General features: G+C 45.9%; 1 protein-coding gene across 5 annotated transcripts; it reads right to left on the reverse strand.

The window, feature by feature from the left end:
- Positions 1-49,664: 49,664 nt before the first annotated feature.
- On the reverse strand, positions 49,665-412,428 carry XIAP (X-linked inhibitor of apoptosis). Of its 5 annotated transcripts, XM_069211900.1 has the most exons (9): positions 412,148-412,402; positions 401,291-401,398; positions 318,253-318,354; positions 297,414-298,303; positions 211,011-211,110; positions 117,638-117,719; positions 112,326-112,362; positions 94,640-94,831; positions 49,665-59,689 (listed from the first exon to the last, which is right to left on the reverse strand). In XM_069211900.1, exons 2-9 carry the CDS (start codon positions 401,314-401,316, stop codon positions 59,490-59,492), a joined length of 1,629 nt encoding a protein of 542 aa, XP_069068001.1. In that variant the 5' UTR covers positions 401,317-401,398; positions 412,148-412,402; the 3' UTR covers positions 49,665-59,489. The 5 variants fall into 5 exon arrangements, with proteins under 5 accessions (XP_069068001.1, XP_069068009.1, XP_069068017.1 ...); XM_069211908.1 differs by lacking the exon at positions 318,253-318,354; XM_069211916.1 differs by lacking the exons at positions 318,253-318,354; positions 401,291-401,398 and having other exon boundaries at positions 412,148-412,428.
- Between the last annotated feature and the right edge of the window lie 164,288 nt (positions 412,429-576,716).

The raw sequence follows: 576,716 nt of genomic DNA on the forward strand, positions 1-576,716 counted from the left end.
GGGCATTCAATCTAAACTGGATAAAGCATTATCAGACATTAGGGGCCAGCAGCAGACCAGGCAAGACTATATAGCAGCCCAGTGACATTCATATAAGGAGTTCTTACACTTCACCCCTCCTTCTTTCCCCACCTCAGATAATAGTGATAATATACAAACGGGCTTTGGGGGGGTCAGTGAGTCACAGTATCAGGACAAGTCAAGCAGGTCACTCCTGTCTGCTAGTTGTTTGTAGCCCAGTTAGTTCATGTTGTTGAGACATGCTTCATCACAGTCCGCGTCGACCTCCAATGTGTTATCAGATTTCAGCGGGATAGTCTAGGCAAATTTGGTGTCTTTTTTGGGATCCGTGAATATGAGGGTTTTGCCTGCATGAGTGACGCACGCTTTGCCGGGTGTAGCAGTGAGTAATTGGCATCCGTGCGTTGAAGAGTTTTTTTTTTGGCGGGAGAAATTCTCTGCGCTCCATTTGCACAACACAGTGAAATCCGGGAATCTTGAGATTGTAGGGCCCTCTTTTCTCTTGCAAGGTGCAAGGCTGTGTCACAATCTTGGTAATTAAAGACTCGAGCAATGATGGAGTGAGGTAGGGCCTCAGGGGGTGGCCTGGGGCCAAGAGACCTGTGGACCCCCTTCACCGAAAAAAAGGAGGAAAAGATTGCACCAACCAGTGCTCGCAACATGTTCTCTATAAAGTCCTCCATCCTGCTCATCGCCGTTGATTCCGGTACACCCACAATGTGCAAATTTTTCTGGCGGGAGCGTGCTTCCAGGTATTCATTCTTATTCTCTATTGCTTCTAGGATCTTCTCTATGTGCAAAAGCTTTTCCCTGTCACCGGAGTGGGCATCCTCCGCATTGGATGTTCGGTCAACCTTTTGTTCTAGCCGATCAAAGCGGTCAGCAAGAAGGTCTATTTTGTCACCAATTATTGTCAGAATCTACTTTAAGGCTAAAAACTGGAGATGAATATCGGAGGGCGTAGGTGCATTGGGAGGGGGTGTCTCTTACGCCTTTCATTATCGAAGGAGAGTTTGGTTTGCCTTGCCTCACTCTTCCCCATCTTTGTAGCCTAAGTGCGCGCTGTCTCATGGAGCTAGTTTGACTTTAGCTATTCCACTCCTGATACAGACGGAGCAGGTCTCCAAGAGTCTAGTGTAGGTGTCTCATGTGCCTCCTCCTTCTACCAAACCTGAATTCAACCCCCTCTCCCTGGTAAGTCCACCGAGCATCTCGTATCCCCACAAGCCCGCAACTCCCTGTACAATCACAAGGGGCACGAGCAGACTATGGGGGGTCTCTGATGATGATCTCTCAGTGAGGTCAGAGAAGGTCAAGTGACAGCAGCAAAGTGTTGTCTGTGTGAGGTTAAGCATACCGTGTGAGGGCCTCTGTTGTTTCAGGCTACCCAAGCACCGTCCAGGCCCTGCCACTCCCCAGCCATCAGGGGGGCAAGGGCAGGCCTCACCGCACCCTCAGTACCCAGGCAAGATGGTCTACTATGCAGTAGATTAGTATGTTATACGTGAGGGGGGCTTCTCATGTCAGACACTGGCCAGCTATGATAAGATACTCCTCACCAGTAGTTATTCCCAACATGGATCCCAGGAGCTATCCAGTTTAGTCTAATCCAGTGATGCAAGGAGACAGGAGCCCTTCAAATATAAGTAAGGGACAGTGTCCGGCTATTTTAGTTCATTCCTGCTCAATCATGCAGCACTAACACCCTCGAAGGCGTATGGTGCTGCAAGACAGCCAGCCCGATTCAGACACTGCGCCTGCCAAAGCGTGTCAAGACCTTCACATCTCCACACGCGGCTGTATTCATGTCCAATATCCAGGGTGCATTGGTCTGCCCCATCAGGCACCCCCCTGGGGTAGTTGCGTGCCTTCTGTTTCCGAGGCAGGCGTCAACACCAATGGCGGGGGGCCGTACCTCTGTCTCTGAGGGGAGCGTCAACACCAATTGCGGGGAGGGAGGGAGGTCCCGGCACACAGCCCGAGCAGGCCCTGTTAAGGTGATGTAAGGTTAGGTTACATAGGAATAATAATGTGATAGAACTTTCATGCTAAAGGATTCAGGGTGGAATTTAGAACGTGAGAGGGTGGCGATTGGAAATTCATTACTGAAGGGATTCGGACGAGGGAGTACTGTCTTGGAAGAAAATAAAGACATCTTTGTATTTTACCATTTACAAGTGGATCCTATTTTCATCACCGAACCCGCACCTCCTTCATTCGACAATAGCTCACACCCAGCTTTGCTACCCTCACCAGTTCCATGCGCACTGTGGCATCGCACATCAACAGCTTGGTTACTGTCACCAATTACACGTGTGCAGAATGATACGGGCGCTAAGCATGAATCGCCTGACTTACCCGTTTATCTGGTAAATTCGGACCTTGTAGGGCTAAAATTATCCAGAAGTGGATGTTCAATCTGACTTCTTCCGGTTTTGTGTTCATTCCACATTGTGGTTGAAAGTGAAGAGAGACTAAACTGGAAAGAGGAGTTGGAGCAGAAATAAGGGTGGCGACTATTCAAGCTTGTACTACAGTGATTTGCACACTTGTACAGTAATTGCAGATCAACGTCTATAGTTTGGTGTCTATAATTTTGATAGCATTTGTGCATACATTTTATTGCTTCACATTTTGTTATTTCAAGTAGTTTCAATAAGTATGCAGTTTGAACCTCCCACTAAGTTCTTACAAAATAAGGGTGACCCACCTATTGGGGTAGGTGGAAAGAGGAATTCCTAACTTACATGAAGGCTATTGATGATGATGATGATGTGTCACAAGAGAGGAAGAAAATCATTTTATTGCATTGTCTAGGCTCAGAAGGACAAATGATTTTCAGAACTGCACTGCAAATCGTTATTCAATGGCAACAAGAAGGAGAAATGGACGTTTTTAAAGAGGCATTGTTAAAGATGGAAAATAGATGTAAACCTACAGCAAACATAGACTTAAGTAGGTTCAAATTTTACACAAGAGCACAACAGTCGGGGAGACATTTGATGAATTTCTCACAGCATTAAGAGGATTACCTATGCATTGCAACTTTGGAATGATGACAGATAAAATGATTTGGGATCAAATTATAGTACATGTTAAAAGCAAAAGGATTCAAGAGTAACTGTGGGTGTTGGGTGACCCAAAATTACAAGAAGTCATTAGAGCAATCAGAAAAATTGACAAAATATGCACAAGAATCGGACAAACTTAGAGCAGGGGAATCAGAAATTGTAGGTGCTGTAAGGAACAGTAGTTCTAGTAGTAAGTCTGATGCCAAGAACAAAACATTCAGTAGACAATGGGATAGACATGATAAAACTGAACTATTATCATGCTATTGTTGTGGTGGTACGAATCGTATTGCAACTTCAACTTTGTGCCCTGCTTTTGGGAAGGAATGCAAGAAATGTGGCAGGATTGGCCATTTTGCTAGGTTGTGTAAAGGTTTAAGGAGAGGTAATAGTAGCTCTAAAGGGAAAGTTGCGTGTATGAGCAATGGCAGAAAAGATGGATCTTGGCATGAGCGTGATTCGAGAGAGGAAGATGAGAAGGGCATGGTCTTGTCACTAAAAACAGTAAGTGGGGTACAGATGATTGTACAGTTATGAGTCAACCCAAGTGTAAAGTACTAGTAATGGGGATAGAGTTGGAGTTTATGGATTAGGGTCACCTTGGAAGATTATTACACAAGATTATTTTGCTTAAGAGTCAGGTGGTGTTTGGAAGATGACTGATTTAAAGGCATCAGACATTGTGGCTGAAAGCTTTGATGGAACTGCAATCAATGTTGTAGGGTATGTGGAGACTGAGATACTTTTTAAAGGTATGTCTGCCAATATAAAGTTGTATGTTGCAATAAAGGGTGTCAATGATCTGGGATGGAGAGACCAAGGTAAATTGGGGATTATATTGAACCTTAGGAGTTGTGAACCTGTTCTGGTGATAGAAGGCTGTGAGGAAAGGGATTGGATCATATCAACGTTTCCTGATGCTTTCACTAATAAGTTAGGAAAACTGGAGGGGCACAGTCACAAGATTAAGTTTAATAGTAATGCCAAACCAGCAGTGCAGAAATTCAAGAATGTACCAATTAGCGTCAGAGAAGAATTGAAACACATTTTACTGGACATGATTAATGAAGATTTTCATAGAGGAGTTGAGTCATCTGAGTGGGTATCTCCGATAGTTTTGGCACAAAAGGCTGATATATCTTTGAGGTTATGTGTGGACCTAAGGGTGGTGAATGCAAATATCATTGTGAATTGTCATCCTTTACCCAACATAAATGAGGTAGTTAGCATGTGTGAAGGTACTAAGATTTTTTTCCACGCTAGATTTGAGATCAGCATACCACCAAATTGAGTTAACAGAAGACTCTAGACATTGTACAGCATTTATTACACCGCCGGGGTTGTTCCAATTTAAAAGAATGCCCTTTGGTCTAGCCTCTGCGGCATCAGTGTTTCAGAGGGCAATGGTTCAATTATTTAAGGACATGGACAAATATGTAAAAAAAATCCAAGATGATGTGTTAACATTTTTTAAAAATGAACAAGAGCACAGGGGACACATTAAAAATGTGTGTAAAGTGTTCAAAAGAAGTGGTCTGACCTTAAAAAGTCTGTGGAGTATTTGGGACATACTGTTTTAGGAGTAATTCCAAAACGGTCTTTGGTTGAAGCAATTATTAAAGCTCCTCCTCCTGACAATAGGGAAAAATGCTTATCATTCACTGGTCTATGTGAATATTATAGCAAATTTATTGCAAATTTTGCGACTAAAATTGAACCACTGAGAGAGCTTATCAGGAAAGGAGTTGAGTACATATGGACAGAAAAACAGAGATGCACTTTTGAGATGATTAAGAGATAAATTGTTGAGGCTCTTACCCTTAAGCCCTTTTGTGTGGGAGCACAATGCATAGTGACAGTTGATGTTAGCATGTATGGTATAGGGGCAGTGTTGTTTCAGCAGTGTGGTAAAGAGACATGGAATGTTACTTTTGCTTCACGTACATTAACGGATGCTGAAAGGAAGTATGCTGTTATAGAAAAAGAACTATTAGCCTATATGAGCTGTTGAGCATTTCTGGAATTACACTTGTGGGTCAAATTTCATTCTTCAGACTGATCATAAGCCATTAATAGGGATCCTTTCTCCTGGTGGGGAGTGGAATGCTACTGATTGTATTGCCAGACTGGTATCAAGAATGCAGGAATATTGCTTTCTGGTTGAGTATGTTTCTGGAAAAAGTAATGCTGTGGCAGATTGCTTGTCGCGTCTTCCACAAGTGGGAGCAGAAAAGGTGGATGTAGGGGTTAATGATTTGGGGGCTGATGTTGTGTCTGTTGTGTCAGAGTATATGACTAGTGAATTCAAAGGTATAGAAGAGGTGGAATGGATGAAGTGTGATAAAGAAGATTTGATCCGCAAGAGGTGAGAAAATATATAAGGAGTGGTTGGCCTGATAAAAAAAGGATTTCAGCAGAAATAGCATCATTTCACAAAGTGAAGGATGAGTTGGAGGTTGAGAATGAGCTGGTGTTTAAAGAAGGAAAGTGTATTCCACTGAGAGGAATTCAGGAGACTATCTTGAAACTGGGACATGAAGATCATCCTGGTATGTCTTCCATGAAAAGATTAATACGTACCTGTTTCTGGTGGCCAGGGCTGGATAAGATGGCAGACAGAGTAGTGAGGGAATGTGGTGTGTTGTCAATGCAGATAAAATGATGAAGACTGTGCAAGCTCCTCTTAGGCCTGTACCTTGGCCGAAATTAGGGATTGATATTTCAGGCCCTTATTATTCACTGCCTGCTGAAGCTCGATATGCTCTGGTTTTGATAGATTACCATTCTAAATGGCCTGAGGTGAAGTTAGTTTTACAAGCTACTTCTGGTACTATCATTGAGTTCCTCAAGGAAGTATTTGCCAGAGAAGGGTATCCGGAGGTATTGGAGGTATTGATATCTGACAAAGGTGTCCAATTGATGGCTAAGGATATGCAGTTTTTTCTAAGATATGGTAATATTAAACACATCACTACTCCACTATATGAACCACAAGGTAATGGACAAGTTGAGAGATTCAACTGCATGCTCAAAGAAAGTAGTGTGTGGGCACATGGTTTTGGAGGTCAGTGGAAGGAGAAACTGAGAGAGAAATTATGGAGTTACTGCATCACTCCCCAGAGCACCATGGGAGTTAGTCCTTTCAAGTTGTTGAAGGGAAGACATCCGGTGTCCAAACTGTGCCCGTGGTGGCTTAAGAAGAAACAAGGGAGAGATTGGGAGAGAATGTGTATTGAGGATGTTAAGGAAAATGTAAGGAGAAAACAAGAGTTTTCTCCTTCCATTTTTGTGAGCAAAGGTTCATCCAAGTTTGGTAAAGCCATGAAAGTAATCAAAGTATATAATAACAAGAGTGTAGTAACACAATATGGAAAAGTGTGGAATGTGAGGAGATTGGCAAGGTGCAAAGCTGGGTGTGAGCTATTGTCGAATGAAGGAGGTGCGGGTTCAGTGCTGAAAATGCGATCAGGATGGAATATAAATCAAAATAAGACTAGATTAGAGAACAACTTTTTGTGCGAGGATGAAATTACAAGTACACTGAGTAGTGATGGTGACATAGTTATAGAGAATGATTCCACAGCATCACAGGCAAGGACTAGTGCACGCACAAGATGGTTACCAGCCAAACTGAATGACTTTGTAAGATAAAGTTTCAGTTTAATTATTCCAAGAGGCATTGTAAATAGTTTAAAGTTTAAATTGTTTTGTTTTAATTTTGTTTAAAGAAGGGAAATATGTTAAGGTGATGTAAGGTTAGGTTATGTTGGAATATTAATGTGATAGAACTTTCATGCTGAAGGATTCGGGGTGGAATGTAGAACGTGAGAGGGTGGTGGTTGGAAATTCATTACTGAAGGGACTCGGATGAGGGAGTACTGTCTCTGAAGAAAATAAAGACATCTTTGTATTTTACCATTTACTAGTGGATCATAGCTTTATTACACTCAGCCTGAGACCTCGCCCGGTGGAGGGGCCGCCACATCCTAGTCCAGGCCACACCACACGGCCAGCAACATATCAGCGCTATTCCAGCAGCCCTGCAAGGCAAGCTGATTTCCCTGTAGCCTGCAGTCTGCTCATAGTCACAGATCCCAAAGAGTTGGATGGCTCCTAAATTCAAGGATAAACCACAGATTTTGCCTCCGGCCAGCAGAACCTCAGCAAAGTGCAGCCATCTTGCTGATGGGCTCTCTGGCACTCCCAAAGCACTTAAAGTTTGTCGGAGTTATCTCTTGAAGTGCACAGATCATTCCATTTTCTCTTCTATAAAAGCTCTGCACAATCTGAGTCTCACTGTTGTTGGCAGGTGATCATGATACTTGCAGTTCTTCATGAGCAGTCACCTTCGGGCATACAGAGCTATAGTTATAAAACAAATCATTCTTTGCATCATTGTGAGATCTGTTTGGCCCATCCAGACAAAAACAGGGCTATGTCTTTGTGCATGTGTACTTGTCATATGTCCCATGTGTGAACAGGCTTGATGCAGTAGGGATATTGCTGCAGTTGCAGGTTCTTGGATAGCAGGTAATTTTGTTCTGCTGTACAGCTTGGCTGTGTCAACTTTACCATAGATTACTACCCACTTCTCTGCCATAACCAAATCCTCACTGACAGGCGAAGTGGGAGACTATATGAGTGGTACACAATGAGGTAAAAAGGAGAGGAAGCCAATTACAGTGTCGGGGATAATGGTTGAGGTGAAAAAGTAAAAATGACACAAATTCTGGTCATGAGAAAAATAACATAAATCACGAGGATAGCAAAATATGCAACGTTAATAAGCTGCTAATAAACCAATAAACGGAATGTAATGAAAAGAGTAAAAAAATAACAAAGGGGGGAAAATGTTAGTTACAGTGTTTGTGCACCAGAACCAGTGCATTGGGCTTTATATACAAAGATTGATACCTTAGATAATACCTGGACTAGAACTCACCCACCTGTTCCAGTGTTTATTTTCTGTTGGGAGTTACTCAGAACTACCAATTTTTACAGGTGCAAATAGCTCAAACTGGGCAAATCTTTACATGCAGAAAGTTTGTGCGATTGAACGTTGATCACTGATTTGACAACAAACAGAACTGAGAGCCATTTTGTCTTTCGGAGTCCAAAACTGGACTACAGTAATGAGAGAGCGGGAGGATATGCTACCCTGCTGGCCATCATGGTAAGTTGCATGCTGTGCATGTAAGCCTGTTCCCATTGACACACGCACTCCCGAACACAGCTGCTTCGGAGGAGGTAGCCTAGGGTGACCACTTGGCAAGAAGGCAAATTCTGGACAGTGACAGTAAAAATTCAGGACAAAGGGTCACAATTCAGAACAAAAATTCAGGACAGAAGGACAGTTTTACGGACACATATGAGCAGGTCACACAATTATAAATAGACAGCTGGCAAAAGTACAAGCTAAAACAGGTTTATGTTCTTTAGTTTGTATTACACATTGGAGTATTGAGCGAACATTCACACAGAGTGGGACTCATTGACAGATATACACTCCGAGCGGAATCTGATGGCTCACATAAGGGGCAGTTTTCTCAATTCTACCCCGTACCATGAATGATAGTGTCAGAAGCAGCACTGTGTTGCTGAATGTAGACTTAGAGGTCACAGGCAGTAGCACTAATAGAAGTGTAGACCTGAGAGAGAAATGATGGTGAGAAAGGAGAAGAGTGGTATACATACAGAGAGTCAAAGAGAAGTTTGGAACAATGAGAGTGAACAGTGAGAAAAGAGGGAAGCAAGTGAGGATCTGCCAGCAGATAGAGAAAAAGAACAGATGGAGAGAAGAGAAATGAGGATCACAGAAGATGGGGCAGAGAAGCAAGCAAAAATAGATACAGAAAGATTCTGATGGCAACAGAGAGAAGGTTGAAAAGAGAAAAAATAAAGGGGTGCATAAAAGGCGAGGTAGAGGGAACACAGAGAAAGCATGTGAGGGAGGGAGAGGCAGTGCCTAATGGCAAGGTAGGAGAAAGGAGGGAACAGATAGGGGAAAGGGAAATGAGAGAGGGAGGGGTTGAATAGGGAGTGAACAGAGAGATGATGCAGGGGTTCACTTTGGAATTTGCATGTCCGAGCTTTCCATCTGAGTACCAATGCACCATATCTTTAAAAATCTGGTGCTGTTCAGCTCTTTCCCTTTCGCAACACAATACAGCTACTTCACTTACTGCAGTGTGTTGCGTGAAATGTTAGTAAATATGCCCCTCAATGATTTAGCACAGGTGTCCAGAAATCAGCTTTGTCTTGGACTTTGTGCAGTGCACTGCTGCCTTTTGGCTAGGGTTGCGCTACTGAAGTAACATATACAGATAGAACATCTATGCTTGTTAAGAAAAGCCTATTTTTCAAAGAATGGTAGAGAAAGCCATACAATGTTCCACTACAGTGCAGTACTAGAAGATTTTGGGATTAGTGCACACTGGTAATGTATTTCAAGTGATTCTAATTGTACTCTTCCTTCTCCATTAACTGGAAAAGGTGAAATAAAAACTTTACAGAAACAGGGGTTACAATAAAATTAAGGGCCATATTTATACTTTTTGACGCACAACTGCGCCAACGCAGTTGTGCGTCAAAAATTTTAACGCCGGCTAACGCCATTCCAAAGCGCCATGCGGGCGCCTTATTTATGGAATGACGTTAGCTGGCGGAGCTGACTGGTGTGCGTAAAAAAAAATGACCCACACCAGGCAGCGCCGGCGTAGGGGAAAATGGAGCTTGGGCGTCAAAAAATGGGGCAAGTCGGACTGAGGCAAAAAATCTGCCTCAACCCGATTTGTGCCATTTTTTTTTTACTCCCACCCTCCATTGACATGACTCCTGTCTTAGCAAAGACAGGAGTCATGCCCCCTTGCCCAATGGCCATGCCCAGGGGACTTATGTCCCCTGGGCATGGCCATTGGGCATAGTGGCATGTAGGGGGGCACAAATCAGGCCCCCCTATGCCACAAAAAAATATATATATATATACTTACCTGAACTTACCTTAAGTTCCCTGGGATGGGTCCCTCCATCCTTGGGGGTCCTCCTGGGGTGGGCAAGGGTGGCAGGGGGTGTCCCTGGGGGCATGGTAGGGCACCTCTGGGCTCCTTCCGAGCCCACATGTCCCTTAATGTCTGCCCTGACCAGGTGTTAAAAAATGACGCAAAAGCAGCTGGACGTCATTTTTTTTTACCCGCCCCACTCCCGTGCGTCATTTTTGCACGGGAGTTTAAATAAGGCGCACATGCCTTGAGTCATTTTTTAGATGGGAACGCCTACCTTGCATATCATCAACGCAAGGTAGGTGTCCACGCTAAAAAATGACGCAAACTCCAAGATCTTTGGCGCTAGACGGGTCTAATGCCAAAGTATAAATATGGAGTTAGCTTTGCATCGGATTTGCGTAAAAAAAACGACGCAATTCCGGCGCAAACAGAGTATAAATATGCCCCTAAATCCCTCTGTTCAAAGGATATGCCTTCCTAATATTTAGTCCCACAATCAGCTCTTGAAGTGCTTTTGCCTCACGGCCTGGCACAACTTTACAGGCTGCAGGAATGATGCCTATGCCTAGAGGTGGGCAAGCAAACACCTAGCTTGGCTTTTAGAGCTCGTGCAAAGCTGAGTTCTGGAAATGTTTGCTACGTAAACCATACAACAAACAGCACACAAAACGTGCTAGTGTCTCGTCATAATTCAAAAGTGTATTTATTCAACATGTCGAAGCTGTCACATTATAACACTGCGCTGAGAAACATGGACTTAGAACCACTTGTGACCCCACTCTGGTGACAGTGCCAATAGTGAACTAGGAGAAAAGACAGTTGTCATGTAAACACTGTATGTGCCCCGGATTGTTATGGAAAGCAATATTATAGTCAGTGCCACTGGCATTGTGATTGTGCGCTTGCTGCATTTTTCGCATAGTTATGGATTTCTCAAATTTTTCACATAATCTATCATCTGCTCAGTGGTGGCCTGTAACTTAAGCAGGGAGAGAGGTGCGGGGGCACACACATAAACACACACTCCCATTCATACATGTGCAGATACACACCCATTCACAACACACACAAATACACATACATACTGCACGTACCAAACATCAAAAAAACAAAACTTATCTTCAGTGCATCTCTCTGGGAGGGAAGTCTTGGAGGTTCCAGGAGGGATGGGGCTGCTACGTTCTCTAATTGTCTGATCTAGGGTAAGCCAAGGAGAGGAGGCAGCAGTCCCTCATTCATCACAGAGTGATATTAGGTCAGTGAGACTGCTGACCCACCCTACTCTGTGATAAGGTGTCTCTGATTGACACTCAAACCTGGGGGGCACTTTAGGACTTAAAATTGAAGAGCCCAGGTTCGAGACAATCAGTGACACTCCCCTTCGTCATGAGGGGGAGGGTCTCAAGGCATTTTTGCCAGACGTAGGAGAGCACACCCACGGGGCTGTGAAATCCCTAACCTGGCAAAGTTTAACTCAGGCAGCCAGGAGTTAGGGCATGTCTAGATCCAGGCTACCTGACCTGGACAAGAAGAGTGTCTGTCAGGCTGACCTTTGTTCAGCCTGACAGACACTCTCTTTGTCATGAAAAAGGTAGGGGCGTGGCTCCTCAGCCCATACGAATGGGGCCGCTGCAGCATAATCTGTAGATTTTAACAAAAAATGTGGTTTCTAGTTCAAATGATTCAAAAATTACTAAAAACTCATGACACCTGTTGCCACACAGTGGAATGCCTTTTGCAAAGGTTGACTGGTGACCATTCTGTTGCTTACTGCTGTATTTGGGTGCTAAAGTGGTACAAATGAGGTGTAACCTATGCCCAGAGAATGCTAGCAAGTGTAAAAATCGCAAAATAATGAAGTAATACTGTCATAAAATATGCCATATTATGGCACGTAATTTCTTGCTGCATGATTTAGTCAATGCTGCCACAAAATGTGGCCCTTCCCTGCTGCATAACACCAGTGGCCCTGTTTATAGTCCATTAAACCAAACGCTATAGGTTTTTGTACAGCCGGTATTCCGAAGTCACTTATTTGAATGTGAAGAAAAAGGAGGTTTGGTAAAATAAAATACTTGTCTAAGATCACAGAATTTAGTTAAGGGAACACTGTGATTAATCAAGGTTTTGTAGTTCCAGTTTGTGCAAATTAGCCAATAAATAAGCATCCATTTGTCTCTCCTTTTTATCTCAGATGTTAATGCTTTGTTTTTACCTCTTTGTGCAAGAAATTATAGGAAAGCTTGGCTCGTTACGGGCTTGAGGCCCCAATGGGACCTCTAGCTAAGCTAGAGCCAGGCTTTTGGCACGAAGCTGGCTTGAACTATCATTGGATCGCCCACCACTAGCACACTCTTGACAGGGCCAGCTTAAATGCTGATGGCTGCCGGCATGAAAATCTTTGTTCATGCCCCTCACTCCCCCAACCACCTGGCCCCAAAGGACCAACTTCTCCATGGATTCCCTTAACACCACCCTCCAATGGTGTCCCTCATCTCTACATAGACACTCTTGTGTGCGCACTACTCATCCCAAGTATGTAGGGTGGGGTGTTGAAGTGTGTTACATTGCACACATTTTATATGGAGATAATGGCTCATATGAGTGTGTAAGTCAATGTATAGGGAATGTTACTAAAGACATTGAGGGCTGCAAGGTGTAGGACTCACATGTCATCCACACTGGTAGGCATTATGCTTTAAGGGTGCCTGGTCTGGAGAAATACAAACTCAGGATTTAAAACATAACATAGTGGCTGGGGATGTTTTTACTAATACGTATTTACTATTATCCTAAGGAACCCTATTTACCAACTTAAGAATAATGAAAGATTGGGAAAAATAACTGCAAGTTACAAAAGGAACTATGCGACAACAGCAGTAACCCACTGAGCTATCTAGACATGTACCTCTCAAGTGCACCCTCCCCACCCCCCCAGTGTGGTGGCTCAAGCTCCTAGACAAAAACAGAATGCCATGCCCTAGGCCGGGGCAAGAGGAGGTCCATCACATGCTGAGAGTGGCTCATTATCATTCTGTATGTGAAAAACAGCCAGCAGACAAAATGACAATGGCATGTTCATCATCAGTGGGTCGGGAGAGGCTTCTCTTGTACTGGAAGGAGTCATGCAAACTGGCCCCAACAGGGAGTGCTGGAAAACTTGGAGGTTTCTATAGGAGAGCTGTACAGCTCACTGCAATCCTCAGAATTACAGACAAAAGGAGTCCCTAAATAGGGCTCATCACTGACAAATGAGGTCAGGCCCAAATAACCAACAGTCTGTGAAATGTACAGATGGGAGGTCACACTGGTGTAGCCTGCTGAAGAACTTGGATTAACTGTTGGAGTGTTTATTTGTATTATCACACAGAGTTTGATGATCCATCCTATAAGCCATAAATAATAACAGGAGTGCAATTTAATAGTTCACCTAGATGCATTGGCAGCACAACAGCAGCTAAACACTTTTTTGCATAACTGATTCGTGAAGGAAGGGCTCAGAATATAGGTAGGGCACTGAAATCTAAATCTGTCCCTGAGATAAATAGGACCGAAGCTGTGGCTCTGACAAAGAGATTTGAATACTATGGACTTCTTGAAAGGAAACCAGTGCAAGTCTTTCAGCTTAGAGGTGACAGAGGAAGTAGGCAGGAGACTGAGTAGCAGCCAGATTACTGCATTTTGTGTAAAGTAGTGTCTGTTTCAAATATATAGGGAATAGCCGTAGTCAAGCCTAGAGTTAATTAAGGCTTTATAGACTGTATTTCAGGCTGATTCACATAGATGGGGAGTTCATTTATTTTGCATACTCAGGAGGGAGAAACAAATGGCATCGACTTGGTTGCTCTGCTTAGAGAACAATACATTTTAGACTACTGCAAAACCAAGGTTCTTAACTAAATGTAATAGGTGCAGGAGTAGGGCCAACTTATGTTAGCCACCATAAGGGTGACTAAAGCACTGATGGGGTGCCACAGAGGAGGACTTCAATGTTGCTGTTGTTTGATTTGAGGGAGCAATCCTTTATCCGAGTAGCTACAGCTATCATGCAAGAATTACATTTTTTGAGGGGTGGTCAAAGGCTTGCCCCAGATGGAGATGATGTGAAGGTCATAAAAGTAGTACATAAAGTCAAACCTGAAGATCTAATTAAGGAAGCAAGGGGAGCTTTGTAGTATTTAAACAAAGTGGGCCGCCACTGGCAATTACTCAGAACAGCATCCCAGCCCAATGTTATTTTGCACAGTGCGCTACCTCAGTTTAGACCCAGCCACAAAGCGAAAGGGTAGCAGAAAGAAAACTTGAGTTCTGGAAGACAAAAACTAATCACTTTAGTCACCCATGTTTAGCCCAAGTGCCAATTAAAACTTGGTGCTGTCCTATATTTTTATCCCTCTTGCAAGAAAGCACTGCAACTTTTCACAGTGCTTCAATATGTGCAAAATAGTAAATCTGTGCCACATTCATCTTGGATTTAGCATTCTGTGTTCCCCTGACAATGTGGCACTGAACCTGCAATTCAGGATGTCTTTCGATAGATCTGTTCCAATATTGATTTATGGAAATCCAGTACTACATGTTTTTCTCAATCTGTGTACAGTATTCAGCACTGAGGAACATTCAATTTACCTCCATTGATTATTTATGTATTTAAGTGAAAGATCTGAAGCGTGCTACTGTCACCTAAGGTTACCTCGGAGTGATGCAGCTCTTATCCTGAAGACTCTGCATTGAGTATGGTGTTAGACTCTGACTGGAGAGGCGTATCCTTGTTCGATGGCCTTTACTTATGACCTCCACACCCCCGTGTGAAGTTCAGTAGAAAGCAAGTTTGAAGATCCCAGAGTTGTAATTGTTTACTAAAGTGCAGGTAGTTCAGTGACCAGTGCCCAAAGACTGCCCTGATATGGTTTACGTTTGTTTTTAAGATAAAGAACCACAACTGTTACACTACAAAAGACTCCACATATAACCACTTGAATTTACAGATCTCCTTACCTTTTTGGTATATTTCGTCTTCCTCTTTACACTTTTTTTAAACACAATGTCAAGCAGCGACTATTGACTTGCTTTACCTGCTGTATTAGACAGTTCCTTGGATAGGTTAACTCAAGTGGCCCAAATCTCCCAAAATATTTTCCATCTCTCATTCAGCAAAGAATCTTCCATCTCCGATTCTTGACTCATTTGTTAACTGAAGACTTTACTGTATAAAGGCTTTAGGGCTCGGATGCTCCAATGAACTCTGGGTAACTCAGATGCTGGTATTGGACTTATCTCTGGTCTGCATAAGTATAGCCACCCTCCCAAAGCTCAAAGAAATTGTAATTGACTGCATTTGCCTGCCCTGTTAAAAATAAATGTCTCTGCATGTTCCATAAATGTCTATATGATGATGCACCAACATATTAAAAAACAATCAGTTGAGGCCTTTATAGCAGAAAATGCATTCATAAATTAGCATCTGTTTTCAAAATACCACTTGTTTCTTGATTTATTTCATATTTCTGTGGTCGTGTATGCTGTAAGCTGCGTTCAAGGTCATCATCAGGACAGAAATAACGAGATAAAGGAAGGATCCAGATCAAAACTGTACCATATATGCTAGTGGAACCTTACATAGGCTATTTGAACAGTGAAAGGATTTATGGGATAACTTTATAATCAATCTCAGTATACTTAGGTCATGCAGGGACGAAACCTTACTGTACCACAAATAATAAAGGTATATATATCATTCCCTCAGTGCAAACTGAAAGCGGCAGAGGAGCGAAGGATTCAGAAGTCACTGAAGGATTCATAATCACAGCTAAGAACCTTAGATATTGCCTCAGAAAACATCATCTGAAAAATCAAGTGAAAAAACCTAAGTGACAAAAAACTTTAAGTGTCTATCAATATGCGCAGAAATGTGGAGATATCACTTCGTATGGGCTGGCGAAAAACATCTGTTGTAGGATATCACTGTGTAAAGAAAAAGTGTGTAATCGGCCTGATTTCAATGACCTTGGTCACCTGACATTGTTTATACACACTAACATTCATTTGTATCTCATCTTTTCACCGTGTGAACAATGAGGGCACTGTGCGCTCTATTTCCACTGTGGAGTGACCCGTTTTCATGTTTGTTAAATATTTCAGCATGTAGGTGTTCTTGAGTTTTTAAGAGTCACATTATTATTGTTTGTTCTAAGTAAACGTTTTGCTCATAATGAATGACTTTTACAGATGAGACCGTACAGTACGGTTGTAGGTCACACAAGCGTAAAGAGAATATTTTCTGTCGTAAATATTAAGCTCTAAATAGCGTTCGCATAAATATTGGCTTGTTGTTATGTGTATTTGTATAGCGCACGACTCATCCCGGAGAGTATCCGGATGCTGAAGCAGCTGCTGTGTGAGTCGAGCCAGAACCGGGAACAGGTGAAGAGACAGATCTTCAGCTTCTTGAGGAATTAGCGAGATATTTTGTAGACATGGTCCTTAGGTCAGACGAATTTATGACAACTGTGTTTTATTCCAACAGCCCTGCGTGTATGCCTTAGCAACAGCATGGCCTCACAAAAGAGAGTGAGTGAGTTAGTTATGAGGTCCCTGTGAGAAATGGCAAGCATGGCGGGGAGGAGAAGATGTTACGGGTGCGGGTGTTGAAGGAATAAGGAGCAGCCATTGAGGGATGTGGGCCCAGTGACTGATTACTGTGGCGGGTCCTGATGAAAAGGTTGACCTCGAAGGAAATGCAATACCATAAGCGTCAGCATACGTAATTGGTGATTCCGAATTTATTGTAAGGGGTTTATCTTTTGAGAGAAGAAGGGGCTGCCACAGTAAAATGTAGGGACTTGAAAGAAAACCAAGAGTCGAGACAAGTTAACAGTTAACTTGCTCACGAATTGCAGGAGCAGCAAATACAGACACATGAATGGGCGTAGTTCGTAGGGCTACTGCAATGGAGTAGGGACCACATACTGAGGTGGTGCAGAGGGCCTTGTCAAGTGTTCACAGGTGTGTCGTGATTGAGGGACCTGGTGACACTAAAAGGCTCTTTCAGGTGAAGTGAGGATCAGCAAGACCACCTAAAAGCAATGACACCTACCCCGCAGCTTAGTAGAATAAGACAAGACAGGAAATGCAGTACATCTCACGTGTAATAGGACACCAACAGAGTGTGACAGAGACATAGGAACACATGAGCTATAGACAGGGAGGCAAGATCACACAAAAACTCAGAGACAGACAAGAAGGCATAATAAAGTGACAACACGAAAGCAGATAAGTGACTCATCACTTTAATGAAGCATTACTACTTGTAAACAGAAATATAAAAATAAATTCTCCACTTGGGAAATATACCTAATCCTGCTTCTCTACCTAGGGACAAATAGCAAAGTTCCAAAGTTATTTGCCCTGTCTGGACAGAGCTCTGAATAGAAAAAAATTGGAGACTCATAGCTCTATCATGAGAAGAGAAAATTCATGTTTACAATGATGCTGGCAAATTACCAGTTCTCATTTTTTAGGTTGAGCATAGCTTTTCTGACGTGTTGGTCTGTTTCTGGGCTTTTAACCACGCCCACCGCATGGCCATCACTATTACTGGTTTGGCTTACCTTTAAAAAATCCTTTGTTTTCGTTGGTAAATGTTTTACATTTATCCCTCCTTGGGGCGGTGTTGTTACTGCCTTAGCCATCGACCCTGTTACATATGGCTAACTGTACGTTTGACAATACGTTTGACTGCGAGCGAACTTCTTTTCCCTTTTGTGTGTCTCCTTCACGCTCATGGCATTGCGTTTTGAATTGTCTCGCTTATGTGAAACTGTTTTACTTTTCATTTTCAATTTATGTGGCAAGAAAAGTCCAGTTAGGAGTTTACAACGTTAATAGCTCTAACTCGAGCAAATGTGAAACCCATTGAATTGCAAGTACTTGTTTTCCTTTGTGCTGCTGATTTATTTTTCATTTCAATTTATGTTCATTATTGGTTTATATAAAACTATAAAAAATACATTTACATACCTCCTTGAACATTGTCACTATTCTAGACTCCAAATACAATTTACAATTAAATTACATCACCAAAGCTTCAACAAAATTAAGATGAAACACTATGCACATTCAGGGGCGAAACACAGACCCTGCAGCCAATGAGTCACAGAGGGCCCCCTACTCTCCATGGGCACCAACTTCTGGAACAGGGGCACTGTGAGATATGGGAGACTCAGGGACCCCAAAATCACATTTTGCAGGGGGGGAGTTATCATTTTGTGTTACATAGCAGTGTGCATTAGTATGAAAAGTAGGATAAAAACCGTTAATCTTTAAGTATGTTAACTTATGGCAATTGATTTAATATCTATTTTACACAGACTGGGCATACACCTTGAATAAGGCCATCAGTAACTTACTTCCCGCAGCCAGGAGAACAGATTAGGCCACACTTCTTAGGTCTTACACAAAATCAATATAAATTACAGAGTTCATTGGTGCTTCCAGAGGGTAGGAGTGGCTGCCAGTTACTCCATTACGAGGATATTTCCACAATAAGTAATCCCTAGTCCCTGGAGCTTCTTCAATCATCCAACGGCAAGAATTGTCAGTCTTCGAAGAATCTTTAAATTGTCCTATTACTCCTCCATTCTAACCAACACGTGTTTCATCATTGCTGACTTCATCTGGGCTAGAAAACTGCATGATGTACAATTAGATTACAGTTCTTGGCCTACTAACTACTTCATCCCACACATCCAAAACCAGAGACAGGAACACAATATACATAATTAGGATTTTAACGCAGAAGACCTTAAACAAAATAATACCTAGAGTTCAGAGACAAATAGCCAAGGTCCAATTCTCTCTTCCTCAAAATGCCCACAATAATATGTTAAACAGTGGGTAATCACTAGGGGGGATGGACCAGTTAACCCCAACTCAGAGAAGAAGTTCCAAAAAGGGCAAAAACCCACTATGAGAAGTTCAGAGATATTTATTGTGTTCAAATAATAAAATGTCAGATCCACGTTTTTAAGTTAAGTTCATTTATTGGTCCCATCCAACTGGCGTTCAACTGTCACCATGAGAATGCATGCGTACAGTGGCACAAATTTAGCTCCCATTGCTGTAACTTGTAATTGAAGAAAATATTGTCCTTTAAAGAGAAATAAAAAAAGTCTACCCAAGTTTGCGTGGAGAGTTTGGTGCTGTACCTGAACCTTTGACGGTATTTCTCAGGAGTTAGGCCAAACTTGGCAAGTAATGCGGCTTTCATGGGTGCATATACATTTTGAACCTTTGGATCCAGTGTAAGAAGTGGGTCCCTTCCCACTGCTGGTACATTACACCACAAGGCCGCCCCCCGCCTCCCCCCCATTGCTCTTCAGGGACCCCATGAGCCCTTAGTGCAATTTAATAAGCAGCCATCCACTTGTCAATGTCATCTCCTACCACATAACTGGGCACAACACTTTAGGGTATACAAACCTTTCTTTCCCCAGCAGGTCCTGCATGTATGCTGCCACCATCACTGCTGGACTCAGACTGTCTTGCCTTAATATCCAGCTTGTTTGGCTGCTCTTTCAGCTCTCCTCTCCTCTCCTCTGCCGCTCTTTGAGCTTTCCTTTCCTCTGCCTACAGGTTTAGCTTTGCCAGTTGTAACTAAAATTCTCTCTCCTCCCTCCGTTGCTCTGCGGTCAGGCCATGGCTAGAGACACTGATCCTTGGTTTGGCAGGGGGCACAATCACAGTGGTAACCTACTCCACTGCTGGCAACATATCCTCTGAGGGGCCATCTTCTGGACCCTTCATCAGAATGGGCTTCTGCCCAGGCCCTCAACGCCTTTTGAAATTCCTCCTTTCTGGAGGCACCCTGCGTAGGTACTCCCATATCCTTGCAGAACCCCTTCAGCTGTTTAACAGTATGTCTCCAGCATGGCTAGGTCAAAATCTTCAGCTCCTGCTTGAGACCCAGCCAGAGACATGCTGAATGAGGATTTTAGTTAAGACTATCAGGCAGAAAACGAAATCGCAGATAAAAAGATTTAAAAAAAAATCAAGTTGACCTTCAACTGTGGATAGGTAGTGAACACTTAGCTACTGTATGTCATTGCACAATTAGAAGCCCTATCCTCACCGCTGATCACCAATGTTAGAAATGGGGTCTTTGGTTGGCAGTCAGGTTACCCCCTGTCCAAGCAAGGACCCTCACTCTAGTCAGGGTAAGTCACACACAATCCAAATTATCCTGTGCCCACCGCTCTGGTAGCTTGGCACTGAGCAGTCAGGCTTAGCTTAGAAGGCAATGTGTAAAGTATTTGTGCAATAAATCATACAATAACACCACAAAAATACACCACACAGTGTTTAGAAAAATATATAATATTTATCTGGTAAGAGGCAGGTCAAAACGATTAAGATGCAACAAGTATATTTTGAAATATCACTGTAAAAATTATATAAAGTGTCTTTAGTCTCTTAAAAGCAACAAATGTCTCTTGCAAACATAAAGTACCTGGTTTACGGTCAAAATCTCTGCAAGGAACCGCAGAGGAGGAGATGCGTGTAAAACATGTAGGTGTGCGTCGATTTCTCAGGCCGCACATGATGATGCGTCATTTATTGTTCACGCAGAGAAGGCTTTGCATCAATTTCCGCCTCTCGTTCTCGGATCCTCTTTGGGTTTCGGGGTTTTCGGACGCCCTGGGGATGATGTGTTGAAATCCGGCACTGGCAGGACAAAGTCACAGGGGCTTCATCGATCCGGTGGACGTTGCGTGGAAATTTCACCGCACGGCAGGTGCTGCAACAATCTCGCTCAGGAAGTCGGGCCGCGTCGTTCCAGCTCGGTTTTACATCGATCCATTGGGCCACACGTCAAATTTCTAGTCGCTACACTGGTGCTACTTCGATCTTCTCCTTGCGAAGTCAGGCTGTGTCGTTCCGTTTCGGCATGCAGTGATTTTCTCACCACGATGCAGGCTGTGCATCGATTTTCGCCACAAAGGGAGTTCTTCTTGCAGGAATGAAGTCTTTTTGGTCCTGAGACTTCAGGGAACAGGAGGCAAGCTCTATCCAAGCCGTTGGAGAGCACTTCTCAGCACAGCTAGAGAGCAGCAAGGCAACAGCAAGGCCGGAGTCCTTCTCAGAAATCAGTCAGATGAGTCCTTTGGGCAGCCGGGCAGTTCTTCTTGGCAGATTGCAGATTGCAGGTTCTGGTTCATGTTCTCTTTTCCAGGAAGTGCCTGAGCTGGTGGGGCAGAGGCCCTGTTTAAATACCCAAATGGGCCTTTGAAGTGGGGGAGACTTCAAAGAGTGGCTTAGAAGTGCACAAGGTCCCCTTTCAGTTCTATTCTGTCTGCCAGGGTCCCAGTAGGGGGTGTGGCAGTCCTTCGTGTGAGGGCAGGCTACTGTCCTTTGACGTGTAAGTATCAGGCCCTCCACCCTCCCAGGCCAGGAAGACCTATTCAATATGCAGATATATGCAAGTGAGGCTGAGCATCCTGTGTTTGACGTTTGTCTGAGTGAATGCACAAGGGGGCTGTCAACTGAACCTAGCCAGACATGGACTGTAAGGCACAGAAGGATTTAAGTGCAGAGAAATGCCCACTTTCTAAAAGTGGCATTTCTAAAATAGTAATATTAAATCCAACCTCACCAATAAGCAGGATTTTGTATTACCATTCTGGCCATACTAAATATGACCTTCCTACTCCTCTTAGATCAGCAGCTACCACTCAAACAGAATGTGAGGGCAGCCCTAATGTTAGCCTATGAAAGGAGCAGGCCTCACAGCAGTGCAAAACGAATTGTAGGAGTTATACATTAACAGGACAAGTAGACTACACAGGTACATGTCCTTCCTTTTGTCTACACACCACCCTGCCCTAGGTGTTACCTAGGGCCTACCTTAGGGGTGACTTATATGTAGAAAAAGGGGAGTTTTAGGCTTAGCAAGTACTTTTAAACGCTACGTCGAATTGGCAGTGAAACTGCACACACAGGCCTTGCAATGGCAGGCGTGAGACATGGGACTACGTAAGTGGGTGGCACAATCAGTGCTGCAGGCCCACTATTAGCATTTAATCTACAGGCCCTGGGCACATATAGTGCATTTTATTAGGGACTTACAATTAGATTTAATACTCCGACTGGGTATGATCCAATGGCATCATGTTTAAAAGGAGAGAGCATATGCACTTTAGCACTGGTTAGCAGTGGTAAAGTGTGCAGAGTCCTAAAACCAGCAAAAAACAGTGTCCAAAAAGTGGAGGGAGGCAGGCAATAAGTTAGGGGTGACCACCCTAAGCATGTTAGGTCTAACAGGTGGGATGATAAGTGTGTTTTTGATAAAAAACTGAATAAAAATATATTTAAAAAAAATAAAAAAGGATGACATTGCTTTATTATGGAAATGTCCTGAGCCACCGAGGATGAATCAATAGCGTGTTTTTATGGATTGGTGCGCCAGACAGGGGAAATAGATTTATAAGGCTCTTGGGTGCTCTAAGAAATTCTCTAAATTTTGGGGTAAATGGTGGGAATATTTGGGTTTAACTGTTCAACTGGATGACACATCGATCATGGCTGACTGAAATATGGAAGTTGAGGGGGCAGAGGTAGTGTATTTGAGACGGAACTTGTGAGTAGCATTAAGACTGATGTTCCTGTGTCTTTCTGCTGCATACTGCAATGCCTTCTTTGTATCTTTTCATGATAAACCCCATAAAATCTGTTTATCAGAAAAAAAAGATGGATGGTATGCTTGAATTAATCTCAGGCACTGGTAATGAATCAGGCCGCATCCTACTCCATCGTTATTTTTCACAGAATGCCACCTCAGTTTGGACCCAGCCATATGCAAATCAGTTGTGATCCTGCTCCAACGGGAACAGTCCAGCCATAACTGCCAGGTCCGGTCCTCCCTGAACTGGAACACAGGCATTCCATGCTAAAACTGTGCTAGGTGGCTCTTTAGTGAGATACTTCCAGGGCACTGGTGAGCTACCAGTGGCTTCTAAACTACCTGCTGGAGACCTTTACTTTAGATCGTGATGTGAACAATATATTCTTTTTGAGAGTCTTACTGTGAACTTTAGGGCACACAAGTCATCACTGAACCATGGAGCATTATTGTTGCACTTAACAATGTGGCAAAGAAGGCTGGCTATGCTGAACAAACACTTCCTGTATGCAGTTTTACTGGAAAGAGGGCACTGAAAATTTGGCAGATTAGAGAAGTGAATAAACTGCTTGATGAGGTCCATTCAAGGTATCATTCTCAACTGCAAACGATGTTGGATATATATATATCAATATTTGAACCTGTGAATACTAAGGCATACCCTTTAAAGAGTTCCCCCGCATTGCACAATACTCTCTCCTTCTTGAAGCTGAAATTCGACCTGTGATCGCTGAGCTCATTAAATAGGGAATTCTTGTGCCTACTATTAGTTGCTGTGGCAATCATGTTTGCTATAAAATAGTGGGCAAGACCAATGTGTACCAATATGTGCAAGATGTACATAGTTCAATAATGTGGTTATTCCCAGACCTCCTCACTCGCAGTCATAACCCACCACCATATTTTTCTGTATGGTAGCTACAACCCAGTTGTTTCAATAAATGTGCTAGAGACCTTATCAGGGTTTTAGTTTCCCCATTTTTTTCCTAAGCTTTGACTAAAGATTTGGACACCTTGGTCTTCCCTGAAAGTTCCAGCTTAGTGCAGTACATTATTGATTTGTTGACTGTATGTGTTACTATGAAGCAGTGCCAAGTAGATTCCCTATATATATATATTTTTTTAAACAGAATTGGCCAACAAAGTACCCATAGTTTCTAATGAGAAATGTTGTCGCTCTTGGTTGTGATACCCACATCACAATATTTCTGCTTGTGAGCATCATCTGATCGGACAGGAACTATCCTTATGTTAAACTGCCTGGCGACCATCTCTCTGCTGTGCACATTTGTGGCAATAGTGGGATACTGTTGTTAATGAATGAGCAGCTTCAGAGCAATGGTGCGTTTATTGCAAACATTTATAAAGAAACCTCAGAGCCCTTCCATTTGTCAGAGGAAGCACAGTGCCTTTTGCAGATAATGCAGGCACTGGCTACTATGGCTGCATTGTGGCTAACAGGCTACAGTAAACCATGTACGTCACGTTGCCATGAAAGAAGCAGGTAAGCTCTTGGGATACTGGTGAACAATCATTGTGATCAGAAACAAACAGATGCATATTTTTCCTACATTCTTGTCCTCGTAGTGGCAGGGCTTCTGCAAATGTTTCTGTTTTGTTTTAGCACCTTGTGAAAGTCTCTGACAACATTGTGTTGGAATCAACTAACTGGTGCTGCTTTACTCCTTACAACCAAAACCCAACATTTGTCTACTGGTAGGTTATCCCAGTACAATATTTTCTTGTTGTCTGTTGATATACTCAATATATTTTCAATTTTAGATATCCCCTTTTGAATAATACATGTTCGTTTTTTTAGGTATAAAAGTTTTAAATGCAAAGCCAAAAACACATGCAGCTAGATTTAGTAAGGGCAGCGCATGAAGGGATACCTTCTGCCTGTGCTAGCATCAACGCTACTATATCAACTCTCCAGCAACATTACTGGTGGCCAAACTTATCAAGGCTTAGAAACAATATGTACAGGAATATAACATTTCTCAACAAATAAAGCATTCACTATTGTAAGACCAGCGCCTACTCTCCTTACCATCTCCAACAAACCATTCAAAGTAATTTTCCACAATCATTTTGGTACTTACCGGGTGCTAATCAATATAAATATAAATTGGTTGAGGTCGACTTCTGCTCTAGAGTACTTTGAGTTTGGCCTCAAAGGACTGCCACTGCTCAAGCCATCTTAAAAGACTTGCAGTACCTAGTAGCAATGGGAGCACTTCAGACCTTTCATTCATATAATGGTGTTGCATTCACCACTAAGATCCTTATGCATGCTATGTCTGCTCTGAGATTACAACTGCTATACTTGCACTCCATTCCACCGTGAGCCAGTGGTATGCTTAACCAAGCCTTGACCGGTAGGGTACTGGATACCAATGTATGTACCGGATATTGATTTCCCTGGAAAGGTGGCAAATTATGATTCAAATTGCCTGACCCTCTTTCATGGTTGACTCTATTGCAAATTGTTCCAGAAATTAGAACTAAATAGTCCAACATGGTGAACTCTGACTCTCCTACAGACAAAGAGAAAGTTATTAAAGAGGGAGAGTTAGTTCAGAAAAAGATCCCTCGCAAGCATGTCTTTTGACCATCATACAGACCACCCGTTTCAGTTCTTGGTGCATAAGGCACTGAGAAAGTGATCTTGCTGCCATTTCGTGGTGCATAGAATAATGGGAACTGTTCATTGTTCACAACAAAAAGCACTATGTGGCGGATTCTGTTCAGCAGACCTCCATCTACACCAATGCATGCCCTCCCTACTCTAGAGGAACCAACCCAAAAAATCTTTAATTCCATTTCAGGGATTGAGGAGAGTGCTGTGTCTTCAGCTTTACATCAAGTGCACACTACATCAAATGATGAATCAAATGGTGCAATAAGTTGGCAGCTTCAGCAAGAGGGCCTGATGCGGCGGTAAAAACAAAAGCAACCTCTGCAACTATTATTTATTATGAACTACTAAAGAACCCACATCAATGGAAATTATACACTGCAAGAAATTGTACTATACAAAAATGGCTCTGACCCAGGATTTGGGTGACAGAACCCACATCAATGGAAATGATACTGCTGCAAGAAAGCTTACTATAAAAAAAATGGCTCTGACTCAGGTTTTGAAGCAAGACAAGTAATCATTTCTCTTGTTAACAGCATTACAATGGCTCCCTGCTGGTTCCATGACAGACACCTTTTCCCACCATTGTCATAACTGGATAGCTACTGGAGTTCTGTATCAAGAGAAGTTCTTCTTGGCAATGGCTGTAGAGTACTGTTGGTACATAGGAACTGCTGTCTAGCTCCAGACACAAACCCAGACTCCAGAATTAAACTGAATGTCTAGAATTCCTCTTGAAAACAATATCAGTACTAAGAGAAAAACTGGAGAGCAGAAAAACCTTCCAACTGCCCAGGCCAAGGAGCAGAGCGAAGAGCTGGAAAACTAAGGAAAATACACTACAGAAGACAGGAAGTTCACTAATTCAGTCAACTGCATTACAGCAACGAGTTACTCAAGATATGGTAGTTCTTGACAGATGTATGACTTCCATCAGAGGAAAGTGAAACCATCGACTGGAAAGTGCAAAACTGCTAACGGACGCTACTCAGCTCCAAGAGTTGGTAGACTGCAGCCCAATACCTAATATTCAATAGACAGTCATCTGCCACCATGCCAAACAATCATGTTTCGCCGTAGCAGAGCAAAAGTGGCGCATCTGCCATGCTCTAAATAAGGCCCATAGTTATGCCTTCTTTCTTGACTAGCAAGGAGGTACATTACATCATTGATACTACTGATGAGGTTGATAGCAAGAGCGGATCTTTGCACCAGGTGTAGGGTCTTCTTGGTGCGTGCAAACTCTCACTGAAAACAAAGCAGGAGAATGCCCCCACAATTCCCCACTCTGGCTCAATTGAGCCAAGACACACAAAGGCCAGCGTAGGCACGGTAGCATCCCAGAATTAGGGTAAGCCATTGTTCGGGCAGGAGTCCACGGAGGAGAGACACCTTTGAGGCCAAGTCCAGCTTTAGTGAATCAGGTAAGAGGAAACGCTTACATTCTGCCACCTCTTAGGAGATCCTGGTTTATGGGGGAATTTTTAAAACGAAATTTGTAATCAAAAAGAGAGCACAAACCTGTTCTACTGACTCCTAAGAGCAGTCACAAGAATTATACCCCTTCCAATCAATAAGATATTTAAGTTTCCCTTTGATATGCCAGGAGCCACAATCTCCTGAACCTTATACTGTATTCAGGTTGTCCAATGACACAAATGGAAGCTGTTTTCTTTTTTCTCTGAGAACCTTTATAACAAAGATAAGGTTTTGAAAGGAAGACCCAACCCTCCATAAGGAAAGCTTCAGTTGTACGACAGGACTAATGATCATGAAAATTTTGAAAGGACCAAAAAACCTAGGCAAGAGTTTAGGGCTACTGATTCAGTGAGGAATTGTGGAGTACCTACAAACCCTGTCCCCTGCTTTGTAAGAAGGATCTGGTCACCTATGTTGATTGCCCTGTAGTCGTTCTTTTAGTTTTGAGGTCTGCAGACTGAATTGGCTTTTCTCTGGACTTTAACAGTTGAAATGAACTTGAACCACAGGTACCAAGTCATCAGTTTCCAAGGAATCTGGAAAGGTTCGCGAATGGAACCCAGTTAGGTCAAAAACTAGGAAGAAACAAGTGGAAATATGAATAAAGTTATTGTAGGCACACTCTCCTGAAAGTAGAGGAGTTTTCCATTTGTGAGACACAACAGAAATGTAGCATTTTCTGAACTCTTCAAGAGTTCGATTTAACTTCAGTTTGCCCATTCCACTGAGGGTGAAATTCAGAAGTTACAGTTCACTGAATACCATGATTATGGCATTGAGATTTTGAAACTTTTGAGACGTGTTGAGGCCCTCTGTTTGAGATAATTTTGAAATGTAACCAATTGAGTCTGAATATATCAGAGAACATCAGCCATTCCTGATGCAGTTGGCAATCTGGGAAGGACTGAAAAGTGAGGCATTTTTGTTAATAAATAACTTCTGTCACTATAGTAGTGCAATTTTTAGATGGAAGTAAATCCATTATAAATTTAGTAAATGCTACTCAAGGTTTGGAGGTAAATTCAAGTGTCAACAATAATTCCACTTTCTTTGGTGCCACTTCGGTCTGACTACTATTCTGCATTGCTGCATGCCACAAGGGCCAGGGGTACATGTAGACCTTCAGTGCCGGAATGCTGCTTTGACTGTCTTGCTTGTTATTAACTGGTTTATGTACCTTTGGGATAATGCACACTTGGGTTATGCTGAATGTACTCAAGGCTGCGTCCCTGGCTATCTCTTACTGCAGATAATGTGTATTGATTGCAAATACCAAAACTTTGAATAAAAAGATTTAAAAAAATAAAATAAAAAATAATTCCACTTTCCTTTGTTTCAGATTTATTTTGAGCACAGACCACACAAGATTTGACAAATTTTGTAACATGACGGTAAAGAGATCGCCAGCAGAATTTCCTTTTGGTCAAATCTTCAGTGACGCTTCTCCGTCTGATTCCTAGAGATCAATAAGTCATGGCTTTGAACGAAAATAAGGCCACTTATATTTTTTAGCTGAAATCAAGAAAAAAAATTCCAGGTGGAGGAGATTCACTCTCTTGTGTCCCGGGGAATGGATTCTAGAAAAGTAGAAGTTATTGAGGAAAACAACAGTGTTGATACCGTTTGTACTTGATACCATCTGGATAAGAAATCTACGATAACATTACTTGATCAAGGGGATGTATGTGAGTAAAAAAACTAATTGTTAAAAAAAAAAAATCTCCAGCAGGCTAGTATACTATTTTGCCATTTCGCCTATTCGAGAACTTTAAGATTTATGTGATCATCACGAACCATTACTCGAAATTGGGCCCCAAGTAAAAAAAACAAAAAAAAGTCGCCCCTCAATAAAAATCTCATTTTAGAGCAATACATTCCTTTGCCAGAATGGAATACCTTCTTACAGCTAGAGAGAATTTGTGTGACAAAAATGTGATTGAAATGCTCTTCACCACCTGTACCAACTTGAATCAGCACAGCTCACAAAGCTAAGTCAGAAGCATTGGTCTCAAGGATGAATGGCTTAGAGGCATCGGTTTGTTGCAGAATACGGTCTCAAAGTCTTCCTGTCAGCCTTTCAAAGGATACTGTGGAATTGTGATTTTAGGTCTGTGATCTGAGAAACTTCTTTGGAGGCATTCTTAATAAATTTCCCATAATAATTTGCCAGACCTTAAAAGCTTAGCGTTCACTTAACTTTAGAAGGAATAGGCCAATAAAAAATGGCTTGAACCTTGTTCATGGCTATTCCTTCGGAGAAAAGAACGTAGCCTAACTACACAACTGAATCCTTCCCAAACAGAAACTAGTGGATGGTGTGCTATACCTTTAGAAACAGCAAGGAACTATGCACAGGCTTGAAGGGCATATACACAAGAAATGTCAAATCCAACTTAAGGTCCTACTGTGGTATCAAGTGGATTACATGGAAATGAGTGGTTTAATGAACACATCACAACTAAAACAACAATGGCTGGTTGGGCAAATGCAGAAGTGTCTCACAAATAACATTTTACAGTGCCCACTGCAAGGCCTTGCTGTGCTTTAGAAAGTCTCATCAGAACATCGGCCTGCATAGATTGTAAGGGTCCATGTTTTGTACACCAAACGGCACAAGCAATATCTCCCCACACCCAGCATAGATTGATATGTTTTTGCAACTTTCTAAGCAAATACGTCCACATTTTGAAAGCCTAAACTCTGACAAAGTACAAATTGAGGCAATTTACCAATCTGAGACAGGTAATCAGGCAGACTGAAAACTGCAAACCTCCTTTGCTTTACTTGAGCATGGTGCACATGGTGTTATTTGTTGTATTAGTGCATTCTGAAACGTTTCACTATACATTAATACCTACAAGAAATCCACACTATACTTTTCAAATGCTCTATTAAAAATGAATATCCTAACAGTGCTGATTATATAATAGATGTAACTTTACAAACAAACAAAACAGTGCCAATGAAAGAGATTAGTACACAATATAACGAAGAAGAACTGTAACACTGTTGAAAGTATTCAATGAATGCAAGCATTAAATGAAGAAACAAGTCTTCAGTAACCAACCCCTCCTTTCTAGCCCCTTGTCAAACTTTCTTCGCACCAAAGTGCACATCTAAGTTTCTAAGGTGGCCTTTTGTGAGCTTACGTTATCTGAAAAACATAACTGTGGCCGGTCAAGTGCTGTTTTGAGACGCTCGCTTTCTGTATTAGTTAGGCATTCCCAAACTGATTACTGCATGGCTCTGAGAAGCCGACGGGCCTCTGCAAAGATGTTTGAAGCACAGCTTGCACAAAGCACTCAGGAAAAGCAAAAATGCCTTTCATCCTAATCTTTTCAGACATAAATACACTTTTCTGATTATTGTGAAACAACTAGACCCTATGATGAATGATATAAAGTGCAAAAATCCTCATATTCTGTTACATATTCACTAGATTCTATTACACATTATAAATCACTTTAATAAATATGATTTGACACACTATCAATCTAAAAAAGCAAAACTTTACATGTTGTACATATTCACTTAATGATTACTAAAAATCTGTTTATAAATGAAAAAGGTGCACTCAAAAACATGAACATATAAAAGTCACTGGGGCACATTATAAAAAAGCAAAGCACGATAGAGCAACAATTCTGATTAACATAGGTCTACATGCATAGATATACACATTGATGAACCAAACTCAACTATGTGGCACTATATAAAAAATTTAAAAAAATAAACCAAAGGGGTTTAAAATCTGGCTTAAGACTGCAATACAAACAGCAAACTTTGTTATTTCATTGAGTTCCTTTCAATCTGAAAGGAATGAAAAATGTCATAACTGCAGCACTGAAGAGAGAACCCAGAGGTGGAGACGACATTGCTCATGAGTCAGGTTGGAAATGTTGGAACAAACTGCAGTAATACTGGCACTCGCAAATTAGATAGTATGATGGTGCCAGCAAGCAACTGATGATTAAAGCCACATAAATCGAAGTTGAATGCGGCGTCAAATGCGGAGTCGAAGGTGCAGCTGCCGCAGTTGGATCACTTTGCGAAGTGATACTGAATGCATCTGAAAATGGTGAGATTAGCAGTCCCACACAAGTCCACACGTGTCAGCACAAGTGACGATTCAAAGAATGCAGCTTGAATGATGGGCAATTGCAGAACACTGCAAACACGCTTGATGCTCTCTGACCGGTCAAATTAGTTCCGAGAAATAAACAGGTTGGTGTTCCAACAGAATATTCAATATAATAGCCAAAAAAGAGTTGACATATTGAAACACAGGTCTCATACATGAAGTTGGTGAAAACAGTCCAGTCTGCACTCAGAAATAAAAAGCACACCTTAATATAAAAATAATGGCCCCATCAACCAGATTAAAAACAAAAAGAAATTCAAAGAGGTAGAAATAGTCCCAATGAACAATTTACGTACCTATGGTAATGCATTTTCTGGTAGAGAAAATATCTAGCCCCAGATTCCTTACGTTTGAAGTTCCTAGGCATCAGACTGGATCTGGAAGATGTTTCATGAGCAGTACTCCTGCGTGCTGGTCGGGTGGAGTCGGTCGGTTCATCGCCAGAAGTGACGTCTGCGTCACCTATTTAGGCACCACCTCGGCACGCTGATGTCTGTTACTTTTCCCGACTTTCCGTGCCAGGAGCTCTAATCCATGAAGTGCACAGACACTGGTGTGTTCAAACTAGGACCTGAAAGGGGCCATCCAAAACCCTAGAAATCTATCCGCAGAGCGGGGAGGATGGGTGGGTCAGTAACGAATCTGCGGTTAGATATTGTATCTACCAGATAATGGGTTACCAAAGGTACGTAACTTGTTCATCTGATAGACTTCTAGCTGCAGATTCCTTACCTTTGAATAGATATCCAAGCAATACCATACCTGGAAATTTAAACTAGGAGGTCCTGCAGGACCGAACAGGCAAAATGTCCATCCATGCAGACCCGACTGTCCAGGTAGTAGTGTTTGGTAAACGTGTGCAGTGAAGCCCACGTTGCTGCTTGGCAGATATCCAGGACTGTGGCTCCACATGCTAACGCAGTGACCGCATCTTTGGCTCTGGTGGAATGAGCCCGCAAGCACTCAGGGGATTGCTTCTTTGCAAATGCATAGTAAATTTTGATGCACTGAACACCCCATCAAGAGATGGTCTGTTTCTGCACTGCCTGACCTTTCTTTGTCCCAACAAACCCCACGAAGAGTTGGTCACCCACCCAGAATGCATGTGCGGTTAAGGTAGAATGACAACACTTTTTGGGTCTGAACGGTGGAGTCGCTCCTCTTCTTTAGAGGGCTGTGAAGGAGCATAGATAGTGGGCAAGGTGACAGATTGGCCCACACTTTTGGTAGGAAAGAGGCCCTAGTGCGAAGCATCAGTTGCCTAGAAAGATGGATAAGGATGGGGGGTTGGATTATAAAGCCTGCAGCTCACTCACCCTCCAGGCAGATGTGATAGGCACAAGAAAAGCTGTTTTTATGGTGTGCAGCCTGTGGGGACAGTTGTGAAGAGGCTAGAAAGGAGGACATATTAATAATGTGAGGACCAGATTAAAGTCTCACTGAGGCATAGTAATAGAAGGGGGAACATATGTGCAAGACCCTTTAGAAATCTATTTAAAATAAGAAATTTAAATAGAGAGGGTTGGTCAGGCAGCCGCAAGAAGGCAGACAGAGCAGTAAGGTAACCCTTTAGAGTGCCCAAAGCAGAGCCCTGCTGGGCAAGAGAAAATATAAAAAGAAGAAAGTCGAAAAGGGAAGCAGAAAAAGGGTCAATTTACTAACATTGCAGACTGCAGGAAGAAGGTTGTAAGCTGTCAACTGTCCTCTCCACATAAGAAGGAGGAGAGTTGACAAGTTCGGGTGGAGCACCCTCCTTTGCTGCTACAACAGAATATCCTCCTGAAGGGGCAGCCTGATTGGATGATCGACACATGTTCAGAAGCTCAGAATACCAGACTCTCTGTGCCCAGTCCGGATCCACAAGGATGCCTGGTTGTTCCTGATCTTCTTGAGAACTCTGGGCAGGAGTGGTATAGGCCGAAGGGTGTACAGCAAACCTGAGTTACACTTGAGAGAAAAAGCATCTCCAAGGGACAGCCCCTTTGGAAACTCCAGTGCACAGAACTGCTGACATAGCATGTTATCGCCGGAGGCAAACTGACCTAACCAAGGCTCTCCTGACTGCTGAAGGAGGCTTTGCACCACCTCTGGATGGAGATGCCATCTGTGATCTCTTAGGCATCGACAGCAGAGTTTGTCTGCTCTGCAGTCCAGTGAACCTGTGAGATGTTAAACCACCAGTGATATGCCTTGCTGTTCCAGCCATGTCCAGAGATGCCGAGCATCTTGACAAAGGGTCCACAATTCTACCCACCTTGCTTGTTGCAGCAACACATGGCAGCAGTGTTGTCCGTCAACACCTGCATTAGCCTTCCCTTAATGGAGGGCAGAAAGGATTTAAATGCAAGCTGGATCACATGGAGCTCCAGAATGTTTATGTGGAGACCAGATTCCACAAGAGAGCGGAGTCCTCTAATCTCCACCTTCCTCAGGTGGCTGTCCCATCGCAGGAGTGAGGCATCTGTATCTAATGTGAGATCTGGTTGCGGAAGCGAGAGGGGTCTGCTTCTGATCCAATTGTGGTTCGTTAGCCACAACTGCAGGTCTTTTGCAGTTCCCTCATCGATCTGGACCATGTTAGAGAGAGATTCCCCTGATGCTGCGCCAACTGGAATTTCAGGTCCCACTGCATAGCCTACATATGCCATCTGGCATGTGTCACCAGTGAAGTGCAGGTGTCCATGAGGCCCAGCAGCCTCATAGTCAGTCTCACTGCAATCCAGGATAGAAGCTGAAACATCGGTATCATAATCTGAATACCCTGGACTTGCTGCTCGGGAGAATAAGCCAGAAACTGCACTATGTCCAGAACATCTCTGATGAAAGAGAGCATCTAAGAGGGAGTCAGGTGTGACTTCAGCAAGTTTATAGCGAACCACAGTGAATGCAGGATGTTCACTGTAGTCTGGAGGAGGGAGACGTCAGCCAGGGGCGAGCCCGCCTTCAACAGCCAGTCGTTTAGACAGGGGAAGACTGGCACCCCTGATGTCCACAGATGAGCTGGCAACCACTGCCATTATCTTGGTGAACACCTGAGGGGAGCTGGTAAGGCCAAAGGGGAGCACAGTGAACTGAAAATGCTCTTGTTCTACCGTAAACCTTAGGTGGCGCCAATGGTCAGGGCAGGCAGGACTAGGGATCTGAAAATAGATATCTTGCATGTCCAACACTACCATTCAGTCACCTGGGTACAAGGCAGTCAGATCCTGACCCAAAGTGTGCATCTTGAATTTCGCCTTTTTAAGGAAGAGATTGAGGATGCTTAGATCTGGGATAAGACAAAGACCCTTGCTCTTTTAGGGATATCTGACAGTAGCAGGAGTAGCAACCACTGCCTACTTCTGACATAGGAACCCTCTCTATGTTTCTCTTAACCAAGAGAGCTGTGGCTTCCTCGTGGAGTTGTGAGATGGAGGCATGGGGAAGGAGCAAAAATATCTCCTCCAAATGATCTGTAGATCCCACCTGTCCAATGTTATGGACTGCCAGTGGTGGAGATCATGGCAGATTCTTCACCCCACTTGGGTCCATGATGTAGTAGGGCAAGATTAGGAGGGTTTGGAGGCTGCAGCTGCCGGGGTGGTGGTGATGGTTGGAACAGACCACTGGCCACTTGACCCATAGGGTCAGTAGAAACTGCACCTTTGCACATGCGGAGTCTGGGAAGTCTGCGTGGGAGGGTGGCTGGGAAAGGTTTGGTGCAGTTGAATGCCCTTTCCATAGCCATGAAAGGGGCAAAAGGCAGACAAGGGCATGGGGCAGCTGAGAGGGGCAAGGACTTGGCCATAGCCCGCAAGTCCCTAAAGCACTCCAGCGCAGAGACAGCCTTGTCATCAAAGGGCATGTCCAATAGGGAAACTTGGACATCCCCTTTTTCAGCCAGGTGTTTTTGTCTAAGTGCCACTGTCATAGAAACCCCTCTGCCCAGTGCCTCAGTTGTGTCAAAAACACATCTAATTGTGAACTTTGCTGCATCTCTCCCATCCTTGACTGCTTGGGAGAACGGCCAGGGCCTCCTTCAGGACCTGTGGTAGCACTTGCGTAACCGTGTCCCACAATATGTGGGAATAGAGTACCAATAAGCATGCAGTGTTCACTGACTGCAATGCATGGCTGGTGGAAAAACAGATTTTCTTGCCAAAGGTTTTCAGCCTCTTGGATTCCCGATCTGAGGGAGTGTCAGGAAATGTGCCATGGGAGGTAGAAGTTTGGACCACCAAGCTCTCCGGGGTAGGGTGTTGGGTGAGGAAGTTTGGACCCCAAGTGCAGGCTATGGCAGAGGGCAATTATCCTGTTCACAGGAGCCCCTGTGCTGGGTTTGCACAGGTAACCAAAAAGACATCAGTGAGGGCTTCATTAAAGGGGAGCAGGCGGTTGGAGGAAGAAGCTCCCAGTTGCTGCACCTCTGTCATGATGTAGTAAAGGAAATGTCTCTGGGTCCCTCCCACATTTGAGGTTTTATATAGGAAATGTTCTCGTAGAAAAGTATGAAAATTGTAGATTATTGTTGTGTGAGCAAAGAAATACATTTACAAGAAATCAGAATATAGAATTTAAAATCTTCATACAGCCCTTCCACCTCATCAATAACCCACAATATGAATATGGATTGAAATAATCTCACCCAGAGGTGTCAAAGCAAACTAGTTACATAAACAATTGTGAAAATTGTGAATGAATGCAATACTGCATACAAGCAGATAATCCTTAATGTATTGGTGAACCCATGTCAAAGAGTCTTTTTCAAGAAAAGTGTGATTCAGAAATAAACAAAGGTGACTTGCTACTACGTGCAGCATAAATAAACTATGAAAGTGATATCCATTTTGGACAAGATGGCACTGAGACCCAATTAGCATAAGCCAAGTGAACACAGTTTAACAAGTCATAGCAAAATCAGTTCAAAGGTTATCAGTGTACATATATGACTATGACCACAGATTACTTGCTCAGCACTCAAATAATAATACACATTCTTGATTAACACATGCAGTTTCCCTCACATTCTTTCATTCAACACTTTCCTGCTGTTCTTCACACCAGTAAGAGGTGTCAGGATTATAGTGTATGCCTTCTATCCCAAGAACCTGCACAGGTGATCTGTAAGATAGTGTAAAGACTTGCTTGTCAGGGTTGTGTTCCTGAACTACCTCTACCATTTTAGGTAGCAAATCAGCAGTTTTATCTCCAGTGGCAGATTGTGGGTGTTTTAACAGAGAGTGTTACAAAGTTGTTGCTCCAAGGTAAGTTTATTTGAATTAAGCAGGGGGATACAAGTAACAGCCTTCCCACACCAGCTTCTCTTCCAACTGTCCCTCTCCAGTCATCCACATTCTATTCCCTGACATTTTGTTGAGTCTCGTGCTCGCTCATATGTCAACAAGCATGTGACTCAATAGAACATAGGCTGAAGGCCTACAACCCAACACATCTTCCCCCTTAACATGACAATGAACACAATGTAGGATCATAAAGAATCAACAATGACAGAATAATAAAAGACATTAAAAACAACATAAGAAAATTCATATGAGTGGGAAAATTCATTTTGAAAAAGAAACATTGAATTGAAACTCCAATGCCACACTAAGAAACAAGTTAAGTAAAAAACTCATAATCTCGATATTTGTTAGGCAACTTCTTATCACTTGAAGATGCTCTTGGTTTTAGACCTTCCATCTTGTCTTCCACAATCTCGACGTTGCTAGTACTTAAATGTTTTTGTATTCTTAAGTTCCACCTCATGAGCTATTGACAACTTTTCCTTATTCCACCCATTTCCATCACTCGATCTAACTGCATTGTTGCAAACTTTCTCAACTACCTTGGGTGCAGAAAATCTTGACTCTCCTTTCTGAATGATACGTGCACTCTTAACCTTTACACAATCTACCACCTTCACACAAATTGTCTTTCTCGGTTCCTCTATACTTATTCTAAGCTTGCTCTCTCCTTTCATTTATCCTTTTAATCATGCATCCATCAATGGCAAACTCACCCATCCACTGTCTTGTTAATTTGGTTGCTGGAACCCTACCTCTCAATAATACAAATGGAGACACCCCGGTATCTGCGTTGAGAGTAGTACGCACAGCCCATAACAATTTATTTAGTTCTACTTTGCAATATAAAAAACTGGCCTTAGCTAATTTCACATTCTCTTTAATGACTCCATTGAATCGTTCCACAAGACCATTGCTTCTGGGATGATACAACAACGTTTTGACAAGCCTAATGCCCATGCGTACCAGAAAACTAGCAAATTGAGTTGAAGTAAACTGACAGCCATTATCCGTCAAAATTTCATCAGGGATTCCTTCCCCATCAAAAACTGATTCTAGGAATTTGAGATTTTTTTTTTTATTTGGCACCTTTATGAATTTGAGGTCTGGCCAACGGCTGTAAAAATCAATTAATACCACACCATATTCGACCACACCACTGGAGAGCACTATAGGACCAATAATATCCATAGCAATTTTGCTCCACGGTTTGTTAGGCACTCTTACTACCTCAACAGGAATAGGTAACGTGACTTGAGACTTATCACTTACTGCACACATTAAACAATCTCTCACAACGTGTACTACACTTTTATCTACCCCTGCCCACCAAAAATTCTCACTGATTCTCCTCTTCATAGCCCGCATTTCTATATGTCCTTCATGGGACAGGGATAGTACCTTGCTCCACATGCTCTCCGGGACAACTAGAACATCAGACCGCATTAAAATTTGTTGACAACTGATAACTCACCAAAAACTTGTTTGTAAGCCTCGCTTACTTTTCCATTGGGTTTCCACTCAGACCACCCTTGAAGAATACCTTGTTTAACTTCACTTATCTGTTCATTATTGTCACACGCTTCCCTCCACTCACCTTCAGTCACAGCACCTTCCAGGTGGCAATCTCTGGTGCACACCAATTCATCAACCTCTTCGATCCCTTCTTCATCCTCCTTATTTATGCACACACTAGGAAGAGGAGAAAGACAATCTGCAAGTAAATTCCTAGCTCCAGGCACATTTTCAATGTGATAATCAATTGTTTGTAATCTGTACTGCCATTTTGCTATTGTGGGAGTACCATGTTGTGCACCTCTAATAGAGAACAACTGCACAAGAGATTTATGATCCACCCTGACCGTAAAATGCACGCCCCACAAATAAGCTTTGAAGTGCATAATCCCCCACCAGCACGCAAGGGCTTCTCTTTCCATGGTTGAATAAGTAGATTCAGCACTTCTCAAACTTCACGACGCAAAAGCAATCAGCTCATCCTTACCAAGTTTACGTTGCAACAAAACAGCACCGAACCCTTTCTGGCTGGCCTCAGTCATGATCACTATTTCATCCCTTGAAGCGCAGAAGAGTTGCCCTGACGTCTGCAGAGTAACCCAGTCCAGTAGGTTTCCACAGCAGCAAACGTGCTGCTCCAACGTGCGCGCGCTGCTGCTCTGACACGTGCACACAGATCTCGCACCCCCTTGCTTTCAGGACTCCCGGACTTCGAGTCCACACCCCCGAACTAAAGTGCCTCTGGTCGCTGACACCACCGACACAGACCAATGGCGTGTGGACACCAAGTAGACGTTCTTCACACGGCAGGCTCCGAAAGGAAGAAACACACCTTCAGCCGAGGGCGCTTCACCCTGAAAAGTAAAGGCTGTCCAAACCTCTGAAAGCTGCATGCATGGATGGAAGGATCGTCCTGACGCTCGTCGCCAATACAAAGTCATAGTTCCAAGGTAAGTTTATTTGAATTGAGCAGGACGATACAAGTAACAGCCTTCCCATACCAGCTTCTCTTCCAACTGTCCCTCCCCAGTCATCCACATTCTATTCCCCGACATTCCTTTGAGTCTTGTGCTCGCTCATATGTCAACAAGCACAAGACTTAATAGCACTTAGGCCGAAGGCCTAAGACTCAACAAGTGTCTCTTTAAATTCTTGGGGCTGCCCCAAATCTGCCAACTCTAGGAGGGTAGAAATCATACTAGACACTAAGGATTTTGCACTTGGGAAAAAAATAAACGGATGCAGGTACTCCACTTAGGCACGGACCACACCCCAAAAGGGACAAACCAGTCTTTCTTCCCCCTCTCCTGAGGGGCAGACGGTGGGGGGAGGGCAGAAAACCCACTGTATGACAGGAATAAACATGTATATATTTTTGATTTAAAATGGGGTAGGTCCGGCCCATCCTAACATCAGGCCTCTAGACTCACCCCTAAAGCCTTTCTGCTACAGCAAGCAAGGAGACATTTGATTCTTTTGGGTGTTGTGCCTGTCACTTTGGGAAATCTAACAGACATTTCTGAAAACTAACTAGACACCTGGGGGGAGTCTACGGTGGTGTGTTTTGAGTGGATCTCACAACATTTTCTTACGCACAACGCTTGCAAACTTCAAACTTTACCTAAAATCACAGGTTTTCCTTGCATTTCTGTGACTTAATGTAGGAAAGTCCTCCTTTTTGCTCTGGTCACACCCAAACTTTTTGGACAGGTACTGGTGGTTACTGACTATTGACAGTGCCCTGGGTACTGATTACAAGTCCAAGGGCCAGTGCTCTGTGTAAAGTGGATATGCAAATTAGGCTAATTATAATTGGCAAACTTAACCAACCTATAAGTCCCTTGTATATGGTAGGTCATGGAAGTTTAGGGACCCCAGCATAGGTAGTGCCCCCATAGGTGCACTGCTGAGGTGCCCAGTGTCATTTTAAAGGCAGGCCTGCCTTTCTGGCTGCTTGTAAATTAAAGTTAAATGCAAATTCGACTTTGGAATTAAAAGTAGTTCCAAAGTCTTAAACTACCTTATTTTTACATATACGTCTCCCCTAAGGTGTGCCTTACGTGCCCCTAGGGCTGGGTGCCATTTAACTATAAGCAGGGACCTTATAAAAATAGTTTTATAAGCCCTGGTGAGGTAAAACAGCCAAATTTGTTTTTCCCCTCATTGTAGTGAATGGCCTCCATAGGCTAGAACGGGGAGACTTTATTTTAATTAAAAAAATCCCCTTAAGTAACAGATACCACAAGTTCGGTATCAAACTGTTATAATAAATCCCACAACTTCCCACAAGCCTTGGTGGCGCTCCCTAAAGTAAAAAGAATAACTTGGGGAGGCAGATCCCTGAAGTATCAGGGTGCAAGACTTTGGAACTCTCTGCCGCTGAATATTCGTCTGATGAGCCAAGAGACAGAATTTCAGAAAGCCATCAAATCAAGGCTATTTTAATTTTAAGGTAGCATTCTTTTTTGAGGTCTCACTTTCCCTCCAGCTTGGTTAATATTTAATCTGATAGCACTATGAAGCCTCCGAGTAGATAGGCGCTATATAAAACATAGTAACATAACATAACATAACATAACACAACTTCCAGTTGTTAGATTTAATATAACTTGTTCAGGTAAAGAGTTTTAAACTTTACCTGAAAAGTTGCCAACTTCAGCCCTGCAGTGTTTATACTGCTTTGCTCTGATTGGCAAGCCTCTGGCAGCCTGGCCAGGCTGCCTTGATGAGGTGTGAAGTGGCCTGGCTCAACACAAAGATGTGCCTGGGTGAGGAGATCTCCCCTCAGCAGATGGGGAAGGGAGGAGTGCTGCCAAACTGGTCTTCAAAGGCAGGGAAGGACATTTGGAGGAACCCAGCGACACCCTCACATCCTGCAAACCCAGACAATTAGGTGCCCCCTTGAATAGATTAGGAGAGGGGTGTGCTTAGGATTTTTAGCCACACCAGTTGGTGGGCTCAGCCAGATGTAACCTCCAAAAATCACTTTCAGCCATGATGAATGTTTGAGGAATGTTGCTCCCTGGGATTGATTTTTGCCACACTTCCCAGGAAGTGGTCATCATAGGGGGAAGGACCCTGCCCCTGATTGGAGAACCAGGACCCCCCTGTTTTTCATCCAGGAGCAAGGCTAAAACTGGCAGACCTACACCCACACCTCGGATCCCTATCAGATTCCAATAAGGAAGAACTACAGAAGAAGGACTGCCCTGCTGGACCCCTGGCCTGCACCTGGACACTGGAGGACTGCACCAGCTGCACCCTTGGGCTTCAACATAAGAAGGACTTTGCCTGGCTTCAACTGGTTCAAGGAGGGACTCCCTGTATGCTACAGGTGAAAACTTGCTAACCAGAGTCCCCTGCACCAACTCCTGAAGAAACCAACCAGCTGACCACTGTCCAGTGTCCAAAAAGGAGTTTGCACCAGGTGCATTCTGGGAGTTGTAGTCTGCACCCCCCAAGGAGCAACTCAGAGCTTCTGGAACCTTGTGGTGAACTGTGGACCTCAAAAGGACCTTAAAAGAACATCTGGAAGAAGATCCAGAAGTTTGGCGAACTTTTGGAAAAAAGCTCCATAGAGGGATCGACCCGCTGCGGCAACTCTAGCTGGCTTGCCTCAACCGCGACCTGGCCTGACTTGCAGGTTCGTCCCAGTGAAGAAAATCTCTAAAAAAGTGACTAAGTCCGAATGTAGGAAGTTGACCGGGACCTCCCAGGCTGTGTATCCGAACAGGGCTCCAAAGACATTGTATCAAGATTCAGGTTTGCCCCGGTTGAAGGATTTTCACCTCGAAAAAACGACTAAGTCCAAAGGTAAAAATCTCCACCGAGGGCTCCCGCGACGCCTATCCGAGGAAGAGTTCAGGAGGTCGAATTGGACTGTCAGGTTCGTCCCGCTGAAGAAAATCTCCAGAAAAACGACTAAGCCCTAAGATAAACTTTTGACTGAGGCCGCCTGCGGGCTGTAGCGGAGCGGGGCTACATCGTGGTCGGCCTTAAATTTTGACTTTGCCCCGGTCGAGGTGCGACCAGATTGGCGCTTTTTGTTTCTATGCGCTAGAAAGCAAGAATTCTTGAAAAATCTCTGGTTCCCCTTATCCTATTTTATTTGTTTAGGTGTCATTTTAAAGCTAAAAATATTTCCTATTTTTATAAATTGATTTTGGATTTTCAAAACGGTTTCCTGTGTTTTATTTAATTACTGTTTTGTGATATTTGAATGCTTTACGGTTTGTCTCCTAAGTTAAGCCTTGTTGCTCGTTGCCAAACTACCAAGGGTTGAGCTAGGTTTAATTTACTGAGACCTAACTGGACCTAAGTAGAGGTTAGTGGCCTATTGCTAAGTGAAGGTACTTACCTGCCCTTACCAATAACACATTTTCCAACACTTAAACTTCCGGAATCCGCAGGGACCCAGAACATTCCTACCACCCAGCTTCCCTCCTCCCCGATTGTCCCAGTAAAAATGCTACCGTACTTGTGTAGCTGAGCCAGGTGCCCAAAACAAGAATGGATCAAACAAGGGTCAATGGTAGTCCTTGCAGATACTGGAAATTTGTGTGTCAGAACTATAAAGAAAATGTGTGTTTTTAGGCAATGTTTGAGGTTTGCAGAGCATTGTGGGTAAGAACACCTTGTGGGATCCATGCAAGGAACACCACCTTGGAATTCCTGGGTGTCTAGTTTTCAAAAATGTCTGTGGTTGGTAGGTTTCAGCGCGTGGCGGCCGAGTACAGACCTGAATACAGCAGCTATCTCGATCTCTTCATGTATCGTTTTTGGGAATTCTGTGACCCAGTCTCTTGGCCCACCCACACAAGTGGGGTATTGTTATTATCAGGAGATATGTTGGCTCTCCAGGTGGTACGAGATTTGTGGATCTCCACAGGGTACACAACTTTCCAGCACAGATGTGAGTAAAAGGCATGTTTTTAGACAAAGTTTGAGGTTTGCATGGGCTTCTAGGTAAGAAAACCTGGTGAGAACCAGACAAGTCACCATGCCATGGATTCCTCAGGGTGTCTAATAGTCACAAATGTGCACTTTTGCTAAGTTTCCCAATGTGCCGCCGAGCTAGGGCCCAAAATCCACAACTATGCACTTTGCATAGACAAGGGTTCATTTTCAATGGAAAAATGTGTTGTGTCCATGTTGCATTTTGGGTCCTTTCTGTTGCAGACACTAGGTCTAATCACACAAGTGAGGTACAATTTTCATAGGGACATTTGGAGGTATGCTTGTTGATAGGAAATTTGTGGCTTCCCACAGATTACAGATGTTTTCCCTCACGGAAATGTAACAAAAATGTGTGTTCTTTGTCAAAGAGGAGGTTTGCAAGGGCTTCTAGGTTGGAAAAACTGGTGAGAGCCACGCAAATAATCCCATCCTAGATTCCCCATAGTGTCTAATTTAAAAAATGTGCAGGTGTACTAGGTTTCCCTATTGCTGGCTGAGCTATGACCCAAAATCCACAGCTACCCACATTGCACAAAAAAGGGATCAGTTTTAAATGGAATTGTGTCTGTTGCAATAAGGGTCCCTTTCTGTCGTGCGCACTAGGCCTACCCACACAAGTGAGGTACCACTTTTTACTGAGAGCCTGCAAACAGAAGAGTCTAGCAGACGTAATGGTGTACTGCTTTTGTAAACTGGCCACGGTGGCAAGAAGTTAAAGATGCAAATGTCACAACTGGCTGTTACTTTTCCTACTCATTTTCAATATTTTATTTCAACAGGAAATGTATTTAGGAAAACCTTGAGGGATCTGCAAAAATGAAACCTTGAGCAATTCAGAATTTTGTCTACTTTCAGAAATGTATAGCTTACTGGGATCATCCAGGGGTTTCAGATTGGTTTTCCCCACAAGCCGGAAACAGGTTGAAAATACAAAATTTGAAAAAACAAGCTACCTCTTAGAAAAATGCCAATATTGTGGTGCTAAAAATGTTTTCCCATACAGATCATCATGTTCCTAAAACCTGGGAATATAGTAACTTTAGCACAGGAAGCATTTTGTTGATGCAATTTTTAGCTGAAAAAAAAAAAAACAAAAAAAACTTTTGCAGAGCACTTCCCCTATTTCTCCCCCCAAAAGTCAACATTTTGCTAAATTGTTGCTATTTTCTCTGCACCCTCTAGGGAAATCCACAAGCCCTGGGTACCTTTATGACAGCCTACGTATGAAGTACCCCAAACAGCCAAAAAAGGGCTCAGCACTGGAAGAAAAAGTCTCAGCAGTTAAGGGGTTAATACTAAATCCAACAAGGGTTTATAAGTGAAAAATGTGCACTCAAATACGTAAAATACAAAGGGGTTCCATGCAGATAGAGCAAAGAACATGTCACAACAGATTTCGTAGAAGGGGGTCTGGCAGCAAGAATGAACTCACCACTTTGGTTAGCAACTCAAATGTAGTCAATTGGTGCTGTTCAACCCCCACACAGTTAGGTTTAAGCTGAGGAGGGTCAGATGGAGGACTCTCTTCTGTTGCTGAGACAAGATGTCCACTATTTGTGGTGGTTTGATCTGAGAACTGATGCTCACATTTAGAAGTTCCAAATACCACACCCTGTTGGCCCACTTTGGGTCAATTAGGATGGACTGATCGTTCTTGATCTTCTACAGAACTCTGGGCAGGGGAAGTAGTGTCAGGAAGGCTTAGGTGCATTTCCTAACTAGTGCACTTGTGGAATCTTCAACATACATAAACTTTGACATTGCATATTCTTAGCAGTGGCAAATAGGTCTAGCCAAATCTCTCCCCACTGGTGTAAGCCACCCCATGCCCTGCAGGCTAGACACCAAAATAACATCTGCTCTAGCCATCCTCTCTGGCATTAAGAGATCCTGCCATGTGGCTGACTACTAAAAAGATATTCTACAGCCCCAGCCACCTCCAGAGACTTAAAGCCTCTTTGGCACAGGGCCCAGGGCCCCATTCTACTGCTTGTTACAGTACCACAAGGCAGTTGTGTTGTCCATGAGAACCTGCACCAGCTTCCCCTTGATAGATGGCAGGAAAGACATCAATCAATCAAGGAATTTGTTAAGCGCACTACTCACCCGTGAGGGTCTCAAGGTGCTGAAGGAGGAGGGGGTTTGGGGGGGGCGGGGGATTCTACTAGTTGAACCACCAAGTCTTGAGAAGTCTCCTGAAGGTAAGGAGGTTCTTGGTCTGACCAAGGTGAGTGGGAAGAGTGTTCCACGTCTTGGCAGCGAGGTGCGAGAATGATCTGCTGCCGGTTGTAGTTCTGCAGATGCGTGGGAAGGTTGTGAGGGTGAGGTCGGTGGAGCAGAGCTGTCGGGTTGGGGTGTTGAAGGACAGCCGTCTGTTGAGGTATTCTGGTCTGGTGTTGTGCAGTGCTTTGTGAGCATGGGAGAGGAGTTTGAAAGTGATTCTCTTGTTGACGGGGAGCCAGTGCAGGTCTCTCAGGTGGCCTGTGATGTGGCAGTGGCGGGGGATGTCCAGGATGAGGCGTGCAGAGGCGTTCTGGATGCATTGCAGCCTTTTCTGGAGTTTGGCAGTGGTTCCTGCGTAGAGGGCATTACCGTAGTTCAGTTTGCTGCTTAGGAGGGCTTGGGTGACTGTTCTTCTGGTTTCTGTGGGGATCCATTTGTAGATCTTTCGGAGCATGCGTGTTGAAGTAGGAGGATGAGATGGCGTTGACTTGCTGGCCACCAGGAGTCATCCCATGCGGAGGGGGTGGAGCTGAAGATGAGGACCTCAGTCTTGTCGGAATTGAGTTTAAGGCAGCTGTTCTTCATCCGTTCGGCGATGGCCTTCATTTCTTCGTGGACGTCGGTCTTGGCGGAATCCTCGGTGAGGGAGAGGATCAGCTGGGTGTCATCAGCATATGAGATGATGTTGAGGTTGTGAGATCGGGCGATGTTGGCGAGCGGAGCCATATAGATGTTGAAGAGGGTTGGGCTGAGGGACGAACCCTGGGGTACGTCGCAGATGATTGCAGAGTGGAATGTACTTTCTGAGTTCTGCCGGTGAGAAAGGAGTTGATCCAGTCCAGGGCTCTGTCACGGATACCTGCATTGTTGCGGCGTGTGCGTAGGGTGTGGTGGCAGACGGTGTTGAACGCGACTGAGAGGTCCAGGAGGATGAGGGCTGCGGTTTTGCCATTGTCCGGTATGCTTCTGATGTAGTCAGTGGCGGCGATGAGGGTAGTTTAGGTGCTGTGGTTGCTGCGGAATCTGGATTGGGAAGGGTCCAGAGTGCTGTTCTCCTCGAGGAAGCGGGTCAGTTGTCTGTTGACCGCCTTCGCGATGACTTTTGCCGGTAAGGGAAGCAGGGAGATAGGCCGGAAGTTCTTGAGGTCCTTTGGTTCTGAGCTCTCCGGGAAGGTGGCGGACTCGAAGGAGCTGTTGATGATCTTCCGGAGTTGAGGTGCGATGATGGAGCTTGCTTTGTTGAGGATGTGGTGAGGAGCAGGGGTCAGATGGTGAGCCAGAGTGGATGTGTTCATGATTTTGATGGTGTTGTTGTCGTTGATAGGGGTCCAGGAGAGCAGGAGGCTGGTCGGTGGTGAGTCTGTGGTGTTGGTGGTTGCCCGGGGGGGCGGGTCTGAATGCTGAAGCTGCTGTGGATGTCTGTGATCTTGCGGTGGAAGTAAGAGGCTGGGGTTGGAGAGTTCCTTCATGATGTTGAAGAACTCCTTGTGGCTGTGTGCGTTGTTGCTGATGCGTTCCATTGCCTGAAGTGGAGGGCAGCTGTGTCAGTGTCTGTGGTGTTGATGGGTGGGTTCCGGGAGAGTGTAGTGATTAGTTGGTCTTCGGTGACCTTGTTCCATCTGCAGTGTGGAATCTGTTGCACACCGCAACAGTGATGGAAGCCCAAGCATCAAACTGCCTGTTCATGACTGACTAACACTCCCTTGTCTCGTCGGCCGAAGGATGAGGTGAAATCAAAGTCTCTGACATTTTTTTCTTTTTATGGCAGGACTTACCAGGGTGGCACGATGACTTGGAGTGTGATGAGGAGCTCTGATTCCGTGACCACTCCTGGGAACTTCCTCTTGACCGGGACCTCAAACTTCTTGGTGCCTCACGCCGAGCCGCAGGAGATCACACCCTGAATGCCATCGGGTTCATGGGTTCATGGACTGGCAGTCCGAACTCGACTTGGGGGTCATGGTCGCGCTTGAAAAAAACAAAGGTATACAAGGTGCAGGTCCATCACCAACATCGGTCTATGGCATCGGTCTATGGCAGGCGCTGCAGGGCTTCAAACCGGCCTTCTCTGATGACAACTCTGCCACACAAGGAGGAAAACCTAAAAAAACAGGACTTGACATAACGGAAAGAATAAAAAAAAAAAAAAAAGAATCAGTCGAAATTTTACTGACGGGGTAGTTCTTCTCTGGATCAGCTCTGGCTGGCGCAGAAAAAAAAGAATTGACGTCAGAATGCCTAAGTGGCACCTATATAGGTGCCACAGATGTCACTTCCAGCACAAATGCTGCCGCTAATGCATGTGAAACCGAAATACGCCACCTAACAGTGTGCAGGAGTATTGCTCACAAAAACGCCAGGATCCAGTCTGACGCCTGGGGAAATTCTAAGGCAAGGAAGCTGCGGCTAGAAGTCTCTATCAGATATCTTCTCACTTCAGCCTCAGCACAGGTTAAAGCTTGTCATTTACAGTGGGACATCATTCTTTAGCACGCTGTCTTGCAATAATTTTAAAACAGTCATAAGACTGATAATGCTAGAAGCGCATCTCCTGATCTGCGTCGGAAGGCACAAAAAGAAAGGTAGCAATATCAGCAGGCAGGGGTGGTGCTCATGCACCTCTGCACCATCATTTCCGGGGGCAGTGCCGATCTAGTGCGAAATCACATGACTCCTACTGGCAAGCCAGAAGCTCTGCTAAATAATTCTCTGGTTGCAGTCTGGCATTGCAAACTCCTCTCCAATCACTTAAGAAACCTCCACTGGCTTCCTATCGAGAAAAGGATTCACTTCAAACTCCTCCTACACGCATTCAAGGCCCTTCACGACCTACGACCCCGCCTACCTCAACCACTGCATCACCTTCTACTCCCCCACCAGGCCTCTCCGCTCCGCTCAACAAGCACTAGCCACAGCATATGGAAGACCTCGGCTGGTGGAAGATCCTTTGCCTTCCTCGAGGCAAAGACCTGGAACACCCATACCCTTGTACATTAGGCAGTCACCATCACTGCATCAGTTCAGGAAGGACCTTAAAACCTCGCTCTTCAACTGAAGATCAGAGGACAAACCCCCTCAGCACCATTAGACCCTTACGGATGAGTAGCTGAGCTTTATAAACATGATTTGATTTGGCACCTGGAAGATATTCAAACGGCGAGGAATCTGTGGTTGTAAGTATCAACCAGAAATCAAAATTCTAAAATTAGAGTGTGAAAGTGGTAGAAAAATATTTGAACGTTCTATGTTATTAACATGTATTTCAATGGTGAAAGTGTTTTTTGATACATGTAGTGGATGAGCAACTTTTAAGAACTACTTTTTTGCTGTTTGAGAGCAAACTGGTGTGAACCAGTTTGCTTGGTAGACTCCACAATATAAAGCCATCCCAAATATGGTGTCAATAACTAGCCTCCTGTAGAACAATGAAGCAACCACTCTGAGCAATAAGGATGAAGAGATGACAACAGAGACCACTTAGCAAGAACACATAACTTTGGAGGGGACAGGAAAGGATGACAACACACAGGACTTCCTATGACATGTAGATCCCAGATGGGGAAACCATCCCAGAGCCAATCCTGTCTGTAAACCCAGCAAGGGGGAAAACCAGGAGATGTGAGGTTACTTTATTTCACTAGGGGTGTGTCTTAAAGGAAAGGCATGCTCTGAATGAGGAGTGTGCAATGGTTTGCAGTGTTTTGAAATGAAGTGCCACAAGACGAAGGGGGTTTTCCAGGGAAAAGTTGTGAAGATTGGTTATAGGGGATTCTCCAATCACTGTCTAGGGCATACAGCAAGAATGGCACCTCACCACCACCACCTTAGAACATTTCTGGACATGGGTTAAAAACTCAATAAAAATAGGACCCTAACTGAATTGTTCCAGCAACACTGCAGGATTCCTGATGGCACTATAAAGGTCAAGTAGTTTGCCTCCTATTGCTTCTACAAGGACTGAAAAGGTTGAGGGGCTAAGCCGAGACTGGACACTGTGACAAACCTAGCTCAAAAGAGCATTAGTGACTAGAAACTTGCCTGCCCTGATGACGTAGGGTCTGTAGCAGAGACCAGGAGTTAACTGTGTCTGTATCCTTAAATTTTGGGGAGTTTTTGATGCCACACCTTTAGAGAACCAAGAGAATGTGCTGATGGTAATCCAGAAGTGTGCATCCTTGACTTGCAAGACTTCGAGGTTGATTTTTCTTGTAACTATTTGCCACAGCTTCATCTGTATGTACCTCATGGTGAAGGTATACAGCTTTGTGGAGCCCTTTGAGTAAAGTATTCAGTCTTACCCTGCTGGAGGGCTTTAGCAGGTTACTTCAGTGGCAAAGCAACCTTGTTGCTTACGATATCCTTTGTCCATCTTGGAGCTTCTGGTACCAAATCTGAAGGCTTCAGTGGGAGATACACACAGAACCTCATATGGATCACATTTCAGACCTTGCTGTCAAATCAAATTCATATTACAGCTGAAGTTGTGCTCTCAAAGCTCTTTACAGAAAAGTAAGAATTTCTACTTTATTTTGTGTGGCAGGTTATATTAACACATCAGTTACATATCTGCTCTTGATTTACTAATATATTTGTTCACGTTTACAAGCATTTAACATTACCTGATTATTAGAAGACCAAAAAAATACAGGACAAACAAATTTTCAGTACATAAAATATATTTATTTAATAGGTTGCACACACACACATATATATAACAAGACTATTCCTGCCCCAATTGTTTACATTCTATCCATACAATAGCAGCTTACAATTAAAAATCTGTATAATGGTTTGGTCTATAAACCAGTCATCCCTCATACAGAAGGATACCTCATAGCTGCAGCACTAACCATTTGAGTGTGTCTGGTTCTTAAGAATATTACATCTACTTAAAATCTAAAAACTCCCACCCACTTCTCTGGGTTGTGATCCAAACGAAAAACTACATGGCCAACTTTATAATTTCTAGTTGGCATACTACATGACCTTCAGAAAGTTGACTGAACAAATCACAGAAAAAAATCCTCAGTAATGCACTACAATTTTTTTTTAAAGTATGGGACCACATCAAAGGCAGCCTCCTCAATAATGCAATCAATGTACTTTAACAGCACACATAAGTACTTGAACGCCTTGAAAAATAAGTCAAGAAATGCACTCAATTACGATTAGAAGGTGGGTTGCTGGAGCTTGGCGCCATGATGGAGTGAGCATCTCTGCTTGGTTCCTCTAGTGCAGTATCACTAAACATCCTGATGCCAAAGGACTAAGGCGAGCACGCAGCTCCATTTTGCTTCTGCAGAGCTGCCACACTATAAAGACTGCAGGGAGTGATGGAGCCAGGGGCTTTGAGGATGCCAAGATTGCAGCCTTGAGTACTGAAAGGTAGAAATCCGGAACAACAAGAAGGAGGAAGGTCCGTGGTCAGCAGACACCTGTACCTTGCCCCCCCACCCCATCCAGTGACAGTCCATGGGCAGCAAAGGAGGTAACTACCCCCATACGAGGTGGAGTATTGGCCCGATTTCTGTGGAGCTAGTACAGTCCCAAAGAACTGAAGGCAGGTGTGCAAGCTGCCCTGCCCGACAGATGGGGCCTAGACTCTTCAACTTTGTCGATTTGACCCTGTGGGATTTCACCCAAATGGAACCTTGTCGGACTGGCAGCTTCATTCGAGGGGGGCCTCATCGTGTGAGAAGTCACTATTAGCTGCTGTTCAGCTTTACAAAGTTTAAGCTGGGATTGACCTGACTATGTGACCAAGGAACTAGGCCTGATTGTGGATCCTACCCACGGTGGAAGTGGGAAACTGGTGTGACTGCCTGCTGCGAGAAGAGTGATCAATGCCTGAACATTGCTTAGACAGAGGTCAAAGTGGACACAGCCGGGCCAGTCTCTCAAACGCAGCATATGGCCTTGTGAGCCAAACTAGCATAAACTATCTGGCTAAGACCGTAGCCTGATCAAGTGGCAACAGAGCGGAGGCGTGGAACTGCACCAGAGTCTGCTATCCAGACAAGAGACTGATATCCGTGATCTCACCCCGGTACCCCCCTCCTGCAGTCAGATTGTACTGTGGGTCACTTATTGTAGGGGCAGTGACAGATTGGGTGCTGCACACACAGTTTAAGGGCTCAACTGGGGAGTGGTGGGGGTAGGGGGGTTGGTGGGTACAGGAGACTGATGTTCTGTTGAAGGGCAATACTGCAACAATGATGAGCCACTGGTGGCTGCCTTGTACTAGTAGTCGGATCAGAGACCACAAATAGTGCTGCTCTTAAATACACCATGGGTAGAACACACAGGCAAAATGAAGTGGCGGCTGAAGCTTCTGGAGACAAGGGGCAGGATAATTTACACCTGGGTAAGTACTGAATGGAGGACTCCCAGGTGTCCATGGACAAGTTGGATGCCATTCTGGCAGCGACTGGCTCCATCAGGGATGCCCTGGAAAGTAAAATAACACACTAGTGAATTACGTCAACTTACTTCTAAATGATCACAGAAATATGGTAGATTGTGTGCAGAAGGTGGGGACAGATATTTATGACACTGCTCCAGAGACTGCTCCTCTCAAGAAAAAGATGGCACAAATGTCTGCAATAACTACTGTATTGCAGAGTTAAGAGGAAGATTAAGAAGGGTGGGCCTGATTAAATAATATCCATATGGACTTTCAGAGTAGACTGAGGGAGACTCCATAATCTCCTTTCTGGAGGACTGGCTACAAGAGATGGGTGCATCTGAGGGTCTGTCCAAGTTCTATGCGCTGGAGAGACAGCAGATAAGGCCCTAAACAGCCATGTAAGCCTAGCGCTATACCATGACTGAAAGTGCTGAGACTACTTCATTTTTGTGACTGAGACTACATATAGCACCTGGCTTGCTCGGCTGGTCCTTACCATATAAGATAAGACAATGCAATGGTGTCCATATAACCGGATTTCACTACACTAGTGCAAAAGCAGCACGCATTGTTTCTGGCAGTTAAATGATGCCTTCATGACCTGCTGTTTCCATCTTGGCTAGGGATTCAAGTGAAAGGGAGGGTGCGCTTTTTCTTTTTTTTTTACTGATCCATTGCTGAACAAGCACGATGCACACAGTTACCTGAGAAGAACTTGAACAGTCACAAGATATAGAAGAGATGTTGAAACAGGCATGGCAGAGACCTGCACCCTACAAGGCAATAGGCCGCTGCAGAAGGAGAACAGGCAGTTGCAGCTACACTTGGAAGCACTAAGAAAAACTTAGTGGACATTGTCAAATTAGTACTCTGGCTTCATTGGGGATAGTGCAACTGAATCCAACACTAGCAAGATCATGCATCAGATCACTCCCCAGAAAGCAGATATTATTATTATATAAATAAGGGTTCTGGCCCACTTATAGCCAGAGGGCTGCACCTTTTTGTTATATCCTCTGCCAGCAAGTTTTGGTTGGACTGTGGGGTGGCTACTGTTGGCTTGCTGTAGCATAGCTCTCCTCCTAGCACTGTGTATTAGCGCCATTCTTTGTTATTCACTGGGTGCACTGTACATGACAACAGGGGGAAAAGTTGGAGACGTTTGCAGTTGTTGAAGTAGTTATATGTGCATACAGAGTTAACCATTGGCTGGCCTGAAGTAGAGGAGCAATGCTGGGTGGTGAAGGGGAGGCGGGTGTGTGGAGTGACGGGAGCTCTCCTACAGAGACTATTCCATCAGATGGCTACACACACACACACACACACACACACACACACACACACACACACACACTGCATGAGTGGCATTAGGATACTGACTTGGAACATGCATGCCTCAATTCTACCTCAAAACAATATAATATGCAGTCATATATTAAAAGACTTAAGGGTCCAGATCACGTTTCTCCAGGAGATGCATTTTACTAAGAAGGAGGGGCTACAGCTGCACAGAAGATTTAGGGGCCAGATGTACTACACACCCTAATTGGCCTATGTTAGAGGTGTGCTGATCTGGTTAAGACCGGGGGTACCTTTTCAGTCTCTGAATGTGGTGGTTGAGCCAGAGGCCCACCATGGGATGGTGGATGGTAGACTGGAGGGTAAAGATGTAGCGGTGATAAACATATACAAACTAAATGTGGATAAACTCACCTTTTTAGAGGACCTTTCCCGGATAACAAATTCAATGCTACATTACTCACAAATAATTTGGGTGAGAGGGTATTTTAACTGTATAGTAGACAACAATCTTGAAGATTCGCACTCCTGCCCTCAAATTCAAGCATACTTTTTTGCTCCAAGGTATTTAATAATTAGACGTTTCACTGGGAACTGGTGGACAGGTGGCGAACACATAACCCAAGGCCAGGAAGTACAAATAATATACTAGCTTATATGACCTCCCTGTTTGTTTAGATAAATCCCTGTGCAATCCTCAACTACATACCAAGGTCAAACACATCAGATATTTGACTAAGACAATCTCAGATTACAACTCCTTGCTTTTAACTCTGTACTGAGAAATCTCCTGGATGGCTGTATCGACTTGGAAATCCAATACATTTCTAGCAGATGATGCACCCTTTAAGACCACACTTGGGGAGATGATCACAATTATTTTATTGAAAATGTTGAGACTTCTTTGGTGTTACCCAATCGGGAGGCTTTTAAAACAGTGGTGAGAGTGCACTGCATAGCCAACAAGAGGGTGGCACAGCATCAAATCCTTGCTGATATCTAGAAACAAGAACAATATTTAACAACCGTTGAGAAACAAATTGTAGGGGGAGAAAGCAGTGGTGATCGCCTCGCCTCCGAGAAGTTAAAGAGGACTTGATGGTTCTAGTGAAGATGTAGAGGGATATATAGAGCCATCTCTCACAGTCATATGAGGAGAGTGACAAGGCTGGGTGCCTTCTTGCATCGCTGGTGAATCAGGACAAGAGAAGCACTCCAATATTTAACCTGAGTCCAGTTGTCTACACAGAGGCAGAGATAAATGAGGGGTTGAAAATGTATTATGAAAGGCGGTATGCAGTCAGGTAAACTGGGACTAAACAGGCATTGTGGTATTAGGTACTGGCTGCTGGGCAGCTAAGGCTTACACAAGCAGAATCACTTTTTTGGGAGTAGATATTGAGATTTAGGGAGAAAGGGTGGCAGTGAAAGAAATGGCGTGAGGGACGTTCTTTGGAACAAATGGCCTGCATGCGAATTTTATGACTTACATCGATTCACACACTTCCAAGCATACAGAGGAATATAATTAACTAGGTCATTTGGATGTCTTCCAACCTCCATGTCCGAGGTATTTATAGTCTCCCTCCTAAAAAAGACAAAGATAAAATGCAAGTTACCTCTTACAGGCCATATGAAATGTTGATTATAAGATACCAAGCAAAAGCATGCCTAACAGACTCCTTCTGACAGGGAGCTTGCTTGTCCACACAGACCAATGAGGGTTTATTCCCAAGTGCAGCACCTCAATCAATAATAAGTGACTGGTCCAGGTACTAGATGACCCACTGAAAGAACATCTCACGGAGCTGGTGCTGTCAAATGATACAGAAAATGCATCTGACTCTGCAGTGGGAATTCTTGTATGTCACAATGCTTTGCATGAGTTTGGGACAAGGCTTCCTGACCTGGGCCGAGTTACTATACACAAACCAGACATCAAAGGTTAGGATGGGTAGTATTCTCTGAGCTGTGTTCTACTGCTAATTGCACAAGGCAGGGATGCCCCCTCGCCTCTGTATTTCTTCCAATAGTGTTGGAGCTGACACCTAGCCATGGGCATGCCTACCAGGGCACTGTGGTTAATAATTGCACACTCTACATAGACAATATGCTGTTACATTTCAGCGGCAACAAGACTGATGTTAAAGGAGCTAGTGAGGATCTCAGTCATTTTTACATCTTACCTGGATTAAAAGTCAACTCAGAGAAGTCATGTGGATTCTAAATGGGGGCAACATCCGCCAATTATAGACCTAGTGTACTGGATAGCTCTATTAAATGGGAACCTTTCACGCCAAAATATCTGGGGCTAAGAGATAAGTGTGATGAAGATCTAGAAAGATTGGAGCACTGTCTTAGCCCACTCCCCCAAAGTTTCCAGAACTGCTAGGTTTAAGCACATTCATTATTACGACCTCCAAAGGGGCTATATCACACCTGGGGACAATTAACTGTAGTTTTCATGGACCACACATCAGCTGCCAGGAAGAATGTGCTGATTTTTGTTTCCACACGGCATGGTGCTGCTCAGAACTACGTCACTATGGGAATATGATCCTCCTGCATAATTCCTAACACCACATTAGTGTGCCAGTTGGGGCACTTTCCACACACACTAGAGCAAATGTAAGGATTAGTAGATTTGTTGATCTGGCAAGACGTAGATCTCCATGAGCTGGAAAATGTTATTGTCCTCATATGTGGAAATGGAGTACAGAGCTGCAAAAATGGACTAAATATGAAGGTAGTGCATTTAAAAAGGAGGAAAGACTGGGGTTGCGCAAGCGCAGAATAGCAAAGGAATGGGATGACATAACTGAGGTCTGTCCTAAGTTAAACAGTACTGGACAACTACTGGATAACACCAGAAGAGTATGACTGAACGAGCTGTTGGTTGAGTGCAGGATTTTCAGATGGAAACCAAGGAAGGTGGGGGAGACGCCACCTCTCTCTGATGAGCGGTGGCCCAAGGTATGCAGGGGCTGGGTGAACATCAGCATGTCCCCCAACCACACTGCCATAGGAAAATTATCGGAATAAGAGCCCCTTTCAATTTTGTGAGAATATATAATAAGCAGTAAATCATTTAGTCTGCACATCTTGTGGTGCAGTTTGCACCTGCTCAATTTTGATTCACTTGGGTAACATTTTAGGACAATTAAGGGGTCACAAATCTGACAAGTCTGGCTTAGAAAATTAAAATGTATCATGTCAACGAGGAACCTGAAGGTATTCTGGTCTACATCAGTAAGAGCCTTATCAATTCCACATATCGATTCTGCAGTAGAAACCTCGAGCAGGCTTGGAAAAAACTGCTTTTTATGTGGGTGAAATTGCCAGAACAGGTCTTAGCCAGTAACTGATGAGACCTATGTTACACACGGGAGCAACTGCACTGAAAATGGGACAAAAATAAGTAGGCCCATTTATACGTGTGCAGTATGTGCAGTTTCTACCTTTTCAAACCAAAGAGCCATGTGGAATGCTAGGAAGGCAGTCAAGTGTACCTTCTGGGTCTGCCTAGTCGGATGCTATCGTTGTAGTCTTCCACAATCTCCCTTTAGGGTCGCAAAAGAAAAGAACAGAGCTTGGATCACTCCTATTGAACACGACAGCCATTTAACAATACAGTTAACCACAATAAAACTAAATTCGTATGTGTAAAATATACCATCAGAATTAACACAAAGCCTCGTTTTTCTAGGCAAATCTTTTTCAACCTCAATGAATAGCACAAACATCGTAGGTGTTAACTCTGTTCCCAAAACTGACTTAGCACGTTTTCTGCTTGTTATGTTTTTACTAACTGTTGTAAAGTATTCATGCCGCTAAAGTTGCAAAACTGAATGGACTCTAGCAAATGGTTACTCTAAGAACGAGACACACTCTCTTCGTTAACGACTGCAACAGGTAGATTTGGCATATTTGACAACATTTTGCTTAATTATTTACCCGACAAACCAAGGTTAGCACACTGATTTAGTGCAACAGCGTTAAAGGAACATTACCCAATATACAATAAGCATTTGTTACAAAGCCCTTCATTTTATGTGATAAATCCTCTACAGCAAAAATTACATTCACGTAGTCGTGTCCAACAATTGTGGTACTTTCACTGCATTTAACAATTCGTTTTAGAGAGTCAGTGTCTGGACATCTGTGAACTGCTGTCAACCTGGGGACTACAAATTATTGCAGCACTTAGGTTATAAAAATAGATTGCAACACATGTTTTTTTGTTTTTGCTCTATGCTAATAGCTTTCCCCATCAAATACCATAATTATATGAGAGGTGAGTATATTGCAATCATAGCAAAGTTATTAAAACAATTAGCCTCTTCGATCACGAACACATTATGTCCTATTAAACTTTTAATAGCTGTCAAATCCTTTAAATACAAATACTCAGATGGAGAACAGATAAAGAGTATCATTTTTTTCTCTCCAGTCAACTACATTTCAGAATGCAGTTTTAACCTCAGTGCCTAGCTCAATTTGTAGAAAAGCAAGGTAATAAAACCAACATTCTGGACTAAGGTTAAGAAGTGTAATTCTTTCTGGTGGAAGAAAAACCCTGATAAATGCAATGCTGGAAAGCTAGTCACCTGTGAGTGCATGACAGTTTCTTTTTGGCAAAGGAAAGTATTATTTTATTTAAGAAAAGCAAGACATATTCTAATAACCATAAAACTTATAAATATTTGTGTTGCAAGGTTTTAAGCTCCCATAAATGACGCTCAAATTAAATAAAATGAAATGCCATAATCAATTTTGTACTGTGAGGTTTTAGGACTACACAGACTACGCACAACTCAAAAGTCATATTATAATGATTTTAAATATTGATCAAACATTTATAAATCATTGTTATGTCCAGGCATTTCTCATAAAACACAAATAAACTAACCCATTTTTACCACCTTTATTAATTCGCACAGGACCATGCACATATGTGCACTCACACAGAAACGAAGCACTCCCATATGTGAGCACGCACAAACACACACGTAGCATATCAGAAAATTCACCAATGGATTAATACTTTAAATATGACACTTGCAGTACTAATTTCTTCTAAAACTTTTACAATATATTTTGATATCGCATTAACTGTCACATATAAATATTTATGATACATTTAGTACAGATTCTTTCTATTAGGACCATGCAATGGTAATTATGTGAGTGTGCCCTGCAAGCATCAATTAAAACTGCAAAATCTGCACCTGAAAGGCAGATTTCAAAACCTTGAGACATGGCCTCTCCAATACTTAACCCTTATGACTTATTTTTTTAAATATATGCGCCTCTTGACTGCTAAATGCAGTGTCTATTTTACTTTTTGCAGTTGCTTTAACGCCTCTAATGTATAGAGTAGAGCATGATCTCTACGGTACTAAATTCTCACAACCAATACAATATATTTTGATAAATAAATACATAATCTTTGATGATGATTTGATATTTTCTTTAAGGAAATCACCAGATAAACTTACACAAGCAGACATTTCTCAGTTTAACCACTGAAGAGACAGCTGAGCTACCAAAGTTATCTCTGAAATGCCTAAACTTTAAAGTGCCTACAGTATTTTAAACGAACAGATTGTAGCATACAGAAAAACATAACCAAACAAACAGAATTATAACACCTAAAGAGTTGAATACAAATTCTCATAGGTACACGAACAGTCTCCGGAAAAGAAGCACTGTTATTTATCTATGAAACTTGCTAAGCATAACTGTAATTTCTCCTCTGATTTAAATCGTTCTTGTGGTGGTCAAAGTGAAACATTCATGCACTGACAACAGGAAGTGCAGCTACATATATATTAATATTTGCAACTGAAAATAGTTTTTATCTGTATTTACACTGTAAAAATAGAAGTTATGTGGTGAAGTGCACTTTGTTAGGAGGTAATCACTAAAAGAAAAAAGAGCGAGCACATTTTAGATGAACTAGCTGGTTTACCAGACAACCAATGATTCAATGGTTAGAGCAGGACTTGCAAATTACTTGAAAAGGACTGATAGCGCTAGGGTTCAATTTTTTATCCGACAAACACAGATAATGGAATCGGTATCAAACACACTGATGAGTACATCTAACAAACTTCTTCAGGTGCAAGATTTAACAAAGCTGCACCGCGTAATGGAATTACGTGTTATATAACATTTTGAGTATCTTTATTGTTATATTATTTTACAAGACTACGGTGTGAATTACTTATTTTCAAAAACAAGCACATATCATAATTGGCCTCAATGACAGTCTACATTTGGGGGCACACACACCAACACAAACTCTCTCTCTGAAATCAAAAATAGTTTACAGCAGACGCCCACCTTTGTTTTTATGCTGCTGTGCTTCCAATCGAAATTTCACAGCACTTATGTTACATACTCCTGCATTCGAACAATGATATTTCATTGTAGTTTTATAAAAACCTAATGGAAATATTTGATTTTGCCAAGAGGTGAGCAAAAGCAAAAAAAATGCAAAGTCCTACCAGATTATTTTTTTTGTCAAAGGACTCTTTAAAGGAACAATGGACTAGGTTATTTATTTAGTTCGTGCCACTTTTATGAGACATAAAACATAACAAGATGGTAAGTTTGTTCATCCACATGCAAGTTTAAGTGTTTTATGATTTTTGATATATAACTAAGGAAAAAAAGTTAGTATTTAAAATGTCTAATGATCAGCAAAAATGAAGATTGAAAAGGATTGCCAATTTGTCAGTTTCTGCCAATGCGATACACAGATTTACTACAAAGATTACGACATGAAAATCTTCTGTCTCCTTTGAATGATGGTACAACATATGGGGCATTTACTTATTGCTTCTGCGCACACATTGCAGGTCACAAGATGACCACATGGAATAAAAACTACGGAGATACTTCTGTCCATGCAGACTTTGCAAATCTTCTCCTCCTGTAATCGTCTTAGGGTTTCTTCAATATCTTTCCCTTTTCCTGTCAAAATAAATAGAGAAAACATCAGCTTGACCTAAAACGTTGGATTAAAGCGATAATTCTCCCTAACTGGTTAAGTTTCAAATTCAAACAATCGTTCTAGACAGAATCAAGGCACATAAATCCTTGGGCACCTGTTCTACATTTCAAATCCTCTAAACTTGCAAAAACGGATTATACAAGTATGTTTAGTTAAGGTTTATTGTAATTAAAGTGACTTCAAACTGAGTTAGTGCTGACTTCGCATTTTACTAATTAGGCAGTGCAACAGAATGTTTTAGAAAGGATAACTGGATGTTGAGCACACGAAGCATGGATAGAAGTGTCGAACTAACTTGGAAAATTCTCTGTTGCATTAGTTTTAAAATTTTACTATACAACATCCTCTACTACCACATCATGATGTGGCAAACAATTTTGACATGAGGAAATATGCGCAAAATTATAATTACCTACCACAATTTGCCTGCTGCATGGCGTCAGTCACCAAGACATCACAGTGACTCTCCATGAAAAAAATACATTCATCTGGTATCAGTAATGGTCAGCACCGCAAAATAAAGAAGCTCTAACTCTGCTGCTGGGATCATCAAAGTGCCCTGTTCATATTAGATTCCTGCTCTTATATGGACATAACAAATTGACCGAGATATGAAAAAATCAGATGTGCCCCGCCTCTTGCTTATGACATTCACAATTAAAATAAATGAAGCACTGGCAACTGGTCTTACCTTTTGGCTTTGCCATTACAGGCTCATTCGCTGTGCTGATGGCATTGAGCATCGGCAAAAAGCAACCCCATCCTAAAAAAACTAAAACAACAACAAAACCATGTATTGCCCATGCTGATGAGCATGAGCTACTTACAAAAAACCCACAATGATGAATAGGTGTGATTGTGTCATCAGGTATTCACACCAATAAGTGATGCTATTACAATTTCTGCATGATGATGCATGCACACATCATGAAGCATTAGTTATTTATTTCATTTTTTTTTTTTTTTTTTACTTACCATTCCAAGATGGTGAAAATCAATCTTGGAGTGGTAAATTTAAAAGATGTATGCAAAAGTGTATTAAAAAGGAAGGAATGGTCAAGTAGCAAACTGCAGCTGATGGGCACGCCAAAACTATTTTAACCCTTGGGTCCCAAGGACGTCTCCAGGCCATCCTGGCTCCCAACCCAACTCCTCGCCCATGACTCCATTCGGGGTAGCAGCGGAAGTGCTTCAGACTCCCAAAGGCAGAATGGCAATTATTAACGCTTTTGGGTGGGTGGTAACACTTGAGTCACCTGGGAATAAGGTGGTGGTGGATCTCCTTCCCGGTTAAGGTTTGCTTCCATCTGGTGGTGTCTTTTTTGCCTTTGTCACGCCTCCTTTTGGGGTAATATAAGTGCCTTTTGAAATTTTATGATTTTTACTTGTGTACAAAATTTCTTTTTCTTTCTTTTTCTTTTTTTTTTTTTTTTTTAAATGGTAGAGCCAATCCTTTCCTTTGCCATTGTTGTGAATCCTGTTCGGGGGAGCAGCTTTGGCATATCTGTAATTCTGGAGTTGTGGCTGGTAAGCAACTCATTTTGCAAACATTCATCTAATGTGTATCCCTGGCCTGTTTGTATAATTTTTTGTGACTGCTGTACTAACTAATGTTTGCACCTTTAGTTTTTTGTGTGACTGTCTTTCAAAGTCACGTATTGATTTCTGCACGTTCTATAATGCCTTGTGATATGTGTAAATGTTTTTTTTTTTCTTTCCAGTGGGACTTCTTTGGTGCTTGCTATGTCTGTGCAGAGTAGGTGCAGTTGTGCCTCAGTCTTGCCGTCTCTGGCAAGTGAGTGGTATCGTTTTTCAGTGGTATTGTTTTTGAGTATATATATCTCTCTGTGAGCTTTGTACTGGTTGACGTTTCCTTCACGATTACTATATGCCAGTAGTTTTACTTTTTCTTTGATAAAGCTACAGTGTGTTTATTATTTTACACAGTCTTGGTTATTGTTGACTTATTTGTTGTGGTATGTCTATTACTAAGGGTTATGGCTAGCCACAGAATTACAGTGCAGTAGATTGTTGGTTTGCTTTTCAAATCTTCCTCTGACCACGGTTCTGAGAGCGACTCTGTATCTGAGGCGGAGGACGAAGTCCAAAATTCTGGCAGTGAATTATTTATCTGAGAGGAATCATCCGATGATGAAGCCACTATCATCGAGAAGGAAATGCCTCTTTTAGAAGAGGACACTGATATGCCAATAGTGCAGCAAGAGGAATCTGGATTGCACCTGGAGCTGAAAGGCTTCCCTTTGGAAGTGCTGATCTCTGGGTTGCCCCAAACATGGTGCAGTCTGTGTTGCCTGCCTTTAGTAGTGTTACAGGGTGTGGAGTTAATACTGAAAATGTTTTGCCTATAAATATCTTTCAGTTGTTTATGGACAATGTATTTTTGGATGAGACTGTAGAGGGACAACAGCACCAGATGTAAGTCCCTCTCTAGAGCTAGCCAGTGGACTCCTACAAATCTGGATGGGTTGAATAAGTTCTTGGGTTTAACTTTTTTGATCAGATTGGTAAGGAAGCCATAGCTGTCTTCATATTGGTTTCCTAATCACTTGATAGCAACAGCTAAATTTCCTACAACCATTAGTCGTGGTCAGTTTTTGCTTCAGATATGGATGCTGCATTTTGTTTATAATACTTCAGCATTGTTGCAAGATCACTCTGATTGTGACCCTCTCTTCAAGATTCGACCTGTCCTTAATCATTTTGTAGATCTTTTTCAGAGATCTATGTTCCAAGGAAAGAAATAGCTATGGATGAGTCTTTTGTTCAGTTCAAGGGCCGTCTGGTTTTCAGGCACAACATCCCTAGCAACAGGGCAACATCCCTAGCAAAGAGAATTAAGATGTATATGCTGTCAGAGCAGGATTGGATAGGTCTGTAATTTCAGGGTGCACACTGGTAGGGATTGTTCTATTGACAAACCCCTAGCCCCACCTACCTCCAAACCCCTCCAGCCCCCCAGTTGTCTGTCCACTTTAGGAGTCAGTGAAGAAAATGTATGGGAACTTCATAGAGGACTTTTTTAACAAAGGTCACTATTTATATGTAGATAACTTCTACACTGGTGTGCAATTGTTCAAAGTGGACACTGCTGCATGTTACACAATCCGCCCTAACCATAATGGTTATTCTAAAGAGCTTTTATGTAAAAATTTCAGAGGAAACAGTACAGTGCGTTGCATACTGATGAACTTCTATCAGTGACATTTTCAGACAGGAGAGATGTCCACATGCTGACAACCATTCCCGATGAAAGTACTTCACCTGTGACTGGGGTAAGACTGCTGATGTGCGCAAATCTGTGTGCATTTTAGACTACAATAGGCACATGGGTGGTTTAGCTACAGTAGATTAAAGGTTGGTGCCTTAAAGTGTTGTTCATAAGTCATACATTTGTTATAAGAAGTTGGCTGTTCATTTGTTCCATTTGGTAACCTTCAATGCTTTTGTTGTATTCAAGGATTGTTCTCCAGATTCAAAGTTGACTTTTGTTCAGTTTCAGCAGTATGTAACAGGCGCCCTTGTTGTAGATGAGCAGGCAAGTGTTCCTAGAGTTGATGTGGTGGAGGATGTGGCTAGATTAAAGTATCGCCACTTTCCGGATTACATTTCTCTCACACACACAAAAAAAAAAAAAAAAAAACTTTTCATATAAAAGATGTAGAGTCTGTGTCCGAGAAGGAGGCAAGTGAAAGGAGAGTTATATGTACTTCCCAAATGTCTTTCTAGTCCTGTGCTATGCATGTTTTAAATCGTACCACACACAACTCAAGTATTGGGAACAATCGCGACAGTAAAAGTGAACTGACTGGTCTGTATCAGTTTAGATTTTTTGTTCAGTTTTACAGTTGGCAGTTTGATTAGTTAGAGCTGTTGTGTTTGTAGTCATAGTTAGTTTTTCAACCTCCTTCAAAATGGTTTGTATTTTCTTGTTTGTAAAAAAAAAAAAAAAAAAAGATGCTGATGTGTGTAGACTGGCAGCATGTGAGTATGCATTTGGCTGGCAGTGGGTGTGTAGTGACTTGCTGTTGGTCAGTACACACATACTGGCAGTCAAATGCCAGTCCACACACTCCATCAGCTGCCAGGTGGTGTGATTGCTGTGTCAGTCCTGTGGGCGTATGAAAGTGATGGGCCCTTGAATGGCGGTGTTTGCTGATGAGTGTTATGATGTGCGCGGCCTGCGGCTGGCGGTGTGAATGGTTTTGTATGCGTCATACATGAAAGGTGTGTGAATAACCTGTAAAGAGGTTGGTGCCTTGGTGTGGCGTTACCGTAAACATTAACATAGTATCTAATGGGGATTAATCACAAAATATTTTTATCACTGTGAAACATTTTTTTTCCTACTAGGACATCAATTTAATTTGTATCAAACAATGTTTTCACTTTATTCTGGTGTAGTGTTCCTCACTTCACATTATTGAGTACCTGGAGCACTTGCTAAAAGAAAAAGATAAATGACAAAATCACCACTAAATCCCAACACCAATTCACAACTTAAACAAAAACTGTTTTGTCTTCTTACTATGCTAAAAAAAAACTGTGGTTGCACTAATCATTTTGTTTACAATCTACAGCGGAGGTTGTCCTTAAATGAAATCACAGTGGTTAATCCTGCCATGAACACACTTTATACATCCATTTAATTATTTCATTAATGTTTTTGGTTGACTCCTCCAAAGATGTTGTCTATCAATGTGTTTCAGGCCCATTTTATTTATAGGCTTATTCAGGACTTAAGATCCAAGTACCTTTTAATCAAATAATTCATACCTATGTCTCTGCCTTTGCACAGACGTCATGTACATGTCAAACCATTGCTAAAAACCAAAAGAATGACCACCACATGCCATTTGCATGAAAGAAATATAGGAGTGAAGTTAGTAACATCCATGCCCACCAAAGTGTGCATGCTATCACTACTCGAGTGTCACCACGTGTGGTGAGCTCTTAACCTATGTTGTGTCACCTTGAGTTTTTGGCCCACTGTACCTTTAAATAGTAAACATAACTAGTGAACAACCTCAAGCTGGGTGTCACTGGTGGCACTGCTGTGAGGAGTGGATTTATTTGGGCACAGCCTATATGCTTGACGAACAAGTTACTTGACATGATTGGGTGGTGAGGGGCAGCTGCGAGACCCAAGGACCAGGCTGTAGCCCAGGACTTGTTAAAGCGCTTGAGTACAGAGTCTGCTTTGTCTCAGAAGAGACGGGTGCCTTTGAAGGGCATATCCATAAGTGTGGCTTGGACATCCCCCGAAAAAGTCAAATGTCCTCAACCAAGAGTGGCGCCCCAAGGCCACCATCAATGCAACCGACCTACCTAGTGAGTCAGTCGTATCTATTCCCACACTGAAACGTGAACATCGCTGCATCTCTCCCGTCAGCAATAGCTTGAGAGAATGGCCCAGGCCTCATTCCGACCTATGGCAGCACCTGTGCAACTGTGTCCCATAAAGTATGGGTGTAATGGCCCAAAAGGCATGCAGTGTTCACGGACCGCAATGCCAGACTGGATGGAAAAAAAAAAATCTTTCTTCCCAAGCTGATTCAGTCTTTTGAATTTTCCTATTCAGGTGTGTGGAAGGGAATGTGCCAGGGCAAAAGGGGTTCTGAAGATGAAGACCCAGTCTGAAGCACCTCAGTCAGGAGGTTAGTCCTGACGGCCATCGAAGGCAGCTCGAGACCCAGGACCTCGACCACTCACCTCAACATCACTGAATAAGAAGCTCCCTCCTCCGTAGCCAAGGTAGAGGGAGAAAGCATGCCAGCGTCAGGAGAAGTGTCCAGACAACTGGCTTCACCCAGGTCCTGAGCCCAGTCCATGGGGTCATCAAGCTGGTATTCCAGCGGCCCCTCCATAAGGGTCAGGATCCGACCTAGGGAGCAAGGTCCCCGTTGAAGTCGGAACTGGAATCCAGCAACGCTGGTCCGGCTATGTGTTGGAGTCAGGAATAAGTATGGGATCGACGCTGACCATGAGCCCAGGCGGCGTCGGGAGCGTCAACGCTTGAACCGTCATTGGGGAAGGTCATGGTGGCAAGAACGATGCCGGTTCGGATCCAGAAACGGATCTCTGTGTGCCCTCCAGAGCAGAGGCTGAAGCCGTTGGTGCAGAATCCAAGGGGGCCCCTGCCAACCAGACGGGACCTGAGGTCACTCTGGTAGGGTCGGACTGGCCAAAGATGAGGCGCATGGCCTCGTAAAATTCATGAAATTGGGCAAGGGTGGCTCCCACAAACTCAAGGAGCCATGGAGCTGACCCAGAAGTAGGTTCTGAGGACAGAGGCCTAGAACAACACTCTTATTCCTGTGCTGCGACATCCGACCGACAGGGTGTAGTCGAAAAACACTTGCTCTTTTTTTACTTCTTTTTGTGCTTATCAAAACGTCTTGAGGACTTAGAGTGGGATGACGAAGAGTGTGGGCTCTGCAAGCAGTCTCAGGAACTTCCTCTTGACCGAAAGTGACGTAGAGCTGATCGCCGGGCTGCAAACTGCTTTAGGGAATGCTGCCTCAAAGCCTTCAGTGCGGACCCGTCACGGAAATCATCCTGTGACAGGAGTCGCAAGGTTTGAATCTGGTCTTCCGTGATGACATCTTGACGCACCAGAATGTCGAAAAGTCCTGTCAAAAAGTGACTGAGGGGTAGCTCTTTCCTCAGATCCACACGTAGGTTGACACAGAAAGAAAAGAACTGATGGCAGCACCCCGGGGGGCGCCTATATTGGACCCTCAATGTCTTGTCTGGCAACCACAATGCTGACGACTGACACCTCCTACATGCACGCAGGGGTACTGCTTGACAAAAATCTCCGGATCCAGACAAGGAATTCTAAGGTATGGAATCCGCAACTAGAAGTCTCTATCAGATGTGCCTTTGCAGCTCACAAACGGAGTCATTGGTTCAGCATTCTTAACTTTAAATTATTAACATCGAATTTGATTTTCTTGAATCCTGCAATAAAATTTAACATTTTAACTTTTCACTCACCCTTGTGCCAAATCTCATCAGTGTATGTGTGTGTGTGTGTGTACTTGAGGAGAAGATGGTTGTGCATTCATATTTTTATTTTCTGTTGTTCTCTTCAAAGGTATACATTGTCTCTAGGAAAAATCTACCAACTCTAGATATTTTCGTAAACTAGACACCCAGGGGGACTCCAGTGGGGCTCACTTGGGTCCCTCAAAGTACTTGAATCTACTGGGAGCCTCAAACTTCCTGCCACCCAGAGTTCACACATATCTGTTGATGAAAATGGTACCTCATCTATGTGGTTGGTCTGATGCGAGGACCCTTTTAGTACCCGGGTTGGACACCCCTTGTTTAGCTTAGTTTTTCTTTTTCACACTTGATACATGTTTTTATTCATGTTCGCAGGACTGCTTTTTAGCAATGGCTTTTACACAATTTATCATTTGCTTATCTAGGAAAGACAAGGCACATGCTTCTCATTTAATCAACCTTTGCACTACATATAAATCAGCATCCTCTATCCAAATCTGTTAAATACGGTACACAATATGCTAATGTAGTGAATTTTATCTTGTTTTAATGGGAAATAGGAGTTAGCTTAGCCTTCTGGCTTGTGGACATGTGCCCCAGTCACCTAGTGACTTTTCCTACTTAGCTTGCTCTGTTTTAGCGCAATTATTTAATTATATGTTTCCAGGATGGTTGCATTGTTTCTAGTTAGGCCAATGTTTTAGTTTCACATTATCAGTGCCACCAAAGGCGTCACTATCAAGCGACAAATATAAACAAACTGTAGGTATTCACATTAGGTACTTTCCCTCTTCACGCCTTCGAGGGAATTGTTTACATAAATTGTCGTCCCAATCATGTCTTGTTATCTATTGTTTGGGAGTCAGGGGTCCGAGAAGATCTGTATAAATGCACCTCACTTAGACAGTCAGAGGGATTCTGACCAGATGCCATCGATGCTACACGTTGCCTTTACGCTGACCCAATCTTTGCGTCCCTACAGAGTCTAAGCTAGAGACCTAATTCCAAGGTAACAAGGGTTGGGTGGCTTTTCTCATGGACATGGCTTTGGCAGATTAGGTTTAACACACCTAGCTCTCTTTAGGTTAGAGATTAGGTTCGTCATGCTAGGGTACTAGGACATTTTTCACACTTCATGTCATTTTATATCATTGCAGGATGGTGGGTGTCTTTGTAATAATGGCTCTTGTGTTCTGCATTATCCTTATCATTGCAGCCCATGATGCAGTAGATTGCAGTTTTGTTAAATAAAACCTATTGAAAACTTTACTGCATCTCCTTCATTGCCTGTGTTTGATTGAGACGTTGTTTATCTGAGAAAGGGGTAATATCCGTTTAACCACGGCACTCCCTGAGATGTCGCACTCTTGAGTCCATGTGTAAAGGCTGCCACAAATCACCTTTTACTGTTTGGGTTTTTGGTGAGGTGCTGCTTGTGAGCCGGGAGGGTTGGGACGACAGTTGTGACTTGTTGTAGGACTGGCATAGTCGCCTACAAACATAAGTACTGTCATCCTTAAACCAGCAGTCTTGCCTAGAGCAGGAGTCAAACTACAACACTAACTTGTGTTGCCAGTCTAGGGGGCAGCTTTTATCTCCAAAACACAGCATTACTTCAGGACTGTTTTCCCAATGTGGCAGGGTTATTATATAAACTACACACTGCCTCAAGGTGGATAGAGGTAATTCCGGTCATGACCATCCTGGGACGCATACTGCACAACAAGTAGTTGTGCTGGTGCTGTACTACCCAGCTTCCTGAGAGGATTGCCATCTACACGACAGGTTGATTCCTGAAATTCCATCCAGTTACATGGCTGGGGCCAATCCCTTAGAGTGCGCTAGGCAGAGCGTTACAACCACTATGCTTTCAGTTGTAGACATAGGGTTTGGTAGGAATCTTTAGAATCTCTAGACCATCTAGAACCACATATGCTATGGTGGTATTATTCATTTTCTTTACCCTGATTGTAATATGGTTACCTTGCTTTGTTTTTTTTATCTGCCTAAGTATCACAGCACATGCTTTTTATACCAGATTGTGAATATTTCAATAAACATAAATACAAACTTTTCTTGCATCTTGTGTGTCGACTTAGCATGCGTGGGTAACTAAGCGAAAGGGGTATGATTTGTTTCCGCTAATTCCCTAGGGAGTTGGAACATCATGTTCAGGTTGTCATTCACCCGTTACCCTGGTACATTGGGAGGTGCGGGTGAGGCACTGTGAGCTACCAGCAGTTAGGCCGACAGCTATTAATGGTGTGGGCTGCACTCAATCTCCCACACTTGGCACTTGGCAGTGCTGCAGTCCTAAACACACAGTCCTATGACCAAAGTAGGAACCGCATAACAGGTCTAGTGCCGCAAAAGGGTGGGGCCCCAGATGCACTGTGGCAACATCAATGAAAGTGGTAGCTGCAAGTTTTGGGCATGGGTTCACAACCACACAGAAAAATCTACCAAACCCAGGCATTTCTGAAAACTAGATACCCAGGAGAGTAGTCTGGTGTGCATCTCGTAAATCCCACAAAGTTTTGAGTATACTGGGCATTGTGACTAAGAAAATTTGACTAAAATCACACATTTTATTTGCATTTCTGTGGCATATTCTTCTAATCAGAAGGAATCCACAAAATTGTTACCACCCAGCGTTTCCCCAATAACAATGCTGTGCCACATGTGTGGCTGGGCTTAGTGCTCGCGGCTGGAACAGATCAAACTAAGGTCAATGGAAGTCCTCGCAAAGGGCCGCTCGTTGACTTTCGTTTGATCTATTCCTTTTGCAGCCACTAGCTCTAACACCACAAGTGAGGAATTATTTTTACTGGCAGACTTGGGGGAATGGTAGGTTTTAGGTAATTGATTGCTCCTTGTAGCTTCCAGAACTTCCCATCACAGAAATGTGAGAAAAATGTGTTTTTGTATTCAAAGTTTGAGGTTTGGCAGGGCTTCTGGGTAAGAAAACGTGGTGAGAGACAAGCAAGTCAACCCACCCTGGATTCCCCCGGCTGTCTAGTTTTAAAAAATGTGCAGGTTTGCTAGGTTTTCCTAGGTACTGGCTGAGCTAGGGCCCCTAATCCACAGTTAGGCACACTGCAAAAAATGGGTCCATTTTCAGTGGAAAAATTAGATGTGTCCATGTTGCATTTGGGACCCTTTCTTATTGTGGGCTCTAGGCCTAACTACACAAGTGTGGTGCCATTTGTATCGGGAGACTTACAGGAACACAGAACAGTAGAACAAGTGTTAATACCATTATTAACAAGTGTACTTCTCTGCATTGGTGCCATCCAAATGTAAGCCAGTGTGTAAGAAAGAAGATGTTTCGAGAAACACCCTCTAAGTCAAAAGCTGAAATGGGTATTCACAAACCCAAACATGTGCAAATAACGACTGCTTCTAAACAGCATATCTTTTGCCCATTTCAAAAATACATAGTTTTCATTGATACCTACTTTTCACTCTCTATATTTTACTACATGAATTGCTCTATACCTGGTACACAATGAAAAACCATTGCAACGTGCAGCTCAGTTATTGGCTCTGGGTACCTCAAGATATTGGAAAACCCACAAATCCTATATATCCCCGCAACCAAAAGGGTCTAGCAGATGTAATGGTATATTGCTTTTATAAATTGGCCACTGTGCTGAGATGTAACACTTGAAATCGTTGTCAGAAATGGGTGTTTTTTTCCTACTCATTTTCAATATTATTTTTACTTCAACATTTAGTTTCTTTGTGAAAACTTTGAAGGAACGACACAAATAACCCCTTGCTGAATTCCGAATTTTTTCTAGTTTTCACACCCATTTCTACCACAAACTGGAAGGAGGCAGAAAGCACAAAAAATAGGAAAATGGGCTATCTCCCAGTAAATTGCCAAAACTATGGTAAAGAAAATCTGGTTTTCTATATTTGTTTTTCTATATTAGGTGTGCTTTTTCCTGAACGCTTGAACAATAGTGATTTTAGTACCGCAAACCTTTTGTTGATGTCATTTACAAAACACTTTCTTCTGCAGTAAATTTTCCCATATCCCCTAAAAAAAACAAATTTTGCTATATTTTGGCTAATTTCTCGGTCCCCTCCAGGGGAATCTACAAATCCTGGGTATTTTCAGAATCCCCAATATGTTAGGGGGAAACAAAAGGGACCAAATTTGGCATTGCTAGCCTATGTGGAAAAAAGTTATGGAGGCCTAAGCACAAACTATCCCAAAAAGGCTTAGCACTGGGGGTGGGGGACAATGGGGGCTAGCAGCGAAAGGGTTTAAAAATAAATTAATAAAACTAAACGTCGCTGTGGGGGGTCAATGTCGCTGAACAGTGTGAGCAGTCCGCGGAAGTGAGGGATGGGAGTAGGGAATGCAGAGGAAGGGGGGGTTTAAAAAAAATTAAAAACAGAAAGAAGTCAGATTGGGCTTGGCAGAGGAAAAGATATATATGTATATGGCAGGACGGGTGTTAAAAGAAAAAAAAGTTGTTCCACTAATGCAAGGAGTGGAAGGACATATATATATATAGCCTAAACAGGGAGCTAGCTGCTGGAGATATCGCTTTTTCTTATATGTGCGTAAGAAAGGTGAGGTGTCAGGTGATGATCACAGTGCCCTGCTCCTACCTGTCCCCTCTGTATAGGTGAGTGGAAATTGAAATTTTGTTGATAAAGGTTAAAACTCAAGCCTACGTTTTTCAACTTCACCTGCTGGCTAAATTGTTTGTTGAAAACATTTGTTAAGTTTTTCCATCCTCTTATTTCCTCCTAACATTTCATCAATCTTGTTTTAATGCACCAGCTGATGGTTAACAAATCCTGACTTTGGCAAAGGCCAACTTCACACACATCTGCTTCTATGTATCTGCATGCTTTTGCTACACAGACAACAACTGTCTGCTATGCTTTGGGCCGAAAATGGACAGCGATACGTTGCTGTCGGCAACAGTACAATTATATACTACTCTTTTTTAAAGGAAACTGAGCAGAATGCTCCCATTCTCTGCTGCTCTCCCATAATAAAAATGATCTTATCCATAATTGCTGCTACACTCCTACAACCCCACAATCCACAGAGCTTCCCTCTATATACCAGCTAGGGGAAAGTAACAGGAGACCCAGTTATTCTGAAATTGTTATTACTCCATTGATTTGTCGTATTCAAAATAATACTTGAGCAACATTTTATTTTAGCTTTTTTAAGCATACTTCAGAGTCATGATATAAATAACAAACCTAAGCTACTAAAACTCAAAGTAGGTAAATGCAGTGCAAGAAGCACAAATGACATCCTCATATATTCTTGGTCATAAAGAAACCAAAACTAACGAGAACACAAAACTGTGCTAAAGTAGAAATAAAACGTCCATAACTACGTAATCGCTTTGTTTTTTTTTTTCCCTCTTCAATTATACTCAGACCATAGTTTTGTAAAGACAATATATAACTACATACCTAAGTGGAGTTAAGTTTCTTGAGACCTTGCATGACCCCACCCATCCCCGATCTCAAATCCAAGAATTCCTGGTCTGCTACAGAGTCAGAGAAAAACTTGGGAACCACAGGACAGCATTCAAACTCGGCAACAAAATGCCCTTCCAAACTGCTTGCAGGTCACCTCTTTTCACCGAAGGTGGCATGGTCCTCTTCAGAGGGGACCTGGTCTGCCAGTTCGGACTGGACTCTTCCTGTTGGACCAGGGCCAAGAGTGATATGCATATGATTAATGTCTGAGGTGCCATGAAGCAAGAATGAAGGAATGGGTTGCAGCCAATAAATTACCAGTGGTTGTGATCGATTCAAGCAATTCAACCATCCTTTATTTCACTGTCCTTAGTGTGGCATCTTAAGTGTGACAGGTACGCCCAGACATCAGTCTGTACTCATCCTGCTTTGCAATTTAAAACTGTATTCTACTGGCGAGGCCCAAATAGGCTGAAATCAGAATAGGGATGCTTGACTTTGCAATATGATGGGGCCTTGCCCAGCAGTTTGAGATAGACTGATCCTACTGGAAGAGGAGCAAGACTGACTCAGACAGAACCACATGGCTGGTTTCTGTCTCATGTGGAATAGCGGGCAAATAGATGATGGACTGGCATGTGGTTCCAATTACCAGTGGCCGAGATCAATTCATGCAATCCCCTCATCATCACTTTGCTGCCTTCAGGAGAGTGGATTAAGGCAGGAAAATATAAATACTTCCTTCATTCAAATCCAAGCCCCTCTTTATTGCCTCCAACCTAGTCACCATGTAGCCCAGACAATGCCACGACACCTAGTGAGGGTGAGAGATTTGCTTTCTTTTTAAGGAAAACCAACTGCACTTCTACGAGTGTGAGTTTGCACCTCAAGAAGATGAATTAGGTAATACTGAACGTCACGTTTTAGGCTTTCACTTTTGAAATTAGGGCTCGACTTTTGGGAGATGTACAAAGTTCCGGTTGCTCCTTCTCCCAAGGTTAGTGTACACCATCTACCATTCCATGGAGTTGCTCAACACTGCAAACAATTTGTCCACCTCTGGAACTCAGCTTTTATTACCTATGCATTGTCAACAGTGGGGGTTCTCACAGTTCTAATGTCTGGGACTTTCACAGCATCCTCCAACTTCTCAACCTTAAAATTACTTTTCAAGATCAAGAGAAAAGCAGCTAACTGCAACTATGGCCCCCTTCCTCAAGTCCTTGTATCAACCTTTCCTCAGGTATTACCAACTGATTCAGGATCCTCAAATCCTACTTTGTTTTTACAATGCATCCTAACATTATTCCCCAACACCCATTCTATGTCTATTCAATATGTTGTGACATTCTTTGGACCTTCTTCAGGAGTCCCACCTTTAACTATATGGCCTGGGTCACTCTGAGCTCTGTGGTCATGTACATCCTTTTTAAAGTGGTAATCTAGTGGGGTGGGGGGAACTGCGACTTGCCCTTAGATGCACCTATTACGTTTATTCATTAATTTGTCATTTAATATGCGCAAAAGGTGCGGGCTCATACAGGAGGAACATCAGTCCTAGGTTGTGATCTTTTCTATTCACTGATTTCAATTGCGTCAAAATAGGTCTGTCCTTATTCTGCATGAAACTGGATTGCCAGAATACTGCAAACTTGTCTCACACACAATCACCCCCATTGTCCCTTTGGTGCTACAACATCATACTGTTTTCAAGGTAACCTTCCCAGTCCTCGTTAAACCAAAAGATAATCACTCTACCCTCCCATATACAGGAAAAAGCATCTTACTCAGTGGCACTGGAGTTCCAAAGTTATCATGCATCAGTCTTGAAACTTTGTTGCCAAGTAAAGAAGGGGGTTGGTCATCTGTGCCAAAATATGCGTCTGTGGAAGGGCCTTGATCCACCAGATCCACTTAATCGAAATCCCGCCACCTCAGGTATTTAAATGAGGTCTTGAGGTAAGGCACATGCTCGGCCACCAGAGGCTCAGCATGGTCATAATGAGGGAATGCTTATAAGAAACTATCTCCGAGCTCAGCTAGCCTTGACTGATATTTAACCTTTACAAATTCCCTCCATTCCATCTGTGCATTTGAGATTGCAGTAGGATCAATTTCCTTGCTAACAGGATCCATACTAATAGAACCCCTGTTTAGAGCAGAGAGCGTACTCCTCTCAGCCCTACATGTTACCAAGTAACCCTTACTATTGTTTCAATTCCACTAGCCATCCTGGACTGCCTCAGTATCTGCCCAATTTCACCCCAGTAGGTGCAGATTACATGACATTTCCAAACGATGTGGATGAAGGTGCCCTTACTGTCTTGAAAACATTTACAAGTAGTTTGCTGAGCTCTGCCCATATTCCATATCCTTTTGGGTGTGCAGTAAAATGGAAGAATCTAATTTGGATCAGACGAGGAGATAAGGCTATTGTGCAGGTGGCCATCTTGGCCTCCAACCACCCTACATAATCCTGGGTCCAATATCAGATTCCCAGTGAGACCAAAGTTGCCAAACAGGGTCCTACTTCCAGGATAATCTTCGCCTCCAGGGGATTACATTCCTCAGAAACATGTCAGATCCACTAGTATGGCAACAGGGCGTTTACAGATATCTCAAAAACGTTCAACTATATGGTTGTAAAAGGACTTCATATGGTCTCTGTCCCATTTATCTGCAAGTTTGAGATCCCACGCTATGAAACATGCAACTGGAGCTGTTGGAGATTTGCAGAGCTGAAAAGAACCACCAAGGTCCTGGGGACTCGACCCTTAGAGGGGAGTGCGGGCTGACCCTGAGAAAACAGGAGAGCCAGTAGAACAGTTTTAGCCGCCATGAGCAACCCACTGGCAGCAGGCACCGTAAGTCACAGTGAGGCCCAGACAGCATTCATGAAGAGGGGTCTTGTGTTGCTGGAGCAGCAGAAAGTTGACTGTCCTTGCACAGGTACAGTGCTGGGGGCCGGGGCTATATGGAGCCTGAAGATCCCTTGTAGCACAAATCAACAAGCCCTGGTTGCTGCAATCGTCACAGTGCACAGGGATTCTGTCTTGGAGTAAGAGGCAAGGATTCACGGTCTCCCAAGATGGATAGAAGGCAGAGAGGACTTAGAGCACCCCTCAGAACCACCATCTGTGTTGGAGAATCTTTGCAGGTCCAGAGGACAGTGGATCTCAGCAGCCGGACATTGGTGCCTTAAGTCCCTGAAGATGCAAGGGAGCGAGTCCTTCACTCTAAGGGAGATTCCTTCTTGCTTCTTTCGTTCAGCTGAAGTCTTGTCGAACACTGAGGATGCACAGCTGTGGAAATGTTAGTGACAGGAGCCGCGGAAACAATGTTGCAAGGAGAGGTTGTCTCAGTGTTGAAGTCTTTTTCGGTTCCTGTGAAGTCCAGCAGCGGCTACGGTGGCCAGATGGAGAAGGTCATTTCAGAGGAGTCCTAGTGGAGTCTTGGACGCCAAATCTTGGGGCCCACCTGTAATGGAGTCCCTAAATAGCCCAAAAAGGGGCATGGTCACTTTGCAAGGTGACCACCTATCAGAGAGGGTCACTGACGTCATCTGCCTAACCCGACCAGTCAGATGCTCCCAGGGGCCTCTGCCCATTTTGGTTTCAAGATGGCAGAATCAAGTGGCAACCTGGAGGAGCTCTGGGCACACCCCTGGAGTGGTGATGGACAGGGGAGTGTAGTTTTGCGCCAGAGCAGAGACCGAGGGTCACTGAACTGGTGCAAACGGGATTGTGCAAGGACGGCACCAAATGAGCCTTTCAAAGCAAGCCTTGTAACACCTATCTCCAAAGAAGAGGAGGTTGCACCCCTCTCCCACAAGAAATCCTTTGTTCTGCCTTCCCCTGCTTGAGCTGGTCAAGCAGCAGGAGGGCGGAATCCTGTCTGAGGGACTGCAGCAGTGTGGGCTTCTCCAGACCCTGGAAGTCTGGTAGGAGCAATACTGGAGCATCCTGTAAGGAGCCACCAAAGTGCATGGAATCATGCCACCAATACTGGCATCAGTATTGGGGTATGATTCTAACATGTTTGATACCAAACATGCCCATGTCCGGAGTTACCATTATATACCTGGACCACAGGGAGTGACCTACGGCCAGTACATGCCTAAAATGGCTTCCCCGCACTTACGAAGTCCAGGAAATTGGGACCGGAGTTCGTAAGGGCGCCTCTGCTCTTGCAGGGGCGCCCAAAAACACACAGGGACATGCACCCTGCCCTTAGAGCCGGAAGGGCCTACCATAGGGGTGACTTACAGTGACCTGGTGTAGTGACCAGCAGTGACAGGTCCACAAAAGCAAACAAACACAAATTAAACCCAGATGTGTGACTGAGCATGAATGTTTCATTTCTGCATTCCGTCCATCATCTGCTGTTTTTGCATTTGTCACCCTAAGTGGGAAGCGTATGCCAGACGCTGGGTTCCATGCTTGCTATGCTTCAAGATTCAAGCTAGCCTGGCTGATGAGGGGTGATACCCTGAAACTGGTCCCAAGATGATTGTTTCTTGTCCAGGGAGGCCCTGGCATGGCAGTTTGGGCTTGACTATTCCTGTGGGGAGGAGGGTCAAAACTGATTTGCATATGGCTGGGTCCAAACTGGAATGGCATGGCAAGCAAAACAACTGCTGAGTAAACTCACATCTGTGACTAGGGGTGAATGTTTGATTTGTTGCGCATTCTGTCCATCATCTGTTGTTTTTGCATTTGTTGCCATAAGTGGGAAGGGTATGCCCAGGTCTGCGTCCTGTGCTTGGTATGCCACCAGATTGAAGCTAGCCTGGCTGATGAGGGGTGATACCCCGAAACCGGTCCCAGGATGCTTGTTTCTGGTCCAGGGAGGACCTGGCCCGTCAGTTCAGGATGGACTGTTCCCATGGGGAAAAGGGTCAAGACTGATTTACATATGGCTGGCTCCAAACTGGAATTACATGGCAAGCAAAAATAATGATGGATAAAGCGCAGACCTGTGACTGGGGATGAATGTTTGATTTGTTCCGCTTTTCCTTCATCATCTGTTTTTGCATTTGTAGCCCTAAGTGGGAAGGGTATGCCCAGACATGGGTCTCGTGCTTTCTATGCCACCAGATTCAAGCTCGCTTGACTGATGAGGGGTGATACCCCAAAACCAGTCCCATGATGCTTGTTTCTGGTCCAGGGGGGACCTGGCCTGGCAGTTCGGACTGGACTTTTCCCATGGGCAACAGGGTCAAGACTGATTTGAATATGGCTGGGTCCAAACTGGAATAGCATGGCAAGGAAAAAAATTGATGGATTAAACCCAGATCTGTGACTGGGGATGAATGTTTAATTTGTTCTGCATTCCGTCCATCATCTGTGGTTTTTGCAGCAGTGAAAGGGTGCATGAACCTCTTCACGCAGCCTGCAAATGGCAGGCCTACAGACACAGTTTTCATGAGCTCCCATGGGCATCATAATGCATGCTGCAGCCCATGGGGGACCCCTGGTGTACCAATGCCCTGGGTACCCAAGTACCATATACTAGGGATTTATAGGGGTACACCAGTATGCCAATTGTGGGGTGTAAAGGGCACCAAGGTAACCAAATTTAGAGGAGAAAGCACAATCACTGGGGTCCTGGTTAGCAGGGTCCCAGTGAAAACTCTAAACACATTGACAACAGTCAAAAAGTGGGCCAACTATGCCAAAAAGAGGGATTTTCCTACAGCTTCCATTTGACATTTTAACTCCTTGAAAGCCTCAAAACACCTGCTTTTCTTGGTCACTTCCTTCTTATAAAGCCTGAGTAACAGTGCATAGCCACACAATTTCTTTAAGAGATTTCCATTTACCATGTTAGTTCTTACCCCCTTCCCCCTCCCCCAACATGCTGTTAGAACACTAATGTTTCCCATACTAAGTGAAACAAACTGGATAATTATTTGAGATCAAAATTTGAGGGGGGAGGAGGAGGATGAGGTGTTGGTCATTTATTGTTTGGCTTGTGGTCCAGTGGATCCTCTCTCCTTCATTCCCTGGTGAATGATTGCCCATTCAAGCAGGAGATCCCTACCTGTCTGACTGTGTCAAATGTGTCACTGCTGTTATAGTGGCAGTGCATGCAGATCTCATCCTTTTGGACCTGTCAGACACTTTTGCTACTCAGTCTCAAACTGACCAATTCAGTAGGCTTTTTGAGTTAGGATAAGTAATAATAACAATCCTTGCCAGAGTGAACCTTTAAAGTTAACCTGAGCTCAACTCCGGGTAGCTATGACACTGAGCAGACAGGTTTAACTTAGAGGTAATGTGTAAAGTATTTATGTAGTATTAAAATAATAATAAAGTCAAATTGCAAAACAAAAACAATCCCAAAACAAAATCCCAGACTAGTCCGCGCTGCAGCGTTGGATGACTTTAAGCTTCATCATCATCACCTTAGGGCTATCTAAATGAAGTGAATTGTCATAATCCAGGCGTGATAGTATTAACTCCTGGATCGCAATTCTTCTGGTATCAAACAGGAGCCATTTCAAGGTTTTTCTGAACGTTCTCAATAGACCAAAGCAGGTACCAGCAATTTTGTTTGCCTGAGAGGCCATATAAAGTTAATTATCTAGGGTAAAGCCCAAACTCTTTACCTCTATTTTAGATGTTGGATGATCCTCTAGCACAGTAGACCAGCTGATTTATTGCCAGAGAGATGGGTTATGATCTACCACCATCACCTCCGTTTTCTCTACGTTTACTTTTAGGCAACTGCCCACCATCCATTTAGATACCTGCTCAAGACAGCTACTGAGTTTTATTGAAGTGGCCATAGTATCATGGGACAGCATGACTATCAGCTGTGTATCAACACCATTGCAAACCCAAAGGCACCAATCATGTCTGATAACGGGCAGACATAGATATTGAAGAGTTGGAGGCACAATGATGAGCCATTTGGAACTCCACATTTCATCTGTGGAATAGAGGAGTAACATGATCCCCCCTGACTTAGAAACCTCTCTCACTCAGGGAGAAGGCAAGCCATCTTAGTACATTTCCACTGATCCCTATTGTCAAAAGTGGCACTCGAGTCATGGAGTAGGAGTGCTGCAGATCCACCCTGATCGTGGACCAATTTGAGGTCTTCTGTCCCCCTTAAGAGCGCAGTTTATGTACTGTGGTCCGCCCTGAAGCCTTGCCGGGTCGGGTGGAGGATGTTGTTAGATTCTAGAAAAGCTGATATCTTCCTGTAAATAATCGTCTCCAGGATCTTGCTCGGCCCTGGGGGTAGGGATATAGGCTTGTGTTTAAGTAGGGGGTGAATTATTGCATGCTTCTATTGAGATGATACCTGCCCAGCTTTCAGTGATAGATTGTAACGATATGTCAGTGCAGACAGCATTCCATCAGCAACCTTCAGTAAGATGTCTGTGGGGGCTGGATCCAAAAGTAAGCCTGATGTAATTGATCTCACCGCACATGCTACCTTATCTTTGTTTAATTGTGGGAAACCTGAGAGTCTGACTTCCTGAGTTTTGATGCCACGCTCCCCTTCCAGATTGTCCTCCAAACCGGACGCCAGAGAATCTTAAATGCTGCTTACTTTCCCAAGGAAGTGAGGCGTCTATAGCGCACAGCACTTTCCCAAGGGTGGCAGACCTACCTCGGCGGGGTTTACGATCAGAAAAGATTTTACAATATTGTAGATCAGCTGATCCTACCAGCAAAGTTATTTATCTGAGTGCTCCGAATGGTATGTTGATATTTTTTTAACTGAGACTTTATAAATGTGTTTCTCTGCCATATTATAGTTACTTCTCCACTTCCTTTCCTTGACCGTATACTCTTTTTTTAGTTGTTTCAGTTCCTGAGAGAACCAGTTCACCTTGTACGCTGGTCTAGATTTTTTTTTACAGGTTTTTAAAGGGGCAACATTATCTAGTGCCTTATTGACCCAATTCTTTAACTCAATATAGGACAGCGGAACACAATTTGGCTCTGTTAACCTAGATAGATAAGGAGCTGAGTTGTGTAAGGCCTGGTCCCACCTAGCTACATTTAATTTGGACCACTGACACGATTTATATGTGACACTAACTTTAGGTGTTGCTTCTAAGAGCACTAGAATGGAGAATGGAATCAGATAATGGTCCATCCAATGCGGCGGTCCGAATGCCACATTATGACCACAGCGGTCGTGCTGCAGTTTGACCGCACAACCACCGGGATTAGTTGGCCCGGTGGTCGTGGCGGTCCTAATCCACCAGGGCAGCACTGCTGGGAATTACGATTTTGTTCTCCGCCAGTGATTTCATGGAGGTAACACCATCACGAAAAGGTAGGTGGAGAACGAGTGCAGGGGGCCCCCCCTGGCCAACACCGTCACAATGTTCACTGTCTGCTTTGCAGGTGGGAACAGGCCTCTGCTTTGCAGACAGTGAACAGTGTGAGGGTGCTGTTGCACCCTGCATCCTGCAGCATTGCCACCGGCTCGATTACGAGCCGGATACAATGCTGTTTCCCACTTGGCTGGCAGGTGGAAACTTCGGGTTTCCACCGCCGACCAAGCTGAAAACTCCTAATGACGAGTGTAGGAAAGTACCATCTTGCCTGGCATGTTACCCCCTTTTTCACTGTATATATGTTGTTTTAGTGGTATGTGTCACTGGGACCCTGCTAGTCAGGGCCCCAGTGCTCATAAGTATGCCTGAATGTGTTACCTGTGTTATGACTAACTGTCTCACTGAGGCTCTGCTAATCAGAACCTCAGTGGTTATGCTCTCTCATTTCTTTCACATTGTCACTAACAGGCTAGTGACCAATTTTACCGATTTATATTGGCTTACTGGAACACCCTTATAATTCCCTAGTATATGTACTGAGGTACCCAGGGTATTGGGGTTCCAGGAGATCCCTATGGGCTGCAGCATTTCTTTTGCCACCCATAGGGAGCTCTGACAATTCTTACACAGGCCTGCCACTGCAGCCTGAGTGAAATAACGTCCACGTTATTTCACAGCCATTTTACACTGCACTTAAGTAACTTATAAGTCACCTATATGTCTAACCTTTACTTGGTAAAGGTTGGGTGCTAAGTTACTTAGTGTGAGGGTACCCTGGCACTAGCCAAGGTGCCCCCACATTGTTCAGGGCCAATTCCCTGGACTTTGTGAGTGCGGGGACACCATTACACGCGTGCACTACATATAGGTCACTACCTATATGTAGCTTCACAATGGTAACTCCGAATATGGCCATGTAATATGTCTATGATCATGGAATTGCCCCCTCTATGCCATCCTGGCATAGTTGGCACAATCCCATGATCCCAGTGGTCTGTAGCACAGACCCTGGTACTGCCAAACTGCCTTTCCCGGGGTTTCACTGCAGCTGCAGCTGCTGCTGCTGCCAACCCCTCAGACAGGCATCTGCCCTCCTGGGGTCCAGCCAGGCCTGGCCCAGGATGGCAGAACAAAGGACTTCCTCGGAGAGAGGGTGTTACACCCTCTCCCTTTGGAAAAAGGTGTGAAGGCAGGGGAGGAGTAGCCTCCCCCCAGCCTCTGGAAATGCTTTCATGGGCACATTTGGTGCCCATTTCTGCATAAGCCAGTCTACACCGGTTCAGGGACCCCTCAGCCCTGCTCTGGCGTGAAACTGGACAAAGGAAAGGGGAGTGACCACTCCCCTGACCTGTACCTCCCCTGGGAGGTGCCCAGAGCTCCTCCAGTGTGCTCCAGACCTCTGCCATCTTAGAAACAGAGGTGCTGCTGGCACACTGGACTGCTCTGAGTGGCCAGTGCCATCAGGTGACGTCAGAGACTCCTCCTGATAGGCTCCTTCAGGTGTTGCTAGCCTATCCTCTCTCCTAGGTAGCCAAACCCTCTTTTCTGGCTATTTAGGGTCTCTGTCTCTTGGGATTCCTTAGATAACGAATGCAAGAGCTCATCCGAGTTCCTCTGCATCTCTCTCTTCACCTTCTGCCAAGGAATCGACTGCTGACCGCGCTGGAAGCCTGCAAAACTGCAACATAGTAGCAAAGACGACTACTGCAACTCTGTAACGCTGATCCTGCCGCCTTCTCGACTGTTTTCCTGGTGGTGCATGCTGTGGGGGTAGTCTGCCTCCTCTCTGCACTAGAAGCTCCGAAGAAATCTCCCATGGGTCGACGGAATCGTCCCCCTGCAACCGCAGGCACCAAAGAACTGCATCACCGGTACCTTGGGTCTTCTCTCAGCACGACGAGTGAGGTCCCTTGAATCCAGCACTTCGGGTGAGCACTGTTTCACGCATCCTCGTAGTGCCACGTAGTGCCTGTTTCTGGCACTTCTCCGGGTGCTGCCTGCTGCTGAGAGGGCTCCTTGTCTTGCTCGACGCCCCCTCTGTCCCCTGACGCAATTTGCGACATCCTGGTCCCTCCTGGGCCACAGCAGCATCCAAAAACCCTTACCGCACGATTTGCATCTATCAAGGCTTGTTGGCGGTCTTTCGGCGGGAAAACACTTCTGCACGACTCTACACGGCGTGAGGGATCCGTCCTCCAAAGGGGAAGTCTCTAGCCCTTGTCGTTCTTGCAGAAACCTACGCTTCTACTATCCAGTAGCAGCTCCTTTGCACCCACAGCTGGCATTTCCTGGGCATCTGCCCATCTCCGACTTGCTTGTGACTTTTGGACTTGGTCCCCTTGTTCCACAGGTACCCTCGACTGGAAATCCATCGTTGTTGCATTGTTGGTTTGTGTCTTTCCTGCAGAATTCCCCTATCACGACTTCTATGTCCTTTGGGGAACTTTAGTGCACTTTGCACTCACTTTTCAGGGTCTTGGGGTGGGCTATTTTTCTAACCCTTACTATTTTCTAATAGTCCCAGCGACCCTCTACAAGGTTACATAGGTTTGGGGTCCATTCGTGGTTCGCATTCCACTTTTGGAGTATATGGTTTGTGTTGCCCCTATCCCTATGTGTTCCCATTGCATCCTATTGTAACTATACATTGTTTGCACTGTTTTCTAATACTATTACTGCATATTTTGGTATTGTGTACATATATCTTGTGTATATTTGCTATCCTCATACTGAGGGTACTCACTCAGATACTTTTGGCATATTGTCATAAAAATAAAGTACCTTTATTTTTAGTATATCTGTGTATTGTGTTTTCTTATGATATTGTGCATATGACACTAGTGGTACTGTAGGAGCTTCACTCGTCTCCTAGTTCAGCCTAAGATGCTCTGCTAAGCTACCATTATCTATCAGCCTATGCTGCTAGACACCCTATACACTAATAAGGGATAACTGGGCCTGGTGCAAGGTGCAAGTACCCCTAGGTACTCACTACAAGCCAGTCCAGCCTCCTACATTGGTTGTGCAGCGGTGGGATAAGTGCTTTGAGACTACTTACCACTCTTGTCATTGTACTTTTCATAAGAGAAAAATATGCAAAACAAGTTCAGCGTATGTACACATAACCAAAAAGTTTTGCATTTCCTCTTTCCACTCTCTTCTAAAGTGCTGAAAAGTACTTCTAAACTTTCTAAAAAGTTCTTAAAAAGTTTAAAAAGTTTTTTTTCTGTCTTTTTAAAAGCTCTAAAAACTTTCTCACTTTTTCTGTCACTTAAACTCTTTCTAAAATGTCTGGCACAGGCCAAAATGTTGATCTGTCCAAACTTGCATATGACCACCTTAGCTGGAAAGGAGCAAGGAGTCTCTGTATAGAAAGAGGTTTGAATGTAGGGAAGAATCCTTCCTTGGAATTATTGCTTAACATGCTTAGAGAACAAGATAAGGCCACAAGGGCCCCATCTGTTGAAAAAGTAGCTAATGATTCCCAATCTGATCCAGGGACTCCCCTAGAAAAAGATTCAGGAAAGAAACTTCCTAGCCTGCCCATTACTAGACAGTCTAACATAGTTGGTACTGATGTTGAGTCACAGCATACAGATAGTGTTGTCTCACATCATAGCAAGAGCATTCATTCTCACCACAGTAGAACTGATGTTTCTGTTAACCAAGCTGTTAGGGTGCCTTCTGTAAGGGACAGGTCTCCTTCTGTCCATTCTCACCATACTTCTGTTTCAAGACATGTCCCTCCCACCCACCCTGATGACAGATTGTTAGAAAGGGAGCTCAATAGATTGAGAGTGGAACAAACCAGACTGAAGCTCAAGAAGCAACAGCTGGATTTGGATAGACAGTCCTTAGAAGTAGAGAAGGAGAGACAGAAACTGGGTTTAGAAACCCATGGTGGCAGCAGCAGTATTCCCAATAGTCATCCTGCAAAAGAGCATGATTCTAGGAATCTGCACAAGATAGTTCCCCCTTATAAGGAGGGGGATGACATTAACAAGTGGTTTGCTGCACTTGAGAGGGCCTGTGTTGTACAGGATGTCCCTCAAAGGCAGTGGGCTGCTATCCTATGGCTATCATTTAGTGGAAAGGGTAGGGATAGGCTCCTTACTGTGAAAGAAAGTGATGCCAATAATTTTACAGTTCTTAAGAATGCACTCCTGGATGGTTATGGCTTAACCACTGAACAATACAGGATAAAGTTCAGAGAGACCAAAAAGGAGTCTTCACAAGACTGGGTTGATTTCATTGACCATTCAGTGAAGGCCTTGGAGGGGTGGTTACATGGCAGTAAAGTTACTGATTATGACAGCCTGTATAACTTAATCCTCAGAGAGCATATTCCTAATAATTGTGACACTGATTTGTTGCACCAGTACTTGGTGGACTCTGATCTGACCTCTCCCCAAGAATTGGGAAAGAAGGCAGACAAATGGGTCAGAACAAGGGTGAACAGAAAAGTTCCTACAGGGGGTGACAAAGATGGCAACAAGAAGAAGGATGGTAAGTCTTCTGACAAGGGTGGGGACAAATCTAAAAATGAGTCTTCATCAGACCCACAAAAACACTCTGGTGGGGGTGGTGGGCCCAAATCCTCTTCTAATCAAAACAAAGAAAAGAAACCATGGTGCTATTTATGTAAAATAAAAGGCCATTGGACAACAGATCCCAGTTGTCCAAAGAAAAGCACCAAGCCTCCTACCACTACAACCCCTACTGCTACACCTAGTGTCCCTACTAATAGCAGTGGTGGTGGGAGCAAACCTACTAATAGCCAATCCAAGGGAGTAGCTGGGCTCACTTTTGGTAACTTAGTTGGGGTTGGTCTGATTAGGGAGACCACAGAGGCTGTGTTAGTCTCTGAGGGGGCTATTGATTTAGCCACCTTTTTTGCTTGTCCCCTTAACATGGATAAGTACAAGCAACTACCCCTGATAAATGGTGTTGAGGTTCAGGCCTACAGGGACACTGGAGCCAGTGTGACTATGGTCATAGAGAAACTGGTCCACCCTGAACAACACCTACTTGGTCACCAGTACCAAGTAACCGATGCTCACAACAACACACTTAGCCACCCCATGGCTGTTGTAAATCTCAACTGGGGGGGGGGGTTACTGGTCCAAAGAAAGTTGTGGTAGCTTCAGATTTACCTGTAGACTGTCTATTAAGGAATGATTTGGAGACATCAGCTTGGTCAGATGTGGAGTTGGAGGCCCATGCAGCAATGCTGGGCATCCCAGGGCATATTTTTGCTTTAACAAGGGCTCCGGCCAAAAAGCAAAAAGGACAGGGTGACTTGGATCCTGGAACAATGGACCAAGTGCTCCCTAAAGCTAGGGCTAGTAGAAGTAAAGCACTTCCTACTATCCCTCCCTCTACAGTGGATTCTACTTCTGAGGAAGAAGAATTTCCACCCTGTGCAGAACCTACACCAGAGGAGCTTGAAGCAGACACTGCTGAGCTTTTGGGTGAAGGGGGGCCTGCCAGGGAGGAGCTGAGTGTGGCACAGCATACCCGTCCCACACTAGAGGGTCTAAGACAGCAAGCTGTCAAACAGGCTAATGGGGATGTCAGTGACTCTCACAGAGTTTACTGGGAGGACAACCTTTTGTACACTGGATCCTAAACCTGGAACTGCCAGGAGGTTAGTGATTCCTCAGGAGTACAGAAAGTTCCTCCTAACTCTAGCCCACGACATTCCCCTAGCTGGGCGTCTAGGACAAATGAAAACTTGGGACAGACTTGTTCCCTTGTTTCATTGGCCTAGAATGTCTGAGGACACAAAAGAATTTTGTAAGTCCTGTGAAACCTGTCAAGCCAGTGGCAAGACAGGTGGCACCCCAAAGGCACCCCTTATTCCACTGCCTGTGGTTGGGGTTCCCTTTGAAAGGGTAGGGGTTGACATAGTTGGCCCCCTTGACCCTCCTACTGCTTCAGGCAATAGGTTTACCTTGGTGGTAGTGGACCATGCCACAAGATATCCTGAAGCAATTCCTTTAAGGACCACTACAGCTCCTGCAGTGGCAAAGGCCCTCCTGGGAATATTTTCCAGGGTGGGCTTCCCAAAGGAAGTAGTATCAGACAGGGGAAGCAATTTCATGTCTGCTTACTTAAAGGCCATGTGGAAGGAGTGTGGTGTGACTTACAAGTTCACTACACCCTATCATCCACAAACAAATGGACTGGTGGAGAGATTTAACAAAACTCTCAAAGGCATGATTATGGGACTCCCTGAAAAACTCCGCAGGAGATGGGATATCCTTTTACCATGCCTCCTTTTTGCCTACAGGGAGGTACCCCAGAAAGGAGTGGGCTTCAGCCCCTTTGAACTCCTCTTTGGACACCCTGTTAAGGGTCCACTAACACTTGTCAAGGAAAGTTGGGAACAACCTTTAAAAGCTCCAAAACAAGATATTGTGGATTATGTACTTGGCCTCAGATCAAGGATGGCTGAGTATATGAATAAGGCCAGTAAAAACCTTCAGGCCAGCCAAGAGCTCCAGAAGCAATGGCATGATCAGAAGGCTGTTTTGGTTCAGTACCAACCAGGGCAGAAAGTGTGGGTCTTGGAGCCTGTGGCCCCAAGAGCACTCCAAGATAAATGGAGTGGACCCCACATAATTGTTGAAAAGAAGGGTGAAGTCACCTACTTAGTTGACTTAGGCACTGCCAGGAGTCCCCTTTGGGTGCTCCATGTCAATCGCCTGAAACCCTACTATGACAGGGCTGATCTCACCCTGCTCATGGCAACTGATGAGGGACAGGAAGAAGACAGTGATCCTCTACCTGATCTCTTCTCTTCCACAGAACAAGATGCTCTAGTGGAAGGTGTAGTTTTGGCTGATTGTCTTACTGCTGAGCAGAAAGACCATTGCATAAATCTCCTGGGTCAGTTTTCTGAACTCTTCTCTACTGTGCCAGGTACCACTTCTTGGTGTGAGCACACTATAGATACTGGAGACAGCTTGCCTGTCAAAAGTAAGATCTATAGGCAGCCTGACCATGTCAGGGACTGCATAAAGCAAGAGGTGCAGAAAATGTTAGAACTGGGAGTGGTTGAGCACTCAAAGTCCATGGGCCTCTCCTGTGGTACTTGTACCAAAACCTCATTCCAAGGATGGAAAGAAGGAAATGCGGTTTTGTGTAGATTATAGAGGTCTCAACCAGGTAACCAAAACTGATGCTCACCCTATACCCAGGGCAGATGAGCTCATAGATACACTGGCATCTGCCAAGTATCTAAGCACTTTTGATTTGACTGCAGGGTATTGGCAGATCAAATTATCAGAAGATGCTAAACCTAAAACTGCATTTTCCACCATTGGAGGCCATTACCAATTCACAGTAATGCCTTTTGGATTGAAAAATGCACCTGACACTTTTCAGAGGTTGGTGAACACAGTCCTGCAAGGGCTGGAAGATTTTAGTGCAGCATATTTGGACGATATAGCTGTCTTTAGCTCCAGTTGGGATGATCACCTGGTCCACCTATGGAAAGTTTTAGAGGCCCTGCAAAAGGCAGGCCTCACTATCAAGGCTTCAAAGTGCCAGATAGGGCAGGGGAAGGTGGTTTATCTGGGACACCTTGTTGGTGGGGAACAGATTGCACCACTTCAGGGGAAAATCCAAACCATTATAGATTGGGTTCCCCCTACTACTCAGACTCAGGTGACAGCCTTCCTAGGCATCACTGGGTATTACAGGAGGTTCATTAAGAACTATGGCTCCATTGCAGCCCCTTTTAATGACCTCACATCCAAAAAAGATGCCTAAAAAAGGTATTGTGGACAGCTAGCTGTCAGAAAGCTTTTGAGGAGCTGAAGCAGGCCATGTGCTCTGCACCTGTCCTGAAAATCCCTTGTTACTCTAAAAAATTCTATCTCCAAACTGATGCATCTGAATTAGGAGTAGGGGCAGTCCTATCACAACTTAATTCTGAGGGCCAGGATCAACCTGTTGCTTGTATTAGTAGGAGGTTGACCCCTAGAGAAAAGCGTTGGTCTGCCATTGAGAGGGAGGCCTTTGCTGTGGTCTGGGCACTGAAGAAGTTGAGGCCATACCTGTTTGGCACTCACTTCATTGTTCAGACAGACCACAAACCTCTACTTTGGCTAAAACAAATGAAAGGTGAAAATCCTAAATTGTTGAGGTGGTCCATATCCCTACAGGGAATGGACTATACAGTGGAACATAGACCTGGGAGTAGCCACTCCAATGCAGATGAACTCTCCAGATATTTCCACTTAGACAATGAAGACTCATCAGGTCATGGCTAGTCTTAGTGTCCTTCGGGGGGGGGGGGGGGGGGGGTTGTGAAGGAAAGTACCATCTTGCCTGGCATGTTACCCCCATTTTTCACTGTATATTGTTGTTTTAGTTGTATGTGTCACTGGGACCCTGCTAGTCAGGGCCCCAGTGCTCATAAGTGTACCTGAATGTGTTACCTGTGTTATGACTAACTGTCTCAGAGGCTCTGCTAATCAGAACCTCAGTGGTTATGCTCTCTCATTTCTTTGAAATTGTCACTAACAGGCTAGTGACCAATTTTACCGATTTACATTGGCTTACTGGAACACCCTTGTAATTCCCTAGTATATGGTACTGAGGTACCCAGGGTATTGGGTTCCAGGAGATCCCTATGGGCTGCATCATTTCTTTTGCCACCCATAGGGAGCACTGACAATTCTTACACAGGCCTGCCACTGCAGCCTGAGTGAAATAACGTCCACGTTATTTCACAGCCATTTTACACTGCACTTAAGTAACTTATAAGTCACCTATATGTCTAACCTTTACTTGGTAAAGGTTGGGTGCTAAGTTACTTAGTGTGAGGGTACCCTGGCACTAGCCAAGGTGCCCCCACATTGTTCAGGGCCAATTCCTCGGACTTTGTGAGTGCGGGGACACCATTACACGCGTGCACTACATATAGGTCACTACCTATGTGTAGCTTCACAATGGTAACTCTCAATATGGCCATGTAATATGTCTATGATCATGGAATTGCCCCCTCTATGCCATCCTGGCATAGTTGGCACAATCCCATGATCCCAGTGGTCTGTAGCACAGACCCTGGTACTGCCAAACTGCCTTTCCCGGGGTTTCACTGCAGCCGCTGCTGCTGCCAACCCCTCAGACAGGCATCTGCCCTCCTGGGGTCCAGCCAGGCCTGGCCCAGGATGGCAGAACAAAGGACTTCCTCTGAGAGAGGGTGTTACACCCTCTCCCTTTGGAAAATGGTGTGAAGGCAGGGGAGGAGTAGCCTCCCCCAGCCTCTGGAAATGCTTTCATGGGCACATTTGGTGCCCATTTCTGCATAAGCCAGTCTACACCGGTTCAGGGACCCCTTAGCCCTGCTCTGGCGCACAACTGGACAAAGGAACGGGGAGTGACCACTCCCCTGACCTGTTCCTCCCCTGGGAGGTGCCCAGAGCTCCTCCAGTGTGCTCCAGACCTCTGCCATATTGGAAACAGAGGTGCTGCTGGCACACTGGACTGCTCTGAGTGGCCAGTGCCATCAGGTGACGTCAGAGACTCCTCCTGATAGGCTCCTTCAGGTGTTGCTAGCCTATCCTCTCTCCTAGGTAGCCAAACCCTCTTTTCTGGCTATTTAGGGTCTCTGTCTCTTGGGATTCCTTAGATAACGAATGCAAGAGCTCATCCGAGTTCCTCTGCATCTCTCTCTTCACCTTCTGCCAAGGAATCGACTGCTGACCGCGCTGGAAGCCTTCAAAACTGCAACATAGTAGCAAAGACGACTACTGCAACTCTGTAACGCTGATCCTGCCGCCTTCTCGACTGTTTTCCTGGTGGTGCATGCTGTGGGGGTAGTCTGCCTCCTCTCTGCACTAGAAGCTCCGAAGAAATCTCCTGTGGGTCGACGGAATCGTCCCCCTGCAACCGCAGGCACCAAAGAACTGCATCACCGGTACCTTGGGTCTCCTCTCAGCACGACGAGCGAGGTCCCTTGAATCCAGCAACTCTGTCCAAGTGACTCCCACAGTCCAGTGACTCTTCAGTCCAAGTTTGGTGGAGGTAAGTCCTTGCCTCCCCACGCCAGACTGCATTGCTGGTAACCGCGACTTTTGCAGCTACTCCGGCCTCCATGCACTTCCGGCGGAAATCCTTTGTGCACAGTCCAGCCTGGGTCCACGGCACTCTAACCTGCATTGCACGACCTCCTAAGTTGTTCTCCGGCGACGTGGGACTCCTTTGTGCGACTTCGGGTGAGCACCGTTTCACGCATCCTCGTAGTGCCTGTTTCTGGCACTTCTCCGGGTGCTGCCTGCTGCTGAGAGGGCTCCTTGTCTTGCTCGACGCCCCCTCTGTCCCCTGACGCAATTTGCGACATCCTGGTCCCTCCTGGGCCACAGCAGCATCCAAAAACCCTTACCACACGATTTGCAGCTAGCAAGGCTTGTTGGCGGTCTTTCGGCGGGAAAACACTTCTGCACGACTCTCCACGGCGTGAGGGATCCGTCCTCCAAAGGGGAAGTCTCTAGCCCTTGTCGTTCTTGCAGAAACCTACGCTTCTACTATCCAGTAGCAGCTCCTTTGCACCCACAGCTGGCATTTCCTGGGCATCTGCCCATCTCCGACTTGCTTGTGACTTTTGGACTTGGTCCCCTTGTTCCACAGGTACCCTCGACTGGAAATCCATTGTTGTTGCATTGTTGGTTTATGTCTTTCCTGCAGAATTCCCCTATCACGACTTCTATGTCCTTTGGGGAACTTTAGTGCACTTTGCACTCACTTTTCAGGGTCTTGGGGTGGGCTATTTTTCTAACCCTTACTATTTTCTAATAGTCCCAGCGACCCTCTACAAGGTCACATAGGTTTGGGGTCCATTCGTGGTTCGCATTCCACTTTTGGAGTATATGGTTTGTGTTGCCCCTATCCCTATGTGTTCCCATTGCATCCTATTGTAACTATACATTGTTTGCACTGTTTTCTAATACTATTACTGCATATTTTGGTATTGTGTACATATATCTTGTGTATATTTGCTATCCTCATACTGAGGGTACTCACTGAGATACTTTTGGCATATTGTCATAAAAATAAAGTACCTTTATTTTTAGTATATCTGTGTATTGTGTTTTCTTATGATATTGTGCATATGACACTAAGTGGTACTGTAGGAGCTTCACTCGTCTCCTAGTTCAGCCTAAGCTGCTCTGCTAAGCTACCATTATCTATCAGCCTATGCTGCTAGACACCCTATACACTAATAAGGGATAACTGGGCCTGGTGCAAGGTGCAAGTACCCCTAGGTACTCACTACAAGCCAGTCCAGCCTCCTACAATGAGTTTGCCTTAAGCGCACCCACTGTGAGTCCGCACACTGGCATCCATTAAATAATGGAGGATGGTGGACTACACTGCTAACCATGGTTGTAGCAATGGAGGAAAGATTTTGCCCACCGAACATGGCCATGAGTCCCACCATCAACATTTCCAATACTCCCCCTGAATACAGTACAAGAACCAAGCAAATCCCACAGTAATCTAAATTATCTATTTTAAATGTTTTCCCCCGCTGTGCTGTATCTAATTTCCAGCTAAGCTCCGAAGTAGGCTAAAATGCTTATACTATGTAATTTCCCCCACAATGCCACAACCAATAACTAAAGTGCAATGCTCTTCCTAGTTAATATAAATCTTTCAGTAGAGAATATAAAAACAAGTTTAGTAAAACCGCAATAAAAATTTGAATTAAATCTGGGGAAAAGTGTGAGTTACGGTTATCTATAGCCTGAACAGGAGGTCAGCTTTATGACCACTGGATTCCACATCTTCTGTCCTGGGACTAAGAGGGAGCAGGCCAAGTTCTTTGGGGCTCCTCTCAGGGCACAGACAGCAGGTCCAATCCTCTTCTGTTCGTCCTCAGGACTAGTAATGTTCTTAAGTGGGTGCCTGGAGATGCCACATTTCCGTCTGGCATGAGCTAGTGAGTAGGAATGACTCCTGTGCATGCCCAAACCAATGAGGGTAAATGTTCCCAGGGCCAGCCCTTCCAATGTTGGGACATTTTGTTTTTCCAAGATGGCAAAAGTCTTCAGCAACAAACCTGAGCTCCGGGGGCTGGGGTTATGGGTGGGACGTTACTATGGTAATCCTGGAGTATTCCCACACCTAACACTTAAATCCAATTTGAAGCAGCCACTGCACCCACAACAGGCCCAGAGATAGACATTTGGTGGAACAAAAGCAGGGTTCTTGAGCAGCCAGACACTGCATACACAAGAATTGTCTTGGCATCCTGTTCTCTCCCTTTCAACTGTGACATGTGGCTCAGCCGAACTGGTAAGCAGGATTTCACAATGTGCTGTCAAAAGGAGGCCCACAGCCCCACGATGCATATGGTGCCAAATTAGGAGGAGTCATCTCTTAAATCTATACTTTGTTTTTCTACCTATGGCAGCTAGGCCTGTCACAGTAAAAAATAGCTTTTGGGTGTTAGTCACTGTAAGTGCATGTTAACTTTACATTTCTACACATCCTACTTTTAAGCACCATGCACCCAGCCTTGTAGGCTACAAGACCTTCATAGAGGCGACTTGTTAATATTTAAAAAAATGTTTTTTTAACTGACATAAGGGTTTGACAAGCCAAATTATAATTTTTACATTGCTACAGCCAGACCCGACAGTAGGCCTGAAACCATTTTTGAACTGCCACAATAGTGGATGGCACAATAGGTGCTGCAATTCATTAGTGGCATTTAACTTCCAGGCCCTGGGTACACCTTGGACCATAAACTAGGCATTTTTAGAAAGGTTAAATATAACAGTTGGACCATGTTTAAAGGGGAGGCACTTTATCATTGATTAGCAGGGATAAAGTGCACACAGTTTCAAAGCCAGGAAAAATATAGGGTTCAGAGAAAATTTACAAAATCTGGGGTGCCCAAAGAGAAAAGGCAGATTTCAAACACAAAGTCTCTTCACCTTTTTTTGATTCTGACTCAAATGAGTCTTCTTCAATGCACCCGGTGAATGAAAGTATTTATCAGATTCTACTGCACATGTAAACTGTTCCAATTACACAGGTAAATAGGCCCTGTGATGTCAATGAAGGGATTTCACCAGACTCATAGCCAATCAACTGCTAAGTCCTTCTCTCGAATGCTTAATGCAAATTTCGTGGGAGTGAGATGCTGAAGGTCTTGATAGTACTGAGAACACTGATCAGATGCATATCCCATCTTGTGCACCAAGGAGATCTATTGGCCAGAGTTATCTTTAAAAGAACGCTCTGAGCGCGCTCTGAGACTGGAATAAATTAAAAAAGCCAAACCCAGGCTTATTTAACAAATGTCAGGTTACCTATTCGGGTATTATGGGATTGCAGGCTATTCAATTCTCTCTCCGCTCCCTGCTCAAAAATGTCTCAGGGTAACCCATCTGCAGATGTGAGTGATAATATAAGCGAAGGTCCACAAGGCTGCATGCATACAGGAGGATGCAGCATTTTATTAATGTTATGATTAGCCAATAATTTGGCATTCTTAGAAATGGAGAGGTAAAGCCATAATTTGAACTTCTCCCAGAGCAAGTCTACCATTGTAGTTTTTCTTGAGTAATCCTTCCCCACTTCCGTCAACAGTTTCTATATATAAAAAGGGCATGCATTACAGTTTATCCAAACTGGGCGTAGCCAATAAAGCAGCCAGCAATCAAGTTAGAGTTGTATGCAAATTGTTTGGTATTGTGAACATAAATGGGACTTGTTTTCCCTTCAACTCTTGTGCACTTGAGTCCAGCTACAACTGAAATATTACACAAAAGATTTAGTTGCAAAAATGAAAACAATTCACTCAATGCCCTAGGTTTTTCAACATACCAGTCAGTAGTACCTCTATGGGTCGTGGTCTAATGACCGTGTCAAAACATTATTGTACCTGGGTAGCAAGACAACAGATCACATGAATTACACTTGTTAAACTAAATAAACATTTTGCTTGTCAGTTACTAATTACATGTCCTTATTGGTCACCACATCTGAGCTAATACCAACATAGTTCTTCCACGTGGCATTACAGAAAAACATTTTATTTAACTGAGAAGAAACAATATTTTTTGTAACAGAGGTGTGACTTTTACCCACTCACCTTTTTTTGGTGGGTTCTCACTAGGTTGGTCTTGCGCATTTTCACTTATTAAATCTGCAACTAGAAGCTCAGCAGATTTGTAGTTTTCACCTGTTGTCTTAATCTTCTTTTCCATTAACATTGTTATGTTGCTCAGGCTGAAACCCATTTGCAAAGCATCTCGCACCATAGGGCTTTGAGTAATGGCGTCAGCTAAAAAAAAAAAAAAAAAACGTGAAGACGTCAAGCTTTCAGTTTTATCATATACATCTTATAACAGTAATTGTCAACACATGTTTGAATGATTCATGTTGAAGAATAATGTGGAAAAAGAAGGTTAAAAATAACATGAAATCCAAGAAAGTCGCAATGGGTTAGTAATACAGAATCAAGTTCGTGTTCGAATCTATTATCAAAGATTATAAGAAAATACTCAAACACAAGGGAAGGAAATAAGTAGCTGTACGTATATATTGCTATCTATCATACCCGTCACAGCCTAAAACTAAATCAAAACAATACAACGAATATCGTTCACAAAAGGTAGCTAAAGATGTACTCAATCTCATGACGTATTTAACTTATTAACAAAGCTTACAGAAATTATGCAAAAACAAAGATCAGAGGGAGAAAGAAAAAGTGAAGAAAAAGAAGCAGTGAAACTATGTAAACAAGAAGGTAAAAGAAGGTCATACATCACAAACAAGTTACACAACAAGAATAGGAGACGTATTATAGCCTTAGAACCCGACGTAGCAAGCTCTACTGGCTATTAAAGGCCCGCTCCCCGCGTTAAATGCCCGAGCCGAAGGTGAGGGCATTTAACAAGGGAGAGGGACTTTAATAGCCAGTAGAGCCCGCTAAGGCGGGTTCTAAGGCTATTAGAACATTCTGCCACTCAGGGCAGAATGTTCTATTAAAAAAGAAAAAAAAATTCACGGAGCCAGAGGGGATTAAAATCTGTGAGGCTGTTGCTGTGAACAAAGCGAACATTGGAATGTTGGCGCTGCGGGCTTTTACCGGCCAGTAAAAGCCTTCAGCTCTCCATTGTTTTCAATGGAGCCCCAAGCATTCCAATGTTCTAATAAAGATTATAATGTTATTACGTATGGCTTTTATAGAAAGCATCTCTTGGGGTTCTGTGACAGCATAGACAACGCGAGCTTTGCTCTTGCTGTCTATCTGATGTCACTCAGAACCTCTTGGTGAAAAACATCCCTGTAATTCACTCATTTACCTATAATTCTATATAGTAAACATCATCCCATAGTTTCCATACATCACAGTGCTGGCTGCGGTTTGCACAATTTTCGACCATCGGCCCGCTTATGAGAAACTGTTTTACTTTTCATTATTAGTTTATGTGGCAAGTCTGGTTAGGAGTTTACAGCGGTAATAGCTCTAACGTGAGCAACCGCGAGACCCGTTGCACTGAAATGCTTGTTTCATTTTTGTCATTTGGAGCAGTTCGTGCTTAAGCCTTCTCGGTCGCCCTCCCCCACCCCCAAACAAAAGCTATCCAGACCACATATGCACCCTATCCCACCTCATATTTTCCTAAAGGTACACAGGGTTTGTGGACTTCCCTTGAGGAAACAGAGAAAAGATCAAAAGTGTAATAATATTGTATTCATTTCTTTAATTTTTGGTGAAATGGGAATTGCATCCAGAAACATTTTGCTGCCCTCTTCCCAGCGTTAAGGAACTACGTAGAGTTGAAAAAAATATTTTTACCACAATTGTTGTCATTTTTTTTAAGTGGAGATTAGTATTTCCCATTATTATGGGCGAGCGCAAAGGGCTCCGTTCCATTCTGTAATCTCTCTTTGGACTTCGAACCACACCCATGTCACTTCAGTCCCTTTCATTGGTTTGTGGGCTTGCCTTTTAAAATCCGCTTGCTTTCATTTGTGAAAGGCATGCATACGTGATGCCTTTTTCGATGTTTAGCCCACCTACACAGCACCAGTAAACTACTAAAAACATACGAGGCTCATTGTTTTCAGCATTTCAGGTTTGTACCTACTCCCCGCTTGTGAAGGAAAAGAGGTGTGAAACCCATTGATGAACTTAGAAATGTATACATTTAAATAAATAAATAAATACATCATTCTGAATTCAGAAATGGGTCATTTGAGTAGATCACTTTGCCCCGATGGCAGATAATAGAGATGAAATACTGTTACGTTTGACACACTTCCAGTTGTAAGGATAGTGTTTGTTGGTAGTCTCGAAGCACACAATATCCAGAGCCATCAACAAAGCTCCAGCTTCTAATGATTTTTAATTGTGTTCTGACCGTGCACCAAGTAATACAATAGAATTCAATGAATGAAAAATGCATAAAGGAAAGCTATACAATTTGTATATGTAGATATGAATCGGAGTTTAGGAACACTGGTTATTTATAGTACACTATAGTACAGACATTGCCCATAATATCAGGTGACTTAGAGGGTATGGTGTAAAATGTGTTCTATCTTGGACACCAACGTACACACAGAAGCCAAAAACGGTGAGAAATGCAATAGATGAAACATATATTCCACTATTCCATGCTGCCACACTTCTCCTGCTTAAAATGGTACCCCACTTAAGTGGGTGGACGTATCACCTACAACACACCCCAAAATGCAAAAGTGAAGACACTAAGACTTTTCAATATAATTTTAATCTTCCTGGGTGTGTGAGTGGCTGGAGCATTTAGAACAAGTGTCAGATGGCACCCAGGGAAACACACAAATCCCTGTACAGGCTGGTGTGACATACATGTATAACTCTAGTTTTGTTAACTCAGAATGCTCCGCAAACATCAAACTTCGACCAAAATCACAGTTGTTTCTCAGATTGCAGAGAGGTAAAGTCCCGAATCTACGGGGAGAGAAAAGTCCTAACATCCATAGTTGGCACAGTTCTCTCAAAAAAAAAAAAAAAAAATCAACAAGAACTGGTCAAACTTACACCATGTGAAGTAAATGAAGTACCAATGTGGCATTTGCTTGATGACAGTTTTATGCCTGTTCCTATGATGTATATTAGGCCTGCCTACACAAGGGGGATACTGTTTTTATCTGGAGACGTGGGAATTCAGGGTGGTAAGGTAATGGCTAAAAAAAAATGAGATTTCTGTCACCTTAATATGGTAGAAATTGTCTCTTTTGACCCAAACGTTGATGTCTACATGACATTTTCTTTAAGAAACCATCCTGAAACTCGTGCAAGCCACATCACCCCCGACTCCTAGTTTTCAAACATTTGGTAAGGTTCCCTGGGTGCTGTCTGAGTAAAAAAGTGACAAACGGAACGAGGTTCAGGGGTTGTATGCCCCAGGGATTGGTGTGCAAAAGAGAATTGGTATGGGACGTTGGCCCTCCTTGGCACTGGGGGTCCAGCTCCGGGCACCATATGGTCTTCACGCCTCCGAACAGGGGCAGATCTGGGGGGAGGAGAGGGTGGGTTTGCCCATCCCTGATGGCTCAAATTTCAAAACTAAGCCCAAAGGTTTTCAAAGCTCCTTGCACCTACCATGGGGATGCTTGGACTATTATAGCTCTGTACCCCATTGGGGGCAGAAAGACTGTTTCGGCTCCATGGACTGCGGCCCAAACCAGTAATGATCAGCCCTCGTCCCATTCCTTAAAAAACACAAATCCTGGGACTGACTTACACATTCTAAAACTACCTCTTTGACCCGTGGCGCAGTGCACACCTAATTAGTAAAAAAGAAAATCTGACAGTGACTAGTGAAAGACAAAGTGGCAAACTGACACAACCAAAGACCGACTCTCTTGATGACGAAGATAGGGGAGGAGTGGAATGCTTGTACAATCTATATGTTGCACACAGTTAGTGTGCCCGCTGACTTTTTTGCCCCTCCCCCCCCCATGCAAATGAAGGCACATACCCTTGTGGTTATCTTCCCACCACAAGATGTGCGCCGGCATGATCCATATGTTGTGGAAGAAGTCACACTATCATCTATGGTCTTATAAAACCCAAATAGCCCAAGGGCACAAGGCGCAGGAACAAATGATCATTGCACTCATGTTACACTTTCTGTAAAACAGACTATAAGTGTACATTTTCATTCCTTGGGGAGGACAGATTGGGGATAAATCTCCCCATCTGCCACTTGGGGGACAGAAAAGGCTGCTGGAGCTTTAGAGTTCTTCATTATGTGGGTTAGAAAACACAATGTGACTGGGTTCTGAGATAATCTTTTTGATCCCAAAGTAAGGACAGACTCATTTTCTTTCACTTACTAAGCATGCTAGGACTGTTTCTGGTCAGTTATACCACTTCATTAACTTGACCACTATCTTGAGCTCAGTTATCATGATCTCGCTTGCAAGACCCGGCTGTGTTTAATATAGGGCTTGGAGCCCGCCTGTCGCTCACCATTTGTTGGTTGGTGTGGCACTCTTCTTTACAACCTCATAATTTGTCAGGACACACATGGCATCACTTCCGTTTCTCTGTGTGGAGCAGGGAACAAGCACTAATTGGTGCAACTTAATTAGTGCCCATCCGCTGCCCTTGAAGTGATCGAGGTACTAAGTGTTGTTATTACATTTGAGTGCCCCGAAAACAGAAGGCTTGTGACTAGCAAAAACATGCCTAGCAGGAACAAAATTGCAAAGTTTTAATTTGTAAAGCTAACTTATCTTTTCTCAGTTTCTGCTCATGTTTACTTTTGCTCATGGGCACTGTTGTCGAAAGATGACAATAAACTTGTTTGAAATATGCGTGACCTACTGCATTGCAATTGATTGTTTCACTCCTGCAATCCGATAAAAAGTTTATTGTTTACCCAGCGGTTTTTGGTGCAATCAATCTCAAAGTACATAGTTCCATTTGGATCCAGAAGGTGGAGCCTCTACTCTTAAGAAAGACAAGGTAGAGTGAAAAACATCAACAAAATGGTGTACTGGCCGATGTAAGAAGGGGTTACCACCTTCTAAAGGAAGGCTGCACAAGCCCAAGCAACCAGTTTGTCCAAGTAGAATCTGGTGTATGGAGGATTACCTATAAGAGCTTGAAGCTCTCTGACCCTCCTGGCCAATGTAATGGGCACTAAGAAGAAAGTCTTAAGAGTCAGAAGTCTTAGTAGACAGGTTTGAATGGGGAGCCCAGGAGAAACATTAGGGCCAAATTAAGGTCCCATTGGGGCATGATGAAAGGGGTAAGAGGGAACAAGTGTTGCAAACCTTTAAGAAAAGGTGTCACACCGGTGATTTAACCAGTAAGGGCTGATAAGGCAACTGCAAGAAAGCAAGTCTGGCTGAAAGATAACCTTTAACAGTGCCCAAGGACTTGCAGGGCAAATGACAGCACAAACAGTAACACCTCTAATAAGGGGTCAGAAAGTGGATCAATATGGCTGGAGGAGCACCAACCCAAATATTTTGTCCCAGCAGCAGCCCTACGCAGTTTTTGTTCAGGACCGTCTGGCCACCAATATCACGTCACAGATCTCAGGAAAAAGATCAAGGGTTTCAACTGTAGCTGCTTAATCTTTATGCATAAAGATGCGTGTGCACAGATTCAGGACCCTACCCTGCTGTTGTGACAGGGGATACTTCCAAAGGGGCAGCTTGATCAGAGGATAGATGCTAAGGAATTTGGGATACCAAACTCTCCTTGCCTAACCCACAGCAACTAAGGTGACCACGTCAGTTCTGATATTTTTGAAAACGTGGGCCAGGAGCAGTGTTGGTGGAAAGACGTACATAATTCCCCAATTCCAATTTAACCGGGACACACCTTGAAGCGAGAGCCACCTTTGAAATTTGAGCACAGAGAAGTGCTGACATTATGCATTCTCTGTGGTAGCGAAAAGATCAAGCCAAGGTTCTCCCCATTCTCAGAAGACCATGCTCCACCTCTGGAAATAGATGCCATTCATTATTGGAAGGCATTGATGGGTGAGCTTGTCTGGCTGACCAGGAAGATGTCCTGCCGCAAGAGAGAAGTTCAGAGGGCCTCCTCTGACATGATCCAAGACCCCACTACACCCTGTTTGTTGCAATGCACATGGCGGTGGGGTTGTATGAACACCTGAACCAATCTTCCTTTTCTGGATGGGAGGAAGGCTTTCAAAGTTAAACGAATCAGCCTCAGATCTAGGAGGTTGATGTGGTGCTGGGATTCCACCTGAGACCAGAGTCCTCTGATCTCCACCTCTCCCAGATGGCTGCCCCAATCCAGAAGTGATGCATCAGCACCACTGTCAGTTCTGGGTGGGGTGGGGAAGGGAGAGGGGTCTGCCACTGATCCAATGATGGCTTGTCAACCACCACTGCATATACTTAGCAGTCTCCTTAGAAATCTGGATCAGGTTAGAGAGATTCTCCAGTTGCTCAGCCTACTGGAACTTTAGGTCCCATTGCAGAGCCGGGGATGTAGGAAGCCAGCAGACCCAGTGCTCAGAATCAGTCCCACTGAAATCTAGGACAGAGGTTGAACCATCATAGCGCAAATGTCCTGGATTCTCTGATTTGGAGAGATGGTGCGGAACTGCACCATGCCAAGAATAACTTTGATGAAAGGGAAAATCAGAGAAGGAGTGAAATGTTGTTTCAGCATGCTGATAGTGAACCTCAGCGGGTGCAGGAGGTCTGCCGTAGTCTGGAGGTGGGAGATAAATGGTTTGGGAAAACCCATCTTCAGCTGCCAGTCGTCATGGTAGGGTAAGACTGGGACTCCAAACCTCCAAAGTTTGGCTGCAACTACTGGCATCACTTTCATAAACACCTGGGGCTGGAGAGGGGGATGGCTGGAGGTCGGGGGGGGAGGGGGGGAAGAGACTGTTAAGGCTGAAAGTGAGCACAGCGAACCAAAATTCTTGTGCTCTACTCTGAACCACAGGCATTGCTGTGAGATTGCAGGACAGGGACATGACCATAAGCGTCCTGCAAGTCCAACAGTACCATCCAGTCTCCAAGGTCAGAGTAAGCAGAAGCTGAGCCGAGGTGAGCCTCTTGAATTTCTTTTTTTTTTTTTTTCAGAAAGGTACCAGAACAGCTGAATAACCAAATCATGTCCTATTTCTGGTGTGGCTCTCTATTGATAGCTCCTGTGGCCAACAGGGATTTCACTTCCTGATGGATAAAGTAGAGATGGTTCTCCACCAGCCACTCTAGGGATGCTTGCATGGGTGGAGGGATTTCCACGAATGAAAAGGCATACCCCTCAGTATAATTTGGAGTACTCTCTTGTCAGACGTGATTTTGTTCCATTGGGGTAGGTGAAGTCTGATCTTGCTGCCAACAAGATGGTCGTGCTGAGTGGTAGGCTTATTAAAGTGGCTTGGAGGATGCAGCAGCAAGAAGGGCAAGGGAATGGATAGTGTGCTGGATCTGGACTTGAGTCCTTTGTGGGATCTGCAACCCCAGCCACGAAAAGGCTGGGAAGCTTACTGGACTTGGGGGTAAGGCTTGTACTGAAGACACCCATAGCAGCCTCAGCCATGACCATGGAAGGGACAAAAGGATTGTAACTGTGATCGGGAAGCCAGAGAGAGGTTCAGGGACCTGGAGATGTCCAGCTTCCATAAAAACACTCGAGCACCTACTCAGCTCTGTCCGTAAATAGGCAGGAGTCATTGAAAGGCATGTCAATGAATAATGATTAGACATCCCCTGAAAACCCACAACCAGGTGTGGCAGCTAAGAGCAACCGTAGAGGCCATGACCTTGCATGGCAAACTTAGCTGTGTCCTGACTGTCAGCCAATAACTGTCTCAGGATCTCTTCAGGGAGCAGAGACGACATCTGTACAACCGAGTTCCATAGAGCATGGCAATATTAGGCCAGGAGATACACAGATTACACCGACTGCAAGGCCAAACTGGTTGAAGAGAAAACTATCTTCCCAAAAGTATCCAGCCTCTTCGATTCCCTATCTGGTGGGGGTTGAAGGAAATGCTCTTGGGCTGACCTTAGCTGTTGAGGCCTTCGCTTATGCTCTCAGGGGAGGAACGCTGGAAGAGGAAGGCTGGGTCCCATTGGGCGGGACTAATGAGATGAGTGCTCATGAAGTGCATAGGAGTCCCTGTGCAAGATTTAGACCAGATCCCCAAAAGAAGGCTGTGAGGGCCTCATTGAAGGGGAGCAATGGCTCAAATGCCAGTGTCTACTGGCAACACAGTTCCTCATACTTGCTTTCTTACTGGTTGGGGTCCTCCTCCAATAGCCCTTAGCCTTCTTCTACCCCTCCCACACACTTCAGTTACGAAGGGTCTGTCCAAGGGTGGAAAGTCCAGGTGACGGAGTGGCACTGTCTCAGAGTCGGAAATTAGAATAGGCTTATCGTCCAACGGCACCAGTGATGTCGAGGATTGCATCAGGAGGACTGAGGCTAGGGTGGGTGGAGGCACCCATGTCGGCAACAGAGCGGAGCCAGACAGCCCAGGTGGCACTGGGAGCAAACCCGCCAGCGTTAACCCAGAAGGGGCACCTCTCCGTTCAGTGGGCCCCAAAAGCATGCCAGAGGGAGTTGGTGGCCCAAAGATGGCATGCATGACATTGACGTAGTCTTTCAGCTGTGCATGGGTTTCCTCTGGTTCTGGGGAAAGAGAAGTGCAGAGTGGAGCCAGCTGTGGCTCCACAGGTGGAGTGCAGGAGCGGGGCAGGACTGGCTCTGTTTGGCCAGAGATAGGGAAAAGCGTGAAGCATTCTTCTGCAGTGTTGTCAGATTGCCTTAGGGTGACTTGCACTTGGAGTTGTGGCCTGACCCCAAGCACCAGGGACAGAGCAAGTGGGGATCACATGCAAACATTTGTCTGTGACATTCCCCACAAGTTTTGTTTAATAACATCTTTTTATTATAAGAAACACTATAATAAAACAATGACTGTGATTAGTATGTTACACCTTCATGACATTGCCAGATATTTGTTCTATTTCCAACTCCATCTCCACAACGCAACCTACCTCCCAATACCCAACTTACAGGGTCAAAAGCTAGTTTCAGTCCATGGGCGTCTCCTGCGTGACCCAGTCCCCACAAGGTTTTAAACCTGTATGTTTAAGGGAACATATCCCTAGCGCATTGGGAGCAATTGCTCAAAAAGGGTGAAAAAAGTGGTCTAAAAGTAACGAGGTAGCGCTCCAGATCCACTCTGTTGGCGCTGAAAGAAAGAAATTCATGTCGGTGCTCCAGGGTGGCACCTATATAGGCATTGTGCATGTCACTGTTGATGTGGACACTGCCTATGAGGAGCTCATTGACGTCACTTACTATTAAAGTTATTGAGGCCATTGATAGGGGCTTGTAGGTAAAGAAGGCTTGCACTTCTTCAACCCTCAGCTTTTATGTCAAAAGTATGGCAGGTGAAGAGCAGATTGCGGACATTAGCACAACACTGTTGTCCCTTGTTGAGAACTATACAATGAGTGACATTCTTAATTACACTGGAAAAGTAATCCTCAATGTCTTGGCTAACAATGAATAAGTTCATGACAAGAGCTTCTTGTGTGTCAGTGTAAAAAGTTGGTCAATGACTAGTCTTATTGACAGGCTTGCCATTGATAAAAATATTTCTGACTAGCCCATTATCAGTGAGTAAGAGGACCTTATTGCAGAAGTTGTCAGTGAGCAAGTTATTAAGGTCTTCGTCGACAAAGGCAAAAACTGCAGTTGTTCTTGCTCTGTAAATGAAACTCATGTTTCTCCAAAATGAACAAGGCACTTACCTTCTTTAATGCTTTATCTGGTAGAGACTTTATCTAGCCGCAGGTTCCTTACTAGATCAGGAAATTTTTGAGCAGCCCCCTTTTGTGCAGGTAGGTGGCGTCACTCAGGTCTGCATGGCCATCTGTGCCAAAAGAGACATGCGTTGTGCCTATACAGGCACCACTCCAGAGCGCTGACCTCAGTTTATGACTATTTGGCCGTGCTATACGCAGCACAGAGCCATACTGAAGTGGAATGGCCAGCGTGCCAAAATGAGGTCCTGATGTGAAGTGTACAGTTTGCAGAAAGGGAAGGACGGGGCGGTTGGTAAGGAATCTGTGGCTAGATGGAGTCTTTATAGATAAAGTATTACTGAAGGTAGGCACCTTGTACATATGAAGGACTTCTACCTGAAGATTCCTTACATTAGAATAGATACCAAAGCAATATTTCCCCAGGAAGGAAGATCTGCAAATCTGTTAGACGAAAAAAGTACTGGAGGAACGAACAGGGGAAATACCTATCCCGTCTGACCTGAATGTTCAGGGAGAAATGCTTGGCAAATGTGTGCAGCAATGCCCATGTAGCTGCCTAACTGATGCACAGGACTCCGAATCCTTGAGCTAGAGCAGTAATCGCTGCTTCAAATCTGGTGGAATTAATTTTCAAACTTTCAGGGGGTTGTTTCTTGGCCATTGCATACAAGATTTTTATACAGAGGATAATCCACCTGGAGATGGTCCTTTTGTGGAAAGTCTTTCCTTTTTTTGCACAATTCAATAAAGAGTTTATCATCCATCAGGAAGTCTTTGGTACAATAGATGTGGAACGGCAATGCTCTTCTTCCTTGTAAAAATTGGGATGAGGGGTGGGGGAGAAAGTAGGCAGTGTAATATTTTGTCCAAAATGAAAATCTATGACATGGATCCAGGCCGTGGGAGTCTTTTTTCCTCCTTGGTAGAAGGAGGGTGGGGGACAAAGTAGGCAGTGTAATATTCTGTCCGACATGAAAAGGTGTGACCACCTTAGGTAAGAAGGAGGCATTGGTCATAAGGGCCAGCCTATTCAAGAAAAAAGCGGTGTACTGAGTTTAACAGAAAGTGCCAGCAATTTGCTAACCCTCCTGGCAGATGCTATAGCCACAAGGGTGAAGGTTTTGATGGTAAGCAGTCTCAGAGGAAGCTGGGCATGGGCTCAAATGAACACATTAAGAAAATGAGAACTAAATTAAGATCCTATTGAAGCATAATGAAATGTGAGTTTTGAACAGGGAGTGTTGATCCAACAACAGCAAGAAAGCAGAGATGGCAGAAAGATACCCTTTAACTGTGCCCACATCAAGGCTTTACAGAGCAAGGGATAGGGCAAACAAAAGGATTTCAGAGAAGAGTGCGGACAGAGAATCAACAGATTTGGCAGCACACCAAGCCACAAATCTGTCCCATTGGCAGGAGTGTATCGTTTTCGAGGAGAGACGCCGAGGTGCGAAAGCTACATCACACATATTTCAGGGAGATGGGCGGTATGGGAAGGATGGGGCGGCTGGAAGATCAAATACTCTCCACTGTCGCTGCTCAATCTCCATGCATTTAAATGGAGCGTGTGCTGGTTCGAGCACAGGATCCTGTCCTGTTGCTGCAACAGGAGATCCTCTCGAATGGGCAGCCTTACTGGGGGGACAGATGCCCAGGGGTTCAGGATACCCGACTCTGTCCAATCCAGAGCCATCAAGATGACTTGGGCTCGGTTGCACCTGATTTTCTTGAGATTCCTGGACACGAGTGTTATCAGCGGAAAGGCGTACAGGAGTCCTAAGCGCCACTTGAGATCAAGAAGAAATGGGTCTCCGAGTGAGAGCCCCCTTGGAATCGCCAGCACGCAGAAGTGCTAACATTACATGTTCGAAGCAAAATATCAAGGCTTATTGTGCCACTGGGGTCATGCTAGCTTGGCTGATGAGGGGTGATGCGACAAAACCAGTCCCAGGATCTTTGTTTCTGGTCCAGAGAGGACCTGGCCTGGCATTTCCAGCTGGACTGTTCCTCTGGGTAGCAGGGTCAAGACTGATTTGCACATGGCTGGGTCCATACTGGGGTGGCATGGTGGGCAAAACAACTATGGACTGGGATGCGGCCCGAGCGATTGCAATTGGTTGAGAGTAATTCAAGTGTTCCATCCATCACCTTGTTGTGTTGGCATCTAATCTTACCATTAGCAGTCATGCCCCCACAGCTTGCTCTTTTGGAGTTACTTTTAAAAAAATGTTAATTGCTACACTCCATAAGAGTGCACGCGTTTACAAGATGTCTTCCCATAATTCAGCCCAATTTTGTTGTTAGCCCCTCCGGTCATGTTGAGTGCCCTTTCCCACGCTGTTATATGCTTGCTGCGTGTCTGCCCTGCGTGCCACTTAGCCTCCTTCCCAATCTCCCCTCGGGCCGCACACAGCCCTCTTGCCCAGCCACCTCACGCAGCGCACCTCCCATTCTCCCTCCACCGCCTCTTCGTGATAGTTTCCAACAATCCTGGAACTTGGTTATTCAACCAGCAACTTCGTTTTCTCAATCCCCTTGACAGTAACCTTCATTCCCACAATGCTCCAGCGATATCAGCTCATTACATGGACCTCCAATTATTGCACTAACAGGGGCACTTTTACATTTTCTTCAAATTTGAGGAAGAAAGCTTTCACTAAAGGAAAAGGACTAGTTGTGTGAAGTAACAGCATTAAGGACAAAGGTTTCAGAATCATATAACAAGAGAAGAAAACTATGCGCTCATGGTTTATCAGGTTGGGTCAATACTTACGGGTCCTTCACAAGGACTTCAATTTCTTATAGTAATTGTTGTCTGGAATGTATCATTAAGGACTAACATCTGAGGCTAACTGTGAAATATTCATGCATGGCTGTCTTATGTAATTGTGTTTTTTATTGCAGAATACTTCTGCCAATTTAGGGAGTGTGACTTGCCACTACAACTTGAGGGATCCAGATGAGAACGATTAACATAGTGTGACAGAAAGCCAAGCTCATGTAACAGGCTGCCCATGCAAAGATGGAGTCTGATTACCTTACAGATACACAAGATTTGTCCCAAGCCGTTTCGGAGGATACCCCGTCCGCAGTTGACATGGTCCAAGCCCTTGCCAGTGTTCAAGTAGAAATTTAAAACTTACAACAGGAGAATCAGGTCCTGAAGTTGGAACTCCAAAGACATAAGCCTAGGACAAGCTACTGGCCTGGGAATCCGGGATCAGTATCTTAAACAGTAACTACCTTTCTGCAACCCACCAGGTTCATGAATACCTTTCCCATACATACATGAGGTCCTGCAGTGGGAGCTTCAGAGAACATCAACACCCTAGTGAGTGTAACTCCCACTTCTGTAGCTCTAGCTCTTCCCGAACATTTTTCTGGGGACAGTTCAAAGTTTGAAATCTTTCTGAATCAATGTCAACTGCAATTTATTTGTACACCTGCTACATGATGAAACCTCCAAAGTGGCACAAATGATCTTGTATTTAGGGGGGGAAACACAGTAAATTGGTCTATACCCAGAGTTGAAAATGATAATCCACTGCTATACAATCTTGATGCATTCAAGATGCAATGCACACGCTATTTGCAAAGCATACTTTTATGTAGGCATGCGACTATGGGCTGTTAAATCTTAAACAGGGAAATAAAGACCTATTGTTCTATTTAACTTATTTTAACCTAGTAATACTGGGAACAAACTGGCCAGAAGAAAAAACAACTTTCTTGTTCTACCGGGGACTGAAGGATGACTTAAAAAATGTTCTTGCACAGGTAATCTAATTCCCTGAGGACACTGTAGAATTAATTGACCTAGTGGCCAAGTTGGACCATAGACTTGGGGACCGTGGGGAAGGGGGGGGTCAATCCCAGTTCGATTTGAAAGTAAAGATAGTCCAGGGGGATAAAAAAGAATCAGCCATCTCTGCCCTAGGTTTTTCTTTCAGTCTGACTCCAGGTGCAACCCAGTTCCTTGCAGTCAGCCTCGAGGCCTCAACACTCGGTGTTTCTTGGCCTTCCTCTTTTCCTTTACACCTGAGGGTTCCAGGTAAGGGCTTGCCTGGTGGTGTTTGATGCATGCTTGCAGAGGGTCTGACCTATCCACCTCCAGTGTCTTTTCATGATTTCTTCATGACCAGGGATTTGGTCTGCTAACGTAGATCATTGCTACTAATGTTGTTTGGCCAGCGGATTTGGAGGATTTTCCTCATCCAGGTGTTAAAAAGGTCTGGACTTTGTTGGTGATGGCCACTGTTGTCCTGTAAGTTTCTGCTCCACACAGAAGGACCAATTTTACATTGGTACTAAAAAGCCTGATCTTGGTTTGCAGCGTTCGGTCCTTAGAGCTCAAGATCTTCTTTAGTTGAATGAAGGTAGCCCTTGCTTTGCCGATCTTTGCCTTGACGTCAGCATCTGTGCAGCCCTGCTTATCTATGACTCCACCCACGTGGGTAAAGGCCTCAATCTCCATTGTATCGCCTGCAAGAGTAAGTGCAGTTGTGTTGGCCATATTAGTCTTCAGGATCTTGGTTTTTTCCCTGTGGATGTTGAGGTCAAGTTGTGCTGATGTGGCTGCCACTTTGTCTGTCTTCTCTTGCATCTGCAGATGGGTATGGGAGAGTAAGTCCAAGTCCAGGTCCAGGTCGTCAAGCTGTGTCCAAGGTGTCCACTGGATCCCATTTCTTTTCCTTGTTGTGCATGCCTTCATGATCCATTCTATGGCCAGCAGAGAGAGAAAAGGAGAGAGCAAACATCCTTGAAGGACTCAGGTCTCACTTCGAAGGTTTCCGTGTGTGGCCCTACAGTAACTATCTGGCAGGTCATTCCCACGTAAGAGTTCTTGATGATTGTTACGATTTTATCTGGCACACCCTAGTGGTGGAGTTTCCAAAGGGGCGCTCTGTCCACGCTGCCTTCTCATAGTCGATGAAGTTGACAGACTTAACATCAACTGCTTAATGATGATGCACAGTGTTGCAATCCGGTCTGTGCAGGGTCTATATTTGCGGAGGCCAATTTTCTGGTCTCATAACTAAGCGACTTGTTGCTTCATTCTGTTCAGGATGACTCTGGTGAACACTTGGCCTGGGGTTTATAGAAGAGTTATCTATCTGTAGTTTATCCAGTTACTCAGGCCATCATTCTTGGGTAACTTGATTAAATAGCCCTCCTTCCAGTCTCTTAACATCTTTCCTTTTCCCAATCCTTCCAAACATGGGGTAGATCATGTCTACTGATGTTTTAATGTCTGCCTTCAGTGCCTCTGCAGCAATGTTCTCAAGTCCTGCTGCCTTCTCATTTATGACATGTTTGACGGCTTGCCGTATTTCTTCCTTGGTTGGTCTGCTACAGTCGATTGGCAAGTTCTTGCCAATTGGGTGCATATCTGGTGGAGAGACTGCAGCACAGACTGGTTCAGAAGTTCTTCAAAGTGCTCCACCCATCTTTTGTTTGCTGGCCTTCGTTACCCAAAAGGAGAACAAAAGGAGAAAATTAAACCTTGTCATCCCATCAATCCAAGGTGATTGCCAGTAACTCCTTCCAGAAGCTGAAAACTAAAAAGCTATGAGAGGAACAAGATCCACTCTTTGGGTGCCTAAGGAGAGGTGATCTCACAATAGCTTGCTTGTACTTCTATGCATTTTACCATCGTAGTCACACTAATTATCTCTACTCAACTGCAACAAGCACTCACAATAATGTTAATTTCTTTGGATTCCAGTGCAACCGGAATTTTTTTTATTGACATAGCCAAATTCCCATGGTTTGCAACTATCACCCCAAGCAAGTAAGGGCAGCGAATGGTTCAGAATTATCTTCCAAATTCATCACTTTTCAAACCAAACCCATCCAATTGTTTTGTAACAACTGTAATTCAGAGATTATCAGATCTGATCTGATTGGTAAGGAAAAGACAAATGCCAGGATGGCAGAGTGATGACTTAGCTCTACTGACAACAGCATCATGCAACAACACTCACAGGATTCAACACAAATGTCAGACTTGAGTGATTAGGCAGTCTCCAAGAAAAATCCCAGGAATTAACATTACTTTTATTAGGTTAGATTATGTCCATTGAGGTGTGGTTTGTGACTGTATGCCAGCTTGTAAATAATACTGGATAGCCTTGTCATACTGCTGATGAACAGGGGCAGCTGATAGCTGTCCTATTCAATTCCAACCAGCTTATGTGTTGGATGAGTACTGGACAGCTAGAGGATTACAACTGATTGCTCAGTGAGGGCCTTTCCAACCTGCATGTGGGAGAAAAAAAATCACTAGTAGGAAATAAGAAAAATGCTGCAGGGGTCTGCCCTCCCTGCTGATTAAAATAATCATATTTTGTATATTTATTTCTCCCATACTGCCTGTATGTGCTGTCAAATGTGATGTGCCTTGTCCTGAGCATTACATTTACTCGATTAGATTAATTGCTGTATATGTTAGGTGAGGTCTGGTGAAAGAAGTAAAAAAAAGTTGGACATTTTGAAGCTACCATGGGTGGAGGGAGGACTAGGATTGCCAGACCTATTCCTGTAACATATGCAGCCATCCACTTACATCATACAGTGAATTGGTTGGATGAGGATCCCAATTGTGATAAATCTTTTCCAGCAAGCACACACAACCCACACACCTTTCTGGAACTATTTATAATAGGGAAGGGAGATCCTAATAACTTCCTGTATCTCATTCCCTTAATTGCGGAGGTGTCGCAAAGAGTGGTTTGTAAAATATTTCGCAAGGTCCCTTTTGCAGAGGATATGCTCCCAGTGTGGGAAATAGTGGATGAGCAACACAAAGCTCACTTGGAGAAATTATAAAGTGGAGAAAGAATTGATTATCTACTGTGAAACGCTAGCAAAGGTTATGGACCCACCCAATGGGAGACCACTATGAGCGTGAGCTAAAGTGCCACTGATAGTATGTGAGGATAGAGCTGTAGATCAAACAAGGGGGACTAAGGAGAGGGGGGTTCAGTCTGTGTAACGAGAACTGCATGCTGTAGTATGTTTATGCAAGTTTATTGTACTGGATTGGCCAAAGTTCTTGGCTGCTCATGTGCCTTTGAAGGCGATTGTTTATGCAATTTTACTGTACTGTATGTGTCATGGTTTTTGGCTGCTCATGTTCCCTTGAAGGTGATCAAATGAACATGAAAATTTAATAAAAGCAATTTTAAAAATGGTGCCACCGGTGACTGAACAAACACAAGATGGAAGTATCCTTATAAAGCAAATACAGACTAGGGAGCCTGAAACATTTTATTTAAAAAAGCCTGGTTATAAATTGCAACTTCAAGTGATGTGTGTGTGTGTGTGTGTGTGTGTGTGTGTGTATGTGTGTGTGTGTGTGTGTGTGTGTGTGTATATACGTACTCCATATAGGGTTTTTAAAGTTTTTCTTTTTTGATTCAATTTATCATACATTACTTCTATCAGTGTAATTTTTGTTTTCATGGTGGTGATCTGTGTATACTTCTGGTGGAACCAGTTGGAGCCCACATCTAATGTTCAATATATTATCATGTTTCGTAGATGTTGTCATAAAATAATTAGCTCAAGTGGGAAAATCATAAAAGGTCTAACATGATATAGGGTCTTTAGCTGGTTCCTCCAAAAATATACATAAAGTGAAATCCTGAAAAGCCTTCACATCAAAAGAAATGTCATCCAGAAATTTTATAAACAGTACATTCCCTCAGATAAGAAACACTTAATTATATCTCATACAACGTACCTTCTTATATCTGTAGCTCAAACATATTGTTTACAAGTCAATCAATTAATGTATACACACTTCAAATGGCGAAAAGATACTTAACAGACTACAAGCTGGAAAATTAAGAATGACAGCGTAATGCCTGTCAGATGAGATAAAGTGCACACTTCACACTTTCATACTGAATAAGGAGTATGGAGCCTTCTTGCTAAAAGAAATGGGACAGCAGCCAACAATAATCAAATTTGTGAACAAAGTATTTCAACAGTACCTTTTTTTAAAGATGACTCCTCTTCAACTGGCTCCATCTAAAAGAAAAAGGCAAACCAGTATCAGATATGTGCATTTTGAAGCTTTTGCCATACGTTTCCAAAGATCTGAATGGGCATGTTCCATTGTACAACCTCGGTGGGGAGTGCACTCAGAAAAATATGTGCAAATATATATTTATTCGCAAAAAAAAAGTTTAAAATAGAGCTATAAGCGAGGAAGGTAGTAAGATATTAACTTGCATTCAAAGAATCTTAGAAATTCAATGAAAAATCACTACTGTTTAAAAAACACAAAATTATGGAAATTCGCCAGTTATACTTAACTAGCATAAGTAGAACCTGCAACAGCATATATTTCAGCTGTCATTGCTGATGTAATATATGAGGTCATAAGCAATGCATCACAGCTAAGCAAGTTATACTTATGTCAGTTGTATATAACAGGTGAATTTTCCTGGCTAAGTCTCGGCTAGACATTCTTTGAGACATGTTGTATATACTTTGTGGGCTCACAACCCATCCATTGCTTTTAATGCGTTTCTTCGAGTCATTTAAAAAGCCTTGCTTCCAAGTGGTTAATCTTTCCGATTTGTCTCTCCTTTTTCGTGGGTTGCTCCCTCCCACGAAGCAGCATCCCATTAATTGTAGCCTTACACTTGCCCCATTTTAGCAACTGCTTGAGGAACTTCTTTTTTCTTTGTCTTAAAGAACTTTACTTGAGTGCTCTGTGTTCTCGCTCCTTTGAGGTTTTCTGTAAACAAGGATGTAATTCTTGTTCTTATCTCATTGCATTTGCTGTTCATGCAAAGACAGATCAAATATCAGATGCTGTATATCCCCAAGGGTGCCTGTTCTTTCTCTGACTCCAAAGTGAGAGAACCCTTCTCCCTAATACCCTCAATCATCGCTTCTTGCCCCCTCCTTGCTTTTTATTTATAGACTAGCTTTAACTAGGCAGCAACAATAATCCTCACAGGAAACTGACCCTCCCTCCGCTTTCTCCTCTGACTGCTAAAAACAAGATGGAGAAGAGACTGAGCCTCTGAAGCTCTGTAATAACCTCATCTTCCCACTCCAGCCTGGTAATTGCGGAGAGTGATTCTCCAAGTAAAGCTTATTGTCAATTGCGGCCCTTAGTGGCGCTATCAGCTCGGGGAAGCCCCTTGCTTTTTCTTGCAAGGGCTTCTGAAATTTTCTCCAAATTCAGCGGTTTTCTTTAAGAGGTCTTACTGTAAAACTAAGCTAAACCAAGGTCACTAAAAGTTAAGAACAACAGAAACTCAACTGTACATCCCCTCCCTTTTAACCCTGTCCCCGCCACAGCAGTGTGTCTTTGTGTTTTTATTCAGAGCACAGACACAAAACCGCAAAGTGAGGATCAAAGGTTGAGAGAATGAAATGACTAGCATTCAAGGGGAAGGTGGAAGCGATAAAGCTGCACCAGTGAAGCTTTTCTGGCCTGCATGGAAATAACAGAAGGAAAAGTTGATCCCAACTCCCCTCTTCGGCGCTTCTCAGTTTTGGTGTGTGTGGTGGGGGCACTGTTCATATTTTCAGCAGTTTTTGTGGTATGGTGCACGTGATGTGGAGTGGAGAAGTGAGTGTCTTACAGCCAAGTTGTCATTTGAAGGCTTAACTCAAGTTGCTGCGTGTGGGGCACTCTCTGGCAGTTTGGATCAAGATATGCTTTGCTATCTTCCCCACACGGCCCTCATGTCCGCATACGATGGTGCCACAAGAAAAAATGCGGGTGAAGGCAGCCTGGAATGTCAAAGAAAACAGCACTAGGAGGTGCAAGTGTTGTGGTGAAGTTTAGTTTTGTGTACAGGTAATGACTTGCACTTATTTTGCCTTCATTTTGTTCTTGTTGCTTTACGGTAGAATAAACAGCAGCTTTACTTTCACTTTACTTACTGCAATGTCAATATTTTGAGAAATGTTTTTCTCAAAAACATTTTGAAATAAGTTTGCATAAAACGTATTTCACAGTATGACAGCAATGGATGCCCAAAGACAGCACAGCTAATAAAACTCACAATCTAGGCGGTAAGGTGGGAGATGAGGTAATCAAAGCTTTGAGGGGCCATTGTGAGTGAGGGTCATTAACAGTGAGTTATGATGGGTGAGCACAAGTGGTTCCACCTCACACCTCAGCTCTCTATGCTTGCCTCCTGTCTGATGGTTTTACAGCACTTATCGAGGCCTATGAAAGAGGGACTTGTGGGGCTAAAAAGGTGTGGTGAGGGCAGAGTTCTAAATTTCTGGCAGACACATTCCTTTGTTCCACAGTGGAGATTTCTCCTCAGGGTGGTAGTTCAACCCAGTTGTGCTGGAATGTGTGCATCATGAGGCACCGTCCCCTTAACTACAGCAGACTCCGGATGGACTCGCCGCCACTCATGCCTGATACTTTAGGGGTCGATGCACAGTGCCACCTACATCCAGTGATAGCTGTAAACTAAATCAGGAGCGTTCTTTCTCTATTTTTTTTTTTTAATATTCATTACGTATTGGGCACCGCATGTCACTCCAGAGTTCCAAGGCATGAACACGAAAGGGAGATGCACCCAGAAATACCAGTCTCACGCCATATCAAGATAGCATGCATTCACAAGTATTTACCATACTCGTTTTTGTCATTGGCTTGGTTGAACGAAGTGTGTGGTTTGTTCCTTGTTCAAACAGGAGAATGTACTCAGTTCATTTTTTGGCATATTTACACCTCTGAACTAGTATTGTTTTGTTAGTATTGACAATAAAGCCTGTATGGTGACCTTAGGACTTTCTTGATGCTAGGTAACAAGTCCAGGTTGTGGGAGGCATGCTAGCGAGTAGTTACAGACCGAGACAGACGCACAGGCGCGTGTACACACACACACGCAAGGGATGCCCAGAAACAGTGGGAGCAGGCGAGACCCGGAAACAGTGGGATTTGCACTTCTGTCAACTTTCAGAAGGTAAGATCCGGAGAAACATTTTGTCATGCTAATCTTAACACATACAGGGCTGCAGGCAGTACTCAAATGATTTCAGAGCGATTCTTAAAAAGGTTAAAATACTTAGGGAAACTCGAATCATCCCCCCCCCCACCCCACCACACTCTTGAAGCAGCGCAACTGAAATTACTTTATCTCCCGAGGGAGCCCCCATTTGCTGTTGGTTGCCAATCCATTTCACGCCAATCGCTGCTTGCCCCGCTGAACTCTGTTGCACAGATTCTCTCCTCCACAGACTCAGTTCTTCATGTTTTTATGTGCAGTGTTATGTAGCGCCAATACCAATCAAAGGTACTGGAGTGCTTTACATAAGCACCAGTTACTTTTTCTGCAGATTTATATAGCGCCAGCACCAACCGAAGGTATTGGAGCGCTTTACATTAGCATCAGTTACTTTTCTGGTGTAGTTTTATATAGCAACACCACCACCGAAAGGTATCAGAGCGCTTTACATTAGAACCAGTTCCTTTACACAAGGATACATTCATTTTTGTAGGCACAGCAAGATTAAGTGATTTGCCCAAAATCAAGGATCCAAAGCGCCAGCTACCTGAATTGTCAAAGCAAGTAGGTCCAAAAGATGCAATTCTATTGCCTTAGACAATGCTTGTTTTTACATGTTAGTGCATTTTCTGTTAATTCCAAAGATTTTTGTACGCAAGCTAAACATTCTAACTTTCTCACTTTAACCTTTGTTCTTTTTAGTGAATTTATATGTATGTTTGCAAATATCTCATGCTCTCTGCTGTTAATATGACAGCGAAGAGTAGGCAAAGTGATGGTTACACACCATTAGGTCTGCCCTCATAGCAGACAGGATATGTTGACAGCACCAGACTCCTAACTGCATTCAGTTGCCTCTATTATCTCTGTAGAAACCGCATAGAGGTCTACTATCTCCCATTCCACAGTTTCCTTTGAGATTACGGAGACGAAGTTGGTGGCAGATTAGTAACAATCTTAACAGTTTCAGCATCTCATTTTTCATTACACGGATATCAGAGCACTGAATAACTAGTTTCAAACCCTGTACCCTTTGCAACGATCCTGAAACAAGCAAGAATCGCCTATGCAGATGACACTAAACTCTTCATTAAAATTTTGTCATTTGAAGACATTCAGCACCCTAAAAACACTCTCTCCATGGTATAGTCCTGGCTGCCCAACAACCACTTAAAGCTTACCACGAACAAAACTGAACTCCTCCTCATCCAGCCAAACGGAAGGTCCTATCCTGTCCATAATTGGCTTGACAACCTGACTGTTTTAAACTGTAAACTATCTATCTTGAACTCTGTTATATCACTAGGGATTACACTTAACAAAAACCTAAGCATAAAAGACCATATCAACGGCTTATACGTGCTGAAACACATGGGAAAAATCATTCAAACCCTTCAACCCTTATAAGACCTAATGACTGTAGTGCAATCCCTAGTCCTCTCCAAGCTGGACCATGGTAATGCAATGATCACTGGTACCCTAAAAAGCCACCATCTTCCGACGAAATCCACACTCAACACAGAACTCCTCTCCAGGGAGGGCCGCTATAACCACATTACTCCCACGCTTAAGAAACTCAACTGCCTACCAATCGAAGCAAGAAGTAGAATCAAAACGGCCGGCATAACCCACAAAGCTCTCTACAGTAGAAAACCTACCTACCTCGTAAACAAGCTAACAAAAGCTGACCAACAGTGGCCTTTGTGAAGCTCAAGCCTTTCACTCCCGATTCTGCCCAAATGTAAGAAAAAAATCTCTCACTTGTGGGAATACGCCTAGAATTTGGAATGCTCTTCCTCAAGATCTATGTAACAACCAATCATTCCTACACTTCCGAAAAAAACCTTAAATAGCTTATTCTCAACAAATATCCTAACTCTTCCTCCTAAAACAATCAACTGCCCTTGATACACTTCACCCTTCCATCATCTTAGAGCTGGAACTTTACTACCTCTGGAAGTAACTGCACATCTATTTATCCTACCACTCAAATAATACCAGTTCTACCACGGAACTTTATCATCCTTCCACAACACGATCCATTGTATATTACCTTGTATGCCTAATATTTTACTCCTCAGACGTATCCCTTGTAAATGTTACTGTGCCAGCTCTGTACAAGAGCTATGATACCCTTGAGTTTGAGCTGTAAAAAACTCGAAAAATAAAAATAAAATAAAACTGTATGATAAGAGTCATATGAGCACCATACAACTGATTAATAGAAGTGGGACCCAGTGTTATACGAATATGCATAAGTGAACTATTAATGGGGTCAAAAAATAAATATGTTTTAAGCACTAAAAACATACCACGATATCGCCTTGGGATCCACTGCATAACTGAACACTGTTCACATAGTGCTGGCCCTTCTGCTCTACAAGGTACTTGCATCTGCGTTGACAAAATTAACAGGAGTGTAAATAAACAATGCTAAAAAGATTTTAAAAACCAACACATTTTAAAACCAACACATTTTAAAACAAGTAGATTAGGCAGAAAATTCAATTCATGTTTATGTAATTTAATCTGCAAGTTAAGTGCAGGTGACGTGAAAGTAATAAGAATTACTTAACAAACTTCACTCCCATAATTTTCCACCTTCCAAAAAGCTTACTACTTAACAGTAGAACGAACGTTACTGATGGCCTACTTTAAAGTAAAATTGAAGCTGTGAAAATATTATCGATTGTTGGTGCTTTTGGTGAACACTGGGTCCCACTTCCCAGTATCCACTATCATCTTTGAATTCAGACTGACTGGAGTTAAAAAAATATATATATTGCTGTGGACGATACCTACAGTTTGTGGCCTGCTTCTACTGCTGTTTCTTCACTATTAAAATACGGACTGAGAGCAGTGAAGGAAAGCAAGTGTCTGTTTAGTGGGGGGTGCGATGCAATCAGACTAGTAGGAGTGTATTTCAGGAACATGGGGAGAAAGGCTGATATTCTGCTACCTATTTGTTTTAATCATGGGTATATGTGGGTAAAGCACCAGTCATATCAAAATAGTTTTTGAGATCCTGTTTGTTGTGTTACAGAGGCAGTAAACATGGATGGAAAGAAAGGGGTAGCTTAACTGTAAAATTAGTTTTCAGCTTAGGAGGACTGATCTACTTTTACATTCTAATCTTTATTGTGACATCTTGTGGCTGGGTTGAGAAAACTATGTTGAAAAATAAAAAGTCTTACACTGTGCATTACTAATAATGGCATTTATAAAACACCCACAAAGACACAACATCTTTGGTATAATTAAAACCGATCTCGTCCACAGTGGCCTTAAACAAGGCTGTGTAGCCATTCACGTACTTCTACAAACTCCAGGTGAATTTAGCAATGTTCTCTTCATTATTCTTTAAAATTTTTGAACTTTCTATATCTCCTTTTTTACTGTTCTACATTGTTGATTATTCATCTTCGGAATCATTCTAGGGTGATCTTACTTCTAACTTTATGTTCAGTACAATAACGCACCTTTAAGGTAAGCCTTTACAAAATTGTAAGTAGCTGATTTCATCTGTCTTATTACACCTCTTTTACTATCCTTACAGTGCAGAGGATATGAACGTTTCACCCTCCCATTAAGGAGAAGAAATCCCACGGGTGCTCGCACAAAAGGGATTTCATTTTTATGGTCTAAGCTAAGGGGTAGAGCATCCCCAGCAGCCCGAGTCCTTTTTTACCCTGAATGGCGATCGGACCGCATGGTGCTGATGTATTCTTTCTGTTTTTTTCTACATTTGTAGAACCATTGCATTTCATCTATTCATCTAAGTGCACATTTTTAAACTGTAAACCGATATTGCTTTTAGTATTGTTGGCTGGTAATATACAGTTTAATGTTTATATCAGTATGACTCAGCAATTTACTATATATATTTATGTATATTTAAAAAAGTCAATAATATTTCATAGAAGCAGAAGCAGATGAAGGTGAAGGTTGACTGTTTTTCAAAACATTCAATAAAAAACAATACGATGTTAGTTATTTCAGTAGCACTAAACAAAAGGGCCGTTCTTTTCTAAACAATCTGAAAAGAGTAGTTAAACTAAATACAAACAAGTGTTAGGGAGAGTGGAATATTCACTCTTCCAGGATGCTGAGAACTGAGAATTTGGGCTCACACATACATGGGCTCTAAAAATCTTTTCAAAGACCTCAAAAGCAGGAACCTCGGGGCTGCCAGACAGGCTTGATTGGTTTGCTGGGACACGGACTTTCTTCATGTGGAACAACATCTCTGTTGCTACATCGAGTACCTAAAAAAAGCTGATTAAAGCTCCTTTTGCTGCTAAAATAGCTTAGAGACAAGAAAGAGGGGCTGGAAAACAAAGGCACTGAAAATCTAAAATATCTTTATAATGTTGCAATTCTTTTGAATATTCTGTTTGTCAGCTAATTTCTTACCACTATGCAGCTTTTTTATAGTTACTATACACAGATTATGCACTAGAACAGAAATCTGATTTTAATAAAGTCATAAAAAACAAGTTACTTACCTTCAGTGATGCTACTTCTGGTAGAGGCTCGACCTACCTGGAGATTACTCACCACCATCAGAATAATTTCTAGGTGTTCGACTGGATCCAGAAATATTTTACATAGTACCCCTGCAAGCCAGAAGGTTGCGCCCCACGGCTCCGTATGAACCAGTTACTTACATTCGGTAACGCTTTTTCTGGTGGATACCGTAGCTACCTGTGGATTCCTCACCTTATGAATTCTCCCGATGCTCCAGCCTTCGACTGAACTTTTCTTCTTAGCCCCCCACGTCGACGTCAAACCTTTCAGGAATCTAATAACTATAGGGGACTTAAATAAGGAAGGCTGACCAGGAAGGCAAAGAAAGGCCGACAGTGCTGACAAATAATCCTTCACAGTTCCAACTGCACAACCCTTCTGCCCAAAGGAATGGGCAAAAAGCAAAACATCAGACAAATGGGCCTTTAAGGGATCAATTGGTCTCTCTCCACACCAAGCAACACACTTTGCCCATCTGTTAGCATAGACAGTCTTGGTGGAGTGTCGCCTGGCCAATAAGATAACATCCACCACTTCTGGAGGGAGAGAAAAGAAACTCCGATTGCCCAGTTCAATCTCCAGGCATGTAGGTGCAGGCTCTGGAGGTGGGGGTGTAGAACCTACCCCTGCACCTGCAAGAGGAGGTCTGCCCTGTGAGGGAGACGGAGCGGAGGGCACAGTGAGAGTTGGAGAAGGTCTGTGTACCTCAGCCTTCTTGGCCAATCCGGGGCTATTAAAATGACTTGAGCCCAATCTTGGCGAATCTTCCTCAGAACCCGAGGAATCAAGGGTTTGGGGGTGGGAACACTTAAAGCAACTGGTCGCACCAAGACATCTGAAATGCGTCCCCCAACTCGCCCTGCACCGGATACTGGAGGCTGCAAAACAACAACCAGTGTGTGTCGTCCTGAGTTGCAAACAGGTCTATCTGTGGATATCCCCACATTCGAAAGATGTGAAGAACCAGGTCTCAATGGGAATGCCACTTGTGATCAGCCGAGAAATGCCGACAGACTGTCCGCACGTAGGTTGAGAACTCCAGCCAGATGGTTTGCTACTATGCAAATCCGATCGTCCTGTGCCCAGGACCAAAGATGCAGAGCCTCTCTGCAGAGAAGGTACGACCCTACACCTCCCTACTTGTTGACGTACCACATCGCAGTAGTGTTGTCCATCAAGACTTGAACTGACTGACTGCGAAGGGATGGGAGGAAGGCCTTGAGAGCCAGACGTATTGCCCGTAATTATAACAGATTGATGAGAAACATCTGTTCCGCTGGACACCAATAGCCTTTGATTTCCAGGTCACCCAGATGAGCTCCTGGAGTGGAAGCATCTGTTATGACCGAGGCCACCGGATGTGGTAGGCAAAACAGCCTTCCTTGGGAAAGGTTGCCGTCCACAGCCCACCATCGTAGATCCGCTGCAGTGTCTCTGGAGATAGTTATCGACTCCTTGAGATCTCCTTTGTGTTGAAACCACTGCTTGCGGAGGCACCACTGTCGAGCCCTCATGTGCCAACGTGCATGAGTGAACAACAGAACGTAAGAAGCGAACAGACCGAGCAGACGTAGGACCGGAACAGCTGCTCCCTTTGGAAACATTGGAATCAACGCCTGAATGTCCTGAATCCTCTGAGGTGGAAGGTAGGCCCGATTCAGTGTTGTGTCTAGTACTGCCCCTGTGAACAGGAGGCGCTGACAGGGCTCCAGGTGAGACTTGGGCACGTCTACCATAAAGCTCAGGTTGAACAACAACTGAGTTGTCATTTGCAAGTGATGCAGCACAAGCTCTGGGGACCCGGCTTTGATCAGCCAATCGTCAAGGTAAAGGAATACAGATCTTCCCTTCCTTCTGAGATCCGCTGCAACCACTGCTATCACCTTCGTGATGACTCAAAGTGCAGAAGTAAGACCAAAAGGAAGGGCCGCAAACTGGTAGTGTTGCAACCCTACCACAAACCGGATATACTTCCTGTGCGACTTCAGAATGGGGATATGAAAATAAGCATACTGCAAGTCGACAGACACCCTCAAGTCTTCCTTGTTCAACGCCAGAAGCACCTGTGCTAGGGTCAGCATTTTTAATTTCTCCTGTTTGAGGAACAAATTCAAAATCCTCAGGTTCAGGATAAGCCTCAATCGACCATCCTTCTAGGGAATCAGGAAATACCTAGAATAGCATCCCTGACCCTTTACCTGCTCTGGAACCAAGTCCACTGCACTCTTTAACAAAAGAACTTGCACCTCCTGCTGACGCAACAGGAGATGATCTTCCGTACAAAACGAATGACGAGGAGGGATGGGAGGGGGAAGCTCTCGAAAAAGAAGGGCATAACCTTTCCCCACAATATTCAGCACCCAGGAGTCCAATGTGATTAGCTCCCACTCGAGGAGAAAATGAAATAGCCTTCCCCCTATGGGAGAAGTATGATGTAAGATGGAGAGAAAACTAGGTTCCCCCAGAGGAAGAAGATGAGACGGGAGGCTGCTGAGTGGCTCCCCGCATTCTAACCCTCCCCCGCCCTCTATAAGACCTATAGAGAGGGTTAGCAGGCTGCTGCATGCTGGACTGTGGCCTCCCACGAAAAGAGGACCCACGGCCAAAACCCCTGAACCTCTGAAAAGATCTAAAGGATGTGGACGCTGAAGCCTGGAGTCCCAAGGACTTTGCACTAGCCCTGCTGTCTTTAAAATGCTCCAAAGCTGAGTCGGCCTTGAACCTAAACAACTTCTCGCCATCAAAGGGAAGGTCCAACAAAGTTATCTGAACATCCATAGAAAAGCCAGAAGACCTAAACCACGCAGGCCTCCTGGTCGCCACTCTAGTGCCCATTGCCCTGGCAACTGAATCTGCTATATCCAAACCAGACCGAATAACCTGCTTTGCCGCAGCTTGAGTTTCCAACAGGAGTTCATCAAACTGCCCCTGCACATCCTTAGGCAAGCTTGGCACAACAGCTCTTGCCGTGTCCATCAGGGCATAAATATACCTCCCCAGCACAAAGGTAGCAGACAGACTTCAAGACCATACTGCATGAGGAGAAAACCTTCTTTGCTGTTTGCTCCATTCGCTTAGACTCTCTATCTGATGGAGTAGCTGGGAACAAACCAGGTGCAGACCGGGAAGAACAAGAGGCTTGCACTTCCAAGCTCTCAGGTGTTGGATGCTGAGACACAAACTGTGGGTCCCCTGGAGCAACTCTGTACCTCATAGCCACAGTCCTGGAAACCGCCGGAGGCGTGACAGGCTTCCTCCAAACATCTAGAATGTGCTCAGTAGTGGCATCATTAAAAGGTAGTAGGGGCTCAGAAGACGTAGAGGAAGGATACAACACCTCAGTCAGAATGTTCGCCTTCACCTCCCATGCTGGTTAAGGAAGGTCCAAAAACTCAGTAGCCTCTCTTATCACGCTGTGGTAAGATGCTGCCTCCTCTGTGAGCTCTCCAGGGGATGAAAGATCCCACTCAGGGGATATATCTAGGCCACTTGCAGAGTCCAGGCCCTGATATTCACCCATATGCTCAGGAATCTTCCCTTCCTCCAACAGCTGTTACCGACACTCCTGCTCCTCCAAGAGCCTCAAGGCCCTCCTTGATCTCAGTCTGGCCTCCAAACACGGCGTCAACAGACACTCCAACATGCAGAACTACTGACACTGCGTGTTCACAGAGGTGGCAAACACATCCAGACAACTTTTTCCCAGTTTGCGAAAAAGACCCTGCTCCACTCCCAGGTGTTACTGCCACTCGTGTTCCAGTAGACGTCAATGGCTGCTCTGGCATTCAAAAATCCTGTTAGGTGGTTCACCACCAGGAACATTCCTTGATGGTCCAAGCAATTCCAGAGGGGCAGAGCCTATTGGCACATAGTCTGACTCCACACGCCCTTTTTGATGCTATACCACATGGCGGTGATGTTGTCACTAAGTATCTTTATCAGTCTCCCCTTGACAGATGTAAGGAAAGCTTTCAACACCAAGCGGAGTGCCCACAGCTCTTCACCTCTTCCAGGTGACTGCCCTAACCCACAAGTAAAGCACTGGTCACCACTGTCACCTCTGGAGAAATGTCAGAAGGTACTGCCTCTCAATTTAGACACAAGAAGAGCTTTTTTTCTGGCTCTTACCGGAGCACTGTGTTTTAGTGTGGCGGGAAAACCAGCAGCCATCTCGGAAGTGCCATTGGGTAACCATTTTGAGCGCTCCAGTTGTTTTTAGACCCTCTTCGTAGAAGCTCAGCCCTATTTAAAGGATGGACAAAACATGGATGCATGCCACTGACACGCCAATGGCAAGGCAATCTGCCCCGAAAGGGCACAAGGGTCAGGAGCCCTGGACAATCTTTTTCAGATAGGATCACTTATTCTGGTGAACAACTGCAGTCTTTTTGCTAGCCAGCCGGACCAAACTGTAAAACTAGTCCAACCCCCATTACTATTACTCTAACTTGGGGACTCTAACTTGGGGTTACAGCCATTTTAGCTATCATACCATAGAGGCAGGAAAGAATGGTGCCTTCCTCTGTGTGGGTTGTCAGCTGAGGAGGAAACAATCTACTTATTGTTTTCTTAGTTTTAACTGCCACAGTTTAGCTTAACATCACTTACAGATGTTTGATCTGTTACAAGACCATAGGCTGTATGCGGTTTTCCTCATGGAAACTTTGCTCCATGAGTATTCTACACCAGATGCTAAACTAGCACTTCCGTCAAGATACTATAATCTAGACAAGACAATTGGGAAAATGGGTAGAAGGCTAGCCAGCGACTAAGTCAGGCTTGCTAGCCATTGCCTTAAAGTCAGGCTTTTCCTGCCAGATTGTCAATTTGGCTATCACTGACTACAAATGTGTTTTCTTTTTGTTAGGCAAAAATGTACCTTTTCTCATTCCTATCGGTTTGGCTGGTAGCTGGAGTTCAAGGCTGGCTGAGGCACTATCTCGCTAAATTCTTAAATGTGCTAACTTCACAGTTTTAAGAGACTTTAACATTCCTTTTATCATAAATTGCAACACTGCTACTTCCATTATCGGAGAGTTCAGAGCTTAGGGCATTCAAATACGTATCAATGAACCCACCCATCCCTTTGACTGGCTGATTGATATCTTTCCATTGCTCACTTTTAGGGAGCAACTTTTTTTGGGGGGTTAAGCACTGCATGAGATTATGTTCATTTTCCAGATCTCGCTATTGTGTGCTATAAGAAGCTGGCTATGTATATAGTATATCAAAATGAGATGTAGTGTGCACAGAGTTTGGAGGTTCCCTAGAGGCTTAACTGAGGTTAAAGTAAATAATACAAATGCTTTCTTTTGTGGTAGTGTGGTCGAGCATTGAGGCTTATCAGAGGGTAGTGCAAAGCATTTGTTGTACACACACATGCAATAAATGAAGCACACACTCAATGACTAACTACAGGTCAATTGTTTTTATATAGCAAAAATATGTTTTGTTACTTTATTTCTAGAATCACAAGATCCAGTTTGCAGGTAAGTACATTTGTAAATAAGTATCAGACATATGTATCAACATCATGTTGTTTCAATTTGGCAAATTAAACGTTTTTGGAGAAAATAGCAAATATCTGTTTTAAAAGTTGGCAGATATTGCAATTTTCAAAGACAGTTCTGGAGGAAGAAAAGTTAGTACAGTTTTTGAGGTAAGTATCATACTTAAGGGGGGCATGGTTACCAGCACAAAATGGCGAACGATTGATGCAGGAGCTCTGGGCCCGGACCTCTAAATAATTTTAAAATCTGGAAGAATCTCCTACATACTGTCTCCATAGTCACTCTCACAGTGACTAGAGACTAAGCAGCATTGGAGGGCACAAAGAGCTGTCCAGCCCGTAATGAGAGTGCCTTGCGCTCAACCATAAAGAGCGTGCCAGGGCGGGATGTCTGCCGGGCTGGTAATGGCCAGCATCTGCAACACCTGTGCTGATGTTAACTGATGGCTGCCGGAGCTGCGGTGTGAGAACCGGAGGACACAGGAATCGGGGCGCTCGCAAGTGTGCAAGGCATGGAGATGTGATGCCACCCCTTGAACTTTAATAGGCATATCTCACATAGGCGTCCATTACAACTCAGATCCAAGGCTTGGGCCGTGTAGAGAACGATGGAGAAGGAAGGAGACGCTTGGGCCATATCGCAGAAGTTGCTGTGTACCTGCTAAAGGACCGGTCAGGCACTTACTGGATTGCTTGGACTGAGTCGATTTGACAGAGACCGGGTGTGGTGATGCTCTAGAACAGTAATCGATGACACCATGCTGTGCTGCACCCGGCCGCACAGATAGCTGCAGCCCCCTCTGGAAGCCTGTTGAATCCTGGCCCAGACAAACACAAGAGCGGAGTGTCTTAAGAATGTAAGCCCTGAGGGCCCTGTGTGCGCACACAGCCTTGTGACCGCAGACAATATCACACATCCAAAGTGCCCAGAGAGTTAACTTGTATGCCCATGGCAACTGCTTGAACGCCTGTTAGACGTGTTGCCTCACCTTACTGTCTCTTCACTCGGCCCACTCGCTTAGCTAGACATAAGGCTGTGACTGAGATTACTTTTAAGTCTGGGCAGCCATGCTTGACCTTCGAGCCCGCTTACAAGCATCAGGACCTTGCCCCTGCCTATAGAGCTTTGAGTCCCATTACACTCGCCAACACAGTTGCCATACCACAGGGACGGCGCCACTTCCCAGTAATCCCGACACTGAACTGACACAATGGGACGCATAAAAACAAAGACGCCAGGCTGAGATAAAATGGCTCACCCTCACACTCCTCCCTCAGACTGTTCCTCCACGTTGATAACCACAGATATGATACCACCCACGGACCAGACATTCTCTGAGGATAAACTGGATCACATACTGCGAGAGATTTGTGAATCTGGAGCCGCAGTGGAACTACAGCTTGGCATCCTTACTACAGATATAGGCATCTTCAAAGACGACCACCATAAGTTAACAGAGTCCAAACAACTGAAAGGGCACTAACACAATAACCCTAACGCAAGGCCTAGCAGAACAAACTGCAATAGTATCAGGATTGCGATGCCAAGTGGAGCAGCAACTGGAGCGTGCTGAGGCTGCAGAAGGAAGGGCTTGTTGTAATAATATCCGCATTACTGGCATGTTGGAAGGCACGGAGGATACCAATCCAACACAGTTTATAGAGGACTGGCTACGCACTGTGTTGTCACCAACTGGATTTTTTGCTCTTTTTACTACGGAAAGGGCACACCGGGTACCCACAAGGAAACCTATTCCAGAAGCACCACCGAGACCCATTATGGCAAGAATCGTAAACTACAGAGACAGTGATCAACTACTCCGGGCTGCTAGAGGGTCGGCCGGTCTCACCCACACCCTGATCTTCCCTGCAAAACGTAAAATAAGCCACGAGCAACGCTTCCATTTGTTTTAAACTCCGGAGCCTGCACATGACTGAATAGACCACACAATACCAGAGCTGCAGGGTTCGAGAATTGGTCGGACACCTCCAGCGACAGCCCGCCAACGCCCCAGCCGCCGTCGTCACAAGGGAGCTACAAAGTGTTAGGTTGGATTTACGCCATCCCTACGACAGGCCAAGGCAAGTCCGATAGAAGCCCTGCTTTCGGCGGTGGCCTTATGATCCACGCCACTCTGCCCTAGCACTAGGACATCTGGTGGCAGTACTTTGGACTAAGATACAGATACAGATGGTAGTGTGGCACTTTTTCCATCTATGATGCCACAAACAGCCAATGACTTGTAAGACTTTACAAATGTGTGATTGCCTGTTGTAATCCCTATGTCATTACAAGGCAATAGTTAGTCACAAGTAAAATACTGGTACTGTTGTGCATGCCCTGCCGATAATCCCCTAAAGAAATGTCCCTTAAAAAGAAATCCTCAAATAGTTGATACTACTGCAATTTTGCCTTACACTGTTAAACACGTATAAGACTATACAGTGAAATGTTCATTTACAGAAGTTATGTTTTTCCAAGGGTGAATTAGCAATTGCCCAGGCCCGAACGACTGTTTAGCCACAGATAAAACGCCCTACGTAATGATGATTATGGGAAACACCCCCCAAAGCAAATGCATATGTTTTGTCTTGCATATTATATTATGTTTGCTTTAATACTTCGGTCAAACGGCCGTTGCTCGCTGGATTGTGTATTAGGGAAGTTAGTTAAAGTTAAAGTTACAGCCTCACAAACAAACTATTGCTGATGGGGAATGCGGGTATGGATTAGAGATGGAAAATACTTATTATTCCCTTTACAGTAATGGCTACAGTTGCTCATGCTGATAACATACTCACCTGGAACGTTAAGGGGATGGGTTCATTACATAAGCGTCACTGAATATCAGCTCAACTACATAGGAGGAAAATAAATGTTGCTTACCTTCAGGAAATGAACCTCACATTATTAGAAGCACAAAAACTACGTAACAAATGGAGAGGCCAGTTGTTCCATACTTCCTATTCCGCTTATACTAGAGGAACGGCAATCTGGATGAGAGCTGGTGTCCCCTACCTACACAAAGAATCCAAAATTGATACACAGGGAAGATATGTCCTCTTGCAAGGCAGATGTCTAGGGCCTTCACGTATTGGGCGCATCTCCCTTGGGTGCTGGGTGGTGACTGCAAAGCAGTAACGGATACATCTCTGGACCGTTCCCACCCTCCATTGCCAAGCGTGATCCTGACCCAACAGGCGAAGGCCCTAAGGCAGTGGGTGCTTGAAACTTGTTGACATATGGCATGGCCGAAATGTGGGAATGAGAGAATACTCATTCTACTCTTACCCGCATGCGTTGCACTTCCGTCCTGAAATATTTCTTTGCACCTCTACCCTCCAATCCCAGATATCCCATGCCACATATTTGGCAAGATATTGTTCGACCATAACCCACTGGAAATTACGCTGACATGGAGTCGAGTGCCGGCTCCGATCCCCACATGGAGACTACAGCCAATGCTACTTGAGGAGACAGTGTTCCGAGATACATTATCAACTGCCATTACAACATACTTCACAGATAATGCTGGCACTGCCTCTTCTACATTGATTGAATGGAAGGCCTTCAAGGTGGTAATACGCGGGATATTTATAAAAACACTAATGGGAATCAGGGAGAGGTCCTACGCTACCTCTCACACATAGAGAATAGCTTAGGCCCCCTAGAGCGTGATGCCTTATTTCACACAGAAGAAGCTTCTCAACTACAGGAAGCAAGTATAACATACGTCGACTTGCTAGAATGTCTAAGAGTAAATGACTACTATATCTTAATAAGATTCATACGGAAGCGGACATGTAATCTCGTGGCCCACCTCATTAGACCAATACTGTCGCCTACCCCGATTCTTCACACAAGTACACCAACCATTGGCCAGGTACATACCCAGTAAGAAATCAACCAAGATTTCAAGGCACATTATGCAAAAATATACACAGCGCCTCCTAGGAACAATCCCACGGTGATAATGTCATCACTAGCTCAATTAACACCCCCAACGTAACACCCCCCCGAATGTGCAGTCCTTGAAGCACCCATAGTTGCGAACGAGATACGCAACACCATCACAGACTTATTGTGCAATAAAACACCTGGTACTGATGGACTGCTGACAGAATTTTACTCCATTTACTCCGTGATCCCGATTCAACACCTTGTTAAATAGTACAGTGCTTCACTGGAAAAAGCTCCCACAATCGACCCGTGAAGCGTTAGAGACATCACGGGACCCTGAGGAGTTGTCTTCCTATAGGCCTCGCGCTCTCTTTTGAATACCGAATATAAAATCCTTAGCAAGGTGCTAGCAGGCCGACTACTTCCACTGATTCCTCGATTATTACATGTTGACCAGTGCGGCTTTGTACCCCAATGCACCTCCATAAAAATACATAGATTGTTTCATGTTATGGACGCCACTCACAACCTTATCCCATACGCTGGCTGCCTCTCCCTAGATATTACACAAGCTTTTGATTCTCTTAGCTGGGATTTCATGTTAGCAGCCCTGTCGGCCTACGACATACTTCCTATATGCGCCCAATGGGTACAACTATTTTACTCGAACCCTACAGCACGGGTCAAAACTGGAACTTATATCTCAGCCACATACCGGATATTATGTGGCACCCGACAGGGGTGCCCTCTGTACCCCTTATTGTTCATCATAGCAGTGGAACCGTCTGCCCAATATTTTCACCAACGTGCTGCTGAGTGGGGAATCCATGAGGATAGAGCGCTCCACGCGATATCCCTTTATGCAGATGACATGATCCTCTATTTTTAAAGATCTGCAATGTCCCCTTGTGGAAGCAGCGCAGCTTATGTCTCAGTTCAGCGACCTGTCAGGTTTACGGATAAACGCTAATAAGTCCTATGCCTTTTCCTTCAGTGGCCTCCCTGATGCCCTGCAGGTCACATTTGGACCATTAAAGATCCAACTGGCTGCACAATCATTTAGATATATAGGGGTGCAAGTGTATCGAGATCCGGTGGATCTTCTGGATGGCAACCGAGGCCGTCTGGCATTGTCCAAAATTGTTCTCTTTCCCCGGTTATTACATTATTTTGTAAATGTACCAATCTTGATACCATCACGCATGTTACATCACTCAACACTCTGCTAATTGACCTGCTATGGGGCACAGGTTGCGGCAGAATTAGCTTAACTAAATTACAACTGACATCTGATAAGGGCGGTATGTGTGCTCCAGATCTGAAATCCTACTGCATAGCTGGTCAATTACAATGGCTGGCATATTGGTTAGCAGGCCATCATTTAGAAGAGATTGGATATACCTCTCAAATGCTCCAAAATGGCAGACTGCATAAATGTACTGTGCCCAAGATCCCAATACACCTCCGGGTGGTCCGCTGTTGTTAAAAATAGCCCTCTCATATTGGAAGCTCACAATGAAATACAAATACTCACCTGCCCCATACGGTCCAAACATATCGCTGTGTGATCTCCCTGTCTCGCTAGGAATTCTCACAACTAAGATGCTTTGTTCTAAGAATCAAGAGATAGATCTGACCGTGGGCTCTCTATTCACAGACGGAGTACTAATGCCCCACCTAGAGTTTACACAGACACATGGTCTACCAAACACAATGTTTTTAACACATGCTAGTATAATTGGCTATGTACACCACTACTGAGCGAGTGACGGAAACGCGCCTATAACGCATGAACTACTGCAGGCGCTACACACCATGGGACATGGAAGACACCTGATGAAACAGTTATATAAAGGACTTGGAGCACGTTTGGGAATCCCCCTAGACTCCCTCAAGCAAAGAAGGGAGATTGACATTAATAGCACACTAACAGAGGGAGAATGTTCCTTCCTCTTACAATACCTGAAGTGAATCTCCCCAAACACACTTTTTAAATTCATTCAATTTTCAATATTCCAGAGCGTACCTTACGCCGCATAGACTGAATTTAATCTTACCATCGACCTCAGTGTCCTGCCAATGGTGTCATGTACAGAGCGCTGACTTAGTTCACATGTTGTGATCATGCCCTCTCCTAGCGACAAACTGGGCTGAGGTGGGATCAACATTATCACGACTGACAGGGAGGAATCACTGGTGCACATTAGAACAGTGCAGACTGGGCTTGTAACCCTGGCTCAAAGTAGCTAAACTTTCCTCCCGCTTCGCGGACATGTCATCAATACTGGCCAAACGTTTATTAAAATGCCACTGGAAATCCTCGTCTCCCCTAAAATACATCAGTGGAAAGAAAAGGTGTGAAAATGGGGATTAGCGGAGAGCACTGCAATCTGCCGTGAAGAATACAAGGGATACCATAAACGATCAATCGCTCTATACTGGCACACTATCGTAGAAAAACTTAATGTACAAGTTACTTACCTTCGGTAATGAAATATCTGGTAGAGACATATTCTAGTTGCAGATTCCTTACCTTAGAATTTCCCACAGGCGTCAGACTGGATCCGGAGCTTTTTCTTCAAGCAATACACTTGCGTGTCAGTAGGTGGCATCGGTTGACTCCGCGGGGGTCGTTGGCATCGTAGTCGCCATGATGACGTCGGGAGTGGTATATAGACGCCGTCTTCGTGCATTGACAGCAGTTTCTTTCAACGACTTTCCACGCCAAAGCGCAGAGCCGCTAAGAACACTGAGATTGGTGCGCCAGAGCTACGGACCTGAAAGGGGAATCCCTGTCCCTAGAAATCAGTTCGCAAGCGGGGAGGATGGGTGGGCGGGAAGGAATCTGCACATAGAATATGTCTCTACCAGATACTTTGTTACCGAAGGTAAGTAACTTGTACATCTGATAGAGACTTCTAGTTGCAGGTTCCTTACCTTAGAATAGATACCCAAGCAATGCCATCCTCGGAGGTGGGCTACGAACCCAGATCATACTTGGAAGTTCTGCAGGAGCGAATTACCAAAGTAGCCATCCCGACGGACCTGACTGCTCAGGCAGTAGTGTTTAGAAAACGTGTGCAGGAACGCCCACATAGCTGCCTGGCAGATATCCAGGACAGGAACTCAGCGTGCTAACGCAGTGGAAGCAGCAGTTGCTCTGGTGGAATGAGCATGCAAGCCCTCAGGGGGATGCTTCTTGGGCAAAGCCTAGCACATTTTGATGCAAAGAAGCACCCATCGAGAGATGGTACGCTTTTGCACCGTCTTCCCTTTTTTCGCACCCACACCCCTGACGAAGAGTTGATCGTCCACCTGAAAAATCTTTGGTATGATTAAGATAGAACGCCACCGCACTTTTTGGGTTCTCTACTCCTCATGAGAAGGATGTGGGGGTGAGTAGAAAGTAGTCAGGGTGACAGACTGGCCGTCATGAAAAGGCGTACCCACCTTTGAAATGAAGGAAACCTTAGTGCGCAACACCACTTTATCAGGGTGAACAGACAAGTATGGAGGTTTAGACGAAGGGCTTGAAGCTCACTCACCCTGATGGCAACAAGAAAGACAGTTTTGAAGGTGAGGAGCCGTAAGGGACAATTGTGCATCGGCTCAAAGGGAGTACACATTAAGTAAGTAAGGACAAAATTGAGGTCCCACTGAGGCATGATAATTGGAGTGGGAGGAAAGAAATGGGTGAGGCTTTTTAGGAATCGACTCACAATAGGAGATTAAAAAAGTGAGGGCTGATCAGGTACCCTAAGGAAGGCCGAAATGGCAGATAAATACCCTTTAAGGGTGCCCAAAGCAGAGCCCTGCTGGGCCAAAGAAAGAATGACCAGAAGAACCTCTGATAGAGGGGCTGAAAGGGGATCAACAGATATGTTGGTGCACCATGCCACCAATTTTATTCCAACAACAAGCGTATACAGTTTTGGTGGAGGGAGGCCTGGATGCCAAGATATCATTGCAGACTTGGGACGAAAGATCAAAATTCGTCAACTGGCGCCGCTAAATCTCCACGCATGAAGGCAGAGGTTGGACAGGTTTGGGGGAAAGACCGTTCCTTGTTGCTGCGACAGAAGATCCGCCCGAAGAGGCAGTCTGAGTGGAGGCTCGATGGATATGCTCAATAGGTCTGGATACCAGACTCTCCATGCACAGTCCGGAGCCACCAAGAAGACTTGGGCCCAGTGGTTCCTGATCTTCTTGAGATCTCTTGGCAGAAGTGGTGTAGACAGAAATGTGTAAAGGAGGCCGGAGTCCCACTCAAGACGAAAAGCTTCTCCGAGCGAGTGCCATCTTGGAAATTCCAACGAGCAAAACGGCTGACATTGCGCGTTCTCTGTGGGGGCGAACAGATCCAACCAAGGATCTCCCAGGAAAGAGACCTTGCGCCACCTCCGGATGGAGACGGCATTCATGATCGGCTGTGCATCGACGGCTGAGTTTGTCCGCTCTGGCATTGAGAGAAGCCGCCAGATGTTGAACCACCAGGGTAATGCCCGGATGTTCCAGCCATGTCCAGAGGCGTAGTGCCTCCTGACAAAGGGTCCAGGACCCCACTCCCACCCGTTTGTTGAAGTACCACATGGCAGTAGTATTGTCTGTGCTACTTTCCCTTTGAGTTAGGGAACAAATGGTTTCAACACAAGCCTGATCACCCGGAGCTCCAGAAGACTGATATGGAGCCCAGACTCAGCCGGATACCAGAGGCCTCTGATCTAGGCCTCTGATCTTCGCCTCTCCCATTTGGCCGTCCCAACTGAGAAGTGACGCATCTGTCACTATAGATAAATCTGGTTGGGGAAGGGAGGGGGATCTGCTGTGGACCCAATGCTGATTCGAAAGCCACCACTTTAGGGCTTTCGCAGTCCCCTCTGAGATCTGGACCATGTCTGAGAGATTCCCCTGATGCTGCACACACTGGAACTTCCGGTCCCACTGCAGAGCGCACATATGCAATCTGGCATGTGTTACTAGTGTAGTGTGGTCAGTTTTACGTATTCTTTGCGCATTATCTTCAGGCTTTAGGCCTTTGTGCACTTTGCCCTGAATATATTTTTATTCATTTGCTGACAGCTTAGAGCCTCTGTGCACTTTGCTCTACATGCTTTTTATTAGGCTTCGTACTGTTATTTTTCAAATAGCCAGTTCTACGGTGTTGTTTTTTTATTCATATCACACTGTTTTGCCTACTTCAGCACTGGAGTTCTCCATAACATATTTTACTCTGTGCTTCAGTCAAGGATACAGTCTGGTACATTGCCGATAGACGTGGTAGGAGTTTAGACTTGGCATTCCTGCGTAGGGACATTTTGTGATCACGATGACATGTTAGTTATAAAATCACTTCCTTGTCCCAATACACGCAAGAGGGAGATTCTGACCAGGGAACCACAACTAGACGCTGACTGCCTCGTTGCAGATGCTGAACCAAGATCACAGGTCTTTGCTCAGGTATGAGGGCTGATGTCTCCACAGTGATTCTGACAGGCAGGCTAGAAGCTTAACATGCTGTGCTCTAAATAGAACAAGCAGAGGGAGAGTAGAAACTGTTAGACAATATGATAGCTTTGTTCTTATGTTTTACTCTCCTGGTGACTATTTCAATCCTACTGTGTTGTATTGTTCTGGTTATTGCGGCTCACGCCTTAATATCTAAAATAGTCGTTTTATTAAAACATTATATAAAACTTATACTGTCTTTGTCATTTGTATATGAGATCATATTGGAAATAAGAGAGTTGGTTTGGATCTGAGTGACCAGGACTTCCCTGAGAAGTTCCAAAGATGTCATGCGCTCGGCTGCCAAATCATTTCTTCCTCGTGGGAGAAATGAGGCACTGCTAGTTAGCCGGAGCAAAAAACGGATTTAGGGTGACAGAGTTCTTTGCACGTGGGTCAGACTCAGTCCCCCACACCGTTATCGATCCTGCTGCCTAGAAATCCAGTAGTCTCATTTAGGATAATGAGAGCCCACGCGACATGGCGCCGCCAACGTTTGGTCTGGCTCTAATGTTTAGGTCCGACTGACTCTCTTGGTCTCATATATATTTTGACTCCTCGGTTCCGTATGGGGAGACGTCCGTGGGGCTGAGGGTTTCCGCCGCCACGGGATAGGTGCATCCTATTGCTTAGTGGTTGGTTGTTCAAGCTTGAACTTTAAAAGGAAAACCCAGATATTGGTGTGCCTTCTCTGACCTAGAGCTATTTTTTACAAATGGCGAATCCTAATGTAGTGAATATAGCAATCAATATGCGTCAACCGCTCACAGGACATCTGTTGGCACATGGACTGACGGTCCAGGGGGGTCCAGTCACTTTTGTGGTGGACGCCCATGCAGCCTATAGAACTGAACTTTTTTATTCTTCGGTCGGATTTCCAGCAGTGGATGGGGGTACAAATACTTTTCACGAATACACTGTTGCGAATGTCCCTGGGCAATACAGGGCTTACGCTTACTTAGAGATACCTCTATCTTATCAAGAACACCATAATTGGCTTGATGGCGCCCTCCCACACACAGTAGCACAAGTTAGGTTAGGTCCGCTGAGTAATGATGGTCTTACCTGGCCTTTATTGGCTACATATACACCTCATCCTGCGGTTGCTCAATTGGCAGTGGTTGAAGTTCGTCGTTTATATACAGACTTAACGGCTACATATAGACGATTAGTTTAGTTTGTCATGCAGACACTAAATAAGAATGCAGCGCGTGCTGCTCCGGCGCACCCACAGGCAGTGGTTCCGGGTATTAATCCGGCCACTGTACACTCAGTTATGGGTAAAGTACCGGCTAAACGAGAGGAGACTCAATTTTGGCTGGCGCAAAAAATTAATACGCAGGAAGCAGTATTTCCCCGGTGGACCTTTGTAATACCTGGGGCATGGTGTTTGCCGCGCTCTACACTACGGCACACGGTACACCGACATTAGCTAATTTACCGGACGTGCTTAAACAAATTCAAGATGAATATTGGTGCTGCCCCTGCCTTAGATTTGGGCATGCAGTTGCTGGGCAATTTTGCCACAGTTTCTTCTATTATTTTGAGTAATCGCAAAGGAGAGGCAGTAGCACTAGCAGTGCGAATGCGTCTTCGGGATGTTCCGCTGCTTAATCAGGAGCGGGAACTTCCGAGAATAATAGTGGAAACATATTCTAGTATTGGTCGAGATAGCCTAGGGGCTAGACCACAAAAACCCAAATTACAGGGTAAAAATAATAAATATTACGCAAAACAGCAACAACCTCAGGGTTCGAAAAAGCGCTGGGAAAAGAAACAGCAAACACCTAAAAAAGATGGTGGGCAGTCTCTGCAACCAGAGACCCCAAAGAATAAGTATAATCTCAGGAATAGGGATACTTTGAAGACGCCTGATAGAGATCAATATACTGATACACGCCAATCTCGCTCCTTTCAGGACTCCTCGGAAAAGAGAAGTGAGAGAGGTGGGCGGTCAGAGCGGAGGACGGAGTACGTGAAACCGAGACAGGATTCACAACGCTCGGCGGAGGTTTCTATTAAACAAGAAGAGAAACCGCTGCAACAAAAACAGCAATTTAAAAAGAAGAAAGTGGCAGCAGTCTCAGTTAGACATGCCGCTCAAGAAGAGAGTTCTCTTGACGAACAAGACATGGGCGTTAGCATTGTTAGACAGCGCAGCAGAGGTCACAATAGTTCGCCGGAGTCTTCTAGAGCATCTGGAGGTGAAAGCAACTGATGACTTCATACAAGTCGAAACGGCGGATATGCGAGTCTCTGATCCTGATAGAGTATATCAAGTGACTCTGCAATTGGAAGGGGACATTGACCGTATTGTACACGCCATTTTTTGGGACCATGTGGTAAAATCATATGATGTTCTGCTGGCCGAACAAGATTGGCCACCTGACTTTGTTCGCGACTGTCCGGTTGGGGAGGAGGTTATTACACCTTCCTTCTCACCACTTGTTCCGAGAGAACTAGCGGAGTCCTATAGTAAATCATGGGCTCTGGCACAGGCTCCCGCCCTGTATAGAAATAACGTGGGGTGGGATAGACAATCACCTTATCATGTAATTCCGATAAAGGGCGAACCTCAGCCACAACCGCAGTATCCTATCAAGTTTGAGGCAAGGGCATCGGTTAGGAAAATTCTTACACAATTGGAGTACCAGGGTGTAATTGAGCCCTGTGTCTCGCCGATGAATAATCCCTTATTTCCGGTTGCTAAACCGGACCATTCATATAGGATAGTGGTGGATTACAGACATTTGAATAGTCATACACGCACATATGCAATACAGAATTCACATAACGCAGCGCTTATGAATAATATTGTGCGTAAAAAATACAAAACAACGTTAGATATCTCGAATGGATTTTTCTGCCAGAATATAGCGCCCGAAAGTCGGGACTATACCAGTTTCAGTGCGTTTGGCTCTCAGATTTTTTTTTGTCATTTGCCTCAGGGGTATAAGAATAGCCGAGGACTGTTTTAGGCTCGTGTAACTGAAATGCTGCACGAGTTCGACCCTGAAGCGTTATCATATGTTGATGACATATATCTGACAGACGATGAGATTCTGCAACATCTAAGGCGTGTATCGCGCATTGTTTTGGGGTTTGCTGATATTGGCTATAAGTTTAATTTTAAGAAATCAAAGATTGCCTTCCTCAGCGTCATTTTCCTGGGATATGAGTTGTCGAGTGAGGGCAAGAGCTTAGCGCCACATTTTTTGGAGAAATGTGCTTTATTGCAGCCTCCTAATACGGTTCAGGAGCTCCAGTCATTGTTGGGGTTTCTGAATTTTGGCAGAACTTACATTCCTGATTATGTGACGCATATAAAACCCTTATACGAGTTGATTCGCCCGAATTATTCGAGTAGATTTTGGACGATTGAACATACACACATACTACGAGAGTTACAAACTGATCTCTTAGCAGTTAAACACTTACACACACGGGACAATAAGACACATTTAGTCATCAGGGTGATACCTGGGGCTGTTGGGGTTACGTATGTCGCCTTTAATGAGGGGGAGACAGTCCCGATTGCATACAAGTCTCACTTGTATTCTGCTGCAGAACAACGATTTGCACAGACTGAGAAAATTCTCACTGCAGTACAGATGGCTGTTATTAAAGAAAGACCGCTTGCCCAGGGCCAACGCATCATTGTCGTTTCCCCGATTCCGGCCTTAGAGGCAGTGACGAAAGCAGGTGTTCCTAATTCAAAAGCTTTACACCCGCGATGGATACAATGGGCTACGTCTTTGACAGCCACTGATGTAGATTACATATTTGACCCTAAACTGCAGACTCAAGAATTTCTTCAATATGAGATGGAGTACCCTGTTCCTGCTGGTACGTTGCCTATTGACCAATATCAGGTGGTCATGTATACCGATGGCTCTGCGCAACCAGCGGTTGGGACTAAACAACAGTATTCTGCTGCATGTGCGGTGGTGAGCGGCACTATGGAGGGGGAAGTGTTCTGCCCCCGACATACTTATACTAAAACCTTGGGAGATTGCACGGCACAGCTGGCTGAGCTCAAAGCTCTATTGTTAGCGTTGGAGCACGCGGATCCGGCGATTTTGACCTTGCTGGTCTGTGACTCCTACTACTGTGTACAGTCTTTCAATGAATATCTACACTACTGGAAGATGAATGGGTTCAGAGATTCTAAAGGCAACACCATTAAACAAAGTGTTGTGGGGTAAGGTTGCGGATCTAAAGGAAACGCTTCCTAACGTCCATGTTGTGCATACACTTGGACACCAGCGCGTTGGAATACACGTTGCTGGGAATACTTTGGCTGATGAAGCCGCGAAATCGGCAGTGGCTGTCGCCACTGTGGCCGCAGTGACTCGTTCGAGTTCCAAACCAGACACAGAAATTTCGGCTGCCATAAAGGCTACGGCTGATGGCACGCCCTTTCCTAAAGGATTTCCTTCTAAATATAGTTACTGCTTGAATAGTGCGCTGAATGCTACTGTTACAATTCCAGGCATTGGTGTACGTGAACTACCCAATAAAATTGAGAGACCTCGATTAATTTCTGCAGCACATGAGGGGGTGGCTTCGGCACATGCTGGTGTGGCTGCCACGATTTCACTTTTACAGGCTCATTACTGGTGGCCTGGTCTCTATAAAGAGACAAAGCAATAAGTCCTTTGTTGTGACGTTTGTCAACAAATTAAAGCGTCGTCGGCTAGACGCCCGTAGCAGACACCCCTTCTGATTTCAAATAAACCATTACAGTGTGTGTACTTGGATCATTGTGGTCCGCTGACACCAGATAGTGCATACAAATATATATTGGTTGCTGTAGATTCGTGCTCCAAATTTGTGTGGGTATGGCCACAACGCTCGGCTGACGCTCGAACTGTTATTAAAGATTTGCGCATCTTTGTCGATACATTTGCAGTTGCGGCTTTTCATTCGGACCAGGGCCCTGCTTTTGCCTCTAAGGCATTCAGGGACACCATGGCTTCGTTGGGGGTCCAACTCCAATTCTCGTCTCCATTTCATCCCGAGGGAAATTCTGTTGTGGAGCGTTTAAATCGTGATTTAAAGCAATCCTTAACGGCCAGGGTTATAGGTACGGGTCGTGGTTGGCTAGCCCACCTGTATGGAGTACAGACAGCACTTAATAACTTGCCTAGAAGGTCACTGGGGGGTCGTACTTCATATGAGTGCCTGTTCGGAACACAAATGTATGTTCCTGATCTAGATGGTCCTGGTGTGGAGGCGGCAGATACGCCCTTTGACATAAATGATCGTGTCACTGTTTTGCAGGATTTACAACAATTCCGTGAAGATAACTCTTCTGCCAGTGCTGCCTCCTCCTCAGGAATTAAGGATGAGCCAGTAACGCCTACTGGTTGGATACCCAGGATTGGGGATCTAGTGCGTGAAAAGGTCGCAGTTAAAAAAGAATTTGGTCCTTCTTATCGAGCACCTGTCCCTGTGTTGGGGGGTAAGCGGCACGAGAACTGATTTTACCGCCGCTGAGGGGGGCCAAAGGAAATCGTTTTGTTTCCATTGATAATGTCAAGTTACAACATGTGGCCGATTCTGCACAGCAGACCAAGAGGGACACCCAGTAGTTCCGGAATCCCTCTCACTACTGGGGAAGAAGTCCCGCTGCAGGTGATTTTCACCGACACTATTTCCTCTCCGAGCTTGGGGAGGGTGGATGATGATCTTGCGATTGTTCCACCGACGACGATTAATATGGAATCTTTTGATCAAATTGCTGTACGTTCTGCTGATGTTTCTGAACATGTGGTTTATAGCGTGCCAAGGCGAGAGCCTCCATCTGCTTCTTTGTTCACAGTTGCACCTTTTGCTAGAACTGCCTCTGGCTGCTTCAACGACGCCAATAATGATGTGTCCGGCTCCTCGTCCTCGATGTCTTCTGTCCACGGTCCACGACGGATGCTGGGTTGGCTTAAACGCACATATTTTATTTTTCCTTGGAACTATTTGTGGCTGTTTTTGGCCGTGATGACTCTTTTGTTATGGTTGGGATTTGTGGTTACTTTTTTTCTGATAATACATGGTCATTTTCTTCCTGATCGATCTGACATTGAGCACGTGGAGACTGTGTTAAAACCGCATTTTTCGTCTCACATGGTTCGAAGAGACTTGTCCACAGTCAACATTTCTGCAATACCAATTCCGGATGGGATTGTGTGGGATAAAGTAATGTTTGATATATATGGTCCCACTGAATTGATTCAAATACCGTATGTCCTCAAGTTATCAATGAATGATATTGTTATACCTGGCATTGTTTCTGATGATTGGGATGTGAAGACAGTAGATTCTATGCTAACAGATTTGCAATATTATACTGTCTATGACGATGAAGATGCTTACCAATTTAGAGATAATCATGGTGACATGTTTTGCTACAACTATTATGGACACCACTTTATTCATAAAGCTAGTAGCCCTAAGTCCATATTTAATTATGTGCAATGGGAACATTGCTCGACTCCTCCACAAGGGAGTTCCAAAACGTATTATGATAAATTTGCATATTTTTCTGGGCATGATCAACGAAATGCTAAGTCTTACTATTTTAAAATTATACCGTATTCTAATAAGCAAATGTTATTGACCGATACTAAATTACTGTATTCAAATTTGTATCTAAACTTTCGGTCGAGGGGTATGAATACTGGTTTAAGACTGTTGACTTGAAAAGTGTTTGGGGTACGAAAAATTGGCAGATGCAAGGTAGGGACACGTTATTTAGAGCATGTATTATCCCTGTGCAGATGATTTTCCTCAATGACACAGTACAACAGACTAGCTGTTTGGGCTTGGCGACAATTAGGGAGTTGAATTTGCCTAGTATACCTGTCCCTTCCAAATTAAAAAACTAGCAGCACTATGTGAATGCTACTTCTAGTGAATTTACACATTGGGTCCAGAATGGTACGCTTAACACTTCATCGTTACATCCAGGCGGGTGGTTATTATGGGCTATAGACACTAATAAGTGTCATCAACGTTTTGTCACCTCTTCAGGGGGGTTCAGGACTAGTAGGGCAGACCCTCGTTACATTTCACCAGAACATGCGGATATTATAACTACATACAGCGTGGGGAAGCTTTGTCAGCAATGGTTGAAGTCATCCACGCTGGATGCAGTTAAGTCACATCTCACGTTACTGTCTAATGATACTGATTTACAAGATTTTTTGTCAGGTCCCAAAGTACCACGGAAGAAAAGGTTCTTATACGAAGTTTATAATGAGATTTGGAAGCTTTCACAACAAGAGGCTGAAGCCCGGTTGAGGCAGATTGATCAGGAAAACCTGATGCAGACTTTGTCTGTTGTTGATAATGGCATGCATACCCTTTCTGACCGTGTTTACACGATTGACACCATTGTTTCCTCTGCCATTGACATTATTAAATCGGACATGTCTTCTTTATATCATGGGCAGAGTCAGACGCAGTCCATCATGCAGCTGGGTTGGACTCTTCAGACCTTGAAGGCGGGTCGCGTTCCATGGCAGCACGTTCGTGCCAGAGAGATCTTTATCTCCTTTAATTTGACTCGTCAGCAACAACTGATGGCTAAAAAGGAAGCGACATATGTTATGTTGAATATTGAGAAATTGGAGAAACTGCCTTTCACGGTGGCTGAGATTCCGTCAGCTGAGTGGTTGATTCATGGGGTTATTAATTTGCCTATCTCCACTCTGCAATTTACTTCTTGTTTGAAGCACGTTCCAGTGGATAGATATGAGCTATTGGGAGACAGTTACATACACGAGGTGTGGGAGCTTGCCTTTCAATACAGATGTGTTAATGGTTTGAGGGAGGTTTTTCTTAGCGGCAGCGAATGCGAAGCTTCTGTCAGCCATTCAATGGTTTGTAAACAGCTGTCCTTGCACGGGGCGTGTAACGCTTCGATTGCTAACTTAGCTTGTTATCTAAAAGGGAGTTCCAGTCCCGGTTATTAAAAACACTTTCCAGGTGCTTTCTAACGGCAGTTACATTGTTCTTAACAGCGAACGCTGCTGTGGCAAGCGTGCCGGAATAGTTTACGTTGTCGTTGTCAACAAGGCCGTTGCTGCGGGAATGTGTTGTTTCCCCCCACTCAAATTAGGGAGGTAGCGGACATCTGGCCTCATATTGCTACTTCCAAGGTTGATTTCGACAAGTTGAGTCGGCTAAAAGCTTTATTGTTTCAAAAGCATGTGGCCCTTACATCTGCTAGCGAGACCTACGCACTTCAGGTGGCAAGGTCATCGGCGGAGATAGAGTCCCTTTTGAATACTAACTTTCCAAGTCACTTCAGTGAACTTGTGGGACGTATATTTAATGCATCCAGCACTGCTGGTATTGCACATTTTTTCAAAGCCGTTGGTGTTGGTTTTGTTCACACCTTCTCTTCCATATTCGGTTTGATACCTTCGGCTATACATTCTATTTTCGGAAGCATTTTTGGGGGTTTCCCGATTACTTTGGCTTTGTTGGCTAGAGTACTGGTGTTGTTGCTATTTTTTCGCAATGGCTGTCCCGTCACGACGAGATCCTGTATTGCTGCTCCCGTCAGCGCAGCTGTGTCGTGAACGCATGATGCAGCATTTTGGAGCAACACTCCTGGGACATTTGGAGTGTGACTGGTCTCTGTCATTCAGACCGGTTTTGGATTGTGTGCAACCCGTGTTTCGATGCCTTTGGTGCTCGTTTGAACATGCACTGGCTCTCTCTCTCTCACTGCAGCGCCCTCCAATGGTCGATACTGATCTGTTGATGTTCCCGATTAGGGCTCATTCTCAGACTTGTGCGCTACGGATGCGCTTGCTTTGTGAGGCGGTTTATGAGATTCCCTTCCTGGAGGAAGATGGTATTGTCTCTTTCATAGGCCCTGCACGGGGTGCCGCCCTGATTGGTTTTGGGGCTTTGGACCACACCTGCTCCATGGTACTTTGTGGCGTGGATCTTCCGATATTGACATTTCTCGAAGTGGAGGAACTCCTGCGTTCTGTTGCTTCTGTCTGACGATTGGATTTTTTTCTCTCCTACGAAATTGACACAATATTGAATTTGGCTTTATGGTCACATGTTTCCTAAATTTATGACTTTGTTGTCTTCTCACCTTGTCGAAATATATGATTTTATATATTGTTTATATTTGGGGCATCCTTTTATATTATTGGAACCACTTGCTACCAACAAGGGGAGGGTGTAGTGTGGTCAGTTTTACGTATTCTTTGCGCATTAGCTTCAGGCTTTAGGCCTTTGTGCACTTTGCCCTGAATATATTTTATTCATTTGCTGACAGCTTAGAGCCTCTGTGCACTTTGCTCTACATGCTTTTTATTAGGCTTCGTACTGTTATTTTTCAAATAGCCAGTTCTACAGTGTTTTTTTATTCATATCACACTGTTTTGCCTACTTCAGCACTGGAGTTCTCCATAACATATTTTACTCTGTGCTTCAGTCAAGGATACAGTCTGGTACATTGCTGATAGACGTGGTAGGAGTTTAGACTTGGCATTCCTGCGTAGGGACATTTTGTGATCACAATGACATGTTAGTTATAAAATCACTTCCTTGTCCCAATACACGCAAGAGGGAGATTCCGACCAGGGAACCACAACTAGATGCTGACTGCCTCGTTGCAGATGCTGAACCAAGATCACAGGTCTTTGCTCAGGTATGAGGGCTGATGTCTCCACAGTGATTCTGACAGGCAAGCTAGAAGCTTAACATGCTGTGCTCTAAATAGAACAAGCAGAGGGAGAGTAGAAACTGTTAGACAATATGATAGCTTTGTTCTTATGTTTTACTCTCCTGGTGACTATTTCAATCCTACTGTGTTGTATTGTTCTGGTTATTGCGGCTCACGCCTTAATATCTAAAATACAGTCGTTTTATTAAAACATTATATAAAACTTATACTGTCTTTGTCATTTGTATATGAGATCATATTGGAAATAAGAGAGTTGGTTTGGATCTGAGTGACCACGACTTCCCTGAGAAGTTCCAAAGATGTCATGCGCTCGGCTGCAAAATCATTTCTTCCTCGTGGGAGAAATGAGGCACTGCTAGGTAGCCGGAGCAAAAACCGGATTTAGGGTGACAGAGTTCTTTGCACGTGGGTCAGACTCAGTCCCCCACACCGTTATCGATCCTGCTGCCTAGAAATCCAGTAGTCTCATTTAGGATAATGAGAGCCCATGCGACACTAGCTGGATGCAGGAGGCCATGAGGCCCAGCAGCCTCAGAGTCAGTCCCACTGAAACCCAAGGCAGAGGCCGAAAGATCGGAATCAAGACATTCAGGCTATGGAGTCCCTTTCGGGAGGATAATCCCGAAACTGCACTGTGTCCAGAACAGCTCTGATGATGGGGAGCGTCTGAGAGGGAGTCAGGTGTGACTTTGGCACGTTTGTAGTGAACCCCAGCGTGTGCAAGAGGTTCGCCGTAGTCTGAAGGTGGGAGACAACTTTCTGGGGCGAGTCCGCCTTCAACAGCCAGTCGTCGAGGTAGGGGAAGACTGAAAGCCCTAGCCTGTGCCGATGAGCTGCAACCACTGCCATCACTTTCGTGAACACTCGAGGGGCGCTGGTAAGGCCGAAGGGGAGCACGGTAAACTGAAAGTGCTTGTGTCCTACTACAAATCTTAGGTAATGTCTGTGGGCAGGCAAGATGGGGATGTGGAAATAAGCGTCCTGCAAGTCCAATGCTACCATCCAGTCTCCTGGGTCCAAGACAGACAGAACCTTAGCCAGGATAAGCATTTTGAATTTCTTCTTCTAGAGGAAGTAGTTCAGGTCACGAAGATCTAGGATAGGACGTAAGTCCTTATCCTTTTTCAGCACCAGAAAGTAGCAGGAATTACCACCACAACGTACTCCCGACGTTATCACAGTGACTACGACGCAAACGATGCCCGCGGAGTCGGCCGACACCACCTACTGACACGCAAGGGTATTGCTCGGAGAAAAATCCACTCTGACGCCTGGGGGAAATTCTAAGGTAAGGAATCTGCAACTAAAAGTCTCTATCAGATACACAGGACAGTGAAGATGATAGTGCACACTAGGACAGCACGAGGTTTGCCCTTTGACATTGAATCAAGACAAATACCCCACCATGGAGCCTGCAATGTTCCACCTTCTGGGTGAGTGAGAGATGTTGGTGCTGGGGCCCTGGGTAGCACTTTGACTACTTAGTGATTAGTAAATTATACACAAACAAATTGTTTAACATACCATCCTGGCTCCTTATAATTACTATATTCCTTACACTATAGAAGCACATATAAATATCTCTCTGGGAGTTAGGATGTCCACAGGCTGGGTTCAAGTTAACTCCAAACACCCACCACCAGCAACACAGGGTCAGCCGGGAGCAGAGGTCAAAGATGATGCAGGATTTAAAATGGAGTCCTATGGAGACTGGGGGAACTTGGAATCAGGCCTGCTTGGGGTTTAGGTGAGTACCAGGGAAAGGGGGGCCACAGGTCAGCACCAAACACACACCCTCAGTGGCACAGGGGCGGCCACCCGGGTGCAAACATAGCGTCAGGCTCCCAATGGTTTCCAATATGGAGATCCCGGGTGTCACAAAGACGCTGCAGGCTAGGTCCAGGGGGCAGTTCCGTAAAACCATAGGCTGGAGAAGGAGGAGGGCTGCCTGCTGGACGTCGCTGGACCGGTGGTCGGATTCCCCAAGGCAAGGGGGCTGCGGGTGCAGGGGTACCCTTTGGGCATCTGGAATCTTCTTTTGGTTCTCTTGCTGTCAGAGGAGTCCTCCGGATTTAGGCTGCAGGTGCCGTCGTGTTGGACAGGAGGGATCAACCCAGGGTGGACACCAGGTCAAGATCGCCTAGGGACCAGCTCTAGTCGGTTGGGCTACCTGGACACAGGCCGTGGGCATTCGGTGCAGAGTGGGCAGGACTCACGGATTCGGGGTGGTTCTGGAGTCTTTTGGTGGAGTTTCTTTCTGTCCACAGGGGATCTTGGCCCTCTGGGGTGCAAGCAGTCCTCTTGAGGCCTTTAGGAGGTCGCTGGTCCTGCAAGATGTGCATTTTTGTAGCAGGGTTTCAGAAGATGGAGACAGACCAGGGGGTCAGCTTAGCAGTACTTCTTTCTTGTCGTCTTCTTGAAGTCGCCAGGAATCTGACAAGCTAGGTTCAGGTGAGCCCTTACGTACTGGATTTAGGGGCATTACAGGGCTCAGAGGGCAGTAGCCAATGGCTACTGTCCCTGAGGGTGACTATACCCTTCCGTTGTCCACTCCCTTTGAGGCGGGAAACACAGACCTAACCCTACTGGTCCTTGTCCTCTAAACCAAGATGGAGGATTTTGTAAGGAGAGGGTCACTTCTCCTTGTTTTACCTAAGTTTCCTACTGGACTTGCCACCAAAAGTGGTGCTTTGCTCGTGGCGCGGCATCTCCACTAGCTAGAGTGCCCTGAGGCACTGTAGAAAGAGGCCTGAGCCTTTGAGGCTCGTTGCCAGGAGTTACAGTCCCTGCAAGAGGGGGGAGGTGTGAAGCACCTCCACCCAGTGCAGGCTTTGTTTCCGGCCACAGGGAGCACAAAGGCTCTTACCCCACAGGGTCAGAAACTTGTCTGAAAGTGGTAAGCTGGCACAAACTGGTCAGTCCTGCACTAGCAGTTTGGCTAGCATACATGGGGCATCTCTAAGATGCCCTCCGGGTGCATTTTTCAATAAATCAAATACTGGCATCAGTGTGGGTTTATTGTGCTGAGGAGTTTGATACCAAACTTCCTAGACTTCAGAGAAACCATTATGGAGCTACGGAGTTCATAATAAACTCCCAGCCAATATACTCAGTATGGCTACACTGCACTTACAATGTCTAAGAATAGACTTATAATCTGTAGGGGCATATTGCTAATGCAACCATGCCCTCACCTGTGGTATAGGGCACCCTGCCTTAGGGCTGTAAGGCCTGTTAGAGGGGTGACTTACCTATGCCACAGTCATTGGTTTGTGGGCATGCCACCCTGAGAGGGGTGCTGTGTCAACTTTGTCTTTTCCTCCCCCGCCAGCACACACAAGCTGCAATGGCATTGTGAATGTGCTTGGTGAGGGATCCCCCAGGGTGACATAATACATGCTGCAGCCCTTGGGGACCTTCCCTGGAAACAGGGAAGTTGGTAACATAGGTACCATTTACACAGACCCTAACTGTGTGCCTGGGTGTGCCAATTGTGGAAGCAATGGTACATTTTTAGGGAAAGAACACTGACATTGGGGTTGGTTAGAAGAGCCCCAGCACACGCACAGTGAGGTCAGCATCAATATCGGACGAAAATAAAAAAGGGGGGGGGGGTTAACCATACCAGAAAGGACACTTTCCCACATGTGCCTCTCCCCAGCTAAATACCTGCCCCTCTATTGCTCACTCATGTGCATGCTACTCTCATGTACTTTATCCCACGATGTGTTTTGCTCTCTCCCTCATGTGATGCTTTCCCCACCTATGCCCCCTGTTGGTAATCCTATCCTGCCCACTCCCAACTGCTTCCTCCAAATCCACTGCTCATTGTTCCCCCCCACCCTTTTCTCTTTACTTGCTCCCTTCCTCTCACTCCTTTTTGTTTCCCCCCAATCCTCGTTGCTTAAGTTCTTGCTGGTTCTCACATCCACTTCTCTGGTATGACAAACTTTTATTAAGTTATTTATTTTATTATTGTATTTTATAGGGCCAGCACAGCCATGTGCTGCTGTGCTGAAAATAGGAAAGCTGTTTTGTACTAGCAATTTTTCATTTCCCAATATGGCGTCCTCCATCTTGGAACAGTAAATAAAATGTAAAAAAAAAAAAAAAAAGGATGGCACAGTCTTGCTCGCGCATGGTGATGAATGCACGTGCATATGTCATTATTTGTCAGACCAGGATATTTAAGTGAGAGCAGAATGCAACCACTTTCTGCCCATGCTTTTATTTAACTAATTCAACCGTTTGTGGTAATATCTGGGAATAGGTTAGAAAGAGCACTGTTGAGAGTAGGTACTGATGATGAACAGTTGTTGACACCTGTTATTATTAAATTCTTCATATATTAGCAGCTTACAGTGAATGCAAGAATTGTCAAGAGCTTCCCCCACCATTAAGATGAAGCCGTGCCCTTCGTCAAGACAGATTCATTCTTCTCTGGGAAGTTTGTTACTTTGTCTCAATTCCCTGACAAAATTATTGGATTCAGTACAGATGGCTGAATGGCCACCTTCAAAAACAATTGTTAGTTCACCATACATGCAACTAGTAAAAACAGTTTCAAATGATCATTAATTTGAACATTTTCCAACAAGTTATGTCCTTACACACAAATACCAGTTTGTCAATAGAAGTCTTTCTCAGACTTCCGTTTTTTCGAAACTCAATATCATGGCTCCAAGGTATTACTCCTCTGAGGTGGAGATTCCAATGTGAAACTTTCTCTGTTGCTTTTGGTGCTACAAAGCTACAACTAGTCCAACTAAGGGGGTCATTCTGACCCTGGCGGTCGGTGATAAAGCGGCGGCCAACCCGCAAACAGGCTGGCGGTCAAAAAAATGCAATTCTGACCCTGGCGGGAACCGCCAACACAGCCTGCCGCATTAACACTCCGACCGCCACGGCGGAACAAACAAACAGCGCAGCGGTCACCGCCAACAGCCAGGCGGCAGACAATGTACCGCCCACCCTATCACGACCCACCAATCCGCCACCTTTTCCGGGGCGGGAGCCCCGCCGATAAAAACAAGGCGGAAACAGACATTTCCAATGGAAAACGCTCACCTCGAGACACTCCACGCGGAATCCGGACAGCATGGAACCCGAATTGAACATCATACCTGCTCTCGTCTACCTGCTCATCTACCACGAGTACGAACTCCGGCGCAGACGTCAACGGTGAGTACTGCACCTACGACACACGGGAGGGGGGAGGAAGAAAGGTTACGGGCATACACATATGCGACCCCCCCACCCTCCCAATATGTACACACCAATGCAGAGCAGGAAGTCACAGTGACACCACACAAAGACCCTTTAAAAATACAATGACACAACCAAATTTGGAATAAATTTTCATGTACAAAAAAAGCACCTGGAAATAATTGAGCAACCGTGAAAAATATTTACAAAAACCAAAAAGATATACACATCAGTGTATCACTGAAGTAACAAGTCCTGCACATCCTACGAATCTAACATGTCCGTGGGCCAAGGTTCTGCGAAACAAGGGCAAAGCCCACACACGAGACCTGAGTCCTTTGGAGAGAACACTGCAGGGGCATCCGATGTCAAAACTACAGGCACCTCAGGGGGAAGGGATGGGGGGGCCACCACAGCCACATGAGTCCACGACGCCAGATGCACGAGGAGCCACCATGCCCACTGTACCATCCTGGGGAGTGCAAAGCCACAGTCTCTCAAGTCTCTACAGTGGGTGGATTGCCCACTGTGCCATCCTGGGGAGTGCAAAGCCACAGTCTCTCAAGTCTCTGCAGTGGGTGGGTTGCCCACTGGACCATCCTGGGGAGTGCAAAGCCACAGTCTCTCAAGTCTCTGCAGTGGGTGGGTTGACCACTGGACCATCCTGGGGAGTGCAAAGCCACAGTCTCTCAATGTCTCTACAGTGGGTGGGTTGCCCACTGGACCATCCTGGGGAGTGCAAAGCCACAGTCTCTCAAGTCTCTGCAGTGGGTGGGTTGCCCACTGGACCATCCTGGGGAGTGCAAAGCCACAGTCTCTCAATGTCTCTACAGTGGGTGGATTGCCCACTGGACCATCCTGGGGAGTGCAAAGCCACAGTCTCTCAGGTGGATTACAGAGTCCACTGGTCAAGGAGGAGGCATGGTGGGCACAGTGAACCATAAACAGTGCCTGAGACGGCGGGACCCAGCGCAGCGGTGCATGACATGGCGATGTCCAGCGGAGCGGTGCTTGAGAGGAAGGGCCCAGCGGAGCGGTGCTTGAGAGGAAGGGCCCAGCGGAGCGGTGCTTGAAAGGAAGGGCCCAGCGGAGCGGTGCTTGACAGGAAGGGCCCAGCGGAGCGGTGCTTGACAGGAAGGGCCCAGCGGAGCGGTGCTTGAGACGGCGGGCCCTGTTCAGCGGTACCTGTCTGCACGGCGGGGCCCTGTTCAGCGCTACCTGTCTTCACGGCGGGGCCCTGTTCAGCGCTACCTGTCTTCACGGCGGGGCCCTGTTCAGCGGTACCTGTCTTCACGGCGGGACCCTGTTCAGCGGTACCTGTCTTCACGGCGGGACCCTGTTCAGCGGTACCTGTCTTCACGGCGGGACCCTGTTCAGCGGTACCTGTCTTCACGGCGGGACCCTGTTCAGCGGTACCTGTCTTCACGGCGGGGCCCTGTTCAGCGGTACCTGTCTTCACGGCGGGGCCCTGTTCAGCGGTACCTGTCTTCACGGCGGGGCCCTGTTCAGCGGTACATGTCTTCACGGCGGGGCCCTGTTCAGCGGTACCTGTCTTCACGGCGGGGCCCTGTTCAGCGGTACCTGTCTTCACGGCGGGGCCCTGTTCAGCGGTGCTCCTCTGCACGGCGGGGCCCTGTTCAGCGGTGCTCCTCTGCACGGCGGGGCCCTGCTCAGCGGTGCTCCTCTGCACGGCGGGGCCCTGTTCAGCGGTACCTGTCTTCACGGCGGGGCCCTGTTCAGCGGTACCTGTCTTCACGGCGGGGCCCTGTTCAGCGGTACCTGTCTTCACGGCGGGGCCCTGTTCAGCGGTACCTGTCTTCACGGCGGGGCCCTGTTCAGCGGTACCTGTCTTCACGGCGGGGCCCTGTTCAGCGGTACCTGTCTTCACGGCGGGGCCCTGTTCAGCGGTACCTGTCTTCACGGCGGGGCCCTGTTCAGCGGTACCTGTCTTCACGGCGGGGCCCTGTTCAGCGGTACCGGTCTTCACGGCGGGGCCCTGTTCAGCGGTACCCGTCTTCACGGCGGGGCCCTGTTCAGCGGTACCGGTCTTCACGGCGGGGCCCTGTTCAGCGGTACCCGTCTTCACGGCGGGGCCCTGTTCAGCGGTACCCGTCTTCACGGCGGGGCCCTGTTCAGCGGTACCCGTCTTCACGGCGGGGCCCTGTTCAGCGGTACCCGTCTTCACGGCGGGGCCCTGTTCAGCGGTACCCGTCTTCACGGCGGGGCCCTGTTCAGCGGTACCTGTCTTCACGGCTGGGCCCTGTTCAGCGGTACCCGTCTTCACGGCGGGGCCCTGTTCAGCGGTGCTCTTGCAGTATGTCAAGGGAGTCATACCTGGCCTGGACACCCTGCTCACTCGCCCTCCGACCGTGCAGTGTCAGGCCCCTTCGGGGAGTGAGTCCTGGGCCCTTTGGTGTCGTCCCTTGCAGCCGGGATGGGGCTTGTGGGGCCCTCCTGCTCCGCGCTCCTGGTGGTTGTCCTCTCCGCCCTGCTGTCCTTCCGCTCCTTAGATGGGGCTCTCGGGCCCTTGCCTCCCCTGGCTGCTGTGGCCGGTGAAGTGGCCGGAGTCACCTCCTTGGGGGCAGCCGTCTCTGTCCGCTCACGGCGGCCCTTCAATTTCCGGGTCCTCTTGCCTGGGGGGGGGGCTGGCTGTCCCCTTGCTGCTCACCGAAGTGTTACTGCCGCCAAAGGGTGGACTCCACATGCCATGCACCACTTGCACTGTAGAAGTTGGGCTGGTGGTGGCTGAGGTGCCCTTGGGACTTTTCCCAGTTGGAGGGGGTGGGTCGGGGGAGGGAAAGAGGTCAAAACTGGAGAGGTAATTTTTCTTGGGACCAAGGTAAGGGGTAGGAGTAGTGGTGAGAGAAGTGGAGGAAGAGGATGTGGTTGTATGAGAGCCAGGTGTGCTGTCCTTGGGTGCAGGTGACTGGGACGTAGGCAGTGGTGAGGTGGTTGGCTGTTGTTTGGGTGTCTGCCTGCGTTTATGTGTCTTGGAAGAGGGGGTGACAGACACAGTGGGAGAGGACACAGGGGACGTGTAAATGCCAGTGGGGGTGGTGACTGCAGGTGTGCGGACTGTAGTGGAGGGTTTGCTGGTGGTGGAAGAACTGGCTGATGTTGGGGTGCATGCAGGTGTGAGTGTAGACGTCACAGGGAGGGAGGAGGGAGACGAGGAGGACGGGGACACAGAGGTGGTAGTGACTGTTGATATGTCTGCATCTGTGTGTTGCTTGGGTGAATGCTTGTGTTTTCTGTGGTGCTTATGTTTGGATGAGCTGGCCTTGGGTGTTGAGGTGTGTGCAGGCTGGTCTGATGGTGTGGATGGGATAGGTTGAGGTACAGGAGACAGAGAAAGGGTGGAGGCAGATAGAAGAGGGAGACTGGAGACAGGGACAATGGCTGCCGTCAGTGCTGAGGCCAGAGCAGTGAACGCTCGTTGATGGGCAGCCTGACCGGAATGAATGCCCTCCAGGTAGGCATTGCTCCGATGCACCTCCCTTTCCACCCCCTGGATGGCATTCAGAAGGGTAGTCTGCCCAACAATGACCGTCCTCACCAGGTCAATGAGCTCCGCACTGAGGGCAGCAGGGGTAACAGAGGCAGGGGCTGAGGTGCCTGGGGCGAAGGAGACGCGCGCCTTCCTGGCCGAGCGGCCGCTGGGAGGGCGGTGCTGGTGCGCTGGGTGGCGGCTGTACCTGTTGTTGCGGGGGGCACAGATGGTGCCGCCACCGCTAGGGAGCTCCCAAACGAGGACGTGTCCGTGTCGCTGGTGTCTCCACCGGCCCCCGTTGTGGTGCTCCCCTCGCCCTCCGGATCACTGGTGCCCTCGGTGTCTGTGTCAGTGCCCACCGGGGCCTGGTGACCTGCAGCTCCCTCCTGCTCCGACGCCAAATCTCCTCCGCCGGATGATGCTAAAACACAAGAAGACAAAGATTTAGGGTGGGGGGAGAAATGAAACAAAGTTGAGTGCATGCCTTAGCAATACCCTTTGCGGAGAGGACAGACACAGGTGCCTCGTGCACTAAGTCGCGAACTTGGGGTACACTACTCAGTACTTCTGACTAGGCAAACAGGTCTAGGGACAACACACGCGCACATGTGTGATGCTGGAGCATGGGTAGCTGCACTTGGCACCCTACAGAGGTGGGGGGCGGGGGCACAGGGCCATGCCTAAGGGAGCGGACTACACTACAGAGAGCGCCCTGGCCTAATGTCACCCACAGCCCTCCTCCCCCACCCAGACGCCTCCAATGCGCATACAGCTAGGAGAATGTGCGGATACTCACCCCCTTGTGTCTGCTGGACATCAGGGGGGTCATGGTGCGACTGGCACCCCTCCTAGGTCGGGAGGCCATCCCCAGCAGTGTTTCTGCGGCTTCCTCGTTCCGCGGCGGATGTCCTCCCACCTCTTGCGGCAGTGGGTGCCCCGTCTGTTGTAGACCCCCAAGTTCCGGACTTCCTTGGCGATGGCACGCCAAATATCGATTTTCTGGTGGGCGCTCACCTGTTTGACATGTACAGGGTGGGAAAGAGAAACCGTCACATATCTGCATGTTTGGAGTACATGCCCCCCCCCTCCCCAACCTTGTCATGGTTCCCATTCTCTCCTCTGTCGTGCGTTGCACTCCTCATTCCCTCCACACCCCACCAACTTACATCCCACCCCCTCCACACAGGCATAACCCATTCAATGTGCACTAAGTGTACTCACCTGTTGGTCTGGAGGACCGTAGAGTAGCGCATACTGGGGGAGGACCCCGTCCACGAGCTTTTCCAACTCTTCTGAACTGAAGGCGGGGGCCCTTTCACCAGTAGCAGCAGCCATTGTCACTTCCAGACCGAGTTCACAGCAGCACTTGCAGTATAGGTCCTCTCCTGTGGATGATCAGGTCTCGAATGATTGAGCAGATAGAAAATGGCGGTCTCGCCCGCGGCGGTGCGTCCCGCGGCGGTGCGTCCCGCGGCGGTGCGTCCCGCGACCGCCGGCGCACATCGTCATTGGCTCCTGAAACCCATAGGCTTCAATGTTAACCAATGCGTCTTCGCACAGCGGTCTTCGACCGCCTACCGCCACGGTGTGCCCCGCCAGCGCAGTGACCTCACATCCCATTGTCCCACTTCACAGGTCAGGCATCGGCCATTTCAAGGGCCCACATGGCTTAATTTCTAATGCGTCACACAGGCCTAGGCCTTGCAATGGCACACATACAAACATATCAAACCATACATTTACCTGTACTGTGCAAGCTGTGTTGTACGTACCTGTGAGTGGATTGACTCTGTACTCCATATTCTCCTTCCTAGGCACCGTCCGCTGGGACTAGCGATGAGAAGGAGGAATCCTCGCGTGTACCGGCCGCTGGTGGACCTGTCCACAATGGAAGAACGCAACATAATACTACGATACCGACTTGACCGAGCCTCCATCCATGAACTGTGTGCCCAGCTGGAGCCAGCCCTGATGTCCCCCATCCGCCAACCCACAGGAATTCCCCCTCTAGTGCAGGTTCTGTCTGTCCTCCATTTCTTTGCAACTGGCTCATTCCAGACAACAGTGGCCATGTCATCTGGGATGTCTCAGCCTATGTTTTCCAAGATCTTATCCAGAGTGTTGTCTGCCCTGATGAAACTCATGCGGAGCTACATCATTTTCCCAGAGGAGGGTGATTTGCCTACAGTGAAAGCTGATTTCTATGCCCTTGGACACATCCCCAACATCATTGGTGCAATTGATGGGACCCATGTTGCTTTAGTCCCCCCAAATGACGATGAACAGGTGTACAGGAACAGGAAGAATTACCATTCAATGAATATCCAGGTGGTCTGTTTGGCTGACCAGTACATCTCCCATGTAAATGCCAAGTTCCCAGGGTCAGTGCATGACGCGTATGTTATGCGAAATAGCAGCATTCCCTATGTGATGGAACAGCTACAGAGACAGCGTTTAGGTGCCTGCATATGACAGGTGGATCCCTAATGTACTCACCAAAGAAGGTGTGCCATATCATCGTGGCGTGCTGTATGCTCCACAACCTGGCTTTGCGACGCCAGGTGCCTTTCCTGCAGGAGGATGGTCCAGATGGTGGTGTTGTAGAAGCCGTGGAGCCTGTGGAGAGTGAAGAGGAGGAAGACTCTGAGGACGACACAGACAATAGGGACAGAGTGATACAACAGTATTTCCAGTAACACACAGGTAAGAATCACCCACGCCATTTCACAATTGCTTATAGCCTCCTGCATCTGTACTTTCTGTAGTTCCCCACAGATGTTTTTCATTAATTTTTGCCTTTCCCTTCCCTTCTCAGTGAGGTCTGACTCAGTACCTGACTTCTGCTTGGTTCGCCCATGAAATACAGCGTATTGACATTGGTATGTTGTCATGACTAATTGACAGAACAGAAATTGAACAGTAATATGTAATACATTTGTTAATAATACAGCATGACTCAAAACAGATTTGTGTGCAAAATGTGATTTATTTACAGTGCTAGATATCGGTACATGTGATTCTAAGGGTGATGGGTGGGGATGGAGGAATATCCATGGCAGAGTCCAGTTCTCAGTCTCACAGGTGCATTGTCCTTTTGCCTGTGGAAGGATGGAGCATAGGCAGTTCATGGTTGGACAGGGTGGCAATGTGGGACAGTGGGAAGACTTGAGGGGGTATGTCCTGCTGGCGGGGGTCTTGACATCCTACTCTGTCTTTTTTTTGGATCTCAGGCTCCTCTTACGGGGTGGTTGTTCTTCAGCAGGAGGTGGGGTTCTGGGGGGCTGTCGAGGTGTTGGGACCTCCTGTCCACTAGCGCCGGCGGAGGTGGTAGGCTGTTCCTGGTCCGGGCTAGTGACAGGGGCCCTGTGTGGTGCACCATGGTCCCGCAACGCGTCCTCTATCCTGTGGAGGGCCAGGACGATGGTCCCCATTGCGGTCCCGATGATTCTCAGCTCCTCCCTGAACCCCATGTAGCGTTCCTCCTGCTGTGCCTGGAGCACAGTGAACCTGGCCAGTACCGTCGCCATCGTTTCTTGGGAGTGGTGGTATGCCCCCATGAGGGTGGTGAGGGCCTCTTGGAGAGTGGGTTCCCTGGGCCTCTCCTCCCCCCCCTGTCGCACAGCAGCCCTCCGAGCTGCCCGGTTTCCCCCGGCCTCTGTCCCCTGGACGGTGTGCCCGCTACCACTGCCCCCAGGTCCCTGTTGTTGTTGGGGTGTTGGGTTAGCCTGGGTGCCCTGTAGTGGCAGACACACCGCTGATTGAGCTGTCCTAGAGACAGAGGCATGGGCCCGCTGGGTGGGAGCTGTGCTGGTGTTGGCAGAGGGGGTCGGGTCTGGTGTGGCCTGTGGCTGCCTGAGGGGAACCGACTGCCCAGAGGTCCCCGATGGTCCGGGCTGGTCATCAGGTTCACTGTCGACAGAGCTGCTATCCTCAGTGTGGGCCTGTTCCGGTGGTGGGATGGACACTTCTGGACCCTCCTGGCTGGTGTGTTGTCGTTCGGGTCCTGCATGGGGTAAGAGAGTTTGGTTATTGTTTCTGTGTGTGCAATAGCGTGCGTGTTATGGGTGCCCTTGTCCCCCAGTGCAGGCATTCCCTTGAGGGAGGTGTTGTGAGGGTAGTTAGTGAGGGGGGGGGGGTTAGTGCAGTGGTCATGCTTAGGTGATGGGTGCCCATGATTTGTGTTGGCATGCAGGAGTTGGTGTTGGGATGGGATGGGTGGGTTGTGCTGGTGAGACATTGTCAGGGAGGATGTGTGCTGGGGGTTTGGGGGTGAGGGTGGGGGCGTGGGTTGGCATGCTGGTGGGGTGGGGGGGATATAGTAGTTGAGATTGGACTTACCAGAGTCCATTCCTCCGGCTACTCCTGCGAGGCCCTGAGGATGCAGGATGTTCAAGACCTCTTGCTCCCACGATGTGAATTCGGGAGGGGTGGGTGGGGGTCCGCCGCCAGTCTTCTGGACCGCGATGTTGTGCCTGGAGACCATCGATCGGACCTTCCCCCGTAGGTCGTTCCATCGTTTGCGGATGTCCTCCCTATTCCTGGGATGCTGTCCCACCGCGTTGACCCTGTCCACGATCCGCTGCCATAGCTCCGCCTTCCTAGCTATACTGGTGTGCTGCACCTGCGAGCCAAAGAGCTGGGGTTCCACTCTTAGGATTTCCTCCACCATGACCCGGAGTTCTTGGTCCGAAAAGCGTGGGTGCCTTTGGGGTGCCATGGGGTGGTGTGGGTGAGGTGTGGGGTGGTGTATGTGATGATAAGTATGTTGGTGAGTGGTGCTTTGTGCTACTATGTGGTGTGTGTGATGGTGTAGTGTGCCTCAGTGTGTCTTGCTATGGATTGTCTGCTGTGTCTCTCTCTCCTTCTCTCAGTAATTATGGTCGCAGGGGTTTGTGGGTGATGTGGGTGTGTGTTTTATAGTTGGTTGATTGTGTGGGAGTGGTGTGTGTATGTGTATCAGGTATGTGTATTTCAAATTGTCCAATGTGGCTGTGTTTTGGTGCTGTGTGTGTATTCTGACCGCGGCCGTGTGTAGCGCCAATGGAATACCGCGTTTGAATGACCGCCGTGTGGATTCGTGGGTCGTAATGGCATGGGCGTATTTCTGTTGGCGTGACGGTGGAGGTTTGGTCATCTCCAGTTTCTCGCTGCCCGCTGATGTGGCGGGCTGCAGTGGAGGACGGATTTTTGGAGGTTTGGCCGTTGTGGGTCAGAATGACCGTGGCGGTTAACCGCGGCCGTGGCGGTGTTATGGCGGTCTTCTGACCGGCGGTAAGGGCCTTTTACCGCCGAGGTCAGAATGACCCCCTAAGTCATTAAACCCCATTCCACCTACTAAAGCATGCTAAATTAAAATAAGAAATTTCACTGCGAGCATAAACCTTATCAAGATTATGTTCCCTTTGTGTCACCTGATCCTACAATATCAAATCGAATAAAGAACAGTTGTTTAAAAAAAATCTGTTATAACAAGATCAACACTGCAAGTTGGATGAAGATTTATTGCAGGAAAACCAACCCAAGATAGGATCCGTGCTCCGTCATCATACAACTGTTGTACAATCCTCAACCGCCTTTCTCTCAGAACCTTAGCGTTTCCAAGCTCCAGAAGTAGGTCCTGGAACACAGGGAACGACAAGGTTCCAGGTATGACTAAACTAAGCACTAAGCATTACAACACATCCCCCTCCCTTTACATTGATGTCCCAAAACCCAAACATAACAAAAACAAACAAAGAAATAAAAGAGATGGAAAAAATACAGTGTTAAAATAAACCAACAATTAACAACAAGTTAAGAAACATAGGGGGTTATTACAACTTTGGAGGAGGTGTTAATCCGTCCCAAAAGTGACGGTAAAGTGACGGATATACCACCAGCCGTATTACGAGTCCATTATATCCTATGGAACTCGTAATACGGCTGGTGGTATATCCGTCACTTTACCGTCACATTTGGGACGGATTAACACCTCCTCCAAAGTTGTAATAACCCCCATAGTCTTTCATCCAGATTGGTTTAGAACGTAGTCTGGACGGAACATCAGTAGACTCCATGGAGATTTTTGTAGAGAGATTTCTTCTCCGATCATTCAAAGTGGAAGAGGTCTCAACACCAGTAGAGGAGTTCTCCACACCAGTCCATTTCGCTATTCTGGATATGCCCCACGCATCCCCATTGTCCAGGATCACAACATTTTTCTTTACTTCCCTGATGAGGAAAGGGCCCTTGAAGGATGATTTACCCTTGGTTCTAAAACTCGGATGCTTCACCAAGACTAGGTCACCAACCCTCCACCTCACCTTGCCAACACAATGCTTGGCATCAAAACGCAACTTGGAATTGCGTTGGTACTTATCTCGAAGACTAGGTGCCCTATCAAACCTATCTGGGTCCAAATCGACCTGATGTAGAGTGTTGCTGAACCATGCCGGGAATAACTTAGTACGACCCAACCTTCCTCTCATGTACTCAAAAGGGGCTATATTGGTGATGCTATTCGGAGTGTTGCGATGTGCCCACCACAGATCTCTTAGAAGGATGGCTAAAGGAGTCCTTGTCTCAATAGCTTCCTGCACACAAGCCTTCACCATACTATTCATACGCTCAGCTAAACCATTAGCTTGTGGCAGGTACAAGGCCGTTCTCAAGTGTACAATAGCAAGGGAGTCTAGAAATTTTTTCATATCTTGTGAAATCAACTGCACCCCATTGTCCGTGACTAAATGACTTGGTATTCCCTCTTTAGAAAATTCTTCTTCCAAAAATTCAATGACAGTACGGGTATCAACTGAGTTCACACATTTAGTCACTACCCATTTGGATGCATAATCCACCATGAGCATGACATATCGTTCATTCGGTGGTAACAGATGGAAGGGTCCCATGAAATCAAGACCTAGTTTCACCCAGGGTTTATCCGGGATCTCAACGGGAGAGAGAGGCGCTTTCACCACCACTTTGCTCTTGTCATTATGTGCACAACTCAAACAATCTTTCACAACAGCTTCAGCATCACTATCCAACCCTGGCCACCAATAGATGGCTCCAAGTCTGGATTTGGTTAAACTCCTGCCCAGATGCCCCTCGTGAGCCAGATTCAAAACTTTACCTCTCAGTCCCATGGGAGAAATGGATTTGCTTCCCCTAAACAACTCACTCCCATTTAAGGAAAGTTCATTTCTCACATTCCAATAGCCTTTTAAAGAGGCAGGTATATCACTAAACTCTGGCCAACCCTTAATAATAAATTCACTAAGCTTATGTCTGTCCGAGTCCTTCTCTGCAGCTAACTTCCACTCCTCTTCGTTGATGGCTGTTTCCCTTACCCAACCAATCATAACATCATCTGCTTCATAACCTCTGTCAACCGAAGAACGGGACAAAAAATCTGCCACAATATTCTTCGGTCCCGGCACATACTCTGCAATAAAATTGTATTCTAACAATCCTTCTGTCCACCTCTGTATTCGCGGGGTCAATTCTTCATTTTTCTTAGGAGAAAAGATTTGGACGAGGGGTCTGTGATCCGTCCTCACCACAAAAGGTAGGCCCCACAAATAAAACATGAAGTGTTTAACCACCCACATACAGGCAAGGGACTCTCTTTCTATAACCGAATAGTTTTGTTCAGCCTCCTTGAGAGAACGTGAAGCGAAAGCTATTACCATCTCTTCCTGACCAACTCTCTGCACCAGAACGGCACCAAGACCCTTGATGCTAGCATCAGTGTACAAAAACGTTTTCGAACACACATCGAAATGTCCTAAAGTGGGCATCACTCTAATACAGTTCTTGACGAAAGAGAAAGCAGACATACATTCTTCCCCCCCAGACAAACTCACACCCCTTCTTTAACAGGGCTCTAAAGGGTTGTGTCGCGCTAGAGAAATTGGGAATACATTTAGAATAATACTCCGCCAACCCCAGGAATGACCTCACACCATCCTTGTCTCTAGGTTCAGGTGCCTGAATTATAGCATCCACTAGTTCCAACTAGGGTCTGATCCTTTCACCGGAAATGGTGTGACCCAGGTATGACACAGAAGTGACCTTGAACTTGCATTTTTCCTTCTTAACAGTAAAACCAGCCTCTGCTAACTTACTCAAAACTACCCTTAATACCTTGTCATGATCAGCTATCGTTTTACCATGAACTAAGATGTCATCCTGGAAACACAACGTGCCTGCGACTTCTCCCAAGATTTTTTTCATGATATGTTGGAAACACGCAGCCGCCGAGGCTAGGCCAAATGGCATCCTCAAGAATTGGTAAGCCCCCAAAGGTGTAACGAAGGAGGTGAGATGCCTGGACTCGGGGTGCAAAACAATCTGATGATAAGCCGAGGAAAGATCCAATACACTAAAAACTCTAGACCCACCTAAATTTGTCAATTCCTCCGTAATGTTGGGTAGGGGTTGGCGATCTATCCAAATGTACTTGTTAAGATCCCTGAGGTCCACACACATCCAGATGCGTTTCCCATTATCTTTGGGTGCCAAAACAACAGGGGCTAACCATTCTGAAGACTCTATCTCTTCAATAACTCCAGCTTTAAGTAACTTATTAAGTTCTGCTCTGAGAGGTTCTAGCATTAACTTAGGTACTCTTCTAACTTTATGTACAATTGGCACCGCATTTTTTTGGGGGATAATCTTGTGTTCAAAATTTGTCAGGCAACCTAAGCTATCACTGAACACACTCGGAAACTCTTTACAAATCTGTAATGGATCATCTTCAATGTTTACCACCATGACTTGATTGTCTGCATTGGGATCTAACTTAATACCCATGTCACGCTGGTGTCGCCATCCTAACAAGTTATTACCGCGTTTAGCTACATAAACTTTTCCTATGGTCACTCTGTCTTGGAACTGTATTTTCATGACTCTATATCCTATTATCTCTATTCTGGTTCCCCCATAGCTGACCGGGTTGATGTCAGGTTCAATGAGAGAGTCCAGAGACTCCCCGAAAATGGCTTTCCAGTTGTTAACACCAACCATAGTGTAGGGAGAACCTGAGTCTGCTAAAACCATAACTGTTTAATAGTGCATTCAGGCATGATCACGGGTCCCTCATCTATTGTACCCGTAACATGCCCAACATGGTCAATCTCTTGACGGACACATAATACCATCTTATTGATATTATCGGTGACGCAATCAACGTTGCTCTTATCGTTGTTGCAAACTCTAGTGTAATGGCCCTTCCTCCCACACTTCCTGCATAAGGAGTTACATGCAAAACAATTGGCACTGTTAGCGGCATGACCTGGGTTGCCACAACGGGAACAACGCAACCCTTTAATGTCTCTTTTTTTTTCTTAAATGGATGCTTGTGTTTTAAAGTCATTGACAATCCTAGAGACTTCTTCTGGAACCTTTGGTAATTGCACAGTAGCCATATTGTCCCCTTCAGTATGATTCATTTCTTTGATCCAGTTGCTAGTACTCTCCATACCTTCAACAATAGCAATGGCTTCTCTTAAGTCAGGGTTCTTCGTCAAATGTTTTTCCTGAACCTTTTTACTATTGGTACAGCGCACAATTTGGTCACGAATAAGAGAGTCCGTGATTTCGCCAAAATCACAGGTGCGAGCCAAAGTGCGTAAAGCAGCTACGAAATTCCCTACGCTCTCAGTGATACCTTGGGATCTGGTGAAAAATGTATGTCTCTCTAACACCACATTAAGTTTGGATTCAAAATGTGCTGCAAGGATTGCCACCGACATCTCATAAACATCTCTAGGTTCACCATCCGTACCACCAATAGGCAAAGGTTCCAAACTGTCATATATATTTCTGCCTTCGATTCCCAAGTTATGTAGAAGAACTGCTTGTTTCCTGGCTGGGGAAAATTTTTCTCCACCAATAGCTATTAAATATGAATCAAAAAGGTTTTTCCACCTTTTCCATGGGAGAATGGGGTCACCTTTGTCAGATAAGAAAGGAGGCGGTTGTGAAATAGTAGGTGTAGCCATTGAAGCACATAGGAAAATTAAGTAAAAATCGTCACAAAATAAAATAAAGGAACAAGAAAATGTGAGTTCTTTTCCCTTCTTTTCTTTTTTCCTTTCGTTGAAAACGTGGAAACGTGGAAACCAATGAATAGAGGTAATGAAAAACTATACTTGGACGTTTAGTACACGTCTTCTCATAAACCGCAGTTCAAATTTTAGAAATTAGCGGTCTAAATCCTGAACCGCTTGCACAAAAGGCACTCCAAGGCACACGTCACGTGACGTTAAGATTGCCAAGTTCTGCAAGAACAAGCGCATAGGAAGGGCGCGAGGATGTATGAAGTAGCGGTCTAGATCCTGAACCGCTCTCTCAAAGGCATGCGTGACGTCAGGATCGTCGCGTTCCGCAAGTGAACAAGCGCGCATGGAGGCACGAGGGTGTGCAAGAAGGATTGCGTGCTCTGACAGGAGGCAACGGCACGAGCTTGCTTCGTTAGAAGGAAGTCCCCACAGGTAAGAAAAAAAAAAAAATACAACTAAAGTCTCAGTTGTGGCACAGTACCTCTCGTACTCCTCCAGCAATCCTCAGATTGTAGGCTCCTAAGCCTCAAACACCATAAGCGGCAGCGCGGATCAAAAATCATCGAGATGGCAAGTAAGTCCGTGGGTTCAGGGTTGGTAAATCGTCGCCAGTGTTATAACAAGATCAACACTGCAAGTTGGATGAAGATTTATTGCAGGAAAACCAACCCAAGATAGGATCTGTGCTCCGTCATCATACAACTGCTGTACAATTCTCAACCGCCTTTCTCTCAGAACCTTAGCGTTTCCAAGCTCCAGAAGTAGGTCCTGGAACAAAGGGAACGGCAAGGTTCCAGGTATGACTAAACTAAGCACTAAGCATTAAGCATTACAACAAAATCCTTTTCTTTTAAGTTTCTCCTCATGCAACCAGTCATTTATTAGCTTTTTCCAACCAAATTCAACTTAGGTTTTAGTCTTTGAATTACCAATTCAACAGAGGACAAGTCACACCTCCTTTGAGTCTCTGCATATCAGTCCTTTCCAGAGTCCTTAGAACTGATGCTTCATCCATGTCAAAACTCTGCTCGATCCTTCCTCTGGACAAGTTGCTCAATAGCTTGCAAGTCTTACTGGCTGAGGCCTCCATTATGCTTGGACACCAACAAAGATGGCAACATGACACAAGTGCACAGTCACAGGGAACAATATATGAATCAGGTGACAAAATGGGAAAAATACACTGCCCTATAACTACAGAACAGGTCTCTAGCATAATACCAACCATTCATGACTCAGAAGAGGTTGGGGAGGCATACTCATGGATGCAACAAACATAACGAGAACCTTTGGCACATTCTATAAAAAGCTATAAGCAACAAGTTCTATTCCAGAACTGGAATGACCAAACTTGCAAATCACTGATCTACCCATCTCATGTTTATCGGCTGTAGACAGATCAACTTCAGATCTGCCCATTAATTTAGAAGAAATCTCTGAAGCTGTCAGGGAATTGAATTAGGAGGAAGATACCAAGACCAAATATTTTCACAGTGGAGTTTTTAAAATGCATTGCATTCAGTCCTTCCCTGTTTACTCCTACTGTTTAATGAGGTAATTCACAAGGGACAACTGCTGAGGGATCTATGTTAGGCTACCATGGAGGTAATCTCAAAACTAGGGAAATCTCTACGCACCTCGTATCATTCTATTTCTTTACTTAATATAAAAGGCAATATATCGGAGAAGATCCTTGCCACCAGGTTAATAAGTGTAATCCATGCTCTAAAACACAAGTACCAAAATGGATTTATACCTCTCCTTGGCACCCGGCTCTGTATCATAGCATTGCACTTGGCCAAAGATGGAAGCCGAGCGATGGAATTTCAAAAATGCCTTTGACTCCATCCATTGGACGTTCCTTTCCCAGGTGCAGGAAAAATGAATTTTAGTCCCCCAATTATAGCGTGCGTCTAGGCTCTTTACTCAAACCCATGAGTTCCAGTGAGGGCCAATGGAGCACTATCTGCCCCCTTCCCAATAGAAGGGCACTACACATCACTGCTATTTACCCTGGCCATTGAGCCATTAGTGGATCAGAAAAGTGTGCACCTACGCAGCTCTGACTGAAGTGCAACCAAAGACTTTAGGGATTGGCTTTATGGTTCCCTCACAACCAATTTACCAGACTCATACATCATGTTACAAACTAAATGGCAGGCAGACATCAGGGCATTAGACAAGGACAGAGGGAGGCAAGGATGGGCCCCACAAATGATAGTCATACGGGCTCAAACTAGCCTAATCCTATTCAATTATTTACGCAGCACTTACTAGACACCGAAGAGACTTTAGGCAGTGCCTAGCCCAAACTGCACCCGCTGCATGAACACAATAGGTACATTCAGGCCTCAAAAAACCATTAAAATGTTACTAGACCTGCAGGTCAGGTAACTTTAATAATCTACTTGACCTAACTGTAATATACTTGACCCGTAAACGGGTCTCATATTGTGTAATCCTATGCAAATAGTTTACATAATCGCCTTTTTCTTCATTCTCACATTTGATTGCACCTTCAAATATGTGAGCTAAGCTTTTATGCAGTACGAAAAATCCTCTTTTGTTTGATCAAGTAAACTAAAGTTTGCTGCATATATCACAAGAATCTATCCTACATACAGGGGACACATGGCCCATTACTTACTTTTAGTTTACTAACAGCATTGCCATCAGGGCAAGAGTGTTTCTCTGTTTATGTTTAAACACTCACTTTGAATAAATATATTAATAAACCATGATGTAGTACCATATTGTCATCTATACACAGTAAATTTCCAAGAAATATCTAAAAACCTTTCCACTAACTTTCAGCATTACTTCTAAAACTATAAAGTGTATTAACAATCCGTGAGTCAGAAACCCTATCCTTTGCACATCAACACAAAGTTTTCTGGTTTGTTTTTACCCTATTAAAATCTTTTTTTTCATCACATAGAAATACAAAAAATGGCCTTTCAAAACTACTGAAATATATTTTGAAATGTTTGTACAGTTGACTTATTCATTGACATTTTGTGTGTTAGGAAAAACCTGACATCCTATATCCTTCTATTTTACACTCTAAACAGTAGGTCACACAGTTCACCTTACAAGATCCTGGAACTCTACATTCAGAAGGAAAATTAATTGTAAGACAAACTGACTTTTGACCTCTGTCTGTGAACACAGAGCAAATGTGACATAAGAACAAGATTTAAAGGCATCTTTTATTGCCCCTCCACTTTCTGACTGAACAGAACACCTGTTCTTGGTCAACTCGCCATAGCGAGTGGTGGAGTATATTTTACGAGCGCTGACACTGTTCCACACGACCTGATAATGTTCAGAATGTCAGGTCCTAAGTGGAGCACGCGCAGGCAGGAGCACTGGGAAGACCCATCATACTTAACCTCCAAGATGGCTCTTCTGGGATTGCTTGAGTAATGTGGAAGACCCAGGGGCCATCATCTAATGCTTAGAATGAGATATGCACCACACACAGATGGAGTGAAGAAACAGCCCCCTCTTTCCACAAATGGAGAAATGCTGTGGAGAATTGCCCTATCATAGAGCGAGAGGTCCACAAGGCTAGATATTGTCCTAAGAAACCCGCAAGGATATGGCTAGCATGGGAGGACAATACACAAACATTGAATATATAGGCCCAGTTTCTTATTCATAGTTCATCAATCAAAAAAAAGCCTACTCTCAACCCAGTCTACCACCTTGAAGCATTACATGTGCTGGGAATGATTAACATATTAGACTACATAGAGGCTGTGATACCTCACATAGACAAAGGTTTCACATGGGCTTGAAAATGCTTACATATTTATTATTTAATGTATATTCCATTCCCATAAGAACTGTAAAAATGACCATCCTGCCAAAAAGTCTGCTTCTGTTCCAGACCCTTAAATACTACCTTGCAGCACAGCTTCGTTATATAGCTGAATGAATTAGAGTGGAAAAAGAGAAGCATTGTTGTTTCACTGATCGAGTAACAGGTGGCACTCACGTTTAGAAGGAATCTTAGCTACTTAAGCACCACTGCTCAGGGGGCCTATACTACTTACCAGTAATGAAAGCCACACTTATTGTCTGGAATCGGTTACACTATGCTACGACCTGGCTAAGACATGGGAGGGCTATGACTTGTGGAGAGAACAGGGATTTGACCACATAGGTCACCCATTTAATACTAGATGTATCACATTTTTAGATCAAATCAAGAAGGAGTTCTACATGTTTGAATGCTTACTTTCAGGTAAGACACAGAGTATTACAAGAATCAGTAAGATTCCAGGCCTCCCAAATTTGAAAAAAACGCTGTCGACTATGGAAGATAACTGCTCTCTGAGATACATCAAATGCTCCTATAAGCACGAGAAGCTGATAAGTTTTGTAGCACAGATACCCTGATTCCAACTGTTTGGAGTCCAGGACTCCCCAATAACCAATCATATCCTCTTGGCTCCACAAAAGGGAACCAAATGCTTTGGCTCTCTGTGTACTGAAACAAGTCATTGTAGCACATTAGAGACAGTTTCTAAAGAACAAGTTACTTACCTTTTGTAATGTTTTATCTGGTAGAGACATATTCTAGTTGCAGATTCCTTACTTTTTAAATTTCCCACAGGCATCAGCTTGATTCAGAGAATTTTCTGAGTAGCACCCCTGCGTGACGTTATGTGGTGTTTGTCAGCTCTGTGTCCGTGCCAGATATGACATTGCAGGTCCTATACAGGCACCACACAAGCACGCTGTCAGTTTCTTTTCACAACTTTCCACTCCACAAACGCAGAGTCATGTAGAACACTGACTATTGGTGCATCAAAACCAAGGTCCTGAAAGGGGAGTCCCTGTCCCTAGAAATCAGTTTGCAGAGCAGGGAGCATCGGTGCATAGGTAAGGAATCTGCAACTACTGCAACTAGAATATGTCTCTACCAGATATGGCGTTACCGAAGGTAAGTAACTTGTTCATCGTCCTTAGAGGGTGGGTGTGTGTAAAAAGTAAGCAAGGTAATGGATTGGACTAGTGAAGCACCACTTTGGCAGGATAGATGGAAATGTAGGACGGCTTAGATGACAATGCTGCAGCTCACTCACCCTGCAGGCAGATGTATTGGCCACAAGGAAGGCTGTTTTCAAAGTGAGAAGCCTGAGAGAACAATTGCAGAGAGGCTCAAAAGGAGTGCATATCAGGAATGTCAGAACCAAATTCAAAACCGATTTTGGGCATAATGAATGGGGATAAGTAAGGCCTTCAAAAAAACTATTTACAATAGGGAATTTAAACAAAGAAGGTCGATCAGGCGACCTCTAAAAAAGCAGACATTGCAGAAAAATAACCTTTGAAAGTGTCCATAGCAAAGCCTTACGAGGCCTGAGAAAGTATAAACAACAGAACCTCAGAGACCGGGGCAGAAAGGGGGTCAACCAACATGTCTATGCAGTATGCCACATATTTCTTCCAACAACGGGCATGTACCGCTGTGGTGGAGGGAGGCCTAGCTGCCAATATAATGTTACAGAAGGTCAAAAGCTGTCAATTGCTGCCGCTCAATCTCCACACAAGAAGGAGGACAGTGGACAGGTTTGGAGCAGAACCCTCTCCTGCTACTGCGACAGAAGATCCCCCCAAAGGGGCAGTCTGATCAGAGGATCGATGGGCATGCTCAACAGCTCAGGATACCAGATTCTCCGTGCCTAGTAGGAAACACAAGGATTACTTGGACCCAATCCTCCTTGATCTTCTTGAGAACTTTGGGCAGAAGTGCTAAGGGTGGAAAGTGTTCAGGAGGCTTAAGTTTGACTCCAGACTAAAAGCGTCTCCTAGTGATCCCAGTCTTGGAAACACCAACATGAAAAACTGCTGACACTGCACATTCTCAGCAGAGGTAAATAGATCTAACCAAGGCTCTCCGCACTGCTGAAAGAGACCTTGCACCACCTCTGGGTGGAGATGCCATTTGTGATCCTGTAGACATTTTCGGCTGCGTTTGTCTGATCTGGCATTCAGAGAGCCTGCCAGATGTTAAACCACCAGGGGTATGCCCTGCTGTTCCAGCCACGTCCAGAGGTGCAGAACCTCTTGACATCAAGCACGACCCCACTCCACCCTGCTTCTTTCAGTACCTCATGACGGTGGTATTGTCCACCTGCACAACCTTCCCCTTGAGAGAGGGAAGAAATGCCTTCAATGCTAACCGGACTGCATGGAGCTCCAACAGGTTGATGTGGAGTCTGGATTTTGCCAAAGACCAGATGCCTCCCTTTGATCGCTACCTCTCCCAGATGGCCGGCCCATCCAAGGAGTGACACATCTGTCACTACTGGCAGATATGGTTGGGGAAGGGAGAGGGATCTGCCTCTGACACGATTGCGATTTGTTCACCATTACTGCAGATCTTGCCCAGTTCCATATGAGATCTGGACTTTGTCAGAGTGATTTCTCTGATGCTGTGCCCACTGGAACTTCAGGTCCAATTGCAGAGCCCGCATATGCGATCTGGCATGTGTCACTAGCAGGATGCAGGAGGACATGAGGATCAGCAGCCTCAGAGTCATCCTCACTGAAATCCAGGATAGAGGCTGAAACATCAGTATCATAGTCTGAACATCCTGGACTCGCCGCTCGGGTGGATAAGTTCGAAACTGCACTGTGTCCAGAACAGTGCCGATGAAAGGGAGCGTCTGAGAGGGAAACAGGTGTGACTGTGGTATGTTTATAGTGAAACTCAGTGAAACTCAGCGAATGCAGGAGGTTCGCTGTAGTCTGGAAGTGGGAGACAACAGCCTGTTGTCAAGCTAGGGGAAGACTGAAACCCCTGATTTGTGCAGATGAGCTGCGACCACCGCCATCACCTTGGTGAACACCCGAGAAGTGCTGGTAATGCCAAAGGGAAGCACTGTGAAATGAAAGTGCTCATAGAGTACAGTGAACCACAAGTAACGTATGTGAGCAGGCAGGACAGGAATATGAAAATAAGCGTCTTGTAAGTCCAGCGCTACCATCCAGTCCCCTAGGTCCAGACAGGTAAAACCTGAGCCACAGTGAGCATTTTAAACAACTTCTATTTGAGGAAGAGATTGAGAGAACAAAGGTCTAGGATAGCGGGAATAGCAACTACAACATACTTATGGCACAAGGACCATCTTTATGGCTCCCTTGGCCAAGAGAGCCGTAACTTTCTTACAGAGAAGTGCCAGGTGATCCTCAGTCATCCGATCATAGGATGGTGGCATGGATGGAGGGGTAGTCTCAAAGGGGAGGTGTAGGAGGCTGGCCTGGTTTGTAGTGAGTACCACACACTGCACCAGGTCCAGGTATCCCTTATTAGTGTAGAAGAGGTGTCTAGCAGCTTTGGCTGATAGACAAGGGTAGCTTAGCAGAGCAGCTTAGGCTGAACTAGGAGGCATGCAAAGCTCCCACTATACCACTAGTGTCATATGCACAATATCATAAGAAAACACAATTCACAGATATACTAAAAATAAAGGTACTTTATTTTTATGACAATATGCCAAAAGTATCTCAGTGAGTACCCTCAGTATGAGGATAGCAAATATACACAAGTTATATGTACACAATACCAAAATTATGCAGTAATAGCAATAGAAAGCAATGCAAGCAATGTACAGTCACAATAGATTGCAATGAGAGCACATAGGTATAGGGGCAACACAAACCATATACTCCAGAAGTGGAATGTGAACCACGAATGGACCCCAAACCTATGTGAGCTTGTAGAGGGTCGCTGGGACTATAAGAAAAACAGTGAGGGTTAGAAAAATAGCCCACCCGAAGACCCTGAAAAGTGGGTGCAAAGTGCACCTAAGTTCCCCAGAGAGCACAGAAGTCGTGATAGGGGAATTCTGCAAGGAAGACCAACACCAGCAATGCAACAACGATGGATTTCCGGACGAGAGTACCTGTGGAACAAGCAGAACAAGTCCAAGAGTCACACTCAAGTCGTGAGAGGGCAGATGCCCAAGAAATGCCAGCTGAGGGTGCAAAGAAGCTGCCACCGGATGGTAGAAGCTGTGGATTCTGCAAGAACGAAGAGGACTAGGAACTTCCCCTTTGGAGGATGGATGTCCCACGTCGTGAAGAAGCTTGCAGAGGTGTTTCTGTGCAGAAAGACTACAAACAAGCCTTGCTAGCTGCAAGGGTCGCGGATAGGGTTTTTGGATGCTGCTGTGGCCCAGGAGGGACCAGGATGTCTACAATTGCGTGAGGAGACAGAGGGGGCGCCCAGCAAGACAACGAGCCCACTCAGAAGCAAGCAGCACCCGCAGAAGTGCCGGAACAGGCACTATGAAGAAGAGTGAACAGGGGCTCACCCGAAGTCACAAAAGAAGGTCCCACGACGCCGGAGGACAACTCAGGAGGTCGTGCACTGCAGGTTAGAGTGTCGGGGACCCAGGCTTGGCTGTGCACTAAGGAAATCCTGGAAGAGTGCACAGGAGCCAGAGCAGCTGCAAATCATGTGGTACCCAGCAATGCAGTCTAGCGTGGGGAGGAAAGGACTTACCTCCACCAAACTTGGACTGAAGAGTCACTGGACTGTGGGAGTCACTTGGACAGAGTTGCCGAGTTCCAGGGACCACGCTCGTCGTGTTGAGAGGGGACCCAGAGGACCGGTGATACAGTCTTTTGGTGCCTGCGGTTGCAGGGGGAAGATTCCGTCGACCCACGGGAGATTTCTTCGGAGCTTCTAGTGCAGAGAGGAGGCAGACTACCCCCACAGCATGCACGACCAGGAAAGCAGTCGAGAAGGCCGCAGGATCAGCGATACAAGGTTGCAGTAGTCGTCTTTGCTACTTTGTTGCGGTTTTGCAGGCGTCCAGAGCAGTCAGCGGTCGATTCCTTGGCAGAAGGTGAAGAGAGCGATGCAGAGGAACTCTGATGAGCTCTTGCATTCGTTATCTAAAGAATTCCCCAAAGCAGAGACCCTAAATAGCCAGAAAAGGAGGTTTGGCTACTTAGGAAGGAGGATAGGCTAGCAACACAGGTAAGAGCCTATCAGAAGGAGTCTCTGACGTCACCTGCTGGCACTGGCCACTCAGAGCAGTCCAGTGTGCCAGCAGCTCCTCTGTTTCCAAGATGGCAGAGGTCTGGAGCACACTGGAGGAGCTCTGGGCACCTCCCAGGGGAGGTGCAGGTCAGGGAAGTGGTTACTCCCCTTTCCTTTGTCCAGTTTCGCGCCAGAGCAGGGCTGGGGGATCCCTGAACCGGTGTAGACTGGCTTATGCAGAGATGGGCACCATCTGTGCCCATCAAAGCATTTCCAGAGGCTGGGGGGAGGCTACTCCTCCCCAGCCCTGACACCTTTTTCCAAAGGGAGAGGGTGTAACACCCTCTCTCTGAGGAAGTCCTTTGTTCTGCCTTCCTGGGCCAAGCCTGGCTGGACCCCAGGAGGGCAGAAACCTGTCTGAGGGGTTGGCAGCAGCAGCAGCTGCAGTGAAACCCCTGAAAAGGCAGTTTGGCAGTACCTGGGTTTGTGCTAGAGACTCGGGGGATCATGAAATTGTCTCCCCAATGCCAGAATGGCATTGGAGTGACAATTCCATGATCTTAGACATGTTACATGGCCATGTTCGGAGTTACCATTGTGACGCTATACATATGTAGTGACATATGTATAGTGCACGCGTGTAATGTTTTCCCCGCACTCACAAAGTCCGGGGAATTTGCCCTGAACAATGTGGGGGCACCTTGGCTAGTGCCAGGGTGCCCACACACTAAGTAACTTAGCACCCAACCTTTACCAGGTAAAGGTTAGACATATAGGTGACTTATAAGTTACTTAAGTGCAGTGGTAAATGGCTGTGAAATAACGTGGACGTTATTTCACTCGGGCTGCAGTGGCAGGCCTGTGTAAGAATTGTCAGAGCTCCCTGTGGGTGGCAAAAGAAATGCTGCAGCCCATAGGGATCTCCTGGAACCCCAATACCCTGGGTACCTCAGTACCAGATACTAGGGAATTATAAGGGTGTTCCAGTATGCCAATGTAAATTGGTGAAATTGGTCACTAGCCTGTTAGTGACAATTTGGAAAGAAATGAGAGAGCATAACCACTGAGGTTCTGGTTAGCAGAGCCTCAGTGAGACAGTTAGTCATCACACAGGTAATACATACAGGGCACACTTATGAGCACTGGGACCCTGGCTGGCAGGGTCCCAGTGACACATACAACTAAAACAACATATATACAGTGAAATATGGGGGTAACATGCCAGGCAAGATGGTACTTTCCTACAGGAGGGAGCAGCCCCTTCAAACTATTTGCGGAACCCACCTGTCTGGCCTCTGACTGGCCAGTGAGAGGGGGGGGGAGGGCTGACTAGAAAGGCTTAGAGGCCAGTGCATTGGGGGGTGTGGAGGAGTTGGCACTGGTGGACTGGTCAGACCGATGGCTCCCTGATCCACAAGGTCTGTGGATGCCACGCCCTTGGCCACGCAGAGTCTGCCTCGTCTCCAAAGAGATAGGTGCCATCAAAGGACATGTCCATCAAGGTGGCCTGGACATCCCACAAAAAGCCAGATGCCCTCAACCAGGTATGGTGCCTCAAGAACAGTGTTGTTGAAAATGCTCTGCCCAACAAGTTGGTCGTGTCCAGTCCACACGGATACTGAACTTTGCTGCATCTCTCCCATCACAGCACAGTCCTCTGGGACCTGCGGCAGCACTTGCACAATGGTATCCCACAGCGTGTGGGAATAACAGGCCCAAAAGGCATGCGGTGTTCACTGACTGCAACGCTAGGCTTAAGAAAGAAAAAAAATATTCTTCCAAAGTACATCCAACCTTTTGGATTCCCTATCTGGGGGTGAGGAAGCGAACACGCCTTGCGAAGTGGAGGCATGGATGACCAAGCTCTCGGGGTGGGGTGTTTTGTCAGGAAGCTTGGGTCCCCCTGAGAGGGGCAATGGCATCAGGCAACTGTCCTGTTCACAGGAGCAAGTGGGCTGGGTTTGGACCAGGTACCCAGTAGGACTTCCATAAGGGCTTAATTAAAGGGGAGCATGGGATCAGAGGAGGCAACCCCAGGCTGAAGCACCTCTACCAGGAAGTTACTCTTGACTGCCATGGAAGGCAACTCAAGGTCCAAGGCTTCAGCTGCTCTCCTCACCAGTATCTGGAGAAGTATCAAGTCTGCTGGCCTCACCCAAGTCTGTACGCCAGTCCATAGGGTCTTGAAGCTGGTATTCTAAAGGGTCCAGCGACCCCTCCCATTCCTCATCATAACCTAACCCATGAGAAAGGTACTCAGGATCTGACTATCAGAGCCTGCATCACATAACGGCCATCCGGCTTCGTGTCAGCAAATAGAATGGGGATGGCGCTGCTCATGGGCGCGGGTGGTGCTAGGAGCGTTGGCATCAGGTCTGGCATTGGGGAAGGCCAGGGTGGTACGAGCGGCACCGGTCCAGAATCTGATCCATGGATGCCCCTTGGCGCCAAGGTTGAAGCCGTGGGAGCGGAACCAGAAGGGCACCCTTCTGACTCCGTGGGGTACGAAGGTGCTCCAGCAGAATCAGGCTGCCCAAAAAAGATTCTTGCTCTTCTTTTTGTGACTTTTCCGATCGTCGCGAGGAGCTGAAGTCAGATGACGACAATAGAGGACTCCACAACCGCTCCTGGGACCTTTCTCTGGACGAGGACTGACTTGCAGAGTTGAGCGTCGGGCTGCCATCAGCTTCAGGAACTGCTCCCTCAAAGCCTTCATTCGGAGCACGACATCAGGTTATGGTTGCGCTCCAGGCACCAAAAATACAGGAGGTGAGGATCCATCACAGACATCGTCAGAAGACAAGACCCGCAGGGCTGAAAATTGGCCTTCCTCAATTACATCCTCAACGCACCCGGAGTATAAAACCTGAAAAATATTCGGCAAAAAAAGTCTAAAAGTGACTGAGGGGTAGCTCTCTTTGGATCGGCGCTAGCAAGTACGGAAAGAAAAGAACTGACGTCAACGCGCCAGGGTGGCACCTATATAGAACCCGCAATGTCATATTAGTTGCGGACAAAGCCAACAACAGCATAGGGGTAATGCTCATTCAATTGCCGGATCAAGCTGATGCCTGGGGGAATTAAAAGGTAAGGAACCTGCAACTACAAGTCTTTGTCTCATTATCGTTCCAGGCTTTAGAGTAAGATATCCCAGACCCGACGATTTTGAGCTGGTACCTCAAACAGGAGAAGTTCAAAATGCTGACCCTAGCTCAGGTGCTTCTAGAGTGGGGCAAAGAAGACTGGATGGTTTCTAATGACTTGCAGGATGCGTATTTTCACATCCCCATACAGAAGTCGTACAGGAAGTATCTCCGGTTCATGTTAGTATCGCAGCACTACCAGTTTGTGGTCCTTCCTTTGGTCTTACTTCCGCACCTTGAGTCTTCATGAAGGTTATGACAGTGGTTGTAGCGCATCTCAGAAGGAAAGGAATTTCGGTATGTCCTTACCTGGCCAACTTGCTGCTCAAAGCCAGGTCCACATAGTTAGTGCTGCACCATTTGCTGGTAACAAACCAGTTATTGTTCAACCTGGGCTTTTTGTTAAACATGCCCAAATCTTACCTTGAGCTCTCTCAGCGCCTCCTGTTCATAGGGGCAGTACTGGATACGACATTGAGCTATGCCTACCCCCATCCTCAGAGTACTCTGGACATTCAGACTATGATTCCAATAGGTCCTACACCAGCTCGTTCTGTTTGCTTCCTTTATTCTATTGGTCACTCATGCATGTTGGCACAGGAGGGCTCTCCAGTGATGCCTCCACAAGCAGTGGTTTCAACACAACGGTGATCTCAAGGAATCCATTACAGTCTACAGAGAGACAGCAGTGGATCTTCAGTGGTGGAGTGTGGATGGCAACCTATTGCAGGGGAGGCCATTTTGTATTCCACCTCTGGCAACCACAGTCATAATGGATTCTTCCACTCTAGGGTCGGGAGAGCATCTAGGGGATCTGGAGATTAAGGGTTTTTGGTCTTTAGTGGAACAGATGTTTCACACAATCGGTTGGAGTTACAGGTGATACATCTGGCTCTCAAGGCGTTCCTCCCTTACATTCGTGGTCAGTCGGTTCAAGTCTTGACAAACAATACTACTGCAATGTGGTACATCAACAAACAGGGAGGGGTAGGGTTGTATCTTCTTTGCAGAGAGGCTCTAAGACTCTGTTCCTGGGCTCAGGACCATCAGATTTGCATAGTAGCAAACGATTTGGCCAGAGTTCTCAACGTATGTGCAGACCGTCTCAGCCTGCACTTTTCAGACGATCACGAGTGGCGTCTCCATCTGGAGGTGGTTCTTCACGTCTTCCAAATGTGGGGATCGCCTCAGAGAGAACTGTTTGCCACTCAAGCGAACAAGCACTACCCGTTGTTCCGCAGCCTCCAGTATCCAATACAGGGAGCACTTGGTGACGCGTTTTAGTTGCTTGATGCGTTTCCTCCCACACCCTTGATTCCACTGGACCTCTGGACACAATCTAAAATATGCCCTGCTTTTCCCAACAAAGATGCGCATCTGCAACCACAGAGATACATACTTCATCAGATGCATAGTACTGACTGGATGCGTAGGGGTACCCACTTCTGAACTCCTGTGAACTGCCTTTTTTGGGGGGGGGGGGGGGGGGGGGGGGGGGGGGGATTGAGGCGTGTATTGAGGACGAGTGGCTGCATCAGCTAAAGCAAATAAGAAAATCCCGACCAGAACCCATGCAGCGACAACACGGGCCAAGGTGGTGACAGACCTCCAGTGCCAGCATTCCTGGGAGTCGGGCAACAAATGAGGTGCTCTGGCTGGCAAAAGACTCAGAAGTCCAGTGACTCCAGAGGATCCAGAGAGGAATCAGAGGAGATTAATAGGCCGGTGGTCACCCCAATGATGGCTGACAATAATATGAGGATTGTTGCAGACTGCGTGGCCGGAAGGCGGCCACTGGCAGCCCATTGCGCCACCTGATGGCTTGACGGTAGGAAAGACACTGAAGTGAAACATCCAGGGCTAGGCCTGCCCTCCATTTAATTTTACCAAAAGCAAAGTTCAAAATTATTTTGTAATGTTGTTGCTCAGGATGGGGCAAAAGACACCTTGGGGACTGGGGGAATGGGGGTGTAGTTCCCGATCCACGGCACAAGGAGTTTGGGTGGGGGGAGGAGAGAGTCCAAGGCACTGTTAAGAGGCACACTCAGACCCCGCTGAGAGGGAATGACACTGGATCGGGCCAGACACCAATGAAAATGGTTAAAACGCACTCAAAACCCCCTGACTAACCCTTAGGGTTCCTTCCTGGAATAATAATGGCCCGGGCAGTAATCTAAAGAGGGGGCAATGTGGAAATACCTAGCAAGGCAGAACCTGGACATAATTTTCCTAAAGGAGACAAACCTCACGGGGAACACACACAGGGTACTACTTCATGTCAGATATCGCCTGTTAGCATGAGCAGGCTTCACATCTGGATCCAGAGGGGTGGTGGCATACTGGCCTGTTTGCTACCCCTGCCGGTCACCCAGACCCGGTAGACATATGAATCTGACACTTGCCACACGGTACTCTCCCCGTGGCTTGAAGAATAACGGACTCAACAGAATGGAGGCATGGCTAGCAGAGGTACCCAAGACTACACCGCTAATAAGGGGTGGGGGCTATAGAGACACCTTAAACTGACCCACCAAGGTGCCTTGTACAGGATGACAAAAACAAGGGAGAGGCCCAGAAGGGATGCACGCTTAGCGCCCTTTATGGGACTGGCAGACCTGTGGAACATAATACACATACACCTCCAATCAGCTACCTTCACTGTCCAGGCTACTTCGTGGCACCAACTGGGTAGGTTTGGGCAAACAGCTCTCCTAGCATGGGGCATCTCACATCTATCACCACTGACAACACATTTACTGACAGACATTCAGGGAACATGACCGGAATGGAGGATGGATCCCTTGGACCCAACAGCCTGGGTCACTAGGAAGCTGGTGGCCGAGACCATGATGCAGTACTTCAAAGAAAACAGAAAATATGGATTCAGAGGGCCATGTATGGCAGACCTTTAAGATGTTCCTACACAGTCCAAGCCCATGTTGCAGGTAAACATAAGGGAAAAAGACAAAGAGAACAGGATCTTAGAAATCAACTGGCACAACATAGGGGAAGGGAGGAGCTGCGTAATCTGATACACCAGGAGGCAAGGGCAATGTACAGGGCGAAAAAGGGCAACCTTTCTGACGTTAGTAACAAAGCAAGCAAACTGTTAGCATGGCTCGCCACAAAAATAAAGGTCAAAGATGGATTGGCGTGCTGGATGAGGGGCCTGGGAAAGTGGGGTGGGAGGAGGCCGAAACTCCAGTAGACATGGCCAAAGCCTTTGCGATGCACCTGGAGGGCCTCTATAGAGCTTGGGCATGGGGGGGTGGGTGTGGGACTCACCTGAGCAGCTTTGAGACCTTCACCAACGACATACTGGCACCCAGACTACAGGGAGGAATGAGTGAATCCCTAGAAGCCAAGTTAGGAGAAAGGGAGCTGGCTGCCCTAGGCCAGATGAAAAGTGGGCAATCCCCAGATCCAAACGATCCCCCCGCCAGCATCTGTTTAAATGCACAAAATCACATTTAACAGGTCCACTTACGTCAAAGTGTAATAGGGCCCAGCAGGAGGCACCTTGCCCTGGGATCTCTGAGGGGTGCCAATAGTCATGATACATAAACAAGGGAAGCTGAAAGAGGACTGTGCCTACTGTCGCCCCATATTGCTCCTTAACCTGAAAACTAAAATCTTTGCTAAGGTTCTTGCCAACCGTTTCCTGCAGGTAATTTACACACTGGTAGCCCCAGGCCAATCATGCTTTATGCCTGGCCAGATGCCTGGCACGCTGTGACATGATCTCCGAGCTGGTTCTCCTCCTTGCCCTAGATGCTGAAAATGCCTTACGTATGGCAATACTGTAAAGAACAGGGATAGGCAAAAGGTTTAAGCTTACTGTTAAAGGACCTAGTGGTAAGGGTCTAAGTGAATGGGGCAGGGAACTCCCCCTTGGCAGGGGCACTCAACAGGGGTGCCCGCTCTCCCCTCTATTGTTTGCACTGGTGACTGAAACCCTGGCCTGCTTTCTGAGTACAGACCCACTAATGCAGGGCTTAAGGTAGGACCCGGACTGGGAAGATGTTGAATCCCTGTCTACAGATGACATACTGGTGTATTTAGCCAACCCCAGACCAGTCATTACCCAGAGTCCTCAAGATCCTATAGACATTTGGTTCCTTCTCCAGGCTCGGAATTAACTGTCGCAAACTCATTGACTTCCCCCTGTCAGAGGGGGAGAGGGACTAGGCCTAGGCCTAGCAATAACCAATGGCATTGCAACTGAGAGTGTTGAAAAATATCTTGGACTATTTATATCCGGGACCTGTTCCTGGCAGAAAACCTGGAGAAAAGTCTGGGCTCTTATAAAATAGAGACAGAACAGTTGATAAAGTTACCATTATCCCTGCTAGGCAAAGAGGTTCTCTACAGAATGTTTTATTTCCCCAGATTACCTAACACTAAACACCCCAACTGAAGTACCCAAATTGTTTTTTCGGGCAGTAGTGCACCTAACACGAGGTGCTGTTTTGGGGTGTGGGAGCCAGGACACGGAGTCAGTCCCTCACTAGAAAGCCTTTGGCAGATGAAATAGCCCTCTCTAACCTACGCCCGTACTACTGGTAAATTCAGCTTCAGATAGTTAATGACTGGGCCTTCTCCTCCCAGCAAGAACCTTCCGTAGAAGCCGACCGGTCCTGGAAGGCTATGTCCAATGCCCTTACGAGGGAAAGGGGATGGCTCAGTTGCCGACACCCACAACGGTGATGGTTGAGACCTGGCACAAACCACCAAAACCCAGCGCTGGGAAGGTAAACTGATGTTGGAAACCCCACTATGGGCCTCAGAAACACAGAAGGGACTGTCTGCAGGTACCACCAAAAAGCAGCCATACAAGCTGGATTTCAACTCATCCATATGAAATTCCTCCACAGGGCCAATTTTAAAAGAACAACAATGTTTCTCATGGGGAGGGCTGGCACAGACCTGTGTATGAGGCCATCCAGACAGAAAGGCGAACTAATACACAGGATCTCGAGTTACCCTAAGATTCCAACATATTGGGAAAAATAGGGACACGATTCCCAGCAATCTTGGAATGTACAGTGGAGCTGACTCCGCAACTGATAGCCCTGGGTACCTTGGGAGAGCAATCTGATCTCCATTCCCAACCTCGAAATGTTTGGGTTGATTACTGCAGAATCTGAGGAGACTGATTTTGCTGATACTCTAGCACCTTAGAGTTGCTTCAGAATTTCCAAACTGGTAAGGAAAACGTTTGGCAAGGACAAAAAAAATAAATAAAGATTTAAAAAAACACACACTCAGGCAGTGCATAACGTTGTCCTACTCTCTTTGAAAGGTTCCAAGGTAGAATTAGCTTTTTCACATGCCAGGTTCGAGCCATCAAAAGGCATATCTAAGGGAGTGGGTCCAGAGGATCCTGTGGAATGCATCCACATATGGCAGAAGGTAATCACACTAGTGTCAAACCAGATTCCTAGGCAAGCAACAGTATCAAAACATCACAAATCATATATTTGGCTGCATCTTGACCATCCTGAATTATCCGAGTCAGTTGTGCCCCAAGTTATTCCAGGACCATTGGCAAAATCTTGCTGGCCATGACCCACAGGACATGTGTATATCTGCCCAACAAAAAAAACTGCATTGACAGACTTCAATGCTAGACTAACAGAATAAATCATTAATTTTTTCGAATGCCTCAATATGCCTAAGAATCATTATCCAGGGCCGTGGAGGGAAATGAGTTCGGGTTCACCTTACTGGTTGACGCTGGAACAACCATTATCTGAGGAGCACAATGTTCAGTGAGGAAATGAGAGCCATTAGGTACCAGTCTGTGACGTCGCTGCACCTACATCTTCACTGGTGAGCAGAAAAAGGGCTTTGACAAGAGGCCCATTAGAAGGTCAGTGAGGGTCTTACTAGACGTGTGCAAGTGTTCAGGTGTAGTTTGTACAGGCCGTAAGATTTCGGTTAGGACATTTGAATTAACCGCAATAAAGGGTAGTTAAGGTCCAAGCCCTCACTGCAAAAGAAGAACTCTCCAAATGGCAAGTTCAACCCTGTATCAGAGGATGCATCACAACCACTGGCCTCGTCTAAATGTATGTAACAATTGTCACCATCATAATGAGGAGGTAACCGTCTCCATCCACCATAATCCTCTCCAGGTGATGGCAGGCTTTGATTACAAGCAAACCCATGAAGATAATGGAGCCTCTGTTTGTGTGTCTGCTATAGTAGGGATATTGGGTTGGAAACAGATTGTATGTTGTTCAGTTGCGCTTTATTAATTTCGTAGAATCTTGTCAAATATCTGCAATATGCCCTCCTTCAAGGCATCAATCTGATGCAATGCTGCAATGGCCTGGGAAATTCAGGGTGCACGGGGACAAACTTCTATTTTGAGTGTCAACTTACTGGAGGACTCCGACCGCTGTAATTGCCCAACGAGTGGCTCTTGCACCCCTAACAAAGCAGGACTTTGGCGAGGCCTGCAACAACTTCTTGTATTTGGCAAAGTACAGCTTTGCTTCTCAGTCCAGGATCGCCTTTGAGTGCCTGATGGTGCACTAGTTGCATAACACTGCATCATTCCCCGAGCCCAACACCAGAGACAAACCTTGGGTAGGTCAGTAACAAACAACTGTTTCTTACAGACATTATGGATGGAGCCCTGTAGTTTTGAAATAGGCACTGTTCCCTAGGTGTGAAATTTGTTTGATAACCTACTAGTCCAAGGGACACAATATTACAGAAATCTACATGTCCTGTTAAAAAAAAACAAAAAAAGAAAAAAAAAAAAACAAACAATGTCCCTTCGGCTCTGTACATCATTTATATATGCAGACACAAACACTAATGATTTACATGCTCTCATTTCAGATATCTTTACTCTTTCTTTCTGCTTCGTTTCTAGGTAGCTCTCTCCCATACCTCCAGCACTGACACACACCTATTGCTGCTGACATGCATCTGCTTCCACAATCACACCCCACGCCCCCACAGTCACACACTATGTAACTAATTACACATTTACCCCATGACAGAATTGCCCCCCCCCCCCAACAGCAAAGCAGAATGACACACCTCACAACCATACAGAGCCTGGAAAAGCACACACCATATAGAAACAACTTCTGCACGCTTTGTGCTCGGCGTGGATAGCACTGTGCTGATCCAATGCTTAAATACTTTGCTAGATAAACAGACATTTGAGGTGAGCAAATTTAGAGTGTCGCTGGTGTTGCAGGGTGCTCCTTACTAGAGCTGCTCTCCACCTAAACTTGGGAACTACCCAGAGTTCTCTATTCTCTTTTTTGCATATATATATATATATATATATACACACACACACACACACACACACACACACACACACACATATATACACATATATACACACACACATATATATAAAAAATAATATAATAACAAGAAGGCCTACTCTGCTAGCTAATCTCACCTTCCAGGTGATCCCAGAATCAGTGAATGACAATAGGCTGTTGCACAAAGTGTGTTCACGAAAGAAGCTTGCCCTACATGATGGAGATACGAAAAAGAAAGCAGAGGTCCCACACCTCTCTGAAGCTGGCTAGCTATTGATGTGGCCAAGATGCATTTAAGGCTTTGAGTCCATCCCCACTACAGGAGAATTGATACACCTTATGTGTTCATAGACCTCCTGATTAGCATCTCCAGATGTAAACACATTTCTCAAGTTTTTGTGCAAGACACTTGTGCTGAAGTTCCAACATCTTGTTAAACAGTATTTGCCCACATCTTGCTCTGGTTGTTTTAGCTATTGCATTCTGCCCTTGCCCATTTTCTTTATAGCTGTTGTATACAGCACTATGAGATGGCTTGGCTTCTAGAGAAATCACAAGACTTACTGACAAACTGTTGCCTATCATCCACAGCATGGACATAAGCAGTCACATACCATACAAAGTGTTGGAAAGTGGATTATTGGTAAGGGCAGGTAAGTACCTACACCTAGCAATAGGCCACTAGCCCCAACACTAGGTCCAATTAGGTCTCAATAAATTAATCCTAGCTCAACCCTTGGTAGCTTGGCAACGTGCGCCAAGGTTTAACTTGGGAGACAACTGAGTAAAGCATTTAAAAATCACAAAACAGTAAATAAGTACAACACAAACCATAACACAAATCCAACACCAATTGATGAACATAGATTATATTTTTATCTTTAAAATGACACCAAAACGACAAAAATCCAATGTAGTGAACCGGAGATGAGATTTTTTAAAGATTAAAAGTAATTCTAGTGCTTCGACGCAAATAGGGCTCAAAGAATTAAAAAAAGGTCACACTGGACAGGGACAAAGTCCAGAGTTCAGACCACTCACGATGTAACACTGTTACATTTACTTTCAGAAGTGTTTCTTGATACAGGAAAGGGGTCCTCAGCACCAGCCAAGGGCTCAGAGGCTTTGGTTTGCCTCTTGGGGTCTGGGACTACAACTGCCACAACGCAACTTTTCAACTTATGGAGCTGTTTACAACAGTTGCTCCAAATGCCTCCAAACTTCGGGACCTTCTTCCAAAGGTCCGTTTTGGGTCCTTGAAGTGTCCACAACTTGATCCAAGGTTCCAGAAACTGAGTTGTTCCTTGGGAGATCGGACTACAATTCCCAGAATGCACCTCGTCAGAATCCCCAAATGGCCACTGGACGCTGGTCAGCTGGGCTCTTCTTGCAGGACTTGATGCTGGGGACACTGGACAGCTCCTTTGTACCTGTAGCTTACAGGGAGTCCACTCCTGGAATTGCAGAAGCAGGGCCAAGTCCTTTTCTTGTTGAAGTCCAAGGTGTGCAGCTAGTGCAGTCCTTGTGAGTGCAGGGTCCAGGTGCAGGCAAGGGGCCCACCAGGCCAGTCCTTCTCCAGTATCGTCTTCCAGGAGGGATCTGAGGTGTGGGTGCAGCTCTGCCAAAGTGATCCTTGCTCCTGGGGCGAAAAGCAAGGGTGGGGGACAGGAGGCAACTGTTCAATCATAGGCAGGCCACTACCCTCTTGGATGGCCACTTTCTGGGAAGTGTGGCAAAAAACATCTCAGGGAGCAACATTTCTTAAAAATCCAAAATGGCAGAAACTGAATTTTGGAGGTTAGGTGTGGCTACAAATCCTTAACACACCCTTCTCCTATCTAATCAGGAGGCCACTTGGTTGTCTGGGTTTGCAGGAAATTGAGGTGGTTCTGAGCTGCTCCAAATGTCCTTCCCTCCTCTGAAGATCAGTTTGGCTGCTCTCCCCCATCCTGTTTCACCATCTGCTGAGGCAGATCTCCTCCCTCAGGCACTTCCTTTGTGTTCAGCCCAGGCCACTTCACACCTCATCAAGGCAGCCTGGCCAGGCTGCCAGACGTTGGCCAATCAGAGAAGGGCAGCTGAAACCTGGTAATTTATAGGATGAGTTCTAAAACTCTTTCTAGGCGAAAGTTATATTAAATTCAACAGTGGCAAGTTGTTGTGCCTATGATAACATCAAGTCTAATACCAAACTTGACAGGTCTAGCTCCTTTAGAGACTTTAGTAATTAAAATAAAGTATCCCCATTTTAGCCTAAGGAGCCTATTCACTACAATGAGGGGAAAACAAATGTAGCTATTTATCTCACCAGGGCGCATAAAACATATTTTATAAGGTCCCTGCTTACATTTACAATGCACACACACCTGGGGGCACCTAAGTCACACCTTAGGGGTGACATATGTAAAAATTAGGTAGTTTAAGACTTTGGAAGTACTTTTAATTCCAAAGTTGAATCTGCATGTAAGTTTAATTTAAAAGCTGCCAGCAAGGCAGGCATGCCTTTAAAATGACCCTGGGCACCTCAGCAGTGCACCTATACTGGTGTCCCTAAACATACATGCCCTACCATACAATAGGGACTTAGAGGTAGGTTGACATAGCCAATTATAATTATCCTAATTTGCATACTCATTTTACACAGAGCAGATGCCCTGTAACTGGTTGGCAGTACCCAGGGCACGATCAGAGTCAGGAAAACACCAGCAAAAAGTGAAAAATGGGGGCGAAAAGTTATGGGGCTTTTGCAATCAACCCAGTTTTCTCACACAAAGCCTAAATTGCACTGACTCTACCCCAGTCATTGACAGCCTCACTGGTTGTTAACTATGCAAAAATATTTGGCATAGTTAAGAAAGTGACATTTGTACTCTGGTAATGGGGACATGAAGGTGACTGATAATTCTAGCCCCTGCCGTTTGTGCTGTGGGTACCATAGGCAGCTGCCTAGCATTATCATGGCACAACACCAGCTTTGTATAGGTAGAGGTTTGGCAAATACAGAGCTAGATACCAGCAAGCCTTCTCTGCTGTCAATAACCATGCATTTAACAAATACCTACTTAGAAAGACACTTCTAATTATGGTAGCTAAAGATTAGAGTAGGGGTCTCTAACCCTTTCTATAATAAGGGCTACATAAGTTGAATTAAAATCATGCCGGGCTACAAGTATTTTTAGTGTGGTAATAGTGAGCACATCAGACAGGATTACATTACTGGCTATCACATGCAAGATTACAGGCAGGGGTCACCTCAGTGCATCAAGCATATTTGCTAGCAGTAATGTGAAAAAGGATTTATCAATTTAGAATACCTCTTTATGGTTAACACAGGACAGCCAAAGCTACAATGCCCGCGGCACCATGGTGCGATAATATCAATAATAAGTCTCCTAAATGCTCACGATTTAGCACTCAAGTATCAGTTCAAAATACATTGAATATATTATGGAAATCAAACCATTTGTATCCAAACATGAGGGAATGAGTTCTGAAAATAAACACATTTTAGTCTTGAATACACACTTTTTATTTTGGGAAACATATATCAATTTGCAACTAAGCAAAAGGCTTCTAATTTAGGAGGTGGGGCTGCACAGAGGAGAGCTACTTAGGGGTAGCTGAAGGGCTGCTAGTAGCTAATCGTTGGAGATGCCTGGATTAAAGTTTGACATTCTGGAATGCTATGTGACACTGGGGGTCAATAACGCTCATGCAGCATCTGAGCTCAAGGCACATTTGATGTCTTAGCTGGCACAATGTTTAGGGGGTGAGGAAGCTCTTCCAGAAAGCAGCACCTCGTGCTGAACGCACTTTCACAAAAAGATTACCAAAATGCAGTGACCCCCTAGTGATTTAGATCATAAATATGTGTAGCACTAGGGCATGGAAGTGGAATGAACAAGTTACTTACCTTCGGTAACACTTTATCTGGTGGATACATTAGCTACCTGTGGATTCCTCACCTTATGAATTCTCCCAATGTGCCAGCATTTGACGGAAATTTTCTACCCAGCTCTTCATGTAGTCACAATTGCACGGCTCCGCACGTGACTCCGTCTGACGGCACTGTGGCAAAAATAGGTCCTCGCCAGCATGCTAACGTCAGTTTTCACCATTTTTTTGCGTGCCTTTGAGGCCAACAGGTGAACACCGCCTTCACAAGAACAACATATATATTCCAATCCAAAAACAAATATAAATCACCATTTTGGTCATATAACAACAGCAAAAATGTATATACATATCCAGCAACAAAAGTCTTGGTATGACCAGACAGGCAACAGGGAGGCGGGTGGGACTATGAGGAATCCACAGGTAGCTAAGGTATCCACCAGAAAAAGCGTTACCGAAGGTAAGTAACTTGTTCTTCTGATGGATACAACTACATGTGGATTCGTCACCTTATGAATAGAGTCTCAAAGCAGTACCGCACCCGGTGGTGGGTGCCTGACTGGTCACACCAAGAAATCCTGCAGCACAGAACGTGCAAAATGGCCGTCCCTCCTAACTTCTGAGTTCAAGCAATAATGCTTAGCGAAAGTGTGGAGGGAAGCCCAACTTGCGGCCTTACAGAACCCAGCAACTTAGAGACACCTCTAGCCAAGGCCGAAGTGGGAGACTAAGCCCTGGTAGAATGAGCTCTAATACCCTCAGGTGGAACCTTCTTTGCCAACGAATAACAGATGCAAAGAATGACTCACCTGGATAAGGTTCTCTTATGGACAGCTCTGCATTTCATCTTGCCCACATATCCAACGAAAAGTTGATCAACAACCCTAAAGTCTCTTGTCCTCCCAATGTAGAAACTCAGAGCCCTTCTTGGATCCAAGCAAAGAAGTCTTTCCTCCTCCTTCGATGGATAGGAAGGAGGGTAAAAGGATGAGAGTGTTATAGACTGCCCGTTATGGAAGGGAGGGACAACCTTAGGAAGGAAAGCCGCCCTGGTTCCCAGCACCACTTTGTCAGCATAGAAAGATGTATAGGGAGCTCACTCACACACCTAGCAAACGTGATAGCAGTGAGGAAAACTGTTTTCAAAACTAAAAGCCTTAACGGGCAAGAATGTATAGGCTCAAACGGTGAACCCATTAAAAAAGTAAGAACCAAATTCAAATCCCACTGAGGCATGAGAAACGGAGTGGGAGGAAACCTATTAGTAAGACCTTTTAAGAACCTATCAACTATAGGGGACTTATATAAGGAAGGTTAATCAAGAAGGCACAGAAAGGCCGACAGCGCTGATAAATAGCCCTTGACAGTCGCAACTGCACAACCCTTCTGTGCTAAATTCAAAGCAAACATCAGACAAATGGGCTTTCAAAGGATCAATTTGTCTCTCTCCACACCAAGCCACAAATTTTGCCCATCTGCCGGCATAAACACACTTGATGGAGTGTCGCCTGGCCAATAAGATAACATCCACCACTTCTGGTGGGAGAGAAAAGGAACTCAGATTGCGCAGTTCAATCTCCAGGCATGTAGAAGCAGGCTCTGGAGGTGGGGGTGTAGAACCTGCCCCTGCGACTGCGATAGGAGGTCTGCCCTGTGAGGGAGACGGAGCGGAGGGCAGTGAGAGTTGAAGAAGGTCTGCGTACCACACCCTTCTTGGCCAATCCAGAGCTATTAAAATGACTTGGAGCAGGTCTTGGCAAATCTTCCTCACAATCTGAGGAATCAATGGTATATGGGGGGGGGGGGGGTGTGTAAACTAACTACTGTACCAAGACATCTGAAATGCGTCCCCCAATGCTCCTTGCACCGGATACTGGAGGCTGCAGAACGACGGGCAGTGCGCATTCTCCCGAGTGCCAAACAGGTCTATATGTGGAAAACCCCACATCTGGAAGATGTGAAGGACCAGGTCTGGATGGAGACGCCACTCATGATCGGCTGATAAATGCTGACAGACTGTCCGCACGTACGTTGAGAACTCCGGCCAGATGGTTTGCTACTATGAAAATCCGATAGTCCTGATCCAGGACCAGAGTCGCAGAGCCTCTCTGCAGAGAAGGTACGACCCTACTTCTCCCTGCTTGTTGATGTACCACATCGCGGTAGTGTTGTCCGTCAAGACTTGAACTGGCTGACTGTGAAGGGTCGGAAAGAAGGCCTTGAGAGCCAGACATATTGCCCGCAATTCTAACAGATTGATATGGAAAGTCTGTTCCACTGGAGACCGACGACCTTTGATGTCAAGGTCCCCCAGATCAGCTCCCCACCCTAGAGTGGAAGCATCCGTTATGACCGTGGCCACCCGGAGGCGGTAGTGAAAACAGCCTTCCTTGGGAAAGGTTGCCGTCCACAGTCCACCATCGTAGATCTGCTGCAGCGTCTCTGGAGATAGTTATTGACTCCACAAGATCCCCTTAGTGTTGAAACCCCTGCTTACGGAGGCACCACTGAGGAGCCCTCATGTGCCAGCGTGCATGAGTGACCAACAGAAAGTAAGAAGTGAACAGACCGAGCAGACGTAGGACCTTGAGGACTGGAACAACTGTTCCGTTTTGAAACATTGGAATCAACGCCTGAATGTCCTGAATCCGCTGAGGCGAAGAATAGGCCCATTTCAATGTTGTGTCCAGTACTGCCCCTATGAACAGGAGGCACTAAGAAGGCTCCAGGTGAGGGCACGTTTACTGAAAAGCCCATGTCAAACAACAACTGAGTTGTCATTTGCAGGTGATGCACCACGAGCTCTGGAGACTTGGCTTTGATCAACCAATCGTCCAGGTAAGGGAATACCGATATTCCTTTCCTCCTGAGACCTGCTGCAACCACCGCCATCACCTTCGTGAAGACTCGAGGTGCTGAAGTAAGACCAAAAGGAAGGACGGCAAACTGGTAGTGTTGCGACCCCATCACAAACCGGAGATACTTCCTGTGCGACTTGAGAATAGGGATATGAAAGTAAGCATTCTTCAAGTCGACAGGCACCATCCAAAACTCTTTGTTCAACACCAGAAGCACCTGCGCCAGAGTCAGCAACTTGAATTTCTCCTGCTTGAGGAACCAATTCAAAATCGTCAGATCCAGGATCGGCCTCAATCGACCATCCCTCTTGGGGATCAGGAAATGTCTTGAATAACAACCCTGGCCCCTTTCCTGCTCTGGAACCAACTCCACTGCGTCTTTTGATAACCGGACTTGAACCTCTTGCTGCAACAACAAGAGATGGTCTTCTGAACAAAACAAAGGACGGGGAGGGATGGGAGGGGGAACTCCCGAAAAGGAAGGGCATATCCTTTCCTCACAATATTTAGAACCCAGGAGTCCGATGTGCCTAACTCCCACTCGCGGAGAAAAATAACTAACCTTCCCCCTACAGGAGAAGTGTGACTCAAAATGGGTAGAAAACTAGGGCTGCTCTCCTTGTTGTGCTCACCCAGAGGAAGAGGATGATGCAGGGTATTGCTGGGTGGTCCCTCTTGTCCAAACTCTCCCCCGCCCTCTAAGGGATCTATATGGAAGGCTGGCAGGCTGTTGGACTGTGGACAGGGTTTCCACAATAAAAGGCTCCACGTCCAAACCCCCTAAACCTCCGAAAGGACCTGAAAGGGGTAATAGTGGAAACCTGTAGACTCAAAGACTTCGCTGTGACCCTACTGTCCTTGAAGCACTCTAAGGCAGAGTCAGCTTTGGCCCCAAACAACTTTTCTCCTTTGAAAGGCAGGTCTAATAAAGTGGTCTGGACATCCGTAAAAAAGCCAGAAGACCTCAGCCATGCATGCCTCCTGGTAGTGATTGAAGTACCCATCGCCCTGGCCACTGAGTCTATAGTATCCAGACCAGACTGCATGATCTGCTTAGCCGCAGCGGAGCTCACTGAACTGCCCCCTGCATATTCTGCGGTAAGTCAGGAACTACAGTTTTATCCGCGTCCATCAGGGCGTGCACATATCTACCGAACACACAGGTAGCATTGACCGATTTTAGGGTCATACTGCAGGATGAAAAAGTCTTCTTGGCTGACTGCTCCATCCTCTTGGACTCCCTGTCTGAAGGAGTAACAGGGAAGGAGCCTGGTGCAGAACGTGCTGAACATGAGGCCTGGACCACTGAACTCTCTGGAGTCGGATGCTGTAATAAAAATCCTGGATCTCCCAGAGCCACCCTGTACCGTCTTGCAACAGTTCTGTTTACAGCAGGCTTCCTCCAAACCCCCAATATAGACTCTGTAAGAGCATCATTAAATGGAAGCAATGGTTCTGCTGAATCCAAAGAAGGATGCAGGACCTGTCAAAATGTTCGTTTTAACCTCAGCAGCCGGCAATGAAAGGTCCAAGAAATCTGCCGCCTTCCTGGCCACAGAATAGAAGGAAGCCGCTTCCTCTGTAAACTCCCCTGGAGATGAATGATCCCACTCAGGGGAAGTCTCCAGCCCACTAGCTGAGTCCAGGCCCTTAAATTCCCCCAAGGGCTCAACAATCTCTCCTTCTTCCAGCAGCTGCCTCTGGTACGCCTGTTCTTCCAAGAGCCTCAGTGCTCTCCTCCGCGACCTGAACCTGGCCTTCAACCTCGGCGTTGACATAGAGCTAGCTGACATTGAAGACATTGGCTTCAGGACCGATAGACATAGACCAGGAGAAGAAGGAGACACAATACGATCCAATCGGGATCCATCTGGTGCAGGAGCTGATCCCATCGGTGCCGTGGACACATGAGGTCCCGTCACTGGTGTTGACTGTGTAGGAGGCGACATCATCGGCGCCGCAGGCCTATAAGGCATTGTCATTGGTGCCAAACCGGCATACTCAGCTGGATAAAAAGGCATGAACGGCGCCGACTTATATGGAGTCAGAGCCCAAGGAGAATGCCAAAGGACCGGTGGACCAGCAGGGGCCATAGAATTAAACATGTTGATCATGGCATTCAAAAATGCCACTGGATCCGCTCCCGGAGCAGGGATGGCAAGATACCGCTGATCTTCCTGCAGCACTTGGGTCGGCTGGGCATCAGAATCCTGCACCCTAGGTGTAAAAGCAAGGACTCTCTTGGGGCCCAACCACCTCGAAGATCGATAGTGCCGGAGAAGCCCGAGGACTTTGAGGCTGTGTGGTCACAGTAGAACTAACTTCCCACGTCGCACAATGCCGTCTAGATGGAGACCTGGATTGTGAACGACCTCTAGCTGAACAACGGCGAAAGTCAAGGCGGAGCCGCTTCTTATGCTTCTTCGATGAGTTATGGGAAGACGATCTCCGATGATTTCTGTGTTCTTTCTTCGTCTTAGCCATAAAGAGTTTGGCTTCTCTCTCCTTCAGCGTCTTCGGATTCATCCTTTGGCAGGACACACACTCCTCCATGTCATGCTCTGAACTTAGACACCATAAGCTGTCATCGTGAGGGTCTGTGACAGACATACGACCCCAGCACTCACGACAAGGTTTGAACCCTGACTTTCTAGGAGGAGACATTGTAACTAGAGACAAAAAGGCACCTTCGAAACAGTAGCTCCCTAAGAGCTAGGAGAAAACCGTTAGCGTTGAAGGCACAGAAAAAAGTGAACTGATGTCAGCATGCCGGCGAGGACTTATTACCACGATGTCGTCAGACGGAGTTGCGTGCGGAGCAGTGCAATTGTGACATCCCCGTCGACCTGAAGAGCTGGGAAGAAAATTTCAGTTGAATGCTGGTGCATTGGGAGAATTCATAAGGTGAGGAATCCACAGGTAGTTGTATCCATCAGAAGTACAGGTTTAAAGCACTAGTTCGCCAGCTTTCTGGCAGTACATTCCCACTCTACTGTTCGTTTAGGAAGCAACTCAACATTTGCTTCATTTAAGAGTTTGGGTAAGACCTAAACCTATGAACTACATATACCAGAAATGTCAGCGAAAAATTTAAATCCCTTTGCTCTCTTTCTAGCAAAGCTGTGGGAGAAATATTTAACAATTGCTAGATCAATGCCTTTAAGGCATGCTTAATACTTGTAAATTTGCTGCTAAAGGTTTAGTGAAACACGGTTATTGCAATAATTTATTACAAGGCGTTTACTGGCTCCAATGGTGTTCAACGAGGCCAAGTATTCACATGCCTGCACTAACCATTTCTTGAATTACTCTAAGCAACCATCTTTCATATCGGATGGAGTTAATGTCTGAAAATATTAATGGTAATGAAATGCTGATAAGATAATTGCACATAGTCTGGATAATCCCTGTAAAACATTAGAAACAGCAACCAGCTATGTGTAGGGGATAGACCAAGAAAAACAAAGAAGATAGAGTAAAACTCGGAGCGAAAACAATTGGGGTTATTGAAAATGGCCAAAAAACATACAGGCAAACTTTGAAATGTGCTAACAACGAAAGTAAACTGGCAATCTACTTCTGTATTTTGGTAGGGTAAATTAGAAGTAAGCCAGGTAACCATATTTGCATTAAATAAAATATTCGATTTAATAAATGTATAAAAGTGTGTCTCTTGCAAAATTAGAAGACATACAGTTAGAATTGAACCATTTATTATATTCTACAAATCATGACAGCAAGCAAGAATTGCATGTGTGTTAATTTCTGAGAGAGATAATCCACAATGTTTTTCTGGGTTATGCTTTTAACTAAAGGTGTTTTATGCAGAATAGGTTCTTGCTTTAATGTCTTTCCTCAACCATAACTACCTCGTAAGCAAATCGGCCTAAACAAAGGATATGGGGCACTCAAGGCCAAGATCGTTTTAAGTCATGCAGTGGGTGTAAAAAGGCAAGGGAAGGACAAAATGATGAGCAGACCAGCATCCTGAAAACAAGCACTGGCAAAGCAATAGGTCTCGCCTAAGCGATTGTGTTTTAGCCATGTTGTACACCAGTGTGGCTGCTTTTCAGCGTGACTAGAAGTTAGTGGCATGGGGTCAATTGGAGTGGGGTAGACTGGTATGGGGTAGACTGGGGTACAGTGGATTGGGGTAGACTGTGGTAGAGTGGATTGGGGTAAAGAGGGGCAGAATGGAGTGGGGTAAATTAGGGTAGATTGGAGTGCGCGAGTATGGTAGATTAGCATGGTAGACTGAACTCAGATAGAATGAACTGGGGTAGACTGGGGTGTAGTGGGGTAGACTTGAGTGGGATATATTAGGGTAGATTGGAGTGGGGTAGATTAGGGAAAAGTGGAGCACAGTGGACTGGGGTAAACTGGATTGGGGCAGATTTGAATCAGATAGATTAGAGTGGGGTACATTAGAGTGGGGTTGGTGTAGAATGGGGTGGAGTGAGCAGGGGTGTGGAATTTATTAAAATATCTACTTGTCCAGGGGACAGGTTGCTTCTCAAATCTACTTGTCCCGTAAAAAGATCTACTTGTCCCTTTGGTGCCATGTAGTGTGGCGCCAAATTATGGCAGCAATCTCATTATGTAAGAGCTCTGATAATAGCCTCTCTGATTATGCCAGGGCTACTACCATAGTAGGGCTTGAATACTTGCAGTTTCAATCCCTACTGTAGCAATTTCCTTATTTTGCCACCTTTCTGCAGATCTGCATACTGGGGCAGGAGGAAGCAGTAAGCAATAGTTCCAGGGCTGGAATGCCTATGAGTCTGCAAACCTACTAACCTGCATGTTTTAAAGATTTTCACCAGCTTCTCTCTAATATTTTCCCATAATAAGAAAGGTTGGACATTTACTCCTGACAATGGCAGAATTAGAACTTCTTCCAGGGTTGGGAAGAAAGTGGCTGGAGGGAAAATGAACTTGCAAATGCTCAATAGATTTTCACATGAGCAAATCTACACATGCGTATTTACCCATGCTAAAATACAGTTCACAAATATTTTATAGGGGTACGACATATACCATGGGTGCACTTTTGTGACTTTCTTTAAGAATTTGGGGCCATATGTAGGTAGGTTCAGATTTGCGACCCGCAAATTGCGAGTCGCAAATCCGAATGTAGGATGATGTCCCTGACACCATCTGTGATTCGCAAGGGCTTCGCAAATGCCCACCTCATGAATAATCATGAGGTGGGTCGCAATTAGCGACCCCCTTGCGAATGGCGGCCCTCACAGGGCTGGTGGCCTGCTGGAGACAGCAGACCACCATGTCTGTGACTGCTTTTCAATAAAGCAGGTTTTTTTTTTGTAATGCAGCCCGTTTTCCTTAAAGGAAAACGAGATGCATTACAAAAACGAAAAATGAAACGTTTTCGTTTCACTTTTTCAGAGCAGGCCTGCTCTGAATTTTTTTTTACAGTGACATTCACAATGGGGAAGGGGTCCCATTGGGACCCCTTCCCTTTTGCGAAAGTGTTAGCACCCATCTGAAATGGGTGCAAACTGCGATTGGTTTGTGCCCGCATTCGCAAAACAATCCTACATTGCACTGCGACTCACAATTAGGAAGGGAACACCCCTTTCTAATTGCGAGTCGCAAACCCGTTTTGCGATTCGGTAACCAGGTTACCGAATCACAAAACTGGGTTTGTGCATCGCAATGTGCTTTTTGCACATCGCAAACAGCGAAAGTCGCTGTTTGCGACATGCAAAAAGCTACCTACATGTGGGTCTTGGTCCCTAATTAGGTCTGGTGTTAACAAAGACATTTTGTTTTTATTAAACTTCTATTTCTCTCTCTTTCGGCTGGCTTTACTGTGAGTGATCGCATTCTGCTCTTCCACAAGGAGCATATTGGCACACAAAGTAGTTTTGTTCAGTATCAGGAACTACAGTGGCAATCAGTGACATAACGAAACTGGAGGGTGCCCCTTTGCAAAGAACATGGAGGAGCCCCCTCTCCAGACTCACTCAGGGCAGGTGCTGTGCTGAAGGGGCCCCTTGGAGGGCGGCTGCAGGGCCTTTGTTATGCCACTGGTGGCAACGTGTGCTTTTAGAGTTCAAAAACGTTTTGGTTTTTTTTTGCCAGTGTTTGTTACAATGTTGAAGGCTTAGTAGCTCCCACAACAATAAAGTGTTACAAATGCCATGTCAAAACAAGACACGCATTGATGAAACTAAAGGACTTATAAAAATATGTCAGATCAGTTGGCTTTGTCGGTGTTTGTTTATTTTCATGCTTCCCATAATCGTGTTGAAAATGGTTACACTGATTTTCCATTAGAAATATTTTTGGGAAATACTAGCATGCATCAAAACATTTTACTAAATGACACTTCATTTGCATCTAATCAGAGAGCATTCTGGGAGCATTATACTTAGCCTCATAGCCTAAACTTTTCAAACATGTGTATACACTTTTTTTTTTTTTTTTGTACTGGAACCAACGCCAGTACTGAAGTGTGACCTTAAAACATTTATTTACAGCACTCACCCTAATAATGAAGGCTTTCAAATAATGAACCCTAAATACAAGTTCGAACAGCATTACCTTTTAGAAACACATTACTTCAACTGCAGAGAGTTCCACTCTCTGTAACCAGGCAGCTAAAGGGTTTGTGCTGCAGAGGGTTGGGCCTACTTGTCCCAAGGACAAAGTAAACCTAAAAACTTGTTGCCCTTGACCCCAAACAAGATGTCCCGGGCGTCGGGCGATAGGAATTCCACATCCCTGAGTGAGGTAGACTGGAGTGGGATATGTTAGGGTAGATTGTGGTAGACTGGGGAAGATCGGAGCGCAGTGGATTGGGATTGATTGGAGTGGGGTAGAGTGGGGTGGGGTAGAGTGGGGTGGGGTAGAGTGGTTAAGATTGGAATTGAGAGGGGTACATTTGAGTAGCATGTGGCAGATTAGGGTTACGTGGAGTGGGGTAGATTGGATAGAGTGTGGTAGATTGGAGTGGGTAAGATTGAGTGGATTGAAGTGAAATGGAGCTGGATATACTGGAGAGGAGGGAGAGATTGGGGAAAAGTGGGGTGGACTGGAGTGGCTAGATTAGGGTGAGGTACAGTGGGTGGATTAAAATAGGGTACATTGTAATCGAGTGGGGGTAGAACGGAGTAGGGTAGATGGAAGAGGGGTGATGGGAGTGAGGTAAATTGGGGTACAGTGGGTGTGGTAGATTGGAGTGGATGGATTGGGCTGGAGTGAGGTAGATTTGAGAGAAGTGGGGTAGATTGGAGTGGTGTAGATTTAGGTAGAGTGGAGTGGGGTAGAGGGGTAAAATAGAGTTGAGAGCAGTTGGATAGATTACAGCGGAGTCCGGAGTGGAGTAGGGTAGGGTAAAGCAGAGTGGGGTAGAGTGAAATGGAGTAGATTGAAGTGGGGCAGACTGGAGTGGATCTGGGAAGATTGGAGTGGAGTGGGTTGAACTGAGGTACACTGAAGTGAGTTAGATTGGGGTGAAGTAGTGTGCAGTAGGTTGGAGTGAGGTAGACCCTGGTGAATAGGAGCAGAGTGGGGTAGATCTGAGAGTAGTGCAGTAGACTGGAGAGAGGTGGAATTGACTGGGTTAGATTGAGGGGCTTGGCTTAGTGTAGAGTATGTATGGTGTGGTAGCGCACTGCCATTACAGAAACACATTTCAATTGAAACAACTATGACATTTGCAGCAAAATGTGGTTTGGCTGCACATAAATGATAATGTGTGCAAATGCCATCACCTTTTAAAATCTGATTGTTTTCATTCGTGAAAAGGATGCATACGTCATACCTTTTCCGGTGTTTAGCCCTCCTTGAGAGCACCGGTAAACTACTGTAAACATACGAGGCTCCATGTTTTCTTTATGGTTTCTGGACTACTTTTTCTCTTTATTTCGCACTGCAATTGCGCTCATTTTTTTTTTATCATTTAATGTGGCAAGAAAAGTCCGGTTAGGAGTTTATAAATCTAATAGCTCTAACTCGATGTAATGCGAGACCCTTGCATTGCAAATGCTTGTTTATTGTTGTGTTCTAGGGAAAAAAACATCCCTTCTCGTCTTACATGGGTTCTCAGCAGGATTGTCACAAATTCTCTCACTTCGAAGTCAGAAAAAGAAAAAAAAAGAAAAAAAAAACACCAAGCTCCCTGGAAGAGCCTGGTATTTGACCTCTGTCTTTGAATGCACACACAGCACAAATGACAGGGGCAAGTGCACAGCAAATATTACAAGGTAAGAACAAGATTTAAAGGCCTGTTTATAGGAAGTAAGTTCATGGAAGAATAAAGTAAATACAGTTTAGGAAACAGGAAGGACAAACTGAACCTGGAGAGTCTAAAGCAAATAAAGCCAGCAAATAGAAAGACAGAAAGTGTGAGTTACAAACCACAAAGCCAATGGTAATCAACGAGTGGAATGCATTCCTAAGTCAACTTTCGGAAAGTCTCCAAGATGACTTTAACAAACCAGAGAGCTGTGCTGTCTGGTAGGCTACGACCTAAAAAAGAACCATGAGACTGAACTATTGGAAACTGTGAAGTGGGGCGGGCAAATACTGTTTAACAGGCTAAGAACACAAACAGCTGTGAAAGCACAGGGGATCAAAAAGGAATGGGAGGGACACAAAGACAGGAATCTGAGGTGCAGCGCAGATGCACAAGAAGACAGCACCAGGTGAAGCAAAGCAAGCAGCACAGGCATGGAGCTCGAGGTGCAGTCATGACAGGCCCTTGAGAGGTTAAGTGGGAGAGAAAGAACTTAGGGCATATATCCTAGTGCTGGGGGTGAGCACTAGAAGCTGGAGCTGCATAGTTCTTTCTCGTCCTATGTAGCTTCTCCAGGCCTTTGGGGAATACCAGACCTGTGCTGCTTTCTGCAGCCGCCCTTCATAAGGCAATGGGAAAACAATGCCCCTGAGAACACCACCAGCTATCGCCCCAACAGGGAGTAACATTTTAGTTGGGGTGGGCTAAGGGCTCCACAGGCAGTCACAAGCTAGAGCCCAGTTGTGGGTTTTTTGCCATTCACAGCCCCACACAGTTTTTCAGTATGTATGGGATTTCTTACAATCATGTTTATTGACTGTGAGCACCAAAGTGCTCTAGTTCTGCACCAATTTACCACAAATTTATGTCTAGTTCTCCACTAGACAAAACAGACATTACATTTTCCAATCTATATCAAAAGACAGCATGTCTTGGGGGCCGGGTGGTATGAATTCCACACCTTTGCCTAAGCTTATTGGATTTTATTTCAGGAGCCAACGGAAAGCCAATAAAATTTGGAGTGGAGATCCAGATTCGCATTGGAAGGAATGGAAAAAAAGGAAATTATGTCTGGGTCCTGGAGAGGTGCTCATATGCAGCTCTGTCCTGTTATTCCAGGGCACTATAGAGCCACATGGCACAACCTACTGATATGGAGATGTATTGTTGGAAAAGCTTCTGCATCCAGTCTGAAACCTGTGGAATATTCTAAAAGTGAGGAATTGTATCCACCAGAAAAGTCTACTTACTAGCTGGAGGGTGTATTAGGACACAAAAAACTACACAGTCATCTGAATGGAGAATCATATTATTCAGTGTGCAATGAGATTTAAAGATGTTTCTTGAAAGCTGCAGTCTTTAATTAAGTTGTCTTTTTTTTGCAAAACGTCAAACTCCTACAGCTCAAAGAAAGGTGAATTTAGTCTCAGAATTGGAAAGCTAGTCTGTGTAGGACCTCAATAAGCTAATTTTCTTGCTGATTTTTTTTCTCCATTTTTGTCTCTGCTGAGGGCACCACAGCCAGGGGATAGAGGTTTCCACCACAATGACAAGATGATCTATGTTTTTATGTTTTTATAGTTATGACTTACTGGTATATAAGTCAATTTTATAAAATGCAAGAATATAGGTCACCTGTGCAGAAAACTTAAGTGATTAGTGTACTAGATATCTGGTTCAGGTGACACAGGTTTAGGTCTTCGCCACTCGCCTCTTTTCCTGAATTTCCAGACTCCCATTTGTGACCCAGTCCAAAGAGCAAGTTAATTCTTTGTTCTTTTCCATATCTTTCTCTGGGGTTAGGGCAGGGGATTCCACCAGTCTGGACCTTTCAAGCCCCAACTTGTTGGTCCTACATGCCTTATGGCTATAGGTTTGGGTAGGAACAAGCAAAGGGGATGTTCACAAAAATGTCCACACTCTGGAATTCCCAACTGTTGTCTCTCAAGTAAAGACTACCAACCCCCCGAACTCTGTATCAAGGCTCAACCTCATTGCCAAAAGGTTATTATCAAAAGTTTGTGAAGTCGATGTCAAAACTGTAGTGTGGACCTTTGTTCTAAGTAACTTCATGATTTTGAGAAATATCATGATAATATAGCCATTAACATGCACTGGCAAAGCAAATGTGTCTGGCTTTAAGAACTAACACATGCAGCATTAACACATAAGAACAGGAGATACAGGACATACAGGAGGGAGCTAGCAAGAGTGGGGGAAGGATATAAAAAAAAAAGTAGTCCTACATGCAGTTTAAGCAAGGAGGTGGAAGGATACATCCAAACCCCTAATAAGTGAGAGATGAACACTTCACTGGGCTAGGCGACAGCGTGGCTGTAAGAGGCTGGTTGAGCAGGAGGGAGGGTGGGGGGGGGAGGCAAAAGTCCACTTTAAATTGTTAGCAAATAGGTCTGTTAGCACAGCTCTATATCAAAATCCAGATCTAAAAATGGAATATGTTAAAACACAAAAAACGTAATTTGCACACATTTATAAGTCTAAACCGAATTTGTTAATGGGGCAGTTATTATACGTAAATTTTGTGCATGCATACAGACAACCACAGAATTACAACTGTTCTCCTGAGTTGTAGGCAGGACAAATACATGAGTATGCCTTGTGTGCACAGGAGAAATGCCTGTACATACACGCTTTCAAGGCTGTACCGTATGTTTAATAAGCACTGGCAAAGCTGATAGGTTCTCTTTGGGACCTACTGGCTTTGTCAATAAGCCAATGCTTTTTTGCCATGCTGTACAGGATATGCAAGTTGCGGTGCAGCATGACAAGCTTAAATAAATAAAAGCCGGATGAAGCAGACATTCAATTCTGTAGGCATGCATGCTCTATTACACGTGTGCCTACAAAATAACACAGTTTTCATATTTTCTTTAAAGTCCGAAATGCTGTGGTAAATGAACAAGCATTGGCAAAGCCAACATATTTAGTCTTTGTTTTTTCTTCTGCATTCTATCTTACTAACTGGATTATAAATATCAGAAAAAGGTTATAATGTTTGTTTTAAATTTGATAAACGTTAATAGTTGTTTATGTTGTGATTTATGTTGAATTAATATTCCAAACTCGTAATTTGTACCTTGTTTAATATGGCATTGTATTTAGAGTATACTAATGTGCAGTTAGTAAAGTGCTACTGCACCAGTCAAATCACGACTCTTAACTGCAAGGTAACTGCAATTGATATTGTCTATTTAGTAGTAAAATATAGCAATATCTGGTGCTTAGAGGAGCTATAACAACTTTTGGTCCCAGTGCCAGTGCACCTGCTGCACCATTCAAATCATGACCAGAATGCCTGTAAGATAACTGTACTTACAACTGCCTATTTACTAGTAAAATAAAGCAGTATTTGGTGTTTAAAGGAGTTCTGACAACTTTTGGCCCTGGTGCCTCTGCATCTTCTGCACCATTCAAATAAAGACCCAGAGCATGCAAGATTACTGCATTTGTGACTACCTGTTTAGTAGTAAAATATTTGGTGTTAAGAGGAGCCCTGACAACTGTTGGGCCCGGTGCCACTGCATCGTCTGCACCATGCAAATAATGACCCTAGAGCCTGCAAGTTAACAGCACTTTAACAGACAGACTGCCTGTTATTAAGTCACTGAAAGAATAACAATTCGAAATATATAGTTGTCCAATAATACAAATGACTTTTCTTCAACAATGAGTGATAATTTAATAAACAAACACACAAATAGTTTTAATATTTACAACTGTAATTCATCAGAAATGTAATTATTATTTAATGAAAAACACAATATATTGAGCTCAATTGCTGCTTGCTTTACATCTGCACTCAATATTTCATTGCAAGATGGGCAACATATTTACACACATTTCAATGCAAATTTTCTTGCTTTCAGTTAATGTTTTTCGCGTACAAACACTAATAAGTTACCAATCACCAAAAAGCGGAAGGTGTACTTCGTGCACACTCCACGTGACAGCAAAGGCAGAACAGAAAGCAGACAAGAAGAGAAGAAATTGACCTGCTAGCCAATAAAAATAAAAGTAAATTCAAGAAACATTGGAGTGAAGCTTAAGTGAACAAACAGGAAGTTAAGTTAAGTAAGGGCCGAAGTAGGGGCGGGTTTTAAGTCCCTTTAAAGAATTCCTTTTAGTTACATAAAACTTTGCAAGTACAGTACATGCGCTGTGCAGGTGAAACCTAAAAAGGAAGGGGGAGGGCAGCACCGAGGAGCAGATCCAAGTGGGCAACAGGCAGCCGGGTGGGAAGCGGCAGTAATTAAGAATGGGCAGGTAAGAGGGGGAAGCAATGGAAGCGGGCGGTGGGGGAGGAAGGAAGCTGAAAGCAAACAGATCGGATGGGAACGTAGGCAGCAAACGGGGAGAAGGGTAATCGACAGGAAACAGGTGGATGGGAGGGGGAAGCAGGACTCCAAAAGAAGTACACAAACATGAAAGCAATGCCATGGGCAGAGTACAGCAATGGGAAAGGAAAAAAACAAACAAAAAAAAAAAAACATAAGGGTAAAGGGGAACAAGGGGAAGAAGAACAAGGGTGAGAGAGAGAGAACAACATGGACAGTGGCAGGTTGGAGCAGAAATACACTAGAATACAGCTGGAAAACACATGCACTCTTATGGAGTGCTTAACGGCAAAGAAAAATGTAGTTCCCAAAAAGTAAGCAATGGAACATGATCCAGGGGAGGGACAAAGAGAAACACAGAAGAGGAAGCAAGACTCACACAAACAAAAAGCCGGTGACAATAAAGCTAACCAATAGTAAATAAACTTTAAGCCCAACTTAAGTTCACAATAGGTCTTTCACAACCAGACAGCTGGTTCTGCCTGACAAGTGACACCTTAAAAGTACACCAGACTACTTTGGTTCAGCGGCAGCCTGGAGAGTTGTACAACGTCATTACCAGGCTAATTCTTTGAATGCTTAAGGTAATACTTTCATAAGTCTAAGTTCCATTTGTGCTTTCAAATGACAGGTCAGAATAAAGGGCATTTTCAGGATGCAAATGCCACAAACTACTGATGAAAATCTACCAGCTGGATAGATTCGCAAGCCAGAAGACTGTGCGAAGAAATGGAAAAGATATCAAATCAAATCAAATCATTAACATTTATAAAGCGCGCTACTCACCCGTGCGGGTCTCAAGGCGCTAGGGGGGAAAGGGGGGGTTAATCGCTGCTCGAACAGCCAAGTCTTTAGGAGTCTCCGGAAAGCGGAGTGGTCCTGGGTGGTCCTGAGGCTGGTGGGGAGGGAGTTCCAGGTCTTGGCCGCCAGGAAGGAGAAAGATCTCCCACCCGCCGTGGAGCGGCGGGTGCGAGGGACGGCAGCAAGTGCGAGGCCAGCGGAGCGGAGGGGGCGGGTGGGGACATAGAAGCTGAGGCGTCTGTTGAGGTATTCCGGTCCCTTGTTGTGGAGGGCTTTGTGTGCGTGGGTGAGAAGACGGAAGGTGATCCTTTTGCTGACTGGGAGCCAATGCAGGTGTCTCAGGTGTGCGGAGATGTGGCTGTTGCGGGGTACGTCGAGGATGAGGCGGGCCGAGGCGTTTTGGATGCGTTGCAGGCGGTTTTGGAGTTTGGCTGTGGTCCCGGCGTAGAGGGTGTTGCCGTAGTCCAGGCGGCTCGTGACGAGGGCGTGGGTCACGGTTTTTCTGGTGTCGGCGGGGATCCAGCGGAAGATCTTACGGAGCATGCGGAGAGTGAGGAAGCAGGCGGAGGACACGGCGTTGACTTGCTTGGTCATGGTGAGAAGAGGGTCCAAGATGAAGCCGAGGTTGCGGGCGTGGTCTGCGGGGGTCGGTGCGGTGCCGAGGGCCGTGGGCCACCAGGAGTCGTCCCAGGCGGACGGGGTGTTGCCGAGGATGAGGACTTCCGTTTTTTCAGAGTTCAGCTTTAGGCGGCTGAGCCTCATCCAATCTGCGACGTCCTTCATACCCTCTTGTAGGTTGGTCTTGGCGCTGGCGGGATCCTTGGTGAGGGAGAGTACAAGTTGGGTGTCGTCGGCGTAGGAGGTGATGATGATGAAAAGATAGTATTTCCATAAGACTGGAACGGGAAGTGGCGAGGCCAATGTGACAAATGCCCATAAAGTGATAACGTGTTGGCTATTCCCAAACTTTACCAAGGCATTTCTCCACATTAATTACATTTTACATTACGTATGGAACAGCACCCCATGAAATGCAATTTTTATGTGTAGGGAAAGCCATTTACTATTTTCCCTGTGAAAAAAGTAAACAAATGCAGATTTGGATGCGGAGAAACTTAAAGAACTGGTTGATTGAATATTTTGCAGAAACGACTATCCTGTGGTCATAAAGGTTGTTTAAGATTGGAAATACTGTGGATCAGAGACTTAAATTATAACATGAGCAATTATGTTAAGTCCAATTAATCATAGTGATGACAAAAGTACAACAATAGGATTAATGATTCAGTCAACAACAAGCTTTATTCGGTCATCATAACCATCAAAGCATCAATACAATTAATTCAAAATTAAAACTTATGCAGATTTTAAAAAACATGAAACAAATACATCTTAGACTTCATGACTTTAAAATACTTATAGACCTAATTTTAATTCATAAAAGATTATTTAAAAAATGACTTCGTATATATGTCAAGCGGCCACAAGAAACTTGCTAACTGCAAGAAATAAAAAAATGGAGGTATCACTTTTTAAAATTCTTATAGCTGTACGACACGGACTCAGACCCAAATCTCGGCACATTACACAAATCCATTTTGAGCGTGGCAAGGAATAGGCAGGACAAAAAAACAAATTGTTCTACATTTTCTGGGCTACCATGACAGATTGGACAAAGGTCAGAAAGTAAAGTGGATCCCCAGCTTTTAGATAGGGACAGCAACAGGTGACTCCCAAAACGAAAACGTGCATAAAGGCTCTTCCCCAGTGAATCAGGTATAAGATCTAAATACGGTTCAAACTTGGGGTACCACTTAAAATCAATAAATAAATTGGTCAACCGAACATAGGATTTACAACAAATAGAGTTATTTCTTACATAGGACCAGTAGGCTGTTTTCAAATTAGTCTTATGAGATTTTTCCAAATTGTGTGGGTTTTCCCCAAAGCTTCCCAATCCCAAAGTGCGAAACCACTTAGATACACATTTAACCCAAGGGATAGTGGCCACATTCGGTCTCCTTAATAAATCAAGGAGGGCATCTCTGTATACAGTAAGTTCCGGGACAGTCTGGATCCTCACCCAGAAAAGCAAGGGTCGTAAGGCTATCAAATCGGCTATATGATTAAATCCAAGATTCAAAAACATTGGGATCAAGGGTGTACTACGGGGACACGCTATTAAAGCCCTAGCAAAATTATTTTCTCCCACAGATAATCGTTGGCTCTCAGAAAACCCCCATAGTTCAGCAACATAAGAGGCCGCACCCTGCGCCTTTGCCAAATAGATTTTAATAGCTGGAGATACAGCTTTAGATATAGAACTTTTATAGAAATGCAGGATAGCGGCCACTCTATGCTGAAGGAGCCCCACGCTTTTACTGATCTGGTCCTTCCAATGTAGATTACATGATATCCTCACACCCAGGTAGTCTATAGTACTAACCTTATTTAAAAGGGTCCCATCCAAATTAATGGTACATCTCCTACGGGGACCAGGACTAAACACCATTTATTTAGTTTTGTTAACATTCAACTCCAAGCCATAATCTATGCAGAAAAATGTAAATCTGTCAACAAGGACTTGTAGGCCCATAGGGGTCTTGGAAATAAAGAGGGAATCATCAGCAAAGAGTAGTATAGGAATTTTCTGCACATTCAATGTGGGAGCATCATTTAGGCAAGAAGCCAGGGTTTGTACTACCTCATTAATAAATAGGGTAAATAACATAGGGGCCAAAACACAACCCTGACGAACTCCCCTCTGAATAGGAATTTTTTCTGTCAGCTCTCCTTGATCACCCCATCTCACTTGCGCATATGTGTTTTCATGCAACCTTTGCAAAAGGAGAACCATATTAGATGGAACACCCAGTCTATGTAATACTTCCCATAGCTTTTCCCATGGGACCAAGTCAAAGGCAGATCTAAGATCCACAAAGACAACATATAGGCTTTGCTGAGCAAGGACCACATATTTCCAATATAAAAGCACAAGCCTAAAGACCTGATCTATCATGCTAATTTTAGGGCGGAAACCCACTTGTAACGAGGAAAGGACCTGGTGATCTTGGACCCAACTTGTCAGCCTCTCCAGCAACTGTTTAGCAAAGATTTTCTTAAGATTGTCACTAAGACTAATAGGTCTATAGTTGGCTGGAGAGTTTGCGTTACCTTTTTTGTAAATGGGAGGTATTTCGGCTCCTTTCCAAGTAATTACACCGCCAGCAGCAATTTTATTAGCGATCAAATTTATATATCAGGACCAAATGGTTAATTCAGATTATATAAATCTCCTGGTATCTTGTCTGGGGCAAGAGCTTTACCAGATTTTAAGGAATTAACTGCAGCTATAGTGTCCTCTAAAGAGGAAAAAATAGGGTCCTCAGGGATCCAAATGTCCAGGCAAAATAAGTCTGGGTTATCACTTGAACTGGCCAACAACGGAAAAAAGAACCACAAATTTGAGAGTTACAGATTGAAATATTACAGGGAGCACCATAGAGTTGGGTGAAATGATCCACCCAGCTCTCAGGTTGTATATGATGCCTAATGCACCTCCTGCCCCCTCTTTGTCCTTTGGACAATAGCTCCCAAAACATCATATTATTATTAATTTTAGTTGCGGCCAGCAGGCCCTGCCAGATAGATTCTTCCCATAACTTTTTTGCTTGCATTAAAACCTTCTTATAAATACATCTAGCAGATTGTATCTTCAATTGGGAGCCAAATATAAGAGCAGATTTTAATACAGACTTGGCCTTAACACAGTCCTCATTAAACCATTTGTTATTGTTCGTAATGGCATCGAAGGGTTTCATTAGAGATAGACTTTTTACAGAAAAACCTTTGCAATTTCTTCGATATCTCTTCGTGGATACTAAGAATGGGAATATTGTCAGCTTCATATTCCTCGTAAACTACCATCTCCTCAATAAACAATTTATAAATCCCATTTATCAAATGGGGATTAGACAGCACATTCGGCCAGCAAACCCTTGTGTAATTATTATTCAACAATGGGGTAGGAACTGCTGTGCGTTGTAAGTTCAGGGATCTCCTAAATACATACCCAATCAAGGTAAGAAGCAAGGGATTGTGATCACTCTCACACCTAGATTCCACCTTCATATCTTTTAGTGAAGGCCACAACCTAACATCCACTAGAAAATAATCAATTACACTAGTGGACATCCCTCCTTTAAAAGTAGGTGCTGTATTTAGGTCAGAGAGCATACGACCATTAAAGGCCCTGAGTCCAAACTTTAGATATAAGGAGGCCAACTGGGATGCCACACAGGAGCGAGTACACTGGCAATTATTCATTAACTGTCGGATTCCCCAGATTTCGTCGTCTTCATCCGTTAATCCATCACTTAAAAAGGAAGGTTCAAAGGTGCAATTCAAATCACCTGCTATTATCAAAAGGATCGACGGATGCAAGCAATCTAGGAATTCTGACAGTTGGACTAAAGTCTGAGACTCAGACCCCCGAGAGACAGATCGGGCATAAACATTAATTAAAATGATCTTAAGATCCAGATGAAATGTAAATTGCACTCTCAATAGGTCCACTGAGTCTATTTTTAAAAGCAGGTGATCACATTGCAAGTTCTTGTTTAAGAGCACCAATAAGCCCCCTTTGGCACGACCTAGACCCTTCTCAGGTGGTTGGGCTGAGGTACTATAAGAAAAGAACCCATCTATGTAAATGTCCTCTTCATCCCAAGTGTCCTGGAAGAGGCAAATACCCAAGTTGCTAATATAAGTAACCCACTCTTTGTCCCCAAGCTTCCTATCAAGGCCAGCTAAATTCCATGTCATTATTGAAATCTCAGGATTGACTATCAACTCCAGGGATAGGGCAAACCTCCCCCTTCGGGTGCTAGTCTCCATGGCTAACACCTGAACATACTTCCTGGTTGGTATGTAGCCAATCACTTACTGGCAGTGTAAGAGAGATTTTGGATACCACAAGTGGTTCACATTCAGGAGCAGAAGCTGACTCATTGGAGAACATGGTAGGGCGGATACAAGGGGGATTTGAAGCAAGACTAATGCCAACCCCTCTCTTATTCCCAAAAAGTTGTGTACGTGTTGCAAAATCCATGAGTTGGTCCGCCAGTAGCATATCAGCAAGACAGACAGAAATAAAACCAAATTTGACCCCAGGGGGCTACATCTGGCCACTTTGAGAATATCAGAGTGAATGACCGAAAGACAGTTACGTCGAGTACTTCCCCCGGGCACACGCCCAGGCACGACCCGCGCAGCGGGAGAAAGGCGTTGTTTATAAGCCCCAAGGAGAAATAGAGGAGCCTGAGGGATGTAGTCCCACCCCGGGTTGTCTTGGTAGCAAGTCTCTAATGCGATTAATGATTCTTGTACATAGGAGTCAAGTGATGTCTAAGGAAGAAAACTAATGACAAATTAGTATGCAACTTCCAAAGTAATTAGAAAAATAATTTGAAAATGGTGAACCTATTTTCATTTGATTTAAGTGTTTAAGGAATCTTACGCAAGGGTGGTGAATCAATCTAAAATCTCATGATGTAAAAGTATTTCAACCCGTTTTTCACGTTCTATGCGACTTAACCCACAACGTAAATAAAACTTTGAATCGTCCCAGAGGATACAACTTCACTGACTCACTTTTGGTGCTTTACCCATCTATCAGGACTTTTTGAATAAAGAGAAACCCGTTCTACACACAAAGACTATGCCCTTAGACATTCACAGTTTCTGAAAATCGATTCCTAGTCGCTAGATTTTTGCAATCGCTTAAAGGTGTCCGTGCATGATCACACACTAAGGTTTGCGATTTCTGACAGTCAAACTCACTGTCAATAAACACTGTTAGAGTGTGAAAATTACTAATAAAAATGAGTGATTAACTGAAAGAAAAACGTGCATTTAAAAGTGAATGCTGAAATGAAAATGAGGCCTACACTGATAAATGACAAATAATTGGAAAATGAAAATAAATCACGAATTAAATATATTTTATGTTTTACTAACAGAATAATGTAAAAAATGAATTACATGTTCAGAAAATAAATAGTTTAGTTTTATAAAATGTATACTGCAAATTATACTGTGTTTTTGAAAAGGCCTATGTTAAGCAAATTCAGATTAAATAATGTGATGTTTAGAAATTACTGCGTTGGATGGAACGTCACTGCCAATGTTCAGTCCATCCTGAAGCAGCCTGCTGACGTAGAGGGAAATGTATTAATATTGCAACATTTATTAGTTCCTGTTAGACAGTGTTCCACAGAGAACAATGGTTTTCAGTAGTTTTATTTAGTTTGGAACATTTTATCTCTGCAACACGAAACTGGTGATGGCAATGAAAGAAGCTGAGCCAATGGGGGAGAAAAAGAAAACAAGAATGCAAAACATGCTTTAGTTTTAATTGGTTCTGTCCTTACCACTTCATACTCTGACCAATGGTAGAGTAGCTAGTTATTTTCTGGGACTTTAGTAATGCAAGGTTTGGGTGATATCCGTTCATATTTATTCTTTCTTGCTCAAGAGCAGTCTTATTCTTTCTTGTTGAAGTGAGACTTATTCTTTCTTGCTGAAGCTCAGACTTGAGAGCTTTTGTTTTGTGATTTGCTGTGTTCATATGTGTTTTGATTTCTGCTAGTGAAATAATGTGCTATGTACCACTTACAGTTCAGATGCAATATGGCCAAATATTACTGAACTGTTTCCCTGTATGTCACTGTTCACTGAATATGACCAGAACAGGCTCAACTGATGAATACTTTGCTGCCTGCTGAACCCATTAAGGAGAGGTATAATATACTGTGAGCATTTGTCCTTCTTGCAGGTTTACATGTTTTTCTCTTCTGGAAATCCAACCACTATTTTTGCTAGCGCTATAGATTGATGTTTTCCAAATTAATTTTTGTCTTCTTTTTCCTTTTGCATGAAGTCCAACATGCTTAATCTAATTAGAGTAATAGTTAGAATGTCACATTCTGAATTTGGCTGCGCATATAACTGATTGTGAATAATACATCTGTGTTAATCAATGTATTCAATCTCAACTGTGCATCTGTTATTGCTTATCTTCTGTGTGGTGATTCTTGAGTACCTAATAATTTTTACTCTACCAAAGCTGAGATTCTTTAGAAGGTTTGGTCAACCTGTCTTATTCAAGTATCTATATAAATTGGTTTTGTGCTTGATTTAAGTGATCTTAGCATTGTTAATCTAAAGAACAATAAATGTTTGAACATTACTAAATTGGTGTGGTGATTCATGTCCAAATAGGTCATGGTGTGTATAAATTATTGACTCTAATGTTGATTAAAGATGGTATTGTTTGGTTTTGTTTATTGTTAACTTTGTTTTGTTCAGAGCCAAACATTCACACCTATCTGAGTCCAAAGGTTCATTCGACCTCATAATGGTAAGTGGTTGTTTAAATGGGTTTTGATTTGCAATTGGTTATATAAAATAAAGTATTTGGGACTCGCAGATTAATGTGTTTAACTGCCGCCTAAATACTTGGAATGGTGACCCATGAAACGTCTAATATGCGTGACGTTTTGGCTAGATGTAAGGAATTTCCTTATGCACAATCAAAACAGGATATGTACTGCTGACGGGGAATGCCTGGGTTTAATTGTTCTTGGGCAGAACCAGGAGAGAGAGCTCCTCATATTTCTCAATTTTGGGGCACTTCCGTTCACATTTTGTATACCAACTAAACAACAAAATAGATGCAAAATAGGTAATTGTAAATAATGTTTGCAAAATAAAAACTAAAGACAATTAAAAAGTATATTACTAAGATAAGAGCACTGAACATAAAAAATTTAAAAGGAAAAACAGTTATAAAACTTATTATAAAAGCAATAAATGTGAAATAGATCAGTCATATGGAATCAAACTACCAATAAAATAATCAATGTACTAAATATAATAAAATATAATAATGAATACCAAGCCTGCAGCCGTAAGTGTTTTTTGTGCCCAACTACTGGACTAATGTGCTTCAAATGAATCTTAACCGCTTTGCAGCTATAGCCTGTTAACTTGACTCTTTCAATGCTCTTGCTTATAACTTCACAAGTAACATCAAAAATTACTTCATTGGTGGCATCACTATCATCAACAAAGAAGATAGTGACCTTTTTGGGAAAAAGGCAAGGTAAATTAAAATAACTCACCCTGGAAACCACTTGGCATGTTGCTGCCACGGGTCTTCACTGTGTTTCCAATCTTGCAGTCCTCCTCCGCAGTAGAAACACATGGTTGAGTCTTCATTGCCTAATTGAAAACATTGTACATGAGAAACTTTGAGACAAATTACACTTACGTTTTACAAATGTCTTTTGCCTTCGCTACGGAGAAAGGAAAAAGCTCCATGTAATTAAACAATATAGACCAACAACTGAATATGTTTATATTTTTACTGATATCCTCAATTAAACAGTTTAGAACTCGTAGTGGCAAAGCCAATAAGTCTCACTTTTGTGACCTATTTGCTCTGCCAAATGCCTTTTGGTGATTTTGAAAGGCAAAAAGCATTTCTAGGGCAAAAGGAAAAGAAAAAAAAGGTGCAAAAAAGACACAATGACACAGTCAACAGTGGCCGTGTAATTTTGTAGGCGCAGGCATTAATCACTATACATATGTGTGACTACAAAACAAACGTGCTGTAGTATACAAGAAAGTGATGGATGGAATGCTTGAATTAACCTCAGCCACTGGTTATCACTCGGTATCGCAGCCCAATCCATTGTTATTTTGCACACCATGTCACGTAGCAATGGATCCAACCATATACAGATCAGTCTTGAACCTGCTCCACTGGGAACAGTCCAACTGAATTGCCAGGCCAGATCCTCCCTGAACTTGAAAACAAGTGACCCAAGGACATATCTTGGCCTAATTTGGGCTCAGCAGCCAGGTATGGCTTGGTTCCAGTGGCACACTGTGCATGAGTTAGGAAGGAAAAGTCCTCTGCAAGGTGATGGATGTGCAAGCCTGCCCTGAGAGCCTAACTATAGTGTTGTCAGGATCCCTAATGCTGATTTTTGTTGTCATAGGCAAACACGAGTCATATGTATATGCCATACCATTGGTCTGTCTCTTGGATTGACAGCTTGATGGACCTGGAGGGGTGCCCAAAGCTCTACCTTCCTAATGGTGGAAGGTTACTCCTTCGCAAGGAGTTACACAGCACGAGCGTGGTGATGGCAGCATACCGTGTAGTGACAAGTAGAAGTGAAAAGGCCCTTTTTAGTCTGAATCACTGGAGTGGGGCCAACAGGCTCACTCACCTTAACAGTGCTGGACATTGTGTGTGCTGTGTACATACACTGAGAGCAAGTGTGTCTGTAATGGTACATTACATGGAGGACCCTAGATTCCATTTGGGAAGTCGAGGCCTGACTAGTTAAGACATGCGAAGGTAGAGGAATCCTCCCAGACAGAATTGAGTATTGCTGCCTGAGAGAGACGTCTAGAGGGAAAGGGAGGGGGTGGGGGAGAGGGAGGGAGAAAAGGAGGGAGAGAGGTGTGGGGGGTGTGGTGAGAAACCTCCCTTGTATATTTCAAAGGGTGCACTGAGTCGATGAACGATCACAAGGAAGGAGCTTGGACACATCTCAGGAAGGATATGGGTCGGATAAGGGAATCTTAGAATTAACCTTTTTATGAACATTTCACTGTGGCTGGCTTCCAGGTGTGGACCCATGGCCTGTACTGTAGGACTATCAGCTTTGGAGTATCTCCTGCTGTGACAGACGGCCTTCCATGAGCGAGAGGAGAAGGATGCACTTTAAAAGAAGCAGAACCTCAACATAATGCCTCAAAGACCCAGACCCAGTATCACTTTTGGTGTCTGGAAAATAGACTAAAGGAAGGGGAATTGGAGTCCCCAAAAATGAATAATCTGCGAAGCAGCCAGCTGGGCTGCATGGGGAGGGAAGGCTCTGCAAGATTTCTGCCTGTGATCAGGCCTGGGGGCCAAGGCCTGTTAGTCTCCCAGCTGGGTGAGGGGGGCATTACCCGAGGAAACCAAGACCACCTGCCCTGGAGCACCAGCACCTGTCTGCTCGCCAAGACCAGTGTGCACTGTGAGAAAGAAGAGAGCGTGCTAGGGAGCAAGGTTTAGGGAGGAGCCATGTCGAGAGGCTTCCTGATGCGAGGTGAAAAGACAGCTGCTGCACTGATCGGGCTGCTAGCAGTGTGCAGATTCATGTTGGCTACCCTTATATGTCAGGAGAGGGCCACCCGGTAAGGACGAAGGCTGTAAGGCACCATTGAGGTGAAACCATACGCTAGGAAGGGACGCCGTGGAAGATACAGCCTGTTGAAGAGGGCTATAGCATGAGTAGGAGTGTAGCGCAACTGTGTATGCTAGGAAGCGCCACAGTGGTGCAGATTACCATGAGGTGAGAGCAGATGCCTTGGGTGGCAGTGGTGAGGAAATTGTACATGCAGGACCACTCAAATTATGTGATTGATAGGTCCGTTTTTTGCATATTTATGGATTTGCCGCATTTGTCACATAATCCACCATCTACAGCATAATCTGCATATTTTAACAAAATTAAATTGTTACGAGCTCAAACGGTTCAAAGTTATTCAAAACACAAGTGTTGCTGCACAGTGAAAGGCCCTTTGCAAAGGTTGACTGATCAATTTTCTGTTGTTTATTGCTATGTTTGGGTGTTAAACTGACACTAATGATGTATAATCCATGCCCAGCGTTAACAAGTGATGAAATGACTAAATAATGAAGTAATACTATCCCAAATGTACCACATTGTGCCTCATAATTTGCCTTTTCTTGATGCATAATTTAGTCAACTGTGCTGCATGATTTGGCCTCACCTGCCGCATAATTCTAGTGGCCTGCCTATATGCCAGGAGAGGCTGTCCGAATCAATTGTGCCTTACAGATTGGGCTTCAGCCCGACAAATGTGAGCAGTAGTGACCTATGGGTCATAAGAAGCACTGAAGACTGAAAATGACCGGATCCCGTGGATCAAGAGAGGACACCATGGATGCATCATCTCATCAGTGAGATCAATATCAGGAGTATCAGAATAGCCCCTCAACCCCCTTCTTGGGATCATGGAATCTTGCGTCGCAAGAGGAGCAGGGAAACACTTCTCATCATAGCTGGAGCTGACCACGAAGGCTCAGAGGAGACGTGTGCCTGCTGAGAGCTGCTGCACCTCCTGTGTGCAGTCGACTACCTCAGCAGGACCAGAGTTGTTAAAGTGTCCACAGATGGGGCACCTCTGGAGGATGCTGCATGCTTCGCCACCCCCGCCCCCATCCCACCCCCACAACTGGAGTGGGTATGACTGTGTATGGGCCTATCTGGCACTGAAGGACTCGCTAAGAGAACTACAGCCCCAAGATACTTTTGAATATTTGCTAAGAGTCGGAGTAGACTTTTGAGTTGAGGCCTCCTAGCGAGCATTACCTGGAAGTGGCCACCACTGAATGGGAATAACCCCAATCACATTGCAAGGAGTGGGTGGGTCAAGAATTTCTTGAATCCATTAGAGCCCTGATCTTAAGGGATGTGTTGCTGTTTATAAATATTGTAACCTTCCGTTGCATGAGTAGAGTGAGCAATAAAATGCTTTTCTAGTATAAAAATACGTTTTCGACTGGACAGTGATTTTACTGCTACGAGCTCTGAGGTATGAGTTATGTTCACAAATCTGTATCCACACCTACCCCATGACCCCAAGAGAGCCTTAGACTGCTAGTTCACATCTACCACTGACAGTCAAGAGCAGAGGGGGGTGCTCATGTTCCATAGTAGGTCAGGCCCAGGGATATCAGAAGTAAAAGGCCACAACCTACCACAGTTGAGCCCAGTAACCCCTGTGTGCCCCATGGCCTTCTGAAAGGAGTTCTGATAGCATGAGACTCTCGTCTGGGATCACCTAGCCCAATTAGGGTGACACACTGTAGTATACAAGAAAGTGAAGGATGGATTGCATGAATGCATCTCAGCCACTGGTAATCAATTGGGACCCTGGAACACATCTTTATATATATTTGTAGATGCTGCAGGTAGGTCGCATGGATGTTTTTCTTTCAGAAATATGTAAGACAGCAACTTAAAAATAATTTCATACTTTCACTAGAAATTGCGTGGATGAAAATGTTTTAAATGATACTCTCAAGTGTGTCAAGAAGCTCTGCAAAATGTAAGTAACCAGATTTCTTACGCTCTCTCTAAGCCTTACTTTTATATGTTTTATTTTTCTTGCATTTACAGCTGCGAAGAGGGGATATGCTTGCTACTATATTCTACATTTTTGACTGTTAGAAACTGGGTCTCTAGTTGGCAGAGGTATGCACCCTGTCCAAGTAGGGATCACAATCCTTGTCAGGATAAGTCAGCTATACACCCTAATTAGCCTGTGCCCACCGTCTTGTAGCTTGGTGCAGAGCAGGTAGGCATAACTTAAGGGCAATGTGTAAAGTACTTCTGCAACACACTCACAGAAAAACACTGAGACACCACAAAGAGACTCCACAAAGTTGTACCAAAAATAATGGTTATTTACATATTTAAACTGAGACCATAATGGTAAAAATACAATTAGCATGTCAAGAGAGGTTTACTGGCATATATATCAAGGCAATACCGTTATGAATAAATCAAGCAATGCATAAAAAAATGTCACAGCTTCTTGTGGAGTCTTTACAGTAATTCTCTGGAGTTTTATGAGCAGTACGTGTCCTTCTGACTGCAAGCAGCACCGTGAAATAATATCGGTACTACTTTGGTCAGGTTTTTAGTCCCAAGCAGCGTAGAATTACACCCAGCTGCGAGGGGCGCAGTGAAATCCTTCAAACCTCCTAAGTCACATGATGAGCACAATAGTAACCACAGATGGAGCGGGGAGTGCAGGCTGACCCCCTTTGAAGGGAGAACACTTAGGGATATCCCCCGGTTGCTGCGTGGGGCACAATGCGATCCCTTGGACTGCTCTGGGAGCCGCAAGGTGGGGAACGCTCACAATACCACTTTAGTGGTGACGGTGACGACATGGCTCATGGGGTCGCCTGCTGGCTGGGTTTTATCGGTGACGTTCCCTTGCCCCGGAACATGATGTCCGTCGCCAAACCCTCTGCTGAAGCGGGAATGCAGAGTCCGGTCCGCTGAGATCGGGTGCACAAGGGACTCACTGAAGGAAGATTTTGTGGTGCGGCGTTGAAATAAGTCAGCCGTTGTCAGGGAGGCACTCTGTACTTAGTGGAGGCCAATGGAGTCACAATCGCTGATTATGGGGCGTTTAAACAGCATGAAGAGGCCCCAGGGTATAAGTTTCCACCTTTAGTTATAGCAATGCCCTCTCACCCAGCATGTTCTCAGGAGACAGAATGCTGGTGGAGCTGAACAGGATGGGGGGAGGCTGTAACCAGGCCGCTTACAAGGTCTTTGTAGTCCCAACAAGCAGGTAATGAGCAGGGGTAAGCTAGCAAGTTCCTGGAGTCACACAGAAGGGAATCGTAGGTTTCCTTTTGCAGGGCAGAGGTCAGCAGGCAGCACAGCAAGTCAGAAGTTCCTGGGAACAGTCAGTCACAGCAGAGTGGCAATACTCCTAGCGCAGTAGTGTACTGATTTTAGAGGGCCAATGACCCAGTACTTATATTAGAAAGTGCCTTTGATGGGGCGGGGAGTGGTTACTACAAAGAGTTCTTGTGATGTGCACAGGTCCCCCTTTCAGGTCAGGCTCCAGATTATCAGTGGGAGCTAATCAGGCCATTTGTGCGGACTCTGGTCTCTACTCCTTGAGATGTAAGTGTGAGTCCTTCCCAGCCTCCTCCCCAAGGAAGACACATCAGTATGCAGATGAATGCAGGTGTCACTGAGTATCCTGTGTTGTGGGTATCTGAAGGGCAAGCACAAGTGTAGCTGTCACCCAGACCAAGCCAGACGTGTAATGGATATAGGCTGTGGGTACACAGAGCAGTGAGTTCAGAAAAATGCCTACTTTCTAAAAGTAGTATTTCTAAAATAGTAATAATAAATCTGACTTTACTAGTAAAGAGGATTTATTATTACCTTTCCAATTGTACTAAACATGATGCAGCTACTCCTCTCAGATTAGGAATTCCAGCTTAAAGGTATTATAAGGAATTCTCAATGCTGGTCTATGACAGGGGCAGGCCTCACAGTAATGAAAAGCTGAAAAGTGCATGTCCTGCATTTCACGTACCTGGCACCCTGTCCTATGGGCTACCTACGGCCTACTACTGCTGGGGTGACCTCTACTAAGAAAAGGAAATTTTAAGGCTTGTCAAGAGGTTTTAAATGTCAAGTCCGGGTGGCAATCACACATGTTTACAGGGCTACTTAAGTGGATGGCACAATCAGTGCTGCAGGCCCACCAGTAGCATTCGATTTACAGGCCCTGGGTATATGGTATGCCACTTTACAAGGGACTTACATGCACATGTAATATGCCAATTGTGGATACACCAGTGTTACCATGCACTAAGGCCAACAAAAAGATACAGAAACAAAACAGGGGGCAAAACATCTGGAGTAAGACCACCCTAAGGATGCCAGGTCTAACAATGATTAACAGTTAAAATCCAATGATGCAGAAGGAAATGTTACTCACTCATAATACTAGTTCTGCATCATAGGTATTCTCACTGAAGTCACGAAGATCCCTCTGTCCTTCACACTTGTCAATGTAATATAGTGAATATGTTATGGGAAATGTGAAATGTGAAAACATGGTGCAACAACAGACAACAAAGTGTCACTCAGCTATACACAGTGAAAGAACCATGCAGGCCAAAATACCTCTGATAAAGAGAAAGAGGTGAAGAGTTCACTTAGAAGTAGAATGCATGATTTACAAGGTTGTAGTTACACATATTCTGTTGTATTCTTTAAACAAGAATTTGATTGAAGGTGATTGAAGAACAGGAGCTGGAGACTGAATTAGCCAAAGGGTACACAAACTATGACTGAAGGGTCTTTGGAGCAGAATGATAAAGCACATATACAAATACACGTATTCGGGCATAGAGAATGGTTAGTTTGTTAAGCATTGTTAGACCTGCAATAAAGGATGTGTAAAGAATTAGGATTAAGTTTAGGGCCATAGGGTCACAGGTGGCATGATATTTTTTCCATAACGAATGTAGAACTAGGTAGTGATTCATTGTTTGAAATTTTTTAATAAAGTATTATCTGACTTTGTATTAAAGAAGCTGCCTGTGAAGCAGCAGAGAGAGACCGGCTGTTTACGCTGTTGGCTTGCCACTCTCCCCTGTCGCAACAGTAAAAAGCTGTTTTTCCATTACCCTGCAAAAGCTGGCAAGCCAGCCCTGGAGTCCTTTTTGTCCTCACCTGACGGCCGACACCGGAATACCACTACCACTGCAGCATAGATCATTGCGCATCTTTGATGAGGTGAACAGACCCCATGTTGTTCAAAGTTCTGTCTATTCAGGGGGATGGGTAGGATCCGGGGATTGCCGTCTTTTTAAGGTGAGGACAATGCAGACTATGTTCCATATTTCTGTGTACATTATATGCCTTATCTCTTTCAGCAACTGTAAACACAAATGAAAGCATAGGAGATATTCGGTATAAAGATTTAAGAAAACATCAGTGTATTGCATGCAGGATTGTGTACATGTGTTGCACAGTATCAGGAAAGGCGCAGCATAACCGGTTAACTTGTTATTCCCAAAATGAGGTTGGAAGTAGTCAATGTGGGTAATTCAAAGTTTGGGGGTGCCAAAGTGTTCCAATGTTTGACAGCGGGACAGCTGAAAGGCTGATGTCACTAAACTTTACCTCCATGTACAATTTGAACACTCTAATTATTATCCTGAACTTAATGTTCAGAAGTCATTCCATGGTCTGAAAGATGCATGGTTTGAAAGGTTATCCTCTCTAAGTGCAGAGGTAACTTTAGAGTTAGTAAAGCGGTTAATCACATTTTAAAACAGTTAAAGTGTTTTTAAAAATGTAGCGCAAGAGCACACGTGTGTGTAAGTGTGTGTAAAAATGTGTGTGTGTAAATGTGGCCAGAGTAATGGTGAGGTGTACTGTTGTTGCATAATTCAAACGGAATGTATAAAGTTTAATACATGATTTGCAAGTAAAGTAGGAGTAATATTTGACCAGACAGATACAAGTTAAATTGTAGGAGAGTTAGAAATACGAGAAATTATGGAGACTCTCTTACAGCACACGCCGAAAACCTTTCCAAATAATCAGAGAAAATTACAAAAGTATTGCCAGGAGTGGTTTCAAGCCACTCAGGAATATAGTTATCCCTGGCCAAAAGAAGGGGCATTTGACAATAAAACATTAGAGCATACTGCTACTCATCATAGAAGTAAATATACAGGAGCCAAACTGCAGAAAGGAAAAGCCACCTTAGCCTTTTGTGAGAAGTCTAAGAACTCCTAAAAAAATGATTACCCCTAGTATCCCATCTGCTACGCCACCACCTTATGATCCTATGAGACCTTTTCCCAAGGTACCTGGCATTTATCCATTGATACAGCTACAGGAAGCCGCGGTGGGATTTGAGAACCTTCAAGTTGAGACCCCTTTACAATTCCCAAAATTAATTCCTAATGTCGCTCCACAGATGTCCAAATTCAAGCACACAAGCACTCCCAGACAACAAGTCAGGGTGGGTGACTCACAGTTTTTGGGACAACTAGAGGCACAGTTTACACTTCATTTAGTTTCAGCTTCTCCCCAGGAGGAAAGAGATGAGCAGCAAGGTCACGGAGATAGTGATGACCAGTCCCATGTTTCATCAGCAACATCACATTTGTTGCAGAGAATAGACACAACAGGGATGGTATTTATGGTGCGAATGTCCACCCGCAGCAATGAGATGCAGGTGATGTTAGATGTAATGACTGTGGACAGGGGTGATACTATGATGTGATAGCCAGCATCCCAAGAAAGAGATAGGACTGCTGATAGTCTACAACCTTGGCAGAAGGAGACAGGGAATGTAATAGCTTCACCAGAAAGTGTTCAAGAATGGCTATCACAAAGCTAGGGTAGGAGAAATGTAAGAGTAGAAAGAAGAGCAGGATAATGTGATAACCTTTCAGGACAGACTAAAGGAAGTTTTGAAAGGATGGCAAATAGAACAGAGTCCAAACGTGGGTGAAATGCTTCAACCCCCAAAGGCAAGACACTTCCCTCATGATATTAGCACTCAAGAAAGAACCCTTATCGATTTGGACCACACAAGGGGAGCAATAGGATTGCCTAATCGTGCTAACACTAGAGAAAGGGAGCAGGATATGTAGAGTTAGGAAACCTCGAGCAACAGAGCTTGAGGGGTTTCAGGGAATACATGGATAGGATCTTGTGAGGCTATTGGAGGACTAATACTACATGATACACCAGCGCAGTAGGTGAGTGTAGAATCAGTAGTGCGCAGCACAGATTTCACCCCTAGTGAGATAGTCTCTAAGGGATAGTACGGACAGTGTTGTATCTGATGTGGATAATTTGGTAGAATGGACTGAATGGCTAGCTCCACAGATGAGTCCATGGCCACAAGAAGGGTCCTGTGATCTACGCGATATGGTGAGTGCTGAGCATCACATTCTTTATGGTGAGGGAGATTCTGATTGGAATTATTCCTATATGCAGAAATGTTTGTGCTTGTGGCAAACATATGCCAGACAGCACAATCCCCAACATACTGCCATTCTAATATATCAGCTGCCCCTAATATGCAAGGGTCCTCGGACACCCCCTTATGTTCCTTGACCACAAATGGACAAGCAGAATCCCAAGAAATTTTTACCACCACTTACAGAGGGAGTAGGGAAACGGATTAGAGCTTTTGAAAAGCAAACTGTAAGCATCACCTTGCAGCAGGAGAGAAAGGGTTTGTTTAGCTCTCTCACAGGAGATTAAACAGACACTGTTTTTCACAAGGCTGGAATGAGAAATGTTAACTTCACTGAGAAAAGATATGATGGATCCCCCTTTAACTTGGTTAGGACATTAGTTTGGGATACAGCTGAGAAAATCGTATCCTGACAGGCCAGACACTGGATCCCTCATGACTCCATCATGGCAACCAAATGATGACCCCACTCAGTTTCTTACTAGAATGAAGGAAAAATGGACCTTAGAAATAGGCCAGGGTTCGGAAGTAACAGGAGGAAATGCGGTTTAATTTTACAATGTAGCAAAGGAAGGGTTACCCTCTAATGTGCAGGATCATTTTGATACCATAGTGTCAGTGGAAGCCAAGTCCTGAATAGAGATACAGGCACGCATAATCTATTTTTGTAAGACAAAGCAGAAGAAAGAAGCAAAAAGGAGGTGACTGAGAAATCAGCAGCCAAATTAGTGCAGCAAAAGTTGCCAAAGAAAGAAGCAGTGAAAGGACCTGTAGTAGCAGTCATCACTCAGACTTTTGCAATTTCTTTGGGATCGGTCCCAGGGACCACCCAACATCAGTTCCCCTCAGTGACAGGGTAATGTAAGGGAACAGGGAAGTAGCAGAGGAGGACAAGGAGGAATAGGAAGAAGTAGGATAGGTCCCTAAATGACGGCTCAACCATGCCATTACTTTCAATTATGGACATTTCATTAGAGACAGGGCAGGATTCTTGGATAGCTGATACTGAGTTAATATCGCAAATATAGGCCATAGAGGTAACACCAACTTAGAGCGCTCTGACAGCCAGTGATCATAACCACGTCTCATGGGCATGTGTCATATTCATTGAGCTGGGGAAAAATTGTTAGAGAGATAATGAATAACCAACAGTTTGATGATACTGATGATTCCAAGAAAACAGTTGTAGTCCTTCAGGAGGACATACTGTTGAGGACAGTGATGGAAGTAAGGATGCCCACACCAAATAGCGCTTTTGATTCTGTTAGGGAAGCAGATCTGTCCCAAGTACCAGAAACCTTGTAGACTAAGGGTCCCCAAGATGTAGGCCTTTTTTGCACCGCTACACCATTCACAATTAGAAAAAGGGGCTAGCTTAGCTAGAGTGAGGCAGTATCCTCTTTCTAAAGAAGCAGATGAGAGCACTGCCCCTACTCTACAGGAATTGCTAGATCAAGGCGCAATTTATCCTAGAGTATCACCTAGTCACTTCCTGATTTACCCAATTAAGAAGTCTAAGGGTAATAACTGGCGTATGGGTCAAGACTTGTGTCCCCTGAACAATGTAGCGGTAACTGAATTCCCTACTGTTCCTGACCCTTCCATCATTCTGACAAATATGCCCCAGAATGCTTTTTTTTTTTTTTTTTTTAGCATTCTACTATTTGAAAGTGTTCTGTTATTGAAGGGTTCTGTATTTGTATTCTCCTTAGCCTCAAGGGTATTGCGAGTCTCCTAGCATTTAACAGAGTGGTTAACAAGGAGTTCTCAAACTTCCAGTGCAACAGTACATTGTTGCAGTATGTTGACAACATACTACTATGCAGTCCTACAGAACAGCAGTGCAGGAAAAATACCATCTCTCTTCTGTTTACTCTTGCACAGAGAGGATACAAAGTATACAGAGACCAAGCCTACAATGGTGTAATGAAACTTGAGGGAACACCCCTGCAAAGTACATAGGGGGGGGCTCCCCCATGAGCTCTCAGACTAGAGGCCCGCAGCCCATGCAGTTTACTGAGCTTACGGGCCCCCTGGATCTCGGGCGCACCCCACACCTCAGGGGATGTGGGGGTTATTGTTACGCTAGTCAAAGTTCAGTACTGTCATAAGGAAGTTCATTATTTAGGGCAATCACTGTCTGCTTCAGGATGATGAGTAACCCCTGAAAAAGCAGCATCTATACACCAAATGACTGAGCCAGAAACTGTTAAAGGAATGCAGAGGTTTCTTGGGCTTTGTGATTATGTGAGACAATGGATTTTCAATTTCAGGACTTTAATAGCACCTTTGCTGGCTTCTATTAACGAAGCAAAAGACAGAAATGACAAAATAACTTGGACACCAGGGATGGGGAGACTTTTCAGAAATTAAAGACAGAGATAACAAATGGTGCAGTTTTGTGAACTCCTGATTATACAATGGAGTTTTATCTATTTTGTCAATAGTCAAGTGATAACCGATGTGATGCGCAGAAATATTTTGGAAACAAACCCACTGCATATTTTAGTGGATACTTAAATTCAGTAATGAGAGGACATTATCCTTGCGAACAAGCTCTCGCCATTGCAGTCTTTGCAGTACAGAAGAGCACCCCCATTGTCACGGGGCACCTTTGACGCTCCATGCAGAGCATGCAGTGTTTGCTATCATTCAGAAGGCTAAGTCTACTCTAACTTCACAGGTTGTGAAGTATCATAGGATAAATTCTGCAACCTTTTTTGACTCTCCTATATTGGATTCTGAGGATGATGAGGATGACTGTGCAACTTACATTCCTAATGAATCTAAATGAAGCAACAGGCGATCCTATAACAGGTAGCATTGTCTATTTTGTAGACGGTGGTTCTACTATTGACCAGGATACAGGAGTAAAACACACAGGTGCAGCAGTAGTCAGAGCACAACTGTAGGACGTTGGCTCTGTATATACTATCTCAAAGTGAGAGGTAGTGTGCACAGAGTCCAAGGGTTTTTTTCCCTTAGAGGTTGATAGTGGCAAAATTAGATAATTCTAATGTTCTATTTTGTGGTAGTGTGGTCTAGCAGTAGGCTTATCAGAGGGTAGTATTAAGCATTTGTTGTACACACACAGGCAATAAATAAGGAACACACAGTCAAACACTTAACTCCAGGCCAATAGTTTATATATATACAAATATTGTTTGTTTGTTTATTTTTAGAACCACAAGATTCAAGATTTTAAGTAAACACATAAAATGCAAGGTACTCCACACAGGTAAGTAAGGAACTTTGAATTAGAGCAGTAACATACACAGTATAGGTTAAAATGGCAATAAGCTATTTTAAAAGTGGACAATGAAAAAATTAACAGTTCCTGGGGGAGGTAAGTATGGTTAAGATTCTGAGGTAAGTAAAGCACTTACAAGTTCAGTTTCCTGGGCATAGGCAGCCCACCATTGGGGGTTCAAGGCAACCCCAAAGTCACCGCACCAGCAACACAGGGCCGGTCAGGTGCAGAGGTCAAAGGAGGGCCCAAAACACATAGGCGCCTATGGAGAACAGGTGTGCTCCGGTTCTAGTCTGCCAACAGATAAGTGCCTGCGTCTTCGGAGGGCAGACCAGGGGGGTTTTGTAGAGCACTGGGGGGGGGGGGGCAATAATTATATGTGCCTTACAGTTGTAGTATGTCCTTTTTCTCGATGGATTGAAGCAGGACTATGTGTGCATTGGGATGCTAAGTCAGTGGCTACATTTCTGATTCATGAGGTGATTCTAGGCTGGGGAATTCTAGAAGGGATAAGACCCGACATCGGCACACACTTTGTTAATACAATCTTCACACATCTTACAACAATGTTAGGGATAAAACAAACTATCTTCTTTTTTTTATCATCCCCAAAATAATGGCATTTTTTATTTTTTTTTTATTAATAAACTTTAAGCATTTTGTAACAGCAAAAAAAAGAAATAAAAAAAAAGAAATATAGAGGCTATATCTGAACGAAACTGTGACATCCCACAGCCTCCCTCAAAACTTAAAGCACAGCTAGAATACAAGGGACCCATAAGAAGACAAAACTGACATTATGGTTATCCATACATGTATTGGATAAAAAATAAAAGTCAAAGTAATTCGGAAATCATGTTGACAGATAACATGCAAGCCTTCTGCCTGAATGGATTCAGCATTTCACAGGAATACAGTCATAGTCCCACCATCTTCCGTTGCTGGGGGATCGAACACCAAAAGTCAATCACTGAAGGGCTGCCATATATCTTTGGGCTTCACAGTTTCTGTCAACAATGAGGCATATATTTCACTGGTGGTACTGCAATAGAACATATCTCGCAACCATGCTGCCTTGATGGGGAGTGTGCTGCTGCCCCAGTGTAGGGCAATCTGCCACTAGGTCAACAGTAGTGCAAGAGCTGTAAAGCATTGTGTGCTTAAAGGTAAAGGTTTTACATATCCAATCAAGACCATCAATGGGTCTGTGGCAAGTGTTTGTGCTGCCATGTAGGAGATAGAGGTGTGAATGGTATCTCAAGACATGCGGCTAGGGACACAGTTCCAGGCTAAGTGAAGAAAGTCAGGCTGTTAAGATGAACATTTAGGGCAGCTATGTGACCGGGAAGTGTCTAGTTTAGCAAGTGCGTGTGGGGTTGTGTAAGCGCTGTTCAAATACCCGTTGTGTAATAGCTTGTGGCAACGGTTAGTGGAAATAAGTTTACAGGGAGTGCAGAATTATTAGGCAAATGAGTATTTTGACCACATCATCCTCTTTATGCATGTTGTCTTACTCCAAGCTGTATAGGCTCGAAAGCCTACTACCAATTAAGCATATTAGGTGATTTGCATCTCTGTAATGAGAAGGGGTGTGGTCTAATGACATCAACACCCTATATCAGGTGTGCATAATTATTAGGCAACTTCCTTTCCTTTGGCAAAATGGGTCAAAAGAAGGACTTGACAGGCTCAGAAAAGTAAAAAATAGTGAGATATCTTGCAGAGGGATGCAGCACTCTTAAAATTGCAAAGCTTCTGAAGCGTGATCATCGAACAATCAAGCGTTTCATTCAAAATAGTCAACAGGGTCGCAAGAAGCGTGTGGAAAAACCAAGGCGCAAAATAACTGCCCATGAAATGAGAAAAGTCAAGCGTGCAGCTGCCACGATGCCACTTGCCACCAGTTTGGCCATATTTCAGAGCTGCAACATCACTGGAGTGCCCAAAAGCACAAGGTGTGCAATACTCAGAGACATGGCCAAGGTAAGAAAGGCTGAAAGACGACCTATACTGAACAAGACACACAAGCTGAAACGTCAAGACTGGCCCAAGAAATATCTCAAGACTGATTTTTCTAAGGTTTTATGGACTGATGAAATGAGAGTGAGTCTTGATGGGCCAGATGGATGGGCCCGTGGCTGGATTGGTAAAGGGCAGAGAGCTCCAGTCCGACTCAGACGCCAGCAAGGTGGAGGTGGAGTACTGGTTTGGGCTGGTATCATCAAAGATGAGCTTGTGGGGCCTTTTCGGGTTGAGGATGGAGTCAAGCTCAACTCCCAGTCCTACTGCCAGTTCCTGGAAGACACCTTCTTCAAGCAGTGGTACAGGAAGAAGTCTGCATCCTTCAAGAAAAACATGATTTTCATGCAGGACAATGCTCCATCACACGCGTCCAAGTACTCCACAGCGTGGCTGGCAAGAAAGGGTATAAAAGAAGGAAATCTAATGACATGGCCTCCTTGTTCACCTGATCTGAACCCCATTGAGAACCTGTGGTCCATCATCAAATGTGAGATTTACAAGGAGGGGAAACAGTACACCTCTCTGAACAGTGTCTGGGAGGCGGTGGTTGCTGCTGCACGCAATGTTGATGGTGAACAGATCAAAACACTGACAGAATCCATGGATGGCAGGCTTTTGAGTGTCCTTGCAAAGAAAGGTGGCTATATTGGTCACTGATTTGTTTTTGTTTTGTTTTTGAATGTCAGAAATGTATATTTGTGAATGTTGAGATGTTATATTGGTTTCACTGGTAATAATAAATAATTGAAATGGGTATATATTTGTTTTTTGTTAAGTTGCCTAATAATTATGCACACCTGATATAGGGTGTTGATGTCATTAGACCACACCCCTTCTCATTACAGAGATGCACATCACCTAATATGCTTAATTGGTAGTAGGCTTTCGAGCCTATACAGCTTGGAGTAAGACAACATGCATAAAGAGGATGATGTGGTCAAAATACTCATTTGCCTAATAATTCTGCACTCCCTGTAGTTTGAGCACAGCAATAATACCATATTTTGTCAGAGGTAGGGTGGCCCAAGTCTTTTTCCTAAGCGAGTCCAGATTTCTCTGCTACGATAGGCCGCAAAAATAGTAGAAAGGTATGGTAAAGTTGGGATATTAAATGATTGTTATCTGGAGCATTAATAATCATCATAAGAGGGAGGAACTCTTTTGGTTCAGCAGGGTATGCATGAAGGACGGATCGTAGGCTGCAGTGTTGTCTATGAAGGATAAATGTATCCATGTGTGAGGTGTGTCGTCCCTCAGTTAATGCAGAGACAAGGCGTAATGTGGCGTCAGTGAAAAGGTCCCCAGCGGTGTGTATACCATACGATGTTAGCGAGCGCTGTGTCAACATTTCCCTAGTAAGCAGAAGCCAAGGGTTCCCTAATAGGCGAATGTGTGGGGAGTATGATTTATCGTGCCATAGGCATTGGAGTAAATTGGCCCATGCCCAGAAGGTAGTGGGGAGTGTTTTTATCTCAGCCAGATCTCTGGGCAATCCTTGCTGTAATAGGGTAGAGAGAGAAAGCAGGTGAGCCTGTGTGATCCCCAGCTTAAGGTATGGAAGTCCAGCATCAGGATGGAACCAGAAATATGCAAAGTGTGCCTGAGCAATTAAGTAGCAGAGGTGCAGAACAGGGACTCCAAATCCGCCTCAGTCATAGGGGAGCGTCAGCGTGTCCCACTGTATACAGGTGTGACATCCAGCCCAGACTAGCTTAATAATTAAAGGGTATCAAAAAAACATTTGTTAGGGCAATAGGAATATTGAGGAACAGATATAAAAAACGTGGTAGTACCACCATTTTAATAATGGTGATCCAACCAGCAACAGGCAAGGGTAACCTGATCCATCGGTTGACCTGAGTCGTGAGTTTTTCTACTGCAGGGCTGTAGTTCAATTTAACCACTTCAACACTATCCCTGTGTAGGTAGATGCCAAGGCATTTAGAAGGATCAGAGCACCATTTTAAAAGGTAATCGAGGGTAGCATGGAATTGTGGCATTCGAGTTCTGATTTGCTCCAATTAATTGACAAGCCAGAGAACACAAAGCCTATCACTTTCCTTATCAAAGGGGAGGGTGAAGGAGGGGGCGCGCAGTGATTGGTGGCGGGCTCCCAAACAAATAATAAAATGTCTGCGTATAGGATGCCATAAAACGGGCCCCAATGAAACCGTGACCCTCGATCTAAGTGACGCTCTTGAAAGAGACAGAGCAGAGGGTCCAGAGCAATGAGAAAAAGAAGTGGGGAGAGCGGTGATCCTTGCCCAGTGCTGCTTGTTAAAGGGAAAAAGACGGACAGCGTGCCATTTATATGTATTCGTTCCAGTGGGGCCTTGTAGAGTAAGGCAATCAGTTCACTGAATCCTTTGAGGATTCCTTATTTCATCAGGTTGACGTACAAAAATGACCATTCGAGAGAATCAAATGCTTTTTCAGTGTCCAGATGTGATGCTGCCGCAGGAAGTTACAGGGAGACTAGGTTAATAACGGTAAACACCATGCGTAGATTCATCGCAGTCGAACATTGGGGAACAAACCCCAACTGCATAGGAGAGATGATTTTATCCACAAGGAGAGCGAGGCGTGTAGCTAAAACTTTGGACAATATCTTATTGTCACGATTCAGCAATGATAAAGGCCTGTATGAGGCACAGAAGTGAGGTGATTTGCCTGGTTTGAGAAGGAGAGTTATAACTGCTTCTCTAAGGGCAGGTGGAAGTATACCCAGTTCTAGAGATTCAGAATATACCTCCAGTAGGTAGGGGTCAAGATCGCTTTGTAGGCCTTGTAACTATTGCCCATGAAGCCATCCAAGTCAGGGGCTTTCAAGCCACTGAGAGCGTCAATAGCCTGAGATCTCTCTTTGCACGTAATGAGAGGCTAAAAATTGCTGTTGCCTTCTCTCGAGCCATGCTATGGCAATTTCATAAAGGTAACTAACCAGAGCCGCCTCAAGCATAACCATTAACAAGTGACGGCAGAATGCAGTGAATTCAGACACAATAGTTGTGTTTTCCGTGACCATTGTACCGTCCTCTCAGGGCAAATTAGTTATTTAGAAGGCCTGATATTGGGGGTGCAGTAGTCAGGCCAGTGTGCACCCAGGCCTCTCACGCTCTCCATATCTATGTGCACTGGCATATTTGCCCAAGTAGGCGACTGCACGGGTGTCTAGATCATGGAATTCCTGAAAAAGTGTGGTGTAGGCACTCAAGGACACTGAACTGGTGGATTGGTATTCCAGTTCTTCAAGCTGGTGCTCAGTTTTCACTGGTTCATTTCCGACACTACGCAGTACTCCTGCACGTTTGGATATACAGACCCCCCTTTATGTATACCTTAAATGTCTCCCAAAGCATTGAGTGGCTTTCTACAGAACTAGCATTTAAGGAGAAATACTCAATCACGGCATCGCAGACTTCAGTGTGGAACACCTCATCATGTAGAGCGTTTAACGGGAAACGCCAAGTCCTGGTCTGAGGGGTTTGGCATGGTATACGTAGCTTGGCCACTACTGGGGAGTGATCAGATAAGGTACGTGGATGGTGGGTGATGTCAGTGAGCCAAAGGTGAATTGATGGGGAGAAGTACAAATGGTCTATGCGGGTCAAGACATTGCGAGGTGCGGAGTTAAAGGTGACATGTTCGGATGCTGGGAACGCCAAGCATCAGCCGGGTGGTGTGTATCAAGGAGATTTCCAAGTACCTGTAGGGACTGAGGTCTGGTGACACCATTGGAACCAGTGGAGTCAAGTACAGGGTCAAATGCAATATTAAAATCACCACCAAGAAGGATGTGATCAGATGGAAATCGGGTCAGGAGGATATGAAAAGTTCTGGGGTCCCCACATCGAGGTGGAACTATTCTACGTTCATGACTATCAGTACCAATCCTATGATGCAGAAGTAGAATGTACAATTCTAACTAACTAGAAGGTGGGGAGGTGGCGGAGTGAGTGAGAAGGGCATGGGAGAGGGTCTGATTATTTTGAATACGGATACATTTTTGCTATGTATGAATTATTTAGGCTGCAAAGAATATATGGTGTCCAGAACATAGCAAGTATAGGACTTGAACTTAACTACATGGCTATTAAGTATTAACTGCTGCCTTATCACCTAAGGTTATATAAATAAATGCAAGGAGTTCTGCTATATTTAACATGCTGCTCTGATAATGGATGCAATATTTCACCTGGCTTGGACAGAAGTAGATTAAGGATACGAAGAATGCTAGATATCTCTAGGTTTTGTAACGATATTAAACAAAGGAGAAACCAAATGATTTTCTGCAGTGTGGTGCTATCTTGAAACTGCCAAAAGAGAAAGGTACCAATATATCTAGCTCAGTCACTGGGCCTCTCAGCACTCAATAAGAAACAGTGCAACAGATGGCTACAAAGGTCACACCTCTCTTGACCTAATATATGGAACACTTAAAAGAGCTAAATATGCTGTATAATATAACACCTGGTTGTACATATTAGTAAGGGTAGCTTAAATCTTGCTAAGCCCTTTAAAAGAAGGAGAACATGTGCTATTATACCCCTGACAGGTTGTGCAGACACTCCGTAGTAGGTCTACTATTTGTTGGAGGGACTGTTGTCAGCAAGGGTGTGGTGTGGTATATGTTTTTGAAAATGGGTACATTGTGCTTCTAAATCCCAGTATGGGCTTGTTGACAAATGCATGGACAGTTGACAGACTTACCACTTGCTCATCAACTGAGCAAGTGGTAAGAGATAGAGCCCCCTCAGCATGTGGTGGGGTGAAGTATAAGAATCATTAGCAAGGATTCTGGACTGATTTCATATGTTTTAGAATGCACAAAGTAAGGCGATGAGTGACGATGCCCCTGAGCTTAGAAAGTTTCTTGCATGGGGTCTTGGACTGGGATGTTGGTGGGCCTTTTATTTAGTATTGTTAACACTTGGTGGATGAGCCCCCACCACTTGCAGGAAATACAACCTGGTCAAGTGTTAGCTATTTATTTTGGAGACTTGTGATGCGTTTCCGGTTAATGAATGTGCAGAGGTTTTATGCTCATTAGTTTTCCTTTACTACTACCACACCTGCTACATAATTTTACCAGTGCACTCATTTTTATGTTCTCTAGTTTACATGGTTATTTGAGAAAACAATGTGTAAAAACAGTTGGAGCGCCCACTGAGTTTAAATAAACACACTTTTGATTGTAAACTGTTTAAATACAGAGGTTACAATACCATATTTATTTACCATCAACAAAGCATACATCTAGTTACAGGGCAAAACAGTGCTGTACAAGTAGTAAACAAACAGAGAAGGGCTGTACAATGGAGGGATTAATATTTATGATTGAAGGTTGGGAGTGAGAGTGAAGTCTTGGTGAGGCGTTGGAAGGCTGGTGCAGTCTATGTGCTAAATTTGTTTCTGAACTTTAACAGTGATAGATCCAATCTGGTATGCTTCTGGGTGATACTGGGCACATACAAGTCACAGCTCTTGCAGTTTCTTTTGTTCATTTTTAAAATTTTACGTTGGTGATTTAATTGCTCTCTCTATCAGACTGTGCTCTTGGGATGGTTAACTTTTCGTCCAGGTAGACCGGTGGAAGTTGAGTCTCTGGGTGATGAAGAAGGCTTGAGGCTGTGGTCAGTGCAGGCTTGCCAGGGTGGTGAATGATGCAAATGTACTTCTTTAGTCCTTTTACTAATCATGCTTCATTGCATAAAATGTCCTTTAGCCAATATGGAGCCACCAGCATTTCATATTTTGGACTGTGGCCTGTTTCCTGGTGTGTGACAGTCAGAGCTTTAATGGTTGTACTGGAGTCTGCTGCAGGTATTTACATTTTTATTCTGAGTAGAAAAGAGCATCTGTGCCTACTACCTAGTTTTCCTGGTGACGTATGTTTTGGAGTGGAATGCTGATGATAAATCATAGTGCTGTTGCAAGTAAGAAGGAATCTGAATCCATGCAGCTTCAGGCGGACCATGAATCCTAGACTGTATTTTTGGTGGTGCTGTATCAAATGAACCTACATTGCAGCGTGGGGAAAGGTCTTACCATCCCAGCTCTAATTAGAAACAGGTCGTCCATGAATCCATGGATGTCCCAGTTGTAGGAGGCTAGCTCAATATATATAGTGTACGCCTACAGATCAGAGTCTATATACTAAAAGAAATGGAATGTGAAAATCACTTCTAATCATCACTACCACATAAGGACCCTTAGGACTGGGGAAGTACCAAAACTCCAAAAGTAAGTAGGTAGGATTCCCCAGTTGCCCGTGTGTAGAGTTGTAATCCTGGGTCAGTGTCCATAGGATAACATGGGGAAGCAGCGGTTGGAGCTTTTGTGCTTTAGGACCCTTCCAAGAGGACCCAGAGAAAACCCTTTGGAACAAGGGAGGTTGATTAGTACCCCCACCCGTGGACACCCAGAACAGTGGAGTACTTACACCAGGAAGCACAGGTGCAAAGGGGTACATTTGTGTCGGAACCTCCCATTGAAGTCAATAGGAACCTCAGTTGTCCAGCTGCTGTCGTGACTCGTGGACCAGGTCGGTTGAAGCCAAGTGTTGATTCCTGAAGAAAAGGACCGAAGGAAAGAAGGGGCAGAGTCCAGACCACCCAAAGTTGCCCAGGCGGTGCAGGAGGGCACTGCCCACCCATCTCAGAGATGCTTTCCTGTTAGACGGCAGTGGATGAAGAAGTGCAGCTGTGGAGTCCAGTCGATGAAGGAAGATCCCAGGAGCCGTCCATAACCTCTCCCATGACAGTCGTCAAATTGCAGATGGATCAGTGGTCAGAGGGACCACCAACAAGCTTTGGCAAATTCAGGAAAGAGCTGCACAGAGTTTGCAGGAATGCTGGGGACAAGCAAGGTCCAGGTGTCCCAACCTTTGCAGGCAGATAGGTCAGGGCCTGCCCTCAACACACAGAAGACCCAGGAGGAATCAGTGGAGCCCCCAGCAACACCCTCTGGCAGCAGGCACAGGAGCCTCAGGGAGGCCATAACAGCACAGTAAAGAGGGATGCCCACGTTGCAGGAGTTGCAAATGGGACATCACTCTTGGAGGTAGAGAGTGCTGGAGGTCGGGGCTTCTTGGTGCTAGGAGGTCTTTGGACTGAAGAGCCAACAAGTCTTAGCAATGACAAACAGATGCAGTGAACAGGGGTTCCAGCCAATCAGCTCCAGCGAGTGAGCATAGACCTAGTTGCAAGAAAGATACGTCAGACATCTGGAGAGCCACAGAACCACCTGTGTTGTAGAGCTTTGAAGGGTCTGTGGGACAGGAGCATCCAAAAGCCGGGCACCGTCTTTGATACGCCCGTGGATGCAGGGGAGTGACTTTCACTCCAAGGGAGATTCCTTCTTGCTTCCATTAGTGCAGGCAGAACCCCAGGGACTCTAGAGAATGCACGGTCACGCGGTTGCAGAAGCCTTTGCAGATCTTAGAAACAAATTTGCAGTCTTGATCTTATTTCCAGCAAAAAACAGCAGTGGTTCCAGTACCCAGGTTGCAGAAGTGTCTTGCAGGGGAGACTTGCAGACAGTTCCTTAAGTCTTGGAGATAAATCTAGGGTTCCACCCTCAGGGGAGCCCTTAATTAACCCAGGTTGGACACTTACTGCAGTGACCCACCTATCGGTGGGGGTCAGGCATGTCACCCAGCAAGACTAACCAGTCAGCTGCTCCTGGGGGCCTCTGCTCACCTTACTTCCAAGATGGCAGAATCAACTGGCCACCTGAGAGAGCTCTGTGTACCTCCCAAGGGGAAGAGCTGGACAAGGGGGTGGTCATTCCCCCATCCTTTGTGTTGTTTCGCACCAGGTTTATGTAAGGAAGGCACCAAATGTGCCCTTGAAAGCAGTTTGGTGGTGCTCAGGGGCACCCCCACCCCAGCCCAAAGACACCTATTTCTAAAAAAAGAGGTGGTAACACCTCTATCTTACAGGAAATCCTTTGTTCTGCCTTTCCTTGCCCGAGTTAGACTCAATTGCAAGAAGGCAGAACAGCGTCTGGGGTCGGCAGCAGAAGCTGCCATGCAGACCCTGCAGGGCTGTAGAGGCAGACATTGGGAGATCCCCTAGGGAATCCTGCTGGCAGTCCTGCATGCCAAGGGCTGGCTCTGATCTACCTGCCAAGGTTCCTGAAAAAGCCAGGCAAAGCTTTCCTGGATTTGCCAAGGCTTATTGGAGGTCCCGTTGGTTACTGACCCCTCTGAAATTCATCTACCGGTGTGGGACAGCTCGCGGACAACTCCTGGGATCTTTCTGCATCGCTTGGATGTCACAGCAGCACTTTTGTCCACTGTCCAACAGGAAACATTTCAGAGAAGGGTGGGCATTACCCTCCTGCACCTCCTGGGGACCTCCGGGTGGTCTGGACTATGTCCCCTCCCACATAACTAACAAAGAGCTGATCATCCACCTGGAACTTTTTGATACGATCAAGGCAGAACGCTAATGCTCTTTTTCAGTCAAGGAGGTGGAGTCTTTCCTCTTCCTTAGAAGGATGTAGAGGTGTGTGAAATATAGGCAAGGTGATGGATTGGCCTACATGGAAGGGCGTAACAACTTTCAGAAGAAAAGATGCCTGTGTGCAAAGCACCACTTTGTCAGGACAGATGGACAGTTAGGGCAGCTTAGATGACCACACTTGCAGCTCACACACTCTGCAGGCAGACGTAAAGGCCACAAGGAAGGCTGTTTCCAAAGTGAGAAGCCTGAGAGGAGAATTATGGAGGGGCTCGAAAGGAGCACACATCAGGAACGTTTGATCCAAATTAAAGTTGCATTGGGGCATAACGAATGGGGATGGAGGAAACATGAGTAAGGCCTTTAAGGAACCGACTTTCAATATGGGATTTAAGCAAAGAAGGTTGATCAGGCGACCTCAAAAAAAGCAGGGACTGCAGAGTGCCCAGTGCAGAGTCCTTCTGGGCCAAAGAAAGTATAAACAAGAGAACCTCAGAAAGAGGGACAGAAAGGGGGTCAACAGACTTGTCTGTGCACCAAGCCACAAAAATTTTGTAACGGCAGGTTACACCTTTTGGTGGAGGGATGCCTGGCTGCCAAGGTTATATGACAGAATTTGGGCTGAAGGTCAAAAGCTGTCAACTGCTGCCGCTCAATCTCCAAGCAAGAAGGCGGAAACTGGACTGGTTCGGGTGGAGAACCCTACTGTGCTGCTGCGACAGAAGATCCTCCTAAAGGGGCGGTCTGATCGGAGGATTAATGGCCATACTCAATAGCTGGGGATACCAGATTCTTCGTGCCCCGTCTGGGGCCACGAGGATTACTTGGACCCAGTCATTCTTGATCGCCTTGAGAACTCTGGGTAGAAAGGCATACAAGCGGCCTGAGCTCCACTTGAGACGAAAAGCGTTGCTGAGTGAGTGCCACCTTGGAAACTCCAACACACGAAACTGCTGACACTGTGCATTCTCTGCAGAGGTGAACAGATCTAACCAAGGTTCCCCCCCACTGCTGAAACAGACCTTGTACCACCTCCGGATGGAGACACCATTTGTGATCGACTAAGCACTGCCTGCTGAGTTTGTCTGCTCTGACGCTGAGAGGCTGCCAGATGTTGAACCACCAGGGATATGCCCTGCTGTTCCAGCCACGTCCAGAATCGCAGAGCCTCTTGACAGATGGTCCACTGTTGTGTAGCCATTTTAGTAACCCCACTTCGCCCTGCTGGCTGCAGTGCCACATGGTAGTAGTGTTGTCAGTGAACACCTACACTACCTTCCCTTTGAGAGGGAGAGACATTCTTTCAATGCTAGTCTAATTGCCCAGAGTTCCAGAAGATTAATGCGGAGTCCAGACTCCTCCAGAGACCAGATGCCTCTGCTCTTCGCCTCTCCCAGATGGGTGCCCCATCCCAGGAGTGACGCATTTGTCACTAACGTCAGATCTGGTTGAGGAAGGGAGCGAGATTTGCCTCTGATCCAATTGCAATTCATTAGCCACCACTGCACATCTCGCACAGTTCTCTCTGACATCTGGACCATGTCAGAGAGATTACCCTGATGCTGTTCCCACTGGAACTGCAGGTACCACTGCAGAGCCCGCACATGCCATCTGGCATGTGTCACAAGCAGGATCCAGGAGGCCATGAGGCAACTCGGGAGAATAAGGCCAAAACTGCACTGTGTCCAGAACAGCTCAGATGAAAGGGAGCATCTGAGAGGGAATCAGGTGTGACTTCTGCATGGTTAAAGTGAACCCCAGTAAATGCAAGAGGTCCGCCCTAGTCTGGAGGTGGGAGACGACACACTGGGACGCACCAGCCTGCCTTCAAGAGCCAGTTGTCAAGATAGGGGAAGACTGGAACCCCTGAGCTGAGCAGATGAGCTACAACCACCACCATTATCTTGGTGAGCACCCGAGGGGCACTATTAAGGCCAAAGGGGAGCACAGTGAACTGAAGGTGCTCATGAACCGCAAGTAACGTCTGTGGGTAGGCAGGATGGAAATGAGAAAGTTAGCTTCCTGCAAGTCCAATGCTACCAACCAGTCTCCTGGGTCCAGGGTAGATAGAACCTGAACCAGAGTGAGTATTTTAAACTTCCTTCTTGAGGAAGATATTGAGGGTCTGGAGGTCTAGAATAGGGCAGAGGCCCTTGTCCTTTTTTGACACCAGAAAGTAGCAGGAATTACAACCACAACCTACTTCTGGCATGGAGACCCTTTCCATGACTCCCTTGGCAAAGAGAGCTGTCTCGCGGAAAAGTGCCAAGTGATCCTCCGTCATCCGATCGTAGGATGGTGGCATGGATGGAGGGATAGTCTCTAAGGGGAGGGAGTATTCCCTTTGGACTAACAGCAAAACCCACACATCTGATGTGATGGACTGCCAGCTGAGCAGACCATGGCAAATCCTGCGTCTGATAGGTCCATGGACAGGAATCGTCAGACGAAGAAGGTTTGGAGGTAGCTGCATGGGGAGGGTGGACTGGCCGGACTGCTGGTTCCCTGATGCACAAGAACGGAGTCTCACATATCCCTTGCCATGAAGAGGGTGGGCAGCGTGTGCGGCAAGGTGGTTGGAGGGGAACAGACGTGGTTTGATGCCCCTTCTCTACCCACAAAAGGGGCAAAAAGCAGACTGAGGTGGACAAGTGGCCACCGCAAGGACGTAGGATCTGGCTGTAGCACGAAAATCCTTTAAGCACTCAAGCACTAAGTCTGTTTTGTCTCCAAAGAGACAGGTGCCATCTAAGGGCGTGTCCAGAAGATTGGTTTGGATATCCCACGAAAAGCCAGACATCCTCAACCAGGCGTGGCGCCTCAGGGCCACAGTCGATGCAACCACTCTGCCCAGTGAGTCGGTTGTGTCCAGTCCAAATCTGATTGTGAACTTTGCTGCGTCTCTCCCATCAGCCACAGGTTGGGAGAGTACAGCATGGGCTGCCTCCGGGACCTGTGACAGCACTTGTGCAGACCTCAAAAAATTATTAAAATGTTACTAGGCCTGCAGGTTGAGTAACGTAAATAATCTATTCGACCTAACTGTAATATACTTGACCCGTAAACGGGTCTCAAATTGTTTGATCCTAGGCAAATAGTTTACAGAGTCGCCTTTTTCTTAATTCTCACATATGATTGCACATTCAAATATGTGAGCTCAGCTTTTATGCAGTACGAAAAAAACTTTTGTTTGATCAAGTAGACTAAAGTTTGCTGAATGTATCACAAGAATCGATCCTACATACACAGGGGACACATGACCCATGACTTTCTTTTAGTTTAATAACAGCATTGCCATCAGGGCAAGAGTATTTCTCAGTTTATGTTTAAACACTCACTTTTCATTAATATATTAATAAACCATGATGTAGTACCATATTGTCATCTACACACAGTAGATTTCCAAGAAATGTCCAAAAACCTTTCCACTAACTTGCAGCTTTACTAATACAACTATATAGTGTATTAATCTGTGAGTCAGAAAACATATCCAATGCACATCAAGACAAAGTATTCTGGTTTGTTTTTACCCTAGTAAAATACTTTTTTCATCACACAGAAATACACAAAATTGGCTTTCAAAACAACTGAAATATATTTTGAAATGTTTGTACAGTTGACTTAGTCACTTAAATTTTGTGTGTTAGGAAAAACCTGATATACTATATCCTTTTATTTTACACTCTAAACAGCAGGTCACAGAGTTCACCTTACACAGTCCCGTAACTCTACATTCAGAAGGAAAATTCATTGCAAGACAAACTTACTTTTGACCCCTGTCTGTGAACGTGGTTGTGGTCAATGGTCCTGTTCACAGGAGGCCCTGTGCTGGGTTTGGACCAGGTACCCTTCAGGACATTACTAAGGGCTTCATTAAAGAGCAACAGGGGTTCAGAGGATGAAGCCCCAGGCTGAACCACCTCTGTCAGAAGGCTAGTCCCGACTGCCACTGAAGGCAGCTCGAGGTCCAGCATCTTGACCTCTCTTCGCACCACCATGGAATAGGCTGCTCCCTCCTCCATAGCCACAGTAAGGGGAGAAAGCATGCCAGTGTCAGGGAAGGTATCCAGACTACTGGCTTCACTCATGTCTGAATGCCAGGCCATAGGGTCCTGTAGCTGGTATTCTAGTGGATCCTTTAACTTGTATTCTATCTAGAGGGTCCAGCGACCCCTCCCATTTCTCACCGTACCGCAACCCATAAGAATAAGGGTCAGGATCTGACATGGGGGCAAAGCCCCTGATGAAATCAGAATCTGCGTCGTGCGACACCGGTCCGGTGACAATGTCAGAGTTGGCAATGAAGAGGTCGAGGCCACACACGGGCATGAGCAGGGTCAATGGCGGAACTGGTGTCGGGGAAGGTCAAAGTGGTACGACTGATGACGGTTGAGATCCAGGAACGGATCCATGGGTGCCCCGCCCCTACCTTCCCCCAGAGTTGGGGCCGAAGACGCTGGCACGGAAGCTTATGGGGCCTCTTACGACCCCATGGGCGCTCCTGTGGAGTCAGACCACACAAAAATGAGCAACATGGCCTTATAGAACTCTTGAAGTTGTGCAGGGGTTGAACTGCTCCTGGAAACTGAAAGGGAGTGTGGAAGGGGAGGAGGAGGAGGTCGAGTTAACCCAGACCCAGGCCACGAGGACGGAGGGCTAGAACGATGATGCTCTCTTTCCCTCATCTTGTCAGCCGACGGATGGGGTGAAGTTGAATACTACTTGTTTTTCTTCAACAACTTCTTGTGCTTCGACTTACCCGACCGTCATGAGGACTTGAAGTGGGATGACGAAAAATGGGGGCTCACAACCGTTCTCAGGAGCGACGCCGAACAGAGCGCAGGCCACAAGGAGCTTTAGAGACAGCTAGCTCGAAGCTTTTGTATTCACAGCCCGGCATTTGGAGCACGACTTCCGGTCGAGGTCGTGCACCAGACACCACAAGCACACGATTTGCGGATCAGTCATGGACATCACCCTATAACAGGATCCACAGGGCTTGAACCCGGTCTTAAGTGAAGACATCTTCAACACACCAGGGGTGTTGACACTCAAAAAATGTAAACAAAAAGTCAGTAAGTATCAGTCAAAAAACGACTGAGGAGTAGCTCTTCTTTGGATCGGCGCTAGGTTGGCATGGAAAGAAAAGAACTGACATCAGCACGCCAGGTTGGTGCCTATATAGGACCTGCGACATCATATCTAGCGCCAACCGATTGGGAGCCGATCGATGCCAACAACGGCACGCAGGGGTACTGCTCAAGAAAATTCTCCAGATCCAGACTGACGCCTGGGGGGAATTCTAAGGTAAGGAATCTGCAACTAGATGTTTCTAACAGATGTACGTTTTCTGACTGGCAGGCGCCCAGAGCTTGAAGGGATGGAGTGAAATGACTGCATATAAGCAAAAGTATGGCATGTCTGTCTGATACAGTCTGGATATGCTGTGCCTGCAAAGTAGGTATCGAAGGGCCACAGTGTATAATTCACTGAAATTATCAAAGCACAACACCACTATGGAAACCGTAGCCTGCACCCTGTGGGGAAATCACAGATGACCAAAAAAATAACATTATGCATTCCAGGTGACAAATGCCCTTTTGGGCATGTGTCTTCGAAGGGAGAGATCGAAGTCCATGTTCACTCCCAAGATGATCTAATAGAATCTTGCTTCTGGATATTCTACTTGCAAGCCAAGAGTGAGTGTTACAAACTGAGCTTGATATCTGCAAACAACCAACTCTTCGTTCAGCTGCGAAAATGTGTGCCTTCTTGAAGCGTTTTCAGATGGATGGGCTCTGGAGAATCCAGAAATAAGCTCTGCAGGAGGGGTACCTTTCAAGAAAAATGATTTAATTAAACATGCCTATTTAATAACAAGACTGTATAACAAAAACTTTGCTGATTACACATACAGTATCTCTCTGAGAGTTGTAAGGAACTATGGGCCAGATGTACCAAAGGATTTTACCCATTCTGTGTCTATGGGAAAAAGTGTTCGTACATATAGCCCTATATCTTTTGGAAATTTTAGTTGGGCAGGAGTGTTGGGCGCCTTGCCTTAGTTTTCATATCTGTGCATAACGTTATAATTGAATACAATGTAGTGCTCCGCATTGGCAAATGGACGTTTTAATTAGAAAAACAGTTTTTTTTAGACACTTTCCCCACCTGAGCATCATTTCTGGTTTTGGATCCAAGCAGTAAGGAGAACAAAACGTATGTGCCAACTTCCACATCACCGCCTTACAAATTTTCATAATGGGAACATTCGGAAAAGCACAGTCAGCTTTCCTATCTCTGGCCAAGTGCACCCTGAGATGTCCCACGAGAATGTTATCTGCATTATACTATCCACCTAGCGATAAGTTGGTTAGAAAACTATTCATCAGCACTAACTCAGGCATAAGAACCCAATAGCTGTCTAGTGAATTTGGGTGACTTCGTGCCTCTTGAAATAGTAGCTCAAAACCCCTTAGCAACCCATATTAGGAGAACGTTCCGCCGGAGTATAGATTCTGCAACAAAGTTGGCACAAACAACGGTCTTATTCAAATCGAATTAAAAAACTACCACAAAAATCCATAAAGCAGGATTGATTTTACCACTACTTTGTCAAGCGGAAAAACTGTAAAAGCCTATTCGGTAAATGGCTTGGAACTCCCTATCATTCCAGGCTGAGATCACCACAACCCAAAATGCAACTGTGCGAGTTAAAAACTGAATCCCACATACTACATATGCTCAAAAAGAACAGCCGTGAGCTCAGGAAGGATTAGAGCAACTAGACCGGAGCAGTTTTATCAACTGGCAAACCCCTGCTGCTAGACACGCAACGCAGTTTTGAATAAGAGTACCTTAAAGAAAGAAGACTGACCAGTTGATGGGAATATAGGCAGCGATGGAATACAGATGAACTATAATAGATCTACACTGCACACCTGATATTGCTCACTACTTTATCAAGAAGATTCTGTAGCCACTCTATTTGCAGTAAAGTATAATTTGCTGTGGGCTGCATCACATTCAAGACCTGCGCATCTTAAAGTAATATGACTTGCTATAAAGTCGGCAAGCTTCTATCAAGAAATGCATGCATCCCGGGGGCAGAATTAAATGTCTGTTAGGGAGGATTTCAGATGCAAACAGTTAAATTCAGAGAGCTCAGGCTGCAATATTCTGTGCATATCACAACAAGTCCTGCCTTCAACTAAGTGTGATAAACCAAGGCTGGCACGACATCTGTCTCACTCAAAAGGGCACCGACAGGATCACTCTGAAACCGGACCAATTCTGGAACTTTCACAATATAGTTGGTATTAAAGGTATCAGAAGAAAAATGTACAAGGAAGAAGTGGACCATTCTACTGACAGCGCATTCTCCACAGAACTCACACAAGGCAACATGGATGTATAAAGACAGTATTAGTTTATTTTCATGCACACAAAACAGAGGAGAGGTTATTTCCAAAAGTCAAACTATCAAGTTATGACGTGCAGGTGAGACTGCTCATTAGGTTTGCCTACGAAACACCTGCTTAAAATGTTTATTGCAGCGTGGTTGCCCATCGATGTTATACTTAATCACCCAGTGTAAAAACTGCTTGTTTTCTCTAGAAATGACTTTCAACATGGTTGCCTCTTGCTTGCACGCATAACACATCGTTGTCAAGTTATTCTGCACACCAGTCTCTTTGAATCACAACCTCAGGACAATGGAATGCGGACCCAATCAGAACAGCCTTAGCTCCAAAATATTTATGTGACAGAGCCATCAGAGAAGACCAAAGAACAACGCCAGGATTTCCCACTCAAGTCCCTCCATCTTGCCACAGAGTCATCCAAGACAATCAGGCGCCGGGTTCAGAGGGGTACGGTATTCTCCAGAGCCAGCCACCAAAAAGCAGATTGAAACACAGGGTGATTATGCTATCTTCATGACCAGCCACTTGGGCCCACTGTAAGTGAACACATTCTGAACGATTTCACATATGAAGGTGGCCTGACCAGAAAACATATCCCTCCTGATCTCTAAAATATTCTTCAGAAATGAGAGGCATTCCTCCACGGAAGGGAACAACAAACTCTTTTATATGTAGATCCATAAAGTGAACTTTCTTTGAAGAAATCAGATTATTTCTCCCAATTGGTGGAAAAAAACACAAACTATGGTTTGTAGAGCATAAATGACCCACTGCAGAAAGTTATTTTGATAAGGATTGCTTGAAATGCCTTTGCACCAAAGGAGCACCATCATTATCATAGACTTCGGGAAACCCGAATAGGAGCACTTCGAACTGTACAGGTAACTCATTTGCCATTAAAAAAAAAGGTACTTGCAGGTAGCTCTTCCATTCTTAAGAAGTAAGGAAGCATCTGAATGTCTATCATGGCAAACAAATCCCATAAATTAAAATAAAGAAAGTTAAAGAGGGTCAAGGGTACGACACAAAAGTGTTTCAATGCCAACCCATACTCTGCAGTCTTCCATCAGCCCAGGTGCCTGAGAAAGGACACAAAATGAAACCTTAGCCCAGAAATGGGTGTTGCAACAAAAACCAAAAAAACTATGATAAACCCTAAAACAAACAAAGCTCATTCTCAAGGAAAAAAACACAAGGGTGTTTCAGGATCTTTCTCTGTCAAATCACAAAAAAGAACAAATGTATGAAAGATGCTCAGGGGCTCATGTCCTAGTCCGTATGTAAAGCACGTATTTCAGAACTTTACTCTGCTGTTTTTTTTTTTCTGTTTTGCTTTTTTGTAATGAAACTATTCAAATATTTTCCACTTGGTGTAAGGGAATAATGCTAAGGTTATGAGTCTTACGATTATCCTCTGCCGAATGAACATGAATACTTGTTGGCCCTAACAATATTATCTACCAAATATTGTATGATAGGAATTCCAATACCCTAGTGCTGCTGGAATGTGTTGATGAATACGTTGTTCAAGAGGGGGGAACTGTTGCATAGAGAGTCTGGGTCGACCACAGGCATTAAGTGTGGGATAGATGACTGCAAAGTAATGTTATAGTCTGACAAGTCCAGGGCTAGTCCAATGGGGCTTCAGACTCCCAGTTGCAGGTTTCAGCATTAAAGACTAGCTTGAACTGCATCTTGTTTGCGGTGGTTGAGATCAGAAAATGGTTCTTTAATTCTGTTGGTGAATGTATGCCACTGACAACTGAGGATGATTTGATAGGAACAACTGTAAGAAGTAGTGATGATGAGGTGCTGATTTTAATCAAAAGTACTCCTGGTTTCAGGCAACCAAAGTCATGAATTGTAGGATTATGGATTCCTGAAGACTGCAAACCAATGTTTATGGTTAACCTTAAAGCCTCCACTCATCCTGCGTGTGTGTGGGTGATACACTGTAGGCTTAAGTGTAAGGACTGGTTCAGGAAAGGTGGCAATGGCTTTTAGGTGTCCATGGGTCTTAACTGTATTAATCTGAAGTAGGGTACCACTGGCATCCAGGGGTAGCAATACTATTGTCACCCAAAAAAGAAAACCAAGCACATCAGTTCAAAAACTTACTCTCAAGGTAGCGATGACAAAGCAATGTAAGGTTCCCTCAGGAAAGCGAGATGTTTGGAATCTACGTGCCACACATACTAATACTCAATATATCATTGTCCAGTCATTGCTTTTACTTTTGAAAAGTAAAGTACTGTCATGTACCCAGTCAGAACCCCTTTCAGAGTTCTATTGGTCAAGCAGGAGCTACTGGGCCAAACAGTGGAGTCTGGATGTCCGGGTGCCCGACCTGCTATGGGCCCTCAGTAACTACCAAGTACTAGCCTTTTCAGCACATGACTCTGCAGAAGCGGGGTCAAGAAGCCCAAATCTCGTGCAGGGGTGGGTGTAGGAGGCTGGCTCAGTTTATGGTGTACACCCATGGTGTGGCTACCTATACAGAGTCCAGGCAACCCTTAGTGATAGTGTTTAAGTGTCCAGATGGCAAAGCTCTCTAAGGGTAGCAGTGATGAGCAGCTAAAACTTATCTAGGAGGAGTGTAAAGCACCTGCAATACCACAATAGTCAATCAGTAACCAATCACATGAAAGGACCACACTAGATGTTGCAAAAGAACAAGTTACTTACCTTCGGTAACGCTTTTTCTGGTGGATACACTAGCTACCTGTGGATTCCTCACCTTATGAATTCGTCCTTGCGCCAGCCTCCGACGGAAAGTCTTCTTCCTAGCTGTCCACGTCGACGAGGACGTCATAATGGCACGGCTTCACGTGACTGCGTCTGACGTCAACGTGCCAATAAGAGGTCCTCGTCGGAGTACTGACGTCAGTTTCACCTCATTTTTTACGTGCCTTTGAGGCGAACAGGTGAGAACTGACCCATCAAACACCGTAAAGAAAAGTATATATACACACAATAACATTTCCCAATAAACGCATATATTTACTTAAATATATAAAAACACACACACATATATATATATCTCCAGATAAACAAAAATCAACCATTTTCCATATAACTGTGAAATCAGGGAGGTGGGAAGGACTGAGGAATCCACAGGTAGCTAGTGTATCCGCCAGAAAAAGCGTTACTTCTGATGGATACAACTACCTGTGGATTCCTCACCTTATGAATAGAGTCCCAAAGCCGTACCGCACTCGGTGGTGGGTGCCCGCCTGATTACACCAAGAAATTTTGTAATACAGAGCAAGCAAAATGACCGTCCCTCCTCACTTCAGAGTCCAAACAATAATGTTTTATGAAGGTATGGAGGGACGCTCAAGTTGCCGCTTTACAAATGTCTACTAATAGAACTCCCCTCGCTAGAGCCGAAGAAGCGGACTTAGCCCTAGTAGAATGGGCCCTGATACCGTCAGGAGGAACTTTCTTCGCCAGAGAGTAACCAACTTTTATACACAGGATGACCCACCTGGAGATTGATTGTTTCTGGACTGCTCTGCCCTTCCGCTGTCCAACATACCCTACGAACAGCTGATCATCCAGACGAAAGTCCTTTGTTCTCTCCAGGTAGAAACTCAGCACCCTCTTAGGGTCCAACCGATGGAGCCTCTCTTCATCCTTAGAGGGGTGAGGAGGGGGGTAGAACGAGGGAAGGGTAATAGCCTGCCCCATATGAAAAGGAGTGACGACTTTTGGCAGAAAAGCCGCCCTGGTTTTCAACACCACTTTATCAGGGAAAAACATGGTAAATGGAGGTTTAACAGAAAGGGCTTGAAGTTCCCCAACCCTCCTAGCAGAAGTAATCGCAATCAAGAGAACAGTCTTTAAGACTAAGTATCTCAACGGGCATGAATGCTTAGGCTCGAAAGGCGAACCCATCAGAAACGTCAGTACCAGATTCAAGTCCCACTGAGGCATGTGAAAGGGCGTGGGAGGAAACTTATTAACTAAACCCTTAATGAACCTATTTACAATCGGAGATTTAAATAAAGAAGGTTGGTCCGGAAGGCAAAGAAAAGCCGACAAAGCCGCTAAATAACCTTTAACTATAGCTACAGTACAGCCTTTCCTTGCTAAATCAAGAGCATACAAAAGAATATCTGAAAGGTGGGCCTTTAAGAGATCTTTTTGATTCTCTCCACACCAAACGACAAATTTTGCCCACCTACCGGCATAAATGGATTTAGTGGAGTGTCGCCTGGACGATAGAATAACATCCACTACATCCGGTGGGAGAGAAAAGGAACTCAGGTTGTCCCGTTCAATCTCCAGGCGTGAAGGTGCAGGCTCTGGAGGTGGGGGTGTAGAACCTGCCCCTGCAATTGTGAGAGGAGGTCTGCCCTGAGCGGGAGAAGGAGCGGAGGGCACTGAGAGAGTTGAAGCAGGTCTGTATACCATACCGTTCTCGGCCAGTCCGGTGCCACCAAGATGACTTGGGCCTGGTCTTGACGAACCTTCCTCAGAACCCGAGGAATCAAGGGTATGGAGGGGGGGGGGGGGGACGAGTAAAGCAACTGGCCGCTCCAGGACATCTGAAACGCATCCCCCAACACTCCTTGCAACGGATACTGGAGGCTGCAGAACAACGGACAGTGCACGTTCTCTTGAGTGGCGATTAGATCCACCTGAGGCGTACCCCACATCCTGAAGATGTAGAGGACCAGATCTGGATGGAGACGCCACTCGTGATCTACTGAGAAGAGACGACTGAGACCGTCCGCACGTACATTCAGTGCTCCGGCCAAATGATTCGCTATTAAGCGAATCTGATGGTCCTGAACTCAGGACCAGACTCGCAGAGCCTCTCTGCAGAGAAGGTACGACCCTACTCCTCCCTGCTTGTTTATATACCACATCGCGGTAGTGTTGTATGTCAGGACCTGAACTGACGGACCACGAAGGGAAGGGAGGAAGGACTTGAGCACCAAACGTATCACCCGCAACTCCAACAGATTGATATGCAACATCTGTTCCGCTGGAGACCAATGACCCTTGATCTCCAGGTCCCCCAGATGAGCTCCCCACCCTAGAGTGGAAGCATCCGATATTACTGTGGCCACAGGTGGTAGTGAAAAGGGTTTTCCTTGGGAAAAGTTGCCGTCCACTGTCCACCAATGAAGATCCGCTACAGCGTCCCTGGAGATCTTTTTGAATCCCCGAGATCTCCTTTGTGCTGGAACCACTGCCTGCGGAGGCACCACTGAAGAGCCCTCATATGCCAGCGAGCATGAGTGACCAACAGAATGCAAGAAGCAAACGGACCTAGCAGGCGTAAGACCTTGAGGACTGGAACTGCCGCTCCAATCTGAAACATTGGAATCAGTGCCTGAATTTCCCGAACCTGCTGAGGCGGGGGTAGGCACGAAAATGTTTTGTGTCCAATACTGCCCCTATTAACAGGAGGTGTTGAGAGGGCTCCAGGTGAGATTTGGATACATTTACTGAAAAACCCAGATCGAACAACAACTGGGTTGTCATTCGTAGATGAGACAACACAAGCTCTGGAGTCTTGGCCTTGATCAACCAATAGTCCAGGTAGGGAAAAACCGCTACCTCCCTTCTTCTGAGATGTGCCGAAACAACTGCCATCACCTTCGTAAAGAACTGAGGTGCTGAAGTAAGTCCAAACGATAGGACCGCAAACTGGTAGTGTTGCGTCCCGACCACAAACCGGAGATACTTCCTGTGCCTGACCTGATTATTGGAAAATGAAAGTACGCATCCTGCAAGTCGACAGACACATCCAGTCTCCTTCGTTCAACGCAAATAGTACCTGCGCTAGGGTCAGTATTTCGAATTTCTCCTGTTTGAGGAACAAATTCAAAATCCTCAAGTCTAGGATCGGTCTTAGACAACCGTCCGCTTTGGGAATCAGGAAGTATCTTGAATAACACCTCTGACCCCTTTCCTGCAACGGCACCAACTCTATTGCGCCCTTTGACAACATGGTCATAAGCTCCTGTTGCAACAACAGAAGATGGTCTTCTGAACAAAATGAGGGACGGGGGAAGGGAGGAGGGGACTCCTGAAAGGGGAGAGCATAACCTTTTTCCACAATTCCTAACACCCACGAGTCCGTTGTAATCGACTCCCACTTTTGGAGAAAAAGACTCAACGTTCCCCCTACAGGAGAAGTATGGTCGATAAAGTGGGGAAAACTAGGGCTGCTTCTGCTGTTGTCCACCGGAGGAGTAGGATGAAGATGAAGGCTGCTGGACTGGCCCTCTAGCTCTACCCCTACCCCGCCCTCTAAAGGCACGATAGGGCGGATTGGCAGGTTGCTGGGCCAAGTATTGGGACCTCCGAAAGGCAGAGCCACGTGTAAACCCCCTAAACCTGCGAAAAGGTCTATAAGATGTAACAGTAGCAGTCTGTAAGCCCAACTGTCCTTAAACCTTTCAAGGGCAGAATCCGCCTTCTCTCCAAACAGCTTTTCCCCATCAAATGGCAGGTCTAATAAGGTGGATTGAACGTCCGATGAAAATCCAGAGGACCTTAACCAGGCATGCCTCCTAGTAGCCACAGATGTTCCCATGGCCGTGGCTACCGACTCAGACGTGTCCAGGCCAGACTGTATTATTTGTTGTGCAGCCGCCTGTGCATCTGTAAAAAAAATAAAAAAATAAAAAAAAAATGACACCCAAAGGACCTTTGTACCTCCTGTGGCAGATCCTTGGCCATCTCTTTAGCGGAGTCCATAAGGGCGTGGACATTCCTGCCCAGCACACAGGTAGAATTAGTAGCCTTAAGCGCCATACTATAGGACGGAGAGATCTTCTTCGAAGACTGCTCCATCCACTTGGACTCCCTATCAGTTGGGACTCCAGGGAATGTCCCCGGAGCAGACTTCGCGGAACAAGACACCTGGACCACTAAACTTTCAGGAGTCGGATGACGTGATAGGAAAACCGGATCTCCTGGTGCGCCCCTATGCCTCCTGGCCACTGCCCTGTTCACTGCTGGAGTTGTAACTGGCTTCCTCCACAAATCCAATATAGGCTCAGTACAAGCCTCATTGAAGGGCAGCAAAGGATCAGCACTGGACGCTGAAGGATGCAACACCTCCGTGAGCAGGTTAGTTTTCACCTCCGCCACAGACAAGGGCAAGTCCAGGAACTCTGCTGCCTTCCTGACCACCGTACGGAAGGATGCAGCTTCTTCTGTAAACTCCCCCGGAGACGCAATGTCCCACTCCGGGGAAGTATTTAGCCCACTTGCAGTGGCCAGACCTTGGAACTCATCCGATGGCTCAATCTCACCCCCCTCCAACTGTCTGTACTCTTCCTCCTCTAAAAGACGTAAAACCTTCCTACAAGACCGAAGATGCATCTCCAAAGCCGGCGTCGATAATGAATCCGTCGACGCCGAAGACTTCGAGTCTCGGAAAGGCCCAGGAAGAGATGGGTGACTCCTAGCCTCACCGGGCGCCGACATGGAATCCAACGATGACCTCCGCAGAGTCGGTTGGCAGGAAGGCGACATCATCGACGTCGAATGGCACGGCGATGGCATCGGCTGACGCGATGGTGGAGCCACCGTCACAGGTGGTGAACTCCCACAAGGAGATACCCTCGGCTCCGATACCCTCCGCCGGACATAAGGGCATGAATGGAGCAGCCTTATACGGCGCCGGAGAGCCCAAATCAAATGCCAATGGTCCTGTGGGACCCGCCGGTGCACCAGCAGGGGCCATGGACTGAAAAACAGCATACATTGCATTAAAAAATGCAGCCGGATCCGCCCCTGGAGCCGGGAAAGCAGGATATTGCTGAGTAGATGACTGTACATCAGGCTCCCTCGACGCCGGCGAAAATTGAGGGCTATGATGAGCAACCTCAAAGACCAACGGCGCCGGCGACAAATCCGGACTCCTTGGCTGAGGCGTCACAGTAGGGCTCATCTCCCAAGTCTTCTGGCATCGAGAAGACCAAGACCTCGATCGGCTCCGCTTCGAGAGTCATGACGGCACCGTGAATCATGATAACGCCGCTTCTTATGCTTCTTTGGTGAAGCATGGGAGGAATCCCTCTTATGGCCCTTCTTCGCTTTTGCCAGAAAAAGCTTCGCCTCACGCTCTTTTAGAGCCTTAGGGTTCATACTCTGGCACGATGAGCATCCTTCAACATCATGCTCAGAACGGAGGCACCAAATACAATCCAAATGTGGATCGGTCACTGACATCCGACCCCCACATTCTCTACATGGCTTCAAACCGGACTTCTTTAGAGGTGACATTGTAACCACCAAAAAACACAACAGTAATCAACGAGCCAGGAAGAAAAAACGTTTGCGTCGAAGGCACGGAAAAAAGGAAAACTGACGTCAGTACGCCGACGAGGACCTCTTATTGGCACGATGATGTCAGACAGAGTCACGTGGAGCGGTGCCATTATGACGTCCTCGTCGACATGGACAGCTAGGAAGAAGACTTTCTGTCAGATGCTGGCGCAAGGACGAATTCATAAGGTGAGGAATCCAGGCAGTTGTATCCATCAGAAATAAATGTTTCTTTATCACAACACTATAGCTAAACTAAACTTGGTATATCTCCACCTGGAGATATCAACACACAAAAATATACACTTCGTAATGATCAGGAAAAACATAAAAATACATGGGGCCTCATGGGGGGGTGAGGGGGTGGGAGGCAAACCATATACTAAGAAAGTGGTATGAGAAAGGAGGTGCCCAACCAAGTTAAGTGTGTTAGGATCCCAGGGGCTGGGGGAATAGGAAATTACCAGAGGTACGTACTAGAAATGCCACAGACGCCCAGGTACAGAGTTGTTATCCAGCCAGGTATCCAATAGTGTAACACAGGACCATCGTGGTTTGATTTTTATGGACTCAGGACCCTTCCCAGTAGACCCCGAGGAAACCAGCGGGCACAAAGAAAGGTTGGAGAGTGCCCCCAACCATAGATACCCAATAGACTGGAGTACCTACAAAAGGGAGCCCAGGTGCATAGGGGTGAAGTGGCATCAGAAACCCTTGTTGGAGTAAATGGAAGCCTCAGTTGTCTAGCTGCGGTCGCGACCAGGGGACCAGGTTGGTGGAACCCAAAGGTGGATTCCGGATGAGAAGACCCTGAAAAAGAAGGGGACAGTGTCCAGACCACTCGGAGATGTCCAGGCAGTGCCCTTCAAAGCAGTCTGGTGGTGCTCAGAAGCTCCCCAGCCCAGAGAAACCCATTTCAAAAGGGGGAGGTGGCCATACCTCGCATTGCAGGAAATCCTTTGTTCTACCCCATGTGGCTGCATAGGCAGAACTGGGGGGGTCCCCTAAGGAACCACCAGAGTAAACGGTATCATGCAACTAGCACTGGAATCAGTGCATAATTCAAACATGTTTGATACCAAACATGCCTAGGTTCGGAGAAGCCATTATATAGTAGGACCACTCGTGTTGGCCAGTGTCCACTACATACCTTAAGATGGCTTCCCCACACTTAGAAAGCCCAGGGAATGGAGTCTGATGTGTGTAGGGTTACCCTGCTCTTGGGCTGAAGGACCTACCAGGAGGACAGCTTATTGCCTGGATGACGTCAGACGGCGTCACGTGGGAGTCAGGCAATTGCGACGTCCTTGTCAACGTGCAGAGCTAGAAGAAAGTTTCCGTCCGATGCTGGCGCATGGGGGAAAATTCATGATGTGAGGAATCCACAGGTAGTTGTATCCATCAGAAAGGGGGGTGACTTACAATGTCTAAGTGTAGTGACCATGATATAAGGCAAGTCTTATATCTGAAGTGAAATATGCATGCACCATTTCATGCAGGGTGCAATGGCAGGCCTGCAGACAGTTTGCATGGGCCACCATGGGTGGCACAAAACATGCTGAAACTCACTGGGGTCCACTGATGTACCAATGCCCTGGGTACCTAAGTACCATATATTAGGGACTTACATAGGTGCACCAGTATGCCACTTGTGGGTGTAAAAAGTTTACCAGCAACTTAATTTAGAGGAGAGCGCACAGACACTGGGGTCCCAGTGAACTACAATCTAAACCCACTGACAACAAGCAAAACATAGGGGTAACTATGTCAGGAAGATGCTACTTTCCTACAGTATGTGTGTGGCATACACAGGCTCAGGACTCAAGGAACACACAGTAATGTCAAAAGGAGTATTTTAATGTGACCGCAAAAAGCACAGACTTGCCAAACTAAATATTACCCACAGTCCGCACACTAGCGTTGTCCTGGGTGGTATCCCCAAAGTCTCTGTCCCTTTCTAGCGAGGCCAATTATTCACCATTTGATACTGGAGTTGACATTTAGATGCAGCCCTAGCTACAAAGTACAACCCTAGCCGTACAATGCAACTTCATCAGCTCAACGCAAAGTACCCAAAAAGCCTGCTGGCCTCAAGTAGTCTTAACTAGTCCTATGACAAATGGCCAGTGCTGGAGGCCCATGACACATCTTGTAGTCTCCAGTCTCCTGATGCCACAGAGGGTCTCCTTTAGTCTCCGGATGACCTGCATCTGTGTCGGACATCTTTTACTGCAGCTCTTTGTAATGGTTAAGTGTTATTGGGGCAACAATGCAACAATTCAGGGCAACCACTGCCTTCACAATGGCCTGATGGTGCACTGGGAGGGGCGCAGGGTTGGGGGCGAATTTCACAGACTGGCTGTAAGGCAATGCCTCCTTGGCATGGTTACCCCCTGACTTTTTGCCTTTGCTGATGCTATGTTTTGAATTGAAAGTGTGCTGAGGCCTGCTAACCAGGCCCCAGCACCAGTGTTCTTTCCCTAACCTGTACTTTTGATTCCACAATTGGCACACCCTGGCATCCAGGTAAGTCCCTTGTAACTGGTACCCCTGGTACCAAGGGCCCTGATGCCAGGGAAGGTCTCTAAGGGCTGCAGCATGTCTTATGCCACCCTGGGGACCCCTCACTCAGCATAGACACACGGCTTGCCAGCTTGTGTGTGCTGATGAGAACAAAACGAGTAAGTCGACATGGCACTCCCCTCAGGGTGCCATGCTAACCTCACACTGCCTATGCAGTATAGATAAGTCACCCCTCTAGTAGGCCTTACAGCCCTAAGGCAGGGTGCACTATACCATAGGTGAGGGCACCAGTGCATGAGCACTGTGCCCCTACAGTGTCTAAGCAAAACCTTAGACATTGTAAGTGCAGGGTAGCCATAAGAGTATATGGTCTGGGAGTCTGTCAAACACGGACTCCACAGCACTATAATGGCTACACTGAAAACTGGGAAGTTTGGTATCAAACTTCTCAGCACAATAAATGCACACTAATGCCAGTGTACATTTTATTGTAAAATACACCCCAGAGGGCACCTTAGAGGTGCCCCCTGAAACCTAAACCAACTACCCGTGTAGGCTGACTGGTTCTAGCAGCCTGCCACACTCGAGACATGTTGCTGGCCACATGGGGATAGTGCCTTTGTCACTCTGTGGCCAGTAACAAAGCCTGCACTGGGTGGAGATGCTATCACCTCCCCCAGGCAGGAGCTGTAACACCTGGCGGTGAGCCTCAAAGGCTCACCCCCTTTGTTCCAGCACCGCAGGGCACTCCAGCTAGTGGAGTTGCCCGCCACCTCCGGCCACGGCCCCACTTTTGGCGGCAAGGCCGGAGGAGATAATGAGAATAACAAGGAGGAGTCACTGGCCAGTCAGGACAGCCCCTAAGGTGTCCTGAGCTGAAGTGACTAACTTTTAGAAATCCTCCATCTTGCAGATGGAGGATTCCCCCAATAGGGATAGGAATGTGACCCCCTCCCCTTGGGAGGAGGCACAAAGAGGGTGTACCCACCCTCAGGGCTAGTAGCCATTGGCTACTAACCCCCCCGACCTAAACACGCCCTTAAATTTAGTATTTAAGGGCTCCCCTGAACCTAAGAATTTAGATTCCTGCAACTTACCAAAGAAGAAGACTGCTCAGCTGAAAACCCCTGCAGAAGAAGAAAGAAGACACCAACTGCTTTGGCCCCAGTCCTACCGGCCTGTCTCCTGCCTTCTAAAGAAACCTGCTCCAGCAACGCTTTCTCCAGGACCAGCGACCTCTGAATCCTCAGAGAACTGCCCTGCTTCCAAGAGACCAAGAAACTCCCGAGAACAGCGGCCCTGTTCACCAAAGACTGCAACTTTGTATCCAGAGGAGCAGATTTAAAGACCCCTGCAATCCCCGCAAGAAGCGTGAGACTTGCAACACTGCACCCGGCGACCCCGACTCCACTGGTGGAGAACCAACACCTCAGGGAGGACCCTCCAGTGACTCCGAGACTGTGAGTAACCAAAGTTGTCCCCCCTGGGCCCCCACAGCGACGCCTGCAGAGGGAATCCCGAGGCTCCCCTTGACCGCGACTGCCTGACTCTAAAATCCCGACGGCTGGAAAAGACCCTGCACCCGCAGCCCCCAGGACCGGAAGGATCGGAACTTCAGTGCAGGAGTGACCCCCAGGAGGCCCTCTCCCTTGCCCAGGTGGTGGCTACCCCGAGGAGCCCCCGCCCCTTGCCTGCCTGCACCGCTGAAGAGACCCCTTGGTCTCCCATTGAATCCTATTGAGAACCCGACGCTTGTTTGCACACTGCACCCGGCCGCCCCCGCGCTGCTGAGGGTGTACTTTCTGTGTGGACTTGTGACCCCCCCCCGGTGCCCTACAAAACCCCCCTGGTCTGCCCTCCGAAGACGCGGGTACTTACCTGCTGGCAGACTGGAACCGGGGCACCCCCTTCTCTCCATTGAAGCCTATGTGTTTTGGGCACCACTTTGAACTCTGCACCTGACCGGCCCTGAGCTGCTGGTGTGGTGACTTTGGGGTTGCTCTGAACCCCCAACGGTGGGCTACATTGGACCCCAATTTGAACCCCGTAGGTGGTTTACTTACCTGCAAGAACTAACATTACTTTACCTCCCCCAGGAACTGTGAAAATTGCACTGTGTCCACTTTTAAAACAGCTTATTGTGTTTTATGTAAAAAGTACATATGCTATTGTGATTATTCAAAGTTCCTAGAGTACTTACCTGCAATACCTTTCAAATGAGATATTACATGTAGAATTTGAACCTGTGGTTCTTAAAATAAACTAAGAAAATATATTTGTCTATAACAAAACCTATTGGCCTGGATTTGCCTCTGAGTGTGTGTTCCTCATTTATTGCCTGTGTGTATGTACAACAAATGCTTAACACTACTCCTTTGATAAGCCTACTGCTCGACCACACTACCACAAAATAGAGCATTAGTATTATCTCTTTTTGCCACTATCTTACCTCTAAGGGGAACCCTTGGACTCTGTGCATGCTATTCCTTACTTTGAAATAGCACATACAGAGCCAACTTCCTACACTGGCTTTGCACAAGGGTGATGGCCCTTACTTCACACTAGCCCCCACCTGGCATACGGAGGCCGCTGACCTCTTCTGCACAAAAGGGATGTATATTTCACAGTAAATAATTAAGCTTAGCCACTGGAATTACTTGGGCTGCATTCCAAACCATCACTATTTTGCTCATCATGCCACCTCAGTTTGGTCCCAGCCATACGCAAATCAGTCTTGACCCTGCTCCGATGGGAACGGTCCAGCCCGAACTGCCAGGCCAGGTCCTCTCCGAACCACAACACAAGCAACCTAGGACCGGTTTCAGCCTAGTTGGGGCTTATTAGCCAGGTATAGCTTTGTTCCAGTGGCACAGTGTGCAAAGAACCCACATCTGGCGTACCCTGTCCCATGCTGCACACAAACTGTGTAGGACAAACATGAGTTAAGAACGCACCAACAGAATTTTATATGAGAGGGCCATAGGCGCCACTCCCATAATACAGGTAGTAATGCCTGTTCACTCTACTGATTACTACTAAATATAAAAGTTACGCTGCCACCACTGTGCTCGTGTCACTTAACTCCAGGTAAGGGCTGTAACTCTCTACCATTCTGAAGGCAGCGCTTGGTGCAGTCCTCTCAGGCTAACAAGACAGCGCTTGCATGAGACAGACCTAGGTCATGGCACACACACATGATCCGTGTATGCCCATGAACCAAAATCATCCATAAGGTCCTGTTATCCAAGCAGCTGGACATTCGAACTAGGGGTGGCCATATATCACCAAGCAGGGGACTTTTCCATCCAAACATGCCCACAGCTACATTTTAAGCATAGAATCAGAAATAAAGGCAAACTATACAGTTGCCAAAAATGTGTACCAACCATTAATCACAATGACAGTGTGAACAATATTTTAAAATGCCTCCCAATGAGGGCACTGCAGATAAACAATGAAAAGTTATCTCTATGAATAGAGGTCAGTTCACATCAATAATGAGGGCTGCTGCCTTTAGCAACAGGTGTGACATGTTACACCATAAGCCAAATAAATTACGCTTTCACAATAACTGTCATAATATATTTAAAAAACAGACCTATCGGATTTGACACATTTTTATAATTATTACATCAAGCAATAAACGTGTCCTAAAAAATAATTTTTTGGCATATAAATAAGGACTGCAACACAGCACATTCAGCCATCTCCGACTCCCCCTCACTTTTTATTTACAATTCCCCCATGATCTGTAAAAATCAAAGTGAATATTCTCCTGCTGCAGCCAGTAAAGGTACTCGAATTCACAAACTACAAGAAAAAAGCATTTTCAATGCAACGGGGCTCGCATTTTCTCGAGTTGGAGATATTTGCGTTGTAAACTCCTAACCTAACTTTTCTTGCCACACAAATTAAAAGAAAAAAAAAACACAGCGCGATCGCGCTGCAATTAAAAACGGGAAAAAGTGAGCGGGATCGCGCTATGTAAACCCCAGGGCAATCGCGCTATGGGGAAAATTAACAGATAAAGTAGTCGGGACCCCAGGGTCAAAACATCGAGCCTGTGTGTTTTTGGTAGTTTACCGGTGCTGTTTAGGCGGGCTAAACACCGGAAAAGGCATAACGTATGCATGTCTTTCACAAATGAAAGCAAGCAGATTTTAGAAAGCAAGCAGATTTTAAAAAGCAAGCAGATTTTAAAAAGCAAGCCTAGGAACCAACGAAAGAGACTAACATGACCTCGGCGTGGTTTGAAGCCCAAAGAGAGATTACTTTATGGACGGAGCGCTTTGCGCTCGCCCATAAAAACTGCCAACAAAACAAAGAGACCTGCTGAGGTAATCAGAGTTGCCAGAGTAACTAATTAAATAAATAAATGCGACTCTCTCCCTTACACTTCATCATCCATCACACCACCTATCGCTAAATCCCTTAACACGATAACCCCATTTCCGTGGTCATCATGCACAACATGGAAACACTTCACACACTTTCAACCACATGCCCACATGGTGGAGCCCACCCTTGGGAGTAAACGCTATTCAAAGCAAGAGATGCCCCTGCTACGGGGATCTTTCACACCACACTGAAATCTGTGAATTTAAAGACGTCCAAGTCGTGGAGCTCACTCACTATCTTTTTTAAATAACAATAAGTATAATTTTCATCAATAAAACCCTGTCAACCTATATGATGTCCGAGACCGTAAGACCAAAATTAACATATACATATAGACCTTTATAAAAACGGTAGAACATAAAAATGCAAATGGAAAAGCTTTAAAATGTCAGCAGAATCCCTAGGTAAAATTTATTTTACCACGTAAAAAACACACACACATTAAAATCACCACAGATAAGTATCAGCACTGAACCCAGAAGCTGTTAAAAGTTTTAAATAATTTGCAATTCTTTTATGCACTCGAAAGTACCATCCTATAAAAAAATGGGTACTGTATGTTTTCCCATATTTCATTATACATTACTAATGTGTCACAAACCAAAATACGCATGTAAAACGCAGATTAAAAACGATGTCGTTTATCAGAAGCATCCACCTTGTTTGTAAGTCAACCTGCCAAATAACGAAGCCAGTAAAGTTCATCTCAAAAGAAATATTTCATTTCAAGTCATCGACGTTTTAAAATCCTGTTATGCCCGAAGTGGCACATACACAAGGGAATATCCAAACCAAGGGGTTAAAGAATAGTATGGAACGTTTCCATATACAGCTTAACAGACGTACAGCCCTATAAGCCCAAACAATACTTTCAGTAACATTTTATTTACAAGATAACGAGGGCTATTTATCTTCATTGGAAGTCATGACTAAGCATACATTTGTGGAATCCATTAGCACACTTTCGAAAATTGACTACATCATGACCACAGAATCTCATCATGTTACCCCGGGGCAGCACGATGGAAATAGCACTAGTGCGAATCTGCAATTCGCCCAAGGCAGTGTTGTCCCAAATACAATTTCTTCCAGAAAGCATTTTCATTTCCTTATATTTCACTGGACCTTTTGAACAGGAGGTCTATCATTTTGTTGCCATTATTACAATGCAAGATGCGTTGTAGTGAAGCGCAGACATGTAGCTTTTTAGGCGAGGTATTTTTTCGGTTAAGTACATGAACTACTTCTCCAGAAGTCGGCCTAGTTAAGAGGTTGAGCACTGTTCCCTCTGGCTCAATTGTCCTCCAAGGAACCTTCATTATACTGACATTCCGCGACATCATTGGGCAACCTACAAAACAGGTTACTGCAATAACATGCAACGGAAAAATGCTCAAACCTACTATTGAACACATTTTTAATGGTATTTCCACAAGCCTAAAAGTCAAACACAGAGACAAACCTAACCAACTATGTTTACACCTTATACCACCCACACTTTAAATGATAGCACAAACTAGAAAATGAAAAAAAGAGGAGATATAGCTTGGACTGGAACGACTAATTTCATAATAAACTCGCCCTCAGTGCTTTTTAGGGTCCAGGCTGCGAGTGAATGTGCTAGCGCATGCGCCTCGCTTGCATGACTCTGCTATGTCCAGTAGAAGGCTTGGAGCCCGCCTGTTGCTCACCATTTCTTGGTTTGTGTGGCTCTCTTCCTTACAGCCTCGTAATTCGTCAAGGCATGCCTGGCATCACTTCCATTTCTCTGTGTGGAGCAGGGATCATGCACTAATTGATGCAACTTACTTAGTGGCCGCCCGCTGCTCCCAACATGATCAAGGTACTATATGTTCTTTTAACTTCGAGTGCCCCACCAACAGAAGGCTTCTGAGTGGCAAAAAAAGTGCCCAGCAGGCACAATATTGCAAAGCTGTTGTTTTTTTTTTTTTAAGCTAACTTTATTTTATTTTGTTAAGTGGTCTTTTCTCAGTTTCTTCTCATGTGTTCTTTTGTTTTTGCTTGTTCGCGCATGTTAGACCTGGCAGCTTTTTGGCTTGTCTCCCCTGTCTTTTTGCCTTCTGACCTCCTGGTTTTGGACTCTATTTTTGCTGGTTTATATTGTCTGCGCACTTTACCACTGCTAATCAGTGCTAAAGTACAAGTGCTCACCATATAAATTGGTCTGTGCATTGGTTTATCCATAATTGGCATATTTGATTTACTAATAAGTCCCTAGTAAAGCGCCCTAGAGGTGCCCAGGGCCTGTGAATCAAATGCTAGTAGTGGGCCTCCAGCACTGGTTGTGCCACCCACATTAGTAGCCCTGTAAACATGACTCAGACCTGCCACTGAAGTGTCTATGTGCAGTTTTAAACTGCCAATTCGACTTGGTAAGTGTACCCACTTGCCAGGCCTAAACCTTCCCTTTTACTACAGGTAAGGCACCCCTAAGGTAGGTCCTAGGTAGCCCCATGGACAGGGTGTAGTGTATGTTTAATGTAGGACATACCCTAGTGTGTTTTGTATGTCCTAACAGTGAAATACTGCTAAATTCGGTTTTGACTGTGCAAGACCTATCTCTCTCATAGGTTAACATGGTGGCTGCCTTTAAATAGCCTTAACGCGCAGATTACCCTTGAGAGCAGATACAAATGTGGAGTTAAGGGTCTCTGAACTCACAATTTAAAAATACATCTTTTAGTGAAGTTGGTTTTTAAATTGTCTGTTTGAAAATGCCACTTTTAGAAAGTAGGCATTTTCTTGCTTAAACTATTCTGTGACTCTGCCTGTTTGTGGACTGTCTGTCTGGGTCAGTTTGACAGTTGGGCTATTCACACCTCTCCTCTAGGCAGTGACACAATGGGGGCTGGGGTGTAGCATGCATATCCTAATGAGCCATCTGTGCTTGGGGGGGGGGGGGGGAGGGTGAGAGGAGTGGTCACTCACACCTGAAAGGACTGTGCCTGCCCTCACACAATGCAGCCTCCGACCCCCTGGTGTGTGTCTGGGGCCTGGCCTGGATAAGGAAGGATCTTGCAAACACTTGAGACTTTGCTTTGAAGTTTGCCAACTTCAAAGACAGAACAGGGTATAACAAGACCCAACATCCCAGACTTTTAGAATCTTTCTGGAATCAAGAGGAACCTCTGCAAGGAGAAGAGCCTAACAGGTGGGGTAGGAGTACTGTCCCTTTGCTGTGTTGCTTTGCTGGACTGGCCTGCAGTTGCTGCTTCGGCCTGAAAAGAGTGCAAAGGGTGAACTTTGCTGTGTGTCCTGCTTGAGAAAGTTCTCCAAGGGCTTGGAGTAGAGCTTGTCTCCTATTGGAAGTCTCAGTGACACAAAAGACTTCAGTTTCCTCGGCCTGCAGCACTGGGAATTGTGTGTTTTGTGCTGTTCAAGAGAAACCACTGTGACGTCACCAACTGCGCTGCTGGCATGCACCGTGACCTGCCGCCGCACGGAGTCACATTGCCCCGCTTCGCACCATGACCTTTGTCTCACCGACGCAGTCACTGGACTTCACTGAGCTGCTAGCTCGCACCGCGACCTGTAGGCCCTGCACACCAGCATCGCCTGCTCACACCGCAGCCTAGGCATCCCAGACGACGATGCTCCTGCTGACACCGGCACTGCTGCCTGCACAGTGGCCTGTGGACACTGCTCTTGAGGTACACAAAGCACCATCCTGTCACGCACTGCACCCCCAGTCCAGTGACGCCAGCATTATCGACTCCTGTGTCTTCTCCAAGCATCCTGTCTGCAGCGTGGCCTGTGGACAACGCTCGTGAGGGTCATGAAACACCGTCCCGTCCCGCACCACTGGCTTGGGCCTACCAACGACAGTGCTTCAGCAACAACGCAACGCTGCCGGCACCGTGACCTGTGGACACCGCACGTCGCACCGCTACGCTTCACACCACAGCCCTGACGCCATCCACACCGGCACACCGACTTCATAAGCTCGGAGTTCGATCCGCAACGCATGCGACCTCGAGGGCCCGACGACAGTGACGCCGCTCTTCAGAGCTCACCGCAAGGATCACAACGTCCTGCAAATCCAAGGTACTGTTTACGGGTCTTCCCGACACAGTAGCTGGCCTGCAACTCCGCAGCTGGCCTGAACTGTTGGTTTTATTGATCACAAGGCCGTGATAGCCCCAGGAGAGCTAACTTCAAGGAACTGTATTTTTTGAGTACTTTTTGCAGAAATCATATTTTTATTACTGTATGTTAGATTTTTATCGTATTTGGTCTTTTATATAGATAAATATTGGCTTTTTTTCTAAAACTAGTGTGGTGTCCTTTCGTAGTGTGTTCACTTACCACTGTGAGTTATGCTTACCTGCTTTACACATTGCTTCCGAGATAAGCCTAACTGCTTGTGCCAAGCTACCAAGGGGGTGAGCAGGGGTTATCTGAGCGGGTATCTCACTTATCCTGACTAGAGTGAGGGTCCCTACTTGGATAGGGTGCAAACCAACTGCCAACTAGAGACCCCATTTTTAACAGTGCGCATGTCAAAAGGTGACAATTAACTTTTTTGAAATATGCGAGACCTATTGTATTGCAAATGCTTGTGGACTGTTTTACAGGCTGTAATCATTACGCAGTATTGCAGGTGAGATTTGACTGGGAATATTTAACTTTATGTGGTTTGGCAAAACTCCACGAATTTCTGAAAAGATGCTAACAATTTCCAAAATTAAATAGGACTTAAAGCTCCCAGGACCACACCAGAATCAATCTAGGACAACATTTTATGATTGCCCATGCATCCATATATGGATAATCAGTGTCTGTCAGCAATAATCACATATCTCAAACCACATGTCGACACTGGAATAAAATATTCCAAACACACATTGCAAACACTTAAAGCTAAAAGCTTAATGTCTTAGAGCAGTAGATTGAGCTAAAATATACTAACATGAAAACAGCATATAGGAATGGGTTTACACATAAGCACACTTTGAACGTTTATTTTTGCTATGGATGAGACAAGTTCCAACCACTACCAGTACAATTAATTTGCCTGAACCCATAAGCTGTCAATCCCACTGTCAGTATCTCTACTGGAAATGTTCTAGAGCAGTGGTTCTTAACCTGTGGCCAGGGGACCCCTCAGGGTCAGTAGCCATTTGCTACTGCTCTGAAACCTGTAACACCCCTAAATCCAGGATTTAAGGGCTCCCCTGAACCTAAGTCCTCAGATTCCTGGCGACCTCAAAAGAAGAAAGATGAAGGACTGCTAAGCTGAAGCTCCAGCAGAGAAGAGGGAAGACGAAAACTGACTTGCCCTAGCCCTACCAGCCTGTCTCCTGTTTCAAAGAACATGCACAGGAAAGCAACGCATCCTGCCACCTCTGCCAAGCTTCCAGGGGACTCCCTTCATCACAGAGGACCAAGAACTCCTGTGGATAGTGGCACTGTCCAAGAAGAAATTACATCTAAGGACTTCAGACCCACAAGTCCTGACCACTCTGCACCTGACACCCACGGCTTGTGTCCAGGTGACCCAACCGGCAAGAGAGGATCCCCGGGCGATTCCAAGCAAGTATCCACCTTGTGTTGACCTCTCCTGTCCCCCACAAAAATGCCTGCAGTGTGAATCCAGAGGACCTCCCTGACCGCAAAAGCTCCAGACGAAGGTATCAGACGCCAAAAGGTACACTGCACCAGCACTCCTGCTAGGGCCTTGGCTAAGTCGCTCTAGAATTTCTTTTTTAGATTTAAAAGTTATTTTAAGTTAGAAACTAGAAGTAGTTTTTTGTTTATAAAAAAAGATTCCCAACTTTAGTAACATAATGAACAGCACAGAGGAAATGGTTGTGGAACTCAACCTCACCCCTTACCTCCCTCTAAAGGAGGAGAGAGCTAAGGCCCCTCTGCAAGTTGAAAAAGATTAGAACAGGTTCCAACCCTACCAAAGTCAAGCTCCAGGAGCTCTTGACAGAGTACACAAGGGACCACCCTGCTGAGGAGGAAGACCTCCCCTCAGATAGGGAAGATGTTAGCACTGAGGAGGATTAACTCCCCCGCCCCCATCTCACCTAACTAGGGAGATCAAGGTCCCAAGATCCCTATCTCCAAAAATAGTGCTCACTGGATCTGGATCTTCCACAGGGGAGGCCAGCTCCTCTGGGAACACTGAGGGCAGCCTTAATAAAGAGGCCCTCTTTTTACCAAGGATGGCCGAAAGATTAGCTGTGGAGCAACAGCTCCTAGCTATAAAGACGGAGAGAGCAGAAATAGGCTTAGCACCCATTAATGGTGGCAGCAACATAAATAGGGTTGGAGAGAATACTGATATCCTAAATATCCCCAAAGTGATTGTCTCAAAATATGAAGACGGTGATGACATCACCAAATGGTTGACAGCTTTTGAGAGAGCCTGTGCAACTAGAAAACGAAACAGATTGCACTTTGGGAGGTCTCCTTTGGGAACTGTTTACTGCTAATTGTAGGTATAGACTCCTCACTCACTGGTGCAGATGCTGAATCCTATGACCACATGAAGGTTACCTTCATTGAGGGCTTTGGATAAGCCACTGAGGAGTATAGAATTAGGTTCAGGGGGCTCACAAAACCTCGACCAGTACTGGGTTGATTTTGAGGACTACACCGTGAAAACACTAGATGGGTGGATAACTGGCAGTGGAGTGCATGACTATGATGGGCTTTATAATTGTAACTTCTTCAATGACAAGTTGATTCAATATCTAGTAGACCTAGGGCCAAATCCTCCCCATGAATTAGGAAAGAAGGCAGGACAAGGGTGGCCAAGACTTCCACCGGGGGTACCCATAGGGTCACAAAGCCTCCCCAAGGTAAGGGTGATGAGACACCCAAGGACAAAAGCAGAGTCTTTACAAGGGCCCCAAAAACCTGCACAGTAAGGAGGGCCCGAGACTCTTCACAGTCTACAAGTGGGTAAAAGGGTAAAAACATTGTTCCCAAGAAGGCCCGGTGTAACAACTGTAAACAGCCTGGGCACCAAACTAGAGACTTGGTCTGTTACAAAAAGAATCCCCCTAGCACTGCTCCAGTTCGTACTGGTATGGCCAGTCTCCAGGTGGGATCAACAGTGTGCCCAGAGCAAATCAGGGTCCACACTGAAGCTACTCTAGTCTGAGGGTGAGGTGGATGTAGCCACATTTGCTGTCCGTCAGCCTAATATGCAAAAAATACATACAGCACCTCCTAATAAATTGGACAAAAGTAGAATCCCTGAGGGATATAGGTGCCAGTGTCACCATGGTGACAGAGAAAGTGGTTTCCCTAGGACAGTATCTGGCTGGACAAACTTATCCAGTCACCAAAGCTGACAATGTAAATAAAGTCCATCCCATGGCTATTGTGACTTTAGAATGGGGAGGGGTACTGGCCCAAAACAGGTAGTGGTCTCTTTTGCAATCCCAGTGGAATGCTTGCTAGGGAATGATTTGGAGTCCTCAGCTTGGGCTGAGGTAGAGCTCAAAACCCATGCCGCCATGTTGGGAATCCCTTAACCGGTGTGTGTGAAGACGAGCACAAAGCAGAGCACAGGGTGAAAAAGAAGTGTTGGAGCATGAATAATGGTCCAACCGTCCACGAGAAAAGGTAAGAGGACTGGGAGACCACCCTCTGAACAGTAAAAGAAGCAAGACCTCTCTTCTCAGGAAGTCTTATCCCCGGAGGGAACTGAGTCAGTGGAGTTGGATCCTTACCAGGTAGAGTTCTTGGGCCCAGGGTGACCCTCAAGGGAACAGCTGTGCCAGGGACAAAAGACCTGTCCCACTTGAAGGCCAGAGGCAGAAAGCTGCTGCACAGGAGAAGAGATATGTCAGTGGCTCCCACAGGGTCAATTGGGAAGATGGACTCCTTTACACTGAGACCAGAGGCCCCAAACCTGGTGCAACCAGGAGAGTGGTAGTGCCTCAGCAGTTTAGGGAGTTTATCCTAACTTAGCCCTGTGACATCCCCCTAGCTGGGCACCTGGGACGAACAAAAACATGGAGTAGGCTTATCAACCACCTCTATTGGCCCAATATGTCGCAGAAGGTGAAGGAGTTTTGTAGCTCCTGTGTCACCTGCCAAGCCAGTGGTAAGGCAGGTGACCACCCTAAGGCCACCCACCCTCCTTCCACTTCCTGTGGTGGGGGCTCCCTTTGAAAGGGTTGGTGGGGATTTTGTGGTCACCCACAGCCTCAGGGAATCAGTACATACTGGTATTGGTGGATCATGCTACCAGATACCCTGAAGCAATTCCCCTTAGGTCTACTACAGCTCCTGCAGTAGCCAAGGCCATTATTTGTATTTTTATTTTTTAAGTTTTAACCAAAGTAGGGTTTTCTAAGGAGGTGGTTTCTGACAGAGTTAAAAAATGTATGTCAGCTTACCTGAAACACATGTGGAATGATTGTGGGGTGACTTAAAAATTCATCACATCATACCATCCACAAACCAATGGACTTGTTGAGAGATTCAATAAGGCATTGAAGAGCGTGATCACGGGGCTCCCTGAAAAACTCAAAATGAAATGGGATGCCCTCCTGCCATGCTTGCTGTTCGCTTACATAGAGGTGCCTCAGAAGGGAGTAGGGTTTTCCCCCTTTGAACTTCTGTTTGGCCACCCTGTAAGGGGACCACTAGCACTTGTAAAAGAAGGATGGGAGAGACCTCTCTATGGGCCTAAACAAGATGTAGTGGACTATGTGCTCGGCCTCCACTCAAGGATGACTGAATAAATGGAAAAAGCATCCAAAAACCATGAGGCCAGCCAATAGCTCCAGACGTTGTGGTATGACCAAAATGCTGCACTGGTAGAAATCCAACCAGGACAGAAAGTATGGGTTCTGGAGCCTGTCACTCCCAGGGCACTTCAGGACAGATGGAGTGGCCCCTACCGTATCTGGGAGAAAAAAAAGTGAGGTCACCTACTTGGTGGACCTCGGCACTAGCAGGACACCCAAGAGGGTGATCCATGTTAACCGCCTAGAACTCTATAGTAAAAGGGCAGACATAACCATGCTGATGGTTACTGAAGAAGTACAGGAAGCAGAGAGCGAACCTCTCCCTCACCTCCTCTCACATGACCCTAAAGATGGGTCAGTTGATGGAGTTGCCTATTCAGACATCCTCATTGCCCAACAGCAAGCTGACTGCAGGTAGGTCCTACAACAGTTTACTTGGCTCCTCTCCTGGACCCCTGGACAGACTCACATGTGTACCCATGAAGTGGGCACAGGAGCCAGTTTACCTGTCAAAACAATAATATACAGGCAATCTGACCAAGTCAAAGAGAACATCAAAGTGGAAGTCCACAAGATGCTGGAGTTAAGGGTTATTGAGCACTTTGACAGTCCCTGGCCTAGCCCAGTGGTCTTAGTCCCCAAACCTCATACAAGGATAGCAAAAGAGAAATGATGTTGTGTGTGAACTACAGAGGTTTCAACTCTGTCACCAAGACAGATGCACGCCCTATACCCAGAGCAGACAAAATGATTGACAAATTGGGTGCAACCAAATTTTTAAGTACCTTTGATTTAACTGCGGGGTACTGGCAAATTAGAATGACACCTGGAGCAAAAGAAAAGACAGCATTCTCTACACCAGATGGGCATTATCAATTTACTGTTATGCCCTTTAGTTTAAAGAATGCCCCTGCCACCTTCCAAAGGTTGGTGAATAAAGTCCTTGCTGGCTTGGATTCCTTTAGTGCTGCATATCTAAATGATATTGCTGTATTTAGCTCCACCTGGTAGGATCACCTGATCAGCCTGGAGAGGGTTTGCAGACCCTGCAATCTGAAGGCCTCACTATTTAAGCACCAAAATGCCAAATAGGGCAGGGCACAAATGTACACTTGGGCCACCTTGTAGGTGGAGGCCAAGTGCAACCCTTACAGCCCAAGATCCAGACAATTCTGTACTGGGAAGTTCCAAAACCCAAACTCAAGTCAGGGCATTCATTGGCTTCACTGGTTACTACAGGAGGTTTGTGAAGGGGTATGGGATCCATTGTAACCTCTCTCACAGAACTGACCTCAAAGAAAATGGCTAAAAAGGTAAACTGGGCTCTTGACTGTCAAAAAGCCTTTGACACCCTGAAGGAGGCAATGTGCTCAGCAGCAGTTCTCAAAGCTCCAGATTATTCTAAGCAGTTCACTATGCAGGCAGATGCCTCTGAACATGGGATAGCAGTAGTCCTGTCCCAAACCCATGATAATGGTCTTGACCAGCCAGTTGCTTTCATAAGGAGGTTACTCCCCAGAGAGCAGCGTTGGAGTGCCATTGCTGTGGTTTGGTCACTGAAAAAGCTGAAACCATACTTATTGGTACTCACTTTACTGTCCAAACTGACCAGAGACCTCTCAGATGGCTAATGCAGATGAAAGGCGAGAACCCTAAACTTTTGAGGTGGTTCTTATCCCTACAGGGAATGGACTTTTAAGTGGAACAGGGACCTGGGACTGCCCATGCCAATGCAAATGGACTTTCCAGGTTCTTCCACTTAGGCTATGAAGACTCTCTTGGGAAAGGTTAGTCTAATCCTGTTTCATTTTTGGAGGGTTGTGTAGGAAAGCGCCCTTGTTGGCATGGTTGGCCCCCCACACACACTTTTTGCCTGATATCGATGCCAACTTTGATGGAGAGTGTGCTGGGACCCTGGTAACCAGTCCTCAGCACCAGTATTCTTTCCCAAAACATGTACCTTTGTTTACACAATTGGCACACCCCTGGCACCCGGATAAGTCTGTTGTAAAAGGTACCCATGGTACCAAGGGCCCTCTGGCCAAGGGAGGTCCCCAAGGGCTGCAGTATGTATTATGCCACCCTGAGAGACCCCTCACCAATCACATATACACTGCCTTTGCATCTTCAGTGTGCTGGTGCGGAGAAAAAGGCAAAGTCAAGATGGCACGCCTCTCAGGGTGCCATGCCCATAAACCACTGCCTGTGGCATAGGTAATTCACCCCTCTAGCAGGCCTTACAGCCCTAAGGCAGGGTGCACTATACCACAGGTGATGGCATAGCTACATGAGCAATATGCCCCAAAGTCCATTTTCAGACATTGTAAGTGCAGTGCAGCCATATTGAGTATATGGTCTGGGAGTTTGTCATTACGAACTCCACAGCTCCATAATGGCTTCTCTGAAGACTGGGAAGTTTGGTATCAAACTTCTCAGAACAATAAACCCACACTGATGCCAGTGTTGGATTTATTGAACAATGCACCCAGAGGGCATCTTAGAGATGACCCCCTGTATTTTACCCAATCCTTTACTGCAGGACCGACTGGTCTGTGCCACTCAGACACGAGTTTCTGGCCACATGGGGTGAGAGGCGTTGTGCTCTCGTTAGCCAGAAACAAAGCCTGCACTGGGTGGAGGTGCTTCACCCCTCTCCCCTGCAGGAACTGTAACAGCTGGCGGTGAGCCTCAAAGGCTCCGGCCTCTCGTTACAGTACCCCAGGGCTTCCCAGCTAGTTGCGTTGTCCGCCCCCCAGACAAAGCTACACTTTTGGCAGCAAGTCCCACGGGAAAATTAGAGAAAGCAGGATGGAGTGACCACCACAGGTAGGACCACCCCTAAGGTGTCAGAGTTGAAGGGAACCCCTCCCTGCAGATCCTCCACCTTAGTTTGGAGGACAGGGACAAATAGGATTAGGTTTGTGTCCCCCTCCCCAAAGGGAGTGGACACAAGAAGGATGTAGCCACCCTCAAGGTCAGTAACCATTGGCTACTGCAATCTGAATGCCCCTAAATCCAGGATTTAAGGGCTCCCCTGAACCTAACTCATCAGATTCCTGCCGACCTCACAAGAAGAATAGAAGAAGGACTGCTAAGCTGAAGCCCCAGCAGAGAAGAGGGAAGACTAAAACTGACTTGACCCCAGCCCTACCGGCGTGTATCCTGCTTCAAAGAACCTGCAAAAGAAAGTGACGCATCCTGTGGGGCCAACGACCTCTGCCAAACTGCCAGCATCACAGAGGACTAAGAACACCTGTGGACAGTGGCCCTGTCCAAGAAGGAACTACATCTAAGGACTTTAGAGCCTCCCAGGACCCGCAAGTCCTGATCACTCTGCACCTGATGTCAACGGCCCGTGTCCAGGGTGCCCAACCGGCTAGAGAGGATCCCCAGGCGATTCCGAGCAAGTGCCCACCTTGAGTTGACCACTCCTGTCTCCCACAACAACACTTGTAGTGTGAATCCAGAGGACCTTCGGTGCAACAACATTCAGCAGGCTGCCCTCCTGCTTGTCCAGCCTGTGGTTTTCCAGAACCAACCCCCCTGGATGCCTGCAGCATCTAAGTGACCCCAGGGTCCCTCACAGGAAAGCACTGGAGCCTGACACACTGTTTGCACCCTGCACCTGCTGTCCCTGCGCCGCTGAGGGTGTGAGTTTGGTGCCTACTTGTAGGCCCCAGATGTTCCTCTAAACCCCCCAGATCTGCCCTCTGAAGACGCGGGTACTTACCTGCCAGCAGATCTGAAACTGAGTGCACCCAGTCTCCACAGAAGCCCATGTTAAACTTGCCTCAACTATGACTTCTGCACCCGCTGGCCCCATGTGGCAGGTGGTTGAGGTTAACTTGAGGTTTAACTTGAACCCCAACCAGTGGACTTCCTAACCCCCAGAGACTGGAACTTTAAATGTTGTACTTACCTGCAAAAAGTACTAACTTTTCTTCCCCCCAGGAACTGTTCTGAAAATTGCACAGTGTCAACTTTTAAAACAGATTATTGCCTTTTATTCAAAAACTGTACAACTTACCAATTCCAATCAAAGTGGTATTGATACACGTGTGAAATACTTATTAATTTATATACTTACCAGCAACTTGAATCCTGTGGTTCTAAAAATAAATTAACACAATATATTTTTCCTATATAAAAACAATTGGCCTGGAGTTAAGTCACTGAGTGTTTTCTTCTATTATCTGTGTGTGTACAACAAATGATTTACACTATCCTCTGATAAGCCTAACTGCTCGACCACACTACCACAAAAGAGCATTAGTATTATCTACTTTAGCTTCTGCTAAGCCTCTGGGGAACCCCTGGACTCTGTGTACACTATGGGGGATATTACAACTTTGGAGGAGGTGTTAATCCGTCCCAAAAGTGACGGATTTACCATCAGCCGTATTACGAGTCCATTATATCCTATGGAGCTCGTAATACGGCTGGTGGTATATCCGTCACTTTACCGTCACTTTTGGGACGGATTAACACCTCCTCCAAAGTTGTAATAACCCCCTATATCTCATTTTGATATAGTATATACAGAGCCATCTTCCTACAGGAGCTATATGACTTACACGAAGTCAAGAAAATATACAAACATCATACATGATCTATTATAGGGAAAAGTTGTGCGTGTGCCTGCATCCCTGGATGGAGCCAGACCCAGCTTGGATTTTTTGCATCTAAAAAGGTTTCTCAAGGGGCACAGATGTGTATGTCTGAATCCTAGAAAAGAGTGGGACATCGTGTGGCTTTGTAGGCTAAAGAAAATCCAAGCATCTTCTGGCTCCTTGGTAAAAGAAATCCAAGCAACTCCAGGGTGGGACACAGACACACTGTTCCCTCAATCCCCTTTGGGAGACGAAGGAGCTGTCAAGCTATCTCATGGGGTGGGGGATTGGAACGTGAGGGACTAAAAATAATGGTGGTCCATCCCCTTCCAAAACTCACCTCCTGGTTAGTTTCTTCTGCCAGTGGGGTAGAAGGAGCAGGGCTTCCCTCGTGCTCTCTCCTAATTTCATCCCACCCACTAACAGAATATGTTGCCTTGAACAGTTGGCCATGGCTAGAGAGGAGTTGAGGGCATAAAATAGTTTCCGTTCACCTCTTCCCTATTCTATCATTGGATGGACCCGGTAGGGGCTAAAAGCCCAGGCGCACAGATGTGTGCAGTCATTAGTGACATCATATGCATATTAATAAAGCAACCAAGAAGTAACACCAGAGCTCCTCAGGCAGGAGGGTGCTGGTGCCCAGACAGGATAAGGCAACTCCAACTCTTTCTACCTTATCCCCACCCCCCATCCCACCAACAAAACAAGGAAGAGTTTGTACTTCTATTGGGTGTGGGGCACACATTGTTTTCTATAAAGCAAAAATGTTTTTTACCCTGTTGACATATATACACACATTATAAAGACATCCTGTGGACAGCTTTTCATTACAAATATAAAAGAATATACATGTTAAATACAAGATGTAAAAACAGAAGCTACAAAATGTAGCTGAGGAATCATTGTTATTGCATTTATATGGTCTTTACTACCACTGGCAAGGTATTGAAGTATTTTACACTAGGCAGCACACTGCTCTGGGACCCAAGGTTAGTGGTTAGTCCAGTATTTGTTTGCTACTGGGATTAGTCTTCTGTACCAATGGAAACCATTCCAAGAATCCAGTACAATGTCTTTGCGGTGGATTAAATAAACAAGAGTTATTTGTGATGCTTGGTGGGAGCGGGGGTTTACAAGCCCATGGTTCTTGGGATTAATAGATGAGCTAGAGTAGGTTAGGTATGACTCAGAAGAGGTAGGCTGTGATGTATATAGGATGTGGGTAGTTTTGCAAAAATGCACTAAAAGACATTAAGGAAAACATGCATGTGGGAGTAGGTTGTGCTTATACAGTGGAGGCATGCAGAGAATGGAAGGCAAGGACGATTTGAAACGAAAAATGGGACAGTAAGAAGTTTTAAGTAAAGGTAATTTTTTATGCGAGTCTCTTGATAGACAGAGAATAATTTCTGAGGTAGCATGCAATTTGACGATGCATGACTGTAGAAAGAAACATAATTTCCATGTAAAAGTGCCACAGCAGTTATTTGTATAGGCACTACAATTAGGCAAACAGTCTGCCCGCTGCTAGGCTACTGCTAGACCATCACTCCACCCAGGTCAGCTGAAGACTCATGGGTTGTAAGCAAAGAGTAATGGCTGGATGCACAAATAGGGAATTATCGAGAGCTTAGGCTGCGCTCAAAGAAAGCAATAACCTCAAGATCATTGCTGAACAAGAACGTATATGATAAACAAAAGCATTGAAAATGATGTAGCGATGTCTTCTGAGGAGCTGCCGATTAGACTTCCTGAAGTACTGTCCTTTGGTAAATAGTAGATGTGAGAGGTGGAAAATGCAGATTATGTTGTGCAAGGTGAAGGAGCCCTTTCAGTGCGGTCCAAACTTTGTCACATTTCAGTTAGGCAGAAACCTCATACCACTTTGTGCCTCTATTGTGGGTGCTCTTGGCTGGATACTACTCTGCTATGAGAGGCATCTACACAAAGGCAGTGTCTGGAGATCAGCTTGAATTTTTTGCATGAAAGCTATATGCTTGGGAGGGCAGTCTGAACGAGTGGCTACATGAATATATGGCTGTTTGTGGAGGTGGAGCATGCAGAGGGGTCGCACAAGCTACATGTACATTGGGTGAGGGGGTGCATATGTAACTAGTGGGCTGTATGTTGAGGCAGACTATGTACATAATTTATGTACATGGACAATGTGTGTGTAGGAGATGCATGCACAAGGATGTGTGTGAATACCAGTGATTGTGTGGAAATGAGGTGTATGAACAGAGATGTGCAATCTCACAGCAAGGAGAAAAGTAGGGCTATATGCATATTGAGTGCAAAGAGTTCTGTGAAAAGGGCCACCTCACACACAACTGGATTGGTGCAGTGCGTTCCCCCTTTCAGACTGCTTGTGTGTCAGCAGGTACTGCGTTAGAAAATCTTGTTTTCCACCTCTGCAACTTAATTGTACTGCTTCAATCTGTGCTGAACACTTCAACAATATTGATCAATATTATGACTTTATTATTTTTTATTTAGTGTTTTGCTTTTTACTAGGTTAACTTGATACTGGTGGCAGTGCCATGCTCTGAACAAGTTAATAAGAGTGACTGGTGAGAAGACCTGGCATGAGGCCACACAAGATTTTACGTTCAAGAGGGTTGACCAACAGAAACCAGCACTTGTAATTATCTGAACTCACCTCATTATAAGCTTTCTTAGCTGCTAGTGTGTATGTGCGTGGACTAGACTATGTCGTCGCCTACACAACTGCATGGCCCAGTCTGGTCACACTAAGCTGGGAAACTATTTTAATGCTGAGGTGTTTTATTTCCTCACAGGGCACATAAGTGTGAGATTCATCAGCCCAGGGGCTGTCAGAGCGCTCAATCACTCCCAATTCCAGCATCTTGTGGACTTCCACCTTGATGCTTTCCTTAACATGGTCAGACTGTCTAAAGATTTTGTTCTTGACAGGCATGCTGTCTCCTGTGTCCACATCATGGGTACACAGGTGTGTCTGACCAGGGGTTAAGGAGAAGAGTTCAGGAAACTGTTGTAGGACTCTCCTACAATCAGCTTGCTGTTGGCCAGAGAGGGTGTCTGAGTAGATCACTCCATCTACTGTGCCATCTTTTGGGTCTGATGACAGAAGATCAGGGAGAGGTTCACTCTCTGCCTCCTGATCCTCATCTGTTACCATCAACAGATTCACATCAGCCCTGTCATGGAAGAGCTTAAGGCGGTTCACATGGATCACCCTCTTGGGGCTCCTGCTTGTGCCCAGGTCCACCAAGTAGGTGACCTGACTCTTCCTCTCTAGTACTGGGTAAGGGCCACTCCATTTGTCCTGGAGTGCCCTGGGAGCCACAGGCTCCAGAACCCAGACTTTCTGCCCTGGTTGGAACTCAACCAGTGCAGCCTTTTGGTCATACCAAAACTTCTGGAGCGGTTGGCTGGCCTCAAGGTTTTTGGTTGCCTTTTCCATGTACTCTGCCATTCTAGAGCGAAGGCCAAGTACATAGTCCACTATGTCTTGTTTTGGCTCATGGAGAGGTCTCTCCCAGCCTTCTTTAACAAGAGCAAGTGGTCCCCTTACAGGATGACCAAACAGAAGTTCAAAGGGTGAGAATCCTACTCCCTTCTGTGGCACCTCTCTGTAAGCGAAAAGCAGACATGGCAAGAGGACATCCCATCTCCTTTTGAGCTTTTCTGGGAGCCCCATGATCATGCCTTTTAATGTCTTGTTGAATCTCTCAACCAAGCCATTAGTTTGTGGATGGTATGGTGTAGTGAATTTATAAGTCACCCCACACTCATTCCACATGTGCTTTAGGTATGCTGACATGAAGTTGGTACCTCTGTCAGACACCACCTCCTTAGGGAAACCCACTCTGGTAAAGATACCAATGAGGGCCTTGGCTACTGCAGGGGCAGTAGTCGACCTAAGGGGAATAGCTTCAGGATACCTGGTAGCATGATCCACTACTACCAGGATATACATATTTCCTGAGGCTGTGGGAGGTTCTAGTGGACCAACTATGTCCACATCCACTCTTTCAAAGGGCACCCCCACCACAGGAAGTGGAATGAGGGGGGCCTTTGGATGCCCACCTGTCTTACCACTGGCTTGACAGGTGGGGCAGGAGAGGCAAAACTCCTTAACCATGTTGGACATATTGGGCCAGTAGAAGTGGTTGACTAACCTCTCCCACGTCTTGGTTTGTCCCAAATGTCCAGCAAGGGGAATGTCATGGGCCAATGTTAGGATGAACTTCCTGAACAGCTGAGGCACTACCACTCTCCTAGTGGCACCAGGTTTGGGGTCTCTGGCCTCAGTGTACAGGAGCCCATCTTCCCAATAGACCCTATGCGTTCCATTTTTCTTGCCTTTGGACTCTTCAGCAGCTTGCTGCCTAAGGCCTTCAAGAGAGGGACAGGTTTCTTGTCCCTTACACAGCTCCTCCCTTGAGGGTCCCCCTGGGCCTAAGAGCTCAACCTGATAAGGTTCAAGCTCCAAAGGCTCAGTTCCCTCAGAGGGCAGAACTTCTTCCTGAGAAGAGAGGTTCCCTTTCTTTTGCTGTGTTGCAGTTGGTTTCCCAACTGACTTTCCTGTTCTCTTGGTAGGCTGGGCCATTCTTCCAGACTCCAGCTCTACTTGTTCACCCTGTGCCTTGCACTGTGCTCTCGTTTTCACACACACCAGTTCAGGGATACCCAGCATTGCTGCATGGGTTTTTAGTTCTACCTCAGCCCATGCTGAGGACTCCAGGTCATTTCCAAGCAGACAGTCCACTGGGATATTTGAGGAGACCACCACCTGTTTCAGGCCATTGACCCCTCCCCATTCTAAAGTAACCATTGCCATGGGATGTACTTTTCTCTGATTGTCAGCGTTGGTGACTGTGTAAGTTTTTCCAGTCAGGTATTGGCCAGGGGAAACCAGTTTCTCTGTCACCATGGTGACACTGGCACCTGTATCCCTCAGGCCCTCTATTCTAGTCCCATTAATTAAGAGTTGCTGTCTGTATTTTTGCATGTTAGGCGGCCAGACAGCTAGTGTGGCTAAATCCACCCCACCCTCAGAAACTAGAGTAGCTTCAGTGTGGACCCTGATTTGCTCTGGGCACACTGTTGATCCCACTTGGAGACTAGCCATACCAGTGTTACCTGGATGGGAGTTTGGAGTGGAACCTTTCTTGGGACAGGCCTTGTCTCCAGTTTGGTGTCCATGCTGTTTACAGCTATGACACCAGGCCTTTTTGGGATCAAAGTTTTTACCCTTGTACCCATTGTTTTGTGAAGAGGCTCTGGGCCCACCCTCCTGTGCAGGTTTTTGGGGGCCTGTAGAAGACTCTTTACTATTTTTAGTTTTGGTTGTCTCATCACCCTTCCCCTGGGGAGTCTTTGTGACCCCTTTCTTTTGGTCACCCCCTGTTGAAGTCTTGGACACCCTTGTCTTGACCCAATGGTCCGCCTTCTTTCCCAATTCTTGGGGAGAAATTGGTCCTAGGTCTACCAGATGCTGATGCAGTTTATCATTGAAACAATTACTTAACAGGTGTTCTTTCACAAATAAATTGTACAGCCCATCATAATTACTTACACCACTGCCTTGAATCCAACCATCTAGTGTTTTCACTGAGTAGTCAACAAAGTCAACCCAGGTCTGGCTCGAGGATTTTTGAGCCCCCCTGAACCTAATCCTGTACTCCTCAGTGGAGAATCCAAAGCCCTCAATCAGGGTACCCTTCATGAGGTCATAAGATTCTGCATCTTTTCCAGAGAGTGTGAGGAGTCTATCCCTACACTTTCCAGTGAACATTTCCCAAAGGAGAGCACCCCAGTGAGATCTGTTCACTTTTCTGGTTACACAAGCCCTCTCAAAAGCTGTGAACCACTTGGTGATGTCATCACCATCTTCATATTTAGTTACAATCCCTTTGGGGATTTTCAACATGTCAGGAGAATCTCTGACCCTATTTATGTTGCTGCCACCATTGATGGGTCCTAGGCCCATCTCTTGTCTTTCCCTCTCTATGGCTAGGATCTGTCTTTCCAAAGCCAATCTTTTGGCCATCCTGGCTAACTGGATGTCCTCTTCACTGGGGCTATCCTCAGTGATTTCAGAGGTGTTGGTCTCTCCTGTGAGGGAACCAGCATCTCTGACTATTATTTTTGGAGTCAGGGTTTGAGGGACCCTGTTCTCCCTAGATAGGACTGGTAGGGGGGAATTTTCCTCCAAGTCACTATCCTCTTCCTCTGAGTTGCCACCCTCAGAGGGGTTGGCCTTTTCAAACTCTGCCAAAAGCTCCTGGAGCTGTATTTTGGTAGGTTTGGGGCCCATTGTTATTTTCTTTATTTTACAGAGTGACCTTAGCTCCCTCATCTTAAGATGGAGGTAAGGTGTGGTGTCGAGTTCCACCACAGTCACATCTGTGCTAGACATTTTGCTTCTAAAAGTTGGAATACTTTTTAAGAATCTACAACTGGTTCTAGAATTTAATTCAAACTTTTACAAACTTTTAAACTCTAAAAGAAATGCTAAACAGGATCTAACACAAGGCCCTAGCAGGTCTTTTAAGAATTTAGAAAACTTTTCAAATTGCAAAAATCAATTTCTAATGACAATTTTGGAATTTGTCGTGTGATCAGGTATTGGCTGAGTAGTCCAGCAAATGCAAAGTCTTGTACCCCACCGCTGATCCACCAATGTAGGAAGTTGGCTCTGTATGTGCTATTTCAAAGTAAGGAATAGCATGCACAGAGTCCAAGGGTTCCCCTTAGAGGTAAAATAGTGGTAAAAATAGATAATACTAATGCTCTATTTTGTGGTAGTGTGGTCGAGCAGTAGGCTTATCCAAGGAGTAGTGTTAAGCACTTGTTGTACATAGACAATAAATGAGGTACACACACTCAGAGACAAATCCGGCCAATAGGTTTTTGTATAGAAAAATATATTTTCTTAGTTTATTTTAAGAACCACAGGTTCAAATTTAACATGTAATATCTTGTTCGAAAGGTATTGCAGGTAAGTACTTTAGGAACTTCAAATCATAAAAATTGCATGTATACTTTTCAAGTTATTGACAAATAGCTGTTTTAAAAGTGGACACTTAGTGCAATTTTCACAGTTCCTGGGGGAGGTAAGTTTTTGTTAGTTTTACCAGGTAAGTAGGACACTTACAGGGTGCAGTTCTTGGTCCAAGGTAGCCCACCGTTGGGGGTTCAGAGCAACCCCAAAGTCACCACACCAGCAGCTCAGGGCCGGTCAGGTGCAGAGTTCAAAGTGGTGCCCAAAACACATAGGCTAGAATGGAGAGAAGGGGGTGCCCCGGTTCCGGTCTGCTTGCAGGTAAGTACCCGCGTCTTCGGAGGGCAGACCAGAGGGGTTTTGTAGGGCACCGGGGGGGACACAAGCCCACACAGAAATCTCACCCTCAGCAGCACGGGGGCGGCCGGGTGCAGTGTAGAAACAAGCGTCGGGTTCGCAATGTTAGTCTATGAGAGATCTCGGGATCTCTTCAGCGCTGCAGGCAGGCAAGGGGGGGATTCCTCGGGGAAACCTCCACTTGGGCAAGGGAGAGGGACTCCTGGGGGTCACTTCTCCAGTGAAAGTCCGGTCCTTCAGGTCCTGGGGGCTGCGGGTGCAGGGTCTCTCCCAGGCGTCGGGACTTTGGATTCAAAGAGTCGCGGTCAGGGGAAGCCTCGGGATTCCCTCTGCAGGCGGCGCTGTGGGGGCTCAGAGGGGACAGGTTTTGGTACTCACAGTATCAGAGTAGTCCTGGGGTCCCTCCTGAGGTGTTGGATCTCCACCAGCCGAGTCGGGGTCGCCGGGTGCAGTGTTGCAAGTCTCACGCTTCTTGCGGGGAGCTTGCAGGGTTCTTTCAAGGCTGCTGGAAACAAAGTTGCAGCCTTTCTTGGAGCAGGTCCGCTGTCCTCGGGAGTTTCTTGTCTTTTCGAAGCAGGGGCAGTCCTCAGAGGATGTCGAGGTCGCTGGTCCCTTTGGAAGGCGTCGCTGGAGCAGGATCTTTGGAAGGCAGGAGACAGGCCGGTGAGTTTCTGGAGCCAAGGCAGTTGTCGTCTTCTGGTCTTCCGCTGCAGGGGTTTTCAGCTGGGCAGTCCTTCTTCTGGTAGTTGCAGGAATCTAATTTTCTAGGGTTCAGGGTAGCCCTTAAATACTAAATTTAAGGGCGTGTTTAGGTCTGGGGGGTTAGTAGCCAATGGCTACTAGCCCTGAGGGTGGGTACACCCTCTTTGTGCCTCCTCCCAAGGGGAGGGGGTCACAATCCTAACCCTATTGGGGGAATCCTCCATCTGCAAGATGGAGGATTTCTAAAAGTCAGAGTCACCTCAGCTCAGGACACCTTAGGGGCTGTCCTGACTGGCCAGTGACTCCTCCTTGTTTTTCTCATTATTTTCTCCGGCCTTGCCGCCAAAAGTGGGGCCTGGCCGGAGGGGGCGGGCAACTCCACTAGCTGGAGTGTCCTGCTGGGTTGGCACAAAGGAGGTGAGCCTTTGAGGCTCACCGCCAGGTGTGACAATTCCTGCCTGGGAGAGGTGTTAGCATCTCCACCCAGTGCAGGCTTTGTTACTGGCCTCAGAGTGACAAAGGCACTCTCCCCATGGGGCCAGCAACATGTCTCGGTTTGTGGCAGGCTGCTAAAACTAGTAAGCCTACACAGATAGTCGGTTAAGTTTCAGGGGGCACCTCTAAGGTGCCCTCTGTGGTGTATTTTACAATAAAATGTACACTGGCATCAGTGTGCATTTATTGTGCTGAGAAGTTTGATACCAAACTTCCCAGTTTTCAGTGTAGCCATTATGGTGCTGTGGAGTTCGTGTTTGACAGACTCCCAGACCATATACTCTTATGGCTACCCTGCACTTACAATGTCTAAGGTTTTGTTTAGACACTGTAGGGGTACCATGCTCATGCACTGGTACCCTCACCCATGGTATAGTGCACCCTGCCTTAGGGCTGTAAGGCCTGCTAGAGGGGTGTCTTACCTATACTGCATAGGCAGTGAGAGGCTGGCATGGCACCCTGAGGGGAGTGCCATGTCGACTTACTCGTTTTGTCCTCACTAGCACACACAAGCTGGCAAGCAGGGTGTCTGTGCTGAGTGAGAGGTCTCCAGGGTGGCATAAGACATGCTGCAGCCCTTAGAGACCTTCCTTGGCATCAGGGCCCTTGGTACTAGAAGTACCAGTTACAAGGGACTTATCTGGATGCCAGGGTCTGCCAATTGTGGATACAAAAGTACAGGTTAGGGAAAGAACACTGGTGCTGGGGCCTGGTTAGCAGGCCTCAGCACACTTTCAATTGTAAACATAGCATCAGCAAAGGCAAAAAGTCAGGGGGCAACCATGCCAAGGAGGCATTTCCTTACACACATCTAGAGATGGTTCTCTTCTGCACTGTCCGACCTTTCTTCGCACCCACATAACCCACAAAGAGTTGATCATCCACCCAGAACTCTTTGGTATGATCAAGATAGAACGCCAATGCTCTTTTGGGTCCAGGCGGTGGAGTCTCTCCTCTTCTTTAGAAGGATATGGGGGTGCGTAAAAAGTAGGCAAAGTAATAGATTAGCCTACGTGAAAGGACGTGACCACCTTAGGTAGAAAGGAAGCCCTGGTACGAAGCACAACCTTATCAGGATGGATGGAGATGAAAGGTGGCTTCGAGGAAAGAGCCTGCAGCTCACTCACTCTCTCTGCAGGCAGAGGTGACGGCTGCAAGGAAGACTGTCTTCAGAGTAAGTGGGCAGTTATGAAGTGGCTCATAAGGAGCACACATCACAAAAGTAGGAACTTAGTTAAAATCCCATTGGGTCATTATGTACAGAGAAGGAGGAAACAGATGGGTAGGACCCTTTAGAAATCTTCCCACGATGAGAGATTTAAACAAGGAGGGTTGGTGAGGCATTCAGAGGAAAGCCAAGATGCAAGACAAATCACAGTTGAGGGTGCAAAGAGCAGAGCCCTGCTGGGCCAAAGAAAGAACAAAGAAAAGCGGTTCAGAAGGAGAGGCAGAGAGGGGTTCAACAGACTTGTCTCTGCACCATGCCTCAAATTTGTTACATCGACAGGCGTACACAGTTTTGCTGGAGGGACGCCTGGCTGGCAAGATAACTTTAAAGACTTCAGACGGAAGGTCAAAAGCTGTCAACTGCTGCTGCTCAATCTCCATGCAAGAAGGCAGACACTGGACAGGTTCGGGTGAAGAACCGTCCCCCACTGCTGTGACTGAAGATCCTCCCGAAGGGGCAGTCTGATCAGATGATCGATGGCCATGTTCAAGGGCTCGGGATACCATACTCTACGTGCCTGGTCCGGGGCCACAAGAATGACTAAGGCCCAGTCATTCTTGATCTTCTTGAGAACTCTGGGCAGAAGTGGTAATGGAGGAGCGGCATAATGGAGGCCTGAGCGCCAATCAAGACGAGAAGCATCACTGAGCGAGTGCCGCCTTGAAAACGCCAATGCGCAAAACAGCTGACAGTGCGCATTCCCTGTGGAGGCAAACGGATCTAACAAAGGCTTTTATGACTGCTGAAAGAGACCTTGCACCACCTCCGGATGGAGATGACATTCATGATTGACCAGGAATGGACTTCTCAGTTTCTCCGCTCTGGCGTTCAGAGAACCACCAGATGTTGAACCACCAGGGATATGCCCCGATGTCCCAGCCATGTCCAAAGGCGCAGAGCCACCTGACAAAGGGTACACGACCACACCCCACCCTGCTTGTTGCAGTACCACATGGCAGTAGTGTTGTCTGTGAACACCTGCGCCACTTTCCATTTTAGAGTGAAGGAATGCTTTCAAAGCTAGCCTGATCACCCCAGATACTGTTGGAATGCCACCACTGCAGATCTTGGCAAGTCTCCTCCGTGATCAGGACCATGTCGGAGAGATTCCCTTTATGCTCCGCCCACTGGAACTTCAGGTCCCACTGCAGAGCTTGCATATGCCACCTGGCATGCTTCACCAGCAGGATGCAGGAGGTCAGGAGGCCCAGCAGCCTCAGTCATTCTCACCAAAATCCAGGACAGAGGCTGAAGAACGAGTTACTTACCTTCGGTAACGACTTTTCTGGTGGATACAGTAGCTACCTGTGGATTCCTCACCTAATGAATACTCCCATTGCGCCAGCACTCGACGGAAATCTTCCTAGCTTCTGCACGTCGACGAGGACGTCACATTTGCCCACACAAAGCAGTCTGACGTCATACAGGCAATAAGAGGTCCTCGCCGACGTGCCGACGTCAGTACCAACATTTTTTACGTGCCTGAGAATAATAATCCATTGAGATGAAAGAACCATAGCAATATTTAATGACATCTCAAACAAACACATCATTCTGAAAAGTCGATCTACCAATTTTTTTTTTTTTAAAACAAGTAAATAAATATATGAACTATATATATGGAAAATGTAACTTACACAGTGTACATCTGTTCGTAGCATTAGTCGCTGCAGATTCACATGCTGTGCACATCCCGCCATCTGGTGTTGGGCTCGGAGTGTTACAAGTTCTTTTTCTTCGAAGAAGTCTTTTCGAGTCACGAGACCGAGGGACTCCTCCCATTTCGACTCCATTGCGCATGGGCGTCGACTCCATCTTAGATTGTTTTCCCCGCAGAGGGTGAGGTAGGAGTTGTGTATGCTAGTAATAGTGCCCATGCAATGGGGTGAATGCGTATGTACATAATGAAGTTTCAAGTACTATATTTACAAATGTACAAATGTTTAAGATCTACTTCTAAACAGCTACAGGCTCCCGGGGAGGCGGGTAGGCGCATGTGAATCTGCAGCGACTAATGCCACGAACAGATGTACACTGGGTAAGTGACATTTTCCGTTCTATGGCATGTGTAGCTGCAGATACACATGCTGTGCATAGACTAATAAGCAGTTATCTCCCCAAAAAGCGGTGGTTCAGCCGGTAGGAGTTGAAGTAGTTTGAAATAATGTTCTTAGTACAGCTTGACGTACTGTTGCCTGTTGTGCAGTTAACACATCTACACAGTAGTGCTTGGTAAATGTATGAGGCGTAGACCATGTTGCTGCCTTACATATTTCGTTCATTGGAATATTTCCCAGAAAGGCCATGGAAGCACCTTTCTTTCTGGTTGAGTGTTCCTTTGGTGTAATAGGCAGTTCTCTTTTAGCTTTAAGATAGCAGGTTTGAATGCACTTAACTATCCATCTAGCAATGCCTTGTTTTGAAATAGGATTTCCTGTATGAGGTTTTTGAAAGGCGATAAATAGTTGTTTTGTCTTTCGAATTAGTTTTGTTCTGTCAATGTAGTACATTAGTGCTCTTTTGATGTCTAATGTATGTAGTGCTCTTTCAGCTACAGAATCTGGCTGTGGTAAGAACACTGGTAATTCTACCGTTTGATTCAAGTGGAACGGTGAGATTACTTTTGGTAAAAATTTAGGATTGGTCCGTAGAACAACTTTATTTTTGTGTATTTGAATAAATGGTTCTTGAATGGTAAATGCTTGAATCTCACTCACTCTTCTTAGAGATGTGATGGCAATTAAAAATGCAACTTTCCATGTTAAGTATTGCATTTCACAAGAGTGCATGGGCTCAAAAGGTGGACCCATGAGTCGTGTTAAGACAATGTTGAGGTTCCATGAAGGAACTGGTGGTGTTCTTGGTGGTATAATTCTCTTTAGGCCTTCCATAAACGCTTTTATGACTGGTATCCTAAATAATGAAGTTGAGTGCGTAATTTGCAGGTAAGCTGAAATTACATTAAGATGTATTTTAATGTAAGAGAATGCTAGTTTAGATTTCTGCAAATGTAGTAAGTATCCTACTATCTCTTTTGCAGATGCGTGTAAAGGTTGAATTTGATTATTATGGCAGTAATAAACAAATCTTTTCCACTTATTTGCATAACAGTGTCTAGTGGTAGATTTTCTAGCCTGGTTTATGACTTCCATACATTCCTGTGTGAGGTCTAAGTGCCCGAATTCTAGGATTTCAGGAGCCAAATTGCTAGATTCAGCGATGCTGGATTTGGATGTCTGATCTGTTGTTTGTGTTGTGTTAACAGATCTGGTCTGTTTGGCAGTTTGATATGAGGTACTACTGAAAGGTCTAGTAGTGTTGTGTACCAAGGTTGCCTTGCCCATGTTGGTGCTATTAGTATGAGTTTGAGTTTGTTTTGACTCAACTTGTTTACTAGATATGGAAGAAGTGGGAGAGGGGGGAAAAGCGTACGCAAATATCCCTGACCAGTTCATCCATAGTGCATTGCCCTGAGACTGATGTTGTGGGTACCTGGATGCGAAGTTTTGGCATTTTGAGTTTTCTTTTGTTGCAAATAGATCTATTTGTGGCGTTCCCCACATTTTGAAGTAAGTGTTCAGTATTTGGGGGTGAATTTCCCATTCGTGGATCCGTTGGTGATCCCGAGAGAGATTGTCTGCTAACTGATTCTGAATCCCTGGAATAAATTGTGCTATTAGGCGAATGTGGTTGTGAATCGCCCAATGCCATATTTTTTGTGTTAGGAGACACAACTGTGTCGAGTGTGTTCCTCCCTGTTTGTTTAGGTAATACATTGTTGTCATGTTGTCTGTTTTGACAAGAGTGTATTTGTGGGTTATTATGGGTTGAAATGCTTTCAGAGCTAGAAACACCGCTAACAGTTCTAAGTGGTTTATATGAAACTGTTTTTGCTGAATGTCCCATTGTCCTTGGATGCTGTGCTGATTGAGGTGTGCTCCCCACCCTATCATGGATGCATCTGTCGTTATTACGCATTGTGGCACTGGGTCTTGAAAAGGCCGCCCTTGGTTTAAATTTATACTGTTCCACCATTGAAGCGAGATGTATGTTTGGCGGTCTATCAACACCAGATCTAGAAGTTGACCCTGTGCTTGTGACCACTGTGATGCTAGGCACTGTTGTAAGGGCCGCATGTGCAACCTTGCGTTTGGGACAATGGCTATGCATGAGGACATCATGCCTAGGAGTTTCATTACTAATTTGACCTGTATCTTCTGGTTTGGATACATGGCTTGTATTACATTTTGGAATGTTTGGACTCTTTGTGGACTTGGAGTGGCAATTCCTTTTACTGTGTTGATTGTTGCTCCTAGGTATTGCTGTGTTTGACACGGCAGAAGGTGTGACTTTGAGTAATTGATTGAGAAACCTAGTTTGTGTAGGGTTTCTATGATGTAATTTGTGTGTCGTGAACACTGTTTTTGCGTGTTGGTTTTGATTAATCAATCATCTAGGTACGGGAACACATGTATTTGCTGCCTTCTGATATGTGCAGCTACTACTGCTAGACATTTTGTAAAAACTCTTGGCGCAGTGGTTATTCCGAATGGCAACACTTTGAATTGGTAATGTATCCCTTGGAATACAAACCTTAGGTACTTTCTGTGTGAAGGATGTATTGGTATACGGAAATATGCATCCTTTAGATCCAGTGTTGTCATGTAGTCTTGTTGTTTGAGCAGTGGGATTACTTCTTGTAATGTAACCATGTGAAAGTGGTCTGATTTGATGTATGTATTTAATATTCTGAGATCTAGTATAGGTCTTAGAGTTTTGTCTTTTTTTGGGTATTAGAAAGTACAGTGAGTAAACTCCTGTGTTTAGTTCTTGTTTTGGGACCAATTCTATTGCCTCTTTTTGGAGCAATGCTTGAACTTCTAATCCTAGAAGATTTATATGTTGTTTCGACATACTGTGTGTTTTCGGTGGGACTGTTGGAGGGAATTGTTGAAATTCTATGCAATAACCATACTGGATAATTGCTAGTACCCAAGTATCTGTTGTTATCTCCTCCCAATGTTTGTCAAATTGGCTTAATCTTCCCCCCACAGGTGTTATGTGATGGGGATGGGTGACTTGTGAGTCACTGCTTATTTTGAGGACTTTTGGGGCTTTGGAATTTTCCTCTACCTCTTTGGAATTGTCCCCCTCTATATTGCCCCCGAAAACTTCCTCGCTGATATTGGCTTTGGTAAGTGGGCCTTGTTTGTGATGTTGTGGTTTCTGTAGGTTGTCCTCGAAACCCTCCCCTAAAAGGTGTTTTGCGAAAGGTGCCTCTGCTCTGCGGGGAGTAGAGCGCGCCCATGGCTTTTGCCGTATCAGTGTCCTTCTTGAGTTTCTCAATAGCAGTGTCGACTTCCGGCCCAAACAACTGCTGTTCATTAAATGGCATATTTAGCACGGCTTGTTGAATTTCTGGCTTGAAACCTGACGTGCGGAGCCATGCGTGCCTTCTTATTGTTATTGCAGTATTTACTGTCCTTGCAGCCGTATCTGCTGCATCCATTGAAGACCGTATCTGATTATTAGAGATACTTTGTCCTTCTTCCACCACTTGTTGTGCTCTTTTTTGGAACTCCTTGGGTAAGTGTTCTATCAAATGTTGCATCTCATCCCAGTGAGCTCTGTCATATCTTGCCAAAAGCGCTTGTGAATTGGCAATGCGCCATTGGTTTGCTGCTTGTGCTGCAACCCTTTTGCCCGCAGCATCAAATTTGCTACTCTCTTTGTCTGGACGTGGTGCGTCTCCCGAGGTATGAGAGTTTGCTCTCTTACGAGCTGCCCCGACAACTACTGAGGCTGGAGTTAACTGCGTTGTAAGATAAACAGGATCTGTTGGCGGTGGCTTGTATTTATTCTCCACTCTTGGAGTTATGGCTCGGCATTTAACAGGATCTTGAAAGATTTGTTTTGAATGTTTTAGCATTCCTGGGAGCATAGGTAGTCTTTGGTACTGGCTATGAGTAGAGGTTAGCGTGTTAAACAAGAAGTCATCCTCAATTGGTTCTGAATGCAAGGTGACGTTATGGAAAGCAGCTGCCCTTGCGATCACCAGTGTATAAGATGTACTGTCCTCAGGAGGGGACGGCCTGGTAGGGTACGAGTCTGGGCTGTTGTCCGTTACTGGAGCATCGTAAAGGTCCCATGCATCGGGATCATCTTGACTCATGGCAGTATGAGTCGGGGAGTGCATCAGTGGAGGAGTTGCTACTGGTGATGTGTGCACTGATGGTGGTGGAGTTGTTTTCTTTGCCACCTTTGGCTGTGGCTCCTTGTCCTTTTCGTGAAAGGCAAGTTTTCTTTTTATTTTAATTGGAGGAAGAGTGGTTATCTTCCCTGTGTCTTGATGAATGTGGAGCCTCCTTTGAGTATAGTCTGGCTCTACAGCTTGAAGTTCCTCTCCAAATCTATGTTTTTTAATTTGGGAGGCCAATCCTTGTTCCTCTGTATAGGAACCTGTTTTTGGCTCCGAGGCTGGATGTTTCGGAACCGAAACTTTTTCGGAGGTCTTTTTAGGCTCCGAAGAAACCTTTGTAATTTTCGGCGTGGTGGTGTCTCGATGCCGAATTTGTCCGGTGCCGCTGTGACGTGCTGAAATTTCTCAGAGCCGATGTCTCGGGTCCGAGGTTGCTGTGTGGCGGTATCTCGACCGGAGTCAGATGACTTCGACACCAGCGTGCCCTTTTTCGGTGCCTTGGCTCGGTCACCGCTTGTTTGGGTTGAGCCATGGCCTGTTGGCGGTGGCGTCCCCTGGGCTTTTGTTGACTTCTCGTGAGTCTTATGTTTCGACGTCTTACTCGCGGTTTTCGGCGTTTCTTCGGCCTCGAGCTCTTCCGAGTCCGACTCTTGGATAGAGAAAGCTTCCTCTTCTTCCTCGAAACGCTCTTGTACTGTCGGCGTCGACGCCATCTGCAGTCTTCTGGCTCTTCGGTCTCTTAACGTCTTTCTGGACCGAAACGCTCGACAGGCCTCACAAGTATCTTCCTTGTGCTCTGGGGACAAGCACAAGTTACAGACCAGATGCTGATCCGTATACGGATACTTGTTATGGCATTTTGGACAGAAGCGGAATGGGGTCCGTTCCATCAGCCTTGAATTCACACGTGGCCGGGCCGACCAGGCCCCGACGGGGGAATCGAAAAAACCCCGAAGGGCTACCGGAACTCTTCTAAATTCGGTGTCGATCTGTTGTAACTAACCCGATACCGAACGCAAACAATACCGACGTTTTTTTCCGAGATTCTAACTAACTTTCAGACCCGAAACACAGAGCGAAAAGGAACACGTCCGAACCCGATGGCGGAAAAAAAACAATCTAAGATGGAGTCGACGCCCATGCGCAATGGAGTCGAAATGGGAGGAGTCCCTCGGTCTCGTGACTCGAAAAGACTTCTTCGAAGAAAAACAACTTGTAACACTCCGAGCCAAGAACCAAGAAATCCTGCAGCACCGACCGTGCAAAATGGCCGTCCCTTCTGACCTCAGAGTCCAAGCAGTAATGCTTCGCAAAAGTGTGAAGAGACGACCAAGTTGCGGCCTTGCAGATGTCGACCACAGGAACACCCCTAGCCAAGGCCGAGGAGGCCGACTTAGCTCTGGTGGAATGAGCTCTTATACCATCAGGGGGATCCTTCTTTGCTAAAGAGTAACACATTTTAATGCAAAGAACAACCCACCTGGAGAGTGTTCTCTTGTGGACTGCCTTTCCTCTCCTCTTTCCCACGTATCCGATGAAAAGCTGATCCTCCAGCCTGAAATCCTTTGTCCTGTCTATGTAAAAGCTTAACGCCCTCTTTGGGTCCAAGCGGTGTAGTCTCTCTTCTTCCTTTGAAGGATGAGGCGGAGGATAAAACGTGGAAAGAGTAATTGTCTGAGCCAAATGAAAGGGTGAAACAACCTTCGGAAGGAAAGCAGCCTTGGTCCTCAATACCACCTTATCCCCATAAAAAGTTGTATAAGGGGGTTTTACCGATAGAGCCTGCAACTCACTCACTCTCCTTGCAGATGTTATAGCAACCAGGAAAACTGTTTTAAGAACTAATAATCTTATGGGGCAAGAATGCATAGGCTCAAAAGGGGACCCCATAAGGAAAGTTAGGACCAAGGACAAATCCCATTGAGGCATAAAAAAAGGATTTGGAGGAAATGTATTCATAAGGCCCTTCAAGAATCTAAGTACTATAGGAGATTTAAATAACGAAGGCTGGTCTGGAAGACAAATAAAGGCTGACAAGGCAGACAAGTAACCCTTAACAGTAGCCACTGCACAACCCCTCTGTGCTAAAGACGAAGCAAAAGATAAAACATCCGACAAATGAGCACGTAAAGGATCAATCTGCCTCTCTCCACACCATACCACAAATTTAGACCACCTATTAGCGTAGATAGATTTAGTGGAGTTTTGCCTGGCCGCTAAGATAACATCCACTACATCAGGCGGGAGAGAAAAGGAACTCAGGTTGCCCCGCTCAATCTCCAGGCATGAAGGTGCAGGCTCTGGAGGTTGGGGTATAAAACCTGCCCCTGCGATTGCGAGAGGAGGTCTGCCCTGAGAGGGAGACGGAGCGGAGGGCACAGTGAGAGTTGGAGAAGGTCGGAATTCCACACCCTCCTTGGCCAATTCGGAGCAATTAAGATTACTTGGGCCCGGTCTTGGCGTATTTTCCTCAACACTCGCGGAATCAAGGGTATGGGGGGGAAACGCGTAAAGCAACTGTTCGCACCAGGTTCTCTGAAACGCGTCCCCCAATGCTCCTTGCACCGGATACTGGAGGCTGCAGAATAACGGGCAGTGCGAGTTCTCCCGGGTGGCAAACAGATCTACCCGAGGAAACCCCCACTTCTGGAAGATTAGACAGACTTGATCTGGATGGAGACGCCACTCGTGGTCGGCCGAGAAATGTCGACTGAGTCTGTCCGCACGTACATTCAAGACTCCGGCCAGATGATTTGCTACCAAACAAATCTGATGGTCCTTTGCCCAGGACCATAGCCGAAGAGCTTCTCTGCAGAGAAGGTACGACCCCACTCCTCCCTGTTTGTTTATATACCACATCGCGGTAGTATTGTCCGTCAGGACCGGAACCGACTGACCGCGAAGGGAGGGGAGGAAGGCCTTGAGAGCCAGACGTACAGCCCGTAACTCCAACAGATTGATATGAAACATCTGTTTCTCTGGAGACCAAAGCCCTTTGATCTCCAGGCCCCCCAGATGAGCTCCCCACCCTAGAGTGGAAGCATCAGTTATGACCGTGGTCACTGGTGGAGGCTGCGTGAACAGCCTTCCCCGGGAAAGATCGTCGCCCGCAATCCACCACTTCAAAGCCGTGGCAGCATCTCCGGAGATCTTTACAGAACCTTCAAGATCTCCTTTGTGTTGAGACCACTGCCCTCGGAGGCACCACTGAAGAGCCCTCATGTGCCAGCAAGCATGCGTGACCAACAGTATGCAGGAGGCAAACAGACCGAGCAGACGTAGGACCTTGAGGACTGGAATGACCGCTCCACTTTGAAACATTGGAACCAACACCTGAATGTCTAGAATCCGCTGAGGCGGAGGAAAGGCTCGATTCAATGTTGTATCCAGTACTGCCCCTATGAACAGGAGGCGCGGAGAGGGCTCTAGGTGAGATTTGGGCACATTCACCGAAAAGCCCAGGTCGAACAACAACTGGGTTGTCGACTGTAGATGATGCAACACAAGCTCCGGGGACTTGGCTTTGATCAACCAGTCGTCCAGGTACGGGAATACTGCTATCCCCTTCCTTCTAAGCTCTGCTGCAACCACCGACATCACCTTCGTGAAGACTCGAGGTGCTGTAGTAAGACCAAACGGGAGGACCACAAACGGATAGTGCTGCGACCCCACCACAAACCGGAGATACTTCCTGTGCGACTTGAGTATCGGGATATGAAAGTAAGCATCCTGCAAGTCGACAGAAACCATCCAGTCTCCCTTGTTCAACGCCATAAGCACCTGAGCTAGGGTCAGCATCTTGAACTTTTCCTGTTTGAGGAACCAATTCAAAATCCTCAAGTCCAGGATTGGTCTCAACCGACCATCCTTCTTGGGAATCAGAAAGTACCTTGAGTAACAACCTTGACCCTTTTCCTGCTCTGGAACTAACTCCACCGCGCCCTTTGAAAGGAGGACTTGAACCTCCTGTTCTAATAACAGGAGGTGTTCTTCTGAACAATAAGATGGGTGGGGCGGGATGGGGGGCGGAAACTCCCAAAAGGGAAGGGTGTAGCCTTTTCCCACAATGCTGGTAACCCAGGAGTCTGATGTGATGACCTCCCACTTGTGGAGAAAATACAGTAACCTCCCCCCTACAGGAGAAGAGTGAGTGGGAATTGGTAGAAGCCTAAGGCTGCTTCCCTTGCTGCACCCCTCCAGAGGAAGAGGAAGAGGAAGAGGCAGAGTGCTGCTGAGAGGCTCCCCTGGTTCGGACCCTACCCCTCCCTCTAAAAGATCTATAGGAGAGAGAGGAGGTAGGCTGCTGGAATTTCACCCGAAAGGAGGAGGAGGAGGAGGAGCCACGACCAAATCCTCGAAACCTCCTAAAAAATCTGGAGGAGGCAGAAGAAGTGGCTTCCAATCCTAGCGACTTGGCCGTGGCCCTGCTCTCCTTAAACCTCTCCAAGGCCGAATCTGCCTTGGCACCAAAGAGCTTGTCCCCATCAAAAGGGAGGTCTAGCAGGGTCGACTGTACATCTGATGAAAATCCTGAGTTACGAAGCCAAGCCTGCCTCCTCGTAACTACAGCTTCTTTTTCGACTTCGCCATACAAAGCTTGGCATTGCGCTCTTTCAGGGCCTTCGGATTCATATGCTGACATGAATCACACCTGCCAACATCATGATCGGAACTTAGACACCACAAACAGTCGGAATGTGGGTCCGTTACCGACATCTTGCCCCCACACTCACGACAGGGCTTAAAACCTGACTTCCTCTGCGACATTGTAATCTCAGAGAAAAACACAGCGAAAAAACACACTGTAACTGTCGAACAGCAACAGTAGCTCCCTCGAAGATAACCGTTTCGAATGGCACGGAAAAAAGGGAACTGACGTCGGCACGTCGGCGAGGACCTCTTATTGCCTGTATGACGTCAGACGGTGTCGCATGGGCAAATGTGACGTCCTCGTCGACGTGCAGAAGCTAGGAAGAAGATTTCCGTTGAGTGCTGGCGCAATGGGAGTATTCATTAGGTGAGGAATCCACAGGTAGTTGTATCCATCAGAAACATCGTTATCATAGCCTGAATATCCTTGACTCGCCACTCTGGAGGATAAGCCTTCAGCACGTTGATAGTGAACCCCAGCGAATGGAGGAGGTTTGGCGTAATCAAGTGGTGGGAGACGACAGCCTGGGGCGAGCCAGCCTTCAACAGCCAGTCGTCGAGGTAGAAGAGTGAAACCCCCAACCTGTGCAGATGAGCTGCGACCACCGCCCTCACTTTGGTGAACACCTGCGGCGCGCTGATAAGGCCAATGGGGAGCAGGCTAAATTAAAAATGCTTGTGACTACCACGAACCGCAGATAACGTCTGTGGGCAGGCCGGATGGGAATATGGAAATATGAGTCCTGCAAGTCCAATGCTACTGTAGAAATGTAGCATCTTTTCTAGCACAGTAACCCCCACTTTTTACCTGGTGTCCGTGTGTTTAGATTGTAGTCCACTGGGATCTTGCTAATCAGGAACCCAGTGTCAGTGCTCTCTCCTCGAAATTTGGTTGTATGGTAACTTTACCGCCCACAATTGGCATACTGGTGCACCTATGTAAGTCCCTCATATATGGTACTTGGGAACTGTAGGTACACTGTGCAGAGAGCCCCGTGGATCCCCAAAGATGTGCAGAGGCAGAAGTAGATACCTCTAGAGCTTTATTTGTGGTCGTGTGAACGAGCAGATAGGCTTATCAAGAAGTTGTGTTAAGCATTTGTTGTATTCACAGAGGCAATAAATGAGACACACAAAGAATAAATCCGAGACCAATTTAGAAAAATAACAGTTGTTTTTATATATGCTTTGAACCAAAGAACTTTGTTGTAAGGTAAGCAGTTTTTAAAATTAAAAATAATTTGCTGTTTCAAAAATCAACAGTGGAATTTTCTGAGTCATAAATGTTAACTTATGGAGGGAAACAAAGATGCAGTTTTGTAGGTATGTCCACGACTTACGGACCCAGTCTTCAGGGGTTTAGACTGGCATCAGGCAAAGTTGAGGTTGGTAACCAAGGTGCACATCCAGCGGCACGGGGGCGGCTGGGTGCAGAGGTTGAGGTTAGTCAATGGTGAGTGGAGGGGGCAAGGGGGGCTAATTGATGCACTGCTCACAGATAAGTACCAGCGGTGGCAAAATTTGGTCTGTTGGGGTTAAGAGGAGCACCTGTGGGCCACAAGTTAGCACCAAACTTACAACCTCAGAGGCACAGGGGAGGCAGGGTGCGGAGTGCAGAGTGCCAACACAACATTGGGCACCCAATGTATTTCAATGAATGAGATGGCTTCCAGAGACAGCCTGCAGGCTGTGGCCAGGAGGGGTCAACCCACAGCTATCCATGTAAGCTGAGATGCCAGGGGTTGTAGGGACATGGTCTGTTCAGATCCCCAAAGCCTGGGGGCACTGGGTGCAGGGGTGTCTTTAGACGTCTGTATCAGCTCACGAGGCAAGTCGCAGTCTGGGGGGGGGGGGGGGGGGGGGGTTGGTGTACTCTCAGATTTAGCCTGCAGGTGTTGCTGGGGAGTCTGGCAGGGGTCAGCCCATGTTGGACTCTTGGTCGGAAGCACAGGGGACCTTCAATGGACAGGTGGGCCACTTGGACTTGTGCCAGGGGCGTCGGGTGCAGTAGTCACTTCTGGTGTTGGGTTTTGCAGTTCCTCAGGCAGGCTTCTTCTTCTTTAAAGATGGTTTCTTTTGGACAGGTCTGCTGTCCACGGAAGTTCTTGGTCTTTTTCGAAGGCAGGCAGTCCTCCCAAGGCTTTGGAGGTGGCTGGGCTGCAGGACGGTCGTCTTCTGGGTGCAGGTTTCTTTAAAGTCTGCAGACTGGCCGGTACGGCTGGCGCCAAGTCAGTAGGTGTCTTCAGTGTTCAGGTCCGGTTCTTCTTAGGTTGTGGGAATATGACTCTAGGGCTCAGGGGTGCTACCTAAATACTGAATTTAGGGATGTTACAGAGAGTGCTGGGTAGTAGCCAATGGGCTACTCACCTTCAGGGTGACTACACCCTTTCTATGACCACTTCCTTTGGGAATCGGCACAGTCCTAACCCTATTGGCCTAATTCCTTCTATGCAAGATGGAGGAATTTAAAAAGTAGTGTCCACTTCAGCTCATCCACCTTAGGGGTGGGACTGGCATTAAGTAGGCACTCCTACTAATTTACTTAATTTTCCCACCAGTTATGCTGCCAAACGTGGAGTCTGGAACTAGGGGGTCGACCTTCGCCACCATTTGGAGAGGCCTGTGTCACATTTCAAAGGTGGCAAGGCCTTTGAAGCTCCTCACCCTCTGTGCAGCTTCTTCCTGCTTTTGCCAATGCTTGTTGGTGGTTCTGCTAACCACTGACCCCTCTGCAATCCAGCAACCAACGTGGGACAGCTTGTGAGTGACTCCAAGGAACCTCCTTGCAGCTGTACTCTGTAGCTTTACTTCTTCCTTCAATGACCAGCAAGAACTTCTCTCCAAGAAGGATGGGTATTGCCTACCTGCACCACCTGGACATCTCCGAGTGGTCTGGACACTGTCCCCTTCCTTTTCAGGTTCTTCTGGTCTGGAATCCACCCTTGGGTTTCACTGACCAGGTCCACGGGTCGCAACAGCAGCTGGACAAACGAGGCTCCCATTCATTCCAACAAAAGTTTCCAATGTCACCTCTTCCCTATGTACCCGCTCCCTGGTGTAGGTACTCCACTTTCCTGGGTATCCACGGGTGAGGGCACTATTGAACATTCCTTGTGCCAACTGGTTTCCTCAGGGTCCTCTGGGAACAGTCATGAATCCTAAAAATTCCAACTGTGACAGTCCTGTGTTAACCTATGAAACACCCGCCTAGATAACACCTCTGCACAAGGGTACCTGGGAGATTTCAATTACTTACCTTGTTATACCACTTTTTCAGTATATGGTCTGCACCCCATCCCAACCCAAACACACACACACACTCACACACAATAGGGGTAGATCTGGAGAACCTGTGATTGGGTCCCAAAATAATTTGACATATCAATGGGTTCTGAACAATAGCATGCATTCCTACATTATCTCCTCCCAACTCATCTACTCACCTATAGGTACCCCCTTTGCCAACCTCCCTACTGACAAACTCTTATACATACCTGCATATCTGAAGGCCATACCTTAAGAGGATGACTTTCCCTTGTCATCTATAATAAAGTCCATTACAGGTGAAGCTCTTGGGGCACTGACCAGCACCATCAATCTCGCCATATCTCAACGGATGAGATCAGGATGCCTTACATGAGAGGTCAATAGACTGTGCAGCTAATGAATATGTTATTATTAAAACAAACCAAATCTCAGTAATGACTTTCCATGTTTGACTTAAAGAATGTTATTTGCAGCAATTGTCAATTGCCAAATTCCTTAGACTTGGAAAAAAAGTTGGGAATAAATGTCTGAGTGGGCTACGTAACCCATTTTCAAAGTTATTCAAACCATTATATTACTAAGATTTTTAGGTTACAGCCAACCAGACAGCTGTGCTGTCTAGTTTGCTAAAGACATCTTGGGGACTTTCAGAAAGTTAACCAAGGAATACTTTATGCTCTTGATCACCATTGGCTTTGTGGTTTTTAAACACACACTTTCTGGCTTTCCATTTGCTGGCTCTATTACTTTTAGGCTCTCCAGATTCTGTTTGTCCCTCCTGTTGCCTAAAGTGTGTTTTCTGTATTCTTCCACAAACGCATTTTCTGTTAACAGCCCTTCAAATTTTGTTCTTATCTCATCATATTTGCTGTGGATTCAAGACTGAGGTCAAATTTAAGGCGCTGTCTTTCTTACTTTTCTTTTTCTGACTTCAAGGTTAGAGGACTGATGCGACAATCCTGCTGGATACTGGGGGTAGTAAATAGTTTTTTCTAGCAACATTTTAATGACCTGTGTAAGTATTTCTGCAAATATCAGAATTATGAATGCACCAATGAAGCACATTGTTTTCCTTAAGTGTGCTGGAAACAAATACTTTAATATGATCAAAACAAATCATTAAACTAAGTGACGCAATTTCAAGATATTTTCGTCTGTGCATTGTACAGTTTTCTTAGTAAAAGTATGTCTGTGCAAAGATAATGGTCATTTCAATTGAAAAAGTGTTGTCTGTAATGGCAGAGTGATACCACACCATGAATATTATACTCTACTCTACGCCACTCCACTCCACACCACTGCACTCTACTGTGCCCCCACTCTTCACCAATCCATGCCACTGCACTCCACACCTCTCTAATCTACCCTGCACCACTCCACTCTATGCCAATGCACTCTGACACTCTACACGACTGCATTCTTTGCCACTGCACTATACACCACTCTAGTCTAGGCCACAATAATCTACTCTACACAACTTCACTCTATGCCACTGCACTCTACACCAATGTGAGCTATGCTACATTGATCTACTCTCCGCCACTGCACTCTACGCCACTTCACCCTACTCTCCGCCACTGCACTCTATGCCAATACACTCTACATAGCTGCACACTATGCCACTGCAGTCTACTATGCGTCACTGTATTCTATGTCACTCTATGCCACTGCTCTCTGCGCCACTCTACACAACTGGCCTCTGACATTCTACTCTGCAACATTTCACTTTACGTCACTGTACTCTATGGCACTATTCTATACTCTACACCACTGCACTCTACGCAACTGCTCTCTATGGTACTTAACTACATTCTGCACCATTGCACTCTGTGTCACTCCATGATGCGCCATAATTTACACCACTGCATTTTAAGCCACTGATTTAAATGCCACTGCACTCTACACCACTATACTCTGCAACACTATGCTAATGCACTCTACTCTGTGCCACTCCATTGTATGCCACTCTATGCAACTCCCCACTATGCTACTCCAATACATGTCTCTCTCGGTCACTCCACTCTACAACACTCTACTTCACTCTTTGATATTCCACCCTACGACACTCCATGCCACTAACTTTAAGTCATGTTGAACAGCAGCCACGCTGCTAAACAACAGGGCTAAAACACAGTGGCTAAGCCTATGTCTCTTGCATAAGCAAGACATATTGGCTTTCCAACGCTTGTTTAACACAGGACCTTTGTGTCTGCAGAGAAATCCAAACCCGTGATAGTAAATACTGTGAAATCCAAGGGCAGTAAAGGATCTGTGTAACAATGTTGCTTTCATTATCGACGTTGCTAGAAAATGCCAACATTTAACACATCCAACTCTTCTGAAAGTAGAAAAACGAAAATAAATAAAATAAGCCATATCATACATATAGAATATATACGGTAGAAAATTAAATCTGTTGAAGCACGAAATTCACAAACTAGAACAGAAATAGGTCACAGGAGTGGACGGGAACTCCACACCATGTCACAGAGATTGTGCCTTACTACACATCATTCTGCACCCCTCAAACTCCAGTGCATCCTAAAGAACAGTCAGCGCTCCACATAGGTGCCCAGCATGGTGTTTCCCTGCGGAGCAGTGCCTACTGCTCTTCTGAGATGGAAAGGCCTTTACTCCCCTGAGGTGCAGAGCCTAGCTGTCCCATAAGGCACATTGCTCTGTGCTTCCCTGATGTTCAGTATCCCAGTGCTACTTTAAGGATCAGAACCCAGCTGTCCCCTGAAGCCCATCGCCCTCGCTCTTCCTATCGTCTATGCCCCATGATTACCAATGACTATTGCTCTGCAGTGCTCGGTGCTAGTACGTCTGTTGAGCTGTCTGTACAGGTGATCTGGGTGTTTATCAGTTGATCTGCAGCCATGCGTTTGTATGCATGCTGGTGTGAGGGCCTATAAATTGCATGTGTGCCATGCATATTCTTTACCTGCACTTTACAAAGTCAGTCTGTTTGGGTTTGACATTAACGGTGTGTTTACTACCTCTAACCTGAGCTACAAATATGCACGGTTCTGAATGTTTATAAGGATGGGATTTTATTAGACATTTTCTCCAATTCCACCCAAAACAAAGCACAGAATCAAAAATATCTAAGAAAGGCCGTTAAACAATCATCTACCCCACTAACTCCACTACCCACCTTTAGTGTTCTCCATCTTCTAAGTCCTTCTGTACAAATATACTGATGTATGTAACACTGAGAATTTAGAGCAGACTCGTCACTATGTCACATATTGTCCACTCATTATCAGCAGCAGTAACCAAGGATAACGCACAAATTAATAGAAAAAAACGTATTAGTGGCTCATACATACCCAGATAGTAAAAACCAGCTTTTGCAAGCTCCTCCTTATTTACTGGATACATCCAATTAGTAAAGGTCTGCAGGCGTTCTTTATACGAAGCCATTGTCGGATTCATTGGAAATTCAGCACCATTTAAAACACACCATTCGCCTTCACGACTATTTGACTCGAGAGGTAGATTTCCAGTTTCCCGACCCAGCACAAAAAGACACCTAGGAAAATGAGTCTTGTGTTCTGTCCAGGGTCGATCGCCAGGTTCCCAGTTCTTTAGTTTTCCACCACAACAAAAGCATTCCACTTGGTCATTAATTCCTTTGTAGTACAGTCCAGCACGTGCAAGATCCACTGGCTTTACTGGGGAGTAACTCGGCCAACTGTGAAACGATGCCAGTCTTGCTTCTTCACTACACATAGCCAGGTTTTTAGGGTACAATGTATCTGACATGTCAACTACCTGCCCAGTTCTCAGAAGATAATCTGCATCAATGTCGGGGACAACGTCAGATAAGCGTCGAAATGCAGAACCCCCAGAGCAATCGTCAGCTTCCCAAGAATTTGAACTTTGGGTCACCGGGCCCGTATTTTGCATCTGTTCACTGCTCGGATAGAAGCCATTGATAAATTTGCAGTTTGGGGACAATGTTCTATGTTTGCCAACAGCAGACTCGCCATATTGCCAGCTATCCACAGTCAAGTGACAACTGAAACACCTCACTTTATCCCCATCTCCTGTGTAATAGAAGCCAGCGCGCGCTAGAGTGGTGGGGGAGACTGGACAACTGCCAGGGAAATTAGCAAATGTTTTGTTTCTGCAGCTCTCTTCAGAAAACACATGATGGCTGTCATGGGCTTGAGCAAAGTTTATCTCCGACATACCAAAGTGGTTTTTCCCAGCAGTCCTGAAAAAAATACAAATAAATTAGATTTCAATTTAAGGACGATGAGAGATTATTTATATCAAAATCAGTTTAATGAGTGTACATAAAATAAACAATTAGTAACTTTACGCATATTCCAAGTGATCACAACAGGTCACTAAACGGCTCGTCACAACTTCTGAAGTCATTAATGGTGCAAAACATCTGTTTGAAATGCCGAGTGCAACTTGTTTTTTTAAATAATTTTAAGTATCGCCCACAACATTATCTGCTCTGCCTTTAACTGCTGTGCAGGGGTAGCGGCTAATGAAAGATCTATAACATGCCCTCTCCTCCCCGACCCAAATGTGAAAAATAAATATCTTACTTGCTATCTGTTAGAAATGGGGTCTTTGGTTGGCAGTCAGGTTACCCCCTGTCCAAGCAAGGACCTTCACTCTAGTCAGGGTAAAAGAAAATCATTCTCAGCTAACCCCCGCTCACCGCCTTGGTAGCTTGGCACGAGCAGGCAGGCTTAACTTCAGAGTGCTAGGTGTGAAGTGTTTGTACCAACACACACAGTAACTTAATGAAAATGTTACAAAATGACAACACAGGTTTAAAAAAATAGGAAATATTTATCTAAACAAAACAAGACCAACACGACAAAAATCCACCTTACACAAGCCAAGTTATTAACCCGTTGTGTGCCCAGGACGAGGTGATCTCGTCCAAGGCGCCAGTTCCCCGCTGCCTTGGACGAGACCACCTCTTCCTGCTATGGGCCCCCGGGTTGAGTGCTAGCGCTCCCCGATGGCCAGGCACACCCCTGCCCCCCCGTGGTGTCTGATGACGTCAGCGCGCTTTCACGCGTTGATCTCATCAGAGGCCTTCCCTCCCGATCGGAGGAGACATACAAAGCATTTCTCCTCCGATCACGTGGAGGGTGTCAGAGAAGCCTGAAAGGAGAAGAAAGGCCTTTCCTCTCCTTTCAGGCTTCTCTGAGCATACCTGCTGCACGATCACGATACCCACACAAGTGAGGTACCATTTTTATCAGGAGATTTGGGGGAATGCTGGGTGGAAGGAAATTTGTAGCTCCTCTTAGATTCCAGAACTTTCTGTCACCGAAATGTGAGGAAAAGGTGTTTTTTTAGCCACATTTTGAGGTTTGCAAAGGATTCTGGGTAACAGAACCTAGTGAGAGCTCGACAAGTCACCCCATCTTGGATTCCATTAGGTCTCTAGTTTTCAAAAAATGCACAGGTTTGGTAGGTTTCCCTAGGTGGCGGCTGATGCCAAAATCTACAGGTAGGCACTTTGCAAAAAACACCTCTGTTTTCTGTGGAAAAATGTGATGTGTCCACAATGTGTTTTGGGGCATTTCCTGTCGCGGGCACTAGGCCTACCCACACAAGTGAGGTACCATTTTTATTGGGAGACTTGGGGGAACATAGAATAGCCAAACAAGTGTTATTGCCCCTTGTCTTTCTCTACATTTTTTCCTTCCGCATATAAGGCAGTGTGTAAAAAGGACGTCTATTTGAGAAATGCCCTGTACTTCACATGCTAGTATGGGAACCCCAGAATTCAGAGATGTGCAAATAACCACTGCTCCTCAACACCTTATCTTGTGCCCATTTTGGAAATACAAAGGTTTTCTTGATACCTATTTTTGACTCTTTATATTTCAGCAAATGAATTGCTGTATACCCGGTATATAATGAAAACCCACTGCAAGGTGCAGCTCATTTATTGGCTCTGGGTACCTAGGGTTCTTGATGAACCTACAAACCCTATATATCCCCGGAACCAGAAGAGTCCAGCGGACGTAACAGTCAAAAATCTGACATTGCAGGAAAAAGTTACAGAGTAAAACGTAGAGAAAAATGGCTGTTTTTTTCACCTCAATTTCAATATTTTTTTTATTTCCGTTTGAATTTTCTGCAGGAAACCCTTGTAGGATCTACACAAATTACCCATTGCTGAATTCAGGATTTTGTCTACTTTTCAGAAATATTTCAGTTTCTGGGATCCAGCATTGGTTTCACACCCATTTCTGTCACTGACTGGAAGGAGGCTGAAAGCATAAAAAACGTAAAAATGGGGTATGTCCCAGTAAAACGCCAAAATTGTGTTGAAAAATTGGGTTTTCTGATTCAAGTCTGCCTGTTCCTGAAAGCTGGGAAGCTGGTGATTTTAGCACTGCAAACCCTTTGTTGATGCCATTTTCAGGGGGAAAAAAAAAAAACACAAGCCGTCTTCTAAAGCCCTTTTTTCCAATTAAAAAAATAATAATAATAATTCTGGGTATCTCTAGAATCCCTAGGATGTTGGAAAAAAAGGACACAAATTTGGTGTGGATAGCTTATGTGGACAAAAAGTTATGAGGGCCTAAGCGAGAAATATTCCAAATAGGCAAAAAAAAGGCCTGGCACAGGAGAGGGAAAAGGCCTGGCAGCGAAGGGGTTAATTAAAATGCAGAAAAAGTCTTAAATTCTTTGGTAAACAGATAAAACACCCTTAGCATTGAAAAGTACCTGGTTTGCGCTAAAATAACAAGCACGGACGAAAAGGTTAAGCGGTGCGTTGATTTCTCACCAGCAAGCGAGCTTGTGCGTAGTTTCTCCTTCCCGCAGGGGAGCGATGCATCAATCCGGGCAGCCCTCGGGTCCGGGCAGTAGTTGCATCGTTTTTCCACACACAGCAAGGTTTGCGTCAAAAATCCTGCTGCACGATGATAGCAAAACATCGCTGGGTGGGTTGTGACAATACCAGCCTCCGTCAGTGATGCAGCACGTTGTTTCTCCAGCCACATGCGTCGATCTCCCAGCCGCGCTGCAAGCGCTGCGTAGTTTTCAGCAGCGGAGTCAGTGGCACGTCGTTTCTTTAGCCACTCTCGGAGGTTCCATCAGAAATTTCCCTGCACATCGGTCTGTGTGTGAATTGTCAGGCTTGGTCTGCCAGCTTTACCGGCCAAGGCCCTAGGAACTGGATACGGCATCACTTGGTAAGGCAGGAGTCTCAGCAGAGTCCAGATGCTGGCAGGGTAAGTCTTTGATGGCCCTGAGACTTCAGCAACAGGAGGCAAGCATAGGACAAGTCCTTGGAGATTTCTTCTCAAGCAGGAATGCACAACAAAGTCCAGTCTTTGTCCCCTTTCACCAAGCAGAAGCAGCAATTGCAGGTTAGCTCCGCAAAGCACAGTCACAGGCAGGGCAGCTCTTCTTCCTCAGCTCTTCTCCAGGCAGAGGTTCCTCTTGATTTCCAGAAGTGAGCTAAAGTCTGTGGTTTTGGGTGCCCTTCTTATACCCATTTTGGCCTTTGAAGTAGCCTTACTTCAAAGGAAAGTCTCTCTGGTTTGTGAAATCCTGCCTTGCCCAGGCCAGGCCAGACACACACATCAGGGGGTTGGACACTGCATTATGTGAGGCCAGGCACAGCCCTTTCAGGTGTGAGTGACCACTCCTCCCCTCCCTCCTAGCACAGATGGCTCATCAGGATATGCAGGCTACACCCCTTAGTGTCACTGTCTAGAGAGAGGTGCAAACAGACCAACTGTCATACTGACCCAGACAGGGAATCCAGAAACAGGCAGAGTCCCGGTATAAGCAAGAAAATGCTCATTTTCTAAAAGTGGCATTTTCAAACACACAATCTTAAAATCAACTTTACTAAAATATGTATTTTTAAATTGGGAGCTCAGAGACCCCAAACTCCACATGCCCATCGAGAAAAGGGAAGGTTTAGGCCTGGCATGTGGGTACACTTGCTAAGTCGAATTGGCAGTTTAAAACCGCACACACAGACACCGCAGTGGCATGTCTTAGCCATGTTTACAGAGCTACTATTGTGGGTGGCACAACGAGTGCTGCAGGCCCACTAGGAGCATTTGATTTACAGGCCATGGGCACCTCCAGTGCACTGTACTAGGGCCTTACCAGTAAACCAAATATTCCAATCATGGATAAACCAATTACATACACATTTTGTATAGGAGCACTTGCACTTTAGCACCGGACAGCAGTGGTAACGTGCCCAGAGTAACAAAAACAGCAAAAACAGAGTCCAGCACACATCAACAACCTGGGAAACAGAGGCACAAAGTTAGGAGAGACCATGCCAAGGATGTCAAGTCTAACACTATCCTTAACCAATACCCAGTACCTTCCTTGCCTTGCTTCCTCCTCCCACAGCTGTGTTTTGTGCTTTCAGTCAAAGCAGACAAGGAGAGCTGTGTTGACAGGCTCTCAGAGAGCCCCGCCACATTTATGATATCACAACTGTTGATAATCAGTTTTGCTATCAACTGTTGCAATGTGATAGCAAGGATTTATGACATTCTGAATGTGAAAGACAAAAGAGGCTCTCTACGAGACCCATACATAGTTATCTTCATGCATTGTGCTGCACAAATAAAGAACACTTCATCCAGCTGAGCAATGGACAACAGACAACCTAATCTGAAGCTAAAAAAAATAATCTGTCAACACACCCACTTAAACTATAAGGATATGCTATGATAGAATACAAACTAGTTATAAGCTAAACATTAAACGCACTGTCGACTACCCTCATACATTCTAAGAAACAATGGACTGGAGTCACTCAATAACTTTCTCTTATTTAAACAAGATCATACTACCGGTAGAAAAATGCTGCCTAGAGTAATTAAGTGCTTCAGTGCCATACTGATTGAAAAAACAAGGTGATCTATGAAATGCTTTAATTAATCTAAGCCACTGGCAGTTGCTCGGGCCGCATCCTAATTCATCTTTTTTTGCCCACAATGCCACCTCAGTTTAGACTCAGCTATATGCAAACCAGTCCTGAATCTGCTCCTCATGGTAACAGTCCAACCCAAACTGCCGGGCCCTCCCTGATCCGTAACAGAAGCAACCTAGTACCGGTTTCACCCTAGTTAGGGCTCCTCAGCCAGCTACAGCTTGGTTCCAGTGGCACACTGAACCCAGAACCCACATCTGGGTATACCCAGCACACTTAGTGTGGCAAATTCAGAAACAAGACGATGGATAGAATACTTGAATTGTTCTCAGCCAGTGGCAACTACTCAGGCAGCATCCCAATCCATTGTTTTTTTTGCCCACCATGCCACCTCAGTTTGGGCCCAGCCATATCTAATCAGTCTTGACCCTGCTCCCATGGGAACAGTCCAGCCAAAATGATTGAAGGCAACATACAAATTCAGATAACACATTCTGTATTGGGTCCAACTTGATATAATTTTCTTACATCAAGTAAACCACTGTCAAATGTTTTAGGAAGGTCCCAGACAATTTTGATGAAAAGAAGAGACTTTATTAAAAACAAGATATAAAATCAAACCACCCCCTAGACAGGCGCAGCTCCAACTGACCCACCTGTCAGATCCTCAAAGCCATGGCAACCGCATTGGAATGCCATGACAGATAACAGAACCCCTTACAATACCATTACCCAATACAACACCCCTCTTTCATGAAACAATAAAATAAAATTAAAAATACAATGTTCTTCACAAAAACAACAAAAAATACCCTTACGCAAAGTAAAACTCATGCTTACCCCATGCATGACTCAGGAAACAAAACATTGCTAGGATTTTAGTAGTTACAAAAACAAAAAACTTACTAGCGTACATAGTCATCAAATTTCTTTGGTCTCCTTTTGTGCGAACTTCTAACTTGACATCACCAATGGTGTCACCACCTTTGTCAGCCACCATGTTATTTCTTCTTCACCCCTTCACACTTGTTCCACATTTCAAATTCATAGTCATGACATTTGTCACTTTCTTTGTGTTCCTCTACATACCATCCTCCACGAAAAAACGTATTTCCTTGCACTTCCAATACTTTCTTGGGACAAGACCATTAAGGATCAACTTTTTTGACACCTCCACCAATGTGCACTCGCACCCATTCTCCCTTCTCCAACACCTTACTTTTCAAACCTTTTGTTCTGTTTGTCCGCCTACAAGTCTTGATACCTCTTCACGCTGTTGGCAAAAGCTTGCTTATCCAAACATCCACACAACGTCCTGTTCATCCAAGCAGGAATGATTTCCATACACGCCACTCTTCCTTTTAACAAAAAAAAATGTTTCCTTGGTCACTAAATGCAGAGTAATCTTATAACTTCATAACATATTTTTTATTTCTCTCCTCCAATTCAACCCCTTTTTTAAAGCTAGTTGGATGCACTCTTCTAGTACTCTATTAAATCTTTCAACCAGATCACTTTCCTGAGAACTGTAAACAGCGTGCTTATAATCCTTAATTGCATTTTACTTAAGTAACAATTCAAACTCCTCACTGGCAAATTGTGGCTTGAAGTCTGACACCACCACCTCTGGACACCCTTCTTTTGAAAAATGTCTTCACAAAAAGTATTTACACTACTGGTCTTAATATCTTTGACAAAAGATATTTGTGGTCAACTCTGAAAAAGAATTCACTAATACCATGGCAAATCTATAACCTGGCCGCAGACACTCAAATGGACCACAAATATCAAGTTCGAGCTTCTCCCACAGCCTCTCAGGAAATCTGACTGGTACAATTGGTGTTTCAGACACCTTATGCGTTTTTCACTACTCACAAGGTTCAAAACTGCTAACAAATCTGTCAACCTGTTTGCTCATTCCAGGTGACCAAAAGTAATTGTAGGCCCTCCTTTTCATTGCCAACATGCCCCAATGTCCACGATGCAATAACTCCAAGAACCTGTGACATAGAGTAACTGGTACTAATAACCTATCACATCTCCTGAATGCACCTTTCACTACCAACAATTCATCCCACACAGGTAAGTACTTATTCAGTTTCGATCTCTCCTACTGAGTTAACTCCCTGATTAGGTAACTTATTAATCAACATTTTCATAATTTCATCATTTGCTAAAATCATTTTCTATTCCTCCTCCCATAAGACTCCTCTGCAAGCATAATTAATTTCTGCAACCATCCAATCATCCTCTTCATGAATTGTCATCTAAGAGCAAACAAGATAAACAGTCTGCATTCAAGTTCTTGAAACCTGGTACATATCTAACGCGGAAGGTAAACTCCTATACCCAATACAGCCATTTTGTGATGCGAGGAGTCATTCTTCCTGCACCCTTTCTAGTAAACACATCTATAGGAATTCTATTGTCAGTTCTTAATTCAAACTGTGTTCCCCAAACAAACGCCCTGAAGTACTGTATACCCTACGAACATGCTGAGCACTCCTTTTTGAAAGTGGAATAAATGCCTTCCGTCACCTTTGAAGTGTGCAATGCAAACGCAACTACTCTTTAGCAGTCCTTGTGTTCCTGCATCAATAAAGCATCCAAACCATTACAGCCTGCATCAGCATTGACAATAAGCATCTTTGTAGGATCAAATGTCATCAACACATCAGCAGTGACAATAGATTTCTTTGTTGTGTAAAACGCTTGTTGACACTCAGACCATTCATACCTTGCTCCCTTCTTCAACAAACTTAAGACATGCACTTTATCAGCAAAACGCTCCACGAACTTCGAGTAATACTCTGCCAGTCCCAGGAAAGACCTTAATTGTTCCTTATTCTTAGGTGGAGATACACCTTCTATTGCCTCCACTAACTTTAGCTTAGGTTGAATTCCTTGTGTTGATATGGTATGCCCCAAGTATTCCACTCAAGTCAAATTTGCATTTATCCAACTCTACAGTCAATCTAGATCTCTCCAATCTCTCCATAACATGTCCCAGAACTACATGTTCTTTATCTGCTTCCCACACCAAAATGTCATTTTGAAAGAATAACACATTTGGTAAGCCTTGTAATACACTTTGCATGACACCCAGGAAGATGGTAGATGCTGAAGCTAACCCAAATGGCATGCATTTAAATTGAAATGCTGCTTCGAGAGTAATAAATTAGGTTAAATGTTTGGATTGAGGATGCAACAGCACCTGGCGATAGGTGTTGGACAAATCCAGTGGAGTAAAATATTCAGCACGCCTTACATTAAAATCTCGTTGATTCCAGGATGTGGATGCCCAGCCACCCAAATGTTATCATTGTCTTCTCCAAGATCCACACACATGCATATCTTACCATTAGCTTTCTTCGCTAGGACTATTGGTCTCAGCCATTCGGCTGCCTATTGGTTCAGTAATTACTTCTGCACACACACAATTGAATTTCTCAAGCAACTGTTTCCGCTAAGCTAAAAGGCATTGCTTGCTTTGTGCATTCTTGGTATCACACACTCCTTCAAAATTATGCAATGTTTGATTCTCCTCAAAAATACAAATTCTTGAGTAAACTTGTGGTAATTGGTTTTTCACCTCCCTACATCAGATTTTGCCATCCGTAATACTTGATTCGGATGACTGAGATCAAAAAAAATTCCCAATGCTCAGTGTCCTTTCTAAATTTTGCCTTCTCAACTACATACACCTTTCCAAGTGCATTTATATCCTTGTACAACAAATCTGCTTCAAAGTACTCCATGACAGGTAGCTTGACACCACACTATCCTTGTGATTCCATGTCATGGAGAGTTAAATTTGTATTAATTGAAGCTTGTCCAAATCGATTTGTTGATTAAAGTATAGGGACCGAACGAATGTGTCCACATGGGCACATCCATGCCATTCACCTCAATTATGCATTTTGAAAGGCGATAGACCGCTCTCTTTACTTGTTCATGCTCATCAATACCACACACTACAAGTACTTCCACTATGTGTCCCCACCATTTTCCTGTCCATCCTTATTGTGATGTTCTCTAATTAAATTTACGTTGTTTTTACTCATCTTTGTGTCACCAAATGACCGTTTTTCTTGCATCTATAACATCGGACACTGACTGCAGGACATGCAACAGATTTAGTATAATGAGTGCTTCCACACCTATAGGCACAGTTTTTTCCTTACTACCCTTTGTGATTACTTGTTATACTCTAACCCCGTAGACTGGTCTCTTTTGGAATCAAGTTTCTAAAGAGTGTTCACATTATTCTCATCCACCTTAGTTTCATCATGACCTTCATTAAGTTCTTTAACATAATGTGAAGTATTCTCAATTCGGCACGTTATCCCTTCCGCTCCTAGACTATGTTTTAACATGGTTAACTTTCTTTTCACTACCAGTACATCTGCCCCTATTGCTTCTAAATAGGTCTTGAACTGAGCTTTCCAATCCTCCCATACCATCACAGGTGACTCTGGTTCCTGCAAAAAAATGGGAAAGGCAGCTATTGGTTGCACAGCCATGTTTTTTTGACAAATTAATTCAGTTACTAAGATAGTAACAAAGCCGACACCACTCTAAACCACAAATGTCCCTTGCCAAAAATAATAAAAGTAGTCACCGTTCCATAGTTCTCAAAATACTCCATGAACAGCAGTTACCTTAATTCTTTATCTCTGTCTATAGATTTCAGATGCTTAAAATTCTTTCAACATAGTTTCCTAGTCCTTTTTCACTGTACATGAACTACCAACATGCAGAGGACACGGCTCCACTTTTTTCCAGGGCAAGAAGTTTTATTGTTGATTTTGTCCGAAGGACAAGCAGAAATAATACTAGTGAAACAGACACACATGTGCCGCTCTTTCAAACTAACAGCTAATCAGGAAATCCGAAGTAGATGCCTTCAATAACTGAAATGTTTAATGGCCCACTGTAGGAAAGTACCATCTTGCCTGGCATGTTACCCCCATATTTCACTGTATATATGTTGTTTTAGTTGTATGTGTCACTGGGACCCTGCCAGCCAGGGCCCCAGTGCTCATAAGTGTGCCCTGTATGTGTTACCTGTGTGATGACTAACTGTCTCACTGAGGCTCTGCTAACCAGAACCTCAGTGGTTATGCTCTCTCATTTCTTTCCAAATTGTCACTAATAGGCTAGTGACCAATTTCACCAATTTACATTGGCATACTGGAACACCCTTATAATTCCCTAGTATATGGTACTGAGGTACCCAGGGTATTGGGGTTCCAGGAGATCCCTATGGGCTGCAGCATTTCTTTTGCCACCCATAGGGAGCTCTGACTATTCTTACACAGGCCTGCCACTGCAGCCTGCGTGAAATAATGTCCACGTTATTTCACAGCCATTTACCACTGCACTTCAGTAACTTATAAGTCACCTATATGTCTAACCTTCACCTGGTGAAGGTTGGGTGCAAAGTTACTTAGTGTGTGGGCACCCTGGCACTAGCCAAGGTGCCCCCACATCGTTCAGGGCAAATTCCCCGGACTTTGTGAGTGCGGGGACACCATTACACGCGTGCACTATACATAGGTCACTACCTATGTATAGCGTCACAATGGTAACTCCGAACATGGCCATGTAACATGTCTAAGATCATGGAATTGTCACCCCAATGCCAAAATGGCATTGGGGACACAATTCCATGATCCCCCGAGTCTCTAGCACAGACCCTGGTACTGCCAAACTACCTTTCCCGGGGTTTCACTGCAGCTGCTGCCAACCCCTCAGACAGGTTTCTGCCCTCCTGGGGTCCAGCCAGGCTTGGCCCAGGAAGGCAGAACAAAGGACTTCCTCAGAGAGAGGGTGTTACACCCTCTCCCTTTGGAAAAAGGTGTCAGGGCTGGGGAGGAGTAGCCTCCCCCAGCCTCTGGAAATGCTTTGATGGGCACAGATGGTGCCCATCTCTGCATAAGCCAGTCTACACCGGTTCAGGGATCCCCCAGCCCTGCTCTGGCACGAAACTGGACAAAGGAAAGGGGAGTGACCAATCCCCTGACCTGCACCTTCCCTGGGAGGTGCCCAGAGCTCCTCCAGTGTGCTCCAGACCTCTGCCATCTTGGAAACAGAGGTGCTGCTGGCACACTGGACTGCTCTGAGTGGCCAGGGCTAGCAGGTGACGTCAGAGACTCCTTCTGATAGGCTCTTACTTGTGTTGCTAGCCTATCCTCCTTCCTAAGTAGCCAAACCTTCTTTTCTGGCTATTTAGGGTCTCTGCTTTGGGGAATTCTTTAGATAACAAATGCAAGAGCTCATCAGAGTTCCTCTGCATCTCTCTCTTCACCTTCTGCCAAGGAATCGACCGCTGACTGCTCTGGAAGCCTGCAAAACTGCAACAAAGTAGCAAAGACGACTACTGCGACCTTGTAACGCTGATCCGGCCACCTTCTCGACTGTTTTCCTGGTGGTGCATGCTGTGGGGGTAGTCTGCCTCCTCTCTGCACTAGAAGCTCCGAAGAAATCTCCCGTGGGTCGACGGAATCTTCACTCTGCAACCACAGGCACCAAAAGACTGCATCACCGGTCCTCTGGGTCCCCTCTCAGCACGACGAGCGTGGTCCCTGAAACTCAGCAACTCTATCCAAGTGACTCCCACAGTCCAGTGACTCTTCAGTCCAAGTTTGGTGGAGGTAAGTCCATGCCTCCCCACGCTAGACTGCATTGATGGGTACCGCCTGATTTGCAGCTGCTCCGTCTCCTGTGCACTCTTCCAGGATTTCCTTTGTGCACAGCCAAGCCTGGGTCCCCGACACTCTAACCTGCAGTGCACGACCTCCTCAGTTGTCGTCTGGCGTCGTGGGACCTTGCTTTGTGACTTCGGGTGAGCTCCGGTTCACTCTTCTTCGTAGTGCCTGTTCCGGCACTTCTGCGGGTGCTGCTTGCTTCTGAGTGGGCTCCTTGTCTTGCTGGGCGCCCCCTCTGTCTCCTCACGCAATTGGCGACATCCTGATCCCTCCTGGGCCACAGCAGCATCCAAAAACCCTAACCGCGACCCTTGCAGCTAGCAAGGCTTGTTTGCGGTCTTTCTGCATGGAAACACCTCTGCAAGCTTCTTCACGACGTGGGACATCCATCCTCCAAAGGGGAAGTTCCTAGTCCTCTTCGTTCTTGCAGAATCCACAGCTTCTACCATCTGGTGGCAGCTTCTTTGCACCCACAGCTGGCATTTCCTGGGCATCTGCCCACTCCCGACTTGATCGTGACTTTTGGACTTGGTCCCCTTGTTCCACAGGTACTCTCGTCCGGAAATCCATTGTTGTTGCATTGCTGGTGTTGGTCTTCCTTGCAGAATTCCCCTATCACGACTTCTGTGCTCTCTAGGGAACTTAGGGGCACTTTGCACCCACTTTTCAGGGTCTTCGGGTGGGCTATTTTTCTAACCCTCACTGTTTTCTTACAGTCCCAGCGACCCTCTACAAGGTCACATAGGTTTGGGGTCCATTCGTGGTTCGCATTCCACTTCTATAGTACATGGTTTGTGTTGCCCCTATACCTATGTGCTCTCATTGCAATCTATTGTGACTGTACATTGCTTGCATTGCTTTCTATTGCCATTACTGCATATTTTTGGTAGTGTGTACATATATCTTGTGTATATTTGCCATCCTCATACTGAGGGTACTCACTGAGATACTTTTGGCATATTTTCATAAAAATAAAGTACGTTTATTTTTAGTATATGTAAAGAAATGGCTCCCTGTTGCAGTTAACCCCCACTTTTTGCCTGATACTGATGCTGACTTGACTGAGAAGTGTGCTGGGACCCTGCTAACCAGGCCCCAGCACCAGTGTTCTTTCACCTAAAATGTACCATTGTCTCCACAATTGGCACAACCCTGGCATCCAGGCAAGTCCCTTGTAACTGGTACCCCTGGTACCAAGGGCCCTGATGCCAGGAAGGTCTCTAAGGGCTGCAGCATGTCTTATGCCACCCTAGGGACCCCTCACTCAGCACAGACACACTGCTTGCCAGCTTGTGTGTGCTGGTGAGGACAAAACGAGTAAGTCGACATGGCACTCCCCTCAGGATGCCATGCCAACCTCACACTGCCTGTGGCATAGGTAAGTCACCCCTCTAGCAGGCCTTACAGCCCTAAGGCAGGGTGCACTATACCACAGGTGAGGGCATATGTGCATGAGCACTATGCCCCTACACTGTCTAAGCAAAACCTTAGACATTGTAAGTGCAGGGTAGCCATAAGAGAATATGGTCTGGGAGTCTGTCAAAAACGAACTCCACAGCTCCATAATGGCTACACTGAATACTGGGAAGTTTAGTATCAAACTTCTCAGAATAATAAACCCACACTGATGCCAGTGTTGGATTTATTAAAAAATGCACACAGAGGGCACCTTAGAGCTGCCCCCTGTATTTTACCCAATTGTTCAGTGCAGGACTGACTGATCTCTGCCAGCCTTCTGCTGAGAGACGAGTTTCTGACCCCATGCGGTGAGAGCCTTTGTGCTCTCTGAGGACAGAAACAAAGCCTGCTCTGGGTGGAGGTGCTTCACACCTCCCCCTGCAGGAACTGTAACACCTAGCAGTGAGCTTCAAAGGCTCAAGCTTCGTGTTACAATGCCCCAGGGCACTCCAGCTAGTGGAGATGCCCGCCCCCTGGACCCAGCCCCCACTTTTGGCGGCAAGTCCAGGAGAGATAATGAGAAAAACGAGGAGTCACTGACCAGTCAGGGCAGCCCCTAAGGTGTCCTGAGCTGAGGCGACTCTGACTTTTAGAAATCCTCCATCTTGTAGAAGGAGGATTCCCCCCAATAGGGATAGGAATGTGACCCCCTCCCCTTGGGAGGAGGCACAAAGAGGGTGTACCCACCCTCAGGGCTAGTAGCCATTGGCTACTAACCCCCCAGACCTAAACACGCCCTTAAATTTAGTATTTAAGGGCTCCCCTGAACCTAAGAATTCAGATTCCTGAAACCTACAAGAAGAAGAAGACTGCTGAGCTGAAAAACCCCTGCAGAGGAAGAACAGAAGACACCAACGGCTTTGGCCCCAGTCCTACCGGCCTGTCTCCTGCCTTCCAAAGAACCCTGCTCCAGCGACGCTTTCCAAGGGACCAGCGACCTCTGAATCCTCTGAGGACTGCCCTGCTTCAAGAAAGACAAGAAACTCCCGAGGACAGCGGCACTGCTCCAAAAGAACTGCAACTCTGTTTCAAGGAGCAGACTTAAAGACCCCTGCAACTCCCCACAAGAAGCGTGAGACTTGCAACACTGCACCCGGCGACCCCGACTCGACTGGTGGAGAACCAACACCTCAGGGAGGACCCTCGGGCGACTCCGAGACCGTGAGTAACCAAAGTTGTCCCCCCTGAGCCCCCACAGCGACGCCTGCAGAGGGAATCCCGAGGCTCCCCCTGACCGCGACTACCTGAACTCCATTTCCTGACGGCTGGAAAAGACCCTGCACCCGCAGCCCCCAGCACCTACAGGAACGGAACTCCTGTGCAGGAGTGACCCCCAGGAGGCCCTCTCCCTTGCCCAGGTGGTGGCTACCCCGAGGAGCCCCCCCCTTGCCTGCCTGCACCGCTGAAGAGATCCCTTGGTCTCTCATTGAAAACCCGACGCGTGTTTGCACACTGCACCCGGCCGCCCCCGCGCTGCTGAGGGTGTACTTTTTGTGCTGACTTGTGTCCCCCCCGGTGCCCTACAAAACCCCCCTGGTCTGCCCTCCGAAGACGCGGGTACTTACCTGCTGGCAGACCGGAACAGGGGCACCCCCTTCTCTCCATTGAAGCCTATGTGTTTTGGGCACCTCTTTGACCTCTGCACCTGACCGGCCCTGAGCTGCTGGTGTGGTAACTTTGGGGTTGCTCTGAACCCCCAACGGTGGGCTACCTTGGACCCAAACCTGAGACTTGTAAGTGATTTACTTACCTGACAAAACTAACAAAAACTTACCTCCCCTAGGAACTTTGAAAATTGCACTAAGTGTCCACTTTTAAAACAGCTTATTGTGTTTTATGTAAAAAGTATACAAGCTAATGTAATGATTCAAAGTTCCTAAAGTACTTACCTGCAATACCTTTCAAATGAGATATTACATGTAGAAATTGAACCTGTGGTTCTTAAAATAAACTAATAAAAGATATTTTTCTATAACAAAACCTATTGGCTGGATTTGTCTCTGAGTGTGTGTTCCTCATTTATTGCCTGTGTGTCTGTACAACAAATGCTTAACACTACTCCTTTGATAAGCCTACTGCTCGACCACACTACCACAAAATAGAGCATTAGTATTTTCTCTTTTTGCCACTATCTTACCTCTAAGGGGAACCCTTGGACTCTGTGCATACTATTCCTTACTTTGAAATAGTGCATACAGAGCCAACTTCCTACAGTATATCTGTGTATTGTGTTTTCTTATGATATTGTGCATATGACACCAGTGCTATAGTAGGAGCTTTACACGTCTCCTAGTTCAGCCTCAGCTGCTCTGCTAAGCTACCCTTTTCTATCAGCCTAAGCTGCTAGACACCTCTTCTACACTAATAAGGGATAACTGGACCTGGTGCAGAGTGTAAGTACCCCTTGGTACCCACTACAAACCAGGCCAGCCTCCTACACCCACGATTTGCTGAAAGCCTGTAACTGTAATGGGATGGAACAACCATGAAACCACCATCAAGGTAAAACTTTGCTTCTCATTGGTGAACCCAGTCAGGAGGTGTGACTGAGGCCGGGCTCTAGGCTGCTGTTATTTGTGAAATGGAGACTAACGAAGCTCTGCAGAGCCTGAGATGCAAGTCATGGAGCAGGATAATACAGCTCCCATCAGACTGCCAGGTAAGAGACTGGCAGACAGGGCAGGAGAGGAATGGAGACCATCTTGGTGCTGCCCCTTGGTTTCCTGTCCGATTACCTTTGCTCCCCCTTGTGACTCGGGCATTTCCTTGGACCTTCAAAGTCTGCCCGTCTGGCCTATCTCTGGAACTTTGCTCCCTGGGCTTCTTGGCCTCCAAACAAGTCTGCGATGATGCCCGATTACCCTCTTGTGGTTCCTGCTTGCCTACGTTTTCTGTACAGTGATTGTAACCAGCAGAAAACCAGTGGCTTTGTGAAAATGATTTATTCTGCAGTACTTCTCACTTGAGCAGCATCTATGAACAAAAGGATTGTTAAAGAAAACAGCAAACGGCAGCGTGTACTTTTGCAGGTTTGCTTGCAGGCAGTTTTCTGATAGTGTATTTTCCATAAATGCAACGTATTCAACATACTGAGGGGCTTTGTAGGATTTTCAATACAGTGCCGCGCACGCCTTTGCAGAGGCAGGACAGCAACAGACAGCAGCAGTCAATATTTGCTACATGATAGTTGATCCTATTACAGGATAGGCGCCTTCCGATTCTCAATGGGACTTTTGCTGGGTAACTTTAGAGCTCAGTGTGAAAAGCATTCAAATAATGTTTTAAACATGGTGGTGTTGTATTCTCAAGTATTTATGTACACTTATGTAAATGGCAAACTATTTAGCAAAACACGTAGGCATTAGACTTTAGGCTTTAGCCAAGTGCAAGCAGTTTAGACAGGTAAAGGAATAGAGTTTCAAAAAAATAGAACATTTGCCCAAGATTACACATTGTAGTTGAGTGAAGCAGCATTAGAAAGTTGGTGCCCTCGTTTGATCGCAACCAATCTAAAAAAGAGGCTACATCTTAACAAATGTAATGTATTGTGTGTAAATATCTTAGACATACCCTACATATAAAGGGGCTTATTAATAATTGCCTTGGAAAACTGGCTAGTTGTGGAGGGAGTGTGAACGATTTGAAATGTCCTTCATGTCGTGCTTGTAATGGATATATTAACATCAGAAAGGCTTAGAAGTTATTATAAAGTCCACTCCAATCTTCTTTATAACAATTATGACTTTATTGTTTCTTCTTCACTCTGTGCCTTCCTCCTTCTCCTTCATCACCTTCTCTCACAGCTTCTCAACATTCTATCACACACTCCAGATCTCAACCACCTCCAGAACCTACCATCTTTAGTTCCCACAAGGGGTGGACAGATCATACCATTATGAACTAGGCCTAACAGTGTATAATACATATTGATGCCAATGACATTAATAATTAATAACTATATTTATCTAATAACTATATTTGTCTAACGATATTACCTCAACAGAACTACATACATATAATTTAGTAATTAAAACTCCAGACTAGAATATAACACATCTTCCCCACACAATAATATAACCAAAAATACAAAGGGAAGGTTTTACATTAAAAGTGATTAATTAAATCTACATCATAACAGTTCCAGACCTTTGAAATTGAGTCAGTTCCAAAAACATGAAGTTTTGCATAATAGTTGGATTCAAATATAATCCTTACTCCATGCGGGAGGTTTGGTCGCTCGGCAACTAGGAGCTCTCAGTCCGCTACTCCGAATTATTGACTGCATTGGTTCCTTCCCCGTTGGAATTTCATCTGCAGTCTTGGTAGTGATTGGTACATATCTCGCAACCCTGTCCATGCTCCAGCATTGTCCATTTTCTAAAATAACAACATTCTTCTTTACTGCTTTAATGCAAAATGGTCCCACGAACTTGGTCTCTCCCATTCCCCTTCTCGAGTAACCAGCTGGTTTCCTGATCATAACTTTATCCCCCACCATCCAGTATTGTTTTTTAACCCCTAATTTGGTATTATACCTTTCTTTATGCATTTCCTGGTTTACTTCTATATTTGTCTTAGCACCTGGAGATGTATTTTTGCACCGTACTCCCCCACCCAACCATGAGGGATAGAATTTGGTACATGGTACTCTGCCTCGTAATGCTGAAAAGGGTGATATTTTCGTTATAGAGTTGGGAGTGCTGTGATAGGCCCATAACATTTCTCTAATGGTGTTTTCAATGTTCAATCTGTTAATACTTGCTAACTGGATACATTCTTTAATCATTCTATTAGCTCGTTCTGCTAAGCCGTTGGCTCTGGGACAATATAAAGCTGTGGTGTAATGTTTTACCCCAATAGAATCCAGGAACTGTTTCATTGGGCTTGAAGTTCATTGGACCCCATTATCTGTTATAAGAACTTCTGGGATTCCTTCTAAGCTAAAAACATTTTTCAGGAAGTTGATGACTGATTCAGTAGTAATTACGTTAACTAATTTGGTTGTGATCCAGTGTGAATGATAGTCTATAAGTACAATTACAAATTTTGTAGACAGACCAGTGTAATTAAGAGGCCCAATAATGTCTAATGCTAATTTAGACCATGGCTTGACAGGAACCTGTACCGGGGAAATGGGTGTCTTGCGAATGAACTTGGACTTGTCGCTTAGAGCACAAAAGGAGCATTCTTTAACTTCGTTCTCAATTGTGGAATCCATACTAGGAAACCAAAATCTTTCTCTTACTCGGGCTTTAGTAAGACTTCTTCCTAGATGACCTTCGTGAGCTAGTTTTACTATTTTTTGTCTAAGATTCAGAGGAGGTATAATTTTGTCATTCCTAAGCATATAGTTATCTTTCTCATTAATTTCCCATCTTACCTCCCAATAGTCTTTGATGATGTCCTCTAAGTCTTTTCTCATCTCAGGCCATCCCTCTCTCGCTTTCACCCTAACAGAGCCAAAGAATCATCCTGTTGGTATGCAGACTTCCACTCCTCATCACTAATGGATGGTAAGTCAACTGCTAGAATAGGGTACTCTATAGTATCAAAATTTTCTACACAGTCCATTGGGCTTCTTGAGAGGAAATCAGCTGCACAGTTCTTGTACCCTGGTAGATATTCTACCGTGAAACAGAAATTCTCCAAGGCTAGAATCCATCTGGCTATCCGGGGTGTGCTATTATTAAACCCCTTGGTAGAAAATACGTATACTAATGGCTTATGGTCAGTGCGTAACGTGAATTGAGTGCCCCACAGTAAAAATTTTAAGTGTTTCACTGCCCAGAAACATGCGAGTGTCTCCCTTTCGATTACCGAATAATTGGCCTCAGCTTTGCTCAACGTCCTCGACGCAAACGCTACTATCCTTTCCTCTCCGTTAATAATCTGCGATAAGGTGGCCCCCAAACCTAATTTGCTGGCATCAGTTGTAAGGAACGTTTTCCTACAGTGGTCAAAATTGCATAAGTATGGAGCATTCACAATGGCTGATTTGATATTCTTAAAAGCCTCGTCCTGGACTTCGTTCCAAACATAAGGAGCTTTGTTTTTCAGTAGCTCTTTAAGACTCGCAGATACTGTTGAGATTTTTTTTTACATATTTTGCCATAAACTCGGCAAGGCCCAGGAAGGACCTTAGTTCGTCTTTGTTTTTTGGTGCACTGGCATTCACAATTGCATCAACAAGGGAAATTTTGGGTTTAAAGCCATCTTTTGATATAACATGCCCTAAGTATTCTACTGAATTTACTTTCAGCCTACACTTTTCTTTCTTTAGTGTGAGCCCTGCTGCTTTTAATTTTCCTAGGACAACCCTAAGTATTTTGTCATGTTCCATTTCCGTCGCTCCGTATATAAGTACATCATCTTGGAAGAAAAGGTTATTGGACACGTTGCCCAAAATGTTCTGCATAATTTTTGGGAAAACAGCTGCAGCTGACGCTAGCCCGAAAGGCATCCTATTGAACATGTAGGATCCAAAAGGGGTGGTGAATGCTGTGAGCCATTTAGATTCCGGGTGCAATTCCACTTGATGGTATGCACTCGAGAGATCCAACACAGAGAAGTATGAAGCTTCCCCCATAGTGCTCATTATTTCGTGTATTCTTGGAAGAGGATGCCTCTCAACCCAGATATTTTTGTTTAGGTCTCTTAAATCCACACAAATTCTAATTTCATTTTTGTTATTTTTCTTGGCCACCACGATGGGGGCCAACCATTCGGAGCATTCGATAGGTTGAATAATTCCCTGTGACTCTAACCTTCCTAATTCCTCTTTGACTAACTGTTTAAGCAGATGTGGAATCGGTCTGGTTTTATGCACAGTGGGCTTATTTTTGGGCTTTAGTTTAATTCTATGTTGAAAGTTTTTTAGTAATCCTAACCGCTCACAAAAAATATCTGGGAATTCTCGAATGAAAGCTTCTCCCAAATTAGAATGATCAATGCACAGGACTTGTTCAGAATTATTGGGATCTAATGTTATTCCCAGTTCTTTTTGATGTTGCCAACCTAAAAGATTGGAACCTTCCTCTACCACATATACTTTCCCAACCGTGGACCTATCCTAGAAGGAAATTATACTTTTAAACATACCTTTCAGGATTATAGGGTCTCTGTTGTATCCCTTTGGGCTTATATCCGGATTCTGTAACTCTATTACGCCATTCCTTTGAATTTTGTGAAAGTTGTTTGTATCTATTATGGTGAATGGAGAACATGAGTCAGCATACATTCTTACATTCTCATTATCAATTGCAACTGTACATACAGGATATTGGGTGTCGATTATATTCTCGCTATTTACCTGTAAAATAATTTTCTTAATTAGTTGCGGTATTTCTTCAGATTTTTTGTTGTCCCCATACTTGGAACTATCTTTACACACCCTCGCGAAATGACCTCTCCTATTGCATTTCCTGCAAATTGCCGATCTAGCCTGGCAGGATGTGGAATTGGCAAGGTGATTGTTACTGCCACACCTATAACAAGTGAAATTTGTTTTATTCCCATTATACCTTTGGGATTGTTTCTCATTACCTTTAATTTTTAGAATTTTCTCCTCTTTTACTTCTTCCACCACTTCATTTACATGTGTTTCAAGGGGAGCAGAATTAATTTCCTGTAGACAAACTGCTGTGTGTTCAATAGACTTGGCTAACTCAATTGCTTCTACTAACCCAGGTTGCTTCTGTAAAAGCTTCTCTTGTATTTTAATGTTGTTAGTACAACAAACTAATTGATTCCTAATTAGTGAATCATTTAACTCTCCGAACTCACATAACGTACTTAAACCTCTTAAGGCCGCAATATAGCTTGTTACACTCTCCTGCTTGCCTTGGCAACGGGAAAAGAATTTATGTCTTTCTAAGGCTACATTGATTCTGTCTCCAAACTGCTTTTCTAGCTTCGAGTATGTAGTGACATACTCGTCCTGGGCTTGTCCCTCAGGAAAGATTGGATCAGGGAGGGACTCATATATTTTCCTCCCATGAGTTCCTAGATTATGAAGTAAAATATGTTGTTTTCTAATGGGATTTAACTTATCCCCACCAATTGCAATTAAGTAAGACTCAAAAATTTTGAACCAATCTTTCCAAGGTACATTTGGTTCACCCAACTCATTCAAAAATGGAACTGGTTGTGACATTCCCGCTGCTGCCATTGTTCAGGTTATAACACACTCTTACTGCTGACAATGTTCTATTATTGTTCTATAAATTTACCACAGAGCATACAATATTACCTTTAATTCATGTTAATATGTATAACTTGTATAAGAAAACTCTTTAAAGAAATGTCCAAATCATTAGATATGCTGTACTAGTCAGCGTAATTACTTAGCCGGCTTCTCTTCAAATGCTGTGCCTGTCAGCGATGTAAAACTAGAGTCTTAAAGTATGATTTTGAAGAAAAGCTGTGCCTGTCAGCGTGACTGTTAACAGGCAATTGCACCACTTCACCTGCTGTGCCCGTCAGCGATGTTGAATTGATTTAATGCACACGCTCGTCAGAAAATTACATACGAAGGATTTAATTTCAGGAATCCTTATCAGAATGTTCACTTCTTTTGAATCCCCGTGTCGTTAAACTATGTTTGACCTTTCTTCGCCGTAGCGCTCGAGTTCAATTGAAATTCTAGTCAGCTTCATGTAAATAGAAGCTTCGTTGCTTGTGGTGAATTCTGAATACACGCGGAGTCAATCTGCATGCCGCTCACTTCGGCCCCCGAATGCCTGGAATTCCTTACACGGCGCTGCTTCACCTTCCTTTGCCGTGGCGCTCGAGTTCGAAAGGAATTCTAGTCAGAAATTCCTCACACGGCGCCGCTTCGCCTTCACCCCGCTTGTCTGGACCCGCTAAGACAATTTATATGCCGCTCGCTACGGCCCTGAACAATTGAATTTCCTTTGACGGCGCTGCTTCACTCACAAGCGTTTAATGCCGCTGGCTCTTTAACAATTTCGATCACCGGTAAGGCTTTGATTTGCGCTCAGTTTTACCACAATTCTTCTTCTGTATGAAATACCGCAAAATGCATATCACGAACTAGAGGACAGGACGCGTTAGATGTTTACACGTTCCTATTAATGTCTTACTTGTTAATGATGAAGGCAGATAAGTAATTCAGGGATAGATTAATCTTCACGTTGCTTGTAATATAAATACAGACTACTTATTTCAGAGTAATCTATTTTACAGATTTGGTTAAATAGAAGGACACAGGACAGGTGGAGTGTCACCAACCTGAAAAGGGGTGAAGAAGGATGTGTCCCCTTACGCACTCCTCGTCGCCAGTATTATAAAGTCCACTCCAATCTTTTTTATAACAATTATGACTTTATTGTTTCTTCTTCACTCTGTGCCTTCCTCCTTCATCACCTTCTCTCACAGCTTCTCAACATTCTGTCACACACTCCAGATCTCAACCACCTCCAGAACCTACCATCTTTAGTTCCCACAAGGGGTGGACAGATCATACCATTATGAACTAGGCCTAACAGTGTATAATACATATTGATGCCAATGACATTAATAATTAATAACTATATTTATCTAATAACTATATTTGTCTAACGATATTACCTCAACAGAACTACATACATATAATTTAGTAATTAAAACTCCAGACTAGAATATAACAGAAGTGCCTTGCTGTCAGCCTATAAACACCTTCGTAAGTCTTGTAGTGTATCCTTTTACTTTGATTTGGCTTCTATTCCCAGAGCTTTTATGGTACTCTAACACTTACACCTTGCAATAAGGTTGACCTTTAAAAAGCATCACAGATTATAGGTTTTAACCCCCAGACAGGCACCATTAAAGCTACTGTGGCCAACAAAATGCAAGCAAAGCAAGTAAATACAAGCAGAAGGTCCAGTTACAAGTGTTTACACCTAGGAAGAACCAACATTGCAATGTAGAGACATTAAGTAGGATAGTAGCCAGAGAACAAAATGGATGCATTTAGGCAGCGTCCTTTACAACGACTACCAGCTTTGGTCAAAAAACAACAAAGGCCTCAAAACCATCCCATGCCCTGCCTAACACCTCCACTACATCTATCCACGTCCAACACACCTATATTCTCATGCACCACTGCAAACTCTTGAACCATCTCTAGCCACATCTGACCCTTTCCATTCACTTGCACTCCATCAAGCCCTAACCATTCTCCCGGCTCTAGTTCCCAGTGTAATCCCTTCACCATGCCCCTCTAGGACTCCAACTCCCATCTCTTCTCTTCTCTTCTCTTCTCTTCTCTTCTCTTTCTCCTTGTTTAAAGCCTACTGCTATTTTTCAGTTCCCTGTCTAACTCCCCTGTCTTCTCTAACTCCATGGCAAACCTCTCAATCATCCCTCACTCTTCTCTAGCCACCAGCCTAACACCACATATAACCACAAAGCCAGCAGTGGCTTTCCCGTGACACTAGCCATTTTAAACTGAGAATCCCTGGGTCACTACTGGTTCGCTTTATAAATCCTAGGCTACCACAGGCTCCAGGTGCAACTCCCCTAAGACATCCCTGGATGACCATTCAGTCACGTCTGGCTTCAGAATCGCCTCCCTTGACTAATTTTGCAGTGATTATCTTTAAGTGTCTTTGGTTTTGTCATACATTTCATGACAAGAGTGTCCAACGATTGTTGTCAGGACATGGCTGGATCATATGCTATACTGGGATAATCAAACATTTGCATTTACCCTTCTTACTTTAGTGCACAGGCTCTACTCCAATTTCTGTAGTCTCTTGTACTTGTTATCTGTTGTCTTCAAGAAGACAGCGCCACAGTTTGAAAGGCTGAGGATGCTGTCACGTTTTGGATGTTGTAAACTAGTGCAACAGGTACAAACCTGAGGACTAATGTATGGAGCAGTTGTCACCTCTAACTGAGTTACTTTCCAGTGTCATTTCTTTTGTTGTAAATGCCTTAAAACGTCCAGTCTTTCCCCATCTCTGCCTCTTCCAATATTATCTTTCTACCCTCCACCACATCATTCTTTCTTCAAGCTACCAGTCGCGTCTTGCATATGCAATAATGTATCCCTTTTTCCTCTGAGTAAACCAGTCTCCTGACATGTAAAGCTCAGTGTAAAAATGATTCACAAGTCCCTGTGTATGGTTGGTCTCTCCTTTGCCCACCCTAAATCCAGGCGTACAACATGACACAGTCTCAATCACTTTACACTCAACAGCTAAGTAATGTTTTGAGGACACAGGCTCATTTATGCTTTCTTGCTTAGAGATTTCTATACCAGCCACCTTCTTCATGCTTCTTCCTGGGCTCCTGACTAAACCATAGTGTATCTGATTCAAGAAATGACAGTCGCGGGGGCCTATTTCTTGACAACTTACAGGTAAGCAAGTGGTGTTTGGGTCAGACCATGCTGCAAACATGATTCCCTGTGTGATTCCTTTAAAAGTACATCAGGCAAATATCAAGTGTTCTTTGTCTTATGTCTGAGGGGGATACACTCAGACTACCCGGATTGGAGAATGATGGCTGTGGTAAATGCTGACTGCAAGGAGCTTACCAAAACAACATAGAGACGTATGCAGACTAATTTTGCCACTGTCTCAAATGGAATCTCTGTGTTAAATTTGCTGCATAAGTCTAATTCTGCCACTGAACTGTGGTAACTATGAGTGGCAAACCTCAACAGTTTTGAAAGTGCTGATATGTATATTCGGATATATTGTCAATACCGATAACGCACAAGTCATTCTTCTGGTATGCTGTCCGTAGCCTTAACACAGGATTTAGTCAGTAGTTCAATGTGAGCACACCAATGCATTGTCTTAGGCAGAATTCCTTGCATGTTCTACTGTGACAACTCAAGATCTTGCCGGGACTGACAATATTCACAAGAGAAAGATTTCATACCCTTGGCCCCTATACCAGCTACTTGCATGGGTTTTGTCATTTCAGATGTCACCACTGCTGCTGCATAACCTGTTACTGTGATAGTTTTACCTAGCTAACACAGGTAAGGTAAATTGTTCTCGAATTTACTGAATCCTTCCAAGAATTGCAATTGTCTGTTTCCTATGGGAAAACTTACTAATCATTTTTTGTGCCTCTGTAACACAAATTAGGTTTTGTTGAAGATCAAACGGACTCATCACCAGGTTTAATGGTATGCTCATTTTAGGACTGCTGGTAAGACTGCCGTACAATTCGCATAAACCTGGGCCTCCTTCCCTGGCTGCTAGCTCAACTGCGGACACAGGCCCAAGAGTTTTCTTTATTACCTTTATGAGTTGCAATGTCACAGACACCCAAATAAAAAGTCTTCACATCATGTGAGATGATGATCTGATGTTAATTGGACTGAAATATAAAGAACTGTCTCGTAGGAAGAAATGAGTTCCTTCACTGATGAATTGGAAACAAACTTCCTTTGCTCTGCTCAAGAAAACATAGCTCTCCTTGAGGAATATTGAAGAATAACTTTTGTGTCCATATCGTACTTAGGGTTGGATCACAGATGTTTTCGAGAGAGCGGTTTGGGTCTAAAATGTTTGTTACTGTATTTTATTTGCCAGTACCTAATGCAAAATCTATATTGTAATATTGTTTTTACAGTGCATGTACATCATGCAAATTTACAAGAGATACGGTTTTTCCAATCAATAGCGTCACTGTGTAAAGTCAATAATGCCATATTCTCCCCTATAAGTAATAGGGACTTTATTAGGGAGCTTATCTGTGTGATTTAAGCAATAGGCCGGACAAATCGATTACTTTACAGGGCAAGTAAATTTCTTTAGCATGTTGTCCTTCAGACAAATACATTTTCAAACTATTCCACATCACAGAGAGGCATTCTTTAAACTCACATTATTAACATATACAAATATATATTTCTCAATGTTCCCTCCACCTCCAATCGATGCACAACTTCACAAGTTATACTGTCCCGTCAGACCACGCTCTGTGTCACAAACAACCCTGCAATAAACCATACATTTATGGCTTTTGCCTGACATCCTAAAGCTTCCTATGCGCAAAATGAATATCACACCATTGTTCCAAATTCAGCAGCAAGTCGTCATAGTCAGACGACTCAAAACAGACATTCTCCCACCGTCACGTACACATCACCGGAGCCAAATATGTTAGCACTGTCAATACACACCCTACAAAAGCACAGCTACCACTAGCAGAAATATAACACACCTCCACGTGTACAATATCATGTCAAAATACAACAATGTGGTTTGATTTGCATACATTAAAAAACTCCGGACTGTCATCAACAGTTCCTTCGAGACGGCAACATTCCCAGCTATTTGGAAACACGCCGAAGTCAACACTCTTCTCAAAAAACCCAAAGCAGACCCTGACGACCTCACAAACTACCGACCCATCTCTCTACTCCCCTTCCCCACAAAGGTCATAGAGAAGATAGTTGTATGTTTACTATCTCGCTTCCTAGAAGACAACAAACTTGGCGTCTCCCAGTTTGGATTCCGCAAAAACTACAGCACCAAGACCGCCCTTATCGCCTGTACAGACGGCATCAGGACCAGACTGGACTAGGGCAAAACCGTCGCCCTCATCCTCCTAGACCTCTCCACAGCTTTCGACACCGCATGCCACCAAACCCTCCGCCCAGCCTTTTCGACGCCGGAATCCACCACAAAGCCCTGGACTGGCTCACGTACTTCCTCTCCGAAAGAAGCCAAAGAGTTTGCCTCCCTCCTTTCCGGTCTACAGCCACCAAGACCATCTGTGGGGTCCCCCAAGGATCCTCCCTCAGCCCCACCCTTTTCAATATCTACATGGCTCCTCTTCGTAACATCATCCGCCCCATGGCCTCACCATCATTTCATATGCTGACGACACCCAGCTCATCATGTCCCTCACGAAGAACCCATCTACCACCAAGAATAACTTCATGTCGGACTCCTCACCATCGCTAACTGGATGACAGCAAGCCACCTCAAATTGAACTCAGAAAAAAACGAGATCATCTTCGGTCCCAACAAAACAGCATGGAACGAAAAGACTCTTGGTGGCCCACCACCCTTGGACCACCCCCAACACCAACCACCCACGCACGCAATCTCGGAATCATACTGGACTCATCTCTCTCCATGATTCAGCAAATCAATGTCATATCATCCTCCTGCTTCAACACCCTTCGCATGCTACGCAAATGGATTCCTTTAGAAACAAGAAGAATGATCACCCACGCCCTCATAAGTAGCAGACTGGAGTACGGCAACGCAGGGATCACAGCCAAGCTTCAGAGACAACTCCATCAAATCCAGAAAGCAACCGCACGTTTCACCCTCAACCTCCCTCGCCACAAACATCTCCGCCCACCTTAGATCCCTAAAATGGCTGCCCATCAACAAAAGGATCACTTTCAAAATCCTTGCCCACGCTCACAAGGCCCTCCACGACACCAGACCAGCCTACCTCAATGAGCTAATCAACTTCCACAAACCTACTCAACAGCTCCGCTCTGCCGACCTCGCCCTTGCTACAGTCCCCGGCATCCAACGCACCACCTCTGGAGGCAGATCCTTCTCCCACCTCGCAGCCAAAACCTGGAACTTCCTCCGCACCAACCTATGCAAGACCCAGGACCTCCTAACCTTCAGAAAGCACCTCAAAACATGGCTTTTCAAGCAGTAACCATCCCCCCTTCCCCTCCTGCGCCTTGAGACCTTACCAGGTGAGTAGTGCGCTTAAGAAATTGGTTTGATTGATTGATACTCTTGCAAGTAATGGACAATTAATCCACTCCTCCACTTGTTTCTAAAGTTGAAAAGACCTTTCCACCCACTCATTACACAGAAATTACTAACACGCCTTGAGACCTTACCAGGTGAGTAGTGCGCTTAAGAAATTGGTTTGATTGATTGAAACTCTTGCAAGTAATGGACAATTAATCCACTCCTCTACTTGTTTCTAAAGTTGAAAAGACCTTTCCACCCACTCATTACACAGAAATTACTAACACGAGGTTCCTAGATTTCTTCTTACATTCACATAAACTCACGTAAATCATTTTGAGATGTGAAACTGCACAAACTCTCTACTCACCACAAAAACTAAAACCTACAAAACAAGAGACTCTTATCAAATGAGAGTACTTCCAATTTGATTGATGGCTTTTCCGATCTTTATTATTGAGAATTCGCTACAATGTCTTACAGACAGTGGTTACTGCCATACACATTACAATATTGTGAAATAAAGAGATTTTTGACAGTGATACAACTTTTAGAATTCTTGGAAGTACTATGAGGCGTGACAACAAAACATTCTGTAATGTGTCCACAACAGCAGTGCAAAAGATTAGATAAACAGGGATCTTTCCACTACATCTTGGGACGATAAATTTAAAATAATTAACATACACAAAAGCACATTTTTAAAAAAGGCGCGGCCCTGAAATTTTTTTAACAAACTATTCCCCCCTAAAGATTGAGATTTGATTGACAAAGGAGCAGCACTTGGAGAAGTGAGGAATCAACAGAGAGTAGGTAGTGGAGAAATGTCTGGGCTTACATTAAAAAGCAAAAAAGTCAGAGGGTGGGGTGAAGAAAGCAAAGGATAAGCTGGGAAAAAGGAGGGAGCAACACTAGCAAAAAGGGGGTGGATATTTGTGGGGGATGCAGCACACAAGGTAGGAAGCAAGAAAACGCACGCACTCACATGGAGTACTGGAAGAAAAAATAAATTAGTTCCCTGAGTGTTAGCAGTGGTCCAGGGCACACAAACACAAGAAGAGGGAGGATAATGATCTCACAAGTAGCAAACAATACGACTGTTAAGAAAGCCTACAAACAGTAAGCAGCGGGCTAGATCAACGTCCATTGTACGTTTTGGTACTGTAAAAAATTCATCTTACATCAATACGTCTTTAGGCAATATAATTTAGACACTACAGGCCCCGCAGACTGCTGCACTTTATCGCAGGAGTACATCCCAAAGTGAAGACACAAAATGAAGGCATTAAAAGAAGCTGTAAGTAACAAAACCTCCAATATGCATGACCCACATGTATAGGTAGGTGTGTTTAAGGTAACACTTACATTTAAGTCAAAGTATAGGTTTGTGTTAACAGTGTGAACATCAGCCTAAACAAACGAACTTTAATCAAATATCTAAAGCTTGCATTTTCATTAGTGACAAAAGATATCATCTAAAAGAATAAGTAGAAAGGATAATATATACCACTTTCATAATATGAAAACACCTGTGAGCTGTAAATGGCATAAAATCCACAAATTAAGAGCAGCAGGTTATGTTGTGTTCAGACTTTCATCAGAAATACAGTAAAACGGTTTTCCCGATTTCTGACAATTAAATTACAGGGTTAAGACAAAATAATGAATTAATAGGCCCTGGGTGTTTTCTTTAGCAACTGTTCACTGACTTTTCCAAAATAGGGCAATGTCATAAGTACAAGATATACGTGTAGATTATCATCTGAATTTATTTCTGACCGAAATCCTTTTGTGATGTGCTAATACGGATTTTTCTACATGGTATATTCATATTACAACCTCGTCTCCTCACTTCACATCATACTTCCATGCAGTGCCTATACAATCTCACAGGTTTCATTCCTCCTTCACAGTTATTCACACATCATTTTAGGGCATCTGTTCCGTATTTTTTCCCAAAAAAATCTTCCTAATAAAGGCAGCATATACTAGTTCTGATTTCCTGTTTTTTCTCTCACATCGTTCTCTACTCCTAGTCTCCGATTCCCCTTCTTGCATTGTACAGCTTTCATTTGCCTCCCATTAGGTTTAGACTATATAAATACCAATAGATAAATGTCTAAGGCTACATTTCTATTAAAACGTATTTCTGCCAATAAACTACTCAAATGCATCCAAGGCATGACAATATCTGTAATTAATCTTATAAAGTACTTTTTATTGTACAGATAGAACGTTTACTAACTTGTAATCTAAGTTCTGCATCATTTTTCTTTAACGAACAGTAAAAATGATGAAACTGCAGCTAAAGGAAACAACATTTTCTATTTGCGGCACACTATTTATTATTTTCTAATTAAAGACAAAAACGTCAATTTATTCTAAAAAAAGTCTTCAACAAAGTCTGGAATAATAAAAAAAAACTAGACAGAGAGAGCGCTAAAAGTCAGATAGGAATTCACACCAGATAAATGAAGGACAGAGACCCAGTAGCGCACCTACCTCAACTGGTGCTAAAAGACAGTCAGCCTTCACTAGCTGTCCGGTCGGTATCGCTTTTGACTGTGCTCATCACAAGCACACAGCTGCTTTTGTGAACAGAAAATATACAGTATTGTTCCGGTTTAAGGTATGTAAGAGTGAACCAGCTTAGAAATTCAGAATTAGGCTTTTTATTAATAATGTGCTACTAATGTGCTGGAACAAATATACCACCTGGAAGTAGTAAATGAGGTTTGTAGTGCTATAGAATACTTAGCAATAATGTTGAAGTATTTTTTACTATTCCCGTTACTTATAAACTCCCTGGCTCCCTTAATTTTTATTTTCGTGGAGGTAACATATCACATTGTGTGCAATTCATTAGGGTTTTATACTTGAACAACAAGTTACTCACCTTTGGTAATGCCTTATCTGGTAGAGACTCTATCTAGCCTTACATTCCTTACCTTAGATTATTCCCCAGGCATCAGACTGTATCCGTGAAACATTTTTAACAATCCCCTTGAGCACCGGTATGTGGCATCGTTCAGCTTAGTGTGTCGAAGTGACATGCAAGGTGCCTATATAGATGCCAATCTAGGGCGCGGACCTCAATTCTTAATTGTTCCGCACCAGAAGCACAGGGCCAAGCTGAGTAGGAATTACTAGGTCACCAAAGGATTTCTTCAATTGCCTACTAGATAAGGAATTACTAAAGGTGAATAACTTGCTCACCTGACAGCCACAGATTCCTGACCAGAGAATAAGATACCAAAACAATCACTGCCCAGAGGTGGGTCTGAAAACTAGAACACAAAGATGTCCTGGGGGACCAATGGGTAAGGTACCCTTAATACTAGCTCTGGCTGCTTAGGCAGAAGTATTTGGCAAACATCTGCAGCAGTGCCCACATAGTTGCCCGACAGATATCCAGAACTGGGACCACTCTCACCAATGCAGTGGTCATAGCTTTCGCTGAGGTGGAATGAGCTCTTAACCACTGAGGGAGCTGATTTTAGCCATTGCGAAGCAGATTTTATTACAAAGGACAATCCATCTGAAGATGGTTCTTTTGTGAACTGCTTTCCTTTTCTTTGTGCCCATAAAGCCCCAAAAATAATTTATCGATTCACCAGGAAATCCCTGGTACGATATATGTAAAATGACGGCACTCCTTTTAGGTCCAAACAAACGGTTGAGGTCTCACCTCTTCCTTGGTAGGATGAGAGGGGGTGAAAAAAAGTAGGCAGCTAGACGTGAAAAGGTGTAACCACCTTTGGTAAAAAAAGGCGGCGCAGGTCCTAAAGACCAGTTTGCCTGGAAAAAGGTCATGCATAGGGGATGGATCGAAAAGGCCTGCACAAGATTATTGCCACAAGAAAGACAGCTTTGATGGTCAGCAGTCTTAGAGGGCAGCTGTGCATAGGGTCAAATAGTGATACACATAAGGATCCCCTGAAAGAGAAGTATTTTGTTCGCAAAATAGCAGTAGTTATATCTGCTATTCTAATTATATGCAAAAAATAGCAAAATATTGTTGTGACCCTATCACAGTCGACTATGTTTCATATGTTTTTTAAATAAATTGCGTTTGAAATCCTGTGTTGAGAAATAAGCTTTAATATCGGATTCAATCTATTTTCCATTTGCTATTTTTAGCATATAATTAGAAGATCAGGTATAAGTAATGGACTTTCGAAAACAAAGCTCTTAGTGAAATACTTATGTGTGTTGATGTTTATACCCATTCCTCTGGAGGATTACTGAGTTGTCCTAGTGTTGTGTGCTTAGGCTAAATAGTGAGCAGATGAGAAAAGTGAGAATTAAATTAAGGTCCCACTGGGACATAGTGGCAAATGTAGGAAGGAACGTGTTGTAAACCTTTAAGGAAATGAATCACAAAAGTTTACTTGAACAGGGAAAATTGGTCTGCCAACTACAGGAAGGCAGAAATGGTGGAAAGGTACCCTTTAATTGTGCCCAAAGCAAAGCCTTGCTGGGTCAGGGGTAAGACAACCAAAAGAACTTCAGAGAAGTGTACAGAGGATCAACAGATTTGGTCCCACAAATGTGTCCCATTGGGAGGCATAAATTGTTTTTGTGGAGATGCGTCTGGCTGCCAAGATGAGATCAGAGAGCTCGGGAGTGAGCACAGTCACTCTCAACTGTCACTGTTCAATCTCCATACACGTATGTGGAGTTTGCAGGTAAGGTGCAGGATCCTTTATTGTTTTTGTGACAGATGATACTGGCAAAGGAGCAACTTGATCGAAGGACAGATCCTCATGCTCCGGAGTTCGGGATACTAAACTCTCCTTTCCCAATCTGGAGCCACTAAGATGACTTGGGCCCGGTCATTCTTGATAACTGTGGACCGGAGTGGTATCAGAAGAAATGAGACTGAATAGGTCTCCAAGCAAAAGCCTCCTTAGAAACTCCAGTGGGCAAAGGTTTTGACATTGCGCATTCTCGGCGGTGGCAAATAGATCTAACTAACTTTCTCCCCAATCTCTGAAGAGAACTTGCACCACCTCGGGATGAAGATGTCACTCGTGATCCAAGAGGTATTGACAGCTGAGTTTGTCTGCTCTGGCGTTCAGCGAGTCCATCAGATCTTAAACCACCAGGAATATGTACTGGTATTCCAGGCAGGTCCAGAGATGCAGAGCCTCTTGACAGAGGGTGCAAAACCCTACTCCGTCCTAATTGTTGCAATACCACATGACAGTGGAGATATCCATGAACACCTGAACCAGCCTTCCCTGAATGGAAGGAAGAAAGGCTTTCTATACCAGGTGAATCACTCTCAGATCCAATAAGCTGATGTGGAGCTGCCACAGACCAGAGTTCCTCTGATCTTCACCTCTCTCAGATGGCCGCACCAACCCAGAAGTGATGCATCTGTCACTACGAGCTCTGGGTGGGGAGGAGTTTGGGGTCTGCTGCGGACACAACTGTGGTCTGTGAGTCACCACCACTGCATTTCCCTCTGAAATCCAGACTAAGACAGAGAGATTCCCCTGACGGTGTGCCAACTGGGAATTCAGATCCCACTGCAGGGCATGCTTTACCAGCAGACTACAGCAGGCCATGAGGCCAGCAGCGGGAGAGTCAGTCTCACTGCCATCCAGAAGAGAGCCTGAAAGATAGGAATTATAGCCCGACTTGCTGATCCAGAGGATAAGTCCTAAAATGCACTGTATCCAGATTAGCCCTGATGAAAGGGAGAGTGTGGGACTGATTCAGCAAATACAGAAGATCGGCCGAAGTCTGGAGGTGGGAGACCTCAGTCTGGGGTGAGCCCGCCTTTAACAGATACAGGAAGACTGGGACCTCTGACCTCCACAGATGAGCTGCAACCACCACCGCCACTTTGGCAAACATCCGAGAGGCTGTGGTAAGACGAAAGGGGAACACAGCAAACTGTTAATGCTCCTGGCCAACCGTGAACCACAGGTAACACCTGTGGGCAGGCAGGACATGAGTGTGGAAGTAGGCGTCCTGCATGTCCAGCGCTATCATCCAGTCTCTAGGGTCGAGGGCAGATAGAACATGAACCTAAGTGAGCATCTTGTATTGTTCCTTTTTCAGAAAGTAGTTGAGGAGGCATAGATCTAGTATAGGATGGTGGCCTCCACCCCTTTTTAGAGCCAGAAAGAGGCGGGTAAAGCAACCACAACCTACTTCTGAAGCAGACACCCTCTCGATGGGTCCTTAGGCCAGAAAAGCCAGCACTCCCGGTCACAACAGTGAGAGGTGGTCCTCTGTCAGCCGACTGGTGGATGGTGGCAAGGGTGGCATGTTGGAATAGGAAGGCATTGCTCAGTTGGGACAATCTGAGTACCCACTTGTCAGGAGTTATTTCCTTCCAGGGGGGTAGATGGTGCCAAATGCTTTGTTGCAGCTCTCCTGCCAACAACAGCTTGGGAGAGCAGGCCTTTAAAAATCATAAAAATGTTACTAGACCTGCAGGTCGAGTAACTTGAATAATTTACTTGACCATAACTGTAATTTACTTGTTCTATAAACGGGTCTCAAATTGTGTGATCCTAGGCAAATAGATTTATTTACAGAGACACCTTTTTTTCATTCTCACAAGTGTACCTACAAATATGTGAGCTCAGCATTTCTGCTGTACAAAAACACCTCTTTGTTTGATTAAAAAGACTATACATTTGCTCCAAGTATAAAAATAATCTAGCCCACATATAGGGGACACAGATCCATTACTTGCCTCTTAGTTTACCAATTGAATGTTTAAATATAAAACTAGAAACACTGCTCTTTTAATAAACACATTACTACAGTATGATGTGGTCGCACCCGGTCATTTACAGACAGAACATTTCCAAAAAAATGTCCAAAAAACCTTCCCTGTAGCTTGTAGCTTTACTGATAAAACAATATAATGTATTAACAATCTGTGAAAATCAGTTTCAGAAACATTTATTCTTTGCACATCACCAAGTAAAGTGTTTTGATTTGTTTTATCCATTATTATTTTTTTTCAACCCACTGGAGTACAAATAATGGGCTTTCACAACAACTGAAATAGATTTTGAAATGTTTACACATTGCCTTAGCTATTTCAATGTTGTGTGTTCCTAAAGAAAACAGACAAAATCCTGGAATTCTGTAGTCCGAAAGAAAATTAATTGTAAGACAAACTGACTTTTGACCTCCGTCTCTGAACACAGAGCTCATGTAAAAAGAACAAGATTTAAAGGCCTCCTTCACTTTCTGACTAACAGAACATCTGTTCTTTGTTAACTCACCAGAAGGGGGGGAGTAGGTCCTACAAATAGCTCAGTCTGATTAAATATGACTCGCCATTGCAAGTATAATTTTCTAGGCCTGGAGAGTATGGCCTGGCCTCATTCACGGGCATGGGTAGCACTTGAACAACCTTATACCACACAGAGTAATGGCCCAATATGCATCTAGTGTTCAAGGACTGCAGTGCCAGCTAGTGGAAGAGAACATTCTCTTACCTCTTGGATTCCCTATTCGGTGGTGTGGTAGGGAATGTGACAGGATATATCCTGCAGATTGAGGCCTGGACCACTAGGCTCTCAGGGATGGGGTGCTGGGAGAGAAAGGCTGGGCCCCCGGGAGCATGGCAAGGACAGCGGGCGATGATGCAGTGCAGGGCCTGGCCTAGTCCCCAAGCAGGGTATTTGATAGCACTTCATTAAACGGGAGTAAGGGTTCAGATGATGATACCCCGGACTGAAGCACTTATGTCAAGACACAATTCTTGACCATGGGTACCTGCAGTTTTAGAACCTTAACCGTCCTCCAGACCACCCTCGCAAAAGAAGCCACTTTCTCTGTAGCCACTGTGGGAGGGGAGAGGAAGCCAGTTTCTGGTGAGGTGTCCACACTACTGGTATTAGCCAAGTCCGTGTACCAGGTGTAATCGTCCATGGACATTGCTAGGCGGTTGGAGTAGCCACAGGGATCCCCAGATACCCTCCATTCATGTTCCTCAGAGGGTTCACCAGGAAAAAAGGGCTCCATCTCCAATTCAGTCCATATGGGCCTGGTCAGCGTCTGGTTCTGGGATCGGCAGCACCGGGAATGGTGGCATGGAATGGTCCCCAGAGGAGGTCACAAAGTCACAGCTAATCAGATTCACCCAAGGGCCCCACTGGAGTAGAGGCGCAGGGTAAACTCTGCTCCACTGGCAGAGTTTGGGGAGTTTTGCAACTCTGTGCTCCACTTGGAGTGTGGTGTTTGTCAAAAACTCAGTCATCCGCCACAAAGTCAAGACCCAAGCTCTATTCCACGTGGCAAGACCACTTCATCATTGAAAGTAGTGATGTGCACAGTCTAGAATGGACAATAATAAATAAAATATATGCATTACTTGAACATTCACCAGCTGGTGCACAGCAAATTCTGCACACCGAGTTGAGTGATCCCTAATAGAAAGATAATAAAGCTGAGGACCACTCCCGCTGGAAGGCTCCTCGTCTACACCTGCTGCTAGAGTTACTGTGATGCTGCAATTCTGCTTGCATAAAGAGTATGTGCAAGGGCCAGGCACAATGACAAATGTGGAGCATTTTGGCTGTTGTGTATGTCCTTTGTGAAGACCGTTACTTTTAGTGCACAAAGTTCTATATCTCTGGGGTCTCCACTGTTTCATTAAAAGAACAAAATGCTCAGTTAATGCCCGACCTGCATGCTAGCCAGTGTGATGAACGTGGATACTTGGAGAAATGTATTTTATGAGGGGAAACCCATGTTAAGAATCTACTGAATATTTTTGCTTTTCATTAAAATCAACATTACATTTTGTTCGTCCAAGTACGCTACTATCCCCCACTAGAGCAGAGTTTAATTTGTCTTTGTCCCACACTCCACCCTGTGCTCCACTTCCTCAGTTTTTTATATCTCGCGTGCAAACAGCACAACAATAAGCTACGCCAATGAAATATCTGCGTCTTTAATTTGCTCACTTAATGACACCCTTCTGTAATCAGAGTGCAGAACCTGCCACCCATGCATTATGGATGACGCCCAGGATTAAAATGCAGGACATTATGAAGTTCTCAGTGGTTGCGTAACTAGTTTTCAGCAAGGCAGAATTTAGAGGGGAAAAAAAAGTGCCAGAACGCATATTTCAAACTAACTGTATGGTGTGACTAATCACGTTGTCCCCCAGACAGACAGTCCTGTTTCACTCGTTTTTTGTTTTTCATTCCCGTTTGGAAAAAACAAAACTGATCCAAACTATGCTTCACGAAATAAATACACAACTTTAAAGTTGTGTTGTTAATGAAAATAGTTTTGATACATGCAGCCTCTGTATATATATGTGTATATATGTGTGTGTGTGTGTATATATATATATATATATATATATATATATATATATATATCTCAAACCAAAACCCTTTCAGGGATAGAGCAACGCATAAATTATGCAAAATACAAAGGAGAACTCTGGGAAGTTCCCAATTTTAGGTGGAGAGCTGCTCTAGTAAGGAGCACTCTGCAACACCAGCGACACTCTAGATTTGCTCACCTCAAATGTCTGCTTATCTAGCAAAGTCTTTAAGCATAGGATTAGCACAGTGCTATCCTCGCCGAGCTAGATAGTGACAAAGTATTTTGCCATTTGTACAGCAAAATCTTTAAGCATAGGATTGACATAGTGTCATCCTTGCCGAGCTGTAAAAAGACATTTGAGGTGAGCAAATCTAGAGTGTCGCTGGTGTTGCAGAGTGCTCCTTACTAGAGCAGCTCTCCACCTAAAATTGGGAACTTCCCAGAGTTCTCCTTTGTATTTTGCATAATTTATGCGTTGCTCTATCCCTGAAAGGGTTTTGGTTTGACTTATACTGGGTGCTCCCTTGTGTCTGGACAAAGCTATATCCCTCTGAAGAGCTCTAACGAGAGCGAAACACGTGTCAGGGGTTGCTTTGCTCATTCCAGGTTGGCTTGGACGGTATTTGACCAGTCCAAAGCTGTAATACTGTGCCTGGAGTGGTAAATGGCTTTTGTCATTTTACAGCTCGGCAAGGATGACACTATGTCAATCCTATGCTTAAAGATTTTGCTGTACAAATGGCAAAATACTTTGTCACTATCTAGCTCGGCGAGGATAGCACTGTGCTAATCCTATGCTTAAAGACTTTGCTAGATAAGCAGACATTTGAGGTGAGCAAATCTAGAGTGTCGCTGGTGTTGCAGAGTGCTCCTTACTAGAGCAGCTCTCCACCTAAAATTGGGAACTTCCCAGAGTTCTCCTTTGTATTCTGTATATATATATATATATATATATATATATATATATATATATATATATATATATATATATATATATATATATAATTAAATTAGATTTAACACGCAGTGCTAGGGCAATGTGAACTAGAGCACCATGCTGTGAGTGATTGGATACTTAATTTACTTACCTATTTTGCAACTGATTGATTTTGTGTTTGTACAATGCTGTGAAAGAGGTAGAATTGTATATATACTTTTTTTTGACTGGTGATAATTCTGTTTGCCAGTTTGTCACGTTTCTTCTAAATTACTGGGTAACTTGTGGCATATGCCCTCGCTGAGTTTACGAGCCTCAGCATGTGGAAGGAAAGCACGTCAGTTGTAAAACTGTTGACACAGAAATAGGATTGCACTACACTTGTTAGCTTAAGGCGCTGACTGAACGGTAGCCAAGCTATACTTCGCCCGTGCACGGAACTCTGCGGAATTCAACAGTTTTTCGTTAACCCTGCGAAATTCAGCGGCGTGAAACTCTGCAAGCTCTGCCCAGCGCTAAACATGAGCCAAGGGTGGACCCACCGGCAGCACCCCGGTTGGACACCCTTCTGAACCAGGGTTGCCGCCCGCCAAGGCTGAAATGAGGGCCAGAGTCTCCATGGGGCTTTCCGACCCAGTACAACCATTTGGACTACTGTAAGCAAGGGCGAGTGTGTGACCGAGATTCCCCAAAGAAGAAAGGTGGTATCAGAATATCTGATCAGCTGGTGTCAGGGCACCAAGAAGAGATCCAATTGAGCAAAGCCTCCTGTTTTGTGGTGACATACGAGTAGTAGGTAGGTAGAGACCCAACACTTCTACATAAGTGACCAGTCTGTGATCAGGCCGTAGACAGTCCCTCAATTTAGTCAGTATATCAATGTCTCTATGTAGCATCAGGGTTAAGCCCCCACCAATGACAGTCAATGCCTCTGGGGATTGTGTGAGCCAAGACCCCATGCGTTCCAACCCTTTGGAAAGCAGCCCTGGAGGAAAGTACCAGGAGCCCACAACTACATCCTCCCCATAGCATCAGCCATGAATTGCAGCCATCGTCATAAACCCACGTGCAAAGAATCTCCAGCAGTAGCCTGTGGCAAGCTAGGAGTTCCACCCCTCTGAAACCCCTTGTGAAGCCAGCATGAGCCAACAGTTTGTACCTGCCTTTCCTTAGAAACCAACAGCTATTGCCCAGCAGGTGGGTTTCCTGTAGTAGAATGACGTATAAGTCCTTTCTAAGTAGTATTTCCTCAATACTCCCCATTTTAGTTTGTCCCCCAGGCTACTGACATTCCATGATAGAATTTTCAGAGTTAGGCCTCGGTTTAGGTCATGTTGTGTTTGGTTTGCCATTGGGGCTTAAGCGCCCTAGTCCCCTAAGACTTCTGTTGTCTGCGCTCCTGTCACCTGTGTGTAAAAGACATCCCTCGCTTGCCCCCAACTCCCCCTTCCAATCACCTTGTGCTGCAGGTTCTGAACTACTCGCCACTCCAATGCTCCGGATGTCTGTTGCCCCAGTAAAGGAAACATAACTTGTATCAATGAGATTGTAAAGTTAGAAAACAATATGTAAGTTACATGTGAAGGCGTGGCCCTCCCGGTGTCTCCATAAGAACAAAGACAAGCTGCCTTAAGAAAATAGAAAAATGCAGATACTTGTTTTAATTTATATTGAATCTCATTGGTGAAGAATTGATTAAAAAAAAAGTGGCAAATGTGCACTACAAAATGATTTATTCAATACTGAATTTCAACAGAGATAATTTTGGATTCCAACTCATCGATTAAAGGTTGTCCAATGATATAATACAATAATCAAAACTTTATATATTATAAATTCAATTCATCCAACAGAAGCAAACGCAGCTAATACATATATGTACCTGGGTTACAGACATCACTCAATCTACAAAACTCCAACAGTCCCACACTCATTGGCTTTGAACCGCTTGGGTATTGTCAGGGTATTTATTCACCTTTCTGCCTTCCACCCGTCACAAGCCTTGTGCCGGGGCGTGTTGCAGAAGGTCGTCCCTATCATGGTAATTCAGTAGGTGGATCACTACTGACCTAAGAGGCGCTCCTGGATGTCACTGTCCCCCTGGTACCCTGTAAGCCCTTTCAAATGTGAAGAATTTGCACGATTTCCCTCCCATTACCTCATTCAGGAGCCAGTTTTCCATGTAATGTTCCATGCTTTGTCCCACACAGCACTCAGGGAGGCCCACCACCCTAGCACTGTTGCAGCGGGATCGGCCCTCTGCATCTTCTTATAGGTCGCAGAGCAGTCCCACTTCTTGACACAGCTGTCTCAGCTCCCCCTCCTGATCTTTGACTGTGGGCTGCAGGGTGCTGCACCTCTATCTCCGTGTCTCCCACTCTGTCAACCAGTGTGCGATGATCTGCCCTCTGAAAAACAAGGTTGACTGCCACTGCATCTATCTTTCCTTCCAGTGTCGACTTGGACTCTCCTATGGCCGCTAGTATTGTTACAGTGTGGGCTTTCAGTTCTTCTGTATGTGTAGGGTAGGTGGGCAGCGGCATGGTTATGAGGTCATTCTTTTTAGTTGGAGCAGGGACCGGACATGTATGTTTGGTGCGAACCATCTTTATTTCTTGGTCAGCTGTTCGCACACTTTAGGTTACTCGAGTGTGGAGCATTGAAGCCACCTGGGTCATGCGAGGGTCCCGAGTACACCAGCCGGCCAACACTGTGCCCCCACCCTGAGAGGGGTGAACCTGTCCGGGCAGTAGCTCCAGCCGAATGCCCCCATCCCCTCCTCCTTCCCCCCCAGGGGCCAGCCACTCTTCCACAGCCAGCACGAGCACCCCTGCCCCCCTCAGGCCTTGATCTTTTATGCAGGAGCAACACTCATATACCAGATCTCCGGTCCCACCTCATACTCTCTCACAAATGGACTGCCTTCTCTGGGGCAGTGAGGACTGGTATATGTTCCTGGAGAATGACAGTGTCTGAGGGGTGGGGTTGGGCCCCATCCTCAAGCTCATGTCACTCCAATTAGTGTTATCCTGTATATACACAAGGGGTCCCTGCCGACCTGGCACCAGCCAAGGCATCCAGCACACGGTTGCTCAGGGTGGGGCCCTCCAGCGTGTTCGGTGTATACTGCTTCCTGGGAGGTGGGGGGTTGGGAGCACGACGGGGAGAGAACCCACGTCGCTCCCTGAGGCCAGTCCCCAAATCTTTTTTGTTTCCTCCCCCTCTTTGGACCCCAGCCCTCACTCTGGTGTTGGCTGGGTAGGTCTCTCTTCGGAGCCTCGTTTTCAGACGAGTCCCCTCAGTGTGGGCCTGTTGGATTCCCTCTAGTGACCTTTCCCTTTGTCCCCCAAGTTCACAATACATGGGCTGGGTTTCTCAGTGTATCGTTCTTTAACTATGACGGGCTGTGCCATTTTTCAACATTCTGACACAGTGGGCTCCGTGGGTCAGATGAGTTTTTAGGTATTCACGGGTTCTGTTGGGGAGGGGGGGTGCTTTTGGCTTTATTCATCAGTCTCCCAAGACTTCCGCTGACGCATGTTCCGATGACAGGATGGGATATGTGGACTGTTGCTCTCCGGCCTCTGGTCCCCTCAGAGGCGGGCGGCATGCAGTGCCTGAAGGCTTGATCCCCAGGAATGTATCTCATTATACCGCAATTTTGATTTACGCAGTGACAACTTTAGAAAGGGGCCCTCAATACTTACAGATTTTGACAGCCAGGTGAAAGCATTTTATGCCATTTCTTGTATTTTTAGGTCAGGTTAATACAGCTTTCCCTCGTGATTGAATCTCTCTTCATCAACAAGTGTATATTTGTCTCGGGAACATTATGTGCGGGACCCCAGCAACAACGAAGGAAACATAATGAGGCTTAGACAGTTCAAGTCCTCAAAATATGAGACATCTCAATTAATATTTGCTAAATCCAATATGGAGCCTTAACAGCTTTCCAAGTATTTGAATGAGAATTATTATAGTCCCCCCCGGGATTATTATTGACGTTTATATCAGTTGTGTGCCCTGATGAAGGTGAGTGTTTTTTTAGGTCACTCTTCACTGAAACGTACGTTGGCACTTGCACATTGGGACCAAGACTTTGGATTGGATTGATGTTCCACTACGGCTACAAAAGAGACTAATTTAAGAGACTATACATCAAAGTACAAAAGAAAAATTGTTTCTTGTTTCTATTTATGAGTTGTAATTTGCAATTTTGATCAATATTATAAGGAGGTAATTGTTGCTCCTTTTTGTTTGACTTCTCTTGGTGCTAGGTGTATTGTTTCTGTTTTTAGAGTGTGGTTGAGTGCGTATGATTGTCTATTTTTTAAGGCTTTAGTATAGGGGTGGTTTTGACTGTTTTCTCAGTAAGTTTTTCCAGTTTTTTGATTAAAGTATAGATTTTTTTATGTATTAATTAATCAAATGTATCAATTATTTGTTGTTTCTATATGTATGATTTGTTTTGGCTTATTATTGTCTTTGTTTGTGGTTAGCTCTATAGTTAGAGCTTTATAGGGATTCTGGTATCACCGGAACCCTTTGCATGAAGTTGGGTTGTTTTCTTCTTTCGTTTGATCCCCAGGATTGGCGTTCCTCCCCCCCAACCCTGCTGCCCATCACAGACCACGCTTCCTCCCCACTATCAGTGCTGATTATACTCTTTTGTCCCCTAAGTTGCACCAGATCAGTGTTACCAAGAGGGCCCGGATCGCAGAGCTTCACAAGCTCGCGTATGGTGCCATCTCAGGTTGCCCTTCAAACAAAACCACTCTTTGAAGTCTCCCCCACTTCAAAGGCACATTTGGGTAAAGGTTCCTGGCCTCTACCACCATATACTGCTAGCACTTTGGGAATGAGGTCATTATACCAGGAAGAAGGCCTGCCAGACTTTTAGGAGTGACTGCCACTTTGCTGTTTGCTCTGCCTGTGTTGGCCTGCTGCCCGCTACATTTTGCCTGGGTGTGAGACGACCAGATCTAACTCTCTACATCCTGTAATCTTGAGTTTCTCCAAGGGCCTGACTGAGCTTGTCTAATGTTTCAAAAGTCTCAGGGATATCAAAGACTTTATCTGCATCTTGCCAGCAGCACCTGGGCTCCTCTGCTGCGAGTCCTGTTCTGACAAGTGGTGCCCAATCCAGTTCTGGGCCAATGGAGGAGAGTGTGGTGCTGCAACACAAGAACTGATGCAACAAACCCAGAGCATCCCTTGGAACCGATGCATTCCGCCGCAGAACCGCTCCTTTGCTACTGCCTACACAGAAGCAGCAGACACCACTCGCCGACTGTGCGACTCAACAAACCCGACTTACAACCCAGCCCTGGCCTGACCAATTCAGTACTCATTGCTTCTACACATCAACGCATCAATGACATTGCCTGATCAGGAAACAACACATCGCCTGCAAGCACGATGCATCCCCTTCTTTTGGATCAACGCATCATCACCAAGCATCGATCCAACCAAGATACTGCCATCCAGTCTTTGTGACTCCTATACCCGGCCCATGCTCCATCATGGTCAGAGAGAACTATTGGATCTGCCCCAATCCAGAGCGACCAAATATCCACGGCTGGTAGCTAATGTCATGTAAGTACTCCATTTTGATTTAATATTTCAAAATTCATAACTTGGCTTCTGCATGTTGGATTTTTGTTGTTTTGGTGTTGTTTGTCTCAGATAAATATTGGCTATTTTTCTAAACAGGGGCGGAGTCCTTTTGTAGTGTTTTCACTGTGTTACTGGTTGTGTGCACAAATATTTTACGCATTGTTGCTTTAGTTTAGCCGGACTGCTCTGTGCCAAGCTACCAGAGGGTGAACACAGGTAAACTGTTAGTGTGTATCATACTTTCCCCGACTAGGATTGTGGTCCCAAACTTGGACCAACTAGAGAACCAATTTCCAACAGAAGTGGACAGAGTACAGCGGGAAAAGACAAGCATGACAAGTAGAAAAGAAAATCAGGATGTGAGGCTGACAATGTAAAGAAGGAAGAGAAAGGTTCAGATGCCAAAACTCACTTTAAAAATGACGAAAGTTACAAAAGTAATCAGGAAACCTGCCCTGCAAACTACGAATGCTTCTGCGGACAAGACGTAGGCAACAACTCTTCTGGACAGCTCAGCAGAAATAATATTTCACCAGACTCTCAAAGGGAGTCCAAATAAAGAACATATACAGATTTAAACTCCAGATTAACTTGTAAACCCCATTTCAATAGGGTTTATAATTTAGAAATATAAATTGAAGGGTATATCTGTAGGAAAGTAACATCTTGCCTGGCATGTTACCCCCATATTTCACTGTATATATGTTGTTTTAGTCTATGTGTCACTGGGACCCTTGCCAGGCTGGGCCCCAGTGCTCATAAGTATGTGCCCTGTATGTGTTCCCTGTGTGATGCCAAACTGTCTCACTGAGGCTCTGCTAACCAGAACCTCAGTGGTTATGCTCTCTCTGCTTTCCAAATTTGTCACTAACAGGCTAGTGACTAAATTTACCAATTCACATTGGCACACTTGTACACCCATATAATTCCCTTGTATATGGTACTGAGGTACCCAGGGTATTGGGGTTCCAGGAGATCCCTATGGGCTGCAGCATTTCTTTTGCCACCCATAGGGAGCTCTGACTATTCTTACACAGGCCTGCCACTGCAGCCTGCGTGAAATAATGTCCACGTTATTTCACAGCCATTTACCACTGCACTTCAGTAACTTATAAGTCACCTATATGTCTAACCTTCACCTGGTGAAGGTTGGGTGCAAAGTTACTTAGTGTGTGGGCACCCTGGCACTAGCCAAGGTGCCCCCACATCGTTCAGGGCAAATTCCCCGGACTTTGTGAGTGCGGGGACACCATTACAAGCGTGCACTATACATAGGTCACTACCTATGTATAGCGTCACAATGGTAACTCCGAACATGGCCATGTAACATGTCTAAGATCATGGAATTGGCACCCCAATACCATTCTGGTATTGGGGGAACAATTCCATGAGCCCCCGGGTCTCTAGCACAGAACCCGGGTACTGCCAAACTGCCTTTCCGGGGTCTCCACTGCAGCTGCTGCTGCCAACCCCTCAGACAGGTTTCTGCCCTCCTGGGGTCCAGGCAGCCCTGGCCCAGGAAGGCAGAACAAAGGATTTCCTCTGAGAGAGGGTGTTACACCCTCTCCCTTTGGAAATAAGTGTGACGGCCTGGGGAGGAGTAGCCTCCCCAGCCTCTGGAAATGCTTTGATGTGCACAGATGGTGCCCATCTCTGCATAAGCCAGTCTACAACGGTTCAGGGATCCCCCAGCCCTGCTCTGGCGCGAAACTGGACAAAAGAAAGTGGAGTGACCACTCCCCTGACCAGTACCTCCCAAGGGAGGTGCCCAGAGCTCCTCCAGTGTGTCCCAGACCTCTGCCATCTTGGAAACAGAGGTGCTGCGGGCACACTGGACTGCTCCGAGTGGCCAGTGCCAGCAGGTGACGTCAGAGGCTCCTTCTGATAGGCTCTTACCTCTCTTGGTAGCCAATCCTCTTAACTTGGTAGCCAAACCTCCTTTTCTGGCTATTTAGGGTCTCTGCTTTGGGGAATTCTTTAGATAACGAATGCAAGAGCTCACCAGAGTTCCTCTGCATCTCCCTCTTCACCTTCTACCAAAGGATCAACTACTGACTGCTCCAGGACGCCTGCAAAACCGCAACAAAGTAGCAAGATGACTACCAGCAACATTGTAGCGCCTAATCCTGCCGGTTTTCTCGACTGTTTCAAGGTGGTGCATGCTATTGGGGTAGCCTGCCTTCACCCTGCACCAGAAGCTCCGAAGAAATCTCCCGTGGGTCGACGGAATCTTCCCCCTGCAACCGCAGGCACCAAAAGACTGCATCACCGGTCCTCTGGGTCCCCTCTCAACACGACGAGCGTGGTCCCTGGAACTCGGCAACTCTGTCCAAGTGACTCCCACAGTCCAGTGACTCTTCAGTCCAAGTTTGGTGGAGCTAAGTCCTTTCCTCCCCACGCTAGACTGCAAAGCTGTGTACCGCGTGATTTGCTGCTGCTCCGGCTCCTGTGCACTCTTCCAGGATTTCCTTTGTGCACAGCCAAGCCTGGATCCCCAACACTCCGTCCTGCAGTGCACAACCTTCTGAGTTGTCCTCCGGCGTCGTGGGACTCCCTTTTGTGACTTCGCGTGGACTCCGGTTCACTTTTCTTCTAAGTGCCTGTTCAGGTACTTCTGCGGGTGCTGCCTGCTTCTGTGAAGGCTCTCTGAGTTGCTGAGCGCCCCCTCTGTCTCCTCCTCTAAAAGGCGACATCCTGGTCCTCAGCAGCACCCAAAAACCTCTACTGCGACCCTTGCAGCTAGCAAGGCTTGTTTGCGGTCTTTCTGCGTGGGAACACCTCTGCAAGCTTCATCGCGACATGGGACATCCGTCTTCCAAAGGAGAAGTCCCTAGTCCTCTTCTTTCTTGCAGAACTCCAAGCTTCTTCCAACCGGTGGCAGCTTCCTTGCACCTTCAGCTGGGGTATCCTGGGCTCCTGCCCCCCCGGACACTGTCGCGACTATTGGATTTTGTCCCCTTGTCTTACAGGTAACTCAGGTCCGGAAATCCGTTGAAAGTGCACTGTTGGTGTTTGTTCTTCCTGCAGAATCCCCTTATCACGACTTCTGTGCTCTCTGGGGGCAGTAGGTGCACTTTACTTCTACTTTTCAGGGTCTTGGTGTGGGGTATTTTTCTAACCCTCACTGTTTTCGTACAGTCCCAGTGACCCTGTACAAGCTCACATAGGTCTGGAATCCATTCGTGGTTCGCATTCCACTTTTGGAGTATATGGTTTGTGTTGCCCCTATACCTATGTGCTCCTATTGCAATCTATTGTAATTCTACACTGTTTGCATTACTTTTCTTGTTATTACTTACCTAACTTTGGTTTGTGTACATATAACTTGTGTATAGTACTTACCTTCTTACTAAGGGTACTCACTGAGATACTTGTGGCATATTGTCATACAAATAAAGTACCTTTATTTTTAGTATTTCTGTGTATTGTGTTTGCTTAGGATATTGTGCATATGATATAAGTGGTATAGTAGGAGCTTTACATGTCTCCTAGTTCAGCCTAAGCTGCTTTGCCATCGCTACCTTGTATCAGTCTAAGCTGCTAGAAACACCTCTTCTACACTGATAAGGGATAACTGGACCTGGCACAAGGTGCAAGTACCTCTGGTACCCACTACAAGCCAGGCCAGCCTCCTACAATATCACATATGGGATAAAAAACAATATTCTGGCCCCATTTAGCAGATCTGTGCAATATAATTCTTGCAGAAGATGACTACCCACCGGTTTTGATAAGGAATGCACCTCGAACTGAGGAAGTTATAATGAAAGCATTATCTTCCTTAGTACCAGAAAAGCTCAACAAAATATATGCATGTGAATTAGCTTCAAAACAGGCTGCTGCATTGTACAGAAACTAAGCATGGTGAGACAATATGCTCCACATGGCATTCCACTAATAAGTGAGCCACAGATGCAGGCTAAAATTCCTGTAAAGCCAGAAGCTGAAACTGACAAAAAGTGATTGTAGATTAGCTACAACATAAAGGTATATACACACCTCCTTTACAGGTATTAAAAAATGACTAGTCGGACAAGTTACTTACCTTCAGTAAATCCTTATCTGTCAGTGACAATATCGAGCTGCAGATTGCTTACCTTTGAAATCTCCCCAGAAGTTAGACTGGATCTGGAAAATTTTCATGAGCAGAACCCCTGCTCGCCGGTTTGTGGTGTTGATCAACTCTGCGCCTGTCGTTGGCATCATCCACACCGGGTATGATGTTGCAGGTCATATACAGGCACCACCCCAATGCACAGACGTCAGTTTCTTTTCACAACTTTCCACGCCAAAAGCGCAGAGCCATGAAGAACACAAACTAAGGCCCTTAAAGAGGAGCCCTTGCCCCTAGAAATCCATTTGCAGGGTGGGGATGATGGGTGGGTTGGTAAGGAATCTGCAGCTAGAAACTCTCCCTACAAGATAAGGCATTAACGAAGGTAAGTAACTTGTCCATCTGACAGAGATGTCTTGCTGCAGATTCCTTACCTCAAATTGATACCCAAGCAATACCATTCCAGGAGGTGGGTCTGCAAACTAAGTTCAAACTAGAAAGTCCCGCAGAACTGAACTGGCAAAGTGTAAACCCCTACGGTCCAGACTGTCCAGACAGTAGTGTTTGGTAACTGTGTGCAGGATAGCACACAGAGTTCCAGTCCTGGATAACACAGTGGTCACAACTTTAGCTCGGGTAAAATGAGAGGACAAACACTAGGGGGTTGCTTTTTGGCCAGTGAGTAGCAGATCTTAATTCAGAGCACAAACCATCAAGAGATGGCCTGTTTCTGCACTGCCCGAACTTTCTTTGCACTCACATACCCTTCAAAGAGTTGATTATCCACCCACAACCTTTTTGAACGATCAAGGTAGAACGGTAATGCTATTTTTGGGTCCAAACAGTGGAGTCTCTCCTCTTCCTCAGAAGGATGTCAGGGTGCCTAAAAAGCAGGCAAGGTGATGGATTGGCCTCCATGAAAAGGCGTGCCCACTTTTGGCATAACAGAGGCCCTAGTGTGAAGCACCACTTTGTCAGGATATATAGAAAAGGAAGGGAACTTAGATAATAATGCCCAATGGTCACTTACTCTCCGGACAGATGTAACTGGCAGAAGGAAGTGAGAAGCCTGAGAGGACAGCTGTGGAAAGGTGCGCACATCAGAAAGAACAGAAACAAAATTCAGACCCCATTGGGATTTAATGAAAAGGGATGGAGGAAAAAGATGTGCAAGATAGTTGAGGAACCTGTGTACAATAGGAGACTTAAACAAAGAAGGCTGACTAAGCAACCTAAAAAAAAAAACAGAATAGCAGACAAATATCCCTTAAGTGTACCCAGAGCAGAGCCCTCCTGGGCAAGGGACAGAAGGAGCAATAAGACTTCGGAGAGAGGGGCAGAAAGGGGGTCAAAAGACTTGTCTGTGCACCAAGCCACAAATTTCATCCAATGACAGGTGTACACAGTTTTGGTGGAATGATGCCTGGCTGCTAAAATAACGTTACAGATTACGAGAGGAAGGTCAAAGGTTGTCAACTGCCGCAGCTCAATCTCCACGCAAGAAGGCTGAGCATGGACAGGTTCGGTGCAGAACCCTCCCCTGCTGCTCCGACAGAAGATTATCCCAAAGGGGCAGTCTGATTGGAGGATAGATGGACATGCTCAGCATCTCATGATACCAGACTTTCTGGGCCCACTCTGGAGCCACCAGGATTACTTGGGCCAGGTCGTTCTTGATCTTCTTGAGAAGTCTGGGCAGGAGTGCTATGGGAGGATAGACATACAGGAGGCCTGAATGCCACTTGGGACGAAAAGTGTCTCCTAGTGATTGTGTCCTTGGTAATTCAAATGTGCAAAACTTCTTACATTGCACATTCCCTCTGGAGGCGATCAGATCTAACCAAGGGTCTCCCCACTGCTGAAAGGCAACTTGCACAACCTCCGAATGTAGATGGCATTTGTGATCCGCTAGACATTTTCAGCTGATTGACCGCTTCGGCAATGAGTGCCCTCCAGATGTGGAACCACCAGGGATATGCCCTGCTGTTCCAGCAACGTCCAAAGGCACAGAGGCTCTTGACTAAGGGTCCACAACCCCACCCCGTCCATTGCAGTACCACATGGCAATGGTGGTATCCATGAACACCTGTGCCATCTTTCCCTTGATAGAGGCAAGAAAGATTTTTAATGCCAGCCCGATCGCACAGTGCTCCAGTATGTTTATGTGGAGTCCCATTTCCACCGAGACCAGATGTCTCTGATCTCCACCTCTTCCAGGTGGCCACCCCATCCAAGGAGGGAAGCATTTGTCACTACTGTAAGATCTTTTTGAGGAAGGGAGAGGGGCCGGCCTCTGGCCCAACCACCACTCCAGATCTTGCACAGTTCCCTCCGAGATATCAAGAGTGTCTGATTCTGCATTTTATGTGGAAGAATATAATGTAGATTTGCTGCATTGGCACTTGAATGAATTCAGAGATTCAAAGGTGAAGTCAATAATAAAAAAGCAGCTGTGTGGAGAGGTGGGTAGCCTCCCAGATAAATTTAATTTAGTCCATGCACATATGGTCCATGTATGTGAAGGAATTCATGGTTACTGGACCAGAGCAGCAGATATGGCTGCAAAAATTGCAGTGCAGACTTTTAGGGTAGCTGCTGTAACTCCATTTCAAACTAAGACTGATGCAGAAATGTTGGCAGCAATGCAATCCACGTATAAAAGGTAAGAAACCTCCTGACAGGCTTCCTTCCAAATACCTGTATATCTTAAGTCATAATATTGTTTTAATGGTTACATTAATATTATTATTCAGAGCGGTTCATGAAGGGATAGTGTCTGCACAAGCTGGCATATCTACTACTATATTAATTCTACAGCAATGAAACTGGTGGCCATATTTACCAAACAAAACAATATGCATATCAATACACTGTTTACCAACAGATAAAACAATATACTGTTGTGAGACAAGCGCAGACTCCCTTAACTATCTCCAACAGACCCTTCAGAGTAATTTTTTTTACACTGGGCCAACTCTGAGTGTAAACGGTATAAATATATATTAGTTGGTGTTGAATAATGTTTCAGATTCTTATGGGTTTGGTCCCAAAAGACAGCCACTGCTCACTGGGCCATAACATTGCAGTGTTTAGTAGCCATTGGAGAAGGTATTTAATTAACATAAGGGTCCTGGGTTCATTGGTATGGTGTTAATGGATGTTATATCCGCTCTGGGAGTACCACTGCTTTATTTGCATCCATTCTACTCAGAATCGGACATAATCTTAGAATACACCAACACCCATGCATACCAAATGCTTGTTATTATTCCCAAAAACTAGAGAAACTAAAAAAAAGAAAAAAAACATTACCAATCACAGATGTATGTACTTTGCACAATACAGTGAAAAACTTGTGGTTCAAGATTAATAATACCGGAAAGCGAATATTAATGAGAATAATGAGGAAAAAAGCATTTGAGGTACCATATTTTGGCAAATTAAAAGGTACAGAGACTTTATTTAGAGCTTGCACAATCCAGAGGAAAGTCATGTTTTTAAACAAAACAATTCAGCAGACGACCTGCAAGGGATTTGCCTACACTAAACACGTAAAAACACAATCTATTGCAGAGGTAAACCTCAACACAGTTTTCAGGTTGGCGGTGGATGGAAAATATTACTGATATCGAGTTGAACAATATGATCCAGAATGGGCCCCATGATTTGACCGTTTATTAGATTAAGTGGGCCTAACAGCCAGACACTAGTGCATGCATGAACATGGTCCCTTAGCAAATGGAGCAAACACCACATGTAATGTATACACTCGTATAAAAGTAACCACATACAATGTGGGAAGAAAATTATGCCATCGATAAATAGCACATTCTAAATGCTATGAATTAACCCTTATCTAGAATAAGTGAAGATAAGGACTTTAATGTATTCTCCCCATGTCCAGATCCAGTAAAAAATAAGTGAAGTTTGTCTACATTAATATATATATGGTTATTAAAGGAGAATAGCCATATTCAGAAAGGGGACTTGCAAAGAGAATTTGACAAGCACAGAAACAATGCAATTGGCATTTAAACTGACACTTTAAACCATATCAAATCGAATGAACACTATCTGCTATGTATCTTCTGAAAGATGGTTTATATCTTTTGTAGCATGAACAAGCTCTGATGCGGGGCATAATAATACGGAAGCAGATTTAAAAGCTTTGAAAGCTTGCAAAGCACCATGGCATCTCCTAAATTAGTGCTTTGATGAGTGTTTGATACCTGTATCTGACTCAACCCAAACAACGATGGTTAAAAAACGAAAGCAGTGACACATGCTCTTGGGGAGATAGAAACTACCCTGTTTTCTATGTCAGAAGATCCACATATTACATGGGCCATATATTAGGTATTCTCCTTACCAATTACAGCTTTGAATTTCTACGACTGTCAGAAACACAGGTGCTTTGCTGGTATGAAAAAATATAATATGCCATTTCCATCTGAATTACAAAGCTATATTGAAGACAATCCTGTTTGTAAATACTGATCTGGGTGCAGTCATCATCTACATCACCTATTCCTCTGTGATTCCATGACTCTGCACGGAGCTTGCAACTTTTTGATGCCAGGATTGAACAGTAGGTTGCTAGTGACATCTGCCCCATCAATTTCCCTCTTATTATACACTTCTAGGCAACAGGCCCTCTCTCATAAGGAAAGATTATATATATTGTGGAGTGCCAACAAAGCATACCTTCTTGTTCAAAGGTTGTTCAACTACTCTTCTGATAAATGAGAATTGCACAACCAACTTTCTTCTGATGAAGAAATAAAGCTATGAGTGTTAACACAAATGGAAATCGTGACTGACCCACAAAGCAGCAGGAAACTATGGCATCCTACTTTTGAGGAACTTTGCTGTCAGCAACTATTGAGCTTTGTCATTTCTTAAGCCGCATGAACTGTTTTGAAACAATCTGCTTGTTTGTTCCCTAAGCATTGCCACCCATCGCATATTTTAAACATGAGGGAAATAATTCAACCAATACAAATGCAGCAGGCATACTGCACTACAATGCAGTTGCCCATCTTGAAGCATATGATGGGCCATCAATATCGACCGCACCTTATCCAACAACTATTTCAGCACCTGCTCTGGCAAGAGTCAGACCAGAGAGCCTCTCTTCTTCTGTGGATGCTGTTTCATCACATGCACACCCGATCTTCTGTGTCAACAATACTGATCTTGTCAATTTGTTATGGTTTCATGTACTGTAATGCACTGTGTATTGATGAGATTCTAGAAATGGTGCGGTAATAGGTGGAACTTGGAGATGTGGGGATTCCAGGGGAGAAGGTTGGAGGAGAGCGAAGGTGGAAGGGGACTAGGAAATGTACTGGCTACCTATGGTGGATGTTGATGCACTTTGAAGTTATCTGCTTACAATAAAAGTATTGGAAAATACTACGTGTCATTGGCGACGAGTTATCCATCGCAATATCCACCTTTTCCAAGGATCCAAGTGTCGTGTACATTCGTGTTTTGCTGGAGTATTGGGCGCTGTGTCAAAGGAGAAATGTAGCGCCTATTTCTGATTTTGCAAGTATGAACTTTTGAAGCCTTCTTAATCTGAAATGTTGTTCTGACGTTTTGGAGGACGTATTTCGTTTTTAAAAACTAACGCGGATTTAGAATTTCTTACATTTGCGTTTGTTTAAACCATCGCATTTGTCTGGATACAACCGGCAAACAACTTGGATTCGAGGTAACGCTTTTAATAATAAGTGAAGTGTTTTCTTTGAAACTGTAAGTTAAGTTGTACCGTTAGGTACACGCGCTTGATGCTCGTGTCCACAACGCGCCTGGCTTTGTGCGCGCGTGAACTTCTACCTTCGATTAACATAGTTTTTGTAACCGCGCCTAACGCTCGTGTTTTCAACGTGTTTGGATTTGTGTGCGCGTGAACTACTACTTTGGAATAACATATTGACCGTCCTACAGATATTATTTATATAGTTAAGAAATATTTTACCTCGGTTTTTACTGGTGAACAAATATTCAGCATTACTTATCCAGATATTACTACCAGGAAGTAAAAAAAAAAATACGGAAGAAAAAAAAAAATAAAAGAGAACAACTAGAGTGCTGACCTATTCTGTATCGTGGAACTCAAGCAAGATTATTAGGAACCAACAACTAGACTGCTGACCTAATTTGAACTGTGGAATTCAAACAAGTAATTGTACCTACGATTTTGGAACTACTATTTACTCACTACATATTTGTTTATCTTCTTATCAACACACACTATGTCGCATCATTCTCCTCTCAGCATGTCCCAACCACCTCAATTTCTGTCAGAACGCGGCGAACCTATTCTACCATGGAAGAAATGGATAAACTTATTTGACTCTTACTTGATTGGTATTGGTGGAGAGAAATTCTCACCAGCAAGGAAACAAGGAATTCTACTACACAATCTGGGGATTGAGGGACGCAATATCTATGATAGTCTTGATTTCATAAACATTGGTGCTGGAGAAGGTGAACCAAGGGATCTTTATGAAATGTCTCTCATGATGCTTAAGAAGCATTTTGATGGTCGTATCAATGTTGTTATGGAAAGACACACATTTTTTATGAGGTCGCAAGCGAAAGATGAGAGAGTTGGAAATTATATTGCGTCACTTAAAACACTGGCCCAGACATGTGACTTCGCAAATTTAACGGAATCTTTAATATGTGATCAATTGGTTCGTTGCACATACAATCCCAGAGTTCAAGAAAAATTGTTAGCTAAGAACCCTTCGTTGAATGAAGCAATTATAATTGCTGACAGTATTGAGCATGCCGTTTTTTGGGTTAAAGAGATCAAAGATGTGGGTCCCATCACTGGCACTCATATAGACTCTGGACAATTAGCTATGTCAGCTACGGTTTCAACTTCAGATAGTATTTGTGAGAATGAGTTAGTACATAAAATTGCAGAAAAAATGAAAGTCAGTAATGATGTACAAAAAGATTCAAAGTTCAGATGTTTTAAATGTGGGAATTTTGGTCATCTAGCAAATCATCCCAAATGTTTTGCAAGGAATGTTAATTACAGGAGATGTGGGAAGAGGACTTAGCGAAGGTTTGCAGAAGTCCTAAGTTAAATATGGTTGCTGAGCCAGTTGATGGTCAGCAAATCGTTTTGTGCATTAATAACACAGACAATGGGGAGTTACAATCTAAGGAAAATACTGATGATAAACTGGTTATGCCTAAATGTGATGTTGTCATTGGGGAGAGAACTGTCACAGTACTGGCTGATTCTGGATCCCCTTTTACATTGATAGGTGACAAGAATTGGGCAAGAATTTTCGGAGATGATAATATCAAGCTCATTCCACCTGATATTTCTCCTGTTGGGTATGGTGGACAGAAAATTGATTTATTTGATTACTCGTTAATGTCAATTAAGTTTAAAGGGCGTGAGACCCTAGGAAAGGTTTATGTAGCTAAGCGTGGTAATAATCTTTTGGGGTGGCATCATCAAAGATATTTGGGAATAATCTTGAACCCGAATGCTCCTGACCAGGTCCTTTCTGTTTCCAGTATGAGTGATGTTGAGGAGTTTGCGACTGAGTTTCCTGAAGTATTTTGTGACAAATTAGGCTTACTAAAGAATTTTAAACATAAAATCATTTTAAAATCGAGTGCTAAACCTATTGTATACAAAGTAAGGAAAGTTCCCCATTTGATGTTGCAACCTTTACAAGAAGAATTTAATAGATTATTGGATTTAGAAGTCATAGAAGAAATTGAGGCTTCTGAATGGTTGGCCCCCATAGTTTTGGTCCCTAAAGTTGATGGAAAAAAAATAAGATTATGTGTTGAACTTAGATCCCCCTGGCTCACGTCGGAGTGCAGCTGCCTCCACCACCGCTACTGCTGCATTTGGGGGGGGCGCGAGGGCCCGTGGGAAAGGCGAGGAGCTTGGAGGAGCTTGGAGCTGGATCGAGCGGCTCCTCACCGGTACGCGCCCCCCTGCGAGATCCCCCTGCGTTGCACCCGAGAGCGCCGAGGGACGACCCTGGGGCCCGGTGACTGAGAGCGGCCGAGGGGTAAGACCGAGGGGCAAACCCAGGGAGAGTCAGAGGCCCCTCAGGACCCAGTGACAGAGACAGAGACAGGCTGAGGACGACGGGGGACCCTCGTTAGGCCCTCTGACGCCCCGCCGACTCCCGGGAGGGGCAGGGCTGAGACCCTTGGAGACCCTGAGACCCTTGGAGGTGATTGACTGCGCCCCCGGAGAGACCGCTGACCCGCAGTCCCATTGCAGTCCCGTTGTGTGCAAGGGTAGCCGGTGACCTGCGCCCTCCACAGAGATTTCCAAGGGTGTTATAGTAGACCTCATCACACACTCCTTCACCTAAAGGGACCCGAGGAGGGGCCTGAGGAGCCAGCGATCCGAGCACCGGAAACTGACTGTGGCATCAGAGAGAGTTCCCGGTGTCTGATCCCTTACCACAGACTGGCCTTGGGCGCTAGAGCCTGATCCTGGCCACAGGCACCACAAGTGACTGACCTCCAGGCACCACAACTTGGGTACTAGTGACTGACCCCGAGCACCGTGACAGGACCCGCATCAGAGACTGACCCCGGGCACAAGAGGCAGACTCCGGCACTGGAGACAACCAGCAGCACACTCTTGCAGGACACCGGGTTGCCGGTTCGGATCGCCGCCGCCGCAGTAGGCTGCCTGCTAAAAACACGCAGGGAGATCTACAATACTCAGAATTCTCTGGGTTTCCTGTGCGCTAAGTGGCGCGAAAGTGCTGCCACGCCCCCCGGGCCCTTAAACTGCAACAAGGTACACTGCACCGGGCAGGGGCAAAAGACGGGACTGGGCCTAAACTGCCTAAACTGTAAATTATTTGTAGTACATCTTGACTACGCGGTTTTGTGTTTTGTATTGCTGAATTATAGCTGGTGGTACTTACTGCAGCCAACCAACCTATGATGGCTAACTGTAATAACTCCGCCAAAAAACTAGGGGCTACTATGCTTGATAACTACCTGGTTAAAGTGGTTAAAAAGATTAATAGTGATCGTAGAGTCTCCCTAGGGAAAGGAGGTTCCCCTGTTCAGACACACCCTAGTTCCTCCCCACATACAGTGTCTACCTTTGAGGATCTGGGCGCCATCACTGATCAGGATATGATACTAACTGAGGCACAGATATATTCTAATCCCTTAGACTCAATGGGTACAACCGGCGAGAGCCCATTTAGCCCCGTGGTTATGGCAGATACTCCCCCCCAACCAGCAAGAGCAGTTAGGGCTTGTAGAAAGTCGTTGGGCAAAAGAGGAGCGGGGAAGGTCAGCAATTCTCGAAAGTCCCTCGAAGCAAAAACCCATACTATTAAACCAAAGGGGTTAGACGGGGGATCTGATAAGACAGCGGGTTGCTGTCACAACAGGCAGTATATAGAAAATATACTGGCAACAGTAGAGGATAAGCTAGCGGCAAAAATGGCTGAAATTTTTAGCACACTATTGTTGAAAATTGAAGTACTTACCCAAGAGGTCCACAGTTTGAGGGTACAAGCCACATCGACACCAGCAGCTGTACTAACGGTACCTCTTGGTTTACCATCTGGAAATTGTGTTGAGCAGGCAATACTCACGGGCAGCAGTTTAAGACATAAAGCCCCATGTAACGAAACAAGTTTGGAGGCGGAGCCCACTATACCTAGGGTACCCGAAGTGATTCGAGGGTCCCTAGAGGGTAGGCCACAACCAACTCGAGTCCACAAGGAAGTAAGAGAGCACATCAATAATTATAATGTTAGGATTGATCTCCCACCTGAGGCCGCTCCATTTGTATGTATATTGTCAGGAGTGCCAGAACTTAGTTCAGGTAAAAAAGAAGGTTACAATGACTTAAAAAATAAAGTAGCCTTCTGGCTTACTAAGAATAGACCCCTCCCCCCTACCATTGATGGTAAAATTTTAAATGTGAGAAGGGTGGGTTGGCTTGGCCACATTATTAAAGATATTCCAGGTGATCTGGTAATAGTTAATTTCAGGAGTACAAATGGGGTCCCATTTTTGCGAGGCTGGTGCCCGCAACTTGCAGATGGACCAATAGTCACTTGGGAACTCCCAGATTTTTATCCTACGGTGTATCCCGAGGTGAAGGTGCCTTCCCAGATTAATAAAAATGTCATTAACCCTCCCAGGGGCTGGTTCGCACCAGAAAGCATTGAACCCTTGATTACTGCCGGGAGATATGGGCCGTTATCCTGTCTAGATGAGAATGATTGACTGATTGGTAGAGAAGAAATAGTTAATTTAACTTTATTGAAATCCCCCCACATAGAAGATATAAGCTGGAAGGCTATTGCCACAGATCCAAGTAATAATCCTGACATTTCCCCTGTTGGTACATTGTCTGCATTACCCAATTTTAGTATGGACTCACCCACTGCTTTAGCTGAGTCTGTTGACATGTTATCAAGGTATATATCGTGGAACATAGCCGGTCTGGAGTCCAGCCAGTGTATTCCTGATTGGAGGGACTTCATTGATCAGGGCGATATAATTGCATTCCAGGAAACATGGGCTATCACACCGATATTTCGGGTGGGGTATCTGAACTTTAGCAAGCCAGCAATTAGAGGCCAGAAAGGGCGTCCTGTTGGAGGTCTTACAATTTGGGTCCGCCAAAGTGCGGGTGTTAGAGTTGAAGAAGTGTCAATTGATAGTCCAGACATAATTGCCTTAAAGATAAAGTCCAACCAAGGTACAAACATCCTGTTGGTTAATATTTATGTCAGGGGCCTCCAGGGAGGAAGGGTTTCTCCAACCCTCCTCCTGTTGGATGACATTTTATCAGGTTCAACGACCGATGGCCACAAGATTGTGATGGGGGATTTTAATACTTGTTTTGAGCCCTTGGGTATTGAGGACGGCCCGCTCACCGAGGAGGAGGATCTATCCTGGGGTATTCCCCAACTTGAGATACCCTCGATTGCTAAGTGGTCGAGCTCAGCCACCTATATCAAGGGGCTATGCCTGGATATGGGTCTAAGAGCTGTTAATGGAAGGGTCAAGTCAGATAGGAAGGGCAGGCATACGTTCAACAACGGCAGACACAGTAGTCGTATCGACTATATTTTGGTCGATGTGAGGCAGTGGTTTGCAGTTGTTGATATGCTAGTTACGGAACGCCCAGAGAGTGATCATGACCCGCTGGTTTTGACCTTAAGGGATTCCAGCTTTCAGAGGTCAGAGGGTAGTGGTCCTAATATAACAGCACGAGAGGTCCTTGTGAGCAATGACATGCGCAGGGTACGTTGGCCCAAAATAGCCGTTGACGCTGGGGCCCGTAGGGCGATAAGAACCTTAGTGTCTAGCTCTGTGGAGCTTTTAAACAATTGTGGCTCACAGGACGAGATTAACAGCGAACTTATACGTACCCACTCTGACTTGTTTCAGGAACTTAAAAAGTTGTTCATCAAACATATCCCTAAACAACCTAGGCCCAAGAAATACTCATCCCCTACTTGGTTTGATAAAGAGTGTAGTTTGACAAAAAGAGTTCTCTTTGAGGCTATTAAAAACAAAAATCATAGCCAGATTAGATCTTGTAGAAAACTCTATAATGAGGCAAAACGCAAAGCAAAACAAAAGTGGGACGAGGAACGCTGGCTTATGCTGTCAGAAGCCTGTGGTAAACGCAACATGCAACAGTTTTGGTATCTCATCAGATGGGGTATCTCGCAGGACGCCCACTATAGCCCAGCATCTGTCTCTAATCATCAGTGGGTACAAAATTTTGAGGATCAGTTTAAGTGTTATACAGTAGAAGTGACTATACCCTACCGTCTTGAGCCCGCCGAGCTGTTAATATTCTCAGCTACTGAAGTTATCAATTGCCTGCAAAATATTCCCAAAGGGAGGGCCCCTGGCCCAGATGGTATTCCAGCGGACATTTTTTTGGAAGACCAGGACCTATGGGTACCTTATATACTCCACCTGGCGAATGCAGTTGCTGCAGGCGCTAAAATTCCTGATTCATGGTATGGGGCAGAAATCCTTCCTATATACAAGAAAGGCGATTGCTCAGTACCCTCAAACTACCGGCCTATCAGCCTTATTGATGCGATCCAAAAAATTATAGCGCGCCTCGTCTTAGGGAGGATACAGGAATGGATAACAGACTCAGATATTTTGACTCCGTTGCAGGCGGGCTTTAGACCTCATATAAGCACCCTTGATCAAGCCTTTCGTTTTGCCCTCTTATATTGGAAAACAGTTTTTTTGGGTAAGGGCAAGTTATATGCAGCTTTTGTGGATCTAAGATCTGCATTCGACTTGGTTCCTAGGCCTAAATTATGGGATTGCATACTGGAACAGGGAATGCCCAGGGCTCTAGTGCGACTCCTAGTGAATCTTCATGCACACACCTATGCCCAAGTCCGCTGGGATAAGCCTGGCGAGGTTACGGACAGGTTCCATGTTTTGAAAGGTGTTAGACAAGGATGTGTCCTGGCTCCCACTTTGTTTTCCCTGTTTATTAACGGGGTTACCAAATATTTTGCAACACATCCCACGGATGCTCCCCAGATAGCGGGAATGAAAGTACCATTGCTCATGTTCGCGGATGATACCTTGTTATTATCAAAGACTAGGCAAGGGCTCCAACAGGCCCTACTCAGATTTGAGTTATTTTGTGACAAGAATGAGCTAGAAGTAAATGTTTCTAAAACAAAATTTATGGTACTAAGAGGTCGAACACAAACTGTGGCAAGGGTCAAAATGTGTGGTGCTATTCTTGAGCAAACTAATGAATTTACATATCTGGGTGTGCATTTTAGTGACAATTTTAGTTGGAAACCCCAGATTGATATCCAAGCACTTAAACATGCTCAACTAGGCGGAGCCCTTCTTAAGGAATATAAAAGATCATTTACCCGCCCGATGTCCCCACTTATGGAAATCTATGGGTCAAAAATTCTTCCCTCAGTCTTGTATGGGGCAGAGCTTTGGGGTTATAGCAATCTGGACCGACTGATGCTGGCCCAAAACAGATTTACAAGAGGGGCGGTTGGTCTTCCGAGGTCATCCCCACGTATTCTGCTCCTTTATGACCTTGGGCTCCAACCGGTGGAAGACCAAGCCAGATTTCGGCCCTTGGCCTTCTGGCGGAGGTTGTGGTCTACCCCAGAGCTGTTATTATATGCGAAAGCATGTCTCGAGGTAAGGGACACCCTAGGATCTGATAAGATTGGCTGGTTTAAGGGTGTTAGAACCACTCTTTGTGCCATGGGTCTAGGTGCCCTTTGGCACAACCCTGACTCAGCTACCTTTCCTTCAAAAAAAGTGCTGAAACAACTATATTGGGAATGGGTGGTAGGCACAAGACACTCATCCCTTATAGGTAGTTCCCTTACAACAACATTTTTACACGTGAAAGATGCCTCTGCAATTGAAAAGTACTGGGATGTTATAACAAAACCCATGGACCGTAAATTATATCAACAAGTTAGAGTGGGCTCATTACCATTAAGGTGTTTAACCTCCACCTGGGGTACTGGTGGCCCAGATAAATGCCCATTGTGTACTGAAATGCGGGAAAATGTGAGCCATTTGTTTTTTGTTTGTCCATTATATGCTGCCCCAAGGAAGAAGTGGTTGGTACCCCTATGCAAAAGTCTGGGCACACAATCGGCCGAGACTGCTTGTAGGATCCTTAAAACTGATCCTTCACCTACTATAGCAATAGGGGTGGCCAAATTCCTGGGGTGGGCATGGATAATTCGTTTTGAATCACTAAAACAGCTACATGTTTTAGATAAGTAAATTATCCTGAATTTTAGAACTGAGCCTTTTTAAAGTAATGTACTCCTTTTTATTATTATGTTAAAATATTTAACAAATGATGCATTAGATAGATTTAATACGTTCTTAGTAGCTTTTATGAAATATTGTATTTATTGTTATAATCATTAGCACTGACAATTTTATAAGTATTATGACGTGTAGCATGTCTTTTATGATGAAATATCGAATAAAGACTTCTTTGACTTGACTTGACCTGACCTTAGAGGTCTTAATCAGTCTATATGGGTAGACCGTCAACCATTACCAAATATTGGTGAAACCTTGACTATGCTGAATGGTGCCAAAGTGTTCAGTGTCATGGATTTGTCAGCGGCATATCACCAAATCATGCTTCATGAGGAGTCAAGACATCTCACCTCTTTCGTTACTCCTTTGGGAGCGTTCAGATTTCTGAGGATGCCTTTTGGGCTGGCCTCGGCTGCTGCTTGTTTCCAGAGAGTGATGAAGGAGGTACTCAAAGGTCTTGATTCAGTTTTGTTCTTTCAAGACGATATATTAGTTTATGGAGAAGATACAGTCAAGCATGATGTTATTCTAAGAGCTGTGCTTAAAAGACTAAAAAGTAATGGTTTGACTTTAAAGAGAGAGAAATGTTTGTTTAGAGTTAATACAGTTTCATTCCTTGGTCACACTATATCTGGAGATGGCATCAAGCCTAAATTAGAATTGGCCAGATCAATTTTGTCTGCACCAACACCCACTAGTAAAGATCAAGTTAGGTTGTTTCTTGGCCTTGCTGAATACTACTCGAAGTTTGTTGAGAACTTTGCTTGCGTGGTTTAACCTTTGAGATTCGTTTTGAAGAAAGGGGTACAGGTTCAATGGTCCCCAGAATGTGATGAAGCGTTTAAAGTAGTAAAGGAAGATATTGGCAAAATGCCCACTTTAGGTCATTTTGATGTTAAACGCAAAACCATCTTATCCACTGATGCCAGCCTAAAGGGTCTGGGTGCTGTACTCTCTCAATTGGTTGATGGCGAAGAGAGAGTGGTTGCTTTTGCCTCACGTTCCCTTAAGGGAGCGGAAGAATGCTATTCTGTGATAGAGCGTGAGGCACTGGCGTGAACCTGGGCTATAAACCATTTCAAGTTTTATCTATGGGGTTTACCATTTACTCTCAGAAGTGACCATAGACCTTTAGTACAATTGTTTGCGTGCATGAATAATGAGAACACCACACCCAGGATTAGGCATTGGGTTGAAGGTTTACTGGATTTCAATTTTACACTGGAATACTATCCTGGGAAAAAAAATATTCCTGCAGATTTTCTTTCTAGAATGTCGGTGATGGATTGTGGTATTGATGAGCCTTCTCCGATATCATGGATTAAGGAGACTGCTCTTGATGTGGAGGAGTGGAGTGAAGAATGTAGTAAGGATATTTTTCGTGGAACGGTGATGAACTATGTTGTACAAGGGTGGCCGTGTTTGAGTGAATGCTTGGCAGATGTTAGAGCGTTCTGGGGTGTAAAGGATGAACTTAGCATCATAGAGGGGAATTTGTGCAGGGGTTGTAGATTGGTTCCCCCTATTGGGTTGTATGGAAAATTAATAAATTTGGCCCATGATGGACACTTGGGTAAAAATCTTACTAAAGCCAGTCTTAGAGAACGCTATTGGTGGCCGGGTTTGGACAAGCAAGTTGAAGCGGTCATTAGGGATTGTGTGCAATGTGCTAGTAATGATAAATCTAAAAGTAGTACGAACTGCTCCTTTGTCTCATCTACCTGTTCCCAATGAGCCATGGGTCAAATTAGGTTTAGACTTAGTTGGACCTTTTGAGTTGCTACCGTCAAGTGAGAGATTTGTAATTGTTCTAGTTGATTACACCTCTAAGTGGGTTACTGCTAGTTGTGTAAGTTCTATCACTACGAAAAATGTGATTGAATTTTTGACTGATGTGTTTGCGTGTGAGGGTATTCCTAAAATTGTTGTTGCTGATAATGGGGTGCAATTTACTTCTTTTGAAATGAGAAATTTTCTTAAGGATTTAGCTATTTCTTATCATCGCACGGCATTATATGCTCCTCAAGCGAATGGATTAGTAGAGAAGATGAATCAGTTGGTGAGAGCGAGTGCTCAAGTGGCACTTGAGCACAGATTGCCTTTGAAGGGTGTTTTGAGAGAAAAGTTATGGGCTCATAGGAATGCACCTAATGTTATTACAGGAATGTCTCCTTTTCGCATTTTGAAGGGGAGATTGGCAGGTTCCAAATTGAATCCTTCATGGTTGCATTCTGGATCCCAGAGTTTAGGAGATGTACCTAATTCTAAATCTATTAGGGCCAGAATAGTTGAGAACCAAAATAAGTACAAGAAAAGATTTGATGCATAGATGAGTGTAAAATGAAGGGATTGGTGTAAAGGAGATTTGGTGTTTATTAAAAAGCCTGTTTGGTGTCATAAAGGTGGTTCTAAATTTTCGGGACCTAGGAAAATTGTGGAAGTAAAAAGAAATGTGGTGGTGCTTGACAATGGAGAAGTTTGGAGTATGTCTCGTCTTGCCAAGTGTCCTAATGGAAGGAAATTGAAGGACTCACTTCCCAATCCAGATGTGCGTGTGAAAACCAATCCAAGTGTGAGGGAAGAAATGAAGCTAAGTATGAGGAACAGAGTTTATCCCAAGCATCTCTCAGATTTTGTGAAACAGTAAGAAGTTGCATTTTGCCAAAATGATGTACGTCCTGAGAATGTGTTCTATTCAATGTGTTTTTTCCTTCACAAAGAAGGAATGTATATATGTTGTATTATAGTTATTTTCTCTGTAATGTTTCTATTATATTTTAATGGATTGTAAGGGGGGGGATGTGTTATGGTTTCATGTACTGTAATGCACTGTGTATTGATGAGATTCTAGAAATGGTGAGGTAATAGGTGGAACTTGGAGATGTGGGGATTCCAGGGGAGACGGTTGGAGGAGAGCGAAGGTGGAAGGGGACTAGGAAATGTACTGGCTACCTATGGTGGATGTTGATGCACTTTGAAGTTATCTGCTTACAATAAAAGTATTGGAAAATACTACGTGTCACAATTGTCAGCCGTTGCTGTTCTACAAAGCATCACAGATCCAGCCTCAACACCATTAGCTCATGTATTTTCTATAATATATATGATATGATAATTAGGCTTACATGAGTATATTTGCAGTATTAAGCATTGACTTTGACCATCTTCCTGTTTCATCATTATTAAAAGATAATAAAAGTTTCAGTTAACTATGCATTACAATTGTTGTCTTTCTAAGTGAATGCTGCCTGATAAGGTGAAAAAACTGAACGGGCATTACGCCATTCTTTGTGGAATACTTATTATAAAGGTCTTCAACAAAGCTGGAATAAACTAATGAAAACTCTAAATATAAAAAGCACAACCAGCTGCCTTTCTGAATGGAAAATACAGCTTCCTGTGCTGAAATAACGTACGTGGATAAGAACCATCTTTAAAATTCAGAATTAGTAGTTTTATTAATAATGTGCTAGAACTAATATAGCACTTAAAGTAGGAAATTAGGGTGTTAGTGCTACAGACAACCTAGCAACTGACCCCTGGTCAATGTCTGTCGCTCCCCACTGCGCAGCTTCACTGGTCTGCTGCTGTCCCTCGTGCTGCTCTGCGCACGTCTGCGAGTTCGAGGTCCTCTTCCACCCGCAGGCTCCTGTCTGCGCCTCATCCCTGGTGGCCGAGGGGGGAGCGTCTGTCCGTTTCTGCCTTTTTGAACTTTTAATTTCTGTTTCAACCTTCTCTTGCCTTTTTTCCCTCATTGTCTTTACCTTCTTTGCATTTCCCCAGTCTGCCGCTCCTTTCCCTTCCTGCCCTTGCTTTGCCCCTGTGACCCTGCCCCCTCTCAGCACTGCTCTCCTGCCTCCCACCTATTCAGCCCCTCCCACTGCCCCTGCCCTTCTTAATTGTAGCTGCTGAGCGGTGTCAGTGTGACTAAACTAACCCCCAGTCAGCATCCCTCGCTCCCCACCGTGCAGCTCCATCCGTCTGCTGCTGCCCCTAGTGTTGCTCTGCATATTCAGGTCTGAGTTCGAGGCCCTTTTCCACCCGCAGGCTCCTTGCATGCACCTCATCTGTGGTGGCACAGTGGTGAGTAGTGGTCTTCTGTCTCTTTCTGCCTACTTTGCACTTTTAATTTCTGCTTTACCTTCTCTTGCCTTTTTTCCTCATTGCCTTTGTCTTTGCATTTCCTCGCCTGCCGCTCCTCTCCCTTCCGGCCCATGCATTGCCCCTGTGGCCCCACTCCCCTCTCAGCGGCGCATTCCTGCATCCCAGCTGTACTTGCCATTAGGTGGCTGCATAAACTGCTTTCAGGGCCAACACTTCTGCAGAGGCTCAGCAGCTGCACACAGGTTATAGAGTGTGACAACTACGTAGGCCAGATAGTCAATGCAAAGGGCATCTTAACATAGGACCACATGACAAGTCCTCCACATCATATGCTGGAGCTCTTGAACAGGGTAAGCAAAGTCCCTTCCAGTCAGCGTGTTAGCATGTTGTAAAAGAGTCCATAAATCACACTACTCTGAAGTGACTTCTGCTACCTGCCCCCTGATGTCATTCTTCAAAAAAGGAGAATGTCTGATCGTCGAGCTACTACACTCTACAACAACCAACTGTTAACAAGATCTGTATATCATTACAGCATATATTATTACAGTACGTAATACTACACTGTAGTTTCTAAGAACTGAAGATTACCAGTTACTGTTAGAAGTCCATGTATAGGTGCTTGGAAGGATAAAATCAAGCAGTGTGATTCTTATTTGGGACCTGCGGATGCTGGGAGGCGCCTGTGGAAAGCTTAAAGTCAAAAGCTGCCTTGCGGATTTTACTGTAGTTATGACATGTAAATACTCTAGATATCAACCAGTAAGGAAACCCTGCGTTTATGATGAAAAATAGGGAGCTAACTTAATTTAATAAGCGTCTTTCCAAACAGGGTTGAATTTGTTCTTGCTTGAATCACACCTTAGCGACTATACTATCAATACCTATTTCACCTTTCAGCTGCATCCAGTGCACTGGTATTCCAGCCAAACTGTATGCCATACAGTTGTTGTTTTCTCTTTTAAAATCTCAACTGTTCTACCACCACAAAGAAAAACATTTTGCAGGTATAAGAATTTAAAAGGCTTAGTAAGAGCTTCATTTTCAGATTCTCAACCTCTTTTATACTTCCAAATATATATTTAATTCTATTCCCATAGTTCTCTGCCTTCTTGTTGCCTCAACACAAATTAAAGACGTGCTGCCAGAACAGTTGAGATTTTATCTTTTGGTAATAAAAAAAATGTCAAGAGTAAAAAACGAGATTGTGCAACTTAAGCACTATCTTATTGTAAAGAAACATTGATGTTTTACTTCACTACATTTCGACTGAAGGTCTCAAATCACCCTCCTGAGCAGCTGAACACACACTTCTCATTTGGAATCACTGAATAGCAGACATCTGAATGACTGGAAAGAGTGTGCCAGCTGTTCAAGCTGCACAGCAGATAACAATAACTGACAGCAATATCAGTAGTTTTAATGCTCTAACTGTATCAACATTTTATACAAAACAGTAAAATCGTTCAACGTGTGAAAGTCAGTCAGCAAGCAAAGCACTATTGGTAAGCAATCGAACAAACCCGAGACCGTTCCTGGAATACCTTTGTTTCAACTAAGTCAATATGACATTCAATGCCCAACAACCAAGAACATTGGAAAGCACATGAGGCAGATTCGCGCACACAAGACTTTTGTGGGTATGAGGACAGAAAATGGGAGTGTGAAGTTTAAGCTGAGAGAGGGAGGGGGCACAGAACAGAGAGAGAAGAAAGGAGAGGCTGGAGGGGATGGAAGACAGGACAAGCACAGAGGGGAGAGTGAAGCATGTTTTTAATACTTTGGGCCCAGCAATAAACATTTAACTCCAGAGACATGCTTTCTAAACATACAAAAATAAGCATTTCAACAGAACCTCCTTGGTTACAATATGTCTTCCATGCAACGGAATATTTAAACTATTAGTATCAACATATCCGCTTTATGGCTGACGTGTATTCCAAGCATAGAAAAGAGTAATAAGCTTCGACTGCAGTCACTTGCGTACAAAACTCTTAAAAGCAACTACCAACGCAAAAAATTCTCACCAAAATGTCAACTGCAATTACCGCAAAAGTTCCAGTAAGCTTGCAGGGACCGGAAAACACACGAGACTATTTCAACAGCGCATGTTAGCTACAGTGACAGCAATTAGTCAGGCACAGCCAGGCAGCAACTGCGACGTAAATGGTTACCGTGGGCGCAAAGACTACAGCAGGCTCTTTCCGTGCACTGGCAATTCAATGTACCAGCAGGTCTGCCTGTTGCACAAACACGTACGAATCGTTAGGACCAGCACGGAAACAAGAGTATGAATTAATCGACACAATATTTCAAAGGCGAAAACTGCTAAAAGCGGAGGGCATTACTTCATCTGATCAAAACCATTCCCATCCACAATATTCATTACCATAAAGATGATGGACTTTACCGTCACATTACAAAAACGCTGGTTTAACCTACAACAAAAGCAACACACCTATATAAGGGTTCGCTATGTTAGGAGCGTGAAGTTTCAAATTGTGCAGAATCCCAAATTCAAGCAGTAAGTATGAGAGTGTATGAGTGCTCGTTAAAAAGCAAACTAGGGGGCCAAGAAACAAATGTAGGCTCTAGTGCTTAGATGCGGACAAATCAGACTCCTCCATTCTATGTGATGGAATCTCTGCAGTAACGACAACAGTATAATCACAAAAGCGTATTCCATTGTTGTGAAGGGATATGGATCTATAGTAACTCCCCTCACACAACTTACCACCAAGAAGATGCCCAAGAAAGTTAAATGGACCTTAGGCTGTCAAAAGGCCTTTGACATCCTAAAAGAAGCTATGTGCTCAGCACCCGTTCTAAAAGCTCCAGAATATTCTAAGCAATTCACTGTGCAGACAGATGCCTGTGAAAATGGGATAGGAGCAGTCCTATCCCAAACCAATGATGATGGCCTTGACCAGCCTGTTGCTTTCATTAGCAGGTTACTCCCCAGGGAGCAGCGTTGGAATACCAGTGAGAGGGAGGCCTTTGCTGTGGTTTGGTCACTGAAAAAGTTGAGACCATACTTGTTTGGTACTCACTTTATAGTTCAAACTGACCACAGACCTCTCAGGTGACTCATGCAAATGAAAAAAGAGAAACCCTAAACTTTTGAGGTGGTCCATATCCCTACAGGGAATGGACTTTGTAGTAGAACACAGACATGGGAATGCCCATGCCAATGCAGATGGCCTGTCCAGGGTCTTCCACTTCAATAATGAAGACTCTCTTGGTAAAGATTAGTCTCATCCTCTTTTGTTTGGAGGGGGGGTAGGGTTGGGGGGGGGGGGTATCAAACTTCTCAGCACAATAAACCCACACTGATGCCAGTGTGGGATTTATTGAGAAATGCACACAGAGGGCATCTTAGAGATGCCCCCTGTATGCCAGCTCTACTGTTAGTGTGTGATTGACGGTCTGGGCCAGCCTGCCACTTCCAGATGAGTTTCTGACCACATAGGGTGAGTGCCTCTGTGCACTCTGTGGTCAGAAACAAAGCATGTCCTGGGTGGAGGTGCTTCACACCTCCCGCCTGTAGGAACTGTAACACCTGGCGGTGAGCCTCAAAGGCCCAAGCCTGGTGTTACAGCGCCTTAGGGCACTCCAGCTAGTGGAGAATCACACCCCTCCCCAACCACTCCCCCAGGACACAGCCCCCACTTTTGGCGGCAAGTCCAGGGAGATAATGAGAAAAAAGAAAAACAAAGAGGAGTCACCCCTGCAGCCAGGTCCGCCCCTAAGGTGACCAGAGCTGAAGCGACCCCCTCCTTGGAAAATCCTCCATCTTGCTGAGGAGGATTTAGCCCAATAGGGATAGGGATGTGCTCCCCTCCCCAAAGGGAGGGAGCACACTGAGGGTGCAGCCACCCTCAAGGTCAGTGGCCACTGGCTACTGCCCTGTGACCCTAACACACCCTTAAATTCAGCATTTAGGGACGACCCTGAACCCAGGATTTTAGATTCCTGGTTACCTACAATTAAGAAGGACTGCCTAGCTGAAAACCCCAGCAGAGAAGAAGGAAGACAACAACTGCTTTGGCCCAAGCCCTACCAACCTGTTTCCTACTTCAGAGTACCTGCACCCCAGCGATGTATCCTGCGGGCCCAGCAACCTCTGCCAACTCAAGAGGACTGCCCTGCAACTACAAAGGATCAAGAACTCCGTGGAAAGTGGACCTGTCCAACCAAAGAAGGAAGAAACCAACATTAAAGGGACTCTCACCTCACTCCAGAAGCGTGAGTCCCCACCACTCTGCACCCAACCCCCCTGGCCAGTGTCCAGAGAAACCAACGACCCAGAGAGGATCCCCAGGCGACTCCAACAACGTGTCCACCCTGGGCTGACCTCTCTGCACCCGCACGACAACGCCTGCAGAGGGAATACCGAGGACCCCCCTGACCACGACTGCCCGGGACGAAGATACCCGACGCCTGGAGAAGCACTGCACCCACAGCTCCCAGGCCCGCAAGAAACCAACCACTGGTGCAGCAGTGACCTGCAAGCAGCCCTCACCCTTGCCCAGTCGGTGGCTGGCCCAAGAAGCCCCCCTGTGCCCCGCCTGTAACGTCTGAGTGACCCCCGGGACCCTCCATTGAATCCTATTGCAAACCAAACACCCTGTTTGCCCATTGCTCCCGGCCGCCCCGTGCCGCTAAGGGTGTGTTTTGTGTGCCTACTTGGCAAACTCCCCCCACCCCCAGTGCTCTACTTAACTCCCCTGGTCTGCCCCCAGGGACGCGGGTACTTGCCTGCCAGCAGATCAGAACCAGAGAATCACGTGTCTCCATAAGCACCCATGTTATTTTGCCTCCTTTGACCTCAGCACCTGACCGGCCCTGTGTTGCTGGGTGTCTGGGGTTGACTTGAACCCCCAACGATGGGCTACCTATGCCCCGGGATTGAACTTGTAAGTGCTTTACTTACCGTAATAACTAAACTGTACATACCTTCCCCAGGAACTGTTGAAAATTGCAGTGTCCCCACTTTTAAAATAGCTTGCCTTTTTATGAAAAACTATGTACATTACTGTTTTGGTTCAAAGTTTAACTATACCTTTGCAAAGTACCTTACATTTAATGTAGTTACCTGCATTCTGAATCTTGTAGTTCTAAAAATAAATCAACAAAAAAATATTTTTCTATATAAAAAACCTATTGGCCTGGAGTTAAGTCATTGAGTGTGTGTTTTCACTTATTGCTTGTGTGTGTACAACAAATGCTTAACACTACCCTCTGATAAGCCTAACTGCTTGACCACACTACCACAAATAGAGCATTAGTATTATCTATTATTGCCTCTGTCAAGCCTCTTGGGGAACCCCTGGACTCTGTGCACACTATTTCTCATTTTGATATATTATATACAGAGCCAGCTTCCTACAACTGTAAGCCCCAATAATTTTTCATAGTATCTTCGAGTCCGATAAAAGTCAGCAATTTACTTTACTTGCCAAATATTAGGACCCTTGTTTGATTTTGGAATAACAGAAGTATGATTTCATTAGGTACCTATTCTGTTAGAAGGGAAACAGTTTGTGCTTAGGCTGAAGGATGGCCCCGTTTCAAATGACTATTTCTATAGCTAAAAAGGCAGATGTCTTTCAAACTGACAAAAAATTATGACTGATTAAGAAGTGTTTATTTATGCCACAATGGAGTAAAGCACTGTAAAATAATTTAAGTGAACTTAGCAGATGCCAATATTAGTACAGTATATGGTTTTTGAGGTGGGAGGGGCGTGTGAAACGTTAAGCAGAAATATAACAAAGGGGCAAGCAGGGTATGAGCTCAGAGTGAGCTGGATTGAGCTGGGGGGCTCTCTGGAACAGAACTGTAAAAGACTACAGAGGAGGCACAGGTGGTTCTTAGCTTTCTCTTATTCATCTTTTTGGGAGGTTAACGATAATTCACTTTCCTGGGACATTTCATTACTACGAACCAAGGCTTTGGCGGCATTAGACACCCCCTCTGAGTGCCAAGGGAGCATACTAACTGGAGCTTGGGCATTGGAGGGTGTGTACCCAATTGTCTATGTGAAAAATTATTCATTGGTATGACAAGCATAAAAATTCAATATCACAGAACATAAAAAGCAACATTTGCCAAATCATTTACTAAGAAAACCAGTCACTCATTTCACTGAGGCAAAACATGGATTGGATCAGTTATTACAACATGAATTCATCAAATCAAGGGGAGTGGGATTTGTTTAACAACCTGTCTGTGCAAAGGAAAACATGCTACAGAAACCTACTTGTCCTATAAATAAACCCACTTGTCCCACTTACACCTTAATTTGATTAGCTGGCCAACAACAGGCATAGTACTATTTTTTTTGTTTCAGTGAAACTGGTAAATAAAATGAATGCTTTTCAACAAATATGCTGGAGTGAAGGTTTTTTTTTTGGCAGATAATGTGCAGTTTGGCGGCGATTAAGATGCTCCCGACTTCAACAATGGTGCATTTTAGAAATAAATGTATGAAATTGTTTTTTTCTTAAATTTCCTAGTTTGAACTCCATGGCTCTTCTGGTATTGAGCTCACGCTGATAATCTACTACTTAGAGGGAGCTACTCAGTTTTGGAACTTGTGAAATACAGGTTACGTACACTCACAATTGCAGACAGGGCACTGAATTAACCCATTCATCTACGACAGTGAAAGAATCACGAGACCAATAAATTACAAACATTCTCTGTGTCGTACATTAAACCCCTGAGATTTTACTGTGATTTTAGTGTGCAGCCTTCAGTAGTACAGCCTAATCACTTCACTTGAAAATACCCACGCAATTTCTAATTGGGATTAGTGCCTGTGACCGGCAAATGTGTACTTTCCAAGTCAGTTTTCAACCCACTGAACTATCTTAAAAACTTGAAACAGTGAACAGATTCCAAATGGAACTTTGCATTAAGCATGCCAAATGACCTTTTTCTACTTGCACCCTACATCATGCAGGGGTTGTTCATGTTTTACTATAATGTAAAACGGAGTATTTTCCCCTCTCTCCTCATGCTATGTTAATAGTGTATCTCATACATCTCAATAGCAACTGCCAAGTTTGTTGGCACTAGAAGGAAGAGTACACACGAGGTTCAAAATGCACAGATTTACTATGTTCTTCTTTTACAAATAACATTTTCATTTTTTATATCTTTCTTGGTAAACACAGTGTTAATAGGGCTCTCATACAGCACATTAACTGTGAAGGTTTATTGCTTCTAAGGAGAAAAGTCCTCAATGGTTCATAGGTTTAAGCCTTATAAAACTTTCCTTTGCAAGCAGTTAGCTGAATTTCCCTAGTTTTGGTCCCTTTGAATGCAGCCTTCTCTCATTTCTTTCCTGGTGATTTCATTTGGTGCTAATATCTACCTTTCCATTGTTTTCTTTATTTCTTCAACTTTCTCCCATTGCATGCTCATCTCCCATTGCATGCTCATTTCTCTTCTCTAGCCCCTTATTGGGGTGTACCAGTTTCGTTTTTCCCCCTCTTTTTTTCCTCTTCTCTCGGTTGTCTTTCTATGTCCCATGTGAATGGAATGGGTGCTGGAGAAAGAACATAAGGAGTAGAGTAATTTCCACAGAGAAGCCGATTTTGCACTCCCGGTCTCTGTACAGTGTACACAGGCCACGCACACAAACCTTTGCAGACAAATACACATTTTCTGCAGACACAAACTCACGCACACACTTATTCTTCACACACACACACACACACACACACCTGCAGATATGCCCCCTGCTTGCACAAACAGGCACACGTCCTCTGCACAGGCACACATGCCCAGTCAATGCAGTCCCAGCAAACCAGTCACTCCAGTCACAGAGGCTGCTCCCTGGAGTGCGGTATGGATGTAAAGAAGTGCGAGCATTAGGTGGCAAGGAATATTTGCATTTTAAACTTCCTATGTGTCGGGTTGTTAGGGTCTTATGGGCTTTGAGTGCAAAGACCTACTCTATGGGACTAGGATGAGAGTTTTAAGGAGTGGGTCGGAGTGCTTGCCCTTCAGGGGAAGTGAGGATGAAAGAAGAGGCGGCAGATCTTGCATGGCACGATATTTGTTTCATGTATTCCTTTCATGCATGTTGTTCCTACTGCATTTTAAGCTGCATGCATTCTTGCGTGGGATCAGGGTATCGGGAGAGAAGCCAGTTGATACAGGCAGTTGAAGAAAGGGGCGAGCACTGGAATGTCTCTTGTACGGATGGTGGACTGGAATGCTGTACAGAGAATGTGGTGAAGAGATGCAGAAGGGGAAGGACAAAGCTATAAATCCGTCCTCAGTCACCCTCTGTGACAGAATCGCCGAGTCCAGGATTGAAGAGAGGAAGCTGGTCTAAGTAAGGGGAGACTCAATAAGCCGTAGTCACCCCCAAACAGAGCCTGCAAACAGAAATACTCAAAAATACACACACTGACAGCAAAAGTGTTGTAAACCAACTTTTTCTTTAATATTTACTTAAGTCTCCAGTAATTTGCTCGTAATGTTCATGTCAATAAGATCATAAAATATCTTTCCTGGCAAGGCATCGTATTCAATGTGTCTGCCGGTGATATATTCAATAGCCAGGTGTTCCTCAAGATGGCTCACTCCAGAAGCTCACAGAGGAAAATGATTCCCTCTAACCACCGACTGGACGACCCTGAACGACATCCCCGCTGTTCTATAACCCATCATAGTTGTTTGCTAATACATCTGGGGTTCTTGCTTCAGCCTGTATTTAAATCAGGATTTCTCTACATATCCATACTTCTTCACCACATTTGACTTGCACTCACCACTTCTTGCCCCATCCCTCCATTGCCCTGTCCAAATAAGTGTCTCAGGCACCTCCCCACATTAGTGACGGCTAGAAATGTAAGTTTGCTGAGATAGTGCCAGGGCCTGGAAATGGGTGCTGCTGTGAGAACCATCAAAAGCCTCCAGTGTTGCACATTATGTGCTACTTGAAAAGGTTGTATCTGTACCTTCCTGAATTGCAGACTTTGTGAGGTTTTAGAAAATACAGCTCCACTTTCCCAAATATGGGATGCTCGAAATGTGAAGAGTTGGAATGGACCAAGGGCCAGATGTATCAAAAAACCCAACTGCATTTCTTAAATAGCACATTTTATGAAATCGCTATTTAAGAAATGCAAAATGGCATGTACGAATTTTGCGATTCGGTAACAGCTATTTCTTAAAATTCGCAAATGCTATTACTGCATCGCAAATAGAGAATCCAACCCCATTTGCACCTACGGGCCTGTTGCAAATGTTTTTGCATTTCCCAAATTGCGAATTCCAGTTAGGAATTCGCATTTTAGGAAATGCAAATCCCAGGGTGCTGGGGGCCTAAGGCCCCCTCTGCTGCACCCCAAAAATATTTCTACAGACATGTGAAACACACACATGCCTTAGGGTAGTGGTCTTCAAACTTTTTAATCCGCGCCCCCCCCAGTTGAAAAATAAAAATCATTGGGACCCCCTTCGAATTTTTCACAATTATTTTAGATAGATGCTGATGTTTAAATAGGTCTAAATCTATTTAAACATTGCAGTTAACTACTGTTATCTTTTTAAAACTGCAATAACATGCTTCTGCTTAAAACAAAGGCATGTTATCTGTATACTATTTCTTTTGGCCAGAGTTTGGCGCCCCCCCTGGGATCACTTGAGGCCCCCCAAGGGGGGCTCGCCCCCTAGTTTGAAGACCTCTGCCTTAGGGGCATTTGTGCACTACATGTCAATTTAAAAAATGCATTTATAATGCATTATTAAAATTTGCACATGGTTACCACCAAACTTTAGTTTGTGGTAATTGAATTTCCAAAATGCCCAATTCGTATTTAGGAAATGCTTGATACATGTGCTTTGGAAATCGCTAATAGGAATTCCCTATTTGATATTTCCAATTTAGAGAATCGCAATTTGCGATTCTCTACATGGGGTTGCAATTTTAACTAATCGCTATTTTAGCGATTCCTTAAAATTGCACAGCGAATGCCTTTCATACATTGCGAAAAGCATTTTTGCATTCGCAAACGGCCGAATTTTGCGAGTCGCACCGTTTGCGAATGCAGAATCACTTGATACATCTGACCTAAAGTTCAGTAAATTAGTGGCCTGGTTGGAGGGAACTGGGGGAAGAGTTTTGAGGAGAGGGTCGGGAGTGCTTGCTCCTAACGGGAGGAGAGGATGGGCGATGATGCTGCAGATCTTACATGGAACATTGAAGGGCGAGTACTTGAGTGGGATCAGGCTATCAGGAAATGAGTGATATGGATAAGTGGAAAGATTAAACAGTCATGCTGGAAGGAGTCAATCAGCCTTACATAATAAAGTAGATGTTAAGGAACTGGTTGCTAGTAAATTGTGGGCTTTTCATACGTCTCCCAATTCTGTTAATCGTTTTTTTTTTTCCTTTTTCTATGCTGAAAGGAAGGGTGCCTCACATTTATCTCAACCCTTCTTGGATTAAAAAAATCATTTCAAAGCAATTTATGATAAGACTAAAATTAACGTTATTAAAAACCGTAGGGAACACATGAATAATATCAAGACAAGCAAGCTTAAGTTATCAGTGGGATACTTTACGATAAAATTACAGTGACATGCTAAAAAAAATGAATCACAGTTTTCTAGAGTTTATAAAGTCATCTGAGTGGGAAGATCATCTGTAAAACGTAAATGACACGTGGTGCAGTGTGCACAGATTAACTAAAGTTGATAAGTGTTTGTCTGATAGGTCTGTGATTAGTGAGAGGGTTCTGGGAAACCATATTTGTTCCTATCTTGATATACGTTTAGATTTTTGCTCACAAATTCTTTCCTTTTCAGGTGCTTTTGGATTATCTGTTGCTGAGAGTTCATATGATAAAGCTGGAAACTCAGTGGGCAACGCATTTCATGGCTGTTTCTTCTGAATCTGCGGACTCGGGCGCCTGTTATAATGGAGTTCAAGGGTACTGCTGACTATAACTTGGATGTCAACTTAGAATTTGCCTCAGACAATAATTTTACTTATGATTCCGTTTTGCAAAGTGTGAAGATTATGTGTAGCATTAATGAGTAAAGGGAGGCGGTCTGCTGCGGTTTGTGCTTTAAGTATTTTGTTTCATATATTTCTTTCATGCATGTTGTTCATATTGCATTTTTAGCAGTATGCATTCTTGTGCAGGCTGAATTCCAGAATTGTTTTTCTTGAATTGTTACTCTTGCGTACCTAAGCTAGTTGGCCGTTTCTGCTTGGAGAGTGCTCTTTATTTTTCGCAGCGGGGGCCAATAACTCAAAATAAACTTATCTAAACCCTTGTGGCTAGCGGTGCCTTCTTCAGCTATGCTTCACGGACACTTGTCTTGAAAAAGAACCGACATGAGCGCGAGCTATTTATGAAGGTGACCCCAAAGCCCATTTGCAAACTTACCAGTGTTTATTTAAACTGCTGCTGAAATCATCCTCTTTCCTGAGGATTTAGCACAGGGAGGTCGGATGCTGGAGGCTGCAAAAGCAATGCTAGTATGTCAGCCATACAAGCTCATTTATCCAAACCCTAAAGCCCTTCTGCCTCAAGCATCAGAGGTAATGGGCAGCTTGTTGACACAGATAAGAGGGCAAGGGTGAGCAAAGAACTGGGAAGTGATCCAGGAAAGGAGGTAAGAGGCCCCAGGCACTCCTCACGCCCCACCCATTACCAGACAATGTACTTTGGGGAGTTACATTGTTCTACGCTGCCCACACCCTAATGCGCCGCTAACATGCTTTTGGAGTCTGATGATTAAGTAACTCTCTTAGGGAAAACAAGGGCACCTAGCAGTAATCCGCTATAGCAAGTAACAGCACATTGTCCACTCAAGGCTATTAGAGTCAACAGGAAGAAATGTTTAGGTGGGGGTGGGCCCAGGATTCCTATAACCAATCAGAGTATACATTTAGATCAAGGGTTTCTGGCCAATCACAGGCCTTCCTCACTTCCCATGTTGATGTGATCTTTTTTCTGCCACCCCGATTGGCTACAAGCACATAAGTGCCACAGCTCTTTTTCTGTCACTGTCATTTTTATTTCTAATTGTCCACCATACAAGATAGACTATAAAACTCTAGTGTCAGGTGACATACATTCCACAAGATCACATAAAAAAATCCTAACATTACAACAGTGAGCAGAGGTAGATCCATCTCCTCCACAGCCACAATAATTGACTTGACAATCGTTGTAAACTCCCCTTTTGGATGGTCCACCCCCCCCTTTTTTTTTGCTGCTTGATGCTGTTGCTTTTGATCTGAAAGTGTACTGAGCCCTGCTAACCAGACCTCAGTACCAGTGCTCTCTCCCTTAAACTATACTGAGATTTTGCAAACTCAACTGGCAAGGACTTTACCACCCCGTAAGACCCTAGTAAATGGTAACAGTAGTACCCAGGGCAAGGATGGTAAAGGGTTCACCAGGACTGCAGCACTGATTGTGCCACCCTACTTGACCCACATAAAAGCAAAGCCTGCAGAGCTGCAATGACAGCCTGCATGAACAGCAGGTCTGCTGTGCTGCTAGTGTGAACATATTTGTACGAGCATATATGAACCTATGGTAGCATATTAAAACTTAATTCTACCCCATGTGACAAACGGTCCATAGGATTACATGGACTGGCACTGAGGAAAACCCAGATGTCTACCTCCATGATGGCCCGGCCTATTACCCCAATGTTTCGTATCAAACACTGTGCTTTTTAAACCTGAGCACAATTCTAGTGCCTAGGATTAGCTAGCATATACCCTTGGGCGTCCTTAGAGGATGCCCACCAAGATACCAGCTTTCTCTTGCCTTGGTTGGCTCTCGAGCCATTTGCTGCCTAAACAAGAGTCTGCCCTCATGCTGGTTGTGCTAGCATTTTCCAAGGGCGGAAACAGAGGACATGGGGAGGAAGGAGGTCACACCTCCTCCCTCCCAGGATGGCTAGCGTTTACAGTAATTAAGGTGGTGAGCCTCAAAGGCTTTCAGCACCCTTGATTTGTAATTTCTTGCCTCCCCCCCCCTCCCCCAAACCTTCTCTGTCCCGGCCGACAGGCAGAAAAATTAGTTATTCAGGAGGCGTACACCCCCAAAAGGTTAGCCACACCTTTAAATTGGGCTTGGCGGTCTATACAATATAGGGACTGTTCTTCCACATTGGCAAACCTTAGAAATGGTGGGTTCTGGGTAGAAAAGGGACGTACTCCCACAGGAAGTTGTCACTTCACAAGTGGACTAGCCGCAGGGACCAGTAGCCCATTGGCCACTGTCCTTCATACCCTTAATGCCCCTTAAAGCAAACTTTAAGTGGCTCCCCTGACACCAGAACCTCAGTTCTGACTTTAAATCAGAGAAGAGACACAAAGAAGACACTGTCACTGGCAACAGGACTTGGAACTCCGCCGCCATGCAAAAAGAGGACACTTGAGTGTCCCGACTAGAACATGCACCGTAACTGTGTAATCAACATGTATTGGTAGTGAAAACTTGTTGCTCCCAGCAAGAGAGACACCAGTGGACACCAGAAATTAAAGCAGACTCCCCTGAGTGGTGGAACCAGTAACCTGCAACCTGCAGAAGAATGGTTGTGCTGCGTCACAAGAAAAACAACCCCGGGAGTGGTAATGGGGGGCTCTCACCAAGTTTCGAGCCGCTACCCCATTCCAGAGGACCTCCAGACAACATATTAACCATGGACTACTTTTGCCGCTGTCAAGGATTGTCTGTCGCCAGCCCGGCAACCAACGCTTTCTTGGACACCACCCACTCCAGAGCAGTTCCAAGCATTGTGACGGATGTCAGCAATGACCCCACTCTTGAGATCATGCATCCTGAAGGAGGTGACTTCGAGAGAAGTGGCAACGCATCTTTTGCGCAACCCTCCTGTGATTCACAGGTGAAACGCTAACACTGCACCTGAAGCCCCAAGACATGGTAGTGAAGATCCTGCTGTGGAATCCAAGTCCAGGGACCTCAACGGCCTCTACTCTCCAAGGACAGAGTGTAACTCCAAATCCATGCATGTGTTTGTCAAGTGCTAGAATATTGACACCGCCTGCGGATCCCATCCGCACCAAGGGCAGCTAGACCAGCTCTGTTCACAGACTCCCTAGGCAAGGTAACAGGATACTGTCTGTTGAGACTTTGTCTAGGGACCCCCAAGACTTTAAATCCAGGTGGGTTCTACGGAACTCACTCTACAAGTGATCGATTGCACACTTTGTTTTTCCCCATTGACTCCAATGTTATCCATTTGAGACTTTAGAGTGTGCCTATTTTTAAATGCTTTAAAAAAATAAAAATAAAACACCGACAACTCCGGTTGTATGTAACGTATGTTTATTTTGGTGTCTAAATTAAAATACAAATCTGCTTTATTTGTCTAAATTCGTGTTGGATTTCTTTCTAGGCGTGTCATTTACTTATTATGTTCCTCTAAGTAACCTGGCTGCTTTTTGCCACTCTACCAGAACTGACCTAAGGTTTATTGTTGTGAACCAGAGGTCCACTTCTGGGTACTGTGTTAGTATTACATGGCAAGACCACCCCTGACATACCACGTAATACTGCAACAATGGAGCAGACTGGCAAGTTACAGGCAACCGCATTGAGAGGTGAATCATCACCATACTGACATTAGTATCAAAAGGGCAGAAACCATGTGGTTTCACAACATAACACTGGCTCTAATTAAAAGGTGTAAATCCAATCGATGTCACAAAAACATAAGTGTGTGTTCCCTGGGTGCAGAGACCCATACAAACAAGAAACATTTGGGAGCAGTCAGCAAATGTAATAAAAATACAGCTTTAAATTCAAATTAATTTTGCCTGCCAAACACCGAGATCTCAGCAATCGGTCCAATCCAGCATATAGACAGCTCACACCTAAAAGTAAGCAAATTATACAATACAGATTCAAGTAACCTGTTACTACAATACTTAGAAATAACTGTGGGGAAACAACCTGATACACGAGCCATCACTATAATTTCTCCTACAGACAAGAAGTGTTGTGAGGCTGGCCAAGTGCTCAGACCCAATTTCGCTGGTAAAGAAAAATAACTGCTAAAAAGTAAAGCACCTACCTGGAAAAACTTAAGCTTACTAATGGCTATGTGGGCAACTGATTTTAGTTGCATGAAACACTGATATTCTCAAGTACAACTTAAAGGCAGGTCAGAAAGCATACGTTGCTATGATCAACATTAATATCTATACAGAATTATGACCCTTTATAATAAATCCCTAAACCCAATAAGTTATGAAAAATTAGATTATTTGTAAAGTACTGATGATTAAGATTCTGCTTGCTTGACACAACAGCAGTTTGGCTGCAAGTAATGGTTAATACTAAGAGATGAATGAATGAAGCTATGTTTTTAAATTGTATTATATTATACAGAACAACTGCAGATCATAAAACACTGCAGAGTCAAAAGCACTACAGCACTAAGAAATAAAATAATTCTATGGCTACTACAAAAGACTATTATTAGTGTTTAGGCCCTGATAAATGCCAGGAATACCTGGTGACCAACGTCACAGAAGTACATCCACCCCATTAAAATGCCTTACATACATGCGCCACAAGCTTGTAACCTTGATAAGATTGAAGAATGAGATAATTAAAGTTTTTTTTTTTGCTTCATAGCTCTTTCAAACCCGAAACAGTTTTAATCCTCACTGGAAACACTCAACACTCACCCATCCCTGTATGTTTAGTAGTGCTTCCTACTGTTTACAGATGCACCAGTTGTATCAGCTGTCGATCAGCACTTGTGCTTCTGATAGATCAATTATAAGACTGGTCAACAAGCTACTAATCAAAGAAACATCCATACCGTAACTGAAGGAATAGGTGGCTTGATAATGAAATAAAAAAAGAAGCTGGCAGCAGTACACTGCCACAGCCAAGGGGACTTAACCGGAAAAGCATGTTGTGTCCACAAGAGAAAACTATCCGTGGCTAACCATCTTCGTCTTATAAGTGAGCGGGGTATAAGTCAGACTATGGAAAGAAGTCTGACATAATATCAGTAATATCCGAGTGTACAACTAGTGCTAAGTTAGCCAGATAACTAATTAAGAAAACTGCAACTAGCTCTTTTCTTACTCTGCCCCTCAAATGGATTATGCACAGCGTTTTCAACTAAAGATGAGGGCCTTTTCTCATTTCAAATTTCTAATCATCTTTGTGAAATTTCCAAGTGTGTTGAACTGGTTTGAAGGCCCTTGCCCTACAATTTTTACAAAAAGGTTTTACGTTACATGAAAGGCCTCTTGCTGCCGACTGACAGCAAGGTCTGGGTGTTGGACGGCTTCCTTTCAGCAATCAAATACATAACATACAGTCTCTGGAATACCATGACACAAGACTTACTAGCTACACTGTGGCTACGCTACTTGAACATGTCATTTTGGAGACTCAATACATATTGCCTATTTGCCAGACGTATATGCCAAAAGGCTACAGTTATGTTTAACAGTATTTCGCACCCTTACCACAGGCAAAGTTCAAGGCGGTTTGTAATTATGATCAGTCAATAAGAATCAGTGTAAAATCATCTAAAGCCCAGACCATATCTGCCCCTACCAATTTCCCTCTGTTGTTCCATGTGTAGTGTTTGTAGTGTCCTGCATGATTTAGAATGGAACCTTTCTGGCTCCCTGAAGACTCCTTATCAGTGTGTGACGTAACTGTGAAAATAAAAATGCATTAACACTTGTTTTTAGAATGTTGGAATTCACAGGTACCCACAGAGGAATAAAGACGTGTGACTTACAGCTCCATGTGTGGCCTAGTTATTCAGAGGGTACCAGGTTGGGGAAGACACTACAACTGGGGAAATAATAGAGGATAAGTAACCCTAATAAGAACCTGCTCCCCTGCAGAGCTTACCTTGTTCCAGGCAAACTGTTCATGTGTGCCATATGTGCTTTCAAAATAGCAAATCAATGGTTGGCAAATGTGGAGTAAAAGCACAACTCCAGGAGGTGTGAAGTGTGTGAAGGGAAAGAGCTTCATGCAAAAGCCTACACATCGCTGGTCAAAAAACTACGATTATGATTTTACAAAAAGGTAAGACACTGCCACACAAAAAATATATGTATATATACAAAATACGGAGTGTTAACACTGAAGGCAGATTCAATCAGGTTTATAAAGCACAGGTAAAGACAGTTATCATTATTCAAATAGTACTAAAAAGCAAAGTTTAACCAGGTGTGAGACAATACAAACTGAAGTATAAAAAGAACAAATTAGTTAACTTACCGCCAGATTAAGAATGCGCTGAATCTCAAGTTTAGTCCACTACTTAACATTGATTATGAAAGATATGTTTTTGTCAAGAACATGAAACAGTTGACGAAACAATTGATAAACTCATGGAAATACTCGACACACTCAAACACTTCAAGGTCAATTAACTTAATGATGAAGAAGCCATGAGGGTTAAAGTGAACGATGGATGCATGTCTGATTCGTTCAGACGCCGAAGGATGATAGAAACTTAGTCTAGAGCAAGTATTGATAGCTGCCAGAGCTGAGGAATGTGATGAGGCAAGCTGCCGACATGGAGGCCGCAGGTGCCCAGAGCGAGTCGGTCACAGTCGTGAAAAGCAATTTGAAACAAAAGACTGAAGGACACTAAGTGATGGCTACACGCAAAAGAAGTGCTTAGGTGTGGATTTGCATTTCCACACGAAGGAAAGTGTCTGCCACTCATCAGATATACAAAGGCTGTGGTAAAGATATCCATTTTGGGGCAATGAGCAGAGCCACAGAAAAGGAAAGTGTGTCACAGGACAAAGACAAAATGACCACCAGAACGTTCCAGTAGCAAAGCTCGACGCAAGCCCACAAGGCCAAACGCTGACATCAGTTGAGGCAAATGGATACTAAACTAACTCAAAACTCATCTAAATCATTGTCAAGCTCAAGCAGTTCTTCATCCTTAATAATAAGTGAAAGTGAAGAAAGTGATTGTGCCATGTCAATGCTTACCTCAAAAAAACATGCACATGTTGAATTGGTCACCTGTAAGGAGTGAAGTCAGTCAAAGAAAAGTCGATAAGTCAAAATAACAAAATCATACAAACACCGTCCAAACACCACATTGAAAATAAATGGATGGACAATACCTTTCATTATGGACAGTGGCACTTTGATAGTTATAATAATGCCTGGAGAAAAGTACAATGAACTGATTCAGCTACCGCTAAGTCAGTCCATTGTCCATCAAATAACAAAGTGTAAATTTGAGCTGTATTGATACCCATGAACAATAAAGGTTTATTTATGGCAACAGTGAAACATAAGAAAACAACGGTACACTCACTGATCTATGTGCTTCAAGGTACAGAGGCAAGTGCCTGCTTGCTCAGTTTCGACAAGGCTGCTGACATGGGACTGATTTCAGTGAATTACAACATAAATGCTTAATATGTAATAGTAAGTCGATTACCTTTATTGTATCATAGTTTAGGAAAGTTAAAGACTATGAAAAGTGAAACTGCATATTAATGAGGATGTCTGTCCTGTTGATCAGAGATAGACTAGTTGCTTTTCATTTACAAGTAGCTATTGAAAAAGTACTTGAATCAGTACTTAAGCATGACATTATTGAACGCTCCACTGGTCCAACGCTGTGGGTTTTTCCCATAGTAGTGGTGCCTAAAAAGGACCATGAAGGAACTGTGTGAATACACATTAACATACACCAGGCAAACAAAGAGCGACATCCAGGGCTGCACATTGCTGACATGGTTACGCAATTGAAAGGTACCAAGATCTTCTCTTAACTTGATTTCAATAAAGGTTATCATCAGTTGGAAATAGAAGAAATCTGCAGATATATTACAACCTTTGCTACACATGTTGGTTTGTTTAGATACAAAAAACTTAGTTTGGTGGGTCATCACTTTCCCAAGGCGTCTACGACTCATCATACAACCTGTTGTGAATGCATTTAACTACAGTGATGACATACTGGTTTTTGGAGCTACATAGAAGGAGCACAATAGAGCCCTCACTCAAGCAAGTCAAATTACTCAATGATTAAGGCCCACGGTTTTCCATTTTTACAGATTAATACAGACAGAAAACAATGTGTCTCCTGTCTGTATTTATATTTAAATGTGGAAAGAATATGGAAAAATGTGTTTCTTGTATGTGAGTCCATGCTGTCTTTCGTGATTTCCAGGACAACAACTGAGCAAAAAGACAGCATGGAAAGTTAAAAAAACTGTTTGAAATTTCCCTAAATGTAGGCATATGTTAACACATATCTGTAATATAATGCTGATTTTATCTGCACGTGTAGTATTTCGCTATATTTGACTGCTTAAGTTGTGAAAAAGCAACAGGCAGCAAAGTACGAGTGCATGTTTATCAGTTAAATAATTGTAGAAATATAACATTTTTTAACTACATTTATTCTCACAAACATATGGATGAATACCAATAAGATGGCCAAAAGGCCTGGATGCTGAAGATGGCAGTAGCGTGAGCCTGCTGCTCCGCATCAGCCCAGCGAATATCTTGTGTGATCACAGCAGTAGAGCTAAGGCAGACAACCCCTGGGCACAGTACAGAAGCCAATCACCCACCTACCCCAGTGGAATTGAGGTTGGGGACTACTGGGGGGGGGCACACAAATCTGACTTTCAGGCCGGAGGCCCCACTCCTGGGAATAATAAAATGGTGGTAGCGGCTCGGAGCGCTGTGTGCCCCACTGAGACTGATGGGCAGCCACCAAGAGGATGGGTGCACCTCAGCGACAGTGAGGAGCACGAACAAGTGAAGAGGGCTGAGCTGCGGGCTGGTGTGCTCTGGAGTAGACAGAGACCTCGGAGCTCAGCGCAGGGCAAAAGGGGAGAAAATTAACTACCTGTGGCACAACTTACAGAGCGGCTGACACAGCTAAGGACTACCACAGACAACATTAGCAGGGGGCGAGGAGAATGAAAGGTGCAGGGGCGTGAGCCCTGGATGCAAGCGACGATAACAGTGGGAAGAAACATAGCACAACATCTACATGCATCAAAGTCGGAGAGTATAGCCCCATTAATTAGAGATGGCGATGAACTAGGGCTCTGATGGCTGGAGAGAGCAGTGAGAAAACGCCCACACTGTGACAAGAGAGTTGAGAGTTGGGGCCTTGCTGGGACACTAGCAACCAGATCTTTACTGGGCGGCGCCGGAGGATTGCTCTGGTGCGCTTCACCTAAAAAAAAAAAAATCACATCCGCTCTGACTGTTGTAACTCACTGAGGCTGGTGACAGGGGCCCAGGACCACACACTGCATACATCGCAATATATGTGTGAAGGGGTGAGGTCCATTGACTCCCCCAGAGGAAGGTTCGGGGAGTTACCTGGTGCATACCTCCCCATCAATGACTGAAAGGGATCAAAATAGTTCAGTTCTGACTATAGCAGGGAGCTTCTGAAATGACGGAGGTTTGCAAGTAAAGATTCCTAAGACTAGCACTCTCCTCCCACACAGGGAACAGTCCTTGGAGCTTAATTGAGGGCTCATCTGGCCAACGGTGCCCGCAGCATTCCCTGCACAGACAAACACCGACACAGTCGAGACTGGCACCTGGAGTGATGGCAGAAGCAAATATGGTAAAACCACGGAATAGAACGGGGACTGCAATGCCGGAGGTAAATGAGCCTCCACCGCCTCCTCAAGAAGAGGCTGAAACCCGAGACCCAACCGACATCTCAATGCACTCCCACTTGGATAAAGTTCTTGCTGCCATTGCAGACATAAGTTAACACTACAAGACATCAGTGCTATCTCTGTTGGCCTAGGTTTGCTGCAGGTGGAACATCGCAAACTGGTGGACCAAGGGCTGAAGATCCAGAGGGACACAATCATCATAACAATGTCAGAGTGGTGGGTCTACCAGAGGGCAACTAGTAGAGGGCACAGAGGGATCTGACATTGTGGCCTTGTTAGAGAACTGGCTCTGGACGGAGGTTGTTACCAATCATCTTACACCCTTCTTTGCACTAGAAAGGGCATACAGGGTGCCAACCCACCCACTGGCACTTGGCTGCCCCCCTCACCCAGTAGCAGCACAACTTTTACATTACAAAGACAGAGGCATTATCTGTAAGAAGGCTTGCAGCAGTGGGCCTTTTGCAGTGGATAACGGTAAGGTCTTGGTGTTTCCCTATTTCATGGCGAAGGTTCAGGCGCAGAGGGCATTGTTCCAGGAAGTCAAGAAGATGCTCCGTGAAGGATTACAGTACTCAATGATGTTCCCTGCTAAACTGCAGATACTTCTGGATGGCACCACTCATTTTTGTGAAACCCCGAACAATGCACGGACGTGGCTAGAGGTGTAAAGAGCGGAAGCTCTGCTTCCCTGGCCAAACCCATGACAAGAGCTCCTGGACGGCGATCTAGGAAACCAGTTCACGCTAACTCAACAGACAGAAGACGCGCATGGCTCCTCATGGGGACACAGATCACTATCTTTGAATTCGGAAGCGTTGAATGCTACGGGGGAGATTCCCCCTGATGTGGCTCCCCAGACAGCTGAAGATATTATATGAACATATGGTGATTTAGCTTGAGGGTTTTTTCCTCTCAGGCTATAGAGCAGACAGGGTAATACTGCTTCCCCCCCAATCCCTCTGGATGGTAGTGGTTCACCCCCAGGAGTGGGACAGAGGGCTGCGGACACAAGACGAGCTGAGGGCCTTGCCCATGGGCTTCATAGTGGCCTGTTCACATTGGCCCCACTTCCAGGTCAAATACTACCCTCTAGGCTGGAGTGAAGATTTGCAAACTTCTTTTCCATAGCCTTCTCGTTGTAGGATTGCCCCTGCCGGGTGACTAGAGGTGGTATTCTTCTAATGATGTTTTTTTTTTTCTTTCAGGTTTGGGAGGGCAGCTGTTGCAGGACTGCTCTTAGGTGTTGGAGTTCGTAGTTGTGGTTGTGTTTGTTGGTCCTGGGGGTCACAATGTGGTTTGCTCCTGTTGGGAGATAATCAGGGAGAGGAAGAGGCATATCAGTGGCTGCTTCGTATTATGTGTGGATATGGCTGACCACAAACATACCTTAACTTTTGTGTCCTGGAATATTAGAAGAACAGAATGCATCTCCAAACGCCACAAGATTTATCGGTATCTACGGTGGCAAGGAGTACACACAGCTATGCTACAGGAGATGCTTCTTAGAAGTGAAGAGGCGGTTTGCCTAAAACGTAGATGGTGGGGCCAGCTCTACGCCACCTCCTACTGTGCATTCTCCTGGGGGGTGCTAATGTGGATCAGAGCAGCACCTTTTGAACATACACACTCAATCATTGACAAAGACAGTAGGTATGCACTAGTTAAAGGTAGATTATTGAGCAGGAAAGTGAGTATATATGCCCCAAACCAAGCAGGGCGCTGTTTTTGCAGACTCTTTCTGTCTCCATCGCATCCACAGCAACCCTTGGAGGAGATTTTAACTATGTGGCAGATGTGAACTTGGACAGGTCCACCCCATCTATGCCTGAAGCTCCAGCACATAAGATCTCAGATGTTTTGAGACAATGGCTGAGACTCTGGGAAATGTCAGAGGTCTGGAAAAACCAACACGGACAAAAATGTGACTATTCCCACATTTATAGACTGGTCACCAGACTTGATATGTTCACCTCCTCAAACAGCCCGCAGGGGCACCTATCATAGTACCTGGGGTGTACGCTATCTGACCATATCCCCCTTTAGAAAAAGTTCCACTGTCGAGGAGCACTCGGTGACACCCACCTAGTGACTCAACCCTTTGATGCTTGAAGATGAAAGCTTAAAAAGACTCTATTCAGACAGCCATCCTGGAATATTTTAAACACAACGAGGGCTCGGCGACTAATGCGCTAGTAGAAAGGAATGCGCTCCAGGTGGTATAGCATGGTCACTGTTTGGGATGGTATAGTATTATTTGTGTGTTGACCACTGATGTCGTGTCGCACCACTTTGCACATGGCTTAGCTGCCTACTGTCATTTTAGTGGTCACTGGTTATAGATTACATTTTGTATTCAGTTTAGCTGCATATTGACTGTATCGTAGCATTAGACATTGCAGTTGAGCTGTGTTTTTCCACATGGTAAACTGTGCTTGTTTTTCGAATTCTTTCTCACTGAAGAGCTAGGACATATTATCACCGAACAGTCAGTCAGCATGATAAGAATGTACCAGACTTATGTTTTTTCAGTGCAGGGAACCGTTTGGCCTTTGGAGAAATGCCTTGAGATGTTGGCCAGTTCAACACTTTCATTTCAACTCTGACCTACAGTAGCCAGCATGTTTGAATATTTCTCTTACATGGGAGGGGTTTTCTCAGGAAAGCCCTTTTGGTTCTTTTAAGATATAAAAAGGTGGCCCTGCTCAGTAGCGGTGGAATTTCCAAGACCTCAGTCAGGATTAGATGTCAAATGACTGACATTTGTCCCGTGAGGGTGGATATCTCTTTCTCGCAGTGGAACGGGGTCATCTTCTTGCTGGCATGAGAAAAACAAGCATTTGCAATGCAATGGGTCTCACGTTTGCTCGAGTTAGAGCCATTAACGTTGTAAATTCTTAACTGGACTTTTCTTGTCACACAAATTGAAAATGTAAAGTAAAACAGTTGACATAAGCAAGCCAATTCAAAGCACCACAGCCACCATGAGCGTGAGAGCAGGAGGGACAAAGGGAAAAAGAAGTTGGCTCGCAGTCAGGTGTATCAGCAACTGCGCTATTATCCATGCAGCAGGGTAGATGGCCAGGGCGGTAACAAAACTGCCCCAAGGAGGGACAAACGTGAAGCATTTACAAATGATAAAGGATTTTTGAAAGGCAAGCCCATGAATGAGTGATAGTGATGGGCATGTGGTGGGCTTGGTTAAAAGCCCACAGATAGATTACAACACATCAGAGCACTTGCGTGCTCGACCTAAAAATTATGATGGAAAATAGGAAGGGGGGGGGGGGGGGAGAAGCAGAACAGAACTGTAGTGAGGTGGACCAAGCAACAAAGTAGCAACCAGCAGGACATTAATACTGAGAATGTCAGGGTACATACTACAAACCAGTGTCCTCTTGCTTTATTTTAGTTATTGATTTCAGTAGCTAGGTGTGCTGTGCTGGCTCTGTGGGCAGTGCATCCATTCCAGGGATGTGTGTTTGACTTCATAGTCACAGGTTCGAAACCTAGCCTTTCAAGGTTCATAAGATCAGCAAGAAACAGGTTACCTGTCAATTGCCCTAAGAGACCTGTTATGGGTTCTCTACATATAACTCTGTCCTGCTCTCTTTGTCAAGGGGATTCTAGGCTGGTTGTATTCAATAGGGATAATCTTTCCTACACGAGTACAGTAAAAAAAAAAAAAAAAAAACGCTTTCAGAATCTAAATCAGGCTCCTACACAGATAGGCATCCTTCATCACCAATCCAACAAAAAAAAAAAAAAAAAGGTAATGATGACTCACGGGTGTCTTTAATACCCAAGAGAGCACATGTTCATACAAAAAAAAAAAGTCACGATGTATATATAAACGAGCAAGGATCATCAGCACTATATCGTTAGGGCAGGATATGTCACCGATATTGCATGGGCTTTCTAAACAAACAGGCTAAAAATCAATTAACAAGTTGTGTCTGCAAAGTAAACACCTCAAAGAGTAAACACACGGGGTTGCAATTACAAGCTACATTTCCCATATGCAGTCGAACAAAAGAACTACTTTAAGCCCACAACAAACCTACGAGAAACACAATTGACACAATGGGACCATCGTTATAAAGTCATGGCTTTGATCAGTACCCATGCAAGCAGAGACAAACGGGGGAAAGCATGCAAGAAAGTCTAATGAACCGGCTTAAAGTACATTCTCGGTTACTATAACCTGTACTCAATACAGTGAAGAAACTATTATACCATCTACAGCCAGATCTAAAACGCTGAATTGAGTTGCAACTGGATGAATCCCTGGTTAAGACTGGTTTTGTCTGTAACTTATCTCCCCAATGTAACAGTCCCCAAACAGAGCGGATGACTGGACATTGTTATTCAGTGGTATTTGAAGCCTGTGGGAATCATTATGTTGTGGTGACAGCGCCAGGTTTAAACTCAAAGAATTCCGATCTGTCTTCTAAATCACTATATGGTGCGTTCCTAAGTCTATATAGAAGTACCCTGTCGTTCAGGGATTTGAGCTGATGTTGCAAAGAGATTGTTTGCTGCTCACAACTTGTAATCGTGCAATTGGACAAACTGTGCTCTACAACACTGTCGTCCAACCAGAGGAGTTAAAGTACTTGCATCCAATGTGAGCATCTGGACTTACATTTGGGAAAGTTTAAACGCTTCTTCCTCGCACCCATGTGAGCATTGGACTCCTCTCATCCTGAAGAATCCCGCTGCGCGATGGAAAAGAAAATGTGCAAAACAGCGGGTGCTGCCTCCGGGTGGATTGAAAACCGGAAAGGTGGTCTGAAATTCGGGGGGGTGTAATAAACAAATAAAGAGTTTATCTGCTTGACTGCCCACTTTTTATCACCGTTACTGACAGTTCAGTCCAACTATGCTGTAACGTGCTGTTCAAGCTTCTGCGCTGCTCAGAGGGTAGTCTGAAATATTACTGCTTCACAAGCAAAGTTACACTGCAAGAGATTAAAGTGGGGGCGGGAGGGCGGCCGCTGCCTTCTATGGGTTTCGATACCTGGAAACTTCTCAGAAAGGGAGGGGTAAAGGGTACTGGAAAGAGATGGTTCGACATTCAGAGGACTCGGCTCAAAACCGTCCTGAGCAGGATTTCCAAAGCAAAGGCTACACTCGCGAAAGCCTAAGGCGTGCGTGTGGAGATTTGTTTCAAAGGAGTCCCCGCGCTGGGAGGGAAGTTTAGGCTCCCCAAGGAACATGTTAGCACCTCACAAAAGTAACATAGGAATACTTAGGCTGTAAAAGTTTTTGTGAGGGATGCAGGGCGCACAAGTTCCATGTAGCTTGGAAGACTAATGTATCCACAGCAGGAACCTGTTTGACTTCGTAGGTCGATTCACGCCCAACCCCAAAAAGTTTATTTTGTTTGCTGTTTTGATATAGCGCGAACTCAACCTGGAGGCATTGAGGTGCTTTACATGAGCTCTAACAACATTGCACAAGCATTTGCAATGCAATGGGTCTCGCGTTTGCTCATGTTAGAGCAGATAGCGTTGTAAACTCCTAACCCGACTTTTCACCTATCGGCAAAAGTATTTATGTACATAACCCGAAAAAGTGCAATTAACTGTGTAAAGCGCTCGACTTCTGCCAAGAGAAATCGCGCTAGTAAAATAGAAAAAAAAGTAGTCCACGAGCCGGACAGAAAACAACGAGCCTCGCATGTTTTCTGTACTTGGTCGATGCGCTCGAGGAGGGCTAGCCACCGGAAAAGGCACGACGTGTGCATGCCTTCGACTATTGAAAGCAAGCAGATTTTAATAGGCAAGCCCATGAACCAATGAAAAACACTGACGTGATGTCGACAGGGCTCCAAGCCCTTTTCTAATAACTAAAGTGTCTCGCTGCGATACGCATGCAACGCAGGCTCGACCCTAATGAAGAGTTTGGCAGGCCCTACGGTGATGAATTTTTACTTTATTCTCTGTTTTGCATAATTATAACTACATATATTTGCTGTGTACATTGCAGTTGATCATTTTTATACATTTTCCTTTCATTGCTGTGACTATTATTAAACAGATGCTTTCGACCTACTAATCTCCTTTTAGGAACCGTGTGGTGAAATAATAATAAATGTCTTCTTTGAACTGAGAAGTGCATTCCAGAGATTTTTGTCAGCTCGGTCATTAGTGAAAGCAAAACAGATGGTCGATCTGGGTTAGAAGGGAGCTGACTGGACAACTTATGCAACTTGAAGCTACTCTCCACAAGTTGGACAATCAGATCAGATGGAGGATAGTAGAAGGAGCACAGACACGACACAGGGAGACCAGGGAACAATACAGTGCAGCACTTGAACGCCTTCATCTTTACGATTACACTACATTGCTGGGGCACATGACAAAAAAAAAAAAAAAGACAGACGGGCAGACTTCTAGTCTGGCTAGTTGGGTCACACACTTAGGGGATGCTTATGAGGGCACCATGATTTATTCCCTGAAGGCCATTAATACCTCTGTCCTTTACCGACGTCTGGAGCCTATTCCACAGGGTAATATGACAAATTTCTTAACTCCCCTACCTTCACGAGAACTAGATACCTCTGTCCAGAGAGGCGCTTGGAGACCCAGTGATAGCAAAGGAGAGTAAAATCACCATTAAGGAGATGGCCTCCAGTAAAACCCAGGGCCCAGACAGGCTACCGGCAGAATTCTATGCCACATTTGCTTCTACTCTGGCCCCTAGATTGGAGTAAATATATGAAGAAGCACTGCACTTCGTGACACTGCCCGAGTCAACTAGGGACGCATTAGTTATACCACTTCCTAATTCCAAACCCTTGGGCGCACCCACCTTGGCGTTTGGCCCTTTGTCCATGTTAAACTTGGATTTTAAAATCCTCAGCAAAGTCCTGGCCCTTCGGACTACTCCACCACATGCCAACCCTGATTCATAGTGATCAGAATGGGTTTATTATGAATCCGAGCACCTCTCAACCTCCGTAGACGATATTACATACTTGAGCACCCACAAATGTGCCTCTCCCCGAATGGCACAGTCATGTCGGTACACCTAGAGAAGACTTTGTGCAGTGGGACTTCCTTTGCAAGGTTATGCTTAAGATGGGACTTGGGGAGAGATGGGTGAATTGGGTGAGATTACTGTACATGAACCCACAGCAAGGCAAAATGTATGCAAAGGGGTAATCCCCACATTAGGAAGGCCATAAAATGATGCAAAGAAATTTGTCAGATTTCTTTGCGTAATTTTTCCCCGCCACTTTTAATGCCTGCTCAGAGCAGACATTAAAAGGAGTCTTCCATTGGTTACAATGGGCCTCTGGGTGTTTTGCAAGATTAGCGTCAATACTTGACGCTAATCCTGGAAAGCGCCAGATTAGCATATATCATTCTGACGCTAGTCTCCTAACTCCCGCCATGGTGCGCCGTATTGTAAATATGACGCACACATGGTGGTGTTAGGGGGGCACTAAGGAGTGCAAGAAGTGGCGCTGCACTATGTGCAGTGCCACCTTTCTTAAATATGCCCCATAGTTCTGTTTTTCGCAGCAGGCATATTAACCCCCATGATACTTTATATTGAGTCAAAGCTGCCACTAGTCAAAACTCCCATCTCTCTTCCTAGCAGGAACATTATTCACAAGAGGTATCTTGACATTTTAATTGTTTCCTGAAGTCTGGACACACAAGGAACCTTTTAACAGGTGCTTTTAAATCACAGGTTTCGGAAGTTATTGCTAAGAACACAACAGCACTCCCATGAGGGCAGCACCACTTTCACCGCCCAAAAGCCAGCCCTTCACATATGACATACTTGCAGCTGCATAGGCACAGAGTCATATACAGGGGTGGCATTAGAACATGCCCAAGATGCTCATTCCCAGATGCCGACTTTAACCACATGACGTGGGGTTGCCCCAAAGTACACAGGTTCTGGGAGACGGTGATCACCACTCTCAGTGACGTCTTAGGGAGCACACTATCATGTACAGCAGAGACATGTCTGTTAAGCTTATTCCCTGGATCCAAAGCACAGAAAGTTGCCACCAGTTTAATAGATTTTGCATTGGCAGTGGCTAAGTGCCGGACTGCACTACAGTGGACAGCAAGGAAAAGCCCTGTAATTACTGCATGGATGAAGGATCTCACGACATGGGCCCAGGCGGAGGAGAGGGAACTGATTAGGGAGGATGCCAGGGGAGTGAGACAGCACTCATTGATGCGCCGATGGTCAGAACTGCTGGGTACCTCAGAACTTCGAGGGGAAGACTCAGATGGACAGGTTCTACAGCCCTGTGACAAAGGGGGAAGAGTCGCAGGATGTCCCTGATAATGCCTAGATATTAGACTACAGAGCAGGTAGAGGGGGTGCCGCAAACATTAAAATCCTGCTTTATTAGAGTTGGGAGCCACAGGAGGACAGGATTAGACCTCCATTACTTGGACAACTCCCACCCAAATCATCTGCTAGATGGCACGCTGGGGCCACCTTGCGGACACAGCTTGGTAAATGCTCCACCACCACCTCACCCCTTACGACATACAAGATAAATAGAGTAGAAGTGATATATCACTTAGAAAATAATACATTGTGAGAGTTATTGTTACAGATAAATGGCAAAAAATCCCAGGATTGCTTATTTTGGTATATTATTCAAACTAAATTGCTTTAAGTTGCTGTTTATGGCCACTAAAGTTCCAATATTATTTTTGTAATGAAAGCAGCAAGAAAAGAACAGCTTCATAACTGAAAGTTTCATAGTGTGCCAGAACCCGCATGGATCCCATTAACGTTATGCAACAGAGCTAAAGGGTGACGTGTATCATGGGGAAGAGATAAGACTGCTACTTTCATGAATGATGTAATATACATTACAAATGCGGGGGCGGAGCTTGCCCAGCTAAGATGGCAGCTGCCTAGTCCCGGAGCGCTGAGCCGGCCCGCTCAAAATCCGGATATTCCGTTGATGTTGGGAGGGCCCCCCATGACATTGTGAGACAGAGGGGGCCTGCCTACCTTTAGTGATACGTGGGACAAGGTCCTGAGGGGCATCGGGTGCCACTGCTGGCTGTGCTGGATGGACAAGGGTCCTGGCCGATCAGAGAGGTGTGGCCCGGCCCTGCCCGCCACACCGGCTTTGGCCTGAAGAGAGGCCGAAGGTGAAAAGGAGCCTGTGGTGCAGGCATGCACTCAAGCGGCCGGCCGGCCGGCTGACTGCCGGGGTGGTGAGGCAGTGGCAGTACGGCCCGGATTCCCGGGGAGGGGGCAACACGGAGAATCTTGGCTACGAGGGTCCCTCCCCCCTAGGCTGGCCACAAGATTCGTGGAGACCTGAGGCCAGGGCCCGCGGCGATGAGGCGAAAAGGCCGCACGGACGTCGCAGTAGGCCCCAGCCTAGCTGGCCCTCAGAGGTGAGGCATTGGAGAGCGAGTCCCCAAGGAAGAGCGGAGGACGGGATGTACTCTTTGCCCCGCCCTTCACTGCATGTGCTGAGAGTGCCGGCCTAGGGGTGCCTGACGTGGGGCCTGGCACTGGAGTGGCCTGCATACCTTCCCCCCACTTGGAGGGGTGACCCGCGTGAGCAGTGATGGGGGGTCCTTGTATATGAGAGACTGTGGAAGAACAGGACTGACCCTCTTATGCTGGGCTGGACTGAGAGACTCATCGCGTGTAGAGATCCACGAGACGGATAGCTACTAGTGTCCTGCGTGAGGGGCCAATCTACTTCACTGGTCACTGGACTGGGCGCAGACGGCTGTGGGTCCTGGCTGCTTCCAGATCCATGCTGGTTATGGGGAAACTCAGGACCAAATTGCAGGGGGCGCCCCAGACGGCACTGGTGCCCACCCAACAGCTGGTTAACGGTGAGGCTGGGGAGATGCCTACCACTATAAAGAACACCCTGAACAAGATCCTTGGGGCCAGAGCCGGGGATGCCACCCCAACCAACAGTGGCAAAACTTTTGCACTACTGAGATCGTGACCTGCTGTTGCAGACAGCCCACGATGCAGGCCCATTCCAGGCAGAAGGTGTCCGCACCACCTTCTCTCGAGACTTCACAATGGCAGTCCAATCTCAGCGAGCCACCTTACTGGGAGTGAAACGAGCCCTACGGCAGGAGGGACTCCGGTACTATTTGCTGTTCCCATCAAAGCTAAAGATTATATTAGATGGCATTACACACTTTTTTCAGGAACCTGGTGAAGCATGGGCATGGCTCAAGTCATACCATGCAGGCACTATGAGCGTCAAACAGGTGGAACACAAACAATCACGACGACGTGTTAAGAGAAGACACTCCAGAGATTCGGAGGGTGGCCACCAGGTGACAAAACCCACAAACCAGCAGGCACATCAGGGGAAGAGAGCAGCGCTCCAGGTGGCGGCATCCCTGATGGAGGTGAAAGGTTCGCACGACGGCCAAAGGTCGGGCCTGAGACTTTGGACAGGGGAGACTCCTCCAATTTAGACTTGGTTTCTAGTGTGATGGAGGAACCCCCCGCCCCACTTGACACCTCAGACGTCAGATGACATTGTCTAAATCCACGGGGCCTATACACTTTCAGCCCTGTTGGTCACGTAAGTCTACGATGCGGGCAGGCTGGAGCACGGGCAGTTCGCTCTTGCGCTCCTGAGGCCAGCCCCCCAGATCAACCGCCGGATAATCCAATTGGATAATGATACCACATGTTCATATACTGGTTACTACGGTTTGGGCAGTCAGCAGTTGCTTGTCTGCTCATGGGGTGGGGAATTGGGGGTTGTTTTTATTGCTTGTTCTAGCCCGTGATCACTTAGGAATCTGTGATGTGCTATTGCAGTGTACTGTGGAGAACTGGGAAGGCGGGGGGGTACATGTTACCTGATAATTATTTTAGATGGTATGGCAGTGGCGCACCTTTTTTCAATTATAATGTCCTGGTATATCAGAGGCCTGTGTTTGATTGCTAAGCAACACAAGATATTTTCATATATGAAATGTAGGGGGATATAAATTTCTATGTTGCAGGAGCCTCACCTCATCCAGGTGAGAACAGACCGCCTTCGAAGGTGTTGGCGGGGACAACTGTTTGCAACTACATACTCGGCATACGCAAGGGGAGTGGCAATACGGGTGAGAGTGGGCGTACCCTTTGAGGCCACCATCATTGACGCAGACAAGGAGGGCCACTATGTTTTAGTAGAGGGGCAACTTTACGGTAGGCCGCTGGTCCTGGGTAGTGTCTATGCCCTGAACCAGGACCAACTTCAGTTCCTGCACTCATTACCTACCCGGCTAGCACGCTTTACTAACGTTCCATTTCTACTTGGGGGAGGCTTTAATGGAGTGTTGGACCCCGACCTAGACCGTTCAACCACAACGCTTCAGGGGCAGCAGCTATTAGAGTGGCAAAGGGCATGTCGACCTGGATCTCCCATTGGAGCCTAGTGGATATCTGGCGCCTTCAGAACCCTCTTGGTAGAGACTACTCATATTACTCACACCTTAATCACGTGCATACCAGAATAGACAGAATCCTCTGTTCGGCCTCTCTTAGTGGTGCGGTTACACTCAGAATACTTGGGCCAGACTGCACCTGATCATAGTCCGATGTTGATCCATCTGACCACGATGGAGAATCTCCAACATATCCCGACTTGGCGCTTGCATCCAGCAACATTGGAGCATGATGTATATCGCACAGCACTACTACATAGGTTGACGGAATACTTGATCCTGGACCCGGGGTCAACATCCAGTAGAGGCACTGAATGGGCGGCCTTAAAAGTGGTAGTGCGGGGTCATTGCCTTGGACAGACTGTGGGCATCCGACAAGACCTTAAACAGGACATTTCGCACTTAGAGGACAAATTACACAGACATGATAATGACCTGGATGGCACACCAGAGGCACAGGCCAAACTACTGGAGCTCAGGGAGAAATATCAGGCAGCATTAGGGCGCCTTAGGTGTCACGATTACAAGACTTATATGGCCAAAGTGCAAGAAGAAGAAGGAAAGACAGGGTGACTACTGGCATGGTTGATCCGCCCAGAGGCTGGAGGGATACCAATCCCTCACCTGAAAACCAGGGAGGGTGACACTATCTACGCACCTACCCAGATCAATGCTGAGTTCACGACCTATTATAAGTCCTTGTATGGTCCCTTCAGAGTGGACTCATCTAATATGAGGGAAAACTTCTTGTCCGCACTGCCTCGGAATGTCCTTGCTGATGAGGATAGAGAGGCGTTGGGCACACGAATGACATTGGGGGTAGATTAAGGCAGCCATTAAAACTCTGGCAATGGGTAAGACCCCGGATTTCTATAAATTGGGCTGTGATGTCCTGGCTCAAAGGTTGATAGAGATGTATACCAAAGCATATGAGATCATGGTGTTGCCAGCCACGACCAGGGAGGCCATAGTGATACCCTTGCCCAAGTCCAAGCATGCCGAAAGGAGAGTTAGCGATTTCAGGTCCCTGTCCATGCTTAACACGGATTTTAAAATCCTCAGTAAGGCACTTGCCAAGAGATGCTTCCCCATATGAATAACCTCATACATGGGGACCAGAATGGGTTCATTCCAACCGTAGCACCTCCAATAACCTCCATAGGCTGTATTCCCTGCTTTACAATGATTTGCATCCTCCTGCTTTGACAGCAACAATTGTGTCAGTGGATCTTGACAAAGCCTTCAACACGGTGAGCTGGGAATTTCTTGATGCCACTATGTTGCGAATGGGACAGGGTGAGGCCTGGGGTGATTGGATTAGGTTGCTTTACACAAATCGTACTGTGCGCGTCAGGACAGGACAAACGATTTCCTGCAGCTATGACATACACAGAGGAACCCGACAGGAGTGTCCTTTATCCCCACTGCTATTCGCCATCGCCCTAGAACCGCTGGCGGTGAGACTTCGGGATAAGGCCCGAGAATGGGGAATATGTTGACGTGGACAATTTCATATAGTCTCCCTATACGCAGATGACCTGCTTATGTATCTTAACAATGGTGCAGCAACGCTGCCCCAGGTGTTCCAACTGCTAGATGAGTTTGGTGCATGTTCTGGCATCCGATTAAATAAAAGAAAGACTTGTGTCTTCCCAGCGATTCGTGGAACGGGTCATCCGTCTTCATGCCCAAAGGAAGTGTCTTGGGCTCCACATACCTTCCACTATCTGGGCATCCAGATTCATCATGAGCTGCAGGATCATAAGGAGGGCAACTTGGGACCATCAGTTCAGGCACTGCTGTCCAATGTCGCCTTCTGGCGCTCCCTTTTCTTGCCTATTATGGTGCGCGGTTCTCTCATTAAGATGGTAATGCTTCTCAGACTGCTGTAATATTTTACTAACTTGCCTATAACCCTGCCGCCCTCTTGGTTTCACTTGCTAGACACATTACTTAGGGAATTGCTTTGGGATGGCGGATGGCAGTGAGTGGCCCTGGCCACTCTACGTCTACCTCCGGACGCTGGAGGGCTTGGAGTCCCAGACTTTGAGTTTTATTTTCTAGCAGCCTGCACGGTGGCTCAGTGGCGTGGGGCTTATGGAACTGACAGTGGATTGGGGGGGGCGGGAGGGGAGAAACTCAGTGGTAGCGGACTGGCGACTGGGCTGCTTATGCCTAAAACACGGGGCACTAAGAGGGGAATATTACTGGCAACAGCCCTGGCCAACTGGCAGAGTTCTCAGAAGAACACACACGGAGGTGCCCTATGCACCAGATATACAGTTAGTGTAGGAAGTTGGCTCTGTATGCACTATTTCAAAGTAAGGAATAGTATGCACAGAGTCCAAGGGTTCCCCTTAGAGGTAAGATAGTGGCAAAAAGAGATAATTCTAATGCTCTATTTTGTGGTAGTGTGGTCGAGCAGTAGGCTTATCAGAGGGTATTGTTAAGCATTTGTTGTACACACACCGGCAATAAATGAGGAACACACACAGAGACAATTCCAGGCCAATAGGTTTTTGTATAGAAAAATCTCTTTTCTTAGTTTATTTTAAGAACCACAGGTTCAAGATTTACAAGTAATACTTCAAATGAAAGGTATTTCACTTAGGTAACTTAGGAACTTTGAATGAGCAAAATAGCATGTAGAGTTTTCACAAAAATGGCAATAAGCTATTTTAAAACTAGACAGTGCAATTTTCAACAGTTCCTGGGGGAGGTAAGTGTTTCCTAGTTTTTTCAGGTAAGTAAACCACCTACAAGGTTCAAGTTTGGGTCCAAGGTAGCCCACCGTTGGGGGTTCAGGGCAACCCCAAAGTTACCACACCAGCAGCTCAGGGCCGGTCAGGTGCAGAGGTCGAAGTGGTGCCCAAAACGCATAGGCTTCAATGGAGAAGGGGGTGCCCCGGTTCCAGTCTGCCAGCAGGTAAGTACCCGCGTCTTCGGAGGGCAGACCAGGGGGGTTTTGTGGGGCACCGGGGGTGGGGGGAGGGGACACAAGTCCTCACAGAAAGTACACCCTCAGCGGCACGGGGGCGGCCGGGTGCAGTGTGCAAACAAGCGTCAGGTTTTCAATAGAAATCAATGGGAGACCAAGGGGTCTCTTCAGCGATGCAGACAGGCAAGGGGAGGGGGGGAGGGGGGGGGGGGGGAAACTCCTCGGGGTAGCCACCACCTGGGCCACCTGGGGGTCGCTCCTGCACTGGAGGTTGGATCCTTCAGGTCCTGGGGGCTGCGGATGAAGAGTCTTTACCAGGCGTCGGGTCTTTTGAAGCAGGCAGTTGCGGTCAGGGGGAGCATCGGGATTCCCTCTGCAGGCATCGCTGTGGGGGCTCAGGGGGGTCAACTCTGGCTACTCACGGTCTCGTAGTCGCCGGGGAGTCCTCCCTGTGGTGTTGGTTCTCCACAAGTCGAGCCCGGGGCGTTGGGTGCACAGTGCAAAGTCTCACGCTTCCGGCGGGAAACGTGTGTTGTTTCAAAGTTGCTTCTTTGTTGCAAAGTTGCAGTCTTTGGTGAACAGAGCCGCTGTCCTCAGGAGTTCTTGGTCCTTCTAGATGCAGGGCAGTCCTCTGAGGCTTCAGAGGTTGCTGGTCCCTGTGGAAAGCGTCGCTGGAACAGTGTCTTTAGAAGTGGGGAGATAGGCCGGTAGAGCTGGGGCCAAAGCAGTTGGTGTCTTCGTCTTCTCTGCAGGGTTTTTCAGTTCAGCAGTCCTCCTCTTCTTAGGTTGCAGAAATCTAGTTACCTAGGCTCTGGGAGCCCCTAAATACTCGATTTAGGGGTGTGTTTAGGTCTGGGGGGTTAGTAGCCAATGGCTACTAGCCCTGAGGGTGGCTACACCCTCTTTGGCCTCCTCCCTGAGGGGAGGGGGGCCCATCCCTAATCCTATTGGGGGGGGATCCTCCATCTGCAAGATGGAGGATTTCTAAAAGTCAGTCACCTCAGCTCAGGACACCTTAGGGGCTGTCCTGACTGGCCAGTGACTCCTCCTTGTTTTTCTCATGATCTCCTCCGGCCTTGCCGCCAAAAGTGGGGCCGTGGTCGGAGGGGGCGGGCAACTCCACTGAGTGCCCTGGGGTGCTGTAACAAAGGGGGTGAGCCTTTGAGGCTCACCGTCAGGTGTTACAGTTCCTGCAGGGGGAGGTGTGAAGCACCTCCACCCAGTACAGGCTTTGTTACTAGCCACAGAGTGACAAAGGCACTCTCCCCATGTGGCCAGCAAAATGTCTGGTGTGTGGCAGGCTGCTAAAACCAGTCAGCCTACACGGGTAGTTGGTTAAGGTTTCAGGGGGCACCTCTAAGGTGCCCTCTGGGGTGTGTGTTACAATAGAATGTACACTGGCATCAGTGTGCATTTATTGTGCTGAGAAGTTTGATACCAAACTTCAGTTTTCAGTGTAGCCATTATGGTGCTGTGGAGTTCGTGCATGACAGACTCCCAGACCATATACTCTTCTGGCTACCCTGCACTTACAATGTCTAAGGTTTTGCTTAGACACTGTAGGGGCATAGTGCTCATGCACTTATGCCCTCACCTATGGTATAGTGCACCCTGCCTTAGGGCTGTAAGGCCTGCTAGAGGGGTGACTTATCTATACCTATAGGCAGTGTGAGGTTGGCATGGCACCCTGAGGGGAGTGCCATGTCGACTTAGTCTTTTTATCCCCACTAGCACACACAAGCTGGCAAGCAGTGTGTTTGTGCTGAGTGAGGGGTCCCCAGGGTGGCATAAGACATGCTGCAGCCCTTAGAGACCTTCCCTGGCATCAGGGCCCTTGGTACCAGGGGTACCAGTTACAAGGGACTTGCCTGGATGCCAGGGTGTGCCAATTGTGGAAACAAAAGTACAGGTTAGGGAAAGAACACTGGTGCTGGGGCCTGGTTAGCAGGCCTCAGCACACTTTCAAATCAAAAGTTAGCATCAGCAAAGGCAAAAAGTCAGGGGGTAACCATGCCAAGGAGGCATTTCCTTACAGTTAGTAGGAATGTCCCATGGAGACCCCCTCTCTTGCTTTACAAAAAGACAACTCGACTGTTGGACGGCCACAGACTTACAGACGCTAGGCACACAGTATAGTCAGGGAATGCTGATCCCGTTTCAGGATCTTGTGGACCAGACTGGCTTGCCTTGCTGGCAGTTTCTGACATATGAGGGGATGGTGGGGACTATCCGGGACCTCTGGAGAGAGGTGGAGGGTGAACCTCCCACACACAAGGTCTTACAAACTATGCTGTCTATTGGGGAGGGTTCACATTTGGTCTCCTGGCTCTGTAAGGCAATATTGGCAATGGTATAGAACCCGCTACATGCTCTTTGGGCTAAGTGGGAGGCAGACTTGAATATATTTCCTCACTGACACAGAGTGGAGCAGAGTTCTGGCATACGCACCCTCGGTCTTCCGAAACACCAGACTAAAATATACACAATATAACTACATACACAGGACTTACCTAACCCCACATCGGCTGAAGCTCATATATGGGGTAAATGAGATAGGTTGTCCACAGTGCCATTTACGGGATGCAGGATTCGGTCACATGACATGTGGATTCCCACAGCTGCAAAAATGTTGGAGAGGGGTCATACAGAAAAATTAACCAGGTACTGCAGAGACGAATAGAGATCACGATGGAGACATGCCTCCTGGGGTTATTTGCCAAGCCACACCCAAAAAAACACACACACACACACACACACACACACACGTGACAGATTTGCTGACCTAGCCCTGGTGCTGGCTAAGCGAAGAGTGTCGATGGCAAGGAAACATGATAAGGGACCTAGCTTGCAGACCTGGACACTAGATGTAACAAGATGGGGTAGGGCCGAGGAGAGAGCTCTGAGAAGGGAAGCAAGCAAGGGGATGAGGCGCAGGCCACTGACCCCATTGTGGATAGAGCTCATTGATAGCTGGGAAAACATTGCTACGGGAGTCGAAACAGATTTGGGAAGCGATACAGGGAGCACTACAAGTTAAAAGAAGGGAGGTATAGGACGGGAGCCCTTGGGACAATTTCAGGACCTCCAAGAGATTGACTCATGAACAAATTTTGCCTCCCCTATACACCCACTCAATCAAGGAACTGCCCTCACACACTGACTTAAAGATATTGCATAGAAAATGATAAACATCCTTACTGTCATTATACAGCTTGTTGGCACATATACATGGCCAGGGGCAGATTCTTAGATTTTCTATACTGTAGGTTTAGTTTCTGGTTTTCTTTATATACTGCAATTAGTGAAGTTGATTGGTAATCCTTAGATGGCGTGAGTATTTACCTATGAGGAAACTATCCACTGGCCCTATACGGCATGTTTACCTATATCTTCGCTCCCACCCGATCAGGGTCACTAATACGTTTTATTGAACAATTGACTACTACTTACATCCTAACAGAGGAGTGATAATCTTAATGACAAAGCAAAAACACCATGTAATGCATAAAGTTCAACAAACCTGCAAGCTTTAACTGTGTTTCCTGTACAAATGCTAAGATTTGCGTTACGAAAAGAACTATCTATTGTGTTATGCCTGCTAAGCTGAAATGCCAATAAAAGTGATTTAAAAAATATATATATGTTGCAAATGCAAATAAAATGTATTTGAGAAAAGAAAAAATAAATAAAAAGAAAAAGGGATGGCCAAAAAACAAATATGGATACAGGCGAAAAAAAATAAAAAAAAAATAATAATAATAAAAACAAACCATTAAATCAGGAGCCCTATCAATGATACAGGTTTGACTTTAAAGAAAGGCATATGTGAGTTCAATGAGACAGATCGGAAATTCTTTGGCCATATCTTTTCTGATGATGCCTGATCCTGCGCATAAGTCGAAGCCTTAACAAATGATGAACCCGCTACAAGATGCTTTAATGGTACATTCTATTATTGGAATGACCAGCTACTCTTGATGATACATAAAAGACTTTGCCACTATTAGTGCTCCATCATGAGAGTTAAAGAAAATTGTTTCTTTTAAAAATGGTCAAGAAAATGTTAAGAGTTTCAAGAGCATCAAACGCCATTGAAAATGCTACAGAAATGGCATACTCCAATACAAAGCTACAGGCTGAGGCCTACATCAATTTCATTGTCAAGTCAAGTCCACCTCCTGCTGTATCGTTAGCCCAGATTGTCACTGCTACAAGTCATAATAGTAAGCAGCTAAAGTTAAAAGACATAGGGCCTGATTTCGTGGGGAGGGAATACTCCGTCACAAAAAAAGGGATATCCTGCTCGCCGTAGTACGATCTCCATAGCAGGCCTCGAAAAATCATGAAGATGTCACTAGACCTGCAGGTCGAGTAGCTTTAATGACCTACTGGACCCAACTGTAATGTAGTTGACCCAGAAATGGGTCTCAAATTGTGTGATCCTAAGCAAATATTGTATTTTACAGTTGCCTTTTTCTTCATTCCCACATGAGTGCACCTTCAAATATGTGAGTTAGGCATTTCTGCTGTAAAAAAAATCCTCTTTTGTTTGATTAGACTAAATGTTTGCTCCATGTATAATAAATCTAGCCCACATATAGGGTACACGTGATCCATGCATGACTCGCCTCTTAGTTTACTAATAGCTTTGCCATCAGGGCAGGAGTGTTACTCAGTTTATGTTTAAACACTCACTTTTAATAAATAGATTACTAAAGCATGATGTGGTAGCGCACTGTCATTTACAGACAGTAAATTTCCAAGAAATGTCCAAAAACCTTCCCACTAACTTGCAGCTTTACTGATAAAACTATATAGTGTATTAACAATAACCTGTGAAAAGTAGATTTCAGAAAACACTTAACATTTGCACATCACCAAGTAAAGTGTACTGAATTATTTTTTCATCCCATTAAAATATTTTTTTTTCATACACAGTAGTACAAAATATGGTCTTTCGCAGCTACTGAAATATTTTGAAAAGTTTGTAAAGTTGATTTAGTTGTATAAATGGTGTGTGTTAGGAAAAACCTGGTAACAGAAGCCTTTCACTTCGCATATGTCAGAAAGTTCACCTTACAAAATACTGGAACCCTGCAGTCACAAGAAAAAAGTATTTTTATTGTAAGAAGACCAAACTGACTTTTGACCTGTCTCTAACACTGAGCAAATGTGACAAGAACAAAACGTAACGGCATTTTAATTGCTAATTTAGTTTCTGACTGAACATAACACCTGTTCATTGTCCACTGGAGCGGAATCTGAAAATAGCTCGACCTCATAAAATAAAACTTGAGTGGTCAAGTAGATTTTTCAAGCCCTGCATGGGATATAATGGGATCGTAATACAGCGAACTTGATATCTGTCAGGGTTCTGATGGAGTATTCCCCTCTGCCGAGCACTAATTCAGGCCCATAACTGCACTTCAATTGTGGAACAAATACGTTTGATCTCTCAGTAATAACAATGAATGTCAAAAGAACAAGAATTTCAAAGATGAATTGTCCATAACTCAAGAATAAGTTGCAGTACGAGGCTTGCGAATCCTGAATCCAGAGAATCTACGGCAGAAGGTGATAGAAGTTGCTCACGAAGGACATTGTGGTATTGTTACCTCTAGGAGAGCTCTTCAAGACCAAATTTGGTTTACATACCTAGATGAAAGAGTTGAAAAGGAACTCAAAGCCTGTCAAATATGCAACTATCAACCAATCCTAAACATGGCTGGGAGCAAAATGCCATCTATTTCTTTCTTTGGTCCTATTGACAATGGACATCATTTAATGGTTATCGTAGATTAATATTCACATTTGGTTGGTTGCAGATCTCCAACCACAACATGGGCGAGTAATAATAAAAATAAAAAATAAAAACTTAATGGCATCTTTGCAACCTTGGCTTACCAGCCATTGTGAAGTCTAGCAATGGAGTATCCTTCAACAGCAAAGAATCTAAAGAATTTGTGGAGCATCTAAACAAAGCACCAAAAGATCACACTGTTACAAACACAGGCCAATGGATTTGTTGAACAGTTTATGAGTAGGCAAAAGAAAGTAGTGCAGCGTGCAACTCTTGAGAAGCTCAGCCTAAAAACAGTACTGAACTCTACAAGCTTATTGTATGACACCCTACTCGACCACAGGTGAAAGGCTTGTGACTTTGATGTTCAGCAGAGCAATGGAAACCAAAATACCCCAGCAGAACATAGGAAAAAAAAATAATGAAACCATGATTTGTATGAGGGACTTAGTTTAAAAGCAGAAAATGAAAGTGTACGCAGATAACAGGAAACATGCAAAGGATCTCTCATTTCGGAAATTAAATTTTGCGATCATTTGACAGTTACAGAAAAGAAAATCTGATTCTCCTTACGATGCTAAACATTTTCAAGTAGTGTGCACCAAAGGACACATGGTGAGTGTCAAACAACCTGGGAAGCCCTTTACCATAGGCTCTTCTCACTTCAGGCCTGTGGTTCATTGGTCTTGAACTCAAGATGGTGAAACAAAGAATAACCTGAAAACTCAATCACTGCTGCTGATTCCTTACCATCACTGGCAATCTGACATTGAAGATGATCGTTTACAGCTTCCAATAACCAGATCGAGCCGACAGACCAAAGCGCCAAGAAGATTAATTAAAGAGGTATAGTCCTACATGTTCATACGTAGATATTTGTGTCTGTCATTATCTTCTAAAAATTAGCAATCTTTCATTTAACAGGTGGAGATGTAGTGTCTTGCATGATTTAGAATGGAACCTTTCTGGCTCTTCGAAGACTCTGTATCACTGTGTGACGTAATTGTTAAAGTAGAATGTATGAACTTTTGGTTTAGAATGCTGGCGTTCACAGGTATACACAGTGGAGAAAAAGTAATGTAATTTACAGCTCCGTATGCGGCCTAGTTAATCAGTGGATACCAGGCTGGGGAAGACACTACAGTGTTGTGGTTTGTATCCAAGCTCAATGGACCACTTTCTTTTTCCAGCGTAAACTACTGAATGTATTACTGACTTCCAGTTTACTGCTATACCCCACCTAGCATTCATATGAAGCCAACAATGGCGTAAATGTTGGAACGCCTTAACGTACCTCTGGGGAAAAAATTGAACAAAATAGATTTTGATAAATGGTAGCCAGGAAAAAAATACTTTTCTCCAAAACATTCAGTGACGCATGGCTTTTCATTGTGAAACAGCACCTGAATGAACCCCAAGATTTTGGAACAATATCCTCTGCACACTGGCAACCAAAGTAGAGTTGTCTGGCTGTAAGGGAAATGATACGTTTGGCAAAATACAAACATTGCCTGTCAACGCAGAACCTCAATACAAGCAGTCAAGCATGGCGATGGAGAAGTGATTTGCCTGCACAGGAGCTGAAGGACCTAAACACCTCACAAACTTTGACTCAATTGTGAACTCCTCTCCATTACAGTGCATTCTAGAAAAACATACAAGACCATATATCCAAAAGATAAAGGTTAGCCGAAAGTGTATCACACAAAAGCACAATGATCCACAACACTCTAGACAAGCATTTACAATGCAACGGGTCTCGCGTTTGCTCATGTTAGAGCTGATCGCGTTGTAAACTCCTAACCCGACTTTTCTTCATCTATCGGGCAAAAGTGCATTTATGTACACAACCCGAAAAAGTTAAATTAACTATGTAAAGCGCTCAACTTCTGCCAAGCGAGATCGCGCTCATAGATTAGAGAAAAAGAAGTCCACAAGCCCGATGGAAAACAGCGAGCCTCGCATGTTTTCTGTACTTGGTCACTGCGCTCGAGGAGGGCTAGCCACCGGAAAAGGCATGACGTATGCTTGCCTTCGACTAATGAAAGCAAGCAGATTTTATTAGGCAAGCCCACGAACCAATACAAAACACGGACGTGAAGTAGACAGGGCTCCGAGCCCTTTTCTAAATACAAAAGCGTCTTGCTGCGATACGCATGCGCGAGCGCATGCAACACATGCTCGACCCTAAAAAAATACAAATGAATAGCTGAAACACATATTGGACTGAGATACTGTAGAGGGACCTAAAGAGAGCTATGCATAAATTAACTGCTAGCAAGAGAACAGGTTTTAATTTTTGTGAAAACAATTAGATGCTGGGCTACTAGAAACTCATGTCTAAGGAAGAGGGGCATCTACTGCTATATCTAATTCTGGTCTGTGATATGGTACAGCTGTCTCAGCTAAATCTTGCTAATGAATTGCACAAGCACTTAAACTTTTCAGTTACATTTTACATGTTTCAAACGTTGTGTGTCAAGATGTGCCCCCAACAATGATACATTTTGAGTGCAATTATACCAATATGAACAGTTGTGCGCATTTATCTTTTTGAATTATCATCAATACAAAGCATTTTGTATACAGTAAAATTAAATTCAGAGCAACCAGTCCATTACTTCACCTCTATGGGGGGGTGGGGGAAATCAATGTTATTTAATGCACCTCTTTCAATGTTCTTTGGTAAAACAATGGACTAGGTTATGCCAAGGGCTTTCTCCACTGCATAAGGTGTTTCCCTTTAAAGATTACATTAGTCTCAGAGTCCAGTTACCTTGCCTCTCTAGGTATCATATCTGCCTTAATAGGCAATGCCACTGAATCTTAAGCGGTACACTTTCTTTTTCACATTACTGTAATGCAAACACCATGAGTGAGGCTTTTCTGTACTTAGAAAAGCTATGGATCCCAAACTCCTAACTTTGCCAGCATGTGTCTACAATTTACAGATAAAGAGTAAGGGCAATGGCTTGATACTCCTCTCTACCTCTCCCAATAACACGTCTATGGCTACAGTGACTCTGATGACAACAGTTAGGTGACACATCAAGAAAAAGAGGTGGAAACGTATATGTGAAAGAAAGTTACAGTTGATGTATAGACAAAAACTTGCCAATACAAATGAGAAAGGATTACAAGAACTACTGCGCACACTGGGCAAACAGTCCATCTAAAGGCCTGTCAATCTGAGACCGAATGGAACTTGGTTTACTAGGTGGCCCTGCCAACAACACCAACGCTAACCTAAATGTCTATGGATGCCTCAAAGGGATGCCACACAAGAAAGGGGGCACCCACATAGGTCTCATTGGCCAGGGAGACCTCTTGTCTCCCTGCATACACTTAAGAGTCCAACCACCTGCAGCGCCTGGCACTGACCAGACTATGGATTTTCGACAGCTCCTCGATCAGCCACCTCCACCGGGAACGCGACCAGGGCCTTCCAGGGATTCCTGGGTCACTGCTTCTTTCTGGAGAGGGGGCAGCTCAGACCAGAGAAGCTCCCAATACTCTGTCACTAGGGCCAGCTCCTCAGCTATGCGGCAGCCCCTCTCTACCCACCCGGGTTGCAGCAGTGATTTTTCAACAGCGGTTCCTCCTTGTGCCCCGGGGGCACCACAGGGAGCACTAACTCCTTTGCTCCTCGTGAGCTCTCCCATGTCGGAGAGGTGGGGGAGGGGCCTCACACCAGGTGACACAGGTGCTTGCTTGTGCTCCAAGCAGGTGCTGAGTTCAGTAATAAAGCGTTCCTTATGCACTGAGAGAAAAAAAGAAAGATGAAGAGCTCCTCACGCTTTGGCACAGAGGAAACACATTGCTTCCGTGCCCTGTGGGAAGAGAGTGAAGGGGGAAGAGGACACACCACCCAGCCCATGGAGACAGCAAAGGCAGGGCTCAGGTCTGCAGGGTAAAAGCAAGCAGGGCAGCACAAAGGTTCACAGGCAGTGGAAGTCCTTCTGAGTGACCTAGCACATCAGCAGCAGCAGTCCCAAGGCAGTTCCTGGCGAGTTCTTCCAGCAGCACCCAGTGTCCAGTTCACTTGTCCATTAGTGTCTCTCCTTGCGGGTGAAATCCCCCTGTACTTATACTCATTTTGCATAGCCTCCACAAAAGGGGGAGAAGGGGTTCTAACCAGCACTACCCGCTTCCAGGACTGTCCCCTCTATCCTCCAGCACTGGCTCCAGACATCAACAGGGGGTAAACAAGCCCTTTGTGTGAGGCCAGGGCACAGCCTTTACAGATACAGGTGTACCTTGCCTCTCCTTCTCCCAGCCCAGGAAAACCATTCAGTATGCAGATGCCCTCTTGTGATACCTCCACCCTTCCTGTGTACATGCTGTCTGAAAAGTATGCACAAAGCCCAGCTGCCTTAGACGTGGCTTGGAGGCAAGCTGCAAAACACCAGAGTTATAAGCACAGAGAAATGCTCACTTTCTAAAAGTGGCATTTCTATAATGATAATTAAAAAAACACCTACAACAGTAAGCAGCATTTCTCACTACCATTACAACCATACCACGCATGCCTACGCCACCCATCAGCGATCACACAATACCACTTAGACATGGGTTAGGGCATTTCCAATGGATTCCTATGAGAGAGGCAGCACTCACACTAGTGAGAAACCGAATAGACTGTTGTCACTACTAAGACATGTAGTACATAAAGACATATGTCCTACCTTTTACATACACAGCACCCTGCCCACAGGGCTAGCTACGGTGTACACTAGGGGTGACTTCTATGTAGTAAAAGGGGAGTTCCAGGCCTGGCAAGTGAATTTAGATGGCAGGTCCCTGTGGCAGTAAACTGCACATGCAGGCTCTGCAGTAGCAGGGCTGAGACAGGTTTAAAAGGCTACTTCTGTGGGTAGCACAAGCTGCACTGCAGGCCCACTAGTAGCATTTAATTTACAGGCCCTGGGTATAGGGATACCACTGTTCAAGGGACTTACAGGTAAATTGAATGTGCCAATCAGGTGTAAGCCAATCATATCAAGTTTAGAAGGGAGAGCAATCAATCATTAAATTTATCAAGCGCGCTATGTACCCGTTAGGGTTTCGAGGCGCTTGGGGGGGGGGGGTGGCTGCTATCGTTCGAAGAGCCATGTCTTGAGGAGTCTCCTGAAGGTGAGGAGGTCCTGGGTCTGGCGTAGTGAGGTCGGGAGTGAGTTCCAGGTCTTGGCGGCGAGGTAGGAGAAGGATCTGCCGCCAGAGGTCTTGCGCTGGATTCGGGGGACGATGGCGAGGGCAAGGTTGGCAGAGCGTAGTTGGCGTGAGGGAACGTAGAAGTTGAGTCTGGTGTTCAGGTAGGTGGGTCCGGTGTCGTGTAGTGCCTTGTGTGCGTGGGTGAGGAGTTTAAAGGTGATCCTCTTGTCCACGGGGAGCCAGTGGAGGTCCTTCAGGTGGTGGGAGATGTGACATCGGCGGGGTATGTCGAGGATCAGGCGGGCGGATGCGTTCTGGATGCGTTGAAGTCGTTTGATGTCTTTTGTTGGGATGCCTGTGTAGAGTGCGTTGCCGTAGTCGAGTCTGCTACTGACGAGGGCTTGGGTCACCATCTTTCTGGTTCCTGTTGGAATCCACTTGAAGATCCTGCGGAGCATGCGGAGGGTGTTAAAACAGGAAGAGGAGACAGCGCTGATCTGTTTGGACATGGTGAGAGCGGAGTCGAGGATGAAGCCGAGGTTTCGTGCGTGGCTGGCTGGGGTGGGTGGGGGGCCCAGGGCGGTGGGCCACCAAGAGTCGTTCCAGGCCGAGGGGGTGCGACCGAGGATGAGGACTTCCGTCGTGTCAGAGTTGAGTTTCAGGCGGCTGTTGCTCATCCATTCGGCGATGGATTTCAGTCCCTCGTGGAGGTTGGCTTTGGCGGTGAGAGGATCTTTGGTCAGGGAGAGGACGAGCTGGGTGTCGTCGGCGTAGGAGAGAATGCTGAGGTTGTGCTGGCGGGCCAGTTGTGCGAGGGGGGCCATGTAGATATTGAACAGCGTTGGGCTTAGTGAGGAGCCTTGGGGGACGCCGTAGATGAAGTTGGTGGCTTTGGAGTGGAAGGGTGAGAGTCGGACTCTCTGGGTTCTGTCGGAGAGAAAAGAGGAGATCCAGTTGAGGGCTAAACCGGGTTCGTGGAGGCGATTTAGTAGGGTGCGGTGGCAGACCGTGTCGAAGGCAGCGGAGAGGTCTAGGAGGATGAGGGCTGAGGTTTCGCTGTTGTCCATTTGGTGTCTGATGTCATCTGTGGCGGCGAGGAGTGCAGTCTCTGTGCTGTGGTTGCGTCTGAAACCGGATTGGGAAGGGTCTAGGATGGAGTTGTCTTCGAGGTAGTGGGAGAGCTGTGCGTTGACGATCTTCTCGATGACTTTAGCTGGGAAAGGGAGGAGGGAGATCGGACTGAAGTTTTTGAGGTCGTTGAGGTCAGCCTTAGGTTTCTTGAGGAGGGGTTGGATTGAGGAGTCTCCTGAAGAGCATATGCACTTTAGCACTGATCAGAAGTGGTAAACCGCCCAGCATCCTAAAGTCAACAAAAAGGGTCAGAAAAAAATAAGAGGAAGGCAAAAAGATTGTGAAGGACCCTGTAAAACTGGCCAGGTCCAACAATGATGGACCTTTTTAGAGCAGGAGCATTACCCTATTGAAGATGATTTGTTTGATTTAAGCCCTCGTCGATTAAATTGAGTCAGATTCAGAGTTGATTTATTTAACAACTGATCCACTTTAAAAGAAACCTGGCAAAGCACGTTAAGATGTATGGGGTGGATCCGTGCATACAAAACAAAACTGCATGTCGACAGGTTCTGATACCTTTTCAGTTATAAACATGTTTTCGAAGGAGCATCCTTCGCCACGGCAAAAGGACTGGGCAGATACAAAGTCAGTGAAAGAAATCTTCCCTTGATGAACACCCCTGGCTTTGAGGGGACTGTGGGCGTGGACATTATCGACTCTCGGGGCAGACACCTTAACTAACTTCAATCGAAAAACACATTTAGAGGTCGGGTTAAGCACTCACGGTAAGCGGTCATAGAACCTAGCCTCTAAAAGCACTAACCTTTACACCTGTGCCTTATGCAAAGCGGCTCTTACAGAGGCTACTAGAAATAACACTACTTCTGAGAAAGTCTCCAAAAGGCTCCTTCACCTGACAGGAGAAACTGAATAAGAAACTTTAGAGCACCCACCACACCTTTGTCACCTTTACTGCTACCTTAGCGACGGTACTGTGTTATTGTAACATTTTTCAACTTATGTTGAATTGTTTTTCAACTGATATTCCGATAGTCACCATAACATCACTTCCCGTGATCTCATCAAATAATGTAAGTTAACAAGAGTTTTCACAACTTTGGCAGTGCTGCGCAGAACGTCCTGCATCTCAGCAGTGGGTGACGGGAAAGAGAGCAGCTGGGGGAGGGGGCGAATCGGAAGAGAGATCACACAGCACCGCCTCCTCTAATTTTGCCTCCATTTTGCTGGGACACTCAATGACACTGCGCACAGCGTGCTGCGCGTCCACACCAGCGCAACACTCCAAACTTTCAAAAGCTTCGCAACCATCCCGGAAACATACCTTGAAACCGGCACCGGTCCTCGCACAGCCCAAAGCTGCGCGGAGTAAGGGTGGGGGCGGGGGCTGTTTTGAAAGTGGTGGGTGGTATAAGGCAGCAATCCTGTTGCGAGCAGTACTAGCTCGGAGATCCCCTAGGTGGAGTGGAACGCGGAAGCGCCACCTGCTGGCCGGCGAATTACACGGTCGCCCGCTGGGGTTGACTGCCATCTATAGGGCAAAACAGAAAAACACACCCTGCAACAAAAGACTTGGAACTCCGGCCAGAGCACGGCGCATGCACTGTAACGCCAAAAAAAACGGAACCTTGCGTGCGCGTACCCAAAGAATGCATGCTCTGTAGTCTTTCCTTTATTTTTACAGGACGGCTTTGAGCCATTTTATCACTTGTGATCAACCGCCATATTGGCCGAAGGTCTGACGTAGAAAGTTGTGTTGAGCTTGTGTTAAGCACCTATTACCGCTCTTTGAGTCCCCAGTGGAAAGACAGCCTTTTTTAGACACGGCTAACTGTACCAATGCTTGTGATGGGTTTATTAATGAGGACGTTATCCGGGAACATTGATCCTCCCCTCCAATAAACCTCTATAACAACGTAAGCTTTTGGACTGTAACCAAATACACACACGCTAAGGATAAGGCGTTCAAGCTGTCCTAGGTTCGTGACTAACCTAAAATTGTTCATTACAAATCATTGTGTTCATCAGTGTAGATGTGACAGACCACACAAAATGTGCTATATATTTTTTTTATATATAGAGTGAATGTTTCATTGCCGGGCATAGCGGTCATTCCAAATATTATTTAATTTTATTTAGCTGGGAGTGGCCGAATTTGGTTATTTATTTTTCGCTCGAAGCTACAATCCACGTGACCTCTTTCTGTTTCCTTTGCTACATCGGCCTCGTCGCCGTGGCACGCGCTGCTTAGCTGTGCACGCCGCGGCCGCGCGCGCTTCCCGCCCTGGGCTCTTTCCTCGTTCACAGTGGCCACCGCCCACTGGGGCTCACGAGGGTTTGGCTGTGTCTGTAATGGCGGGCATGACGTTGTGATGAAAATCCCAGTGTTTGGCACAGACACGCAGGGATGTATTCTCACCTAGTACGTAACCTCGTATTGCCCTACAACGCAATTGGCTTTCTTTGGTCAGTTCATGGGAATCGAAAAAACATAAAACCGACCTAGCGCGCGGCGTCACTAATTGTACGTAAACGAGAGGTAATGGAAGTATATACATTTGTCACCTCCTAGTCCCTACCCCCGACTTCGTCAGAAAGGACAACGCCCTCTTCAGTTGTGACCCTCCCAGTTTTTCGTCTTTTCCACATTTCCCATTGGCTTATGTAGTGACGTTACGGTGACCCGCACCTTACCACGCACTTATATTTTCGTGCTGTTAGCGAGGCTCGTATTACTTGAAACATGGTTATGAATGTTTACTTTACAAAACCAAAGCAACGATGCGATGTAAAGTGAGACTGAGTGGGCTGCACGTACTTCACGATGCAACCAACAATACCATAAGATACAGGAAACGATACAGAACGGTTATTCATATTTTTAAAGAAAATGAGATAGTATCGTGTTTTGTCAAGTCACGAGTATCGGCGATTACAGGACGTGGTTGCCTCTCGTTGGTTCAAAAAAACAAAGCAAGTGACACATCATAAACCCCTCCAGACGGCCCATTACCTCAAAGATAGACAACAGTCTGTAGTTTGTTGGAACATATTGGCCGCAGTTTATTGAGAGATTATTTACAGCATGTCAGCCCTTCTTTTATGAGGGCCATAAATCAATCTTACTGTTGTTGTAAAGGGCAATAAAATCATACCTTTGATACATTTGTGTCATAATTGCTTTCCTTAACAACTTTCTCATTAGACGATAATTATCTTATACATGCCGCTTGCTCTTTGTTTTCAATCACTCTCCCGCGTTGTCCGTCATTTTTTAGCTAGGAGGGTACTCGTATTTTCGTTTAGGCTTAGCTCGCTACCTTGTTTTGGTCCTTGTGTCCCGCTCTCCAGTGGACCCGGGCTGCGAGTGCCGTGTTACGAGTACCTCCCCTGACTGCCTTACCCTGCCGTGAGGCTTCCCAAGGTAAGTAGCCTTGCCACCCTGCTGCTCTGGGTGTGGCCTTTGTAGTTCTTTTATCCTTTCTTTCCGCCTTCTTCTAGCTGTTCTCGTCTGACAACCCAGCCTGCGACGCTCTGGGTGCCTGCTGATCTGTTGGTGTGGGTGGGTGGGTGTCTTCCTCCTCTTGGCTGCCCGGTCACCTGCGTTGACCAAGGTGCCGAGCAGCCCCCTTTTAAGCGTCCTTGGTGAACCCCTGGGGGTGACCCCCCCTCCCCGGTTGGGTTAAAAAAATGCATTCCCCCTATTGTCTGCTTACTCCTTGTTGCCCCCACTCCTTTCCGTTTCCACCCGACGTTGCCCCTACGATGGGGCCGGAAGGGAGGGGGGGTTGCGGGCTGGGGGGGGGGCCCTTCCGCCCTCCCCGTAACTCTTTGTTTGGTGCACCCTATTTTGGCGCGATTCTCATGCTCAGGGCCGCAGTGGGGTTTCTGCTCCGGCCACTCTGAGCTCCCGGTGGTCGCGGGCCTTCACCCCAAACCCCTCCAGACGGCCCATTACCGCAAAGATAGACAACAGTCTGTAGTTTGTTGGAACATATTGGCCGCAGTTTATTGAGGGATTATTTACAGCATGTCAGCCCTTCTTTTATGAGGGCCATAAATCAATCTTACGCGTTGTTGTAAAGGGCAATAAAATCATTATACCTTTGATACATTTGTGTCATAATTGCTTTCCTTAACAACTTTCTCATTAGACGATAATTATCTTATACATGCCGCTTGCTCTTTGTTTTCAATCACTCTCCCGCGTTGTCCGTCATTTTTTAGCTAGGAGGGTACTCGTATTTTCGTTTAGGCTTAGCTCGCTACCTTGTTTTGGTCCTTGTGTCCCGCTCTCCAGTGGACCCGGGCTGCGAGTGCCGTGTTACCGAGTACCTCCCCTGACTGCCTTACCCTGCCGTGAGGCATCCCAAGGTAAGTAGCCTTGCCACCCCGCTGCGCTGGGTGTGACCTTTGTAGTTCTTTTATCCTTTCTTTCCGCCACGCCGCCCTTTGGGTTACCGCTCAAGGGCGGCTCCCCCTTTGAGTTAGCTGCAACCGGCGAGCCGTAAAGCTGCCCACAGGTTGTCCCAAAACACTTCTGTCCCCTGCCTGGATAGGTGTACCCCGTCTGCTGCAAAGTACTCTGGTCTTTGAAGGTTGATTAGCCCGTGTCTGACACTCTCCCAGCCGTTTTGGATGCAAATATTTTTGGCTGCGACATTCAGTTTCTTCGGTGATCTGTCCAGAGCGCCAGTTGATATGGCCCCCCTCCATTGTTGCCTGGGGATGATTTCTGACCAGATCAATGTGGTCCCACCCATGCATCTGGCCGCTGATGTGAGATTTGACCTCATGGTTTCCATCAGGACTTTCCTCCTCAGTTGCGCCAGTTCGTTCCCTCCCAGGTGGATTACCAGTACGTCGGGGGCGGGGTGCTGGGAGGCCATGAGCTCGTTGATTCTGTCCATGAAGTGCTCCCACCTCATGCCTGGGAAACCGAACCATTTTATGTTTGTCCACCGTGGGCGTTGCCTGCCTGTGCTGGCCGCGGATTCCCACCAAGTTTTTGTTCTGTGAATGAAGGAGTGACCGACCACCCATGCCGTTCTATGTGTACCTGTGGGTGGAAGGGGAAATTGTGGGGTGACTGTTGGGGCATTAGGGGTAATTGCCTCCTTGCTGCTCCCTAATGTATCTTTTGTAGGCATTGGAGCGCCATCTACCGATTGCCTTGATGCCTGGCTCTGACATGCTATGGCGGGCTGCTGTGGTGGCAGCCCCTATCCGGAAAGAGTGGGTGCCAAAATTATTGGCGTGAAGCCCCACCCTGGCCAATGCCCTTCTGAGTATTGATTTGAATTGGAATAGGCTCAAGCACTCCCCATTCTCGTGTGTTAGGAGTGCTCCTTGCGTTTCGGGGGTGAGCTGTAGTAGCTCCTGGGTGTTGCAGACTGGACATACTTCCTGATCGTCTATGCAATTCAGCTCTATCGTTGCCCCTTTTCCCAGCTGGTCTGTTTTGGACTTTCTTAGTATGATTAGCATCTGTCTTTGGCCTATGTGCACGTCGTTTCTTTGGATTCCTGCATTCTTGTGGCCTGTTTTTGCCGGGCCACTAGCTCACTTATCCTGAATGCCCCGAAGAATGCCAGTGAGAAAGCTGTCTTGAAGAGGGTATGCTCGAATTTATTGCGGCATATGGCCCCTAAGGTTCCTAACAATCGTTTCAGTGTACTGAAATCTATGGGGTGCCTTTTGTCTACCGCTGGCCCTTCCAGTCTGCGCCACCCTTTCATAGCCGTTTTTATGTAGTGGGAGCTTGTGGGGTCCCTGCCAGTTGCCAGCTTACTGAAGTGTGCTACCGCTGTTAGGTGGGCTTGGGCCCATGATTTTGTTTTCTTTTGTAAAAATGCCCATTGTATGAAGCGCTCTACTGCTTTTTGTGACTCTTTGTGGTGAAGCCAGGACTTTAGGCCTGTCACTGCTAGTACTCTGGTTGCGTATGCCGTGTAGCACCTGTCTGTTTTTGGTGCCAAGGCGTGGGCTATTAAGGCTGCTAAGTCCCCTCTACCAGCCCCCACAGGCTGTGTGGAAATGGGGTCATCTCCTCCTCTGCCTCTGGGGCCAAGCTCCTGAATTTCCCCATCTGGAAACGAGAGAGGGCATCTGCTTTAGAGTTTGCGGTGCCCTGCACATGTCTAGCTCTTATTTCTAAATTGCCTTCCAGCTGGCTGAACACCATGTATCTCAATAGCCCTAGAATCGCTGCGCATTGTGAGATCCCTCTGTTGATAGCGTGCACTACCGCCTGGTTGTCTGACCATAGTGTGAGCTTCATGTTTCTCAGTTGCTCCTGCCAGATTGCTAGGGACACCGCAATGGGGAATAGTTCCAGAAGTGTGATGTTCCTGTTCAAGCCCCATGCTGCCCAAGCTTCTGGCCATTTCATGGCACACCACTTGTTTTTCAATATTGCCCCAAAACCTATGCTGCCTGCTGTATCTGTGTATAGCTCGATTTGCCTGGCGGACACCCAGCCTTCTCTCCATATGAGGGTCCTATTGAAATCTGCTAAAAATGCCTGCCATGTCTGTAGGTCCCGTTTGGCCCCAGATGGCAGTCTTACATGGTGGTGCTTCTTGACCAGCCCACTGGTCAGCTGTGTGAGTCCCCTGGAAAATACTCTGCCTGCAGGAATCACTCTGGCAGCGAAATTTAGCTTGCCTATAAGTTCTTGAAGCTCTCCCTGAGTGGCCTTCTGCTTCCCCAGCAACACCTTTATGTTGGTTTGTAGGTCTGTGACTTTGTCTGGCGGCATGCTGGATGTGCCTGCCTCTGAATCTAATTCAATTCCTAGGAATACAAGTTTAGTGGTTGGGCCTGTGGTTTTATCTTCCGCCAGCGGCACACCCAGTGATGCGGCTAGGGATTGAAATGTGTCTAGTAGCTCCTGGCACTCCGACCCGTTAGGTTGGCCTATGAATAAAAAATCGTCCAGGTAGTGCAGTTTGCCGCCCCTGGGGTGTTGCTTCTGTAGCGCCCATTCTATGAGGGTGCTGAATTTCTCAAACTATGCGCATGATATAGAGCAGCCCATTGGCAGGGCTTTGTCAAAGTACGTTTTACCTTCGAACTTGAACCCTAACAGGTGGTAGCTCTCGGGGTGTACCGGGAGTAGCCTAAAGGCTGCTTCGATGTCTGCTTTAGCCATTAGCGCGCCCGCACTGTCGCGTGCAGTCAATCCACTGCATCATCCACTGATGCGTATCCTACCGCGCAGTGAGCCGGGTCTATGCCATCGTTCACTGACCCGCCTTCTGGGTAAGACAGGTGGTGGATGAGTCTGAACTTGCCTGCCTCTTTTTTGGGGACTACTCCTAGGGGGGATATTATCAGTTCGCGCGGGGGGGCGGTGGGAAGCGGGCCCTCTACTCTCCCTAACTCTATCTCCTTTTAAAATTTTTCTTTTACGACTTCTGGGTACTCGCTCGCTGAGCGTAGGTTCTTTGGTTTCTTATTATGTGATACAAGCGTGGATGGTATCTTGAAACCTCGCTCAAACCCTTCATATATTAATTTTGCGTCTTGTTGGTTATTGTACTCGTTGGCCAGCTGTCTTAACCTGACGGTGTTAATGGGGGAAGCTGCTAGTTCTACCTCTCTCCCTAGCCAGCCTATGTGGTTGGTGTGTTTATTTCTTCTTGTCTTTTTCTCGCTTGAGACTGCCGCCACCCCCTCACTTGCATTCCAAAGCGGGGTGGCCTTACCCACATGCCGAGCATACGTGTCTGAATTTGCATGCAGCTCCCCACGTGCACTCGTCTTTTTCAAATTTGTAGCAAATTGCTGCCACCGTTCTCCCTGTCTGGGGCCCTTTCCATTGCGTGTATGGCTGTCTCTTTTGGTAGGGCTTGCCCTTTTCATGCCTGCTTTTCTGGAAGCTCCTGCGAAAGGGCTGCTCGCCTTTGTGGGCCCAGTTCTTAGCTTCCCTTGCTACCATCGTTTTATGCATGTACCCGGCTACATCTTCCTCGTCCCATTCCATGTCTGGGTGAGCTTGCATTTTTAACCTGAAGCCTTTGTCATAGTCTAGCCAGGCTTCCCCTGAAAATTGTTTCTGTGCTTCGTGGATTTTTGATTCGTAGAGCCACAGGTCCTTTGCACAATGTGTCTTCCTCCTCTTGGCTGCCCGGTCACCTGCGTTGACCAAGGTGCCGGGCAGCCCCCTTTTAAGCGTCCTTGGTGAACCCCCGGGGGTGACCCCCCTCCCCGGTTGGGTTCAAAAAATGCATTCCCCCTATTGGCTGCTTACTCCTTGTTGCCCCCACTCCTTTCCGTTTCCGCCCGACGTTGCCCCTACGATGGGGCCGGAAGGGGGGAGGGAGGGGGGGTTGCTGACTGGGGGGGGGCCCTTCCGCCCTCCCAGTAACTCTTTGTTTGGCGCACCCTATTTTGGCGCGATTCTCATGCTCAGGGCCGCGGTGGGGTTTCCGCTCCGGCCACTCTGAGCTCCCGGTGGTCGCGGGCCTTCGCCCCAGCTTGATACAGTGTTATGATTATTGTGTTTTGTTAGGCAGTGGAACCGGTTGGCTCAGAATCGTTTCATCACCCGAGGAAATTAAGCTTGGATGTTGGCTTCGCAGATATTTTACTATTGGTGGCCACGTTAACACGACAATGGTTTATAATTGTTCTCCAGAAGTACAACTGTTGAATTAGTTGTTCGATATATTTAACAAACGTGATATTACTATTATCGGGTTTACCGAAAAAAACTAATTTTGACATGAACCATAGCATTTAAATGTAAATGATAATTTTTTTTGATTTACGTAGATTAGATTTTAGGATTGATTTATAAATAGCTGTTGTTTGTTAGATTTATTTCATATGCATTCCAACGCATATCGTCGAAGAGCACGGGTAAAGAAACAAGCATTTGCTTTGCAATAGGTCTTGCATTTGCTTGAGTTAGAGCGATTGGCTATGTAAATGTAGATTTTCCTAGTAATCTATGATGGAAAGTCTTAATTTTATTAAAGACACTGAGGCGAGTATTATGCTTCTCTAACTTGCTTTATTTCAGACAGCAGCAGTCAAGAAACAACTACAATTCCCATGAGGCTAAGGGGAAACAGAAGCCAATGGGAAGAAAAAACATAGGGACATGAACCAATGGGAACAGGAGACCTGATATAATCACTATACTTGACTGCGACCAGCCCTCTTTCATGGTGCGAGAAGGCTAGTCTGTGTGAGAGAACAGGGGAAATATAGAAAAAACGATGGCAACTGCCAACATGAGAGAACAAAGTTCTTGAAATGAGTTCATCCAAGACTGGAAGCGCGGGGAGATCCAAGGTGCAGGAAGAGGATCAAGTTGACAACGAAGATCGTTGGACGAGGTTGGTGTCACTGGAGAGACCGTTTGACGTTAAGGTTGAATTCTGCGGTTGATTAGACGATACTGTGGGGAGGGAAAAGTCGAGAAAACAATTGTTAAAGAGACTCTGAGGAGGGATAATACTCACCTCCGTGTCTTTAATAAAATTAAGACTTTCCGTCATAGATTACTGGGGAAATCTACATTTTTCTGGCAAGACCGGAGGCTCCTATTATGCTTGTTTAAAGCATGTTAATAATGACAGAAGTTGCTGTATGAACTGGCTTACAATAGAAAGTTCTAAAGACATTGTCATTATACCAATCAGCCGGTCTCAGAATGTCCTCTAGTCTAGAACCCACCCAAAAAGCTTTGGAAGCCATAGCTCCTCTGGAAGAGTGAGTGCCAAAAACTGAGGTGTCGATACCTGCTAAGGACATGACCCAACAAACCCATCTAGCTTGGGTAGCCGAGAATACTGGCTTTTGAGGTTTGCGAAATGAAATAAGGAGCTTGGAAAACGAGGACGCTCTGAGATTGGCTGTGCGATCTTCATACACCTTAAGGCATTGACCTACACATAGTTTAGGTTGGTTAGGGAAATAAGGGTAAAACACTGAAAGGAGGTTGGTTTTGGTACATTTGTTGATGGAAAAAATAATGCCTGTAGGAGAGAACTGACAAGAGGAAATAGCTAAAGCTCTCACATCTGATAAACGTTTAATAGAAACTAGACGGAGTAACATAGTAAGCTTAGCAGAAAGCATTTTTAAGGATAGATCAGAATTACCCTGCCAGGAAAGAAACAAGTTTAAAACAACATTAACATCCCATAGTTTCGAATACTTGGGTAAAGGAGGGAAAGAAAACTTTACTCCCTTGAGTAGACGACAGAGCAGAGGATGTTCTCCGATAGGTTTTCCGTTGCTGTAGGTATGCTGTAAGGAAATAGATGATCTATACAAATTGATTGTTCTGTAAGACTTACCTGCGCTAGCTTGGGCAGCTAGGAAATTAATTATGTAAATTATATCGGCTGAAAAGGGATCGAGGTCCCTTCCCACACACCAGCTCGTCCAAAGAGACCAGGCGGAACTGTAGGCTTTCCTGGTGCCAGGAGCCCAGGCTTTATTAATGAAGTCTGAAGTCTCTGCCGAGATAGGAAAGGAAGATTGGGAAGACCCGATAACTTCCAGGCCGAAAGTGTGAGAGTGTTGTTGAGAATAAGGGGATGTGGATAACCTAAAGAACTCTGTAGGAGGGAAGGAAAGATCGGTAGGAGGACCGGGAAGTCGATTGTCAGCTCTAGGAGGGGAGGGAACCAAACTTGAGATTGCCAAAAGGGGGCTACGATTATTAGCGTCGCTTTCTGGCGCCTGACTTGGGCGAGTGCTCTGGTAATCATTATAAACAGTGGGAAAAGCGTAATTGAGAGAAGAGGATAAGTCCTGAAGAAAAGTATCGGAAGCTAGAGCTGAAGGATCCGGACGCCACCTGAAGAACAGTAGAAGTTGTGTGTTTAGACAAGTGGCTAAAAGGTCTATCTTGAAGGGGCCCCATTTGTGGAGAAGAGATTGAAAAACCAAGGGATGGAGTTTCCAGTCACTGGAATCTTTGAGGAAGCGAGAATGCCAATCCGCAATCTTGTTGAGGGAACCTGGTAGATATTTTGCGGAGAGTGAGATTTTGTTGTGAAGACAATATTCCCAAAGGCTTTTTGCCAGATCTGCTAGAGGTTTTGACCTGGTGCCCCCTAAAGGGTTTATGTAGTGGACAGCCGATACATTGTCCATACGGAGGAGGATGGTACATTGAACCCTGTTTTTTGCGAGGCTTTTGATTGCAAAGGAGCCCGCAAGCATCTCTAAATAATTGATATGCAATTTGGAATCCTCTGAAGACCAGGAACCTCCAGTCGAGATTGAGCCACAGCGGGCGCCCTAGCCCATTAGGCTTACATCTGATTCTAACACAAGATCTGGGGCTGATGCAAAGATAGTCCTGCTGTTCCAGGCATCTAAATGGTCTATCCACCATTGAAGCTCTGATTGGGACTCGTGGTCTAGATAAATTGTCTCTGAGTATGACAGCCCTTTTCTGAGATGACAAATTTTTAGTCTTTGAAGAGCCCGGTAATGGAGGGGACTTGGAAATATGGCCTAGATTGAAGAGGCGAGAAGACCCATGATTCTGGCTAGGGATCTGAGAGAAATTTGGGAACCGTGGAGAAGTTTCAAAATTTCAGATTTTATGGATTTTACTTTTTGCTGAGGAAGATGCTGAGTAGCGGAAGAGGAGTCGATTATGAACCCCAGGAATTCTATTTTTTTGTGAAGGAGTTGTGATGGATTTCTCCTTGTTGATGAGGAAACCTAAATGAGAGAGTAGGGAGCATGTGGTCTGGAGATGGGATTGAAGGGAAAGGCGGTTCTGGTGCATTAGGAAGATGTCGTCGAGGTAGATTAGTAATCTGATGCCTAGGAATCTGAGATGGGCTGTCACTGGTTTCATTATTTTCGTGAAGCACCAAGGTGCTGACGAAAGGCCGAATGGAAGGGACTAAAACTGGTAAGTTTGGTCCTGCCACTGGAATTGGAGATATTTTCTGTGATCCACGTGGATCGGGACGGATAGGTACGCGTCCTGTAGATCTAGGCGAACCATGTAAGTGGACGATAGTTTCCATCTTGAAATGTCTGTATACGACGAAGCGATCGAAAGCTATGAGATTGATAACCGGTCTTAATTTCTTGTTCTTTTTCTGGACAAAAAAAAGAGTGCTTAGAAAACCTGAAGGATCCGGACGGGAAACTTGTATGGCTTGTTTGGAAAGAAGTGACTGAATCTCTTCCGAGATGAGAGAGGACATTTCTGAAGAGAAACGAAGAGGAGGGGGGCGAAATGTTTGGTGAGGGGTTGAGTAAAGTTCTATTGAATAACCTTGAATTGTGTTGTGAACCCATGGATCGGTTGTAATAGTGTGCCATTTTGCTGCAAACAAGCGAAGACGACCTCCCACAGGAGGAAGGACAGAAGTGTGGCTTACCTTGTTGATAGTTATGTCTGGAACCACGTTGTCCATGGCCCCGGTAGCTTCTGTCACGTTGGGGGTAGAACTGGGGTTTGTAGGCTTATGTCTCATAAGCGGAGTTGAAGGAGCCTCTGGATCCTTGCGATCTAAATGAACGGCCGGTAAAGCGGCTCCTGCCTGTACCGGCCTTTGCAAAAACCCATTGGGTAAAGACTTTTTGATGGATTGTTGTGCCTTGTCTATGGAGGCAAAGGTAGAGACAATTTTTCCCAAGTCTTTGATAAACGAATTACCAAAAATGAGTCGGCCTGCATTAATACCCGGGTCAATAGACGCAAGGTTAACCAGTTTTGAATCTAGTTTTATTAATAGGCCTTTTCTCCTCTCATGCGTAATAGCGGCGTTTGCGTTGCCTAATAGGCAAAAAGCTCTCTGAATCCATAGCGAGAGTTCTGAAGGATCAATATCCGAGTTGTCCATTTTTGCCATTTCTGGCGTATTAAAAAAACGGGCCAACGGTCCTACCAAGTCCAAGAGTTTGTCCTGGCAGTTCGACCAGGCCTTGTCGGCTCCCTTGCGGGGATCTTTGCCAAACTTGGAAAAGAAAGTAAGTAGGGGTTGGTCAATAGAGGGAGTGGATGTAATGTTGGAACAAAGGGATGGTCTGGGACATTCTGATCTCAATTTGGCCCTAGTGGGCTTGTCCAGAGGCAGTCTCAGTCTGGAAGCAATGTAATCCCCTACATGGGAAGAGGGAAACCATTCAGTGGGATTGGGATGGTGGAGGAGGGAAGGGTCAAACATGGGATTACTGTCAGAATCTAGGATTGATTTAGCTGCAAAAGGATTGGAATGGTCTATTTTTGTTTTTTTTAAAAGGAGGAGAGGACTGGGAGTGGGAGCCCCATATATCTGGATCGTCGTCCAAATCGTCCATGTCACCCATATCCTCATCAGTGTCAGAAATGTGAGATATCACAATTTTCTTTGGCGCGCTGGAAATATGTTTAGTTTTGGCAGTACACTTTTCATGGGAGGTCTTTAATTTCCCCTCATTCAAAGGAGGCCTGGGAGGAGACTCGTCCTCAACCTGGGGTGAAGAAGAAACTTCACCAGTCAGTTCAGCTCCATCAGGGGTGACATCAAAGTGGGCTTTTTGGGCAGTCAAATCCTTAATTTTACGTTTTCTGCTTTCCCCCGCAGAATGGCTCAGTAAGGATTTTGAAACCATAGTTTTTACAGAGGACTCAAGGTTTCTTGTTATTTTGCCCATAGAAACTGAAATGACCTTAGCTACGGGCTCATTAATAAGATTTCCGAAATCTTGGCCAAAAACATCATCCTGACTACTGGAGTGGTCAGGGAAATTATCATTATCCATTTTAACCGTGGACAAAAAACAGCGTGGGAGAGAAAGGGTTAAGAAAAGAGGGAGTGCTGAGGAGAAAGGGTAGTATACGCCCAATGGGGTGTTACCGAGGCAAAGAAGGCGGAGAAAACGATATCCGGAGGTGTGTTAGGCGAAGGACGGTAAGAGGAGTGGCAGCCGAAGAGAAACGGACAAGCAGGAGAAATAACTTGCTCCACGACTGTTGCGAGGATGCAAGTCTGTCGAAGGAACTCGCGCAACGGTGAGGAGCCGGAAACAGCCGTTAGAACGACAAAGTGGTGAGCGAACGCCGCGGGCGCTCGAGCACCGTGAGGAGAGGTGTGAGACAGGCGCCGGGTTGCAGAGAAATGCGGAGAAGCGGGCGGCAATAAGAAAAGGACGCGTGCGTCAGCAAGAAAAACAATAGATAACTACTGGGATACAAATGAGAACAATTAAGTTAAGCAAACAGTATAAATCATGTGAAAAATGGAGGAATAAAGCTGAACACTTATCTTGACTGCGAGCAGCAAGAAAGAGGGCTGGTCGCAGTCAAGTACAGTGATTATATCAGGTCTCCTGTTCCCATTGGTTCATGTCCCGATACATTTTTTCTTCCCATTGGCTTCTGTTTCCCCTTAGCCTCATGGGAATTGTAGTTGTTTCTTGACTGCTGCTGTCTGAAATAAAGCAAGTTAGAGAAGCATAATAGGAGCTTCCGGTCTTGCCATAAAATTCATAACTGGGCTTTTCTTGCCACATAAATTGATCAACCCTGTCTCATAATTTTGACTTTTCCTGCCATATAATTCCAGTGGCCCTGCATATAACTAAGCCATTTCCATTTACCTTCGTCATTTAGCATCCTAATTTAAATCTGCCATGGTAATTCCAATAGAATACCACTTCCACCACCCCACCATCAGAGTTGCTGGCTGGCTGGCTAACACAATTCCCCCAAAATAGACACACAACAGCCACAGAGGAGAAATAAACTGGAAGGGTCACCCAAACATATCAAGAGTGTTCAAACATTAATCGTGTAATAAGGATGTTAAATTGGCCTGAATCATGGTCATAATTGTAACAAGCAATTGCAATGCAATGGGTCTCGTATTTGCTCGAGTTTGAGCTATTAGCATTATAAACTCCTAAGCAAACTTTTCTTGCTACCTGATTGAAAGTTAAAAGTAAAACATTTTCACATAAGCAAGCCTATTCACAGCACCACGGCCACCATGAGTATCAGCATGAAGAGACACACAAAATGAAAAAGAAGTTAGCTCTCAGTCAAACATATTGGCAAAAGTGCAATTAGCCATGTAGCAAGGACAATGGCTTTCAGCTGTAAGTAAAAAAAAAAAAAAAAATTCAGCCCCAAAGGAGCTTTAAAAAAAAGACATTGACTGGTGGGAGGGCTTATTATTTTGGGGTCCCCACCAACATAATGTGGGGACCCAGAGATGACCTAGACAGAAAGAGTGTGTTGTGCTGAATGTTTTGATGGTGAACTCATTCTCCTAGGATACCACAGGTTTAATTATGAGCAAAAATAGTTTGTAAAAGTAATGGCCTGCAAAGCATTATGGGTCTATTCTCCCGAGTGCAGTGAATATTGTAGTATCGGCTCTCCCGCTGTGCCAGGAGAGCCCCTTTCGCTTAGAGGATTTCTGTTTTACATAAAGCATTTAGCAATTTCAAGTGTTTTAAGGGGAGAGCCACACAAAATTACTCTGATTAGGTAACTTTGAACAATGTGACCCGCGCTCCAATGCCGCCGATCGAGTTCACGCTGTTGTGCCTGTTCGTGCTGTGAGCGCCATGGCCACTATGAAGCACGAAGTGGAGAGACAAAAGAAAAAAATTAGTTCAACCAAGCTGAAATATATCAGCAATTGTGCAATAATCCATGTAACAGGGGCAGTCTGCAAGGCGTGACAAAAACAGCCTCAAGGTGGGACAAACCTAAAGCATTTACCAATAATATCAAGGGATTTTTGAAAGGCAGGCCCAGGAACGAATTAAAGTGATGGGCGTGGTTAAAAGCCCACAATACTTACAACAGGTTAAAGCGTTTGCACGCTCGACCTAAAAAGTGGCAGAAGAAACTTCAGTTAGTAGGGTTGAAGTTGTATCTGGTACAGTGATCCCCTCTCTTTCGGCTAGGTTTACGTTATGTAAATAACACAGATGTAGAAAGCAACGTAACCTGGTAAAAGTATTACAGAATGTAATAGATGTCTAACTCGGGGCCAAACGTTTCAAATGTACAATAACACCCTGAGAAATCACTCAGGGTTTTAGGTCTTATTTTGTTGAAGTGTTTGCATTCTTGTGCTTCTGTCCACCATTCTAGGAAAATGGTGACTGTTTGCTATTTACATGTGTTTATTTTGTATGCAATGTTAAGCGTAGTGCATAGCAGTATTAACAAGAGGGGAAATAAGCACACAGCCTGGCATACCAGCACACAGTTTGCCCAGCTGCATCGTGGTAATGCGTTACATAACAACACTCACTTAAATTGAAAGTGTTTAGTTTTCACCATTGTTGGTTCAGCTGGTGCTTTTTATATCAAGGCATGTCGGACCCTCCAGGATTTCACAATCTGCAAAAAAAAAAGCAAAATCAGCAGTTATGTAAAAAGCCTGCACCTTTACAAAAGTGCCTGTGAAATTTGAAGAATGTGACACTCCTTTTATTAGTCCATTTGTTTGCCACTAGGCCAATAGAAGGAAGGTCTTACAGCAGACAGGCGAGGTGTTTTATATATTTTCTCCTCCCCTGTCTGTTGTTTCCAATCCTTCGTGTTGTGTGGTGGTCCACGATTACTCCCACCTGCTGCGGGGACCAGACAGCAGAGGAGCCTGCACCTTGGATACTGGGGTGAAGCAAGAAACCAGGTTAACCTTGTCTCAGTCTCCTGCATCAGTGTGCTTCTATTTCCTCCAAGATGGGAAATAAGGGTGTGAGGGCGGAATAGGGTGGGAGTCAAAAACAGCAACAACAAAAAATGGGCTTCTGCCCATGGGGTACGGAGTGGGCCCGGGGGGGGGGGGGTGCGTATTTTTACCAAGTAGGGCCCGCCACCCACGGGACAGGCGCTAGCCCAGAGTGGACATTTTTGTTTTTTAAATTGGCTTCCCCCCATGGGGTACATTGTGGGCCCAAGGGAGCATTAAGTTTGACAAAGTTTATGGCCTGTCACCTACAGGGCACATAGAGGGCGCAGGGAGGCATTTGGTTTCATGGAATAGGGCCCGCTGCCCACAGGGGACACAGCGGGTCCAGGGGAGGTCAGTTTATTTTAACAACTTGATAAAATATAATGCCCCTCTGGGCTCGCATCGTGCTGTAAACTTGATTCAAGTTTAGGGCCCCCCGCCCACGGGGCACTTAGTGGGCATAGGGGGGGGCTTTTATTTTATTGCATAGGGCCTGCCGCCCATTGGGCATGCGGTGGGCCCTGAGTGGCATTAACTTCAACCAAGTTTAGGGCCCGCCGAGTATGGGGCATGCAGCGGGCTCAGGGGAAATTTTTTTAAGAGGTAGGCCCGCTGCACACAGGGCACGCAGTGGGCCTGGGGGGGCATTTTATTTTATATACTTAATAAAATAATAAAATAAAATGCACCCCTGGACCCCCTGTGCTCCATGTTTGGCGGCCCGTAAACTTGATTCACGTTTAGGGCCCAGTGGGCACGCAGCAAGACCAGTGGGACTTTAATTTTGATCAAGTTTAGGGCAGGCAGCCTCTGTGCCATGCAGAAGGCTGAATGGGCATTTATTTTTATTAAGTAGGCCACACCAGTGGCCCATGGGCAGTATTTTAATTTAGTAGCCTGCTGCCCAAGTGCCAGAGCAAGGATGTGGGGTCCAGTTGTTTCAGGATACAGTGGTGAGGGTAGAGGCTGGTGTTTGGCAGTAGGGTTGGTAGTATGGTAGTGGTTAGTTTGTTGGGGTGGGGTTGGCAGGGTAGAGGGCAGCATTTTGGCAGAGGGAGACAGGTTAGTTATACAGGCCAGGTGGCAGTGTGGGGGAAGGGCTGTGATTTTTAAGGGTAGCGTGGTGGGGTAGGTGGTAGTGTTGTGGGCTAGGGTGACATGGAAAAGGGCTAATCCGCTCAAATTCTATTTTGTTCCTTGGTACAGTCTTGGAGTAGAGCTGTTGGACTTTCTGCTAACTACAGTATATGCGTGCTGCTGCACAGCTCAGGTAAGTGATGGGTTCTGTACACTCCTAGGGTGACGCTGCATATGGGGGTGATTTAGAGCTAATGCATTCATGTTTCATCCCTTTTACATCTAATGTTCTGATATGTTCACTGCATTCATGTTCAAACTGCGTTTCTTTTTCATTTTTTTTTTGTTCCAGTAATTGGAATTGACATGTGTAACAGAGTTGCTCGGCTCCTGGATGATATCGCGAGCACGGGACCGACAACTAAGTACCCCGGGGGCACTCCCCAAGGTGAAAGGAACTGGATCACCCACGTGAACCCGGATATCCGGGATCGGAGAGCGACTCAAGGGGGAGCTAAAGGAGAGGACGAGGTGAACGCCAGAGGGATGGAAGAGCGAAACCAAATACAATTGGGTGAAGACACGAGCGAGAGAACACCAAAGAGACCGGACGCCGGAGAAAGTGAAACGGTCATCCCAACGAGAGAGGGACCAACCGCGAGAGGAAACTAGAGAACTCGCCACGTCCCCGGAGGGACGTGGCTCATGCAGGTACGTGCCTGCATACATAAGCCTATTAAGTATTGGTGGAAATGGGGAGGAGGGGAGGAAGCTTAACGACAAAAAGGGGAAGTGTTTATTTTATGACATTGGGCACCATCGTTACCGGACTGCACATTTTCACCTGCACAAGTTTATGATGTCATACCAACTTGAGTGAAGAGATAGTACCACAAACTTTGAGCACTATCCTTCATTAAACTAAGAGGAGGCTTTTTGTCTGCACAGGCTTTTCCCTCTCTACTTAATTCTTCTTTTCCCAGTCTTTCTTTTCTCCTTTCTCCCCACCCATCTGAAAATGATAACACATAAACAGGAAAACACGGTCCACTTACCTTTTTCTTTCCAATTTATTCCCTGTTTTTTCGTGAATCCGGCCTGTGGTGGAAACTACTTCTGATGAGATCCCTGAGGCGAAAAGAGAAAGAATAATGTAAAGAAAGTCAGAGACAAGAACAGAAAGAACAGAAAACAACAGGAAGAAACAGAGAAGAACAACTAAGCAAGAAACTTATGATGATAAGAAAACAAATAAATAATAACATCCTCATACTGTAAATAGTGGTCGGATCCTTTATACGTCTTGATACAGCAGCTAAGAACAACCCACTACAACATGATTTTGTGTTTTTCTTCACAGTGGATTGTTCTATTTCAAATATGCATTGGTGGGTCTGTTCTGAACTGTTCAGTGTTTTTCATTCCTTGGATTTACAGGCATTGCATAGCGCCAGGGTTTCAGTGTTTATTTTTGTTGTTTGTTGAGGGTGGTTTGGAGCATATCTTGATTTTTCCGTACACACTTTTACTCTGCCTTTTCCCTAATCTCATTGGATTAGTGCACAGCAGTGCTTCTTTCCCTTAAGCACTGTTGTCGGATCTTATTCTTTTTTCTCCCCTGAATGCAAATGCCAGGCTTATTTGCACCAATATTTAAACTCTGCTTGTAAAACTTTGTTTTAACCCCTTTGCTGCCAGGTTTTTTCCCCCTCAGGTGCCACGTCTGTTTTTTGGCAGTTTGGAGCAGTTCCCGCTTAGGCCCTCATAACCTTTTGTCCACCTAAACTACCCATGCCAAATGTGCCTCCTTTTTTTCCAACATACCCGGGATTCTAGAGGTACCAAGACTTTGTGGGTTCCCCTGAAGGAGACCAAAAAATACAGTGAAAATTAAGTTAAAAAAAAATGGGAAAAAAGGGCTGCAGAAGAAGGCTTGTGGTTTTTCCCCTGAAAATGACATCAACAAAGAGTTTGCAGTGCTAAAATCACCATCTTCCCAGCTTTCAGGAACAGACACACTTGAATCAGAAAACCCATTTTTGTAACACAATTTAGGCATTTTACTGGGACATACCACATTTTACAATTTGTTGTGCTTTCAGCCTCCTTCCAGTTAGTGACAGAAAGGGGTGTGAAACCAATGCTGGATCCCAGAAAGCTAAACATTTCAGACAAGTAGACGAAATACTAAATTCAGCAAGGGATAATTTGTGTAGATCCTTCAAGGGTTTCCTACAGAAATTAACAGCTGAAATAAAAAAATATTAAAATTGAGGTGAAAAAACAGCCATTTCTCTCCACATTTTACTCTGTAACTTTTTCCTGCCATGTCAGATTTTTTAAAGCAATATACCGTTACGTCTGCTGGACTCTTCTGGTTGCGGGGATATTTTGGACTTGTAGGTTCATCAAGAACCCTAAGTACCCAGAGCCAATAAATGAGCTGCACCTTGCAATGGGTTTTCATACTATGCCGGGTATACATCAATTCTTTTGCTAAAATATAAAGAGTGAAAAATAGGTATCAAGAAAACCTTTGTATTTCCAAAATGGGCACAAGATAAGGTGTTGAGAAGCAGTGGTTATTTGCACATCTCTGAATTCCGGGGTGCCCATACCAGCATGTGAATTACAGGGCATTTCTCAAATAGATGTCTTTTTTTCACACTGTCTTACATTTGGAAGGAAACAATGTGGAGAAAGACAAGTGGCAATAACACTTGTTTTGCTATTCTGTGTTCCCCCAAGTTTCCCGATAAAAATGGTACCTCACTTGTATGGGTAGGCCCAATGCTCGCGACTGGAAACGCAACATGGACACATCACATTTTTACATTGAAATCTGACGTGTTTTTTGCAAAGTCCCTACCTGTAGATTTTGGCCTCTAGCTCAGCTGGCACCTTGGGAAACCTACCAAACCTGTGCATTTTTGAAAACTAAACATCTAGGGGAATCCTGGATGGGGTGACTTGTGGGGCTCTCGCCAGGTTCTGTTACCAATAATCCTTTGCAAACCTCAAAATTTGGCCAAAAAAACACTATTTCCTCCCATGTTGGTGACAGAAAGTTCTGGAATCTGAAAGTAGCCACTAATTTCCTTTGAGCCAGCGTTTCCCTAAGTCTCCCGTTAACAATGGTACCTCACGTATGTGGTTAGGCCTAGCGCCCGCGACAGGAAATGCCCCAAAACACAACATGGACACATCACATTTTCCAAAAGAAAACAGAGCTGTTTTTTGCAAAGTGCCAAGTTGTGGATTTTGGCCCCTAGCTCAGCCGGCACCTAGAGAAACCTACCAAATCTGTGCATTTTTTTAAAACTAGACGCCTAGGGGAATCCAGGATGGAGTGGCTTGTGGGGCTCTCATCAGGTTCTGTTACCCAGAATCCTTTGCAAAGCTCACAATTTGGCCAAAAAAACACTTTTTCCTCACATTTCGGTGACAGAAAGTTCTGGAATCTGAGAGGAGCCACACATTTCCTTCCACCCAGCGTTCCCTCAAGTCTCCAGATAAAAATGGTACCTCACTTGTGTGGGTAGGCCTAGTGCTTACGACAGGAAATGCTCCAAAACACAACATGGCCACATCACATTTTCCCAAAGAAAACAGAGCTGTTTTTTTGCAAAGTGCCAAGCTGTGGATTTTGGCCTCTAGCTCAGCCGGCACCTAGGGAAACCTACCAAACCTGTGCATTTTTGAAAACTAGACACCTAGGGGAATCCAGGAGGGGTTGACTTGTGGGGCTCTCACCAGGTTCTGTTACCCAGAATCCTTTGCAAACATCAAAATTTGGCCAAATAAACACTTTTCCTCACATTTGGTGACAGAAAGTTCTGGAATCTGAGAGGAGCTACAAATTTCCTTCCACCCAGCGTTCCCCCAAGTCTCCCGATGAAAACGGTACTCAGAATCCTTTGCGTGGGTAGGTCTAGTGCCCGCGAAAGGAAATGCCCCAAACCACTATCTGGACACTTCAAAATGATCAACTACAAATCTACCTGTTTTTGCGGGGGACGCCTGCGTTTTTGGTCCTGGACTCAGCAGCCATACAGGGAAACCTACCAAACCCAGGCATTTCTGAAAACTAGACACCCGAGGGAATCCAGGGAGGTGTGACTTGCGTGGATCCCCCAGTGTTTTCTTACCCAGAATCCTCCTCAAATCTTAAATTTAGCTAAAAAATCACATTCCGAAAGGTTTCATCACAAAAATGGGGAAAAATATGTGATTTGCAGCAAAGTTGGAGGTTTGTAGGGCATTGTGGGTAAGAAAATGGTGCAGGGTGCATGTGAAGCACCCCACCCTGGACTCACCCAGATGTTTAGTTTTCAGATGTGTCTAGGTCTTGTGGATTTTTCTACATGGCATCGTCCAAAAGTGCAGCCCTCACCATTCCAAGTGGGATGATTTTGAGAGTTAGCCAAGCTCTCATGTCCCAAATGTAAAACCAAAACCCACAAAATCAAATGTCCTCTGGCTTGCCGTGGGATAAGATCTTTTAGTTAGCGGGGGGAGAGCTGAAAGACTGTTACCCCCTTCAGTTGGGGTGGGGACATAACCAGGCCCATACTGGTTGGAAGCCACCACCCACAATTTTTATTTTTATTCCCTGGCGGGGTGTGGGTCCGGGCTAATTGCCCTATCTGCCCACTGTTGGGCAGAACAACTATGGCCCCATTTATTTGGGGTGGGGGTATAGCCATACCCCGACCCTCTTAATTGGGAAAATAAATCATCCCTGGTCTCTGATGGACCTTCCAAAAATAATCAGATCTGCCCCCAAGGGGAGCAGATATAGCCAACAGTAATGTGCCCCCATGGGCAGCGACCCTAGCCCAAGGGGCTGCCCCTGCAAACAAAACACACACCAATCCCTGGTGCCTAGGTGTTTTCTCTCCCCCTCCCCCAGCCTAATAGAAATAGGCCTATTTGCCCCCAAGGGGAGCAGAAATGGCCTAAGATAAATTTGCCCCCCCCAGGGGAGTGACCCTTGCCTAAAGGGTTGCTCCCCATATGTGAAATTGGCGCAAAAAAAAATCCCTGCTGCCTAGTGGTTTCTGCCCCCTAGTGGGGCAGAAATGGCCTAAAATAAAATTGCCCCCAGGGGAACGACCCTTGCCTAAGGAGTCGCTCCTCTTGCGTGAAATTTACGCAAAAAAATAAAAATCCCATGTGTCTAGTGGTTTCTGCCCCCCTTGGGGAGCAGATTGGCCTAATAAAAATAGGCCGATCTGCCCCCAAGCGGGGCAGAAACTGCCTAAATACAATTTGCCCCCAAGGGGAGCGACCCTCCATACATATCACCTGTGTGGCACACATCATGAACCTTGTCATTCTGGTTATCTGGAATCTTTTATAGAGCTAAATTCTTTCCTGCTGAACTTCTGGCGAATCCTCTGTATTGGAGGCATTAGATGGGGTAAGGATTGTGCTAGGTAGAGGTAAGGAGGGTTTTAGGTAGGGATATGCAAATATAAACACCCACCTACAAAAACGTAAGCCATTTGCTATTCACAGAGCTTAACTTCTAGAGTTACTACAGCCAAAATATACGCCAGCTTGGCCTATGATTAAGTCCAGCACCACACATGGCCACTCACAGGGACTGTAGCACACTCCCATAGAAAGCGCTGGAGGCAGGGACTTAACATAACACCCCATAGGAAATAATGTTATATAAAAACATTATTGCAAATTAAAAATTATGTATATCTATATAAATATCAAGCCCAGTGCAACATTCAGCCAAACAGCCAAGTGCTGCTTGAAAATCAAAAACTGCTCCATTAAGCCACCTAAAGGAAATGCAGGCCGGTAGCAGAAAGCAAAGGTGCCTGCAACACCTTGCTGAGAACCATGGGATGAAACCACGGTTAGCATCTGACCCTTGAACGACCCACTGGAATTCTCGTTTGCTGCTGTCCAGTACCACTGCAAGCACTTTGATGCCTATGCTGGGTTTGTTGAGTCTGAGGTGCAATTCAGCAAGTCTCCCCCAGATTTCCTACAGAGGATTCTGAACAGTGACAAGAAAAACTAACTGTATTAAGGTTTAGTAGGGAATTGTGGCAGAAAAATGTTAAACTTTGTAAGTCTTATGGACTTATTCCAGAGTCAGACACCAGTGACAATGAAGGTGTATGGTTATCTAGAGGTCCTCCGCTTGAACCTCACAAACAATTCAGTCCTCACTTTGGAGTCACTGTGATGATTCATAGAGACAACTGCAGGGGCTTAATTGACTCTGGCATGGAAAAAAAACAAGTGATAGTCCAGCTTAATGAAGCATTTGAAAATTCCATTGAAAAGATGGGAAAGTACATGGGGTAGGCCTAACCGGGCATTCGATTTTTGAAACAAATACATATTTTCCATTCTGCATTTTCAGCCATCCCTGATCAGGAGTTCCGCCTCTACTTTGAACATGTACTTTAAACATGTTTCAGCTGTGATTGACCCTGGCCTTTTTTGGTGTGAGATGGCTGTCCGCATTCCAGTCCTTTCTCAGCTGGCTATTGTGTACAAGGACTCAATGACCAGTTCTGCAAATGCTGAAAGGAGCAACAACATTTATAAAATTATTTTGTCAGTACACAGCTGTCCCTCTCAGAACAATCCCTCCGGGCATTATATTTACATTATAATCCACAGCACAATATCAGGCTAGACTTACCCTGCTCAAAAGTATTTCAAATACATGGCCAAGAATAAAACTTAAGGAAACAAACATACAGGTTCCATGAGCCTTACTCATTAACAAGTGTAGTAAGCTGGCTCTTTACATGTTGTATCAAAATGAGATATAGGCCCTCATTATAACATTGGCGGTTTTTACCTCAGCGCCTCAGCGACGGCCGCCAAAAGACCCATCGCTGTGGCTACCAGCCGTCCGCTAAATTATGACCACAGCTGGATTTCCGCCAGAAGAATGGCGGAAATCCTGTAACTGCAACAAAGTGTCTACAAGAGACACTTTTCTTCAGCAACCTCAGCTCCAAGTCAACAACTGCAACAGCATACATGGTGTGCACGCTCTGGGGACTCCCTGTCTTCATCCTGCACCAGAAGGACCGAACAATTCTCCAGTGGAGTGACGGAGTCACTCCCCTGCTCCAAGCAGGTGCCTTCCAAGACGACGACCGACACCCTGGGGCTCCTCCCACAGCGGCGAGAGTGCTCCTAAGGACACAGAGGGTAGGACCTTGCCTTCCCCAAGAGCGACAGTACCCCTATGTACTGCGTCTTCTTCACCTCCTGAGGCCTCTGTGCACTCTTTGCAATTCCTTCATGCACAGTCTGGCCCAGGTCCCCAGCACTCCATCCTGCGACGCTCAACTCACTGAGCTGTTCTCCGGCGGCGTGGGACCTTCTTTTGTTGTACTGCATCAACCGCGTTTTGCACCTCCTTTGAACCCGAATCCTGCGACTCCAGGGGGTGCTGGCTGGCATCCTGAGGGCTCTCTAAAGTGCTGAGAGCCCCCTCTTCCTCCTCACACAGAGTTGAGGCCCCCAGGTCCCTCCTGGGTCCATCCAGCACCATTTTGATACAAAATGCACTTTTGTCGTAGCCAAGGCTTGTTGGCGACTTCCAACACGAAATCTCGTCTGCAACGATCTTCACGCCGTGGGACATCTTTTGCATCACGCAGGAACCAGCTGGCATCTTCCTAGGGTGCAATTCTGCAGTCTTCCACTAAACGTGGACTCTTCTTTTGCTCCCTCTTCTGGGTTTGCAGGGGCTCCTGTCCTTCCTGGAACCTCGTTCGACTTCTGGACGTGGTCTCCTTCCTTTGCAGATCTTCAGGTCCAATAATCCAGCAGTTGTTCTTTGCAGACTTGATTGGCTGCTGCAGAATCCCAAAAACGAGGTGTAGTGTGTCCTAAGGAAACTTGCAGTACTTTACTCCTGCTTTTCTGGGGTGGGGTAATTTACTTACCTTTACTGTATTCTTACTCTCAGAGCAATTCTGCACACACTACACTTGTCTAGGGGGGAATTCGTAATTCGCATTCCACTTTCTTAGTGTATGGTTTGTGTTGCCCCTAGACCTGTTTTTTCCCATTGCAATCTACAGCATTTCCTATTGTTTGCAATGTTCTAGGACTATTTACTTGTCTAATTGTGGTGTCTAGTATAGATATTGTGTATAGTACTTACCTCCAGAAGGAGTATTGTCTGTAAGATATTTTTGGTACTGTGTCACCCAAATAAATACCTTTATTTTTGGTAACACTGAGTATTGTCTTTACTTGTGTATAAGTACTGTGTAACTATAAGTGGTATTGCATGAGCTTTGCATGTCTCCTAGCTCAGCCTAAGCCGCTCTGCTATAGCTACCTCTATCAGCCTAAGCTGCTAGAACACTACTACATTTCACTAATAAGGTATAACTGGACCTGGTATAAGGTGTAAGTACCCAAGGTACTCACTACAAACCAGGCCAGCCTCCTACAGAGAGTAACTAGTTAAACGTCTTCAGTAGAGTGTAACTAGTTAACTGTGGGGGTCCTGGCAATGTTACTCACAGTCTTCTCAGGTTTCTATTCCACCCCAGAGCCCAGGTTCATCCAAGAGCTTGAACACAGTTTCATATGTCTTCTTGTCTGACACATTCTTATTTTTTTCCCATCTGCCACTGGGCCTTTCTCTTCTTGTGTTCATTTTTCTAGTGCAGATGCTCCTTGAAGCAGTTTGTATTCGTGTAATAAATTTCCTGATCTGGTATTCTCTGTATCTTCTGTACCTTATCTGGAGGCAATAGAACCAACATCAAAAAGAGAGGGGGATTCGGAGGATTAATGGTCCAGTGTATATCCTCCAATGAAAGTTACTTTATAATGCAATACACTGTTCCAAAAAGAAAGCGAAAAAAGGGGTGAGTACTAGGGAGTCCTTTTTATTAGGAGCAAGAGTCCCCACACACCCAATTGGGTGTCATGCTTCATCATCGGACGAGCTCCTCGTCAGACCGGCACTGCAATGTCTGGCGGGCACTTCCCATAGGGGGGCTCTTTGCCGGAGATCTTTTCTCGATGATGCCACAATATCCCGCAAGTGAGTAAGGAGAAAAAAAGAGGGAGAGTTCAAAGAAATAGAATAAAATTGGCTTAAGACCCTCACTAAGTACTATGCTTATTTGTCTGTGTGGGATGATGGCCAAGATAAAAAATAACAGGAGAGTGAGATAGAGATGATGCTCGACCACTCTCTAATACTATATCCAACAACGAGGAGGTCAGGAACTGCCAGACTCACCTCAGAATAGGGTCGACATGTTTCGCGTCTCCGTGGTCCACAAGGATCCAATGACGCTTCTTCAGGACCTAATGTATTCTAAACTTCTCCAACTATAAACTAAATTGGCTCTTGCACACCATAGCTGATAGTCAAAAAGTATCGTCAGTCACTTACGCGAGTCCAATCTGACCCGGGTTTTCCGTTCCTATTCGTCATCCTGGAGATGTATAAAAGGTATCAATATATGGGTTATGTACCAAATACCCTTGTTTCAACAAGAAAACCATACACATATGATAAACTGAGTGGCACACAGTGATGGTGTTGGTGATGGCACACCCATGCCAAATAAATAAACAAAGATAGGTTTACCCTCCCAAATTGAGACAGGGCTTCATGGGATCACGCAGGCCATTAGCCAGGCTCACAAACACACTACTTGTCAAATAGAAAAAAACTGCAAGGGGACAAACACCAATGTTATAGTATCAAAACTCAAACCATCAAATGGAAAAAATGTTAGTCATATTCAACAGTAATGGGAAACAAATATAAAAGTGTCATTTCCCTCTATTCAAAGTGGCTATAATAATCAACTTGCATCAATATACTGTGACACGTCGTTGTCAGACATAGAGGGGAGCTCGTATGGACTAGGACATGCTGCTACTCATTGTATAACAGTTGGTAGGAACTATGATCAAGCTTGACCGGAAAAAAGGGCAAATCAGCAAAGGACAAGAGGTGTTTTATGTACAGATTGGTTCTCAAACATATGTCGAGGCGGATCTCAATCACCCAAACGACCATCTGGAAGACCGGCACAAGGGGCATGCGCTCAAGACTGCAGATCGCGCACACACACAAAAAGTTACTGGGATTCAAACTCCTCAACTCGGGAGGTCGACATGTTATTTCCCATGTAGCAAAGGGACCATAAGCTCCCGCCCGGGACACTTACTTGAAAGATCCTGGAGGTGGGTGCAGTAACCTACCCCTGGTCGCGCTCCCGTAGGTGAATGGGAGACGCGAGCCATGGAGTAGAAATAATCCTGTGTCCGGAAGTCAGCCTAGATGGCTGACACGCGCGTTGCTTGGCAACGCCAGTGAATGCCGAGCCCAACAGCGGTAAAAATGGAAATAAAAAAGGGGCTCATGCTGCTCCTGTCTATACACAGGCTAAAACGGCGGCCATCTTGGAATAATGTTATACTGAGCTAATAGTAGTAGAAAATGAAAAGTAAATGGGCAGTGAATGTTCCATGACAATATGTAATAGAGGTGAAACAAGAAAACAAGTCATAACTGGTCATGTACCAACGTTATTCACACAATTGTTGTCATAGATATGAAAAAGTTGTTAGTCATTCATTGTGTCAGGAGTGGGTATGTGGTCAAGCAGTCTTAAAATTACTCACATATACGGTGGACCACATCAGATGATGTTCCTTACACTACAAGGGTGTATCAGGACGAAAAATTAGTCCAGGGAATATCATCATTCAAACCTTTGCGATGTGTGTTAGGTTTAAATACCCAATGTTGCTCTAGTTCAAAAAGATGTTCCGTTCCTTTCTGAGAGCACGTCTGTAGTACAACCCACCACATGTCTTCAGGGCTATGTTGTGCTTCTATGTAGTGAATGCTTAATTTGGTCGAGGTTCGACCACAGCAAATGTTGCTGCGGTGTTCATTGATTCTTAATTTGACCGCTCTTGTAGTCATACCTACATATTGTAGACCACATGGGCAGTTAATCAGGTACACACAATTGCGGGTATTACAATTGGTATGCTTGAATAGCCGCCAGTTCCCAATAGGTTCTAATTCTAATGAATCTATGCGTTTGGTGAGTGAGCATACATTGCAGTTCCCACAAGGGAAATGACCGGTGACTGGTGGAAGATCCCAAAGGGACCCCTGTCTACTGGAAATAACCCAGGGTCTGGGCCGGGTGTGGATCAACATATCTTTTAAATTGGTGGGCCTTTTAAAAGCAAACATTGGTTTAGAAACATTCTCGCCTCCGCTACAGAGAATATCCCATCTCTTGTTAATGATCTTCTTGATGGTGTTAGATAGTGGCGTGAAGGTAGACACACAAGTCAGTTTAGTCTCTGAACATCTGTGTGTCGTCTGTAGTAATGCGTCTCTGTCACTATACTTAGCTCGTTTGTAGACGGTGTTGACCACTCTCTTGGGATGGTGACGATCGCATAATTTATCTTGCAGATCTGAAGCTTGTGTGTCAAATGAACGAATGTTGCTACAATTACGACGTAAACACAGAAACTGGCCATAAGGCAAATTGTCTCTGAGCGCTTTTGGGTGGTGAATATCGTATAGTAATAAACTGTTGCGATCTGTGGTTTTCTGATGTGTACAAGTCTTAAGTTTACCTCCATCAATACTAATCACCAAATCCAAAAAAGCAATCTTAGTGGTCGAGACCGAAGAGGTGAATTTCAAAAAGGGATCAAGGTCATTGACCCAAGTTGTAAAAGCTTCCACCTCGGTGATGGGACCCTGCCAAATAACCAAAATGTCGTCAATATATCAACGCCATAATTTGATGTTATCAAAAAAAGGATTGGAATCAGGCAGTATAAACCGTTTCTCAAAGTCATACATATAAAGGCACGCCAGACTGGGGGCAAAGGTGCTGCCCATCGAAGTCCCTCGAATCTGATGAAAGAGTAGATCTTCGAATTGGAAAAAGTTCTCTGTCATGGCTAGGCTGGCACAGTGCATTATAAAGTATACTGGGGTGGCTGAATCAAGTCTGGCAGATAGAAGGGCTGTCTCAACTACTGTCAAAGTGGCTTGTTGTGGGATATTAGTATATAACGCGTCGACATCTAAGGTGATCAGTGCATGAACGTCAACTGTAGAATTGATAGATTCTATGAGATTGAGGACATCTTTAGTATCCCCCAGATATGTAGTAGACTGCTGTACAAGGGGTTGTAAAAAATGATCACAAAATGTGGATAAGGGTTCAGGGATTGATCCTGTCCCTGAAACTATAGGGCGACCTGGAGGAGGGGTCTTACCTTTGTGAATTTTAGGGAGACAGTAGAAGTAAGGTGTTCTCAGATTCACAGTGTCCAGAAATTCTGCTTCTTTCTTTGAAATCCACGCATTCCCACAAGCTTCCTCTATCCTTCGTCTAATCTCAGCTTGGATTCTAACTGTAGGGTCATGATCAATTCGAGCATAATACATAGAATCACCAAGGAGGCGAAGGCATTCTTGCCTGTAGTCTTCTGTATTCATTATGACTATAGCACCACCTTTATCTGCTGGTTTTATGATGATACTGTTATCAGCTGCTAGCCTCTTAAGAGCGTTGCTCTCAACTTTGGGTATATTAACTAAACTCTGTTTTGGTCGTAGTTTAGTGATGTCAGTAATGACAGCCTTTTCAAATGCCAGGACCTCACAAGGCATTGAGGCTGTCGGTGGCATGAATTTAGACATTTTTTTAAGACCCGAGTCTGATGGTGAAATGTCAGTGGGTTTGTCTCTAAAAAAGGCCTGTAGTCTGATTTTTCTAAAGAATTGCGAAAGTACACATTGGAGGTGGAAAAAGTCTTCTCTGGGAGTTGGTACAAAACCCAAACCTCTATTGAGAGCCTTAGTCTCATCAAGGGAGAGGGGTCTAGCAGACAAATTGACAACTAAGTCTTTGGTTGCTGGACTTTGCCCTGGCTCCGAGTGATCATCTGTGGTTCCTCCTGAGCCCAGTGGACTCTTCTGCCTCTTCCTCTCCTTCTGCCTCTTCCCCTGCCCCTGCCGTGGCCTAAAAAAGGCATATATGGTAACATTGGACGGGGTTGATAGAAGGGGAAGGGTTGTTGCCACCCAAGGGGCTGACCAGGGTGATATTGGGGGAAGTGAAATACGGTTGCGGTCTCTCGTCATCCGTACTCCACCCATCAGATGAAGAGCTATGGCTGTATTTGCGAGGTCTTCTAAGTGAGGTAGAAGATTCATCTGACGAGACAGATAGAGTATCAGCAGCGTAATCTTCCTTGATTTAGGGATAGACCTCTTCTCTATTAAATTTGCTGATATGTTTCTGTAGTTCAGTGACTTTTTGCTGAGTCAAGAACTCTTTTGACTCATTGAGGTCAGAATTGATTTCCGCTAATCGACTCTTGAATGCTGAAATGGAAACTGTGATTTTCAGTGTGTTTTCCATAAAAGTAATCTGTATGGCCATGGATTCTGCTAATCGTCTGGATGTATTGATGATAAGTACCAGCCAGTCACGGGTGCATTTCCAGGCGATCTGTGCCCAGTCTTTCCTAAAGACCAAGTCTTGTAGGAAAATCCTAGCCATGTTGGACACAAGTAGTCCATTGGGGGCTATATTGGCTCTCAGGTATTCTGTCATAATTGTCACATGTAAAACTGTTTTAACCAAATCTCGTTTCAGTGAGGACAGTTTATCCCATTCTTCCTTGGTGGGACCCGAAGGTCCGGCACGCTCATTAACCAGAATGGATGGGGTCTGTAAAATCGCTGACACTATGTCATTGTCAAAGCTGAGCCCCTGGAAATTAACCATATCGGGGATGTCTCAAGTAGACAGCTATGCAATCCCACAGCAAAACTGCTGTCCTAAATACATCAAAATGAGAGGGGGATTTGGAGGATTAATGGTCCAGTGTATACCCTCCAATGAAAGTTACTTTATAATGCAATACACTGTTCCAAAAAGAAAGCGAAAAAAGGGGTGAGTACTAGGGAGTCCTATTTATTAGAACCAACATCTGATCTACCTCCACCTGGGCCAGTGCTGTTTGCTGATTCTTGAGCATCTGTTTTCACTCTGTTGACTTCACAAATCTTTTCACTTCATATTTATAAAATTTGTTTTATGGTTATTATATGATAGTACTTTTTATTCCTAGAGTGCCACAGCATTGCTTGTAGTGTTGCTCATGCCGAAGTGGGCTAACGTTTCTAGAAATTACCCCTGAATCCTAATTGTAATCACACAACAGTCACAATCTAGGGGTCATTACTAAAATAAATTAGCCCATCTGGGTATGATGCATCAAAATCAGCCAGGGTATGCTACTGTATGCAGGATATAAACATTGGCAAGTTTACTAATTGGAAAGATAGCAGAATGCCCTGTCCATGAACCGTCATGATAGCGGTCCTGGGTCCAAACAATACAGATATCATTAAGCATATACCATGATCCAATACTACTAATTTCAAATATATTATGTGAATTTGTTTTTTAACCTTTAACGTTTGTGTCATGTGATCGTGAAATATGTAAAGATGAATGGAAAATCTTGTGCTGCAACACTTTGAGCCTGATTACAACTTTGGAGGACGGTGTTAATCCGTCCCAAATGTGACGGATATACCACCTACCATATTACGAGTTCCATAGGGTATAATGGACTCGTAATACGGTAGGTGGTATATCTGTCACATTTGGGACGGATTAACAGCGTCCTCCAAAGTTGTAATCAGGCCCTTCGTGTCTTGAGAAAAACCATTTCATTCGAAACTTGTGGATGCTCTGCCATAGTTTAAATAAAACATTTTAATGGCACTTCCCGGAGTGCCAGCATTTTCTTTAGGTAGCTTAAGCCAGCAGTGTTCCATTTTTATGCAGTACTTGGCTGTTTGGCTGAGCGCTTCGGGTTTGGTATTTATATAGATATATGTAATTTTCAATTTGAAATAATGTTTTTATTTAACATTATTTCCTGTGGGGTGTTATTTTAAGTCCCTGCCTCTAGCGCTTTCTATGGAAGTGTGCTGTAGTCCCTGTGAATGGCCATGTGCGGTGCTGGACTTAATCCTAGGCTGAGCTAGAGTACATTTTGGCTGTAGTAACTCTAGAAGTGCAGTTTTGTGAATGGCAATGGGCTTACTGTTTTGTGGGTGGGTGTTTGTATTTTCATATCCCTTCCTAAACCCCTTCTTACCTCTACCTACCCCTATCTAACGCTCTCCTATGCACTAGTAATCGTTCTCCATTTTCCAGAAACTTACCCAGCTTCTTCCTGCATTTACTTCTAGAACATGTACCTTTGTGTCCAGAGATCTCTGCACATCTGAAGAATTCGGCATAAAATAGATAGGAGAGACAGCGATTTGTGCCCATGGGTTTATGAAAAGCATTTTGTAGTACACGAGTAGTACTATTGTAGTGCTACTAAATGTACTATGAAATGCAGTTTGTGAATATGCACCCTACATGTTTGTTTACAACACCACTGACCTGGATTGGATGCCTTTCTCCAACATGCAACATTGTAAATAGCACTGAAAGAAATACTATGATGGGGCTTTGGGTTCGAAGACCAAACTAAATAAGAGCATGCAAAAAGTAAAGGAGGGAAGGATGAAGAGAAGGAGAAATGGCTTGATTACTGAATGAAGAAAAGGAAGGAAAGCCAAATGGTTGGAGAGAAAAACCAGGGGTGGGTGGAACAATCAGTGGATGGTGAAAAGGATGTAAGAAGGAAGGGGAAATGGCATTATGGACTGAAAGATGGAAGGATGGTTAAAGGGATGGATAAAACACTGATAGAGGGATGGAGAAACGGAAGGAAGTAAAGATATAACTACCAGAAGATAAAATGGATAAAGTAATATAACAAAAAGGGACTGAAAGAGTGAATAAAGATAGATCTACAGAAGGAATGAAAGATGAAAAAGGAAGCAAATAAGCAGAGAAACATAAAATGAGGAAGATAAGGAAGGAATAAAAAAAGAACGAAATAAAGTTGGAATGAATGGAAAGAAAGTAGATATGAACAAATAAAAGACACAGCAAGAAGAAAATAGGAAACAATATGGGCATAAAAATGAAAACAAAGATGGAAGTAAGTAAAAGAAGTAAACCTGGACAAGTTAAAATGGAAAAAAATGTCAAAGTTGGGAAAAGGATAGAAATATTGAAAGAAATGTAGAAATGAGCAATAAAAAAAGGAAAAGAAAGAAATGAAAAGACTACAGTTGGGAACAAAGATGGAAGCAAAAATGAAAAGCAAACAAAGGAAATATTATGAGAAGGAATGACGTGGAAAGAAAGAAGGAAAGCTACATAAAGGGAAATCCCCAATATCCCTTAGGTGCATTAGCATTGTCTTGGTAGTTTGATCAAGATAACCACAATACTACAGTATTTCCGGACTGGGAAACAAAACTTCTTAACCCCTTTGCTGCCAGGCCTTTTCCCCCTCAGGTGCCAAGCCTTTTTTTGGCTATTTGGGGCAGTTTGTGCTTAGGCCCTCATAACGTTTTGTCCACATAAGCTACCCATGCCAAATTTGCGTCCTTTTTTTCCAACATCCTTGGGATTCTAGAGGTACCCAGACTTTGTGGGTTCCCCAGAAGGAGGCCAAGAAATTAGCCAAAATACAGTGAAAAAGGGGCTGCAGAAGAAGGCTTGTGGTTTTTTCCCTGAAAAGGGCATCAACAAAGGGTTTGCGGTGCTAAAATCACCAGCTTCCCAGCTTTCAGGAACAGGCAGACTTGAATCAGAAAACCCAATTTATCAACACAATTTTGGCATTTTACTGGGACATACCCCATTTTTACGATTTTTTGTGCTTTCAGCCTCCTTCCAGTCAGTGACAGAAATGGGCATGAAACCAACGTTGGATCCCAGAACCTGCAACATTTCTGAAAAGTAGACAAAATTCTGAATTCAGCAAGGGGTAATTTGTGTAGATCCTACAAGGGTTTCCTACAGAAAACAACAACTGAAAAAGAAAAATATTGAAATTGAGGTGAAAAAAACATCAATTTTTCTCTACGTTTTACTCTGTAACTTTTTCCTGCAATGTCAGATGTTCGAAAGCAATATACCGTTACGTCTGCTGGACTCTTCTGGTTGCGGGGATATATAGGGCTTGTAGGTTCATCAAGAACTCTAGGTACCCAGAGCCAATAAATGACCTGCACCCTGCAGTGGGTTTTCATTCTATACCGGGTATACAGCAATTAATTTGCTGAAATATAAAGAGTAAAAAATAGCTATCAAGAAAACCTTTGTATTTCCAAAATGGGCACAAGATAAGGTGTTGAGAAGCAGTGGTTATTTGCACATCTCTGAATTCCGGGGTGCCCATACTAGCATGTGAATTACAGGGCATTTCTCAAATAGATGTCTTTTTTACACACTGTCTTACATTTGGAAGGGAAAAATTTAGAGAAAGACAAGGGGCAATAACACTTGTTTTGCTATTCTATGTTCCCCCAAGTCTCCCGATAAATATGATACCTCACTTGTGTGGGTAGACCTAGCGCCCGTGACAGGATATGCCCCAAAACACAACGTGGACACATCACAGAAAACAGAGCTGTTTTTTGCAAAGTGCCTACCTGTAGATTTTGGCCTCTAGCTCAGCCGGCACCTAGGGAAACCTACCAAACCTGTGCATTTTTAAAAACTAGAGACCTAGGGGAATCCAGGATGGGGTGACTTGTGGGGCTCTGACCAGGTTCTGTTACCCAGAATCCTTTGCAAACCTCAAAATTTGGCTACAAAAACACATTTTCCTCACATTTCGGTTACAGAAAGTTCTGGAATCTGAGAGGAGCCACAAATTTCCTTCCACCCAGCGTTCCCCCAAGTCTCCCGATAAAAATGATACCTCACTTGTGTGGGTAGGCCTAGCGCCCGCGACAGGAAACACCCCAAAACACAACGTGGACACATCCCATTTTTTGAAAGAAAACAGAGGTGTTTTTTGCAAAGTGCCTACCTGTAGATTTTGGCCTCTAGCTCAGCCGGCACCTAGGGAAACCTACTAAAGCTGTGCATTTTTGAAAACTAGAGACATAGGGGAATTGAAGATGGGGTGACTTGTGGGGTTCTGACCAGGTTCTGTTACCCAGAATCCTTTGCAAACCTCAAAATTTGGCTAAAAAAACAAATTTTCCTCACATTTCGGTGACAGAAAGTTCTGGAATCTGAGAGGAGCCACAAATTTCCTTCCACCCAGCGTTCCCCCAAGTCTCCCGGTAAAAATGATACCTTACTTGTGTGGGTGGGCCAGGTGCCTGCAACAGAATAAGGCCCAGAACTTGTAGAGATAGAGGGGATAGCACAGCGAGTTTATAAGGACATATTCTTTTATACATCTTTAGACTGACTCTGCTTTGGGGACCCACATAAGTGAGGTGTCATTTTACTTGGGAGACTGATGGGAACACTGGGGAGTAGGAATTTTGTGCTGGAGCGGTGATCGTACAAACAAAAGTCAGGAAAATATGCTTTTTTAAGCAAATTTTGCGGTTTGCAGAGGCGTCTGGGTAAAAAAATGTTGGGGGATCCACGCAAGCCACATCTCCCTGCACTCCTTGGGGTGTCTAGTTTTAAAAAATGTCTGGGTTTGGTAGGTTTCCCTAGATGAAGGCCGCACCCAGGACCAAAAACACAGGTGGCCCCTCCCCCCCAAACACAGGTAGTTTTGTAATATATCATTTTGATGTGTCCACATACGTCTGTGATGTGCCAAACACTAAAATTGTGAAAAGAAACGCACTTAGGTTATGTGAAAAAGACCCCTCACCCACCAACCAAGTTGGTGGCATGCTTCATCATCGGGGTCCCACCTGAGACACCTAGCGTGTCTCAAGTGTGCTGCGACGCCTGATTACAGCAGAGCAGGTTTTGTCATTTGTACCACACATACTGGTTGGATTTGGCACGAGGGTGAGTGATGGTCCAGTAGATCAAATTTTATTAACAAGAGATTTCACAAAAGTGAAATGCACTTGTAATAACTGAAAGGCCAAAAAACTGAACCAATGACTCACAGCTCGTGAGCTGTAAAGCCACGACAAGGCAACAACCGCTTTACAGTCCATTCACACACCTTTCATACATGTCATGCACAAGACCATTCACGCCGCCAGCCACGGGCCCAGCACATTACAAGACTCGCATCCACAGACAGCGCCAGTCAAGGGCCCATCACTTTCATACGCCCACATGCCTGATACAGCAATCACACCAGCTGACGAGTGTGTGGACTGGCGTTTGGCTGGCACCGCCAGCCAAGCGCCACCCCACCCACACCACCAGCCAAGCCCCACGCACACCGCCAGCCAAGCGCCACACCACCCACACCACCAGCCAAGCCCCACGCACACCGCCAGCCAAGCGCCACCCCACCCACACCACCAGCCAAGCCCCACCCACACTGCCAGCCAAGCGCCACCCCACGCACACCGCCAGCCAAGCGCCACCCCACCCACACCGCCAGCCAAGCGCCACCCCACCCACCCACACCGCCAGCCAAGCGCCACCCCACCCACACTGCCAGCCAAGTGCCACCCCACGCACACCGCCATCCAAGTGCCACCCTACACATACCATCCCTTTTTTTTTGTTTTTAAACAACAAAGAAACCACTAATCATAAATAAGTACAAAACTACAAACCCAAAAGCTCTAACTGAATACATGACTAATGCCAACCGTGAAACCGAACATATAAAAATATAAAACAGCAGTTTACGCTCACGGAATTTCCCAATAATTCTTCTGTGTGTGGTAGCTCCTGAAACAGCCACCCACACAGAGCCCAGGCTTTGAAGGACAATCAGGGCAGTACATCCTAGTCTCCTTCCTGATACCTCTTCGAGCACAGACTCTACATCTCTTAGCAGGAAAGTTTTTTTTGGCCGTGGGAGGAATGTGCTCAGAAAAGTGACGATCTTTCAATCTAGCCACATCCTCCACCACTACTTCTCTAGGAATTCTTGCCTGTTCCAGCAGAACAAGGCTAGCTATGATAGACTCCTGAAATTTCACAAATGTCATCCTTGACTCTGGAGAACTGTCCTTGAACACAACAAAAGCATTAAAAGTTGCCAAGTGGAACAAGTGAACCGCTAATTTCTTATACCACACATAAGACTTACGAGCAGCAGTGTAAGGTTCTAACCTCTGATCTACTCTATCAACACCACCCATGTGCTTATTATAGTCTAAGATGCACACAGGTTTGCGCACTTCGGCAACCTGACCCCAAACAGCCACAGGTGAAGTACTCTCATCATGGATGGTGCTTAGCATGTATACATCCCTCTTGTCTACAAATTTCAGAGCTAGTAGCTCATCATTCCGCAAGGCACTGCACTGTCCCTTCTCAAGTTTTTTACAGACAAGCTCTTTTGGATAGCCTTTCCGATTACAGCGGATTGTGCCACAAGCAACAGTGTCCACTCTGAACAACTCCTTGAACAACCGAACTCCAGTGTAGAAGTTATCTACATATAAATGGTGACCTTTGTTAAACAGTCGTCTACCAAGTTCCCACACAATTTTCTCACTAACTCCAAAAGTGGGTGGACAACCAGGGGGGTCAATATTGGAATCCCTACCAGTGTAGACCCGGAAATTATAAACATATCCTGTACTACTTTCTGACAGCATATACAATTTAATTCCATACCGTGCCCTCTTGCTAGGAATGTACTGGCTAAAAAGCAAACGACCCTTGAACAGGACCAAAGATTCATCTACAGATATTTCTTTCCCTGGAACATAGATCTCTGAAAAACGATCTACCAAATGATCAAGGACAGGTCTAATCTTAAAAAGACGGTCAGAATCAGGATGATCTCGTGGCAAGGCTAAAGCATTATCTACAAAATGCAACATCCGAAGAAGAAGCTCATACCGGTTACGACTCATGATGGCAGGAAATATAGCAGTTGCCACCAAGGGACTAGTAGACCAATATGAAGACAGCGATGGCTTCCTTATCAGCCCCATCAAAAAAGTTAAACCCAAGAACTTTTTCAACTCTTCCAGATTTGTGGGAATCCACCGGCTAGCTCTAGAGTGTGGCCTAAGTCTGGCAGCGTTGTTTCTCAAAAACTGCTCTGCATACAAATTAGTCTGCTCAACAATCTCTTCCAAAAATATATCGTCCATAAACAACTCAAAAAAGTTGACCGGCAAAAAGTTTTCCGTATTAACTCGACACCCTGGAAAACCAGTAAACGCAAGCAACTGTGGCTGCTCCATGTTTGGTGCAACCCATGTGTCAGGTCTTCCAATGGGAAGCCTTTCAGCCGCTGGCTCCTGCACCATTGGCACATCACTGTCCTCCTCTAAAACAGGCCCTTCATCAGCACTGAGAGTGGCTTCATCATCAGATGATTCATCTCTGACAGAAAATTCACTTCCAGAATCCTGCACTTCCTCCTCTGCCTCAGATGCAGAGTCAGTCTCATATTCATGGTCAGAAGATAACTCAAAAAGCACACTAACAACCTGCTGAGCGGTCATCCTATGGCTAGCCATGATCCTTCCTACAAAAATTAACTGGACAAATATGCCACCAACAACCAGCACTGTGTAAGATAAGTAACAAAGTGTAGCTTTATCACTAAGAGTTATAAACTCAAAAACTATACTGCTCACGTGCCTGAAAAAGCTTGACTCACCAGCAACTACTCTGCACAGCCACAGCAATCACCAACGATATCCCACTAAAAAGAGAAGAAAAAAAAAGCAAATTAGACATAAGACAACACAATAATCATTGTGCATAAATCTAAGGACAATTTCACACACAATCCTGCATTCAGTACACCACCTACAAACATGTCATTCATGCATGGCAACAATACTCACTTGGAGTAAATTTATTTACTTACCTAAAACATGCAACTACGCAAACCGCAGGACAACTACTGCCAAAACTGCAACAAGCCACAGCAAAGTCAGCAAAAGCTTTGAACTAGAACAAAAAGGAGAAAAACTGTTATTATCATAAAAGCAAATACTTCGCCAGTTGACAAACACTCCGCCACCAACCATTTTTTCATTTTCCCTTGTGTCTAGTGTTCTCTGCTTGGGGGAAGATGGGCCTAAAAAAAAAATAGGCCAATCTACCCCCAAAGGGTGGAGGGGGGGCAGAAATCGCCCAGATTACATTGCACCCTTTGGGGGGTCGACCCTTGCCCAAGGGGCCACACCCCCACACAAAGCACATACATACACACACATATAGTATCCCTGGCGCTACGGGGATTCTGCCCCCCTTGGGGACAGAAAGGCCTAAAAAAATAGGCCTATCTGCCCCCAAGGGGGGCAGAACTGCCCAATAATACATATGGGCCCCTGGGGGCGACCCTTGCCCAAGGGGCCGCCCCCCAACACAAATAAAAAACCAACAATAAAATCCCTGGTGTCTAGTGGCTTTCTGACCCCCTTGGGGGCAGATTGGCCTAAAAATAAGGCCAAAGAAACGGCAATAAATTCATTGCCCCCCCCAGGGGGAGCGACCCTTGCCCAAGGGGCCACCACCCCACACAAAGCACACATACACACATATAGGGGTTCATTCTGACTTTGACGGGCGACGGAGGCCGCCCGCCAAAGTCCCGCCGTCCGAATACCGCTGCGCGGTCAAAAGACCGCCGCAGTAATTCTGAGTTTCCCGCTGGGCGGGCGGGCGACCGCCAGAAGGCCGCCCGCCCGCCCAGCGGGAAACCCCCTTCCATGAGGATGCCGGCTCCGAATGGAGCCGGCGGAGTGGAAGGGGTGCGACGGGTGCAGTTGCACCCGTCGCGATTTTCAGTGTCTGCCACGCAGACACTGAAAATCTATGTGGGGCCCTGTTAGGGGGCCTCTGCAGTGCCCATGCCAGTGGCATGGGCACTGCAGGGGCCCCCAGGGGCCCCACGACACCCGTTCCCGCCAGCCAGGTTCTGGCGGTCAAAACCGCCAGAACCAGGTTGGCGGGAAGGGGGTCGGAATCCCCATGGCGGCGCTGCCTGCAGCGCCGCCATGGAGGATTCCTCAGGCCAGGGGAAAACCGGCGGAAAACCACCGGTTTCCCTTTTCTGACCGCGGCTTTACCGCCGCAGTCAGAATTGGCCTGGATGCACTGCCAGCCTGTTGGCGGTGCATCCGCGGTCCATGACCGTAAGGGTCGGAATGACCCCCATAATATCCCTGGCGCTATTGGGATTCTGCCCCCCTTGGGGGCAGAGGGGCCTAAAAAAATAGGCATATCTGCCCCCAAGGGGGGCAGAACTGCCCAATAATACATATGGGCCCCTGGGGGCGACCCTTGCCCAAGGGGCCGCCCCCCAACACAAATAAAAAAAAACAATAAAATCCCTGGTGTCTAGAGGCTTTTTGCCCCCCTTGGGGGCACATTGGCCTAAAAATAAGGCCAATCTGCCTCCAAGGGGGGCAGAAACGACGATAAATACATTGCCCCCCCAGGGGGAGCGACCCTTGCCCAAGGGGCCACCCCCCAACACAAAGCACACATACAAACATAATATTTATGGTGCTATTGGGATTCTGCCCCCCTTGGGGGCAGAAAGGCCTAAAAAAAATAGGCCTACAAGGGGGGCAGAACTGCCCAAAAATACATGTGGGTCCCTGGGGGCGACCCTTCCCAAGGGGACGCCCCCCAACACAAAAAATAAAAACCAACAATAAAATCACTGGTGTCTAGTGGCTTTCTGCCCCCCTGGGGGGCAGATCGGCCTAAAAATAGGGCCAATCTGCCCCCAAGGGGGCTGAAACGATGATAAATACATTGCCCCCGCAGGGGGAGTGACCCTTGCCCAAGGGGCCACCCCCAACACAAAGCACACATAGAAACATAATATTTCTGGCGCTATTGGGATTTGCCTAAAAAAAATAGGCCTCTCTGCCCCCAAGGGGGGCAGAACTGCCCAAAAATACATGTTGGCCCCTGGGGGTGACCCTTGCCCAAGGGGCCGCCCCCCAACACAAAAAATAAAAACCAACAATAAAATCCCTGGTGTCTAGTGGCTTTCTGCCCCCCTTGGGGGCAGATCGGCCTAAAAATAGGGCCAATCTGCCCCCAGGGGGGACAGAAACGACAAAAAATAAATTTGCCCCCAAAGGGGAGCGACCCTTGCCCAAGGGGTCGCTCCCCCACACTAATATCACACACACATACTGAAATCCCTGGTGTCTAGTGGGCATTCCTGCTGCCTGATCGCGTCGCGATCGGGCAGCTGGAATGCTCAAAGAGACATCGAGGGAAAGGAAAACCCTTTCCTTTCCCTCGAAGCCTCTTTCAGAGCATCCCCCCGCACGAAGGTGAAAAACTCACCTTCTCCCTTAGACGTGCTGGAAGCAAATGGCTTCCAGCGCGTCTTTCCCCCTTTCCATGAAATCAGCGCGCGATCGCGCGCTGACGTCATGGGGGGGGCGGGTTGGGTGGGGGTGAAAGGGGAAGGGATTCCCCTTTCAGCCCTGACCTGGGGGGGGTGCTTCCCCCGACTGCCAGTCCCAGGACGTAATGGTTACGTCCATGGCGCCACACGGGCCCTGCCATGGACGTAACCATTACGTCCATGGCGGGGAAGGGGTTAAAGCTGTGCCCTCTGCAGTAGCTCACGTGTGAACTCTGATGATCTTGCAGGTGTGTATTGATTTCAAGTCATCACGATTCATTGCTTTGCCAATAAGAGGACAAGGTCTGAGAACTTGCATTCCTGTTCTGCTCTACCAGGTCATTTAGAATGTAAATGCAGTTACGTTTCAGGTAGAAGTATACTGGTCGGTCAGCCGTTTCTAAAATTATGTCAGTTACCTGTCCCAAAAAGTTTTAGTTTGTGGGCTACGCCCCCACATAAAGCTTTATCGGCTCTACACCTTATGCAACATGCCCCATGAAAACTATATTTTAACTATAATAGGATAGGCTTAAGCACCTGAGGTGTAAATAATTAAACAGTATGTTTGAATCTAGATTTCCGAAGCACCAACATGTGTGACTCACCACCATTCCCCATTCATCATCAAAAAAGTATTTTCCCAACATCTTCAGCCCTCAGTTCCCGGACACCCTCCAGTAATCCTTTCCCAATATGTATTTATGCAATATTTTGTCTGTGTTGTTGCCAGTACCCGTGATCATTAGAATCTGTCTAATCTGTGTGTTTTAGATTTCTGTCCCACACTTCGATGTCATATGTTTGCACTGGGTCTTTTTGGATGGAAAAGTCCTCCGCATGGTCATAGACGTGCACCCCTGCCATGAGTGCCCCAAATGCACTGATGTAACGGTCCCTAATACAGATTTTTGTTGTCATAGGCAGACATAGATCATGTGTGTACGCCACGGCATAGTCCTGTCTCATGGTTTGAGGTCCTGTTGGCCGGAAGGGGTGCCCAAAGCACCACCCTCATAGTGGTGAAAAGCTACTGCAATGTATCATAATATCTAAGTTTTGATTGAAGACTATATGAATATTTAAGAAGTGATAGAGCAGGTGCGGCAGTATCACAATTTTTACCAGCATTACTTCCCTTGCTACGGAAAGATATAGGTCTTTCCAAAAGGCCGGCGAGCTGCACAGTGCACTCTGTGAATTCTTTAGACTTCTGGGAAAAAGATCTATAGAAAAGTGTGTTATGAGTTGGTGGGGGTGAAAGCCCTACTAAAATAATAAACAATCCTTGTCATAGGGAACCACAAAAGTCACTATGCTTAACCTTCTGGTAGCTTGGCACTAAAGCAGTCAATCTTAACTTATAGAAACTGTGTATATGCAGGACTCTAACTGTAACAAAGTCAAAACCCAGCACAAGAAAAATAGAGTACATTGTAATAAAAATTACACCAAAATGACAAAAATACAATTAGTAGAACCAGATTAATGAATTTTTAAAGTTTTAGATTAAAATTAGCACCAAGAAGCGCAAAGTGTCACTTTCGGTTCTGAGATCGAGTTGGACAGGGTCAAAGTCACAAGTTCAGTATGACCTCTATGGATCAAAGTCCAAGTCCAGACGAGGAGCCACGGCAGGAGCTTTGCTTTGGCTGCTAGGTCTTTGTCGGCACATGGAGCAGTCGCTGCCGGAGCTTCGCATTGGTGATTGAGATGGGCATATATTTACGATATGAGATTGTCTGGGGTATAGGCCTAGATTAAATCCCATCTCTGTTATAAAAAGAGTGGCCAAGTCGTGGTCTACCTTCTTAACACCAGCACTTAATTATCAACAAGGTTGTGTCCCCGCATCATGGAGAGGGAGTATGGTACTCCCACTTCACAAAAATGATCCAAGGAATGAACCAAATTACAATAGATAAATAACTCTGTTAGATTCGGTTGGCAAGATTTTTGCTCAATGTAGTTTTGAATACCTCTGCACTTATGGCATCCTATGTAGTGTGATGATGCTCCAGCTGATCAATGAAAAATATGTTGTTATACGAGAGCAACCGGTCTATGCATCTTTCATAGATCTTTTCCACAACTTTCCATCGGTGGATAGGCCAACACTTTGGGGAGAAGTGCCTAGGTTTGGGATACCGGGTAATTTATTACCTTTAATACTGGCCTTGTAATCATCTACCAGGTGCCAATTCCTATTGGGAGGGTGTAGGAAGCTGGCCTGGCTTATAGTGGGTACCAGTGGTACTTACACCTTATACCAGGTCCAGTTATCCCTTATTAGTGAAATGTAGTAGTGTTCTAGCAGCTTAGGCTGATAGAGGTAGCTATAGCAGAGCAGCTTGGGCTGAACTAGGAGACATGCAAAGAATCCTACTATACCACTAATATCATATAGGTACTACATCATAAGAAAGACAATACTAAGGGTTACTAAAAATAGAGGTACCTCATTTTAGTAAAAATGTGCCAAAAATATCTGAGGATATACTCCGTTAGGAGGTAAGTAAAATACACAAAATATACACACAAACCAAAATCAGGTAAGTAAAACAGTCAGAAAGTAATGCAAACACTGTAGAATACAATAGGATGCAATAGGCCTAGGGGCAACACAAACCATATACTAAGAAAGTGGATAGCAAACCACAAATGGACCCCTAGGCTAGTGTAGTGTGTAGAAGGTCGCTGGGAGTGTAAGAAAACACTAACGGTGTCCAAGATACCCAACCCCAAGACCCTGGAAAGTAGGAGTAAATTACTACTATTGCCCCAGAAATGCACTAAAGTCGTGATAAGGGATTTTGCAAAGACCACAACAGACTGCAAAGCACTGAAGACTGATTCCTGGATCTGAGGACCTGCAAAGGAAGCCGACCAAATCCAAGAGTCGCAACAGTGTCCAGGGGGGGCAGGAGCCCACTAAACCCCAGACGAAGGTGCAAAATGGCTGCCTCCGGATGGAAGATGCTGAAGATTCTGCAACAACGAAAGGTGTTAGGAACTTCTCCTTCATGCAGAAGATGTCCCACAGTGTGCTGGAGGATGCAGAGTTGTTTCCTTGGCAAAATACCACAAACAAGCCTTGCTAGCTGCAAGAGTCGTGGTTAGAGAAAAAGGGTGCTGCCCAGGCCCAGGAAGGACCAGGAAGTCGCCACTTGGGAGAGGAGACAGAGCGGGACCTCAGCAACGTAGAGAGCCGAGACACAAGCAGGAAGCACCCACAGAAGTCCTTGAACACAGGTTCAAGAAGTATGAACACATCGGTCATCTCAACACTTCAAAAGGAGGTCCCACGACACCGGAGATCAACTCAGGGAGCTGAGCATCGCAGGACAGAGTGCTGAGGACCTAGGCTTGGCTGTGCATGCAGGATTTCGTGGAAGTGTGCACAGAAGCCCTTGTAGCTGCAGTTCACCCGATGCACAGGATTACTGTCTGGAGAGGGGAGGCAACGACTTACCTCCTCCAAATTTGGACAGTTGGACCACTGGACAGTCTGGGTCACTTGGGTCCACCACCTGTGTTCCAGGGGCCACGCTCGTCAGGATGATAGGGGTCCCAGAGTACCGGTGACGCTGGAGTTTGGTGCCTGCTGAAGAAGGGAGAAGATTCTGTCGACCCACGGTAGATTTCTTTGTGGCTTCCAGTGCAGGATGAAGGCAGGCAGCCCCCAAAGCATGCATCACCAGGAAACAGCCGAGAAAGCCGGCAGGATTAGGCGCTACAGTGTTGCTGGTAGTCTTCTTGCTACTTTGTTGCAGTTTTGCAGGTGTCCTGGAGCAGTCAGCGGTCAGTCCTTGGCAGAAGTCGAAGAGAGAGGTGCAGAGTAACTCTGGTGAATTCTTGCAAGTCGTTATCTGAGGAAAAGCCCACTGGAGAGACCCTAAATAGCCCTCAGATGAGGATTGGCCACCTAGTCAGGTAGGCACCTATCAGGAGGGGGTCTCTGATGTCACCTGCTGACACTAACCACTCAGAGGCCTCCAGAGTGCACTCACACCTCTGGAAACAAGATGGCAGAGGTCTGGGACACAGTGGAGGAGCTCTGGGCACCACCCCTGGGGTGGTGATGGACAGAGGAGTGGTCACTCCCCTTTCCTTTGTCCATTTCCGCACCAGAGCAGGGACTAGGGGTTCTCTAAACCTGTGTAGACTGGATTATGCAAGGAGGGCACTATCTGTGCCCTTCAAAGCATTTCCAGAGGCTGGGAGAGGCTACCCTCCCCAGCCTTTAACACATATTTCCTCTCAGTGGAAATTCTTTGATTCTTTGTTCTGCCTTCCTGGGACCGGGCTGCCCAGACCCCAGGAGGGCATAACCCTGTCTGTGGGGTGGCAGCAGCGGTAGCTGCAGAGAAAACCCCAGAGAGCTGGTTTGGCAGTACCCGGGGTCCATGGCGGAGCCTCGGGGATGCATGGGATTGGCTCCTCAATACCAGATTTGGCATGGGGAGACAATTCCATGATCTTAGACATGTTACATGGCCATATTCGGAGTTACCATTGTGAAGCTACATATGGGTGTTGACCTATATGTAGTGCATACGTGTAATGGTGTCCCCGCACTCACAAAGTCTGGGGAAATGGCCCTGAACTATATAGGGGCACCTTTGCTAGTGCAAGGGTGCCCTCACACTCAGTAACTTTGCACCTAACCTTCAGCAAGTGAAGATTAGACATATAGGTGACTTATAAGTTACTTAAGTGCAGTGAAAATGGCTGTGAAATAACATGTGCGTTATTTCACTCAGGCTGCAGTGGCAGTCCTGTGTAAAGGTTTGTCTGAGCTCCCTATGGGTGGCAAAGGAAATGCTGCAGCCCATAGGGATCTCCTGGAACCCCAATACCCTGGGTACCTAGGTACCATATACTAGGGAATTATAAGGGTGTTCCAGTATGCCAATTGAAATTGGTAAAAGTGGTCACTAGTCTATAGTGACAGATTTAAAGGCAGAGAGAGCATGAGCACTGAGGTTCTGATTAGCAGAGCCTCAGTGACACAGTTAGGCACTACACAGGTAGACACATTCAGGCCACAAACTATGAGCACTGGGGTCCTGGCTAGCAAGATCCCAGTGAGACAGGCAAAACACACTGACAAATAGGGTTTTCACTATGAGCACTGGGGTCCTGGCTAGCAAGATCACAGTGAGACAGTAAAAACACACTGACATATACTCACAAACAGCCCAAAGGTGGGGGTAACAATGCTGGAAAGAGGCTACCATCTCACAGAGGGAGACCAGGGTCTATCATCTAAAATTAGGATACACAATGAATTAAAGCAGGGGTGCCTTTGCGCCTCTCTTCTTTCCTCGTTTTATATATCAGAGTTACCTTAAGTGCTTATCGGTGGGATGGGAGACCCCAAGAGTGGGAAAGCGCCCTATCCCATGTCTAGTTTATGCTGACAGTATTGTTATTCTCCTTCAAAGGGTCTTAATAATGGTTTATTCCTGCGTCACAAATCTGCAGTTTCACAATTTTTAAATATTAATGGTGCCAAATGCAAACAGGTAATTTTTAAGAAAAACAGGCTTGGTAAACCCACAAAAATGCTTGGTACACTGGAAATGAAAAACTGGAAGTCATTAAACCTTGCACTTATTTAGGGAAGATTTTCACAAGTAATTTGCTTAGTAAGAAGTACATATCTCAGAATCATTCTAAGGCAATTGCACAAGCAAATGGGTTAAAAGCTTTTTATAATGCTGTTGTTCATAGACACTTTTACATTTGTTATCTGTATATAGAGCCAAAGTTCCTCCATCCAGGATTTGTAAAGAGCTGCAAATCTCCTATGAGGGTTTCAAGGTGCTGCGTTGTAGGCAAAGGGGAGATTAAGTGATTTGCCCAGAATCACAAGATGTTGAGCCATCGTCGAGACTCAAACCTGCTTCACCCAGCTCCGAAGTCGACAGTTCTGGCCATTATGCCACCCCCTTAATATGTGCTATGGAATTCATTGATGTAACAAAATGGTTTTTTAAAAATAAATTAGGTCAGGTTTTAAGGAAAATTTGTAATTTCAATACATGTGCAGCAGTGCAAGCAATACGGTTAGAATGTGGGATAGTTAGCACATATGTGCATGGCCTAGCGGCAGTGTTTTGATGGGGACATCAGATCCTTTTAAGCGAAGAAAACTCTTTAAGGTATTTAATGTGCAATGAAAATTTCAAAATTGACATGGGCGGTTACTATTCAGCGCAATGAGCTGGTTGCTGCCAGAACTTTGCGTTGGCTGGAGACACGGTGACCGTTGCTGATGCAAGGAGCCTGCAGAAAAATAACTAAAAGTGACATTTTCAGAATAGTAACTTAAAATCCAACTTTATCAATAAAGAGAATTTGAAATTACAATTCAAATAAAAAATAGATCCAGGATTAGTAAAGTGAGACAAATCACCTATGAGGGTCTCAAGGTGCTGAATTGTAGGCATGGGGAGATTAATTGGTTTTGCCAGAATGACAGGATGTTGAGTCAACATTAAGATTCAAACCTGGTTCCTCCACCTCCAAAGTTGGCAGCTCAGGCCCTTATGCCACACCCTCTCCCTGAGGGTGGAGTGGAAGAAGCATTTTTCTGTCTGTTCCCAAACTAAAGTTATCACTTATTCAGTGTAATAAGATGACCCAGTGCTAGCCCATATGAGAGATAGCCTTACCACTGTTAAAAACAACTTTAGGAGGTTTTTACTGTCAGAACATGTAAAACATAAGGACACATGTCCTACTTTTTAGCGATGATGCACCATGCCCTATGAGCTGTAAGGGCCTATCTTAGGGGAGACTTAAAAGTATTAGAAAGGAAAGTTTAGGCCTGGCAAAAGGTTTAATTTGCCAGATCAAAATAACAGTTGAAAACTGCATTGGCAGGCTTCAGACATGTTTTACAGTGCTATTTATGTGGTTGGCACAAGGAGTGGTGCGACACCCCACTTGGAGCATTTAGTTTACAGTCCCTAGGTACATGTAGTATCTTCTATTAGGGACTTAGAAGTAAAGTGAATGTACCAATCTGGGGTTGGCCAGTTTTACCATATTTAAGGAAGAGAGCATGAGCACTTTACCACTGGTTAGCAGGGGTAACGTCTACAGTGCCCTAATGCCAACAAAAACGAGTTCAGTAAAAACAGGGGAGTGAAGGCAAAATGTCTACAGGAATGTCACACCAAGGATGCCAGGTCTAATATGTGTCCATCCTGGCAGAAAGTAGGGAGAACTACCCACTCTCATGGGAGTTTTCATCACTAAGAAGGAAAAAACATGAAAAGACCATTACCACTATCTTGGTCAGTCTCATTGTGATGATCCACTGTAAAGTCCATTTCCTGTAGATAGACAGACCACCTCATCTGCATTAGCTATCTGAGAGGCCTGTGGTCTGTCTGAACCCAGAAGTGAGTCCCAAACAAGTATGGTGTTAACGTCTTCAGTATCCAGCCCACTGAAAAGACTTCCCTTTCTATTGCACTCAGCCTCTGTTCCTTGGGAAGTAGCTTCCTGCTGATAAAGGCTAGAATTGGGCCAATCCCTCATCATTCATCTGTGAGAGAACAGCTCCATTGCCATGCTTGGATGCATTCATCTGCAGAATACATTATTTGGGGAAGTCAGATTCCTTGAGGTCTTGGTGCTGTGCACTTGGCCCCCTTCAAGGCGTTGAATGGTTTCTAGCACACCTCTGCCCAGATCATCTTTTTGGTCTGCTTCTTAAAAGTCATCCCTTTTTCTGGGGCAACAATGATGCCATGCTACTTAACAAATCTGTAATATCCAGTGAGGCCTGAGAAGGCTCTCACCTCATTCTGGGTATTCCCCAGTCATAATGGTCTGTATCTTGGTCTGGATGCGCTGCACTTTGCCCTTACCAGCTGGGTGACTCAAGTATACAACTGATCCCCGTCCTATCTGGCAGTCATTGGCATTGATATTCAGGCGTGCCCTCTGACGTTTCTGAACTCTGTCCGAAGGTGGTGCAGGTGGTCATCCCAGATAGAGCTAAAGACAGCAGTGACATCTAAGTAGACAGCACTGAAGCCCTCTAACACAGCCAGGACCCACCCAGTTTACCAACCCCCGGAAGGTAGCAGGAACATTCATTGACCCAAAGCGCATTTCTCCGAGTTTAAAGTGACCCTCTGGTGTGGAGAACCCTGACTTCTCCTTGGCCCCCTCGCTTAAGGCAGTTGGTCAGTATCTTGATGTGAAATATAATGTATTCAGGTAACTGGCAGCTCGAAAACTGGCCTTTGAGCTATTCAGCTTGGGGGATGGGGTGAGTGTCAGTCTTAGTGACTAAGTTGAACTCTCTGTATTCCACACCAAAATGGAGTTCTAGGGTGGTGCCTGATAGATACCAGAAGCACTGGACTGCACCATGGCCTGTTGGCATACTCAGTCACCCCTAACTCCAGCATCTTTGGCACCTTCTCCTTGATGCTGGCCCTCAGACAGTCTGTAGATTTTATTCATGACAGGCATGTGGTCTCCTCTGTCAGTGTCGTGGGTACACCAAATGGTGAGCCAAGATGTAAGTGAGAACAGGAAGAATTGTTCTAGCAACTGGTGGTATTCTCTCTCCTTTTCTAGGGTCAGAAAGGGTGAAAGATTATATCTCTCTACTGAACCACCTTGCTCTTTAAAAGAGAGGAGGTCTAGGAGAGGTTTGCTGTCCTCACCTCCATCTGTCACAAAGAGCATGGTGATTTTAGATGTCTCGAAGTGGGGCTTAACGCAGTAATCATGCAGGACCCTCAAAGAGCTCCTATGGGTCCGGCGGTCTACTAGGTACGCAACATCACACTTCTGCTCCTTAACCTCATAGAGTTTGATCCACCAGTCCTGCAATGCCTGAAGTTCCACTGGCTCTATTACCCTCACTTTGTGGCCAGGTTAAAGCTCTACCAGAGTGGCCTTTTTGTCTTTTTTGCAAAAGTGCTTCATCCTAGCCGTAGAGCCAACATGTAACTGATAACATGTTGGTGGCGGATGGGTTCTTGAAAGTTTGACACCACGACTTGCTCACAAGGCTGCGAGGCCCTCTGAAAGAGAAGCCATACAGAAGTCCACAGGAACTGAACCTTACCCCCTTCTGAGGCACTTCCTTATAAGCAAGTAGGCATGGCAAGAAGATGTCCCACTTATGCCTCAAGGGCTCTGATAGGCCTATGATTCCTGAATAGGAACACAATCAACCCAAGATCGGTTTTGATCTGTATTTCATGAAATGCAGTGTCTCCAAGTCACGTTTTGTGTCATAGCCGCTTAGCCGATCCACACAAGTCGGGTATCTTTTTTATTGGGAGACGTGTGGGACCACAGAATACTAGAAGATTTGTTAGAACTGTCAGCGAGACTGGATTCTCGGGGTTTGCGCCTATTCCCAATATGTCCACCTCTTGGCAGCTCCAAACTCTACTAGCCGTTATAGCACAGAGTTAAAGAATGGCCAAGCTGGTAATGGGTTTTAGGTTGGGAACAGCGGGGAAGGAGATCTGTGGAAGGAAGAGTTAGGAACACAATAGCAAAGTTATTCACATTAATCTTCATGAACTTTGTTAATAAATATCTATACTTTGATAACATGAGAGATCAAAAGCTTTTCAATAACATGACTTTTTAGTTCTGGATACCTGGAAGTAAAAAAAGGATTACTAAACTTTCATTTAAGCATTTCCAGAATAACACCTTATGCACTGACCATGGAACTCTCTCAAGTTAGTTCTTGGAATAGTAACTATGGCATGACAAAGCCAATTAACACATTAATTCCCAAAACATGAACAGCGAAAGATTCATGAATAATACTGTAAAGTCACACCCCTTTTTGATTTGAGTTTCAGGATTCAATTGTCCAGAAATTAATATCCATCTTATTGCTAAACTGTACATCAAGATTCCAATGCCAGGAAATGATCGCGCACTCTGCTGATCTGAAATGCAAGGGTTAAAGGCCAAGAATGAATCCCACACACTGCTGCCGATTCAACCATCAAGATTCAAATGCCAGGAAATGATCGCGCACTCTGACGATCTGAAATGCAAGGGTTAAAGGCCAAGAATGAATCACTCACACTGCTGCCGATTCAACCATCAAGATTCAAATGACAGGAAACAATCGCACACGCGATTTAATCCAAAGACCAAGACTCGAAAAATCTCAAGAAACTGAGTCGGGGGTCAAACCCGACCTTCGCCTTACCCCCCTGCTTGAGGATCAGCAAGGTAATGAGGACATGGCCTGAAAATGTCCAAGTAGACCTCTGGATCAGGAGCCCTGGAAACTGCTGCTGCTCTGCACCAGGACCTCTGAAAAGTGAGCATGTGGAGCTGGGCTGGGTTCCTTAAATAGACCCAAGCCCCGCCCACTGCCACACCCAGCCACACATAGTCAGGCTGCAGGAAAGGCTTGAAAATGAACAATACATTGTAAACAGTATTAGAGACATATCAATATAAATACCTGCAATGCAAAAGGTTAATATGCAGCATCAGCACACAATGCATGAATCATTACATTGCACAAGTTTTGTTTCTTTACATTATGTTGCCCATAGAGTGCACATTGTCCTGGTGTTGACAGTACTCCCCCATCCCGAACGCGCTCTAGGGCCTGGTTTGTCTGGGTTTAGGCAGTGAAAATGGCGCACTAGTCGTGGAGCATGAATGTCAGATGCTGAGACCCTTGAGTCGTTCTCGGGACCGTACCAGAGAGTACGACCTCTAAATCTTGAATCCAAAACCTGTTTTACTTTGTATTCCAGTTCTCCTTGTACCAGTACTGGATTTGGTTGAAAGCGAGTTTCTGGAAGGCTATTTTTAGTAGAGAAGTATGGAACACGGGTTGAATACGTAGTGATTTGGTAACTGTATTTTGTAAGACACTGGATTGATCTGTTGAAGAACTGTGTAAGGACCTATATATTTGGGATTAAACATATGTCTTTTCTTGAAGTCAATGTGTTGTGTGGAAAGCCACACTCTATCTCCTGGTTTATATTGTGGTCCTTCACAATGTTTTTTGTCATAATGTTTTTTATACTTTTCTTTTGCTTTGTTCAGATGTTGCTGGATTTGTTTCTGGGTTTGATGGAGTTTTCATATTGTTTCTGACACCGCTGGTGTAAGTGAACTTTCTTGTGGAATTGTGATTGGCAAAGTATCTGGGTGATAACCAAATAGGCCAAAAAAAGGCGTTGCTCCAGTAGAAGAATGATACGAGTTATTGTAGGCCAGTACAGCTAACCAAAGCATTGATACCCAGGAATTAAGTGCTTTTTCAGCGTAAGCACGCAAATATTGTTTCAATGTTTGATTGAGTCTCTCCGTTTGGCCATCTGTTTGAGGATGGTGACTGGTAGATAATGTAGATGTAACTTGTAGTGTTTTGCACCATGTTTTCCAGAAGTTAGAGGCAAATTGTGATTCTCGATCGGAAATAATTATTTTTGGTAATCCATGATAACGGACCACTTGATTTAAAAGTATTGTTGCCAATTCACTGGAGGTAGGCAATTTCCTGCAAGCAATGAAATGTGCATATTTTGTGAGACCATCTACCACTACAAGAATTACGGAGTGATGTTGAACGACTGGCAGACCTGTAATAAAGTCTATTGATATGTGTTCCCAAGGTCAGAGCGGAGTTGGGAGAGGATGTAACAATCTTTTTGGTTTTGAATGACTTGTCTTGGTGCGGGCACAAACTTCACAGTTAGTTACCATTTGCTTGACGTCTTTCGTCAAAGTAGGCCACCAAAAATATTGTTGGATTAGTTCAAGTGTTTTAGGAATACCTGGATGACCTGCCGTAGGTATAACGTGTAACCAATGAAACACTAATTTGCGCAACTTGGTAGTAGGAACAAATAAACATGCATCATGAAAAGCTAGGGCTTGTTTGATTGATCTTTTGGGGTTTGCATGAGCCCATTTCTGCCATTTTTCGATGGTGAAAGAATTACGAATACTTTCAAAAAATCTTCAGTCTTGAGGATACAAATAATTTTTGTCTGGAGCACTGATAGCTCGTGGGGGCTGGAGTGTAGGTAACATGGTAGAGTCTTGTCTGGACAAGGCATCCGCTTTGCGATTATCTTTGCTGGGGCGAAAGGTTACCACAAAATCAAACTCGGCAAAAAACAGCATCCATCGTAATTGTCGAGGAGTCAAAAGTCTAGCTGAGCTCATGAACTGGAGATTACGATGATCTGAGTATACTGTAATAGTGAATCTGGCGCCTAGCAAATAGTGTCTCCACTCTTTAAATGCGTCATGGACTGCTAGGAGTTCTTTCTCAGCAATGACATAATTTTGTTCTGCGTCGTTTAGTTTTCGGGACATGTAAGCTACAAGGTGTAGCTGACCAGTATGTATGTTGCGTTGTGATAACACTACACCAATTGCCACATCTGAAGCATCTGCTTCTACTATGAATGGACGTTCAGTATCTGGGTGAGTCACGACTGGGGCAGTAGAGAAGGCTTCCTTTAAGATTGAAAAAGCCTTGTCCGCTTCTGGAGACCATATAAATGGTTCTTTCTTTCATAGTAACTTTGTGATTGGCGCCACTGTCTGTGAGAAGTGGTCTATGAACCTACAATAGAAATTTGCAAAACCAAAGAAGCACTGACATCTCGAACGTTTTTTGGAATTGGCCAATCGGACACTGCTTGCACTTTTCTTTCTGCCATGACCATGCCTTGTGGGGTAAGGATGACCCCTAAAAATTCAACGGTGGTCACATGAAATTCACATTTGCTCAATTTGCAATATAAATTATGTTTCCGAAGGGCTGTGAGAATATTTTTGACATGTTGCATATGTTCGAATTCATTATCAGAATAGATAAAAATATCATCTATATAAACTATTGCAAATAGATCTAGATATTCTTGAAGAACATCATTCAGAAAGAATTGGAATGACACTGGAGCATTACAAAGTCCAAAGGGCATGACTGTGTTTTCAAATAGGCCATATCTAGTTTTAAAGACGGTTTTCCACTCATCGCCTTCTCTCATCCTGACTAGGTAGTAAGCTCCTCTTAGGTCTAACTTGGTGTAAATTTTGGCCTTTTTTACTTGATCCAATAGGACAGGGATCAAGGGTAATGGGTATTTATTCTTTATTGTGATTTTGTTTAACCCTCTATAATCTATACAAGCCCAAAGATCCCCATTAGCCTTGGGAACAAAAAAAAGAGGAGATGCTGCAGGAGACTTGGAAGGACGGATAAATCCATTAGCTAGAAATTGGTCTAAATAGTTCCTCAGATATTGATTGTTTGTGTGTTTAGACAGGGCATACACACGACAACTAGGGAGTACAGCACCGGGAGTCAGATCAATTTGACAGTCATAAAGTCTGTGTAGAGGCAGGGTTCCTGGTTTGTTTTCATCAAAAACATCAAGGAAAGATGAATACTGCAGAGGCAGCGTTACATCTTTTTCAGCGGCTGTGGCTATGTGGGATTTGTGGGAATCTGTGACACTTGATGTTTGGAGACATTTTTCGTTACACTTGAATGAAGAAAACTTGATTTTTCTTTCTTGCCCGTTTATTAAAGGGTTATGATAACTCCTATACTGAGGAGGTTGGATTACATCAAAGATGATTTTCTCTACATGTTTGGTGTCTTGATTTCCCCCTTTACAGATCACAGACAAGGGGAAGGTCTGTAGAGTAACCGGACCTCCAGCTAGGAGTTTTCCATCTACAGCTTGTATTTTTTCTGGTGTTTTTTTCTTTTTACATGGGATCCCCCATGTTTGAATCAAATGTGCATTAATGCAGTTACCAGTAGCTCCAGAATCTACTAATGCTTTCTTTAGATAAGTCTTCTGTTTTACTCGTACTTCTAGATCTAATTTTAAATGCCTGGACTCAAGTAAAACCTTTTTAGTATCTTGTGAAGGGTCCACGAGCAACCCTTCCTTACATCTTGGGTGTTCTAGTTTTCCTGAGTGGTCTGTGCATTTGCTACAACCTTCTTGGTAGGGATTTGTTTGACTTTTGGTTTTTCTGGACATTCTTTAACGAATGACCCTTTCGACCACAATATAGACATTGTCCGTTCTTTCTACATAGGTCTTTCTCCTCTTTTGTTAAGGGCCGCCTGATGGTTCCTATTTCCTTTGGTTCATGATTGTGGTCTCTATGAATTTGTGAGTCTTTATGCTCATGAACACGCCAGGAACTTTTCTCAGTCTTTTAACGTGTTCCATGTCGTTCTGCAAGACGATGGTCTAACCTTAAAACAAGATTTATCAGATCTTGACAGTCTGTGGGTTGAGGATCAGTCTGTGCAAGGATGTCTTTTAACTCATCTTTGAGTCCTTGATAGAATAGAGCTGATCTCTTTTCCTCAGGCCAGGCCGTTTCTGCTACCAGCCAATTAAAGTTAGCCAAGTAAGAGACAAGATCCTTATTTCCTTGCAGTAATTCTAACAGTTTTCGGTCTGCGGACACAGTAACTGTTCTTCGGTCGAAAACACTTTCAAATTCTTGGACAAAGTCTCTCCAGTTATAGAGCAAAGGATTATCTTCACGCACAAGAGGTTTTTCCCAGGTGGCCGCGTCTCCAGTCAGATAAGAAATTAAGAAGGCCACCCTGGATTGGGCATCAGGGAAGGGGTTTGGTCTACAGGTCAAGTGCAATTCTACTTGAGTCAAAAAAGATTGTACTTTCTGAGGATCACCTAAAAACCTTTCTGGGGGAGCCAAAGGAATGGGTGTGTGAACTGTGAGTGATAGGTTAGTTGAAGGATTCCCTCTTGAACCTTAAAGAGAAGGATTAAATCTACCCGCACCCAAAGGACCTCGCTCCTCCTTTCCCACTCTGACTTGTAACTGATCCACCCTTTCTGCTAGATTGGTTGCTTTGTTTTTAGATTCGACTACATCCACTTGAAGCTGCCTTAAGCAACTCGTCCAATGTGGCCATATTGAAAACCTAGCACAAACCAGGAGGATAAAATATTTGTGGGCTCACTATTCTGTCAGCGAGACCGGATCCTCGGGGTTTGCGCCTGTACCCAATATGCCAACCTCTTGGCAGCTCCAAACTCTACCAGCCGTTATAGCACAGAGTTAAAGAATGGCCAAGCGGGGGATGGGTTTTAGGTTGGGTACTGCGGGGAAGGAGACCTGTGGAAGGAAGAGTTAGGAACACAATAGCAAAGTTATTCACATTAATCTTCATGAACTTTGTTAATAAATATCTATACTTTGATAACATGAGAGATCAAAAGCTTTTCAATACCATGATTTTTTAGTTCTGGATACCTGGAAGTAAAAAAAAGATTACGCAAACTTTCACTTAAGCATTTCCAGAATAACACCTTATGCACTGACCATGGAACTCCCTCAAGTTAGTTCTTGGAATAGTATCTATGGCATGACAAAGGCAATTAACACATTAATTCCCAAAACATGAACAGCAAAAGATTCATGAATAATACTGTAAAGTCACACTCTGTTGTGATTTGAGTTTCAGGATTCAATTGTCCAGAAATTAATATGCATCTTATTGCTAAACTGTATATCAAGATTCCAATGTCAGGGAATGATCGTGCACTCTGCCGACCTGAATTGCAAGGGTTAATTGCCAAGAATGAATCACGCACAATGCTACTGATTCAACCATCAAGATTCAAATGCCAGGAAATGATCGCGCACTCTGCCGATCTGAACTGCAAGGGTTAAATGCCAAGAATGAATCGCGCACACTGCTACTGATTCATCCATCAAGATTCAAATGCCAGGAAATGATCGCGCACTCTGCCGATCTGAAATGCAAGGGTTAAAGGCCAAGAATGAATCGCGCACACTACTGCCGATTCAACCATCAAGATTCAAATGCCAGGAAATGATCGTGCACTCTGCCGATCTGAAATGCAAGGGTTAAAGGCCAAGAATGAATCGTGCACACTGCTGCCGATTCAACCATCAAGATTCAAATGCCAGGAAACAATCGCACACGCAATTTAATCCAAAGACCAAAACTCGAAAAATCTCAAGAGACGGAGTTGGGGGTCTAACCCGACCTCCAACTTACCGCCCTGCTGGAGGATCACCAAGGTAATGAGGACAGGGCCTGGAAATGTCCAAGTAGATCTCCGGAACAGGAGCCCCGGAAACTGCTGCTGCTCTGCACCGGGACCTCTGAATAGTGGCATGTGGAGCTTAGCTGGGGTCCTTAAATAGACCCAAGCCCCACCCACTGCCACACCTAGTCAGGCTGCAGGAAAGGCTTGAACATTAACAATACATTGCAAACAGTATTAAAGACATATCAATATAAATACCTGCAATGCAAAAGGTTAATAGGCAATATCAGCACACAATGCATGAATTATTACATTGCACAAGTTTTGTTTCTTTGCATTATGTTGCCCGTAGAGCGCGCATTGTCCTGGTGTTGACAATAACCAATTGTATTTTTCTGAATTTGTGACTTTCAAATGTAAGCCACTGTGCAAGAAAGAAGACATTTTGCAAAACAGCCTCTGAATCACATTATGGTTTGGGCAACCACAGTTTTAGAGTTATACAAATAACTACTGTTCCTAAACCGGGCATGGCCAGGAAGGATGGCCAACAGGAAATGCTCTTTGGGAGCTTTACCTCCCTGCTGTTTAATCCTATGATATCCTTCTCCGCATAGCCGCTGATAGTGGCATTCTCTTGCGGCATTGCCCTTCCATGCCCAGTGATTACCAGTGAGGAGTGTCCTGCACCTCACTGGTGCTTCTGTGGTTCTGGGATCAGAGTGTGTCTGGGGGCCCACCGGATGAGTGGTGCTGCCACACTCGTACTGCAGTTGCCTGTTGCAGTGGATCCTGGCAGTTCCAATCGGGGCCTGCAGCACCTTCCAGTGTTGACGCGGGACACGGCCGAAGGGCCAGTGCTGGAATCTCACCCAATCTTAGGGATCCTGGTGTCCTGGAGCTCACTCCAATAGCACCCAGAGCGGTTTTCCTGCCTACACCCCTATCAAATCCCCCCAAGCAACACATTGGTGCGCTGTGTCTCCCTCTTCGTGGGGTTGAGGGTGATGGTGTCTGTAGGGGTTGAGACAGTGGGCCTCGATCGGGGACTCACTTTGCTGCCTTTGGAATGATCTGAGGCCTAGTGCCCGGCCTTCTGGGGCAGTGTTGGAGCCTTTGATGACATGGGGCCTGGGTGAAACTTGCTGTTTGATGGAGGTGCTGCGGAGATGGCAGTGGGGGACCTAATTGCCACCCTGCTTCTGCGTGTCGAGGGATCTTGGCAGTAGGGTGTGATGGGGGATCTTGGTGGTGGCGGTGAGGAGTGGAGCAGAGCCTCTGGTGGGCTGAGATGCGGGCTCCATTGACGCTGGCATGCCCCCCCAATCACTATAGGGCTTATATCGGATCCCCAGGGGCCCGGTGGTGGATTGTGCTAGCTGGTGTAGTAGCTGGCCTCACCGGAGGAGCAGGACCTTTGTACGACACTCACACCAGGTTGGCCTCCCCTCAGGGTCACAGGAACAAGTGTGCCCTGGGGGTGTGCAAGCCTTCGGCCCAACTTGAAACTTACTCTAGGCATTGGGGGGTCAGGAATGTCTGGCGGCATCTGATAGAGGGAGAGGCAGCAGAGAAGTGCCCTGGCCCCACCCCACCCCTTCTATCATCCTGACCATTCCTTGTGGAGACGGGGGGCAGTCATTCTGGAGATGAGACCGGGGGCTGGCATTTGGACTGTGGCCATCAATTCAAGTCCTCTGCTGCTTCTCTACAGATGCTCTCCTCAATGGTTGCCATCCTGCCTCCCACCTCAACTTGTGGTTGGTCTCAGTACACTTGCTGATCTTGATATGGACTCCTTGGGTGCAATCATCCTACCTCGTTCCTCTGCCACCCTAGGCTGTTGCTTTGTATTTTTGGCTCCTTTTTGCTCAAGACGTCCGTAGGCGACTATGCCTCAGACTGTGTTGGGGGACCGGCAAGTGAAGATTGCTCTTCCTCTGCCACATCATGGGGAAGGATAGACCTAAGCCGCACCAGCAGGGGAACACTATCATGTAATATACTATTCCACATCAGCCCACTCACAGACTCACATGTCAGGAGTTCTCAGGGACCCTGGAACGTTCGTCGGAGCAACTAGAGTAGCCTTCTCACACAGCCCTTCTGGAGGCTATACAGGACTCTAGGGGGCTCTTGAGTGACAAATAGTGGGAATCTCCATTGAGGTAAACTTGCTGCGCACTCATCTTTCACAAAGTGGCAGACAAAGTGGAGAATGCTGAAACCGATATCACATCACTGCAAGCAGAGGTGTGTCAGCCTATAGCACAGGTCTCCCAATTATCAGTGGTCTTTAGCACCTTGGAAAATCAAGTTGATGACATGTAGGGCAGATCACGTTGGAATAATATTCACCTGTGGTGCTTCACTGAAAGGGTGGAGAGTCAGTCAGTGGAGAGGTTCTTGGATAACTGGATGAGACACACATTGCATCCTAGAGACTTGTCTGACTTCTTTGTTATTGAAATGGCGCACAGGATCCTGGCGCCTGTTACTTCCTGTGCGCCACAGAGAACCTTCATCATTAAAAGAGTGAATTAAAGGGATAGAGATGCGATCTTGAGAGCTGCCAGAGAGGCGTTCATTCCGCAATTTGAAAATCGCAAATTACCCTGACTACACTCAAATTCCCAGAGTGGCATAAAAGAAGAGGTTACGCACAGTGGATATAGGTATATGCTCCTCTGCCCTGCAAAGCTCTGTGTCATAGCGGCAGGGAAATCTAATTTTTTTGAGCGACACTGAGGTCTGGTCAGGGCTGGATATGTTGGACAGGCTCCCTGTGTGCCCCTTCAGTTCTACAGACCCCTTTCACACCCACAATAGGTGATGCAGGGGTAGACGTCCTAGATCTGGTGGGCTGAGGTTGTCCATTAACACAGAGCACCACACGCATTGAGGTCAGAGATGATGGCACCATGGAATATGCTGCTACTTAGACTTCAGTATTGCCTGAGACACTGTTAACTGGATTTCCCCTAGATGGAAAGGCGTAAGACAACTCTTCCCAATAAAATGATACTGTCTCTGGTACTGTGACTCATAAAATGATGTTCGCAATGTTGCTGTCTCTTCACCCCCTCAAGGGTGGGTGATCCTTTGTTACTACTGCTGCCTGGATGTTGGTTGAGGGAATGTTTGCCTTCCTCACAAGTGCAGGGTAATCTCTGTGGTTCTATAACTGCTACTTGGGTGGGATATTGAGATGCTGTACATTAGCTGCTTCTCCCTGAGTTGCTGGACATCTCCTAGGAGGCAGTTCTGCGGTGGACGTGATAAGTCTGTATTTTTGTGGTTTTCTTATATCCTTGTGCTATGCATAGAGGTTTGAATATGTTGATTCGGGGGTTGGTATATATTAGTTGACACTTATTGGTGTCCTGGGGGGTTGAGTTGCGATGGTGTACATACTGACACTTTGATTCTTTTGGACTAGTATGATCCTGTGCTTTAGTTGTACTTGTCCAGGTGGGGAGTTCTTGGTTATGTGTTTTATTTTGTTGACCTGTGGGTCGTTGCCATGTTGTCATGGAGAGGGAGGCTTAGATCTACATGCGCACTTTAAGTAGCAATGAATAAGTCCGGAACACGTAAGCTCATCTCCTGGAATGTGCTGGGACTGGTTACTTAAAAGAAACATAATCTGGTTCTCTTCTTTTGTAAGAGACATGCTGCAGATATCGCCTGCTTACAGGAGACCCACCTTTCAGATGCACAGCTAGCAAGTTGGCCAAGAAATGGAAGGGTCATGTCTACTATACTAACTATTCAACCTTTTCTATGGGTGTCCTTATCTGGATAGCACTAGGTGTTCTGTTTGCCCTTTCATATATGGAGGTGGATTTTGAGGGTCATTACCTACTGATATAGGGCAGACTACACAGGGTGGATGTCATCATTGTTAATACCTATGGGCCCAACATTGATGACATAACTTTTGTATGATGTCCTTTCACTAGCATTAGACTGTCAGATCATCTGGGCTGGTGACTTTAACTGCATCTTGGATGGGGAGCTAGATAGGCACCTCCCACGTCACAATACCAAACCTAAGATAACTTCTTCGCTCCAAGAGGTCATCACCCACCTGGACCTATGTGACAAATGGATGGACACTCACCCCACTTCAAAGGAATTTACCTGCTACTCATCAAAACATAATACATACAGTAAACAGGATCGTATTTTACTGTCTGCCTCACTGGGGGTGGGGGTCCTCACAGTGGCACATCTGTCTCGCTACTTTTCTGTTCTCTGTGAGATTGGTTGGGGGAGCAGCGCTCCGTCATCTTTGACCTGGAGGCTCCTCCCCAGAGATCCTTCTAAATGTTGAGGATAGAGATGCTAGCGGAAGCACTGGTGATTTTATTTTAGATTGAATGGTCCTCAACGCGTCACAGGTCTACTGAATAAGATTCAATAAAGACTGTAATAGGGGGAGTTGCATTGGCCTCACTTGTGGGGTTATGTGCACTTTCCAGGTTAGACTCACTCAGAGAGAGGACGAACTGGCTCGTGTACAGTGGCTCCCCCAGATGATGTAGTGGGGAGGCGGGGGGAGTTAGTGGGTTAGCGGTGAGTCACAGACATGTGGGACAGATTGGACAAATACACCCTCAAATCCTACTGCCAACTTCTTCATAGGGAGGGCACCAGCTCTGGACTGTTATTAGTTTGGATCCTCTGACTGGAAGCTCCCCTCTTCCCCATAATTCATCTTAAATCCCTCCAGGGCTGGATGTATTCATGCAGAGGGGTATACTGGATGTTTTCCAATCTCAGCAGGTGACCCATCGTGCGTAGCCACATTTTTTTATCCCCTGGCTGTTCTCGCAGCTGGAGTAGGCCGCTGGCCTGGACCATGAGGTCAATCTTACAATAGAAGAGATTTGGTTGATGCTTCAGTATTTGCCCAGGGGTAAATCACTGGGCAGAGATGGCTTTCCTGCAGAGTGTTATCAAGCTTTCTCCCCCTCCTTCACTGAATGCTTATTTGAGGTATATTTGGAGGCCAGAGACTGGTATACACCCTCCATCCATGCAGGAAGGTTGCATCTCTGTAATGCTGAAATTTGGTTTGGATGGCTCAGACCTGTTCTCATATAGACTGCTGTTCATGATTAATACAGACACAAAAGTGCTTAGTAAGACGCTGTCCCTTTGGTTATGTCCAGTGGTTCCATAATTAATGCATGAGGACCAATGCGGGTTATTTCTTAGTCGTTACACTAGTATGAACCTATGGCGGTTAATGCATGTTTTGCATGAGGGTAGGGAGGAGGAACACGCCATTGTCTCCATCGATATTGCAAGGCCTTTGACACGGTCGAACGGCAGTACCTCCTGCTTGTGCTAGAAGCAGTGGGTTTTAGCCCACCATTTCAGGTTTGAGTTGCTATACATAAGTCTCACAGCTAGGGTGCAGGCTGGTTGGCAGGGAAACACATCAGGATTGCCCCTATCACCGCTCCTTTTTGCTATTGCCGTGGAGCAGCTGGCCATTTGGATCTGGCATGAGATGTCTTGCTGGGGAATCAGAGTGGGTGAAATTAACCACCTGGTGTTCTATGTGCCTTTTGACACCCTATTTTATCTTATGGCTACAAGACATTCCCTCCCTCCTCCTTTTGGGACAGCTTGGTACTTTTGGGGAGTTTTCTGGCTTTAGGATTAACCTTAAGAAATCGTTGGTGTTTTCTTTTGGGTCACTTCTCTCTTGAGACCCGGAGACTTTGCCAGTCTTGCCTCTCCGCTGGGAGACTGATGGATTCCTTTACTTGGGGGTGGTGGTGGCCCACATGAGGCAGAACACCTACAGTATAATATTGCAAAAGCAACAAGGTAGGGTATGAAAAGTGGAGGAAGCCGGCTATCTATATAGTGCTCCAATGTATGGGGGCACCAAGCAGATAGTCCAGGGGACCCTTTTTTGTTCACAGGATTACAAATGACTATCCCAAAAGCTCTCTTTTGTGGTAGTGTGAGCGAGCAGTTAGGCTTATCAGGAGGTAGTGCTAATCATTTGTTGTACTCACAGAAGGAACCGAAGAGACCAATTATTAGAAAAATAGTTACTTTGTTTTATATTATGTTTTAACACCAGAATACTGTTGCAGTTTGAAGAGGTCAAACAAAATACTTAAAGAGTCTTTAAAGCAGTAATGTAAACCTATGGAGAAAAACACATGTATTGCATACAAGCATTAAACAGAGAATTACAGGGCCAGTCTTCAGGAGTTAAGGTAAATGCAGGGCAGTGTCCAAGGCAGCACCAACAGGTGACCTCGGGGGCGTCTGGGTGCAGATGTTCTTTACAACATCGGGTGCCCCTTTGGTTTCAATTTGAAACAGTCCTGGGAAAAAGAAGATGCAGGTGAGGACTGGTGGGCCAGTGCAACTGAACCAACAGGCAGGCTCAAGTCTTCTGATGCTCAGGGATGTAGGGACACCATTGGTCCTCTTCTCCTTGGTTCTGGTTGAGCAAGTGCAGAAGTGTCCTGAGGCGTCAGGTGTTTGCCACCATTAGTGGTTGTGGTAGAGAGGGTCTGCACAAAGAGGCTGCAGGCACTGTTGAGGGGCCCACAGCTGAGGAATTCAGGGTGGGCTTGTGTCCTGGAAGGCAAGGGGACCACGCTGGCACCATTGGCTCACTTTGAGCTGGGCTGCGGGGTTGTCTGGTGTCAGTGCTTAGGCAGTCCAGAGTCCTCAAGTTTCTTCTTGGGTACCTGCAAGGTGCAGGGAAGTATCTCTGCTACTCCACAGGAGATCCTGGTGCTTTTCACAAGTGCAGGCAGTTCACCCAGGCTCCTGGAGGCAGAGCAGCGGCAGAATGAGACAACCTTTACACAGTTGTAGAGGACTGCAGGCTGGCTGGCGGAGTCAGTAGCTGCTCCTCTGTTCTTGATTTTCGTGGCTCTTGAATGTCCTTCTTCTTCTTGGGTCCAGAGAACTTATCTTCTGGTGTCAGGGAGCCACGTAAACACTGAATTTGGGGACATTCAGGGGAGTGTAGGGTACCCTTGGGGTGCCTACAACACCTATATGACCACATCCTGTGGGGAGTGGGCACAGAAGGCCTAATCCGACCAAAAGCAAGATGGTGGAACCCTTCCTCGAGTTTCCACGTCAGGTAGGTCACCTTAGAGGTGTGGATAGCCCAGAGGTGGTACACGCCTACTGACCTGTTAATTTTCCTGCCTGTCTGGATGCCAAATGGGCCTCAGGGCAGGGGGTGGCTACACCACGGTCTGGGGAAGCTAGGGCTTTGCATAATAAAGTCAGCAGGGCCTTTGAAGCCCCTGGCCTTAGTATGCAGATCTGTTAGCCATCCTGCGGGAGAGGGTAACAACACCCCTCTCCAGAAAGGCTTTGTTTCTAACCTCTGAGTGCAAGGCTCTCACCTCCAGGAGGTCAAAAATCTGTTGGGTGGTGTCAGGCCGGTTGAGACCAGTGAGCCAATGCACCAAGTGACTAGTGGGGTTCAGGAGGCATCTCTAAAGTGCTCTCTGGGTGCATGTCATACTAAATCCAAGGCAGGCATCAGCCTGGATTTATTAAGACGAGGTGTCTGATACCAACCACCACAAGTTTCAGTGTAGCCATTATGTGACTGGGTCACTTGTGTTGACACATTTCCAGCACATACCTTAAGATGGCTTCCCTGTTCACTTGCAATGCTCAGCAGTGAGACTGGACATGACAGGGGCATGTCTGCTCATGCAGATATGTCCACACATCAGATATAGTGCACCCTGCCTTTGGGCTCCTAGGCCTACTATAGGGGTGACTTACATATATTTAGATGCAGTGATAGTACCATGGCACATGATCAGCGTGCAATGTCGTGTACGTGCCTTGGGGACCCTCTCCTCTACCCAGGCCCTAGGTAACAGGGGCAGCATTTGCTAGGGAATTACACAGGCAGAGGAGTGTGCCAAGTGTACACAAAGTCACCTGTTGTTAGGGAAAGAGCACTGGCACTGGGTGCCTGTTTAGCAGGGACCCAGTGCATCTCAGTAAAAAAAAACTTATTACCAGTGAGCAAAAAGTGGGGGGTGACCATGTCAAAAAGGGCACTTTCCTACTGGCACTGGGGGCCGGTTTAGCAGTGTCCCAGTGTACCTCAGTCGCAAAACCTCAGTACCAGTGGGCAAAAAGTAGAGGGTGACCATGTCACACAAGGCACTTTTCTACAGAAAGCTTGAATTAATCTCAGCCACTGGCATTTGCTTATGGCTACATCCCAATCCATGGTTTATCAGCCCACCATGCCACCTCAGTTTGGACCCAGCCACATGCAAGTCAGCCTTGACCCTGCTCCTCAAGGGAACAGTCTAACCCAACCTACCAAGCCTGGTCCTCCCTGAACCCGAACACAAGCAACGTAGGACAGGTTTCAACCTAGTTAGGGCTCTTCAGCTAGCTATAGCTTGGTTGTAGTGGGACAGTGAGCCCGGGGCCCACGTCTGGGCATATCTGGTACACTTAGGATGGCAAATGCAAAAACAAGGTAATGTATGGAATGCTTGAATTAATTTCAACCACCTGCAATCACTCAGGGCCGCATTCCAATCCACAGTATTTTTTGCCCACCATGCCACCTCAGTTTGGTCCCTTGTTGTTTTTACAGTATAATTTATATTATTGGCTCAGTCATGGAGGGCTTCCTGTATTCTGTTCAGATCTGGAACAGTCTTCCTTACTCCCCTTTTGAGACATGTGGCCATCTCGAAGATGGTGTTTTTTACCACGTTCTCTGTAGTCCATTCAATATTTATTCAACAGTCTTCCTCAGATGGTGTTCAAGAGATTGGATTCCCTCCCTGCTCCCCTGATCTAGGAGTGGGGCCATAGTTGAGTGGAGAGGGACCTTCTGCTCCTGCCGCTGGAGAAGGGGAAGATTGGTGGTGCCAAATTTGGAACAATATCACTTGGCCTCCCAGATACAAAATGCTGCACATTGGCTCACAGAGGGGGGCACCTGGGAGAAATCTCTCTTGCATGGCATGATGAAGAAATTGACCTTCCCTCAGCTTCTGATGGCCAGGGGGAGGGACATTGGACAAATACTGTATCTTAATAAACACAGTGCTTCCTTGTGAGAGCATGCCATCAAAATGGTTTTGAAGAAGGCTCCCTTTGCCATGGAATTTGTCTTGTGGAACTTGTTAACTTTCAGGGTGCTTGCAGATTCCATGGATGTGTCTGCCTTGAAGGAGGATGAATGCGAGGTGGTGGGGATTTATACCCCAACAAGGAGTTTATTTCCTTTAAAGCAGCGCAGGGTAGTTTCCACCTGCAGCGGTTTCTGCAGCACACAAGTCTCACAGCTCTAGTTATGGCATTTGGCCATCATTCCTGTTGCACCAGGCACGTCCCATACACTCAAGGGGTTGCTGGAACTTAGGGGACTGGAGCACTTGGTCTCTGTCTTCTGTAAAGCCATAACACTGATCAGACATGCACTCCACTCCCTACATGCGCAGCCTGGGATAGTGACCTGAGGTTACACATTGTAGATGCACAATGGGAGAGAATGTGTGCGTTGGTGAAATCCATTTTAAGTAATGCCAGATTCACATTCACTTTCATTTCAACGTACATGCTCTTGCATAAAGTGGATCTTGCTTAGCCAGTCAGCTGCGCCCGATGCCAGAGTCCTGTAGCTTCTTTTTTACATTTGGCATGAACTTTCCTGCCTGTGCAGATGTTCTGGATGAGTGTGGAGAGTCGGGTAAGAGCTGGGGTGCTGCTTCCATTTTCTGCTGAGCCTACCGTTTACCTTTTGAGTGACATTCGTAGAAAGAAAAGCCAGAAAATTGTTTACGTTTTGGCATTTTTTACTGTCACTAGCCAAGTGCTGTGTGGCAATCATCTGGATGGGTCAGGGAGGTCCCATTTTGGAGTGTTTGATTGACGATGTTACTGAATCAGTGATGGCAGAGGAGGTGCAGCTGAAACAGTACAGGCATGATGATAAGGTGGGAGACTATCTTTAGGTTTTTGGGGAGCTCCTTAAAGATTTTCTGGAACCCAGGGGCTCCCAGTAGCACTTCTCAGCTGACGAGGATGATTCTGCCACCTCTTTTGATGCTTGAATGTTTCTGCAGGAAATGACACTGTTATATTGGGAGTGCTTTAATTGCCTAGGCTCCAAGTCTGGCAATTGTGTGTTACATTACAGATCTGCTTGTGTAATACTAGCTTGTTCTTTCTGTGATGTGGTTGATGATGGCTATTGTTGACACATTAGCCTCTTTTTGTACCAATACATTGTACAAAGTCAATAAAGAATGTTTTTAAAAACTACTATACCTAAAGTCAGTAGCGGATAGGCTTCTAGTTTTAGATTCCTTACCTTAAAATAATCCCCTGGTGTCAGATTAGATCTGGAAATTTTATAAATAGCATCACTCTGCATCATCCAAGGCAAAAGTGATGTGTGTGTTGCCTATATAGGTGCCACCCAAGCGCACTGACTTCAATTCCTTTTTTTCCTCAGAGCAGATCCGTGAAGAGCTGCCCCAGTCAAATTTTGACTGACCTTTTTATCATCTTTTTTAACACATTTTTGAGAATTTCCTCTCCTGGTATGCTAAGGATGTCACGTAAGAAAATAGCAGGTTTCATGCCATATGGTGCCTGTCACAGACAGATGTCTGTGACATACCCACACTTGGTTTGTCTTTGGTGTTTGGAGTGGTACCACAATTCCAAGACTTGCGAGGGCCCCCGTACGATGTGCCTGAAGGTGCTGAGAGAGCGTTACCTGAAGCCCCTCGCTTCCCAACAACTCTGCGATGCTCACAATCCCGGTCTCATGGAGCCACTCCCAACAGTCGTTGGGTAAGTCCTACAGCAATAAGAAGTCTGCAGTTTCTCCACGTCCGTGAATACCTTGGATGAGGCGTTGGTGCGTTGGCACTTTAGGCCTGCGGTCAGTGAACACCATATGCCTTTTGGGCCGATACCAATAAACAGTTTGGGATTCGGTTGCACAAGTGCTGCCTATGGTCTCAGTTGAGGCCTGAGCTATTGCTGACAGGAGGGATGCATCAAAGTTCACCATCATGTGTGTACTGGACACAACAGATTGGGCAGAGTGATTTCATCATTGGTACCCTTAGGTGCCATGCCTGGCTGAGAACCACTGGATTTTTAGCGGCTTTCCAAAATTTGCCCATGGACATGCCTATTGATGCATCTCGCCTTTTATGTGAGAAAACTGACTCAGTGCTGGAGCTCTTCAAGGACAGCTTGGCAACAGCCAGGTCCTTAGGCCTGTCCATGGCCCCTCACCTACCCCAGTTTGCCTCCCCCCCCCCTTCGTGGCTAAGGAAGAGGCCTTCAACCGCATTCATTCCCTCCCATCCACCAAGGCTTCTAAGCCTTTTCATGGCTGAGGACTTGATTCCATTAGACCACGAGGGGCCACTAGCCAGAGATCAGGCCAGTCTACCACTCTCCTGGTAGCCTCAGCCTATAAAGAACTTTACTTTGCCCTCATATCACCACGGTCATTCAGGGGTATCACCTGCACCACTGATCATTCAAATACATCCGAAAAGTGTATTTTACGAATAGTACTAAGGGGCATCCTTTTTTCTGGACACCCATCCACCCATTTACGACCAGCTGAAGGAGGACCATCTGTCCTTGCCCCATTTGTAACTGTTGCCTCTCTTGAACATGGAGCCATCAAGACGGTGTTGACATCAGGAGTACGTTGTGGTTGCTATTCCCACAATTTTCTGGTGCCATAGAAGGATGGAGGCCTTTGTCCCATCTTAGACCTCCACCTTCTCAAATTCTTACTAAAAAAGAGACATTCAAAAAGCTCACATTGTCTCAAGTACTGCCTGTCCTGGATCCTGGAGACTGGATGGTAGTGTTAGACTTTGAGGGTGCATACTTTCCCATTCTGCCTGCCCCCAAGTATTACATGTGCTTCATTGTGGGCCAAGAGGACTTTCAGTTTACTGTGCTCCCATGTGGCCTTACCAGTGCTCCTGGGGTGTTCATCAATGTGATAGCGGTGGTTGCAGCATATCTGCAGACGTCAGGGGTACCAGTCCTTCCCTACCTCGACAATCGGCTATTGAAGGTGGGCTTGCTTCTGGCAGTCCTCTCCCAACACCAGAGTACAATGAACCTACTGCACTCACTAGGATTCATTAATCTGACCTCCTGGTCAGCATCTGATAACTCCCCTCTGAGTAGCTCCACCTGTTTCTGCTGCTGACAGGACTGACAGCCTGCCTGCACCTCATCCCTGGAGGCCTAGTGGCCATCTGTGCCTGTTTGTGTGTGTCTCTTTGTTCTTTTTCCTGTCTCTTTCTCTCCTTTTTTGCACCTCTTTTTTCCCTTTTTCTCTTTTGCATGCTCCATTCCCTGCTGGTGCTGCCCCTGCGGCTCTGCCCCCTCCCTGCGAATCGCTTTCCCACCTCCCAGCTGACTGGGCCCTCCCACCTCCCTAATGTTGAGGCGGGGCCAATCACCTGAAAAGCAGGATGTCTGCAGGGGCGATGGTATGCCCCCAACCTCCTGGAACACCACTCAGCACTTCCTGGTGGACACAGAAACCCCAGCAGGTGTCCCAAAAGGAAAGGGGGAGTGGAAGAGAAAGAGACACAATACTGCCACGTCTTGCCGGTGCAGCCAGGAACCCTGTATCTTCGGAGGGGCAGGTCGTTGTTGACAGAGTGGTAGTCGAGTTAGTGCACTCAACTTCCTTGAAACTGAATCTCTCTTTCTGATATGGGCACGGGAGCGATAGAAGAACACCGGGATGCTCCAGCACTTTTCTTGGATAATAATAACTGTTGCCACAATTACTAACACTGCATTACCAAAACCCCAAACTGAGTACCATAACAATAAGTACTGCAACACTAGGGCTAGCTATACAGAGATTCACTGTTGCACACTACAATTAGAACTATGGTTGCACTTATCATGCAAAAGAAAGACAAAAAATGGCATTAATTATCTCACATATTACTTTCCTGCATGCATAGGGTTAAACTAAAAGGAACAAAAACAATCCAAGAAATACAAATATCCACTCTGGGTTTAAGCAGTTAGGGTGGCACAGTTTGGTTTGGTTTCACTGTGTGTGTGAAAAACCCTTCAAAAGCAAATTCCTCAAACCAGAAACACAGGCATGTATGACACAATTTAAATCCAAGAGTTATGCTATTAGAGAAAGAAAAGTCAGGTAAATGCTCTTTTAAAATTGCACTGTCACTTTTTGTAGTACTGGAGTTCAAGCAGATTTCCTGAAGCACATTTAGGCAAGTAACTACAATAATAATGTAGAATGTTCAGAAATGCATTTGTCTCTTCAAGATAAGCACTCTGCCAAAATACGAGGTCTGAAATACACCAGCTGTTCTAGGAAAGCGCGGGCTCAAAGAACAAACTCCCTGGAGAATACTGGTCACTTAGCTGCAGTCTTTTCCAGAATGCTGGCGGAATGCCTGGTGTCAGCTGGTACAGGAACAAAGAAAAGAATTGCCTCAAAAGTCCTGAATACGAGGATGACAGCAGGGGCTGGACTGCCAAATCAGATGCTGAGATCAGGAAGCAAAACAAAGCCAAGCAGGGAGGCATGCTTCACTCTGCTATTTATAGCCAATCAGGAAACAGTTGAGTTTCCACATGTGGATGAGTCACCACACCCAATTGGAAGCACATGTCTACACCACACCCAATTAGAAGCACAGGTCTACTCCTGCTCACATTAGCAAACAAGCATTGGTATAAAAAGGATTGATCAAACCAATTGTGTAACACAGCACATTATGTTTACTTAGAAACATGAAGGTTTAACCAAGAACAGAGATATGATTTAACCCTAATCCCTGGGGATGCTGACAGATAATGCAGGACGTACCTTGGGGATTCCTGGCAGTCCTCCCCACCAAGGATCCTCTCAAAGGGCGGGGCTTGGAAGGGGTCAGGAGATGGAATATTTTAATAAGACCTGGAGCATGAACTGTGGACGTGGGTTCCCAGGGATTGTCCTCAGCCCCATAGTCTTTCCAAGCTAATAAATAGTGTAGAACACCATGGACGCGCCTGGAGTCAAGAATTTTGGCCACTTCAAATTCCCATTGCCTGTGTACTTTTACCGGGGGAGGTGGTGGGGCATCGCGGATATCAGGGGAATAGGGACGGAGTAACGAAACATGAAACATGGGGTGTACCTTGAAATCATCTGGCAATGTCAGTTCTACTACCACAAGATTTATGATTTTGGCAATAGAAAAGGGGCCTAGAAATCAGGGGTTTAATTTTCTGGATCCTGCAAGATAGAGATTTTGTGATGTGAGACACACCTGATCTCCTATCTGATAAGAGGGAGCAGGTCTCCTTCTTTTTTCTGCTTCTTTTTTTACTTGAGCTTGGTAGAGTTTTAAGTGGTGTTGTACTTGTTTTTGAATCTCCTGTAACTCTTTATGGTGTTTCTGTACTGATGGGACTCTTGTGGATGTTTGGGACCCACTTATAGGTAGCATTCTTGGGTGCAGACCAAACAAACAGTAAAATGGGGATACTCCTGTATCCATGTAGACACTGTTGTTATATACAAATTCAACAAGAGGTAAAGCCTTATCCCACTCAGTAGACCATGTGTCAATGTAAAATCTCACGATTTGCTCCAGCGATTGATTGGCATGTTCCGTCTGCCCATCTGTTTGTGGATGATATGCAGAGGACAAGCGGACGTCCATACCGACAGAGGAACAGAACTACGCCAAAACCGTGATATAAATTGGGGGCCACAATCAGAAACAATTGTGGTGGGCAACCCATGAAGCCGTACAATGTGTTGGACAAACAAATCAGAGAGCTTGGAAGCCGGAGGGAGGCATTTTAATGGAACAAAATGAGCCATTTAGTTAGGTAATCTACAACCACCCATATGACAGTGTGTCATTGGAAGCTGGGAGATCAGAAATAAAATCCATACTTATGGTATGCCATGGGGCGACTGGAATTGGCATGGGAAGTAACAGTCCTGTGGCTGGAGTATGTGGGGTTTTAGCCAAACAAAGGTGGAACAAGTCTGGACGTAGCTTCTCACATCCTGCACAAGTTTGCACCACCAAAACCATCTTTGACAGAGATCTAACATCTTTTTCTCAACCGGGTGACCAGCGAGGACAGAATCATGTCCCCAATGTATTAGTGTATCCCGTAATTCTTTGGTAAGTACGTACAATCGATCAGCATGGTGTAGTAAACCCTCTTTTTCATACACATCAGTTGAACAGGGAACCTTGTGTTGGGCTACCCGTATTTTCTCAAGGAACTCTTGGGAAGTGCACACAGCCACGATTGTTTCTGGGGGTATTATGCTTTTGACCTGTTCTAGTGCAACATCAGAGGAGAAACCCATCCTAAACAACCTATGGCTTTAAACTGTGCACCTAGCCTTATTGAGGTATGTCTTTCTGCCTTAGACTTATTAGTTTTACAGCATGATTTAGGGCTATCTTAATTTCAAGACTTAAGGGTTCTTTGCGAATGGCTCTTCTGTCATTTTCCCCTTTTTTACAAGTATTTTTAATCGTTGTTTGGAATCTGGAGATGTAATGGTTCTTTTCTTCTTTCACGTGGTGTCGTGATGCTTGTCGCCTTCTCCAGTTCTGGCAGTTTCCTTTCTTTTCGAGAGAAATGTCTTATTTCATTACATTTGGTTACACACATTGTTAAGAGCACATTTTGATGTACATAGTGTGATTATACCTGAATCAGGGTTTTTTTCTCTTTTGTATTCAATAAATCTGTGGTTAAAGGTTATTTTATATTATGTATGTACTATGTATCCTTTATTTTTTCGATTTTGGTATCTTCTGCAGCCTTGAGGAAGTCGCCGGGAGTATTTTCTCCTATGACGAAACACGTGTTGGCTGTTCTTGCTGGCTTTCTGTTCCATTAAAGGACGAACTTGATACCTTAAGGACTCAATTGGAATTTCTACCAACTTGCGCATTTATTCAGATTTGATCATTGAATTGTTGATGCAGCATTTATGAATTACAGATCTTACTTATTAATTCACGTGTGCCTTGACCTCTGTTAACCATCCTAGACAACGTGTCTGCCTTTTGTTGTGTAGTACCGGGCCTATAGGTGATTATGAAGTCAAACTCGTTAACCCCTTCTCTGCCAGGCCTTTTCCCCCTCAGGTGCCAGGCCTTTTTTTGGCTATTTTGGGCAGGGCGCGCTTAGGCCCTCATAAACTTTTGTCCACATAAGCTACCTACGCCAAATTTGCGTCCTTTTTTTCCCAACAGCCTAGGGATTCTAGAGGTACCCAGACTTTGTGGGTTCCCCTGAAGGAGACCAAGAAATTAGCCCAAATACAGTAAAAAGTTTGTTTTTTAAAAAACAATTGGAAAAAAGGGTTGCAGAAGAAGGCTTGTGTTTTTTTCCTTGAAATTGGCATCAACAAAGGGTTTGCAGTGCTAAATTAACCAGCTTCCCAGCTTTCAGGAACAGGCAGACTTGAATCAGAAAACTCAATTTTCCAACACAATATTGGCATTTTACTGGGACATACCCCATTTTTACAATTTTTTGTGCTTTCAGCCTCCTTCCAGTCAGTGACAGAAATGGGTCTGAAACCAATGCTGGATCCCAGAGACCTAAACATTTCTGAAAAGTAGACAAGATTCTGTATTCAGCAACAGGTAATTTGTGTAGATCCTACAAGGGTTTCCTACAGAAAAAAACAACTGAAATAAAAAAATATTGAAATTGAGGTGAAAAAAAACAGCCATTTTTCTCTACGTTTTACTCTGTAACTTTTTCCTGCAATGTCAGATTTTTTAAAGAAATATACGGTTACGTCTGCTGGACTCTTCTGGTTGCGGGGATATATAGGGCTTGTAGGTTCATCAAGAACCCAGAGCAAATAAATGAGCTGCACCTTGCAGTGGGTTTTTATTCTATACCGGGTATACAGCAATTAATTTGCTGAAATATAAAGAGTCATAAACAGGTATCAAGAAAACCTTTGAATTTCCAAAATGGGCACAAGATAAGGTGTTGAGGAGCAGTGGCTATTTGCACATCTCTGAACTCTGGGGTGCCCATACTAGCATGTGAATTACAGGGTATTTCTCAAATAGACGTCTTTCTAACACACTGTCTTATATTTGGAAGGAAAAAATGTAGAGAAAGACAAGGGGCAATAACACTTGTTTTGCTATTCTATGTTCCCCAAAGTCTCCCAACTCAAATGGTACCTCACTTGTGTGGTTAGGCCTAGCGCCTGCGACAGGAAATGCCCCAAAACACAATGTGGAAACATCAAATTTTCCCAAAGAAAACATAGGTGTTTTTTGCAAAGTGCCTACCTGTGGATTTTGGCCTCTAGCTCAGCCGGCACCTAGGGAAACCTACCAAACCTGTGCATTTTTTAAAACTAGAGACCTAGGGGAATCCAAGACGGGGTGACTTGTGGGGCTCTCACCAGGTTCTGTTACCCAGAATCCTTTGCAAACCCCAAAATGTGGCTAAAAAACACTTTTCCTCACATTTCGGTGACAGAAAGTTCTGGAATCTGAGAGGAGCCACAAATTTCCTTCCACCCAGCATTCCCATAAGTCTCCCTATAAAAATAATACCTCACTTGAGTGGGTAGGCTTAGTGCCCGCGACAGGAAATGCCCCAAAACACAAAGTGGACACATCACATTTTCTCGAAGAAAACAGAGGTGTTTTTTGCAAAGTGCCTACCTGTGGATTTTGGCCTCTAGCTCAGCCGCTACCTAGGGAAACCTACCAAACCTGTGCATTTTTAAAAACTAGAGACCTAGGGGAATCCAAGATGGGGTGACTTGTGGGGCTCTGACCAGGTTAGAGACCTAGGGGAATCCAAGATGGGGTGACTTGTGGGGCTCTGACCAGGTTCAGTTACCCAGAATCCTTTGCAAACCTCAAAATATGGCTAAAAAAAACACTTTTTCCTCACATTTCGGTGACAGAAAGTTCTGGAATCTGAGAGGAGCCACAAATTTCCTTCCACCCAGCATTCCCGTAAGTCTCCCTATAAAAATAATACCTCACTTGTGTGGGTAGGCTTAGTGCCCGCAACAGGAAATGCCCCAAAACACAAAGTGAACACATTGCATTTTCTAAAAGAAAACAGGTGTTTTTTTGCCTACCTGTGGATTTTGGCCTCTAGCTCAGCCGCCACCTAGGGAAACCTACTAAACCAGTGCATTTCTGAAAACTAGAGACCTAGGGGAATCCAAGACGGGGTGACTTGTGGGGCTCTCACCAGGTTCTGTTACCCAGAATCCTCTGCAAACCTCAAAATGTGGCTAAAAAACACTTTTTCCTCACATTTCGGTGACAGAATGTTCTGGAATCTGAGAGGAGCCACAAATTTCCTTCCATCCAGTGTTCCCCCAAGTCTCCCTATAAAAATGGTACCTCACTTGTGTGGGTAGGCCTACTGCTCGCAACAGGAAATGCCACAAAACACTATCTGGACACATCAAAATGATCAAATAGCAAACTACCTGTTTTTGCGGGGGCACCTGCGTTTTTGGGCCTGGGCTCAGCAGCCATCTAGGGAAACCTATCAAACCCAGACATTTCTGAATACTAGACACCCGAGGGATTCAAGGGAGGTGTGACTTGCGTGGATCCCCTAATGTTTTCTTACCCAGAATCCTCAGCAAACCTCAAATTTAGCTAAAAAAATCACATTTTTCCAACATTTCTGTGTTGGATCACTGCACCGGGACAAATATCCTACCACCCAACGTTCCCCTTAGTCTCCCGGTAAAAATGATACCTCACTTGTGTAGGTGGGCCTAGTGTTTGTGATAGGGAAGAGCCAAAAACATGTCGAATTTGAGGGGGAACCAAAGTTGGCCCAAAAGGGCAGTTTGAAACAAAACATTTTTAGGCTGACAAGTGGGGCAGAAATGTTATCGGTAGACATGAGACAATGCTGGGTGGTAGGAATTTTGTGCATTCCTGCAGATTCCTGAAGGTTCCATCACAAAAATTTTAGAAAAATGTGTGCTTTCCAGCAAAGTTGCAGGTTTGCAGGGCATTGTGGGTAAGGAAATGGTGCGGGTGCATGTGAAGCACACCAGCCTGGAATCAACTAGATGTTTAGTTTTCAGATGTGTCTAGGTCTTGTGGATTTTTCTACATGGCAGCGTCCCAAAGTAAAAAAAAGTGCAGCCCTCACCATTCCAAGTGGGACGATTTTGAGAGTTACCAAGCTCTCATGGCCCAAATGTAAAACAAAAACCAAAAAAATCAAATGTCCTCTTGCTTGCCATGGGATAAGATGTTTTAGTGTGCGGGGAGAGCTGAATGACTGTTAGCCCCTTCAGTTCGGGTGAGGGCATAAACAGGCCCATACTGGTTGGTAGTCACCACCCCACTATTTTTTTTGTGATTTCATGGCATCTAGTAGACTTTCTGCCCCCCGGGGTGTGGATCGGGGTAATTGCCCCATCTGCCCACTGGGGGCAGAAGAACTTTGGCCCCATTTATTTGGGGTGGGGGTTTGGCCATAACCCCACCCTCTTATTTTAAAAACAAAAGATATGGCCAACAGTAATGTGTCCCCATGGGGAGCGACCCTTGCCCAAAGGGATGCCCCCCCCAAACAAAACAAACACATACACACACACCAATCCCTGGTGTCTAGTGGTTTCTGCCCCCCTGGGGGGCAGATTGGCCTAACAAAAATAGGCCGATCTGCCCCCAAGGGAGGCAGAAATGGCCTAAATACAATTTGCCCCCCAGGGGAGTGTCCCTTGCCTAAGGGGTCGCTCCCCATACATAAAAACATAGTAAATAAAAAAATATATATATATCCCAGAGTTTTCTGCCCCCCAGAGGCAGATCGGCCTAATTATATTAGGCCGATCTGTTTCCAGGGGCGCAGAAATGGCCTAGAAATAATATGGCCCCCTAGGGAGCAACCCTTGCCCAAGGGGCCACTCCCTTTATTAGAAAACACACAAAAAGTCTAGTCGGAATTTCTATCACCCCGGGGGCAGAAATGGCCTAAATACAATTTGGCCCCTCAGGGAGCGAGTCTTGCCTAAGGGGTCGCTCCCTGCACATAAAAGAAAAAAAAAAATCCCTGGTGTCTAGTGGGCATTTCGGCCTAATTATATTAGGCTGATCTGCACCAGGGAGGGGGGGGGTTGAAGAAAGTGCCTAAAAATAATATGGGCCCCTAGGGAACGACCCTTGCCCAAGGGGCCGCTCCCTTTATTAGAAAACACAAATAAAAAATCCCTGGTGTCTAGTGGGCATTTCTGCCCCCAGGGGGGGCAGAAATGGCCTAAACACAATGTGGCCCCCAGGGAGCGACCCTTGTCTAAGGGGTCGCTCCCTGCACATAAAAGAAAGAAGAAAAAAATTCCCTGGTGTCTAGTGGGCATTTTTGCCCCCCCTGGGGGCAAATCGGCCTAATTATATTAGGCTGATCTCCCCCGGGGGGGGCAGAAAGGGCCTTAAAATAATATGCCCCCCTAGGGGGAACGACCCTTGCTCAAGGGGTCGCTCCCTTTATTAGAAAACACAACAATAAAAAAAAACTGGTGTCTAGTGGGCATTTCTGCTGCCCCCTGTGGGCAGATCAGCCTATTTATATTAGGCCGATCTGCCCCCGGCGAGGCAGAAATGGCCTAAACACAATTTGGCCCCCCAGGGAGCGACCCTTGCCTAAGGGGTCGCTCCCTGCACATAAAAGAAAAAAAATAAATAAAGAAAAAAAAATCCCTGGTGTCTAGTGGGTATTTCTGCCCCACTTGGGGGCAGAAATTACCTAAAAATTATTTGGCCCCCTAGGGAGCGACCCTTGCCCAAGGGGCCGCTCCCCTCATGTAAATAAAAAGAAATGTAAAGTCCCTGGTGTCTAGTGGGCATTTCTGCTGCCCGATCGAATTGCGATCGGCTAGCAGAAATGCTCAGAATGACATCAAAAGGAAGGAAAAGCCTTTCCTTTCTTCCGATGTCTCCCTGTCCCCCTTCTCCCGAGCGGAAGAGAAAAGCATGCTTCCAGCTCAACGGGAGGCGACCTCTGATGAGGTCAGCACGCGATTGCGTGCTGATGTCATCAGACGTCACTGGGTGGGATCGGGGGGGTCGGGGGTGAAAGGGGAAGCGATTCCCCTTTCATCCCTGATGGGGGGTGTGGGTGGGGGCCCACAGGGGGGAGTGCTAGCCCTTCCCCCGGGGGTCCGGTGCAGGACAAGGTAGTCTCGTCCCAGGCACACGGGAACCGTGTGCTGGGGCGAGACCACTTCAGCCAAGGCTCCGTGGGGGTTAAAGAATAGAAGCCAGCGTAATTGACGAGGTGTCAGGACCTTGGTCGTTTGAAAAAACTGTAAATTACGGTGAATTGAGTAAATAGTTATGGTGTGTCTAGCTCCTAGTAGGTGGTGACGCCATTCCTGGAAGGCAAGCTTGATGCCCAGAAGTTCCTGCTCCGCCACTGTGTAATTTTGCTCTGCGGGTAGCAATTTCTTTGAGAAGTAAGCTACTGGATGGAAATTCCCAAACTCAGGATCTCTTTGGGACAACACACCACCCACTGCCATTTGGGAAGCGTCTGCTTCTACGAAAAATGACTGAGCCGGGTCTGGTGATGGAGAATGGGTGCTTCAATAAATGTGTTTTTAAGATGTTGGAAGGCTTTCTCAGCTTCTGCATTCCAGAGGAACTTAACCCCCTTTCGTAGGAGACGAGTTATGGGAGATACCACGGTAGAAAAGTGGGGTATAAATCTCCGATAAAAATTTGCGAAGCCAAAAAAACTGTTGCACTTTCTTGATGGATCTTGGGGCTACCCAATCCAGGCTGGCCTGTACCTTGGACCTACCCATGGAAATTCCATCGGGAGTGATCACATATCCTAGGAATTCTACAGTTGTAGCGTGAAAAACACATTGTTCCAGACTGGCGAAGAGATGATGCTCACGAAGCCATTGTAAAACTACTCTTACATGCCATTTATTTTCCTCAGTGGAAGACAAATAGATCAAAATGTCGTCTATGTATACCACTACACAGCTATCCAGAAACTCCTGCAGCACTTCATTGATGAAAAATTGAAACGCTGCAGGAGCGTAACACAACCCGAAGGGCATCACAGTGTACTCGAAGAGTCCGAATTTAGTTCGGAATGCAGTCTTCCACTCATCCCCCTTCATCACTCGCATCAAGTGGTAGGCACCCCGGAGGTCGGGTTTAGTATAAATGGTCGACTGACATACCTGATCTAAAAGTACCGGGATCAACAGAAGTGGATACCAATTTTTTTATGGTCACTTTGTTCACTGCGCGATAATCTATACAGGAGCGCAGCTCGCGATTCTTCTTGGGCACGAAGAACAAAGACGACAATACTGGTGACGTTGAATGACGAACTAAACCCTTAGCCAATAGATCATCCAGGTAGTCTCGCATGTATCGATTCTCAGGTTCAGAAAGAGCATACACCCTACTACATGGTAGTGTTGCCCCTGGAATCAAGTCTACACGATAATTGTATGACCTAAGTGGCGGCAGCTGGGTAGCCTTCTGTTCACTAAAGACATCATGGAAGTCTTTATACGGTGCAGGAATGGCCAGTGTGTCGTTCGGCTTGATAGCCTTACTATGTGTGGACCCACAATGCAAGGGTGTCATTAGTAATGGTTTTGACACGGGGTAGTTTCTTTCTTAGGTAATCTCTTTATTAGGCATCCACCATCAACTGCGCACTTTTACATCGCTGCTTCTTCTTCACTCCTCACTACCGTTTCTCCGCTGGAATCCTCATCATGTAGAATTCCACTACCAAGGCAACACTTAAAGAAGCCTCTACCCACATACTGTTAACAACAGAGCATAACACATCTTCCCCCTTTATAACAATATTGAAGAAATTATAACAACGGAATAACAGAACTATATACATATATAACAGGAAAAAAATAATAATAGCAAATGTGCAAATAACTACTAAAGAGTATGGGAAGTCCTACTACAAAACCCATAACAATAATAATTAGAGCATGACTATACACAGATTTATAATTTAATTCACGAAATCCTTGAGTAACAACTGTGGGTGCGTACCTGTGAGCCCATAACTTCTCTCTCAACACAACTTTCAAGGGCACTCTGTTCTCAAGAGCTATCTGAACACTCGTTCTCACCAAGTGGTTCATCTTCTCCACCAAACTATTGGCCTGAGGAGCATAAAGTGCAGTACAGTAATGAGAGATTGCAAGGTCTTTAAGAAAAGTCTTCATTTCTAAAGAGGTGAATTGAACACCATTATCAGTTACTATTATCCTGGGAATTCCCTCACAAGCAAATACATCAGTCAAAAATTCTACCACAGTTTTGGTGGTAACAGAATGTACACAACGAGCAGTGACCCATTTGGAAGTGTAATCAACTAGAACAATCACAAATCTTTCATTGTGTGGCAAGGTTTCAAATGGTTCCACTAAATCCAAACCCAATTTGACCCATGGTTCATCAGGAACAGAAACTGGGGACAAAGGGGCAGTCCGAATAACTTTGGACTTGTCATTTCCAGCGCATTGTAAACAGTCCTTCACAACCATCTCTACTTGTTTGTCTAAACCTGGCCACCAATAACATTCTCTGATACTGGCTTTGGTGAGATTCCTACCCAAATGCCCCTCATGACCTAAATTAATCAATTTCTCAGATAGGCTTGTAGGAGGAACTAGCCTGTTGCCTCTGAATAAATTGCCATCAATGATGCTCAATTCATTCTTAACATTCCAAAATACTTTAGCACTTTCATGACAATTATTCAAACATGGCCACCCTTGTACCACATAGTCCATAACCATTCTGCGAACAGTGTCTTTACCACATTCCTCCTCCCATTCTCTCTAACCCATAGTACAGGAACCCGCTCATCAGGACAACAATTGACTAATGGTGACCTAGAAAGGAAATCAGCAGTAATATTCTTATTTCCAGGATAATACTCCACAAAACAATTAAAATCTAATAAGCTCTCTACCCAGGGCTTGATGCGTGGTGTAGAATTCTCATTATTCCGACAGGTAAACATCTGCACTAGGGGCTTGTGATCACTCCTGAGTGTACATGGTAGACCCCACAAATAATATTTGAAATGATTTATGGCCCAGGTGCAAGCCAATGCCTCAAGCTCAACCACAGAATATCGTTCTTCCTGTTCTTTAAGAGAATGCAAAGCAAAAGCTACCACCTTTTCCTCACCATCTATCCATTGTGAGAGAACTGCACCAAGGCCTTTCAAACTAGCATCAGTGGACAAGAACGTTTTACGCTTTACATCAAAATGGCCCAAAGTGGGCATTTTCCCAATGTCGTTCTTCGCTGCATTAAATGCCTCCTCACACTGTGGAGACCATTCATACTTCGCACCCTTCTTCAGAATCATCCTCAAAGGCTGAACAATACTCGCAAATGTTTTAACAAATTTGGAGTAATACTCAGCAAGTCCAAGAAATGATCGTACTTGATCTCTGTCAACAGGTGTTGGTACCGACATGATTGACTTGGCCAACTCTAATTTAGGCTTAATACCATCCCCAGAGATAGTGTGGCTGAGAAAAGAAACAGTATCAACTCTGAACTTACATTTTTCTTTCTTCAAGGTCAACCCATTTTCTCTCAATCTGACAAGCACCGCTTTCAGGATAACATCATGCTCATCAGTGTCTTTACCATAGACAAGGATGTCATCCTGAAAAAATAAAACTGAATTGAGAGCTTTGAGTACCTCCTTCATTACTCTCTGGAAACAGGCAGCAGCAGAAGCTAACCCGAAAGGCATCCTAACAAACCAGAATGCCCCTAAAGGAGTAACAAAATAGGTAAGATGTCTCGAGTCCTCATGGAGCAGAGTCTGATGGTATGCTGCTGATAGGTCCATAACACTGAACACATTAGCTCCAGTCAACATAGTCAGAGTCTCATTGATGTTAGGCAATGGTTGTCGTTCTACCCTAATGCATTGATTGAGACCCCTAAGATCAACACACAACCTAATACTTTTTCCATTATCCTTAGAAGCCAAAACTATGGGTGCCAACCACTCTGAGGCTTCAATCTCTTCTATGACACCCAAACTCAATAACCTATTGAGCTCATCTTGCAAGGGCTGTAGCATCAAATGAGGCACCTTCCTCACTTTGTACACAACAGGTTTAACATTAGACTTTAAAATAATCTTGTGTTTGAAATCTTTCAACAGTCCTAGTTTATCACAAAAGACCACTGGGAAATCATGTATGATTTCCACATCATCACTCAAATTAGAGATTGAAAGAACTTGATCAGGAGTATTTGGGTTAAGAATGATTTCCAAATCTCTCTGATGACGCCACCCCAGGAGATTGTCACCCCGTTTTGCTACATAGACCTTCCCTACCGTCTCACGCCCTTTAAATTCTATTGACATCACAGAGTATCCAAACAAATCTATTTTCTGCCCACCATATCCAACAGGATCAATATCAGGTGGAATTAGTTACATTTTTTCATCCGCAAATATTTTTTCCCACTTTTAATCCCCAATTAACGTAAAAGGAGACCCTGAATCAGCAAGGACTGGAACAGTTTTCCCTCCAATTCCAACATCACATTTTGGCATGACCAATTTGTTCTCACTGAATTCTTGGTTCCCAGTGCTGGCATAATCAACAGGTAAAATCATCTGTTGTTTACTTGCTGACTCATCAACCATATTCACCTTCGAGCTTTTGCAAACTTTCGCTAAATGTCCCTTCTTCCCACAATTTCTACAGTTTACATTCCTAGCAAAACATTTAGGGTTATTAGCCAAATGGCCAATATTACCACATTTGTAACATCTGATATTGGCTTTCTCCTGTGTATCACTACTTATTTTCATTTTACTAGATACTGTTTGCACAAGGTCACATTCCTGAGCACAACACAAGTTGAAATCCTTGCTAATGTAGTCGGAGGACTACATTCTATGTGGGTGCCATGACCGGGGCTTGCATCTTTCATTTCTTTCGCCCAGAAAATGGCATGTTCCATGCTCTCAGCAATAATTCTTGGTTCCTGTAAGGTTGGGTTCTTTGCCAGTAATTTCTCTTGGACTCTAGAATTGTTGGTGAACGTACAAGTTGGTCACGTATCAATGAGTCAGTTAGTTCAGCAAAATCACATGTTTGAGCCAATGTCTTTAGTGAAGCAATGTTGTTTCCAACACTCTCATCTCTGGCTTGTGTTCTCATAAAGAACTTATATCTTTCCATAACAACATTTATGCGACCGCCAAAATGTTGCTTAAGCATCATGAGTGACATCTCATAGACATCCCTCGGTTCACCTTCTGCTGTAACAATGCTTATCAAATCTAGGCTATCAAAAATATTCCGTCCCTCAACACCTAAATTGTGTAATAAAATGCCTTGTTTCCTCGCAGGGGAAAATTTTTCACCGCCAATCCCAATTAAATATGAATCAAACAGGTTAATCCATTTCTTCCACGGTAGAATTGGCTCTCCCTGTTCAGACAGAAATTGTGGAGGCTGAGACATACTGAGAGGAGATTGGTGAGACATTTTATGCTTACTGAATGTCAACAAGAAAACATAGGAATAGATTCTGTAAATGTCTTGTAACAGAATCTCTATTTCATTCCCTGAATATCCCAGGGTTTGAATGAGGACTGACAAAGTATGTGTGTTAGCGTTCTAGTTTTTATCCACTTCCTGTAATGAGTCACAGGGTGGAGCCAAGAAAGAGTTAACACAGTTTCCAAGAGTATTATTCATTGCAGTTCGTCTGGAAACATGGTAAGACACAGTATATATTTAAACTTCAAAGAAAATGATTTCAACTGTCGCGCAAGTCAAAACGGGTCAAGGGATTCAGCAACTGCACACGTAGAAAACAGGATCAAAGGCTTGAGTTGCTGTGCGAGTTGAAAAACTCGAGACGGAGATAGCATTACGCGGTTATATAAACAACCAAATTAAAACAGTCCAATTTAATAGTTTCACCTCGCTCGCGTCAGCTCAAAATCTGTTACTTGCAGTCGCACGGGTGAGCGTAAAGGTTTTCCTTTCCTCTTTCAACGCATGGGTTCTGTGAAGGGTGGATGCCTTAACTGTATCTCGTCGCCACTTGACACGGGGTTGTTTCTTTCTTAGGTAATCTCTTTATTAGGCATCCACCATCAACTGGGCACTTTTACATTGCTGCTTCTTCGTCACTCCTCCCAACCGTTTCTCCGCTGGAATCCTCATCATGCAGAATTCCACTACCAAGGCAACACTTAAAGAAGCCTCTACCCACATACTGTTAACAACAGAACATAACAGGTTTGTCTCGGTAACAGGAGTGCCAGCAATGTTTAGAGTCTAATGTCACTGTCCTTGCTGCCCAGTCAGTTTTGGTATTTCGTAACTGAAGCCAGAGTATCCCCAAAATGGCTCCAAATACTGGGGTATCTATGAGGTCAAACTGATTTTGTTCTGTATGGTTGTTTGCACAAAGCATGGACATGGGTGTTGTTTGATAAAGATAAGCCCGGAGGACAATTCTGAGCCATCCACGGCTCTGACTGGTGCAGTGACATCTTTTCTGACAGTTGTAATATATGTTTTAGCCAAACCGAAATCAAAAACGTTTCCGGTAGCCCCAGAGTCAAGCAATATGGGAATGACCTTACAAACCTGAGGGGACAACACTAACGTCACAATAAGAGTTAGATTTCGAGTTACTGGACTGATGGTATTAGCCAGAAGATGTGAGACCATATTGAAAGAACCGCTCGATAAAATGGTCTCAGAAGTTATCAAGCCAGTTAGTTTTCCGCCTGGTCAGGAAGAGAGAATTCAGGACCTTTTACCACTCCAATGGCTTTCTTTGGAGCAGTAGGCTTGTTAGGACATTCCCAAGCAAAATGTCCTGCCTTACCACAGTATAAACACAGTTTCATTTTTTTCCTCCGTTCCTTCTCTTCCTTAGATAGTGGGCCCCGCACACTGCCAATTTGCATGGGCTCAGGTGTATCATGAGTGGGAATGGTGGACTCCTTTTTCTCAGTTTTGAGCACCACTAAGCATGTGTCACCCTGGAATTTTTCTCCCTTACGTTCACTCAAGCGGTGATCCAATCGTACCACCAGGTCAACGAACTCGGAACACCCTGTAGGAGGTTCCACAATTTGGGCTGGAACATCCTTGTGATCGATCGAAGGCCACAATAGAAGAAGGAGGTCCTCTTCTCCTTGGGCCACTCAGCCTCTGCCACCAACCAATTGAAAGAGGTGATATGGGACAGCAGATCCTTGTTTCCCTGGTGCAAATTCAGCAACTCACTGTCACTGGCTTGTACGAAGAGGTGTTTGGTGAACAGTTTCCGCAAGGCTTCCTTGAACCGGTTGACATCATACAGTATAGGGTCATTGCACTCCACCAGCAGAAGAGACCAATTAGCTGCATTGCCTCCCAAATAAGAGATAACAAAAGCTACCTTTGCAGCATTGTTGGGGAATGCAGCTGCCCGACACAAAAACTGTAGTTGGCACTGGTTAAGAAAAATGTTGAACTTGGCACTATCTCCAAAAAACCTTTCTGGAGGAGCTAAGGGCACAGGGGTTGGTGTTGTGACCATTACCTGCATGGGTTGTGTGGTGGAAGTCGTTGGGCCTGAATTGGGTCTAGGAACATGATTAGACGGGTCAAACTGAGGGGCCTGTAGTACTGGAGATCTTTGTTTTAGTTTGACTCCTCCCCATGGGGTGTCTTGTGGTTTATACCGCTGAAGTTCAGTGGGCAAGTCCAGGTTCTCTTGCTTTAAGGAAAGAACTCCCTTCTGTAATCCGCCAGGGCCCTAGTGAAATCGAATAAAGATGGAGAATCCTGATCAGCTGGTAAAGCCTGTGCTAAACCTTTGAAAGTACCCATTGAGGAATCCATCACCCAGGCAGCCCTGTATGTTGTGTCTTGGCTTTATGTCAATACGGGGCCACTGACCTGAAAAGCAGGATATCTGCAGGGGCAATGGTATGCCCCTTGACCTCCTGGAACACCTCTCAGCACTTCCTGGTGGACACAGAAGCCCCGGCAGGTGTCCCAAAAGGAAAGGGGGAGTGGAAGAGAAAGAGACAAAACACTGCCACGTCTTGCCGGTCCAGCCAGGCACCCTGTATCTTCGGGGGGGCAGGTCGTTGTTGACAGAGTGGTAGTCGAGTTAGTGCACTCAACTTCCTTGAAACTGAATCTCTCTTTCTGATATGGGCACGGGAGCGGTAGAAGAACACCGGGATGCTCCAGCACTTTTCTTGGATAATAATAACTGTTGGCACAATTACTAACACTGCATTACCAAAACCCCAAACTGAGTACCATAACAATAAGTACTGCAACACTAGGGCGGGCTTCACAGAGATTCACTGTTGCACACTACAATTAGGAATGTGGTTGCACTCATCATGCACAAGAAGGACAAAAAAGGGCGTTACTTTTATCACATATAACTTTCCTGCATGCATAGGGTTAAACTAAAAGGAACAAAAACAATCCAAGAAATATAAATGTCCACTCTGGCTTTAAACAGTTAGGGTGGCACAGTTTGGTTTGGTTTCACTGTGTGTGTGAAAAACCCTTCAAAAGCAAATTCCTCAAACCTGAAACACAGGCATGAATGACACAATTTAAATCCAAGAGTTATGCTATTAGAGAAAGAAAAGTCACATAAATGCTCTTTTAAAACTGCACTGTCACTTTTTGTAGTACTTGAGCTCAAGCAGATTTCCTGAAGCACATTTAGGCAAGTAAGTACAATAATAATGTAGAATGTTCAGAAATGCATTTGTCTCTTCAAGATAAGCACTCTGCCAAAATACAGTCTGAAATACACCAGCTGTTCTAGGAAAGCGCGGCGCTCAACAAACAAACTCCCTGGAGAATACTAGTCATTTAGCTGCAGTCTTTTCCGGAGAGCTGGAGGAATGCCTGATGACAGGAACAAAGAAAAGAATTGCCTCAAAAGTCCTGAATACGAGGATGACAGCAGGGGTTGGACTGCCAAATCAGACGCTGAGATCAGGAAGCAAAACAAAGCCAAGCAGGAAGGCATGCTTCACCTTACTATTTATAGCCAATCAGGAAACAGCTGAGTTTCCACATGTGGATGAGTCACCACACCCAATTAGAAGCACAAGTCTACACCACACCCAATTAGAAGCACATGTCTACACCTGCTCACATTAGCAAACAAGCATTGGTATAACAAGGATTGATAAAAACCAATTGTGTAACACAGCACATTATGTTTACTTAGAAACATGAAGGTTTAACCAAGAACAGAGATATGATTTAACCCTAATCCCTGGGGATGCTGACACATAACGCAGGAGGCACCTTGGGATTCCTGACACTTGATGGCGGCTGCTGTGCAGTGAGAGGGCAGCTCCCCTGACCTTCTGGTCAGCGTCTGCTTGCTCTCCTCTGTGCAGCTCCACCTGTTGCTGCTGCTAATCGGACTAAAAGCCTATCTGACTCTCAGTTCAAGGCCCAACTCCAACTGCAGGCACATGCCTGTGTCTCATCCCTGGTGGCCTAGTGGCCATCGGTGCCTGTTTGTGTGTGTTTCTTTTCTCTTTTTCCCGTCTCTTTCTCTCCATTGTTGCACTTTTTTGTGCTTCTTTTTCCTTTTTCTCCCTCCCTGCAAAGCGCTTTCCTGCCTTCCCAGCGGACCGGACCCTCCCACCTCCCTCCCCTTAATAATGGTGGCTGCTGCACCGCCAGCACTCCAAAGGCAACCCGTCTGTGCCCATCTGTGCCTGTAGCGCGCTCAGTGCCACAAAACCTGGTCCTCTGACCATCCATTGTTACAACAGTAACAACAGCGCACTGAACACAGGACGCTCCACTGCCAGCCATCACCCAAAGACACCCAGGGATCTTTCTCCTGCTTCATCTGCCACCACATCTTCACCCTCTACCAAACGCTGGACCTCCCCCCACCACAGGACAATCAAACAACCACCCTCACAACCTCAACTGCATCTTCCTCAAGGTACTCTCCCTTCACAAACACGTCGTAGAACTCTGGGACCTGCAAGACTCCACCCACCAGAACATCGCCTTTCTCACCGAAACATGGACAAATCCAGCATTAGCCCTTGACATCGCCACTTCCATTCCCAGTGACTACAAACTGGTCTGCAAGGACCAGCCCTCTCGGCCATGAGGCGGCCTGGCCATCGCACACAATTCCACCCTCCGCCTGATAACCAACTCAGAACACTTCTCCATCATGGAGCACCTCCGTTTCCAGATCCACGTCAACCCAAATTCCACCTTCTGTGGCACCCTCATCCACAGGTCACCTGGCCCCCACCCAGCCTTCAGCAACACCATTGTTGACATAATAGCACCCCACTTTTCTCCTCAGTGACCTCAACTATCACATCAACAACTGAAACAACAACAGCACCACTTTCCTGCTCGAGAACCTCACCACCATTGGCCTCAAGCAACTGGTCGCCTCACCTATACACATCATCAGACGCACACTCAACCCCATCTTCTCTGCCAGGAGCAACATCACCTTCAGCAGCACCTCCACACTACACTGGACCGACCACCACTACATACATTTCTTCATCACCACATTTACCGTCCACCTCTGCACCGTGTGCTCCCAACATAGCTAATGGAACCAGGTCACTGAAGAGCATCTCACCAGCACCGTCAGAAAGTCACCACCTCCCCCGCCACAGATGCAAACATATCGCAACTCCGAGAGACCTCAGGCAAACACAACCCCAAGACGTCCATCTGGATTTCTCTCACACTCAGGACTCCAGGTGCAGCTGCAAAAGTCTAGAAAAGAGATGGCCCTGGAGGACCTCGCAGCTTTCAAAACCGCCATCAATTCTCAACACTGTCTCATCAGATCCACTAGGAAAGCTGCCCTGCAGGACTGTATCAACACCACTGCACACAATACCAAAGAGCTCTTTGCTGTGGTCAACGAGTTTGCCAACCCCCAATCAGAAGCTGCAAACATCCCTCCATCCCAGGACCTCTGCGACAGACTAGTCACCTTCATCCATCGAAAAATCAAGTACATCTACGATAGCTTCAGACCCTAAAGCCCTCTGAGCCCACCTACAACCTTCCAGCCCGGATCCTCTGAACGTCTGCAGATCCTGCACTGCTGGCCACCCTCACCATGGACAAGACCTGCTCCCTCATGAGTAGCATCCACTCTTGAGCCCCCATGGATCCCTGTCCCCACCACATTTTCAATAAAGGCAACACCTCCATTGCATCCAAGGTCCGCCACACTCTTAACAGCTCCATGGAGACGACTACCTTCCTCGAGGACTGGAAGCACACCTAAATCCACCCGGTCCTAAAACACGGCCGACCCTCTGGATCTCAAGAACTATTGCCCCATCCCTCTGCTGCCTTTCCCAGTCCAGGTCATCGAAAAGGCCATCAATGCACAGCTCCACAAACACATCGAGAAGAACATCCTGAACATCTCCCTATCAGGTTTCAGGAGCAAACACAGCACGGAGACCACTCTCCTCGCCGCCACAGACGGCATCCACTCGCTCCTCGACCGGGGCCAAACAGAAGCCCTCATCTTATTGGACCTCTCAGCCGCTTTCGACACGGTCTTCCACCACACTCTCTGCCCCCAACTCCATGAAGCTGGCATCCGTGGCAAGGCCCTACAGTGGATACACTCCTTCCTGACCAGCAAAACACAGAGAGTCAGACTCCCACCCTACCTGTCGGAACCTACAGAGATCAGCTGTGGCGTGTCTCAGGGCTCCTCCCTGTGCCCCACACTTTTCAACATCTACATGGCCCACTCGCGGCCATCATCAGAAGCCACAGACCCAACATCATCGCCTATGCCAACGACACCAAGCTGAACATCTCACTGACCGAAAACCCTGCAACTGCCAAGAAGAATTTCCACAACTGGATGGGAGCTGTGGCTACCTGGATGAAGGAGAGCTGCTTCAATCTCAACTCAGACACAACCTAGATCCACATCCTGGGACCACCACATCTGCCTGGGATGACTCCTGGTGGCACTTTATAAAATCTGATTGATTGATTGATTGACTAGGAACACGTCAAAGTCACACCTGACTCCCTCTCAGACTCTCCCTTTCATCGGAGCTGTTCTGAACACAGTGCATTTTCAGGCCTATCATCCCTATCGGCGAGTCCAGGATGTAGGAAACTGGGTTTTTGTTGCAGAAGTCCACCCTTGTTTTGCCTGGTATTTGATGCAACTTTGACTGAAGTGCACTGGGGTCCTACTAACCAGGTCCCCAGTGTCAGTGTTCTTTCCCCAAAAGCAAGACACCTGGTCACTTGATCGCCAAGTGACCAGGCCTTTAGCACTTCTGTAAGTCCCTACTAAGTAGTACCTCTGGTACTAAAGAGGGTCCCTGAGAGGTGCAGCATAGCTTGTGTCACTTCGAGAGACCCAGCACCAAACTCATGCAGACTGCCTCTGCAGGCTGCGTGACAATGGTGCTCTAAAAAGTGAAAACACAACCTGACACTGTAGGAAGCTGGCCTGGTGTGTGGTGGATACCTAAGGTACTTACACCTTATACCAGGTCCACGTATCGCCTATTAGTGTAGTGTGGGCAATGTCTAGAAACCAGCCTCTCTAGAGGTAGGTGTGGATGAGTAGCCAAGGCTTATCTAGGAGACATGAAAAGCTCATGCAATACCATCGTAGTCACATACCACTTATACACATGAAAGAAATCACTCAGTGTTAAAAAAAGGTACTTTAGTATGGTAACACAGCACCAAAAATACTATAGAGGCAATAGTCCCTTAGGGGGTAAGTAACACACACGTTATGTACACTAGTAATCAGAAATAGGCATAAGAATAGGTAGGTGCAAAACAGTGTAAAACACAATAGAGAATAGTGACCCTGGGGGAGCACAAACAATATACCAAAAAAATGGAATGCAAGAGTTGGATCCCCACCTAGGTAAGTGGAGTGTGTAGAGGGGTGCTAGTAGCACCAGGAAAGCACAAAGGTACGTACCACAACACTCCCCAGCGAACAGGAAAGCAAAAGTAAATCACTAGAATTTCCCCCAAAATACCCACTTAGAAGAAAAGAAGAGAATTGCAAAACCCAGAGATGATTGCAAGAAACCAATGGTGGATTCCTGAAGAGGAAGACCTGTGGAAAGAGGGGACCAAGTCCAGAAGACACAGCAGAGTCCAGTGGGGGCAGGAGCCCCTACCCACCAAGCTGAGGATGCAGGAGTTGGTCGACGGGGAAGAAAGGAAGTCAGCACTGCAGCCCTGGAGTCAAAGTCAAGTTCCTAGAGATGCAAGTGATGTCCCACGCCTGATAGAAGATTGCATTTGGGTTTGCTTGTTTAGATTCCACCAACAAGCCTTGGCACAGGCAAATCTCGGGGTTGCCGGAAAGTGGTGCTGCGAGGGACCAGCAAGGCCCAGGAGAACTCAACCCAGGAGGGGGAGTCAGAGGGGGCCCTCAGCATCACAGAGAGCCAACAGAAGCACATGCAGCACTCACAGGAGTCCCACAGGACAGGAACACAGATGTTGCAGATGTAGCTCATACAGCACTACGAAAAGGAGTCCCACGCCACAGGAGAGCCACTCAGAAAGCTGTGTGTCATAGAAAGGAGTGCTGGGGGTTGGAGCTACACGATGCCTGATGACCCCTTGGAAGAAGTGTCAACAATCCTTGGCAGCTGCAAAAGACGCAGTGCACAGGGGTACTGTCCTTCTTGGGAAGGCAAGGGCTTACCTCCACCCACGTGAGACAGCTGGCAGAGTGGGCCAACGGGACCACTTCCGACCACCACCCGTGATGCAGGATTCATGCAGCTCAGCAGGAGAGGGGATCCACACAGCTGGTCGTCATTGCCTTTTGTTACCTGCAGATGCAGGGCAGTGACTCCTTCACTCCAAGGAAGATTCCTTCTTCTTTCCTGTGCAGACTGAAGACAGGCTGTCCTTGGATGATGCATGACCGAGGAAATGTTGCAGAAGCTGGAAGGCGCCGTGGAAACAATGTTGCAGGCAAAGTCTTCGTCTTTGTTGCAGATCGTCGTGTCCTTTAGAGTCCAGATGCAGTTTCTTTGGTCAGAAGTCAAAGTGGAGATGGCAGAGGATTCCTGCTGGAATCTTGCAAGCTGAATCAGAGGCACCACCCAAAAGAGAGATCATAAATAGCCCTGAAAGGGGGATTGGTCACCTAGCTGGGTGACCACCTATCAGAAGGTGGCTCTGATGTCATATGCCTGACATGGCCACTCAGATGTTCCCAGAGTTCCCTGCCAACCTTGGATTCAAGATGTCAAAACCCAAGGGCCCTCTGAAGCAGCTCTGGGCACCACCCCTGGGGTGGTGATGGGTAGGGGAGTGGTCACTCCCCTTCCCATTGTCCAGTTTTGTGCCAGAGCAGGGACTGGAGGTCCCCGAACTGGTGTAGACTGGTTTATGCACGGAGGGCACCAAATGTGCTCTTCAAAGCATACCTGTGGCTTGGAGAGGCTACACCACCCAAGTTCAGTAACACCTATTTCCAAAGAGAGAGGGTGTAACACCCCTCTCCCAAAGGAAATCCTTTGTTCTGCCTTATTGGCTTGAGCTGCTCAAGCAACAGAAAGGCAGAAACCTGTCTGTGAGGTGGCAGCAGCTTGGGCTGCCTGCAAAACCCCAGAAGGCTGTAGGAGCAGTGCTGGGGGTCCTCTAAGGAGCCCCCAGAGTGCATGGAATCATACAACCAATACTTGCAAAAGTATTGGGGTATGATTCCACTGTGTTTGATACCAAACATGCCTAGGTGTGGAGCTACCATTATATAGCTGGACATAGGTAGTCACCTATGTCCTGTTCACGCGTAAAATAGCGTCCCTACACTCACAAAGTCTAGGAAAATGGGTCTGGAGTTTGTGGGGGCAACTCTGCTATGGCAGGGGTGCCCTCAAGCAAAGGTACCTGCACCCTGCTCTCTGGGCTAATAGGGCCTACCATAGGGGTGACTTACAGTGACCTGGTGCAGTGACCTACAGTGAAAACGGGTGCATGCACCTGGTTCACACAGACCTCAGTGGCAAGCCTGCAGAACAATTTGCATGGGCTCCGTATGGGTGGCAGAATAACTGCTGCAGCCCATAGGGATCCCCTGGAGCCCCAATGCCCTGGGTTCCTGGGTACTATAAAATAGGTGCTTACATGGGGCACCAGTATGCCAATTGTGGGATGAAATACAGAGTTTTGGAAGAGAGAGCATAATCACTGGGGTCCTGGTTAGCAGGATCCCAGTGAACACAGTCAAACACACTGACATCAGGCAGAAAAAGGGGGTAACCACGGCAAGAAAGAGGATACTTTCATACAGACACCCACTTGTGTGCCATGCCCCCTAACACTGCATGTAATATTTGTAAGTCACTCCTCTAGCACCCCTTACAGCCCTAAGGCAGGGTGCATTATATTACTTGTGAAGACATATCTACATGAGCAGATATGCCCTGTGCTGGCCGGTTCAATTACTGACAGTAAAAGTGAACAGGGAAGCTATCTTAAGGTATGTACTGTGCACTGGTCAGAGCAAGTTCCCTAGCTACATAATGGCTTCACTGAAACCTATGGTGTTTGATATCAATCCGGTGTTGGACTTATTAAAACTTGCACCCAGACGGTACCTTAGATGTGCCCCCTGAAAACCTATCAACTACTAGTGTGCTCACTGATCGGTTCTAACCAGCCTCCCACCAAAGGTGAGATTCTGACCCTTAGGGGTGAGAGCTCATGCTCTTGGGCGGTCAGGAACATCTGGCCAGGGATGTTATCCAACAGGATGACTAGTAAATTAGTATTCCAGTGGTACGCAATCTGGCTTCCTTCAGAGTTAAGGGGATGCCAGTCCCCCCAACCAGGGCCCATTTGGTATCTGGACAAGTGGGAAAATCAGCTATTCAGGTGGCCTATTGCACTTGCAGGCTGGACACATCACTAGGGTGACCAGCCTGAAGTGAACACAACATTAGGAATTTACACCACCTTGTGTATGGTGAAATTAGGAATTCTGGGACATGGAGATGCCCACTCCCTAAAGGATGTGGTCATCTAGGGGGCATAGTGACCCCAGGGGTTAGTAGCTCATTGGCTACTACCCCTCACTCCCCTTAACATACCTAAATTGAGTATTTAGGGGAACCCCTGAGACCAGGACTTCACGTTTTGATGGACATAAAAGAAGGAGTGGACAAAAAAGATTGCTTACCCAAGAACCAAGGAGCACAACTGACTTGGCACCAACCCTGCCAGCCTGCTGTACCTGACCCTCGTGAATCAACCGACTTGCCACTGGGAAGACTCCAAAAAACCGAGAGGGCTGCCAGTGCTTCTCCAATTGCCAGAGAAACTCGCTTGGAGTACAGCAGCTACTCCCCTGTAGCCGCAGGCACCAAAAGAATCAAAAGCAATACTTGGGGCACCAGACCCCCTACAGCAGCAAAGCTTGTTGTGTCCAGACCAGGCACCAAAACCGAGAAAAACTGGCCTGCACATTAAGGGCATTTATGGGCAGTGAGACCCACATTGTGAGTGGCCCAGCATTCCTGTTTGCCCCTCTTCAGCAGAAACAAAGACAAAAGACAGATAAGGAGCCTCTGACCTCCGACACCTTAAAGTGCCTTTGCACTCGCGCCCCACAGCCCTTGGGTTTCCCTACCCTGGACTCCCAGTTGCCACCTGTGGACCCCTCTACCACGAGTGCCTCCAGTGACAGAAACCTGACGCCTCAGGACACCTCTGCATGCAGCTTCCCCGGCCTGAGGAGAAGAGGACCAAATGTGTCCTGACATCCCCGAGCATCGTGAGACCTGAGCTTCCTTGTTGGTTTAGCCAGACTGGACTTCCAGTCGCCGCCTGCAGCCTCTTTCTGCAGGCCCCCTCCAACTGCGAGTGACTCCAGCACCAGATCCGACCCCAAAAGACACCACTGCACCCAAGCCCCACAGCCTGAGGAGAAGTGGACCAACAGTGTCCCTACATATCAGAGGACCTCAAGAGTTGAGCCCACTGTGGTTTCCTATGGACTAACCCCCCCAGTACCACCTTGCATCCTTTTCCTGACTGGACCGTTCCCCATTGAAATAAATGGGACATCCGGCACCATAACACATCTCTGCACTGGGACACCCCAGAACCTCCAGAGGTGACCTGTTGGTGTGCCTTTGGACTTTGCCCCATACTCACGTAAAGGCCTGGAGAACAGTCCTGTAAGTTTCTGTTAAGTGCCCAAATGTAGTACGGTTTAACCCCATAGGATAACATTACCACACCCAAAAATTGTATGTCAACTTTTGAAAACTGGAAAAATTCATAACTGAAAAGTACTTTCCTGATTTCAATGATCTAGGTATCTAAATTCATATAAAAGTATGTGTTATTTTTATAAATTGGTGACAGATTTCTTTATCGAGTATGTGTCTGACTTACTGCCTTTATGTGTGCAATACATGCTTAGCACTACCCTCTGATATGCCTAACTGCTTGCCCACACTAACACAGAAGAGAGCATTTGGGGTGTCATTCACACTACTGTAATGCCGTTGGGGTTTGCCTAGACTTTGTCCACAGTTTACCTCTTTTTGGTCCTCTATATAAGGAGCCAGCTTCCTACATAGGATATACAGGCTACGGAACCAATGTGTCAACCTGTGTCCTGAATTTTGGTGAGACTGAATGAGGCTGCAGGGCCTCATGCCTCCTGCATCCATCTGGTGACACATGCCCATTGGCATATGAGAGCTCTGCAGTGGGAACTGAAATTCTAGTGGGCACATCATTAGGGTAATCTTTCCAATATGGTTCAGATCTCGACGGGAATTGCAAACACCTGCAGTGATTACTGACAAACCGGGATCGGTTCAGCGGCAGACCCATCTCCCTTCCCCAGCCAGAGTTGCCTGTAGTGACAGATGCTTCACTCATGGGCTGGGGCGGCCATCTGAGAGAGGTAGAGATTAGAGGACTCTGGTCTCTGGCTGAGTCCGGGTTTCACATCATCCTGCTGGAGCTCCGAGCGATCTGTTTGGCATTGAAAGCCTTTCTTCCTCCATGAAGGGGAAGGCTGTTGCAGGTGTTCATGGGAAATACCACTGCCATGTGGTAATGCAACAGGGGGGAATGGGTTTGTGGATCCATTGTCAAGGGGCCCTAAGACTCCGGACATAGCTGGAACATCACGGCATTTCCCTGGCAGTTCAGCAGCTTGCGGGTTCTCTGAACACCAGGATGGACAAACTCAGCCGTCGATGCCTAGCGGATCACGAACAGCGTCTCCATCCGAAGGTGGTGCAAGGTCTCTTTCAAGAGTGGGGAGAGTCTTTGTTAGGACTGTTCGCCACCGCTGACAACACTCAATTTCAGCAGTTTTATGTGCTGCAGTTTCCATGGTGACTCTTGCGCTAACACTCTTTTTGCCTCAAGTGGAGTTCCGGCCTCTTGTATGCATTTTTGCCAGAACCACTCCTGCTCAGAGTTCTCAAGAAAATCAGGTATGACCAGGCTTAAGTCATTCTTGTGGCTTTGAATTGGAGAGTCTCTATCCCAAGCTATTAAGCATGAGCATTAGTCCTCCGGTAAGGCTGCCTCTTCGGGGATCTTCTGTAGCAGCTGAACCTGAATCTGCACACTCCTAGCCTCCTTGAGTGGAGACTGAGTGGCGACAGAAGTCTACAATGTTATTCTGGCAGCCCGGCATCCCTTTACCAAGACAACTAACGCCTGCCGTTGGAACAAATTTGTAGCATGGAGTGCATCCATGAAACACCGACCCTCGCCGCGCTCAAAATACACACACTCTTACCAAACACATCCACATTGGACAATTCCAAATGCACACACCTGATACACATACACACACCACTCCCACACATCCAATAAAATATAAAACACACACCCACCTCACCCACAAACCCTTATGACAACAATTGCGACAGAAGGCCAGAGAGAGACACCACCAGAAAGAACAATAGCATCCAAAGGCACTAAACACCATCACTCACACAACATCCAAGCACCTCACACAACACAGTTCTGAATATCACCCCACACATCACAACACACCCCACCCCACACATCATCCACACCACACCATGGCCGCAAAGACACCCCAGGTTCTCTGAGGAGGAGCTCAGGGTCATGGTGGAGGATATCATCCGGGTGGAGCCACAGCTATTCGGATCACAGGTGCAGCACACCACCATAGCTAGGAAGATGGAGCTATGGTGAAGAATCGTGGACAGGGTCAACGCAGTGGGACAGCACCCAAGAACACGGGATGACATCAGGAAGAGGTGGAATGACCTACGGGGGAAGGTGCGTTCCGTGGTCTCAAGACACCAGATTGCGGTTCAGAGGACTGGCGGCAGACTCTGGTAAGGCAAATCTTTCACTACTTCACCCCCCACCCACCTGCATGCTATTACATACCCCCACCCTCGCCCTCACCCCATCACTCCAACTCCTCACATATGTCCCAATATCACAAACCACACATCCCAAACCCAAGCCCTGCATGTAACACCCATCACCAAAGCATGTCCACTGCACATACCCATACACCCCCCTAAACCTTTATCACACAAGGTCCCACTCAAGAATGCAAGCACTAGGGTACAGGGTCACCCACCCATTACACACCACGGCACACATAGATGCAATAACCATGCCTTTACACCCCTGCAGGACCCCTTCCCAACGTCACCGGACAGGAGGGTCCAGACATGTCCACTCCACCCATAGAAGAGGCCCACAGTGATGACAGCAGCTCTGTCCAACTGGATCTAGATGACCAGCCCGGCCCATCTGGGACCTCGGGACAGTCGGTTCCCCTCACACTGGCACATGCCACTACAGAGCTTCCCCCCTCTGGAAACACCAGCACAGCACCCACTCAGCGCGACCCATACCTCTGTCCCCAGGACACGTCATGCAGCAGTGTGTGTACCACTACAGGGAACCCAGGCTAACCCACCATCCCAACAACACCAGGGACTTGGGGGCAGTGGCAGTGGGCACACGGTTCAGGGGACAGAGGCCCAGGAACACAGGGGAACTGGAAGGGCTGCTGTGAGACAGGGGGAGGACAGGCCCAGGGAACCCACTCTCCATGAGGCCCTCTCCAACATCATGGGAGCCTACCACCATTCCCAGGAGACAATGGCAACGATACTGGCCAAGTTTCAGGAGACCCAGTGGCTTCAGGAGGAACAGTATTTGGGGTTCAGGGAGGAACTCATATCCATCAAATCCACCCTGGGCACCATTGTAGGGGTGCTGAAGGAACTCGTCAACACCAGGAGGGACACTGTGGCACAACAAGGGGCCCCTGGCACCAGCCTGGACGATGAACTGCCCACCACCTCCGCCGGTGCTAGTGGACAGGAGGCACCGCCACAGGACCACGACACCAGCACCCCAACCCCTGCAGATGGAGAACCACCCCGCAAATGGTCCCTGAGATACAGGACAAAGACAGAGAACAATGCCAAGACCCCCATTAAGAAATGAGACCACCCTGAATCTCATTCTTCTGTCCCACTTTGTCACCCTGTCCCTCCTTAAACTGCCCCAGCTCCACTTCCTATGCCCCTTTGGACAATGCACCTGTGAGACTAATAGACTGGACTCTGCCATGGACATTCCTCCACATTCACCCCTGACCATTTTACAACCCCCTCCACTATTTAGCACTTAAATAAACACCCTTAAATCACAAAACAATCTGGAGTCAGTCTGTGCTTTCGAAAATGTGTATTAGCAATAACAGTGGCAAAATGCTATATCCAATGTAATGTCAATATACCAATGTCACACAGCTCTAGTCCATGCGGAAACAAAGCAGATGTCACACAGTGGGACCCACATCTGTGAAATCGTAAGGGAAAGTGACAACTCAGTGACCTTACACTGGGTGACAATGACAGACAGATGAGAGGTAGTAGAATCAAATCAGATGGAGCAGGCAGTGTTGTCTTCTTACCTGTGGCTCACTGGAAGTATTGGTGGATCACTGTGTTCCTGTTGTCTATGTTCTCTTCTTCTGCTTCCTCGTCTTCACTGTCCACAGGCTCCACAGCTGCCACAACCCCTCCATCTGGACCATCCTCCTGCAGAAAAGGCGCCTGTCGTCGCAAAGCCAAGTTGTGAAGCATACAGCAGGCCACGATGATCTGGCATACCTTCTTTGGTGAGTAGAATAGGGAACCACCTGTCATATGGAGGCACCAGAACCTGGCCTTCAGGAGGCCAAAAGTCCTCTCTATAATCATTCCAGTTCGCCCATGGGCCTCATTGTAGCGTTCCTCTGCCCTTGTCCTGGGATTGCTCACAGGGGTCAGTAGCCATGACAGGTTGGGGTAACCAGAGTCACCTGCAAATGGCGAGGGACAACTGTTAGACACACACTAACTCTTAGGGACATCACCAGACCCAGACACCTAGTCACACTCTATTGGGTCCATGTCCTCACCTAATAGCCACACACGGTGCCTCTGGAGTTGCCCCATCACATAAGGGTTGCTGCTATTCCGCAGAATATAAGCGTCATGCACTGAGCCAGGAAATTTGGCATTCACATGGGAGATGTACTGGTCGGCCAAACACACCATCTGCACATTCATAGAATGGTAACTCTTCCGGTTTCTGTACACCTGTTCACTCCTGTGTGGGGGGACCAAGGCCATGTGTGTCCCATCAATGGCACCTATGATGTTGGGGATATGTCCCAGGACATAGAAGTCACCTTTCACTGTAGGCAAATCCTCCACCTGAGGGAAAACGATGTAGCTCCGCATGTGTTTCAGCAGGGCAGACAACACTCTGGACAACACGTTGGAAAACATAGGCTGGGACATCCCTGATGCTATGGCCACTGTTGTTTGAAAAGACCCACTTGCTAGGAAATGGAGTACTGACAACACCTGCACTTGAGGGGGGATTCCTGTGGGATGGCGGATAGATGACATCAGGTCTGGCTCCAACTGGGCACACAGTTCCAGGATTGTGGTACGATCAAGTCTGTAGGTGATGGTCACATGTCGCTCCTCCATTGTCGACAGGTCCACCAGCGGTCTGTACACCGGACGATGCCGCCATCTCCTCACCTGCCCCAGTGGACGTTGCATATGGAGAACAGCGAGCAGAGAGTCAACCAACTCTGAGGTACATAAACACAACTTAATCGGAAAATGTTTGCAAATCGACAGATGGCTGTAATGCCATGTGGCCCCCTGAAATGGCAGCTGCCTGACCTGTAAAGTGGGACAAGGGGATATGAGGTAACTGCGCTGGCGTTGTACACTGTCGCGATAGGCGGTCGAAGACCGCGGCGCAATCCTGCATTGGTTAACATTGGACCCTATGGGTCCCAGGAGCCAATGGCGATGTACGCTGGCGGTGACGTTACGCACCGCCGCGGACGTGACCACCATTTTCCCTCTGTTCAATCACTTGATACCTGATCTTCGCTGCTGTGACCTCAGTCTGGAAGAGACAATGGCTCGTGTGTCTGGGGAATGGGCCCCTGCCTTCAGCACAGAGGAGTTGGATAAACTAGTGGATGGGGTCCTCCCCCAGTAGACGCTACTCTACGGACCTCCAGACAAACAGGTGAGTACACTGTGAGCATGCTGTATGGGCTATGGCTGTTTGGAGTGGTGTGGATGAAAGATAGGGGGGAGAATGAGGCGTGCATGAAACAACGGTGAGTGCATGTGCGTCATGGCAAGGGTAGGGATGCGGGCCAATGACTGTGACGGTGCTGACGGTATTATCTTCTCCTTTTCCCCTTTACTATTCCTGTAGGTCAGCTCCCACCAGAAGAAGGATATTTGGCGTGCCATCGCCAAGGAAGTGCGGACCCTGGGGGTCTACCACAGACGGAGCACCCACTGCCGTAAAAGATGGGAGGACACTGCTGCTGGAGCAAGAAGACTGCGGAGGCCCAACTGGGGATGGCCTCCCAATGTGGGAGGGGTGCCCGTCGCACCAGGACCCCCCTGATGTTCAGGATCCTGGCAGTGGCGTACCCAGAGTTGGATGGGGGCTTGAGGGCATCACAGCAGCCACAAGGGGATGAGCACACTCTCATTCAGCTGATTCAGCGCGCATTGTAGGTGTCTGGGTGAGAGAGTTGTGCTGTGGGTTCCCCTAGGCCAGGGCAAGTTTAGTAGGCAAGGTCCCTTCTTAAGGCAGGCCCTGTGGCACCCCACCCCCCCTGTGTACAGAGCCAACTACACCTAGTCAGGCTCCTGTGACATCCATGTGTGCAGCAATCGGGCATAGCCTTGTAACCCATGTCCCTGTGATTGATTAGGGAACTCCAAGTGCACAGCGTAGTGCAGGGGGCTTCTGTGTCTGTAGTGTCTGCGAACGGTAGCGGTATTGCATGCACTCAACATGTCTCTTCTGTCTCCCCCCCCCCTTTTTGTGGTCTCCCTGTTCTTGTGTGGATTAGCATCATCAGGTGGAGGAGCAGTGGCACCGGAGCAGGAGGGAGCTGCATCCCACATGGCCCTGGAGGGCGAAACAACGGAGTCTGAATTCACCAGTGGGATGGGGAGGGGAGCTCCACGGCGGGGACAGGAGCTGAGATCAGCGATACGGACTCCTCTGATGGGAACTCCCTTGCGGTGGTGGGCCCATCTGTGCCCCCCGCATCTACAGGTACAGCCGCCACCCCCCCACCAGCACTGCCCTCCCGGCAGGCCCTCAGCGTTTGCCCCATGGCCGCTCACCCAGGAGGGTAGGCATCTCCTTCGCCCCCGGTACCTCAGGCCCTGCCCCTGTCACCCCTGCTGCCCTCAGTGAGGAGGCCATTGACCTCCTCAAGTCCCTCACTGTTGGGCAGTCTACCATTTTGAATGCCATCCAGGGTGTAGAGAGGCAGTTGCAACAGACCAATGCATACCTGGAGGGCATTCATTCTGGTCAGGTGGCCCAACAGCGAGCTTTTCAGACTCTGGCCTCAGCACTGATGGCAGCCATTGTCCCTGTCTCTAGCCTCCCCCCTCCAACTTCCTCCACCCAGACCCAAACCCCTGTACCTCAACCTATCCCAAGCACACCATCAGACCAGCATGCACACCCTCAACACACAAGGGAAGCTCAGGCAAACATAAACAACACACATCCCACAGGCACTCATGCAAGCATCATACACATGCAGACATACAAACAGCCACTGCCTCCACTGTGTCCCCCTCCTCCTTGTCTCCCTCCTCCCTCCCTGTGTCGTCTCCACTCACACCTGCATGCACTACATCGTCAGCCACTACCTCCATCACCAGCACACCCACCACCACACCCCGCTCACATGCACTCACCACCCCCACTACCATTCACACATCCCCTGTGCCCTCTACCAGTGTGTCTGTGAGCCCACCTCCCAAGGTACACAAACGCAGCCACACACCCACCCAACAGCCATCCACCTCACGACAGCCTTCAGCCCATGCACCTTCACCCAAAGTCACCAAACGTACACCTCCTACAACCACTACCTCTTCCTCCACTCCCAAACCCCCTCCATCTATCCATCCCAGTGTGTCCAAAAAACTTTTCCTGTCCAACCTTGACCTCTTTCCCTCACCTCCCTCACTCCTTCAGTCTACTAGGGCCCACCTCTCCAGGTCCCAACCCAGCGCCTCAGCTACAACATCTGCAGGAACAGTGGTGCCATTAGTAAGCGGCTTCTGGAGTGCGCCAGGCACCGGGGCAGCCAGTGTGCCAAGGAGCCAGAGCACGGACAGTCCCCCACCTCAAAAGCACAAAAAGTTGGCCAGTGCCCGGCGGGAGAGAGGAAAAAAATCTTCCACAAAAGCCGCTCCCATGGGTACAATTGGGAGTGTGGAGACAGCTGCGCCACCATCCAAGGTGGGGAAGGGGCACAGTAAAACAGGCAAGTCTGGGAAAACCTGCACTGCGGACAAGACTGCAACAAGCACCGCTGCCAAGGACACCGCCGCCACCAGCACCGCTGCCAAGGACACCGCCGCCACAAGCACCGCTGAACAGGACACTGCCGCCACCAGCACCGCTATACAGGACACCGCCGCCACAAGCACCGCTGAACAGGATACCGCCGCAACAAGCACCGCAGGCCAGTGAGCCCCAAAGATTCTGACGCTACTGAGGCCGCCACGAGCAGGATGAAGCACTCTGGGCACCAAGCCCCCTCCAGAACCAGTGGAGAATGACATCCACTACCTCTGTCCTTGGCAGGATAAAGCACTCTGGACACAAAGCCCCCTCCAGAACCAGTGGAGAGATACATCCTCTACCTCTGTCCTTGGCAGGATGAATCACTCTGGGCACAAAGCCCCCTCCAGAACCAGTGGAGAATGACATCCACTACCTCAGTCCTTGGCAAGATGAAGCACTCTGGGCACAAAGCCCCCTCCATAACCAGTGGAGAATGACATCCACTACCTTTATCCTTGGCAGGATGAAGCACTCTGGGCACAAAGCCCCCTCCAGAACCAGTGGAGACTGTTATCCACTTAAGTGCACTCCCCAGGATAAAGTAGTGGGCAAACCACCCACTGGAGAGACTTGAGAGACTGTGGCTTTGCACTCCCCAGGATAAAGCAGTGGGCAAACCACCCACTGGAGAGACTTGAGAGACTGTGGCTTTGCACTCCCCAGGATAAAGCAGTGGGCAAACCACCCACTTGAGAGACTGTGGCTTTGCACTCCCCAGGATACAGCAGTGGGCAAACCACCCACTGGAGAGACTTGAGAGACTGCGGCTTTGCACTCCCCATGATAAAGCAGTGGGCATGGAGCCCCCCCCATGGATCTGACATCGTGCACTCATCCGGCTGAGGTGCCCCCCCTTCCCTTCCCCCTGAGGTGCCTGTTTTATTTCTATCTGATGCCTCAGCAGTGTTCTCTCTGTCTTGTTCGGGTATTGAGTGTGGGCCTCGCCCATGCATTTTGGGCCCAGTGGTCCACGGACTATGATGGTGGAATCCCTTGGACTTGTATTCTTGGTGTATATATTTGTTTATAGTGTGAATATCTTTATATATGTATATATTTTTGATTTATGTATTTGAATATTTTACAATCATTCAACTCATTTTCTTTTGTCCTTGCATTCTTCCAGGGGGGGTTGGGGGTTGTTAATGTAATGTATCAACATGTACTTGTGTGTGTGTTGTAGTGGGTGAGGGTGGGGGTGGGAGTGTTGCGTGTAGAGTGTGTGTGTCACTGTTTTTTCCCTCCCCCCTCCCCTGTGTCGAAGGTGCAGTACTCACCGTGGTCTTCACCGCCGTCTTTGTAGTTCCTGGTAGAGGAGCAGGAAGATAAAGGGTGGAAGAATCTGGAGCTCGGGTTCCATGGCGTCCTGATTCCTTGTGGGGTGTGTAGAGGTGAGCGTTTTCCCTTCCAAGTCCGGTTTCCGGCGTGTTTTTGTTAGTGGTGAATCCGTCCCGGAAAAGGTGGTGGATTGGACTGTTGTAATAATGTGGGCGGTACATTGGGTTCCGCCTGTCTGTTGGCGGTTACCGCCGCGGTGTTTGTTTGTACCCCCTTGGCGGTTGGAGTGTTAAAGTGGCTGTCTATGTTGGCGGTTTCCGCCACGGTCGTGATTCCATTTTTTTTTCCACCGGCCTGTTGGCGGTTTTACTGCCGCTTTAACACCGACCGCCAGGCTTGTAATGACCACCCTAGTCTCCATACCCATGAATTAATCCAGGTAAAGGATTTGCAGCCAGATAGACTCTCTACCAGATAAGTTGTTAGCAAACGTAAATAAGTTGTACATTTGTAGACATACATAGTTTTTATTCATTCCACATTTTCATTCTTTATATTTTATGATTTGAATTGCTATCTAGTCACTAAACAATAGAAAATAATTTTAAGGTGCAACTCAGCTGTTGGCTTAGGGTATTGTGTATTATTTGAGAATCTACAAGCCTTGTATATCCCTGCAGCTAGAAGGGTGGTCTTTCAGATGTAACAGTATATTCCTTGAGTAAATAATTCATTGTGACTAGACGTACAAATAAAACGGTTGTCAGAAATGGCTGTATTTTACTACTCACATAAATTAGCTTTTTTATTTCAAGTTAGTTTATTTGGGAAAAATTGGCCAATTCTATATTCAGAATGCTGTTTACTTTTTTAAAATGTATAGGTTTCTGGCATCACACATGGGTTTCAGACCTGTTTCCACTACAAACTGCAAGTAGGCTGAAACCACAAATTTGGAAAAACTACCTCTTGCAAAAACTGTGGAAGACGTTTTGTTGACAATAATCTGTCTGATCCTAAAATCTAGGAAGTCATTGATCCTTGCACAGCAAATCTTCAGTTTATGCAATTTTTAGAAATTAAAATATGCTTTTTTTTGGGTCACTCTCTCCCATTTTTCCCACAAAAAAACAAAAATTACCTATTATTTGGCAATATCCTTGGTTCCATCAAGGGGAATCTACAAGCCCTGGGTACCTTTAGACTTCCTATGATGTTGGGGAGGAAAAGGGGTGTAAATTTGTCATGGAGGTATGGGGTCGGGGTAGCCCTAGTGGCCAAGACATTTCAACCAAGAACACAATCAGTAATTGCAGAGCAGACATTAAAATGGTGTGGAGTGAGACATCACCTATCTGGATATACATTAAGGCCCTCATTATGACATTGGTGGTGATTGTTAAAGTGGCGGTAATACTGCCAACGGCCTGGCGGTAATTACCACCAAATTATGACCATGGCAGTGATACCTCCCATAGACAGCCGATGTACCACACCAACTGCCAGGGCATTAACACCACTTACCACAGCTGTAGCTACCTACAGCCAGGTGGAAGTCAAGGTACCGCCCACCATATTATAACATAGCAAACCGACAGATTTTCCGGGGTGGTACCAACCCCATCCAAAGCCTGGCAGAAATACTTCACAGAAAACGAAAGACTCACCATCAGGGACACAGAGGATTCCATAGCTGCCATGGAACCAGAACTCCAAGTCTTCCAGATGCTCTACCACGGCATGGTCGTCCTGGAGCACCAACGCTGACGAAGATGATTACAGTGAGTACACCCACCCAACACACAAGGGAGAGAGGGAGGAAAAGGAGAGTGACACCACACATGCACAACACACACCATTCACAATCACACCAAACACAGAGCCAGCTGCAGAGTAAAACGACTGTCACAGGACCAACAAGCAAATAATGCAAGGAATACTATTCTGAAGTACAAACACTGTAATTTGCTGCCAACAGCCACCATAAAGAAAAAGGAAATGAAAATGCAGGCATTCATGTCCAGATTGGGCCAATGGCCAGCCCAAAGTTCCAAAGGGCCACATGGCCACAGGGCATAATCCAAGGCCCAACTTGACTCCTGACACCTTCCGGACTCCACTGTTCAGAGGCATCATGATGGAAATGGGCAGGCACCTCAGGGGGAAGGGTTGGGGGCACCCCAGCTTGAGTGGGTAACATGCCCACTGGTTCTGGAGGGGGCTGCTTGCCCAGTTGTGACTGGAGGGGAGTGTAAGGCCACAGTCTCTGGAGTGGGTAACATGCCCACCAGGTTCTGGAGGGTGCTCCTTGCCCAACAGTCTCTGGAGCGTGGACGACATGCCCTCAGCTGGTGGAGCGGGTTATTTGGGTTCCACTGCTGGTTGTGGGGGCTCCATGGGTTCCACTGCTGGTGGAGTGGGCTTCTTGCCCTCAGCTGATGGTGGAGGTTCTTTGAGTTCCACTGCTGGTTGTGGGGGTTCCATCGGTTCCACTGCTGGTGGAGGGGGCTCCTTGGCTTTCTTTGGAGGTGAAGGGGTATCCTTGGCTTTCTTTGGAGGTGAAGGGGTATCCTTGGCTTTCTTTGGTGGTGGAGGGGTATCCTTGGCCTTCTTTGGTGGTGGAGGCGACGCCTTGGCTTTCTTTGGTGGTGGAGGGGTATCCTTGGCCTTTTTTGGTGGTGGAGGGGGATCCTTGTGTTCCCTCTTGTACCTCCACTGACCCTGTCCTCTGTCCCTTAGGTTTTGCCACCCTAGTCCTCCCTTTCTGAGGTGGAGGTGTAGACTTCCTAGGAGTGCCTGCTGTCACACTCAGGGGCCCCTTTGTGCCAGCAGCTGATTTTTTGGTGGGAGCAGTGGCAGACTGTTTGGCTGAGGTACTGGGCTGGGTCATTGCGACCCTGCTCTTACGGGCAGGACGGGGGTGGAGGGGGAGGACAGAGTTCAAGTTGGGCAAGAAAAAACTTCTTAGGGATGTTGGGGAGGCATGTGGGAAGAGGGATGGGAGTGGAGGTAGAGGGGGTGGTTGTAGGAGGTGTACATCTGCTAGACTTGGGTGCAGGTGCATGGACAGTTTGTGTGTGTGATGTTGATGGCTGTTGGGTGTCTGAGTGCGAGTGTTTGTGTTTCTTAGGAGGTGGGAGACAGTGTGGGAGAGGATAAACAGGACGTGTGGATGGATGTTGTGGAGGCGTCTGCAAGTGTGGTCGGTGTGCTGCATGATGTGGTGATGGTGGTTGTGGCTGTTGATGCAGTGCATGCAGGTGTGAGTGCAGATGTGACTGTGAGGGAGGAGGAGGTGGGGGAGACAGTGGAGACAGTGGATGTTGTTGTGTGAGTGCTTGTGGCTTGAACTTTGCTGCCTGTGTTTGTCTGTGCCACTCTTGTGTGATGTTTTGTGTGCATGCTTGTCTGTATGTGTGCATGGAATGGATTGGGGTTGAGGCGACTGGGACTGGGAAGTGGTAGTTGGAGGGGGGACAGTAGGACCAAGGACACTGGCTGCCATCTGAGAGGAGGCCACAGCCTGAAATGATCTCTGTAGGGCCACCAACCTCCCGTGGATGCCCTCCAGGTAGGCATTGCATTGCTGCATCTGGGATGCCAGCCTCTGGATGGCATTCACTATGGTTGACTGCCCTAGAGAGATGGATCACAGGAGGTCAATAGTCTCTTCATTGAGGACAGCAGGACTTACTGGGGCAGGGCCTGAGGTGCCTGGGGCAAAGGAGATGCCCACCTGGGTACGGGCAACTCGTGGGGGGCTAACGGGCGGGCGGTGCTGGTACAAGAGGTGGCAGCTGTACCTGTTGCTGGGGTGGTACTGGAGGTGTCCACCACCACCAGGGAGCTCCCATCAGAGGGGGAATCAGAGTCAGTGTTGTCACCTCTTGTCACCGCCATGGTGCTCCCCTCTCCCTCCGCCCCACTGGTCCCCTTGGCGTCTGTGGACTCTGTCTCCTGTGTCCCATGGGCTGCATTTCCCTCAGTCGCTGGTGCCCCTGCTCCTCCCCTGCGCCAATGCACACATGGACAGGATGACAGAAGAAAATAGGGGAGATAGAAAGGGAGCAATGGGTCAGTTATAGCACCAACACCATTGATGGTATACACATCACCATCACACACAGGAATCAAGATTGAGCACTATGCGCCGCACTGGAATTCCATTGGCTAGGTACCACAGCAAGATCAGAGTCAACCACTGCCATCTGCATCCCTCCTGGTACCTACTAAGCCCTGTCTGACATGGAATGGCAACTAGCTAGCTAACAAGATTTTGCCATTCACCCATTTACCCTGAGCTGGACCACGCAGCAACGTATGAGCTAGCATGAAGAGGCACCCACTTACTGAAACCCACCCAAGCATCCTATGCCAGACAACAAAGATGGGTGTTACACACACTGTACTCACTTCCTTGTGGCTGCTGTGCTGCCCTCAAGCACCCATCCAGCTGCGGGTAGGCCACCACCAGTATGCGGGCCATCAGGGGGGTCAGGTTCCAACGGCCACTCCTCCCTCGTTGGGAGGCCATCCCCAGCTAAACCTCAGCGGTCTTCCGGGCCCAGCGTCTCAGGTCCTCCCACCGTTTCCTGCAGTGGGTGCTCTGCCTGTTACAGACCCCCAGGGTCCACCTGTCCTTGGCGATGGCACATCACAATCCCTTCTTCTGATGTGCGCTGAGCTGCAGAGGAAACACAGACAAGAGGACACTGTTAACCACACAATCCAGCCTGTCACACATGGCCCACAAACACCATTTCCCCTCAAATGGCACATACATCACCCAGAGCCCTGCATGTACACTCCCACCAGCCATACCCCCCAACCAAATGACACACTGCCAGCACACAACCTTGTTGCATACATCGTCCCCATAGTGTACTCACTGGTTGGTCTGAAGGCCCATACAGCTGTCCATACAGTAGTAGGGCCCCATCCACCAGGCGCTCCAACTCCTCTGAAGTGAAGGCAGGGGGCCTTTCCACCTGTCACATGGGCCATAGAAGGTTCCAGATTCAGGTCACAGCAGCACACGCAGTGGAGGTGTTGTCCTGTGGAAAGTCAGTAATCAAGTGAGGTTATAGTCAGAAAATGGTGGTCCCGTCCGTAGCGGTGTATACCGCCACCAGTGATCCTCATTGGATACTCTACTCCATAGAGCCCCATGTAAGCCAATGAGGAATGGCACGGCGGTGCAAGACCGCCTTCCGCCATGATGCCCAAAGCCGGCGGAGTAACATCACTTCCACCTGTCCCTATGTACAGGACAGGCAGTCGCCATTTTATGGTGCAGGCCGACATTCTTAAATTGTTAACTGTGTCATTACTGTCAATTGTGCATACATTGCCATTTACATAGTCCAGTAACATACATGGTCAATGTACACTGAAGCAGTGGTTCCATTGTTCAGTGTGTCACTCCCTTCTCACTCTTGTGTCTCGTAGGTACCTACCACTGCGGAGGAATAGGAGGAGGAGGCAAGCCCCTGTGTACAGACCCCTTGTGGACTTGGCTACACTGGAGGACAGTCATTTTCTACTAACCTATAGAGTGGACAGGGCAACAATCACAGAGCTGCGTGCTCAAGTGGAGCCTGATCTGATAACCGTCATGCCACTTGTGCAGGTCCTATCAGTGCTCTATTTCCTGGCAACTGGCTCTTTACAAGTGACAGTGGGCTAGCCTGTAGAAATCTCACAGCTAATGTTCTCAATAGTGCTGGCAAGGGTTTTGGCTTCCCTGCTCAAACACATGTGCAGCTACATCACTTTCCCCTAAGTGGATGATTTGGCCAATTTTGAAGGCTGGTTTCTATGCAATGGGACATATTCCAAATGTAACTGGGGTCATTGATGGAACACATATAGCATTTGTCGCCCCCCGGCACAATGAATAGGTGTTCAGGAATCGGAAGAGTTTCCACTCACTCAATGTGCAAATGGTGTGCCTGGCTGACCAGTACATCTCCCATGTCACTGCCAAGTGTCCTGGGTCAGTGCATGATGCCTTTGTTTTGAGGAATAGCAGCATCCCCCATGTGATGGCACAACTACAGAGGCACAGGGTGTGACTAATAAGTAAGCCTGAATCCCCACCCAATGCATGTCAGTGTATGGCTTCGGGAGTCATCCTCCATGCCATTGTGCAAGGCTAATGTTTGTCAATCACTTCTTGCAGGTGACTCTGGCTAACCAAAACTGTCGTGGCTCTTGAAACCCTGTAAAGAATGCCAGGACAGGGGCTGAGACTAGGTATAATGATGCTCATGGGCAAACCAAGAAAATAATTGAGAGGACCTTTGGCCTCCTGAAGGCCATATTCAGATGCCTCCATCTGACAGGTGGATCCCTCTGCTACTCCCCTGAGAAGGTCTGCCAGATGTTGTATGCTGCATGTTGCACAACCTGGCCATCAGACAACATGTGCCCTATCTGCAGGAGGAGGAGGATGGAAATGCTCCTGTGGCAGCAGTGGACCCTGAGGACACTGAGGATGAGGAGGCAGAGGATGAAAATGCAGACAACAGGAAATCAGTCATACGGCAGTACTTCCAATGACACACAGGTAAGGCAGTGGAACTGACCATTCCTCTGATTATTTATCTTTTCTGTGTGGCTGTAGCATGATGGCAGTCACTTCCTTAGCATCCCAGCTGTCTGTCACCTATACCTTCCGATTTTGCAGATGTTGGTGTGGTTACAACTGTGTACTGATGTGATGACTACAGACAACTACAGGCCATTTCTTGTATGGAATCACATAGTTCTGGACAATTGCACAAGATGACATTCTTAAATTATTGCACATTTCTGTCACATAAAGCACTATCACTCAGTGTGTGTTATTGAAGTGAAAAATATTGGAGAAATGGTGCAATGGAATGGGAGTGATGGTAGAGGAAAGTCCAGGGTATTGGTCCAGTCTGTTTGTAGCACAGGTCCAGTGTCCAAGGGGCCATAGAAAGGGGAGCAATGGCAGTTCAAAGTGGACAAGGTGATAGAGTGGAACACAAGTAGGACATTCAGGAGGGTCTCATTTCCTGGTGGTGGTCTTGGTCTTAGCAAGTGTCTCTGGCGTCTGTCTGGATTGCAGTGGGTATGGCATGCATGGCTTGGCATTCAGGTTAATACATTGTGGTGATGCACTGTGGGGGAAAATTGAGTGGAGTGATGGTTGAGGGGTGGTGGTGGCATGCAGGTATGTGGGGGGATAGGAAGTAAATATTGACTCACCAGTGTCCAGTCCTCCGGCAACTCCAGTGAGTCCCTCAGGATGCAGTATTTCCAAGACTTGCTCCTCCCATGCTGTCAGCTAGTGGGAGGAGGTGGGGGTCCACCACCAGTCCTCTGGATGACGAGGTGGTGCCTTGCTGCCATGGAACGTATCTTCCCCCGTAGGTCGTTCCACCTCTTCCTGATGTCGTCCCTTGTTCTTGGATGCTGTCTGATGGCGTTCACTCGGTCCACGATTCTCCACCATAGCTCCATATTCCTTGCAATGGAGATTTGCTGTACCTGTGCTCCAAACAGCTGTGGCTCTACCCTGACTATTTCTCCCACCATGACCTGCAACTCCTTATCAGTGAAACAAGGGTGCCTTTGTGGGGACATGGGCGTTGTGTGGAGTGTGTTGTGCAGTGGGTGTTGAGTAATGTGGTGGGGTGTGGGTTGCGTGATGAATTAATGTGTGTTTGTGGTGTGTGTGTAGTTATGTCTATGATTTGCATGGCTATCTCTTGGCTATTTTTCTTGTTTGTAAAGGGTTGTGGGTAATGTGGGTGTGTGTTTTATGGTGCTGTGGGTGGGTGGGGGCTGTGGGTTGTAGTGTGTGTATCAGTGTCAGGTGTGTGATTTTAGTGTTGGCAAATGATGTGTTGTTTTGTATTTGGGTGGCAATTCTGACCGGGCTGGTGTGTACCGTCAATGGTTTACCACCGTTGAATGTCCGCTGTGGTGAGTCGTGGGTCATAATGTGGAGGGTGTTGTTTTGTTGGCGTGACGGTATGGATGTTCGTACCAACAGTTTAACACTTACCTTTGGTCTGGTGGTAATGTGTTTGTGGCAGTATGCGGGATTTACCGCTAATGTCATAATGACTACCACAATCTCTAACAATCAAGCACAAACCAGAATCGGAAAGAAAAAGGAAGAGATTCATTGAGCCTTATCGCAAGTCACTACTGACCACTCCACACTCTCACCATACAGTTTGGTGAAATGCAGGATTCCCAGAGAAGCCAGCACCAATCTACATGCCCAGAGCAGGCAGGTCACTGCTTCCACAACGCAGTAAGTCTGGATGCTCAGACTTGTCTATCTCTTACATTATCACCTGTCATTGAGATGGTAGATGGGTGAGGCAACTCTGCAGTAGTAAGAGTTCTCTGATTCTATTCCAGGCGCAGTAGAGTATGTGTCTAACTCATGATGATTGTGAAAACCATATGCTGCTTTACCTCACTGAAACAAATATGTGACCTCCCAGATCGTTTCCTACTCTTGTCATGGTATCTATTGTTATTATTGTTATTATTATTCTTATAATAATTATTATTATTATAGAATACTTATAAAATGCAACTTTCACTTCAAAGGTATGCTCACCTTTTATAAGATACTTCTCAGGCGTTGGGGCTTTGTAAATCAATTTATATGGGGAGTAAACAGGTTTTAAGTGCTTTCCTAAATTGAAGCCCTGACTGGCTCTCAAAGAGCCTGATAGATTGTTCCAGAGATGAGCGTCCCTAACTGAAAATGCTTGACCCCCTCCCCGCCTAATTTTCTGAAATTTAGGGAAGCATAGGAGATTTGCAGTTGAAGAGCGAAGATATCTTGAAGGTATATAATTTTTGAATTTCATTTGCAGGAAAATAGGACCTTTTTATGGATTGCTCTAAAAACTACAAATATGGGTTGCAATCCAGTGGACCTCTGATAAAGCTGAAGAGGATAATGAAAGTCTTGGCTTATTTAGTTCCAGCTTCGCAGTCTTTTAATTAAATACGCTGCTGCTCATAATGAAAGATGCATTACAGTAATCAAGTGTGCTTAGGATAGTGCACTGTAGTACCAGTGTCTTTGCAGGCGCGGTAAAAAAAAGTAACATTTTCCTTAAATGACCAAAGCATGTTGCTGCTATCTTATTAACATGAGCCTCCAAGGATGGCTTATTATCAAATAAAAACCCTAGATTGCGAACCGTAGCTGATACCTCCAGGCTGGCATTTTTTTCCACGGGCAAAACTTGGAGGGAACTCCACTAAAAGGTTCACTGGCTGAGCAGCAGAGAATTTCAGTTTATCTCCATTGAACATTAAGGAGTTACTGCTCAACCGGTTCACAACATCCCTCAAGCAATTATGAAACACGTCTAGTAACTCTGGTCTAGCTTCATCTAAGGAGAGAATCAACTGTGTGTCGTCTGCATAGGTAATAAGATTAATGCTGTGGGATCGAATAAGGGCTGGTAGAGGACGCAGATAAATTTAAAAGAGAATTCTCCAGCACTCCAAATTCTTTTGCACTAAACTCAGAGCAGAAAGGAGGGCCTGAGATCTCTTTAGTTCTCTCTATGAGACCGGATTTGTTAGAAATGGGGTCTCTAGATGGCAGAGGTATACACCCTTGTCCAAGTAGGGACCATAATCCTAGTTAGGGTAAGTCACGCACAATCCAAATTATCCTGTGCCCACCCTCTGTTAGCTTGGCACTGAGCAGTCTGGTTTAACGTAGAAGGCAATGTGTAAAGTATTGGTGCAATAAATCATGCAATAACAGTACTACACCAAACAAAACACACCACACAGGTTTAGAGAAATAGATAATATTTATCTGAATAAAATAAGGTCAAAACAATGTACACAAGCAAAGTCATGATTTTTGAAAGATTAAATCCAACTAAAGCACCTAGAAACACAATAGCTCCAACTGCGGCTATCACGGCGTAGTTGCCGAGTCGTTCCCAACAGTCCGACACCACAGTGCCAGTCATGGAGTCACGTGGACCCCTAGGTACAGTGCCTCTGGAAACCAAAGAAAAAGGAGGTTGCACGGAGTCGAAAAGAGGCGTCGCTGGAGTCAGTGTGGCGTCAGTCCCTTGCTGCGTCCGAGGAGATGACCTTCGTGGCAGGTGAATGTGAGGTGTCGGTTCTGTCCGGATGCTGAGGGAGATGATGCGGCGTGGCCCACGATGCATCAATCCTTTGTGACCCGATGGAGTCACTGGTTCCAGTCCATCAGGACGTGATGTGTCGAATTCACAGTGTCGCGAGGACCCTGAGTGACGTCAGCAGAGCCGCAGCAACGTCAGACTTGTGTTGCAGTCTGAAGTCATTCCGGTGTCGCTGAAGTTGCAAACTAGTAAAAAGCTAGCTGCTGAAGTCTTTGTTGACCCTGAGACTTCAAAACAGGAGGCAAGCTCAATCCAGCCCCTTGGGAGCACTTTTGGGGAAGGAAAAGTTGTTCTCAGCACAGTCAGAGGCCGACAGGGCAGCAGGGCAACAGCAGGGCAGCAGTACTTCTCAGCAAAGCAGTCCAGATGAGTCCTTTGGGCAGCCAGACAGTTCCTCTTGACAGTTGCCTTTGAAGTGGGGGAGACTTCTGTTTTGCTTTTCGCTAATGACCGAGCTGACAAAAATCTCTGGAATCTCTTAGTTCAAAGAAGACCTTTATTATTTCGCCACACGGTTCCTAAAGGGAGATTAGCATGTTGAAAGCACACATTTAAAAATAGTCACAGCAATGAGAGGAAAACATACCAAAATGATTCTCTACTGCAATTTACACAGCAAATAAATGTATTTATATTATAATGCAAAGCAAATAATGAATTAAAAATGCATCACTGTAGGGCCTGCCAGGTTCTTCATCTTTCTCATGCCAGCAAGACGATGATCCCGTTCGACTGCGAAAGTGAAAGAGATCTCTACCCTCACGGGAAAGGAGTCAGGCATCCGACGTCTAGGATCCCGATTGAGGCCACTCACCCTCTCACTGGGTCTTTTTATATCTTAAAAAAACAAAAGGAGCTTTCTGGGAAAAAAAACCTCATTTCACAATTCAGACATGCTGGCTGGTTTAGAGATGCTTTGAAAATAACACGTTAGTGTTTGGCCATAATCCCAAGGTGTCAAATCAAAACAAGGCCTTTCCCTGACGTCTGAGTACATCCTTATCAACCAAAGCCCTTGGTGAGAAAAAGCATGAAAACAAGACAGAATGCACAGTTTACAATGTGGAAAATTATGAGCAGCCTTTAACATGACAGTGTCTAATGCTACGATAAAGTCAATAGGCAGAATGAATCTAAAGCTAAACTGAATACAAAATGTAGTCTGTAACTGGTGAACACTAGACAGCTAATCCAGGTGCAAAGTGGTGCAACACAAAGTCAGTAGTCAAAACGTACATTTCACTACAACTTCAAAGAGCGATTTTGAAGTGCACAAGTTCCCCTGTCAGTGTAGCAAAAACAGTGTCAGAAAAGTAGAGGGAGGCAGGCAAAAAGTTGGGGGATGACTACCCTAAGGCTGTCAGGTCTAACAGGATTTAGGCCACCCAGGCACTTGTCTGCCAACAACAATCTTTACTAAGCTAGACAATAAGAACTAATGGCTAACTGTGTCAAAAGTGGCTAATAAATTAAGTAATATCAGGGCCGCCGTTTAACCTCTGTTCACTGGCATCCAGAGCCAGAACCAAAGCAGATTCTATGCCATGCGCTGGCCTGAATCCAGATTGCTTCTCGGAGGGCATTGGCTTCCAGATATGTTGATAAGCTCTTACTGACATCATTAATGAAATTCATTGTGGAAGGTAATTAAGATATAGTTCTAGAATTACTGAGCACTGAAGAATCTGCTGGGGACTTTAGTTTTTTAGTAAGGGGGTTATTAGCGCTCATTTCCAAGAGCAAGGGACTCTGTCGGTTTCTAAAGATTGATTACAAATCTTTAGTAGCCACGGGTACAAATCACCCGCTAATAATTTTCAGATTTTGGGCGTTAGTGGGTCTAATAAATAACCCTATGACATAAACATCACATTTTCCTAAGGACATCTTCAGTGATCGGTTCAATGGAATCCAATTTACTCGTGCACATAGCAGTGACAGCATCCAAGATGGCGTCATCCTCCGGTAAATGACCGAGCATTGATCTGGTGGGATTTATATCTAATAGAATGTTTCTGATCTTATTCTCAAAAAAGTTAGATAAGCTATCATAGAGAGCTTGACAGTGCTTGGCCACTTGTTTAGATTAGTATAATCTGGGCCAGATAGCTCCCAGCAATGCCAGACATCTTTTTTGTGTTGTTCGGTGTCTCTAAAATGGCTTTGGCAAATCTCTCTTTAGCCTTATGTACATCATTTTATTTCCATTTAAAGCAGTCGTCAATTGTAGTCTGTACTTTACATGTTCTCTACCTATAATGGCTGGAATTTCTTCTCTTTCGTTATTGGCAAGGATCCTGGCCTATATCCAGTTCCAAGTCACTGATGCCTCCTTAAAAATCTATTTCAGGTTAGCTAGGAAGTGCAGCATGTGCTTAAGGTCAAGTTTACATAATCTCTTCTTCAAATGCAAAATAAGCAATGCTTCTAGCTGTGCAGTGCGGATTATATAGACCCATGGCACTGTAATTATGCGATTGTGTCTCTACGGCGATTTTTGCATAATTACAGATTTGCCGTATTTGCCACGTAATACATTATCTCCCGAAGAATCTGCATATTTTAACATAAAAATTGTTTCAAACGGTCAAAGGTTACTATGAATGCAAAGGACCGGCTTTAGGACTGGTGGCGCCCTGTGCGACAGTTTATTGTGGTGTCCCCCACCCCATGACCTCCTCCTCGGTTTCACTCACTACCACTCTGCAAATGTGCCACTCATCTCCCCATCGTTCCCCTTTCACATACCTTCACGTGTTTTAAAGCACTTGCAAAAGCTGCCTTTACAAATCCACTAAGATAGCCACTTAAAATATAGCGGCATATTTACTCGTGCCTTTCTAACGCCACATTTTTTTAATGCAAATGTGGCGTTACAATGCCAAAAACATCGTGCCATATTTACAAAGTGTCACTTGTTATCCCTTTGCGCTACATCATGACTGCGCCAGGCATAATGAATGGAAAGGTGGCATTCCCCCGTTGGGGGGTGGCAAAAAATGGCGAAAAGAAATCAGACAGATTTCTTTGTGTCATTTTTTTCCGGCACTTTTAATGCCCGCTCAGAGCAATCATTAAAAGGAGGCTTCTGTTGGTTACAATGGGCCTCTGGGTGCTTTGCAGGATTAGCATCAACATTTTTTACGCTAATCCTCCAAAGCGCCGGACTAGCGTAAAAAATTCTGACACTAGTCCCCTAACTACTGCCATGTTGTGCGGTATTTTAAATACAGCGCACAAATGGTGGTGTTAGGGGAGTGGTAAGGAGTGCAAGAAAAGTGGTGCAGCACCACTTTTTCAAGTATGCCCCATAGGGCAGTGCTTAATTTCTGAATAAAAAGGTGCTTTTGCCCAAAGCCCTCCTCTTACACACGCGGCAGCTGCAATTAAATGTGTGAACACGGAATACCGAGGCAGCATAATCCCGAAGCCATTTCGGGCCTCTTCAATCTATTGATAGGAGCTCCCTGCCCCTTCAGCTCACTCTTGCAGATTTCTGCTTTTTCCCATTGTGACGCTTTTTCGTTTTTCTCTTCCTCCATCTTTCCCATATGTGCCTTTTTCTCACAGTAAATGCTTGAGGCAGAAAAATAAGCGCCAGCCCACACCGGAAACAAGAAGCACACATTAAGCACTGCCATAGGGGCATATTTAAGAGCCTCTAGTGCCATTCTAATGCCACATTAGTGTCATTTTTTACAGTAATGTGGCGTTAGAAGGCCAATAACGCTGCGCCATACTTACAAAGAGACGCAATGCTTTGTAACCCTTTGTGCTACATTATACCTGTGCCAGGCATAATGTATGCAAAGGGGCCATCCGCTGTTAGGGGGGGCAAAAAAATGTAGCAAAGAAATCTGACAGATTTCTTTGCGTCATTTCTTTCCAGCACTTTTAACGCCTGCTCAGAGCAGGCATTAAAATAAGGCTTCCATTGGTTACAATGGGCCTCTGGGTGCTTTGCAGGATTAGCATCAACATTTTTATGCTAATCCTGCAAAGTGCCAGACTAGCATAAAAGATTCTGAAGCTAGTCCCCTAACTACCACAGTGGTGCGCCGTATTTTAAATATGACACACACATGGTGGCGTTAGGGGGTGCTAAGGGATGAAAGAAAAGTGGCGTTGCACTGTGTGCAGCACCACTTTTCTTAAATATGCCCCATAGTTCTGTTTTTTTGCAGCAGACATATTAACCCTCTGTGCTACTTTATGTTGAGTCAAAGCTGCCACTAGGCAACACTCCCATCTCTCTCTAGCAGGAAAATTAATCACAAGAGGTATCTTGATATTTTAATTGTTTCTTGACGGCTAAAAGCACAAGGAACTTTTAAACCGCAGGTTTCGGAAGTTATTGCTAAACACAGCGCCCCCTGAGGTCAGCTTCCGGTGCTGTCGCACCGCTCGCACCGCCCAAAAGCCGGCCCTGTAAATGCAGCAACATATGCTATATTTGGGTATTACAATGGTACTAATGCTCAGACAGTGATACCAGGTTTACAAAGAACCAAATAATGAAGTAATACTGATATATTACACAGCATAATTTGCTTTTCTTTCAGCTTAATTTCCTCAACCCTGCCACATATTTTTTCCTTCTCCTGCCACATAATTCTAGTGGCCCTCTATATACCAATATATTTTCATACTTTAGTGGTCCTGACACCCTGGTCCTTTGTAATGCTTGGTTGAAGTCTTTTCAATTAAGCAGGCCAGCAATTATATGGTAGGTTGTGGCCCCTGAAAGCAGCAGTGGCATTGTTGCATTAGGTATTCATTGAACAGGAGTCCTTTGGGGCCACTATATTGCACAGCCACTCTTTCCGACAAAGATTCATTTGGAGACCTTAAATATTATTACTCCTTGAGAGACTCTCTGTTTCTTCGGCATGGTATTCCAGGACACACACCCTTCTGTACAGGTCTTCAACATAGTGGGGCAGTTCTGAGACTCTAAGGACCAGAGATGTACGTACCATTTTTCTTGACCTAAACTGCCGTTTGCGACAAGAAAAAAGTATTTTGGTGTGTACAGACCCTATTTTGCGATTTGGTAATCTATTTACTGAATCGCAAAAAAGGTTTGCGAGTTGCAATTACGAATGGGCCTTCTCTTCCTAATTGCGAGTCGCAGTGCGATGTAGGATTGTTTTGTGACCGTGAGTGCAGTCACAAAACAATCGCAGTTAGTACCAGTTTTAAAATGATGCTAACCCATTCGCAAACGGGAAGGCGTCCGAATGGGACCCCTTCCCCTTTGTGAATGGTAGCAAAAATATTTTTTCAGAGCAGGCAGTTGTCCCACGGACCACTGCCTGCTCTGAAAAAATGAAAAGAAAACTTTTCATTTTTGTTTTTGAAATGCATCCCGTTTTTCCTTTAAGGAAAACGGGTTGCATAAAAAAAAAAAAAAAATGCTTTATTTAAAAGCAGTCACAGACATGGTGGTCTGCTGTCCCCAGCAGGCCACCATCCCTGTGAGGGCAGCCATTCCCAATGGGGTTACAAATTGCGATCTACCTCATGAATATTTATAAGGTAGATCATTTGCGACTCCATTGGGAACGGCAAACAGTGTCATTGACACTGTTGTACATCAGGTTTTGCGACTCTCACAATCAACTATTCGTACATGTGGCCCTAGGTTCCATTGTACTCAAGGATGCCTCTGCTGTGCCCCACTCTGTCCACAAGTAAATACTGGCCCAGACTGGAGAGCTCCACCCCTGGTGCCTTGAAGACTCTAAATCTCACATTTGGAGTCCCAGGTCTGCCCAGTGTTCTGTGCCATGCAGAATGTTATCCAGGTGGTAGTCCGGGCTGGTACACAGTCCTTAGTTTCCCTTTTTAGATCAGGCAGGCCAGATGAGGCACTGGGGAAGATGCCAACCCAGAGTGTTCACTACCACCAACATCCAGGCACCTCCAGTACCTCCTGAACTATATGCATAACCAGCCCTGTGCAGGTTTCATTCTAGTAATAGCGGGAGTAGAGGGCAAGTGGCGAGAAAGCTTCAATGCTTCCCACAGACGCTTAATATGGTGAACCACACTATAACTCCTCCTCCGCTGCTAGAGTCACAACTGTGCCACCAGGAGGAAGGGGAGATAGAACTCCGTCAGCCCCTGACAGGAGTAGCTCCAAATTGGGCACTGTGCCTTCTCACTGCCGCGCAACATTTTATGAATGTTGAGAGATGATGATAATTCTCCTTGAGGGGTCGAAAGACACCAGTCTCAGTAGGTACAGCCCTCTGCAAGTTGCCTTCTCCCTAAAGCTCCAACCTTTAAACATTAGTGCCTTGGTGACATGGCTGCTGCTGCCTTGGTGACATGGCTGCTGCATGTTAATGTGTTTTAGTTTTTACTTTGCTTTCAGCAACCACCGCAGGACCACATTGGAGGAGCATCCACCCAGATGCCATGTCGTATTCCAGCAGATTGGCACACTTTTGATAGTTAATGTTACGTTGCTACATTTAAAGTGCTATAAATGTAAATTGTTGTAAAGTTTTTTTAAATTTTTCATCCATTATTGTCATCTAATTATAGCATAGGAAACAAAAACACACTGAAAAACAGCTACTAATTATGCTACTATCATGTTTATTAAACGTCATGTCTTTATCAAAGGAAAACAATGAATTTTGACTTTATTTGATCAAGTCATGGTTTCCCTAAAAAGCTAAAGGAATAGAACAGATTGAACAGCAGAGCCCCCTTTTATTTTAATCTAAGAAAACGAACCTCATTTATCTATCTTGTGACATTTGCCCCTGGTTTCTTGTTTTTGACATTTGGCCTGGGCCCCTTGAAGTCATTCCATTTATTTTGTGATAATTCTCTAAAAGATATTTGACTTTCTTTTTGCATTTCGAATTGCCTTGTAATCAGGAGTTAGTTACAGCCGGATTGAAGCTTCAATCAACTTTAACTATGAGCTTAGTCTTTATCAGTTGTTATGACTTGTGTTCATGTTTAACACTCTGCACCAATTCACAAAGTTATTTACTTACATACAGAATAGTATGCGAGCTGTACATACGCAGTGCCTGCTAACTGGCAATCCACATAACCATTTAAAATATATATATATGTGCAGTACTAGCTATCTACTGGAACATGCGGCCTACTGTGGAAGGATTAAGCTCCTGCCATCCTGGTAGGACAACCCGATGACATGACTAGTCCAGCTGATGTGAGGATTTTCCACAAGATGTTGAGGGGACACGTGTTTGATGAAATTAAGCTGTCATAGATTTTACTTTTCTGTGTCTACCTCGCATCACTGATTTCGTAAACCAGTGGCGTATAATCGATTTGTATACTCATGGTAAATCCCATTGATTATCATATTTCATGACCCATGTGACCATGGAACGTGTGTAGTATCAGTTTTTATTGCTGTGTAGAAGAAAATTATTTGTCATAATTCAGTTGACTAAATAAAATCTTTATAGCAAAAATTAATAATCTGTGAATCACAAAAATTACCAACAAGAGGATCATTGATTCACCAGCAAAGAATCCACGCTCCCTGAGGGAAGGCAGGACCCAGATATGAACTCCACTACACATACACTTTCTAGACTTGAACATATGACTAAATTCTCACCAAGAAAATAAGCAGGGACCTAGCTGAACTCATAAACATTAATAGATGGCCTTCACAAGCACAATAATGTTAACAGTTTGGCTGATGATGGTGGTTTACAATTTACTGGTCTCAGGTTCCACATCCACTAGGTAAAGCATGGCTGCAGCATGTTACAGTAACGTTACAATACACCAAAGTGTTTTTTAAGTATTTACAATGGCCTTGCTATGTTTTATCTAGGAACTAAATATATTATCAAGACAAATGTTCATCAGTGGAAACACTTCCTGCAATTTCATGTATGGCATTTTTTGTGAAGTACAGAGAGCATATCCAACAACCAGTTTACCTTACTTTCTTAGGCAAGAACAATCTGCATAGTATGCATTTTCATAGGCAGAGAAATGTGTCAGTGAAGTAAGTGCAGGGTTTCATGAGGTGATCTATATATAAAAGATAAAATTGTGACGTTCCCTATCAAGTAAAGTGGTAAATAATGTGGTGGGGTTTAATAGAGAGCATTTTAACAAGCTATGTGCACAGCAGAAAGGCAAAACATCTAATATTTCTAATTTCCAGGCATTAATAGATTTAATTATGAGTAAACATAAAAGGATGATGGACGGAATGTTGAAAGTTTTCAAACACTCACCCCCAGTCACAGATCTGAGTTTAATCCATTGTTCTTTTGCTCACAATGCCACCCCAGTTTGGACACGGTGAGCCTGGTATGCCCAGACGTGGGTCCCGGGCTCACTGTCCCACTGGAATCAAGCTAGCCTGGCTGATGAAGGGTGATACTCTGAAACCTGTCCCAGGATGCTTGTTTCCGGTCCAGGAAGGATTTGGCCTAGCAGCTCAGGCTGGACGTTCCCATGGGAACAGGGACAAGACTGATTTACATATGGCTGGGTCCAAACTGGGCTGGCATGGTGAACAAAATAATTGATGGATTAAACCCAGGTCTGTGATTGGGGGTGAATGTTTGATTGGTTCCGTATTCCGTCCATCATTTGTGTTTGTTTGCTTTTGTTGCCCTATGTGTGCTGGGTATGCCCAGATGTGGGTCCCAGGCTCACTGTGCTACTGGAATCAAGCCAGCCTGGCTGACGAAGGGTGATATCCTGAAACTGGTCCCAGGATGCGTGTTTCCGGTCCAGGGAAGATTTGGCCTGGTAGTTAGGGCTGGACTGTTCCCATGGGGAACAGGGTCAAAACTGGTTTACATATGGCTGGGTCCAAACTGCGGTGGCATGGTGAGCAAAATAACTGATGGATTAAACCCAGATCTGTGACTGCGGGTGAATGTTTGATTGGTTCGGCATTCAGTCCATCGTTTGTGTTTGTTTGCTTTAATTGTGCGTAAAGACACAACCACAGCACATGGGACATCAACAGTTAGGAGTGATCCCAAGACCATATTCTCAGACACTTCAGCAAGATGGCAGCCACTGTTGCAGCAGCAAGTGCAGGAGAATAAATAAGTCCGTTTTTTTTTGTCACCATGATTCTGAGTCAACACTCTGTGGGCCAAGCTCCCCTCTCATGACAGTGCAGAGTGAAAGGATCTTTATAATCAAGCAAACCCAAAGCAGAGGCAGAAGACGATGCATGTTTTCAGAGTCACAAAGCCTTATTCTGCTTCTCTGGATCAGGGAAAAAGTTTATGATTTTATTGATCTTTCACAGGTTTTATGTTAGCATACCATCAAATCCTTTGTTGAAAGTAGTCTGCCATTCCTAAAAGAGTATGCCCAGTTTTGCATGAACACTAATGACACACAATGACTTCCTACCACCTCTTGCAGACAAAACGCTCACCAGTTTAACCCAAACCATAAAAATTCGAGCACGTGCCTTACCATTACTCTGTAGTGGATGCACAAGAACTTCATAAAACTAAACGGTCAGAAAACTGAAACCCTGGCTTGTTCCCACCAACTATGCTCAGTGGGGTAATATTCCAAGGCCTGATGTGATGGATCCATGTTCAAGCCCTGCAACCTCTATGAATAGCTAGACATTCATCTCAACTCTTTCTCTTTCTCTTGAAGCTTGGGGATCTAAACCTGGCTTTTACATGCCACCTTACATCAGGACTATACATCTCCTGATTGTTATTTTCACTATGCTTAATGTTGAGCAATTGTCAACTATTCCATCGAATACTCTGTATTTCTACTGTATGACCACTTCGGTCCATTACACAGAATAATTCTTTGGATATTTGGTCTATCGTCCCCATTTGAGACCTGTAGTCCCTCCATAGTGTTTATGCTACTCCGGGAAGAACCGGAGTCTGTTTTCTATTTCCTTTTCTCGTTCCGAGTTTTCCTCGGACGCGATACATACATTGACTTCCGGGTCTATGGAGCTTCTTATAACCCGACGGCGTTCAACCGCGTTTGTTTGCGGTTGCACGCCCCGGAGGGTAGGTCTTCCACTGTGGACCTGCGCTATATAAGTAAGCTTGCTCACTCACTTGATGACGAATAGCTTTATCGCTATGGGCAATTTTTCTAACTGTGTCAATTAGTTCATTGTATGGGGGATTGTTTCAATAGTACTCGGGCAAGAATTTTTGACTCTACTGATAATAGCTTTATCTGAGTATTTCCCTATTGCCCGCAATTTGTACTTTTGGACATTATGGGGGTTATTCTAACTTTGGAGGAGGTGTTAATCCGTCCCAAAAGTGACGGAAAAGTGACGGATTTACCACCAGCCGTATTACGAGTCCATTATATCCTATAGAACTCGTAATACGGCTGGTGGTATATCCGTCACTTTACCGTCACTTTTGGGACGGATTAACACTCCTCCAAAGTTAGAATAACCCCCTATGTGTTAAAACAGCAAAACTACAGGACTAGTGTCCTTTGATTTAGTTTTACTCATGTGCATATTATGTGTTTTTAGAAATCTCTGGGGAGCATCGTTAATCATTATCATATATGTCACCAAATGAAGAATGAATTTGATATTGTTTACCTTTCTCCCTTGACAAACAATTTGTTATGCATTTTGATTTACTACTTATACTTACCATATTTTAGCTGATTAGCCGAGTCCTTGGGACGTGTTTACCAAGGAGCCTGTTCCTGACTTGGGGGTGGTAAGCCTACTTTTGTCATCGTCTTTTCATTCTTTGCGATTTACTTGCACAATGTTTGCACCACCACACCAATGACCACTTTTTTGGGTACTTTTTGGTGTTTGTTCTCACTGTTTGTTTTCTAGGGCGACCTGACTGTTGACCTGGCTTAGTGTACTTCAATGTAAGTGACCGGCCCATACTAATCTATTGTTGTAATTTTCACATCATTGTTTTTGTATATGTGGAGAGGAGTTTATATACTTATTATTCTGGTCCTGATGAAGCGTCATTGGATCCGAGAGGACCGCACGACGCGAAACATGTTGACCTTATTTGAGGAAGTTTTGTAAATAGTCAGAACTCCCCTATTTCCGTTTCCTGAAAGTAATTGAGCATTGACACTCATTTTTAGTACTTTCCTGTGTTTTTAATCTTGGTACCATCCCTGACTATTGATTAAAATGATGATATATGCAGCGATGTTCAACCAATTTTATTCTCTATTTGTTCCTGTTCTCTCTTCTTTTACGGGTGCTTGAGTGTAGGCACGTCCGGTTAGGTGGTGCTACTTTTGTAGCGACCATCGGTATAAAACGGCTTAGTGCCCCCCCATTGTGGGGAGCCCGTCAGGCGTTGCACTGCCGGCCTGGCGAGGAGCATTACCCGAAGATGATACCAGTCATTCATTGTGATGCTTGAGGGCACTCGCTCCTGACAATTCAGGTCTCCCATTTTCATCTCTTTTCCCGTTATATGGAACAGTGTACCTTTGGTTTGTTGATCTAAACCTGGCAACAGTTGCTTCCTACAACTTAAAATTCTGAGGAAGTTCCTTGAGGACCTGTTGTTAACACACTAGTCCAGTCAAGACTGAAATTTTCGTTCAGCAATGCATTAACTTCTTGTGGTTCCCACGTCAAATGTGTCATATGAGGACAGGGGCTTCTAGAAGGCTGAAGCCAAAATTTGTAACACATGGCCTCTCTCCTTTTAAAAAACAACTTAAACACTTGACTTTTTAACTAACAATTCCTAAATAACATATTTATTCTTGCCCTTGGGTTGCACTATGTTTCTGTGGTGCCAAGAGCTTATGCACCCAAATTGTTTTACAATATATTTGTGTGTGTATGTGAGGGAGATAGTAGCACGTGCATGTGTTAAGTGGTATGTTTTCAAGGAGGTAGGACTGAGTATCTGTATGTGTAGGAAAATGGCTCCCTGTTGCACTTACCCCCACTTTTTGCCTGATATTGATGCTGACTTGACTGAGAAGTGTGCTGGGACCCTGCTAACCAGGCCCCAGCACCAGTGTTCTTTCACTAAAAATGTACCATTGTTTCAACAATTGGCACACCCCTGGCACACAGATAAGTCCCTTGTAAAGGTACCAGTGGTACCAAAGGCCCTGTGACCAGGGAAGGTCCCCAAAGGCTGCAGCATGTGTTGTGCCACTCTAAGGGACCCCTCATCTGACACATGCGCACTGCCATTGCAGATTGTGTGTGTTGGTGGGGAGAAAAAAGCAAAGTCAACATGGCATCCCCCTCAGGATGCTATTCACACAAAATACTTCTGGTGGCATAGGTAAGTCACCCCTCTTGTAGGCCTTAAAGCCCTAAGGCAGGATGCACTATCCCACAGGTGAGGGCATAGCTGCATTAGCAATATGCCCCTACAGTGTCTAAGTCTATTCTTAGACATTGTAAGTACATTGTGGCCATATTAAGTATATGGTCTGGGAGTTTGTCAAAATGAACTCCACAGTTCCATAATGGCTACACTGAATACTGGGAAGTTTGGTATCAAACTTCTCAGAATAATAAACCCACACTGATGCCAGTGCTGAATTTATGGGAATAAAAATGCACACAGAGGGCATCGTAGAGATGCCCCCTGTATTTTACTCCAATCCTTCAGTGCAGGACTGACTGGTGTGTGCCAGCCTGCCACTGAGATGAGTTTCTGACCCCCTGGGATGAGAGCCTTTGTGCTCTCTGAGGCCAGAAACAAAGCCTGCACTGGGTGGAGGTGCTTCACACCTCCCCCCTGTAGGAACTGTAACACCTAGCAGTGAGCCTGAAAGGCTCAGGCTTCGTGTTACAATGTCCCAGGGCACTTCAGCTAGTGGAGATGCCCACCCCCTGGACACAGCCCCCACCTTTTGTGGCAAGTCCGCAGGAGATAATGAAAACAACAAGGAGGGGTCACCCTCCAGTCAGGACAGCCCCTAAGGTGTTCTGAACTGAGGTGACCCCTGCCTTAGGAAATCCTCCATCTTGTTTTGGAGGATTCCCCCCAATAGGATTAGGGATGTGCCCCCCTCCCCACAGGGAGGAGGCACAAAGAGGGTGTAGCCACCCTCCAGGACAGTAGCCATTGGCTACTGGCCCCTAGACCTAAACACATCCCTAAATTGAGTATTTAAGGGTGACCCTGAACCCAGGAAATCAGATTCCTGCAACCTACAACAACAAGAAGGACTGCTGACCTGAAAGCCCCGCAGAGACGATGGAGACACCAACTGACTTGGCCCCAAACCCATCGGCCTGTCTCCAGACTCAAAGAACATGCATAGCGACGCATCCAGTGGGACCAGCGACCTCTGAGGACTCAGTGGACTGAAATGCAGCCAAAGACCAAGAACCTCCCGAGGACAGCGGCTCTGGCCAGCAAGAGCAACAAAATTGCAACAAAGAAACAACTTTAAAGAGACTGTCACTTCCCGCCAGAAGCGTGAGTCTTCACACTCTGCACCCAACGCCCCCCGGCTCAAGTTTGGAGAAACCAACACTGCAGAGAGGACTCCCAGGCGACTCCAACAACGTGGACACCCTGAGTCGAACTCCCTCCACCCTCACAGCGACGCCTGCAGAGAGGATGCAGAGGCTCCCCCTGACCGCAACTGCCTGCTAACAAAGGAGCCCGACTCCTGGACCAAGCACTGCACCCGCAGCCCCCAGGACCGAGAGGAACCACCTACCAGTGCAGGAGTGACCAGAAGGCAGCCCTCATCCTAGCCCAGTCTGTGGCTGGCCCGAGAAGACGCCTCTGCCCTGCTTGCATCACCAGAGTGACCCCCGGGTCCCTCCATTGATTTCTACAGCAAACCTAACACCTACTTTGCACACTGCACCCGGCTGCCTATGTGCCGCTGAGGGTGTGTTTTGTGTGCTGTGTGTGTGTGTGTTCCAAGTGCTCTACAAACCCCCCCTGGTCTGCTCCCCGAGGACGCAAGTATTTTCATGCTAGCAGACTGGAACCGAAGCACCCTTGTTCTCCATAGGTGCCTATGTGTTTTGGGCCCTCCTTTGACCTCTGCACCTGACTGGCCTTGTGTTGCTGGTGCTGTGGCTTTGTGGTTGCCTTGAATCCCCAACGGTGGACTGCCTATGCCCAGGAGACTGACTGTGTAAGTGCTTTACTTACCTGAAAAACTAACCAAAACTTACCTCCCCATGAACTGTTAATTTTTGCACTGTGTCCACTTTTAAAATAGCTATTTGCCATTTTAACCAAAACTGTGTGTACTACTGTTTTAAATCAAAGTTCTATACTTACTTGTGTGAAGTACCTTGCATTTTTTGTACTTACCTCAAATTTGAATCTTGTAGTTCTAAAAATGAATTAAGAAAATATATTTTTTTTTATAAAAACCTATTGGCCTGGAGTTGTGTGTTCCTCATTTATTGCCTGTGTGTGTGCAACAAATGCTTAACACTACCCTCTGATAAGCCTACTGCTCGGCCACACTACCACAAAATAGAGCATTAGTATTATCTAATTTTGCCACTATCAACCTCTAAGGGGAACCCTTGGACTCTGTGCACACCATCTCTCACTGTGAGATAGTATATACAGAGCCAACTTCCTACAGTATGGTTCAGCTCCATCTCTGGTTATGGACAACAGATCCTGGGTTGGGTTTGGGATCTGGTTCTTCAATGTGAGGAGCTGGGGGAGGGTTTGGGGACCATGCAGATAGTTGTCCTGCAGGTATCAGGGCAATAGGACTTAACCTGTGGCATGGGGACCCTCAGTGCCTATTCAGGTGGTCCACAGACCCATATGGCTTCTAATCATTAATAATCAGTGGTGGCTGGTACCCTTTGAAAGTGGTGGGGCAAGTAAAGTGACCCACAACTTCCCCCAAAAAAAACCACACCCCCTCCCTCTGAAACCCCAAAGTAAACTACCCTTCCCTCCAAAAGCCCAAACCATAACACTTAAGTACAAACCAACACTACACTTACATACATTACACACATACATGCACTGCACACACGTGCACTGCACATTTAAAATAAAAAAATAGCACTTACCCATAAGCTGTGAGTCCTCCTCGGTGCCCTTCTCCTGCGTCGATGCCGGAAGAGCTACCCTAATCAGTCCAGATGCTGCTCTCATGCTGTTAACCAGCATGAGAGAAGTGCCTGTATTGGATGGAGCATCCTGTCTGGATGATTCTTCAGGTCCTAGAGGCGCAAAACAGGTGCAAAACAGCCGGCCAAAGGGACATGCGTACTTTGGCGCATCCAGTCCAGGCACTGCTCCAGCAGAAGACATGCCTAGCATGTCTCTGGGCTAGTGCATGCTGCACCAGTAAAATAAAATGCCAATGAAAGCTTTTCTTTGCAATTTGAATTTTGCTTGTGCAAAGTCTTTCATTGCCATTTGAATTTTGCCTGTGCAGCTCGCAGTGGTTGGGGGTGGGGGTTGACGCTCCCCGCCCTCGAGAAGAAACCGCTGCTGTTATTGATCCTATGCATTTTGAGCTACATAACTATATATTGGTGGGTGCCCCTATCATGATAACAGTTTCATCAAGTAACAATATCAAGTCACAATAATACTTCAAGTCTACAGAATTGCCTCCATAATGTATTCTATGCAGTTATTTGTAAAATCATTTATATCTTTTTGAAATGACCAATCCTTTTATTCAGTCTTCACCCTGTTCACCTTTGGGCTTTTTTTTGGTATTTTTGTTTTCTCCTTTTTATTTTTCTGACAGGGAACCTCCTTGAATTTTACTTTTCCTCCTTCATGCCCATCTTCCTTTTCTTCCTTTTTTATTTTTCTCAGACCCTTTCTGGCCTACTATGACATTGCAAACTGGGCACCAAGTACCCTCATTCCACACTTGACTCTCAGGGTCATGAGGGTGAGCAATTAGGTACTTCTCAGAGAGTTAATGTGGGGGGCAGAAACTCAGAATTCAAACATTTATGCAACAGAGCAATAAATACTAACAAGTTTGTCTTTTTTTCTTAGGGAAAGAGAGTCACGTTTTACTACACAACAAAATGTAAAACTACACAAACTATGCTGATTCAGGTCCAGAGTTCTTATAGAGGCCCTTTGGGTTTATACTCACTCAGAACATTACTAGAGGGGATTATGCACAGATGCGAACTCACTATGACATGGGCAAGGTCAGTTGAGTCATGTTCCACTACTAACATGTTCTGTCACAGCTTCCATGCATAATGAAGATGTTAGACCTAACAGGCTTAGGGTGGTCTTCTCCCAAACCTTTTTTGCCTGCTTTGCCTCACTTTCGCTGTTCTGTTTTTGTTGGTCTTAGGAACCTGGGCACTTCACCACTGCTAACCAGTGCTAAAGTGTATGCGCTCACTCCCCTAAAATATGTTAACATTGGTGTATTCACAATTGGCATTTAACTTACCTGTAAGTCCCTAGTAAAATGCACTCTATGTGCCCAGGGTCTGTAAATTAAATGCTGCTAGTGGGCGTGCAGCACTGATTGTGCCACTTACTTCAGTAGCCCTTTGAACATGTCTCAGGCCTGCCAGCGCAGAGCTTGTATGTGCAGTTTCACTGCCATGTCGACTTGGCATTTAAACCCCTTGACAAGCCTTAATCTTCCCTTTTATTGCACATGAAAGCCCCTAAAGTTGGATTTACCCCAGTCTAATGTGATCAGATAGCCCTGGTTGGCTATTTAAGTTTCTAAGCACTAAATTTGCAGATATTATTTAAAAATTAATATCTTGACTTTTTCTTATTGGATGTTTGTCATTATCATTATTGTGTGGCGTTTTCAGTGTTTTACTGTATTAAGTGTTGCCCAAAACCTTACACATTGCCTCCTGAGTTAAGCTTGCCTGCTCTGTGCCAAGCTACCAGAGAATGAACAGAGGGTCATTTAGGGACCAGGATTGTGGTACCAGCTACAACCGTTTGCATACCTGTGCCAACCAGACTCCCAGTTTCTCACAGAAGAAAATACACAGGCACAGTGAATGTCTGAGTTCACATAGTTAGTTTCCCTGAAATATCGGGAGCTTGGCCCACAGACAACAGCTGCATGAGTAGTCCTGCTTGCGGTTCACAGCAGTCATGTAGGTGGACGGCCTGTAACCTTTTCCCAGTGTTGATGTAGAAGACATGCCCAGTTGTGGGTCCCGTACTCACTGTGCCACTGGATCCAAACTACACCCACCTAAAACCCCAGTCCTTGTGAAACAGTCCTAGGTTGCTTGTGAAATGGTTCAGGGTAGGACCTGGACTGGCGATTCGGCTGGACTATTCCGAATGGGACAGAATGTAGTCTGATTTGTGTATGGCTGAAAGTCCAAACTGAGGTTCCATGGTGGGTAAAATAACGATGAACTGGGATGCGACCCTGAGTAATTAGCATTGACTGAGATTAATTCAAGCATTCTGCCATCACTTTTTTGTATACTTCATTGTGACTACACCAAATGAAGGACCCCATTCAGGGGGAAACAGGTCTTCAATTGCTTGTGTCCCACTTCAGGGAGGGCCTGGCATTTCAGGCTGGACTGTTTCCTTTGGTGCTGGGTCAAGACTGATTTGCATACGGCTGGGCCCAAACTGAGGTGTCATGGAGTGCAAAATAACATTGAACTGGGATGGGGCTCAAGTAAATACTGGTGGCTGAGATTAATTCAAGCATTCCAGCCTTCACCTTTGTGGATAATACATTTCTATAGCACCTCTGTTTCCATCCTCCCACAATTAAGATCTGAGGCTACACCCTTTCACTTTGGAATGTGAGCAATACATTACTGCTGCCTCTAGAGTGTGTATCACAGCCTTCATATTTTGCTATGTCTTACCAGGGATATCCAGAATGGATCCCTCTGGTCTCTACAAACATTCACTCATGAAAATCATGGAATCTTTCTACCAGTCGCTATCTGTAGGAAGTTGGCTCTGTATGCACTATTTCAAAGTAAGGAATAGTATGCACAGAGTCCAAGGGTTCCCCTTAGAGGTAAGATAGTGGCAAAAATAGATAATACCAGTGCTCTATTTTGTGGTAGTGTGGTCGAGCAGTAGGCTTATCAAAGGAGTAGTGTTAAGCATTTGTTGTAGACACACAGGCAATAAATGAGGAACACACACTCAGAGACAATTCCAGGCAAATAGGTTTTTGTATATAAAAATATATTTTCTTAGTTTATTTTAAGAACCACAGGTTCAAGATTTACATGTAATACTTCAAATGAAAGGTATTGCAGGTAGGTACTTTGGGAACTTTGAATTAGCAAAATAGCATATACAGTTTTCACATAAATCAAATATAGCTATTTTAAAACTAGACACAGTGCAATTTTCAACAGTTCCTAGGGGGAGTAAGAGTTTGTTAGTTTTTGCAGGTAAGTAAACCACCTACGGGGTTGAAGTTTGGGTCCAAGGTAGCCCACCATTGGGGGTTTGGAGCAACCCCAAAGTTACCACACCAGCAGCTCAGGGCCGGTTAGGTGCAGAGGTCAAAATGGTGCCAAAAACGCATAGGCTTCAATGGAGAGAAGGGGGTGCCCCGGTTCCAGTCTGCCAGCAGGTAAGTACCCGCGTCTTCGGAGGGCAGACCAGGGGGGTTTTGTAGGGCACTGGGGGGGACACAAGTCAGCACAGAAAGTACACCCTCAGCGGCACGGGGGCGGCCGGGTGCAGAGTGCAAACAAGCATCGGGTTTTCAATAGAAAGCAATGGGAGACCAAGGGGTCTCTTCAGCGATGCAGGCAGGCAAGGGGGGGGGGCTCCTCGGGGTAGCCACCACCTGGGCAAGGGAGAGGGCCTCCTGGGGGTCACTCCTGCACTGGAGTTCGGATCCTTCAGGTCCTGGGGGCTGCGGGTGCAGAGTCTTTACCAGGCGTCGGGATCTGAGGAACAGGCAGTCGCGGTCAGGGGGAGCCTCGGGATTCCCTCTGCTGGCGTCGCTGTGGGGGTTCAGGGGGGGCAACTCTGGCTACTCACGGTCTCGCAGTCGCCGGGGAGTCCTCCCTGAAGTGATTGTTCTCCACAAGTCGAGCCGGGGGCGTCGGGTGCAGAGTAGCAAGTCTCAGGCTTCCGGCGGGAAACGCAAGTTGTTTTAAAGTTTCTCCTTTGTTACAAAGTTGCAGTCTTAGGTGAACAGAGCCGCTGTCCTCGGGAGCTCTTGGTCCTTCTGGAGCAGGGCAGTCCTCTGAGGATTCAGAGGTCGCTGGTCCCTGGGGAAAGCGTCGCTGGAGCAGTGTCTTTAGAAGTGGGGAGACAGGCCGGTAGAGCTGGGGCCAAAGCAGTTGGTGTCTCCGTCTTCTCTGCAGGGTTTTTCAGCTTAGCAGTCCTCCTCTTCTTAGGTTGCAGGAATCTGAGTTCCTAGGTTCTGGGGAGCCCTTAAATACTACATTTAAGGGTGTGTTTAGGTCTGGGGGGTTAGTAGCCAATGGCTACTAGCCCTGAGGGTGGGTACACCCTCTTTGTGCCTCCTCCCAAGGGGAGGGGGTCACATTCCTATCCCTATTGGGGGAATCCTCCATCTGCAAGATGGAGGATTTCTAAAAGTCAGAGTCACCTCAGCTCAGGACACCTTAGGGGCTGTCCTGACTGGCCAGTGACTCCTCCTTGTTTTTCTCATTATCTCCTCCGGCCTTGCTGCCAAAAGTGGGGCCGTGGCCGGAGGGGGCGAGCAACTCCATTAGCTGGAGTGCCCTGGGGTGCTGTAACAAAGGGGGAGAGCCTTTGAGGCTCACCGCCAGGTGTTACAGTTCCTGCAGGGGGAGGTGAAAAGCATCTCCACCCAGTACAGGGTTTGTTACTAGCCACAGAGTGACAAAGGCACTCTCCCCATGTGGCCAGCAACATGTCTGGTGTGTGGCAGGCTGCTAGAACTAGTCAGCCTACACGGATAGTCGGTTAAGGTTTCAGGGGGCACCTCTAAGGTGCCCTCTGGGGTGTATGTTACAATAAAATGTACACTGGCATCAGTGTGCATTTATTGTGCTGAGAAGTTTGATACCAAACTTCCCAGTTTTCAGTGTAGCCATTATGGTGCTGTGGAGTTCGTGCATGACAGACTCCCAGACCATATACTCTTATGGCTACCCTGCACTTACAATGTCTAAGGTTTTGCTTAGACACTGTAGGGACACAGTGCTCATGCACTGGTGCCCTCACCTATGGTATAGTGCACCCTGCCTTAGGGCTGTAAGGCCTGCTAGAGGGGTGACTTATCTATACTGCATAGGCAGTGTGAGGTTGGCATGGCACCCTGAGGGGTTTGCCATGTCGACTTACTCGTTTTGTCCTCACCAGCACACACAAGCTGGCAAGCAGTGTGTCGGTGCTGAGTGAGGGGTCCCCAGGGTGGCATAAGATATGCTGCAGCCCTTAGAGACCTTCCCTGGCATCAGGGCCCTTGGTACCAGGGGTACCAGTTACAAGGGACTTACCTGGATGCCAGGGTGTGCCAATTGTGGAACAAAAGTACTGGTTAGGGAAAGAACACTGGTGCTGGGGCCTGGTTAGCAGGCCTCAGCACACTTTCAAATCAAAACTTAGCATCAGCAAAGGCAAAAAGTCAGGGGGTAACCATGCCAAGGAGTCATTTCCTTACACTATCCATTAAGCATACATGACATGCATGCAGGAATGTATGTTCAGGGTCTAGGCATTATATTGAAATGAACTTTGCTTGAGTGGGGACTGTAGGCATTACACTGAAACCTAAAGAGGAACAAGGTCTGCGTAGTATGATTAATAAGAAAAATGGTACAGCGCGCTCAGTGCTTAATGTCTGTGTCCCAGGACTTGGACAGTATTTCCATGTTGACTAGAGAACATGCTTGATTTCAGAACCAGGCCCGTCGACAAGTGGTCAGTTTCAAGACTTATGTCTATGCTTTTCTGTTTCCCATTTCTATTTATTATGAAGTATGGTAGTTGTTGTCAGTGTGTTCTGCTGTTTTAAAAAAATGTTTAAAAAAATAGTGGTTATCAGTGTTCATTTGTTTTTGCTCCTTACATAATCACGAGGGTGACGTTTGTCTAGTTTTTATAAAGAAGCGTGCTTCTCTAGTAGGGGATTTCCACTTATAGTCATAGGCATTGAATAGTCCCGACCATGTGCAGGGACCACAGAGCACTTTTTCACAATACATCTTGTTAAGTGCTGATGTAACCCTTTCTTTGGGAAGGCTTGCAGAGTCATTTAAGAAAGAAACATATTATGCTGCCTATATGAAGAGGCTACAATGTCCCAGTTGTTCATTTGAACTTAAAAAAGGGGTCAGGAGATTATGGCCCTCATTCTGACCTTGGCGGGCGGCGGAGGCCGACCGCCAAAGTCCCGCCGTCAGGTTACCGTTCCGCGGTCGAAAGACCGCGGCGGTAATTCTGACTTTCCCGCTGGGCTGGCGGGCGGTCGCCTTCAGACCGCCAGCCAGCCCAGCGGGAAAGAGGCTTCCACGATGAAGCCGGCTCGGAATCGAGCCGGCGGAGTGGAAGCTGTGCGACGGGTGCAGTTGCACCCGTCGCGTATTTCACTGTCTGCGCAGCAGACAGTGAAATACATTTAGGGGCCCTCTTACGGGGGCCCCTGCAATGCCCATGCCAGTGGCATGGGCACTGCAGGGGCCCCCAGGGGCCCCGCGACCCCCCCTACCGCCATCCGGATCTCGGCGGTCCGACCGCCGGGATCTGGATGGCGGTAGGGGGGGTCGGAATCCCCGCGGCGGTGCAGCAAGCTGCGCCGCCGCGGAGGATTCAATGGGGCCGCGGTACACTGGCGGGACCCCGCCAGTGGTGCCGGTCCGACCGCGGCTTTACCGCCACGGTCGGAATCCCCATTGGAGCACCGCCGGCCTGTCGGCGGTGCTCCCGCGGTCCTCCGCCCTGGCGGTCAAAGACCGCCAGGGTCAGAATGACCACCTATATATGTATAATTTCATGTTGTTTTATGTAAAACATCATAAATGTCTTTCACAAACCCTTTTTTGGTAGAGTAGAGAGATGAAGTGAAGCAGGGCAGTGTACCCTGAATGGCTGTCATTATATGAGTTAAAAATAGAGGCTGTGCCTTTAAGAACCCAGAGTCCACCAATATCCCATTATGCGGAGCATGTGACAGTTGCTTCAGTTCTTTTTTTCAGCTCCGGCTGACAGGATCCTAGAGCACTGAGCTCGGCCTTTTTTAGGCTTTTTCTCTACAAAATACACAGAGATTTTTTTCTAAACTGTTTAACTCAATATATTGCATCTCTCCCTAGCATTTTCTTCATTTTTCTGCCACAAAATGTGAAGTATTTAGTCCAACAAAATGCCATCTTTGTTTGACAAGTGCCTCGCCTGTGGGAGAAAGAAGGCCAAAACAGACCCCATGACGTCTGTATAATTTGTCTTCCCTCAAGTCACATTCTTGATTCTTGCCATCACTGCAAGATTTGTTCCATGCTTACCCTGAGAAACAGGGATAAAATCTGCCTCCATGGCACTGAGGAGCGGTGAAGACAACAAGCTTCATCTGAAGGTGGATCCTCAGGGTGAGGAGAGGGTCAGTCCTCTACCAGGGCCCTGCCAGCTGTCTCTTAGACATCCAGAAAGAAGAAGATGGTGCAAAAACACCATCAGTCGCTGCTTTAGGCTAGGAGTACACTTTGACTCCACCAGCCTGCCTCCGTGCCCCTGATCCCGCCGTTTGCTGCTGTAAGGAAGTTTGAGGCTCTCCACCACCCGCAGGCACCCCTCTGTGCCTCATCCCTGGTGCCTAGTGATAGGCGTATCTAGTGTGCTTTACACTTTGTATTTCGTTTAATATTTAGTTTTATGCAAATTGTTTTTTGTTTCATGCACTGTTTCTGACTGTACCTGTGCCCTTTTTAAATTCCGCTTCATTTTTTCCCTCTGTTGTTACCGCCTGTTTTCTTTCCGACTCTTGCTGGTTCTCCCGACCCAGCCGCTGCGTCTCCTGCAGCCCCGCCCCCCTCGCATCCCCATTGGTCTTCCCTCTCCCACCTTCCAGCTGCTCCTCCCTCTCACCTCCCCTTCTTAATGGTGGCCGCGCGCAGAGGGTGTGCCGCTGGCGCGCCAGAGGCAAGCCTGTATGCGCCCATCCGCTCCTGCACCGCGCCCAGCGCCCGACCCCCGGTCCACGTTCCTTCGACCCCCGAAGCTGCACTACTCCTCCACAGAACTCCATGCCCTCAACCCAGGCCAGCACCCCTCCTGCACCCAGGCCAACCCCAAAAACACACATGGACCATTGACATGCCACTCAATCCATTTTTCCTGCACTCACACTAACACCAGCAACACCAACACGCACCACAACAACACCAAACTCCGCAACCACCTTAACTGCATCCTCCTTAACACCCGCTCCGTCCACAAGCACCCATCGACCATTGGGACCTGCTCACAACATACTCTCCTGACAACGCCTTCCTCACGGAAACATGGATGAACCCCTCATCAGAACCCGACATCGCCGTAGCCATCCCAGAAGGCTACAAAATCACCCGTAGAGACCGCATAAACAAACCAGGAGGAGGTATCGCCATAATACACAAAAACACCATCAAAATCTCCACCAACACCAACGATACCCTAGACAATGCAAAAACCTACACCTTCTAATACACATCAACGCCAAACCACCCTTAGAGGAACCCTCATTTACGGACCACCAGGACCCCGCCCCCATTCTGTGACGCCATCGCAGATACATCAGCTCCCACGCCCTCACCTCCACAGACTACATACTCCTTGGTGACCTCAACTTTCACCTGGAAAGCACCCACGACTGCAACTCCACAACCCTGCCAGACAACCTCACATACCTCGGCCTCAAGCAACTGGTCACCTCACCCACTCACTCAGCGGGACACACGCTTGATGCCATTTTCACCTCCAGCAGCCATATCACCTTCACTCACACCACCGAGCTCCACTGGACTGACCACCACTGAATCCACTTCTCCTTCATGAAACCCCCCACCCACCACCAACAACACAGTACACCCTACCGCAAGTGGAACAAGATCTCCAAAGAACACCTGATCGCCAACCTAACACAAGCTCCACCTCCCATCACCAGTGACCCCAACACCGCTGCCCACAACCTCACACAATGGCTAACAACCTGCACAGACTCCCTCGCCCCATTGAAAACAAACAACAACACCAGTACTATCAAGACCGCCCCCTGGTTCACCACAGAACTCCAGACTTCCAAACGAGAATGCCGTAAAATTGAGAAAGCCTGGCGCCAAGAACCCTCAATGAGCAACTTCTCCTCCCTCAAAACAGCCATGCGCAAACACCACCAACTCATCCGGACCACCAAATGGTCCTTCTACAAAGAACACATAGGTAACAACACACACAACAGCAAGGAACTCTTTGCCATCGTCAAAGAACTCACCAAACCCAAATCCAGCACCATCGACCCTCCACACTCCCAAAACCTCTAAACTCCCTCTCCAACTACTTTCACCGCAAAATCGCAGACATACACAACAGATTCACAGCATCACCACCACCGACACAACCAATAACACAACACCCTCCCGCACCAACCAACTACACACCTGGACCCCCTCCAACGATGAAGAAATGGGCAAAACCATGAACTCCATACACTCAGGCTCCCCAACAGACCCTTGCCCCCACCACATTTTCAACAAGTCCAGCCAAATCATCACTCCCCAGCTCCGCGCCGTCATCAACAGTTCCTTCAACACCGCAACATTCACAGACGTTTGGAAGCACGCTGAAGTCAACGCTCTTCTCAAAAAACCCAAAGCAGACCCGGAAGACCTCACAAACTACCATCCCATCTCTCTTCTCCCCTTCCCCGCAAAGGTCGCTGAGAAGATTGTTAATGCTCAACTGTCTCACTTCTTAGAAGAAAACAACATACTCAACGCCTCCCAGTCTGGATTCCGCAAGAACCACAGCACTAAGACCGCCCTCATCTTCTGCACAGATGACATCTGGACCAAAGTGGACAAGGGCGAGACCGTTGCCCTCATCCTCCTAGACCTCCCTGCAGCATTCAACACTGTATGCCACCAAACCCTCCACGCACACCTTTTTGACGTCGGAATTCGACACAAGGCCCTGGACTGGCTCACCTCCTTCCTCGCCGAAAGAACCCAAAACGTCCACCTCCCTCCTTTCCAGTCTCCAGCCACCAAGAGCATCTGCGGGGTCCCCCAAGGACTGGACTACGGCAACGTCCTCTATGCAGGGACCACAGCCAAGCTCCAAAGAAAAGTCCAGCGAATTCAGAGCGCAGCTGCCCGTCTCATCCTCAACCTCCCTCGCCACGAACACATATCCGCCCACCTCAGATCCATACACTGGCTGCCCATCAACAAAAGGATCATCTTCAAAGTCCTCATCCACGCTCACAAAGCCCTCCACAACACTGGACCGGCCAACCTCAACGAAAGAGTAAACTTCCACATACCAACTCGACAGCTCCACTCCGCCAACTATCTGATTCTCCACCAACTCGAGTTTCACCATTGAAGAATATTACAACGTTCTAGGAGATCTTGGTGAGAAGAGCTGCAAAGCTAAACATCCCCATATTGACTCAGACCACTTGCACCTCAGTGATCTTCGAAACACGTTAGCACAGGACATCATCACAGTAGTTACTTCCACTGGTGCCAGGTCTCCTAGAACCAGCTATGGATATTTTCCTTGCACCAGCCACAGTAAAACAGGCCCCATCCAGGCTCCAAAAGAAATATCACCCTCAGAGCAAGATCCTGCTTTTCTCCAGACAGATCCTACACCAGAGCGGCAAAGAAACATCATACCACTACTCCCACCTCTGCAGTGCCTCCCAATAAGGTGAGTCAGAAGTTAGACTACATGGGTTTTAAAGTGCGCAGTGTGGCAGCAACCACCATGAAAGCAGCCAGGTCCACTGTCCTTTTAGGCAGATATAAAAGATCACTGTGGCAATCCATGCACCAGTTTGCTGAACATCTCCCTAGAGATAAAGAGAAGGATTAATGGTATCTGACCAAATTATTAGTGCTGCAGGAGACTGGTCCATATTAGCAGCACACGAGTACTGCCACAGTGTTGCTCTTCAAAGACACTCTAGGCCCCGCCTTACATCCCTCAAGCCAGAAGCACAGCAAAGGATAAAGAATCTTCCATTCTCTGGTACCCCTCTCTTTGGAAGTCATACCGATAATGAGAAGACACATATGAAGGCACAAACGGACACTCTAAAGGCAGTCGGCTTAGAGAGACCCAGGGAACAAAGAAAATCTTTCAGACCTTATCAATGCCACTTTTATTCTCATTGGTATTGGAGGCATCAGCAAAGTGGTGCACAACAGCACCAACAATCCTATCAACCATACCAGGAAGGAAGCCAAGAGGGAGATATACCCAGCAGCCTTCTCAAGGAAGCAAGCAACATCCGGGTAAAAGGCCCTGAATTATTACTTCCCCTTCTTTTGTTACCCACTCTGGTAGGTGGAAGCATTCATTATTATCTTGCAGAATGGCAAACAATAACACAAGACGCCTGTGTTCTGAATATTGTTTACAATGGATATTGTCTCAGATTTAGTAGTCCTCCACCGTCCATTCCTCCGAAACCATCCCATTTTCCAACTCCAATCTTTACGATCCAAGGTCAACATCCTCTTACAAAAGTATGCAATGGAACCTGTTCCTCACTAACAACGAGGTACAGGCATCTATTCCAGGTACTTCCTAGACAACAATAAAGACAAGAACAAGTTCAGACCCATTCTCAACCTCTAAACAGCCAATAAGTGGATTCGGCGAGAGAAGTTCTGTAGGATGTCATTACCCCACATTTATCCCCAATTACACATAGGGGATTGTCCCTGTTCCATAATCCTTCAAGACGCATATTTTCAAATTCAAATTGCCAAAAAGCATTGCAAGTTCTTGAGGTTTGTAGTGGGACAAGTCGACTACCAGTACAAAGTCCTTCCATTTGGTCTGAAGTCAGCACCCAGAACATTCTCAAGTGCATGGTAATAGTGACTGCCCATCTGAGAAAGCACAAAATATTCATCTACCCCTACCTAGATGACTAGCTGATAAAAGCATCAACGTCTCAAAAAGCTCAGCTTCAATACAACTGGACTTGCAGTCTCCTCCAAAAACTAGGCGTCCAGGTCAACCTCAGCAAGTCAACATCTGCTCTGGTTCAAACCTTACACTACCTGGTAGCTTCCATCGATTCAATACAGAAAAGTGTGTATCCTTTAGAGGAGGGACGTTTGCCGATCCTTCAGAAATGTCACTCTCTCATGGCAGCTTGCCTTCCAAAAGTGAGGACAATATCCTCTTTTGTTGGCTCAATGGCATCTTCTTTTCACAGAATGCTCATCTCCACATTTGACCTCTGCAGGAATGTCTTGAGGGTCAATGGGACCAATTAACAGGCAATTGGGAAGACAGGATAGTAGTATCTCATAATGCAAAGCTGTCCCTGAAATGGTGGTGCTTTCCAAAGAACGTACTTCAAGGGATGCCTTTTCATCAGGCGGTTCCTCCTCAAACAATAGTGACAGATGCCTCACTGCTTGGCTCGGGGGCTCATATGGACCATCTCAATATTCAGGACGAATGTTCAGAGAGTGAGTCGACATACCATATCAACTTCCTGGAGTTATGGGCAGTCCATCTAGCACTAAAAGTGTTTTACACATCGTTCAGATCCAACTCCCTGCTTGTACAGATGTACATTACGATGACCATGTATTATCTCAACAAGCAGGGAGGGACGAGATCGAGACCTCTATTACTCGAAGCCCAGGTAGTCTGGTGATGGCTCATAGCCAGGACTCTAACGATTACCGCAAGTCACCTTCCAGGTGTGCAAAATGCACATGCAGGCACCCTCAGCAGGGTTCTGCAAGAAAACCATGAGCGGGACTTGCATGACAAGGTCGTTCAGGATATATTTCATCTGGGGCTACATCTTCCATCGACCTATTCACCACCGCAGAAAACAAAACATTTTGAATCTTCGTCTCAAGGTACTATCAACCAAGGAATGCCCTATGGATTGAGGGGTCCAGCAAATTTCTTTACGCATTTCCACCGATTCCCCTGATCACAACAGTCCTCATCAAACTGTCCACTCGAGAGTCAAGATGGTCTTCATAGCGTTGGAGTGGCCACGTCATTGGTGGTTCAAGGACCTCCTTCACTGGTCCATCCGTCCACATCTCAAACTACCATGCAGGATAGACCTGCTCATGAAGTTCGGAGGCCAGATGGTACACCCTAATCTCTCCTTGAGATTGGCGGCATGGCTCTTGAAATAGTGTGGTACTGATACTTGAATCTACCGCAAGACTGCATGGACAGCCTCAAAGAGGCTAAGCGGCCTTCCACCCGTTCTGCATATTTTTTCAAGTGGAAGAGATTCTGCTTTGGTGTTCCTCCAAGAACATGGACCCAACATCTTGTCAGGATGATGTCATTCTGTCATACTTACTCCACCTGGCAAAATCTTGCTTACAGTTCTCATCCATAAAGGTCCACATGGCAGCCCTTACTGCCTACTGAAAATGTGCCTCACAAACCTCTTTTTTCAAAATCCTAGTCATCAAAGATTTTCTAGAGGGTTTGAAAAAGGTTTTACCTCCCATTAGGCGCCCTTCACCTCCCTCGGAACTTAACATTGTTTTTCTCGTTTTATGCAGGATCCCTTTGAGCCTATTCACAAAGCTTCCCTTCAACACCCCATTTGGAAGACAGCTTTCCTTGTAGCAATAACATCAGCTCACAGGGTTAGCCAGATCCAATCGCTTTGTTCCCATGAACCATACACAGTCTTTAATTCTAGCAAAGTGGTTATGAGAACTCACCCGAAATTCCTCCTTAAGGTTATTATGGACTTTCATATTAACCAGACCATGGCCCTCATTCTGACCTTGGCGGGCGGCGGAGGCCGCCCGCCAAAGTCCCGCCGTCAGGTTACCGTTCTGCGGTCGAAAGACCGCGGCGGTAATTCTGACTTTCCCGCTGGGCTGGCGGGCGGTCGCCTTCAGACCGCCAGCCAGCCCAGCGGGAAAGAGGCTTCCACGATGAAGCCGGCTCGGAATCGAGCCGGCGGAGTGGAAGCTGTGCGACGGGTGCAGTTGCACCCGTCGCGTATTTCACTGTCTGCGCAGCAGACAGTGAAATACATGTAGGGGCCCTCTTACGGGGGCCCCTGCAATGCCCATGCCAGTGGCATGGGCACTGCAGGGGCCCCCAGGGGCCCCGCGACCCCCCCTACCGCCATCCGGATCTCGGCGGTCCGACCGCCGGGATCTGGATGGCGGTAGGGGGGGTCAGAATCCCCGCGGCGGTGCAGCAAGCTGCGCCGCCGCGGAGGATTCAATGGGGGCCGCGGTACACTGGCGGGACCCCGCCAGTGGTGCCGGTCCGACCGCGGCTTTACCGCCGCGGTCGGAATCCCCATTGGAGCACCGCCGGCCTGTCGGCGGTGCTCCCGCGGTCCTCCGCCCTGGCGGTCAAAGACCGCCAGGGTCAGAATGACCACCCATGTCTCTTCCAACGTTCTTTCAAAATCCCTCTACTCCAGCAGGAAGATCTTTCCATTGCCTAGATGTAAGGAGAGTTCTGAAATTCTACCTAGACAGGACACGTCACATACGCAGGTCGAACCAACTGTTTATTAATTATGGTTCAGTCACTACGGTCTTAGCCACTTCCAAACAATGTACCTCCCAGTGGATAGTTTCCTGTATGCTGTTGTGCTATCAAAAAGCTAATAAGACACTTTCAGCAAAGCTTAAAGCACACTCTACTAGAGGTGAAGCGGCTACAGCTTCTTTATTGAAAAATATCCCTTTCCCAGATATTTGTAAAGCAGCCACATGGAGATCTGCCTACATATTTACCAAATACTACTGCCTGGACTTTGATGCCATAGCAGATGCCCGAGTAGTACAGACCTCCATCAGAAATCTATTTGCTTAAACTCTCCCTTACTTCAGTCTCTGTCTTCTCCACTGCTTTAAGCAGGGATGGGCTTGCTACTCTATTCAGCACTTATGACTATAAAGGGAAATCCCTTATGAGAGAAGGAATAGTTTTTTACTTATAACTCCAGTTCTCTCATAGGGGAATTTCCATTTTAGTCATAAGCAACCCTCCCTCCTCCCCAGTAGAGAGGACATACGTGCCAGTAGACTTATATTTCATCATGCATTGCCTCAAAAAAGAACTGAAGCAACTGTCACCTGCTCATCATGATGAGATGCTGGTAGTCTCTGCCTCTATTTGTGACTTATATAATTACAGCATATGGGCCTACACAGCCCTGCTTTACTTTACTTCTCGACAAAAAGGGTTTGTGAAAGACATTTATGCAGTTTTACAAAAAACATCATGAAATTATATACATATATAATCTCCTGACCCCTTTTTAAGTTCAAGATGAACAACAGGGACATTGTGGCCCCATCCTATAGGCTGCATAATGTTTGTTTCTGAAGTGCCTGTGCAGGCCTTCCTGAAGAAAGGCGACCATCTGCACTTAAGCAAATGTATCGTGAAAACATGCTCCGGGGTCCCCACATGTTTCAGTGCCTATGACTAAAATGAACATTTTCCTACGAGAAGACTGGAGTTACAGGTAAAAAACTATTTCTGTCATATCCTTCCTTCCATCATTCATTCCTGTTGTCAAATCACATTCTTGTAACCTTTTTTTCACTTTGCTCTTCAAGTAACTTTAAATTATTTCTCTCTCCTCACTGCCTGTCCAGTTCCCCAGTACTCAGATCCCTCTTTAAAGCAGTTCATTCCCACCCTATGTCAACAATGTGCATGAAAAGAGGTACATTTGTACCCCCATTTATTGTAGCAGATAAAAGGTTAATGATGGTTACTTAAAAAAACCTTCCTGCTGCTCTCTTCAGGCAAATGAAAAAGATTTGGTGAAAGAAGATTTTCTACTTAGGATGTAGGATATGTTTAGTGGGGTCCTCTGTGCTCAATTACTGCAAGTCAGTGTTACTCTGAAATGTTGTTTGCTTTGAAATACCAAAAAATAACTGGCTAACAATGACTATTTCGAGCTAGATCATGTGCCTTTACTATGTTCTTTTCTGTCTGAATTGTTGACACAATGAGGCAATTTTGGTTTGATCTTTTGTAGGATGTTGCAAATCACAATAATATATTTGTTCACATGACACCGTCAGAAACAACAACACATATAGGGGGTTATTCTAACTTTGGAGGAGGTGTTAATCCGTCCCAAAAGTGACGGAAAAGTGACGGATTTACCACCAGCCGTATTACGAGTCCATTATATCCTATGGAACTCGTAATACGGCTGGTGGTATATCCGTCACTTTTGGGACGGATTAACACTCCTCCAAAGTTAGAATAACCCCCATAGTGATGTAAATGTGAGAGTTGTATGGTATTTGATCATGTTTACTCACAAGAAAGCCAGCCTTGGACATGATACAACAATGCCAACATGTAAGAGATTGAAATCTCGTTTGCAGTGTTGCAAGTTACACCTGCTGAACATGTTGAAAAGCACATATTTCTACATGCCACATGCCTAGGAGTTGGAGAAACCTATTGTGGTCTTAGCTGGTGTGTGTGTTGTTTGAGGACATTGTAGACAGGACACTTACGGAAAGTGATGAAACACCAACAAGATAGCTATATGAGACGTAAGTTACCTATTGTTGCTTGTTTTTTTTTTTTTTAAACGTATTCTCTTGGTTTTCAGTTTAAAACAAACAATGCAATCCCCTCAAGGGGGGCTCCACAGTTCAACAATAATTTATATTGTCAGATTCTTTTGGTATCTTGTGTCCTAAGGCTATCATTGCTTTACATTCAACTTGTAGTATTATTGGATCACAGCATTTGCATAAGTATCTCCTGAAGACTCTATTGACCAAGTCTTATATAAGAGCATAGAAGAATCTCTCGACATCTCAATATCGTGGATCTCCCCCTGAAAGGATCAAACTCCCCCTTCACCCCCCCACTCGTGAGCCTAGCTAATTTGATATGTCTGTGGTTTTCGCGTCCCTGGTGTTGCTCCACATGGCGGTAATCTATGTCTACCAATAATCTGCTCTATTCTATTCTTCCAGGGGATGGCTGTGTTGCTATGAGCCTGTTTCTCAAGTCGTCACTAGGTCTCCTCTATGTGTGTTTCCCCAGGATACTTAGGTGGTCCCTCCCCCCAGTGTTCCCAGTCACAGACCAGGGTGCTCCACGCATGTGCCCTTTCTATTGGCCCCTGGCCCCTCTGTACTTCTCAGTGTCTTATTGTTTCCTCTGCCTTGGCCCACTTCAGGACCTCTCTCTCCATGTACTTTCTTGGGGGCTCAGTGTCGCTTTCCACGTCATTGCAATTTCTCGTTTAGCTAAAACCAGGGCCAGATCTTGGAACTGGTTAGTGATTTTATGTTTGGCCTGTCGGTGATAGTCCCTCAGCAGGCAATGTCTGGGATCATTAGGTATCTCTTGCTCAATTGTGTCTGTAAGTTGTTGCAGGATCAATCGCCAGTACTCACGTATTGTTGGACAGTACCAAAACATATGGATGAATTCGGCCCCTTCCTCCCCACATCTTGGACATCTAGCCTCTGTCGCCCCGAATTGTCTCCTGATCCTGCCTGGAGTCAGGTATGCTCTGTGCAAGACATATATGTTGATCAGTTTGAATCAGGCGTTCCGAGAGGCTCGCGGAGTCCAAGTTAAGATTTCCTCCCAGTCGGTGTCTGTAATGTGAGATCCCAAATCTACTTCCCACTTCTGCTTAAGAGCTGTCAATGGCTGGCATATTGTAGCCCTAATTCTTTTATAAAGGCAGGTCACGGCCCTCTGCGTCCCCGTGGCACTCACCAACGATTGAGTCACCATTGACGTGGGTGGTTCTGTTCTCCCCACCTGCCAGCATCTGACAATCGTCTCAGTGATTGCCCTGTAGAGTAGGAAGTGCCCGCAGGGATCCGATACCTAACTCAGAAGTCTTCTAAGTATAGCAGAGAGTCGGCGTCATACAGGGCGCCCAAGGTTGTTGTTCCTGCTGCTTCCCATCTCAAGAGTCTCCCCCAATCCCTCCGTGTGGCATCATCAGAGAGCACCGATGAGGTATCTCAGGTGCACAGGGCCTAGTGAGTCGTGTTCTGTGGAGGTGGCGCTGCCAGCATTTATGAATTACTTTTAATTCATTGGAGCTAGAGGCTAATGGGAGGCTGAGATGAGAGACAACCCTAGTCAGCGAGGGCAGGTCGGGTGTGAAAGGGGTAATCTCACGATCCTGCATCGTACAGCTTGCTATCCATCTGGTAAGGCGTTATAAATGGCTTGCTAAATAATAAGCTTCAAAATCGGGGGTGGCCAATCCTCCTTCTTTGAGTGGACGCTGTAGCACCGTGTGCGCCAGTCTTTGTCGGCCTGCTCCCCATACTAATCCTGTGACCTTGGAGTTCAATTCTTTAAAGAAGGTGTTCGGGATCCATACTGGGAGAGTCGTGAAAAAATACAACAGACGAGGCAGCACAAACATCTTTACGAGTGCCACCCTGCCTGCCACTGAGAGTGGCAAGGTAGCCCAAAATGCCATGGACCTGCGAACCCCCCTCAGAGCCCGTTGCACATTGCCCTCAAACAGGTCCCGATCACCATGATAGACTTGAACTCTCAGATATGACAGACGCCTCGACCCCCATTGCAAGTCCCTAAGGTCTGCGGGAGCAGCTCTTCCTCCCATTGTCGGGAATAAACTGGATTTCTGCCAATTCACTTTCAGCCCAGACAGATCTCCAAATCTCTCTAATAAGTCACAAGCTCTCTACAACTCACCTCCTGCATCTTTCAAGAAGAGAAGGAGGTTGTCTGCGTGTAGCGCAATGTGGTGAGTCTGCCCTGCTAGTGTGATACCCTCGTAGGGTCTTCCCGTTCTGGCTATACAAGCTAATGGTTATATTGCCAATGCAAAAGTAGAGGGGAGAGAGGACTACCCTGCCTAGTTGCCCTCGCTACCCGGTAACTCTCTGAGATAGTGCTGCCTTTCCGGACTCTGGCCGCCAGGTCAGTATACAGTAATCTCGTCCAGGCGATGAACCAGTCCCCCAGCGCAAATTTGCAAAGCACCTCATATAGATAGTGCCATTCTAGGCTAGCCTTTTCAAAGTCAACGGCCAATGTTGTCGCCCTTTCCTTCTCATATCTATCACTATGAAGCAAAGAAAAAAGGCGTTATATGTTCATCGCTGTTTGACTTCCTGGAACAAACCCAGATTGGTCTATATGTATCAGGTGAGGCATATGTCGGATGAGGCGCATCACTAGTATTTTACTTAACATCTTGTAATCAACTGATAGCATCAAGAGGGCGATAGAAAGCTACATCCGTCGGGGTTTTTCTCAGTTTCAGCAATGGAATGATCGGGGCTTCTCGGGCAGGTGCAGGGAGGGTTTGACATATCCTAGCCTCCTCGTAGACGGTTACCAGTCGCGGCCCCAATTTTGAGAGGTACGTCAAATAAAATTCTATCAGTAGTCCATCTGGCCTAGGTGCTTTATTACACACCCTGCTGGGTATGGCCGCCCTCACTTCTGCTATGGTGATCGCCGCCCCCAGTTCTGTTGCTTTCTATTCCCTATATAGTAGGGAGCAGGAGGTGCAATAAGAAGGTGTGAATATTGTCTTCCGTTGGGTGTACCTTGCTCGTGTATAGGTCGGCATAGTATTTGTGAAATTCGCCATTGATTGCAAACTGGGAATAAATGCTATGCCCCGCGGGATGTGTGAGCTCAACTATAATGGACCCTCTTTTCACTGGGCTCGCTAACCATGCCAGTAAGGAACTTGCACGGTCTCCTTCGCGTGAGTTCATGCTAAATAGGCCTTATATTCATAACAGCGCAACCAATCTATTGCTACTGCTGTTGCCTCTCGTGCAGTTAGGAGTGATGCGTGTATTTCTGGGGCGCTGGGACGTTTCTGCTCAAGCTTTCGCTGTTCCTGCTCAGCAAGCTCTATATTCCGAAGCAGCGCCCGGCACTCACCAGCAGCCGCTGAGAGACAGTTCCCTCTAATAACTACTTTTGTAACGCCACGCTTGGACGCAGTGTCTCTTTCTGCCTTCGCGGCAGGAACGCGCTGCTGACACCCGGAGCGCCGTTCCCCGAGTTTTTTGATAGCGCGTCCTGGGAAGCATGTATTTCACTCCCGGTCGCGCTACACTTACCTTTAGGTATTTTTTCTTCTTTTCTGTTGGTGGTGAGTTATTCTGGTCTTTTTTCTTCCTGCCTTTGTCCATGCTTGTGTCCATCTTGTCTTCTTCCTGTTTGTATTCCCAGCATGCTCCCTTTTTCTTATATTCTGTTTTCTTTTTCCTATTCTTGTCTATGGGCTTTTCCCAATTCAAGATGGTGTTCTTTCCTCTTCCTGTGATGTCACTTCCCCTTTTTCAGTATATAAGTCAGGTAGTCTTGCTCCACCTTGCGTTGCAAACACCTCCTTCTGGTTGTGCTCGTCGCTCCCGTTCTTGTTCCTGCTTTTTGCCTTGGATTATTTTTGCCTATTTTTGTTCCTGTTATCAAGTCCTGTTTTTTCTTCTTCTATTCAGGAGTTCCTGTTTGAGGTTTTTCCCCAGTGTTTGTTTTTTTTTCCCTCTGGGACTACTTCTAGAGGGTACGGTCTGCTTTGGCGTTTCCTGTCAAGCGGCACCGTAGCTACTAGAAATGGTCGCCCTTATCTGGGAGTATCCAGAACCTGTAGAAGACCAGGGGTATTCGCCAACCCTGTATCCAGAGGTGAGCGCAGTTCGTAACAGATTGCAACGCCAAAAGACTCTGCGTTGCGAGACCGCCATGGAAGATCCACAGGGAGAGGCGGCAGAAAATGCTCAAGCCATGCTACAGACTGTCCAACAACAAGCCCAAGAGTTACAACAGTTACGGGCAAAGAACACTGCGCTACGACAGGTCTTGTCTTCCCGATCAATGGGCATACCACCCGTATCTGGTGCTATTCCTCAATATTCCGGCGATCCTCTAAAGATAAAGGAGTTTTTGGATGCCCTGACGGTTTTCTTTGCCTTTCAACCACTCCAGTTTTCCTCGGATAAGGCTAAGGTGGGCTATCTGATCAGTGCCTTGTCTGGTCTGGCGCTTGCTTGGGCGACTCCTCTGGTTTCTGCAGAAGATCCAGTCCTGGCTAATTATCCCGCTTTCCTGACTCTTTTCAAACAGATGTTTGAGAGACCTGGGCTAGAAGCAGCAGCTGAAGAAGCCTTATGTGACATTCAGCAGGGCAATCAGGATGTTCTGCAGTATATAACCCATTTCAACCAGCTGGCAGCTGAAACCTCCTGGGTGGAACGCACCTTCATCATCCTTTTCCACGAGGCCTGCGCGAAGATATTAAAGCTGAGCTTGTACATTCTTCTCTAGCTTGTTCTTTGAAGGAATTAATGGATCAAGCTATGAACATCGAATATAGACTTCGAGAGCGCAAGAGAGAGAGACGTAGACTGCGAGCTCCATACCAATCTATTACCTTTCATACTAGCAGTTGGCGAACGGAAGAAGTTCCATCCAAAGCCTCTCCTTCTCCACCTGAAGAACCGATGCAGATAGATCTTGCTCATGGTCCATTGACAGAATCAGAAAGGGAGGATCGAAGACGAAAGGGACTTTGGGGGTGATTCTAACCCTGGAGGTCGGTGTTAAAGCGGCGGCCAACCCGCCAACAGGCTGGCGGTAAAAAAAATGGGATTCTGAGCCTGGCGGGAACCGCCAACACAGACAGCCACCTTAACACTCCGACCGCCACGGCGGTACAAACAAACAGCGCGGCGGTCACCGCCAACAGACAGGCGGCAGACAATGTACCGCCCACACTATTCCAACTCACCAATACGCCACCTTTTCCGGGGCGGGAGCACCGCCGATAAAAACACGGCGGAAACAGACTACGGACGGGAAAACGCTCACCACTACGCACTCCAGGAGGAAGGAGGACAGCATGGAACCCGAATTAAACATCCTACCTGCTCTCGTCTACCTTCTCATCTACCACGAGTACGAAGTCCGGCACAGACGACAACGGTGAGTACTGCACCTACGACACACGGGAGGGGGAGGACGAAAGGTTACGGGCACACACATATGCGACCCCCCCCCCCCAACTATGTACTCACCAATGCAGAGCACCAAGTCACAGTGACACCACCCAAACACACCTGAAAAATGCTAGGACATAATCAAATTTGGAATAAATATTTATGTACCAAAAAGCTCCAGAAAATTATCGTACAACCATGAAAGATATTCACAACAAAACTAATGACATACACATCAGTGTATAACTGAAGTACCAAGTCCTGCACATCCTACGAATTCAGCATGTCCGTGGGCCAAAGTCTTGAGAAATAAGGGCAAAGCCCACACAGGAGACCTGAGTCCTTTGGAGAGAACACTGCAGGGGTATCAGATGTAAAAACTACAGGCACCTCAGGGGGAAGGGAAGGGGGGGGCACCACAGCCACATGAGTCCACGACGCCAGATCCACGAGGAGCCACCATGCCCACTGGACCATCCTGGGGAGTGCAAAGCCACAGTCTCTCAATGTCTCTACAGTGGGTGGGCTGCCCACTGGACCATCCTGGGGAGTGCAAAGCCACAGTCTCTCAATGTCTCTACAGTGGGTGGGCTGCCCACTGGACCATCCTGGGGAGTGCAAAGCCACAGTCCATCAGGTGGATGACAGTCTCCACTGGTCAAGGAGGAGGCATGGTGGGCACAGTGAACCATAAACGGTGCTTGAGACGGCGGTGCCCAGCGGAGCGGTGCTTGAGATGGCGGTGCCCAGCGGAGCGGTGCTTGAGAGGAAGGGCCCAGCGGAGCGGTGCTTGAGAGGAAGGGCCCAGCGGAGCGGTGCTTGAGATGAAGGGCCCAGCGGAGCGGTGCTTGAGATGGAGGGCCCAGCGGAGCGGTGCCTGAGATGAAGGGCCCAGCGGAGCGGTGCTTGAGATGGCGGTGCCCAGCGGAGCGGTGCTTCAGATGAAGGGCCCAGCGGAGCGGTGCTTGAGACGGCGGTGCCCAGCGTAGCGGTGCTTGAGAGGAAGGGCCCAGCGGAGCGGTGCTTGAGATGAAGGGCCCAGCGTAGCGGTGCTTGAGAGGAAGGGCCCAGCGGAGCGGTGCTTGAGATGAAGGGCCCAGCGGAGCGGTGCTTGAGAGGAAGGGCCCAGCGGAGCGGTGCTTGAGATGAAGGGCCCAGCGGAGCGGTGCTTGAGACGGCGGTGCCCAGCAGAGCGGTGCTTGAGATGAAGGGCCCAGCGGAGCGGTGCTTGAGAGGAAGGGCCCAGCGGAGCGGTGCTTGAGAGGAAGGGCCCAGCGGAGCGGTGCTTGAGAGGAAGGGCCCAGCGGAGCGGTGCTTGAGATGAAGGGCCCAGCGGAGCGGTGCTTGAGATGAAGGGCCCAGCGGAGCGGTGCTTGAGATGAAGGGCCCAGCGGAGCGGTGCTTGAGATGGCGGTGCCCAGCGGAGCGGTGCTTGAGATGAAGGGCCCAGCGGAGCGGTGCTTGAGACGGCGGTGCCCAGCGTAGCGGTGCTTGAGAGGAAGGGCCCAGCGGAGCGGTGCTTGAGATGAAGGGCCCAGCGGAGCGGTGCTTGAGAGGAAGGGCCCAGCGGAGCGGTGCTTGAGATGAAGGGCCCAGCGGAGCGGTGCTTGAGACGGCGGTGCCCAGCGGAGCGGTGCTTGAGAGGAAGGGCCCAGCGGAGCGGTGCTTGAGAAGAAGGGCCCAGCGGAGCGGTGCTTGAGACGGCGGTGCCCAGCGTAGCGGTGCTTGAGAGGAAGGGCCCAGCGGAGCGGTGCTTGAGACGGCGGTGCCCAGCGGAGCGGTGCTTGAGAGGAAGGGCCCAGCGGAGCGGTGCTTGAGATGGCGGGGCCCAGCGGAGCGGTGCTTGAGAGGAAGGGCCCAGCGGAGCGGTGCTTGAGATGAAGGGCCCAGCGGAGCGGTGCTTGAGACGGCGGTGCCCAGCGTAGCGGTGCTTGAGAGGAAGGGCCCAGCGGAGCGGTGCTTGAGATCGCGGGGCCCAGCGGAGCGGTGCTTGAGAGGAAGGGCCCAGCGGAGCGGTGCTTGAGATGGAGGGCCCAGCGTAGCGGTGCTTGAGACGGCGGTGCCCAGCGTAGCGGTGCTTGAGAGGAAGGGCCCAGCGGAGCGGTGCTTGAGATGAAGGGCCCAGCGTAGCGGTGCTTGAGAGGAAGGGCCCAGCGGAGCGGTGCTTGAGATGAAGGGCCCAGCGGAGCGGTGCTTGAGACGGCGGTGCCCAGCGTAGCGGTTCTTGAGAGGAAGGGCCCAGCGGAGCGGTGCTTGAGACGGCGGTGCCCAGCGGAGCGGTGCTTGAGAGGAAGGGCCCAGCGGAGCGGTGCTTGAGATGGCGGGGCCCAGCGGAGCGGTGCTTGAGAGGAAGGGCTCAGCGGAGCGGTGCTTGAGATGAAGGGCCCAGCGGAGCGGTGCTTGAGACGGCGGTGCCCAGCGTAGCGGTGCTTGAGAGGAAGGGCCCAGCGGAGCGGTGCTTGAGATCGCGGGGCCCAGCGGAGCGGTGCTTGAGAGGAAGGGCCCAGCGGAGCGGTGCTTGAGATGAAGGGCCCAGCAGAGCGGTGCTTGAGACGGCGGTGCCCAGCGTAGCGGTGCTTGAGAGGAAGGGCCCAGCGGAGCGGTGCTTGAGACGGCGGTGCCCAGCGGAGCGGTGCTTGAGAGGAAGGGCCCAGCGGAGCGTGGCTTGAGATGAAGGGCCCAGCGGAGCGGTGCTTGAGAGGAAGGGCCCAGCGGAGCGGTGCTTGAGATGGCGGGGCCCTGTTCAGCGGTGCTCTTCTCCACGGCGGGGCCCTGTTCAGCGGTGCTCTTCTCCACGGCGGGCCCTGTTCAGCGGTGCTCTTCTGCACCGCGGGCCCTGTTCAGCGGTGCTCTTCTCCACGGCGGGCCCTGTTCAGCGGTGCTCTTCTTCACCGCGGGCCCTGTTCAGCGGTGCCTATCTCCACGGCGGGGCCATGTTCAGCGGTGCTCTTCTCCACGGCGGGCCCTGTTCAGCGGTGCTCTTCTGCACCGCGGGCCCTGTTCAGCGGTGCTCTACTCCACGGCGGGCCCTGTTCAGCGGTGCTTTTCTGCACCGCGGGCCCTGTTCAGCGGTGCTCTACTCCACGGCGGGGCCCTGTTCAGCGGTGCTCTTCTGCACCGCGGGCCCTGTTCAGCGGTGCCTATCTCCACGGCGGGGCCCTGTTCAGCGGTGCTCTTCTCCACGGCGGGCCCTGTTCAGCGGTGCTCTTCTGCACCGCGGGCCCTGTTCAGCGGTGCTCTACTCCACGGCGGGCCCTGTTCAGCGGTGCTCTTCTGCACCGCGGGCCCTGTTCAGCGGTGCTCTACTCCACGGCGGGGCCCTGTTCAGCGGTGCTCTTCTGCACCGCGGGCCCTGTTCAGCGGTGCCTATCTCCACGGCGGGGCCCTGTTCAGCGGTGCTCTTCTGCACCGCGGGCCCTGTTCAGCGGTGCTCTTCTGCACCGCGGGCCCTGTTCAGCGGTGCTCTACTCCATGGCGGGCCCTGTTCAGCGGTGCTCTTCTGCACCGCGGGCCCTGTTCAGCGGTGCTCTCCTCCACGGCGGGGCCCTGTTCAGCGGTGCTCTTCTGCACGGCGGGCCCTGTTCAGCGGTGCCTATCTCCACGGCGGGGCCCTGTTCAGCGGTGCTCTTCTCCACGGCGGGCCCTGTTCAGCGGTGCTCTTCTGCACTGCGGGCCCTGTTCAGCGGTGCTCTACTCCACGGCGGGCCCTGTTCAGCGGTGCTCTTCTGCACCGCGGGCCCTGTTCAGCGGTGCTCTACTCCACGGCGGGGCCCTGTTCAGCAGTGCTCTTCTGCACCGCGGGCCCTGTTCAGCGGTGCCTATCTCCACGGCGGGGCCCTGTTCAGCGGTGCTCTTCTGCACCACGGGCCCTGTTCAGCGGTGCCTATCTCCACGGCGGGGCCCTGTTCAGCGGTGCTCTTCTCCACGGCGGGGCCCTGTTCAGCGGTGCTCTTCTCCACGGCGGGGCCCTGTTCAGCGGTGCTCTTCTGCACCGCGGGCCCTGTTCAGCGGTGCTCTTCTGCACCGCGGGCCCTGTTCAGCGGTGCTCTACTCCACGGCGGGCCCTGTTCAGCGGTGCTCTTCTGCACCGCGGGCCCTGTTCAGCGGTGCTCTACTCCACGGCGGGGCCCTGTTCAGCGGTGCTCTTCTGCACCGCGGGCCCTGTTCAGCGGTGCCTATCTCCACGGCGGGGCCCTGTTCAGCGGTGCTCTTCTTCACCGCGGGCCCTGTTCAGCGGTGCTCTACTCCACGGCGGGGCCCTGTTCAGCGGTGCTCTTCTGCACCGCGGGCCCTGTTCAGCGGTGCTCATCCAGCAGGTCAAGGGAGCCAGACCTGGCCTGGACTCCCTGCTCAGTCGCCCTCGGACCGTGACGTTTCTGGACCCTTCGGGGACGGACTCCTGGCCTCCTTAGTGTCCTCCTTCCCAGCTGGGATGTGGCATGTGGGGTCCACCTTCTCCGCGCTCCTGCTGCCCTTCGGCTCCTTTGATGTGGCTCTCGGGCCCTTGCCTCCCCTAGATGGTGTGGGTGGTGAAGTGGCCGCACATTGCTCCTTGGGGGCAGCCCTGTCGGTCCTCGCACGGCGGCCCTTGTGTTTGCGGGTCCTCTTGCCGGGGGGGGGGGGGCTGGACGTGTCCTTGCTGCTGATCGATGTGTCACTGCTGGCAAAGGGTGGGCTCCAGAACCCAGGCACAACAGTGACACCCGAAGCTGGGCTGGTGGTGGCTGCGGTGCTCTTGGGACTCTTTGAAGATGGATGGGGGAGCTCATCGGGGGGAAAGAGGTTAAGGTTAGCCAGGAAAAGTTTTTTAGGGCCAAGGTAAAGGGTAGGAGAAGTGGAGATGGAAGTGGAGGTAGAGGAGGTGGTTGTAGGAGAGTCAGGTGTGCTGTCATTGGGTGAAGGTGCTGGTGCTGTAGGCTGTCGTGAGGTGGATGGCTGTTGGGTGGGTGTCTGCCTGCGTTTGTGTGTCTTGGAAGAGGGGGTGACAGACACAGTGGGAGAGGACACAGGGGACGTGTAAATGGCAGTGGGGGTGGTGACTGCACGAGTGTGGACTGTACTGGAGGGTGAGGTGGTGATGGAAGCACTGGCTGATGTTGGGGTGCATGCAGGTGTGAGTGTAGACGTCACAGGGAGGGAGGAGGGAGACGAGGAGGAGGGGGACACAGGGGTGGCAGTGGCTGTTGGCATGTCTGCATCTGGGTGTTGCTTGGGTGAGTGTTTGTGGGATCTGTGGTGCTTGTGTTTGGATGAACTGCTCTTGGGTGTTGAGGTGTGTGCAGGCTGGTCTGATGGTGTGGATGGGATAGGCTGAGGAACAGGAGACAGAGAAAGGCTGGAGGCAGTAAGAAGAGGGAGGCTGGAAACAGGGACAGTGGCTGCCGTCAGTGCTGAGGCCAGAGCAGTGAACGCTCGTTGATGGGCAGCCTGACCCGAATGAATGCCCTCCAGGTACGCATTGCTCTGTTGCACCTCCCTTTGCACACCCTGGATGGCATTCAAAAGGGTCGTCTGCCCAACAATGAGCGTCCTTACCAGGTCAATGAGCTCCGCACTGAGGGCAGCAGGGGCAACAGGGGCAGGGGCTGAGGTGCCTGGGGCGAAGGAGACGTGCGCCTTCCTGGGCGAACCGGCACGGAGCGAAGACTGAGGGGCTGCTGGGAGGGCGGGGCTGGTGCGCTGGGTGGCGGCTGTACCTGTAGAGGCGGGGGGCACGGATGTTGCCGCCACCCCTAGTGAGCTCCCATCCGAGGACGTGTCGCTTTCGCTGCTCTCACCAGCGGTCCCCGTCGTGGTGCTCCCCTCACCCTCCGGATCACTGGTGCCCTCGGTGTCTGTTCCTGGGCCCACCGGGGCCTTGTGTCCTGCAGCTCCCTCGTGCTCCGATGCCAAATCTCCTCCGCCTGATGATGCTAATGCACACATGCACAAGAAGATGAAGAGAAAGGGTGGGGGGAGAAAAAAGAAGACCAGGTTGAGTGCATGCAATGTCAACACCGTTGGCGGAGAGGACAGACACAGGTGCCTAATGCACTAAGCCGCGCATTCGGGGTACACTACTCAGTACTACTGACTAAGACAACAGGCCAAGAGACGTCAAACGCGCACATGGGAGATGCTGGACCTTCAATGGCTGTACTTGTCACCCTACCGAGGTGGGGGCCGGGGGCACAGGGCCATGCCTAAGGGAGAGGACTACATGGCCTAATGACACCCACAGCCCTCCTCCCCCACCCAGACGCCTCCACTGCGCAGAAAGATAGGAGAATGTGCTGATACTCACCCCCTTGTGTCTGCTGTGATGTCTTAAAGCGCCCATCCAATTCAGGGTAGGCCACCGCCAGGATCCGGGACATCAGGGGGGTCATGGTGCGACTGGCACCCCTCCTAGGTTGGGAGGCCATCCCCAGCAGTGTTTCTGCGGTCTTCCTTGTTCCGCGGCGGATGTCCTCCCACCTCTTGCGGCAGTGGGTGCCCCGTCTGTTGTGGACCCCCAAGTTCCGGACTTCCTTGGCGATGGCACGCCAAATCTCGATCTTCTGATGGGCGCTGACCTATTTGACATGTACAGGGTGGAAAGGAGGAAATCATGAATGACCTGCATGTTAGATGTGATTGGCCGCCCCCACCAACTTTGCCATATGGCACATGCTCTCATCTGTCGGGCGTTGCACTCCTCATTCGCCCCCCACCCCACCAACTTACAACCACCCCAATCCACACAGGCATAGCCCATTCCATGTGCACCCGGTGTACTCACTTGTTGGTCTGGAGGACCGTAGAGTAGCGCATACTGGGGGAGGACCCCATCCACGAGCTTCTCCAACTCTTCAGACGTGAAGGCAGGGGCCCTTTCCCCAGTCGCAGCAGCCATTGTATCTTCCAGACCGAGGTCACAGCAGCACTTGCAGTATAGGTCCTCTCCTGTGGATGATCAGGTCTCGAGTGATTAAGCAGATAGAAAATGGCGGTCACGCCCGCGGCGGTGCGTACCGCGGCGGTGCGTACCGCGACCGCCGGCGCACTTCGTCATTGGCTCCTGAAACCCATAGGCTTCAATGTTAACCAATGCGGCTTTGCGCCGCGGTCTTCGACCGCCTACCGCCACAGTGTGCCCCGCCAGCGCATTGACCTCACATCCCATTGTCCCACTTCACAGGTCAGGCAGCCGCCATTTCAAGGGCCTACATGGCTTAATTTTGACTGCGACACACAGGCCTAGGCCTTGCATTGCCACACATACACGCCTTTCAACCCATTGCCATTCTTTAACTGTGCAAGCTGTCTGTACGTACCTGTGGTTTGGCTGACTCTGTGCTCCATGTTGTCCTTCCTAGGCACCGTCCGCTGGGACTTGCGATGAGAAGGAGGAATCCTCGCGTGTACCGACCGCTGGTGGACCTGTCGACAATGGAAGAACGCCATATATTACTTCGATACAGACTTGACCGTGCCACTATCCATGAACTGTGTGCCCAGCTGGAGCCAGCCCTGATGTCCCCCATCCGCCAACCCACAGGGATTCCCCCTCTGGTGCAGGTTTTGTCAGTCCTCCATTTTTTGGCCAGTGGGTCATTCCAGACCACAGTGGCCATGTCATCTGGAATGTCTCAGCCTATGTTTTCTAAGATTTTGAGCAGAGTGTTGTCTGCCCTGATGAAACTCATGCGGAACTACATCATTTTCCCAGAGGAGGGTGACTTGCCTACAGTGAAGGGTGATTTCTATGCCCTTGGACATATCCCCAACATCATTGGTGCCATTGATGGGACCCATGTGGCTTTGGTACCCCCAAAAGACGATGAGCAGGTGTACCGAAACAGAAAAAGTTATCATTCAATGAATGTCCAGGTGGTCTGTTTGGCTGACCAGTACATCTCCCATGTAAATGCCAAGTTCCCAGGGTCAGTGCATGACGCGTATGTGATGCGAAATAGCAGCATCCCCTATGTGATGGAGCAGCTACAGAGACAACGTGTGTGGCTAATAGGTGACTCTGGTTACCCCAACCTGCCGTGGCTACTGACCCCAGTGAGGAATCCCCGGACAAGGGCAGAGGAACGGTACAATGAGGCCCATGGGCGTACTAGGAGGGTGATTGAGCGAACCTTTGGCCTCCTGAAGGCCAGGTTTAGGTGCCTGCATATGACAGGTGGATCCCTAATGTACTCACCAAAGAAGGTGTGCCATATCATCGTGGCGTGCTGTATGCTTCACAACCTGGCTTTGCGACGCCAGGTGCCTTTCCTGCAGGAGGATGGTCCAGATGGTGGTGTTGTAGAAGCCGTGGAGCCTGTGGAGAGTGAAGAGGAGGAAGACTCAGAGGACGACACAGACAATAGGGACAGAGTGATACCACAGTATTTCCAGTAACACCCAGGTAAGAATCACCCACGCCATTTCACAATTGCTTCTAGCCTCCTGCATCTGTACTTTCTGTAGTTCCCACCAGATCTTTTTGGGTAATTTTTGTTTTTCCCTTCCCTTCTCAGTGCTGTATGACTCAGTGCCTGACTTCTGCTTGGTTTGCCCATGAACTACAGCGTATTGACATTGGTATGTTGTCATCACTAATTGACAGAACAGATATTGAACAGTAATATGTAATACATTTGCTAATAATACAGCATGACTCCAAACTGATTTGTGTGCAATATGTGATTTATTTACAGGGCTAGATATTGGTACATGTGATTATAAGGGTGATGGGTGGGGGTGGAGTAATGTCCATGGCAGAGTCCAGTTCTCAGTCTCACAGGTGCATTGTCCTTTTGCCTATGGAAGGATGGAGCAGAGGCAGTTCATGGTTGGACAGGGTGGCAATGTGGGACAGTGGGAAGAGTTCAGGGGGTATGTCCTGCTGGCGGGGGTCTTGACATCCTACTCTGTCTTTTTTTTGGATCTCAGGCTCCTCTTACGGGGTGGTTGTTCTTCAGCAGGAGGTGGGGTTCTGGTGGCCTGCCGTGGTGTTGGGGCCTCCTGTCCACTAGCGCCGGCGGAGGTGGTAGGCTGTTCCTGGTCCGGGCTAGTGACAGGGGCCCTGTGTGGTGCCACATGGTCCCGCAACGCGTCTTCTATCCTGTTGAGGGACAGGACGATGGTCCCCATTGCGGTCCCGATGATTCTCAGCTCCTCCCTGAACCCCATGTAGCGTTCCTCCTGCTGTGCCTGGATCTCCGTGAACCTGGCCAGTACCGTCGCCATCGTCTCTTGGGAGTGGTGGTAGGCCCCCATGATGGTGGTGAGGGCCTCTTGGAGAGTGGGTTCCCTGGGCCTCTCCTCCCCCCCCTGTCGCACAGCAGCCCTCCGAGCTGCCCGGTTTCCCCCGGCCTCTGTCTCCTGGACGGTGTGCCCGCTCCCACTGCCCCCAGGTCCCTGTTGTTGTTGGGGTGTTGGGTTAGCCTGGGTGCCCTGTAGTGGCAGACACACCGCTGATTGACGTGTCCTAGAGACAGAGGCATGGGCCCGCTGGGTGGGAGCTGTGCTGGTGTTGGCAGAGGGGGTCGGGTCTGGTGTGGCCTGTGTCTGGGTGAGGGGAACCGACTGCCCAGAGGTCCCCGATGGTCCGGGCTGGTCATCAGGTTCAGTGTCGACAGAGCTGCTGTCCTCACTGTGGGCCTGTTCCGGGGGTGGGATGGACATTTCTGGACCCTCCTGGCTGGTGTTTTGGCGTTCGGGTCCTGCATGGGGTAAGAGAGTTTGGTTATTGTTTCTGTGTGTGCAATAGCGTGCGTGTTATGGGTGCCCTCGTCCCCCAGTGCAGGCATTCCCTTGAGGGAGGTGTTGTGAGGGTAGTTAGTGGGGGGGGGGGTAAGTGCAGTGGTCATGCTTGGGTGATGGGTGTCCATGGATTGTGTTGGCATGCAGGAGTTGGTGTTGGGATGGGTGGGTTGTGCTGGTGAGACATTGTCAGGGAGGATGTGTGCTGGGGGGTTGGGGGTGAGGGTGGGGGTGTGGGTTGGCATGCTGGTGGGGTGGGGGGGATCTAGTAGTTGAGATTGGACTTACCAGAGTCCATTCCTCCGGCTACTCCTGCGAGGCCCTGAGGATGCAGGATGTTGAAGACCTCTTGCTCCCATGATGTAAATTCGGGAGGGGTGGGTGGGGGTCCGCCGCCAGTCTTCTGGACCGCGATGTTGTGCCTGGAGACCATCGATCGGACCTTCCCCCGTAGGTCGTTCCATCGTTTGCGGATGTCCTCCCTATTCCTGGGATGCTGTCCCACCGCGTTGACCCTGTCCACGATCCGCTGCCATAGCTCCGCCTTCCTAGCTATACTGGTGTGCTGCACCTGTGAGCCGAAGAGCTGGGGTTCCACTCTTAGGATTTCCTCCACCATGACCCGGAGTTCTTGGTCCGAAAAGCGTGGGTGCCTTTGGGGTGCCATGGGGTGGTGTGGGTGAGGTGTGGGGTGGTGTATGTGATGATGAGTATGTTGGTGTGTGGTGCTTTGTGCTACTATGTGGTGTGTGTGATGGTGTAGTGTGCCTCAGTGTGTATTGCTATGGATTGTCTGCTGTGTCTCTCTCTCCTTCTCTCAGTAATTGTGGTCGTAGGGGTTTGTGGGTGATGTGGGGGTGTGTTTTATAGTTGATTGATTGTGTGGGAGTGGGTTGTGTATGTGTATCAGGTGTGTGTATTTGTAATTGTCCAATGTGCCTGTGTTTTGGTGCTGTGTGTGTATTTTGACCGCGGCGGTGTGTACCGCCAATGGAATACCGCGTTGGAAAGCCCGGCGCGTTGATTCGTGGGTCGTAATGGCATGGGCGTTTTTCTGTTGGCGTGACGGTGGAGGTTTGGTCATCTCCAGTTTATCGCTGCCCGCTGATGTGGCGGGCTGCAGTGGAGGTCGGATTTTTGGAGGTTTGGCCGTTGTGGGTCAGAATGACCGTGGCGGCTTTCCGCGGCCGCGGCGGTGTTATGGCGGTCTTCTGACCGGCGGTAAGCGCCTTTTACCGCCGAGGTCAGAATGACCCCCTTTGTCTGTATTGTGGTAAGGCTGGCCATCTGATTCGTAGTTGTCCGGTATGTCCCTCAATACCTGCGGTCCAGGGAGTTCCAGATTGTTATCAGGAATATATTGGGATCTTTCAGAAACCTAGGACTCCGATTTTACCGCCTCATCGAAGCTATGATTGTGCTATTCCCTTAGTTCCTGAGAAGGTAGTACCCTTTGGTCGAATGTATTCTCTGACAGACCAAGAAAAGAAAGTGTTAAAGGAATACTTAGAAGATAATTTACAGAATGGTTTGATTGCTCATTCCACGTCTCCGGCTGGGGATCCTCTCTTCTTCATCCCCAAGAAGACTAAGGATCTACATCGGTGTGTTGACTTTAGCGAACTCAACAGAATAACGATTAAGGATCGGTGTCCGTTGCCTTTAATTAGGGATATATTTGATGCCATTCAAGGAGCCAAGATGTTTACCAAATTAGATTTAAGGGATGCCTATCATCTTCTTCGGATCAAGGAAGGTGATGAATGGAAGACATCTTTCCGTACTCCTTTTGGGCACTATGAGTACTGTGTCATGCCTTTTGGATTGACCAATGCACCTTCTGTTTTCCAACGATTTATGGATTCAGTGTTCTGTGATGTATTAAACCAATATGTAGTCATTTATTTGGATGATATCTTGATATATTCTCGTGATCCTGAGCAACATATAGATCATGTCCTGCAGGTCCTGGAAAGACTCAAAAAGAACCAATTATTTTGTAAACCGGAGAAGTGTGAATTCCATAAGACCGAAGTAAAGTATTTGGGGTTCTGTATTAATCAACACGGAATATCCATGGATCCTGACAAGGTCAGTGCCATATTAGATTGGCCTTCTCCTGCGTCTATTAAGGAAACTCAATGTTTCTTTGGTTTATCAAACTTTTATCGTCAGTTTATTCAGAACTTTGCCTACCTACAAAGTTTCATAACACCAACAATTAAGAAAGAGAACTTGAAGAAGGGCTTCGTCTGGACAAAGGATGCTGAACGCGCCTTTCAAGAGTTGAAGAAAGCCTTTACCTAAGCACCCATTTTGTGTCATCCTGACATTACCAAGAAATGTATTGTGGTGACTGATGCCTCAGACAGAGCTATTGCAGCAGTTCTGCTGCAGAAACAAGACAACAATGGATTGTAACATCCTATCTTTTATCTTTCTCATATCTTATCAGAAGCAAAATGCAATTATTCTGTACTGGAGCGAAAACTACTCACTCTCAAAGTAGCATGTAAGGAATGGAGGCATTTCCTGATGGGTTCCAGAGAACCTTTTGAAGGCAGGACTGACCATCACAATCTCCATTGTCTTCGGAGTTTCCAGTGTCGCAACAGTCATCAAGCAAGATGGGCTTTCTTCTTTAGCCAGTACGATTTCGTGATCACGTACATACCTGGCTCCCAGAATTCAGTGGCAGATGCCTTATCCCGTAGATATCCTGACGTAGCCAAGAATTCCTCTACACATCTTATTGAGTCTATACAATTGAAGTCTCCCCCTAATAAGACCGATCCCTTTAAGTATGCTGCCAGCCGTTCTGATATGAAGGCTAGAAATCCCCCCTGATCCATATTGGGGTCGTAGATACAGCCCAGTACTATCTCCCTCTGATCTAACTTTCCGACAATTATAGTGTAGCGCCACAGGGGGTCTATGATGGTCGCCTTATGTTGGTATGGTACCCCATATCTGACCCATATCAAGGTCCCTCTGGTGAAGGCTGAGTAAGTGGTATAATATACCTGGCCTCTCCACCACTTTTGAAGGGCACGGCCCTCAACAGAATCTAGATGTGTCTCTTGCAGCATCGCTATTTGGAAGGAAAATACCTTATGACGTTTAGTCATGGATCCTATCCCTCTAACATTCCACGTGAAGAATTATAGATTTAGGCCCTCATTACAACCCTGGAGGTCGGTGATAAAGCGGCGCTAATACCACCAACAGGCCAGCAGTAACAAAAATTGAATTATGACCACAGCGGAAACCGCTCAGACAGACAGCCACTTTAACACACTGACTGCC

Source organism: Pleurodeles waltl, chromosome 2_1 (assembly GCF_031143425.1).
Source record: "Pleurodeles waltl isolate 20211129_DDA chromosome 2_1, aPleWal1.hap1.20221129, whole genome shotgun sequence".
NCBI lineage: Eukaryota > Metazoa > Chordata > Amphibia > Caudata > Salamandridae > Pleurodeles > Pleurodeles waltl.

Coding starts and splice junctions, on each gene's coding strand:
- XIAP (XM_069211900.1), bottom strand. CDS start 401,316: ATGAGCTTCAGCCGATGTGGGGTTAG. Junction 298,304..318,252: donor AGACCCTATAATCCTGAAAG/GTATGTTTAAAA, acceptor TATTTTTTTCAG/GACTGCTGGGAAAAACCACT. Junction 59,690..94,639: donor TGAGAACCCACCAAAAAAAG/GTGAGTGGGTAA, acceptor TTATTTTGACAG/GAAAAGGGAAAGATATTGAA.